Source organism: Bactrocera neohumeralis, chromosome 5 (genome assembly GCF_024586455.1).
Source record: "Bactrocera neohumeralis isolate Rockhampton chromosome 5, APGP_CSIRO_Bneo_wtdbg2-racon-allhic-juicebox.fasta_v2, whole genome shotgun sequence".
Lineage (NCBI taxonomy): Eukaryota > Metazoa > Arthropoda > Insecta > Diptera > Tephritidae > Bactrocera > Bactrocera neohumeralis.
The window spans coordinates 51,973,646-52,550,361 of NC_065922.1; the positions used below are offsets into that span (position 1 = coordinate 51,973,646).

The 576,716-nt window shown below is 36.3% G+C and overlaps 23 protein-coding genes and 1 long non-coding RNA gene across 41 annotated transcripts; 15 read left to right on the top strand and 9 right to left on the bottom strand.

Annotated features, from left to right (window-relative positions):
* The first annotated feature begins 15,794 nt into the window (after positions 1-15,794).
* Positions 15,795-49,330, top strand: LOC126758027 (uncharacterized). The gene is made up of 7 exons (XM_050472010.1): positions 15,795-15,889; positions 34,428-34,489; positions 36,423-36,698; positions 36,801-37,113; positions 37,250-37,400; positions 47,280-47,396; positions 49,062-49,330. The coding sequence occupies exons 2-7, from the start codon at positions 34,466-34,468 to the stop codon at positions 49,177-49,179; spliced, it is 999 nt and encodes a 332-aa protein (XP_050327967.1). The 5' UTR covers positions 15,795-15,889; positions 34,428-34,465; the 3' UTR covers positions 49,180-49,330.
* Positions 41,974-44,854, bottom strand: LOC126758011 (uncharacterized). 3 transcript variants are annotated; one of them, XM_050471990.1, is made up of 3 exons: positions 44,723-44,854; positions 44,289-44,415; positions 41,974-44,198 (listed from the first exon to the last, which is right to left on the bottom strand). In XM_050471990.1, exons 1-3 carry the CDS (start codon positions 44,762-44,764, stop codon positions 42,388-42,390), a joined length of 1,980 nt encoding a protein of 659 aa, XP_050327947.1. In that variant the 5' UTR covers positions 44,765-44,854; the 3' UTR covers positions 41,974-42,387. The 3 variants fall into 3 exon arrangements, with proteins under 3 accessions (XP_050327947.1, XP_050327944.1, XP_050327946.1); XM_050471987.1 differs by having other exon boundaries at positions 41,974-44,228; XM_050471989.1 differs by having other exon boundaries at positions 41,975-44,219.
* Positions 49,331-50,521: 1,191 nt separating the features above from the next.
* On the bottom strand, positions 50,522-54,659 carry LOC126758021 (uncharacterized). Its single transcript, XM_050472005.1, has one exon. It carries the CDS (start codon positions 52,162-52,164, stop codon positions 50,863-50,865), a length of 1,302 nt encoding a protein of 433 aa, XP_050327962.1. The 5' UTR covers positions 52,165-54,659; the 3' UTR covers positions 50,522-50,862.
* A 64-nt stretch (positions 54,660-54,723) lies between these two features.
* Positions 54,724-211,891, bottom strand: LOC126758005 (MICAL-like protein 1). 4 transcript variants are annotated; one of them, XM_050471974.1, is made up of 10 exons: positions 211,185-211,891; positions 178,750-178,802; positions 146,755-146,973; positions 134,553-134,737; positions 104,410-104,495; positions 75,476-77,907; positions 58,649-59,971; positions 57,377-57,584; positions 55,860-56,009; positions 54,724-55,802 (listed from the first exon to the last, which is right to left on the bottom strand). In XM_050471974.1, the coding sequence occupies exons 3-10, from the start codon at positions 146,904-146,906 to the stop codon at positions 55,731-55,733; spliced, it is 4,608 nt and encodes a 1,535-aa protein (XP_050327931.1). In that variant the 5' UTR covers positions 146,907-146,973; positions 178,750-178,802; positions 211,185-211,891; the 3' UTR covers positions 54,724-55,730. The 4 variants fall into 4 exon arrangements, with proteins under 4 accessions (XP_050327931.1, XP_050327930.1, XP_050327932.1 ...); XM_050471973.1 differs by having other exon boundaries at positions 58,649-60,064; XM_050471975.1 differs by lacking the exons at positions 104,410-104,495; positions 134,553-134,737; positions 146,755-146,973; positions 178,750-178,802; positions 211,185-211,891 and adding exons at positions 80,520-81,554; positions 101,199-101,686 and having other exon boundaries at positions 58,649-60,064.
* LOC126758019 (uncharacterized) lies at positions 65,993-245,896 on the top strand. Of its 3 annotated transcripts, XM_050471999.1 has the most exons (4): positions 65,993-66,764; positions 152,674-152,692; positions 244,478-244,641; positions 244,706-245,896. In XM_050471999.1, exons 3-4 carry the CDS (start codon positions 244,504-244,506, stop codon positions 245,831-245,833), a joined length of 1,266 nt encoding a protein of 421 aa, XP_050327956.1. In that variant the 5' UTR covers positions 65,993-66,764; positions 152,674-152,692; positions 244,478-244,503; the 3' UTR covers positions 245,834-245,896. The 3 variants fall into 3 exon arrangements, with proteins under 3 accessions (XP_050327956.1, XP_050327958.1, XP_050327955.1); XM_050472001.1 differs by lacking the exons at positions 65,993-66,764; positions 152,674-152,692 and adding an exon at positions 231,827-231,884; XM_050471998.1 differs by lacking the exons at positions 65,993-66,764; positions 152,674-152,692 and adding an exon at positions 243,254-243,370.
* A 6,700-nt stretch (positions 245,897-252,596) lies between these two features.
* Positions 252,597-254,964, top strand: LOC126758018 (uncharacterized). Its single transcript, XM_050471997.1, has 3 exons — positions 252,597-252,727; positions 252,811-252,974; positions 253,831-254,964. The coding sequence occupies exons 1-3, from the start codon at positions 252,655-252,657 to the stop codon at positions 254,962-254,964; spliced, it is 1,371 nt and encodes a 456-aa protein (XP_050327954.1). The 5' UTR covers positions 252,597-252,654.
* A 9,992-nt stretch (positions 254,965-264,956) lies between these two features.
* On the top strand, positions 264,957-266,674 carry LOC126758016 (arabinose-proton symporter-like). Of its 2 annotated transcripts, none has more exons than XM_050471995.1 (3): positions 264,957-265,105; positions 265,170-265,333; positions 265,408-266,674. In XM_050471995.1, the coding sequence occupies exons 1-3, from the start codon at positions 265,027-265,029 to the stop codon at positions 266,542-266,544; spliced, it is 1,380 nt and encodes a 459-aa protein (XP_050327952.1). In that variant the 5' UTR covers positions 264,957-265,026; the 3' UTR covers positions 266,545-266,674. The 2 variants fall into 2 exon arrangements, with proteins under 2 accessions (XP_050327952.1, XP_050327953.1); XM_050471996.1 differs by having other exon boundaries at positions 265,206-265,333.
* Positions 266,675-347,562: 80,888 nt separating this feature from the next.
* Positions 347,563-354,807, bottom strand: LOC126758015 (uncharacterized). The gene is made up of 3 exons (XM_050471994.1): positions 354,594-354,807; positions 349,830-350,002; positions 347,563-349,754 (listed from the first exon to the last, which is right to left on the bottom strand). Exons 1-3 carry the CDS (start codon positions 354,730-354,732, stop codon positions 348,627-348,629), a joined length of 1,440 nt encoding a protein of 479 aa, XP_050327951.1. The 5' UTR covers positions 354,733-354,807; the 3' UTR covers positions 347,563-348,626.
* A 39,293-nt stretch (positions 354,808-394,100) lies between these two features.
* Positions 394,101-395,403, top strand: LOC126758026 (protein-lysine N-methyltransferase EEF2KMT). The gene is made up of 3 exons (XM_050472009.1): positions 394,101-394,255; positions 394,315-395,116; positions 395,208-395,403. Exons 1-3 carry the CDS (start codon positions 394,172-394,174, stop codon positions 395,318-395,320), a joined length of 999 nt encoding a protein of 332 aa, XP_050327966.1. The 5' UTR covers positions 394,101-394,171; the 3' UTR covers positions 395,321-395,403.
* Positions 395,385-406,814, bottom strand: LOC126758014 (uncharacterized). The gene is made up of 3 exons (XM_050471993.1): positions 406,507-406,814; positions 406,129-406,386; positions 395,385-396,621 (listed from the first exon to the last, which is right to left on the bottom strand). Exons 1-3 carry the CDS (start codon positions 406,577-406,579, stop codon positions 395,495-395,497), a joined length of 1,458 nt encoding a protein of 485 aa, XP_050327950.1. The 5' UTR covers positions 406,580-406,814; the 3' UTR covers positions 395,385-395,494.
* Positions 406,815-412,160: 5,346 nt separating this feature from the next.
* On the bottom strand, positions 412,161-413,767 carry LOC126759298 (uncharacterized). The gene is made up of 3 exons (XM_050474035.1): positions 413,743-413,767; positions 413,439-413,684; positions 412,161-413,366 (listed from the first exon to the last, which is right to left on the bottom strand). The coding sequence occupies exons 1-3, from the start codon at positions 413,765-413,767 to the stop codon at positions 412,180-412,182; spliced, it is 1,458 nt and encodes a 485-aa protein (XP_050329992.1). The 3' UTR covers positions 412,161-412,179.
* A 3,406-nt stretch (positions 413,768-417,173) lies between these two features.
* LOC126758024 (heparan sulfate glucosamine 3-O-sulfotransferase 6) lies at positions 417,174-423,589 on the top strand. Its single transcript, XM_050472008.1, is given in 4 exon segments — positions 417,174-417,529; positions 419,650-419,850; positions 419,852-420,210; positions 421,764-423,589. Coding segments are annotated over 4 exon segments (1,206 nt in total). The 5' UTR covers positions 417,174-417,391; the 3' UTR covers positions 422,272-423,589.
* Positions 423,590-439,774: 16,185 nt separating this feature from the next.
* On the bottom strand, positions 439,775-488,390 carry LOC126758004 (rapamycin-insensitive companion of mTOR). 2 transcript variants are annotated; one of them, XM_050471972.1, is made up of 20 exons: positions 488,313-488,390; positions 454,922-455,138; positions 452,462-452,648; positions 452,036-452,394; positions 451,809-451,962; positions 451,578-451,682; positions 451,309-451,513; positions 451,033-451,236; positions 450,606-450,967; positions 450,362-450,541; positions 448,869-449,077; positions 448,489-448,783; positions 448,261-448,424; positions 447,863-448,195; positions 446,045-446,169; positions 445,388-445,967; positions 444,959-445,309; positions 444,785-444,882; positions 441,177-443,022; positions 441,023-441,105 (listed from the first exon to the last, which is right to left on the bottom strand). In XM_050471972.1, exons 1-20 carry the CDS (start codon positions 488,359-488,361, stop codon positions 441,099-441,101), a joined length of 6,030 nt encoding a protein of 2,009 aa, XP_050327929.1. In that variant the 5' UTR covers positions 488,362-488,390; the 3' UTR covers positions 441,023-441,098. The 2 variants fall into 2 exon arrangements, with proteins under 2 accessions (XP_050327928.1, XP_050327929.1); XM_050471971.1 differs by having other exon boundaries at positions 439,775-443,022.
* On the top strand, positions 487,541-488,871 carry LOC126758036 (uncharacterized). 3 transcript variants are annotated; one of them, XR_007666810.1, is made up of 3 exons: positions 487,541-487,695; positions 487,891-488,096; positions 488,787-488,871. It is a non-coding gene; the product is annotated as an uncharacterized LOC126758036 (long non-coding RNA). The 3 variants fall into 3 exon arrangements; XR_007666809.1 differs by lacking the exon at positions 488,787-488,871 and adding an exon at positions 488,319-488,402 and having other exon boundaries at positions 487,868-488,096; XR_007666808.1 differs by lacking the exon at positions 488,787-488,871 and adding an exon at positions 488,319-488,402.
* Positions 488,872-491,548: 2,677 nt separating this feature from the next.
* LOC126758023 (uncharacterized) lies at positions 491,549-494,190 on the top strand. The gene is made up of 3 exons (XM_050472007.1): positions 491,549-492,444; positions 492,514-492,973; positions 493,043-494,190. Exons 1-3 carry the CDS (start codon positions 491,743-491,745, stop codon positions 493,132-493,134), a joined length of 1,254 nt encoding a protein of 417 aa, XP_050327964.1. The 5' UTR covers positions 491,549-491,742; the 3' UTR covers positions 493,135-494,190.
* A 1,152-nt stretch (positions 494,191-495,342) lies between these two features.
* LOC126758022 (zinc finger protein 660-like) lies at positions 495,343-496,972 on the top strand. The gene is made up of 2 exons (XM_050472006.1): positions 495,343-495,872; positions 495,937-496,972. Exons 1-2 carry the CDS (start codon positions 495,435-495,437, stop codon positions 496,771-496,773), a joined length of 1,275 nt encoding a protein of 424 aa, XP_050327963.1. The 5' UTR covers positions 495,343-495,434; the 3' UTR covers positions 496,774-496,972.
* Positions 496,973-497,568: 596 nt separating this feature from the next.
* On the top strand, positions 497,569-499,864 carry LOC126758012 (zinc finger and SCAN domain-containing protein 12-like). The gene is made up of 2 exons (XM_050471991.1): positions 497,569-498,083; positions 498,147-499,864. Exons 1-2 carry the CDS (start codon positions 497,649-497,651, stop codon positions 499,563-499,565), a joined length of 1,854 nt encoding a protein of 617 aa, XP_050327948.1. The 5' UTR covers positions 497,569-497,648; the 3' UTR covers positions 499,566-499,864.
* Positions 499,838-500,117, bottom strand: LOC126758034 (uncharacterized). Its single transcript, XM_050472019.1, has one exon. It carries the CDS (start codon positions 500,115-500,117, stop codon positions 499,896-499,898), a length of 222 nt encoding a protein of 73 aa, XP_050327976.1. The 3' UTR covers positions 499,838-499,895.
* On the bottom strand, positions 500,032-500,674 carry LOC126758033 (small integral membrane protein 4). Of its 2 annotated transcripts, none has more exons than XM_050472017.1 (3): positions 500,567-500,674; positions 500,302-500,457; positions 500,032-500,247 (listed from the first exon to the last, which is right to left on the bottom strand). In XM_050472017.1, the coding sequence occupies exons 2-3, from the start codon at positions 500,453-500,455 to the stop codon at positions 500,150-500,152; spliced, it is 252 nt and encodes an 83-aa protein (XP_050327974.1). In that variant the 5' UTR covers positions 500,456-500,457; positions 500,567-500,674; the 3' UTR covers positions 500,032-500,149. The 2 variants fall into 2 exon arrangements, with proteins under 2 accessions (XP_050327974.1, XP_050327975.1); XM_050472018.1 differs by having other exon boundaries at positions 500,302-500,489; positions 500,567-500,660.
* A 51-nt stretch (positions 500,675-500,725) lies between these two features.
* Positions 500,726-501,766, top strand: LOC126758029 (uncharacterized). The gene has a single exon (XM_050472013.1). The coding sequence runs from the start codon at positions 501,050-501,052 to the stop codon at positions 501,611-501,613; it is 564 nt and encodes a 187-aa protein (XP_050327970.1). The 5' UTR covers positions 500,726-501,049; the 3' UTR covers positions 501,614-501,766.
* Positions 501,767-505,692: 3,926 nt separating this feature from the next.
* LOC126758020 (alpha-(1,3)-fucosyltransferase C) lies at positions 505,693-523,535 on the top strand. Of its 3 annotated transcripts, none has more exons than XM_050472003.1 (3): positions 505,693-505,746; positions 518,823-519,883; positions 522,527-523,535. In XM_050472003.1, exons 2-3 carry the CDS (start codon positions 519,015-519,017, stop codon positions 522,963-522,965), a joined length of 1,308 nt encoding a protein of 435 aa, XP_050327960.1. In that variant the 5' UTR covers positions 505,693-505,746; positions 518,823-519,014; the 3' UTR covers positions 522,966-523,535. The 3 variants fall into 3 exon arrangements, with proteins under 3 accessions (XP_050327960.1, XP_050327959.1, XP_050327961.1); XM_050472002.1 differs by having other exon boundaries at positions 505,704-505,893; XM_050472004.1 differs by lacking the exon at positions 505,693-505,746 and adding an exon at positions 506,808-507,088.
* Positions 523,536-530,459: 6,924 nt separating this feature from the next.
* On the top strand, positions 530,460-537,134 carry LOC126758009 (protein stoned-A). Of its 3 annotated transcripts, none has more exons than XM_050471983.1 (4): positions 530,460-530,699; positions 531,253-531,547; positions 534,467-535,765; positions 535,828-537,134. In XM_050471983.1, exons 3-4 carry the CDS (start codon positions 534,496-534,498, stop codon positions 537,132-537,134), a joined length of 2,577 nt encoding a protein of 858 aa, XP_050327940.1. In that variant the 5' UTR covers positions 530,460-530,699; positions 531,253-531,547; positions 534,467-534,495. The 3 variants fall into 3 exon arrangements, with proteins under 3 accessions (XP_050327940.1, XP_050327942.1, XP_050327941.1); XM_050471985.1 differs by having other exon boundaries at positions 531,396-531,547; XM_050471984.1 differs by lacking the exon at positions 531,253-531,547.
* A 47-nt stretch (positions 537,135-537,181) lies between these two features.
* On the top strand, positions 537,182-552,354 carry LOC126758007 (protein stoned-B). 2 transcript variants are annotated; one of them, XR_007666807.1, is made up of 8 exons: positions 537,182-539,003; positions 539,070-540,143; positions 540,203-540,371; positions 540,445-540,696; positions 540,779-540,960; positions 541,030-541,240; positions 541,653-546,769; positions 546,801-552,354. XR_007666807.1 is itself a non-coding variant. In XM_050471977.1 (7 exons), exons 1-7 carry the CDS (start codon positions 537,182-537,184, stop codon positions 541,786-541,788), a joined length of 3,846 nt encoding a protein of 1,281 aa, XP_050327934.1. In that variant the 3' UTR covers positions 541,789-552,354. The 2 variants fall into 2 exon arrangements, 1 of the variants encoding a protein (XP_050327934.1); XM_050471977.1 differs by having other exon boundaries at positions 541,653-552,354.
* A 3,521-nt stretch (positions 552,355-555,875) lies between these two features.
* Positions 555,876-559,742, top strand: LOC126758028 (farnesol dehydrogenase-like). Its single transcript, XM_050472011.1, has 2 exons — positions 555,876-556,562; positions 559,447-559,742. The coding sequence occupies exons 1-2, from the start codon at positions 555,987-555,989 to the stop codon at positions 559,621-559,623; spliced, it is 753 nt and encodes a 250-aa protein (XP_050327968.1). The 5' UTR covers positions 555,876-555,986; the 3' UTR covers positions 559,624-559,742.
* The last annotated feature ends 16,974 nt before the right edge of the window (positions 559,743-576,716 follow it).

Sequence of the window (576,716 nt, forward strand, 5' to 3'; positions counted from 1 at the left end):
AAGAGACAACGCAGAGCTTACCAGTGACACAGTGCCACACAATTGAAAGCAAATGCACCAACACAACCGCTAAACGAATTTCATTTATGTGCTTATGAGTTGGCTATTTACATGTGTGGTGGGTGTGTGTGTGTAGCAGCGCACATTTAACCTAAAATTATTATTCATAAGTAGGCCATGGCCGCTAACACTTGCTTGCCACACCCGCGCCACTCAAGCAGATCCTTCCGCGAGTGCGGCGAGTGTGAAAGCTAAGCTCATTTGTATGTGGCCACGGTGGCGTTGTGGCGCTGGTTGAGTTGCCAAAGCAGGAAGCACAAATAACGGAGACAACAAAGCAACAGTAGCAACAACAGCGCTACAGTAACAACAACAGCGTCACCGTTACAGCTTTAGCGGCATTACAGAACGATAGCGACATGAATAGTAGCAATTCAGAGGCGGAAGGATGACGGCAAAAATAACAGAAATAACAGCAATAACAACAAGAGCAACAACAACGCTTACATTTATACATTTGCATGTGCGGCAGTGTGCGTGGCAGCGTGACTGTGCAGTGACGCGCAGCGGAATTCGTTTAATGTCCAGTGCATAGTGCTGCCCGGCGTGTTGCATGCGCTGCAGTCGAACGATATATTATTGCCACAATGGCAACTGTGTGCAATTTGGTGCTTTCGGTGCCCGCGTGCTCAGAACAATTGCCGCCACTGCTGTGGTTGTCATCGTCATGCCCGTCGCAGTTATTCCGACTGCTCGCTATTATTGTTGTTGCTGCTGCAGAAAGTTGCTGCCACTTGCAAGTTGCACATGATCGCCCACAAAAATTGCTCTGCTGCCACAACGCCTAAAATTATGCAACTTCGTCAATTCATTCAGCCATAACGCTGGCGGTGCGGCGCTGCAACTGATGAAAATTTGCATTAGTGTGAGTGCGTTTGTGCCAGCGTGTATGTGTGGAGGCGTGGGAGTGTGTGCATTTTGGTGTGACAGGCAAAGCTGATTATCATTCGGAGAGCTTGTAGCAACAGCAATAATTTCGAATGCTTTATGACAGCCGCACACGCAACGGCACACATGCACTCACACACATATACATACTCACCAACCCATTTACATACATATGTATGTCAACCGGATGTGCTTGCTTGCTGCAACAAAATCAGGCTAACCACCAACCGTGCGATTTGCTCTGCTTGATGAGATTGCGCTCGTTGACTTTTTTGTTTTTGTTTTCTGTGTGTGTCCTCCGCTTCCTTTCGCCATTTGTCATCCTTTATGCGATTTCTGTTGCAATTTTTCATTCGCTGTTGTCATTCATTTCAGCAGCGCACACAAAGTTGACGTTGATGATCCTTGCCGATGCATGTTGGCATGCGCTCTCAAGCACCCACACACACTTACACAAACACCAACACATACACTCAGGCATTTGCACTTGTCGCCCTTACAGCTCTGCTACATTTGCAATTAAATCGCTGGGAAAAGCGTAAATTCGCGTTGCGAGTGTTGTGCTGTTTCTTTTTTCGCGGCTTGCAGACTGAAGGCAAATGTCGGTTATGGAATTCTGCACAAACAAAGGGGGAAATTAAATGTCAACGGCCCGTAATTAAAGCAGTTAATGTGCTGTTAAATACATAGTTAAATGATGTCATAACTTTCGCTGGCAATTAAAATTTGTTTGTGTGATAATACTTAATAACGGTTTAAGGGCATAATTCTGTGCGTGGTAAAATTCAAGAAATAAGTATTCAGTTTCAACATTGTATAAATTAATAAATTAATGCGTAAGGGAGAACTAAAAACGAACGGAACTAAGAGTAAGATGTACTTCAGAATATTTAGAATACGCAGATCTAAGAATATGTTTAGATTTTTGAAAATTTTATAATAAACATGAAGTTATCCATAGTCTAGACTAAGCCCAACAGAAACCAATTCATACATAAAACAAAGAATGTTTGCGATGCACCAGTTCTCAGCTCCCTATCTTATAAATAAATTTACATGTAAAAGTGCAAACAAATTTATTTTTAAAGTAAAATTTACGTAAGTTTGCGTGCTTAAAAAAATCGATTTTTTTATTGTCTTATTAAATTCTACAACGCCTCTAGAATATTGCTCTAAATTTTCAAGTTGATTCGAGTAATAGTTTCGAAGATACATTCTTGAGAACTTGTGCGCTCGAGGCTTGCTGGGCTAAGTGTGCCGTCTTTAAATGCGTTTTTCTCGAAACTGTGCCAAGATTTCTCTAGAACTACTCAGCCGGTCGCCATGAAATTCTACACAGGTCTTTGAGCTACAATTATAAAGACCGTACTCTTATGAAAATTGATTTTACGTTATTTTGTATTTAAAATGACGATATGTAGTTCTTTGTAAAAAACGTAGGCTTCAAAGTAAAGTGCAATTTATTTGAATAATAGATGTAGTTTGTTCCATTCTCTACACTGTAACGCTATGCGAATCGAAGACAGCTGAAAATGCAATTAATTTAAAAAAAATCTTTCATGACTGTTTTATTTGTTTTTTTTTTTCTTTATACCGTCACACCACAAACAATGAGAATGGAAGAGGAAATATGCACTGTCCCACTCCATATGTACAAGGTCTGTCACAAAAGAAACAGAACTTTTTAAATATAACTGTTTCTGGTAGCGCCACCTATTGGTGGGTACATGAAATATAAATTTTGATCTCTTGTTGACATTTCGTGAAAATTTTAAGACAATTGGATAACTACAATCGATGTTATCGATCAAAAAGTGACAGCAGCTTTTGGTCATCGGTCGTAAAATGCAAGGAGCAAATATTAAGTTTTGTTTTAAACTTGGGAAAACGTTTACTGAAACATATCAAATGATGAAAAAAGTTTATGGTGATCAGTGCCTATCACGTAGTAATGTGCATGAGTGGTTTAAGCGATTCCAAGAAGGTCGTGAGGACCTCTGTGACGATCAGAAGTCGGTCGTCTTCAGAAGTCAAAAATAAAAACAATGCTGATTTGTTTTTACGATTCCGAGGGTATTGTACACCGAGAGTTCGTCCCACCTGGCCAAACGATTAATGCTGTGTTTTACCTTGGTGTTATGAAGCGTCTTTTGTCACGCATTCGTCGTGCTCGACCACAATACCGTGAGGCGGGGTCCTGGCGCCTGTTGCACGATAATGCGCCGTGTCATCGGTCGAGGCTTGTCACTGATTTTTTGACAAAAAACTCCATATTAACCATTAATCACTCACCCTACTCACCTGATCTGGCACCCTGTGATTTTTACCTATTTGGAGAACTTCATTTGCCCATGAAAGGACACTGGTTTCAGGACAGTTCAGCTATTCAAAAGGCGACGACCGATATTCTCAAGAGCATTGCGAAAAATGACCTTAAACACTCATTTGAAATGCTAATTGACCGTGCTAAACGCTGTATCGAAGCACAAGGAAACTACTTTGGAGCAAAAAAATATAACTTTTGAAAAATATTAATTTTTTGTTTTTTTTTTTAACAGTACTATTTCTTTTGCGACAGACCTTGTATTGCTTCGAAAAGAGAAAACATTAAAACCTTCCACAAGACTCTGTGGCACCGAATATATCTATAAATCTGCTAAACATTCCTGCATATTTTCCTTCGATAAATAACTCGTTCACTAAGTAATTTCGTTTAATGACAACAACTGACTTTATTCAAATATTTTTGTAACAAACTTCATACTTAATATATTGTATTTGAACAGCTGATACAGTAAGGCTTGTTTGTAAAATTAAATATTATTAAATTTATTTATTGCTTGGTGCCCGAAAATTTCAAGACAATCGAAACAGCATTTTCGGCATATTTCACTGTTTCATTATCAAAAGGGTAAAAATGCAGTTCAAACAAGCCGAAAATTATGTGATGTGTAAGGAGAAGATGTGCTGACCGAACGCCAATGCCAAAATTAATTTGCAAACTTTCGTTGCCGGAAGAACTCGTGAAATCTATGTGGATAAAATAAAGTCGTTGGTCACTCAACAGAAAAAAGCCAGAATTGATCAGTTACAAAAGGTACAGCGTTCCACTAGGATAATGCCAGGGCTCATACTTGTACAAGCTTGTATAGCTTGAATGGAATCATCCAAACATATTCTCCATATTTGCCACCTTCATACTATTACTTGGGTTTTTGGAGGGATTTTTCGAAGAGAGCACTTCACCTCAAATTAGAACGTCAAAAACCATTTGGACCTATTTTTGTATGCAGGTATCATACATTTTTTGAGCGCGGAATCAATCTCTTAGCCAAAAAATGGCAGAAGATATTGGATCCAAATGGAGAATATGTAAATTCTTTGAGTTCTAAGGGGTAAAATCAAATTTGACCCAAATCAAAATTAGGTAAAAAATGCAAGCATATCAACAATTAATTAAATTTTCCATCCAGGCTCAGGATGGCCTTCAGTGCCTTTAGAGAATTTCGTTTTTTTTTCTGTTTCGTCATGTATCCACGTTAAATGGTATGGTTAAAAGATATGATAGTGCCAAAGCTGTATTGCATCAATCGAATGGAAGCCAAACTTTTACAGGTATCATTTGAACTGTCATTTCTTACGAGGTATTCCTGTCGTTTTAGTAAGTTTTTTGCTTATAAATTTGAGACGATATTTGTAACACCCAAACGGAAACTTGGGAGATCCTTTGAAATATGTGGTATACATATATAAATGACTAAACACCACCAACAATGTCTGCCTAGAAATCCAACGCAGGATAACTCTTGCCAACAGGTGCTACTTCGGACTGAGTAGGCAATTGAGAAGTAAAGTCCTCTCTCGACAAACAAAAACCAAACTCTATAAGTCACTCATAATTCCCGTCCTGCTGTATGGTGCAGAGTCTTGGACGATGACATCAACTGATGAGTCGACGTTGCGAGTTTTCGAGAGAAAAGTTCTGCGAAAGATTTATGGTCCTTTGCGCGTTAGCCACGGCGAATACCGCATTCGATGGAACGATGAGCTGTACGAAATATACGACGACATCGACATAGTTCAGCGAATTAAAAGACAGCGGCTACGCTGGCTAGGTCATGTTGTCCGGATGGACGAAAACACTCCAGCTCTGAATATGTTCGACGCAGTACCCGCCGGGGGAAGCAGAGGAAGAGGAAGACTTCCACTCCGTTGGAAGGACCAAGTGGAGAAGGACCTGGCTTCGCTTGGAATATCCAATTGGCGCCACGTAGCGAAAAGAAGAAACGACTGGCGCGCTGTTGTTAACTCGGCTATAATCGCTTAAGCGGTATCTACGCCAATTAAGAAGAAGAAGAAAATAATCTCTCAGTTTTTGAGAGACAGGTCTTTTGCATACGTCCTCTTTTCAAGAAGCTGATCAATTGCCAGAACCGTCAATATCGGATAAAGCATAAAGGTCCCATACAAACTGAGGGTTCGGAATCAAGTGCTTGTATGGAAACTTTTTCTTTTGATGAGGAATTTCACACAAAATTTTTATCGCTTTTCGCCTGTCAAAACTTACTATTGACCAGAACCAAAAACTGTTAGGTCATTGTATAGAAAGCGAAATAACCAATTGTTCTACTATTTGAACTTTTCCAACTAATAATGGCTTGTCAAAAAAGTCTTGCGGTATTTTTATTGAATTTTTTTTTTTATTGAAATTGAAATGAATTTTTGATGACTCATGCCCAGCTCTTGGCCGATGCTACGGCTGCTACTATGCCGGTCTCTTTCGACCAATTCAGCGATTTTATCGCAATTTTCGACGTCAGGCCTTCCGGAGCGTGGCGCATCTTCGACCACCTCTACACCAGAACGAAAACGTTGAAACCATCGTTGTGCGGTGGAAATGGAAACTGTATCGGGTCCATAAACTGCACAAATTTTATTGGCGGCCTGAGATGCATTTTTGCCTTTATCGTAGTATTACTGTAAAATATGCCGTATTTTCTCTTTATGTTGCTCCATGTTTGCGACGCTATAACTCACGAACGACTTAAAAGAAACGACAATCAATCAAACACGTGTTAGCGCGTGAAATGAGCTTTCCAAAAAGGTATAGCATGACCCGATGCGACGAATAAAACTAGAACTACGCGTTTTCAGCGCCAACTAGCGAAAATACCGCAAGACTTTTTTGACAACCTAATATTTAATACCATAACAATAAGCTCTTTTTGAGCGTCTTTTTAACAACCAAAATCTCAATAATCCCAATAACAATTACAGCAATTTGTGCCTTCTTGAAAAGTAATTTGTGATTTACCATAAATATAAGTAAACAAATATTAGTTCAACGACCCTAATTGACGCAAAACGCCTTATAAGCACGCACATTTGTACTTTCGCAAGTTCACACGTACCCACACGCACATATACACATGGATATGAGACCACGGAATGTTTCTAAATTGGAGGACCACTTCTATTTCCTATCCATTTAATCAGCTTTTAGCTAATCCTCCAGTCACGAAGCCTATTTGCAAATTCTATACAAACGCTTCGAGTCACACACACACCCACACACACACACACTCGCGCACCCTAATCCACTTATGCAACGAAAGCAAAACAACATAAACAAATGCAAACTATATTAGTGGCCACCAGCTGCTCGCTCGTGTCCGTCCGTTACAAATAATTAAAATTCTTATCTTCCGAGCACAAATAAATCACCAACGAAGCACGATTGTCAACCAAAACAAGCTGAGTCGAGTTTCGCCAGTTCTGGCGGTGAGCAGTGGCACGACTCAAATTATCGGAAATTAGCACCAAACACACATGTGTATTTATGTATGTATGTGTGCTGGTGACCCAGTCGCCGTTTAATGGGCCTAATAGAAATGATTGGAACGTCACAGCCAACATTTGTCATTTCGCAGCGAGCTGTCACTTCGGTTTATCGCCTTGTCGTACGCATGCTACCAATAACGAACCGATGAGCGCGGATGACAAAGCTGTTTAACCCCGGCGAAGGGTAACCACGCACGCCTTCATTAGAAGTCGCTTAACGCGTTCTTCTTTTTGCTTTCTTTCACACCCATTGTCTTCATAGAACAAAGTAAGCGTGCAAATTTCATTGTGTTCGCAATCGGGTGGTACTTAAATGTACCAAAATGTTATTGCTTGTTACTCTAACCTCAAATAGTATGTTCACAGTGGAATATAGTGATTATTTTTTTGTGAGGAAAATATTTGTATTAGTAACAGTTTTGTGTTTACTGCAAAAAATTAAGAAAAACAAAAAGAGAAGTTAACTTTGGTCACACCGAAGCTATAATACCTTTCACAAATAAGAAAACCTTCCATACAAGAACTTAATTTTGATCGTTCAGTTTGTACCGCAGGTACTTTAGTTATCCGTTATCGGCGATTCCGACAAATAAGAAACTTCTTGGGAGCAAAGGGCATGTGCAAAATTCCAGAGCGACTTCTCAAACTCTGTAGGACTAGTTCGCCAGAGCGTACTATTCGGAACACCGTCATATATCTTGAGACCCAACATTCAGTTTTGGATAATATTCGACCGAATAGACTACATCCAGCACGCAAAGAAGAAAATATTGCAGACGTAGCTAAGAGAGTACTCAAAGGCCGTGGAGAGTCGATTCGGCGCCGTTCGAAGCAACACGGACTGATATATGGAACGACTTGGCCCATTTTAAGTCGGGATCTTAATTGAAAGCATACAAAATACAGCTTGTGAAAGAACTTATGCCGCTCGACCTTGCCAAGCGACATCGCTTCACTCTATGATAACTTGAAAAGTTTCAAGAAGATCCGGTGTTTTCGAGCAAAATTTTGTTCAGTGATGAGACTTATTTCTGGATCAAAATTGACACATTTGGACGAAAAGCATTTTTGTGCCGGTAGAATCATCGGTTCATATTTCCTCAAAAATGGTGCCGGTGAGAAGGTAACCGTCAATAGCAACTATTATTGCGTCATAATAACCGACTATTTGATGCCAGAAATTGAGGCTCGCTCCATTTCCCACACATCGCAAATGTTATTGAGAAAACACTTCTGAGCGGATAATTTCACGTTTTGGGCCGGTGTATAGGCCACCAACATAGTATGATATCACACCGTTAGACTTTTTCCTGTGGGGATAAGTAAAATCTTAAGTCTATGCGGTCTATGCGTTAATCCCGATTCGATTCAGGTCTTGGTGCAAACCATCACGCGCGTCATTCGCCAGTTATCAGTCAAAATGCTCGAACGAGTCATCGAAAATTGAACTCAACGGATGGATCATCTAAGATGTAGGCGCGGCCAACATTTGAAAGAGATAATCTTCAAAAAATTAATGCCAAAGAATGTTCTTTCGAATAATAATAAACATTACCCCCTCTCAAATTTGAAGTTTTTGTTTTTTTTTTTTTTTTAAGTAGAGAACATAGAAATTGATCACTCTTTAGTAGTTTCAAAATATAATACTTGACGTATCTCCACAAAGAGTAGACTCATGAACTCAAAGGCCTAGATCGAATTGCCAATTTCCCGATAACATTGATCACCAAACTTCAGTATCAATAAAAATATAGTTTTATGCAGAGTATTGCTTTTTATATCCACCCAGTTGGAACCATTTAATAGTATGTTAATGTTGTTTCAATCTTCTGTCTTAAAGATAAGGGTAGTAATACTTTGACATGCAAACTTTTCAAAATTATAACTTTTACTAAATTCAGATAAAACGTTTCTGCTTACAAATGCAAACATGTGCGCTTATTTTGAAGGATATCCCTTTAGAAAGTTGTATACTAATAAAAAAAAATATCTTGTATTTTAAGTGATTTAGTTTATAACGCTACAAAAATAGTGCATTTACTTTTTAAGAACCACCCTGACACATGTAAATATATACACACCAATTCGTTATATATCCCAATTAGCTTAATTATGTATGTATGTCTGTTGCCAACTGTTGAATGTGTGGACACTTTGACATTGTCTGCTTTGACTTTTGAAATGTCATATCAGCTGTGATTTGACAGCTGACATGCGTTGGCTCAAGGCGTGATGCGCACTTGAATAGTGACATATTTATGTCTATTAATATTACATTGACTTTGAAGTTAAACTTATATTATCATTTAATATGAGAATTCTAATATAAAGCAAAAATTGGCGAACAGATATAAATTGTTTCGTGCATTTTCTTATATGGTATAATGTGTAATTTATTATTCTAATATTACAAGATTTAGTAAAGCATCAGTTGACATTTACGGAAACAGTCGCCCAAATAATATACTATCTATTTTGTGGTCGCCGTGTTTATATGTAATCGAGATTTATATAAAGAGAGCTTAGTAAGACGTCAGTGAAACGTATCTTTAACAGGCACATCCTGCCGGCCCGCGCTCAGAGTATAGTAAGCTTTTGCGCGTCAATCACTGGACGTAGAAAACTGGAATTACAACAATTTCTACCTGCAGCTCAGAGAATTTTTGATCAAATAGTAGTACATATATATAAATTGTCAGGTAAACTCATAAGGCAAGAAAGAAAGTAGCTTTAGTTTACTGTAAAGTTTGTAAAGAGTTAACAATTAACCAATGAGTACCTTTAAGGGGACCAAATTGTCGAATTCCATTTCAAAGAAACGCAAGGTGTTGTGTTTTCAGGGGCTTAGAAGTCAGGCATGTCAACTGCCGTTATCTCTAAGTCCTTCACCTGTAGTGTCATAGCTTCAATTGTAGATTTTAAACGACTCTTAGGGTTACAAGGCCAAACACCGACAGTTCAGTTCAGTTCCAACAAGTTTATTCTCCATAAACTCCATGATTTTTGAAAAAAGAAACCAATTTTAAAATTTGAAGTGTACATTTCTATACAATATTTTGCACAGTAAACTTTTTTAATGAAAAAATTTAATATTTTCGAGTTACAACCAATCTTCAACGGCACTTTAAAAAGAGATCTTCCAGGGCTTCCGAACTTTTTCGTAAATGAAACATAAAAAAATTGTGAATAAAAGATATTGTTTGTGCAATGACCTAACCAACTCAAAAATTAACAAATAGTGGCGTTTTAAAAAAGTATATTTTTAAACAGAGTTTTTGTTATTTTTGGCCTATGCTATGTGTTCTATTTTTGGTCAGATCAAAAAAAAAATTGTAAAAAGAAGTATGCACAGAACAAGCAGAAAAATTGTAGTCATCGGATTATTTGCTTCCGAGTAATCACTCGAACAAATTTCAAAATTTATGTTTCGAAAAAAGCGTTTAAACATACATAAACTGATGGAGTTGATGAAACTGAGCGGCAACATTTTAGAATGCCGTCACTCAAAAACTATTTAGTTGCTTTAAAGACCTCAGTTTCTGCGATCACCCCTTCAGCGAGCTTTCTTTTGAGGTTTGAGAACAGAAAATAGTCGCCGGGGACCAGACCTGAAGAATACAGTGGATTCGGAAGCAATTGGGAGCCCAATTCATAAGATTTTGCCATCTTTTTCATAAACTTTTTCTTGAAATATGTCCGTTTTTTGGCGATTTCATTCTTTCAGCCAATCCATTAACGCTGTGTTATAGTTTCTGTTGATGGTACTTCCTTTTTCTAAGTAATCGATAAAAATTATTCTATGCGCACCCCAATATACAGACGTCATAACCTTGCCAGCCGACTGTTGGGTTTTTCCACGCTTTGGAGCGGGTTCATCGGATGACTGTCGATTTGACTTCGAAGTGAAATGATGGAGCCATGTTTCATCTACTGTCCCATATCGATGCAAAAACTCGTGTTTATTACGCTTGACCATCTCCAAACACTACTCCCAAGCATCAACTCGCCGTTCTTTTTGGTCAAAAGTGAGTTCGCGCGGTACATACTTTGTATAGAGCTTTCTCAGACCCAAATATTCATTCACATTATATCCAATGCGTTCCTTTGATATCTTTAAAGTATCAGATGTCTCGAACAACTTTGTTTTACTCGGTCATACAAAATTGTGGTATGGACTTTTTTGATGGTTTCGTCGTTGCAAACCCCTTTTGAGCGTCCACTGCGTTCAATCTTAGCATACGAATCTTAATGGTTGATTTTTGCGGGGCTAAGGCTGGGGTTTCAACTGTATTTTTTCCATTCAACAATCTGTGAAATTTATACACGCAGCTTTTGAAGGTTAGGGTTAACCAAAAATCACATGAATTTAACCCTCCCATGCCCGAAATAAAATGAGCAATGCTAAAAAATATTTGAGTACAGATTTGTTTTAATCGTGACCTTAATATGAACCGACCAAAATTTCAAAGTCCTAGGAGTCCTGGTTTGAGAGTTACAGGGTGTTGCCTATAGGCAATGTCGTGTTTGACAAAGTACTGAGGTCAAACTTGAACCTTGACCTGTTATAATAGTAGTCATATGCGCAATAAAACTGTTCGGAAATATAAAGATTAAAGCTGTTTAGACTAGTAGTACTGCGGTCCTATCAAGATTTGCCTTTTAATAGTTTTTCATTAGTTTCTTCAGCCTTTTTCACTTAACTACAAAATCCACTTAGTAAGCTACAAACTGTTACAACATCTAATAACAACAAAAACAAAGTTACAACAATCGAACAGCGAAGCCCTTATTAAATGACCGCCTTTTACGATATGTAACAACAACAGCTTTTCCACTTAGAAACTCTCTTTTAGATCCATTGGTCACACAGTAAATTGATTTTACACGTAACGCGTGAACAGGCCGCACGTACCGCGCATGCGTAATGTCACACCGACCACCGTCCGACCGACGTGCGCAAACGGCGTGTAGCCTGTCCAGTTCGCGATGCGTCGCCGCCGAAGACGTTAACGCCAATTTCAAAAGATATGTAAACGCAACAAAAAAAAACAAAAAAAACCGAAGTCAAATGAGAGCATTGATTCCTTGCCATGCGAAAAACAACAATAATAATAATAATATGCAAACAATCAAAATGACCAACAACAAAGGAGCGCGCCAACAAAAGAGTGGGAGCGCATTGGCGGCGACTGTGGCGACATATCGGACTCCTCAAAAGCGTCGTTTGTCAAGTCCGCTTCACACTGTGTGTGCAACTCCTCCCGATCAGTTGGGCGAAAACACTCGAGCGTTGTGCATGCATCGGTCGCAAATTGAATACCGGAACGACAGGCTGACAAGCGAAGCCAAACCACGCACGGAAGAACGAGAAGAAGAAGAAGAGTAAGCAATATGTGCGTACATTTGTAAGCGGCCGTGTGGGTTAAGGCGCGGATAAAGCAAATCAAAGTGTGAACTTGAAATCGAAACGCTCGGAGCGTCGCGCACTGTGACAGATCGCTGCGGTGTAAGCTCGTGGGCTGGCAGTTTGTTGTTCACTCGTATTGTTGTTGCGGTTTTTTTTGTTTTTTATGTTTTTTTTTTTGTTATTTGTGTCTCTGGTGGCTCTTGTGTCGCAGACGCGCCGATTAGAATGCGAACGCATTGCCGCCGTTAAAGTCAACGACAAGGCGACGATTTCGCCAAGCTGCGCGCAGAACTCGGCGATTGCGCAAGCGTGAAGCACGGTTTGCGCGTAAATTAATGTTCTTAAAATATTTTCGAACGCATTTGTTGTACGCTCGCTAAAAATAAAGTAAAGTAAAGTGGGTGTGTTACCTTTACTCTGGTAGAGTGGTGTTAATGACTGAACTTGATTTAATTTGAGTGCGCCTGAAGGATTTTGAAACTACTCAATCGAAAATTATAACGAAATTAAATAATTGTTGACTGTAAACAAAAGTGCTAAAAATATTCACAGTGCAACGTCTCAAATTTATAAAAAATATTTAAAATCAAATTATAAAAGAGAAAAACGCAAAAACAATAATAAATAAGAAGGAAACAAATTTTACTAATTTTTTAGTAAAAAAAATTGTTTTAAAATAATTTTAAAGTATCAAAAAATTAAGTTAGTTCTCTTAGCGACCTTAAAAAATAACCTAAACTCTATTAACTGAGTTGCTGAATTTTTTGGAATATATTATATCACACTGTGTTTACAAGTGACCTTGACTAATTGAGCTAAACTAATATGCGTGTCCGCTATGAAGTTTTGATGTGAGCAGCATACTGTTTCTACGGTGCTCCTGAGACCGAACCCAACAATAAATCTCCGAGCGGTCCTTCTACCGTCAAATTCACAGTATGTCACAAAACTAAGCGAACTTTTTGGATATAGATTTAACTGAATATCGAACAAGATTCACACAGATCTTACTTTTAGCCAAATCTTCAACATTTGGTCCTTCAGCCGACATTCTTTCAGTATGCATCGATAGCAATAATTTCACGCCTTTTTCCATCAACTCAGCACGCTTACTAACTTCAGGACGACTAGGCTGTTGTACGCCATTTGAATCCTTACGACCAATTAAATCGTGTAAAAGATTATCTCTTTCAAATGTTGGCCTCGGCTATGTCTCAGATTGTTCATCCGTTGAGTGCAATTTTCCATGACTCGTTCGAGCATTTCGACTCGTAAGTGCCGAATGACACGCGTGATATTTTGCACAAGGCCTGAATCGAAGCAGGATTGTCCGCATAGGCTTTAGACTTTACAGTCTAAATCTTGGTGACCAATTGATCGGCCCAAAACGTGTACATACATATCTGCTCACCGAAGTGTTTTCTCAATAAAGCCATTGATTGTCTTGTTGGAAGCAAATGTCGCCCAGATCACGAGCTTCAATTTCCGGCATCAAGTAGTCGGTTGCCACGGCGTGATAATGGTCAGCATCAGTTTTGAAGAAATATGGACCGATGATTCCACCGGCTCACAAACAACAACAAACTGTCGTTTTTCGGGAGTAAATGGCAGCTCTTGAATCCACGCGACAATTTTGCTTGTTTACATACCCATTGAGCCAAAAATGGGCCTCATCGCTGAACAAAATTTTGCTCGAAATCGTCGGATCTTCTTGGAACTTTTCAAGAGCCCATAGAGCGAGGCGATGTCATTTGTGATGGTCGAACGGCTTCAGTTCTTGCACAAGCCCTATTAAACGTTGCCTGATTTAAATATAAAGTTCGCTTATTTTTGGAGCACGGGCTCCTCAAAACATCTGAAGTCTTCGGTATTGGTTTAGAATTTGAAGTTTTCTCCATTTTTTCAAAAAATTTGTAACAGTAGAGATATATCGCTAGTTATTTTTATATAAAATACATATTCTCAAAATATTCTTCTATCTCAAATTGGGATTTTTAATAGACTTGCAACATTACCTTGGCTAAAATTGTTTAAAGAAAATAAGAATATTGCTGACAAGGCTCCAAACAATAAAATACGTATTCCGAATATTTTGAATGCTGGCTTATTCCAAACTTTACATATGAAAGCTACATATGAAGTCAATAAAATATTGAGTAAACAAAACAAGCATAATAATTTTTCTTACAGCTGATTTAATCAAAGTTATATACAGCAAAATTTCAACCCTAAACCTTTGCAAACTAAAGCCTAAACTGCAGTCTAGTTCAAATAATTTTTACTTTCTGTAAGACGCCCAAATCTTTTCAGATTCGACACTTAATTAATAAAGCTAGAACATATGCCGATTCCGTGCAGTCTAGATAATACAAGAGATGGAGGTGGACTTTTGAAACAGCGACGCTCAAGCAGCTCGTCTACGGCAATCACTATATTTTCTAACAAAAACTAAGTACTACTACTACTACTACTAAGTACTACTTTCACAAGTTATTTTCAGTTTAACAGTTTATGTAAGGGCTTAATAAGTCTAACCGAATATTATTGAAACCTAACGAATATACTATTTAAGGACTTATTGCAAAAATCATAGTAAGTAGAGTAAAGAAAAACCATATAACTCAAAGGATGTGTTTTAATTCGCCAAACATTGGAGATTGTTCAATCGAACTAACAACTGGTATAAGTAAAAAAAACTGGCATAAATAAAAAGAGGTATTGTCGAGTATGAGTCGGCCGTTCAGTGTGTAGCCGCGAACTTTCTTATACTAAATACCAAATACTTGCGGTCGCTTTCACGTGGAAATTTTTTAGAAGTACTGAATCGAATACGACCAAACGAAAAACCCAAAATCGTTTAGCTTAAAATACTCGCAATCGCTTAATCGCTGCAACGAATATTTAAAAAACTATTAAAATGTTTATGAGTTTACAGCAATCAAAATTGTGAAGCGTCTTAGATTTGTCGTTTTGATACGGATTAATGCAACAATTATTTGCTTACAACGAGTCAAAAACCTTATAAACGACGGCACATAAGAACACACGCACTCACATACACATGCATAGGAAGCACATTGCGCTGGGCGCCTTTGTAGCCACCCAACCGCCTCGCGCTCTAACGAGCACACAAACATGCGCACTCATAAGCATGAGTGTTTTCAAAGTCAAACGCATGCGCAGTGCATCATCGATTTCAGTGGGACGCGTCGACGCGGTTTTTCCTGCTCGGAATACCAAGCAACTTCGCCGTTTTGCATTGGCAGCGTTTCGTTGCTTTAAAGCTACATTGAAGTGCGCATGTTTGTATGCAGGCGCATGCGCTTGAAGTTGAAGCATGTGTGTGCATGTGTGCACGTGTGTGTGACCTAACATTATTTTGAATTATTTGTAGAGTTAAAAAAATATTTGATAGTATTCTAAATACTTCAGCAACTATTTGAAAAATACTTGTGGGCCGCTCTCGCTTACTCTCACGCTCTTTCTTTATTTTGCTTTGAATGTTTTCGGTTGAACTTTTGTACAAATAAAACAAAGGAAGTGTTATAAAAATATATAAAGAATTATATGTATACATCATATATAAACAATTTTGGAATATAATTTAAATATATACGTATTTAAACATATAAACGAAAGTATTGGCGAAAAGTAAATAATACTGTCTGGATAATTGACGAATTGAAGGTTAAGGTGAGTAATCATATTTATGTGTAAAACAATTTTGTTTATTCATGATTTATGTACTAAGTATACACAATTGTGTGACGAAACAAAAATTTAACTAAAATAAATTATTTAAAAAAAAATTAATTTTCTTACAGCAATAACGAATTTATTTTTTATTAATTAATTAGTTTAATTAAATAATAAAAATAATTTTAAAAAATTCAAACTTAATTAAATTAAATAATAAAAAAATTTATTTTTATTAATTATTTAATTATTTTAATTATTATTAATTAACTAATTAATTAAATTAATTATTTTTTAACTAATTAATTTACTTACTTATTTGATTAGTTAATTAATAAAAATTAAATTAAATTAATTAATAAAAATTAAGTTTCTTATTGCTGTAAAAAATTAAATCTTTTATTGTTATTTTTTAATTAAATTTTTTTATTTTTCTCGTCACACACTTTTGCCTAATTGAATTAATTAATTAAAATTAAATTTTTACTTTTTTTAATATATTATTTAAAAAATTAATATTTATTATTATTATTATTTTTTAAATAAATTTAATACTATATATGTATGTTAACACATATAACTGGATAATTTTCGTTTACTATGGAACAGTGGCAACATTCTTTTTTCAGTATATTTATCTAATTTGTATTCTTTCGTCATTTCATTGACTTGCCTCGTTGTGGGCCATTTTCGTTGTTGTGGTTTCTACATGCATTCAACGAAAGAGCATTTTCTATTCCGATTTTCTTATAAGGAATGCGCACGTATCGAAGAAAGTGTTTTTTCAACCAACTAGGTACGTAAAAGTTTCCATTAACAGATTGGCATTTATGGTCTCTAGTGTTGTGCATATCCATACTGGAAATATTACTCAACAAATGTACAAGTGTTTTTTTATAGGTTATACGCGAAAGAAAATGAAAGTTATTACGAAAATTTGTGTTATTACAACAGATATAGAAATTCAAAACTCATTACTTATATAAAGACACTTAGGTTAGGTTAGGTTATAGTCGCCTACTGTGACGCCGTACATATGGTAGACCTACTGACTATTGTAATGCTAGATGGGCGTTCAGTTCAATAAAGATCTGGGGACGTCAACACTTTTTGCGAACTTTAGGAGTGCTTGATATCTAATATTAGTTCTTCTTGAACTGCGAAACTTCTAGGTATCTAAGACGTGTTCGAGCTAAGATGTTTCAGCATAGGAAGTGTGATGCCAGTAGGTTGTGACCTTTCATTAGGCCAACAACCATCACGCAATCCTTTCGAGACTTTGTGAGTAAAAAGCATGCATAACTTTCGGAAACTTCTTCATTTTTAGCGGCTTACGTATATCCTGTACTAGTTAGCCTGTCGGATGACACTTTTAACAACAGCGCGCCAGTAGTTCTTCCTTTTCACTGTTTGGCAGTTGTTGTACAAGTTTAGCGACGTACTCCTCCACCTGGTGTTTCCGACGAAGTGGACGTCTTCCTCTTCCTCTGCTTCCCCGGCGCATACTGCGTCGAATACTCTCAGAGCTGGAGTGTTGTCATTAACTTGGGGGACAAGACCTAGCCCGCGTAGCCGCTGTCTCTTAATTAATTGAACTACAACTTGTATATCAATGTCATTGTATATCTTGTCCAGCTCATCGTTCCACCGACTGCAGTACTCGCCGTTGCCAATGCGCGTCGACTCATCAGCTGTTGTCATCGTCCATGTTTCTGCACCATATAGCAGGACTGGTAACTTGTAGAATTTGGTCTTTGTTTGTCGAGAGGACTTTACTTCTCAACTGCCTACTCGATCCGAAGTAGCAGCTGTTGACAAGAGCTATTTTGCGTTGGATTTCGAGGTTAACGTTGTTGTTACTGGTTTCAAGATAGAGTTATGACTGTCAACAGTGACGTGAGAGCCAAGTCGCAAATGCGACGAATGTTTGTTTGATGACAGGAGATATTTCGTCTTGCTCTCGTTCACTACCAGACCCATTTGCTTCACTTCTTTGTCCAACCTGGAGCAAGCAGAACTAACAGCGCGGTTATTATGGCCAATGATGTCATCGGCCGACGCCAGCAGTTGTACACTCTTGTAGAAGATTGTACCTTCTTTATTCAGCTCTGCAGCTCAAACTATTTTCTCCAGCAGTAACTAGATTGAAGAAGTCGCGCAATAGGGAGTAGCCTTGTCGAAGATCTCATTGGTATCGAACGGGTCCTTCTATATGAACGATTTTTAATGAATTGTTTAATATGAATGGTATGTCTGTTCTTACTCTTTATCTTCTGGAATTAAACAACTAAAGCGAGGAAACGAAAAACTGTAATAAAGAACGAAATAGCATCCAAGAAAATATTGGTGTATTCTAATTGTAAGGAACCTTCTCCGCCATTCATACAAGAACTCTTTTTTAGCAGCATTAGGAAAATATGGAATGTTTATTCAATATCCGTATTCAAAGTTTTTACAGCTCAACACAAAAAATTTTTGTACCACCCTGTATGCTTTTAAAAGCTACTGAAATCCGTTTCTGCTACTCAATCACAATAAAAATCATTGTTTGTCAATATTTACCTCTTGATTTTTATGTCAATATACTGCTTTTAGGAAAATAAGGTAAAAAGCAATTAACAACAACAACAAATGGCAATAAAACGAGACGTTTTCACGTGAATCGTAACGATTTTAAAAATAAATATCAACGCAGATAAGCAAATACGCAAAAGTAAAATGTGCAAAGCAGCGTTAAAGTAAAAGTCCTTGCAGTGCAACGACCTTGAATGAAGGGAAATAAAATACTTGATAAGAGCCGCAAGCAATATTGCCAATACACATGTGTATGAATATTTTTCAAGTGGAAAAAAATAATTTTTTATTTTTTTTTTAATTTGAATTAATTTTTTTATTTATTTAATTAGTATATTTTTAACTCTTTTTTTAATTAATTAATTTTTAATTTTTTACTATTTTTATAAATAAATATTTTTTTATATTTTAATAATTTTTTTTATTCCTTTTTTTTCAATTTCGTGTTTTTTAAATTTAATTTCGTTTTTTATTTATAATGTTTTAATTATTTTTTAATTAATTAGTTTTAAATTTTTACTATTTTTATACATGAAATTTTTTTTAGATTTTACCAATTTATATTTTTAATATTTTTTTTATTTCGTATTTTTTGAATATTAATGTCTTTTTTAATTTATAATTTTTTAATTCTTTTTTAATTACTTGTTTTTAAATTTTTACTATTTTTTTAAATAAATATTTTTTTTATATTTTTAAATTTTTATTTTTTTACATTTGTTTTATTTCATACTTTTTAAATTTTAATTTATTAATTTTGTTATTAATTTAACTAATATTTTTAACTCTTTTTAAATTAATTATTTTTAAAATTTTACTATTTTGTATAAATAAATATTTTTTTATTTATAATTTCCTTTATTCGTTTTTAATTAATTATGTTTTAATTTTCACTATTATTATATTTTTTATTATTTGTTTATATTTTTCCAATTTTTTCTTTAATATTTTCATATCCTTTAAATTTTAATTTATTTTTTATTTAATTAATATTTTTTAACACTTTTTTAATTAATTATTTTTTTAATTTTTACTATTCTTATAAGTATCTAATTAATTTTTTTTATATTTTTTATATTTTTATTTTTTAATATTTTTTTCATTTTATATTTTTTAAATTTAAATTTATTTTTTTATTTATAATTTTTTTAATTTTCACTATTTTTATAATATAGTTTTTATTTTTTAATATTTTTATTTTATATAAAATTTTATTTTGTTGTAGTGCTAGTTTTTTTATTTTATTCTTTACTTTTTGCATTTTCATTCGAAAACTCATTTATTATAACGGCTTTGTTTCAAAGCTTTCGCCAAACGTATTTACCGGTTCAGCAGCTTTTCGTTCCCACGGGCACATATCATTCTGATTGCGCTTTTATGCACATTATAAGCAAATAATTATCTCGAACACTAATTCTTAATTCAATATTATTTGCGTCTGTGGCAATTAATGAAATTTATAAGCGGATTTCGATTGCGGTTTAAGCAGTAACATAAAATTGGCAATTATTTGCAAATAACGGGTGTTTGCTACGCCATTTTGAGTGTGTAACGGCAGTTAATTTTGCAACCAATCACTTTATATAATATATTCTTATATATGTACAGGTATGTAAGCATTTTCAATAGAAATTAGCAACAATTGAGCTCATTTGTCTAGAAACCCGTTAGATTCTAAATAATTTCAAATGCACTAGGTAATGCTTACTAAGTACGAGAGGTACTTCTTGTTATTTAAATTTTAGAAAAACACTTATTTGTTCCAATTCTAGTTTTATGGGTTCTCTACGCGGTATACATACCCACCACATGCATAAATGTCACCACAGTCATTAATCACGCCATACAATGGATTTGTTATATCGACAATTTCTCTTGATCGGCGCACTTTGGCAGCATACTGCCATGCAGATTGACACATTTTTCGTGATTTCAACTTATTGTTAGCGGTTTTTGTTTTTGTTGCTTTTGTGGTCGCTTTTTTATAAAATAAAATAATGAAGCATTAAATTTTCGTGAATTTCGGCTGGTACGTGCGGAGACCCATTCGATTTATGCTTTTCGGAAATCGATTCTTATCATTGTCATTGCCTGTCATTGGCAACGTTGCCATCGCACAATTAGCCAACTATTTGTGTGCGCGCGGAATATTTAATTTAAATCCCGTCGAACATTTTGTTGTTTTAATTTTTGGTGGTTTTTATATTTTTTTTTTGTTGCAAATTCATCGATTTCGGTCACCTCATTTGCTAAATAAAATTGCGCAAAATATTTCTTGCAGTCTTACATAATCGGTTATAACCGCGTAAACGGTGTCTACGCCGATAAAGAAGAAGAAGAAATCTCACATAATATTTACTTAGCCGAAGTGCTGCTTAGTCCCTCAAATTTTCACCTTTTGGATTCAATATCTCTCTGCAAATTAATATAAACAAATTTGAGCTCACACATGATTGAATTTTAGCGCTCACTTCGCACGTGCTAGTTAAAGGCAAGTAAATTTTCAAATTCTCCATCTGTTTGGTGATGCTTAGCACCTCCAGTCTTCCCAGCTTTCGCAGGTCAACGAACTAATTAAACATAATTGGACATCTAGATATTTACATATCGTGCACTTACCCTCTCATATGCCTATGTTACATTTTCTGTAAAAGCAACATAAATCCATAGACGAAAATATGTCAAAAATATCATGCAAATAAGTATATGTGAAGTGTTGTAATATACGAAAGTTGCCTCTTATATTTCGGACCTAGAAAACAAAAAAAAAGCATCGAAAATCGCTTTGTTGTTTTTCAAAATATTCTCCATTCAGATCTATAGACTTTTGCATACGTTTGAACCAATTTTCGAAACAAAGTGGCTTTATACCGGAAGTTCGAAAAACTCTATACTAGGTATATGGCGGAACTATTGACACGATTTTAATACACAGAGATACTATTATCAGGAGAGCACTTTATCTTAATTTTAATTGTTCCGAGTTTTTTAATAGGGACGCTACAAAAGTAGACTGATACGGACAGCACGTGACGCCATATTTCTTGCCATTTCATCATGGAAAGACATACTGTTGGATCGAGTCGCAATCATTAAAATTTACTGCCGAAATTCGGAGTCGGTGGCCTCAACTTTAAAAGCGCTACGTCCAATTTATGGTCGCCATAATCGTACTGTAACAATTGAGCGTCCAGTGAAAAAATTTTATTCCACAGGCACAGTACAAAATGTTCCCATTCAAGTTAGACAAAGTAGTGCCCGCAGTGCCGAGATTATTGCTGTCGCTAGCGCATCAATTGAGGAGGACCCTAATCAGTCTCTCACACGTCGTTCTCAAGCGTTGGCCATCCCTGTGACGTCGTTGTAGCGAATTTTACGAAAAGATCTTGGCCGTCATCCTTACAAGATCAAATTGACTCAAGAACTGAAGCCGCTTGATCACCAAAACCGTCGTATGTTCGTGAATTAGGCTGAGCTTGAAAATTATCCAGATTTTCCTCGAAAAATCATCGTCAGCAATGAGGCTCATTTCTGGATGAATGGCTTCGTCAGTAAGCAAAATATGTGTTATTGGTCAGGCAGTAGTCCCCACGTACTCCATGAGTCATCATTGCATTCTGAAAAAATAACGTTTTTGTGCGGTTTATGGGCCAACGGTGTCATTGGGCCGTGCTTCTTCCGTGATGATCAAGACCGGCAAGTTACTGCGAATGGGAATCGCTACCGCTCAATGATAACCGAATATTTTTGGCCCGAATTGGAGGATATAGACTTGGACAAAATGTGATTTCAACAGGACGGCGCCACAAGCTAGACAGCGAATGTCACAATCGATTTATTGAAAACTAAATTTTTTTATTAAGTTGAATCTCAACACAGATCTTCTGGCTCTCGTATAGATAAAAACCAAAAATATCAAAACAATGTACAATTACGGATGTTTTACTCAATATCGAAGGTCTAGAAAGTTAAGACCATTTTGAGCATAACATGTGTAGACAAAGCTCTGCAGTCACATTCTTTCGCAAACATATGTTACGTCGTCAAATAAACGGTCAATACCCTTATGCCTGGGGGTGAGTATACTACCAAGTTTAACACTTGAAGATAATTTCTTTTTAAGTTAATCCTCAACCAATATGTACTCTAGAAGATTTATGTACGATACTTATGATTTATGATTCTGATCCAGTAATGTAACCTTATGTAGTACATAGATAAAATCAGTCCTTTAGAATAACTTAATTTATTTCCGCTAATGAATCTTTTATGACTAAGAACATCACGGACTATCACAGGACCAGGCGTCGATTCCAATTTGCGACCAACCGCTGTAATACTTATACATAAATATTAAACTCAGCTCAAATCTATTTCCTCGTATGACCCCATAATCCATAATTACTTGTAATGTCTTAAACATTCCATATTATTGTATGAATCCTAATTAGGCACAAGTATTCAATTGTTTTCTGTCCGCAAAGCCGTTCTATTACACATCTCTCACACTTCTCACATTACAAGTACTTACTCGTTTCTACCAACAACAATCTCAGGTAAATTAATCACAAGCAAGAAACCATTTGTCCGTCGAGGGCTCATTCATTAGAAATAAAACTGGTTTTCCTGCTTCACTTAACACCGTTATCCAATCGTAATTAGAAGAAAGCTATGAGCAAAATCGAGCACCTCCTAGCGGTACGTCACAGTCCCCAAGGTAAATAAAAGTTCATCTTTCGTCTTCTCCTGCACAATATCCTCAATTACAATGGATATCCTGGCACACCTACACGCATACACATGTACAACAAGGTGCAAAGGTAAACCACAAATCCCGCAAGAATGGCTGACGGTGGCTTTGGCATCGATGGATGCTGGTGGATATTCCAATTACGTGTAAATTCATTGTTCACCAGACGTTTGCGAATGAGGCGACTAGGGGCATTAAAGTCTGCTGGATAGAGTGAAGCGTAGTCAATGAAGAGTGCCTACTGATTGGCAGCTGAGAACATACTGTAAAGGCTGTTGAGGACGTAGGCAAGAAGTGACTTTATGGCAGCGCTAATTTTAGTTGAGATCAAAATTAGTGCAAATGCATTTATTAATACATAATTAGTACATATTCAATATATATATTAGGGTGGCTCTGTTAAATATGGTTAAAAAGCGCTTTCTTTCCAAAATACGTACCTTTAAAGTCTAAACTTTCCAAACCAGTTTTTGCAACTTTTATTGCGCCATGAAGTTAGGTGTCTCCCATTCACGGTTTCTGAATAGCTTACCGACTTCATTGAATGTGGGAAACCGCCCAAGATACATTTAGGTTTTAACAGCATATTTTCAAGAGTTATTATTCCGCATATTTTTTTTAAAAACCCTCAAAAAATGTTATGAAATTCCGTACAATCAGGCATTGAATCTTAAAGGGTTAAAGTTAGGATAGGTTAATCTGGTAGACCAATAACCACGCATATACCAGTTTTGGTCCTTTGCGATACTAGATGTACTTTATTTGCTAGGTCCATGAAGAGTAGTCATCCGTTAAGATGCCTGAGCTTGACGCGAATTTTAACAGATTCTGCTGCCTCCCTATCGATACCTCCTCCAGTGTATCATACAGTGGAGACTCCAGATGCTTATAGTGTAGGCTTGTCAATGCGGGACAAGTGCACAAGAGATGCTCCAATGTTTCCCTGCTGTCCTGCTCTAGGTATTTCCTGCAGTCTTCTAGATCTGTCAGCTCCATTCAGCGGGCGTATGTCGCCACCTGACAATGACCAGTATTCCGATCATCTTCCTGCAGTCTCTGATATCGAGTGTCAATAGGAATGTTATGTAGTAGAAGTGAAGTTGATTTCTTCTGATAAAACTTTCCACTGCTTTTCAAGACACTTCTGACCAATATGCGATAGTAGGTTACTGCCTTGATTGCTGCTTGGCTGTTTACGTAGATGTTGACTCAGAAATTGCTTGCAGGTGCTTTCGCAATAGCAAAGACCTCAGATTAAAATATATTGCAATGGTCCGGCAACTTTATGCCTAAATCTGGACAATATATGCCATCACCAACTCCATCGTCCATTTTCGAGCCTTTACGCCAGCCGTATTTTCCTATATATGTTTACTTTGAACCTTCTTTCCCAGTTGAAAAGTATGTCCATGTAGTTGGTGTTTGCCCAACCGCCATTACCCTCCGAGCAATGCCCGAAAGTTCTATATGTAAATTCTTCTGCAGCCAGTAGTCGTCCCGCCGATTTTGCTGCGCAGTTTTCAGCGAAAAGCTCTATAGGCGAAAGGTTCAGTACCAGTTCAAGAGCCGCCGTTGGAGTTGTTCTTAATGCTCCCGTTATACACAGCGCAGCGATCCTGTGAACCTTACACCATACTACTGCAGAATTGGCCTTACAATAACTGCATAGCATCTATGCTTGAAAGAGGGATAGAGCCCGCAGGTTATGCCGAGGATCTGCCTACACGCATATAAAGCATTGCTAGCTTTTCTCACAGCAGTTTGCTTCCTCATCCAAGACTACCCCAAGGTACTTGGTGCGGTCCTTGAGAGAAAGTTGTGTCCCATTTATCGAAGCCAACCTCCATAGAGGAATTTTGTGCTTTCTTGAGAACACAAGCAGATCTGTTTTCTCTGGGTTCAACTCTGGACTGTATTGAGAGTGATGGTCATAGAACTGCTAATGGTCTGTAGACACTTACCCGTTATTAAGATGGGAGTGTGGTCCGTATATGCCACAATCTTAGGGACGTTGCCGGGGTTTATTTTTAGGGTTAAGATATTTGGAGAAATGATTCATTGGAAGATAGATGATGATGTTGGCGGCTATAGATTTGAAAAAGTGATGGACTTTATCCGTCTAACCAACATAATACCAACACATACATAAGTATTACCAAAAATCTAAACTTAGAGATCAAAGGCACAATAACTTTTGGCTACAGATGCTATTTTAGTATTGGTAGGTAATTGAGAAACACAATATATCTCTCTTTCGACGAACAAAAATTATTCTATATGAGTCTCTTATTATTCCCGCTCTATTACACAAGGCAGAAATATGAATGACGACGAACCTAGATGAAAAAACAGTTTGAGCATTCGAGGGAACTGTTCTTCTAAAGGTCCTCAGAGCCGTTCTCATGAGCGATCAATACCGAAGAAAATAAAGCCACGAACTGTATGAGCTTTACGGCGAAATTGATAAAGTTGAACCAACGTATGCGCTGGTTTAGTCATTGCGTATACATGGAAAACGATACTCCATCGAAAAGCTTCTTCGATTCGGGACTCATGGACCCACGGTTATGGTAACAAAAGCTTTTAATCGAAAGTTAATCTGGCAACGGCCATTTGGTTATATGCAAAACTTTTAGGATTACCCTATTACCAAATGGAACTGGGTATATAACAGCGCCAGGAAGGGATTTCGCAATTAATTTCATTGTAATGGCAGAAATACGTCGAAAAATATTTTATTAAATCGCGATGCCGCCCTATACTCATGCAGCAAAGAGACTAGCCACACAACAATATTAAAGGCAGGCAAGGGTCAGTCGACAGCCGACAACCGACAGCCAACAACTAATTGCTGCAAAGCTGTAAATTAAAGTTTAATCAAGCACGCAAAATCACAAAAATTTTGCAAGAAGTGCGAGAAATGCAAACTTTTCAATGCTACGACATGCAATCGTACATAATTTAGGCCTTTGGCTTTCTTTTTTTGTTTTTGCTTTTGTCGATTTTTTTCTTACGCAACTCGCAAGTCGTATGGAGGCGAATAATTTTCAGCTCATAAACCAGAGGGCGGCCAGCAGGCATTTCTGCCAGCCGCTATATGGCTAGCAAAGGTATAGGCGTTGTTGTTGTTGTTAATATTATTGCCACTATTTTCGTTGTTGACTTAACGCCCCGAATGTCCTTGTGATTATAAATGGTCAGCTGTCGGCTGAACTGCCACCGCTGCAGGCCTCAATACGCAAGCAAAGAGAGCAACAACCACACAAGTGGCAAGAAGCCAGAAAACAGCGCCGCAGCCACGGAAGAAGGCGAAACCCGATAAACTGCGTATGAGAATTATTGCAAATCTTCAATATTACGGCGCTGGCAATAAAATCGGACAGGCCCTCTGCCAAACTCTGCCAAACCGGCCAGGGCACAACAATAAAGAAGCGAGAAATGAAGTAGCTGGCAAGTAGGTGTCTTCAAAACGGGTCTACGCGCTGTCCGAGGCGGTAATAAGGAAGAATCGTTAATGCTGCAATACTAAAAGGGGGCTGGTGCTGCGTAGCAAGACATTCAATTTAATGTGACGTCGAGCCCCGCAGTGCGTGGCGTGTAGATCGCAAGCCATTGACTCTCCTCATCTTCGCACAGCACGTTGGACCCGACATTCATGCCGCATGTGCTGCATCTGGCAACAGCTTGCAACAATTGGAGCAATAAATTGCAAGTTCTTTTAGGAATCTGGATTTATTTTTGTTGTTGCTTTATGCAGTTACGCATGTGGACAACATGATTAGTTGTCTGATCGGGTTTTTGTATGATTTTTGCGTCTCGCAGAATGCGGCATTAAGAAGACACGCATATCTCGTACATAACTCGTGCATTTTGCGGATCGTCGCGTGCATTGAGTGAAGTAATTAATCAACTTTAAATATCTATGTAATGGCCGTGCATTGCATTACTCACAGGTGCAATGGAATTTTTTAGTTCATTTTAAATATTGTGGCATGAAAGAAGCTGCACGTGCAGGCACTTTTGATGGACTTATTGAACGTAATCAGATTGAGCGATAGCTTCTTTATGATTGCAGCAGTTTTAAGCATGAAATGGTTTTATTGAGTGAAATATTTATGAAATTTTACTACAAGTAATCCAACATATGTTATTTTTCTAGTGGCTTGCCTAATTTAATTACCTACTACCATATATAAATGACTACATAAATTTTATGGAAACATCTAGTAAAAATATTTAATCGTCTGAGAAACGATTATGAAAATAAATTTTTCTTTAAACTGACAGTAAAAATTGTTCTAAAATGCAAAATTTAAATTCGAGGATGTAAAAATATTTATTTAACTCGAGCAGATATCGCACTAAAACAGGAAATTTTGAAAAAGTTGAAGCCCACCTTAGGAATTGTCTAGCAAAAAATATTCTTAATTTCATTAAAATCAAAACAAATCATAAATGAAACGGTGCATCAAACGATGGAGGTGTCAACTTCGGATGCACCGAAGCTATAATGCCCTACGCTAATACAAAATATTCCCTTCAAAAACTTGATTTTTATCGATCAGTTTGAAATGCAGCTATATTTTATACTGACTCGATCTGAAAAATTTCTTCTGAGATTGCATAGTTTCTTTAGGCAGTAATTCACGCCAAATTTCGTAAGGATATCTCATCAAATGAAAAAGTCTTTCCATACAAGCACTTGATTCTGATTGTTCACTTTATATGGCAGCTACATGCTTAAGTGATCCTTTAGCCGCACTTCCAACAAATGAGCAGCTTCTAGTGGAAAAAACGACGTGAGCGTAAGCTCAGATCAATATCTCAGAAAAACTAGTACTAGACTAGACTAGTTCTCGTATATACAGACAAACCGACAGACAGGTGAAAATGACTAAACCGACTCAGCTCGTCATCCTGATCATTTATATTCACATATAATTTATAGGGTCTTCGGCGTTCCCTTCGGAGTGTTAAAACTTTGTGACAAAAAAAATATACTCTGTTAAGGGTATAACTACATTTGCTATAAAAAATTTTATTATCTCCTTTTAAATAGGATCTTAAGGCCAATACGCTTAAACCAATTTCAATTGTTATTTGACCCGGCTAGGATAGCTTTCGGCTCAATTTTGGAGTACCATTCGCAAGATTGTCTTACAGTTTCAATGTCATGTTCCCAAACCCACGTCTCACTATCAGTAATGATGAGTTTGAAGAATGTAGCGTAGTAGATCTCCATTTGGGACCCTTCCTCCTTTTTTAAAATATTCCGTTCTTTTTGTATGAGTCTACCATTGACCCGCTTCATACCCAAAATATTAACCAAAAGGTGGCAATCTGTAAGAGATGATGACGATTTTCAGGCACTTTTTCTTTAACTTTTTCGATGTTTTTGTCTATACCGACACGAATAGGGCAAGTTTGTGATGTCTCCACGGTCTTTACCGAATGCTATGTGCCACTCAATTGTTAAATTACCATATTTCAGCAATTTTTATTTGCTTGCTTTCAAAATTTTAACCATGTGGCAATTTTGTTACTTTTATTTTTCAAAAATATATCCGAACGATTTTTTTTAAGATTTTTTGAAAATACGGTAAATATTTTTAAATTACTCCAGTCTAATACCAATTATACAACTATTCGCCATCATATTAATTTAATTGAACACAAAAATTTAACAGGTGGTAACCTAAAAAACCTTCAGCTACACACTTTTGAAATCAGTTTTCTTATAGCATATTCTGCAATAATTAACACCTCTATTATTTTAAAATTTATAAATAGGTGGCAACACGCCCAAAACAATTTTTTTCAACTCGAGGACTATTTAAACCATTAAGTTCATGACCGTATTGTTGCAATTTTGCGTAGTTTTGTTTAACATTTTTAAACAGGTGGCAACATTCTTATATTATTTTGATCTAATCTTAACAAGTATTTTATCTTATTATCAAAAAAAAAGTTATTTAAATATGAAATATAATTTTAATTAATTAATTTATTAAAAACATTTCAAACAAATATCAAATTAGGCCTAAAATCCAGCTTTCAAACAACCATCTAGTGGAAAGCTTTGGTAAAAAGCAACAAATGTTCGAACCACAATTTTTGCATACTATTAGCGCATTCTAAATCTTAGGTCACGTTTCCTCGTATAAGTAACATTTTCGGCAACAATAAATGGGTTACCAAATTAGTATCAGCAGTTAAAATGAGTTTTTGCTGGCATTGCTTGATCTGCGCATGCGCAAAGCATACGAAATTCAAACCGAACACAATTGATATGCTGTGAAGTGAAAAATTCAAGTCATGTTTATCGCACAAAAAAAGTTGGCTCAATGACTTGTGCTGAAAAAATAAATACCATAGGCCGGATTGTTAATGGCACGAGCTCATGAAGGGTGAGCTTATTAACTAGAAAAAAAACACGAAACAACACAAGTGAAGCACAAATTATTATTAAGTGTCTTTTATGCTGTTTGAGTGTTATGAAGTGTCTTGTCGACATTTCAAAATGTGTAACAACAATGTTGAGGCTAGTTATATATGTAACTACAAACGAGTGATGAAGATAACATACGGCTTCTATTCGCCACTTCTCAACTCACTTTGTTTGTGCTTTGCTCTCTTGTCAACGAGTTTACATGTAAATACAACAAGAAAATTGATATCCAATAATAAAGCGGCACTGCTTCTCTCTATACAATTTCTATTTGATTTATGTTAGTTGTTTGTTCGATTTGCCACACCTCAGTATTTGGTGAATTCATACAGCCAACATATGCCTTGTAAATTAATTAAGATGTGTGTATATGTTCATTATGATATAATATCTTCTCTTTATTGATCTGTCAGAACGAAGTTATTTGAACTTGATGTATTTGTTGTTCTATCCCTGTAATCTTACCTCTTTTTACAAGCGCATTGCGCATATGAGACTGAAGCCTTTGGTAGAACAAATCTCATGTAGTCATTTCCGTTTGCCATTCTATCTACTGTCTCGCACATTTTTTGTGGTTTATCACGTTTTATAGTTATTTTATTATATCCGAAGTGGTGATTCGCAATGCAAAGAAGTCGATAAACCGCAAACGCGCTTTTAAATGACGACGCTCAAGTAACTTACGGTATTTATATGTTTGGTATCCCTAAAGAATTTAAATGATATAATGAGTAACTGCCCAGAGGCATTCTTCGAAATGTGGGGGTTAGCCATAAAAAGGCGCCAATAAAAAATAAAACAAGCATTTTGTTCAGCTCAGCACGATTTTTATTTTATATGGCGTTCCATTCGTTAACCTACGCTATGATTCAAAAATTATTTAAATGGAAACTAAGGAAGTGCTGGTGGAAATTCAACCGTTCCACACTCCCAAATGAGTCGATGTGGAATTCGCAGTCGTTCGTTCAATAATCGATTTTTATAAAGGTCTCTCATTTGCCAAAATATCACTAGAAATGTTATCATGACACACTATGTACGAGAACAGCAGGCAAATTTCCTCATACTTTACACTTTAAACGAATTAGCACACTTCCTTTCCGGCAATAAGGGAGTTTACTCATTCATTTCATCCATTTTAATTACAAACAATTCTTTGTCAAAAACTAAAATTTGATTATGCAGTCTAACCTTTGTGGTCGTCATTTGGTAGGTTAGGTTAAGTTAGGTTCAATGACTTACCCTCAAGATGGGTATACAACTTCTACTACTAGAACGTATACAGTCGTTTCTGATGCTAGGAAATAAAACTCATGTAATCAAATCTTATTAATCAAAAACAGGCATTGAGGCCAATGTAAATGTGCTTGACATAGCTCAACGTCTGATAGTGTGGGCTTCCACATATTCAAGCCTTGAACTCATAACAGTGTAACAATGAAGGAGGAGGTGTTAAGCTTTATCTAGCTATCCGGCAAGGTTCTTAACCTTATTGCCTAACCATCGATTGGGGCACGAGCATTTAGAGCTCCAACTGACCTAACCCAAATAACTGAGGACGAAAAACTCACTAACTTTCTACCACGAGGAATTCACAATGCCTCTTGCGACCATCGATTGAGCAACGACCCCAAAAAAGGATGACCTTACTGAGGTCTAAGAACTCACTGGACCTCTTGAGCCAAAAAGATTTTTCGACTGCGCAAGAACTATTGGTAACTCAGCGCCGGTCCAGCTCTCCTGTAACAGGTTTCACGAAGAGAGCGGAGCTTCGACCAGTTCCAATTATATTGATAGAAGAGCTAAGTTGGCTTCTTTTACCAGCAAATCAGCTTTATAGTAACCTGCGCTTTGGCATATCCCCATAGTAGTTTTATCAAGTAGTGACTCGATGCTATTGATAGCGAGGTTAGGTATTCTTTAACTAGCTTTAAACGCACGGTTAATGAACTCAAGTCAATAATCGCTAATCTATTATCATAGGGGATAGCCACTTCACTGAAGACCTCCGTAGAACAAGATTTACTACTCCTATGGCAGAAACCTCGTCTTGAAAAACATTACATTAGTCGTAAAGAAGCTTACTGCCACTCCCCACCAGAGAGTCATAGTATGATTTTTTAGGACAAGTTTGTAGTGTTTGGTACTTCATATATTTTCGAGGACTTGCAATTAAATTTTTTTTATCGGACTTGCCACTCAGTTAAAAAAAATATTAAAAAAGTAGAATAAAGAGGTACATACACTGGTTCTAAGTAGCTTTAGGAAGACATATCTAAAGAAAATGAATCAATTATTACAATATGGGTATCAAACTAAGCAGGGTAAGAAGATTTCTATCGGAAGGATTGAGAAAGTTTACCGCCTGTTGAAAATTGTAATTGAAAAATATAAATTAATTGAAGTCTTAAAATTAAATATGTAAGAGAATATGAAAGCTTAGAACCTCAATTTAAAACAACTGTTAAAAGATTTTTTAAAGATTTACTATAAGAAAATCAACAAATATTACTTTATGGATATCAAACAAAAGCGGTTTAAGAAACATTCATACGAGAAATACCGCTTACACGGTTATTCCTGAGTTTACAACAGCGCGCCAGTCATTAGAGATTCCAAGTGTGACCAGGTCCTTCTCCACCTGGTTTCTCCAACTTAGCCAGAGAGATACAATATTCGCGTAAATTAAATTCGGAAAATTATTTAAATATATAACCACAATATTTATATCAAATGCCGGCTATTTTCTTTGTCACTCTTAAAATTTGTTACAAATATGTAATAACTAAGCTATAGAGAATTATGTCATCGAGTATATAGGCCCTATTACATTCTTAATTACACGCCCGCTTAAGTTAGTTATGGCAATAAAACTTGTTTTGAAACGAGAATACCATATTTTATGCAAATTCTTTCAAAAACTTCTGCCTGGCGTCTAAGAAACCATTTCAAAACATAACAACAAAAATGTAAAGCATTTCATTTAGCGGGGCGTACCCGTTGTGAGACATATACTAACTTGATTAATAATAATAAATATTTTCGAAATATTTACGTTCGTAGTACGAGTCCGATGAACTTGCGCGGCACAAATTAGTTATTCCTAAAAGCAAATAAATGTCAGCGTTAAGATTCATTAACATACGACCTATTTTCGGCCCGAACTGGTAATGCGCATATTTATTTCCCATCTGCAGTACGAAATGCGGCAAAATTATAAAAATATGCTTAATTAAAACATAATTTTGATTTTAGTGCGAATATCTTCTAACATATGAATATTTGTGTAATGGTTATGGGTAGAACACTTGTATATCAAAATATCAAATATTGATGGATTAAGCTTGTTACTCGGAATTTGCATAGTACATTGCAAGATCAAAGTATTATAAAATTAGTTTTTCTGAAAAGTATTTTTGAAAAAATTTCCAAACATAATTTCAATTTTTTTACTGAAGAAAAGGCAACAAAAAATTAATCAAATGAATATACATATGTATATTTCAGTTTTGACGGAATTTTTAAATCAGACTCAGCATTTTTATCTTCTTCTCCGATCCTGACGGAGCTTTCGGTATTGCTCAACGTCAGTTTACACAGCCGTATTAGTTTAGCGGGGATCAGCATTTCTATCAATAACATTATTTATGCTATTTACGTAATAAACTAAAATATTAATGTCAAAGACATGCCAGCTCTATTAAGCACAAACCGGTATACCGTTCTCTCTAAACCAAATTAGTACTCTAATAAATACAAAAAATATTAAACTTAATGCTTATTCTAAGCGGTGTGCTTTCTTCTTAGATTGTTAACCTTTCGTCTTAAAACTAGCTAAATACTTGTATTTGATTAAGAAATACATAATGTCAATGACTTTGCATTCATATTCCCGAGGAATGAAGACACATAGGTTTTTATTTGGAAATAAAAAGAAGACCTTTCTTATTTTATTTTTAGTTTACTTAAAGAATCTTTAAACAATTTTAGTTCACAAAAACATATATTTTTAGACTCCTCCGATTCCATATAATAAACACAGGAATTTACCGGTTAATAAACCATAAATAATTACCAATCATTACAAGCTATTTACATGATCAAGGCAATTTGCTAATTAGCAAAAGATAATATTTTGTGCAAGTATGTACATACTTATACTCGTATATATGTCTATAATTAGTGTACCATACGCAGACGTAGATTAATATGAATCTTCACAAACCTGTCCTCCTTGCAATTGATTGAGACATAGCTAGTACTTCTGGTCTTAGTTCAACATTCGCTTTATTACTACTGGCGCTTTAGTATTTAACTACTGTGTAGGGTTAACAAGGAAAATTGCAATGACTGGCTAATGCAGCTGTCTTCAATTCGCCAAACTTTCAAAAGTTTCGAATCGAACGAACAACTGGTATAAATCAAATGTACTGATTTCATTCATAGAGAGAGAGGTAGGATCCGGTGGTTCCATGAGAGAGATATGTGTTGGGAGTAGGTTAGGTATAGCGGATTAAAGTACCATTCTCCGGCTTTCGATGCTTCCTCCTGCTATAAAAACAAGGAGACAAATGTCGGACCATATTAATTAAGGCCGATATGAAGAAGAAACAGGTATAAATGAAATACTCGTATAACAGACAGGGATAAAATAAGAAAAAATTAAAAAAATAACCTACTAACACTTCTTAACTAGTTTAACAAAAATAAATTAATTTTTTTAATTAACAATTTACTTATCTATTTTTTCTCCTTCGTTCTAGTTTTTACGCTTGAAAACCTTAATACTTAAGCACACATAATGGAGTTTCTATTAATCGCATTGGTAAGTAAAAAATGTCCAAACAAAATCTTAATCTTCTTAAATTAAAGTTATGTATTAATTTTTGTATAACCCCCAAAGAAGCAGAAGGTTCTAAGTCTTATTACTACTACATAATCATAATCTAGACGATGAAGATCCTATAGTATGATAGTATGATCATTGTCACTTTCATGTGGCTAAATCTACATCTTTTCAACTTGTTGTAATCAAGTAAGGTTGAGGTCAGGGCTTAAAGATACATTTAGCTATAATTTATCCCGTTTTAGCAGAGGAGATCCTGCAACTAGTATTCTTCGAAATTTCTATGTGTCTTAGACTTTAGGAAAACTATACTTCAATTTATTAATGGACCAAGCACTAAACACTCACCTAATTTTAGTAGTCGTTGTACTAGTCATCTAGATCTTTGAGAGTCAATATCGTTAATGAATGTTTCCAAAGACAATTGACTGAACTTACGCTTTCGTCATATAAGGTATAGAACACAATAAAGGGTGATACATTTTGAGTTTCCCTACTTTTTTGAAGACAACAGAAGAACAGAAATTTCAAATTTAATGGGAAATGTTTATTGTCATTTGGAAGAACATTTTTGGCATTTATTTTTTAAAGATTACGAGTATATCTTTCAAATGTTGGCCGCCGCCACGTCTCAGATGGTCCACCCTTTGAATCCAATTTTCGATGACTCGTTCGAACATTTCGACTGGTAGCTGGCGAATAACATACGTGATATTTTCCTCCAAGGCCTTAGACTTTAGACTTTACATATCCCCAAAGGAAAAAGTCTAACGACCTTGTTGGCCAATCGACCGTCCCAAAACGTGAAATTATCTGCTCACCGAAGTGTTCTTTCAATAAATCCATTGATTGATGCGATGTGTGGGAAATGACACCGACTTGTGGAAATCAAATGTCGCCGACATCACGAACTTCAATTTTAGGCATCAAATAGTCAGTTATCATGACGCGTTAACGGTCATCATTGACGGTTACGTTCTCACAGGCATTATTTTTGAAGAAATATGGCCCGATGATTCCTCCGGCCCACAAACCACACAAAACCGTTATTTTTCTGGATGAAATGGCAGCCCTTGAGTTTCTTCAGGTTGCTCTTTGTTCAAAATGCGTCAATTGTGCTTGTTTACATACCCATTGAGCCAGAAATGGGTGTCATCGCTGAACAAAATTCGGCTAAAAGACGTCGGATCTTCTTGGAACTTTTCAAGAGCCCTAGTCGTTTCATACGTCAGTCCACGTTGCTGGAAACGGCGCCGAATCGACTCTCCACGGTCTTCGAGTTCATTCTCAGCTACGGCCTTATATATTTTCTTCAATTAGTGCTGGAAGTGATTTATTCGGTTCTCGAGATGGGTGATGGTGTTGCAAATAGTACGCTCTGTAGGCCGATTATGTTGACCATAAGCGCGAAACACATTCTTTAGAGAACGTGAATTTTCGTAATAAAGTTGAAGGATTTGTAAACATTGTTCAGGTTTGAGTCTTTCCCTGATGATATGCCAAACAAAACACAAAAATAACACGAAAATAACAAAGCTTGACACGACTTACGCTTGATATGTCAAAAGAATGGTATTGAAAAAAATATCTCTACTCGGATCATCCGTTATAACCCAGAAAGAAAAGAAACTGTACTCGTACTCATGTTTTTTTTTTTTATTCACAAGAAAAGACATCAGGTTTCTAAGCAGAAGAATCCATCCTAATAAACCAATTATACGATCGAGACGTGTCGTTTCCTTCGTAATATCGACTTTGTTTTAGAGAAGTAGATCTCTTTACTTTTGAATTTTGAGATTTTAGTCGGAATTCCCTTCTTATAATCTTCATTCATGTTATTTTTTTTAATATATTTTAAATATATCTATTTATTTAATCCGTATTTGATAAAACATTTATCTCACTTCCTTAGGCTGCGATATGCAGTTTGTGCATAAATTCCGTGCAAGGTCATGGACGTCTCATGGATCCGCCTGCTCGCAATGCCATGTGGCGATTCGGCTTTCCGAACGCCGTAAATTATAATGATAACGAACTATTTTGCGGTGGATACGCAGTGCAATGGGAGCAGAACTCGGGCAAATGTGGGGTCTGTGGAGATGCGTACCACGTGAAGACGCCACGACCGCATGAGGCGGGTGGTGAATTCGCGAAGGGCATCATATCGCGGTACTACGCAGCTGGACAGGTGAGTAAACAATTGTTATTTTAATAAGAACCGAAATTTTCCAAGATAATTTAACTAGAATACAAGTTTATTATATGTTTGTTTTATTCCTGGTGTTGTTAGGAAATCGATGTTGAGGTTGAACTCACTGCCAATCATTATGGTCGTTTTGAAATGTTCCTCTGTCCCAACAATAATCCACGACGTGAGGCTTCACAAGCTTGCTTCGACCGTTATCCACTGTATATTTCGGGTAGTCGGGAACATCGCTTCTTGATACCACGTGACGCACCCAAAAAGGAGATTTTCCGCTATCGTGTACGTCTGCCTCCTTACGTTACATGCACGCAATGTGTGCTCCAATGGACCTACTATACAGCCAATATGTGGGGTACTTGCTCCAATGGCACTGAGGCAGTGGGCTGTGGCAAGGCGGGTATGTTTTTGCAATTATTAATGGATATATAAAAACGATTCGCAAGAGAACAAAAGTCTTTATAACTGTTTCAAACGAGTTCGAAAGGCTTTCGGTGACTCCACTCGCATTAAAATCAAGTTTTACTTCTTCACAGAAACTTTCCGCAACTGCGCCGATATTGCAATTGTCTCCAACACCGGTGGCGGTGTTCCACCGATCTTTGTGAATAACAAATCTCCATATCTGCTCTACTACAGAGACTATCGTGCGCCGGATGACAACAATGTGTTCCCGCTTATTGTGCGGTAAGTCTAATTCTGGGTGTATGTGAGTGCTTGTGTGTGTGTGTGTCGTGTGTTGAGTGCATTAAAATCGATTTGAAATCATTTTGCTTTAATCCGTATATTTGCTTTGCTTTTCTAGCAACAACACAAGGGCTTAAACTGCGCGCGAATTGAGTCTGCATTTCTTAGTTGCTTTATTCTGTTGCTTTGATTGCTTTTTGCTGCTTTTCCTTTAGCCGTTTTTAATATTATTTTATTTAGAAGTTAGGAAAATATCTAAATACTGCTTAAGGCTTTTTGAAAGCAGCTTTTTTGCTTTTTTTCGCCTTTATTGCTTCCTTTATTCATTTATTTTTATTTCTTATGTAAATACGTTTTTGGTTTTGGCATTATTTTTGCGATAACAATTAAATTTAATTGCGGAAAAAATTAAATCACTAAGCTTATTAATATTTACTATTAAATATTAAACTTTTGAATAAACACAATTGTATAAAAACATAAAAACAAACTCAATAGCGTTGTTTTATTTTAGTATAATAAACCTCTGGTGTTGGCATGTAAAATAATTAATTTTTGATTTATTTATTACATAGAAAAATAAATATAAAACTGCGAATTTGTAAATTAATAAACAATAATTTTATTAAGAGTGTAATACTAATCGAATTCATAAGGATAACCCCCAAACTTTTCGAGCTATCCTAATTAATCATAATAATAAGATCGCATTTTAGCATCTGAAACAGTGATATTCAAAACTACTAAACGAAACGATATAGAAAATAATTATACAGGGTTTGTCCGGAAAGTAATAGGACTGAGTCGATTTAAAAAATGTATTTATTTCAAAATAGGCTTCTTTGGCGGCGATGCAGTGCTGCCAGCGCGATTTCCAAGTATTGAAGGCGTCACGGAAGGCATTCTCCGGAATAACCTTGAGAGCCGAGGTGCATGCAGCTTTGATCCCCTCTGTCGTCTCAAAATGCTACCCTTTCATAGGCCTTTGCAGGCAAGGAAACAAAAAACGTCCGGGGGCGCCACATCTGTGATTACCTTAATTAAAAATTGGGGGTCACTTTCACACAGATTTCAAATTTTCTTAGCACACTTCCACTCGCCGAAATTTCTGGTCGTCAGTGAGCACTTTTGGGACCATCTTCGCGCACACCTTGCGTATGTTCAAGTGCTCCGTCACAATGTCATGAACCACAGATTTTGATAAATTTATCATCTGGGCAATTAAACGAATACTTAGTCGACGGTCTGAGTTCAAAATTTTGCGCACACGAGTTATATTGTCGGTGTTTGTCGAAGTCGCAGGTCTGCCAGCACGGTCTTAATCAGCGACCTATTCTCGGCCCTCCAAAAAGTCCTGGTGCCAACGAAAAACACCACTTCTTGCTAAAGCAACATCTGGATAAGCCTGCTTGATCATATCAAACGTCTCTGTTTACCGAGTTTCACATAGAATTTAATCGCGTACCTCTGCTCTAACGAACGCTGCACTTTCGGCTTGCACCACTCACAGAAACACGTCGCGCGAAAATGTCTGTCCTGGCTCTCCAGGTGCTCGGAGACAACTGACCAGCCGCTCGTTCGTTAGTTAGGAACGTCCTCTACCGAATCCAGTCGGTACGCTCCGAAGTACAATCGCGGCGGAAGAAAATTAGTCTTATTTCTTTCCGGGAAAAACCCTGTAGAAACATAAAACAAGGTAGATAGCACTCCTTTTCATATTTTTCTTCCACTTTATTTGCATAGACACCGCTTACGCGTTTACAACCAAATTTACAACAACGTGCTAGTCATTCCTACGTTTCACTATTTGGTGCCAATTGGAGATTCCAAATGGAGCCAAATCCTTCTCCAACGGAGTGGAGGTCTCCTTCTTCCTCCACTGCCCCCCACGGGTACTGTGGGGAATACTCTCAGAGTTCGAGAATTTTCAACCATTCGGACGACATGACCTAGTCTTAATTCGCTGAACTATGTCAATGCCTTCGTATATATCGTACAGCTCATCGTTCCATTGGCTGCAGTATTCGCCGTTGCCTATGCGCAAAGGACCATCTTCCGTCGAACTTTTCTCTCGAAAACTTGTAACGCCGACTCACCAGATGTTGTCATCGTCCAGGCCTCAGCACCATATAGCAGGACGGAAATGATGAGTGGCTTGTAGAATTTGGTCTTTGTTCGTCAAGAGAGGACTTTACTTCTCAATTGCCTACTCTGTTCGAAGTAACACCTGTTGGCAAGAGTTATTCTGGGTTAGATTTTGAGGCTGACGCTGTTGTTGGTGTTAATGCTGGTTTCAAAATAGACGAAATTATCTACCTATCTATCTGTCAACAGTGACGTTGAAGCCAAGTAGATAATGTGACGACTGCTTATTTAATGATGGTAGATATTTCGTCTTATCCTCATTCACTACCAGACCCATTTGCTTCGCTTCTTTGTCCAACCTGCTAATGCATACTCCATATCAGTTCGCCTCTCCATTTGAATAGCTCGGCCTCCATCGCTTTGTTATCTTTCAGACGGGTAATTGCTATTCAAACTTCTTCGTCATCGATTGAGAAATCAGGTTCACCATCTCCTGATGTTACTCTTTTACTGCCATTTAGCAGGCTGGAGAAGTGTTCCCTTCATAATTTTAGTATGCTCTAGGCATCAGTCACTAGATCACATCTGGGTGTTCTACAAGAGTATGCTCCGGTCCTTTCGTAGAATTTTCGAGCCTTACAACTGTCGGCCAGCTCGTCAAGCCCTTCGTACTCACGCATTTCAGCCTCTCTCCTTTTTGTCTGCAAATACTTCTCGCTTCCTCCTTCAAATCTCGGTATCTATTCTATCCCGGACGCGTTGCAAGATAGGTAGTCTGTTTTATCTCCACTGCAACACGGCACTCCCATCGTATCAGCTGTTCTTTTCCCTTTCCGAATACCAATGATTTCATTTGCAGCTGTACCTGAAGAGCTTGTTGAGCAAATAATCGTTCGGCTGTCTATTGTGATTGCAGCTTCTTGACGTCGAACCCTCTTGGTGTTTATTGACGTGCGGGTTTTGCTGCACAGAGGCGAGTGCGTATCTTCGCTGCAGCAAGATAGTGATCCGAGAGAATGCTAGGACCTGGGAGACGTGTCTTCCGTCTATCACAACATGGTCGATCTTCGTTGGTGGATTTGCAATCCGGAGACAGACAGGTAGCCTCGTGAATTTTCCTATTCAGAAATGTAGTACGACAGATAACCACATTTCGGGCCCTTAAGGCTGAATTTACCGACTGTTGTCTCAAAAATACCTTCTTTGCCCACCCCGGCGTTAAATCATGATTTTGACATCGTGGTGGAGGCAGCCCTAATGAGTGCACTCATAGAAGACATCTTTGGTCACATCGCCCTTGTCTTCCGTCGGGCGTAACCGCAAATCAGCGCTGTCTTGAAGAAACTAGTTTTGATGCAGATTATGACCAGACGGTCATCCACCGGGGTGAATGCCAGGACTCGGCGACGGAGTCTCTCTCCACTACGAATCCGAGTTCTCAGTCTTTGTACCGTTCATCGCACTTCTTGTTTTGCGTCTTTTTCATTGGGAGTGTTTTTTACGTCGCGGGTCTCAAATCCAGTATGTTTTTTCGAAACCCAGAGGATATTTGGTCTAAGACCGGAAGCCGTGTGCAGCTTGAGCCATATATAAAAGAGTCTTAAAGACAGACCCATGTCCTCACAAAGGCTCCCGTAGCTGTAAGTTTGTAAATATTATTCATGGACCTATGTAATAAGTCCTTAGTTCTAGTCTTATCATACTTTTGTCATATCTGCCTCGTTATTGATTTCCATCTGTTCTTCTCTTTTTAGTACCTTATTACTCTTAGCCATAAATTTATCCATTAACTAACACAAGCTAAATAGATTATCAATGTATAGAAAATTGTATATTATATTCCTAGAAACTATACCATTAACATTAAACATTTTAGGAAATTATATATTTCATTTTTAATTCATGATTTCAAATACAAAATATAACTATTTCAAAAAAAAATATTACTTTGTCAAACAGTGTTGATATCATGTGAGAGTTGTTGTTGTTTATTGCAAACATTCACACAAAGTAGTTTAGTGCAGCCTAAAATTATGCAATGAAGAGTTGGCATTATAGCGACATCTGTCAGCTCAGTTAGCTATGAATATATAGAACAATTGTTGAGAACTTGGCTAAGAGTGATGACAGGAAATGACTTCATACAGAAATATAGTAAATCAATATTAGGGTGGTTAATAATGAAAATAACCATTGATTAAAGCAGGGACTATAACAATTATGAGGATATGGACAAAAAATCAAGTTTAATAATTATTATTTATTATTTTGCTCTACTCCAAACAAAAATCCACACATTCCAATGATCTCTTAAGCATTTTGTGCTGTGTTCCAGACGGTTTCTTTGTTGGTCAGTCTTGGTGACCGCTCCGAGAGCGAACGAAGGTTACTGCAGACACATGAAACCAGTATCAAGTTCGGGAGGGGGAAATTGATCCCAGAAATGGTCAAAAGGGAGAGCCAGCCTGTCCTTAATTAAAAACCTTCCACCATTTTAGGCAAAAAAAAATGTCGTCTCATGAAGAAAACACCACTTTTTTTTATAAAAAGAACTCATTAAATTTTACTGCACAAATTTCGAAAATTCATTAAAATATTTAGACAAATAATGTCATACACCCGAAAGTTGTTGTAAAAGAAATTACAGAAATTAAAATCTTTCTCCAAAGCAGACCCCAAAGATATTTCCACTTCTGCAATTTCCTCTCCAATCAGAATTTTGAACTACATACATCTTGGCCGAGCAGATTTACTTCGAAATACACATAAAAACACGAACAAACGAGCGAAAAGTACTAACTAAGCAATACAAATAAAGAATTCACTGGTACTACGAGAACGAGACTGCAAGAGAGAAAGCATAAATACGCTTGATCGTTAGAGCTACTTAACCCCCAGCACTTCAACATCTGACATCCGGATATGTAATGGCCATGATGAGTAGAAGAAACACCGATATTTGTACGCTGCCCACGAGTATGGTTTTGAAGATGTTATTCTTCGGATCCGGGTTATTCGCCGGTGACAGTGGCGTATGATGCCGACGTATGCGTCGACGTTTACGTCCACGTATCGGCGCTTCACATACACATATGCGTATGCGTGAGGTGTTCACCGCTCTTTCCTCTAAAGTCGTTGAAATTTCGGCCTTCACTACTGACCCTCCCGGAGCCTGTTGTTGTGCATTGTAGAGCGCATCATTGAGCGTACACTGTATCTCTTCGATCTTCAATGGCTCCTTCTCATACTTGTAAGGTACACGTGCGCTACGTGCGCTACGAGCGCTATCGCCAGCTTCCTTTGACGGTGTCTTCTGTACAGGCTCTGCAGTGCGCAAATCTTTTTGCTGTGACAACGAGCTCTCCAAACTTCCTAGAACACAGGGACTATAAAGGAAACTATTGAAAAAGCAGGGGTCCTGCTCCAGCACATTGAACGGCACGAGTGTGCTTTTCGGTTTCAGGTAACGCATCAGCAAATCGGGGTTTTCCTTAAGACGCTTAAAGGAGGTGCGCTTCAGTTCGGTGCTGTCTTTGTTGGAGGGTAGATAAAAGTGGTGGCTGGCTTGCTCTTTGAGCTCTACAATAGTCTTGTGCTCCATGCGAAACTCTTGCACAATGCCGATGCAACGACGCACACCCATCGAGAGGAACTCATTGCAGGCATATTGGAAATTGTCGGGGTGACTGATGTGCCACTTTGTTTCGAGCGTTGTGGCTAGCTTATTCAGTTCCTGCAGCTTGATATCACCCTGAGAGACAGTGCGCTTCAAGGTGGCTTCTAATTTCTCGCCCAACGCCTTCAAGATGATGATCTCTTTCTCGAGTGTGGGTACATTCTTGAAGATCACATCTACCTGTTGTTTTTTGGGCTCCACATCCAGCGTTATAACTGGCTTGTGTATGGCTACAGTCGTTGGTGAACTCACCACCGGATGATCGTTTAGATTATGCAACGCCGACTTTACAACCGTCTCCTGACGTATGATCTCCTTCAATTGTGTTTTAAGTATCTCTTTGAATAGTATGGAGTCGTTTGGCTGCAGTTGCCGATGCCGCTCATCCGTTTTCACCACATTCTTTATCGTAGCTATCTCATCGGGCGCCATATTCTTCTGTCTACAGTCCAGTAGACAACGGAAATTCGACGAAATTGTCGCGCTCATATTCAACGAATCTGTTGTGGGCACTGCCATCAATGGCGCAATCACAAAATCATCCAAAGAATCCTGAGATTCTATTTGCTTCTCCATCTCGGAGTCCTCGAACTCATAGTCGGTGTTGAGCTGATCATTCAACAAGCAACTAACGTTCTCCGAACGCGCAGACACCTGCTTCAGCGAGCATTCCTCCGAAGAAGTCTTCGAATTGCAAATACTGCGTGCTGTTAGTATCTCCTTAATGCGCTTACAATTGAAAGCGTTCTCATCCAAATCCAGATCATGTAAATATGTCGCTTTGCTCTTGATTCTTCTGACAGATTTCTTCTCCGTTACGCGCTTGTTGAGATTTGTGTTCGGCGTTAATGGTTTTTTATTCATACGTTGCGACGCCGCGCGTTGTTGTTGCTGTAGACGTTGTGTACTCTTCGCTGTCGGTATTAGCGTTCGGCTTTTGGAGCCCAGCAGGAAATTGCCCTCATTACTAGCGCTCTTCTTGACGCGGCTCAAACGATCCCAGACGGTTTCTTTGTTGGCCAGTCCTGGTGACCGCTCTGAGAGCGAACGAAAGGTTACTGCAGTCACTTGAAATCAGTACTAAGTTCGGGTGGTGGAAATTGTTGGTAACAAACTTGCTTACTCACCTTTATTAAGACTCTTCAACTTGCGCCGCAAATCCTTATTCTCATTTTCCTTTTCCATTTTCATCAATTGGCTCGGCTTGGCTTTATTCACCACGTTCGGCATTGTCCATTCGCTTTGATACTCCGTCTATTTATTTTTTTGAAAAAAAAAATAATAAAAATTATCTTTTTTAAAGTGTTGAATTGTTTTTTTTTTATATTTTTTCAATTAATTGATTTAATATAGTATTTTCAAAAATTTTGCTTTCTTTTTTTTTGATTTCACATTCACAATTTTTTCAATCATGAGCACTTTTCTAATGTCTACTTTCTGAAAACAATTTTTTTTTACGATTTTTGGAACGTATTTTGGGTTTGCTAATGGAAAATGTGGAAAAGTTTTAAAATTGCTCGGCATATAAATAAATAATGGCACAAAAGTTGCTTGGACTTACCGGTTTTGAATATGTTTTGTCGTTTTTTGCGCGCGCATACATTGTTTGATTTGGACTCAGAATTTTAGAGCGGTCAATTTGGAACAATCAGAAAACTTACCAACAAAAATAATAAATATGATAAAAGATTTGAAAAAGAAACTAATGTCGTAGATATTTTCAAAATGAAAAGAAAGAAAAATGTTTTTGTTTTGAATCGTTGTAATTCGGGTTGCCACTTACAAGAATCGGTTAATTTGAAAGATTCATGTAAAATGATGCTGGCAAAATTAGGTGTGGATCTAATACTTATCCATATCTCTTACTGCTCTAAGAATACTTTAGTTTTAACGGGTTTTTCAATAAGAGCGCTGCAAAATTTATTCCTGTGAAAGTACATTCGATGCCATTATGTATGGAACTCGATTTCTTGTCACCACGGGCACGCTTGCAGAAGTCCAGACACTGAGCCCAATTTTCGACGGTTTTCAAGCATAAATCAATTTCACGTTCGATATTCGTACGAAGTTCATCAATTGTCGCTGGCTTGTTGGCATAGACCATAGACTTGACGTAGCCCCACAGTAAAGAGTCTAACGGTGTCAAATCGCACGACCGAGTCGGCCAATTGACTGGGCCATTTCGTGAGATAACGCGTTCACCAAACTTGGTTTAAATAAATCGATTGTTACATACGCTGTGTGGCTTGTGGTAGCGTCCTGTTGGAACCACATATTGTCCAAGTGCATATCATCCAATTCGGACCACAAATATTCGGTTACCATTGAGCGGTAGCGCTCCCCATTCACAGTAACGTGCCGGTCTTGATCATTGCGGAAGAAGTACGGCCCATGAACCGCACCAAACCGTAATTTTTTCGAAACCCAATGGTGACATATGGAGTACGTGTGGATTGCTGCCTGACCAATAACGCATATTTTGCATATTGACAAAGCCATTCGGTCAGAAATGAGCCTCATCGCTGAAGATGATTTTTCGATGAAAATCCGGATAATTTTCTAGTTTTTCTCAGCCCAATTCACGAACATACGACGATTCTGGTGGTTGAGCGGCTTCAGTTCTTGCATCAATTTGATCTTGTAAGGATGTAGGCCAAGATCTTTTCACAAAATTCGTCACAAAGACGTCACAGAGATGCTTAACGCTTGAGAACGACGTGTGAGAGACTAATTTGGGTCTTCCTCAATTGATGCGTTAGCGGCAGCAATATTCGCGACACTACGGGCACACGGGAACATTTTTAACTGTGTTTGTGAATTTAATTTTTCCACTAGACGCTAAAATGTTGATCTGACAAGACGATTAAGACGACCATAAATTGTACGTAGCGCTCTTAAAGTTGAGGCAATGATTCCGAACTTCGGTGGTAAATTTTAATAATTTTGAGTCGTTGTTGGTTCATATATCTTTCCATGATGAAATGGCAAACCTTACTGAAGAGAAATGACAAAAGAACAGGGAAAAATATGGCGTCGCTTGCTGTCTCTATCACTCTACTTTTGTAGCGTGTCTATTGAAAACCCGTTAGTTCCTGGAAACTGGAAATGAAATGGTGGAATAAGGTCTGAATTATAACTTACCTAGATCTAATTTAGCCAACTTAATTATGGATCACATCCTTATCCATTCTTAACCAAATCTAATTCCGCCAACTTCGCTTCCATTTTAATGGAAAGACACTAGATGAATTTCTTTCTGAAAACGTACTTTGAAATTTGGGTGCTTGTCTTAGAAACATTTAACTTATGTGATAAGTTTTGCCAACAAAATTCAAACTTCCAACTTTCTCAGCTATCATTTTTCAGGTACTTTAACTGTTTACTGTTAATCAAATAAAGACGTACCAAGCTACCAGCAAATTGAACAAAGACTACTGCCGAAAATCCCTGCTAGACTCGGAAGCATACCGACGATTTTTTTTATTTTCCTTTGAATGATAGTGATTTACAAGTAAAAGCCATTTTTATTCCTGCTAAAAATATCTTCTTCGGAGCATTAACATTTATTTCAGTAGTAATATGCCTAGTCGCAAATGACAAGTTTTAAATGTTTATTTCCAATGTCGAAAATCGTAGAGGACGTAGAAACTTCCTACTCATTCTGTCACAGTCACCTAACTTAATCCCCTGAGACTACAGATCGCGACCAATGCTATTCGCATAATTCGTGACTTAACGTTTCTACCAGCTCGTTATGGACACAGCTTCCTTACTCGTTCCTAACTGTAAGTGATGGCAAACTGCTCGGCTTTAACCAGTAGTTAGAACATGAAACTCATCATGACATTTACTAAAAGCTAAACACTATTCAGAATTCGCAAATTTTAACGCTAAAGCTCGCTAATACATAGAGAGTGACGAAACGAATAAACAACTGGTATAAATGAATTAGATTAAAAGATAAAATGGAGTTAAAATGAGAAAACTGTTTAAAGACATGAAATAATTACCAGCCGACTTGTTCTAAAGTATATAAAACTTTTCATCGGCTGTTAGAATTTAATAAATACCTACGATATTATTACTCATTTATTTGTTTCTACTTTATCTCTTTGCAGTGACCAGAAATGTATTGCCGCGCCAGCATTCCGCACCATTCCTGGCATGGATAATTGGTGTGAGACGAACTGCTTGCGCTATCCACCCAACTGTCCGGAATCGGCATGCCATTGTCCGTAAGTGGAAAAATAACATATTTAATACATTATTTGATTGATTGTAACTAACGTATTTCAAACTCTATGCTGAACTAAATTTATTTTATTTAGTACTCCAGATTTAATTAATAAGATTTGAGTTTTACATCTTTTACAATTTTCGATTTTTTTTTGGCTTTTGGGTTATTTATTTTATTTTTGAAAGTGTTAAAGCAAAAAATCTGTCTATTTTATTTTTATTTTTTTACAATTGATTGGAACCTGCTTTAAAAAAAATTTAATTAAAATATTTTTTTTCTATCCTATAATATTTTTTATTAATTCTCTACTTTACACTAATTATGTTTTTTTTTGGCTTCGCAACATGTAACACCGAATATTTTAATTTGTTTTTCAAATAATAAGTGGAATTGAGATCGGATAATTAAATGCGGTTGTTTCAATCGATGTGTGATATCTCGAAGTGTCGGTGGTTGGTTTTCTTGATTGTTTGAAAGACAACTGACACACAATTGGTTGTGTACCATTCAGAATTTAGGGTTCTGTCTTGTTTTAGTAGTATGATTGCGATATTGCTAATTTTTCTGAAAAAACAGGCATCAACTTGCTGGAAGTGCTTCCTGTAACGTTGTCCTAAACGTGCTTCGAATCACCGCTGAGATCCTCCGTGAGCAAATTTTTTTCGCAGTCAAATGTTTATGCATTTTTAAATCTGTGCTGGTCCGACTATCCCACCAATTCCTACAGTTGTCTCAATCTCACGAAAGGTCACATGATGATCTTGCAATATCAGTTTGCGCACAGCCTCAAGTGTTTGCGGAATCACAACTGATTTTACACGTCCTTCACGAAGTTCGTCTTGGAGTCATCTACGATCTCGATAGAATTCATCATACCAAATATAAATACTGGTCCTTGATGGATCTTCATCGCCAAAAACTGAATTAAGTTCATCGAATCGCCATTGCTGAGTTAATCAACCTCGAAAGATGTAAAAAATAAACGCAATAAATGTTCGTGAATTATTTCCATTTTTTGGTTGAAATGAATATTTTAAGTTACTGTCTACATCTTAAATGTCAATCTATACGATAAAGTTGTCAGTAGCCGGTTTACCACACTAGGCTTGCCAAATCCCGAAATGTAAACGGCAACCTATGTGAAGTTTTAAACCGGCGAAATTGCACTACGGTTCATATAGTATTCCTAATATGTGACAATTCGCTTGAGAAATTCAGTTATATGGGTCTATAATATCCTCTAGACTCCTCAAACCGAATGTGAGGATTACCCTCACCAGGCCATTAGTCGATATTAAGCGCTTAATTTGTTGGTATTTGGTACCAAATATGGAAGAAATCGGTGCATACCCCCTTTTAAGCTCCATGTCTGACTACGAAAGTAGCCATCCCTTATACAATACTTCGTTCAATGCTTGAGCTTACTATATGAGAGGAGAGTATGTCATTTAAAGTAATGTTATTTGGCAAGAAAACGTTTTTCTATATTTCCCCCAAGCCCCTAAACAAAGAGTTCCCTGGGTGTATGCATGTTGCTCTTAACGTAAGTTAAGCTTGAAACGGTTTTGGGTTTTATATATTACATTACGAAGTGTTTATACAATATATTTTGATTACTGCATTGAAAATTTAAAAATATATATGTAAACCATTATAATTACAGTAAGGATTGTGTGGCGATTGGTGAACTAGAGGGACGCGAAGGTGCGGACACGTATTGCATGGATGAATGTCTGAATTACGATTCCGTATGTCCAGTGGATAGATGTCGCTGCTTCTAAGACAACACAAAGTTTCGAACACTGCCTGTAAGAGTATCGCTGGGACTTTTGGTGTGCTCTTCAACGAACAAAGTTCATAAGCGCTCAAGCTTGTGAAGAACGGATCAAAGCTGTGCTACAAATTCTGTGCCTTTTTATAAATACCTATGTATGTACGATGTAATAAAATGTTTTTGGTAAAGAATTTTGCGAAAATTTTTATTTTATTAAAAATCTCTGAATAGAAGCTGAACTTTTTTATAGGTTTTTTTAATTCACAGTGATTTTTAGCGCGTTCTATCAGTAGCTGAAGTGAACTAACTACTTTTTATTGTGAGTGGTCTTTCGAGGGTTTTGTTGCACTTTTTACTTTATACCTTTTTCCCAGACACGAGACCCTTAAATATACGTTAATGGTCACAGAGCTGAGTTAAAGAAACATTTTCTGAACCCGATCCTTTCAGGTTTTCTTTCTACATATGTATATCTTCTTTTGCAGGGACGAGTTCCTTAAATAGTCTTTAATTGTCACCAAGCTGATTCAAAGGGTTGGTAATCTTGATATTAAAGCGTCCAAAGCTAATTTTTTTTACTTACATTGAAGAAAGGTTGGTAAAGAGGTATACTGTAGAGAGCTCTCCATCAACTCCAGTTTCAGACTTCCTGACTATTGCAGCGTCTTCCAAGCCGAAGTTGCAGCCATCAAGGTAACAATAGATCTGCTGATCTGGAATGCGGCTTCCTTTAGAGAAGTCGCCATTCACTCTGATAGCAGAGCGGCGATACTAGCCTTGAAGACTGGTATGGGTACCGGGCCATAGAGGAATCGCAGGAAATTGTAAAGCTGATGAGCTATCAAAGAAAGGCACATTATAACCGCTGTCGATAGAGTGGGAGCGGATCGGTGCTCCCGTATCCTCTTGTGTACTACTACTGGATGGATGGGCTTCGCGGAAGCTTGGCCAGCGCTTCGCCACCCTCGGTACTTGCGCAGTCGCAAAATCCTTTTGGCCCAAGGTTGATCGCAGGAGATCTAATGATCTCTTTGCCCTCAGTAAGGCTAGCCTTTCCTTAGTTGCGGAAACAAGTCAACACTTCCTTCTTGATTGTCCCACGTTTGGGAGCTCATACCTTACGCCATTCGACCGAACTGGCTTGGCTACTAAGTGTTTTGCTAATTTATAAGTTCAACCAGGGGAGTTCTTCATTTCTATGGCTTCACAAAGGACTACATACATAAGGCAGTACACGTGTGATCATTACCTAATCTAACATAACCTACATTTCCGCCAAACTCTATAAAATAAATTCACATTTTTAATTTTTAATTGTTTTTGTAATATATTTTTATTGCAAACTAAAATGTTTTATGAACTGTGTGCTACGGTACAATGGGAGCCAATTGGACTGAGTCTATTTGCAATGAATGACGACGGCATGTCTAGCTGAACACTTGTTGAGAAAATAGCACTAAATTCAAATGCACTAACATTGTAACTTAGCACAATAAATGAGGAATGAGAGGACATGTGCCAAACTGCGAAAGGCCAGAAGTTTTAATTGAAAATGGAAGAATTAATATTTATGTAATCGAAACATAGTGAACGCACGCTTCTTTCCGGGCGTAACAATAGATGCTCATATACTTTTGTAGACTGCTTTGATTGTGCACAAAATATGTGGAACGCGACGTCCGAAGTTCAGCTACTCGGCGCTGCGATGTTCGAAAATGCTACGAAACTCCTCAACGCTAAGCTCTACAGCTTTCTTACCGGCGTCGCGTAAAAATGGTTCCAATATTTTCACATACGTCTGCACTTTGCGACGGTCTTCCGTTGCATTGCTAGACTCGTCATATATCGACAATGAATTGCCTGCTGTCAGTGAACCAGGATCGGGCAGCGGTTGCGACTCTATTGGATCGAGCGATTCAACGCTTAGTAGCACCTCACCCGGCTGAAGCTCGGCTTCGGAATTCGGTGGCGAAGCTTTGTTACGCAGCTGACTAAGCGGTAAATCGGTGTCATTCGATATGGCGCGCAACGAATATTCCTCCGAACCGGTATCACTGTTATCACGCAATGGTGGTGGCGCATTACGTCGTAAGAACGTATCGAAACGATGACGCACGAGTAACGCCAGCTTGCGCCAACGTTGCCGCGCACGTATGCGTCGATCCTCATCGTTTTTGGACGACACATCCGACATGCCGCCAAGCGCACGACTCGTATGCATATCCTCAAAGGTCTTAGTAGGGCGCGATGTGTCGTTGAATGTCATCGACGGCATTTCCAGGCCGCCAGAATCACGTATGATCTTGCATTGCAATGTCTCGTGTTCCGTTAGTTTGCCAAACTCGATCAAAGATTTACCTTCAGTGGCCTTGCGGTGGCCATCTTTCTTAAGTTTTCTAGATAGATTGCGACTGGAACACGAATTACCGAATTGAAGACGATTCTTGAGTCTATCTTTCAACTCCTTGAGTTCTTGTTCCGCGCTAATAACGGTTTTAGTATTTGATTTGCGTTGAGTTGTTGAGATTTTTTGTATATTCATACGTGAACGATCGTTGCCGTAACTGATGCGTTTATCCGAACGTGCTTTACGTTCCAATTCTATGCGCGATGACATACTGCCGACGGCGGCACCCGATGCCACAGCATCTAGACGCGACGAACAACGATCGACCAGCGCATTCATTTTCGAATACTCTTTGCCAAGCTCTTTAGCCTTCACCAAAGTCTCGACACGTATCTCCTCGTTCGTACGTAGACGATCTATGGGCGCCACACGTCGTCGTTTCCATTGTGATGATGTCTCTTTGATCTCTTCGATTTCGCGAAAGAGTCGCTTCAGACGCACCTGTCGCATCTTCATTTCAATCGTGCGATCGTTGAAGTCTTTGATGCGTTCATATTCCTCCTTTAAACGCTGTAGCTGACCATTCTTTTTACTGGTGCTAACCATGCGTCGAAAAAATGGTGTCGATTTTATTTGATAGGACATCTTTGTGTTGCGTAACTGCTAATGTCAATCGTGTAAGTGCTTATGCCTTTCGTTATCGCACCTTTCTTCGTTCTCTTTTAATAGCTTGCGTTTTTTCTTTCGAAAATGAAAAATTTCTTAATTCTGATTTGCAAAATTTTACATAAACAATAAATTTAGTTGACACTCATGAATTTTGGGCCGCTTCGGCTAGATTCGGTCGCTTCGTGTAGTAAAGTCTCGGTTTACGCTAAATTTGTACACCAGACACTTTTTATTATGTTTTTCTGATTTAAAAAATAAAAATATTCAGCTACTTTTCAAAATTATAATAAAAAAATATTAAAAATGAAACCATAATGTCAGAGAAAAAACATACAATGCGTGATAAAGTTGAAGACTAACAACAAGTATTCTTCCCTTAAATGAGTGCTTCGAAAGTGACAACATTGAGTTTTTGAGTGATATTTGAGAAACAGGAAAGTTCACACCTTAATACCTCTTATAACAAACTCCACGTACGGTTAGTGTGTCATACTGATAGGAATAACCTATGGACTCAGTAATAGTGCTAACAGGTCTAATTGTATGACTCTCCAGCAAACCGGGGGTACCAATGGTACTACGAATGACGATTCACCGCGAATATTAAAGACATTGCATAAAGACATGGAAGCGCCTAAGTTCACTAAGTCATCCAAAGCGTTAGAGCTACCTAAAAGATGCACTCCGCAAACCTCTCTTGTGTCCAGGATAGTGATTGCTGCTGATAAGTATCCTTTGGGTAGCCAAAAACATACGTTTTGGGCGAACTACAGTGAGAGAAAACAAACTGTCTACCTCACAACGTTACAATCGACCACAACACGTTCGGGATGGGATAGATACCAAGAGCTGAAGAGGGAGGCGAGACGCATTTGCAGACAGAAAAACGAAAGAGGCCATTATGCGTAAGTACGAAGAGTTACCCGTCTGAAAAACAACAAAGCGGCGGAGCCGATGGACTACAGACCAAGCTATTCAAATACGGCGGCGAAGAACTGATAAGAAGCATGCATCAGCTTCTTTGTAGAATATAGATATACGTAAGCATGCCCGACGATTGGAATTTAAGTGAGCTCTGCCCAATCCAAAAAAGGGAGACCCTACAATATCACGTATAAAGTTTTATCGAGCGTATTGTGTGAAAGATTAAAGCCGACCGTCAACAAACTGATTGGACCTTATCAGTGTGGCTTTAGACCTGGCAAATCAACAACCGACCAGATATTCACCATGCGCCAAATCTTGGAAAAGACCCGTGAAAGAAGAATCGACACACACCACCTCTTCGTCGATTTCAAAGCTGCTTTCGACACGAAAAGGAGCTGCCTATATGCCGCGATGTCTGAATTTGGTATCCCCGCAAAACTAATACGGCTGTGTAAACTGACGTTGAGCAACACGAAAAGCTCCGTCAGGATCGTCGTCTTTCTCGGAGCCGTTCGATACCAAACTAGGTTTCAAACAAGGCGACTTCCTATCGTGTAACTTCTTCAATCTGCTGCTGGAGAAAATAATTCGAGCTGCAGAACTTAATAGAGAAGGTACAATCTTCTATAAGAGTGTACAACTGCTGGCGTACGCGGATGATATTGATGTCTTTGGCCTCAACATCCGCGCCGTTAGTTCTGCTTTCTCTCGGATTCTGGATAAGGAAGCAGAGCAAATGGGTCTGATAGTGAACGAGGACAAGACGAAATATCTCCTGTCATCAAACAAACAGTCGTCGCACTCGCACGTCATTATTGACGGTCATTAACTCGAAGTCATAGACAATTATGTCTATCTTGGAACCAGTATTAACACCAACAACAAGTCAGCCTCGAAATCCAAAGTATAATAACTCTTGTCAACAGGTGTTACTTCGGACTGAAGTAGGCAATTGAGAATTAAAGTCCTCTCTCGACAGACCAGACTCTATAAGTCACTCATTATTGCCGTCTTGCTGTCTATACTTGTATTGGTGTAGTCGCATGGATGATGACAACATCTGATGACTCGGCGGTACAAGTTTTTGAGACAAAGATTCTGCGGAAGATTTATGGTCTTTTGCGCATTGGTAACGGTTAATACCGCGCCCGCAGGAATAATGAGCTGTACGAGATGTACGACGGCATTGACATAGTACAGCGAATTGAGAGACAGCGGTTACACTAGTTAATCGTCCGAATGGATGAAACACTCCAGCTCTGAAAGTATTCGACGCAGTACTCGCCGGGGGAAACAGAAGAAGAGGAAAACCTACATTCCGTTGGAAAGCCCAGGTGGAGAAGGACCTGAATCTCCAATTGGCACCAAACAGTGAAAAGGAAGCGCGCTGTTGTTAACGCGGGTATAACCGCAGAAGTGGTGTCTACGCTAATAAAGAAGAAGAAACTCGTCACACAATAATTACTTTTTCTAAACTGGTCACACTTGATCTTAACTTAGCTAACTAAAGATGCTCCAACTCACCACTCCTATATGCACCACATCTAGCTTACTAAATACGATACAGTTATACAAATTTACATAAGTACGCAATAAAAACGAAATATATTTATTTTGGTAACATAAAATATATTCTTTATAAATTGATTGGCGTATGCTCATTTGAGTGTATGTATGTATGTATGGTAGATATACATAAACCTATGTATGAATATGTGAATCAAAATGTTTGTAAGTGCTTTATGTGAAGTAACATTGCATGGTAAAACCGATTAACGGGCGGCACACATGTGCATTGACGCTAACTGTAATTGACACTTCTTTCCATGAATGTGCATAAGTATGTGTGTATGTGCACATACATATACACAGAGGTTACAAAACTTGTTGACTCACCAACTATTTGCCAACTCCTTAAATTTTATGATTTATTTTACATTTTAGTGATGTGACCTTTTGATAAAAGTAAAACAACAACAATAAAACTAACAAATAAGTGTAGAAAAGAAAATGCAAGTAAGTGTGTGTTTGTATGTTTTTATGTTTAGTTTAATTTAACAGTATAATACATGCAAAATATTTGTTTAATATATATATATGTATATGTATAGGTAAGCTTAGATTTAATTAACATTACGCAAGTAACACTGTGTGTGTATATATGTATGTGTGTAAATATTAAAAATAGTTTTGCTTAGTAATCCATTTTTCATTTCTTTGTGTTAAAAAATAATAATAATAATTGAAGACAGGCCTTTAAAAGTGCAAATGCTGAGATTTCGGTTTAGGAATGAATACAAAAATAAAATTTGAAAATAATTCATCATCTCATTTATAATTTAATTAAAGCCAATGAATGTTTGAAAAAAAAAATTAAAAAGTTAAATAAAAATTACGAGCATGGAATTCATTTCTTGGCTGCGCGAGCGTGAAGACATTTCTCTAGTCGCATTTTTTAGACACGCTGCTTGTTGAGTGCTTTAAAGTTTTTTTAAACTAGGATTTTAGCGCAAGTAAATCAGTTTTTTCGAAAATAATTTTGTCATAGTATTATCACAAGGCGGCTGCCAGTCGTACGCTTAATTCAACGGCCGAAAACTCGTCTCAGTCAGGGCTTAAAAGAGAAATTTCTTCTTCTTCTTCTTCAATTTCTGCTTATCCATATTTAGTTCGGATTCATCAGCGTCCTTTAATAAAAAAATTACTATTATATCACTGGACTGAAAGTAGTTTATTTAACGAACCTTGTCCGCATCGATTTTCTTGCTTTTGCTCAGCTTTTTCGATTCCTTCTGCTTCTTCTTTTCCTTTTTGGAAAGTTTTGCTGTGATTTTCCGCGAGTCGGTGTCTTCTTCACGCTGCGCGGTATGCAGTTCTAAGCGTTGTTTAATGCTCTGTGAAAGATATTAAAAAATATTTAGTTAATCACTATAAATAAAAATATAAATCTGTAAACTAGGGTGGTACAAAATGCTGCCGAAATTATGAATGAAAAATTCAATTCAAAATTTTTGCAATTTTAATTTGAAAGCTTTAATATTAGAAACAATGTGTAGACGCAATAAGAAATTATAATTAAAGAGGTTGCCATATTTATTGCATTAAAAATTTAACAAAATATATATTTTTTTGTTTTTCAAAACTATGCATGAAAGTCATTTGAAACACGACACACAAAAAATATTTGTAGAGTTGCCACCTTATTAATAATTAAATCGGTTAACTAGGGTGGTACAAAATCCTGTAGTAATTATGAAAAATAAAAGATTTTTTCAATTGTTAGTTGAAAGCTTTTAAATTAGGAACAATGTTTAAAAATGATAAAAAAATATAAATGAAGAGGTTGACATATAAGAATATTTTTTGAGTTGCCACTTAATTAAAAAAAAACGTTTGATAAAATATGTATACTAATAATAGAAAAATTTGTAAGTTGTGGTGGGTACTAAACGAAACGAAATTAAGTTAATCTAAAGAGTTTATTAAGCTGCCACCTAATAAAAAAAAGTTGGAGAAAACTTAATAAAATAAAAATGTTTAAGTTAACTTAATAAAATTTAAAATTTAAAGAGTTTATGAAGCTGCCACCTTATTAAAAAACCAAGTATTTACAAAAAAACTTGCCACCTAATTAAAAAAAAGTTGGATAAAACTTAATAACAGAAAAAAATTGTAGGTTATGGTGGATACTAAATTATCAATTTTAAAATACTACTTTTTTCGATTTTAAAACACTTCATAATAATACAATTTTAAATTTAAAGTTTATGAAGCTGCCACCTAATTGAAGAAAAGTAGAATAAAACTTAAAACTTAAATTTTTAATTTTAAAATAACACATTTTAAATTTTATTATTTAATTTTATTTTTATGGAGTTGCCACCTAATTGAAAAAAGTTCAACAAACTATAATAGTAGAAAAGTTTGTAAGTTGTAATGGATACTAAATTTGGAATTAAAAAAAAAATATTTTAAATAAAACTTTTAGCGGGATTGCCACCTTTTTTAAATTATTTTAAATCAAAAATCAACTTACATTTGCATAGCTTTTCTAAATTTTCGCAAAAATTAGAAGCGAAGCAAGAAATCGGTACATAATAAAAAAACAAAATTTTTTTTATAAAAAAAATTAAAAATAATACGAACATTACAAAACCACTGAAAGCTAATTTTTTATCACATTTAATGATTTAGATCAAAGTAAATTTACTCAAATTAACTTATTATAAAATCCCTGAAGTCGATTAGATACAAAACTTACCAAATCTTCCTCCGCTTCGCGCAATCGATCCATTTCCAGACATTCTACGACCTCATTGCGCAACTGTACCACCTCTACTAAGCGTGCTATGAGCGTTTCTTCACGCGCTTTATCCGAGTCGGTTTTATTGCGTTCCGGTTGCGCCATCAGCACGCGAATTTCATACTCCAAATCGGCTTGCTCCTGTTCCAAGCGATGCTGGCGGCGTCTGTTCAGGGAGAAAGATATACAAGAGACTTATTTAAAGCTTTTCTCAAGTATATTTATTTCAAAAGTTGTATTCTATGCAGTTTATGGATTTATTTCTGTAATTTTTTGTTGAAAAGAAAAAAGTGCTTAAGTTGACTTGAGCAAAAATGGGGTTATGAAAAAAAATTTCTAATTTTTTATTAATGAAATAGAGGATGCTGGAGAATAAAGAAATAACTATAATATCGAGAATTATCTCTAAATCAAGGGTTAGTGGGTACCGAAAAGTAATTACAAAGTCAGTTTCAGAACTTAAACCAAGAAATTAGTTAAAAAAAATAGTTAAAAATCACGCTTATATATGATTTAAGGGGTTTCAGGGTGAAAAGTCTCGGAGCGGATGAAAATTTTGATATCTCGAATTAAAAAAAAATGGTAAAGATCATCATTGTAACCTAATAAAAGATTTAAGTATTTTTTTCTTTGCAGTCGCAAAAACTAAACTGTACCGAAATTTTAAAGTCATTCTGGTGAAACTCCGAAGACTGGAAGAAAATTACCGCAAAGTGTTGATTGAACTGAGTTAAACTTAAAACGGACTTGAAAAATGTAACTGATGTTTTTCATAAAAGAAACTTAGGACTTTTTTTTAGTACCGAAAATGTACCCAAATAGCTCTTTTGATCTTCATTATGTTAGGATAGTCGCTCGGAATTGAAAAAATTAAATGTTGTTTTCGATAAAAAAAAAGCTTAGGAGATTTTTTGTAGTACCGAGACTTAAACTGTACCGAAAATATTTAACTAAAAGCGCTTGCAGAAGTATGAACAAATACCGCTTTTTAAAGTTTTTCTTTAAATCAGACTTAAACACTTTTCTCTTTCCAGCAACTTTAACCAAATTGTACCGAAAACGTTTAACGTAATTTTACCAGCTTTTCGATTGGTCTGCATTTTTAACTTTTTCGATTGCTTGAGCATTTGCATGACTTTTTGAATAAGTGAACTATTGTACTATTAATTAAAATTAATTAAGCCTTTAATTAGCATGCGAAATAATAATTAGATTTTAGTTAATACTCACAGGTACATGAGTTCGGCTTGTCGACGAAACAGTTCGTTCTTCTCGTTGACCAGCTCGAACAACTGCAATATGAGATCCTCGACCTCCTTCGAGTTCTGCACACCTTCCGCGCCGCCACTTGTGCTCGGCTTCTTGCCGTCGGTTGCATCCTCCACTGCGGCGCTGGCGCCCAAGAGCTCACCATTTTGACCCTCACAGCGATCGCGTATCATTTTCTCCAAAATAACGCCTTGCTTCTCGAGCCCCTGTTGCTGCACTTCAATGATGTCCAATTCGTGACGTATCTCTTGCAGCGGCAACATTTGCAACACCTTACGCGGCGGTATGGGCAGCGCCGGGGCTGGACCTTTGCGACGCTTCCATTTGCCATGCGCTGATTTGTTGTAGGGCGTCGAAGTGATGTCGCAGTCCTCGGCGCCGGATGAAGCGGATATTTGTGATTGCCGATTGCGATTCTGCGCCTCTTTGTTATCTTTCATTTTCTCCAATTGACGATCGTGCGAGCCGCTGTCGAGCAGTGGATTCGTCTCGCGTGTCGGCGTCTCCAGGCTGGGCGGCACAATCACACGTCGATACACGACATTTGTCTCCTCTTGCTCGCTATAACGCAATAGCTGTTGCTTCTGTTTCGCATCATCACACTTGCCGCTGCCGTCGGCATCCGCGTTGGCGTCCGCATTCAAGTGTTCGTCATCATCATCCAGCAAGAGGCTCGCATCGAGCGGTATGAGACGACGTGAGCTGCGCCGACTTTCGTGGCTCGTGCATAACTCATCGTCGGCGCTTATCGTCGACCGCATGCTGTCCATGGACAACTGTTTGTTACCCTCCAACAAAGCTTTCTCTTCGTCGGATAGCTTCGAGTCGGATGTTTCACTTTGCAGAGGGTAATTAAACGAGTTTTTTGGCGCCGTACCATTTGTGTGCTGTGTTGCTGCTGCTGCTGGCGGATCTGTGGGTAGTAAACTGGGATCGAGACGCGCGGGCTTTGGTGGAGCTGGCGCGGGTCGTTTCTTACGACCCAACTTCGGTGTGCCGACAGTGCTGGAACTGGGTGTGGATGTTTTGGAGCTGTCGGTCTGACGATCGCTGGTGGTGTTGGCGCTGACGCTCGTAACCAAGGGCGATGGTGGTGGTGGTGTGGCTGTTGGGAATAATTCCTTGGCGAGCGGCGTGGGCGGCGCGGGCGCTTTACGTGATTTACGCGAACGTATTGTGCCACCCGCGGACGAAGTTAGTGAGTTATTGGAGCCGCGCACATCCGTGTTGCGTTGCAGGCTCTGCGGTGTGCTGCCGAGCGAATTGGCGCTGCCATAGTAATCGCTGGAATTTTGCAGAATGTACGGTGAGATGGACTGTGCGGATTTGTTGCTGAGGCGTGGCGTGGGTTCCGGTGTGGGATTTTGTGATTGTGATCTAAGTTTGTGTGGTGGTATATATTTGTATTTAAGCATTTTTTATTTGCAAATATTTTTTCTTAACTTCAAATGTTTTTTTTTTGGTGCGTACGGTGCTAAGTTCTAAATTGCTGTCGACATTTTAAGTAAATTTGTTTTTGTAAGAATACGCTTGGGCAGCCACGTCCAATGGCTACACAATTTTCTTTTAGGTTTTTAATTAAATTTTGTTTTGAATTTTTTTTTTTTCAGTTCAAGCGCTGCTCTTGCTCCCGCCAATAGCTGGCCCCTACTGACTGCTGTCTAACGCCGTCAACCGCTAAGTCCGACTTTCATTCGATTGGTCTGTCGCCAAAAGCTTCAATGCCAACTTAATGAGACGTCAGGTGCATACCAATTGTTCTCAAACAATGGCGAAAATTATGTAGGAAAACTAAACGAAAACACGGCTTACTCTTAGACAAGCCGCGGTGTGAACAGGGTGGTACTATTTTGCGAAACTCTTGTAAAGAAAACAACTTGCGAAAAGTAGACACTTCATTCAAGCCAAATAAGCCGCACAAAAACACAACAACATACACGCCAACAACAAAAGTTGTAACTGATTAAATGTAAACAGCTTTATAGCACACAAATGTACAACAACAAAGGCCAAAAAGAGTGCCTCAAAGTGGATTTTCTTGGTAACTTCAGTTCGTTGACCAAAATGTGGGCAAAAAAGCAAACAATAACAAGCTTACATGGACCGCTGGACACTCAAATACACTTAGTTGGTTATATGCACATTTATAGCTGAGATACAGGGTGGTTCAAAAAAATTTATAATTAAAAAAAATTTATAATTAAAAAAAAAATTTATAATTAAAAAAAAAATTTATAATTAAAAAAAACATTTATTTTTAGAAATTCTTGATTCATATGACTGATTCTGAGGACTCTATGATAGCGCCGTCCTTTTCACAGTTTTTAAATACCTTATAGAACATAACTCACTAAGAGCTCTCAATAAATTTCTTAGAACAATTTCCAATGAAAAAAAGTTCCCAGTGTTAAATTTATACATATTTCATAAAAAACTGTATATGTGCCACCCTGTATTTTCGTGGACTTGAAACCATATTATGAATTCAACCTTTTCGAAGCAGTCAACTCACTTAGGCGCTCATAAACTCATAATTTCCCGAGCAACTCACTCACTCAACTCGATTCATTTGCATAACAAATATGAGTAGTGAATGAAAAACGTCGGCAAAAACACAACAAGCCGGCAAGTCAGGAAGCATTAAATGCAGTCAAAGGTGCGCAGCACGTCCGCGGCTTACAATGAGGTCTCAGTCTCAGTGTTACATAAATGGCAAAACGTGAATAATAGCGGCACAATTCTACAGTTAGGTTATGACACACATAAAGTCATTTTGGACAAATAATATGGAACAGCATTTGCGCATGCGCATTTTAATTATACCAAATCAACGAGGGCAGAGAACAAGTAATATTCTGGAGGGAACTAAAAGTGTTAGCCAACTGTGTGTGACTTTGAAATATTATGAGCGCTTTCTGCCTTATATTTTATAGCCTCATGAGCTCACAACCAAGAAGTTCCAAGAAGAAAACGTCGGGTTTTCGAGCCAAATTTTGTTTAGCGGTTTGTAGAGTATGTTAACAAGCAAAATTGCAATTGGGACAAAGAGCAACCTGAAGAGATCCAAAAGCGGCCAGTTCATTCAGAAAAAACAACGGTTTTGTGTGGTTTGTGAACCGGTGGAATCATCGGTCCATATATCTTCAAAAATGATAACGGTGAGAACATAACCGTCAATGGCGACCGATATCGCGTCATGATAACCGACTATTTGATACTTGAAATTGAAAGTCGTGATTTCGGCGACATATGGTTGCAAGAAGACAGCGCCATTTATCACACATCGACCCACAATCAATGGAATTATTGAGAGCAAACTTCGGTTGGCAGATAAATTTCACGTTTTGGGCCGGTCGATTGGCCACCAAGATCGTGATATATTACACCGTTAGACTTTTTCCTGTGAGAATATGTAAAGTTCAAAGTCTATGCGGAAACTCCAGCTTCGATTCGGGCCTTGAAGCAAAACATCATGCGTGTCACTCGCCAGTTACCAGTCGAAAGACTCGAACGAGTCATCGATAATTGGAATCAATGGATGGACAAATCTAAGGCGTAACCGCGGCAAACATTTGCAAAAAATTATCTTAAAAAAATAAATGCCAAAAAATGTTCTTTCGAATGATAAACATTCTCCATTAACTTAAAACTCAATTCAAAATTCAGCTCTGATACCAAAAAATAATAAAATTTTAAACGATTGTAAAAAATATTTCCCCGAGATCTACATTAGAGATCAAGCTGGTCGGATTATTTAGAAGCCTGTTGCGATTTTTTCGGGCATTTTTCACTCCACTACAGTTATAGAAAAATCCATCAATACAAACGTCAAATATTTTTTGGCACATATTTCAGAAATCAACACTATTTCCTATTTACTAAAAACTCCAATACTTAATTTTAGGAAACCAATATTTATGGTAATTACTTCAATTATCATTACTGTCAAAATACAATAAACTTAATAAATTGAAAATGCCATAACAACAACAAAAGCAATCTGAGAATCATATGTTATTAGAAGGCATGTTGTGCGCCCACAACAACAACAAGCAAATAAGCTTTACAAGAGCACCAACAAATTATAAATACACAGCCGTGTGGGTGTTGATTTTAAATTGAGTTTGTGAAGCGAGTTGTTGTTATATAACATGAACGCCCGCACTGATTGCATATAATTACATGGCGTATAAACGCGACGTCAGCTTAACGATTTCGCTTTCAATATACTTGTATTAGAAAACAGATTAGAAAACAAGTAAGGAAGGGCTAAGTTCGGCTGTCACCGAACATTTTATACTCTCGCATGGTAAAGTGATAATCGAGATTTCATTATCCGTCATTTACATATTTTTCAAATACCGTATTTGTGTAAAGTTTTATTCCGCTATCATCATTGGTTCCTAATGTTTATACTCGTATTATATCGGGTGATTTTTTAAGAGCTTGATAACTTTTAAAAAAAAAAAAAACGCATAAAATTTGCAAAATCTCATCGGTTCTTTATTTGAAACGTTAGATTGGTTCATGACATTTACTTTTTGAAGATAATTTCATTTAAATGTTGACTCATGTGGTTTCAACAAGATGGCGCTACATGCCACACAGCTCGCGATTCTATGGCCATTTTGAGGGAAAACTTCGGAGAACAATTCATCTCAAGAAATGGACCCGTAAGTAGGCCACCAAGATCATGCGATTTAACGCCTTTAGACTATTTTTTGTGGGGCTACGTCAAGTCTAAAGTCTACAGAAATAAGCCAGCAACTATTCCAGCTTTGGAAGACAACATTTCCCAAGAAATTCGGGCTATTCCGGCCGAAATGCTCGAAAAAGTTGCCCAAAATTGGACTTTCCGAATGGACCACCTAAGACGCAGCCGCGGTCAACATTTAAATGAAATTATCTTCAAAAAGTAAATGTCATGAACCAATCTAACGTTTCAAATAAAGAACCGATGAGATTTTGCAAATTTTATGCGTTTTTTTTTAAAAAAAAGTTATCAAGCTCTTAAAAAATCACCCGATACAAAGAAGGCATCAGATGGAATTCAAAATAGCTTTATATTGGAAGAAGGCGTGGTTGTGAACCGATTTCAGCCATATTTCGTACATGTCATCAGGGTGTTAAGAAAACATTATATACCGAATTTCATTGAAATCGGTCTAGTAGCTCCTGAGATATGCTTCATGGTCCATAAGTGGGCGGCGCCACGCCCATTTTCAATTTTTAAAAAAAGCCTGGAGGCAGCTTCCTTGTGCCACTTCTTCCGTAAAATTTAGTGTTTCTGACGTTTTTTGTTAGTCGGTTAACGCACTTTTAGTGATTTTGAACATAACCTTTGTATGGGAGGTGGGCGTGGTTATTATCCGATTTCTTCCATTTTTGAACTGTATATGGAAATACCTGAAGAAAACGACTCTGTAGAGTTTGGTTGACATAGCTATAATAGTTTCCGAGATATGTACAAAAAACTTAGTAGGGGGCGGGGCCACGCCCACTTTTCCAAAAAAATTACTTCCAAATATGTCCCTCCCTAATGCGATCCTTTGTGCTAAATTTCACTTTAATATCTTTATTTATGGCTTAGTTATGACACTTTATAGGTTTTCGGTTTCCGCCATTTTGTGGGCGTGGCAGTGGGCCGATTTTGCCCATCTTCGAACTTAACCTTCTTATGGCCAAGGAATACGTGTACCAAGTTTCATCAAGATATCTCAATTTTTACTCAAGTTACAGCTTGCACGGACGGACAGACGGACGGACGGACGGACAGACGGACGGACAGACGGACGGACAGACGGACGGACAGACAGACATCCGGATTTCGACTCTACTCGTCGCCCTGATCACTTTGGTATATATAACCCTATATCTGACTCTTTTAGTTTTAGGACTTACAAACAACCGTTATGTGAACAAAACTATTCGTTAGCAACATTGTTGCGAGAGTATAAAAAAATTAGGTAAGAGTAGATATATTGAAAAAAAAACTAAAAAAAAAATTTAAAAACAAAAAGATAAAAAAATAAAAATAAAGAAATATTAAAACAAAAAATGTTTTAAAAATATAAAAAAGTAAAAACAATAAAAATAAAAAGAAAAAAATATTAAAAAAAGAAAAATGTTTTAATAAAACAAATAAAATCAATAAAAAAAATTTTAATTTTATAAATAAAAAAAATTTTAAAATAAAAAAATGTTAATTGCAAAAATAAAAAAAAAATTAATATTAAAAAATATTTTAAAAAATTTCAAAATAAAGAAATAAAACAAATTTTAGAATAAACAAGTAAGGAATTCCAATGTTCTTAACAAGTTGCAAGAGTAACTTGCAAGAATCAAAGCTTTTTGGCTTTAACTACTTTAAGGTTTAAAACCAATCATACAGAGTAAAGTCAGCCGGATGATCGAAATCCTGATGTATCATATAGGTTTCTAGGTCAAGTTATTTGTAGGGTTTATTTAGTGGGTAAAGTACTCAAAAATTGGGTTGAAGGAATTCGTTCCTGCAAAAGAAGTCATGGAGCCCATTTGAGTGATTTTATATTCAGAATTTAATTGTATCGATTGATTGTACTTTACAATAAATAAAAACCTAAAATTTCCTTTGTAAAAAGAAATCATATCACCCTTATTGAAAACCCTATATTGCAACAGGTTGTATGGAGTTTCATAGTTATACTCAACGGACGGTTCTCGCCATAAGAAATAAAACTTTCACACGTTGGCCTTTGATATAAAATTTTAATAGGAGAATATGACAAATACCAGAAGGATAGACGAACAATAGGCAAACATCGTATTATATAATTCCCAAGAACTCAGGAGTCCCAGTTTATATAAATAATTATTTTTCACTTTTTAGTTTGAAGTTGCCTTTTTGATTTTCAAAAATGATCTACCTTGGGCAACTAGTAGTACATACATATGTATATGCTTTCTGCGATTTTTGTTCCATATTTTAGTTTTCGGTGCAGATTATATGACTCAGTGCTCAACAACCACTTCTCAATATGATCGTTTATTTATATTTTACACAAAAGAAGTAAGAAATGAGTTATCGATAAAATACTTACAAAAGTAGCAATTGAAAATTAAAGGCCATATTCAAACATTTTTCTTTTCTTTATGAAATTACTTTTAAAAGCAAATGTTCGTTGAATCAATATTCTTTAATATGTATAGTCCTTTTTCAAAGCACATTATTATAATTATTACATTTTATATTCAATAAGCGCTTTAAAATATTTTCAGAGTAAATAAAAAATCGCATGCGAGTTCTTTCATTTGACACCTCAATCGCCAAATTGCTGCTCTAATTCACAAACAGCATTTCAAGGAGCAGCAACAGCTACCGCAATGTAGTAGGCAATGCAGCGAGTGAGTGCATTACCCCTTCGCTATGCTGTGATGAGCAAACGCAAAGGAAGGTGGACAAAAACAACGGACGCCTTCGACACATTCAGACTCCCCCACAAACAACAAACACAACGACATCACCTCGTGTCGTGGGAAAATCTGCACACTCATTACACACATTTGCTCAGTGTCAGTCAATGGAATTTTTCAATCGCGATCGGTCATCGGTCAAAGTTCGCGTTGGTTCATGTTGCGGGAAAAATAGTAATAAACGTGTAAGAAATTTATAGTAAAAGTACTTTTTAAATTATTTTGTTTAATCTAAAAGCTTGAGTCAGAGTTGTCAAATTAAATGAAAAATGAAAAAAAAGTAAAAAGTTGTAAGTGTAGTTTGTAAAAGAAGTGTAAAGTGAAATAAAAGAGTGTGCAAAGGTAATTTTGTTTTCTATGATATGTTCATGTTTGTGTTTTTAATGGTGTTAATAGCGAAGAAGTGAGTAGAAATCGCATATAGTATATCATTCATAAATAGTGCGGTAATGAATTAGTGTATTAATTTCTTTTAAAATATATTTCGGCAAATATGAAGTCAAGCGTTCGTTTTTTCGATGTTCGTCTATCGTCGTTTTCCAATTAACCAACAACGCCGTTCGTATAAAAAAACAAATAATATGAAACCAGAAGAGTAATAAATTGTTTGCTGTAAGACTTAAAGGTAAGTACAGGGTGTTTGTATACAAATTACTTTGAATTTTCTAAGTAAATTAAACATATTTTAAGAATTTATTATTTGCATATTTTCAATGATTTTATTTTTAATTTCAAAATTGCTGAATAAATTGGAATAAAACTTAAAAGTTTGAACGAAAGAAATACTAGAAAAAAAATAAAACAAAAAATAAAAATAAATTCAAAAATAAAAAAAAAAAAAACAAGATAAAAAAAAGGAAGTATTAGAAAACAAAATTTAAAAAAATAACATTCAAAAAATTTAAATATTGAAAATAAAAAAATACGAAAATAGAAAAAATTAAGCAGCAAATGCGATTTAAATATAAGTAAGCGTCGCGGAAGCCAAGCCAATGCTTAGAAACTTGAGTTAAGAACCGCATTTGACAACTGAAATGGGAGACCAGCTAGCATGACATGCATATATTGGACAAATATACATACATATGTATGTACATACATATATGCACAAATGTAAAGGCGCAAATGTGCACATGTATGTAAATATGAAAATATGTACTTATGTATGCATGCCTGTATGTATGTAGACACTGAGATTGCGCAAACGCCGCCTTAGAATGAAAAAGTCTAGTAGGTTTATGTTTTTTTTTCAAAGAAATAGTGACAAAAACTGAAAATTAACTACAAACGCCTAAACAGCTTTTTTGCTGTTGTTGCCAGCTTAGTGCGTCATACACACTTGCACAAATATAGTAGTAAGCTAGCATCAAGTTGGTGCTTCTACACACGTCAATCTATGACTATGCGCCACTCTGATTACAATAGGCACAAATCGCGGCAATAAAACAAACGATAAGCTTGAAGTTGCTGTGCGTCGTTGGCGCGCATGCGCTAAACAAGCTGACACCGTTGTGGAGTTTGCCAACTCATGCACTAGTTTTTTTTTTAACTGCGCTGATTTTAGACGCACTAATTCAGTTAAACTCATAAAATAGAAAAAATGTTAAAAATCATGAAAATGCACTTATGTGCTTTTTGGTGTAAATGGGGCAGTTGGAAAACTGGGCAAATTGTTTTGCCTCAATTTCGTTGCATGTTTTTTTTGTGACTGGTTGCAAAGTCGAGAATTTCAGTTGAGGCATTAGGGTGTGCCATAAGGATAATTTTTTTTTTAATTTTCATGACTTTGAATAAATCTATTTTAATATATGTAGATACACTTTTTTAATTCAAAATTATTTTTTTCTAAAAGATGTTAACTCCAAAACAGCGGTTTTAAGCTATTTTGACATTCAGCTATTTTTAATTGCGCTGAATAAGAGCTAATAGCCAAATAATATGGAGTTCCAGCTTAAGAGCGCCACATCTTTTCAATTATGAATCTGAAAATTACATTCAGCACGTTATTGAGCTATTATTTTCTTGTGCTGGCTTTGAATAAATCTATTTTAATATAGATACACTTTTTCAATTCAAAATTATTTATTTCTGAAATGTTCTAACTCCAAAACACCGCTTTTCAATCAATTTTACATTCAGCGCGTTATGTAGATATTATTTTCTTGTGCTGAATAAGAGCTAAATGCCAAATAGAAGGGAGTTCTAGCTTAAGAGATCTGAAAATTACATTCAGTTGGTTAATAGCTATTATTATTTTTTTTTTGCGTTGAATAAGAACTAAACACCAAATAGTATGGAGTTCCAGCTTAAAAGCGCCACAATTTTCCAATTTCGATTCTGAAAATTACATTCCTTTCCTTCATGCAAAGTACGTGCCACCCTCATGTGCAGCTTATGAGTATGTACTGAGTATTTGTTTGGACTCACATTACAAAAAAGGTTCTAGAACAGCATTGTTTACGCCGCTAAACTTTTGCAGAGTCACGCAAAAAAGGAAAATATGTACATTGAAACGTAATCTTTTTTGTGTTTAGAAGTGTGTACACAAAAAAGTAGGAGTTCAGGGTTGCAATTTTGATATAATTAGAAAAAATTCTAACTTTTTCAAATCATAGGCTTTTGTTCAGAGTTGACTACAATTTATTTAAAAAGGAACTCAATAGTTAGTTTAAGGCAAATTTAAGTAAAGTTTACTTCTAAGCAAAAACCTTATCGATCTTAGCTTTAAACCATATTTTTTGCGAAATGGGTTCCAAAAGCTTAGCGCTTAGCTTGAAGAAAGTATCATGGGTGAACGAATTGAAAAATTTTGGTAGAATATAAATATTTTTGTAGAATTTTGCTAATGGGAAAATATTGGCGACACTGTTATATTGTAAATAAAGGGTGTTTAGTTCATGCCTATTTCACAATTCTTGACGACATAAGATTTCCAAATTTTATATCGTCAACAGGGGGTATGTTGCCACGAAGTTGGTAACGCCCACAAGGAGATGTCGAAGGGCATATGGTCATCTAAAATGCAAAATAACGCATCATCAAAAAAATCTAAATTGAGTTTTTATTGCTTAGGCTTCACCACGTCATATTACATATGTATATGTTGCATAAAATTTTCAGCTTCCGCTGTCAGATATAACCAATATATAACCATTTTATAACCAAAACTCAAATTTCGGGATTGAAATTGTGCACCCATACATATCTGGTAGGAATAACCGAACTCAAAATTCTGTTAATTTATACACTCTTTCTATGTGGAAAATGGAAATTGCTCGCGAAACACCCTTTAAATTGTAACACATTCTACCATACCTGACCATGCAACTGTGCATGCATACAGGTATTTAAGGTAATTGTGCCACTGCCAACAACAGCAGCAGCTCCGAATGCAAACAATGCTAACACATCCATTTCCATAATAATAAACAAGTGTGTATGTATGTACATATATAGGAAAGAGATGCCTCCTATTGTCGGCGGCAACCATAAGTGGACAAAGGCATAAAAATGTATGACCATTTAGTGCGAACAACAACAGCAATCATATGTTGTAAGCCGCATATTATAAATGTAACAAGGCACCTTCACACAAACAACAACAACAACAAATAGAAAGAACAGCACATGACACTGTAAAATACTCTAATTGTAGGCTTGCCACACGCAACAATAAAACCGTAAGAATTTGATTTTATTCTTCATTTTTGGGAATTAAATGGCTTACGAGTGTCTTGCATGAAAGCAAGGAAGTAAATACTCAAATGTAGGTAAGAAGGAGGTAGAGAGACGAAACTAAAACGATGAGTTGCACAAAGGCGTCTAATATGATAAGGCTTTGGTCGGGAAGAAGATGTTAAGGAATTTACAAAACACACCAAAATAAAACACCGATTGGTTAGTCTTAGCTGTTAATGTTAATGTGTATAAGACTTAATACGATGGACTCTTCCTAATTGTTAAAGCAGTTATAGCCTCAATAATTTTGGATTTGAGTGGCTTTTTTACGTTTAATGATGTTGTCATGGTAATGATCAAGTATTTTTTGAAGTCACAAAACTAGTACAGTAAGTGAAGAAACCATAGATACCAATTGGTTTCCAAAACAACGGTTCTATGGTACATAAACAGAATGAATCCAAGTTTTTATTGGAACAAGGACTCTCAATTAGTAGCATTCTTAGTAGGAAGAACTCGCAGATAAACCTGCTTTTACATCATTTTCTTCCAAAACCTGCTATTACCATCAAAACAAACTCTTTCAGACTAATATTCCAATCTTCTCAAAATAGATAATAGATTGTCTTTAATCAGAAAATCTGGAATTCTATTCAGAAAAGTCTGTCATTTCACAAGAATGTTGAAAACTATAAAAAACTAGAGAAAGTTGTATCCTGTTACAAAAACGACACAATACAACAACAACAGATTTTCTGGAAACTCTCTTTACATAACCTCACAAATATTTTGGATTGGTCCAAGCAGGGTCTCTTATTTGAGCAAATGTTTGGTTTTTGTTTTTGAAAATGATAGATCTTTCAAAAGCTGTTAATTAGTCAGTGTCTTAACAACGCACTAAGGCTTTGATACCTCACACGGCTTCTAACATCCACGAATAGTAATGCTGGCAATAATGATATACTTCCCGCATTGGTCTCTGAAAATGCTCTGAAAACAATCAACAGTCACGACGGAAAACTATTCGACGCAGTACCCGCCGGCGGAAACAGAGGAAGAGGAAGGAGAGCTTTCCCACCGTTGGAAAGACCAGGTAGAGAAGGACCTGGATACACTTGGAGAAGCGATTTGCACTTTAACGATCTTTTGTTTCACAGTAGGATCCATGTATAACCTAAAGATCTGCTACAATCATATATGTATGTAAATTAATTGTTGTATCAGACGCCTCTGAGTTGTCAATTGAGCTCTTCGGAGCTGTTGGACTCTGTCCAATTTATTAGTGAAGTGCGGTCGAGTTTTGTGAACAAACTAAGGGCGAGTCAAATCTGCTGATTGAATCCGTTAAGGTTTTTTGTACGAATAATACTGAAAGTTCCCGCTAAGTCTTGCCAAACTGGAAGCCCACATAAATTAAATTAAAGTGCCGTAGATAAGAAAAATGTTTGATTTTTCGAAGAAACCAATTATAATCAAAAATAATTTCATATTTGGTCAAACAATTTTTAATAACCATCTACTTGTGCCCTCCTATACTCACATCACAACAAATTTATGAAATCTACATAATTAAGTATCAAAGGCTTCTAATTAGCGGCATATGGTAAGCAAAACGTCAGAATAATCGGCTGACGTGCTCTATTTTACAAAACACTTTCGAGCTACTGCAGAAGAAAGACAAAAGTGACAGTTGATAGCCGACCACACACACAGCAGTTGCAAAGAAAATGAGCGTTTTGACCAGCTGATTCACGCTTGGCTGGCATGCCGGCAAGAAGAAAGAATGAGGAAATCGGCGTGCGCTCCATAAAACAGATATTAATCAACTCTCTACTGACACTTTTATCCAACAACAAGTCGTTGTGGTTGTTGTTGTAGCTCTTAAGCAATAACACACATATTTGATGCTACCAATTGCTTATTGCTCTGCTCCAGCCACTACACTTGAACTGGAGTTGACCACAATGTACGCGTATACACTTGTTGCTTTTGTTGTCGGCACTGTAAACACTTTAAACTTATAGTGAACGTTATTTGTCGAAATGCGCGCTTGTTTATGATTCACTATGGCACTGCTTCTGCAGGTAAGCGGAAGAAAATTATTTACAAATCTTTTATTGCGTTGGCTCAAAACACTTGTACCGAACCGACTCGCATGTGCTGACTAGAATGACTGACGTAGCCGTGTCTGTGCATGGGCGCTGCAGCCGCCAGTCAGACTTCTCGCTGTTATGTCAAATACGAAGTTGTTTACATTGAGTTGAGTGTGTCTCTGAGTATGGAGGTTGAGTGGAGTTGTGAGTTGAAAATTGAAATTTTTTTGAGTTGAATTGTTTTTCGAAAGACTATTTCGTAACATTGGAAGTTTGTAACGGGTGATCCAAGTAGAGATGTTTTTCTCAATAGCCGCTTTTTGACAGATCACGCGTGAGTTGAGTCAAGCTGTCATGTTATTTTTTTTTTAGTATTGTTCGGCATTTAATCGTGGAAAGCCTTACGCCTGACCGACGTTTAAAAATCGTTCAATTTTATTACGAAAATTTACGTTCTGTAAAGAATGCGTTTCGCTCAACTTATGGTCAACATAATCGGCCCACTGAGCGTACTATTCGCAACACCATCACCATCTTGAGACGTCGTCCACGTCCAGAACGCAGTGAAGAATATATAGCAGCCGCAGCTGAGAGTGTACGTGAAGAACGTGGAGAGTCGATTCGGCGCCGTTTGCAGCAACTCAGACTGACGTATAGAACTACTTGGTGCATTTCACGTCGAGATCTTAAATTGAAAGCGTACAAAATATAGCTTGTGCAAGAACTGATGCCGCTCGACCTTCCATAGCGACATCGCTTCGTTCAATGGGCTCTTGAAAAGTTCCAAGAAGATCCGACGTTATCGAGCCAAATTTTGTTCAGCGTTGAGGTCCATTTCTGGCTCAATGAGTATGTAAACAAGTAAAATTCCAGCATTTGGAACGAAAGGCAACCTGAAGAGATTCAAGAGCTGCCATTTCATCCAGAAAAAGCCAACGGTTTGGTGTGGTTTGTGGGACGGTCGAATCATCGGTCCATATTTCTTCAAAAATGGTGCAGGTGAAAACGTAACCGTCAATAGCCACCGTTATCGCGCCATGATAACCTATTATTTAATGCCGAAAATTGAAGCTTGTGATCTCGGGGACATTTGGTTTCAAGAAAGCGGCGCCATTTCCCACACATTGGTTGATTGGATTTATTGAGAGAACAATTCGGTGAGCAGATAATTTGAAGTTTTGGGCCGGTCGATTGGCCACCAAGATGGAGTGTTACCACATCGTTAGACTTTTTCCTGTGGTGTTAAGTAAAATTTAAAGTCTATGCGGACAATCCCGTTTCGATTCAGGCCTTGGAGCAAAACATCTCCCGTGTCTTTCGTCAGTTACTAGTCGAAGTGCTCTAACGAGTCATCGAAAATTTGGCTCAATGGATGGACCATCTGAGACGTCATCTATTAAAATTATAAGTCGCCAGATTGCAACGCTCGGGTTGCCAATCCCAAAATAAAAAGGCAACTTACCTCCACCATCTGAAACATAGCCGCAGCTAACATTTGAAAGAGGTAATCTTCAAAAATAATGCCAAAGAATCTTTTTTCGAATGATAATAAAAACTCCCCATTAAATTTGAAGTTTCTGTGCTTTTTCTTTAAAAAAATAGAGAACATCGAAATGGATCAACCTTTACAAATCTACTTAGGTTTTTAATTTCTACTTCCGATATATAACCTGGATGTCTAAACATATGAGGTCCGATATTTTAAGATATTAAGTTTTATTGCAATCCGTAGTGAACATTTAAAACATCTGCAATCACTGAAAAATGGAGCTTGCTGAAAGCGAAGGATTATCTGGACCTCTTACGATTTGCCCTGGGCCAGCGGGAACTTGCTGGTAGTCGACCAGCGCTTAATGATTTGGTCTGAGGCCCAACGGTCCAGTAGTGATTTTATTCCGTAGTTTTTGAGACTGAAGTGCCTGTCCTAGCAATTTCGTCAGCCTTACAGTTTCCTGCAATGCCACTGGGGTCAGGCACCCAAACCAGTCTAATCATAAATTAACTCGAAGGTAGAGATAAGGAGTCTAGGCATCCTTTCACTAGTTTTGAGTGCACAGTCGCTCAACTATGGGAATTGATAGTCACCACTATGAAGGAGGCTGTGCTCCGGAGCAGTAGATCTACTGCTATTTTTGTGGCAGCCACCTCCGCTTGGAAGATGCTGCGGTGGTTAGGTAGCCTAAAGCTGGAGCTGATGGCATGTTCTTAAGTGTGTACGCCTCCACAATGAGAGTTTGGTTTCAGCAACATATTTTGACTTCTCTAGAAGTATGAAAACAATTTGCCATCAAAATATTTTTAAAAGGAAAACATTTTACTGTACAATAGACCGTAAGTCAGTAAATCGATTTTTTCAGGGACAGTAAGTTGCGGGAGGAACAGGAATATCCAAAATAATATTTACAAACCAGCAGTTAAGAAACACCTCTTCACATACAATTATTACTTTTGTTTGAACAAGAAATTTCGGACAGGCAAAGGGTTCTTAGGCTCTAACACATTCTAAATTTCGCGGTCTATTATTTCTTTGGGAAATTGTAAAAAGGTTGTGGGTTTAAGAAAAAAAACTTGAAATCAAACTTTGAAAATTTTAAGAAAATAGATTTAAAGGTAAGAGTATTTCATTAATAATCAGAGTCCTTTTCGGATATTAAGTCAAAATAAGGCGCCAAAAAATATTTATATTTGAAAAACCGAAATATAGATTTTTTCGTAGCTGAAATCACTAGCATAGGTGAAATTCATATATATTTAACCGGTTTCTACGAAAGCCTGATATACTTATGTACGGGCACCGGACGCAGGTACTTTCCCACAACAATACTAAGCTCTACTAGCTTCTAATAATTATTGAAAAGTATCAATGTCAGACTATTTAAGGAATTTTTAGTAATGAAACATGTTCTAGCAAGATCTCCTTATTACTAATTTACTCATTTGTGAACTAAGCACCTGAAAGCTACCCGAATGAAGTAAGCTTTAGCTGCTTATGTATGTAAATTAAGGTTCAACCCACGAGCTCAGTGCAATCTGGGGCGTTCTGCAACCCACAACACACTTGCTGCATAATTGTTAAGCTACTTGCTGCTCATCACTGAATTCGCTTAAGATCTTCTTCCAACAAAATGGAAATAGCAGAGAAGGCAACAGCCAGTGGAAATGAATAATATTTCCACAAGCAAGTAGTGGGTTGACAACAAAAATAATAGTAATTTGCATATGCACACAGCCACACGGCATACATACACACAAAATTTAGCATTTAATTATCGGCTTGACAGTGCAACAAATTGTGGCATGTGTAGGCAGTCAGTAGGCGACAATATCTACCCATAAGACTGAAAGAGCAATTGTCTTGCGGAAACGTGCAATAAAGCAGACGCAGCAACAACACTGTTGGTGTGTATGTGTGTGCTCATGCATATGCAAATATTTTCTAGCAACGAAGAAAGCGGCGCTCGGTTGCTAAATCACTTAGAATGTCGACAGCGCAATAACAACTGTGGAAAATGGAAAATTTTCTTATAAATTCGCTACAGAAAATAAACAAATCACATCTACTCACATATTGGTGCGCGGCGTGGGTACTGGCGTCTTCTTCGTCAGCGATGACGACAAGCTGGAACGACGTGAAAATTGCGCCGCGGCCTCCTCATCAGCCTCTTCGCCGAACGGATTGCGCGATATGCGCGGTGGTGGTGGACGTGGTGGCGGTACTTTGCCGCCTGTGGGTGTCGAGGCGGCCGTGGAGTTGCGCGATGATGACTTCTCCAGTTCGATCTCGTCATCGGAGCTATCAAAAGGATTGAGATTTTGCGCTTTCTCCGCTGATTTGGTGACTGCGCTGGCACCGCCACGTGGTTGCGGTGTTCTCAATGTTACTTGTTCTTTTTGTAGATTTTCCTTGTTCGCAACGCAGTTGTCGTCGTCGTCTTCGTCTTCGGATTTGAATGGATTCAAGTCTTCGGGATATGCTTCGGTGCTAACTTTGCTGGGTGTAGTTGCCAATTGCTTTTCTATTGTTGTTGTAGTGTCGTTGACTTTACTGGACGCGTCCTCCACTGCTTTGGGGACGTCAACCGTGCTTGACATATCCAGTTTTGATGCTGTATCCTCCATTGTGGCATCTTCACTGGTCTCTACTACGCTTATTTCTATACGCGGTGCTGCTGCTGGTGTTTTTTGTTCCAACTCCTCGGCGTCTAATACTAAATTATTGTCTTTTACTGTCTCCGTTTCTAAGGGCACTTCATTCGCAAGCGATTCCTTGATTTCTTTTGCTTTAGTTTCGATTTTGTCAGCCTTCTCCGTTTCCATTGCTCGTAATTTCGCTTCGTCTTCGAGATTTACTTTAGTCAAACTTTCATTTGCACTTATTGCGTTGCTTGTGGGCGTGGCTGGTGGCGTGATAACAGGCGCAACCGTTTTGTTGGCCACCTCTGGGCCCGCATTCATTAATTTCTTATCGCTATCAATATTAGTATTATCGGTTTCAGGTTCACTTAGCTTATCTTCAGTGTTTAGTGTTGTATTATTATCATTACGCGTATCATTATCGGCTTGCTTCTCTTCATTAGCGTTATTATTACGTTTGTTTGCAATTACTTCGAATTGTTGCAGACGCGCACGCACCACACTGAGCCGTTCGGTGGTTGCCACATCCTCCGGCGACTCCAGTGACTTTATGCGCATTTCAACAGGCTTCTCCACGGACGTATCCATATTCTCTGTGCCGCTCTCCGTGTCCAATTCCCGGAGGTTGGCACGCAGTGTTTCGAGCTTCTCAGCAGAGGATGTAGTGGTTTTTGCTGCTGTTGTTGCCGCAATTACGTTTGTATCTGCATTTTGGTCTTTGGTAACATCTTCATTAGAATTAGGTTCACTTAAATCTAAGTTATTTGTTGCTGTTAGGCTTGTTTGCGCTGTTTGTTCTGGCGTATCTGTAGCGTTGCGCTTCAAAAGGTTCTTGTGTTGGTCATTGTTGTTGGCATTATCCGCTTGTTGCTCGGCGTGTGCTGGAGAAGGGGCTGCGGTTGTGTCTTCCACTGTTTTTGTTGTAGTCAAATTCAGCTCCACATGTGTTCTCTTCTTCGCGATGGGTGTGCCAGTGCTGCTGCCACTTGGTGTTGCTGTCTGTTTAGAAGACTCAACGCTTGCTGTCTTCTGCGCATCCTTGCTTGTTGTTGCCAGTTGTAGTTGTGCAGTAGCTGTGAATCTTCTATTATCTTCGCTGGTTTGCTGTGCTTTCTCTTTCTCAGTATCACTACCCGCTGGTGTGACCTTTGGCGGCTGTGTCTTGGGCAATGCTGGCGCTACGTCTTCCAAACTTGTCTCGGCGTCCGTATCATTTTCGGTATCGGAAGTCTCCATTTGTGTCTCGTTGCCCGATTTACTCTCCGCCGTATGGGTTAGACTCTCGCCGTCATCGCCCTCACCATCGATGGTGTCATTGAGAAAGCTACTAAGCGCGCTGTTCATTTTGTACGTCGATGTTGTTGGCGCTTCCATGCGTTGCAGACTCTTGCTTTTCTCTTCGTCCGACACGCTTTTCTGTAGCAAAAATTTACTGCTCGTTGCTGCTTCACTGCTACCACTGGCACCGGCGCTAGCATCCTTCTTCGTTTGCTCGAAGAATGCCAAACGGTCGGCTATGGAGCTGCGCACGTTCTTCGGCAACGCTGCACTGAGACTGCTGCTCGTTGGTGTTTGCCCTGCACTTGTCTGCCGCAATTGCACACCACCGACGGCTAGATCCTCACCGCTAGCGCCGGTGGCATTCAATTGCACCTCCTCGTCCGGGCATGTCTCACAACAGTATTCACCATCCACCTCGGTCTCATAGAAGCTGCCTGGTGTCAGTTGTGAGCCGCAGCGCGCACATTTCAAACACGTGCGATGATAGACTTTCTTGCCGACCAATAGGCGTTCGGCGAGGAACACAGGCAATTGACATTTTTGGCACGGATCTCGTTTGGGTACGCCGACAACGTGCGCCATCTGTAAGTATAAAGAGATGAATTTTAGTATGCAGAGATTCACTTGATTTTATAATATTAAGGTGCTCATTAGTTGGTTAGTACTTTAATAAATAGTAAAAATTGCGGTTATGGCGCCTAAAAGTTTGCAACGCACTGGGCAGTTGGGTGCAACTCGATGGGAAAGTGGACTATCTTTTACTGGTATGTAAGAAACTCCTTTGGCTGTGTTTTTGTGTAGTATTTGTGTAATTTTTTTTTTTTGAGTAACTATGTATAGCTAAGCCTAGAAAACTTAGTGTATGCAACCCTGCAATAGTAAAATGGCGACACAAGCTTCATTTATTATCACAAAATTAATTTTCCATATCAAAAATAATAATAAGCGTCCAAAAAGTACACAGAAAGTCAAGAATTTAACGAGAGTAAAGATAAACAATGAAAAACTGGGACAACTACATATAAGTTGAAGAAGTATATGTTACTGAAAGTGAGGTGATGTAATAAATGCCGTTTGACCTAAAATGTCCTCATTCAAGAAATTTGTCTCGACTAATTTATAGTACAGCTTTTCTTTCTTAGCATACATGAGGTCCGACGGACAACTAAAGCAATTTTGTATGAGCTATATGTACTATTTTACGAATTCATGTTCAGAAGAAAATCAGAGAATTTCGACTTTAACCTTCCGTATATGGTGTACAAGAAATATCAGTTATCATAAAGCATAATATTTGTCTTATCTGCCGCTTGGAAAGACTTTATTGCTTGCTTTGAAAGAGACCGGCAAAGGTTATTACTTGAAAAAATCCGAGTCCGTTCGGTTACGTAGACCCGACTGTAGCGGGAACTCTTTCAGAATGTTAACCAGAGTCAGTAACTTTATATTAGTCAAAACTGAGAACATCGAAGTCCGAGTGGTTCATCAACAGTATTTTTTTACCAGACTACAATGAGCGTTTTTTATTCTTTCAAAATCAATTAGGTGCTTAAATTAAAAATCTGCTTATAAGCGCCTTCGTCACTACTTTTAGCAACTGTGAGAAACCGAGGTCTACTTTTAAGGGTCATAGAACCATTATTTCTTTAAACTATAAAATTCGAAGTCAACTTTAAAGAACCCTATGTAATTTTTTTTAATTTCCGAAATCTCAAGTCAATTTAAGGCCTAAAAAGATTATGTTATATAAACTCTATATAATTGGAAAACGATTTAAAGTGATTAAGCAGACAAATATTTAAAATTTTCGTACTGAGTAGTCTACTTTTAGGATTGCTCAAATAAGTTTTGCAATTTTCCGAATCAGTAGTCTGTTTTTAAGCGCTTCCATCAGTACTTTCACTAACTTTGAAAAACCATGGTCTACTTTTAAGGGCCATAGAACCTTTTTTTTTAGTTTACATAATTCGAAGTTAACTTTAGAAAACCCATATGCAAATTTTTAATTTCTATTTAAGACCTGCAGAGCCCATGTTGTGAGGTCTATATAATGGAAAAACTATTTAAAATGGTTAGCGAGACAAATATTTCAAATCTTCGTACATAAAGGTCTACTTTTAGGATAATTCATAAGTATATTTAAGGCCTGCAGAGACCAGGCTAACTAATTAACTCCATATTATTGGAAAACGATTTTAAATTATTAAGGAGACAAATTTTTAAAATTTTCGTACAGAGAAGTCTACCTTTAGGCTTGTTCAACCATTCTGCAACTTTCCAAATCAATAGTCTGCTTTTAAGCGCGATAGAGAAAAATTTTTGAACTTTTTATAAAAACATACAAATATGTTTGCTACTTGTGAAGTCAGTAGCATACTTTTAAGGGCTTCACCTTATCTGTAGGACTTAACATGGACCTTTTTTTTACCAGTTTTCAAATAAAAAGTAGAATTTAAGAGTTCTAGTGAATAATTTTTGTTTGTGTTACGAATAAAGCGAATTTAAGAACACTCTGGCAAGGCACGAACAGTGCAAGCCATTTTCTTTTTCATTACACGCCACAGTTTCAGCCAAGTTTATATACTAATTTCACATTCCTAACGACTCTTGTTATTGCCATCAATCTATCACTTTATTGCTCTTGTTGCTCTTATCACAAAGCGTAGATATGTATGTAAAATATGGGAAGCAAAGTATTTGCATATTTTTGTAGCACAAAACAAGTTAGATTTAGATAGTCTAATCAGCATGAAAGTAAGTTATGTAAATATTTACTAGCACATGCGTGTATGTATGTATGTAGGTATGGCAGAGAATGTGTTTTGAAAGCAACAATTAACGGCAGATGCGTGGGCAGCAATAAAAGCAGCGGCAGCGACAGAGGAGGCGAAAGCATTATCAAAATATATATAATATTATATGTGCATAAGGCTGTAAGTAGCACAAATAAATAGGTAAATGACAGCATTTAGACGACAATAACAACAATACTTATACACTACGATAGATTTCAGCGCGAGGTTTGAGGTTAGTTAACAGTTAGTGCGTGGTTAGTAGGCAGTTAGTGCACTTACTATGACATATGTGAGTATGTATGACACTTATCCAACGAAAGGCACACAGTGCATAGTTTAGACTTAGAAATTACAGTTATGCATTGCAATTTAGCTGCAGACGTTGATTGTGAGGCTTACCTGTAGAACGCAATTGGGGCGCTACAGCGCGTGCGTGCGTCTTTCTTTAAGCGTTTCTATTGTTTGTGTGAGTGTGGACTCTGTTGAAACACTTTATGCCTTGCGGTATTGTTGCGCATGCGCTCACGTGCCTAACAGGTGCGTGTGTTGTGTTGGTGTTGATATATTAACTTGTTGTTGTTGTTATTACTACTGTGTGTGTGTAAGCTTACGAGTTTAATATTCTTTTGTTTTGCTTAAAATGTATGTGAGTATGTTCTATAGAAAATTATAGTACCAACTCGAGCACGAAATGTTGCACACTTAATTGCTAATTTAGTTTAATTAATTTAATTTAACTGTATATATGTGTGTGTATGTATGCGTAGCTTCAAAAAGAAAGCTTAGCAACGCGGCGCACAGACACAAAAACAACAAAGTTTTGCAAAGTACAAAAATTACAAAAACAAATTAATCAAGTAAATTTACGCTTAATTGCTACTTAATTAACGCTTCATTCAATTATATAATATTAATATTTGTTTTTGTTGCTTTTCTAGGCTTAAGATCTGATTTGTTCAATTGCGTGTTGTACAATTTATGCTTCTAAGCTGCTGCGCGTGTGTGTGTGTGTATGAGATACTTTCATTTGAGTGCAGAGAATTTCGCCGCTTAATTGCTTCAGCTTCCTTTAGCAATTTTTTTTTCTTAAAAATTCTTACACTTTTGTTTTTGTTCGTTTTCTTTGTGTTTGTTGTACAATTGTTTTGATTTGTTAATTATTTTGTTCGTGTTGTGGGAAGTTTCGAGTTTTTTCTTTGTTTTTTTTTTTGTATTTAATTTCTTGTCAATTAGTGCTTCCTTTTTATTTGACGTTTTTGTGTTAACGGTATTATTTTTGTTCGTTAATGTGTGCACTTTTGCAATGTGTGTGTGTGTATGTTGAAACTCAAAATAAACAACTGAGCGCTTTTTTGTTTGTTTGTTTGGTCCTATTTGTATTTAGCAGAATATCTCAGGTTTATATTGTCCAATAATGTCCAGAGTTTTCTCGTCCTGTTTAGAAAGAAATAAGTAAAAAAAGAAAAAGTCGAATATATATAGAGATAACGTTGTAAATGATTAATGAAACATGAGAAGAAAAAAAAGAATTTCTTTAATAAAGTGGGAGAATAAAGAAAATTAAAAGCAGCCAGCGAACCATGCAATAAAAAGAAGAGAGGGGGAAAGGAAGATTTTTTTATGCTAAATTTAATTGTTATATAAAATGAGACCAAGCATACAAACAAATAAATTAAGTTATTATAAACTTCTTTACTAAGAGAATTAAAAAAAAAATTGCTTTACAGACAGACAGGCTAATTGAGTCAATTAGGTAGGGTATTAATATACACAATTACAAATTGTCTATTTACTATTTTATTATAACTAACTATTACCTCATGTGTTTCTTAACAAATCTTTAATTAAAATTACTTACAATTTGCTAATTGACTAAATTGAAGTGATATGTGAACATTTTTTCATACTGCGAAGGTTTGGAGTACATTGTACAATTTTGCGATATATCCGATATTTTGAATTTAAATTTTTTACACTAATTGCATGCCAATTAAAATTTCATGAGAAAAACATTTTCTTTATCACTAATTGAATGTAAATTAAAATTTTATGAGACAATTTTCTAATTGACAAAATTAACGGATTGTTTGACAAAAATTGTCTTCAAACCTATTTGAATGTAAATTAAAATTTCATGAGACATTTTCTAATTGACAATATTAAACTTGTCTTTAACACTAATTGAATGTCAATTAAAATTTAATTATACAATTAGCTTTTCTAATTGACAAAATAAACGAATTACATGACAAAAATTGTCTTTAACACTAATTGAATGTCAATTAAATTTTTATAAGACAATTTTCTAATTGACAAAATGAAGGGGTTGCGTGACAAAAATTGTCTTTAACACCAATTGAATGTCAATTAAATTTTTATGAAACAATAGACAAAATTAACGGGTTGCGTGACAAAAATTGTCCCTAACACTAATTGAATGTCAATTAAAATTCTATGAGGCAATTTTCTAATTGACAAAATTAACGGATTGTTTGACAAAAATTGTCTTCAAACCTATTTGAATGTAAATTAAAATTTCATGAGACATTTTCTAAAAATTGTCTTAACACTAATTAAATCTTATTACAGATTTTTGAATGTCTTTATTTAATTTTATTTTCATTTTTTTATAAATTGAATGTTAATTAAAGTCACATTAAACAATTTACTAATGGACAAAATTAAGGCGCAAACTGAAATGCCCTTCTAGCTGTGTACATTTCGTTTTTTACAAATATTATTCAAGATTTCATTTATTAGCATTTTATTTTAAATTGAATGACAATTAGTGTTGAATACTCAAAACTCAATTGCTTAGCAATTAAAGCGTGGGCTTCTAAAACTAAATTATGCTATAACGCGGATTGTGTCTCTCGCGTCGGTTGGGCGGGAGGGGGGTAATCGTTGGGTATTATTATTATTATTATAAAGAATTCTTCTTTTATTAAATAAAGAATTGTGAAGTAACACTTTTAAATAAATTTTAATGAAGCAACTACAACAAAATTTTCTAAACCGTGATAATACTTAATTCTCTTCATTTGAGCTAACATTTCTATAATTGATAACAATCTGCTCAGGCGTGCATATTTTTTTAAGTATTCGGTTCAATATGGGCAGACAACTTCTAACCTTATACAATAAATCTAATTTTTTATTGGAGAAGTGAAATTTTGTAGATTCGATTTTAAAGCATTTGTTCGAAAAATTCGAAGAAATATATATTTTAAGAGAAGACATCTAATAAAACTTATACATTTTACTCATAATGACAAATTTTGACTAAGGAACTCAAAGATATAAATCTTTAGATCTATCTCTTTTAAACTGATTAGATGCTCTTCCACAGAAAAAGTAAAGCTGAGAAAGTTTTGTCCGGACTAATCATCTCATTACAATATCAGTAATAAATAACCTGTCTTCCTTATGATTTCTAAAATATTACAAAAGGAAAAAGAATTTTAACATCTTCTATGTAACATGTGCTCCACAGCAAGCTGTCAAATTTCCTAAGTTCGAACAAGGGCATTTTATCGAAAAATCTGAATGTATGTAATTTATAGCAATTTTGATATATAGTATTTTCCTAAACAAACCTCTCTCTTTTCCACAACAAATTGCATTAAACTTAATTGACCTATTTATATTTATACGGTCTGCTGGGTTTAATGAAGTCAGAACAATTGGAGGTAATAAGCCAACACATATGTATTTTTCGAAAAATATGTAATGTTTTAACATATACAAATATATATATATATATTTATTGGAAATTACTAATAATAAATTATAAAAACAGATTTATAAGAAGGTAACAGAAATCATACATCATGAACTATAACAGCAATTACTATAAAAGTTTAGACATAGGCCACGAAAAGTACGGTTTTTAGCTTGGCAGTTTGAAAATTTGCAAAAACATATATACCAATATTTTTAAATGGCCCTAAAAATGACCTACATGGATTTTATCAATTGTAAATGCAATATATTTGAGTTGGAATGGTCTATGTATGACGAGAAAAATTTGCTAAATGCGCGGTATGTTGGATTACAACACGGTTTCTGCCAACTAAAATGTCATTGAGAGCAGACAAACTCCTAAACTTTATGAAAACTTGACAAATATATGACCAATACATTATTTCGAATTGCCGGAATCAAAATCGATTTCAGCAGACATAAAATAACTGATAATTGCGATATAATAAAATATTAGTGATTTAGAAGTATGTTTATCGACTCAACCATCATAAAATGTTATCAACCATATATGTTCGCTGGGTAATGGTAACAAATATGGATTTTCGAAGTCAGTAGCGCAGAAAGTTGATAAACAAACTCGTGTGCGTCATTAAGCTGACAGCTCCGATGACTGCTCTCGGAAAAAGTCCGATACATATGAAAAGAAAAATAAATTAGACTAAAGTAAAGCAACAAATTAGTGAAACAAAATCTGAAAATTTCGAGTTGAAATGGAACTAGTCGCAAAAGTGTTAGCTTCCGATTAACAAATTTTGATTGATTGCAAAATATGAAACTTTGGGACAAATTTAAGTCAGACACAGATTATGATCATAAAAATTTTAAAATGATTATGATATATATGATTTTTTATTTAAAATATATAGAAAAAATGATTTAAGTCCATAATGAAACATAATTTTTTTTTTTTGATTTTGTTTAAATTGGTATAAACTGGTATGAGACTAACCGAAATCTGAAAATTCTCTTGTGTGGCAAAGAAATTAAATCATTTGACTAGTTGAGATTTAAGGATAATACTTCATAGTAACGAATACATGCCAGAAAAATGATTTAAATCTATAATGAAACAGAATTTTTTTATTGTGTTCAAACTGGTACAAACTGCCATAAGACTAACTAGTTGAGACCTGTGGATCATACTACATAGTTACGAGTATAAGTCAGCTTACAACTACTTCATTGCACTGCTGGGTGCATTATTAAAATAAATAAGTAAATTCGATCATGTTTCATAGTTTTCGAAATAAGTTCGCTGAAAAATTACTGCACAATCTAAACACACTTCGAACTGTTATCACAATACTTGTCTGTAGTCCATCGAAATACTACACAATAATTGGATGGAAGCAATCTCTGGCTTTAGCTGAGTCATAGCTATCATTTTATTTTATTTGCGCTTTTTTTCAAAACCCTTATCTTGCTCTGATTTCTAAGTGAACTGAAGTGAATCGTGAAAAACAAGCGGTGATTTTATAGGTGTGGGTGCACAATTTATAAAAGCCTCTTCTTCTTTTTTGCGCCAAAACAATCAAGCGGCGATTAAGCATTCAATACAATAATATTGCACAATGATTGCGATGTGTTGTGATGGCGCGAATCTGTGGCGCATGAAAGGTCACTTTGAACAGATTAAAATCGTGATTGCTCAGTTGACTGGCATTTTTCTAGGTTATGCAAATACTTGATTTGGTTTTAAATACTTTATGTAATCAAGGAAACATTTTTTTTGGTTAGCCTTGATTTGTGACAGTTATAATAAATAATTTGGTTTACTATATATATTATATATTAAATTATAAATGAAAATTGCAAACATTGCTTGAAGCTATGACTTTTACAAATTTCTACAAAATTTCTCACGCGTCGATCGCTTACTTTTTATATGAAAATGTTTGTAAGCTGAATAACAAATTGGTCGAAAATAAAAAAATATGGTATAAAGTGTGGAATTTCGTGTTAAAAGTAGAAATTAAAGATTTCCAAATAAATCGTGATTATACGCTTAACACCATTCATAAACAATAAAATTCGCGAAATAAATAAGAATTAGCCATTTGTTTATATTTATTGGCGGAACGGAGAATCATTTAGAAAGATACACATTTTCATTAATATTTAAGAATTTATGGAATTATTTATAGCAAAGTGTATATATGTATTTATAACGGGGTTTTCAATAGGGACGCTACAAAAGTAAACTGATAGTGACAGCAAAAGACGCCATATTTTTTCTCGCTCTTTTGCCATTTCTCTTCAGCAAAGATTGCCATTTCATCATGGTAAGATATGCGATCCAACAACGAGTCAAAATTATTAAAATTTACTACCGAGTCAGTGGCCTCAACTTCAAGAGCATTACGTCTAATTTATTGTCGTCATAATCGTATCGTCCTGTGAGATCAACAATTGGGCGTCTAGTGGAAAAATTTGAATCCACAGACACAGTACAAAATGTTGCCTTGCCAGTGAGACAAAGAAGTGCCCGTAGCGTCGGGAATATTTTGGCCTATATTCTTGCAAGATCAAATTGACGCAAGAACTGAAGACATTTGACCACCAGAATCTTTTCACCGAAAAATCATCTTCAGCCACGAGGCTCATTTCTACCTGAATGGCTTCGTCAATAAGCAAAATATGCGTTATTGTTCAGACAGCAATTCACGCGTACTGCATGAGTCACCATTGGGTTCCGAAAAAATTACGGTTTGGTGCGGTTCAGGGGCTGGCGGCGTCATTGGGCCATACTTATTCCGTGATGTTCAAGACCGGCACGTTACTGTGAAGGAGAATCGTTACTGCTCAATTATAACCGAATATTTGTGGTCCGAATTGGATGATATGGACTTGGACAATATGTGGTTCCAACAGGACGGCGCAACAGGCTACACAGCGAATGTCACAATCGTTTCATTGAAAACCAAGTTTGCTGAACGTTTTATCTCACGAAATGGCCCAGTCAACTGACCGCCTCGGTCATGCGATTTCTTTTGCGGTAATTTATGCTTGAAAACCGTCGATAATTGGGGTTCAACGTGCCTGTGGTGGCCATGCAAAAGAAATGGAGTTCCATACATAATGGCATACAATGTACTTTCACAGAAATAAAGAATTTCATTGATACTTTTGTAGCGCTTTTATTGAAAACCTCGTGATATGTAAATTTAAAAAAGAAACTATTTTAAAGTGCACAAAGTTGATTGGGCCTCACTTTCCTTAACCAATTGTAAGAATTTGTTTATTTATAATTATTAAGGAAAGAGAATTACAAAGTTTACAAAATCTCAGTCTTCAAAAACTTTTTATTTGACGAGATATCTTCACAAAATTTGACATGAATTAGTATTCAAAGCAACGGTCTATAGAATGATGATAAGAAAAAGTAGAAAATTGTAGGGCGGAGCATCTCCCCGTTACAATTAAGAAGTCATACTTGGGGACACTTTCTTCAAGGTGTCTAAGAACCCACTTTTCAGAGTACCAAGCGAAAAAAAATGCTACAAGCACTTTAAATCTTAGAGATATCTCAATAAACCCATAAAAACCATAAAAAGCTTTGAAAAAATTAATTATTTTACTTCATTCATCGTCGGCAATCATTTTCCGCGTTAAAAATAGCTCTGAGTTATTTTTTTTAGAGCATGCGACCATACTGAATTATTTTAAAATTACACTTTCGTTTCCCAGTAATTGCGTATGAGCACAAAACTGAAATTCATGCTCATTTTTTTAGCGATTTGATTTGCAAAAATACTATAATTAGCCACAGGGTTGCACCTGAATTGAACTAATTTAAAAAAGCGAAAATAAATGTGCGTGAATAAAAAATTGATTGAATGTAATTAATTTAGAAAATGCGTAATGTCAAGCCAACAATTGCTTATAATTATATTTACATATAGATATAAATATATACATATGTATATAAAACATAGTAAATACATATATACAAGTATATAATGGAAAAGTATGATGGCCAATGTTGAAATGATTGCACTCAGCTGACCGCAGCGATGACAATCTGAAAGGCTTCACTAGCATTGCAATTATACAGACAATGAACTATTGCACATACATATTTACAAATATTTATATAATATACATTGGCATTAAATAGTGTGTATGTATGTATATGGCAACAATGTTTATTACTCGCTCATAACAAGTAAAGTCCAAAGGACGTCTACTAGAACCGTTTTTATTACTTTCCGATTTTATTTTATGAACACACACACACGTTGAAGTATGAATATAAGTACGTAATGCATTAGTGTGTTCATCTTACAAATATTTACAGTGTGTGCCACTAAAAATCGTAGCAGCTTAATCTTTAAGTTTCTATAATAGTCTTCTAATTCAAACTATATAAAAAATACTGTGGGCAAAAAATAGTAAGACTTTTTAAAATAAATTTCGCACGAAAGCTCATCAGTCGAAATGTTTTTTTTTTTTCTAGGTTGGTATGACTGTCAATGACATCTGTGCCAAATGTTACATTAAAATAATCACTACAGTTAAAAAAGCGTGTCTCTCTGAAGTACATACTTAAAGTGCATTCGGCAATTTTTACGATAAGTGAAATTATGCAACAAAGAAGTTCTATTAAATTTGTGTGCAGATTCAAATTTCTGCTGGCAAAACGTTCAGAATATTCGAAGAGGTCTTCGGTGATAATTCTTTGTCGCGAACAAGTGTTTTTGATGGGTACAAATTATTCAAAGAGGGTAGAGAACGCGTTGACGACGAACCATGTACAGGACGGCCATCAAGATCAACATTAACTGATGATGAACACATCAATAAAATAAAGGAATTGGTGCTTGAGAATCGACGACTAACACTTAAAGATCTTACTGGCATCTCTGGAATATCGGAAAGATCAGTGAAAACCATTTTAAAAGATCATTTGAACACAAGAAAAATAAAAGCACGATCGATTCCAAATCACTTAATTTTTCGAAAAATATCGTCGCGGTAACCCCTGTGAAACAATGTTTTCCGATTGCCAGGATGTCATGAAACGTATGCGTGGCAATGAGTCTTGCATCTATGCTTACGACCCGGAAACAAACGATCAATCGGCCGAATATCGTGGCAAAGGTGAGCCGAAGCCGAAAAACCACGTCATTTACGTTCAAAGCCGGTCAAATATCAAGGTTATGTTGACAGTTTTTTCTCTTATCGAGGTCTGTTGCACTCCGTATACCTTCCGACCGGCCAAACTGTCCATTATTTGAGTGTTATGTGTCGTTCACGCGAAGCTTTTCGTAAAAAGAGGCTGGAATTAAGGGCCGACAACTCTTGGTCTGAATGATCAGAATCAATTGCTTGTATGAACGGCTTATTGTCTTAGTTAATAATGTAATGTCCGAAGAAATTATTCAGATTGAGTCACCATAGTATATATGGATGTTCTTGTAAGAAATCTTTTGTATTTATGAAAAGTATTTAAGGGTATAGTTAAAAATTCAATAAACTACCCTTGAAAACCATTTTTTGGTATTAGAGAGATAGCAGAGAATCTCAACATCTCTTACTGAATGATTCAACTATTTGCGGTTAATGTTTTGTGTAAGAAACGTGTAAATGCTAAAGTCGTACCAAGAAACATCCATCTTTTGCAAAAACAAGGTCGAGTAGAGGTCGCAGAGGACATACTTGACAACGTAGCTGAGGACCCTACAATCCTAAAACGCATCCTTACTGTTGACGAGACGTGGGTTAATGAATATGAATGGCGGTCTAAATATTACCCAAAAACGAAAAAAAAGTCGAGTAGTGACAATGAAAAATTCTAAATGAAATTTGGATGAAACGTTGGCACGCTTGTATTGGCTCAAAAGGAGCCTATTTTGAAGGCGATTATAAAGATTTGTATTAAAATATGTAAACATGTTTTTTTTTGGCAGTTCGGGTCAATTTTAAACGCTGTGTTTGTTGTATTTTTTATGACTTTATTTTGTTTTGTTAAAAAATGTGTTTTCATCAAATTTTGGAAATATTTCGCCATTTGTGTGCGTTTTTTTGTATATAAAATTGTAAAAACTACAACGATATATGGCAAAACTCTGGACAAGACAGTGTCGGATCCTCGGGGAGTTTTGTTTGTCAAAACTGCTAATCCAAAATCGAGTAAGCTTAAGTCAAACTCAGAAGAATTTACGAAGTATCGTCAATATTAAAAGTATTTTTAGAAGGAAAAACACCCCCGGAACCCCGCGAAAAAAATTCTGGATACGCCACTTGGTCAATATACATATATTTTAAAAATAAGCTTTTCAAAAAAGTTTCATCTTTGTACAGTGTAATTATTTTCAAAATTTTTATCAAAATTCGAACTTTGCTAAAAATAGAACTCAAGAAAAAAATGTTTACGTGCAGGAAATGCCTGCATCGCCCCAGCCATTAATCAGCTGTACATTTTTCAATGACACTAACTGTATGTGCTTATATACTGTACACATATAATTTTGCAAGCTTCTTGATCATTGACTCACATGTGGCCTCTGCCAGCGCGCATCGCCTCCATGTAATTTCAATAATTGTTTTTGCAATTCACTTCATTTGCTCAGACGCCGGACGGCGGATGCGACACTTGCCAATGACGCGGCAAGCGATTTGCATATTGCAAATTTATTTTTATATACATATATAAATGCACCTTTGCATGTGTGTGTAGGTACTTATATAAATAAATTTACATTATTATTGCTTCTTGTTTTGCGGCGACTGGTTTCCAGTTGTACTTTATTGCATTTTTTGTCATTTTGTTAAGTCAATTTGATTTGCAATCGATGCGCATATGTAAATATGTACACATGTGTGCGTGTATGTTTGTAAGCTTGCGTCATTTCGTTGCTGTTGCGCCGCTCAAGTACTTTTATGCTTCCAGTGGAGAGAAGAATATTCTTGGCAATGCAGTAACAAATTGAATTTTGCGAAATTATATAGACATATGTATATACATACATATACATATATGTGATGGATATTGCGGCAAGTGAATAGCAATTGGCTATTTGTAGCAAATGCAGTAGCCATGAGAAATTGCATTAGCAGAAGTGCAAAGCTTTTAGCGGCATTTGCAAGATAGCAGTATTGAGTATGTGAAGCTTAGAAGAAATATTGAAAACTTTGAAAAGACAACTAACTGTGAACTAGTGCGATTGCGACTAGTTACCATATATATAACAACTAGTGCGGATGTAACTAGTTACCAACTAATTCATTAAGCGAAAATATAACACACCAGCATTGATTATCGATGCTAGAAAATATATTCGGAACCTAAAAACCTACTAGCGCGTTTGTAACTAGTTGCCAACCAATTCGTTAAGCGAGAACTTCAATTGATGTTTCATTTAGGTGATTTCGATTGTTCGTTCGATTCGCCACTTAGCAAATTTTGGAGAACAGTAGGTAGGCAATGTGTCAAAAAGAAGGAATCCAAGAAAAAATCAGAGTAACTCAACCGTGACCGTGTATTTCTCGACACCATAATGCGGTTAGAGGAGAAAACAGCTGTTAAATGACATTGGATAAATGTATCTTATGACAAACCCTCTAAATATATAACACCTCATACTAAACCTACTTTTCCGATCGTGGTGAGTTGATCTGTGCTTATATCTCTTAATAGGAAAAAGAATGATTGTGGACAGTACAGACAGCTACGCTTCGAACTGGCATTCTCAAAACATGAATCTTAAGCTACAAACGACTAGTCAGGATCGTGATCTCTACTACAAGTACGACGAGGCTCAAAATAATTTGAGTTTTTCAAAAAGAGAGTAAGTTGTATAACACAGAATGTGATGTTGCAAAACTCTCATCTATCTGCTCCTGAAGATTAAGAACCTTTATGCTGGCATCTTCGGATGAAATGACATACAAGGTGCGTTCCAAAGTACACAGACTTAAAAAAAAAACAGAATAAATGAGTTTTTCGGCAAAATCAATTTATTTTATTCAAAATAGTCTCCTTTTCCTTCAATGTAGCTTTTTGCACGGTCCAAGGCATGTCGAACGAGTGTTTTAGCTCGTTGGCCGGTATGGCCGCCAGTATGCCGGTGCAAGTTTGTGTTAAACCCCGTTTGAGGTTTACCTCTACAGAAAAATATCTTAATCTTAATTTTGATCGATCAGTTTGAATGGCAGCAGTATGCCATATGAACTCGAATTTGATCGATCAGTTGGCAGCTTTATTCCTGTATATTCCTGTAGAGGTCTGATATTATTGAGGAGTAAAGGACGTGATCGCTAACTCAGAGACTAACGTAACATGTCAATTGAAAATCGAAGGACCATCAACAGATATTACTTAGAATCAAGATCATTTCATCCGAAATCCTATCGACAGTCATCCGAGTGAACTCCATAAGGTGAACCCGCTCCAAAGCGTGGAAAAACGCAACTGTCGACTGTTAAGATTATGGTGGCTGTATTTTGGGATGCGCATGGAATAATTTTTATTGACTACTTTGAAAAAGGAAAAACTATCAACAGCGACTATTACGTAGAGGACCGTTTGAAGGACGAAATTGTCGAAAAACGGCCGGATTTGTAGAAAAATAAAGTACTTGTTTCACCAAAACAATGCTCCGTGTCGCAAGTCAGTGAAAACGATGGAAAAAAATCCATCAATTGGGATTCGAATTGCTTCCGCATCCAACTTATTGTCCGGCCTCCAGCGACTATTTGCTGTTCACAATAGAACTTTTTTTCAGCACACCATTCTTTCACACTTCACTAGACATACTTCAAAGTACCGAAAAGCTTCGTATAATTGAAGACTTCTTCATGCGGCATTCTTCGAACATCACAAATCACATAAACTAGTCCCAATAAAAACACAGCACTATATTTCATCACAATATTTCGTCTAAGTACTTCAGGAAACTTACAATTTATATGCAACCAGAAGAACAATAAAAAGAGAAGTCTTTAACACCGCCGACACTTCAAAGGAGGCCACTGCAACAAATCAACGATCAATAGACACTATCGCGGCGCAAAAATCGAACAACACAACGGAACAACCGAACAACACAAACAACAAATTGCCACTGTTGCCGCTAAACGCTGGTTCAGCTGGTAGTTTCAGTGGGAAAAAACGCGCTGAGAATGTAAGCGCTGGAAAACAGCTTTTTTCTCAAGTCGTTAACTAAGTATGCAGATTTGATGAAATAAACCAAATTGAATATCGTAGTAAACAACTTTCTTAAGAGGAAACGACGCGCGCAACGCTTGAGGCAGGCCAGAAGACACTAAACTTGAGGAAATGAAACGAAGATAAACGCTTCAAACTGGTTTGCGATGAAGCGCAGAGGAATCACTAACGCGATTTGTGTATTTTTAACGAAGATTTTTGGGGAAAAACAAAAGATCGCGCTAACAACAAGTAAGCTGTAAGCATGCTCGCAAGTTAATGTGTAGCACTCGGAGTTAACCTTTGCCAGCAGAGCTATATATTTATATGTGCGAAGGTATCTATGAGAAAGTTTTTGATAAGCGTTCAAGTAAAATGTTTAACAAGCGCGCTGGCGCTCACTAACCTCAACTAGGCAGCGAGTCAGCGCATCAACCAGCCAAGCAGTTAACCTCAAAACTTAAGTATTTGTTTACACTGCCGCTAGCATAGGTATATACAACTAATGCCGAGAAACATGCTGAAAGAGCTCATGCATGATGTTGATGCCCACACCGAGCGACGGCTGACCTACCTGTTTTCACATGCCCACATTGACCGCTCGCGCAGCGCGCCACCGGACATTGAACTTAGCAACGATGCAGATGATGCTCGTGTCTACACCATGCACCATTCACCATTTCGATTTTTACATCGTTTGCGCATCGAGTTGGCAGTCTCCTGCGACGCTGCAAACTGTTATGAGCCAGTACGGGGGGTTACATGGATGAGAGTGTGGGCTTTGCGGCATTTCGAATTTGTTTTGCTAAACATTTTCGTGCTGATTAAAAGGGCAGTTGCCACATTAGTTGCTGATAAATCATAATTTTAATGTAAACATTCCCAGTTTCTCATAGTTATATATAATATTATACATAAAAGTGGCGGGGGAAACTATTTAATTGCTTTCGTGGTAATAAAAAAATGTTTAAAAAGATATTAAATTTAAACCGCCAACCAAGGCGAATGCATAATTACACATTTCTACCACTAAAATTTGTCGAAATCGCTGGCATTTACTGCGTCCAAAGTAAAAGCTTTGTTGACAGTTGCTTTTTCCGACGTCGTTTTTAGCATCTCTGACAATGCGAGTGATGTGTGTTTTCTTTTGCGAAAAGTAAAAGTCTGAAATATGCTTTGCTGTCGGTGGTAAAAGTTGTCATTTATCACTTTGTGCCACAAAAACGCTTTGTATATTCCCTCTCTTTATAGGCAATTATTTACGTTGCTTTACAGAAAAACGCTCATTAAGTGAAATTTTAGTTGTTTTCAAAAGGCATTCGATATAAAATGCTCTTGTGATAAGATCATTGAAGATTTTATGTGAAATGATGTGACCTTGAATTTCGATTTTAACTAAGATTCACCCACAGACTCATAAAAATAAATAAAAAAAAGAATCCATACAAGCACTTGATTCCGATCGGTCAGTTTGTATGGCAGCTATATGCTATAGTGGTCCGATATCGGCGGTTCCGATAAATGAGCAGCTTCTTGGGGTGAAAAGGCCGTGTACAAAAGAGATCGTGAGATCGATATATTAAGAACTAAGCGACTAGTTCGCGTTTATACAGATACACGGATGACAGATGGACTTGGATAAATCGACTCAGCTCGTCATTCTGATCATTTATATATATATTTATTTACATATATATTCTATAAGGTTTCCGACATTTGCTTTTGAGTGTTACAGAATTCGTTGCAAACTTAATATACCATGTTCAGGGACATTTGGACCCAAAAGTTAAATGGAAAATTCTTCAGCAATAATAGAATGAAAATCATGCGTAAGACTCACCATCAAAAATGTATATGTTCCAAAACAGGGAGACAATTAACAGATTTATTAGAGAAATTCCAGTTAGAGCAGTAATTCATATGTGACCTGATCTACGGAAAGGGGGCTTAGGTGTCAAAAAATCAAGTTTCCCTTTTTAGTTGATTCGGATGGAAGATGAGATTTTTAACAGCTGTTTCCCAGAAAACTAGTTTTCGCACGTTAGCTCCCTTTTCCCTTTTCGTAGATCAGGTCACATATATTCTTCGTCTTTATTGGCGTAGACAATATTTAATATTGCTCAACGTCAGTTTTCACAGCCTATTATATCGGTTATATTATAGGTTAGAAAAAGTTTCAATTCGCTAAGTTGTTGTTATTAAAAATATTATTTATGCTCGGTTGAATAAAAAATGCGTCCGTTCTGGTTACTTAGACTCAACTTCCGTGGGACCGGCTGTTATTATTGTTGCCGTGAAAGCTTTAAAAAGATGTTTCGGCAAAAGTTTTAAAATTTACGTTATTTACTGAATATATGCAATTCTGTGGCTTTGTAGACCCACACATCTGTTGTGCTCCAGAGTTAAAATACAGAGAAGCCTTATTTAAAGTTTTCGTTATTTACCGGATGGATGTAATTCTCTAATTTTGGAGATCGGACTAAGTTTTGTTCAATAGCATAAAAATCCAGAGAAATTTTTCTCCGGGACAAATATTCCAAAATCTGATTTTCTAATTGGAAATTAGACCCATGAAAACTAAAACAAAAATATTTTTGCAAAATTTTCGAACATTTATCATCTGTTTTGATGATTTTCCTTTGTATTTATTTTTTATATTTATTCTTTATCACATTAAGTCAAATTATTTGGAAATGATGTTTAACTATTTTATATTGTTATGTAAAAATATATTTCCCGTTGCTAGGCTCAAAGATTTAATTATGCGGCCACATTTTATTTGCCAAAAAGGTGAAGGCATGAAAAAGAACAGAAGTAACGGTACGTTTGCTCTCACAATGCTGGGAACAAAGCACAAAAATATTGTTTTGCTTGACATTAAAAGCTGACCGGTGTTAATACGACTTAACAACACAGTTAATGAACTGCCAAGTGGATTTTTGACAAAAGCTTTGTTGAAACGCTTTTAAGAAATTCTCGATTTCTCCACATATTTATGTAAATCGGTGGTAATTAAATGAACTATTTGCTAAAAAAGTATGAGAAAATGCACAACAGAAAAACACTCAAAAAAACTTTTAGAAGAATTGGGAGCTGCCTAACAAAAGACTATTTCACTAGCACAACTCATAAAGACAAGATTTATGGGTCGTGCAAATATATTTTTAATGCTTTTCTATTGAGAGAGAGAGATGTAAAACAATGAGAATTAAAATAAAGTTATTTGAAGCCATGACAGTTTATTATTTTCTTAACAAAAAGTTGTAACACACAAGTTTTTTAACTTTTCTTAATAAATAATTAATTTTTAAACTGTAGGTGGTTACTGTGAATGTTTTGAGATTTTATTTTTCATATTTTTTTTTTTCATTTTTAAACATTCTTCAACATTTTTACGTGCCATATTTCACGAAAATCAATAATAATTTATGGGTACTATGGTGATTGGAAGGGCGTTCCCAGAAATATATTTATAGTCGTTCAAATTGTATTTGAGATTTACTTAATTTGAAGCTTATTTGTAATGAGATTCTACTTTCTAAAACACATACTTATTTAAAGTGGCTTCTAACTCACACATTCACATATCAGGGGGCCTATTCTGGAACTCGATTCGAAAATCAATTTACTCGAATTCGGATTTTTTATATTCTGTAACTCGATTTTCGGATTTTCAAGCCAATTTTCGAATAAAATATTCGTTAGCTTTTGAATTGTAGAAAGCAAAAACGAATATTGTACGTATTTTTTCTGGCACAGGGTGGTACAACTTTCGCATAATGATAAAGTAGATCCGAATTTCGAATAGAATACATTTTCGAATCGAGTTACAGAATAGGCCCCCAGGATATCGACCTGCGTGCCTACAATCCAAGAAAAGTGCCGTTATTATCTAAAACAACTTCGATTCGCCAAAGAACATTTAAATATTGGTCTTCGAAAAAATGGCCGAACATTTTATGGTTGGACGAATAAAGTTTGTTAAATTTGGCAGAAAGGGATCGCGTCAATAGGTAAAACGTCCACGCAATACCGAATACCTGCCGAAATATACAACAAAAACGGTAAAACATGGAAGTGCGAGTTTTATGGTTTGGACATGCTTTTCTTGGCAAGGTACATACATATATGACCCATTTATTGGATTAAGACTGGTGATTCTTATGTCGAAAAACTCTAGAAAACCATGCTGCCGTATGCCAGTGAGGAAATGCCGCTTGTTTGAACGTTCCAGCGGGACAACAATCCCAAGCACACAAGTAAAGTTACTAAAAGGTAGTTTGAGGAAAGGAATGTCAAGCTAATGGAATGTCCGCCACAGTCCCCTGACATCAACCATATCGAAAATTTGTGGTTTGATGTCAATGAGTCAGTAGCTCGATGTAAGCCAATATCGACCACGCAACTATGGGGGCCTGTGAAGAACGCATGGGAGTTTATTTCCAACGAAATATATCAAAAACTTGTTGACTCAATGCCACGACGCTGTGCTACAATTGCAAAAAATGAAGGTGACGCAACTAAATACTAATTTCGTAAAAAGACAATATTCAATTCGAAAAAAAAACTAAATAAAAACTTAAAAAAATATAAATAAATAAATAAAAACTTAAAAAAAATAGATAAAAAATAAAACAAAAATATAAAAGAAATATAAAAACAAAAGCAAAAATAAAAATAAATAAAAATTTTTACTAACTTTTTATCGAAATATTCGGATTTAATTTCTGGAAATTTCTGACCGCTGAATTTTTTCTTAAATTTTTTTGATATATTTATAATACTTTGAAATTAGTTAAATAATGAGTCTTTTTTTAAATTACTTGACTTTCTATTAGGGCCTTTATGGTGTAAAATATTATTTTTTATAAAGGCGATATCGCATACTTTTTAACAGTAACTCTTCTGCGTTTGCACACTACTAAGAATTTGACCGCAGCTGTATGTTTGTTAGGTTTTAACACATTTTTAACTAACAAATATTCTTTATTTAAACAACTGTTTAACAGTAAATACTTAAAAAGTATTTAGGTCATACATATTCATATACTTTATATAGTATGTAGAGTATATTCATTATAGTCATTATATGTATGTATGTATACAACTAATTCCCTCCTTGAAGCAGACATAATACTAGCTTCAATAATGTGGATCTTCCACTAAGAAAAATAATTTTTTTTTTCCTATTTACTATTACATTTGGAAATTTTGTTTACATTTTTCATCTGCATGCATATATATTTATATATGTAAGTATCATAAGAGTTAAATGATACTTTCTCACGCTAACCCCAAGTCGGCAAACGACAAATGATTTTAGTAGCGCCTTAAATTTCATTAATACCAAACCACAGCGGTTTTATATTTGCCCTTCTTCTTTTCGCTACTTCATTAGCCTTGAAACAAGCAGCAAAAGCAAAGGCAACATTCAAATTTACCACTTCAACTGCGTACCAATGTACAATTTTTCGTAATTGAGGTGTAAAAATTGCGTGCCGTGCAGAGGCAAAGCAATAAAACAAAAGAAACGTGTTACTTGGTAACCCAGTGACTTATTTGAATGCAAAACAAAGCCAAAACAAAAAATAAACAACAAAAGTCAAAACTGTGTGCAAAAGCAAACAAACAAAATAAATAAAATACAGTTGTGAAAAATAAAATAAAAAGCAAAAAAATAAAAATAAAACGCAAAATATATGAAAAGCAAACAAAAATTGAAATAGTAACAAATACTGTAGGCAATGCCATAAGGAGCTGCCTATGTCGACACAAAAGGAAAGGTATTTCTGCTGAGTGTGCCTTAAAAGTGAGACGATGTAATGCACTTACAGACATACAAATAAATAAAAAGTAAAAGTTTAAAAATGAATTCGTGAATCTCAAGAAGAAAAACTAGTACATGCTTTAAGGTTATAAACAAAGCAAATACAAATTATATCTACAAATATACATTATATGTAAATGTATGATTTCGCGCAGTCCAAAGCATGCAAATAGCAGGAATCTCCAAGTTTATTTATCTTTAATAATAAATCAAACAAAAAGCACACTAGAAAGAAAATACAACGACTTCCATATAATATAATGAGTCATGAGGCGAGCGTGTCCGCCGTTGCGGATCACAATCGATTCTTTCGACGTTAGCGCCATGAGCTTGGTGTTGAAACGCATCGATTTGTGCAAAAGCAGGCCAGCAGGGCAATAAACTAGCAAGCTAACAAACGAGGTAGACCAAAAGATTGGCAGGCATGGCATGTCGGAGACACGTTAAGTAAATGGAATTTGCAGGCACAAACAAGGCTACGACGCACTGAAATGTTTAAGGAGTAAATTGCGGCACAACTGAAGCAGATACTTTTAAAGATGTTTATAAATTTTACAAATGTACAGCTGTATATTTTTATAACTCCCACATGCTGGGCACACGCACTGTTTCCATTACAATGCTTACACGCCACAATTATGCAGAATTTAATTCCAATCAAATTTTTTGCATGTACCCACATTTGTATAATTCAGCATTCATATCCAAAAGTAGCGCCACAAGCCACTCCCAAAATGTGGCCTAGGCACGCCAACCGCGGCGTCCATGCATGTCGGTCTGGCTAACAGCTAATGAGCAAGCCAATGAATCCGTATAAGTAGTTATGGTACATAATACTTTGGTTATTTTTCATTATTTATTCTTTTTTCGAACTTTTTGCAAACGCTCAGCCGCAATGGAAAATGACATGACATGAATTAAACGTTAAACTTCACTGAGCAGCAAGTTTGCGGAAATTTTTAGAGCGATAAAATGTGAAAAGTCTCTGGTTGAGTTTGCTAATGGGAAATATGATTCAGAAATTGTGTATTTCAGTGGAACTGTATCTGTGCGACTTAAAAAAAATTTCGTTGAATTTTTGTAAAAAACAAAAAAAAAATTATAATTGCTATTTACAAAGTTTGGCTTGCCTTTAGGGATTTTTAGGTCTTAGTCATATAAAATCGCGATATGTAACTGTAAGCACCCAGGCTGCTCCATTGTATCGTCTTTTTTAGAATGAGAATTTTGGCAGTTTTCCTTTGGCGGTCCAGAAGACATAGCCGAAACTGACATTAGGTGCATTAGCAGATTTGCAATAATCTATTTTTTAACATAATCTAACTTTACATCAATTTACCCCAGCCAGAAACCAGATTGATAACTAACGAAGAGGATTTATGTTTCAGTGGTGAATAATCACTTTTGATTAAAAGAAAAATATGTAAGATTAGAAAATAATAACCACAACAAATTATTATCACTTTTTTCTTTTCTTAGTAAATTTTAAATAAAATTAAAAACTCAACGAAACAGAGCAGAAGACACAAATAACTTCCAAATAGAAGTCAGCTGTATGACTAACTGTATATTTTGCTAATTGGCATTTCAACTCACAACAATAAAAACAATAATTCCAGTTGGCAAAAGCAAATAAATAATTCTCATTAGTTTAGGCATTCTTATAAGATTTAATGCCTACTTACACGCATACATACATACATATGTACATATTTACGAATATTATATTGTGGTTGACCGAGACCGAGTAAATTCTAATCTTCAGGCAAATGATAAATTGCCTGCGATTTTATGGTACCCTTAACCCCACTTAAGTGCATACAATTTGTATTAGTCACCAAGAAAAAAAAATTAAAAAAACACAAATTAAAAAGGGAAACGGCCTTGTCATCATTATTGCTTTTTCGTTGAGGACTCCAATCAGTTAACAAGCAAAGTGGCGTAATTTCTTATCAGTAACAATGAACCATGATTGACTTAGCTGCTATTTATAATATACATAGCTACATTTACTGATATTAGCGCCATACACAGTAATGTAACGCTCGAATTTATGTGCACAGAAACAGCTTTGTTCAACAATTCACCAAAAGGTTTGCACTAAAAATGGTTCAAAAATACTTGCTTTTATTTTTAAATGCAGTAGGCATTTAACCGCAAGCACAGAATTTATGTCGATAAATGTCATGCCAATGAGTCACTTGCCCAGCAAGCGGTCAATTTCGCCGCTAACCTCTGCGTTGCAAAAACAAAATAGTAGCATATTTTTACAATAAATTTGTCAATTTCATTTTGAATAGATTATGTGCATCAAGCATAAACCAAAATTATGTTTTACCTTCTCAGAATATCGTTGCCATGCAAAGCCGGTTAAGCAAACAACACCAGCTGAGCCGCTGCAAACGCCACGTAAGAGTTGGAACACCTGAGGGAGTCAGGTACAATCAGCAGCGATGATACAGTTTTATAAAAATTGATATGCCACTTCTTGCAAAATAGTTTAAAATTTGTTTATTTTACTTGCAAACTGCAAACCGACGCAGACCTTCACACAACAATTACTTTAGGTTTCCACCGTTTTGTCTGCACTTCACAACACTTGCTTTGCCTGTTTTTCACCAGCGTTTGTAAAAGCTGGCGTAACTAAACTCTGTTTTTTTTTTTGGTTTACAATAAATTTATTAAACATTAATCACTGAAATTTGGTTTTTCAATATTTTTGTATTCATTTCCGCACCAAAAATAAAAATTGTTTTGTATGAAATCAAAATAATGTCAATGCGAAGAAGGTGGGCAAACGCACCCACCCAGCAAATTATTTTAAAATGGACTGATTGGAAAAGAGATACAAAGCTGCGAGAGCGCCGACAACCAGTTTGACAGCCGCAACTTGCTGTTTCTAACCAGCAGAGGCCGCCAACAGCTGGTTGTCATGCAAAGACGACAGTTGCGGCATCTGCGCTTGAAATGCGGCGCTATGGTGTGAAACTTGGTATGCTGTTGTTACAACTAATGCACGCCAGGTGTCGCGCAAAATAATTTAACTGTTATACTTGGTAGTAATATAACGGTAATTCTATATAATTGGTTTGTTTCATAAAATTGAGTTTAGGTTGTGAAAAAATTTTAAATTATGAAAAAACAAGAGATATAATTACATAACCTAAAATTGGTTGAGACTTTTCAGTGAAAGCTACAATTTTCTGTGCTTTTTTGATAAGTGGTGCTTGGGGAAGACTAACCAGTACTCCTCCAATTTTGAGTGTTCTCTATATGGCGTATTTATATATGTATGTGCTCAGTGAGTATTCTGCTTTGAGAGCTTTAATTGGATTTCTGTGCGTCTAATTTTTTATGATCCGAACGCATGAAAAGATCGGAAATATACGATTATTTTCGGTCTTGAATTAAAACAATGCATATTGGTGGAGATTCTCGGGTTTCAGAGCCGTTTTAACGGTTGTTTGAACATTGCAAATATAAAAAAGAACATACAGCAACACTCCTCTAAGTTCTCGGACATATACATACATATGTACGTCCAAAGTAAAAGACCTCAAATGAAATGCAACAACAACGACGACGGAAATCAGCGATTGACCTTGTTCGAATGCCTTAAAAGGTCTTAAGCCGCAAAAACACAAAACGCTAAATAACTAGCACTGCAACCATATAATAGCCTTATACAGTCACAACAGCAACAACAACAACAACAGCAATACAATTTACCAACACGCATGCGTTACAGCGGAGAGATGGCTGCGTCGATGGATGGCCAATGCTGCCGGCTAAAATGTACTTGTATATGACTTACATACAGACAATTGCTTTTTAATGTGTGTACAATCATTCACAACAAAAACAACAAGTTTTTGCAGCCAGCAATGCACATGTTCTACCGATTTGTTGCCGCAGCCGAGAATCTGCGCCGTCGGCTAGAATTCTGCGCATTTTATGGAGTTTATTTGGCCAGCAGTTGCAGTTGCAAGTATTTTGTTGCAACTAAACTGCTGCTGGAGTTGTTGTTGTTGTTGTTGCTGCTGTGGAGCTCTGTAATTGCACATAGTGTCTGTTTGTATTGGCGAATTTTCTTTCTTTTCGCTATGCAGTCCGTGGCTTCTCTGGAACGCTTTGCCTGCATTCTCTATTGGCTGCCTTAGCGTTCTGCTTGCTACTTTGGCTCTGGGCTGCTTTCTTACAGAAACTCTTTAAGAACGCTTTGCTTCTTTTTGCGTCGATTGCAAAGTGGGGAATTGTGCCAATGTGTTAGCAGGAATTGACTGCGGAACGCACAAGTCAAGGTAAGTCTAGATAAGGTATGGATCGCAGTAAAGCATACATGTTTGTATGTATGTACGTATGTATGTTCTTAAGTGTGTATGGTTCTATGTGCGTCAGCTAAAGGCTAACATTTTTATATGCATGAGAGATATAAATACGTTTGGGAGCGTTTAAGAAAAACTCAGACTTCGGAAGAATTAGTATCAGACTGTTCTAAGTATTATCAGAATAAAGTTTTAGAATATTCGATACTTTTTAAAAATAACGATTATGTGACACGAAACGAGATTCTGGAAGAATTGGTATCAGACTGTTCAGAGTAAAATTTCAGAATTTCGATACTTTTTAAAAATAACAGTAAATATTTGGAGGTTAAGTATCGATTTTTTGTGATTATGTGACACGAAACGAGTTTAGAGGCAAACTGACCACTTAAGATTGCAATTATAGGCAAAATTGTTAGTGAAATAGCGCCCATCACTTCTAAATTCCATATAACTTCTTCAGAAAAAGGTCATATTCATGCTTAAAATAGTATAAATCGGGAGAAAAACTCAAAATTACAGAAAATATGCAAAATTTAAGATTAAAGCAAGCTTACAAGAATCAATATTAAAAAATTCAGAAAAAATCAATTAATGCTAAGTAAGACAGATAGATAGACAAATAGACCAAAATAGTATTAAAAAACTAGAAAAAATCTATAAAAATAATTATATATAAACGAAAAATATGGAAAATATACAATGATTAATGAGCAATGAATGAAAATATCAGCTACTATAGGCAGAAATAGCTTTAAATTTGAAAATCACAATATACAGTTAACCGATATTAGACACTAAAACATTTAAGAAGAACGGCTTAATGACATCGAGGCAGGCAATTTCGATTAAGCCGAAAAATCTTAGTTTGTTTTGAAAGCAAATAAATTTTTGTAAATAACAAAATTCACATTGACCAATAGTATAGTATATCGTCAACTAAAAAGTAAAATAACGTAACATCACTTTTCATAAGTTTACAGGCGAAGGAATAACTAACTACCTATGTATATAATAGAAACCACTCATATTGAAATACGTTTGAGTTTTCGTATTAAAATGGTTATATGTTGGTTATTATATCTGATAACGATTTTAAATTTTTTTGATGATACGTTGTTTTGCATTTTAGCTGACGATATATACATACATATATGAGGATAGATAGATAGGAATATAGAGAGTTCCAAAGAAAATGAAATTAATATAATAACGATTGCTTACCTTTGGCGGTGGTCCAGCTGCCTTCGTGATTTGCGTCTTTTCCGCGGATGCTGCTGGCGATGGACGTTTCAGTCTGTTGGGGGAATCTGCAATGGAAAACAAAAATTTATAGAAATTAAAAATATTGTTACTAGATAACTATAAGAATATCACTAAAAAATAAATATATTTAAAGCTCTTCTTAACGCCTTTCAGAACCAATTTTATATTTAATGAAAATTCAAAATTAAAAAAATATGTTTTTTTTTTCTTACATTTTTAACTATTTTCAACTGCAAATTACCGAAAAAAATATTTTTATTCATTCTGTAAGGAATAGAACAGGTTAAAAATTTCGAACGAGAGCGTTGAATATATTTTGAACAAGTTTTTCCGTACAACAGTTTAAATACCACTGGATACGCATTAAAATTCTACTATGGTGAAAAATTAATTGTTTTGAATTAAATGCTTAAATTTAGGGCAAAAGCACAGGTCAAATTCATTTTATATCACTTATGTATATAACACATATAAAAATGAAAAAGCTTATCTTAGCAGATTTTCCATTTCGCCAACATCGGCAAAAGCTCCGCCAAAAGCTCCGAGCCGACACAGGCAACAAAACTCTCACAAATTTTATTGCAACGGCATTTACAAAATTTACTGAACTTATGAAATTCACCTTTCTTCCCATTTTTTTTACGTATTTATACATTTGAGTACTGATATTTTCTCCATATTAAACATAAAACTTTTTATTTTTGTATATTTGTTTATTCAACACAATATTCACAATTTTCAGCACTTTCAACACACACGCTACGGAAATATACTCGCAAGCATTTGAATGGCGGAAGAACTTTGAGGAAGCGCAGGTTTGCATTCTTCATGACAATTGGAAATTGTAGTATTCACAATAGAATAGTAAATTTAATTAATTTACATAAATTAGGCATAATAATAGAATCAATAGAGTTGCCATATAAAAATAACACAGGACATTGCTTGCATAAAATCAAAGTAATAAAAAAATTCAGACTATATAAAATTTTTTATAAAAATATGAAAATAACTTTAGAGAAGATTTTGTTTATGATTCCCATATTAAACTCAATACATCACATTATATCAAAATATAATGTGTTTATTAAAGCAGTTAAATATATGTTTTATTACATATTTTTTAAATAAATTTTTTAAACAAAAAATTTGTTTTTTTTGTTATTCCTATTTTATTCACTTGTTGACAACTCTGGTGAAAAAACCCGAACAAAAAAAATAAATATATTTTAATCATATTAATTTTTTTAATAAAAAATGTTATCGTTATTAATATTTTTGAAAATATTAAATTTTTTTAAAACAATTTTCTTTGAAATAAAAAAAAAAAAATTTTTTAAAATTTCTTTAAAAAAAAAAATATTTTTTTGATTTTCCATAATTATTCAACTTACTAGCAACTCTGGTAAAAATACCAAAAAAAAAAAACAAAATTATATATATTTGAATAATATTATATTTTTTTAATTTTATTGCTATTAATAAAATTGAAAATACTAATTTTTTAAAGAAAATTTCGTGGCAATTTTCTTTGAAAACAAAAAACAATATTTTTTTTCAAAATTTTTATACGTAATGTTTGGCAATTTTTCCAACAAACATACATTTTTTCATGTATTTGTATTTGAATTGAAAAAATTCATTTAAATAATTTTTCAAATATTTTAATTTTTAAATTTATTTAGTAATTTTTTATGTGTATTTTTTCTTTATTTTCCTGAAAAATAATACTTTATTTGTTTTTAAAATATTAATAACATATTATAATAAAAAAATACTTTAAAAATACAAAATTATAAAATATTAAAAAAACTATAAATCTATTGTGAATACCCCACTAAGTACTTTTTCAGAACAAAATGTAACCCTGCGCTTTGCTAAAGTTCCGCGCCATATTTCCTTTCCACTCAGTTCCGTATGTCTTATCGCGTCGTATGTGTTGCAATTTCTTTAATATGAATGAATATCGTGCAAAATAACTGTAATAATTAAATTATGGGTGCAAAATCTTCAAATGTTAGTACTAAATTGTGGTGACGTGAAATAAAAGTCGCGGCGGTAATTTTCAATCGGTTTTTCGGCAAGTGAAAAATGTCTCGCGTTCGTGCGTACAAGAAAGTGTGTGTGTATGTATTTAGTTTGTGAAAAAATTATAAATAAAGTGGGTGTTAATCCTACGATAGCATATTGCAAACCAGATGCTTCTACAAATCAAAGTAAGGTGAGTGTTTTATAAAATAATTAATTTTGCATAATTAAACAGGCGTCAGCACCTTTGCTTCTGGAGCTTTTTTTAGCACTTCTGCTTCTGGAGCTTGTTTTGAGACTCCTTACGATCGCGAAGCTTTCTGTTATGTAGTAGATGAAGCTTTCACATCCTAGAGGAAATTGTTTGTATGTACCTGCACAAAGCAAATGAAAATCTGCATACTTTTAGGCTGCACTTTATTTTATATCTAATGCCAACTGTGATAATAACAATCGCCTTCATTTTGAATAGTTTGAAAATAATTTTTGTAATGCACAGTTTAAGAGCTGATGTAATGCAAGTTGAAAATAGTTAAGGAAAAGTAACAATTGTTACGCCTAAAATTAAATGTTCCCCGCAATTTACATATTTTTGTTTCAAAAATAATTTTGGAAAAATATAATCTTTTATACTGGTGTGCAATAAATTGTTAAGGATATTAAAGTGTTCCTTAATAAGATATACTAAGGAGAATAAAATGATCCAAAGAATTGATTTAATCAGATGTATCAGCTAATACTCTAGGGATATTGTTGGTGTATTGTATATACATATGTATTCAAGGTAACTTGTAGACTTGTCGACTTCTCCGATTGTTTTTTGAATACAATAGTTCATTTTGAGAGAACTATTTATGACTAGTTTCTTTAAAACCTCAATCACTTTTTAAGGTATAGACCTAATTATGAAGTCTTAGAAGTTAAAAAGAAATACGTAAGCTTAAGGCATTTTTGTTCCAAAAAAGTAAATTAAAAATATTAGGCAAGCAATGAAACATAGGGGTTTTTGTGCAGATAATTTCGTCATTTATGCTTTGAACAAAATGTCGGCGACCAGGTCTTCGTTTGGATATCTCCACCCGTTTTCGCAAATTTTTGCTGACCCGATGCAGCGTTTCGCTTAAAATTTCAACGATAATGCACTGAATGTTGTCGCTGAGCTCCTCGAGCGTTGCTGACGTGATGAAATGGCAAGCCTTACTGAACACATTGGCAAAATTTGACGTAAATCAGAAAACAAAACATTATCTTCTTCACGTTAATGTGATAAGAGTTTTGAAAATTTTACTTCTTTTTCATTCAATAATTTGCCTGATTAGTACAAAGAAAGTTTTTCGATAATTAAAAAAATATATTTTAATTTATTATATTTTTATTCAAATTAAATTAATAGCTGAGAGGGTCTATATGTAAAAAAGTATTTATATTTTTTAACATGTGTGTACGAATAATGCATAGACCTGTCAATTGCAACACGGTATAGGGGCTCTGAGGCATTTGAGCAATCATTAATTTATCAATCAGCTTTCAGCACAGTGAATTGTGTAAAATCGCTGATTATTTAATGAAATTGAATTTTTTCGTTTCCCTTCAATCAGTGAAAAGCACATATTTCTGGCCGATTATATTTCTTATTTATATTTATTCTCAGACTAAATTATCGAATTTAGGAGATTTTTAGGATTCTAGACTAGCCTAACGCCTTAAACAAATTGTGCCATGGGGTTGAGAGCTCCCACGATCCATAAATAGCCACGTTATTAGTTATATGTTGTTATTGTAATGGTTATTTAATCCTTAGAGTGCTATGTTCATCCGGTCGAATCTGGATAAGTAGAAGTTTAAACTGTTACAGTTTCCAGAACGAAGCAGCGCCAGGGTAACTCTCGATTCTCGCGGCAACTCGAGTTGCACTGTTTGGTGGTTTGACTCCAAGTACGCCATTCACTGAGAAAGAGTCGGCGAAGGTGTTTATAGCTCCACTGTTAATAGCGACCTTAGCTGACTCTTGCCTTAGTATTAATTCGCATTTAATCTTAGTTGGCTGGAAAGCAGCAGATCTTCTTTTCACATTTTATACATATTTATATGTTTCTATATATGTATGTAAATATATACATGCATGTACATATGTATATATTTCCAATGATAGCTGTTCCATTTGATGCGTGCGTGCCATTGTTCGGTTAGCTAACTGGTATTATCATAAAGACGAAAATGAATGGGAAGTGTCAATTGGGTATCTCCTCTCCTGTAGCGTCGCTGTGAAGCCACTGCTATTTTATTTCTTTACATGCATTTCTATATTATTAAAAACAAATTAATAACCAAATTACATCCGTTGATGTCGGATTGACATGACTTCCTTACATCTTGTATACATAACTGAACATAATTACTTAGGTATGTATGTATCTATATATATGAACATACATATGTTACATATGTAGGTGAACCATAAAATGAGCGATATTTGCTGCTATGTGGTTTTTTGTATCTAAAGAACAGCAAGTATGGAAGCATAACAGGCTTATAAGTAGTCTTATAAATAAATCTTTGTAAGCGAGTGCCAAAAGTACAGCCGCTAAAGTGATGAAATGTGTATATAGCTAAAGAAAGAACTCAGAAATGGATTATTTTCTTTGCATTCGGCATAAAATAACAAATCTTCACTTATAGACTAGTGTATAAGCCTTTCAAAATGGTAAAAGTATCTTCAAACCTATTGGAAACGAAAGATAAAATAGCAAAAGTGAAGGAAAATAATATACAAGTGTATAATAGGGCGATCTGAAGTCGAGAAGAGAAGGAGTAGGATTTGGTTGAATTTGTAAAAGTTTAAAACAGTTTATCTCAAATTCTGGCAAAACTATATAAAGCTTACAGACTTCAAAAAAAAAAAGACATTTTACGAAAGAAATTTTTATTGAAATTTGGTTTATTATATAAAGCCTAAAGAATTAAAATAATCTGAGATTTTGACGAGAGAAATTTTGTTTGAAATTTATTTTTTTTTCGATTTTAAATCGAAATAAGGTTTCCTCCTTAATATTTTAAATAAAAAAATATAATGTGTTTGGGAAATAAGTAGGAAAGTCTACTCCAATTTTCGTTAAAGGAACTTGGTTTTTGTAGAAGATAAAAGTAAAAAAAAAACCCAAAAACTTGCATATATGAATTTTTCACATAAATTTTGAGGTTATGTAAAAAGGTTGTTGCTACAAAAGTTGTAGATCATCAACATTAGCTACAATTTTGCCGTATAACTTTTTTCCAGAAGACTCGTAGTTTTGTTAGAAATCGAAATAAACTGTTTTTAACCCTTAAGGGGTTACATGGGTTTCCTCGGGTAAAAAACAGGCTTTTTTCAAAATTTTTTTTCTAAAAAAGGAAATTCTGAAAGGAAAAAAAAACTGAAGATTGATTTTTTGGCAGACGTTTTTACAAAGAAATGAAAATTTGAGTGAAGAGTTCGCCGCATTTTTTTTTTCAAATAGTTGTAATCGAAAAAAAAATCTTCGTCCAAGTCTTTAAGGATTGTATTTCAAAGATTTGTGTAAAATTTCATGAAGATCGGTTTCGCTTCAAAAACACAATTTCGAGAAAAACGCGTTTAAAACGGCGCACTTAGCCTAGCTAGCCTCGAGCGCACAAGTTCTCAAGGCTGTATCTCCGAAACTACTACTCGGATCAACTTGAAAATTTAGGACAATAGTAATTTAGAGGTGTTGTAGAATTTAATTAGGCAATAAAAAATTTGTTTGAAACCCGTAAACCCATGTAACCCTTAAAAACTTCATCGACTTCTCCATTCTTTCTCGATTCCAATGGGTTTCAACCTACAAAGATTTTTTTTTTGCTTTCAAAAACTATCTACCTTGGTCCAATATAATTTTGTTCCGAGAAAAAATAAATGTCCGAGGTTCTTTAGAGAAATATTTATACATATTTTACAGCACTTAAAGTACAAAAAATTGATACAGGAGAGTTGCCAGTGTTGATAAATAACTTTACAGAAATTTTAAGCGAGTTGAGTGTTCTTTTGGGACTCGCTTATAAAAATATATGCCTTCATTTTAGGAAAATATTTTTATTTTGAGTATTTTACTTGATTTACCATTTTTAATTGAGCCATTTTTACTTGTAATTTTTTTTTTTTAATAAAATGTTGTTATTGTTATTATTGCAGCATGCAGTTTGTTGTTTTATTTCCTCGCATTTACAAGCAAATTAATTTGTTTCGCTTCAAAAACAAATTTGTGGACTTTAAGTACACATGTGCATACATATATGCATATGTATGTTTGTATATACCAACGTATTACTTCAACAACTCAAAAACTGCAAAATATGTACATAAATCTATATGTGTGTATATGTATATTTCTACAATCTAGAGCTCTCCACTACACTTTATTGCAGTTTAACCTTCCAAATCGCATTATCGGCAGCAATTCGCTATACTTTATATGTATGAGTATACTTAACTATGTATATAAAAAAAATGTAATGCAGTTGAAATGCATTTTTATTTTTTTTATATTTATTTTTTCAATTGGTCTTACCTTTGGCGTTCCTTTTCAATATTTTTCTTCAATTTTTTTATTTTATATTTTACATTTTTTTCTTTAGTTTTTCATGTTTTTAATTCTATTATATGTGCTTTTTGCGCGTTCGTTCATTACTTTTCGTTCGTCTTTCGCACATACAAACTTACAGCTTGTTTTTGTTGTTTTTTTGCCGTTTCTGCTGCCCTGTCTGTTGTGTACGATTTATAGGCGTTTATTAGCGATTTGATTATAGCCCATTCATACGCGCTGTAGGTCCACTATTATTATTATTTCGTTTTTTGTTATTGTTGTTATTCATATTGTACTTTTTCTTTTACGTAATGTTTTTATTATTAGAAATTAAATTGCATTCGTTATATCAATCAGTAAATTAATCAAATTCATAAGACCCGCGGACATATATTTATGTGTGTGTACGTATATATACAGTTAGCTGCGCCAAAGTTGTCATAACACTAACAAAACGGGGCAAGCGTAGCCAAAGTTGGTTACTTTGATTTTAAGGTTTTTTTTTGGACAAACGCAATCGAAAATGAAAGTATAATTTGGTGTTGAGGCATTGCATGGATTTTCGAATGTTTTGATAATTTTCACTTTTTGTTTTAGTTTTTTTTGCTCATTTATATTAATTATTTTTATAAATTTTTTTATTACTTTTCTAATTTCCTGCGGCACTAATTGGTTAGCAGCACGCTAGTCGCCTATTAAGACATCAATCAAAAATCACAAAATGGTTTTGAACCTTTTTGTTGTTCTTTATTGCACGTATTTTGAATGTTTTATTTATAGTTTTTTTAATAAATGGCGAGAGCGCCTTTTTGAAATAATTTGAGTTAAAAATAGGCTCAACTAATTTTCTTCAGCCTTTAGGTGGAGTCTCAGTTTATGTAAATATGTATGTATTACTTTTGCGGTTCATTCCTACTAGACATTCTTTTCTTTAGCGAGTATCAAAAAAATAATAAATTTGGATAAAATGAACTCAAATATATTTCGTTCTCAAGTTTTTGCTCAATTTGGTTTGTTATAGGTGTTTCGAAACTTATTTTTGAACTTATTTCTTGATAAAAAATTGGAGTTTGTGCAAAATTAAATTTTCTAATTTTTGCGAGTATACTTTTACGGCTGGAATAAATTTATTATACTGCTTAATTTATGCTGGCGAAGAAACGACGAAATATAGGAGATAGAACTTATGTTTTTTTTGCAATTAATGGCAAAAAAGAAAAGTTTGCTACAAATGTATTTGAATATTATTTAGGCTGTGCAATTGCTGGAAACGTTCGGAATGAAACTTATCAGAAAGCGATAATATTTCGTGATTAGAGAACAAAAACAAATATTAATAATCGAAAATCTCTTTATTGTTTTTCTAAATACGCTCCATTAAGATTTGCATGCATTTGAACCAATTGTCGAAGCAATTTTGCCACTCTGATTGATGTGTCTCTAAACTTGTGTTTTGAACGCATTAACCGCCTCTTCAGGCGTCAAACTTTGACCTAGAGGTATGGTTGCGACAGGTTCAGTTTTTTCCAAAAAACCAGGCAACCATTTGGAAGTGTTTCGTGCTCGAACAACTTTTGTTCAATTCGGCTCACCTTGAAACACCCATATAGTCGACTGCTGTTTACTTTCGGACTCATCCGTAAATCCATGATACATCACCTGTCAACCAATAGATCACCAGTCTACCATATGTTCTGAATGTGGATGACAGCTTCTGTATTTCAAATTAAAGATCGCAATTATTTCGACTAAAGAATAATGATCTAATGTATTTCGCTTTTTTGGTGTGTCTTTGCCGACACTTTAGGCCTTTTAAAATAGTTCGCTAAGATTGCTTTTGTAACGACCTTCTTTGGACAGTTCTAATATTCGCGTGATCGTAAGAGGTGTGTTCAATATTTATGGGAAACGATATCCAAGTTTCTAACAAATATCTACAATTATATTTCATAATTGTGGTTCGACCTCGACAGGCAATAAAAATGCACAGATGTCCTAGATGTGTTTCGAGACACCGCTATCGTATTTTATAATATTCCTCTAGGCCAATTGATATGTGCCTTTCTCTCGGACGATTGACAAATTGTGAGGGATTCTACGTGAACAATTTTTTTACAGTCAAATATTCATGCAATATTGAATGTATGCAGGTCCCACCAATGCCTATAGTTGAATCAATCACACGTTAGGTCATATGACGATCTAACAATATTACTTTGCGCACAGCATCCATAGTTTCCGGAACCACAACTGATTCAAAACAAGCTTCACTAAATTCGTCTTGCTGTGATCTACCATCTCCTTGATGGAGCTTCATCGCCAAAAACGAAATTAAGTTCATCGAAGCACTGTTGCTGAGTTAATCCACGTCGAAAGTTGTAAACAATAATCGTGCGTAAATGTTCGCGATTTAAGTTTATTTTTTGGTCGAAATGAATATTTTAAGTTACTGTAAACAACACAATTAGCGCTTGTATGTCGTTTTGAGTATGTACTATATAACATCAAAAATGTCAAACATGTGGAAGAACAATTCATGTAGATATCAGTTGCCTACAAATATCATTAATCTAAGACTAAGTCTGAAGAAGGAGATCTTCCACATTCTCTATTTATACATCATATGTTTATATATTGCATTTTCAACAATTTTGATTCATGCTGCTGAGCCTTTTTTATTAATACCGATTTGATTTTGCTGTTATCAAGTTATTTTTTCCAACATCATCACTAAATAATTTTTCACATGCCACTTAATATAACACAAATAAATTGACACTGATATGGATAGGCATAAGAAATTTAGATGTCTGGGAACGTATCAAATATATGTATATGTATATATATATATGTCACTGGGAGAAAAAAGCCACATAAGTACTTTCTTCGAAAATCCGAATCATGCGTGCGTCGTCTAAAATTTCAAAACTACTACATGCACCGGCGTAGAAACTGGGCTAAAATGCATGTACATATATAAATAAGTGCGTATGTATTTGTATAGCTCAGAATGTGTGTGTATGTATGTATGGGTGTAGCAGTATACGCACCCATTGATCAATATGCCAATCGATCACTTTATTTGCGGCTCAACGCTGATGAAAGCTGATTGCAGGAAAATGCAACAAAAATACATATATACAAACATATATTTACGTAAATATGTAGGTATACACTGTTATCTGCTGCAAAGAAAACTTACAACGGCGTGGCCACTGATCAGTTACTGCGCGTCTAAATATGGGCGTTGGTTAGAAATCGAAATGCATTGAAACTGAAATTGTCCACCGACAAGCGATCATTGATGAGGCAAAAACAACAACAACAACAACAACAAAAGTGCAATTCACTATAAATCAATTGAAAATGTTCGAGGGGCAGGGAGGCGGTGTTCGAAGTTGAAAATCAAAAGTGGCAACATTTCTATAGAGAATGACACACGCACACACACACACGTACGCATATGAAAGTTGCAGCATCAGCGCGATGATCGCTTTGAAGTCATAAAAAAAAAACAAAACCAAGAAAAAAGTTAACGTCAGTTGGACTGAAATTATGATACCCTTCACAAAAAACACAGTTTCCGATACAAAAATTTGAGTTTGATCGTTCAATTTGTATGGCAGCTATATGCTATAGTATTCCGATTTGAACAATTTCGTCAGAGTTTGTACATGCGCTAAAAAATAATTAGTATTCCGATTGTTCTGAAGGGCAATGATTTTTCTTCACAGATAGTATAGACAATTTCTTCACAGATTGGCGACATTTTGTATAATAATATCTGTCAAATATCTAGAAGATATCTTATCAAATAAAAAAGTTTCCCATATAAGGACTGTATGCCGATCGCTCAGTTATTAGGACGGCTATATGCTAAAGTGCTCCGATATTGGCGGTTATGACAAATAAGTAGCATCTTGGAGCAAAATAAACGAGTGCAAAGTTTCAGATCGATAGCTCGAAAACTAAGGCGATCAGACAGACGAAAAAAGATAAATCGATCTCGCTGATCATTTGTTTTCCTCTCGGTGTTACAAGCTTCATGGCAAACTTCAAATACCCTTTGCTGGGTATAAAAATAAAAAAGTCACTTAACAATAAATGCAGCAACAATAAACACATATGATCAGTGAGTTGCCGCAGTGCAACATTATAAAAATTACACATAAAGATCACTTAAGTGGATGGATCGTCAACCAGATGCCTTGTTGCATATGGTTAACAATATATACATACACACACACACACACACATCTATAGTGCTGCACTTTAAGTGAGCAGATCAATTTCACTTTTGAGGTTATATTGAAACCATTTGAAATAAGAAGAAGCAGAAGAGGGAGAGTGAGAAAAAATTTCATTCACAAGAAATTGTGTTGATTGAATTGTGGGTACTTAAAAACTGAACCACTATTACAATAACAACAACAACATAACACTTGAAGAAAGCTTCATTGTGGCGGCAAGGTGGACGTTGCTTGCGATCGATCGCGTCATTGATGCCACTATTGATAGGCCATACTCGTATGAAGTGCGCTGCGTTCGCCCATTAAGGCGCAGACGTCGATGATTATTTTCGGTTTTATTTACATTTGGCGTCTTTTTATTATTATTGTTTTTTGTTGCTTTAATAGCATTTGAGATTTGATGTTTATTGTAAGCATTAAGCTACAAGTGGCTGGCGATAAGTGGGGCGTAGGGGAATCGATTGGACATGTGTGCAGTGACGCTGACAGTTTCAATATCGTTTTCGTCACTACTGACCGAGTTCCAATTGCTGAAGCAGTGCGGGAATTTGAAAAGCGAAATTTCTAAGCGTTTAATGCGATCAGTTTCGAATTTTCGAAAACCATAAAACAACAAACGATAAAATAGAAAGTGTAGAGAAAATTTTGCAGAAAGTGCCAGCGTAGAAAAAGGGATAATAGAATTTTTTGTGGAGCAATTAACAGTGAAACTTTCGGAGAAATTTGTTATTACTAACAAAAAAAAAAAAAGATGTTTAGAAATTTTTAAGATTTTAGATTTTTAAACATCGGATTTTTTATGTTATTTTCTAGCAGAAGAATTAGAGTAGTTAGTGAAGTGTGTAAAACAATATACTATTTTTGTTGAGAAACTTCAAAGAATTAGTTCATGAAAAAGTCGAAAGTGGCAGATAGGGTAATTATGGCAATTTTCTATGATTTTTTTTAAGGACTTGACCTTAATCGATCAGTTTGTATGACAGCTATATGCTATAGTAGTCCGATTAAACAAATTTCTTCTGAGATTTTAGCGTTATTTTGGGTAAATATTTGAGTCAGATTTCGTAAAGATCTCTTGTCAAACAAAAAAGTTTTCCATATAACAACTGGATATTGATCGATCTGTTTGTATGACAGCTATATGATATAGTGGTTCGATCTGAACAATTTGTTCAGCTATTGTGGCGTTGTCTTGAGTAATAATTACTGCCAAATTTCGTATGGATCTCTTGTCAATTAAAACAGTTTTCTATACAAAGACTGGATTTTGATCGATCAGTTTGTATAGTAGCTATATGCTATAGTGATCCGATCTAAACAATTTCTTCGGATATTATAGCGTTGCATTGGATATTCAACCTTGTCAAATATCGTGAAAATATCTTATCAAATAAAAAAGTTTTCCATATAAGAACTGGATTTTAAGCTTTCAGTTTCTATGGAAACTATATGCTTTAGTGGTCCGATATCTTCAGTTCTAACGAACGAGCAGCTTCTTGGAGAGAAAAAGATGTGTGCAAAATTTCAGCGCGATATCTCTAAAACGGTGAAATTGTTTGCGTATATTCAGACAGATTGCTATGGATAAATCGACACAACTCATCACGCTGCTCATTAATGGGTTCGCCGACGTTTCCTCTTCGCTGTTGGCTTCATTAATTCGTCCACTTTGTCCACTCAAACATGCGCTACTCTCTACTTTGCACCACGTTTTACCAAGCTTAAGCCCCTCAAATCAGCGAATACGTACAATTTGGACGAATCCGTTGCGAAAAACCGGACATGTAGCTGTATTAACCTAATGTAATTTAATGTAGACTCCTATCCATTACTGTCTCGCTTCGCCAGAGTTGTCACCTAACCATAATTGTTGGAAAATATCGCACTTTCTTCGGTGCATGTAAGCGATCAGCAGCAGAACCAGCTGCCGACGAAGTAAAGCTGCCACTTGCGAGCCAAAATGACTGTTAATTTTCAACAATAAATTATTTTCTAAACTCAACTCCTTAACTAGACGCTTATATGGTATGTAAGCGTGTACATTTAGACAGTAACAACAACAATCTGTATAAGTGCGGCGTATAGTTTCATAAACGATTTGTGACTAGAAAACTTGCCGTCAACCGTTAGTGGACAAGCACCTACAGACATACATACATACATAGAAGCATATGTATTTAAGTTACAACAACAACGCAACGCCAACAACATAATAAAAATGCATGAAAAATGACGGTGCAATTACATTAGCGGACAAACTTCCTATTACTTACGAATCTGCGCGCATGCGTGCATATATTTCTGTGTGTGTATGCATGAATGTGTGTGTGTGTGTGTGTGTGTAAGCGCATTTTCGCTGAGTGGTGCCTTATGACAGTGTAAAAGTGCATGGTTGTGTTTGCTTACGCTTGCATACGCTGCCTTGTTGTTGTTGTTGTTGTTGTTGTTATTGTCTAATAATGGTAAAAGCCACGCGACTTTATATGCCATTAAAGTCGCATAACAGCAACAGCAATGACCTACAATTTATGAAATGAACATTTAAGTAATTGTTGAAGTTTTGCTTTAATTAGACACGAATAGCCACAAACACACATACAATTAAACAGCAACAAATACACATGAGTTGCATGTTTTGTCAATGGAAATATACGTTACTTCATAGGCGCACAGTCCATGAAGAAGTCACGAGTACATCGGGGGTGTATATACAAATGTAGATGTCATGGAATTAGTGGTCGAAGGAACAAGTGCGTTACCAGACTGCAGAATTTACTATAAATTACTATATTTGTACTATTTATGTACTATATGGGATGGGTACTTCCGATTTTAACTAACATTTTTGGGTGCTAGAAAGTACGAATTACCGTTATCAAAATTTTTGCTAAAACTAGCAGTCTTCGATTCGCCATTCCTCATCTCTCTTCTGTTCTGTTGTCAAAAAAATTATATGTAAAAGCAACAACAAAGTCATCGAGTAAAGAAAAAAGAGCTTCTCCAATAAAAACCACTAAAAGAAGAACCATAACACTATTTCGTATATTACCGCAGGCCTGCAGCACCAGAGCTGTACGTTTGTTCGATTCGATGTATAGTAACGTTTGGCGAATCGAAGACAGCTACCGTTAAGCCAGAACTCGCTTAATCGAGCCGGCGGGCCATTGAATACACCGTGGTCTCTAGACAGTACTTTTACTTAAATCTTTTATTGTTATTGTGATATCAAGTGCTCTCGGACTTTCTAATGCTTTTTTTTACAACAAAAACTGTAACTAAGAATTTTGTAAACTCAAGACTACCAGGAGAGATTGCGTATTTATTCTTGTGAAAGCCCGTAACAATACAATATCTCTTAAAAACTTCATGGTTTTAAACTTCAAGACCTCGAATTTTCGTTTTCGTCTTTCAACGAACTTTTCGCTCATCAGTTTCTTGCGATTGTATTATAAAAAAATATGAGGTTAGATTTAGACTTTTTTTGTAATAAAATACTTACTACACAGTTTGCATATGATCTATTTTGGATATATTGTATGTAACCAGTATTAGTAATGTTTATTATGTATCAAAAAATATCTCTCTAATATTTTTTTATAACAAAAGCCCTAATCGAAAATTCTGTAGTCTCCAGCATAACAAGACAATAAAAATTTTTATTGTTACGAAAGTTCTTAACAATATACATATTATTGCCAAAACGTGCAATCCGTCTGCCTACCGAACCATTGCAGGAAATACGGAAGTCACTAAAAATGATACATTGAAATTTCCGGAAGGGCTGATAGAAGTATAAGGGTGTGATGTAATGCTTAAGGAAAATGACGGATCGCCAAGATCATCTGCAAGGATACGGAAGAAAAGACGCGTACTTTTTACTCAGACGTCTCGAAGGACGGACTGAAGGACGGTTGTTGGCCTAGTGACAGCTCACACCCTACTGGCTTCCCATCTGATCTCGATGTATACTTCAGTCGCGTTCGCTGGCTCAGCAGAGCAGCTACACTAAAACGATTCTATTCCCTGCTGGACGACTTAAATATTTTTTTAGACCAATAAATTACTTTCCTTACTGATGAAAGTTGGCTGATCTGGCTTTCCTGGTTGATATAACTAAATATCTTTCTGGGCTTAACTTGAAACTGCAAGGGAAAGACCAACTATGCACACAGTTATACGAACACGTTCAAGCTTTGACATAAAATATTTGTTGTTGGAAACATGTGGAACAAAAGCATTTCATTGTCTATTAGATTTTAAAGAAAGCTAGATAAATAATTTTGACAAGTACGTTTGATGTTACAAAGATTAAGGAACGAGTTTGACGACAGATTCGCAAACTTCAAATCACAAACTCCCTGCATGAAAGTGTTTCAAAATCCATTTGATGTTGAAATTGAGGGCGCTGCGCTGAATTTACAGCTGGAGTATAGAATTGCAAAGCAGCTTTCATCTAAAAACAGCATATAATAATTGTCTTCCAAACTTAATTGAATTTTACAAAAAGTATATTACACCCAGTCAATACCCAAACCTGACTAAGATCGCTATTCAACATATTTCTTTATTTGGTAGTACGGATATGAAAACAGCAGCTGTTTTCTCAGCACGGTCTCAAATCAAAAACCAGATCATCTTTATTAGATAGGATCTTAAAGGCATTTTGGCCTAGTAAAACTCCAGCTGACATACATAGATGCGCTGTGCAAACAGAAAACATTTCAGACATCTCATTAATTAGATTTTAAGAATAAGAATATCTTTATATGCTAAGGCCATAGTTACATTAATAATAATATATTAAGATTTATATAATGTTGCTTTTTATAAATAAATAAATATACCAAAACTGAAGGTCATTTTATTTTTTTTTTGGCCCGCTACGGTTATGAAAATGCTGAACCTGGCCCTTCACAAAATTATGTTGGACGGGCCTGGTTTAAGAGCTTCGCAGTTAAAGGGACTAGTTGAACCAACAAAATATCGCAAAAGTCATGACGACCAGTGTGATGTTAGGTTAGGTCAGATGATCTAATGAGATTGCCCGTGGTTTTCTATATGTAGTCCTTTGTAACGCCTTAGAAAAGAAAAATTCCTGTGTTTGAAATTATAAATTAGAATATGTTCAGTTAGTTCAAATTAAACTGAACCTCCAACCTGGCGTTACTAAAGATCATTAGCCTTATGTATGGCGTGACAGGTGGCCAGTATACTCTCGAAAAGCAAATCCACCACCTAGTGCTCGAGCTCGAGTTTTCATAAGTAATTTTAGTTTGATTAGTCTCTTTATAGTATTGGAAATTTAATTTGCGTTATTCTGACTTAGATTAGATATGCTTTAACCAGAGTAATCAGTGATCACTGCTGCCCTTCTCCTTGGAAACTATTTCTCCACCACTTTATCACTGTTTCCATTTTTTTGGAAACTATTCCGCCGGATTCGAGTCAGTTAAATATAGTCGGACCCAAACAATAAACCTAACTTATAAGATACGTCATACCATCTACTGTAAATTGTATGAGTCATTGTATTCATTTAACATTACTTACCAGATTACAGCTGTGAATTTGACTTAATTACATTTGCAAAAGTTAATATCAAAACTGACATGAAAACTCTGAATTCAAACCCAAACTAACAATTCGAAATATTCGCGTCTTTGAACATCTTTTTTAAGCTTTTAATAGCAACCAGTTGAGCAACGGTAAAGTACTTGAAATAAAAGTAATGATTATACTCGTAACAAAGCAATTAAGCGACTTTGGCTTTGAAATGTCGCAAGTAAAAGACATAAAAATAGCGCATTTTTGGGGAGAACTGCAGAGCGTGACATTGTGTTGATTAGGCGTGTCTTTAACCGGCAACGCCAGCCGAATTGTTGAAGCCACAAGCACACAAACGAACAAACATAGTATATTGTGTGATTATGTCATGCGTTGGGTTTTAATAATTTATATATTTAACCACACATGCTACATTTTTGCGTTGTTGTTATTGTTGGTTGCTGTCATTCGCTCTCATGCGTGAATTAATGCGCGAAATTCGGTGGAATACAGCACGCATGAAGAAAATTCTATAAAATATTACGTGGAGTCACAAAAAGAACAAACAAGCTCCAGCTGCGCGCGGCAATGTCAACAACTAAGTGCATTTGTATGTGTGTGTGTGTGTCTGAGTGAATGTATTTACATAAATGCTGCAGACAGGTAAGTGAACAGCTTTAACGCCAAGTCACATGTGGATACGCGCGGCAGATAAAATGTTCTGAGCTTGGGAGCAGCAGACAGCAGACAACAGCAACAGCAACAATAACTTTTAAGCGACAACAACAACACTAAGAACAGCAGCAATGCTCATAACATAAATACGATGAAATATTGCTCACCAAATGGGCGACTAAGGCGATATGAAAAGGGTGTGTGTGCCCAAAACAAAAACCGAAAAACGAAAATTAAAAGCAGCAAAGATAAGTAAATCTCAACTCAAAAAAAGAAAATATAAAAAAAATACAAATTTAATGGAATACAAAATTTGAAAGCGTAAAAAAATCACAAATTTTCGAAGCAACTTACGCACACCTCTTTTTTTGACTGCCGCTGGCTGGTAGCTTGCAGCCGCTTTGACTCGAGAGGTCAATCACATCGGTGGCGGCCGCAACGAGCGACAAGCCGGACGAGCCAGATTGAATCTTCGTAATGGCGAGAGCGCAAAAGATCAAAAACCCTAAATTTATGCGCAAACTCAAAATCGAAGTTCGGTAAAAGCCACAAAAATACAAAAGCAACAACAACAACAGCAGCGGCCACAAAGCGAGACAGGAAACATGTGAGCGGTCTCGAGTCGAATTTGTGGCAAAAAAGTGCCGAAAGAGCACAACCGCGCCACAAAGTGAAGGCAACGAATTTTTTGTTGTTGGAGATGCAACATTATGCAGCATCGATGATTGCATCAATTTTCTGCTCAAATTACGCAATAAATACAATGAAAACATAAGCAAAAGTAAACAAGCAAAAAGAACGTGAAATTTGTAAAGGAAACGCCGCCGCCGTCGTCGTCGCCGCCGCCGATGCCATTGTTGTTGCCACAGCGCAATCGATACATTTGAGTAGGGTCCTTAACTGATTTAAAGCGTGGCTTTTTTCTTTCATTTTGTTGATTTTGGCAGCAGCGAAACAAGCTTAAATGGCCCACAATGTCTGCAACGCAAACAGGCTTTCGCGCGCAATGAAAGGAGGTCCCAAGCGAGTAGATTGCCTTGTTGTTCTTGTTTTATCTTCCGAAAAAAGGAGCATGCAATGCGCGCCGCAATTCGTGGAAGTCTACCTACCAGGCAGTGATTTTTAATTTGCCAAAAATCGGCGAAAAAATGCTGAACAACGTTTTTTTTGCTTGCAATAATTGCCAGCAATTTCCCTGCAAACACGTTTTATTACGCGCTCGCCGGCTAACTAAGTGATCATTTATGCCGTTTTATTGGTTATTTTTACGGCGAAATGTTGATTTTATGTTTGAATGTTGCGTTATAGTTCCGTGATACTTTGGGAAAGATCATGTTGTTCATGCGGTTCTACTTTTGGATGACCAAAGTCGACGAGTAGATACTCGTTGTAAGTTCTGCTTGAGACGACATGGAAGAGCTCTTAAGCAAGTTCCTCACTCTACTATTTGTCCCAGGTTAGGTTAGGTTATATTGGCCGACTGTAACGCCATACAAAACCTTACTGGTTCTCGGTAATGCTAGATGGGAGTTCAATTTAATTAAAGCTAGAGTACTCGTCACACAGAACGTCCACGCTTTTTCCAAACTTTACGAGCGACTTCATATCTAATTTTGTTATATCATCCTTGATTCGTATGCGATGCCAGTAGGTTGTGACCTGTCATTACAAAAACAACAGTTTTCCGGAATTTCGATTTGAAACTGCCATATAATAATGTCGAACCAAATTTTCGAACGCCAAAATTTACGAATTTTTACAGTAGTCGCTAAAATCGACTCAATGGAAGGGTCTAGACACTAGATAGACGACTATAGACTTTGTAGTGTCGAACAGATAGAGAGAATAAGCTTAGATGTCTGTTGGAACAACATTGCTTTCAAACTAGTTCGGCAAGTAAAAATTACTGAACTACAATGCCAAGGATGGCAAACTTACTAAATTTAAGCTGGACTTTACTTAAAGTTAGCCTGCGATCTAATTTTGGATTATTTCATAAAGCTTTTATTATTTTTTTCTAATTTTCGTATTTTCAATATTTCTATCGCCCAGAAATAAGCGTGCTATGAGTATGCCGCATATTTTCTTAAGTATATAAGTATGCTATTTGCATGTAAATATGTAGAAGCTAACGGTGAAAAATTGCAAAATAAAGCGTGCCAATAAATCAAATCCTGTATCCATAAATTTAGAAATTGACACGTCGATTTATTGCTGAAAAGGCGATAACAAGCTTGCAACACAATTGTAGCAGCAATATGAAGCACGATCAAAACCGCTGAAATCGTAAGAGACCGATAAAAAAAAAACAAATATTTATGAAGTGGAATTCATATTTGAATATGTGTTAGAAAATGGAAAAATTTCAAGCTGTTCTGACAATAGAGATTTGAGTTAATAAAGGAAGTAATTAAATATATAATTATTTAATTTTAGCTCGACTCATTAAAAATATATATAAAACGGTATGCTGGTTTTAAATCTTCAGATATTCAAAGAAAATAAATTAAGGAAAAATTATCCATCAATCATTGCACACATTCACCTAGTTTAAAGCTTTCCAAAAGTTTAGAGATCAAAAATCTAGAGATATTTAACTATTTTTAAATCGTCCGATTTCAATAATTTTGGAAGTTTCTTTACAATGGGATATGCTCTATAAACAAAGCTCCATTAAAGCACGCTATAAAAGGCCGAGAACTTTTTAAGATTTAACATGGTACATACAAATGCTTTTTCCAATGAACCACAGGCCCTCAATCCCAGAGTCTGAGTGAATAAAACTTTGGTATATTTCAGATAAATGAGTATTTTTTTTAACCTTGACAAATTCTCAATATTCATTTCACCAATATATAGTATACTCATTGAATTGAAATCCCTAACATGATGACATGATATGAGAGGCTAAAAGTATATTGAGAACATATTGAAGTTATATTAAAATTACTATTAGATAGCTTATGAAATTTTTCATAAAAGAACAGGATGTTTGCATTTTTTCTCCAAAAATTTTTACTTCTTGAAAGATTAACAATAAATTATGAGCTTATTATGGTTGATGAAACATTTTTCGTAAAAGTATGGCACCGTGGATGCCTTCAGAGCAAGTGAGCTTCTTACATAGTATCTCTACTCGCTGTTTTGAGTTATCAGCTATGCAGTTATTTACGATATATCTAGCAAAGAGATGCGGCTTTTAACCCAAACAACAATTTTTTCTCCATTTACATCTCAAATATTTTGCAAATTTTTTTAGAAGTATTTTTTGTAAAGAATGAAGCCCGAAATCGAGTTTTTATAGGTTTATCTTAGGAACTCCAAACCCAAATACATATGATATGTAAATATGTAGAATGCTGTGGTCTATACTGGATCTCCTGGCCTCATGCATTGGTGTTATACATTCGTCAAATCAATCTTGCTGTACGGTGCTTTGGTGTGGTGGACTGCTGTCAACAAAATCTCATGCAAGTAACCGTTGGAGTGAATACACCACACCGACTCACTGTTCTCTGCATAACGAGAGCGCTAAGAACCACTTCAACGACTAGACTAGAAAGGTTCAACCAACCACAGATTGTTATTGCAGTGGAAAGCTCTGCAACAAATTTCCGAAAAACTGCAGTATCTTCAAGGCGGAAGTCTTCGCGGTCAGGCAAGCGGCTGAGATAGAATATCAATATACACGTCTCCAGACGGCAATTAAGGCAAGAATCTCATAACGCATTGCGTCAGGGAATGCCTTTAGAAGCCGGGACGTTCGAAAATTTGGTTTTATATTCCAAATTCCCCTCAACATAATTATATGACAGTTTCAAATAGAAATTCTAGGAAACGAAATAACTAAGCTTGGTACAGATGAAAGCAACGGAAAATAATTCTCCAAAACGAAAGAGCAGGGAATCTTAAGGTCCGTTTTTTCTATACTGGCTAGCTGAGACTTTTTGTTACAAAATAGTGGTTCATGTCTTTGATATTTAATTCATAAAATATAGGTTCATATCTCCGCTATTTAATCCATGCATAAAAATAAAAATTATTTCTACGGTAAATTTGCATCGCCTTATTGCCTTACGCTCTTTCTGTAGTGCACTTCCATAACAAGCATGACTGAACGACATGCATATATTCCTAAGCATGTGATTCGCTAATAATATCCAATTATATTCATGAAATTGTTATCTTTATCAGCTCATTCATCAGCAGAGACTCGGTCATTACAATAATCACATTCCGAAAACTCGACACAGAAGGAAAAAAGCAATCAGTCCAAAACTCTCGTAACCTTATCGCATTGTGTCATATTTTCTCTCACGTAATTACTTTCGCAAAATCAATAAATCTTGCATTCCACACAAAATTTAAAGGAAATCGAAATCGATTAAATACTCGCTCTTATAATCTACAAACTTCCACTCACGTTTTTCCACTAAAGCTATCGCTTATTACATTAAAATTATATACGAGCAATTGTAAGCTCCTTCCATAACCTAAGTACTACTTCAACCCCGACTACAGCGACAGAGAAAGCGCGCGCGCGCTCGAGAGCGAGAGTTCATTGGCTTCGAGTTGCCTTTATGAATAGCCTTGCCAAAAGCTGCCAATAATCGTGCCGATCTTACACAATCGACAAGAATTTCAGTTGCAAATTATCTGCTTGCAACAATCTACAAAAAAACGGCGCGCAAAAAAGAATGGCAGACAAGCAAGCGAGGTAAAAAGCGAACTACGAAATCTGGCAACAATTGCAAATCAGTTACTACGAGTACTATTATTATAGGCGAGCGAGAAGTGAAAGTAAAATTGTAACTTCTGTCATCCACTCGCGTCGCCTTGCCACGCTTTTGTGTTACAGCACCACACGACAGCAACAGACGACTGTGCCGTTCAGAGGATTGCGCCTTACGCTCACTTTTTAAATATTTATGTGGATTTTTTGGCGTTGTTGTTTTATTATAATTTTTCTATTGTTGCACGCCAGACATTTCTGACTACGGTCGACGACCGTGCGATGAAAGTGCCATTTTTGTGGCAATAAAAATAAGTTATCGCACTGCATGGAAGGAAAATGATAGAGGAGTTCCAAGGAGTATGAATTATTTTGGACAACTATGATGATGATCCAAAGTGTAAATTTGAGGTTAAATAGTAAAATAATTGATTTTAAAATTTTTCTCTAAAAAAACTAGCTTTGAGAAAGCAAGAAACATATTTAGCTCGTTCAATTCTACGAAAAAGAATATGTGTATACCTGATTAGAACGTTTATATCTGTTTGCTGTTGTTTGTCTATTTTTATCAGGCTACTTGTTTGTTCGATTCGACACTCTCAAAGCTAAAACAGCTTTGTCTAATCGAATTTTCAGTATTCTCTGCTTGGTTGTGGTATCAATTACACTATTTTTTAACGCAGGATGATTCGGTAGCCTGTGCTCTAGCTTTCAAGTCAAAATATTATATCATTAGCTAGCTAGTAAAATAAACTGCTCAGAGTGACAAGTGTACTGAACACTGAACAGCTTTTAACTTCTTCCTCACTTTGTTAGGAGCCACAGTGTGCATTATACGAATATTTCTGAAGAATCTTCAGAAAAACCTGTTTTGGGGTATATTCGGTTAGCACTCATCGAAAGCTTCGTTCAATAACAATATCAATAGCAATATCAAAAGCTCCGTCAGGATCGTGAAGGATCTCCGAGCCATTCCGAGCCATTCGATGAAAACTAAAAGAGGTTTTAGAGTACAATTGCTGGTGTACACCGATGATATGAAGGTTCAAGGAAGCGTAGCAAATGTCTAAACGAGGGCAAGAGAAAATCTCCTGTCATCAAACAAACAATTCGTGCTGAAAAGCTGAACAGAGAAGATACAACTCTTCTCGACGAACAAAATATGGTGCAGAGGCTTGGACGATGACAACAGCGCGTCAGTCGCCAGAAGAAGAAGAATGAATGTCGAATGAACGAGAGAGATTATGGAAAGAGCTTTTTGCAGCGGCTAGATCGCGTGGTTCCAAGAAGGCCTGCCTTTAATATTATCGTGAGTAAGGATGAGAATAAAAACAGACCTTATGTCTCTTAGGATCAATAAATGTTAACTGTATTATGGTAAATCTACAAGAGAAGAAAAAGAACAGGCGAACGCTGTGACATATTGAAATACCTCTTCAAAAAGCTCGTGATCTAACGAGTTGACCTCGTGCCATCTGCCATCTTCGTTTTCGTTCTTCGCGTAAGTAGGCAACCGTATTGCATAATCATAAAATAACAACAGCAACAAAATATCGATTACAAGCAGCCGAAGCCAGGGTGCAAATGTTGCAACAACTTATGTGTCGCAAGTGTGCCACAAACTACGCTGCGTTGTAGTCAGAAGTCAAACGAAATCGTGATATATCAAAAGGCGCGTTTAATCAATTGTTAAATGCCAAATCAGTTGTTGTTGTTGCTGCTGCGAGCGAGAGAAGCGCCGCGCCGCACAGCGATTGTAGAACGCGAGGCAATAAAAAAGAAATAAATAAAAAACAAAAATACTTTTACAAACGAACAACATTTCAATGAATCGCGTTGCATTTGCATGCACGAGTGTGTGTGTGTGTGTGGTGCGCCGCCACCGAATCAAAAGTGTGTCATCTTCAGCGGCGCGGCGCACAAAGCACGGAGCGCGTCCCCATTAGCGCAACGTTGTTGTTGTTGTTGTTATTATTATTTTTTGCTTTATTTACTAACTTTTATTGTAGCAACAGCAGCAGCGTAGGTAGCGGTAGCGAAAACAACAACAACAATCATTGGATGTTGTTGTAAGCTGTTGGGAGTCCGAAAGGCGCTGCCGTGTGCGCGCAGCTGGAAAAACTTATTGCAAGTTGCAACTGTCAAAAGTGCAAACCTTTTAGTTTTTCGCCGTGATTGTGCGCCTCTGCGTGTGTGTGTGTGTGTGTAAGTCTGCTCTTTCAACTGCCGCGGATCATCTTCGGCGCTTATCTTTTCTGTACTCTGCTGCATGGTATGATTTTGCGATTTTTTGTTGTTGTTATTGTTGTTGTTGGGTATTGTGATTGCATAATCGAGGTAATAATGCTGTTCCCACAGAGCCTTATGCTTAGCGGCAATTTTCGCTACTGCAACGCCGACTGTGATTGTGACGACAATGGCAATATTTGCCACACACACAAATTCACTTTTTGTTGTTGCGCTGGGTTTCATTATTTTGCAATGCTAGCGATGAGGAGGGCGGTGAAGGGCTGATGAGGCGATAATGAGTTTTCCTTGGCGTTAAGTTGTCACTTTAAAATATACATATGTGCGTATACATATGTATGTATGTCTAACAATTGTGTGTGCGCCTCCTTCTTACAACAAAAATTATTGCGTATTTAAAATGTTCGTTCAACTGTCGCTTTGATTACACAACTCTCTTGGAAGCTTTTTTGTTGTTAGTTTGGCTCCCGTCGAGGTGCCGTGGAAAATTCGCTTATTAACGGTAATTGTGAAATATTGCGCAATAGTTTTGGTTAGAGTTAATACAAAGTTTATGAATCGAAATATTAATGGCGAAAATTATATCTTAGGTTTTGGCTTCCCCACGGAACACTAACTAAAATTAAATTTCTGCGTTCAAACTAATTTTTTTTTGGACAAAATAGAGTGGAATAAAGTTTTTTTTTTGTTTAAGATATCACAATTTTAACCCAAGTTACAGCTTTCACAGACTAACGGAAAGACAGACCCGGATTTCAACTTTTCTCCATTTATACAGGGTTTGCCTGGAAAGTAATAGGACTTAGTCGATTTAGAAAAAAAAATTATTGAACCAATCGTTACAATTCTTTCAAAACTTTCCAAAAAGAGTCCTTCTGTGCCGATACAGCGCTGCCAGCGCGATTTCCAGGCATTGAAGGCGTCACGGAAGGCATTCTCTGGAACAGCCTTTCGAGCCGGGGTGCATGCTGCTTGGATCCTCTCTGTCGTCTCAAAATACTTGCCTATCATGGGCTTTTTCCGGTAAGGAAACAAAAAAGTTCGGGGGCCACATTTGGGCTGTAAGGCGGCTGCGCAAGGTAGGTGGCTAGGTAGCTGTTCATAAGAAAAACAATGTGGGCCGGGGCGTTATCGTTGTGCAACTTCCAATCGGTTGCGATGTCTTGTCGGACCCGATTGACCATTCGTTTGAGTCTCTTGAGGACTTTCACGTAAAACTTGGCGCTAACGGTTTGTCCAGGAGGAACAAATTCTTGGTGGACGATGCCTTTGTTGTCAAGAAAGACAATGAGCAATGTTTTCACTTTGAATTTGCTCATTCATCAACGACCTCTTCCCGGCCCTCCAAAAAGGCCTGGTGCCACCGAAACACACCACTTCTTGCTAAAGCAACATCTGAGTAAGCCTACTTGATCATATCAAACGTCTCTGTCGCAGATTTACCGAGTTTCACACAGAATTTAATGGCGTACCTCTGCTCTAACGAGCGCTTCATTTTCGGCATGCACCACTCACAGAACCTCATCGCGCGAAAATGTTTGTCCTAACTCTCCAGATGCTCGGAGACAACTGACCAGCCGCTCGTTCGTTAGCTAGGAACGCGTTCTATCGAATCCAGTCGGTGCGCACATGCTCCGAAGTACAGTCACGGCGGAAGAAAACCAGTCCTATTACTCACCGGACCGGATATGCTGGAAAATTGTGTATGGAAGCTTGAATATGCTTTTGAAATCTGGAGCCTTGAAACCGGTCTACTTTAGAACGGAGTTGCCACCTTTTTCTAAACTATAACGTAATTTAACAGAAAGTTAATAAAATAAGTTTATATTATTCTTATAATAAAATATGGCTACGGTATATAAAACAAGAAAAAACGTTAACTTCGGCTGCACCGAAGCTAATATACCCTTCACAGATTACATTGGTGCCTCAGAAAATAATCTATACCAAATTTCGTAAATATATCTTGTCAAATGCAAAAGTTTTCCATACAAGAACTTGATTCCGATCGTTCAGTTTGTATGGTAGCTATATGCTATAGTTAACCGATCTGAACAATTTCTTCGGAGATTACATTGTTGCCTTAGAAAATAATCTATACCAAATTTGGTGAATGTGTACATTGTCAAATGTGAAAGTTTTCCATACAAGAACTTGATTCCGATCGTTCAGTTTATATGGCAGCTATATGTTATAGTGGTCCGATATCGGCCGTTCCGACAAATGAGCAGCTTCATGAAGAGAAAATGACGTTTGCAAAATTTCAAAAGGATATCTTAAAAACTGAGGGACTAGTTCGTATACATATATACAGACAGACGGAGGGACGTACAGACAGACGGACATGGCTAAATCGACTCAGCTCAACATACTGATCATTTATATATAATTATAGGGTCTCTGACGCTTCCTTCTGGGTGTTACAAACTTTGTGACAAACTTAATATACCCTGTTCAGGGTATAAAAATATATAAAAAATACATATAAAACAAAATATATTTTGGTATAATTTTTTACACCACAAAGCCGGACGCAATGCATATTATTAAAAATTTGCGTAAATGAAAGGAAGAGTGTTTCGATTTGAGGTTATGCCCACTCTATTATCTTTAAGCAATAATAATAACAAAGCGCTGCAAGACCCTGGCAGATTTAGAGCAAAATCTTTGCTGAAATTAGTGATGCGCTACTATAATTTGTAACAAAAACTAATAATTTTCAATTTCAAATTTTTAATAGGTATGAAGCTAAGTGTTTTGTAATTATATAGGCAAAATCATTTCTAAACTGTGGTGCTGCCGACACATAATTAAGGCAGCCAAGCAACTGGCAATTGAAGCATTATGCTCTTTATATAATTTAGTAGCGTTTAAATAAAAAATGAGAAAAAATTATAAATACATACAGACATAGTATTTGTGTATGTAGCTTGCTGTATAGCAATATTTAGCGCTAAATCCACTTTCGTTAGCTCAAACTTGGTTGACTTCGAAGAGCTGCGCATTAACTTCGAATACAATGCATTATTTCCGCTTTATGCTGGAGTACCGTTATGTACAAATAATACAATGGCGATGCCGCAAAGCAGCAACAACGCCCTATTTTTAGATTAGTAATTATTTTCAATTTTATTTTATTTTTAATTTTTTTTTGAGTTTTTTTAATTGTAATTTTTTTATTTTAAAAATTTTTTTTGGATTTTTTTTTTATTTTGTAGCTAAATTGAAATTGTCGGTTGGCTAAAAGGGTAACGCTTGAGTACCTCGCTGCGTCCATTTATCAGCGCTTTCCACCAAAACACGCTCTCGATTTGTAGTACAACGAATGAGTGCAAAAAAATCAACAACAACAACAACAACAACGTTGGCAACACTGTTTGTGCGCGCGCCGAGTGAGAAATGCATTTTGGTGCGCGGCCGCAGCGCTGACGGCGAGGGAAAGTGCGGGCAAATTTTATTATGATTTTGTGCTAATCTACTTTTATAGCAAGCCAAAGAGTTTGTTAGCTTCTCTGCTGCTGTTATTGTTGTTTTTGTGGTTTTGGTGCGCCTTTTCGCCTTTTCGCGTTTTTGTTGTTATATTTTGCCGTTGTTGTTGTTATTTTTTGTTATTGTTGTTGTTGTTATCATTGTTTTGCTATTACCATTGTTGTTGTTGTTGTTGCTTATATTGGCACGGTAATCGTTGGCGGCGTTGTTTCTACTGGTGCAAGCAATTAACAATTTACAGTTGCAGTCAGTTACGCTGCCTGCGCATGCGCTGAAGCGTTTGATTAATTTTATTCCTATGAAGTTGTTTTTTTTATTATTTTTGTTTTTGTCGCAACAAACTACATACAAGCAACTCTTTAGTTACTCTGTGGAGTATTGCTCCAAAGGCAGTTTGGCTAAGCGGAAAACGTTACGCTGACAATTGGGGGCATTGCACGGTTAGTGGGGTAATGTGAGGCGTTATTTTTAATTGAACAGTGAAGGGGCCATGTTGCATTAATATGTATGTACGTATGTACATATGTTTGGGGAGAATTTTAATAGCTAGAAGCACGCTCACGATGCGCTCAGTGCATTCGCATATATGTACATACCCACATGAGGAGAGTTAGATAAGTCGGTTGTTTATAAAAGAATTGATTTTTGTGTGAAAAAGAAAATTTTGTTAAAATAACATTTAATTTTTTTTTATAAAAACGCTTTTCTAAACCAAAAATTTGTTTCTCAAAAAAGTGCTTATTTTTCGCATTTATTTTTTAATACAAAATAAAAAATATCAATTTTTTCTTGAAAAAAAAAATTCAAACGTGCCTATTTTTCTCAATATATTTTTTCTCATTTAATAGCATGTATCAGCCACCTTAATTTATTAGATAAATTTAATAACGACTTCCAAATCTCTTTAGCTTTAGACATTTTTTCTTGGTTTGATAATCAAAAAATATTGGATCAAGATAAAATTTGCGCGGCAAGTCCACTGTAGACTAAATTTCACACTACTTTATAAAAGAAAATTAGTTTTCTCCTCCAAATCGTAAGGTTTTCTAAAAAACCATATAGTCTAAAATATTGTTAAATATATACGACGAGGGTAACCTGCAGTTCTTGGTTGCACCGTTTTGGTGCTTGGATCGTTCTTTGATCTCTGTAGTGAGATGCTAGGCAGAGCTACTGTCTTTTCGAGCTGTGTGAAACTGAGCATTAACCGACAAATGTATTTGATGGAGCATTTTACGTCCGTTTATCTTACTTTTTGAACTAAATTACTCATACATACATGTTTTTTGAACATAACTTAAGGTTCAAAACAACATAAATAGTATAGAAATGCTCACATTTTTTATCAAATACCTTTTCTACAGATTTCGCACGGGTTTTTCTGGCAAAAAAGTTGTTTTACGGAAGCTAATTTAGTTATAAGCAAAAAACAAGAAAAACCCTTAACTTCGGCTGTATTGAAGTTGACTACCCTGCACAAATAAAGTAGTTTCCATATAAGAACTTAAATTTGATTTTGCGCGTTCACTTTGTATGGCGTATACTACTGTGTTCAAATTTAAAGGTGAATTTTTAATTTATACTTCGCTTGTTTTTCGAATCGGTAATTTTTTTTCTGCGTTCGCCTGATTTACCTTCGTGATTCGATCTGAAAGATTTCATCAAACATTTTAGTCTTGCCTAGGGAAATAATCTTTTTCGAATTTCATGAAAATATCTCGTCAAATAAAAAAGCTTTCCATATATGATTTTGGACTAAATCGGGCAACAGCCATGCCTACTTCCCATATAGCATAATTTTAAATTCTACTTGATTCTTTGACCTTCCAGTACACAAATCAAAAAGCAATTAATGTAACGTGATAAAACTTCGCACAAATAATGCCTTTAGTGCATGCCACCTTCTGACCAAATATTGTCAAAATCCAAAAAAAAACCGGCCAAGTCCCTAGGTACCGAATATTTGGACCATATTACCTATAGTTAACTTTTGATCGAAAATATCGGTCGATCTGTGAGATATATAATTATTAATTCAGGGACAATCCTTCTCTAACAATGGTATGTCTATATGCCCCAAATGGGTTGAATCGAGTCAATACTTATCGAACTTTCGGGTGCCTTGTACCGCATATATCGGTCATTATGTGAGTTATCTCAATGACTATAATAATGATATATAGTATAACTAATATCAGGATTTTCGAACATCCGGCTAACTTGATGTTGATGCTGGTATATGGAATGTTGGTAGTATGTGGTATTGGGAAAAATGGATAAAATCGGATCGATACTACCTCAACTACCATTATTGTACAAGTGGCAACTATTTGTAATTTTTGCGTTAAAACTTGTAAAACGCCTTTTTGATTATCAATAATAATTTACATATTTTTTTGTTTACACAACATTGCTTTTAAAATTATGAGGCAACATTATCTGAATTTATTTTTATTTTGTAAACCCAATCTATGTTAAATTGATTTAAATAAAAACTGTTGATCCGAAATGTACTCAAACTATATTTGGATAGGTATATTCTGGGTTTCCACTTACCTTGTGCGGCAAATACTTGATAGAATTGTGACAGATAAGTGAGTATTGATAATCTGTCTGGCACTTCATAGGTGGCCATATCGACAGCGTCCAATAAGGCAGGGATTCCCAAATATTTCTCCGCGGTGGTGAAGGCCAATTCATTGTTGTAATATACATCGGCTTTGTTGAGTTTGTCAAATTCACTGGGGATTAGAAAAAGAAACAGAGATAATACAGTATTAATCATACATATTTACGAGTATAATAATAACAGTTTAATAAAACGTAAAATCATTTAATTTTAGGAGTGCATATATACATAGGTAGATACAATTAATACGAACTAAACTTGCGTTTTGCTAAAATATCTAAAAGTCGTGCGAATTCGCTGGCTAAAAATCGGATTTCGACCCATATTCTCTTAAAAAAAATTATTCAGAATGATGCCTAGAATATTTACCGCATATGCGAGTTTTCCGTTTCTTGGCCCCCTGTAAATCAACCCGCTCTAATACACATACCTCTGAAGTACGATAAAATTTTCAGTTGAATTCATTGCTTACTTTCTCTATAGCAGCCGCTAAAGTTAGATGTGTTTTTATGAGCTTGACAATTTCTGCTGTTTTAAAGAAATGCATCAAAGAATTTGTTAGTGAATTCTTGGTAAAAAAAATGTAAGTTTCCATATTCGCTAGACTTGGCTCAGTGTGACTTTTTCGTATTTCCAAAAATAAAGAGAATATTAAAGGATCACCGTTTTACAAGCATAGATGGAATCAAAGCGCATTGCTGATTGAGTTAAAGGCCATCCCAAAAATTAAGTTTGAGAAGTGTTTAGACGATTGAAAGAATCCCTGGCATAGGTACATAGTTAGTATTGGAAGGGGTCTATTTTGAAGGCGACAACATTAATGTAGACAAATTAATACATGTACATATACTTTTATCAAAAAATCTAAATACCTATTTATTTTTTAACACTCGCAGTGTTCCTTGATACTCCCAAAAAAAATAGAATACAATTGTTTTAGAAAATGACATCAAATCGGTTAAGACTTTTCGAGATATTGGAAATATTTCAACGATACTTTTTCCTTGAACTCAGGATAGTCATTTAAGATTATCTGGGAGCAACACAGAAAATAAAAAATTGGTTTTGCATACGCGAACAAATTTTACATGGCCTGGAATAATCTAGTTCTTGGATTTTTACCTTTAAACTAGTGTAAACATCCAAACATTTGGCGTATTGGAAGTATGGTTAAATCTTCGTCTGATCTATAAAGGGGAGATAGAGGTTAAAGCATTCACTAACTTTACAAAGGATCCAGTTAAATTTACATACGGTATCTACGACAATGAGAAAAGACTCTTTATAAAATGGATGAACAAGCTATCCTTAGTAATTTTAGACTTGGTATCAACTATGTCTCTCATGTAAGGAGTACTAAGTTTATCAGATGTTCATTTAAGTTTACATAAATTTCAGAGATAAAAATTATAAGCCTCTTGAAAACAACTTTTGAAGAAAGTTTTTTATTGGAATCATAATGGAAGATTATAATACTTCAAAGCATTTTTAGAAGTTTATATTCGTACACTTTGCGAGACTGTCCAAATTTTGAAGAACTTCGCATTGTTGCGGATTGTGGCTAGACGTTCGTCGACCGGGGTGAATGACAGCGAATTTGCGCTCTTTTATATGGCCACTGCAGTAAACGCCACAAGGACCATCTCGCGTCAGTCCTTATCCCATCCATCCGCATTTCTTGGCCGGCAGTGATGGCAGCTTTCACTCTAACGAGGACATCAACCAGCTGGGCAGCGGCATCTTCCCAATTAAGGGACCTGACATTCCAGGTGCATGCTCATAAATCGTAATACTTAAAAGTATTAAAAAGTACTTAAAAAGGGCGTCTGTCATCCAAGGCTGTTTTTTGCTTTCAATTGGTAATATTTTTTACGTGGCGGGTCTCAAGCCTATTGTACAACCCTGAGGAGAGATGTTTCGGCTTCTAACTTTAGCTTGTCTTCAAACGGATGTTCTTTGGCCACCCAGAGATTACTTGGTCTAAGGCCGGAAGTCGTGAGTTGTTTAAGCTATTTGTAAGTGAATGGCAATCAGAGAACTTTCCTCACTTACGTGAACTTCTACACAAGGCTCCATCCATTAATAACTTCAGAAATGCAAATTTAATAGTGAATTTATTTTTACTTTTATTAGAATATTTTTAATTCTGTATAATAACATATTCTGTATTTTTTGGTGACATCATTTCTTTCAAGCATGCTGTCATACAAAGTACTAATTTATATTGTCAGCCAACGAATTATGCATAATTTCATACAAATATGTCATTAACAGCTACTTTGGCAAAACCGCAAAAAAATTGTTTCAAAATAATTTTCGAATTATAAAATAAGCGGCTTGAAATAAATGCTTTCGGCTGCTCTGAAGTGGGTGTCACAGTTCGCAGTTAATTATGAGAGAAATATAATTGCTTCAAGCAATCTCGCATATATTATTTAAACAGACATACTACATATCTGCAATATGTATGATATGTATATAAGTATGTAGTTTGCTGGCGGTAAAAAAGAGAGGCAGCTAAGCAAAGTACTACCGATTTCATGACTGTCTCAGAACTGGTGCATAAAGAATGCAATCTGGGTGAGTCGAAGCGCAAAACAGCTGCGTTGTTTTTATGTTGCTTGTTTTTAGATTTATCTGTATAGGGTGCGCTAAAATTAAGAACTTCGAAAAAAAAATTATTATTGACAACATATTCGGTATAACGACGAACTCTTGACTTATAAAGTAATACTTCTTTATATTCTTTATTGGCGTAGAAACAATATATGAAATAATAATATAATGATAAAAAAAGCGAAAGTTTTGGTTCGTAATATGTTATGGATCTTCCATCTCTTGTCTTCCAGTAATTGTTAAGATCTTTTTTACATTTATTTAGACAGACCTAAGAGTCAGCATTCATCGATAACGATTTTCAAATGCTGTTTTGTTTTGTTTCGAAATATCTGGCTTAAAGTTTGTTTGGAACTTCTGATGGCATTTCATGAATTTCAAATGGATTAAATGTTTCCCGAATACAAAAATTTAATTTTTTTTATCTTTTTTTATGCCAACTAGTTATAGTTTTCAATGCGCGTAACACGTTTAATGTTTTCATTTAACTCAATACGGTTTCCTCGGAGCGTTCGCTTGAGTTTTCTGAGTAGTCAGAACTCACACGGAGCAAAATCAGGCGAAGACGGTGGTTGCGACACTATATTGGTTGAAAATTTGGCGAAAAGGTTACGAAGAATCAATGCAGTATGCAACAGTGCATTATCGTGCTGCAAAAACCAAGAGTTGTTGGTCCATCATTCCGACCTTTTTCTACGAAAAGCTTCGCGCAAACGACGCATAACACTCAAATTGTATATTTTGTTGACAGTTTGGCCAGTCGGAAGGAATTCGGAGTGAGCCACACCTCGATAATCGAAGAAAACTGTCAACATAACCTTGATTTTTGACATGCTTTGATGTGGTTTTTTCAGCTATGGCTAGCCTTTGCCATGATATTTGGTCTGTTTATGGGTCGTAAGCCAAAATCCAAGACTCATCGCCAGTAATAATACGTTTCGTGACATCCTGGTAGTCGGAAAGCATTGTTTCACAGACGTTAACGTGACGCTGTTTTTCAAAAGAATTTAGTGATTTTGGAACCAATCGTGCTTTCACTTTGCTTAGGCTAAAATGATCTTTCAAAATGGTATTCACTGATTCTTCCGATATTCCAACGATGCCAGTGAGAATTCTGACTGTTAATCGTCGATTCCCAAGGACCGACCGACCGACCGAACGACACACTCTGCAATTCTCATAACAAGTTCTCCTTTGCCATAACCAATCTAGATTTCATACGACCAAAGGCTGTTTTTTCGGCTATTTACCCTTTTCTAGACTACTTCAGAGGGAACAATTGACTTTGTTTAGACGATCGGTATGCCAAAATATTGGGTTTGATGGCTTTTGTTAGAATCGAAGGAAAACTAATTATGTTCCATAATGGGCTAGTTCTGCACTAGTTTAGAAATCCGCTCGAATCTCGATATAGCTTGAATTACTGGTGGATTTATGCCACGAAATTTAACATACGGACTTTTGTAAGGAATTTTAAATTCTAAACATTTTATTTGTAAATTTTTTTCATATTTTTTTTTCAAAAATTTGCAATTAATTTCAATTGACATCATGAAAGTGCAACAAATTAAATTTGTCGAGCAAAAAATGTATCGACACCTGCGGCGGCACGCACAGCGTTTAGGCAACGAAATTTTTGCAGCTGCCAGCTGAGCGCCTAAACGGCTGTGACCGCAAATAGACCGAACGCAAAGTTAACGAAAAAACGCGCCGCTGCAGCTGGTCGAACAACTTTTGATAAATCAAATGAAAAATGCGAGTTCAATAACGAAATATTGGCAAGAGCTAGAATTACCGCAGCTAAATCAAAAATGTCAGAGATCAGCGGGGCAGACAGATATATACCATATTTATGCACATACATTATTACAAATATACATAAACCGAAGTGCATGCCACTCTAGCCAAGCTGAGAGACCTTGACAAGGCTGTTTCGGTTTTTTTCTGTTGGTTTTGTTTACTTCTAGATCTTGATTTGTCGAATTATAAATTCAGCTGTCTAACCATTAGTGGCCCGCGCAGCCAGTCATCAACTGGAGTGGTTGTTGCCGCAAATGGATATTCATCTAATAAATTTATTTGGTTTATTTGTTTGTTATCTGTGTGTTGTTGTAGTGCATTAACTGTTTAAGACAAAGCAACGCAACAACAACAAAGCAAATATTTTAAGGTATTTGACTGGTTCATTAGCGTCTACGCAGCCTCTCGCCACTGCGATCCTCTCTGCCCCGTGGACGCCTCACCAGCAGCGCTTGAAATGATTAATTTCCCCCTCAATTTTGAGTTACGCCTTTATTGTTTTTTGTATTATTTCTCCAATTTAATTCGTTGTTGTTGTTGTGCTGTTAGTGCATTATAATTACAGGAAACCGGAAATCATAAGTGAAATACAATAACAGCGCTCGGTAAGGCATGGGAGTGAGCCGCCCGAAATAGTAACGTCGCTTTTGTTGCACACAGCAACAACAAACAACTGTACATTACAAGGTGTTCGGTCGAATGAATGGAAATGGAAATGGAGTTGGAAATAAATGCACAAAGCCACGCGTTTATAATGACTATATCCGTGGACAAGCGCAAAATAGTAGTTAAAACAATATTAGTAGCTGAAAGCGCCGATGTACATACAGCCATACATATGTATGTGTGAAAACGTTATGTCAGACAATTGCGTTTAATGCGAACAAAGACAAATTATTCTTAATTACAATATAAAATGGTGAAGTAGAACAATTCAACACGCGATTTATCAGTCAGATGGGTCTATACATGTATGTATATAATAATTGCTCTAAGCAGTCTTTGACTTAATAATAAAATATATATATTTTTTATTCAAATATGGCTTTATACTTTGACACAATCTCTATATTAAGTAAGACCTTTGTTGAAACGATCTTCATTCATTTCAATACCAGTTCAATGGAGTTAAGTATCAGAACTTGCAAAACACCCAGACATTCGCTTTTTCTTGACTTCCTCATTTGAGTGAAATCTTTCTCGAGCGAATTACTTTTTGAGTTTGAGAAAAAAGAAACAGTTTACGAGTGCCACGTAATTCCTTTTATAACGGGTCAGAGTATCAAGTATAGGTACATTTTTAAATAGCCTTATTTGACGAATCATGTTCTTTAAACATTCCCTATTAAATTTGAAGTTTCTATATTCTTTCTTTCAAAAAGAAGGGAACCTCGAAATATATCACCTTTTGTATCGGTCGTATTAAATAGACATATTGACAGATTCTTGACTTCTTTGGTTGAATAAGATTTTTTGGATGAAAATTAACTTATAATATACCCTATCTTAAAACAAGCAGACCCCGCATTGACTATGAAATCTAAGGAAAAAATCCTCCTTTACTCTCCATTCAACGCTGTTTCGCGTATTCTCAATAAGTTATTTGATTCAATAGCGGCCAAATAGATAATGAAGAAGTTAAAAGTTTTGAAGGTTCGAAATGAAGATTTGAAGGAAAATCATGATTTTCCCGAACTACAAGGCATTTAATAGCTTTGAAAATATTAAACAAATTTTGCTGCGTCATATCTTCTAATTGAATTAAAATTTGATATTTTTAGTAATATTTGAACTATAATGTTGGACCACCGAATATGGCTCCAATAGAAAAATCAAAACGGCATAATGTGTTGAGTATGGGTTCAAACGAAAACAATAGTTGTGTGAATCTAATATTGAATACCCAAAAAAATTAGACAAAATAAATTATTTACTGCAACTAATTCTCAGCATTCCATCGTTTGCGGTACTCGCTGTTGCCAATGCGCAAAGAACCATGAATCATCCGCAAAAAATTTCTCTATAACACTCCTAAGGCCGACTCATCAGATGTTGTCATCGTTCACGCCTCTGCACTATACAGCAGAACGGGGATGATGAGTGAGATGTAGAATTTGATCCTTTTTCGTCGAAAGCGGACTTTTCTTCTCAATTGCATACTCAGCCCTGTTGGCAAGAGTTATTCTGCATTAGATTTCGTGGCTGTCGTTGTTGTTGTTGATGCTAATGCTGGTTCCAAGGTAGACGAAATTATCGACGATTTCGAAGTTATGACTGCAAACAGTGACGTGGGTGCCTAGTCGCGAGTACGACAACTGTTTGTTTGATGACAGGAGATATTTCGCGTTGCCCATGTTCACTATCAGACTCATTTGCTTCGTTTCCTTATCCTGGAGAAAGCAGAACTAACTAACTGGAACCTGCTTACATAATTTAAGCCTAACGATAAGTTTTAGTATCTTTATTCCTTTAATAATAATGTACGATAGATAGAACTTAGCTCATAAAAACACTGGCAGATTTTAGGATTGGTAGGATAAACCTAAGGTCACGCTACATTTCTCGTTTATCAATTTAGCTGGGCAGGATAAAATTTTCGCTAGCAGATTAGGATGATTTGCTTTATAGCCAGTATATTAATGATTTATGTTAGCTGTCTTTATGATCTATTATGTCGTGCTGGAAAAACTTTCATTTAACCAGTAATCAAGATATATTTTTACGCAGTAATTTAAAATTACTTTAAACAGCTTTTTGAAGAGGCAGCACAAAATGTCTGAAGTAGCTTAAGTTCTAAAAACTTACTTTCTTCGCAAAGCTTAAACACTCCAGATCTAGTCGAAAAAAATCGTGCTGACAGTAATAAAACCATGCAGTTCAAACCAATATGAGAGAGTTTTTAGGTAGCTCTTGAAGTAGTATAATTTATAATCATACGAGTTACATAGTGGTTATATTACTGGTTATTATCCAACAATATTATTAGAGCTTTGTGATAAAGTATCCATGATTTTCTTAAAGCATAATTGACAGCTATTACCGATGTACATCGGTGTACATGTGATCGTTCAACCATTTCTTAAGCAAAGGATTTATGAATTGCACGGCGAGCATGGATTAGTTTCTGCGCTGGTTCTTTGCTGGGTTCTTGCTTGGTATTCTGGCATATAAAATATACAGCAAGTCACGACTTATTTAATTTATACCAGCAATAGTTGGATTCGTTATTCTTCGTCGTTTAGCAAAACGAAAACAACTTATACCAATTATTTGTTCGATTCGCTTCTTTACAGATCTAGTAATCGAGCAACGGTATTTCTACGTTTGAAGTTTTTTACCAATCCACAAAATGTTGCTAATCGAAAAGCTATAACTAACCCAAAATTTACGATACAAAACTGTAATTTGGTGAAAGGTATATGAGATTTAAATACTCTTAAAAGGTAGGCGTGGTCCCACACCTAATAGGCTTTATGTACTTGTTTCACGAATCCTTAAAGCTATATTAGCCAAAATTCGTGAGTACAAGTCTTTCAAGCACGCTTTCACAAAGCACAGTGTCAAAATAGTTGAAATCCGTCCATCTTAAAAGATTATGTTGAAAAATACTAAAAAAGCCTTAACTTGCAACAAAGCAAAAGAAGAAAGGATTTCAAGTCAATATAAGAGAGGTTTTAGGTAGCTATTTGACTTGGTATAACTTCTTGGTATTTTAAATCCATTCTGTCGGTTATCTATCGATTAAATTACCGGTTGTTATCTACAACGCTATTAGATCTTTATGTTAAAATATGTATGTATCTCTGAGTTTCTTAAGGTAGTAGTCTGGTAACTTTGGTTCAAAAAATCGAAACATTTTTTTTTGCTTAATTTGAAAGTACAATGTCTTGAGAATATACTGCATATGCTTTCAAATTTAAACATACTGTTCTACACACTCATGGTTCTCGTCGCTACTAACGAGAATTTTTTTCACCTCTAACTTTTTATTTTACAACCCTTTCTTTGCTAAAATAAAAGGACTTTTTCTTTCAAAGTCCGCCATTTTGTTATTTACCCTTCAAATTTAACTTCAGTAGTTCCGACCAGAATGACATGTCTATAGATTAAGAATAATTAAGAATATTTGATTTCACATAACATCACGAGCCAAAATCACCCGGGCCACCCACGTGCATTTTTTTTTTTGAGGTTCCATATTCGAGTGACAATAATAATTAGTAGTAATAAAGTATTAAATTTTTTCAAATACATTTTTTTTATATGTATTTTCAATAAGTAAATAAAAACACTCTAAATATTCAAGATAATTTATTTTTATTTTCCTATATCAAACCACGCTCCAAAAAGTCATGAAAATATGCATAAGTTACCAGACTACTACCTTAAATGAAAATTGACCGAAAATACTGTGGACGTGTGTTTTACGTAAAGGCCTTACGTGTTGCATGGCGTGGATGGGTTAGTTTCAGCGCTAGTTCTTTCACTGTTTTGCAGCTTCAGGCACCGTTAATTGCTGGGCATTTCATTCTGGCAGTTTATTTAATTTATATCAGTTATTTTTCGTCTTTTGAAAACTTGTGAGTACTGAGCGTTTGGAGTATTCACCATCAATAGTTTTAAAACTCGGATACTCTTGAAAATCGAGTTCTGAATACTTTTTCCAACACTGCCCAACTCGGAACCGAATATAATTTCCCGACAAGCGTAGCCGCTTTAATATGACATTCACTAATGACTTTTTAAAAACATTTTTCTTTTGTAAATTATTTTTTTTTTGCTTTGTGAAAAGCTTTAAACTTTTTCATTGGTTTTATTGGCTTATAAAACAGAATTTTTTTTTATTTTCGGCTTTTAGCATGTCACCTCTTAATTGTTTTCGTCATTATTATTTACACGAAAAATAAAAATCCTTTTAATTTCGGAGTACAATGGCAAAAAGTTTAGGAGATTTGCTTAATTTTTCATTAAATTTTAGAATGTGACCTAGAGAAAAACCTGCTTTGACAGTGTGGTTACCTCGGGCTTTTAATTCATTTAGTTACATACAAATATATATACCTTACATACATACAAGTACATATATATTTATACATATATACATATGTGTTTGTGTGTTTGGCTTCATGTCGCATCTACAAATCTAAACAAAACTGTTTTATTTGGCTTTGTGCTTTTTCGTTGTTCTTTTATGTCAAACGGAAAATGCCGCTATAAAGCGGCGATCTAAGCCAAATTTGTCATAAAAACCGGTAACACTGTTGTGATTATAATTATTATTGTTTGGTGTAGCTGCCGGCAACTCGTCTACCGACTTTTTGTTGTCAAAGCACATAGGAAATATACATAAATACATATGTGTGTTTGTTTGTCTGTATGTTTATGCATAAATAGTGGTATTAAATGACTGAAACTTCTGAAACTACTATCTGGATATTAAAAGCTGTCATACAGTTAAACGCAGCTATACAAATGAAAACAACAACACTACTTTTTAAAAAAGCAAAACATCTGTATGTATGTATATATAGACGTTTTTATTACAATGGCCTTTCTAACTACTAATTTCGTATGCATTGCGTGCTTGCCAGCTCGATTGTTGCGTGATTACATATTTACATGCACGCAGACACACACATACATAAGCACATATGTATGTATTTGGTACATTGTTGGGATTGTAGCAAAGCCAGGTTCTTTGACCTTTGTCGTTAAAAATTTTATCCCAACTGGAAGTAGGTTTATGCGCTGCGTGTTTACATTTATATTAAAAGCTGAAAAATGTTCCCTGCGGAGATATTAGATTGAAGTTAACAGAGAAAATGTCATTTTGCCAAATTATAAAGGGGTTTATTTTAAGGTCCAAGCAGCTCTATAAGGTCCAAACTCTTCAAATGAGATGGCCATCGATCCCAATTTGCTCAAGAAAATTTTGTTCAGGTATGAAGTGATGATAACCTACCAAACCATTGTTGAGAAGCCGTTATATTTTCAAAAAGCCAATGTGTTGTGAGCCCTATATACAGATGGAATGATTGGTCCATATTTTTTAAAAGATAACGCTGGTTATAGTCAAGGGAATGCTACAAAGCCATGCTTAATGACTTTTTCGTGTCTGAATTTGTGGATGTTGACGTGAGCAATCTTTGGTTCCAACAAGAGTCCACTACAAGCCGTATAGCCAAACAATCGATTCACTGTAGGAAACTTTAGGTAAGCGTATTATCTCATCTCGTGAGTCTATGACGTGGACTCCAAAACCTTTAGATTTAATACCGCTAGACTACTTTTAGTGGGATTATTTGAAAATATCTACTAAGTGGCGCTTTCAGAAACTTTTTTTTCTAAAAATATATGTATATAGTATAATTATTTTTTTTTGGTAAAACTTCTTTTAGAAATTTGAAAAAGATTTGTTTAATGGTAATTTTTTTCGGATTTTTGAAAATGTAATTATGCTTTATATATTGATTAAGTAGCAACTATATACGTTGAGTCAACGGTTTATTGCTAAAAATTGCTCAAGATATTTTCAAAAAATGTTGAATAGTGAATTTTTTTTTTGAATTTTTGAAAAATTTTATTTATTTCCTATTCGTTTTAAGATTATTAATTTTATTACTAATGTATCATATGATTTTCTGGTACTTATAATTGATAGAGCGAAAGTCTGAGTTTTAGATTTATAAAAGCTTTCACACAGTCAATTTATTTTCTTTATGAAATTCCCAAGCTATCACTGTACGTATTTTTTGAAGTTTTCAATTTACAACTTTCTCTATTCTCAATAATACAAATAAATTGTTTATTGTATGTAAAATTCCTGTACAAAACTGCATTCTAACACTTTCAAAAAATTTCCATAAAGCTTTCACACAGAAGCTTTCACTGTTGTGTATTCGAAATTTATTCTGACATCTATTACCTGTAAAATTCTTATGCAAAAGCTGCATTCTAACACTTTCACAAAATTTTCATTTAAGCTTTCACACATAAACTCTCCTTCACAGAAGCTTTCACTTTTGTATATTCGAAGTTTACTCTGGCATCTATTGCCTATAAAAGCCTTTCGCTCACAGAAGCTTTCACAAAAATATTTTCAATGTTGCATATTTGAAGCTTACTCTGACATTTATCAGTGCACATAAAATCTCACACAAAAGCTTTCGCTGACAGATGAATGTTTAAATTGTATATTCAAAGCTTACTCTGACATTTATCAGCGCACATCGGATTTTCCTACAAGGTAGTTATTCTTCATCGATTAACATTTTGCTTTCATATTTGATTATAATCCATTTTCCATTCATTCTTCAGCTAATTCAACAATAATAGCCGACTTAGTTTGCCTACTAGCATTATGTCAGTGTCATAGCATATTATTATTATAATTTAGAAAAAGTTTTTTTTTCTCTTAAAATTTATTTGCATAAGCCTTTAATCCAATATATGTATGTACATATTTATTTAAATATAATTCTAAAAGGAAAGTAAAAATGTCTGAAAATAATGTTTTGTAAAGAGTTTTGAATTTAAATTCATTGTCTATTACTATAATTAAGTTTTATTTAAAGAAAAAATAACTTTCCTTTATTAGTATTTCAAACTTGACATTAAGACTTTTTTGGCAATAACTGTCTAGCGAAAATCTAGTCTTCAACGAAATATCTTTCTTTTTTTTTAATACAATTAAAATAATTTGAAGCAACTTACATTAAATCTGGGCGGAAGTGATGTATCATAGCGCAAAATGCCAAACCATCTCGCCATGATGTGGTCATATTATCGATTTTGACACCTGGATAGCCCTCGGTCATACGTCTGCACCATAATTCCAAAGCTTTTGTACCACGTCGTTCGCCCATTTTGTTTATTTTTGTGTTGTTTTCAAGTTTTTAAAAAATTTCAGAATTTTTTAAATGCTGTTGTAAACTGTAAATAAACAAAATATAGAAAAGATTGATTAGTAAAATTTTTTGAGTGTTTTTTCTTTCAAAAAGTAGGACACCTCGATATGGGGTGACCCTTTATAAACAATAAAATATTAAAAATAATAAATAATAATTATTTGTTTTTTTTTTTTAATATTTAAATGCTTGAAATATGATTAAATTTTAATTATATGATTATTAGTTAATTAAATAGTAATAATATTTCTATTTAATAATTATTTTTTATTAAATAAGTAATGTTTTTTAATATCGAACAGTAACAATTTTTATGTACCCAATTCTGTCTTGAACATTTTTTATCGAGAAAATTTATTTTCATTTTATGGAAACATAGCAAATTACCATATATTGGCACAGTGGTAATTATAAGAAAAAAGTAATTCAATGCAATTCAATACCTCTGTGATAAAAATAGTTGCGTAGCAAAAGTTCACCAAAGAAAATTCTTCTTTAACAAGAACAAGATGAAGTGCATTGACTCATTAGACCGCACGGACATTTATATGATTTCTTTGGTGAATGCAACCAAACAGCAACAACAATATATGGAGGCAATTTCAATTGTAGAGGGTTTCAATATTTTAATGCTCATAAAAATATACGTCTGTCTGTATGCATATCAATATTAAATTGCAGTTAAGCATATATACACACATATTTCCATAAATGCAACACTGCCAACACCTATTTATAGCTATTTATTGTAGTTATGTACCAATAACAGTTGACTTTCGCATGCATAAATATTCTTTTCATCCAGCTCAGTATAAAGACACATATGTACATACAAGATTATATGTAAGTTTGTATGCACAGTATGTATGTAAAAGCTGAAGTTGTAAAAATGCTCATCTGCGGTAATCGTTTTGCCGCTTTGATTGCCCTGCAGCCTGTCGGCTGTCACAGCGCTTCGTCATTGACGCTCATTTACTGACACCTTCGCTGCATTTACGACTGTGCTTACGTGTGTGCATTATTACGTTTTACACCCCATAAATTTTATATAATTTTTTTTTTCGAAAGCATTTAAAAGGGCTGCTGATGCCAAGTTGCGATAAACGTATAAGATATGCAGAATTCGTAAAAAAGCTTTGTGATTCTTTAAGTTGGCATAAATTATTGCTTGATTACTTTGGCGTAGGAGAATTGAAAGTACTCAAAAATGCATTATTAATATTAAAATATTACAAAAATAAACAACAACAACGATTAAGCCAACCGGATGTCCTTGAATGGATGAAATAAAATATTTGCCAACCATGGCAGAGCTTTCAAGTATTTAAAATAATTATTAATAATTGCAGTGATTACTTTATTTAAATTAAAAATTCTTAAATGTGATAACTACTTAAAGAGTCAACAATCGAAATACATTTTTTATAATAATTGTAATGACTACAATTACATGCTATAACATCGAATAGTCCAAACGGATATTTTTTCTATGGCAGGCGTAAGTCTTTCCATGATGAAATGCCAAACAGTACTGAACAAAAATAGCTTGACAGCTTGAGACCCACACGTGATCTGTCAAAAAAGGCTATTGAAAAAAGTACTTCTTCCTGGATTACCCGTTAGTAAGACTATGTTTTCAATTTTTATTATAGTTGACAACCGGTCAATCTTTCCTGTCAAGAAGACGGTCTCGTCTTTACCTAAGCAATTGTTATGAAATGGTTTAGTAGTTTCAAAATGTTCAAAGCGGCCAGTACGGGTGGTATATTACCCGCTATCTTGAACAGAACGGTGCAGATCTACTGTCTCACCGCGTTGTAATATACATATGGTATAATAACTGCGTCTAGCGTCCATGCCAAGTAGGTGGTAGAAGGACAATGCTACATTCATACCAAAATCGGAAAAGGAAAACTACGCTTTGTCAAAATCGTATAGACTGATCAATCTAACCTCTTTCCTACTAAAAAGTATGGAAAGTATCCGCGACGGTCTCACAAAGGACAAATCCCAATCCAACTGTTTCAAATTTGGGCAATAAGCGTACATCGAAGTGAAATCGATTGATAACGCCCTACATGCGGTAGTTGGGACAATTGAAAGTTCCTTAAACGAGAATTCACCCTATAAGATCACTTGTGACCCCCGCAAGGAATCATCTTATCTTCCTTGCTTTGAATCACAATGATCAATGAATTGCTACTTTCACATGACAGAGAGAACTTTAACAGCGTCTATTACGCAAACGACCTCTCTGTGCTTTGTTCAGGGAGGAATCTTAATCGAAGTCATCCCCGATATCTGATGAATACATATGATACACTGTTTACTGGCTGCGGGCTCATCAAATTGGACCATTGGAGCCAGTCTCGGTGTCACCACGCATATGTTATCATAATCGACCTTGTTAAGAAACTGGAACTAAATTTACAATGCGTCCGAGGCAATTATACACAAATTTTTCTTTCCCCAGTAGAGGAGAATGGACAAATGGTTCTGTGATCGACAGTTCTAACGGCGAGATTTACATATTTAACGACGGGTACAAAGGATGAAATAGGAACAGGAGGCTTCTTCTGTAATCCACACGCAGAATTTAATTTCAAACTAAACGATTACAAATCAGTATTTCCGGCACTAAATTTTTGATACAACAGAAGGTGCCAAGTGGACTCCTGCTTTTACCAGGAAGTCCATAACCTTATAGTGAACTGCGGAAACAAAGGCTACCGGTGCACCAATACAAAGCCGCACTGCGTTAGGTTATGCAAGCAGGCAATGACTAAACTCTCAGTTCGTTCAACTCGGCTAATATCATCTGGGTTTCCAGTCCTATACATAGGCATAAAATGAAGCTGCGGGCGGGGGTAGCTGCGGTCACATTTCTCATAAGCTGCCTCCAATCATTCAGCTCCCAGCTCCTTCAAGGATTGTTTGTAGCAGTGGACCCTAGAAGAACAACTCAGGTCTTGAAGAAAAACTCAGTTACTTCGGAGTGATGTTGATGGCGGATAGACAAACAAGTTTTCACTTCAAACTTAAACTTAGTAAAAATGCGAGGATTATCACGAGGTACCTACCCTGAAGATACCACAATTTTTTTCTGAAAAAATTTAATATTTACGGGTTACAGACGGTCTTCGACGGCGCTAAAAAACAGTCCTTTGAAAACTGCTGTTTCGAGAAAAACGCGATGAAAGATGACCTTATGAAGCTAATCTTAGAGTTTCGAAATATGAAAAAAAATATATATTCTTCAATTTCACAAAATTTGTGCTCCCTAACATTTTTTCACTCTCGAATTCGAAGGAGTTTTATTGACTAAGTTATGGGAGAAAAAATAATAATCCTATAAATTTGCATAAATTTTCCTTAGCGATCATCGCAGCGTATGTTTAAGAAACCTCTAACCTCAAACAATAATAACTCTGCTAAAAATAACATAATATGCAAATTAAAAAGGTGTTAATATTCATATAAATATGTATGTAAATCTTATAAATCTCCAATGTAAACACAAGCACACAAGCACACGAGCTATGCATGACTTCATTGTGCAGGTTAATACACGTGAGCGCTCGCCTACTTGAGGTTGGAGATAATGAGATTAGCAAAGCAAAAACAAGTAATAACAACAAATAAAAGCTGTCTGGGAAGATGTGCGCCGTTTGAGGTCAAAATGAAATGTAAAACGTTTGCACTTACGAATATGATGATTATGGGAATTTGCTACTTTAAATGCCATGTTATTTATGCATGCAATTTATAATTATTATTTTTCAATATCCCCCCATACTTTGTTGCAAACCAAGCGCTGTTGTTGCTTTATTGTTTTTGTAAGCATAAATTTGCGGTAACGACTTTTCCATACGCACGGTGGCCTGCCCAGCAATAACCTTGGCCAAAGGCGTTATGTTTCACAGTCAGACTGTATGTACCTATGTAATTCTGTTGTTGTTATTGTTGTGTTGCCACAAGTATGCCATGGCGAACATGAAGTGCAAACTACATACAGTCAAGTGCAGACTCAAAAAGGCACACAAGCACACATTTACACGCCCAAATGCGAGCCTGCCGCCGTTTGTCAGCCACAAATAATTTGACATTGATTGCAATAATGACATTCAAATATTGTAATAACATATGTACATACATATATATGTATGCATTTGTGCGGTTAATACAATTACTGTTTGCCAACAAAAGGATTGCAGTTTTGTGCGCTCAATGTCAATGCCAATGGAGATGAAAACGTGACTGAAAGCAGCTTATGGATAGCAAAGCTCATATCCCGCTGGCAGCACTTTCTTTTTTGTTTTTGGAAATGATTTTGAAATAGTTTGGGCTAAAGCAGCTGCTTATTTCTTTAGCGTATTAGCCATTTCAAAACAAATTGAGTTAGTGAAAGTAATTTTGAGGCACTGTTATAGAAACTTTTGGCAACCTTTCTAATTAGTTTTCAAGTAGCTAGTGGTTAACTAGTTCTAACGAAACCAATTGCAGCTCAAACTATACTCAAAATAGAAAATTATACAATGTATTTTTGAACAAATGTTAAACGGTTGTTCGTTGTATTGTCCAGAACTCAAAGATCAAAGAGACCGCCTCATACTAACAAAACTCCTAGTGTCGGCCGCAAATTTATTTAGGCTGCTAATATTAAGTCCAGTCAATTCGCAAGGTACGTAGAAAGTATGGCCACCGAGTGCATCAAACTTAGTTTGGCCAAAGCTGGACAGCAAAAAAAAAGTGTCCTGTGTTTCCACCCCATCTTCCTCATTGCAACTTCGAGATTTCGAGCTTCAATTTCAGGCATCAAATAGTCGGTTATTAGGGCGCGATAAAGGTCCTCATTGACGGTTACGTTCTCTCCGGTTTCATTTTTGAAGAAATATGGACCCATGATTCCACCGGGACACAAACTACACCAAACCGTTGTTTTTTCTGGATGAAATGTCATCTCTTCAATCTCTTCAGGTTGCATTTTGTCCCAAATATAGCAATTTTGCATGTTTCATATAGATTGAGTCAGAAATGGTCCTCATCGCAAAAAAATTTTACTCGAAACGTCGAATCTTCGTGGATCTCTATAAGAGCCCAAAGAGCGAATCAATGTAGCTTGGGAAGGTCGAGCGACGTCAGTTCTTGCGCAAGCTGTATTTTGTACGCTTTCAAATTAATATTTCGACGTAAAATGGGCATAGCGAATGATGGCAAATCGAATCTGCAGGATCTACACTCTCAGCTACATATGCTATATTTTCTTCACTGCATGCTGGACGAGGTCTATTCAGTCAATTATTATCCAATAATGAATGCTGGATCTGAAGTTGGATGATGGTGTTGCGAATAGTACGCTTATGTTGATCATGAGTTGAGCGAAGCGCGCGAATTTTCGTTATAAAGTTGAACGATTTATAAACGTTGCTCAGGCGCAAGTCTTTCCATGATGAAATGCTCAACAAGACTGAACCAAAGTCACATGACAGCTTGACACGACTCATGCGTGATCTGTCAAATAAGGCTATTGAAAAAAGTACTTCAACTTGGATCAGTCGTTATATTTCTAGGCAAAATTTTAAATTTTTATTATTCTATTATTATTAAGTATTTAGTATAATTTTTATACTTTATATTTTTTACTTTTATATTTTTATACTTTATAATCAAGAAATTAAGTAAAAATTTAATCTAATTTCCAAATTATTTTTTTTGCCTTTTTCAGTACAAACATTACAAGTCCGGTAAGAAAATCAAAACTTATGTATATCTTTTTTACACTTTATAACTTTATATCATTTTTGGTAAATTTTATACTTCTTTTTAAGAAAGCCAAAAAAGCAAAGAAAATCCATTTATTTTATATTTTTCGGAACAAATGACATTATTCAAGAAAAATTAAGTCGAAACAACTTACATGCCTACATATAGTATGTATGTATATTCTTGCAACTATTGACAAGCAGCACAGTTACGTATTAGAATTTAAAAACAAAAAAGTAAGTGATACTGATTAGAGAAAGTTCTCTCTCTCCTTAAGGGGTCAGTAGGGTAATCTGGCCTGTTTTTTGACATTTTTTTTCATAGAAATTTTTATTCTACAATAGAATTTTTTTCACATATCATGAGGTATATCGTGGAGTGTATAAACAAATTTTTTCGGAATTTTTGATGTCGTCTGTCGGAGAAACGGCTGGGTGAATGAGATGCGTTTTTTCACTGGCGGACACGATTTCTCAGGTTTGGATCATCTGAAACTCAAAAACCTAATTTATTCTTGAAAAGTACGTGAATGGTTATCGTCCCTACTAGAATCATGAAAAAATGTTGATAAATAAACCGTAATTAACGTTTTGTTTTAATTATTCCCCATGTTTTTTATACCCTGAACAGGGTATATTAAGTTTGTCACGAAAACTCTTCTCTTCAAGAAGCTGCTCATTTGTCGGAACGGCCGATATCGGACCACTATAACATATAGCTGCCATATAAACTGAACGATCGGAATCAAGTTCTTGTATGGAAAACTTTCACATTTGATAATGTATCTTCACCAAATTTGGTATAGATTATTTTCCATAGAAACAATGAAATCTCCGAAGAAATGGGTCAGATCGGTCAACTATAGCATATAGCTACCATACAAACTGAACGATCGGAATCAAGTTCTTGTATGGAAAACTTTCACATTTGATAATGTATCTTCACCAAATTTGGTATAGATTATTTTCTAAGGCAATAATGTAATCTCCGAAGAAATTGTTCAGAACGGATTACTATAGCATATAGCTTCCGTACAAACTGAACACATAGTTACTAAAAGGAATGCACCTGTGAAAGGTATATTTTTTCTTGTTTTTACATACATTTTGTCACAACATTGTCAATAAATTATAAAAATTATAGGGACGATAGCCAGGCGTTTTGTGAACATTTAAAAAAAAGCAAATCGGTTGAGTAGTTCGACCGGAATCATGTCCGCCAATTTAAAAAAGTGTGTTTTGAGAAAAACGCGTTTAAAGTTTGAGGTACTGAAAACGCCTACAAAGATGGACATAAACGTTGAAAAAAACGTCGAGCGGTATTATTATTTTTGGGCCTTTTTCGAAACCTTCCAATGGTAAAGTGAACAGAAAATGCAAACAAAAAAAATGTTGAAAAAAAGATTACCCTACTGACCCTTTAAAATAAAAAATACAAAAAAATAGCCAAGAGAAAATTAAAGAGAAAACAGTGAGCTAGTGTTGGATTACTAATACATACCGAGTTCGCCACTTTTACTTGTTCGTTATTTTTACACACAGATTTACTTATTTGATTATATAAATTAAAAGAGTCTAACAGCAAAATGTTAAAATTAGTTAAACTAATATTTGTGCTAGTGAAAACGTGCCAACAACAATAACAACAGCAACAACATACGCAAGTAATATGGGCAAATGCTGAAGTATGCAGAAGGCAAATAGTTTTGTTACGCGGAAAAATAAACGAATTACTCGGCTGCAGACGACTTTAAGACGCTAGGGTTTTTATATGGAGGTCTTTTCTAATACTTTTTTACCTCCTAAAGTCTCGCGTGACACACATAGGTGCACTGAGTGTGGCTAGCTCCGTAGAAAATGATTGATCTCGCCTGAAGACTATTTGCCTTTTAAGTAAATTCTGTATACATACAAACATACATATATTTAAGTATACTTATAGAGATATGCCTACATAAGTATTTTAGCAGCTTAGGCACGTACATACATATATGGCTGGATTACTCGCTCGTTCACTCACATATATGGATATATATGTAAGTATGAGTGTCTTTTTGTTTCTTCAAAAAAAAAACAGTTAATAAACTTTGTTGAAGACATAACTTCCGGGTGGGTGCGGAAATGTATGAACATTTTTTTATTTTTGGAAATGATTTGGCCTGCATAGATATTATTGTAAAATTTCTTTTTAATAATTTGTTTATTTTTAAAACCAGGTGGCAACGTCACGAAGTAATGTATTTTTAGTTATTTTTGTTATTGCGTAACTTTTTTTCCATAGACACCACAAACTATTAATTAATTTTTTTAATTTCAAAATTTATAATTAGGTGGCAACGTTTTTAAATTATATTTTTGTGAAAAGTAACTCTTTACTAACTCTCAATACATATTTACATACATATATACATATTTTTAGTGACAACCCTATCCTAAACTCACAGCTTTATTTGTGTAAAAAGATTTAAGAAAGATTATTTAGTATTTAAATTTAGCTGGCAATAGTCACAATGTATTTGGCAATAATTAATTTCTTTAAAAATCTCATTTCATACATAATTGTATTTTATTTTTGTAATTTCCGAATAAATACCTAAAAAGTTTAACAAAAATGGCAACCCTAAAAAAATGAACTAAAAGTTTTGAAAAAAAATTTTGATTTTTGCAGCCATATAGGTACATACATATGTATGTACAATTCAGTGCACATTGGATAATTTTTTATTTAACAAAAAAATTTGGGACATGTGGCAACTCTCTAAAATAATATTTGCGTTAAACAGTTTATCAAAATACTCCATTTTTTTATAATTTTTTGGATTGATAATTATTTTTCCTTTAACAACAATTTTTAGTTCATGTGGCAACTCTAAAAAATAGTATTCGCGTAAAAGAGTTTGTTAGAATACTCCACCTAATTTTATATATTCTTATGATTGTTAGCTATTTTTCCTTTAACAAAAAATTTGGAACATGTGGCAACTCTAATAAATAATTTTTGCGTAAAATGTGGCAAAATACTACGTTTAATTTTATGAATCTTTACAATTTACATTATACATACAATTTTTTTTTAAATCTTATAAGATATATAATAAGAGTGGCAACACTACTTTTAGTTAAAATCATACTCAAATTTTAAATACATTCTAGTTGACATATGTATGTACATACATACATACTTTCACGTTTACGAGCAATGTACAACTGTATACAGCTATAAAACCATTAACTATCTGTAGTTACTAATTAGCACCGTTAAAATCCACCGCTATGCCAATAAATCGCTCCGGCATCTAAATTATTAATATTAATCGACTTGGTTTGTTGAAAAAAGCTAAAATTTGCCAATAATATGCTTGCATGCGTTGAATAATCTTAACAAAACTGGTAAAACTCTCAATAATAGCGAAATAATTAATTAAAAAATCCTTCAAGCACATGAGTGTGCAGAAAAATTGCGGCCACTTGGTCAACTGGTTTTGAAAGTTGCATGCAGCAAAATGTGCAATCCAAATACAAAAACAAAAACAACTGAAAAGTTAGCAACACGCAATTCTACGCACAATTTAGCACAGCGCCGATGGAATGAGTCTTACACGCTTCACTTCGTTTTTAATGCTCGTAAACGCCATAATTGGTGGCTTAAGAAACGAAATGTGGAGAAAAACTAACGGTTAATAAATTTTTTCAATATTTTGGCATTTCAAAAATAGTAATAATAAAAAAACGAAAATAATGTATGCAAATAAATTTCTTTAATTTAAGGTAATAGAGTTGCCATCTATCGAGATAATATAGCTTAAAACTTTTCATAATATTTTAGAAAGACATTATTGCATTATAGTAGATATAATATCTTTATAAAACAATGTTTTTTTTTTTTAATTTAAAGTAACAGAGTTGCCATATATTAAAAAAATAACTGAAAATTTAAAAATTTTACATAATATTTTAGACATTTTTTTATATATACTATAATCTTATAAAACAATATTTTATTAAATTCAAAGTAATAGAGTTGCCACCTATTGATGAAAGTTGAACTGAAAATGGTGCAAAATTTCCAGTCATTTGGAAAATAATCAGCGCTGGCCGCTGACTTCGAACCTAATAAATAGAGATTTTTGGTTTAAGATACGAAAACTAGAGAAAAACTAACGGTTAATTTTTTCAAATTGATTGATTTCGAATTGTTGACAATGTAGAATTTAAACAGTGGTAATATTACGCAAATATTATATGTAAATATCCAAATAAATTTTTTTAATTCAAAGTATTTTTTGACAGAGTTGCCACATTTACAAAAATTTTAAATGAAAATATTAAAAATTGTTTAAGATTAATATTTAAAAAATATTCAAAGCAGTCTCACATACTAACTTCATAATTACTTGAACTTTGTGGATTTTACAAACCACAAACAAACTAACGGTAAATAAGTTTTTGGCGTTTTCTTAATTACCCAGTGTTAACATACAAACGAAAATTACATACGTGTACATATGTACATATATGTATAGCTACTCAGTCTAAAATTTTCTTAATTTAAAGATGCTGAATAGAGTTGCCACCTGTCATAAAAATATAACTGAAAATAAATACATTAAATTATAAAAACTTTAAGGAAACCATATGAAAGCCTTAAATAAATTTTGTTTCGAACAGAGTTGCCACCTGACGAAAAAATAAAAAATATAAATTATTCCTTTGCAATTATATAGCGAATTATGTAAATAATATAGCTTTATGCTTATGCATAAAATAAAAATTTTCTTATATATGAATAAGTTCTTAGATAGAGTTGCCACCTGTTATAAAAAATAAACATTAAAATATTATAAAAACTTCAAGAAAGCCATCTGAATGTTTTAAATAGTTTTTTTTCGAACGTTGTTGCCACCTGATGAAAAAATTAAACATATAAATTATTTTTTTACAATTATACAGCAAACTATAAACTATCATAGCAACAATTTGCTCACTAAACCTTCCATAATCACACACACATATCTACATGGACGTAAGCACTTACATATGTATGTATAATATAAGTATGTTCATTTAACAACAAAATTACAGCGAAGACCTTCAATTGAAGAAAACTTGTATTACTGCAGCGTGCAGACATACATACATATATGCGTGTGTACAAATGAGTATACGCATGCATCATGACTCACCGGGCATACAAAGAGCTGCACATTCAGACACATGTTGTACTTGCAGCACTTAGGCTTTGCCAACAAATATGTGTGGTTATCGAACATTATTCTATGGAACCTCTATTTTGCGGTTTTCCAACCCACCTACATACATACATACACATCAAGAAATCACATATGTATATACGAGTACATCACAGTACTCTCCCAGCCTAACTGCAAGTTTGTAGAGCAACCAGTTAGCTGAAACCGACTTCTTGCAACGCTATAGTGGGATGTCAATAAAACTTTACGCAGCCACACAAAGAAAGCCCGGCCATACAGTTGCGCCTGTGGTTGCGATCAGCAGACGAAATTCAGCAGACCAGAGCGTTGCAAACCAAGTTCAAATTCATCAATTGCAATCAATTGTTGCACGGAGTGAAGGCACACAATGTGCCACAGTGTAGACACAATGCCGCGCCGAGTGGAAAATGGGTTGCCAAATACATACACACACGCACTCGAATGTGCATTGTTGTAGTTATTGTATGCAGGCTTATTAGTACACATATTTTTACAAAAGTTGCGAGGCAAAAGCAAAATAATGGCATTGTGCGTCGCAGCTGTCTGGGTCTGCTTTCTTGTGGCATTTAACAAACCAATTCTTTTGTGCGGCGTTTAATTTGCTGTGCCATGCCTTTTAGCAAATCTGAACAATATAACTTTCTTTGCGAGTTACTTGAGTGTTGTATTGCATAGCGTATTCTCTATAAAAAAATTACTTGGCTCTTTTGTGTATCAGTTTGAAGTAAGTTGCAAAGACAATTTCTAGAAATTGTCTATTTGTTTGCGCTATTTCACAAGATGTGAGTCATTCAGTAGAAAACATAGTAAAATTAAATCATCAAGAAATTAAGTAAAAGCCCTTAAAAGTATGCCTTAGAACACAATTATTTTTTCGCAAAAAAAATGAAAGATTGTGCTCGCTAGCTAATATAACCTTCAGTCCATGCTTTCAATTACTCAAATTTATATTAGACTCTTCTTTAAGTCTCAAGTTTAACATTCTTATTGGTGCTGCAAATTTTACAATAAAATATCACAATTTTGTGCAATCGAAAACTCTACTGATGGATTATTAATTGCAAAAGTCGCTAACAGTTGCCGCAAAATCAGTGTTTTGCAGAGAAATTTCATATATATTAGGCTGTAACGTACACAGAGAGCAGGTTATGAACTTAGGCTAACATGAATAAATTAGTGAGATAATCCACGAAATTAAGTTTTGTATTGAACTTAGTATAACTCTTAGTATAAGTGGAGCAATGACCAAGTGTTTTTCGTAAAGAATTTCAAGGCCGTTTTAATTCGATTTGAATAAAAGTGTTAAATTGCAATTTATAAATTTTTTTTTTGATATCGATTAATTTTCATAATTTCGAATTATCTTTTATTGATGCTTAGACAGTAGTTTCATAATTTATCAAATGGAACCTTAAATTAGGTTTCCACCAAATCGCTGGCAATCGAAGTATATCGATCTGCTTAATTTGATATCGATTACTTTTTTAGTTTATCGATTCTTAAATTTCAGTTCCTTAAATGAGTTGAGCTTGATTTGTGCCGATATTTCTGATTTTAATTTTAATTATTCATTCCTTGCTATTCGATGAAATGTGTTATATTGCAATTTATCGATATTTTTTATTTTGATATCGAATAATTTTTATAATTGCAAAGCGTTATTGATGCTTAAATAATATTTTCGTAATTTAATAAATGGAAGCTTAAATTAAGTTTCCACCACATCTCTAGTAATCGAAAAATATCGATTTGCTTAATTTGATATCGATTACTTTTTTAGTTTATCGATTCCTAAAATTAATTTCCTTAAATAAGCTGAAATCGATAGGTATACATATGTTTCTGATTTAAATATCGATTATTTGTTTTGCTACCTTAACCTTAAAATAATAATTTTTTTTATTCCGTGTTAGAATGGTATGAAGTTGCTTATAATATCAACTTAGGTATTTATAAAGAATTGATGAGCTGTAGAGAATAAGTCTCCCTTGCCATAAAATCTATGTATCTCATAAAGAATGTGAGCACCTTTTATTTTCATCGACTTTCGATTACTTTCGTAATCAAATTTAATGATTTAATGAAATTTTATAAAATTTGTTGAAAATAACACTCCGACCATCAGTTTGGGAAATATGAGCGTATTTATAAGAATTAAGCGCTGTCTACGCCAATAAAGAACAAGTTGAAGGTTTGTAAGAAACTCTGAAGTGTAAATTGTTCCTTAAAAATCACTTTTGTTTTCGCGAATCAGCATTTTGTAAAAAATTAAATTTTTCTCTTGTACTTTTATCATTATCGGTTTTCATATAGAGTAATAAGATTTTTTTTGATTTTTGAAGTTTTCTTCTTCCTCATCCCTAGTCAACCTTTTTCGAAAATGTTCCGGCTCTGATTGAGGGGTCTCAAAATTTTCCAAAATGTTTCACCGACTATTAAAGTACTTTACTGTATATGGTATATCATCCCTTAACTTGTCTATCTCCAAGCTTGGAGAGTGGGAATCGAACAAACAACGGCATATACCATATACACGCACTCGTTCCTCATATTCTGAGATATCTTTTTGATATTTTACATGCGTGCTTTTTTTCAAGAGCCGCTCAGTTGTCGGAACAGCTGAATATAAACTGAACGATTTGAATAAAGTGCTTGTATGGAAAGCTTTTTCATTTGATTAGATATATTCATGAAATTTTCCACGGATTGTTGCCTGAAATGGTTTACATCGGATCACTACAGCATATAGCTGCCATACAAACTGAAGCTCAAGTGCTTGTATTGAAATTTTTTTTATATGTTTCACAAGAGTTTATGCAAAGAAGCAGAAGAATTTAAAGCTTTCTCGGATTTTTTTCCGTAATTGGAGCAAGTGAGTTCGGGCATACAATTAGCCAACCGATTATATTTTTTGAAAAATATAGTTAGCTTCATACACATAGTATGTATGAACCTATGTGTGTATATTTTATAATATTCATACAAATATATTCACCTCAAAAACAATAAATTTCCATATGTACGTGCGCCTCATTTAATCGTGTGCTCTAAAAACCCAATAAAACTTCACTAACTTCTCGTATTCCCTGCGGCAACTTGCATATTCGTCGATTTAGCAAAAGAACCGAACGAATTTGCAATTTGCAACTGAGTGGCTCTAAATCTAAGATTTCAAAATGAGGCGGATGATAAGAAAATGGCAGTAAAGACAAACAGAGCATATGTGTGCATAGTCATAGCTATGACTGCATGAATATGAGTATGTGTATGTGTGCGGATGTGTTCTTTTTTGGTGGCAACCGGTAGCAATTAGACCTGTATGAATGCTTGAATGAATATATGTGCGAATGTATGTATATAAACGTGGGCAAGTGCTTATGTATGCCGATCATATCGACTGAAGCTTGGCGTGTCCAATGCACACACATATACATACATACATACATGCACTAATACATACTTACGTATATGCTCAGCTGAGTAAGCGCGTTTGTTCGGGAGAAAGTGTACATAATTAGACTTGACCAAGATATTGTAACAAGCGAAAAGTAAAAACAACAGCAACAACGAAATAATAAAACAAATCGGCAACAACTTAGGAGCAACAAAATTGCACACATACATACATATACATATGTGTATATTGATATATTTATCGCTTTATATGTGCAATATGTGCTTAAATCTACGCCTTGAACTCGTATCCAATATTTATATACATACATATGTATGTATGTCCGTCCGACTGTCTTCGTGTTCAAATAGAATTGCGCATATATGCTCGCAATTTGTTGTTGCTCCCCCCATGTGTACTGCAAGAGGGCGGCATCTGGCGTTGTTTGAGATCAATGATCGTTGTTGGATAAATGAGCGCGTGCTTGTAAATTAGAGACGCCGCCGCCACAAGCTGCTTTTGCCACACACTTGTTCGCACTATGCGCGTCGCAATGCCACACCGGCACCCCGCCCCCTGCCGGCACCAACACCTGTGCGCCGCTGTTGGCTGAGCTTGTAACTACAGTTCGGTCGGTTCACGGCGGAAATGATTATAGTTGTTAGGTTGGAAAAATAGATGTACAACAACAAGAACAACAACATGGCAAACTCTCGCTGACTGCCAAACAAATAGTGGAGAGACCACATACCCACATACAAACTTATTAATAAAAAAATAAAAGTTAAACATACAAAAAGCAACAAAAAATGTGAAAATTTAATAGAAAGACGCCCGTTTGGGGGCTACAACGGCGGAGCAACACATGAAATGGCAAGTTGGAAATTGATTTCAGCGCGGAAAGCCAAGAGCATGCATGGCTGTGTATGTAAAGGGTGGCTCATGTAGTGTTTTAAGACTTTATTGTGCTGTTAGTAACAAGTGGAAATCTCAATTATTAATATTTTCAAGTATAAAAAGGTAGAGAGTAGGAACTTCATTAAAACTTCTGAAGCCTTGGCATCTTTGAGCGATTTCGCTGAAACAGTGATTGAAAATACAATTTCGAATAACGGAGAGGCAAAATAAACGAACATTTAGACTTGGAAGAACTCTGGTTTCGACAAGATCACTATACTTGCCAGACATTCCAGGCCATAGCATTTTAAAATCAAAGTAAAGCAAATATTTAAGTCGAAATACCCGAACGAGGCATCGAAAATTGGACTCAACGAATGGACCATCTGAGACGTAGCCACGGCCAACATTTGAAACAGATAATCTTCAAAAAGCAAATGCCAAAAAACGTTCTTTCGAATGATAATAAACATTCCCTATTCAATTTGAAGATTCTGTATTTTCTCTTTCAAAAAATAGGGAAACCTTGAAATGGATCACCCTTTATGCATATGTATATTGTCTCAAGCGTGTGCTGTGGTTGGCCTCTTGGATGGATGGGCTATTTTGTACGTTTAACGCCATTGAAAAATACTTGCAGCAAATTGCAAAAGCAAACTAAAAGACTAGCGACTAGCGAAATGAGTAGGAAACTCTTTGGCGGCGAAATGCGCAAATATTCACACTTGACCAAATGCAGTGCGATAGCATCTGGTTGGCCGTAAAACTTGCGCCTGACCATTTGTGTTGTTGCAAATTTGCCTGCTAACGCGAGATAAGTAAGTGTGTTTCTCAGTATGTACTTTAGGGTGAGTCAATTTTCAAAGAATAAGCATAATAAATATATATAAAAAATTATGAATATAACATAAACAAGATTGAATCAGCCAGGAATTCTTTTTTTATCATTTCAGTATGCACGCGCAGTTATGACCAGTCTGGGTCAAATTTGATCAGCTGGCATAGCTGTATAAAATTCACATTTCAATCCCATTTTGAGAGTGGTGAAATGAACGTACAATATAAGTAATAAAGAGTAATACAGATAGTTAAAAAATGTCTGAAATGTGGCAACAGTGTAATTATTAATCTAGTTCGGTATCGAGCTTGTCTAACGATAAGAGAACTCTGCTGAAAATTCTATTGGTAGTGATGGCTGGAAACAACAAATAACCAAAAGTCCTAGTTTAGAGGACAAATAAAAAAAACTTCAGCTTTGAAAAGGAACTACGAAAGAACTTAGGCAACATTTGGATAAAATTTGTACTGACTAAGGTTTTTTCTATGAAGTTTTTGGTGTAAGAAACTCGTAAGAAAATTTTATTCTAACTCTTAATAGACTTTACGAACCGCTTTGGTGATGTGTCGTTAATACGAATATTGCATAGGACTAATTTTTGCTTTGTTTTAGTAATCGGAGCTTGCAAGACGATTTGGAAAAATTTATCGAATTTATTTTTGGGAAGAAAATAGTGCCTTTAAATGTTCCTCAATAAATCCAAACTCAACTAAAATTTGTAGAACTCGCCCGTGTAGATGATTTTAAAAAATAGATTAAAAAAATAAAATCAATCCTCGGTAAAATATCGTTTATCGCTACATATGTATGTCATTAATGTTCCGAGATTCACTTTCAAGAGTATTTAGGCAAGTAGAATACATATATTGGAATAAAAAATACCTTTGCTGCTATTGTGGACATTAATTAATTAAAATTTTAGTGGAAATTAAATAAAATAAAATAAATATAATGCAATAAAATAAAGTGAAATAAACTCAAATAAAAAAAACTAAACAATATACAAGAAATTAAATAAAACAAGAAAAAACGTTAACTTCGGCTGCTCCGAAGCTAATATACCCTTCACAGATCACATTGGTGCCTTAGAAAATAATCTATACCAAATTTGGCGAAGATACATTGTCAAATGTGAAAGTTTTCCATACAAGAACTTGATTCCGATCGTTCAGTTTGTATGGTAGCTATATGCTATAGTTGACCGATCTGACCCATTTCTTCGGAGATTTCATTGTTTCTATGGAAAATAATCTATACCAAATTTGGTGAAGATACATTGTCAAATGTGAAAGTTTTCCATACAAGAACTTGATTCCGATCGTTCAGTTTAAATGGCAGCTATATGTTATAGTGGTCCGATATCGGCCGTTCCGACAAATGAGCAGCTTATTGAAGAGAAAATGACGTTTGCAAAATTTCAAAACGATATCTTAAAAACTGAGGGACTAGTTCGTATATATACAGACAGACGGACAGACGGACAGACGGACATGGATAAATCGACTCAGCTCAACATACTGATCATTTATATATATACTTTATAGGGTCTCCGACGCTTCCTTCTGGGTGTTACAAACTTCGTGACAAACTTAATATACCCTGTTCAGGGTATAAAAATATAATATAATAAAAAAAAATAAAGTAAAATAAAATAAAAAAGTAAAATTTAAAAAATAATTAAATTAATTAAAAATTACAATTAATTAAATTAAGTGAAATAAAATAAAATGAAATAAAGCGAAATTAAATAAACTAAAATCAATAAAAAAAAACACAAAAAATATATAATAAATTAAAAAAATAAATAAATTAAATTAATTTAAAAAAAAAAAAATATTTTTCCAATAGAACTAATTTTTAAGAAATTAATATTTAAATCATTTATGCCACAAAATAATATTTCTCTATATACAAATTCGCAAATATATAAAAAAAAATTAATTCCAAAAAAATATCCACCTTAATGTATGTATGTAAGTACACCAGCTCCGCTCATGAAATTGCATACACCGACTGCTGGCGATAAATTTCGTGATTAATTAAGTGAGAAATTAATTAAAGTTGAGATTTTTATAGACACTAATTTTTATGTTGTCTTCTGCAAAACAACGAGAGAAAAAGCAGTGTATTTTATGCAGTTGACCTTCAAAAACAGCGCGCGCACTAAAAACGCTGTAGAAAATATACAAACCGAAATTTGCAAAACGAAGTGGAGAATTGAAAAAGCACATGCGATGAAAAGATCGTTTCGCCAAAAATGACTCACTACAGACTTGGTCTCAACAATCAACTCTTTCATGCTTTGCAGTCTTTTATTTGGCGTTGACTTGACTGCCAATTGCTAGGCTGCGCCACAATAGCTGGAGTCAAAAGAAAATGGAACAAAAACAAAAAGCAAGACTGCACTAACTCTCTACCGACTTGTCAGCGGTAATGACAGCTTTCAACTGGCTGGCGCTGGCGCAGGCGCGGAGGCCGACGCTGGCGGTGTGGAAAAGCGCGAAAAAAACTGAATTTCGTATGCAAGTCAATGTCAGTCATTTGTCTCTCGCACTTCAGCGACAAGCAAAATTAGCATAAATACGTGCATAGCTTCTGCAAACATGGCTAACATGCGGTACATATGTACATATGTACATACATACATATATGCATGCTATATTTACATGTGAGTACCACACATACACACATATGTATGCAAATAAGTATAATCCAAAGGCTAATGCGGAAAGTTCAACAACAGCGGTTTACATACATACTCATTCATACATATACATACATACATGTATATGTATGTATATATATAAATACACATACATTATGTATACATATATGCTTTTACCAAAATTCATGTTTATCTTTTATATATGCGCTGTGCTGCTAAGTGGAGAAAGTAAAGAAATGCAAAAAGTAATAAAAAAGAAATGACAATGCCTGCATTCAGGAAATGTAAATTTCACATAACTAAATTTCATGCTGCACTTAAGCTAATCAAATTTATTTGAAACCAAAATACTGATTATTCCATTTGCCTCTTCCGATAATCATAAGCGTGTGTGTATGTAAATTTATGTGCTGCCAAACTGAGATTTATGCTTTGACTTGCTTTTTTTCTATTTTCTTCAATTCAACGAGGGTCGCCTCGACGGCTGGTAGCAAAGTGAACTGAACCCGTGACTAAGCCCCAGCGGTACTTGCGTTCAAATATAACATCTAAGAAATACGGTTTTGTAGGAAGAATTTTATTTTGGAATAAGCAAACTACGATTTTTGATTAAGCCTAGGCTCAATTTCGTAAGATATATTGCCAAGAAAAACAACTTTTCCATACAAAAACTTGATACTGATCTTTCTTTTTGTATAATATAGTACTCGGATCCAGAAAATTTCTTCAGATAATGTAATTATATCTTAAAAAATAAGCCATGCTAATTTTCGTGAAGATATCTTGTCAAATAAAGGAGTTTTTCATACAAGAACTTGATTTTGATCGTTCTTTTTATATGGTAACTATATCAAGTAGTACTCGGATCCGGAAAATTTCTTCAGATATTGTAATTCTTTCTTGGAAAAGTAATCCATACCAAATCTTGTGAAGATACATATCTTGTCAAATAAAAGAGTTTTTAGTAGAAGACCTTGATTTTGATGGATCAGTTAATATGACAGCTATATAATATAGTACTCGGATCCGGAAAATTTCTTCAGATATTGTAATTCTTTCTTGGAAAAGTAATCCATACCAAATCTTGTGAAGGTATCTTGTCAAATAAAAGAGATTTTAGTAGAAGAACTTGATATTGATGGATCAGTTAATATGACAGCTATATAATATAGTACTCGGATCCGGAAAATTTCTTCAGATATTGTAATTCTTTTTTGGAAAAGTAATCCATACCAAATCTTGTGAAGATATTTTGACAAATAAGCAAGTTTTTCATACGAGAACTTGAGTTTGATCAAACTGATCGATCACATGACAGCTTCTTAGGGAGAAAAAAAGATGTGTAAAATTTCAAAGCAATATCTTAGAAACTGAGGGAATAGTTCGCGTATATACAGGTGGTCAGACAGGCGGACATGGCTTAACTCGTCAGGCTTATCACTTATAAACCTGTATCGTAAGGGTCTCCAACGTGGGAAACCTTATTCAGGGTATATTTATTTGTAGTGGGCTACAAATTATACTACATTTAAGGCTTAGCATAAAGCAAACCCCAAAGACCGACTCAGAATAAGTATAAATTGGAAATGCGCTTCTGGGTCACCTAAATCTTGCTCCGATTCGGTATTAACATTTTACATAACACTGACATTTAAGTGGTTAATGTGTATTGAAAACAATATGCTTGTTAAAAGATCCTTTCGCCATGAAAATAAGAAATTTTATTTATAAGACTTTATTTTAAAGGTTAGGAAAAGTCACTTTGCCCGCTCTAGCAAAATCTTTAATGGAACCCAAGCTCATGATCTGAAACCCTTGTTGATAAAGTCAATACTTTAATAGGGTTTACAAACTCGAAAAAAGTCTCATAAATGGTAGACCTTTTTCAAAGCACATTAAAAGTTTTAGCTCCCTCCATCGGTAGGAAACAGAAGGCAGATATTAGGAGATCCATCGAAAAGATCAAACAATATTTGAAGGGATAGGGACACTTCTGTTGTAGTGGTAGAAAATATTCCATACGTAATTTGGTGGCATTGACTGAGAAGTGTAAAAGTATATAACTTATAGATATACATATGTATAGTCAAATAGATCAACAGATCTCTTACGATCGATCTTGCGCCAAAAGGCTTTTGCGACAGCGCACGTACCGATGGTGACCCAGCGCTAGCTTCCGCGAAGCACAGCTATCTAGTAGTAGAGCACAAGAGGATACGAGAGCACCGACCCGCTCCCATTCTACCGATATCGGTTCTAGGGTCCTTTCCTTGCGTTTTCGCTGTGGCCTGCCACTCATACCAGTCTTATCACAAAGACACTCGATGCTACTGATTGCTAGGTTAGGCACTTTTCGCTCTGCTATCTGAGTGGATGGTCACTTGGCTTAGTAAACAACTAAAAACATATTGCTTTTCACACAGAATACACTTTTGTACCTTTCTTCTTTATATAAATTTATAGAAATTAATTTTCCCCAACCAAGCACGAAGGCATATTACAAACTCGTAAATTTCATACTTAACCCTCGTAATCGAACTTGTGAGTTAAGTTATTGTAATGAACTATCCAGGTGGTTTACTCTCATTGTAAATTCGTTGTGATTTCAAAGCAGCAGCCTTCAGCAGTTCATTGCAATTAATTGTATTGGACTTGCAACAATGTTGCAAGATAGCCAACCCACAGTTTAGTTGGGCAAACAGAGTTGGTACTTGCTGAAGAACAAAAGCAAAATACAGCAAAAACAAAGCGGACAATGCTCCTTTGCACCATACTCGTTGCATCCACAGGCCATGCTACAAACTGACACTTGTTGGCAACAATGTTGCAAGGCATTGCACCTTGTACACTCACCAGACACCTTGTGCACCAATCCAAGCAAAGATTGTTAATATCAATTGATAACTGCGACCTGCGCAGTGAGCTGAGGAAAAAAGCAAAATAAGGCGAAAATAAGTGGGAGCGATTGGAGATGCTTGATTGGCGGCCACAATTAATTGAAGGGCACACCAATCGCGCAGATTGCTGTAAGAACTTAAGGGCATAACCTTCAAAGTACCAGACTGAGAGCGAGTTGCCCGCACAGCAAATTGCAATTATGTGATTAGTTATGTAAAGCTCTAAAAAGTTGATACAAATTTGCAGACTGTATTACTTTTGTTTGTTTTTTTGGGTTATGTAACCTCTAAAACTCTCACACACACATATATGGAGGTATGAAGTCAAAATTTCGCTTGAACTTGAACCAAATCATAAATTTGAAGAGAGCAATGCCTACGACTAAACTGAATTTTATAACCTCAACAGTTCCCGGTATTAATATACGGTTTATAGTTTGTATAAGGAAAAGTCTAGATAAGTTTCTTGAGATATTAATATGGTAACTTTTCGAACAAAGCAAAAAAAAAAATATACAATATGGGTATCAAAATAAAGATATTCAAAAAGTCTTCAATTTATACATATTTTATTATAGAGTTGCCACCTATCGGGAAATGTAAATCGGAAAATATAATAATACATATATATACATCGTACAGTGGGTTGAAAGAGTGTTTCAGTTATTATTGGGAAAGTATTAAATTAAGACTTATATTTAAATAGTGTTGCCACTTGTTGCAAATAAAAAATTTTAAATATTACAACATATTTGCTGTTAGGTACGGTTTTTATGAAGATATTTTGGAAAGCATTTTAAATATTTTCATTTAATGCATATAGTAAATATTTAAGAGTGGAGTTGCCACTTATGGAAAATTTAAAATAAAAATATAAAATAATAAAAAGTATATGTGCTAATATAATTTGCTTTAAATACACAATTTAAGAAACAAATTTTTTTGGGGTTGCCACCTTTCGGAAATTTTAAAATAATTTTTTTAAAAACAGAATTTGTAATTTACATTACGAATATGCAAATAGAGTTGCCATATATTAAAAGTTTAAAATTTTTTTTTAAATTTGAATGGGGTTGCCACCTTTCGATATTTTAAAATTAAAAAAATAATTTGATTAAAACATAATTTGTAATATACGAGTCTCCAAATAGAGTTGCCACATATCGAAAAATTTTAACAAATTTTTACAAAATATGGTTTTGTATACGCATTGGTAACTAAATTATTATTATTATAAACTTTTCTTTCTATGCGATTTTGGCCTCTTTTTCCTATTGGGTCATCTAATTTTGTATACAATATTTTAAAGGACGTGTTGATGATCAGAGTTTATACATATCTAAATTAACACCGTTTGTCTCAACTAAGATCGGTGTAACATCAGCGTTTTCAATTGCTTACATATGTATGTATGTATATACAAAGCATGTACAATATATAACGGAATACTTTCAAATCAAATCAAAGTTCATGAATACCTAATGGCGTTATAAAATTAATCTTTATGGCAAATAAAAAATAAAAACACAACAAAGTAGACATGGGAACCACTGACTTACAATAAAGTTATAAAAATATTACGCTACACAGCAGCTGCTAAGCTGGATTTGGTTAATTAGCTGCAGCGAATTCACATTTTTTATGCAGAATGTTCACAAAACGCACAAAAAGTAAAAATTTACATAATTTTTGAAAACCTTAATATTTTATGATTATATATGCAGCCAATCAGAGCAAGTATAAATGTTATAATGCGATTTGGCGCGAAGAAGAGCTGACCGAGCAGAGTACCGCTTACGAAATACGATGCGAATTTCAAAAAAAAAAAAACTATAAAAAAGCAAAAAATATTAATTAGGGCAATATTTTTAATTTTCTGTTTTTTTTTGTTTCGGATTAGATAACTTTTCGATACTATGATATTATTAATAAAGATACCGTTAGTCTAAAATTTCATAGCATAATAAATTAGTCGTAAAACTGAACACATAGCAATAGTGTTAACAATATACATCGATATAATGGGTGATCCAAGTAGAGGTACCTTCTTCAATTAGCCTTTTTTTGACAGATCACTCGTGAGTCGTGTCTTGAAGAGATTCAAGAGTTGTCATTTTATCCAGAAACATCAACAGTTTGGTGTGGTTTGTGGGCCGGTGGAATAATCGGTTCTTATTTCTTCGAAAATGATACCGGTAAAAACGTAAACGTCAATGGCGACCGTTATCGAGCCCTTATAATCGACTATTTGATGACTGAATGATTGAAACTCGTCATCTCGGCGACATATGGTTTCAACATGATGGCGCGACTACCCACGCATCGCATCAATCAAAGGATTTATTGAGAGAACACTGCGGTAATCAGATAATTTCACGTTTTGGGTCGACTTATTGGCCACTAAGATCGTGTAATATCACACTGTTAGATCTTCTTCCTGTGGGGATACTGTAGGTAAAGTTTAAAGCTTTTGCGGACAATCCCGTGTTGATTCAGGCCTTGGAAACCCGTGTTACCAACCGAAATGCTCGAATGTGTCAGACAGATGAATCATCTGAGAAGTAGCCGCGGCCTACATTTGAAAGAGATAATCTTCAAAAAATAAATGCCAACGAATGTTCTTTCGGATGATAATAAACATTCCACATTAAATTTGAAGTTACTGTGTTTATCAGTAGGGAACCTTGAAATGGATCACGTTTTACAAATATTATCCTGTTAGCGAATGACGAAAGAACCCACAACTTTTTCGCGCTGTTTTTCATTATTGGTATTTTTGAGAGATTTTGCTGCCATGGTCTGAAAATTTTCAAATACTATAAATAGTTGTAGTCGCCTCGTTTTTAAACAACCTCACTTAACCCGTGTTGGAGTTTTTGCCCTACAAAATGTTTGTTATATTAGCGAATGTTCTTTAGCCACTGACTTATTAGTGAACTCGGTTGTTTATACCATGAACAACGAAGTTTGTAACACCCAGAAGGAAGCATCGCAGACCTTATAATGCATATAAATATATAAATGGTCAGTACGTCGAGCCGAGTCGTCTGCCCGTCTGTAAATACGCGAACTAGTCCCTTAGTTTTTGAGATATCGATCTGAAATTTTGCAAACGTCTCTTTCTCACCAAAAAGCGGTTCATTTGTAGGCACCGCCGATATCGGATCAGTATAGCATATATCTGTCATACAAACTGAACAAACGGAATTAAGTTCTTGTATGGAAAACTTTTTTATTTGACGATATATCTTATCGAAATTTGGCTGGAGTTATTGTCTAAGGCAGTGGTGGAATTTAATAAGAAATTGTTCAGATCGGATCAGTATAGCATACCTATAGCTGCCATACAAACTATTGGATCAATTGTAATTAAGAGCTTAACGAATTTTGCATCAGTGTTAGAAACACTCTTAGCCACTAGTTTGCGAAAGTCAAGCGGGTGTTAAGTGCAAAATCTCCAGAAACGCTGCATGCTGTAAGCGACACCACTCGCATTTCATATAAATAAACAAGCAAGCCGCTATTTTTTAAGTAAATGTATATTAATATATACAGTTGTACATATGTATGTACATACACACACTTTCAAAATGTAATTTAATTTCTATTTTAATAAAAAGATAATTGAGCAGATTATTTTTATACGACACTTAACACGTTGAGTGCGTTTTAATTGAAATTTCTAACGAAATACGACAAAAGCTGAGATAACAACAACACACATACATATATACCACACATATACAAATATGGTATGTTATATACGCATGCGTATGTGTGCATGAGAAAGTGTGACACAGAAAACGCTGGCAATGACAACAGTCGTGCCACGATTATGAAGATGACAACGGCGACGCTTTATGTATGTATGTACATATGTGTGTGTGTGTTAGCCGTGAGCGGCTTGGCTTACAAACGCGCGCTTGTCATTTCCAGCTGACAAACAATCAGCTGACTGTGCGTAGTTGTGTTGGTAAAATTATTATTGTTGTTGTTACATTAAATTTGTTTGTTTACGCTACTTTCACTCGTGCTGTTGTTGTTTATTGTTCGTTTCCTATATCCGATTTTCATTTTGATGTACTCAACTCTTTATATCCGATTACGGCCTTTGTTTTGATTTCCAATTTTATATGCGAGACATATGTATGTACATATGTACAGCTGTATATGATATTGTGATGTTGTTAGCAAGCTTTTATAATTCGGGCACGACAACAATAATTTGTTACAAAAAGCTTACACATGTATAATACATATGTACACATATGGCAGACATATGTATATACACTTATAAGCACGAATTGATGAATGCAATTTTAAACGAGCGGCCACGCCTGCGCAGTGTCATAAATTAGTATATATTTATATTATATCTGTTAGTAATATATGATGTATGTATGTATATATGGATGTGGATAATGTTTGTTTGATTGAAAGTGAAATTTATGAGCAATTTTGTGCCATAAATTGAAACGAAATTTGAATCTAAAATTAAAAAAAAAAAATTCAGTTAAGTTAAAACTTTTATATCAGAAATAATTGGCATCCATATTAAAACCGCAGAATTACAACAAAAAAATTATGGAAAAAGAAAAACATATTTTTTCAGCTTTACCAACTATATCTATGGATTTTTCTTATTTTGTGTAGATCAAGCAAAAATGTGTCTACCAGAACTTCCAGGACTGTCCCAAAAATTATGTCTCAACGGGTTCCTCATTAGCTAATTAAGAACATTTTAGTCAATTAACAGTCGAGTTCTAATCATTTAATATTTTTTTGGCAATATCTTTATGAAAATCTCTCCATGCAACACTGTGATGTTTCAGAGAAAATATGGTGGCAGAACTTAATGTTAAGCATTTAAAAACAAAAATCAAAAATCTTATTTATAACGCGATCGGAAACCATTATAGGGCAACACCAGCTCGTGTCACAGGAAAATACCATTTAAGGGGTTATATCCACTTCTGAAATTTAAAAAATCGGTTTACATATATGAGTACAGTACATACAGGCTTTGTCCGGAAAGTAATAGGACTGAGTCAATTTAAAAAATTTATTGAACCAATCGTTACAGTTATTCAAAAACTTTCAAAATGGGCTCCTTCTGCGACGATGTAGCGCTGCCATCGCGGTTTCCAAACATTGAAGGCGTCACGGAAGGCATTCTCTGGAATAGCCTTGAGAGCAGAAGTGTATGCTGCTTGGATCCCCTCTGTGTCTCAAAATGCTTGCCTTCCATCGGCCTTTTCAGGCAAGGAAACAAAAATATCCGATGGAACCACATCTGGGCTGTAGGGCGGCTGCGGAAGCGTGGCATGCCGGCCTTGGTTAGATAGCTGTTTACAAGAAAGGCGGTGTGAGCCGGGACGTTGTCGTGGTGTAACTTTCAATAGACTGCGATGTCTTGTCGGAGCCGATTGACCCTTCATTTGAGTCGCTTGAGGACTTTCACGTAAAACTTGGCGCCAACGGTTTGGCCAGGAGGAACAAATTCATGGTGGACGATGCCTTTGTTGTCAAAAAAGACAATGAGCATCGTTTTCACTTTGGATTTGCTCATTTTTCCCTTTTTTGGGCGATGAGACGCCGGCGAGTGCCTCACGGAAGATTGCTTCTTTGTCTCGGGATCATACTCAAAGATCAGTAATTCGTCACCTGCGATTAGGTTATTCATAAATCGGGCTTCACTTTCAAACATGTTCAAATTTTTTTGCCACACTTCCACTCGCCGCAATTCCTGGACATCTGCTCTAACGGACGCTGCATTTTCGGCTTGCAGCACTCACTGCAACACGTCACGCGAAAATGTTTGTCCTGACTCTCCAGGTGCTCGGAGACAACTGACTAGCCGCTCGTTCGTTAGCTAGGAATGCCCTCAACCGAATCCAGTCGGTACGCGCACGATTCGAAGTACAGTCGCGGCAGAAGAAAGTCAGTCCTATTACTTACCGGAGAATATTCTTCCGATTTATACTTTCGGAGATAGGAGCTTACACACTATGAATTTCTCCTACAATTCGGTTTTCGAAAGATCAGAAAATTGATTCTGTGGAAACATACGAGGCCTTAAGGGAGTGCTTGGAGACAGTTTGGAGTCTATTTATCAGGATTTTATGGAAATATAGAGCTCAACAAGTTTTTTAGGTTTTTTTACGAGATTAAAAAATATTTGCATAGCTATATAATCTAACGGTATAAGCATTCCTCTATATAATAAGTATAGCTTGTAATAACTTTGTTCGGTTAGTTTATTGCTCACCGATTGTCACAAGCTTTTTGTATTCGGACATAAAAACTTTTCGAATACTACAAGTTTTTCTCACATGCATACCTCTATTAATTGCTATGCTCTGCTAAGCGCGGCTTAAATTTTAAAACGACGAGCTGGTAAAACGGTTTAGTGTCATTTGCATATATAACTGCATTTACAACGCTTTAATGCGAGAAAGCGAAGCGTTTTTTTTAGAGTTTGGTAAAAAATAAACGCGGACACATTTTAATAGAGATGTAAGAGACTCGCACACAATATTTTAGTACATTTTCCCCGCCCCGCTCGCGAGTAACGACAGCTTGGCAAAGGCAATTGGCTGCAAGACTTAAGCACTTTTTTCCACATTAAAGTGACAAGCCATCAAATAAACTGAGTCAAGCCTCAAGTTGACAGCTCAGGTAGGTAGAACGGCCAAGCGCGGCACAAGCTTGACGCTGGCGTTTCGTGCCGGCGTTGCGGTGAAACAGCTGAGTGGCGAACCGTTGAAGCGCCGAGTAACCGACAAACCCCCAACTGTCAGCTGGGCACTTTCTAAATTGACAAGTAAATTTAAGGCATGCATTAAAATGTTTAAAACTTTGGGAGCGCGGTAACAAAATAAAACAAAAAAACTCAAATAAAGCATAAAAGCAACGCTACAAAATAACGTTATGTGAAATGCGGTGGTTGGGAAGGTGGTTTGCTGCATTTACAGTTATATTTTCTTACTCTTTTTATGTGTTTTACATTGTCAGCCGTCATCGCAAATATATATGTGTGTGTATGTTTGCAGCTGTCAACGGTTAAATTGTCATTTTTTTACAGTTCGTTTAGCTTGACTTTTTATGCGCTTTTGTGGCAATGCAATATTTCGTTTTAGTTTTTATTATTTCCCTCGCTTCAGTTCATTTTGTTTCGCTTTGCTTTGCTGCTTTTTATTTTTCTACAGTGACTTTAAAAAGTTCGCACATTTTTATATGAGTACAGTAGTGTGAAATATTTTTATGACGGTACATAATGCGGCTGATCTAAACTTTCTATAGATGGAGACATCAAAGACTTACACCTGAACAAAATTCAACTTTGTTATGAAAAAACACTTTCGGTAAAGGATGTGTTCGTGAATCGGTCAATTTACATACATATGTTCAACATAATTGGCCTACTGAACGTGCCATTCGCAACTCCATTACTCATCTTGCGATCCAGCTTTCATTCTTAGATAATATTCGACCGAATGGACCACGTCCAGCACGCAAGGAAGAAAATATAGCAATCGTAGCTGAGAGTGTACACGAAGACCGTGGAGAGTCGAATCGTTGACGTTCGCAACAACTCGCACTGACGTATGGTACCACTTTGCGCATTTTACGTCGAGATCTTAAATTGAAAGCAAATAAAATACAGCTTGTGCAAGAACTGAAGCCGCTCGACCTCCAAAAGCGAGATCGCTTCGCTCTGTGGGCTCTTGAAAAGTTCCAAGAAGATCCGACGTTTTCGAGCCAAATTCGGTTCAGCGATGAAGCACATTTCTGGCTCAATGGTTATGAAAACAAGCAAATATGCCACATTTGGGATGAAGAGCAACCTGAAGATATTCAAGAGCTGCCATTTTATCCATAAAAAACGTCACCACTCCCCACACATCGCATCAATCAATTGATTCGATTTGGGCCGGTCGATTGGCTACCAAGATCGTGTGATATCATACCGTTCGACTTCTTCCTGTGGGAATATGTAAAGTCTAAAGTCTATACGGACAATCCCGCTTCAATTCAGACCTTGGAGCAAAACATCACGTATATCATCCACCAGATACCGGTCGAAAGGCTGGAACGAGTCATCAAAAATTGAACTCAACGGATAGACCATAGACGTAGTTGCGGCCAAAATTTGAAAAAGATTATCTTCGATCATAAGCTAACATCATATCTAAGAAGGTCGTGTAAAGATTTTAAGTTGATCGGTTGGAATATGGACTGCGCAGCACAGTAACAGAGGAAGATGTTACAGGGCGCGGAATTTTTCTTGAAAATTAAATGCTGAGATGACTGAGATATCGTTAGAACGAATGTGTGATGTCAACTGCATGCAGTTCGCTTTGGATTAGCTTGATTCTTTCTATTTTTATCTATATAACCATCAGAGAATAAATCCAGTGAAAATCTTGCTCGGTAACGAAGGAAAGTATTTGCATTGTTAGTTGTTTAAAGAAGAGAAATAATGAAATGAACTTAGATCCTTCAAACTTAGTATGTCGCACTGAAATGTTCAGAGGGCGATGCCTTTTACAGACCCAAACTCCGAGCTAACCCTCGCCTGAGCCTCATCTGTAGGACCTTTTCGGAAAAATTATTTTTTTTCTGTAGCTGAAAAAATCCCCCTGCGGGTACGGGGGGACCCCTCCGGGTTCGAGGGGAAACCGAATATACCCGCTGTAAAGCATGCCTGTCGTAAGAGGCGACTAAGATCCTGGCCACCAGTCCAGAGCTGTATGGAAGCTCAACCGGTCGTAGCTTCGGCTACAAGGTCATACCAAAGACTTTAACCTGGTACCACGGGGAGCAGTAGCCCCTGGAGGTAACTCCAGTCTGCTCATTGGGTTTGGCCCTTTGTGGAGATTCGTGGTGGCTGTGGTTAAAACCCAAATCGCGGGAAGAACTGACTTTGTCAGTCGAATGTGGAGTTGCATTGCAACCGGGTGCCGGACCCAAAGTACGGCAGAGGTTTTAGATGGGCCTCGAGCCCTACCAAGGTGGTTAGTGTGTCCATGCCACACTGCCGATTGGTACTGAAAATCGTTACCCAGTTTCCAGGGCGCTGATCGACACATTGTATTGATCCTTTGTGCTTTTGAGCACCGTGGAGTTAAGCTGTCGACAGCAGGATCCCACGTTAAACACTATCAGACGTTGTAGCTGAAAAAAATTTAAAATTGTCTACACATAGGCGGCATGCTCTCTGAAACACTGATTAGTCACTGCACAGAGTGGTATGGTTGAAACGATACGGTGGACATTGCCCTTAAGTTGTCACTTGAAGTTATAGAATTTGTGTAAAATGTTGAACAATAAGAGGCGCCAACTCGAGTGCTTTTTAGAGTGCTTATTTATTTGGGAGTTGAATAATTAGTTGGTTACTAGGAATGACTAATGAAAAATATGAACGCGATTTTCGTATAAGATAATAAATTTGTCAACCTCAACTGTATTTCAGTCTCTTTATTTTAAGTCATTTCATAATCATATTCCAAGGTCATGAATCATGGTTTAGTTTCAGCAATGTTGTACTTCATTTTATTTTGATTATCTTACATAATTATGTTTATTTACAAAAGTAATAATAATCAGAACACTCATATAAGATAAAATGTGTATCATATCTCCCTTTAGACAAAGACACCTTAGGCAAAGTGCCATAAAAATGCGAACTTCCTTCTGCATTAAGCATTTGGCTCAAAAAAACCTGGGCCCTCCTACAAAGTAAACACAATACAAACAATTCTACTAACATCTCTTATCATTTGGAAGCATTTGTGTCGTCGAGATGTAAACATGCGCAATATTTTTTCGATTTTGTTGTTGCACAGATGATTAACGCATAATTTATTTGTATTTACACAATTTTATGACTTTATGATAGGCCTAGAAAATTCAGCTTTGCTTTTATTTGTTCGTTGATAAATGGGGGAACAACTGCATTATCAATTATATAAAAATTGTGAATAAGATTTTTACGACTTCACTTCCTATACAATGTATAACACACATACATTGATAACAGCGCCAATGTGGCGTCTCTAAACTGTTTTTATTGCAAAAATGAAATCAAAAGACCATAAATTGTGTCACCACTCACCCAAATAGATATCGCTGTATTTATTTACAGGTGTCTTAAGATATCTTCAAATGCTGCAAAGAAACGAAAAGAAAATTTTTAGTGTTAGTTGGATTTTAGAAACTTTTCATATAATTTATAATTTTTGAGTTTTAATTTTTTAAGAATTTGTTGGGCAAAAATTTGCTTTGCTTTATTGTTTGGTATGCTGTCTTACTAAGTATTATTTTCGCTTCAAAAAAATTAGTAAAGTAATATAATGATTACTTATGAATTATTTAATTGTTTTTGTTTTGCGATTGATTTTTATATTTTCTGAGTAAGTGGAAATAAGGTTTCTTCTTTAATATTTCAAATTAAAAAAAAATTACATTGTGATTGGAACATAAAAAGGCAAGTTAACACCAAGATATGTTTGTACAAATTTGTGCGAGCCGGTGAAATTAGAGGATCGGCGTGGCACCGCCCACTTTTTAGCTAAAATCACATATGTATCTCGGGACCCGCTGGACCGATTTCAACCAAATCCGGTGCGTGATATTCTTTTGTTACAGTGTAAAAATCGGCGAAAACGATAAGTCGCCAACATCTCCGCGCGATTATTTTTTACAATTTTCTGCGTGGATTAAACCATCAAGAGCGCATAGATGAACTTAATTCAATTTTCGGCGATGAAGCTCCTTTTATGACCAGTATTTATCGATGGTGAATCCAATCTAGGGCGTAGATCACTCCAAGGCAATTTTTGTAAAAAAGATATGTCACGTTGGACCCCACATAATTTGTCTAACGCTCAAAAAAATGCTCGTGTCGATTGGTCGATAAAAATGTTACAAAATACGACAGCGGTGCTTCGAAACACCTACTATATATGCATCGTGAAATATGATGAATCATCGATTTATGGTTATATAGAATGAGCCCGAAAGTAAAAAGAAGTCAATTTCAAAATGAGCGAAATCCAACAAAAGCTGTTTACGTAAGAAGCACTTTCAAGTAAATGGTTGCCTAGTTTTTTGGAAAAACTGGACATGTCGCAACCATATCACTGTAACAACGCAGAATAGTAAATTTTGAGTGGTATACAATAATTTGTTTCCAGTTGTCTTTCAAAAAACCACCAGGAAAACCAACCGCCTAAGGCGTATCCCCTCTTCTCCACGACAATGCAAGTTCTCACACATCGACTGAAATAACTGCATTTTTGAGCACTCTAACCTTCAATTTGATAAGTCTTCCACCGTATAGTCTGACTTCGCACCAACTGACTTCTCTTTATTTCTTTAAGTACAAAATAAACTAAGAGGCCAACGTTTTTGGAAGGGCATGAAAAGGCATGTTTAGGAGATACCTCAATCAGAGTGCCAAAATAACTTGAACAATTGTTTTAAATGCATGAAAAAGTGTATAGGTCTTAATGGAGAATGTTTAGAGAAACAATAAAGCGATTTTTGATGCTTAATATTAGTTTTTATTCTATAATCCCGAAATAAAAAAGGCAACATGCGTATGAGTATTAAAAAATTTCCTAAATACTGAACGAAATTTTCACAACAATATAATTTTTTCTAGTTAGAAGATCTTATTTCGATTACTCCATATTCTCAGATATTATCCAATAATTTGGCAGCTTCATTATATATCTATAAATGTATGATTTGTTGATAATATCTACTTATATGGTAGTTAATTGTATCAGAATTCATTTAAGCGGGTATTCTGGTTTAGAAGCCCGAATTTTAGGTATTTTTTTGACGCGAAAAAAAAAATCAAAAATTATTTTGACTATCCATATTTTTACATGCTTTTTATTGATATTCTAGGAATACAAAACATATATAATATAAGAAAAAAAATTAAATTTAAAAAAACTGCAGGTCGGCGAAGTAGAGACTGATGAAACAATGGCTTGTCCTGATGTGCAGGATATAAATCCTTTCCGTGACCTAAAATGAAAATTTATGCGAAATCCGTGAAGAGTAAAAGTGCAGTTATCGCACTACGAAACGTTTTTGAAAAAAAAAAATTTACAAAATGGAGGTTTGAAAAAAAAGTTTCGTATTTTCCCAGTTTTTTTGTGGTTCGGAATTTTTTAAAAATAAAAAAAAAATCTTTCGAAAGCTCTTCGTAGTGCGATACTACTATAATGTATAAGAAAGCTCTGTGTAAAATTTCATGTGAATCGGTTGAGTAAAACTTGAGATATAGAGAGAGATAGAAACGGTGTGCATGTTCTAGAAAAGTAGTTATGAGAAAAACGAGTTTAAAGTTTGAGAACTAGTCGCGCGCAGTCGGAGTCGGAGTCACAAAATGAGCTGTAACTCGGAAAATAATTTGAATTTCGAAAAATCCTCTTAGGAACATTTTCTTGAAGGGTTATATTATAAAAATATGCAAAAAATCGATTTTTTCGAATTTCTAAATCAGAATACCCACTTAAATTTTAAAAGCTCTCGATAAAACTTTAGATTACGAAGCAAAAGATACGGTTTTTAATGGCTGTCCAAATTCGTATGCTACAGTTGAGAAATATTTTTTACACCCATTAAATTGGCCAACTGTAGAGGGAACATGTTCTAACTTTAGTATTGTACTCAAGGATTTTAAGAGCTGTCAAAGGTATAGTTGAATAATTTGTCTGTTATACCGTTTGTTATTTTAATTAGTGACCCTTCATTATCTAAAGCCATCTGAATCTCAATAAAATGTAGACTTAATAGTTTAAAGGTTAAACCAGATTTAGTTGTGCAAAGCATCGATCATTCCTAATTAATTTTTAAACGATTAATCTTCCGCTTTTGCTGCTTAAGGTTTTTGCTGAACTGCCTTCGACGCCTAATTGCTGTCATAAATATACTAAGAAATACTTATAAAAACTCAAACAGCCAATAACTCATTCATAATTCGTTACACCTGCCAGATGTATTCTCCATTATGGCGCCTCTTCTAGCACAGCTCCTTTGAACACTAAAAAAATTACATCATTTTGCCAATTATTAATGTTTATTTTATGCGAAATCTACAAAACAAAACAGAAAAAGAAACTGAAAACAAATTAGGCAACAAATTACAAGGAGCTCAAGAACAAGCTGTGAGGCAAGAAAATAATAATCATAAATCACAATTATGCGCTATTTTGTATTAATTAGACACACATTATTTAGCGAATATAATCTTCAAAATTTTAAGCTGTTGAGCACATACGAAAGAACAATGCGTGAAGCAGCCCAAGCAAATTATTGTAATTTTTTAATGTAAATCTCTGTGGCGAAGAAATCGTACTATGCGACTTAATGAAAAATGAAAAGACATTGACATTTGTGACGCTAAAACTATATATTTCAAATATTCCTGCTTTCAATTGATCTAGAGCAGTGTTTACGCCAGTTCACTAATATCAAATATTTTGGAATTTTGGAGAACCCTTGAGAGTTCAAAACGCGCATGCTATATAGTGTAGTAATATACCCAACTTTTTCGGTTTTTCAAAAGTGATCGTGTGCCAAAGAGCGATTAAACTACTACTATACTTGCTAGCAGTTTCGTTATCGACAGTAAGAAAAGTTTCAAAATAAGTGCTCTTTTCTAATTCTTCATTTTCTTGTTTTGAAACTGCTTCTATTTGGCCTGTGGGTCTAGGTCTTGTTGAAGCCTAAGTTGGCTTGATGAGATCTGGGTAGAGTAGAAGTATTTCAAAAGTCTCTCTTAACAAAAATATCGCCAGTACTATTCAAAATCAATATACATAAGTTTTTGAATAACTGATTTTTAAGTTTTAGAATATTTTTCCTTTCATTTAAAAAATATGCAAATAATTCCTCAGTTTTTACTTGACTGTATTAACATGACTTCACTGTTCATATTTTGTTTACTAAAAGTTGTAGAATTTGTGTTGAATACAAAGTGTTTCTAACTCGAAGAGCTGAAAGACTCGTCGAAGGACAAAGTTGCAGACATATTACTGGCTTCTTATTGTTCTTTTTCACAAAGTCGCGTATTTTGTAGAAAGGTTATTGCGTATCTTCACGCTCTTTCTGGCGACTTCACTTGGACTTAAACGCTATCAATCAACGCTGCTGGAACATGCCAAGCCAAGTGACAGTTGATGGTTGGCCTGTCTGCGTATGAGCGAGAATGGGTGAGCCCGAGGGATGGTACCTAAAAATTATGGTAAACACGTACAACTGAAGAGTATTTAGGAAAATTTACATATCCATATGAGCATACAGAGATTTTCATATATGCCTACGTATATATACGAGTACATATGTATGTATATGTATATATTTGCTAGAAGGTATGTGCCATTGCTACCACGGTAGCTGCTCCTAAGCATTCTAATTAGTTCTCTTGTGTTTCGAGGCTATATCCGCTCAATAATTACTAGCATTTGCGGCTTAAGCAAATAAATCAACCCATCACCGTGTGGTTATATACATAATTACGTTTATATTGTATACAAATACATATAAAAATAACTATGTTTCATAGATATTTAAGCAGTCAAAGCAGCTACTAATATATGCACATACAATTACTTGGCGTACAAATATATTTACAAGTAATTATGTGAATCCTATTTTATTGTTGATTCCAAAGCAATAGACTTTTCTTGGAATCAGCATGAGCACTGACAGTAGTTGTAAATTCTGTGGTTGCGGATAATTGTGAAATTGCAAAGTTTAAATTCTTATACAAATTTTATTTTACACATTGTAAGGCTTATTGATACAGTAGCGATTAGATAATGTGAACTAATATTGAAAAAAGTTTCGAGTAAAATCGATGTATATATTAGAAATAAAGTAATAATGTGGGAGATAAAATATGTGATCCTAAAAAGAAATAATGAGATTATCGAACAAATGCTCACATAAACCCTCTGTCATAGAAACTCATTGCAAACGTTGCCGATCAGAATTTTTTGCATACAGTCTATTCTCCCCAAGAAGCTTCCATACAAAATGAACGATCGGAATAAATTTTTTTAAATATTCTTTTGTATTAGTAAAGGTATTAGATTAGCCTCGCTGTAATCAAAGTTAACGAGTTTTCTGGTTTTTACCACTAATTATGCTGATTGAACTCCGTAGCTGAAATATTTAGTTTTAAGCCTTGACACCTTGTTTTACAAACAATTAGACCAGGCAGAAACCTTTGAAAATTGTAAAAAGTGAAACAAATTCGTAGTAGTTGGAAACTTACTCACAATAAACAAAAAAAAAATTTGTAATATTTTTAAAATTTACTACGAAGAAATGTATTTGTATGGGTAAGAAAAAATATTTTTTTGTTATGAAAATTACTTTAAATAAGAATAATAATATTTTTTTAAATTAACAAATATTTAAAAAATTCATTCAAAAAGAAAATAAAAAGAAAAAATATTTTTAAGTACATTAAAGGAAAAAATTAAGCAGGACAAAAAAACTATAATAATGCTGGAGAAAATATCATTAAACAGAAAAAAATAATAATAATATTTTATTCACTAAAACAAATAACATATTTTTTTGTAAATATTTTAAAATAGTTTATTCACAATAAAAAACAAGAAAAAACGTCACTGGTGCATTTCTTTCAGTAACTATGTGTTCAGTTTGTATGGAAGCTATACGCTATAGTAATCCGATCTGAACAATTTTTTCGGAGATTACATTGTTGCCTTAGAAAATAATCTATACCAAATTTGGTGAAGATACATTGTCAAATGTGAAAGTTTTCCATACAAGAACTTGATTCCGATCGTTCTATAGTGGTCCGACATCGGCCGTTCCGACAAATGAGCAGCTTCTTGAGGAGAAAATGACGCTTGCAAAATTTCAAAAGGATATCTTAAAAACTGAGGGACTAGTTCGTATATATGTATACAGACGGACAGACGGACGGACGAACAGACAGACAGACGGACATGGTTAAATCGACTCACCTCAACATACTGATCATTTCTATATACTTTATAGGGTCTCCGACGCTTCTTTCTGGGTGTTACAAACATCGTGACAAACTTAATATACTCTGTTCTGGGTATAAAAATATTTTCTGGTGATCGAGAGAGTGTTAGCTTATGTTTTGAATTTACAGCTGCTGTTGCTTCTTTTTTTTGGTGTGGAGGTTTCGCTACATTATTTCCTTAAGTGAAAAAGTATGGTTTATGTTATTCAAAGGCAATCCGAAGCAACAGATTTCCAGTGTTAATGCTAAGCTATAGTAAAAACTTTACTTATGGCATATACCTACGTATGTACTTAGTCTATAAATTAGCCAGAGCTAAATTATCAACAAAAATCATGCTTTTAAGAAAAGCATAAATGACAAAAAAATATATAAAATTTTTCCAAAGTTAGTAATTTAGATTATAATATAAAATTGCTGATAAAAAATAATCATTTTTTTATTTATTCATTGGCACGTGGCTATTTGTGACAGTACGCCCACAATTTATAAATATTTTTGCAAACACATGTTCGTAGTTAGACAAGTAATTAAATAGACATATAATTTAAATGTACAACGGTACATATTTGGATATGCACATAAATAAATTTATTATTTCACGCAATTCGTGGCGACTAGAAATGTCTTTCATTCAATTTTCTTAAATTGACATACACCAATTAATGTCAATTGACATTTTTTAACGGCATAGTTTCGCATTCAATTGGATAATTTATATGACGCGCGTTTTTAGTTTGAATCAAACGGAAAAAAGGAAAAAATTCGTACGAATTTCAGAACCGCCGACAAGTCGGGGCTTTATGCAATTAACAGACTTTTTGCAAAAAAAAAAAAAAAACAATAATGTAAAAACACAAAAAGCAATAAATAAGCAAATATTAATGTAGGAATGCAATTAATTTGAGGTTTTTTGTTAAAAGTAATTTTTAATATATGGTATTTTTTAATATGTGGTAACATATACATATGTTTTAGAACAATAGTAGGTAACTGGTAGCTTGTTGAGAGACCGGAGATTATTATACCAACTTAGTGTACCCTTTTCAGCAACAATTCTACTATAAAATTATTGACCCGATATTACTATTTTTCAATAATTCTCTAGACACCTGGTAGTCGAGTCGGTGATGGCGAAAAATAACTCATTTGAGTTGGTTAAGACACTTTATCAAGGAGTGAAACGAAGTGCTTACGGTTACCTAAGAAGATAACGAACCCATTACTGACTATCTTCATATGTTTTTTATATTATCATCACAGTTTCTGAATAATTATACATGTAGTGTCTCTATTATTTATGTAGGCCTATGTTATTTCTGCTCCCTGGTCTATATCAGTGCCACGTCAGTTTTGCCTCATCATAAAAATTTTTCGCTTTAAGTTGGTTGACAGTGGTTAAGTTGTTTTAAATGATTGAAACCCAGTGAGTCATTGGTAGGCGGTGTTTCCCCTACTTGAAATAAAGAGAAACGAATCAAGTTATAGATTTTATGATTTATTGTTATACTTTACATAAGATAATATTTATAACATTTTATATTAATGATTGACAGATATTGATAGCTATATTTATTATGTTGATATTCATTTATTTTGATTACAAAAGTCAAATATTATTAAAAAGAACTTATTATCGTCACTAAGATAGACCAAAAAATGAGTCATAATTATATATAAATTATAAAGCTTGTATAGCAAAATATATAATCAATACTAGTTTTTATAACCGTGTCGCAAAAGAACACTCAACTCGGGTACAATTTTGAAAACAATATGCTAAAAACGCTTAAGTAGCCGGACCACTGCCGTATATTTCAAGCTGAGGTCTTTGCTATTGCAAAAGCCGTGGAGCTGGCCTCTAATGCACCTGCCAGCAATTCCTACGTAGACAGTCAAGCAGCAATCAAGGCAGTAACCTCGTATCGCATATCGCCCAAAAGTGCCTTAGGATGCAGGGCAGCAGTGGAAAGTGTTGCCAGAAGCAAGCAACTTCACTTCTACTGGGTGCCAGGCTACAAAGGCATCGAGGGCAATGAAATAGTGGACGAGATTGCCAAGAATGGTGTGAGGCTAACACCCGATCAACATTGGAAAACCCATGCATTGTTCTATACGACGATCTGGACAGAAGCATGGTAAAGAAAATCAAAACCCAATGGAACGAGCGATCTGGAATACTAACTGGTTAATGTCTGGTGGCGACACACGCCCGCAGAATGAGGCTGACAGAGCGAGAAGACTGCAGAAAATGTCTAGAGCAAAGCACCAGAAAAACAATGGAGCATCTTCTGTGTACTTGTCCCGCATTGGCAACACGACGGTGTAAACGTCTGAGGTCCCCACGGTAGGATACAATGGAGGAGGTATCGATAGGTATCTGCTCGTCAGTCCCTGAGTTTTTGAGATATCGATCTGAAATTGTGCAGATGTTCTATACTCTCCAAGTCATTCATCATTTGTCGGAATAGCTCATATCGCATCGCTGCAGCATGTAGCTGTCATACAAACTGAACGGTCGAAATCAATTGCTTATATGGATATCTTTTGTATTTGAGCAGATATCTTCACAAAATTTGAAATGGCTGATTTTTTAAGACATCAGTGCAATCTCTGAAGAAATCGTTGTGATCGAAGCACTATGCTATACTGCCATACAAACTGAACAGTCGGCACGAGGTGTTTGTATGGAAAACGTTTTCATTTGACAAGATATCTTCACGAAATTTGGCATGGTTTATTACACAAGTAAGCAGTGAAATCGCTGAAGAAATTGTTCAGATCGGAACTCTATAGCATATAGCTGCCATACAAACTGAACGAACCAAATGAAGTTCTTGTATGGAAAATTTTTTCATCGGACGTGGTATCTTCACAAAATTTAGCTTAAATTATTACATAAGACATCTCTATATTTTCCGAAGAAATTGTTCAGATCGGATCAGTATATCATATACCTGCCATACAAATTGACCATTCGAAGTCAGAATACAGATCTTTTTATACTCTTATATGCTATAAGAATGCACATGTGAAGGCTATTATAGCTACGGTGCAGTAAGTAAGCAGAAGTAAACGATTTTTCTCATTTTTAGATTTTTTAAGACTTAACTATTTTTTAACCAAAATTTTAACCAGAAGTTTAACCAAAATTGGCAGTCAGATCTCAAGTTAGCAAATTTTTGGAAATGCCTCCATTTGTTCTTGTTCGCGTAATTTACTATGATACAGGAATAAAAAATTAAATTGTTGCACACTAATTAAAAACAAAAACTACGAAAGATCATCTGATAAGTTAAAAGACTCCCCAAGCCGGCACGCCGCCTTGGGAACGGAAAGACAATGTGGCAACAATTGAAAGCGAATAACAGAAGTTTGCAGCGCTTTATGCCAACATGTGTGGATTCAAATAGCAAAAATATATACATATATAAATATATATACATACATATATGTAAATATGTCTTTTGTGTGCATATAAGCGCCGTTGGTTCAAGTGGTTTTGCCGCCTCACCCCAACCCCAAGCGAGCGCGCAGTGCAATAATTCGTTCCAGACATTCGCAGCGCATTGTCAGCAAGCGTGTATCTTTTGCTTTTGCTTTTGCCTTTGCAATGCTACGACTCGAGTGGCTTTTTATTTCGTTATATTTCGCTTTACTTGCATTTTCTTTTGTTACAATTTCAATTGTTCAGCGACGATTTTCCTTTCACTAAATGATAAATGAAAACAAAGTGTAGAAAAAGGCGAAAAGCAGACCAGAGTGTGGTACAGGGGGGGCTGTGGGGAGGCGCGTCTCGAATGAAATCGAAATCAAGTTGAAGTAAAAACAAAATAAAAGTAAAATCAAACACACACACATACGTACATATACATATATACGTATACATACAAGTGATTTAACGAAGACAACAGATGGAAGAGATTAGTAGAACACAGTGGGGCACAATAACGAAAGCAAAAAACAACAAAACAATGCGCGACTTAACGGCTAAATGCCCCAGTGACTGGCTGTCAGCAGTGCACTTTGTGTAATATACGGCTTTGTATGTGTGTGACCAGCGACAAATGTTGCAAGAGCCATCTGGGGAGCAGATCTGCTCGCAAAAGAGGGCTTGCAACTGGCGGCCAGGGCACTTGCACAATGACCGCAGCGCTAAATTGAAAATAGATTAGTAAACACGAAAAGTCAACGTCCGCTTACACTACCAGCCATAAGCATAGTGCGAAACATTATCTGCACACTCGCACTTACTATAAATATATTATTTTAAATCTGCTGCATATATGTACATATGTATGTATGTGCATTTATTATTCATTGGCTGTACGCTTGCGAGCGGAAATTGTGTTTTTCTATAACAGATATGACCAACAAGTGCGACGGCTGCCCGGTCGTTGGGTTTATTTTTGAAAATGTGCAACTACTCGCTGGTGGCCGCATGACCGCACGCGGGAATGTAGGCCGAATCGGTTGCCACATATCTTAGAGGAAGCGTAGCATTAGTTTAAGGCACAAAAACTAACGATTCGTGGCGATAAATAATGACAAAATTATGTCAATACAAGTAGTAAATAATTAGAGGAAACAAAATATCGCACGCGAATTTTTTAAGAAATTTAATTTTGTAGTATTAGTTTCGGAGCAAAAACTAACGATATGTAGCGTTGAATAATGGTAATATTATTAATATACAAGTAGTAAATAATAGGGAAAAAATTATCGCATGCAGGTTTTAAAGGAAATTTATTTGTGTACTTAAATAATTTTAAATATTAAAATTGCAAGTAGTAAAAATTAGAAAAAAAAAAAAAAAATTATCGCATGATAGTTTTTTTAAGAAATTTTTATTTTTAGTAGAATTAATTTTAGGCAAAAAAACTAACGATTTTAAGCGATTGATAATGACAATATTTTGAAAATACAAGTGGTAAACCGTTAGAAAAAAATAATTGCATGCGAGTTTTTTAAGAAAATTTATTTTTGAATTTCAATAATTTTGAATATTACAAAAAACTGCAACGAACACAAATTTTCCACGCAAAAAAATATATATCGCATGTTAGTTTTTGAAGAAAATATATTTTCAATAAGTGTGAAAATTACAAAAACTTGAAAGTAACACAAATTTTCAACTTCACAAAAAAATATCGCTTGCGGTTTTTCAATATACATATGTATATAATATTTGTAGTTCATTTGGAGGAAACCAATCAACTTTAGGTGGATATCAACCATTTTTGTTTTTTAAATATCATTCACTGTTTTATTTCTATGCATTCAAGCTCTGATACTCACTCATACTCAACTTCATAATACTCACTCATACTCTACTCATATTTATAATACCTATTCATATTCATACTCAATCGCATATTATTGTTGCTCATAATTTATACTTACATTGGGTACATACTCATTACTATTTATATACCATTAATATTTATATTCACTATATTTATCTTAACTCCTATATAATTTAAACTTATTGATATTCCTTTATACTCAGATATTCTACTACTCATAAATAAATTGTCACTCTAAATTACTCATTCCTTAACTTTACTCATAAACCATCAATTTTTGAGTAGTTGTTCAACAAAATTGATTGATACTCACTCGTATTGATTTTTAAATAATTTTTACTCATCATTATTTGATACTCATTCATACTCATACTTATACTCGGAGTATATACTTGTGACTTTTAATAAATTATGGTAAATAAATATATAACTTTCATTCAGAACTTTTCTTAATATTAAGACTCATACTCATTCTAAATACTCATACATACTTAAATCCGTTAATAATCTTGTTCACCCATATTGAGATTCTTTCAGAAATAAGATTAGCTCATGATTGCTTGATACGCATTAATACTCATACTCATTCTAAGGACTCATTTATACTCAAATCCATTAATAATCTTATTCACTCTTATGGATCTTACTTCATAAATAATTTTTGCTCAAGGTTGTTTGATACTCATATTGATTCATTTTCATATTGAGTATTTAATATTCATACTCATCTATTTTACGATTGTGGTATGAGTTTCGATTTTTGACCATTCTATACTCACTTTCGCAATGTATGCGTGAAGTATTTACCCACAAGGTCTTATCATCATCTGGATCACGATTGCTGCATTTCTATGATTAATTGCATTCACACTATTATTGCTGTTGTTGTTTATTAATTCTGTTGCCTATATCTTACTCAATTTCGAAGTATAAATGTTACTACACATAAATCTTATTGGCTGCAAGGTCAGACGCTCAGCAGTTGCATAACAAAGTTATGGTAAATGCTGCAATTGCAATTCGTTGAGTAATTAAATGCACTGCAGGTGACTCAAAGTTTCGGAATTAAAAATGCCAAGATGATTTGGCTATATTCGATTTGAAAAAACTGAGAAAATAGCATATGAGAAGAATAGGCATGACTCTTATAAACTGGTTGGATAAAGCGGGTATATGAAAGTCATTAAGTTCTTATATGAATCATACTGGATCTTATATGTACTTATATAACCTAGCAAATTTTCCACAAGTCACGAATACCGAAACTTTAATGAAAATCTCTGATAGCGGTCATGGATAACTAACTAGTAATTTAACCGATAGTTCGATTGCAGGGTAATTAGGCAATAATTCGACTATGTCACGACCTAAAGGAAATTTTTGGAAGTGTAGTTCGCTTACCTTTGTCAATAATGGATCTTATATATCACTTAGAAAGTCACGACTACCGAAACTTCAATGCATTGAAAGCACTATGATGGAAACTAGCACATAAAGAGGTACACAAGAGTTTCAGATAGACACGAGTCAATTCGGACTTAAGAAATTCATAGAAACTGTAACAGAAATCTCGGTTAGTGCTTATGGATATTTAACCAGTAATTTAACCGATAGTTGGATTGGAATGGTAATTTAGGCAATAATTCGACTATGTGGAAATTTTTTGTAAGTGTAGTTCGCTTTCCCTTGTCAAAATATGTTTTCAATTCGACTAAATCGAAGAATAATTTTGATTTTTTAAAAAATATTTGTTACAGAAGTTTTCAAGAAGAAACCGCTGCGACTTAGGCACCCATTTTGCTGCTTTCAGTGGTAAGAAATGCGCCAAAAACAGCAATAACAAAAACAAATGCCGACTAACTTGAGCTGAGCCAGCGCTTCAAATGCCGCTTGACAACAGCTTACAAAGCAAATAATCAAATTAAATTGTGAAGAAATAGAATTTGTCTCATTTTCAGCTTTCGTTCGGGTTTCATATTTATTTGTGCAATAAAAGGCGAGCCGCAAATGGGTTCCCTTATGCATATACACACACACATACGCACATACACTCACGATCATACAATGTAATGAAATGAAATTTTAGTAGACCGCAGCGTGTTGCAGTCAGCAAATATGCAATCGACTCGCCTTAAGCGTTTGCAAACTGTGAAAAACAGCAACAATAACAAATAATGAAATGTATACAAACGTATGTATGTATCGGGTGATTTTTTTAAAAGCTTGATAACTTTTTTTTTAAAAAAAACGCATAAAATGCAAAATCTCATCGGTTCTTTATTTGAAATATTGGTTCATGACATTTACTTTTTGAAGATAATTTCATTTAAATGTTGACCGGGCTCAGGTGGTCCATTCGTCCAATTGGCGACATTTCGGCCGGAATAGCCCGAATTTCTTCGAGTTAAGGAATAGTTGCTGGCTTATTTCTGTAGACTTTAAAATTTTTCATGGTCAATCGACTGGTGGCCAACTTACGGGTCCATTTCTTGAAGAAGTGATTTCATAGAATGAGCTGTCAGGACAGGTTTTGGCAACAAAAAGTTTGTTCAGATCGCCATTCACCGTAAAGTGATTTTTACGGTCAATATTCCACCAGCGTACAAACCACACCAAACAGTGTTTAAATGGGCAGGCGTATACAGAGACTATTTTTTTTATTGTTGATCTGAATGTGCATATGTACATGCGAAAAAGTTGTATACTTTTTAGCCGCGGTCAACATTTAAATGAAATTATCGACTTTTGGTTTCAAATACTATATTTCATCAGATCTTAAGCTTAAGGGCTCATGGCGTGGCGACTGGCGAGTTAAGTGTACAATTTTTCATGGTCAATCGACTGAAAGAAGTGATTTCGGAGTGATCTAAGGACAGGCAATAAGTAAAGTTCAGTACTCGAAAGTGATTTTTTCAATACGTACAGTGTTTAAATAAGGCGTATACAGAGAGTTTATTGTTGATCTGAATGTGCATATGTATGTAGTATATTTATCCGACTTTTGGTTTCAAATACTATTCATCAGATCTATTTACTATACTTATCACTTGTTCGATGTACTGGACACAGAGCAATATCAGCAATAACGAGCAATGAAATGAACTGCCTGAGTTAGCAGAGTGCCTTTAAAAATTTTATGAAAGAATTTGGCAGAGACAAGTGAGCACAAGAACTAATAAAACATGATCTTTGAATACACATCAGTCCAGTCTCTAGGCAAATATAATATACCCACTCAAAACCGGTCCAGAATTAACAAACCAATAATATTTCAGCTTCTAAAAATATCAAGAAGTAGTCAATGTCACGGAAAGTAGACCATACTTAAGTTCTTCCTCTAGTTTCTAGGCGGTAAATTTAAATAAACGCTGAGTGCTTTTGCTATTAACTTCATTCCCAACATTCTCCTGATGATAAAAACATTTTTGCTAATGATTTCCCTAAATTCACTCTCTAAATAGTCAGTAGCGGTTAGAGTTCCGCAATCGCTCTTTATATGTATGTCTCTAAGAAAGAGTCGATCAATGGTTTCTCAATTACTAATTGCATTATTGGGTAGTCAAAAAAGTCCTTTCGTATTTCTAATCAAACTTCAACTTATTTTTTTTTGTATTTATACTTATACTGATTCTTTATATTTATATTTATACTTAACTGACCGTCTCCGCAAATTTCACAAATTTCATTGGTGGCATGCTTCCCTTTTTTATACAAAAATTTCAAAATATAGCAAATTTCTTCATTATTTCCACTAATTTTTGAACAGCTGTAACTCTTTTTCAACTTCCCCGAATTTGATTTTTTTTGTTTGTTAAATTAAGCTTAAAATCTCACCTTCTCAACACTATATAATATGATACAATGTGATTGGTAGCAGTGGAGATACACGACTGCAACGACAACTATTGACAAAATACGAAAAGACTTTTTCGACTACTAATATTTAGACATATTTATTTGCAAATAAAATCAAAATATTATAATATAAGAACTGGTATAAATCACACATACTAGCATAATAAATTAGAGAAAGAACAGTAAACAGTTATACCACTTTAATGAGATATGTACATAAGTATATGCATCTCTCATTCATCCACTCTCTCTATCTTACATCACTTATTACATTACTTGCTACTTTGACAAATGAATTATGTACAATTTTTCCAAGAGATCAGAACGAAGATTTGATATCATCAAAATTACAACAAATAACAACCCACATTCTACAACTTGAAATCGTTAAGTCGATTATTTAGTGCCTAAAACACTTCCAGTGTCGTTACACCCACTCGAATTGTGTTATTTTAGTAATGTTGATTTGCCATAAGTATTAAAAAGCATCTCAGTTCCTAATACCAAATTTGACTTTTTAATATTTAGCTAATGTCTGTGTTATTTTTAGAATCTTATTACATTATGTTTTATCTATATAACAAGCAATTGTATCAACTGTAGCTGGTTTTGAGGAAAAGTAATGCAAATTTGATGTTCCGAAACCGGTTTGTAGTGAACCAGAAAAATTAAACAAGAAAATAATACACAATAAATTGGTACATAAATAAATAATAATTAGTAGTAAAAGTAGAATAAAGGTATAAAATGTAGAATTAAGTATAAGTGTCAAACATTTTAAATACGGCTTATGAAATATTAAGCTAGGAACGTACTGTGACGACTTTCATGAGAGAAAACACTGGGCAGCGAATAAAAGGAGATTATGAGAATGTCTGCTAAAATATAACTCGTAAACACACCGACGATATTTGTGTCGGTTTTGTAATATTTTCTAAACTACAATTTCCCTTGCAATGTTTACATCGTCTAACTAAGGAATGGTTGAGACCAAGCGATTTAATAAGTTTTTAAACTTTTTTCTTTTCATTATTATTATTTTTTGCTATTTTAAAATCTACTAATCTAATTATTTAAGAGAATATTTCCAGCTTTTCAATAGGCATTCTTCAATTCGGAGCGTAGTCGTTAGCAAGTTAGAGATATTGAAAGCGTTTCGATCATTCTTAAACTGTAAATAGCATAACTAACTTGACTTTATTTTGAATCTTCGTCCAAACTCGATTGGAATCTGCATTCAATTAATAGTAATCATAATAGATCAAAAACGTAGAAGTTTTCGATGAGAAGGCTAACGGTGGGTTCTTACTTGAAGAGTAATCGTCAATAATCTACTAATCTTTATATATAAAAAGTACGTATCACGTTGTTTGTCCGCGATGGACTCCTAAACTACTGAACCGATTTAGCAAAATTTAGCACACTGTGTCCAGTTTGAAGCAACTTAGAAGATAGGATCGTCAGAATACAAATACAGTGAAAGCTGTATTAAATGGATGCTACATTAAGCTCTATTAACATATTGACCGGTTCCACAATTTGTTGATATTTATTATTAAGTACCATTTATTAAACGGACAATTCTAATAACTGGACAGAAAGGCTTCGTCGGTGTCTGTTTATGGGAATTTACATATATCTAAACATACGCATGTAATCAAAATCACCAAAAAAACATAATACAGTTGAACTTCCATAACTCAAACTTCTTTAACTCGAAGTTATCCATAACTCGCACTCTTGAATTAGCATAAGAAGTAAAATTGTATTGTATACAAATTTCCTGCCATAACTCGAACTTTTTTTGTGGATAATGAAGATTCGAGTTAGGAAAGTTCAACTTTAATTATAATTTTCAATAAAATGCCAAATCTCAAGGACCATTTTCTCAATGTCTGGTTAGCAGCCATTTGTCAGTTAAGTTCTGGTAAACTTAACCAAGATTCCTTCTTTCGGCAAAGAACTTGTTTTTTTTTAACTAGAACAGACAGATGCTGTTAACCTAACTGAGAAAACAGCCTTAAATTCGTTTTTTTTTCCTTTTGAAGACGATCCCCGTGAAGGACGCCCAAAAAGCGCACAAACACCAGAAATCATAGCCAACACACAGGACAGTTTTGGAAGATATGGCTGTGTGTGAGCCATATTTTAAGTGAAATTTTGGGTGCACAATGGGTGCCGCATTCCCTAACAATGGAAGAAAAACACATTCTAATGCGACTTTCTTAGCAACATTTGGAGCGTTTTAAATAGTATAAAGTGGATTTTGTGCATCGATTCATCACTATGGATGGGACTTGGGTCTATCACCATGATCCGGAATCAAAACAAGAGGCTAAAGAGTAGTGTGCACCTGGTTGTTTGGCTTCGAAACGAGTTCGTGTACGGAAATCGGACAAGAAGGTAATGGCATCAGTCTTTTGGGATGCAAGAGGAATATTGTTTGTGGATTACTTGCAAACAGGTAAAACAACTAATTCTGAATATTATTGCAACCTTTTGGACCAGTTGAAGAAAAAAATTCGTTAAAAAAGACCCGGTTTGAAGAAGAAAAACATTCTTTTTCATCAGGACAATGCACCGTGTTACAAGAGCATTTTGACAATGGCTAAAATTCATGAATTATAGTTCGAATTATTGGAGGATCCAATGGATTCACCAGAATTGGCCCCCAGCGACTTTCATTTGTTTCTAGAACTCGAAGAATTTATGCGTGGCAAGCGCTTTTCATCAAATGAAGAGCTCATGACGACTGTTGAAGCGCATTTTGCAGACCTTCCGGATTCTCACTTCAGGGATGGGATTCATAGATTGGAGGATCGTTGGAGCAAATGTATTAATATCCAGGGAAATTATAATGAATAATAAAGTGCATTTTAAAATTGTCTTTTTCTTATCAAACGACAACACTTATTGAATAAACTGGTATTGCTGCCTTTCAGGCTGAAGACCGCAATTTGTCGATTCCAAAATATACTCAAGAATTTGTACAGTCTCAAACCACAATCTATCGGATTTTGAGAAAGGATTTGGGTTTGCATCCGTATAAAATTGTTCTCACTCAAAAACTGAAGCCATTGGACCATCGCGAACGTCGTGAATTTGCTAATTTTGCCTTGGAACAAATTGAGAACGATAATGATGAACCATTTGCGAGATATACATGATTTTACACTAAATAAAAACATTTGAATTTCGTTAAAAATTAGTGTTTAAGGAAATCATATCACTCTTATTGGAAAACACTGTTTCATAAAATATTTAAAAATTTAATGTTTTTTTGTTTATCAAATTAGAATAGATACCAACGCGCCTATTATGTATGTATATGTTTCGGGAAGGCCTTTCATTCTTTTCAAATTAGATAAAGCAACAAAAAAAATTTACAAACAAATATTTACTAAAAGCATAAAACCTTGAGAGCTGAAAATACACTCAAAGAAATCAGAGATACTATGAACCCCGCAAGACGGATGCATTCTCAAGCGTTTCTGCAGAATAGTAACGGATGATAAGCCCCACAATAGCAACTATTTATGGCAAGTGATAAGTGCGAAGTAATGCAGAATACTCAGCTAAAACAAAATTGAGATTGTACAAAAAGCAACAAAATTAAGTCACAAACAGCAGAAAGAAACGTGCGACTAAAATCCGAAAAAAGATGATGAGGAAAGAAGGTGAATGCTTATCAAAAGACAACGCGACTGAACTTCATATATGTAAATGAATGCAGCCGGTGTATGTATGTGTGTGTGCACGTAAGAGACGTAAACACGCCGGACAAAAATACTTCACGAAGCGCAGAGACAATAAAAGCAAAGACGCGCTGCTGCCGTAAACAAGCCGTTCGCAGATATGAGTGTAGCGGGAAGGTTATTACGGTTAATCATGTGGCGCTTATCAGTAGTGTTTACGGCCAGCGACGCGCAGGTTGGCCGACAGACAAGTGTCATTTGTTGTTGTTGTCATTTGAGGTGGTTTAGCGTAATTGAATGTACATTGCTGTGTGTTATAAAAATGTGGCTGTCTGTATGCTTGTATGTACTTATGTATGTACTTATAAGATGCGTGGCAAAGTGCGACTGCAGCGTATCGGTATGTTTGTCGTACGTGCAACAATGAGCGAAGAATTCTAACAGCGCCAATGACCAACAAGACGCTTACAACTGCACACTGAGTCATTCTTGGGAGTGTTGTGGAGCAATTACATATATATTTATACATATGTATGTATGTACCAGCCATGCAGCGGGTTAACAGCGCTTGGCAGACAAACTTGTTCCAGCAAACGTTCAGCGTGACAGTCACAGTCAGTGTCGGAGTCGGAGTCGGAGTCAGAGAACGCAGTTAACACGCATGCGACGAACAAATGTCAATCATTGTTGACATGCCACATGACACTTAAGTGGTACGCACATGCACATATGTATGTACATACTTGTATGTATATATTGTATAATATATGGATGTATGTACATATGTTCATTAAAAGCCTATAAAATAGTCGGCAATAGACGCAAGCGGAGCGCAAAAGCATTGCACAAGCGAAATTTCGAAAGAGTAAGCAAAAAGTTAAGGCCACAGACATGACAGAAAATGTGCCAAAGGCAGAAAAAAAAACATCAAAACGTCGGTGCAGCTATACCATACATGAAGAAAAGTGCATTTTGTGAGAATATTTCAACTTTTTTTGTGAAAAATATAAAAATTGGAACCACAGCTTGTACGAGAGCTACAATGTTATGGTATTCATTTCTATTACCGGGACTCGATCTCAGTGATAGCGATATTTGACATTTTAATTGACGCAAAAATATTTAAAAATTACAAAATCTTCGCTTTTCTTCGCTTGAGCTATAAATAAAATTCTCATATCTGAACGATTGGTTGTAAGGAATTATTATGCTATAGTCGCCCAATCTTGAACATTTTCATTGTGTACTTTTTGGTCTATGTAAGCACGTTTTTCACCAAATTGTATATGTACAGCAGCTTAATTGTAGGTGTTATAGCTTAAAAACTAATTTTTGAATACTACTATATATTATAGTCATCAGATCCTGTTGAACTTTACTTAGTACATATCACTTATTAAAATCAGAAGTCTTACAAAAGTATGTCTCTATGAAGGCTCAATTAGATGAGTTATAGCACAAAAACTCATTTTTGAACAATCGGTAGTATGGCAGCTATATCCTAAAATGATTAAATATTAATAATCTTTTTTATCCAGTTTCTACACGGTATAAATAACTTTATCAGAAAGTTTTATATTTTTCGATGCTCAAATATATGAGTTATAGCATAAAAACTCATTTTTCAAACTTTTGAAAAATCGTTTGTATGGCAGCTATATCTTACAATGGTCGAATAGTGATGATTTTTGCTATGCATTTTTTACAACATATAAGTAACTTTATCACAAAGTTTCATATTACTGGCTGCTCAAATAGAGCAGTTTATAGCTTAAAAACTCATTTTTGAACCAAAAGTTATATGACAGCTATATTTTATAATGATCCAATGTTGATGATTTTTATTATGCACTTTTAATATCATAAAACTTACTTTTTCATAAAGTTTCATATATCTGGCTGCTCAAATACTTGAGTTGTAGCACAAAGCCTCATTTTTGAACGATCAATTGTATGGCAACTACATCTTAAAATAGTCGAATATTGATGATTTTTACTGTGGACTTTTTATATCATATTAGTAACTTTATCACAAAGTTTCGTAATACTGGTTGCTCAAATAGAGCAGTTATAGCACAAGAGCTCATTTTTGAACAATCGTTTGTATGGCAGCAATATCTTGCAATGGTCGAATATTGATGATTTTTACTATGAACTTTTTATATCATAAAAGCTACTTTATCACAAAGTTTCATAATACTGACTGTTTAAATAGGGAACTTAAAGCATTAAAATCGATTTTTGAACAATCGAACAAATTGAAGTTAAAGAGGATGCCCTTCCAGCACAATTTGAGTAAAAGCGCATTTCAATACATTCTAGTAATATATGTATTTGTTCGTTTTACCGTTTTCTTTATAGCTAAAATATTTATACAGGGTTCCAATACCATTCCACACATGAGTGGTATAAATGTGGATATTTGGCAATGAGATTGTTTAGAAAATAAATAAACATGCATGCACGCACACACTTACACCCATACATATATGTATGTATATATATGTGTGTATGTACAAATACGTGTAATTATTGGCGAAAGAACTATAAAAGCTGGAAAACAACATTCTTAGTGGAACAACGAACGGCACTTGTTGCATGTTGCCGCTGTGCCGCCACAAAGCCATCATTGGCAGCACTACCACATGCACTTACTCACATACACATATACATATATGGTATATATAGCTACAGCCGACAGCGCATGCGCGCTGAGCAGCGTAAGCTGACGGTCTAACTGGTGTGAAGCGCTGTGTGGCAACTAGTTGACGAGCCGACGCATACATGATGTGGCTATAATTTGTGGCACAAAAAGCAAAACGTACAACAAAAATAGCAACAATAGCAAAAAGCTTGCTGCAAACATATGCACACCGCTGCATTTACATATATGTGCTTCTACGATTATGTGGCATGCAACAAACGCATAATACAGCAACGGCAACAACAACACGGCAAATGGCAAATGGCAATACAATGCCATTATTACAACCACAATTGCAATAACAATGAAATGCTTGCGTCTATTTCGTACTTAAGTGCATGCAACCTGACGATGTGCAACGCTGGTGATTTCCCATTGCAACTGTAGCATAGCCGGCGCACATGTACTGCTATACACACACGTACCTATAGTATTCAGACACAGGTGTGTATGTGCGTTCGTGCATTTTATTGCCGCTCACATCATTTCGCTTGGCATCTTCGTGCCACACCGCGCGCCAAGCAGTTCGTGGCTGCAACAATTTCGCGTTGTTTGTGCAAATAATAAAATTACAAAGTTGGAAATTACACTGCTTCATATTCTGGCAATAATTATATGAATATTTTCAGCTAGCACACACACATGCGTATATATGTATATATGTATGTATGTAGAGTGCCCACTAAGAAAATTTGGGCAACTAAAAAGCAGCTGTTCTCTAATTTAATATTGTTATTTAATGCTTGTGATTTTAGAGAGTCTAAGAAATCTCACGAGTGCCTCAACTGGGAGAAATCATTGCCAAGGTGGCCTCTCCCACTGATGTATGTATTATATGAGGGAACAAATTTGGTATATTGGATCACACTATAGGTCGAAATCCATGGACAATCGGTCTAAACATGGTAAACTCAATATTATTGTGTTACTTGAAAAAAAAATATAACAACAACAGTTATATTTAGGAATTTTCAGTTTAGAATTCTCAGAAGAAAAATATTCAGAACAATATCTGGCACATCCATTTAAGAATCTGAGAGCAATGCAAGATTTCTTAGTTTAGTTCTTGAATTTTTGTTGGTTAGGTTAGATGACCGATCCTTCAGCAGGGCGTTGATGACACTTAGACTGTCAAATACCAGTTAGCCCTTTCCGAAGCCATATGAAAAACTCCTCATAGCGGATATAGAGAGAAATGCCCTGAAGCTATCATAAATCTGCTTAGGTATTTTATTTTTATTTCCGCTATTTCAACTGGATGTCTACTTACATTTCTGAGATCAAAGATGTTTTTGCCTTGATTTGACAAAAGCGTAAATTTGAAGAGGCAGTTTTGAGACGAATCTTTCTCATTTTCTTCCCAACAGCTGATACAGCAGGTATCCGGTAATGAATATCAATCGAACAGTCTCTAGTTAGAACTTCTACAATCATTTGAAATATTGGAAGGTGGACCTTGTTGAGAACGAAAATACCCTAGACCTCTTACGATTTAACCTTAAACCTTACCTTAAAACCGCACACCTACTGGTAGTTGACCAACTTTTCCGAGCTGGCCTGAGACCCAACAGTTCAGTACTGCACCACAAGAAGCCAATGGAGCTCCTACCCGTTCTCTTTCCGCGGTTATTAAGACTAAAGTACCCTTCCTAGCCAGCTCAGCCTTGGAGTTTCCTGCAATACCGCTGTGCCCAGGGCACCAAATCGAGGCTATTTGTGTGTTAGCTCGATGCTAGAAATAAGAAATCTGAAATCGCTGCCTACTTTTGAAGTGGATAATAACCACTCTGAAGTTGTCTGCTGTTCGGAGCAGTAGTCCGCTTGGAAGACGGTTTAGTATTGTATAGCCTAAAACTGGAACTGATGGATAGTTCCCGACAGTGTACTCCTTAACCAATTTGAAAATCTAAGTAAATGCAGCTCTGCAACCTCTAACTTTGATCAGTTATTAAGTTTTTAACAAACTTTAATTATACTGTACTCTTTATTTCTGTTTAGTTGTACTCTAAGTTCGATGGAGCTTCAGAATAGCGATGAAAGCACATTTTTTTATATAGAAAGTAAAGAATTAGCTTTTTAACTGAACTATACATTTCCAAAATTTGTATCATTTGTTGAATTCCCAAAAATATTCTAGTCGTATAACTATATCTATCGACCTTGAAGGCACAGAGAGACCTTCCCGAGTATGAAAGCTACTACTTTATTTGTAAAATTAATGAAATAATAGAATCTGGGTATCAAATTAAAGATATTCAAGCAGGCTTTCATTCAGGACAGAGTTGCCAACTCTTTTCAGTTTTGTGTTCAATTAAATTGATAATAGTAATGGTATAAAATTAAATAAGCTTAAGCGAGCTATGAGTTTTAAGTATTTTCTAACCAGGGTAGCCAACTATTTCAACTTTTCTTTAAATATATGGATAATGTAAATGAAATCTAACAATATGAATATTAAAGTATGGAGGATCAAGCAGACTTGCAGTTTTAAATGTTTGCGTACCAGGGTTGCCACCAATTTTAACTTTTTATTCAATCAAATGGAACAAATAAATGAAATGTAACAATATGGATATGAAATTAAAGAGATTAAAGCAATTTACAAATTTTTCGTAACAGGGTTGCCAACTATTTTATATTGCTAAAATTAATGAAATATTACAATATCAGTATGATATTAACGAGATTGAAGCAGTTTTTAGAAGTTTTCGTAACAGGATTGCCAACTATTTTAACTTTTTATTCAGTTTATGGATAAAATTAAAAAAATATTACAATATGGGTATCAAATTAAAGTAATCAAGCATACTTTCCTTTTGAAATATGTTTGTACACAGAGTTGCCAACTGTCTCGTTGTTAAATTAAATACATAAAATGAGCGATATTTGCATAACCAAACGGATATAAACACCTAAACGCCTTCATGAAAAATTTGTATGTTGTTTGACTTTTTTGGGTTTGCCAGCTGTTTGAAATTTACCAAATAAATTCAAACGAAAGAAATTAGAGGTGCTTGTATATATTTAAAATATTTTTAACTGATGATGTAACATGTCGCATCGCAGCTTTACAAAACAAAGCTTATATATATTTCTTTAGAATTCTATAAATCATTGTTTTGAGAGTCTTTGGTCTTTCCACCAGCTACTAGTTTATGAGAACATCATTCAGAACTCCCTTACCAATTAATTTCTTTGTATTTACACGCGTATCGTTCACATTGCTTATTATAACAACAACAGAGCAGGCAAACATAGAGAAGATCATATAGTGGAACTGAATACTAAATACTTAAAAATATGAGACACTGCAGTCAAGTCAGCGAGAAAAATTATAAAACAAACTCGTAATACCGGAACGATGAATACAAATTGACTATGCGAACGATAACAGAATCAAAACGACGACATACTAACAAAAACAAGTGTATGCAGATATATGAATAACATGTTTGTAATGTGTAGTGTGTAGATACGAGTAGTCAAACAAAATTGACTGCCTTTCAGCACACTTCTAGGCAGCGACAAGTCGAAGTATGTAAATATGTTTAGATATAGAGAAGCTATAACTTTGTGTGTATTAGGGTGAGAATAAATTAAAAAAAAAATTTTTTTTTAGAAGTCATGAAAATATCGTCCGAATTGATAAAAATAATATATGAAGATATCTAGTAAAATGAAAAATGTTTTCCATGCAAGCTCTTCATTCAGATCGTTCAGTTTGTATACAGTTATATGTTATAACGGTCCAATTTGAAAAATTTCTTCAACTATTATACCTTTCTCTTGGACAATAATCTGTACCAAAATTCGTGAAGATATCTCTTCAAATGAAAAAGTTTTCTATACAAGCACTTTATTCAGATGGTTCAGTTTGTATGGCGGTTATATGCTATAATGATCCTATCTAAACTATTTTTTCAGAAATTGCATCGCTGCCTTAGGCAATAATTCCTGTCAAATTTCGGGAAGATATCTCGTCAAATGAAAAAGTTTTTCATACAAGCACTTGATTCCGATCGTTCAGTTTGTATGGTAGCCATATGCTATAGTGGTCTGATATCAACCGCTTCATCATATGATCAGCTTCTTGGTGTGAAAAGTACGGGTGAAAAATTTCGGATCGATAGCTCAAAAACTGAGAGACTAATTCACGTATATACACAAACGGACAGACAAACGGACATGGCTAAATCGACTCAGCTGGTCTTGCAGATCAATTAATTATAGAGTTCCGACGTTTACTTTTATATGTTACAAATATCGTTATAAACTTAATATGCATATATTAATAGTTTTTTTGACCCACCCTAATATGTATATATGCGGATATGTAAAGCAGTGATTGCTTGCTTTTAGTTGAATGCATGTACATACATATATACGTACTATACATACATATCTTTAGGCCTCAAACGCTTCATGCTTCCTCAATGATTTTGCGCGTCTCACGTGTATTTGTTGTGTTGTTGTTGTACATGTTGTTGCATTTTGAATGATGATGAATGGAATGTGAAGTCAGTGCGACCTATTGCCAGCAATTAGCGAGTGCTGCGATTTTTATGCCAAAACGGGTGAGATGGACCAGAACTGGGCACACACACATACACAAAAGCACAGAGAAAGCATGTGCATATACTTATGTATGGGTGCGTGTAACTGAAAAGTGATTTGCTACAAAAGTGGTAGGTGAAAGAAATCGGGCATGTTGTTGCAGATTTTCTAAATACGCTTTGATTATATACACGCGCTCAGATTGATATCTGCAACACTTCTGCTATATGCTTGTATGTGTGTGTGTATAAATATATATACATATGTATATTAACCAAATTGCACTTGTACACACTTGACATTTGTTTGTGTGTGTGTGTGTATGCAACGCTATTGAACAAATTGAAAATCGCTGCAAAACACTAACAAGACTGGAAATTTGTTGCAACTATAATAACAACAAAAGTAATAACACAACCAACAACAGCAATAACACAGCCAACAACAACACTACATAATAACAAAGTTAGCGCGTCAGCTGCAACAGCTGTTTGTGGCGGCATTGCATTAAACTGCTATTGTTGTTGTTGTTGTCTGCACAGAACTGGTAGCAAAATGTCTAGCAAAGTTTGCAGTCTAACTGGCTGACTTGCCTGTGAACGGCCAGTAGTCGGCGCACAGTGTGCAGTGGGTTGAATGGGCGGTCAGGCGTTAGGCAAGCTGATTCGCTTGTTAGTAGGCTGAATGTGGCAAATGGGGGCAAAGCTTGCTTGGCCTGTTCATTTGGCAAAAAATACACTCTTGTGCCTGCATATATTTTGAAGATGTCGTGTTAGGGGAAAACCGGAAAACTTAATGTGCATAAAAAAATTAATAAATCAAATATCGTTTATATTTTTTTAATAGTCTGCTTGTAAATTTGTTTGTGACGCAGCAGGTTTTGGAGTAATAAAAAAGTTTATTTTTTTTTCAAATAAAAAATGTTTCACACAAGACTTAAGTTTGAGTAGTCATTTTGTATCGCAGCTAAATGATATAATAATCCGATTCGAAAAATTTCTTCATATGTTATAGCGATGTCTTGGAGATTAATCCATGCCAAATTTCGTGCAGATATCTTTTAAAAGAAAAGGGTTTTTCATATAAATATTTGATTTTGATCAGTCAGTTTGTATGGTAGATATATGCTATAGTCGTCTGATCTAAGGAGTTTTTTCTGAAATTTTTTCGTTACTTTTGGTTATAATCTGTACAAAATTTCGTGAAAATATCTCGTCAAATGCAAAAGTTTTCCATACAAGCACTTTATTCAGATAGTTCAATTTGTAGGGTAGCTATATGCTATAATGGTCCGATATCAGCTGTGCCGACATATGAGCAGCTTCTTGGGAAGGAAACGCTGTATGCAAAATTTCAGAGCGATATCTAAAAATTGAGGGACTAGTTCGCATATACATACATATACAAACAGACGGACCAGGCAAAATCAACTCAGCTCGTCAATCTCATTATATATAAAGAAAATTCCCACGATTTTTGTATTGCAAACTTCATTGCAAGCTCAATACACTGTTTAGGATATTAGAAAATGTCACTTGAGCAAATGATCAACATTTTTCATATTTGCATCCAGAAGTATCAGATATTCACAAAAGGACCCAGAAACCGCCAAAGAACATTTATATATTTCTTTTACACCGATTGTTTCCAACAAAAATAACATAATCTTTTGCAAAAAAGTCCTAAGATTTCTCCGTAGTTCGATAAGGCTTGGTTCTCTTAACGGAGTGTCACCCGGTGATATCTGCTAAGTAACTGTGTATCGTAATCCAGCTCAGTTTATAACACTGTGGAACATTTTTGGGATTATTGTCTAGGGGGTGAGAAATTCCAAGTCAGGGTGTTGGTACTAGGTCAGTATAGTAAAACCCTCAAAGGGTTTGGCGTTCGTATGTGTCAGTTTTTTTATGACCTTTTAAATTTTTTCCTTATCTTGATGTTTTTTCGCTTAGTTGTAACTTTTTGACCAAAACGTTGTTTTTTTGTTTTTTTTTATGTTAAACTACTTAGCTGTTGTACTGTGTAATCAACCCAAATTATTCCTTTAAGTTTTCGGTGGGAACAATCTCTGTTTTTCTTGTGGATCATCGCTGAGTCTGTAACAGTTTCGTAGATCCCTTCCTCAACAGTTTTTTTTATTCAGTTCTGATGAAAGTTAGGGTTACTGCTTAATTACTCTTAGTAAATGTTTCATGCACTTTTTCGGTGCATCATCACTAATCATAAACTTAACTTAACTGTGGATCATAATAGTCTTAACTCGCTATTAATTTTTCGTCTTCAAATCTGTTGAGTTAGAGAAAAGAAGAAAAATATCGACTTAAGCCCAGATTATGACAACCTCTCACCTATATCCATATATTGATATGATCTGGCAATGCTAAGAAATTTCGCTATAAAAGTAACTGATTATCAGCGTGAGTTCTAACTAGTTAACTATTTTAAAATATTATAAATAAAATCAATATACGGCAATATATGAAAGAGTTTAAGCCATAAGTTGATTGAGTGAAGATAGATGTTTATTTAACCAACAAAAATCTTTGCCGAAAGTTCGGCTATATTTGATCATACTTTGAAGCGTCCTATTTGAAAGTAATATTAATGTTGAAGCACACCGTTGGTGTACGAATGAAATTGAAAAAACTCTCATTTACTTAATGCTACTTAAGGGTATATATCCACCCAAGCCAGAAGAAACGCCATTTTTGGTATTTTTTTTTTTTTTTTTTGAGCTTGCATTTTATTTATTATCTAACTAAAAACTTGGTATATTTATTAAATCGAATGTATGTACTTTGAAAGCGTGTGATTGATTTTGAACAATTTTCGATTTGCGTGATTCCGTAGTCGATCTGCAGGAGGACCTCCGAAAAACGGTGTCTCAGGAAATTTTTTCTACTTAAAATTATCTTCAATCCAAAAACCATATAAGCTGGTTTTTACTATAGATAAACTATTACTTTACTATAGATAAAAAAATTTGGATTTTTGACAAAATATCGAATTCAATTATATATAAATAGGTTGTGTGAAATTTTTAAGATGTTACGTCCCGCTTCGTACAGTTTTCTCACACCGATTCTGAGATTTCGACTTTGAGCAAAACGCTTTCAAAATTTTGGTGACAGATTACAGATTGCAGATGAAGTTAAAAAAAAGCCTTACGAAAGTGCTCATCTCAGAAAATAATTGTCGGCTCAACTTCAAATTTTCGGAGCATATTCTTAAATACAGTATATTCTATATATCGCCACCTAAAATGCGAAACAAAGATTCAACAAAAAAATCGAAATTGTATTTTTTATTGCCTACGGTTCACTACATCATATTACATATACAAATGTATGTATGTAGCATTAAATTTTCGGCAATGTCAGATATAACCAATATATAACCTATATATAACCTACATACATATAACCATTTTATAACCAAAACTCAATTTTCGTTTCAGTATGAGTGGTTTCTTTATATCGTTTTTCCTTCGCCTATAAACTTAAGAAAAGTGATGTTACGTTATTTTGCATTTTAGGTGATATGGTTTTAGAAAAAACAAAAAAAGAAACGATTTTTCGAAATTAACCAGTGGATATAAAACCGCCAAAGCTATTTTAAGATATTGTCGATAATTCTTTATTTAACGAACAAAAACTATTTTGGAGCAATGAAGTTATTTTCTAAAACCAATTCATTCATTTTCAATATTTTTGCCTCTAAAATATTAGTCACGCTACGAATCTAGCTTAGAAAATAAAACACTTGTGGACTCGATTAGAAGAGCAATTCACTTTCTAATAAACACTTGCATACACAAATACATATAAACATGTATGTATGCTTAACAAAACAGCGCAAAGAATAAATTTGTATGTAATTAAAACAGCAACTCTCATACTTTCATACATACATATGTATGTACGTATGCAAGTACACAGTATATGTTAGCGTCTAGAAGCTAGTAAGCTGCGCTCCACCCGCTACAGCGCTCAGCTACTCGTATAAAATTAACTAATTTGCTCATATTACAAAACATTGCCTTTATTTTTTATTTATCTGACTGGTTTGCTATTTGTTTGCTTTTGTTGTTGCAGTAGCAAAGTAACTGATTTGCGTCTTTGGCGCAGCTTGTCGTGCAAAAAGCGCGCGTGCTCTCAAGATTCTTGACACTATTTAGCTTTGCTTGCTTTTATGTATTTCATAATGCGTCTATATGTATGTGTTTATGTACACAGGTATATGCATGTGTATATGTACATATATAGTTGTATATAACACATTGTATGTATGTATGCAAATGTGCTGGCTATTAAATCATGGCTTAAATAAAACTAAGAATGGCGGTAATATTTTACGCGTTTAATCTGCTTTGTCTGCGAATGTGAGGCAAAGCGTAAATAAAGAAAGGAAACAACAAAAACATACAATATATGCACGAAATTTATTTATTTTTTAGGTTTATTTGGAGCATGTTTTATAACATTTTTTTTGATTTTTTTTTAATATATTTTTATTTTTTTAGTTTTTATTATTGTTTTAATTAAAGTAAAACAAGAAAAATATTTTTTATTGTGAATTAAATATTTTAAAGTATATACAAATCGAAATTACTTTTGTTTTTGTAAATAAAATATTATTATTTTTTTCTGTTTATAAATATCTGAAGAGAATATTAAATATTTGTGAGCTGTTTTTTATATTAAAGAATTATATAAAGTTTAGAAAAAAACAACAAAAACTGGTATTCATGAAATTTATTTATATTTTGAGGTTTATTTGGAGCATGTTTTCATAAAATTTTTTTATAGATACTTTTTTTATTTTTTTATTTTAGATTTAACTTAAGTAAAACAAAAAAAAATTTTTTCATCGTTAATAAAATATTTGCAAAAAAAATAAAATTTTGTTTTTGTAATTAAAATATCATTATTATTTTCTTATCTGTTTATTGATATTTTCTTCAGCATTATTAAATATTTGTGAGGTGTTTTTTATATTAAAAAATATATAAAGTTTACATATTTAATCCGCCCTGACCACGAATTTTAAATAAAAAAGGCACCCAGCCTTCTCTCCCCTTTTAACATAAAAAATATTGTTTTAAGAGTTTTTGTAAAAAAAATTTTCCTGCTTCATTTTTTCACTTAAAACTTGAAAACATTTTTAATTATATAAAATATTATTTAATCTTATATTGAAAAATAATTTTTCTTATCAATGCACATATGTAAGTATGTATTTTCTCGTACTAAATACTAGAAAATATTAAAAAAAGTAGTTTTTTATCGATTTTGTTTAAAATTTTTTTTAATATTTTCTCTTATACAAGTAAATTATTATTCATTTTAAAAAAAATTTTCGTAAAAAAAATAATTTTTCCATACCAAAAAATATATTTTTTCTTAGCAAAAATTAAAAGTATTAAAAAATATTATTTTCTTATCTAAAAAATATATATTTTTCTTTATTAAAAATTAATACAATATTAAAAAAAGTATTTTTTGTTGATTTTGGCTTCATTTGTTTATTTTCCTCTTGGACAAATTTTTAAAAATATTTTTCATATTGAAAGAAAATATTATTCTTTTACAAAAATTTTTTTTATGACGAAATAAAAATATAGTTTCTAATAATAATAAAAAAAATAGTTTTTTTTAATTTTATTTTCTTGTTACACGAAATTGTTTCCAAATATTTTTTTATATTAAAAAAATTATTATTCTTTAAAAAAAAATTTTTCATGAAAAGTATTTTTTCCTATTCAAAAAAGTACATTTTTCCTTAGTAAATATTTAAAATATTAAAAAAATATTTTTTTTTTCGTGAGTCCATTTATTTATTTTGTGTTGAACGATTTTTTTTTATTATTTTCTCAAACAATACTGAGAATAAATGTTTAAATTCAAGAATTTTTGTTTTCAGACTTTATTAAACACATATGTATACTATACAAATGTAAAAAACAAATATTTTTTATTTTATGTATATGTATGTACATAATTTTCATTTCGAATTTTTTCTTGTTTTGGTTTTTGTTTTCACTAAAAAATAATAAAAAATTAAATACTTTTTGCATATTGTCTCTTCTTATTTATTTATGTTTTTTTGCTGTTTTCATATTTAAAAACAATTTTTTTTGATTTTGTTAATTTATATTTCAGAATTTTTTTCTTCTTTTATTTGGTCTATTGACTTTATTTAATTTAGTTTTATTTATTTAGTGTTGTTTTTATGCTGTTTTAATATTTTCAAAATATTTTGGTTTTAATTTTTTTTAATTTATACTTCAGGAAATATTTGCTTATACTTGACTTTTTTTAATTTTTATCATTTAACACTATTTATATATTCTGTTATCATCACCAAGCTACTTCACAATTTACTTACCAATTTATCTCTCTTGAAGTTCTGCGTTGCCTGAAATCTCTTTCTTTATCGCCAAAAGCTTGCTTTTGATAACACGACAGATTTTCAGTGAAATTTATTATCAAATATATTTAATACTTTATTTATAAAATTTGTTTATCTTTGCGTGATTTAAATTTGCACTAACAACACGAAACAGAAACTGAATTTGTTGTTTTTTCACCGTTTTGTTTTCAACCACAAATTTCATTAGATTTGCAATTAGGCGATTTGGAGCTTAACTTGCTGATTTATTTGTTTGCAAACACAATTTTTTAAACACGCTACTCGAAAATTGCACAAACAAAGCTTATCTCTCGAGCTACTCGCACTCGTACACGTTCGCCTTGCGGTAAAAAAGATTTCTTTGCGAAAAATTCAACTTCAATTTATTGACGTAAACACAAGCGCCTGCTTTCTTGCACTCAAACAGCTCGTCTATGCTAAGTACCGTTAAAAACGATTTTGCACGAAAACTTTTTTTTAATATTTATAAAGATCCTTAACTTTAAGGTTTTAACAAGAATTTTCTAAGAAGAAACTTTTTTTGATTTTACTCTCGTGTTTAACACTTTAAAATTAAACTTCAGAAACTTTGCGTTTTTACGCTACGAATTCACTACGCGTTGCACGTTTACACTAGTAAAATAACACTCGTTGGATGATGTCACGTCTTCGACCGGCTTCAAGCGTTTGACTGCAAACTGTTTGCGCCCGCTGGAGTTAACCAAAATGCAGCGCGCTCCGGCAGCTCAACAAATGTGTAAACAAGAGGGAAAAATAATATATGAAAATCATGAAAAAAACCCGCAACACCACTAAAGTCACTCGTTTTTGCTCCATACATTTCATCAGCTGGTTGTTTGTCTACTTGGAACTGTCGCTCACAGCTGTTTACGTGCGCTCAACTGCTCACGCAGCGCGTGCCGTTAAACTCTCACGAAATTATCTGAGCGTTATTTTCAGTATCTATGTGCCTTTAGTTTGGTTGCAGGCTGCCGTTGTAGTGGTGTTAAACTCGCTCTCTGAGGCAGTGTGCTAATTGTTTGAGTGTTCTCCGCTGCAATTTCACTCATTATATGCTCCTGCTTATACTCAAATGTCCAACAGGTGTTTACGCAACGGCGTTATTTGAGTATTTGAGTACTGCTACTTGAGTCAAAATATAAGGGCACGCAATGTTTAGAAGTCAAAGGCAAAAGTAAACAAATGATTGCTTTTTTGACGAAGAACTTTGTTAATACAAATTTGTTCGGTTGGTATGGTACGGTACATGTTCTATAGGGATTTAATTGTGTTATTACTTTTCAAGCTCCCATTGCCTTGCAGCGATAACAGACTATTTGCTCTTTCATTTCTAGTACATCTCTGGACCTTCTCAGCTGCGTTGTTTATACTACTTACTCCTGTAGTGTGGCGAATCGATGAAACGACTGGTATATATACTATAGACTGGTATAATGCAATTTATATAGAATAAAAAAAATTATACCACTTTAAATAGCTATAAAACCCTCTTCTATTGAATTCAGTCGGGTAGTTTTGTCGTTGCTTAAAAAAAAATCGTCGAAGAACCTATAAAGTATAGAATGTTACGAGCTGAGCAGTTTAGCTATGTCGTCCTCTTACCAGTCTGTCCGGCTGTATATACATATGTGAGCTAATTCCCCAGTTTTTGAAATATATGAAATTTTCCATTCGTGCTTTTTACCTAGAAGCTATTATTTGCTCCGATATCGAAGCCCTATAGAATAAAGCTGTTATACAAACTTATCGATCTAAATCAAGAAAAAGTTATTTATGTACACTTTTGTTCAATAAGAAATGCAACTGTGCAGGGAATTATAGCTGCAGTTCAGCCGAAGTTAACGGTTTTCCTTGTTTTTACGATATTATATGTTCAATGAAGACACTAAAAGTAAAAAATACAGTCTTTTATTCAAGAGAAATTTTGATTCCTCAAATCGTACCTTTAACGGATGAAATGATACTAATAAATCCCCAATTATTTCAGTTTGGGACTAGTTAACCTCCATCCGTTTTAACCTCCATTTGTACTCAATAGAGAGTAATTTGAGTAGACTGCCAATATAGAAGGTGCTAAGAAATCTCGGAGCATCTCTAAGATCCTTGTAGTATACTTGCTTAATGAAACGACTCGTTACTGATTCCTATTGCGTGGTAAATGCTCGCATGAAGAAACCTTGCGTGGAATCTATCAATGGTGCCTTGAAACAACTCTCCATTTTTTCGAATAATTTTTCCGAGACAAATGCGACCCGACTAGCGTCCCTGGTAAACTAAAGTCTTAGCGATATTAATACTAATATTCTTATACAAATCGAGTATTTTATTAGACATAACGTTTAAAGTATCCACTGTAGATAATTTGGAAGTAAATAGAAACATTTGTGAAACTAAAGGGTCATCCATTCTTTAAATAAAAAACAAAGAAACTTCAAATTTAATAGGAAATGTTTATTATCCCTCGAAAAAATATTCTTTGGCATTTATTGTTTGAAGATTACCTCTTTCAAATGTTGGCCGCGGCTTCGTCTCAGATGGCTCATCCGTTCAGTCCAATTTCGGATGACTCATTCGAGCATTTTGATTGGTAACTGGCGAATGGCGGGTGTTGTTTTGCTCCAAGGCCTGAGTCGAAGCGAGATTGTTCACATAGACTTTAGAATTTACATCAACAAAGTGATGCCGCTTGGGTAGGTCGAGCGGTTTCAGTTCTTGCACAAGCAGTATTTTGTACGCTTTTATTTTAAGATCTCGACGTAAAATACGCCAAGGCGTTTCATACGTAAGTCCGAGTTGCTGCAAAAAGCACCGGATCGACTCTCCACGGCCTTTGTTACACTCTTAGCTTCGGCTAATATATTTTCTTCACTGCGTGCTGGACGTGGCCTGTTCGGACAATATTATCCAATAATAAATGCTGGTTCTCAAGATGGGTAATGGTGTTGCGAATAGTACGCTGAGTAGGCCGATTATATTGACCACAAGTTGAGCGGAACGCACGAAACCCATTCTTTACAGAACGTGAATTTTCGTAATAAAGTTGTACGATTTGTAAACGTTGTTCAGGCGTAAGTCTTTCCACGCTGAAATGCCAAACAATAGTGAACAAAAATAACATGACAGCATGACACGACCCACGCGTGATGTGTCAAAAACGTCCTTTTGAAAAAAGTACCACTAGAGTGATCACCCGCTAGAAACATTTTTGAAACGAATGCTTTGACAATATAGAACAGTGGGTGATAGTGTTATTTTTTCTCTACTTATGTTAATGAAAATTTTAGTTACCTTGAGTACAAATTAGAATTGTTATAATCCATATATAACGGAAAGTTTTGATAATTTAAAGGAACAGAGATAGTCGAACTCTCTACGATTCGGCATAATAGTAAGTCAGTCGAAATTAGTGAAAAAAGAAATCGGTTAAATCTAAAAGAGATTGAAAATCAATAATTTATATCAGCTAAATATAGATCAAAGCTCAAGCGTAAGGTTGGAGGGGGAGACTTCTGCCGGGAGTTCTCACCTCCCTCACCCTCACCCAAATCCCGTGAGGATAGGAAAGAGCAGATGTTCTCTCGTTTTCGTGCATTCGAGAGTAGAATCGATGGAACTTGCGAAAGCTCGGCAAGCATTGGTAAAAAACCAGCATTTGTGGAGTTGCGAAAGCCTTCTGGTCCAAAGTGAAACATAAAATATCAATTCAACTAGTAGCTCTTTCCAAGCTTCACATGGCCGTAATCATATGTGCCTAACTGGATACTGTGCCATTGGCTGTAACGCATCGATTCTAAAGATATTTGAGGTCGTGTCTGGTTCAAGTTGCAGGGAAGAAGATGAGGTGGAAACAATTAGACGCTGTCTCCTCCACTGTCCAGCATTAGCCAGACTAAGATTGAGACATCTCGATTGCTTTACTTTCTACGAACCCGGCGAATTGACTGGAATAAATATAAACCGCCTAGATAAATTTGTGACTGGCTCTAGGCGCTTAGTCGATATACGATTCCATACCTAGCAGTTCTGGGCATTACAACGGCTGCTTTCTCCAAACTGGATAAGGAAGCGAAGCAAATGGGTATGGTAGTGAACGAGGGCAAGACGAAATATCTCCTGTCATCAAACAAACAGTCGTCGCATTCGCGACTTGGCTCACACGTCACAGTTGACAGTCATAATTTCGAAGTCGTAGATAATTTCGTCTATCTTGGAACCGGTATTAACACCAACAACAACGTCAGCCTCGAAATCCAACGCAGAATAATTCTTGCCAACAGGTGCTACTTCGGACTGAGTAGGCAATTGAAGAAGTAAAGTCCTCTCTCGGGGAACAAAAACCAAATTCTACAAGTCACTCATCATCCGCGTCCTCTATATGGTGCAGAGGCATGGATTTTGATAACATCAGATGATTCGAGGCGTTGCGTTCAAATATAATATTAATTTTTCTTGGTGCCAGGAAGGAAAATCAGTAAGAATTTTTTTATTTTCCGGCTGAAGCTGGTTTGAAGATGAAGAAGTAGAAGCGACTTACGCTGAAACAGGCCTTACTTATGCCAGACTTGCCTTACTTTAAGTTGGCCACAACCGGTTAGTCATCTGGGTTGAGTGCGCGGCAGCAGTGGATTTTGCATTCCACTTCAGAGCCCTCGAAAGTAGCGCACTTATAGTCCAAGGGACTTTTATGGCCACTTAAAAATTGCTCTCTGCGGACAATTAAGTCGTAACAAAGCGCTCAACGCTCCGCAGATAATGCAGTGATAAGGCGACGGAGGTGAGCTAATTTAAAATAAAATTAAATTAGCGTCTAAACAATAAAAACTGGGCAAGTAATTATCAAGTGACTACTTGAGGCTAGTTGCCAGCTAAAGTAAATATGTTCATATGTATATATATATGTGTGTTTGTACATAAATGTATGTAAAGCGCTGGTGAAGCGAGGGCGAGAAGTAGCCGCACTAGACGTTCATTAAAAACGCATAAGCGAGTTAGAAGGCAGTGTATGCGTGTGTGTGTTTGTGTGTGATAGAATATGATTAAGTAATAATCAGTATTCCAGCGTTGCATTCATATAATATGAATGTAGGTGTTTGTGAGTACATACATATGTACATAATGATGGGCTGATTGTAGGATGTAAACAAAACGAGCCACAACACAAACAATTGACGGCATGAAGTCAGTTTTGCATACATACATACACACACACAAACGTAAACGAGCGCTGCGTCGGCGCACAAGCACATCACACGCATTGTTCGTTTTGCTTTTGTTATTGCTGCTGACGCGGCAGGAGTGCTGCACTCAAATATTGGCTGGGGTCGTTTTTCTCGCGCCTAACCGATTGTTTACCTTAAAGCTGCTCTCATAAATACGCCTGAGGTATGCCTGGTACTTACACTTATGTATGTACACAAATAAATATTCGAACAATCAAAATGATATTAACATTTTATGTGTATTTAAATAGCAGCGTCAAACCGCCGCGTCACCAGTCACCAGCCACCAGTCACCAGCGACTACTCAGCGACATTGCCGCAAATAATAGCGTTAATCCCCTGCGTCGACTACAAATCTCCTGGCTGAGCGTTATTTTTCATGACCCAAGCGGCGCTGTCGCCGCTGTCCGTTGTCGTCGGCAGGCGCAAATCCATAAATTTCACTGCAGGTGACATTACCTGTGCCGGCAGCCCGGCGTAATCCCGCGTTTGAGCAGTTAACGGAAAGAGTAACCAATAACGCTGTCGGACATATGAGCAACCGGACACCAAATAATAGCTAATAGACAAAGGCAAGAGTATTTATTATATGTATATATAATATATACAAATTAGCCACATATAGTCATATATACTTATGTATGTGTGTATTTGTCTTTGAAGGGTCATAAAAAGGCAATGGTCACCGTTATTGACACCTGAACTGCCGCTGAAACGAACGCCTGCTGTTCCTTAATTAGCAGGTAGGCTAAGAGGCAATTCGCCGGTAGTCAAGGACCAAAGCCAAGCAGCATCGATTGGTTGGTAACATTAGCTGCATGAAAAATCAGTATGAGTCACTTATTGCAGTGCAGAATTTGCGAATTTGCTGATATTTAATTGTTAAAGATTAAAAATTAAGAGAGTAGAAATTATGTGGAAAGAATTATGGGCGAAAAAAGTCTACCCAGAAAATATTGTAAATAATGAACTCAACAAAGGCAGAAATAATAATTTATTAAGACATAAGAAATAGGGTTTGTTCTTATTTCCATTGTTAAATATCAAGAATTACAAGATCCTTTGGTGATAAATTTAATTCGATATGTAAGGTCTGTTCATTTGGAAAACAACTCCACATATATCAATGATTTTTCAAATACCTTTCACTTGACATCTATATTGTTATATTGAATTAGTCTAACCAATCTGTTGTTTAAAATTTTGAGTTAGGTGGCAACTCTCCTCAAATATATTTTCAGTGCTTGAAGCTCATATGATTATTACCCATATTACATGTCTAAACGCCCAGCAGAGTCAGTAGTTTGAGCAATAAAAGATCGGTTTAACCCCACCTTTACTCTAGTGGATAAAGCACTTGCTCAAAGATGCTGCAGCGTGTGCTATTGCTGTTGTAGAGCAGAGTATCCAAGAAGGCCCTGATGAGTCTATCCGCCATCATTCGCAAAACTTGGAGCTGTGCACATCTGCTTTGTCAAAGATTTTTCGGAAGGAACTTGATGAATTCTTACTCGAGTAAGAATTGAAAGTTTGTCAAGCACGTCGCACCTTCGGTGATTGGGTCCAAAACGAGATGGCTACCGCTGCCGATTTTCTCAAGAAAATTTTGTTTCGCGATGATTGAATGGGTACGTTAATGAACAAAATTGTCGCACTTGGAGTGATGATAATCCACAAACCATTGTTGGACGCCGTTACATCGTCAAGATTCGCCGTTTGATATGTTGTATATGCATAATGAATCATTGGTCCGTTGGTTTCTTCAAAAATGAAGACGATCATAATGTTACTGCCAATGGAGAGTGACTTTTTCGTGCTTGAATTGGAGGATGTTGAAACGGACGACTATTAGTTCCAATAAGACCGTATGCCATTGAGCCAACGAAACAAATAATTTTTTGAAGGAAACTTTTAGTGGGCGCATTATCTCGCGTCGTAGCGTGACCTCCAAGATTGTGCGATTTAATACCGCTGAACTACTTTGTATGGGACAATGTGAAGTCGCTAGTCTACACAGTTAAGTCCAAAACGATTGACGCCTGGTAAGAGAATGTTTGACGAGTTATTGTTGACTATGGCCCCAATTGCTGCAAAAAGTGGTCGAAAATTGGACTTCTCGGCTAAAATTTATTCCAGCCAGCTGCGGCGGTCACTTGACCGAAATCTTTTTTAAAGTACTTGTTTAAGGTAAAACTTATCGTTATAATAAAGCTAAATTCTTGGCATAACATTAACTTTTATGGATTTCATTTCTTTTTGAAAGTCACATATTTAATAGAAAAACACCATTTATGTTAATATTAGCAATTTTATGGGTTTAAAAATTTTCAAACTGGTGGCAATTCTTCTTCGAAATATTTTCAACTGACAACTGGAAATAAAAATTAATTGAGGTCTGGCACCTCGATCTATGATCTATTGTGCCCGCTGACAACTAACTTAGGATCGTTTTCTCAATCTGACTAGCAGCCATCAGCCAGTTAACTTCTGGTTAAAAAAAGGTTCTTTACAGAAAGAAGGAGTATTGGTTTAGTTAACCAGAACTTCACTGACAGATGGCTGATAACTAGATATTGGGAAAATGGCTCTTAAAGCTGTTTGGTTTGCTGCGTATCCTGTGATTAAATAATATATTTAGCTTAGTTTACCCATTTTATTGAACTACATTTTTTGAAGAACTGGCTACTCCCTTAAAAAATTTGGTCAAAATAAGTTTCCATATTTAGTAGAGCAGGTGTATGGTCAATTAATTTATGTTGTATTTTTTGTTTTATATCTATTAAATTCAAAAAAGGTGGCAACTCTCCTCAATAAATATTTTCAGCCCTTAGTTTTCTTAAACATTTTGACTTCGTTACGCAATTAATGATTCATTGAATTTAAAATATTATAAGTTAAAAAAATTTTAAACAGGTGGCAGCCTTTTTCAAAAATTTGGCTAATAGTTAACTGACTTAAATCTATTTAGTATAGTAAGTGTATTGCTAAATATTTTTCGTTTTATTTATTTTATTTCTATTAAATTTAAAAAAGGTGGCAACTCTTCTCAATAAATATTTTCAAACTGTTAGATTTCTTAAACGTTTTTACTTCGGTACGCAATTTAATTATTAATTATTTAATTTAAAAAAATTAAAAATTAGAAAAATTTTGAACAGGTGGCAGCCATTCTAAAAAATGTATACAAGCATATTTATTATTAATACTACTTTATAATTTGATATCCATATTGTAATTATTCGTCCATATTAATAGTTTTTTTATTTGAATTTCTCAAACATGTGGCAACTTTGCTTTAATATATATTGAACTTTCTTAAAATTCTTCAGTTGGCTAACAGTGTTCAATATCTTTATTCTATAAACTTTTTCACTTAATATTTTCAAATAGGTGGCAACATTTTTGTTTTAAATCATCGACATATTAAACCAAACAATTCACAAAAAAATATTGAAATCGAGTTTGCTTTCATTAGTATGGTGTCTGTAAATTGCAAATATGACTTTGATATTACTACAGTGGCTTCAAAATAACTGTAGTTAATAAATATGAAGGAGAAATTTGCGACTGAGGTGCTCTTATGTACTATATGTTGGGTATTTGAGATGTCCTGATTTGAGTTCAAAATTCTCCATAAGCTATTTTTGTCATTTTAGTAAGAAGTGGGGGTTTGACCCCTACCTCTTTGACTAAAACACAACCCGAAACTAGGAAGAAACAGTTTGAGTACTAAAATTATTTTATTTTCAAATAATGTTCTTTAACAGCAATTTGTATTCACCAAAATAATAAAGGAATTTCATTGCCTTCAATCATTTCCTGCATTCTACCGTCGCTTCGAGTCAAACCCTTGCTGCCCAACAACAAAAAGTTAATCTACTGTAAATAAATTTACCGACCGCAACTGCCTGCTTATGGTCTACGTGCGCTTCATCACACATCTAACTACGAAGCACATTACCTGTCTCCGCAGGCTTATTTGTTTTCTTTTTCACGTCTACCTTCAATATAAAATAAGGATTGCCTACGCTAGGCTACTCGGAGAAAAAATTTCCCAGAATTGAGAAACAGGCAATTCTTACGTCATTCAGAATTTCGAACAAATTTTATGTCACTTTCTTTGAAGAGAATATCACATTTTTGTGAGAAATACACAGGTGTGCCGTTTTTCAATCGAGTATTTTATTAGCAAACACCTTTGATCATACTAGAATATTATTATCCATGAGAACTATCATTAAGATTTGGTCGTGTTCGAGACAAAAGTTTTTATTCTATTCTTATTTTGATGAAATAATCCATATCCGTTCCGGTTATGTAGGCCTGATCGTCAGGGCAGAAGATTCGACAAGTAGTTTACAAGCCAAGTTACTGAGAGAAGTTTCAACTGTCTACTTCTCCTACTACCAGAGAACTGTATTTCTTTTTATTTCATCTAATTATGAGTACAAACTACCAAATGCTCATACTGGAGCAGACGGGTCGAACAGTTATACTGGATCATGAAGTTGGTTTTGTACAACAAATGTGTCATCAAATACCTTTTCTACGAAACCTTTTATAGACCAACGTTCTTTTTTGACTTTTCCTTAAATCTAGAAGATAAGTCATTCGATTAGAGCTAGGTACCTGTTGGCTGTTGTACCTCTCCCTGGGCAGCCAAGGATGATTTTAGCTCCTTAAATTCAATTTGGCGGTATAGTTTCACTAAAGCGAAGTTTAAAAACTAAAACGAGAATAGATTAGAGAGGTTTTACTTAGTTTGAGTACATACCATATATATTAGAATTGTATCGTTTTGAAGCCGTTAAAAACCAACTGAGCGAGTGGCTCCTGTTAAGCTAAAGCAAGTAGCCGTTGCATGAAACACTTTTATCAGTTTCTAAATTAAAAACAAGTAAGGAAGGGCTAAGTTCGGGTGTCACCGAACATTTTATACTCTCGCATGGTAAAGTGATAATCGAGATTTCATTATCCGTCATTTACATATTTTTCAAATACCGTATTTGTGTAAAGTTTTATTCCGCTATCATCATTGGTTCCTAATGTTTATACTCGTATTATACAAAGAAGGCATCAGATGGAATTCAAAATAGCTTTATATTGGAAGAAGGCGTGGTTGTGAACCGATTTCAGCCATATTTCGTACATGTCATCAGGGTGTTAAGAAAACATTATATACCGAATTTCATTGAAATCGGTCTAGTAGCTCCTGAGATATGCTTCTTGGTCCATAAGTGGGCGGCGCCACGCCCATTTTCAATTTTTAAAAAAAGCCTGGGGGCAGCTTCCTTCTGCCATTTCTTCCGTAAAATTTAGTGTTTCTGACGTTTTTTGTTAGTCGGTTAACGCACTTTTAGTGATTTTGAACATAACCTTTGTATGGGAGGTGGGCGTGGTTATTATCCGATTTCTTCCATTTTTGAACTGTATATGGAAATACCTGAAGAAAACGACTCTGTAGAGTTTGGTTGACATAGCTATAATAGTTTCCGAGATATGTACAAAAAACTTAGTAGGGGGCGGGGCCACGCCCACTTTTCCAAAAAAAAATACGTTCAAATATGCCCCTCTCTAATGCAATCCTTTGTGCCAAATTTCACTTTAATATCTTTATTTATGGCTTAGTTATGACACTTTATAGGTTTTCGGTTTCCGCCATTTTGTGGGCGTGACAGTGGGCCGATTTTGCCCATCTTCGAACTTTACCTTCTTATGGAGCCAAGGAATACGTGTACCAAGTTTCATCATGATATCTCAATTTTTACTCAAGTTACAGCTTGCACGGACGGACGGACAGACGGACGGACGGACAGACAGACATCCGGATTTCGACTCTACTCGTCGCCCTGATCACTTTGGTATATATAACCCTATATCTGACTCTTTTAGTTTTAGGACTTACAAACAACCGTTATGTGAACAAAACTATAATACTCTCGTTAGCAACATTGTTGCGAGAGTATAAAAAAATTAGTGGAGACCCACCTAAAGTACTTTAAGCTTCACTATGAAGGGAGCCAATTTTTGGGAAAGTAGAGGAGATTCTAAAATTGTGTACATCTTTTCAGTGGATCAAATCAATAAATGTTCAAGTTGAGTCTGGTAATTTCAGGGATGATTTATCTATGTTCGATACCAAACGAGGTGCGACTTCTTCAGTCTACTCCTTGAGAAAATAATTCGAGCTGCAGAACTAAATAGAGAAGGTACAATCTTCTAAAAGAGCGTACTGGCATACGCCAATATATTGATATCATTGGCCTTAACATCCGCGTCGGTAGCTTTGCTTTCCAGAGACTGGATATGGAATGGAAGCACATAGGTCTGGTACTGAACGAGGGCAAGACGAAATATCTCCTGCCATAACTTGGAAGTTGTAGATAATTTCTTCTATCTTGGAACTAATATCAACACCAACAACAATGTCAGCATCGAAATCCAACGCAGAATAACTCTTGCCAACAGGTGCTACTTCGGACTGAGTAGACAATTGAGAAGTAAAGTCCTCTTTCGACGAACAAAAGACCACACTCCCGTCCTGCTATACGGTGCAGAGGCCTGGACGATGATGATGATGAGTCGACGTTACGAGTAGTCGAGGGAAACGTTCTGCGAATTAAGAGACAGCGGCTACATTGGCTAGGTCTTATCATCCGAATGGATGTAAACACTCCAGCTCTGAGAGTATTCAACTCAGTACCCGCAGAGGTAAGCAGAGGAAGAGGAAGATTCCACTCTGTTTGAAAAACCAGGTGGAGAAGGGCACGGCTACATATAGAATCTTGGCAATCAGTGAAAATGAAGAACGACTTTTGCGCTGTTGTAAACTCGACTATAACCGCGTAAGCGATGTCTACGTCAATAAAAAAGAAGAAGAAGTACATACATACATACATGTATGTGTATATATATTTAAGTCCTCTTCACCTGTACAGTTCGGTTCTCATGACTTTATCTGCCACAAATCATACTAAACCATAGAACAGTAAGTAATATGCGTGTATACAAAACATTTTCCAAGAAGCACAACCTCCTTTCTTTCAACAAGATCACAAATGTTTTCAGTTTTTTATTAATTTTTTTTTTATTAAGAACAACTCTTGGCTTCCTAAGCATATGTAGGTATGTACTTCAGTTGTTTTTATGCTCTAAAGAACAACTTAAAATTGTGTTTGAATTATTGGGAAGCGTTTAGAATTAGAGCTATTATGCATTGTTGTTGTTTTTCATGTTTAATTTTTTTTGTTTTCTTTTTTTTTTTTGTTTTTGTTATTCCCATTGGCGGCGCGCTTGATTTCACTTGTCCATTGTAGAGGCTGCCTACTGTTAAACGAGATCTTACCACCGTTTGCTCGCTTATGAAAGAACAAATAATAACTACAACAACAACAACAAAATACTTTATCTTAATAATTTTCATCCCACGCAAGCACTTCTAAACTGATCTCGTGCAGATAGGGAGCGCGTGTAGGTACAACCTTTTTCTAATCTTTTTAGAATGAGTAGCAGAAACAAAAAACAACAAACACATGCATATACATACACACGTGTGCGAGGTTAGAACAACCTTTTTTTATTACGTTTCTAAACTTTTCTACCGTTAAATTAAATAAAAGAGAGAATAATGAACAACATTAGTGGCCGAGTTTCACACGATTTGTCAGTCGTTCGGTCGTCTGGTTCTTTGGAGCTCCCAGCAAAACGCTCATTGCATCAAGCGGACGCACGGTGTGACTGACAGCTAGTCAACCTACGCGGAAATTAATGCTTCAGTTGATTGGAAAGTTTATGCGTTGGATCAAATTACGCGCCGAACCGTTTGAAGTACTGGCCTGGCCAAGAAGCAGACATGTGTGAGCTTCAAATTGAAGACTCTTCCAAAATAGTAAATCAAAAGCAGATCAAAAGCATTGATACAGCGCACTTCTCAAGCACTTCTTGTGTGAATGAAAGACAGAAATAAAATTAAAAGAATTAAGAAACAGCAGAACACTTCCTATCTCAGACAAATAAATAGCAGATTTTGACCGCAATGCAACCGCCACCGCGTGTCTACTATTTCATTTGACTGCAAGCGCTGCATTCGCATCTTTTGTTTACTTAATTATTTGAAAAAGATTTTGTGTGAATTTTATGACTTACTTCTGACTCTCGCAGCGCTGTCCAGCACCGGTGAGGTGGTCTTCTACTCATATGAATCTACATACATTTGGCTCACCCTCCAAGCGAGCCACAAAAATAAATGTTTCTTTTTTATTGTCTTTTTTACAAAATAAAATTTTATATTCCGTTCACCTTTTGGCGCTCGTAACGTTTTCTACAGAATTTGTTATAAATTTAGTTGTTAGTTTTTGTATCTTTTTGATTTCCCTGTTGTATTTATGCTTGTAAAGATTTCAGATTAAACTCATTAAAAGTTTTATGCTAACTAATTATGTTTCTTTTGGTGGTGGGAAGGCGAGTACTTGTACTATTATTTAGTAATACATATATACCCAGTAGTCAAATGAACTAGTAGGAAACGCAAGTCAAACTGGTTGAACCACTGTCTTTTAAGGAGTTATATTCATCTGGAAGTCAGCAAAATACGTGCTTTTTTGGTGTTATGGCATTATCTATATATATAAAAGAAAGTGACGTTAGTTACTACGCTTATAACTGGAGAACGTCTGGACCGATTTCGGTGATTACCACCAATTCGGACAGGTCTCTGCCCAAACAAGGAGAATACTTAAGAAAATTCTGGAAAATTTTCCGAAAAAAAAATTATGAAGAAAATAAATTTTCAAATACGATTTTAAAAAGGAAATAAAAACGAACATGATTTTAAATGCTGTATTTTTTTCAATTTTTTTCAATTTTTGTTTGTTTTGTTTTTTAATATTTTGATTTGTTCAATTTCGGTCGCTTGCTTTTTTATTCTGGCTATTTAAAAGAAAAATTTTTGAAAATTATTCAGTATATTATTTATATGTGTTGCAGATTGAAATTTGTTACGAAGCCACGAAGAGGTCGCCGTAATATCGGTCGGCGTTCTTTTTGCCATCAACGTATGGCAGCCCAAGCAAGGCAAGGCAAGAAGTACTTCCAGGATGCGGTGACAAACTTGCGGAATAATGGATCGCGGTCAATCAGCAAGCGTTCGTCACGATATCACAGCACGACTTTTCAAACAACAGTTACGATGTTTCATGGACTTTATCTTGGAGTAATGTAGGTATATGTGGTGCTGTTAGATGCTAGATGTATTATGTTGAGTGACAACAGAGAGGTTTGTCGCACGTACACATTCTTCTTTGGATGGTGGATGGTGGTTACACCAGATCAAATTGAAGAAATCATTTCTGCGGAAATTCCTGACGCAGAGAAAGATTCAGTATTATAAGAAGTGATGTAAACCAATATGGTACATGGACCTTGCGGACACCATAATCCCACTTCGGTTTGTATGTCTGATAATAAATGCACGAAACACTATCCACGTGCTTTTCTTTCGGAAACACAAACTAGAAATGATGGATATCCAATGTATCAGCGTCGCTCACCAGATGACAATGGCAGAACATTTAGCATTCAATTTAGAGGCGTGAATATCGAAGTTAACAACACATCGAAGTCGACAACATATGGATCGTACCATATTCGCCACTGTTGTCTAATTCACATTCAAAAGTCATGTCAATTTTGCGTATTGCAGTTAAGTGTAATCGATAAAATACGTGTGTAGATACGTCGCCGAAGGAAACAACATGGCGGTTACTGGTCTTGAACGATACGGTCGATACGTGAACTGCAATAAAGCGCTTTGTATGTTATTTACTTTTGCGATTCATGAACGTTTTCCGACTGTTGTGCGTCTCGCAGTTAATTGGGAGAATGACCAAATAGTCTATTTCAACACAGAGAATACAGTACAGACAGGGGAAACACCCCCAGCAACATAATTAACATTTACGAGTTTTTTCTCAACTTTCGTCAGTGAACCGTTTGCGAGAACTTGCTCTATTCGGAAATACCTTGATCTTATACATACAATTACAATTACAATTGCTGGAACATGATAATCACTGGAATGAAGTTCGCACACTTTTCGCGATGATCAGCCTTCAAATTCGCGTCAGTTATGAAATACGACCAAAAATTACATTGCCGAAGACATTTTACATCGTATACGCTAAGAATTGGAAATGGGTCAATACCGGTTGATACTTCCGGTGGTTTGATATCAATTCCATATGCCGTTTATCAATACACGAAAGATGGACTCATCAGGAATGTTTATACGAACATTGGATAAATTATCGTTAGCACGATTCCTTAAATGCATGCGCAATGTTAGCTGACAAAAATACTGATGTTGTTGGCTTAAACTGGAAGATTCAGAGTCAGATTCCGGGAGACTTGCGGTCATACAAATCGATCGATCGTCTTGACAATGAGGACGACGCCGTGAATTATCCAGTGGAATTTCTAAATGCTTTGGGCAGGCTTGGTATGCCACCGCATCATTTGCGTCTCAAAGTTGGATCTGTCGTTATTATGTTTCGCAATATGATTGTGACGCATCTATCAAATACATGGGGCAGAATGCTTGATTCTACGGATGTCTTTTGAATTCTAAAGATTTGCCGTTTCAGTTCAAACGTATTCCGTTTCCAGGGAAAATTGCATTTGAAATGACAATCGACAGGACACAAAGATAATCGCATAGTGTGTGGCATAAATTTGGAAATGCTATAATTTTCACACGGCCAGATATACGTGGCGTACTCACGAGTTGGAAAACCATCTCTTCTGTACACCGGAACAGCAACCAAAAATTGTTGTTTATCAAGCTGCGTTACATTGAAAAAAATGTAGAAAAATCTCAAATAAATGATAATCAACACAATATGAATTTTTGTCTTTTCAATTCAAAAGACATAATTTCGCGCAGGACAACGGCTGCGGGGTCAGCTAGTATTTTATAAATATATGGTAGTCGAAAAAGTCTTTTCGTATTTATAATCAAACTTCAACTTATTTTTTTTTATATTTATATTGAACTGTAATGAACCAAATATGTACCATTTTGATTGACCACTTTTCTGGTTTCTCGGCGAAAAACTGCGGCAAGTAATTTTCACATTCTTCTCTTCAAGCCAACTTTACTCCATTAACGGAGTACTGCATTGACCGAAACAAATGGTAGTCCGATGGTGCAAGGCCAGGACTATACGGTGGATACATCAAAACTTCCCAGCTAAGCTCTCCCAGTTTTTGCAAAGTCATCAAAAATGTGTGTGGTCTAGCGTTGTCCTGATGGAAGACGAAGCCCTTTCTGTTGATCAGTTCTAACCGTTTTTTTCGATGGTTTGCTTCAACCTCATTTTCTGTTGACAGTAAAATGTAGAATCATCGTTTGACCGGCTGGAGCAGCTCAGAGTGGATGATTAATTTTCAATCTCACTAAACACTCAGCATAAGATTACGAGGCGTCAATGCTGGCTTTGCGACCATTTGTTGAGCTTTACCACGCTTGGACCATGATCTTTTTCGCACATTATTGTCGTATTTGATCCACTTTTCGTCTCCTGTTACCATTCGCTTCAGAAATGGTTCGACTTCATTTCGTTTCAGCAAAGAACCTCAGATGTTAACTCGGTCCATTAGATTTTTCACAGACACTTCATGTGATACCCAAACATCGAACTTCTTTTTGTAGCCAGCCTTTTTTAAATGGTTCAAAACCGTTTGATGATGAGTGTTAAGTTCCTTAGCGATGTCATGGCTGGGTATGTGACGGTTTTGGTCAATCTTTTTCGTAATTTCATCGACCTTCTCAACGATAGGTCGACCAGAGCGAAGTGCATCTTTCACATCGAAATTTCCAGAACGGAAACGAGCGAACCATTGTTTTAGTCCACAAACTCTATTGACAAAATACGAAAATACTACTTAATATTTCTTCGTACACCTACTAGCAAGAATTTACTATACACTTCTCTTTTCATTGCTTTATTAGAGTGTGTTCATACGAGGTCTCTTTTGTCGACCAAAGAACCGCTCGAAATAATGAAAATATTGTTGCTGAAAACCGCAATTTGTCGAGTCCGAGACGTTTACAAGAGTTGGAATTGGCGTAAACCACAACCTGGCGTGCCACACAGAATGTGCAAAAACAAATTATTGCGAGAAAAGTTTGGAGATTAGATTATGTCAACAAATTATGTCATTGAATGGCCTCCAAGAAGTTGTGATTTACCACCATTAGACTAATTATTATTTTCGGGTTATTTGAAGTCATTGGTCTTTAGCATTAAACCAGACTCTCTTCAAGCTTTAGAAGTCAATATTTAAAGTGTTATTCATGACATACCATGTATTATCGCAACATGTTGTACGGAGTTCAAAACTTATACTGACCCGAAGGTAATCGAAGTTATGATACAGAAGATGCAAATTTGACACGAACGTAAAACCAAACTATATTATTAAGGGGTCGTAAAACACTTAATTTTTTATTTATTTAACATATTCTGTTATTAGAATAATTTGGTTACATTAAAAAATCTATATGAAGAATGATATACTATTTATAATCTGCCATGGTCTACAATAATAAAAATATTTTTGGGTCAGTATCTCTGCCATTTTATATAAACAATTATTTTTTACTTATTAGATCTAACTTGGTCTACTAGCAGTATATGCTTTCTGCTATTTTTGTTCCATGTTTTAGTTTTCGGCGCAGAAATACTTTTTCCTATGATCGTTGTAGTTATTTATGAAATACATTTGTTTTATCATCTTTTATTTTATACAAAAGAAGTAGGAAGAAAAAAAAAGAAGAAAAATGAAAGGTCATCATAAGGATGTTTTCTTTTCTTACGTTGTAAAAGTTCATTTAATCAATGTTGTCTAATATAGTATTTTTCAAAGCACCTTATTATGTATAATTATTACATTTTATATTCAAAAACCATTTTAATATACAGTGAGTTCAAAAAGTGTTCACGTAATGCAAAATTTTACTTTTATCATTGAATTTCATCCAAATATGACAATACTTCAAGAAACATTTTTTGCTGTTATATGGCATCGATATTCTAGTTTTCAAAGCCCACTTCGGTAGATTTCCATGTTTATTTAAATTTGAATAAATACAGTTCAAATCCGTAAGCGCACGTGAACACTTTCTGAGCTGATGTGACGCAGTATGTAACTAATTTCGTTGTTACAAAATAGTTGTTAGCATTTTTTAATAATTTTATTGTGCGAAGTATTTCACATTTACTAAGGTTTGTAACAAAAATTAAAGGTCGAAAAATTGCAAATTTATCAAACTTGGTCAATTTTCAGACAGGACTAAAAAACTGAACCGCTTTTTGCAAAAAGCTGTATGTTCGGACTTGCAGGAGGGGGTTTCAGTTAGAGAGATTGCTAAAAATATAAAATTTCAATTGATGTCATCAACAAAATAAAAAAACAAGGCAATATCAACACACCACCCAAAAATTTAGGCAGGCCCAAAAAGCCACTCCTCCAACAGAAAGAACTTTACGGCGTCTTATCATGACTGAATCAGCTAAAAACGCAGTGGAGGCTAAGAAAGTGTTATTATCGTCTTTAGGCACTAGAGTATGCAACAATACCTTTCGAAATCCGCTGAAAAGTTCCAATAGGCGTGCAAGACCAATGATTAAAAACCGTACATGTCAGCGAAGAACAAAGCGGCTGGAATGAAATTTGCGAAAGAAGTCAAAAACTGGACAAGTGAACAGTTCAAACTAGTAATTTGGTCTGACGAAACGAAAATTATTCGTATTAATTCAGATAGACGCATTTGGACATGGTTTGACAACCGATGCGGTCTTACGGATAGGAATATGTTGCGCACACTTAAATTTGGAGGTGGTTCACATATGGTGTGGGGTTTTTTCTGTGGCGGAAAGGTAGGAAAACTGCGTCGAATTAACGGAATAATGGGGGCTAAGGACTATATTAGCATTGTAGAGGATTCACTTATCCCTAGCTTCGAAATTTTTGGATATGTACCCGATGATTTGTTACACATGCAAAATAATGACCCCAAACATATCGACCATATTACAAAATCTTTCTTGAAAATTAACGGAATTCGAGTAGTGGAGTGGCCAGCTCAGTCACCCGATGTGAATCCTATTAAAAATTTATGGGCGATTGTTAAAAAACGGTTTACTGTTCAAAGAGAAAGACCAAAAACCATAGATGAACTCTGGAATCAAGTTGAACGAGTTTGGAATAGCTTTTCACCAGAAATATTAGATTATCTAACTAACTTTATACCTGACCATATTAAAGCAGTCATAAAAGCTAACGGCGGTCCCCCAATTTATTAGTTATTGAACTTCAATCGCCACTTTACCTCTAAGTTCAAATAATGTTCACATAAATTGTATTACTTTATATCTACTGTAGCCACAGGAGATTATTAAATGAAGTGCTTGTTTATGTTAAAAAGTTTTTGATTAAATATACTTTACTTTTCGTAAAATAAAATTTAATTTGAATGTTAATTTTTCTAAAGATCAGCTGCAGCACTATTTTTTACTATACGTGAACACTTTTTTGAACTCACTGTACTTATTTTCAGAGTTTAAAAAAAATCGCATGCGAGTTCTTTCATTTGACACCTCAATCGCCAAATTGCTGCTCTAATTCACAAACAACATTTCAAGGAGCAGCAACAGCTACCGCAATGTAGTCGGCATGTAGCGAGTGCATTACCCCTTCGCTATGCTGCGATGTGCAAACGCAAAGGAAGGTGGACAAAAACAACGGACGCCTTCGCCACATTCCGACTCCCCACATACAACAAACACATCAGCATCACCTCGTGTCGTGGCGAACTCTACACACTCATTACACACATTTGCTCAGCGACAGTCAATTGGAATTTTTCAATCGCGATCGGTCATCGGTCAAACGGCGCGTCAGTTCGTGTTGCGGGAAAAATAGTAATAAACGCGTAAGAAATTTCTAGTAAAAGTGCTTTTTAAATTATTTTGTTTAATCTAAAAGCTTGAGTCAGAGTTGTGCAAATTAAATGAAAACTTAAAAGTAAAAGTGAAAAAATGTAAGTGTTCTAGTAAAAGCAAAGAATTTGTGTGAAGTGAAATAAAAGAGTGTGCAAAGGTAATTTTGTTTTCTATGATATGTTCATGTTTGTGTTTTTAATGGTATTAATAGCAAAGTGAGTGGAAATCGAATATAGCATATCATTCATAAATAGTGCTGTAGTGCTCTAGTGAATTAGTGAATTAATTTCTTTTAAATAATACATACTTATTTCGTGAAATATGAAGTCAAGCGTTCGTTCTTTCGTTGTTCGTCTATCGTCGTTCGCTAATTAAGCAACAACGTCGTTCGTATAAACAAACAAATAATATCAGTCCAGGAGAGTAAAGTAAAGGTAGGTACAGGGTGTTTGTATACGAATAGTTTCATTTTTAATTTCAAAATTAATCTGGCTGATGCTCTGAAAAATGTCAGTTGACAAATTTTCTTTTAGAAAATGTACATGTATATTCTTCGTCCACCCATATTGCCATTATTATGTATCAAACTTTATTAAGAGTAAAATTGTTTTATTTATTAAGGAATCTTACTAATTATTCGATATTTTGAGTGTCGAACCAGTCATTTGAAAAGAACACCGATTTGTTATACTTAAACGAAGATAAGAGTGACTAAAGTTTCGTTTCAAAAATCAAGGTCTTTTTTCTAATCTTTACGCAGTAGTTCGGTATTTCTATTTTGATCTTTCCCGCTTAAATTTAGTAGAATAAATACCCAAATACTGGCTTTATAACTAGAACATAACTCTGCTAATTCGACAATATTTAGTTGTCTTTCATGTCAGTTATCTGATAGTTTGTACATATGCAAATAAAGGTGTTGCTTAAAAACAAGGTGGTCACAAGTTTATATTAATTTATCATAATAAAGGATATATTCACTAAAAGTTGTATTTATTGAAATGGTCGCACAAGTAGGAGTTTTTTAGAACTTTACACATGTAATCCAAATCGGTTATATAACTTCAAGGCAATGAAAAAACGTATTTATAATACATTAAGACAAAAAAATCATCCGGTAATTGTAAATAATAATAATTCCCGGGTAAATAATATTGCAAAAATATATATTTTGCTAAGTGAATAGAACTTTCTTTAGTTACTAAGCCAAATATGAGCACGATCTGTCAACCAGTTTGTTTACACCAGCTGCTTACGTCGGTGCACCTCAGTAGTGCGTTGCGATTTTTACAATGGATAAAAATATCGAAGAAAGTATTTCTCTCAAATTTTGTATTTCTAACCAAATTTCGTGTGCGGAATCGTTGCGAGTATTGGAAAGGAATTACGGTGATTCAGTTTTATCAAAAACACCAGCCTTCGAGTGGTACAAAGCCTTCAAAGACGGTCTAGAGATCGTTGAAAACATCTGGAAATATTAAAGAATAATTAAATATTTTGCGTTTTATTCATAATTTCTGATACTTTTTTGTATGTATACAAAATTGTATACAAGTATTGAACGGAAAACTCCACCACCATACGAGAGTCTTCGAATAGTATGACAAAACTTCATTTGAAATTTTTGAAAAGCTATAATAAAGGGTGTTGTTTTTAGACATTTGGTTTCCAAGATGATTAACCTTATTATAAAGATAAAAGATTGTCATTATGTTTCAAAAATGATTTCAACCGCCGCGACTGGCTCGAATAAATGGCAGCCGAGTCACAATTTTCGACGCCTTTTGCAGCAATTCAAACAAAAGTTAGCATCATCGCTGAACAGAATTTTCCTGTGAATATAAGGTTCGGTGGTTAACTGCGTTTTGGCCCATTGCGATGTTTAAGTATAAAGGATACAAAAGTGACGCTCTGGGCTAACTTGCACCAAAGAAGAAATTATTTTTATAAGTGATCATGTATCCAAAATTTTAATTCAGTTCAGTTTGCCACAAAGTTTATAAATACAAAACAAAAATGACCGTAGCGATGAGCCAAGACGATGTATCCATATCCGTCTGACTGTCTTTCTGTACATATGTATGTATGTACTACTGTGCCCAAAAAATAAGGTGACATTTGAATTTAAACTGCGCGCGTCGAAGGATTTGGAGAATTATTTTTTTTTTAGGTTGGTAGTACTGTCAGTCACATTTATGTCAAATTTCATGTCACAATATTCATTAGGGTTTGAGATACGTGTCGTTTTGTGAGCTGCTAAAAGTGAGTTTTTCGTTTTTTGCGATGTCGTAATTTGTTGAGCAAAGAATTTGTATTAAATTTTGTTTACAGAACCAATTTTCTGATGCAGATACGTTGAGGATGGTGCAGAAAGCCTTTGGTGATGAGGCTATGTCTAAAAAAAATGTTTACAAGTGGTATAGTGTGTTCCAAGCCGGCCGTGAACGTGTCGAAGACGAAGAGCGTCCAGGGCGACCATCAACCTCAACCGACGAAGCTCACGTTCAACAAATCAAAGATTTGATGTTGAAAAACCATCGATTAACAATTAGAGACCTTGCTGATGAAGTTGACATATCGAAAGGCTCAGCCAATACCATTTTGAAGGATGTTTTAGGCCTCAAGCGCGTCAAATCTCGACTGGCGCCGAAAACATTGAATTTTTTGGAAAAAAGGCGTCGCGTTGAAGTGTGTGAAACGATGCTTTCCGACTACCAGGGTGTCATGAAACGCTTTATAACTGGCGATGAGACTTGGATCTATGTTTACGACCCCGAAACAACCGATCAATCGAGCGAATATCGTGCGAAAAGAGAGCCGAGACCAAAAAAATCGCGCCAAAGTCGCTCAAAAAGCAAGGTCATGTTGACTGTTTTCTTCGATTATGGTGGTGTTGTGCATTATGAATTCCTTCCAACCGGTCAAACAGTCAACAAGGAATATTATTTCAACGTTATGCGTCGTTTGCGTAACGCTATCCGCCTAAAAAGGCCGGAATTGTGGAAAGACATTTCTTGGTTTTTACACCACGATAATGCACCATCCCATACTGCCCTCGTAATTCGTGATCATTTCGCCAAAAACTCAACCCATATCGTTCCGCTGGCTGTTCACCAAACTCAAAAGACCGCTCCGGGGACACCGTTTTTATACGATAGAGGAGATTCAAGCCGCAGCGAAGACGGAACTGAAGGCCATCCCGCAAAGTGACTACAACCAGTGTTTCGAAGATTGGAAAATCCGTTGGCATAAGTGCATTGCATCGGGAGGGGATTACTTTGAAGGGGATGAAATTGATTTGGAAGAATAAATAAATAATTTTCAAAATAAATACAATGTCACCTTATTTTTTATACCTAAACGTATCCCTGGATTTTTGAGTTCTTTTACTTAAAGCATTACTCATTTATCTGAACCGCCTTTATCGGATCACTATAGGATGTAGCCTGCCGTAAAAGCTGATATTAAACACAAGTTCCTGTGCGGAAAACTTTTTCATTTGATAAAGTATGTTCAAGAAATTAAGCACAGATTATTGTTGAAGAAAACACAGTCACTGCAACTGACTGATAAACATCAAGTTAAACATCTTTTATTCAATTTATGATATAAAAAATTATAAATTCTATAACTCTTGAAAGTTCTTTGTGTCAGTTAGGGTTACTTGCAATTGAAATCACGGCACAGACAATGTAAAAGCTTTCGAATATTGAAAATCAAGAATAGTTTTTCCGCCGGTGCAACAAACTTATTCACCGCCATCCTGAAAGAACGCATCATTAACAAGTTGATTGAACCGTAAAAGCTACAAAGAAATCAAATTTAGAAAAGCTGGCGCCAACAGCTAATCTTTCTAACCCAAGTAGAGTATATAACCTCAACTAAGTTTTATATGCACCTGAGTTGTATATACATATGTATACATATATTTATATATTTAACAAAAAAAAATTATTATTCTGACCAACACAAATATGTTTAACGAACAAAGGCAGTTCACTTTAACATTTCTCGGGTCCTAAAATAAAAAGTGGAACTAGGGTTATATATAAAAGTGGCTGCATGGTTCGGCCAGGGCGCATGTGTGCATAAATAAAGATATTAAAGTGAAATTTAAAAGCAGTTTTTTGTACATATATTCGGAAACTATTATAGCTATGTACTCTACAGAGTCGTTTTCTTCAGGTATTTCCATATACAGTTCAAAAATGGAAGAAATCGGATAATAACCACGCCCACCTCTACAACCTCCTCATACAAAGGTTATGTTCAAAATCACTAAAAGTGCGTTAACCGACTAACAAAAAACGTCAGAAACACTAAATTTTACGGAAGAAGTGGCAGAAGGAAGCTGCCCCCAGGCTTTTTTTAAAAATTGAAAATGGGCGTGGCGCCGCCCATATGGACCAAGAAGCATATCTCAGGAGCTACTAGACCGATTTCAATGAAATTCGGTATATAATGTTTTCTTAACACCCTGATGACATGTACGAAATATGGTTGAAATCGGTTCACAACCACGCCTTCTTATATGCACCTGAGTTGTATATATACATATGTATACATATATTTATATATTAGGGTAGGACAAAAAAAAATTATTTTTTATTTTATTTTAATTTTTGATTTACAGTTTTTTTCTTTAAAATTTTTGATTAAGTTTGAGCTCATAATTAATAATAAAAGCAAAAACAAAATTTATTAAAAAAAAATTTTTAATATTTTTTTATTTTTGCTAAAGTTTGAGCTTATAACATTACTTAATAATAATAATAATAACTGGAGTATTGCGATTTTTGATATTCCATATAAATAACTTTGGAATAGTTTCTTAGAATATATGTATGTACATAAAATATTCAGGTAATTTGAGGTAATTCAAAATTATTGTCTAATGAAAATGAAAATTTTTTCTTCCAGTAAATTTAACAAACTACAAAATCGATCTATTTCACTAAGTCGACTCGTTCCTAAGTTAGAAGAGATCAAATCTACTCATAACTCTTAAAGGATAATTTTTAAAACTTTCTATTTTTCTAAAATATTTTATTTTTTATAATTTTTGTTTCGCATTTCGAACGATACTTTCACGTTATCTCAAAAAAAAAAAAATAATACAATTTTTTTTTGGCCCACCCTAATATTTACATATGTCTATGATATACTTGAATATTAAACAACTTCACAAAATACGACAACAAAAACATGTTCCACTCTATAGTGGCTTATCCGCCTCGTTCTTCTTCTTCATACAATTTAAAACCTCGTCAGCATACACACATCTTTGCTCATTAATCACAACTTCCGCCCCGAAAGTCGGTTTAAATGATATTCTTAGCTTTAAATGCAAGCCATACACACACATACTCATATGTTAGTATATACACCACAACCCATTTGAGCCACAACAACTCAAGCCGCGTTCAAATTTAAGCCTCTTTAATAGCTTCACTTATTTTTCGAAAAGAAAAAACAAAAATAATGAAGAAAAAATATTATATCACTTCTGTTCGAGTAAATTTTCTTCCTCACAAAAAACGCACGCTTCTTTAACACATTAATCGCTTTAATGTGGATCCACAAAACTATTGTACACCTTTATGAGTATGAAGTTGGCTGGCGGCAGCCACAAGGTAGGTCCGAAATTGCTTGTAATTTGGTATGAAAGCGAAAGCCATAAAGCAAAGAAATGTGTGAAATTGTAATGAGATAAGCCGCAATCACTGGCATTAAAATTGTACATTACCGAAAATAACAAAATGTAATAAACGAGACGAACATAAAATTATGTAACTACACAAGGTTAGAGTTTAAAAGCATTGTTGTGTTTTGACTCTTTCTTTATTAATATGACTTGCGTAAGGTCTGCAAGAAATTCATAGAAGAAAAGTGTCTCAAAAGGCAATTTAGGGTAGGTAAAGTAGGAAGTAGGTAGAAATACAACAAACAATTTTGTTTTATTTTGTTATTATGGTATATTTTTTAATAATAGCTCCCACTTCATAATCGCTTTTTACGTAGACCAGGGACGTGAAGATAGTGCACGCGTAACCTTAAATGTCTGAGTTTTACTATCTCTTAGAGTGTATTCCTATTGCTTCTCAAAACAGCCTCCATATACCAATAAATTATTAAATTTGGACTGCAAGTTCTATCACGTGTATAATTCCGGGCTCTCAAAGAGTTTTTACTGTTTATTCTGGGATTTCTAAAAGATGTGAGTACATGTCAAGTAAAAATAAATCCATTATTTTTGCATTGAAAAATTATGGTTATTGTCTGATTTATCTCATAATTTCCTTGTCCTTATTGATGGAGACAGTCGAGCGGAACAGATAGTAATCCCTTAAAGCCAGGAAAAAAGTATGAGATGAATACACGTGATTACTTCAACCGAGTTTCCGGAGTTTCTAACGAATCCCTGTCGTTGTTTTTGATCAGAATTTATATTCTACTGCCCAAATTTGCCCGCTTCTGAGCGATCCAATTACTGATAGTATAGGTCTGAATTAAGAGTTTGGCAGTAGGTGAGTAGCTCATAAATGCCGATCCATTTCAAGATTTCCTACTTTTTAAAAGGAAAAAACACAGAAATTTCAAATTTAATGGGGAATGTTTTTTATCATTCGAAAGAACATTTTTTGGTGTTTATTATTATATTAACTCTTACAAATGTTGGCCGCGGCTACGTCTCATATGGTCCATCCGTAGAGTCCAATTTTCGATGACTCGTCCTAACATTCCGACTGGTAACTGGCGAATGGCAGGCGTGATGTTTTGCTCCAAGGCCTCAATTGAAGCAGGATTGTCCGCATAGACCTTAGATGTTATATATCTTCACAGGAAAAAGTCTAACGGTGTGGTCTTGGTGGCCAATCGACCGACCCAAAACGTGACATTATCTGTTCACCAAATTGTTCTCTCAATAAACCCAATTATGCGATGTGTGGAAAGTGGCGCCGCCTTTTTGAAACCAAAATGTCGCCAAGATCACGACGGATCGATAATTCCACCGGCCACAAACCACACCAACCTTTGCTTTTTCTGAATGAAATGGAAGCAAATGCACCAATTTTGGTTGTTTATATACCCATTGAGCCAGAAATGGGCTACATTGCTGAACAAAATTTGGCTTGAAAACGTCGAATCTTTTTGGATCTTTTCAAGTGCCTATAAAACGAAGCGATGTCGCTTGGTCGAGCGGCGTCAGTTCTTGCACAAGCTATCGACGTAAATTATGCCAAGTCGTTCCATACGTCAGTCCGAATTGCTGCGAACAGCGCCGAAGCGATTCTCCATCGTTTTCGGGTACACTCTCAGCTACGGTTGCTATATTTCTTTCATTGCGTGCTGGCCTGGTCTGTGTGGTCGAATATTTATCAAAAATGAATGTTAGGCCTCAAGATGGATGATGGTGTTGTGAATTATTCGCTCAGTAGGCCGATTATGTTGACCATAAGTTGATCGAAGCGCGCGACACACATTCTTTACAGAATTTGAATTTTCGTAATAAAGTTGAACGATTAATAAGTTGTTTCGGCGTAAGTCTTAGCTTGACCCGACTCACGCGTAATGTGTCAAAAAAAGGCTATAGAAAAAAGTATCTCTGCTTGGATCACCCCGAAAGTGTGCTTACTGGACGTATCGACGATTTTCATTTCTTATCAATATTTTTGTAATCGCGGCGCATTTCTGTCATCAAATATACCGTACCGTGATAAATTATATGTACAAACAATCACAAAACTGTCTCAGAGGTTTGTTTAGTGCAAAATCTTATCTTTCTCATGCAATATACCGTAGAACGATCCGACTTGTATGACGCGAGATATCTTACCTTATTCTATGAAGATTTAAAAATATGATAGTAAATGATATCTAAGAAAGTAGAGCCATAGATCCAGAGCAATATTTTTGGTGGCAAATCTCACACCCATTACTAGAATTACTACAAACATTCTTTCAATATGTGGCTTCCATAAAGATTTTCTTTCAAAGGTAAAAACCGAACTGTGAATATCTCAAGTGTAAAAAAGTCAAATTATTCCTACAAACTCTACACACCGATGAAAGCATAGAACTTATGACAAGTCAGACATCCCAGCAGAAAATAGGGCACATCAGCATAGCATCCAATGACTCAAGTTGCAATGTACTATAAATCCGATAGGGTGGATTTTAATATATTCTTGAAGATCTTCAGGAACAGTTATTTACTACCTTTTTATTATAACTACTTTTTCATAGTTGTCACAATTTCAAAACAAAAAAAATTAATCTCCATAGTTCTTGAACAGTTGCATCAGTTCTTAACTTTTCTTTAAAGGAAATAACAGTATATCCATAGTACCAGTTACAAAAAATAGAATGCCTTCACTATGTTGTGCGAAATTTTAATTCCACTGCAATGTATTTTGAATAATGAAACAGAGCTGATTTCTAGCGTTAACAGTTTTAATGTGGAATTGACCCTTCCAGTAAACCTTAATGCATGTCAAGATTCGTTTCAGAAGTTCTTTAATTTTAGAAATTTTATTACGTTACCACCTACGAAAAGAAAATAGAAAATAAAAAGGTGGCCAACTCACACAGTTCCATTAAAACCCTTGAGTGGGTCTGCAACTATACATATATCATTTATCTGATCTTGTTTTATGGCATATTTAATTGTCCTATGATCTCGAATTGGTGACCACCAGAAAGAGAGAGTCTAAAATAGACTCTGCGAAACCTGCAGGGTAATCCAAGTAGACTTACGTTTTTCAATATTCTTTTTTTGGCAGATAACGCTTGAGTCGTGTCAAGCTGTCATGTTATTTTTGTTCAGTTTTGTTTGGCATTTCATCATGGAAAGACTTACGCCTAAACAACGTTTACAAATCGTTCAACTTTATTACGAAAATTCACGTTCTGTAAAGAATGTGTTTCGCGCGCTTCGCTCAACTTATGGTCAACATAATCGGCCTACTGAGCATACTATTTGCAACACCATCATCCATCTTGAGACCCAACATTCATTATTGGATAGTATTCGACCCAACAGACCACGTCCAGCACACAGTAAAGAAAATATAGCTACCTGAACTAAGAGTGTGCATGAAGAGAGTGGAGAGTCGATTCCAAGTCGTTTTTGTTCATAAATTTTAAATTTATTTTCTATAACGAAGTGAGTGTTAAATTGTCTGAGCCAGAGGCAAAATTTTCTATAGCAATTATGCACTTAGTAAATTGAAAGCATTTTTCTGATCAATTACAAATAAAATTAAGTAAATTAATATTTCAAAATTATCTAATTCCTCTTAATATAACAATTCCTATCTGGAAACGTGTGTCGTTTTTTGATTAACGAGGACCGAGTCCATAAAACTTCACTGCGATAAAAAAACGACAGCTTATGACGTATCTACTGTAAAAGTAGAAAGAAGGCGCTAACCGGAAGAGATTTGACACTTGTTCAATATTAATTGGAAGATAAATTTCACTAACAGTACACTAACTTCTATATAAAATTTCATATAGCAAAGAGTTTTTAATATCGAAAAAAATGGATTTTGTTTGAACACATATTCTTCTCCGCATTTCTTCTTCCCCCAAATAGGTGTTTCCGCTCCATAAGTTAAAAATATATCCACATATCTTGTATACTTATTTACCTTACTGTATAGGTAATTAACTTATTGAACCTTTACGTTCAGATAAGATCAGGGAATATAGATTCTTATGAGCGTTTATGCTGAGAAACCGCTTTATACAATTAATTATAACGTCACGTTGCATGTAGTACATAAGTATATTTTTAAGGTTTGTTAATATAGTATATCTTACTGAACACAAGAAGAAGAAATTCATTTTTGTATGGGTGCTGTTTGTAATGTCCTCAAGTTTCGAAAAAAATATTATTGTCTTCTAAAGAAATACTTTTTACTTGCGAAAATTATAGCAATATAGTATATACATATGTAAATATACCCTAAAAAGGGTATATTAAGTTTACCACAATGTTTGTAACAGCCAATAGAATATGCCAGTGACCTTATAAAGCATATACATAAATGATCAGCTTAACGGGAAATGTCGAGTTAACTATATACATATATGTATATACAAATGGGTAGTCGAAAAAGTCTTTTCGTATTTTGTCAATGGATGTTGTCGCAGCCGTATATCTTCGGTGCTACCAATTACATTGTGTCATACCATATAGTCTTTGAAAAGTGAAATTTTAAGCATTTAATGAAGAAATTCGCTATATTTTGAAATTTTTGTATGAAAAACGGAAGAATGCCACGCAAACCACCAATGATATTTGTGAAGTTTATGGAGACGATGCTGTATCAGTTCGTTCAATGTGATGTTTTGTGATAGATGCATCTCGCTCTGGTCGACCTATCGCTGAAAAGGTCGATGAAATTACGAAAAAGATTGACCGGGACCGTCACATAAGCAGCCATGACATCGCTAAGGAACTTAACATTCATTATCAAATGGTTTTGAACCATTTAAAAAACAAAAAGAAGTTCGATTTTTGGGTATCACATGAAGTATCTATGAAAAGTTTACTGGACCGAGTTCTTTGCTGAAACGAAATGAAATCGTACTATTTCTGAAGGGAATGGTAACAGGAGACGAAAAGTGGATCAAATACGACAATAATGAGTGAAAAAGATCATGGTTCAAGCGTGGTGAAGCTCAACAAATGGTGGCAAAGCCAGGATTGATTATTCTGAGTGTTTGGTGGGATTGGAAAGGAATCATCCACTATGAGCTGCTCCAGCCTGGTCGAACGATTGATTCTACATTTTACTGTCAACAACTGATGAGATTGAAGTAAGCAATATAAAAAATGGCCAGAACTGATCAATAGAAAGAGCTTCGTCTTCCAGCAGGACAACGCTAGACCACACACATTTTTGATGACTCGGAAAAAACTAGGAGAGCTTGGCTGGGTAGTTTTCCTGTATCCACCTTGCACCGTCGGACTACCAATTGTTTCGGCCAATGCAGCACTCCCTTAATGGAGTAAAGTTGACTTCAAGAGAAGCCTGTGAAAATTACATGTCGCACTTTTTCGCCGAGAAACCAGAAAAGTTTTACAGTGATGGAATAATATCTCTAGTGGAAAAATAGCTAAAAGTGGTCGACATATTTTGTTCATTAAAGTTCATTATAAATATAAAAATAATAATTTGAAGTTTGATTAGAAATACGAAAATCCTTTTTCGACTACCAATATATAGCTAAGCCTTCCAGACGACTCCACAGAATTCTTACAACTATGTTATTCTTTCTGTTGATCTTGGAAGAACCACAAAGCACTTCTACTATATGGAAAATATGCGGCGTTGGAGCTTTATTTGCTCATAACCGCTAGAAGAGAGCTCGCTGTTCCATGTTAATATCGTATGTTGGAACTCCATATAACAACTAATGCCGTTCCGATGCACTATAAAGTCCTACAGCTTCAGTTCGTCGTCATAGTTATTACACTGCAAATTTAAAAACTCACTGACTTATCGAGTAAACCTAGTACCACAATAAATTCAGTTAACTAATAATTCAAGAGTTGGTTTTTTGCTGTGATTATTTACGTGCAAAAAATGCTTTAGTAAGTAGTGAAATAAACAAATGAGCAATGTTTATATTCTTCGACTTTTTTCGAACATAAACTCTTTATCTTCGGTATACATACATATGTACAATATGATAATAACAATACAATTACTGATAAAGTCAACGATTGCGGGCGTTCGATCTATTTCCATTTGTTACTCATACGAGTCAATTCAGTGCTAAATCGCTAATGTGCGGCGGAGAACGTTTTCGGTTCAACTAAGGTGGTTTTCTACATTCCGGAGAGTTTTACGGAATTTAAAAATGACGTTTTGGGAAGATCGACCACAAACGATTGCCGTTATACCGGGTGAGTGATGTACTAGAAGACTATGCTGGCGACCTCTACCGATACCAAGTTGGATTAACCAAAATGCCTGACAATTTTTGAGTATTTCGCTGAACTTTTGATATTATCCGCGTATATATTACATCACAGTTTGACGCCGAGAACGTTACAGTTGATAAATAATCTCGATATTTTCTTATCTGTGGATTGAGCTGATAAGACTTAATAGCAGCTAAAAATAGTAGATCTTAGTGCAGATTAGTGGGACATTGATTTCTATATTATGCAGTATTTTCTACTCTTTTAAAGGAGATCGGAATATAGCCTCTTTACCTAAGAAATTACTTGAGTTGGTCTGAAACCAGTGGGTCGCTCATGTATCTCTCGTCGAGTTTCTATAAATAAATATTTAATCGAAGAAGTGAACAATTTATTGCTGGGTACAAATGAAAGAGGACATTTGCACTCATAATCGCATGTAAGCGAAATCGGTTCGGCCTATTGAGTGACTTGTAGAATTTGGTGTTTGTTCGTCGAGAGAGGACTTTACTTCTCAATTGCCTGTTGAGTCCGAAGTAGCACCTATTCTACAAACAAGCTGATACGTTCTCCTTTGTTTTTCTTCAGGCGAGTAATTACTATTCGAACTTCTTCATGGTCGCGCAAAGGAACGTCCGCTCCATCTACATCGATTGGGGTATCGTGTTCGCCATCTCCTGGTGTTAGCTTTCACTGTCATTCAGCAAGCTGCAAAAGTGTTCCCTTCATAATTCCAGTATTCTTTGGTCATCACCCACTAGATCACTACTCGGGGGTCTACAAGTGTCTGCTCCGGTCTTAAAACCTTCTGTTAGTCGCCGCATCTTTTCGTAAAATTTTCGAGCATTAACCCTCTCGGCTAGCTTGCCAAGCTCTTCGTACTCACCATCCCGCACTTGTAGTGGTCAATTGTAACTATGCGAGGTGAGCAGTCTGTTTTCTTTCCACTGCGACACGGCACTCTTTATCGTAACAGCTGCTCTTTTGGCTTTGGTGATATATAGATGTCTTCAAACAAAGAAAGAATTAGAATATAATAATAACGTATATATAATAACGCTAATAACGTATTTATTTTTACCATTTCAGATGCATTTATATTTCTCACATCGGGTATGAACTTGGCGCTTAGCCTGGGTTATTATTATAACATCGTTACGTTACACTTTCTATTCTCATGGCTCGTTGGCGTAATCATTGGTGCGCTCTTGTCCGCATACCTGGTGCAATTCCTTATCAAGCGTTACTTTGTTGTGAGTATAATGCATTCTATCTTTACAAAATATATATACACGATTTTTTCCAAACCTTACTCAGTTGATCAGCAGTTTCCTGGTCGTAGTGGCTGGCATATTGTACACCGCCTTTCCATATGATAATATAGCGCTACTGGCAGCGCGCTACATAAACGGCATCGGTACCGGACTAATCACCGTGCCCTTCATTGTGCACTGCAGTGAGATAAGCTCCACGCGGAAACGCGGATTCGGACTAGGACTCGAACAACTCTGCATTTCTTTAGGCGTATTTATACAAGCCACCTACATAGCGCTGTGGAATGGGGGCAGCACTTTCTCTCCAACCCGTATACATGGCATCTTTTGTCTGGGTTTCGGTTTGGGCGCACTCGGTTTGGCCTACCTCGTCATCGAATCGCCGATATTTTACATACGTCGTGCTAATGATGCTCAGGCACTGAACTCGTTGACATGCCTGCAATTGCCCGCCGTTTTGTCGGATGAGAAGAAGTTACTATTGGTGGAGCATAAGAATTATGTGCTGTTGAATGAGTACTTCGGTACTGGCAATAGTTTCGTGCGTGGCTTAGCACCTCTACTGAATATGATCTTTTATCGCGCCGCTCTGGCTTTCTCCTTTTCATTACCATACAATAGTCAGCTGTATTTCGCTACGGGTATCGGTATGAGCGGTCAGTGGACATCGGCCGTTTATACTGCGCTACGCTTTTTGGGTGTCTGCACTACCATATCCATGTTGGACATGATCGGACGTAAACTTGTCGGTTTGCTGGGACTGTTGGTAATGGGTGGTATCGGTATTGGTATTGCCGTAATATTTGCTTACCTCTCTAATTGGGTGCAAGATGATCAAATGAGACTGGTTTGCGTGCTCTTATTAATATTCCAGTTTTTCGCTGGTTTATATGCGCCAACGACGTCCGTTTATCTCGGCGAAGCCTTTCCGTTGCTCGCCAAGCCGTATTTCATCGCATTCTGCATCTGCGTGGAATGCACAGTGCACATCATCGTCATCTGTACATTTAATTTCCATCTGCATCCAATTTATGTGTTCAATACTTTTACGTATGTCTTCATGTTCTTCTGCGTTCTTCTGTTTCTTATTACAATACCCGAAACGAAGTTGACGACTCTAAATGAGGCGCAGGAAAGATTCCGCCTATGGATCAATTTGAAATCGTGGTAGAATTTATTATCCTTATACTGTTAGAATTTCTTTTATCTATTATTTTCTATTAATTTGTTCAAAAAAAAAACAATTACATGTAAAAACTTATTTTTGATATTATAACGAAATTATATTTATAATATTTATAACTTGTATTTTATTCATTTAATATAAAAAAATCTTTATAGCCTGAACAGGGTACATTAAGTTCGCCGGAGACTTTATAAAATATTTCAGTATAATTGACCAGCATGACGGCCTAAGTCGATGTATCCTGTCCCTCTGTCTGTCTATATATACGCGAAGTAGTCCCTCAGTTTTTGAGATATCGATTTGAAATTTTGGTCCCGTCCTTTTTTTCCTAGAAGGTACTCTCTTGTTGGAGCGGTCGAATTCGGATCACTGTGGGTTGTAGCTGCCATACAATCTGATCGACCAAAATATAGTTCATATATGACAAACTTTTTTATAAGGTATCTTTAGGAAATTCGAGACAGATAATTTTATTTGGAATTATCGAATCGAAGAAATTGTAGAGACTGGTCTGCTATGGCATATAGCGGTCATATAAACCGAACGGTCAAAATTAAGATATTTATATGGCATACATATAAGAAATTCACCTGTGAAAGGTATTATAGCTTCGGTTCAGCTGAAGTTCACGTTTTTTCCAGTTATAATTCATTTTGGTTTGAAAATTTTGCCATTAATTCCAAAGAAATTAGTTATAAGTCGATTTCTATACTCTTCTAAACTTCGGTAGTAACAACAACAACAACGAATGGGCCTAAGCCAATGTTTCCATTTATTCTTACATTTATAGTGTACTGAACTTACAGCTGTTGACAACTAATTAGAAACGACACCTATTTTGAAGTAAAAGATGTTATTTTCCAATAAATCACGTATATTTATTGTATTTTCACTTATTTTATTGAAACCTATGTTAAACTTAAACTCTAATAGAAAAAATTTTGTTTAAAATTTGTTTTTGTTTTGAAGATTTTAACAAAAACATATGGAATCAACGATTTGAGGCGACAACTAAATAGAAACGAAAATATTTTATCAACAAAAAATAATGATATTACAAAAACTTGCTTATTTTCAGTTAGTATTTTGTTGATTAACTCTTTTACTTTAATATTGTTTCACATCGATTCCAAACTTACTTCATAAGACTCTGACAGTAACCAATGGTGTAGCTTGCTATGCCGTTCTAATTTCATCACAAGAACATCCATATTTGGCATATTTTTGGTGTATATGGCTCTTTTAACATCACCCAGAGATGTTCTACAAGGTGCGTACCAAAGTAAACAGGACTTTAAAGAAAAAACAGAACAAAAATGGTCTCCTTCTGCTTCAATACAGCTTTTTGCACGGTCCAAAAGCATGTCGAAAGAGTGTTTCAGCTCGTTGGCCGGTATAGCCGCCAATATGCCGGTGCAAGCATTTTGAATGGCCTCTACATCTGCATAACGCTCTCCTTTCATGGGCAAATGCATTTTTCCGAAAAGGAAGAAATAGCACGGTGCCACATCAGGTGAACACGGGGAGTGGTTAATGGTTAAATGTAATTTTTGATCAAATAATCGGTCACAAGCGCCCTTCGAAAGTTGAATTCTCAGCAATTTTTGGTCGTCAGTCAATTTGTGCGGTACAAACTGGCACACACCTTTCGTAATCCCAATTGATCGGTAAAAATGCGATAAATCGATGTTTTGGAGATGTTCAATTCCATTTCCATGAATTTCAATAATGATTTCGGCTGATTTTTGATGAATTCATGTACAGTTTCGATGGAATCTCGATTATCACGGATTTTGATTGGCCCACATGTTGATCGTCATTTATGTCCTTACGACCACTTTGAAAACGTTGAAACCACCCATGCACTCAGCTACGGGATAGGCAATCGTCGCCATAAACTTGTTTCATCAATAGAAACGTTTCGGTGAAAGTTTTACCAATTTTAAAACCAAATTTAATGTGATCTCTTTGTTCGAAGCTCATTTTCACACCGATAACACAAACACACTGACACTTAAAACGCCATAACTTCACTTCCAATCAATGAAATGTCATGAACTGGTCACTGTCACTGGACAATCGATAAATATAGCAGATTCTAACGCACCAGTAGATGGCGCCACCAGGAAGCGCTAGATTCAAACAGTCCTGTTTTTTGGAAAGCACCTTGTAGTCAGTTCGTGTGTTAAATAGAAAAATTTCAAGAAAAAAACGATGTGGACTAAGTTTTAAAAATCTTTCAAGATCTTATTCTGCAGTGGCTTCAATGTCATGATGCGTGTGCAGCAATGCCAGGTCAGTCAATCTATTTTGAGGCAAGTTCGTCCTCAGCCACGTTTACACGCGGCGAAGTGTCGAAAAACAGCGTTCAGAGCTCGCATTTGTCACAGAAAGTGTACAGAATATGTGAAGAAAACTATGAATTATGGGGTATAGGTATACATCGCAGTTCTTCAACGTTTCCAATGCAGTAGTGGGTAACGTGTTGTCTTTAGACTTTTACTTCTGCCTCCAATGACACTGCCAGTGATCAAGTTCACCTTTGAGCTTAAAACGTCGCATGACGTTGTTTATCAAAAAGGCCTTTGAGTCTATCTATTAAACAGTCAATAAGATTTTCTTTGGTTAGCCGAAATTCATCCAATTCTTCTCGATAAAAACGCGTCTTAAAATCTTCGCCAATTGTATCCAACCGCGGAATGTACACGCAAGTTCTCTGAGCAGCTTTCCAGACTGCAATTCTTCATCTACAAAAGCATACAGAATATTGAATTTTTTTATTTATTTTTGATAAGCTCAATCCGTTTTTTTAAATTTAAAAGTTTTTATTAAACTATAGATAGCGACGGTAATATGAAAGAGTAAAAAGATGATAGCCCATTCTTACGGTTTCTTATACGATGTGTTTTAATATCTCCAACAGGGTATATTAAGTTTGCCACGAAGTTTTTACGAAGTTAAACACCTAGAAGGAAACGTCGGAGACCCTATAAAGTGTACAAGTAGTACCTTATAATGGTATATAAATGATCAGCCTGACGAGCTGAGTTGATTCCAGTCCATCTGTCGGTATATAAACGAACTAGTCCATAGATATCGATTCAAAATTTTACACACATCCATTTTTTCTAATATGCTGCTTATTTGTCGGAACCGCCAATATCGGGTCACCATAGGATATAGCTGCCATACAAACTGATCGGTCGGTACTTCCAAGCCATGGATGGAAATATTAATTATATTTATATTTATTACACGAGATATTTTCACGAAATTATTATCCAAGGCAGAGCTACAATCTCCGAATATATTCCTCAAATCGGGTCACTATAGAGTTTAGCTACATTTCACAATGACTGATTGAAAGCAAGATAAACATTTTCATAAAAGAACTTTCCTTAGTGAGTAACCTTCCTTCGAAGTAACTTTATTTGAATGCTTTTTATACCCAGCAATGTGGCTAGAAAGAACTAGCACAATCATATGTACGTACATATATTAAGTTAATATTTTTTCTTGGCCTAACCTTTTAGATATCCACCATCTTTATGCATGGAGTTCTGACAGTGGTTAAATTGTAACTTCTTCTTTTTAAAAACTTACTTCGATAAAGAATAAAACGCATTTTTCCGAAGCTAAAAATAATCTGAAAATCAGTCCAAAGTACCAGGAATTAAATTTTGCATTTCTTACTACAAATCCTTTGTAGATGAAAATCCGTGCTCCACAATATTTCCGAACAACAGCCGTTTAACTTGCGCTAGAACTCACTTCCTCATCCAACTGCTGGTAGAAATATAAATATTTAACTGTATTAGGTAATTGAATTCACTGCCATTGCCATTGCTTTTTGTGTATTTGAAATTATTTTACTGTTGAGGTGACAGGTTCTGGCATTACTACACTTTTAAGCTCCGTTAATATTTCTCTTTAGACCTACATTTTAAAATATGCCAGAAATGTCATTTTATTCAAATTATCACCATAATTGAATAATAAGTAGCATGTGTCAGTATTCCTTTATCTTATTAAGATAGCTCAATGTATTTGCTAGTGGGGCCAGAAGTTGTACACGTTAAATAATTTTCCAATGGATAATCAAATAGATATTAATGGTTTTACGTTCAGGAATTTATTAGTAAAACTTGATTCCACAATATTTAATTCAGAGTGAGTAGAATATTTCAAGAGTATTAATAATCCACGGAGGAGAAAAATTCATATACAATTAACGAATATGAAATCGCACAGTTATATTAACAGTCTTCGATTCGCCATTTCTCCGCTCACTTCTGCTCTCTTGTCAAAAAATTACTTTTAAAAGCAACCGCAAAGTTATCGAGTTAAATTGGTACAAGAGAGTAGACGGATACCTCTATAAAGTGGTCCGGCCTACCATCATAAAACACATTTTATATATTCAATATAATTCCCTTCAAGGGTGATACACTGATTATAGCGACCCTCCAACTTTTCGATATAATTTTTTTTTAAGTATGATTTGCCTCGATTCGTCGATTACCTCTTCATTCAAAGATAATACCTATTTTTCCAGCGAGCGCTCATTTGAGATCTGAGAACAGAAAATAGTTGCTGCGGACAAGATCCGCAGAACACGGTGGATTTGGCAGCAATTCGAAGCACAAATTATGAACTTTTCCCATCATATTCACTGACTTGTTACACGGTGTATTGTCAAGGTGAAACAGCGCTTTCTTCTTCTTCAAATGCGGCCGTTTTCGGAGACTTCGTCCAGCAAACGGTCCAGTAACGGTCCAATATAATAGTCGCTGTTGATAGTCCTTCCTTTTTCAAGGTAGTCAATAAAATTTATTCCAAACGCATTCCAAAATAGAGACGTCATAAACCTGCCAACCGACTGTTGCGTTTTTCACACTTTGAAGCGGGCTCATCGTGTGCAGTCTACTCTGATAACTGTCGATTGGACTTCGGAGTGAACTGAGTTAGTGTTTTAATTTATTTTGTTGACTTTTTTGATATTTTCATCGGTAACAACGTCTTTTGGGCGTCCACTGTGTTTATCATCTTCGTTTACCATTCTTCAATCCTACACGGTTGATTTTCCAAAGGCAGTGTCCAAAAATTTATCAAACCCAGTTTTTGCTTCAACTATATTTTTTCTTTTCAAAAAGCAATATTTTTTTATTTTAATTTTTAACAATTTTTTAATAAAACTTGTTTCATTCAAGATGATATAATTCACAAAAAAATGATCCGAAAGCTGACGAGCTGACGCGCTTTTGAAGGTTAGGGCAAATTAAAATTGATAAGGGGATTTTTCAGTTAACTGGTTAAGATATTACATACCTATGAACCTCTAATATATTCAAGATGTATTCTATATCTTGAGAGATCCCAATTAACATTGATAAACATTCTCGGGGCCATTATGTATGGAACTCGATTTATTTTGCATGGCTACCACGGACACGTTTGCAGAAGTCTAGACGCTGAACCTAATTTTCGACGGGTTTCAAGCATAGCACATTCATCAATCGTCGCTAGCTTATTGACATAGACCATTGACTTGACGTAGCCCCACACGAAATAGTCTAACGACGTCAAATCGCACGACCGAGGCGGCCAATTGACTGGGCCATTTCGTGAGATAACACGTTCACCAAACTTGGTTTTCAATAAATCGATTGTGACATTCGCTGTGTGGCTTGTGGCACCATCCCGTTGGAATCACATATTGTCCAAGTCTATATCCTCCTATTCGGGCCAAAAATAATCGGTTATCATTGAGCGGTAGCGATTCCCATTACAACGTAACGTGACGGTCTTGATCATCGCGGAAGAACTACGGCGCAACGACGCCGCCGGCCTATAAACCGCACCAAACCGTAATTTTTTCTGAATGCAATGGTGACTCATGGAATACACATGAATATACTTTGACAAGAATAAAAAAATTCAGTTTTTGTTTTATTAAAAAAAAAACTTTTGTAGCGCTCTTATTGAAAAACCCGCTCTTAAAGTTGCGGCCACTGACTCCGAATTTCGGTAGTAAATTTTAATAATTTCGACTCGTTATTGGATGGTATCTCTTTCCATGATGAAATGGCAAACCTTACTGAAGAAAAATATCAAAAGAGCGAGAAATAATATTTAATCGTTTAGTGTCCCTATCGGTCTACTTTTGTAGCCTATTGAAAACCCCTATAGTTGATTCAAAACCTGCGAAATTTTAAGTGAAAACTTGATAAAAGGCAAAATTCTTCCGAAGCGAAGTTTCTTCTTGCAGTCACACAGACAGTTCAGCCATTCATTTGCCTCAGTGTACATTCCGAATGTAAATTATGTCCGCAGTTAGTATTTATTATCAAATTTCAATTAGGCCTTATGCAAAGCACGTCAATGTTGTTTGCATATAAGCGTTTAGAATCTACATAAAATCACTAGGATTCAACGCTAAATCAGAATGTAATCAGCGGTAAGGATTAAAGGTATTCAAAATGGAATCATGACTACAACGAAATAAAAGCAATTCGCCGCATTCTTTAGCCAGTGTTGTTAAGCGCTAATATAACTAAATAATAATTTTGCGTTTGTATGTGTTGCAAGGCGCTTTTCTCCCCCGTGATAAACGTAAAAATTGAGCAAAAAGAAAACATTTATATAAGAAGACCACTAAATCGACAAGCAGTTCTTTTTGCGCGCTGACGGTGGAAGGAACTAGCCAAAGCTGTCCTTGCCAACGAGTTAACGGAAATAACATTGAAATTAGAAGTCGTCCCGCATAACGGTGTAGTTTAAGTTAGTGCTTCTGCTGAGCTTAAAGAATGGTTGCTGAAGTTGTGGGGAGTCCCAGCGGCTTATGGGTGGATCGCCCGCAGACCTTGGCGGTGCTTTCAGGTAGCTACCATTGCTTGGGTGCCGTGAAATAACTGGACTTATTTTTTGTGTGTTTCCGTTTGTGTTTCTTGATTCGTCTGCAGACTTCTTCATCTTCATGACGGGCGGTATGAATCTGGCTGTCAGCGTCGGCTGGTCGAAGAGCGAATATACGCTGCAGTTTCGTATTTGTTGGTATATTGGTGTGGCGATTGGTGCCTTCATAGCGCCACCACTGGTGCAATGGAAGCGGAAACGACTATACATTGTAAGGATACTTAATGCTTATTTAAGCGGTTGGCATGTGCGGACTCTAGTCTAGATCATGCCAATTTGTGGTTTCTGTGAGAAAATTGATTTAAGTTTGGACTTAGAAACTAAATTAAGTTGAATTGAAGTTAGACTTTGGTAGTGACTGGTGGTACAAGATATCGGGACTTTCATAAAATAGACTCCAGCGTTAGTCTTATCGTAATTCAGTGACTTAGGCTTCCGCGAGCTTGTCAGACTTAAAAAAAAAATTAGAAACAAAAGAGGAAGTGTTCTTATTACGATGGTATCCGGAAGTGTCTTCCGCCTTTTTATCACAAATAGGTCGTGCTTTGACTCACTAATATCGACAAGAAATGCGAAAGGATATGATATAATATGAAAAAGTGTCTACAAGATAATTTGCCAAGCAATATTTCTGAGAAACCATGAATAAGAACGGAATCTGTGCAATCCTTTCTGAGGTCTTTAAATAGTATTATCTTCCTATTTAAAAAATATTTTTTTTTTTAAATCATTCAGTAACAAAAAATAATATTCCCAGAAAAAGTGTATCTTACAGATAGATCCCTGCATATTTTCTGTAGTCTACATATTTTGTATCAATCCATATTGGATCCTTCCAAACCAGATCTTATTTAAAGCATTTGAATGTGGTATTCTGCTTGAGTAGCTAGTCTTCAGAGAACTGTCAACTAGTTAAGAGCCAAGTTTCCTTCCTTCGAAATGGGTACGCAACTGAGCAACCTACTTCCTTTGAACAAAATTTTTACTCACACCACAAACTGACGAATAAACGCTTTATTACAAAACAAACGACAGACTTAAAATATATATATGTAAACTTATTTTAGATACTACCCAACCTGCTTGTTGCCGCTTCTGCCATTGTGGCCGTCTCTGGCTATCAGTACTTGGGCGTACTCATCGCATCGCGCTATCTCGATGGCATTTGCATTGGACTGGCGACGGTCTCCTTCATAACGCATGTGAGTGAGATCTCTTCGGAACATCGTCGTGGCTTCTGTTTGGCCTTCGAACAAATTGGACTCGCCATTGGCGTCTACGTACAAATGCTCTACACTGCACTCTGGATAACGGGCACGAACTTTAGCCCGAATCTGCTTATGGGCTTATGCAATCTATTCTTTGGCTGCATGGCCGCCTTCTTGACATATACACAAAAGGACTCGGCCGTCTTTCATATGCGTAAGGGTGATGAGAACGGCGCTATAGAATGCGTCAATGTGCTCTATCAACCACCAATTCTAACGGAAAATAAGCAAATCGCCATAACCGATATCAAAATGTATGTCGCGATGAATGACTCGATGTCGGTGGGTAAAAGCTTCGCCCTCGGTTTAGTGCCACTCATCAAAATGACAATCTACCGCAGCATGCTGTCATTCATCATATCGCTGCCAATTATGCTGGCACTGAATAATGGCGGTATTATAAGTGCGCCGAATGTTATAAACTGGCATCCGATACTTTACGGTTTTCTTGGTCTACTCGGTCCAGTCGTGGCCTCAACAACGCTGGGTGGCATCGGCCACAAATGGTTGAGTTTGTTTACCTTACTGGTAGCGGGCGGCATGTTTCTCGGCGTCGGCATTGTCTATCATGTGGATGCGAGTTTTTCGGATGAAGTGAAAATGTCTATGGTTGTAGCTATGCTGATGGTCGCACAGTTTCTTGGCGGTATCTTTGCGCCCAGCACAACCGTATTTCTGGGCGAGGCATTTCCCCTAAAAGTGAAGCCCTACTTTATTGGCTTCTGCGTAATTGTACAAAACATGGTTGGCTTGATTATAGTGTGCACCTACAATTACAGTTTGTTCCATGAGTATGTCTACTGCGTCACCGTAGGCGTGATAATGATGTTCTTCGCCATTGTCTTCTGCTTTATGTTGCCCGAAACGCGTCAGATGAAGCTACGTGAGGCGCAAGAACAGTTCGCGTACTTTTTCAATTTTAAAGTTTACTGAAAAGTTGCTGAGCTTTCTGATGTCATGAAAGCTCTGGAGCGTTTAAAGCTTTGGTGAAAGCTTCGTGGGTAAGCTTATTGTGCTTTGCAGGGAAAAGCAATGCCTTTGTGTTCTACTACTTTATTTTTACAGCTCGATTGAAAATGTTTACAATTCTCTAATACGATAAGTTTTTTAAGTTTATTCCTTAAAACTATTTTATATATAACGGGATGTCTTAATGTGTGTATTTCTAAAAAGAAAGATACATATGTATATGCAAATGTGTAAAAATAGTCCGTAAGTTTGATTTATATTATACTTTTAGTTTATGAATAGAAACTTAAAAATATATTTTTAATAAACAGAAAGAAAACAATTTCTTAAACAAATTGTTTGTGGTTTTTTGAAAAAAAAATCCTTTTGATAGCAGAGCGATGAAATTTTTTTTAACTAGTTTTGAAAGAAAAGTTTAATTTTCAAATAATTTTTTCTGATAAAAAAGATTTTTGAAAATTAAATTTTTGAAAAAAAAGAAAAGTTTAATTTTCACATATTTTTTTGTGATAAAAATAATTCTTTTTTATTTTTTAAAAATAATATTAATATATTTTTTTTTATATTTTTAAAAACTATTTTTTTATAAAAAAAAATATTTTTTTTCCATTTTTTTAATTTTTTTAAATTTATTTTTATCAAAAAAACATTAACAAATATTTCTTATTTTAAAAATTATTTTTTTTGTTATTTTTAATTTTATTTTTTTTAAATCGTTTTATCGATGAAAAAACATTAATAATTATTTTAATTTTTAGTTTTCAAATAATTTTTTTGATATAAAAATTTATTTTTTTTGTTGTTTTTTATTCTAAAAATAATTTTTAGTTTTAAAGAATAATTTTTAACAAAAATATATCAAAAAAGCATTAAAAATTTTTGTATTAAAAAAACATTAAAATTAATTAAGAAATGTTTTTTTTATAATTTTTAAAGTTTTTTGTTTTTTTTTTATTTAAAAATTTAATTAAAAAAAATGGAAAGTAAAATAGTTTTGAAAAAAAAAATAGTTTTCAAAACATTTATTTTTTGTTGCCCAAAAATATGAATAAATACAAGTCTTAAAAAATTTTATGCAACCCAGCTTTTAGCTAACAAAAAAAAATATTTCAAAAAAATATTTTTAAAAACCCCGATTTTCTTGTCTAAAAATATACATAAATACATATCTTAACTATTTTGCCCTGTTAACTATAATATGGACTATTTCCTTATCAGAAAGTGTGTATTTAAATTTTGACATTGTCACTAAGAACCCTTTAGTCCCAAATGTTTCGCTTTATACCTTTAATCTCGCAGACTTATCAGCGCATATCAAGCACATCTAATGCCATGCTTCATTTGCATTTGACCGTGAAAGCTCATCAACTCGTGTTGTAGCTTTAAATTTCATACAATCAAAAATGTAAACAAATACATATAAATGCAAGAATATAAAGACATACATATGTATGTATATAACTATTTAGATATGCAGCAAAGTATACAGCGGTTAATGCTGCGCCTTTTTTGCACCGACAAAACGGATTACCTCTAAGTCACCTGGTTTAGCGTCGAGTAAGACTAGCGAAATCACTAACAGCACATGCCTCGGCATGCTAAAAAGCCCATATAATACTTAAAGTTATCCTTAGAATATGAATTTATTTATGCATACTTTCGTTTCTTTCAAATTTATTTACTTACTGGCGCCACGACATTTTATCAAGAAATAGTTATGTTTGCAGATATATATATAATTAGACATTGATGTATGCGCTAATATATGCGATTATTGCATCAATCATAGGCAATATTTTGTTTAATAGCTACCTCCAGTGACCGATATATTACCTTTACATGGACTCATTACTCATCGGAATTATCGAAAGACAACTAAGCAGCTTACTTAAGTATATACTGTCTAGTTTAGTGAACTCTTTTAGCTGATAATATTTTATAATGATGAAGAAGCAAAAAGTTCAGGAGCTGATACTTCTTCTTCTTTTTTACTGGCGTACACACCGCTTACGCGATTATAGCCGAGTTAACAACAGCGCGCGTGTCGGTTCTTCTTTTCGCTATGTGGCGCCAATTGGATATTCCAAGCGAAGTCAGGTCCTTCTCCACTTGGTCCTTCAAACGGAGTGGAGGTCTTCCTCTTCCTCTGCTTCCCCCGGCGGGTATTGCGTCGAATACTTTCAGAGCTGGAGTGTTTTCATCCATCCGGACAACATGACTTAGCCAGCGTAGCCGCTGTCTTTTAATTCTCTGAACTATGTCAATGTCGTCGTATATCTCGTACAGCTCATCGTTCCATCGAATGCGGCATTCGCCGTGGCCAACGCGCAAAGGACCATAAATCTTTCGCAGAACTTTTCTCTCGAAAACTCGTAACGTCGACTCACCGGTTGCTGTCATCGCCCAGGCCTCTGCACCATATAGCAGGACGGGAATTATGAGTGACTTATAGAGTTGGTTTTTATTCGTCGAGAGAGGACTTTGCTTCTCAATTGCCTACTCAGTCCGAAGTAGCACCTGTTGGCAAGAGTTATCCTGCGTTGAATTTCTAGGCTGACATTGTTGGTGGTGTTTACGCTGGTTCCAAGATAGACGAAATTATCTACGACTTCATAATTATAACTGTCAACAGTGACGTGAGAGCCAAGACGACTGTTTGTTTGATGACAGGAGATATTTCGTCTTGCCCTCGTTCACTGCCAGACCCATTTGTTTTGCTTCCTTGGTCAGTCTGGGGGAAGCAGAACTAACGGCGCGGGTGTTGAGGCCCGCGATATCAATATCATCGGTATCCGCATCAAAAGGGGGCCTCTCATCCCAGGCTGGTTGTAACTTTTCATTGGGGGTGTTATTTTACATGACAGGTCCCAATCCCAGCGCACAACCCTATGTAGGGGATGTTTCGCCTTCTCACTTTAGCTCGCCTTCAAAATGATGTTCTTAGGCTACCCAGAGGATATTTGGTCAAAGACCGGAAGTCGTGAGCTGTTTGAGCCATATGTAAAAGAATCGTTTCTGGTCACTCCCAAGTGAATGGCGATTAGAGAACTTTCCTCACTTGCGTGAACTTCTACACATGACTCCATCCTCCTAATACTAGATCGTGGAAATAAAGTATGTCAAATGTTTCGAGAGGTCTGGAAACTGGTTAAAAAGTTAGATCAGCAACCGATTTTGTTCTTTTTAAACTCCAAATCTACTCATGATATTAATGGGTAGCTGCTAGGTAGGAGTGCTGTCCTGGGCACAATCTTAGTACCTTAAAATCTTGCTATTCCGTGAATGTTATGTGAGGTTTTGCATAGATTTTGATTGTTCCTGGTGAGCATGATATTAACTCCGCTTCGGATTCGTCTGAACAGACCCCTAACATTGCCAAATCCTCTGCCTTTTCTTTGCCGAAAACATTACTAAGATTGGTAACTCGAATTATGATCAAGGCGAGTTGTTCTGCCATTGAGTTTTAAGCCTTTATGGAATTGTTTACTACTCCTTGGTGTCGACAAGGCCAGAAATTTCGCCGGTTATCCGTGTATATGATTGCTTTCTGTATCCTCCCGTTGTTATTCAATGAAACTATACAGGATTTTTTTATATCTAGTACTTCCATTTGAAAGATCCTGGCCTTGCTCCAACTGCGCTGCCATTTTGGACCCGTCGGTGTAGATAGAGGAAGTTTTCTCCTCCCTTACTAAGCCTCTTGTTCATTCACGTCTACATCTACTTAGGTTTAACTGGTTGAGGATGACGCTATGTCCATATTCTTTCCAGTTCCAACCTCCTAATACTGATAGCAGATCTTGCTGCTACATTCCGAGTAAACACATCTGGATGATGGAGGAGCATACGGATATTAAGCACCTCTGTTGGGTATGAATTAATACAATATGTACAGCTTGTTGAGGAAAAAAGAAATTATGCAAAATTGCAGATCGATTACTGAGGAACTTCTCCTTTATTGGCGTAGACTCCACTTTTGCGATTATAGCCGAGTCGACAATGCACCAGACGTTCTTACTTTTCGCTATTTGCCATCAACTTGTTTTTTGTTCTTTATTCGCGGAGAGAGAGACTACTTTTCAATTGCATACTCAGTCCAAGACCCAGTATTGCACATGTTGGCAAAAGTGATTTTGCGTTGAATTTCAAGGCTGATATTGTTGTTGGTGTTAATAATGCTTCCAGACAGACGAAATTATCTACCACTTCAAAGTTGTGACTGTCAAAAGTGACGTGGGAGCCTAATCGCGAATGCGATGCCTGTTTGTTTGCTGACATGTCCTTGTTCACATCATACCCATACGCTCCGCTTCTCCAGTATGCTGATATTATTTTCTCCAGCAATATATTGAATAAACGATACGATAGAAAGTTTCCTTGTCTGAAATCCCGCGTGGTATTGAACTGACCTAGCTTTTGGTTTGGTTTGTTGCTCAACCTCAGTTTACACAGCCGCGTTAGTTTTGCGGGAATACCAAGTCACAAAGCGGCATAAACGCAGCAGTCGAAGTCGGCTTTAAAATCAACGAAGAGATGGTGTGTCGATCTTATTTAAACGGATCATTCGTAAGATTAGGTGATGGTGAAAATCTGGTCGACCATAGATTTTCCTGGTCGTCAGCCACACTGCTAAGACCCAATCAGTTTGTTGATGGTGGCCTTCAATCTTTCACACACTATACGATATTAAGGAGGCTTATCCCAGGGTATTTGGCACAGATAGTGGGGACACCCTTTTTGTGGATTGGGAAAGGCACACTTAGGTTCACTTTCTTGTTCTTTGTGCTAGTCAACGTATATACAGGCAGACTGACAGACGGACCTGACGATTCCCACAACAGCCCCATTTATCCGGCCAAGGGCTGTTAAAAACAGACATGACTAAATCGACTCAGCTCATCATGCTAATCATTTCGTTCCTTTCTAAGTGTTACAAATGAGCATTATTTGTATGGCTTGCTGTGAAGGAAATCGGTCCATACTTTCTTTTAGCCATCTATTAATGAGTACACGAGAGTATGGGTTTACAATCGCCATTCGATATTTAGAATTTCGTTACTTGACAGATAAAACATGCATAATCTACTTACTTAGGCATTATGGTATACCAGGTCCAATATTTAAAAACCTATATCCTGTTTTAATGGTCAACTAACCTTCTTAACGAATTATTCTTTCTCTTTTTATTAAAAAAGAGCTCTACGTTTTACAATTTTTGACTTGCTCCATTGAATAGCAACCCTGGGTAACAAATAAAATGTCTTGCCGCTTATTTTTTTTGTTTTTGTGCATAAAAGCTTAGCACTTAAAGCTTTATTCTCTCGTTGTGAAATAGTAGTATGAAGTTAAGCCAAGTGTTCCCACAACAACCGCTATCTTATCTGGCAAATAACTAAATATTATCTCTCAATTTCGCTTGACTTGTTGTTTCCTTAAGTCATTATCTACTATTGGAATGCCAATCTCTGTACGACAGTACATATGTACCTGTACTACCATTTTAACGTTTAGGTTAAAACGCGGTAAACATTATTGCCGATAATGAGTTCTATTACTATGTTTATCTGCCTAATAATGGATTTAGAGATTATATCCATATTGATAAGGTTGGTTATGCTTAAATACTGTTATAAGCAATCAAGTTTTAGTGAACTCCGATACCTTCTAAATAAAATTTATGATGATAATCCAATTTTAATCAGCATCATACAATCACCGCAATACGATGTAAAGTATTGAAGCCATTCCTTTTAAGGATTCTTTAGCGTAAAAAAATGTGTAAGATTCGAAATATATTTATCGTTACAAAATTGGGCTAGACAAATATTACTGAACAGCAAAATTTATCACTATGAGTTTGAAAAAAGGCAAAAAAAAAAAAAAAAAACAAAGGATGAGTAAAAATTACTCGTTACTGCCTCAAAAACTCTTTTCAAAATAATATTGGCCATATGTAGCTCCTAACATTTTTATAATTTCCGTTCTTTTGAACTCCCTACTATTTGAAGAAAAAAATTTCGAGTTTTTTTTAACTAAACAAATGTGTGACTATAAATTTTCAACACTTGCAAAGATTCTTAAATACCGACCCTTTATAAGACTTGTCATAACAAAGGGTGATCCATTTCCATCTCAGAAACTTCAAATCTAAAGCCGAATGTTTATAATCATTCGAAATAACATTCTTTGGCATTTATTTGTTGAAGTTTATCTTTTTCAAATGCTGGCCGCGACTACGTCTCAGATAGTTCATCCGTTGAGTCCAATTTTCGTTGACTTGTTCGAGCATTTCGACTAGTAACTGGCGAATTACAAGCGTGATGATATTTGGATTCTGAACCACCAACATCTCAAGAATATTGTGTTAAAGTTTTAGGTCATTCGGAGAAAAACTAACGAAGTTACAGCAAGTTGATTAACGGTACCTCTAACTACCTGCGCTGAGTGTACAAAACTTTGAATCGATTTTCCTAAAAATACATACATATGTCATTTTTAAAGTCGGTGATCAGCCTACAGAAAAAACTACTGCATCGTTCGTTTTGAAATTTTGTACAAATATTCTACATATATATAGCTCTCGAATGACGTCGAGTTTTTAAATTTTAATTTATAAGAATTTTACAACAACAAATAGGACGGTTTTTTCGTAAAAAATCGTCATTTTAACTTGAAAATGGTACCAAAAATTGAAAAATCAAAAAAAAACTCGACGTCAATTGAAAGATAAACTAATAAACTAAAGAAAGCATTTTAATTTTTGGTCTCAGATGATCCAGTGATGCTGTAGGCTGGTCACCGCACAAAAACTTTTTTTTCGAGGTGCCTGCAGAGATCGACGATAAATCTGTTATTCCTCGCTATTTTTCGATAAAACTTTTTTGAGTGTCCTTCAAATGTTGTACTTTCATATAATAATAAGTAAAATAAACCTACAGCAATAATTTTTTCTAAAAAATTCACGAAAAAAGGTCTTTTTTCGACGAAACAAACCTCACCCCCCTCCTTAAACTTCACATATCCACACAGGAAAAAGTTTACCGGTGTGATATCGCACTATCTTAGTGGTCAATCGACCGGCCCAAAATGTGAAATTATCTGCTCACCGAAGTGTTCTCTCAATAAATCCACTGATAGATGAAAGGTGTGGGAAGTGGCGCCGTCTTGTTGAAACCAAATGTCGCCGAGATCACAAGCTTCAATTTCAGTCATCAAATAGTCAATTAACATGGTACGATGACGGTCCTCGGTCAATGGCGACCGACGTTCTCTGGCGTCCGACACCTTGCGACACCAAAAGCTTTAAATATAAATTAATAAGTTCAATGAGAGTCGCAACCTAATATCGACGTGGCGGTTACATTGAAACTCGAACCTGAGAATATATTTAAAATTTTTTTTTGAAGTCAGGTGGCAACTTTGTTAAATAATGCCCTTGTTGTAAAAACTTAAAAAAGTTAACAAAAGTGGTAGGGTTTTCTGACATACTCGTACATATGTATATTACTAACTTTAAATACAGTAAAATGGAAAATTATTTTGTCTAAATAGACATGTATTGCCTCCACTTTATGAGGGAATCCCCCTCTAGTGCATGTAAATTATTCATAAATGCCTGACACACATTTGTATTATACCGCGTGTATGTGTTACGTCATATCTATATAAGTGGTTTATAATTTTTTCTTCCGAAAACGCTTGGCTATTATTAGTCATAGAGCAGCACATAAACACTTCAATACTGATAAGAATTCTTATCACACATGTGGCTACCAACGGCTATGCATTTTATTATTATATTACCGTAATTTAATTTATAATTTAAAGTTTTCTCTCATGACTAATAACTGCGAAGAGTATACCATCGTCAAACACTGCCTCCAAATTTCTATTAACCTTTAGTGGTCCGATATCAGTGATTGCGGAAAATGAGCAGCCTCTTGGGAAGTAAGGGATGTGTGGGAAATTTCAGACCGATATCTCAAAAACTGAGAGACGGGTTCGCATATATACCGACAGACGGATGGACGGATATGTTCAACTCAGCTCGTCATGTTCATCATTTATATATTATACAGTCTCCGACATTTCTTTCAGGGTGTTACAAAACTTAATATAGATATGTGATATATAATAGGAGATACTCTCTGAGCGCACAAGTGTACCATATATAAGTACATATAAATATGTATGTAAGTATATTGAAAGCGTCATTTGGTTTTATCAGTTGTGCCGTTAATTATCATTTACTTGAATGTTCTGAACTCGATAAATGGAAAAACCTTTTTTGAGAATAAATATAGGCAGCTTAACTCTTTATAGAAAAAAAGAAATTAATTACCATAAGAGCAAGCAAAATGCGAACCAAATTCACAATTTTACATCTCGACAACTTTGGAATCACTTTTTCATGTATTCCTATTTTCTAAATATGCTCCTAAACTGGATTTAAATTGAAATACTTTATGCATTTATCTATCCCCACCTATTTAGGTCGTCACGATTGTTGTCGCCCGAATCTTGTCTACAAGGTTCTTGAGTTATGTTTCACTGATCACGGATTCCTGTATTTTACTGAATCTCTCCCTACATTTAACTTAGTTGCCTCTTCAAGCAGAGTGGGATCAAAATTTGTGAATTTATCTCTCCGCACCTCCTTAGGTCGTCACGATGGGTGTCGCAGAATCTTATCTACAAAGTTCCTGAGATATGTTCCACTGTTTAGGTCCCGCCCGAATCTTGTCTACAAAGCTCCTGAGATATGTTCTGCAGATTAGGATTCCTATATTTTACTGAATATCTCCATACAGTTAACTTAGTTGCTTTTAGTGAGATCAAAATTAACTTCAACGCAACTATCGCAACCAGCGTATCGCTATACTCAGCAATAGTCAAGCGGCACTATAAGCGATCTCAGCTTATGAAGTCAAATCGCAATTAGTGGAGGAGTGTATAGAAAGGCTGAACCGCTTATCGTTTTGCAAGCGTGCACACCTGACCTGGGTGCCGGGGCATAAAGAAGTAGCCGCTCTGCGGCGGCTTCCAGATTGATGGTTTGCGGTTGAGCCCACACCATAAAGGAATTGTTCGGCACGGATGAGAGAGAGGGGAGAGAACGGCACTGGCAGAAGGCAATAGGAAAGCGCCACGCCAAGGTTTAGAGATATGATCCTCCCCCGAGGCAAATTCCGTCTCCTTGTCGCACTTTATACTGGGCACTGCAGGCCCAAGAAACACTTGTCAAACATGGGCATAGTCTATTGCGCAAAACTGCCGGTTTTGTACCATGACACCGAAAACTCCAAGACACCTGATTCTAGATTGCCTAGCAATTTGTAGAAGCAAGCTCTTGGCCCTTGGATCCATTTACGAGGTTTCCGAAATTATTCAGAGTGCTGGACTTTTGTGACCATATGTGATATAGGAGAGGACACAATAGACCATAAGTCGCAGTACATAACCTCAATTATTTTCTATCTATTTTTCTATATTAAACTTCTAACAACTTAGGTGGGAATATGATATATGGTACGTTTTTCTTCATGGAAGGCATACCCGTTGCCTCCAACGAATTTTTTCGAAAATCGTTTGGAGGTCGTATAGTGACGATGGGAAAAGCTTTTATTATATGTACATACATGCTATTTTTGAATTTCATAGATTTCCATAGATCTCTTTCATAGGTCTTCAAATTGTCGCTTTAGCAAAACTCCGGTTGGACAAACACACTTCGCTGAATCAAGTGAATTGTGCCAAACTACATTTACCTCTTTTCGCGCTGGGTGTAATATTAATCTATGACATACGACAATGAATGATATGATAATATTATCAATTTCGACATGAATTGTTTACCTCCTTTTGGTTCGTAATCAGAAATGTGCTTTCAAAGCAGCAGTGTACTGATAACGGCAATAAAACTTTGCACTTTTATGTAGTATTTTGCAAGACCTCTTAGGATGCAGAACCTATCTGCGTGATTTCAGTATTTATTTTTATTATTTTTTTTGAACGTCCATTGGCATTATGACCACAATAAACCCGACAAATATTAACAAAGGTCGCTTCTGGATTGATGGACCACAGACGAACGCATTGGTGTCAGGTCAGTTATTTTCAAGTTCAATGCTGGGTCCCTTAACGAAGCCGTTTCCAACCATTACTTACAGATGCTTTCATTTTCATAACCGGCGGTTTCCACTTAGCCGTCAGCGTTGGCTGGAGCTATACCGTCTACAGTTTACATTTCTATTATTGCTGGTTTATTGGTGTGGCAATCGGTTGTATACTTGCGCCATTGCTTATCAACTGGAAGCGCCGTAGGTTATTTATAGTGAGTATGCGTGGTGTACAGCGGCGCTTGTGCGATAATGCTCACCTGTTTTTTTATTACGCTCTCACATACAGGTCTCGCCCATATTGTTGGTGAATCTGTCGGCCATTCTCACAGCAAGCGTTTACTACAGTACGAATACGCTGATTGCCGCACGATATTTGAATGGCATCGCCATCGGTCTCACCAGCGTCTCGTTCATCATGCATGCCAGTGAAATCGCCTCGGAGCATTCTCGCGGTTACTGCTTGTGCCTGGAGCAAGTTGGCTTAGTCGGTGGTGCATATGTGCAAATTCTCTATACCGGCTATTGGGGTAGTGATGTGGATTTCAGTCCCTATTGCCTACAAGGCATATTGTGCGTAGTTTTTGGTGTAATCGCGTTGCTGTTAACATTCACTTCAATCGATTCGCCGATTTTGCATTTGGGACGCGGCGACGAACCGGTGGCTCTGAATTGTATTGTGCGTCTCTATCGCCCACCCGTTATGACCAATGAGAAACAAGTGATATTTAACAAGCTCAAAGCGTATGTCGACATGAATGAGTCCATGTCGCTGCGGCAGTGTTTCATGCAGAGTTTGGGTCCACTACTCAGAATTTTACCCTATCGTTGTATGCTTTCGTTTATCTTCGCGCTACCGATTGTGGATGCTTTCAAATGGTCCGAGGGCGTAAGCACCGCTGGCTCTTTGGTCAATTGGCCACCTACCATTTACGGTCTGCTGGGTGTCTTAGGCGTGATGGTCACTTTTTCGACAATCGAAGCAATTGGCCGCAAAGCGGTGAGCTTGTTTTCGCTCTTGTGTGTGGGTGGTCTGACGATCGGTGTTGGTATTATCTTCAATGATACTTTGGCTCTTATTAACTCTACGAAAATGGCGACTGCATGCGCCTTACTGATGATTGCGCAAATCTTTGGTGGCATCTTTGCGCCCAGCACAACAGTTTATTTGGGTGAAGCGTTTCCGTTACGTCTGAAGCGTTATTTCATAGCATTTGTCGTTCTCGTACAATATATGGTGGATCTGATCATTGTATGTACATTCACGTTCTCGCCGAATAATATGTTTGTCTACTGCCTTGTCACGGGGCTGATAATGTGTGTGGCTTGCATAATCTTTGCCTTTACCATGCCAGAAACCAGGAAGAATACTTTACAGGAGGCACAACAACAATTTTCATATGGACTGCATTTAAGGTTCTATTAAATGTTTTGTAAAATAATATAAATATTTTATTTGAAAATTTAGATAAATGCCTTTAAGTATATATGTACACACATATATTACATAATGTCCGAATTTTGTCGTGGCACAGCAACAACCATGACTATGTTAAATAAAAAAAAAAATAATTCAAGAACTCATTTTGTTTATAATAATTTTAATGGCGGAATCACAGTGCGGACACCGTTAACCCTTATTTTTCCCTTCCAAAAACGCACAAAAATACTATCCACTTTTCAGGCAACTGGTTGGAACATAATCTCAGATCCAAGTACTCCAGTCAACGGCGAGTTTAAAGCTAAAATTAACAGCTCTGCATTGATCGAAACAAATGGTAATCCGATGGTGCAAGATCAGAACTATATGGTGGATGCATCAAAACTCTCCAAGTTCTCCCAGTTTTTGCGGAGTTATCAAAGATGTGTGTGGTCTAGGGTTGTCCTAATGGAAGACGAAGCCCTTTCTGTTGATCAGTTCTGGCCATTTTTCTTTTCTTTTGATTGCTTACTTCAATCTCATCAGTTGTTGACAGTAAAATGTAGAGTCAATCGTTCGACCAGGCTGGAGCAGCTCATAGTGGATGATTCCTTTCCAATCCCATCAAACACTCAGCATAACCTTTCGAGGCGTCAATCCTGGCTTTGCGACCACTTGTTGAGCTTCACCACGCTTGGAGCATGATCTTTTTCGCACATTATTGTCGTATTTGATCCACTTTTCGTCTCCTGTTACCATTCGCTTCAGAAATGGATCATCAAAGAATCGCAGATGTTAATTCGGACCATTAAATCTTTCACAGACAATTCATGTGGAACCCAAATATCGGGCTGCTTTTTGTAGCTAGGCTTTTTTTAAATGTTTCAAAATCATTTGATGATGAATGTTAAGTTTCTTATCAATGTCATGGCTGTTTATGTGACGGTCATAGTCAATCTTTTCCATAATTTCATCGACTTTTCAACGATAGGTCGAAGCTTAAAACTCACTTTTTCAACACTATAAGATATGACACAATGAGATTGGTAACACTGGAGTTATACGACTGCGACGACATCTATCGACAAAAACGAAAAGACTTTTTCGTCAACTGCATTTCAATACTTAGTATTAGTAAAAATATTTATTTGAAAAGGAACTACAGCTGATCTCCGTGAGCTCCTCTCAAAAAAGACGTTTTGCGGTGACCACTATACCTCTGAACTGGATCCTCTGAAATTAACAAACCAATCTGATTTCTGTAAAGCGTGTTTAAAGTTTGGAATGCACCTCTTTTTCAAATTTCCGTGTAACGATAAGAAATTTTCTGTTAAAGTTTATAATTTAGATATAGAAACGTTTTATTTGTAAGAAGAATACAATGATTAGATTATAATAATTACAACAAGTAGTTTGTGTTGCAAGTACTTTCAACACTCCTCCTCAACACAATATTAACTGCAACAGTAACAACCAAAATATGTATGTATGTATATGTATTATTCTAGTCCCAAAAGTGTAACAAATTTATGATTATTATATTTTTCTAAGTTTTTCGTTATATCAGCAACCATCTCATTTGTTGGTACGTAATGAATTGAAATTTGTCTACTATTTAAAACTTCGCGTATATGCTGATATTTTATATCAATATGCTTGCTGCGAGAGTGATATACAGGATTCTTAATTAAATGTTGTGCCCCAAATTTATCGCCGTTGATTTTTATAGGATTATTCGTTGGATCCATCCCGATTTCTTGTATAAGTTTCTTATATATGTGTCTTCTTTTGCTGCTGCGGACATCACCATGTATTCCGCTTCTGTACTGCTGAGTGCAACTGTGTTTTGTTTCTTAGATTGCCAAGAGAATACGCTGCCTGCCAAAAAGAAAGCATATCCCGTATAAGACTTTCTGTCCGTAGCGTAGCTACCCCAATCAGCATCTGCATAGCCTTCAATCGACTTTCCTGTTTTAAAATAATGCAATTTATAATCACATGTTTTATTTAAATATCGTAATATATGTTTGGCTCTTGTCTCGTGTTCGATGTGTGCATCTTTATTACGCTGTGATAATTTAGAAACAGCGTGTAAAATGTCGGGTCTTGTTAAAATTGCTAAATACATAAGCGAACCAATAGTAACTGATATTTCGTTTGATCAACTTTCTTGCAATTTTCGTTGTTGCATTTAATTTGAATTTTAGGTTCAAGAGTTGTTACAACTGGCCTACAATTAATCATACCATATTGCTTTAAAAGTTCATTGATATAATTAGATTGGCAGACTGTAATTGCTCCAGTTTCCCCTTTGCGCTGAAATGTCATTCCTGAAAAATGTCTCAGTGGTCCTTTATCAATTACTTTAAATTCATTTCCAATTTTCTTCTTGATTTCAGTTAAATCTGCTTTATTGGTTGATGCAAGCATAATGTCATCAAAATAAACAGCAATTATATTAAAACACCAATTTGAATGTTTCGTGTAAACGCAAGGTTCACTTGGACATGACGCAAAACCAATTTTCTTCAAAATGAAATCGAGTTTTGAATTCCATTATCTTCCTGATTGTTTGAGTCCATATAACGACTTGTGAAGTTTAAGGACACGATTTGGGAAAATTTTATGTACAAAATACTCTGGTTGTTTCATGTAAACTGTGTCATGAAGTTCGCCATTTAAATAAGCTGTTGCAACGTGCATTTGATGTTAATGCATTTGGTGCTTTACTGCTAATGCAATTATCATCCTAAGAGTTTCGTAGCGTACCACTGGTGAAAAAGTTTCTTTGTAATTTATACCGTATTGCTGACTACAACCCTTTGCTACTAGCCTTGCCTTAAAACGTTCAATATTACCATCAACATCTCGCTTCACAGAAAAAACCCATTTACATCCGACAACTTTTTGACATGACGGTAATTCTTCCAGCGTCCATGTGTCTATCAACGCATCATATTCAACTTGCATGGCTTTCTTCCATTCTGCAGAATATTCGCTGGGTAATGCTTCTCCAACAGTTTCAGGTATCTTTATGCTGTTATTTATTTATTCATTGAATTCAATATATTATGTTGATTTCTAGGACGACCAACCCTGCCTGTTCGGATTATTGTTGGTCTTCCTCTTCCTCTTGTATTAGATTTCTCATTATTTATCATATTAATAGGATCTACTTCAACTTTATCATCTTTTGCTATCGGAATATTGCTGGCATATACTTGCTCTCCTCCTCCAGCGAGATTGTCTTTGCACTCTGTATCAGTTACTGCTTCGTCATTATTTGTTTTGAGTATTAATTCGCTCACGCCTACCTTATCACTGACTTCATTAATTTTCTGAGAGTTTTTAATGAATATAACATCTCTACTTATGATGAATTTGCGTGTTATTCGGTCATATAAACGATATGCCTTGGCCTTTTCTGCATATCCAACCATAATATATTCTTTACCTTTATGTCGAAACTAATGAATTTCTTATGAATATTTAGAGCAATAGCTTATGATCCATTCATGTTAGTTCATACAGGAATGGATGAAAGTTTTTGGGCATAGGCAATTTCTACCGCTGTATTTCTACGCAATAGGTCGCCAACAAAGATTCCAGTAAACAAAACTCCTTACGAAACTTGGTTAGGAAGAAAACCAATGGTTCATTTTCTAAAAACTTTTGGATCATTAGCGCTTCATCTTCTTAATTGGCGTAGACACCGCTTACGCGATTATAGCCTAGTTAACAACAGCGCGCCAGTCGTTTCCTTTCCGCTACGTGGCGCAAATTGGATATTCCAAGCGAAGCCAGGTCCTTCTCCACTTGGTCCTTCCAACGGAGTGGAGGTCTTCCTCTTCCTCTGCTTCCCCCGGCGGGTACTGCGTCGAATACTTTCAGAGCTGGAGTGTTTTCATTCATCCGGACAACATGACCTAGCCAGCGTAGCCGCTGTCTTTTAATTCGCTGAACTATGTCAATGTCGTCGTATATCTCGTACAGCTCATCGTTCCATCGAATGCGGTATTCGCCGTGGCTAACGCGCAAAGGACTATAAATCTTTCGCAGAACTTTTCTCTCGAAAACTCGCAACGTCGACTCATCCGTTGTTGACATCGTCCAAGACTCTGCACCATATAGCAGGACGGGAATTATGAGTGACTTATAGAGTTTGGTTTTTGTTTTTCGAGAGAGGACTTTGCTTCTCAATTGCCTACTCAGTCCGAAGTAGCACGTGTTGGCATGAGTTTTTCAGTGTTGGATTCCGATTCTAACGTTGTTGTTGCTAATGTTGGTTCCAAGATAGACGAAATTATCTTCAACTTCAAAGTTATGACTGTCAACAGTGACGTGAGTGCCAAGTCGCGACCGCGACGACTGTTTGTTTGATGACAGGAGATATTTCGTCTTGCCCTCGTTCACTGCCAGACCCATTTCTTTTGCTTCCTTGTCCAGCCTGGAGAAAGCAGAACTAACGGCGCGGGTGTTGAGGCCGTATATCAATATCATCGGCAGACGCCAGCAGCTGTACACTCTTATAGAAGATGGTAACTTCTCTATTTAGTTCTGCAGCTGGGACTATTTTCTCCAAAGCAGGTTGAAAAAGTCGCACGATAGGGAATCGCCTTGTCTGAAACCTCGTTTGGTATCGAACGGCTCGGAGAGGTCCTTCCCGATTCTTAAGGAGCTCTTCGTGTTGCTCAACGTCAGTTTACACAGCCGTATTAGTTTTGCGGGGATACCAAATTCAGACATCGCGGCATAAAGGCAGCTCCTTTCGTGCTGTCGAAAGCAGCTTTGAAATCGACGAAGAGGTGGTGTGTGTCGATTCTTCTTTCACGGGTCTTTTCCAAGATTTGGCGCATGGTGAATATCTGGTCCGTTGTTGATTTGACAAGTCTAAAGCCACACTGATCTTTGTTGACGGTGGGCTTTAATCTTTCACGCAATACGCTCGATAGAACCTTATTTGCGATGTTGAGGAGGCTAATCCCACGGTAGTTGGCGCAGATTGTGGGGTCTCCTTTTTTATGGATTGGGCATAACACACTTAAATTCCAATCGTTGGGCATGCTTTCATCCGACCATATTTTACAAAGAAGCTGATGCATGCTCCTTATCAGTTCTTCGCCGCCGTGTTTGAATAGCTCGGTCGGCAATCCGTCGGCTCCTGCCGCTTTGTTGTTCTTCAGGCGGGCAATTGCTATTCGAACTTCTTCATGGTCGGGTAATGGAACGTCTGTTCCATCGTCATCGATTGGGGAATCGGGTTCTCCTTCTCCTGGTGTTGTGCGTTCACTGCCATTCAGCAGGCTGGAAAAGTGTTCCCTCCATAATTTAAGTATGCTCTGGGCATCAGTGACTAGATCACCTTTGGGGGTTCTACAAGAGTATGCTCCGGTCTTGAAACCTTATGTAAGCCGCCGCATTTTTTCGTAGAATTTTCGAGCATTACCCCTGTCGGCCAGCTTATCAAGCTCTTCGTACTCACGCATTTCGGCCTCTTTCTTCTTCTGTCTACAAATGCGTCTCGCTTCCCTCTTCAACTCTCGGTATCTATCCCATCCCGCTCGTGTAGTGGTCGATCGTAACGTTGCGAGACACGGCACTCCTCGTCGTACCAGCTGTTCTTTTGCACTTTTCGAAAACCAATGGTTTCGGTTGCAGCTGTACGTAAGCAGTTTGAAATGCCGTCCCACAGTTCCGTTATACCGAGTTGTTGACGAGTGCTCTCAGAGAGTAGGAGTGCAAGCCGAGTAGAAAATCATTCGGCTGTCTGTTGTGAATGCAGCTTCTCGACGTCGAACCTTCCTTGTGTTTGTTGGCGTGCGTTTTTTGCTGCACAGAGGCGGGTCCGAATCTTAGCTGCAACAAGATAGTGGTCCGAGTCGATGTTAGGACCTCGGAGCGCACGCACATCTAAAACACTAGAGACGTGTCTTCCGTTTATCACAACATGATCGATCTGGTTGGTAGTTTTTCGATCCGGAGACAGCCAGGTAGCGTGATGAATCTTCTTATGCTGGAATCTAGTACTACAGATAACCATATTTCGGGCCCCGGCGAAGTCGATCAGCCTCAAACCATTTGGGGTTGTTTCCTCGTGGAGACTGAATTTACCGACCGTAGTGCCAAAGATACCTCCTTTGCCTACCCTGGCGTTAAAGTCGCCAAGCACGATTTTGACATCGTGGTGGGGGCAGCCTTTATAAGTGCGCTCCAAGCACTCATAAAAGGCATCTTTGGTCACATCGTCCTTCTCTTCCGTCGTGGCGTGGGCGCAAATCAGCGATATGTGGAAGAACCTCGCTTTGATGCGGATTGTGGCTAGACGTTCATTCACCGCAGTGAATGATAGTACTTGGCGACGGAGTCTCTCTCCAACCACGAATCCTATACCAAACTTGCGCTCCTTTATATGGCCACTGAAGTAAATGTCACAAGGACCTACTCATCTCTGTCCTTGTCCCGTCCATCGCATTTCTTGGACGGCGGTGATGTCAGCCTTTGTTTTTACGAGGACATCAACCAGCTGGGTAGCGGCACCTTCCCAATTAAGGGACCGGACATTCCAGGTCCCTCAATTTGTAGTCCTTATTTCGTTTGCCATGGTCGTCATCAAAAGGGGGGTCTCTCATCCGAGGCTGGTTATAGCTATTCACTGGGGGCGTTTTTTACGTGGCGGGTCCCAACCCCAGCGCACAACCCTATGTAGGGGATGTTTTGCCTTCTCACTTTATCTCGCTTTCAAACGGATGTTCTTAGGCTACCCAGAAGATACTTGGTCTAGAATCGGAAATCGTGAGCTGCTTGACCCATGTGTAAAAGAATCGTTTCTAGCCACTCCCAAGTGAATGGCGATCAGAGAACTTTCCTCACTTGCGTGAACTTCTACACATGACTCCATCCACCGGTTCATTAGCGTTAGAATAAAAACATGAATTCGGTGCTTTTCCAAAAATGAAAAAATTATTGCATTTGTGCGCCTTCAGTAAATTTTTACCTGCAGCATTTTTGATAACGCAAAATTTCTTATTAAACGAAATTGTACACCCTATGCTCGAAGCCTTTCCAACAGATATAAAATTTGATTGTAGATCTGCGACGTACAGAACATTCCTCATGATAACATCTTCGTTTCCTGATCGTAGGATCACAGTCCCAATACCTTGCGCTTCGATAAAATGTTCACCCGCTAAACTCACCTTTTGAGTATGATTCTGAAACATATGAAACAAACTGTGCTCACAACACATATGTGATGTCGCTCCACTGTCCACGCACCATGTCGAACGGTTAAATTCTTGTACACCAGATGCTGCGAGTACACTTCCAATAGCATTCTGAGTTTGCTGCCTAGATGCTCTGCATTGTGCAGCCAGATGACCTCTATTCCCACAATTATAGCATTTAACGTTAGATTGCTTCTTTACCGAATTTGAAGCATATCCTTTACGAGTATTTCTGTTAAGATTTTTGTGCGCACTTACATTTTTCCTGAAGTTCGTCCTTGCCGAAAACGCCTGTTGATTCTCGATATTTTCAACATCTGCATCCTTCTCCTGACGACGTTCACCTTCTTCAAGTAATTTAATTTTCAACACATTTAATGATGGTAAATTATCACGTGTTTCTATAGCAACCACGAAATTTTCATATGACTGCGGTAAACTTGATAGCTGAATAATGACTAACATTTCCTCTGGTACTACTATACCAATTTCAGCCTTTTTCTCAATGGTATCAGAGAACTGCTTTATGTGCTCCGAAACATGTTCGCCTTCAGATAAACTAAGATACAGAATTTTCTTGAAAAACGTAATTTTACGAGCTGGTCCACTTTGCTGGTAGATCTCTTGTAATTTCCTCCAGGCCTCTAGTGAAGTAGTACAGTGTCTAATATGATTTAACTGCGATGACTTGACACAAAGCGTAATGCTCGCAAGCGCCTTCTCATCTTTTACGTCGAACGCGGCTGATTCTTCTAGCGTTGCATTTTCGTTCTCCACATGCTTACCATATACGATTCCCCATAAATCGGCATGAATAAGAACACTTTTCATGTGGACTGACCACGACGAATAATTTGTTTCATCGAGCTTATCAATGGAAAACAACCCAGAAGTAGCCATTGTTAGTTGCCTTTCCTAAGTCTCATAATCTGTTAAAGTTTATAATTTAGATGTAGAAACGTTTTATTCGTAAGAATCGTTTATTCAGACCAAACAGAAATTTTCTTTATAAGACAAATCACAAGAAGAATATAATGATTAGAATACGTATATAATAATTACAACAAGTAGTTTGTGTTACAAGTACTTTCAACATTTTCTGTGTGTATTCTATATTAGAAAAAAATTGAAAGACTTTTATTCCTAATTTGAAAATTCTTAATTTATTCTTCAAAATCTATGTCCTCCCCTTCAAAGTAATCCTCCTTTACCAAAATTCACTTGTGCCAACGTTTTTACCAATCCTCGAAATAGTTGTTAAAGTCAATTTCCAGAATAGCCTCCTAATGTCTTCAATTGACTCATAAAGGTTTCCCTGCAACGGTCCTTTGAGTTTGTGAATAGCCAGAAGTCACACGAAGTTAAATACGGTGATTGCGGCACGATATTGGTTGATAATTTGGCGAAAACTAGAAGAATCAATGCAGTAAGCGACGGTGCATTATCGTGGTGCAAAAACGAAGAGTCATCGGCCACAAATCTCTTTTTATCAACAGGATATATTAAGCTTGCGATGTTCGTAACACCCAGAAGAAAACGTTGGAGACCTTATAAAATATATATAAAGGGTGATCCATCCGAGGTTCACTACTTTTTTAAACAAACAACACTGAAATTTCAAATTTAATGGGGAATGTTTATTATAATTCGAAAGATTATTCTCTGGCATTTATTTTTTGAACATTATATCTCTCAAATATTGGTTGCGGCCATTTCTGAGATGAACCATCCGTTGAGTCCAATTTTCTATTACTAGTTCGAGCATTTTGACTGGTAATTGGCGAATAACACGCGCAATGTTTTGTTCCAAGGTCAGAGTCGAAGCGGTCCGTATAGGCTTTAGATATCCCCACAGGAAAAAGTCTAACGGTGCGACGGTCACACGATCTTGATGGTCAATTGACCACCCGATAAAGTGGAATTATCTGCTCACCGAAGTGTTCTCTCAATAAATACATTGATTGATGCGATGTGTGGGAAGTGGCACCGTTTTGTTGAACCCAAATGTCGCCGAGATTGCGATCTTCAATTTCAGGTATCGAATATTCGGTTATCATGACACCATACCGGTCACTATTGACGGTTACGTTCTCACCGGCATCATATATGAACCGATGATTCCATCCGCCCACAAACCACACCAACCGATGTTTTTTCTGATAAAATGGCAGCATTTTAAGAAATTCAAATTTTTCTTGTTTACATACGCATTGAGCGGCCTCATCCCTGAGCAAAATTTGGCTCGAAAACGTCGGATCTTCTTTTCCTTTCAAGAGCCCATAGAGCGGAGCGATGTCGCTTGGAACGGTCGAGCGACTTCAGTTCTTGCACAAGTTGTATTTTATACGCTTTCAATTTAAGATCTCGACTTAAAATGTGCCAAGTCATTCCTTACGTCAGTCCGAGTTGCTCCGAATCGTCTATTCACAGTCTCCGTGTACACTCTCAGCTACGACTGCAATATTTTCTTCACTGCATTCTGGACGTGGTCTATCCGCTCAAATATTATCCAATAATGAATGGCGGATCTCAAGGTGAATGATGGTATTGCGTATAGTACTCTAAGTAGGCCGATTATGTTGACCATAAGTTGAGTGATCGCGCGAAACACATTCTATACAGGACGTGAATTTTTTGTGATTAAATTGATCGTTGTAAACGTTCTTCAGGGGTAAATCTTTCCATAATGAAATGCCAAACAATATTGAACAAAAATAACATAACCGCTTGACACGACTCACGCGTGATCTGTCAAAAAAAGTCAGTTGAAAAAATTACCTCTACTGGGATCACCTAGTAGATGGTTCTCCGAGTTTTAGCTCGTATTTATAGCATGCCTCTCAAAGCTTTAAAACAAGTGAAGAGTACTCTCTTCTTTCTCGAATTCTCGCTGAAATTGCTATTGAGATTCTGACGTGGCTTGACATAATTTCCTGAAGTATTGGAGTTGTTTTGCTTACACTTTGTAAAATATCGGAAATGAAAAGTTTCGTCGGCAGACAATGAGATTGTTCGTTCAAATATGATCATTTCGTTAGAGAAGAGTTCAGTGCTGGATTTATTGGCGCTCCAGCCATGCTTCTCGTTAGAGAGTTCCTACTGTACGATATTTACCATAATATTTTCAGTTGTAACTTTTAAATTTACATACAGACATACCTACACTTTTTAATGTGAAAAGACTTGTCTACGAGTATCTGACATTAGATGCCAGCTACGGTGAATCTAGGCATTGCAGTAAGCTAGTGAGTACACAAAGTGGAAGCCAACAGCTACTTCAGGCGCACAAACGTACTTATACATATACACTTGTATGTACATATGTAGATAACTGCTTAGTGTTTCTCATAGACCTTTGGCGAATTTAATAAATTTTCTCCAAACCACAATTTTATTGGAGTGCCAGAAAAGGTTAACTTAACTGTGCATAACAGCGGACTCATGATTATTACGTGTAGATTGTTAAACGCCAATTGCCAATTGTTTATGCAACAACGAGATGCATGCAACATGTTGCAACAGCGACAACAACTAAACTACACCGTTACGTAAAGATAAATTATTAAAGTCAATTTGATAGCGAGCGTTTTCGGTTTTGTTGCGCTTTTATCCGCTTGTTGTTGTTTTTGTTATTAATTATTTTGTTCGCTTTTAGTTGATTGTTTTTGTTTTTGTAATTTGTTAAATGCTCCACGCCAAAGCAATTATTGCATATTAAATATTGAACGAAATTTTATTCATTGCTTTGGCCTTTTAATTCACTGCCGAACAGGTTCGATAAATCAACGGCGTTGTGGCAAGTTTATCTATATGTATGTTCGTATGTATGTATGTATTTATATATAACAACAAAAAACGATATAAACAACTTTTAACAGTGTTGCACTTCCATTTTTGACCGAACCACATACATTCGCCGCACCAGAAATGGCATGGAAGTGTTTTTAAATGAGAAATTGTGGCGCAAAAAATGCTCAACTAAATATTTATAAATATTTTGCTTTCCTCAAGACCTTAAATGGTGCAACAACTAAGCGGAATGTGTTACGGCTTTCATTATTGGCATATAGAAAACAATCGTTTTAAACTATAAACGCTCGAGAGAGATTGTAGGAAACGACTTAAAATGTGCTTTAATAGCTTTTGCTATAATTTTTCCTATAATTACTAGATGCGCCACTAATTATCTTACATATGTCCATTAATATGGTTACATATTAGGATTAGGACGACCTCGCGAGGTATCATATATTCCAAATCCGGTAGAAGTAAAGTCTAAACTTATTGCCAAAATTTCTCTCAGAGATCGCTAGTCCGTTGAGTTTGAGTTACGAAAGGATGCACGAGACCTTAGAACACCTTGTAAGATAACAACAGCATGCTCTATAATATCTTCTTATCTTATCTCTTATTCACTATTATTATGTAAAATGCATGCTCACGTGAGGTCAAGTCTATGAAGAAAAATATAATAATTAACACGACCGCAAAAAGATATGAACCGACAGATGAATACCGACAGATATTAACTACCTTATACATTTTTTTATAATCAATCAAAATTACAAGTTCGAAACAGTGGAAATCTTCATAATAAATGTTATGTAAATTTTGCTTTTCATAGTGGCGCCATCAGGCGGTGAGTTTAAATTTTTACCAGACCATGATCAGACGAGTTAAATTCCGAATGATTGTCATTCCATCTGTCTGTGCGTACGACAAGTTGAATAAAAATTGAGGTATCTTAATGCAACTTGGTACATATGTATGTTCCTTGCCCCCAGCGAAACTTGGCACGGCAGAGGGGCGTAATCGAACCATTGCCATGCCCACAAAATGACATTAAACGAATACCTATAAAGTGCTATAAGTCAGCACAAAATTGAGATATAAAACAGAGGATCAAAGTAGTGAAAAGCATGTGTGGGCCAAAAAATGTTAGAAAGTGAGACACCAATAAGGTATTACTTCGCGGGTGTGACAAGAGATTTTACGTCTCCTCTATAGCACAGAAGGACTGACGCCTATAATGCTGTAACTGTCTTAATTTAGTCATAATAGAAGTGGCCGTTTCGCGAACAGCCTTCCCCTCATCAGAGGTCTGACACATAAGTGCAGTCAAATTTTCCACCGTTAAATTACCACCTAGTGCTGTTTCTAACTTTTCCCTTATGTTTAGAAACCGCGAACAATGGAAAAACACATGCCCAGAGGCGTACAAACTGAACAATATGGACTGACGTCATTTTAAATTTGTAAAGGTGGAAATCCAGGTCCCCATGTTGCCTAGTTATCCACATATGGATGCCAAGTATAAGTCTGTCGGTCCATCGTCCTTTGGTTTAGGCTTGTCACAGCTGCTGCCATATAATAATGTTCTTCTTTCTCTCCTCTCTCCTTTTGATTTCTGTAAATGGCGCTGATAGCTCATATAATATAGTGAATTCGTCTCCCTGGATGTCTATGGACGGTATACTAGCTGGTACTTCAGTTGCTTCACTGTTATAGTTCGGAAAGCTCTTGTTACTCTTATTGCTGTGAGTTTATGGACTGCATTTGTTAGTCTGGCATAAGCTTTTATGTCTAGTCTCTATACTGGAGTAGCATATAGTATTATTGAGCTCATCGCTTTTGCGATTAGAAGTCGATGTTTGGAGCGCACACATACCCTATTTTCCATCATTCTTAATAAGAAATTGTAAATCTCATTTGCTTTATTTGATGTATGTGCTCCTTGAATTGCAGTTCGGGGTCCAATATTACCCCTAAATACTTCAACTATATATATAAGGTACTGTAGGGATTCGAATATGTTTGTTCATTTAGTAGAGTTGAGTGCATTCTTCACATATTTTGTTGTACCACCTTTCCATCTTTTGCCCATTTTACAGTGTCGACAACTTCTTTTAGTGCATCGATAGTGGACCTCTGTTTTCTGAAGCCATATTGTTTTTCTGAAACTCCACGCGGTTTCTTATTATGTTTACGTACGCTTTACCCATTGTGTCGAGCATACACAGAGGTTGATACGAAGAAGTTCATCTACCCCGTGATATCTCAGGACAATTATTTTTGGCATCTCCTTTGACATTGTGAAAAAACAAAGTTTTTCAAATAGGCGAGCCTTAAATCAAAGGCCTTGATTTTGATTATTCAGTTGTCGGCAATTTCAAATGGGAGAATAAACGTGTGCAAAATTTGAGATCGATATCTCAGAGACTGAAAAACTGAGATAGTCACGCTGCTCATTTATACATATACATACTCCATAGAATCTCTGATGTGTCCTAGTGGGTGTTACAAGCTTCATGGTGAACAGTGACCGTTAGTCAGTTGATACGAGGTGGAACGAAAGTTTGATACGGAAGAATTTATGGCCGCCACAAAGCTCTTGAGATAACCCCAGATAGCTCCACTTTTTTCTATGATTCACAATTTTTAGGTAGAATCCATGGTCACGTGATGTCAGTTCTTCAGAGAAACAAATGACAGATCTAAATAAAGTTAGACATAACCTCAAAACACTTATTTGATATTATCTCTTCTGAACTAGAAATACGAACCAATATTACCTACTTATCTCATTTTTCTATAATCCACCAAAACTTCTAGGGTTTTTCAACAGTAGTAGTTTTTAAATAAAACAAAAACGATTTGTGATATCTATGAAATTCTTTATTCCTGTGAGAGTACATTCAATGCCATTATGTATGGAACTTGATATGTTTTGCATGACCACCACGGGCACACTTGCAGAAGTCCAGACGCTGAACCCAATTTTCGACAGTTTTCAAAGCATAAATCCTGTCCACCTCTATATCATCTAATTCGGGCTCTAATTGAGCGGTAGCGATTCCCATTCACAGTAACGTGCCGGTCTTCATCATCACGGAAGAAGTACGGCACAATGACGCTGCCGACCCATAAACCGCACCAAACCGTAATTTTTTCAGGATTCAATGGTGACTCATGGATTGTGTGTCGATTGTTGCCTAACCAATAACGCATATTTTGCTTATTGACGAGGCCATTCAGACATAAATGAGCTTCATCGTTGAAGATGATTTTTCGATGAAAATCCTGATCATTTTCAAGTTGTTAGCTCAATTCACGAACATACGACGTTCTGGTGGTTGAGTGGCTTCAGTTCTTGCGTCAATTTGATCTTGTAAGGATGTAGGCCAAGATCTTTTCGCAAAATTCGCCACAACGACGTCACAGAGATGCCTAACGCTTGACAAAGACGTCTGAGAGACTTATTTGGGTCTTCCTCAATTGATACGCCAGCGGCAGCAATATTCTCGACACTACGGGAAAATTTTGTACTGTGCCTGTAAATTCAAATTTTTCCACTAGATGCTCAATTGTTGAACTAACAGAACAATTATGACGACCATAAATTAGACGTAGGGCTCTTAAATTTGAGGCCACTGACTCCTAACTTCGGTAGTAAATTTTAATAATTTCGACTCGCTGTTGGATAGTATATCTTTCCATGATGAAATGTCAAAAAAGCGGGAAAAATATGGCGTCCTATCACCCTACTTTTGTAACGTTTGAAAACCCCATTAATACCAAACAAAAACTGATAGTGGACCGAAATACTTTTGTAATACTTTAGATCCTATTAAGAATGAACTCATTTCCTTGCTGAGAATAGAGTTTTAGAGATCAGTCACTTGCTAACATAGTAGGAATGTCAAAACATTACTTATGCAGATTATTCTTAGGACTTGATATCATCCACAATGAAGAAGAGCAAAGAATAATTATTAAAATGAGAAGTAAGAACAAATTGTGTTACAAAACCCCAAAAAAACCTGTCAAAAAAGTATCGGGAATTCTTCATTTCCCCCCTCTCATTTCCCACTTATATGGAAGACAGGTAATTTTTTTTCCTAGGTTGGTACAATTGTCCTTAATTACGATGCCAAAAATGAGTGCGATCTGTCAACGAGTGTGTTTACAGCAGCTGTTTATATCAGTCGACCTCAGTAGTGTTTGTCGAATTTTACAAAATTGTTTAACGTATTTGTGTTAAATTTTTGGCCAAACACTCAACAAATATCATTGAGCAAGCACCGCGTTCACCTGATATGGCCCCCTGTGACTTTTACCTTTCTCCACATTGAAATATCCACTTCGACTCAATTGAAGACATCAAAACAAATTTCGAGGCGAGAGCTGAAGGCCATCCCGGAAAGTTCCTATAAAAAATTTAAGGCGAAAAAATAAATTTCGATGATAATTGAAAAATTTTCGTTTTATGTATAAATTCCCGATACTTCCTTGTATGCATATTAAATGACTATTTCGATTTCAGTTTAAATATTTTTTACAGCAAGATTCTCACAATTTTAATCGTCTTTTTCAATATTGTTCGCCCACACAGCAAATAGGTATTCAGGTGATCGTTTTTGTGGTATTTTCAAAGATTGCAAGAATGGTGAATATTTGGCAGAAGTTTGCTTCATCATTATGCAATAGCTGGAGGTATTAGACTGAGTTAATTTTGAACAAAAATCATTCTATGATTAGTTTCCTGGTAAATAGAAACCAATCATAGAATTGACACTTCCAAAAGACCCCTTAAAGAACTAGACGATATATTTTTTAAATTGCCTGGCTGTTGGGATTATAAGAGAATTTTTTAATTGCCTGGATTTATAAGAGAATGGTGGCTTAATCTAACTGCTGCGTATTTACAGGGGAAAATTGTAAAATTTTCCGAGATCTTTCTCCATAACCATATACATATGATAGACGGTTTCTTTCCAATAAACATAGAGGTGAAAGCTACAGGTATCCTTATACCTTTGGCAATAGATCTATGGTATAGTGAAGACATTTTAAGATACGTACTTATAAGAATATTTATCGAAGCACTTATCACATATGTATAAAAATATTCACTATGCTGCGTTCTTGACAGCAATAACAAACATGAATATATCTATGTAAGCAGGTAGAACTAGATTCTCTTTAGTGTTTTCACATCTGGCGTGGCTCATGTTTTCTGATTGACTACATGAAAATCAAAGTAAATATTTTTTTGTTCATATTGGAGCAGCAGAAAGGCTTAGCAGCATTGACAAGGTCATTGCGGGATTTTAATGGCTTTCGAAAGTGTTGCACCGTGTGACTAAATGATTTCATTTTGGCGTCAATTAATTCTAGACAAAATTAGATCAGTTAAAATGCTAATTAACAGTATGCACCTCTTACAGAACTGGTTTAAAAGTGTGTCAGCTGCAGTTTCGGCGAATGTTGTTTTTAGTGCGTATGTTGGCAACAAGATGACGTTTTGACGTTTTGTAAACATCATAAATTGCACACTCCAAAACGACACGGTGACTTAATTGCTCAACGACAATTATATGTATTTACATATATAATACATACATATATGCAAATATGTTTTATTACTTTAATTAAATAATAAAACACATTTATTTATATTTTTCTCAATCGAATTGAAAACATTTTTGAAAGGGAGTGATCTTATTCTACAATAAGTGGTAATCATATAAAAACGATTACCTCGTACCTCCCTTGGCAAAAATTCAAATTATTGTGGTTTATCTAAATATAGATTCGTCCTTTATTTTAATTTATGGAATTAAAAAAAATCTAATTGGACACCCTTTGATTAATAATCAATACTGATTATCAGAGGATTGCTTCTAACAGTTTTTATACTCTTGCAACAAAGTTGCTAAGGAGAGTATAATAGTTTTGTTCACATAACGGTTGTTTGTAAGTCCTAAAACTAAAAGAGTCAGATATAGGGTTATGTATACCAAAGTGATCAGGGTGACGAGTAGAGTTGAAATCCGGATGTCTGTCTGTCCGTCCGTCCGTCTGTCCGTCCGTCTGTCCGTCTGCCACGCCCACAAAACTGAAAACCTATAAATTGTCATAACTAAGCCATAAATAGAGATATTAAAGTGAAATTTGGTACAAAGGATCGCATTAGGAAGGGGCATATTTGAACGTAATTTTTTTTGGAAAAGTGGGCGTGGCCCCGCCTCCTACTAAGTTTTTTGTACATATCTCGGAAACTACTATAGCTATGTCAACCAAACTCTACAGAGTCGTTTTCTTCAGGTATTTCCATATACAGTTCAAAAATGGAAGAAATCGGATAATAACCTCGCCCACCTCCCATACAAAGGTTATGTTGAAAATCACTAAAAGTGCGTTAACCGACTAACAAAAAACGTCAGAAACACTAAATTTTACGGAAGAAATGGCAGAAGGAAGCTGCATCCAGGCTTTTTTTAGAAATTGAAAATGGGCGTGGCGTCGCCCACTTATGGACCAAAAACCATATCTCAGGAACTACTCTACCGATTTCAATGAAATTCGGTATGTAATATTTTCTTAACACCCTGATGACGTGTACGAAATATGGGTGAAATCGGTTCACAACCACGCCTTCTTCCAATATAACGCTATTTTGAGTTCCATCTGATGCCTTCTCTGTATAATACATATATACATTAGGAAATGAAAATACAATTCAATACTCAAAGTACACAAATTGATCTAATCTAATTAATTTTACAGCAAAATAAAAAAATATGTAAATGACGGATAATGAAATCTCGATTATCACTTTATCATGCGAGAGTATAAAATGTTCGGTGACACCCGAACTTAGCCCTTCCTTACTTGTTTGATATGGTTTTTTGCGTCTAAGTTTTTATTTTCATTTACTTTGAGCGACAAGAGCTCTGGCTTCAGTATTCACATGGTCAGAAAGTCTGAGTATGAGACTTTGAATATTTGTTGATTATTGCGACAACTGAGTCAATTCCAAGATCGCGTTGAAAATCGTGACTGCGAATATACCAACCCAAATTTTGTTTTGGAGTCGCCGGATTTTTACGACAAAGTTAGGGCTTGAGCAGCTCCAGTTTTAATCCATAAGTCCTTCAAAGTATTCCGAAAAAACATTCTCCATATCGTTCTGTTTTTCTGATTGGATGATGCTGAGTTACGAGTCGAGAAAAGTTTTTTGTACACTACCAAAGAAAATAAATTCCTATGATCGTTAGATGAACTTTTCAGATAATAGTTGAGAGTCATATTTTTAAATGCCTTTATCTTATTGAAAAGACTTTACACATATTGCTAAGACAACTTTTGCCAGATGGAGATCTTGTTTGTTGCCACTTTCGGCATAATCAGTCGTTTTCTGCTACCATTTCTTTAATTTCTTTGAATTATAATGCTTAAATGTACTACTCGAGGCTGAATATTGAATTGTATTTGTCAATTCTATGATTTCGTTGTTTAGATCGGAATTACAACCTTTTTTAACGTGATTATTAACGTTGGATGCAGGATTCCTTCTGAGGATTTATTTAGTTAAGAAGAAATTTTTTCTGATAGTTACATAAAAGGAGTGAAAGAATTTTTACAAAAGGTACCAGGAACCATGTAAACTGACAAATAAGCATCTGCCGAATTTCAGATTGATGACAAGTGTAGAGAGTGAAATCAATGAATTATAGGTAATGCTTTGTAACTTTCAACTGTTTAGAGATGCCATCTATGAACAGCTTAGCTTATTATATAAGGTTGTCAAATATCTCCATTCCGCTTTTTTTGCTCATTATTCAATGCTTTATAAAAAGTGTTACAGTGATCGGATTTAGTTCAAATATGCGCCGTTTCGTTCGATAATCTGTTTCCATCTAGACGGCAACTTCATAATACCCCCCTCGTAGAAGCCCCCCTCCTTATTTGCGAAGAACTCGGACAGCCACTTTTCACAAGCCTCTTTTGAGTTCAACTTTAAACCTTGTTGGTTTAAAGTTGTTCGCCATGGACAGGAACAGGTGGTAATCACTTAGCGCTATGTCCGGGCTATATGGTGGATGCGATAAAACCTCCCATCCGAGCTCCCGTAGCTTCTGACGAGTCATCATCGAAGCGTTTCTGTTACAAACTCAAGAAGTATGCAAATGTTATTGAGTCAAAAGGTATAGAAAGAATGTATGCTTTGATCTATCCATCTGACACTAAGATGACTTTCGGGACAATTCTCATTAACAAAATATATGAACGTTGTAAAACAATTTTTCAGAGGCCTTACTGAACTTATGGATATCAAAAAATTCTGTTCTCGGAAATAGTTTGCCAACAATTTAAGTAAGTCTTGACCAATGATTCCAAAAGAAAAATAGATTTTAACAAACGCTCATGATTTTGTAAAAAAATTTCACTGATTTTCCTTAAACTTTCAGACTAATTAAATGATGGAACTTGGTGTTAATTTAAGGGGTTACATGGGTTTCCTCGGGTAAAAAACAGCCTTTTTTCAACATTTTTTTCTCATATAATTACAATTTTTTACTGTCTCTAATATCCACTGTTAACAAAGAAATCATGAAATTCTTGTAAAAATATATTTTAAACTCGGCCATTGCCACGCTATTTTCGGTGACCCTTCGGAAAAAATTTTGTGGGATAACTTCTTACAGGATAATCTAAAGTGGAAAATACGTGTTTTAGTTAAAACCTTAACTTTCGGACTCCGACGAAGCAAAAAAATCTGAAAATTTAATTTTTGGCAGACATTTTTATAAAAAAAATCAAAATTTTTGTGTAAGTATTGATATTTTTTTTTCGAAAAATTTCGTATTTCGCGATTTTTTTTTCGAAAAAAAAATCGTCTAAGTCTTTGAGTATTGCATCTCAAAGATCTGTGTGTAATTTAATGAAAATCAGTTGAGTAGTTCTCGAAAAATCTTGCCAACAAAAACACAGTTACGAGAAAAACGCACAAGTTCTCAAGGCTGTATCTCCGAAACTATTACTTGGATCAACTTGAAAATTTTGGACAATATTTTAGAGGTGTTGTAAAATTTAATAAAAAAAAAAATAAAAATTCGATCTGCTGAAACCCGTAAACATATAATCCCTTAACTGATACTTTGAATTTGTAAAAAACTTTGAAAGTGTTCAGAATTTCGTGAAATATTAACTCCTAAAATCTTCTATAATAATATGTACACTACCAAATAAGCCTGGTCATCTTTATTTCGTCATTATTTGTATTCTCTTTGATTGCCACACGTCAGCTGTTTCTATTTTCGTTGACGTGAGTAATACAGGAAACACGTTTTTCGCTTTTCCATTCGTTTTATAAAATTTACATTTTGTTTACCTCATTACATCTTCATTTACATGCATACATATGCGCAGCGAACTGCTTTAGACCCTCTGCTGGCCGCCATGCAGACCGGAGTCATTGCACTCTTCTTGTGCTCACCCGCATATTGCGCTGTTCTGCTGGTCGCTACTCAGCGTCGAGACCCAACTGCTTGCGGTTTCACCGGTCACTGCTTCGTAAACCTTTGTGGAAATTACCAGCGCGCTTAGAACTTCTGTTTACCATATAATACAGTTACATGCATACATAGGTACGTGAGTGCATACAAATTTATTACGTCAAAAAATTAATGCACGTTCACTCAATTTCGATTTCGCCGCAGCTAGTTGTAGTCTTTGGCGGCATTGATGATGATTTGTTGTTGCATGACGTGATTTTAATTTACAAGACACGCTCTCGTTTTATGGCAATGTATGGCTTTGTGTATGCCGCATACACGGCGTTGCCACATTTACGAAGTAATCATTTGATCCTCAATTTTGTTTACTTTATTTACTTTTGGTCTTTCCCGACAGAGAAGCAAATCTCAACACGCTCGAAATTCAGAAGGACGATTTAGAGAGTTCGAAAACCAATGAGCTTCCTGTTGCTTCATTCAAGTTTATAAAACTGATGAGACCCCGAAAAAAAAGAATGAAGTCAGCAGTCCCACTTTTCATCAGAGTGGTATAATAAACTGTTAAAACTGTGAAAGAGAGGATCTACGAATCTGTAACATACTCAACAATGATCCAGCGCTATAGTCGATGTATCAGCCTAACTATTATACCGTTGCGATAGACGGTAGTCGTCGCTTTGTCTGCATTTGATATTGTCATCAAAATAGGTAAACTTGGGTTATACTTTCCAGCTGTCCCGCCATCAATAGACTTTTGGTTCATAGTCAATCCAGTTGTGGGTTCACTTTAAGTTGAGGTGAACTAATCGTCATACAGAACGTCAACGCTTTTTGCGAATTTTAATAGCGATTTCACATATAATTTTGATACTTCGTCTAGTCCCCTGAACTACAAAGCTTCAGCTGTCTAAGGGGATTTCTAGATAATGTTGATCATGAGTATCACGGCGTCTTTTTATTGTCTACCTCACTACACTTTCGGCGTATATCTTCATTATTTATGGCCATCCGGCTCGTATGTGATGCCAGTAGGTTTTGACTAATCGTTAGGACAACAAACGTCCTGCAGTCCTTTCGAAACCTTGTAAGTTGAAAACATGGACGTTTCGGGGCTTTGCCTTATGATCTATTTCGGTAGACAGCGGATGGCATTTTTGCCAATCTCATTTTTACCACCTGGCCATTTCGCAGAATTCCTTTCTGGCATGGAACCTAGTATATATGCAGCAGCTTTCCGGCAGCCGCTACATCTACTGCCGCCCTACTTCTACGCACATTCTCTGACGTAATTGGATGGGAGATTGTTGTCTTAATTGCCACCTGGTTATCGATGTATGTATGTATGTATTAAACTTCTTTATACTGTTTCCTGTGTTGGTAGCTTTCTCAACTGCTTTAGTGATCGCAAAGACTACCGCCTGGAAGATACTGTAATATTCGGGAAGCTTGAAGCGTTGCCTGAGATCCAGCTCCCACTCCTTAGCCATTTTTGATCCAGCTACATAGATGTTGTGAGTTCTTCCTGCAAGTCGCACACTTTTGCGCCACCCACCCTCTTTTAACGTGACTTGAAACCTTCTCTCTCAAATAAAGTGTGGGAGAAGGTGGTATATTTTACCCACCAACTATCTGCTGATTCATGGTAGGTTGCGTAACCTTTCTAGTGCAGCCGTTGCAGTGGTTCTTAGCGCTCCCGTTATGCAGGTAAAAGCGAGTTGCTGTATCCACTCCAATGGTGTTCTGTATGAGATTTCGCTGACAGCTGACCACCATACCAAAGCGCTGTAAAGCAAAATTGGCTTGACTACCGCCGACCACATTAGAAGCGACTGCTTGAAGAGTTTCTGTTCGCGCTAATTTGGTTTCCTTCTATTCAGCATATTCCTGCAGCGCAGTGTAACCTTTATCCATTTTATGATAACGTGCTCTATCCATAAAGTACTCCCTTTATGTCACGATATGCCTTGGACGCATTTTGTCCTCCTCCTCCTTATTCTCTCGATCTCTCTCTCTATATTTAAGGTTAGCGAGTGAAGTGTAGTCTCAGTGGATCCACCGTTCGTATATGCGTACCATGCCATGGCACTAAGACGTCGTGGAGCAATACCATATTTTCGGCAATAATCTGTAAAATAAGATCACCACGGAACTCAGATAGCTTAGGATAGAAAATTGTTAGTTGTCGAGTTAGACAGTTAGAGCCTTCAAAGCCCGTATTATTCTCTGGATATTCTACGATTCTTACTGGATCAGAAGGAGGGAACGAAGGTTCGCTGCAATCCCAATTTAGGATAAGCAATCTAATTGATTTCCACCAAAGGCTCAGCGTACTCAGGTAAAATCATCTCAGCTTCTCTCTCGAATGATGACTGATTTTTAGAATCAGTTGTTCAAGTGAGATCGAACTTAATCATCCCTTGACAAAAGTTTTTAAAACTGAAATAACTTGTTTGTAGAAGTCCAAGTGCAATCTTTCTATGATATATCAGCCACCACAACTAACCAATCCCAAAACACATTTTCCAAATAATGAAGATAGTTAGAAATAACTTGGCCCCTAAAAATACTATTACAGAGAGTTTTATTCCTTATTTTATTTTTCTTAAAAATTCGCCAAAAATGGAGTTAGTCAAATCTTGCTGACTGGTAAACCTTAACAAAAGCTTAGAGCTTTCATGCGATAAGTATTCAAGTTAGAAGCTTTTATCAAACAATTCGCTTGGTGCATGCGTTCGAAAGATCACTTGTAAGCAGACATTTTGGTATGAAATCTTCAAATCAATATTTACCTGCCTTGAACACAGTAAAGATAATATATAAATTATTTTTGAGTGGAAAAAAGACAAAAGTAAATTTAATGGATTTTGCAAAATCGCTTGAAAAAATGCTTTCATATATGCTTCCTGTCATTCTGAGAGAGCAAAATAAATCAATTCTCTTTAAAACGCATAATTGAAATGTCATTTCCCTTCAAATCTACAGTGTTTCACTGCCAATATTATTAACAAGCAGTGCTGTGGCTTGGAGTGTACTCCCGTAAATCGGTATCCTTTCTCAAGACATGCCGTGAGGAATAAGCGCTTGCGCATGGGACACAGACACACACCTGCAATTGTTGTTGTATTGGCAAATACTAATATTGCAGTTACAAATTGAAATGTCATTGTAAGAATTTATGGCAATACGTTGATGATTTACAATACTCAAACAACAACAACACAATGCTGTCAATGCATCAAAACAAAAACATAAAACAAAGCACGCAGCGAGCAAATAATATTTGCCCACAGTCCTTTACAACAACACAAAATGACTTTAACTTTGAATAGAATTTAATAAGTCATGGTGTTGCAACCGTGGAATAAAATACTTTTTTTTCTTCATTAGGGTGGTCATTAAAAAAGTTAAATTAAAGGTTATTTTTCTTAAATCTTAAAAAGTGGGCTAAATATGAGGACTGGCTAGATCAGGAACTTCAGTCTCATTAGCTGCAGAATGGCCAGCGATGAGAACTCCGCTAGCCTTTCGTGGCTCACTACTGGATTGTTTAGCCTCAAGCTAGCTCGGTAAGTGCTGGTCAACTGCCAGCAAGTGTGCAGTCGCAAGGTTCTTCTGGCACATGCTGAATCGTAGGAGTTCTAGTGAGCTCCTCGTCCTCATCAAATTTCACCCTGTAATAGCTGTGGGAGGTCTAAGAAGGCATTATCCAATTCGTATTCATACCACAAGGTTGAATATTATACTGGATGCCGGCTGCATTAGCTGCTTCGAAAAATATGATATATAATAATCTCAACACTTCTTTCTCTCATTTCCCCCTTTTTCCAGATCGTGGCTAAAATACCAGGGAAGTAATAGGTCTAGACATTCAGGTGATATAGCGGAAATGGAACTAAGGCACCTAAGTAGATTTGTGATATGTTTAGGGCGCTTTGGTAGGAGTTAATACCCCAATACAGGGGTTTTTACTGGCTTCCGAAAGGGCTGTAAACATCAATTTAAGTGTGATCCCCGCCATCTTGTAATATTGATTTTCTTTCACAATGAGTTTCCTAAAAGCCTAGATGCGTCATCAGACATCCTAGGAATTCATCCATTTACCCAAAAACTAACCATATTTTCTTCCACACAGCTGGAACAAGAATATAATGTAGTTAGAAAGCTTCTTCTTCTTTACTGGCGTAGATACTGCTTACGCAGTTATAGCCGAGTATTCTCTTCCGATCCTGTTGTTTCGTTTTAATTGAGGGCGTTTTTTTAGTGTCGGTTCCCAAAACCAGCGCACAACCCTAGGAAGGGATGATTCGCCTTCAAACGGATGTTCTTTGACTACCTAGAGGATACTTGGTCTGCGACCGAAAGTTGTGACCTGTTTGAGCCATCTGTAAAATAATCATTTCTGACCACTCCCAAGTGAATGGCAATCAGAAAACTTTTCTCATTTGCTTCAACGAACTATTAAAAGATGAGCTGATGAAATGGGGTTAGTAAATATTTCTTTATGAAAGACACTATTGTTGAACTTAATGAAAAGTATAATAATAGTTTTATAGTTGAAACTAGTGTTTGAATGACAACCAGTAGTTAAAATTAATTTCATAAGAAATTTATGCAATTAAAAATTTATTATAACTTTTTTTTTGACAAGTTGCCAGATGTTTCAAAGCAAGTTTATGAAAATGACTCAAAACAAGAAAAAACTTTAATTCGGTTGCACCGAAACCTATATTTGCAGATTACTAGACAAATAAAAGAGTTTCCGATACAAAGACCAAGCTTGATCGGTCAGTTGCATGGAAGCTGTATGCTATAGTAGTACTATCTCTGGAGAAAGTAGCGATACCTCGCATAATAGTCTCTACTACCTACCCCTCTTGAGATGGTAGCTAGATAATCAAGCAGCAAAGCATTTACCATGAGCTGTTCTATTTTGTTCAAACTTTTAAGGTGTTACATGGGTTTCCTGGGGTAAAAAAACGCTCTACTCAACAATGTTTCTCTCATATAAAAAATTAGGTATTTTATTCAAATTTTTTATTGTTACAAACATACACTATCAACAAAGAAATTCGGAAACTTTTGAAAAAAAAATTTTTTAAACTCGGCCAATGCGACGCAATTTCCGGTGACCCCTCGGTGCGAACGCGTTTGCAGCATAACTCCTTACAGGATCATCTAAATTGAAAAAATACGTGTTTTAGTTAAAACCTTAACTTAGAACGTGGACGAAGGAAAAAAACTGAAAATTGTATTTTTGGCAAACATTTTTCCAAAAAAAAAGGAAATTTTCAGTGAAAAATTCGCGACATTTTTTTTTTAAATAGTTCTAATAGAAAAAAAAATCCTTCGTCCAAGTCTTTAAGAATTGTATTTAAAAAAACTGTGTAAAATTTCATCTCTCACTGTATCTCCGAAACTATTACTCGAATCAATTTGAAAATTTAGGACAATATTCTAGATGTGTTTAATAAGATAATAAAAAAATCGAATTTTTGACACCCGTAAACCGTAAACGTAAAATATATAACGCCTTAACTCAGACTTTTGCAGTCAAAAATTAGATCGCTCACATCGATAGTGCCTTTCCCGAATTTCCAGAATATATGTATCCAATAATAATGATTACTACATGTTCTTGTCTGTGGCGAATTATTGTGTTGCGAGAAAATTCTTTTCAGAGGAAACTTGTAAAAATCGATTGTTCCAGTTTTTTCCTCAATAGCGACAGTGGTTTTTATGAAAGTGTCATTATGAAATTACACAAAAATTAATGCTTTCCATTATCTTTAAAGAAAAAACCAATATAAAGCTATCTTGTCAAATTTACAAAAACAATAATGTTTCATGTTTTAAGTACCACCTTAAAGCACATAGGTATATAAAAAAAAGTCCACAGAGTAGTCCACACATGTGCCGTCGAATCGGTACATATTATTTCTTACCTTTATAATAGAAATAGTCTAGCATTGCACTATGACATTGAAATCTTCACTGCAATTCCCATTTGCCACAGAGAGAAATAATTAATTTCATTTTCATTAAAAACTCATCAGTTGCAATGCAGTGAGTTGGCGCAATGTGGTTCTAGCGAAAATGGCTTAGAAAGGCTATTAGCAAGCTGAAATGGTTACTACACTTACATACAAATAAAAGCAGTTGTTTTTAATTTCCCTGTTGCTCCTCAAGGAAGCCAAATGCAGGTGTAATAAAGTGGCAGAAATTAGAATACAGGAAAGCGCTGAGGACTACTGAAGTGTGTAAAACGCTAATTATACGCTTAATGATTCGTAAAAAGCGGATGCCACATAAAAATACTATTAAGAAAACTATTAAGTGCAAGAAGTTGAGGCAATAAAACCCTTGAGAAGCAAATGAAAACGAAGAGAGAAAAGAATTAGCTGGGAAATGATAATTATGGCTAGCATATTCGTTTCCCTGATTCTATGAATAGGCACTGTATACTTAGAAATTTTGAAATTTGCTCAATTTGGAACATATTTTTATAGAACTAGAAAATAATACAACAACAATCGCTTTGATCGACAACTTTCATCAACGTTTAAAAGTATCAGAACTCTTCCCTCTTTTGTTTTACTAAAATTAGAAGGGGGCCAGAGAGAATATTCCATCATAAAGTTTGCTAAATTACAACAACTAAGTATGAACAAGTTATATTAAACTTGCTACCAAGTTTGTAACTCCCAAATGGAAAAGTCGGGGACCATAAAAAATACATATGTATACGAGTATAAATGATCAGTATGACTAGCTCACTCGGTCGGAATGAAATGATTGTATGGAAACTTTTCATTTGAGAAAATATCTTCACTTAATTTGCTATACAAACTAAACTCAGTGCAACCGAAATTAACGTTTTTTCTTGTTTATGGTAAGGAGCAGAATGAATATTCAATGATAAGTCGAACGAACCGGGCGCCTGTGGTTATTGTCCAAGCACAAACCTCATTTCTCTCTTTTTATCGCAGAAGTCCGCTTGATTGCTATTGATTGAGTCTCATTTGGAATCTTGCGCAATTCGACAAGCTTTTGTGGTGCGCTAATATTTAAGGAAGGGATCGAAATACATATGTGTTCTCTCTTTTCCCCTTTTTTGCTTTCATTCAGTCTTACGAAGACCTCATTTCTTCTGATACGACGAGTTGACTAGGATTAAAATTGCGTTGAGTATTTTAGTAAAGACCCTTAGAAGTCATTTTAAGATTAGGGAATGACTGTATTGAATAGAAAAATTTCATAAAACAAAGCGATGTGAACCAAGTTTTCAGAATCTTTCGAGAACTTCTTGTGCAGCAACGCCTGGCCGCAGATTCTGTCAAAGCTAAATTCATAAAGTGGACATGTTACAGACTTTTCACACAGTAAAACAGAGGTTCCAATCATCACTTCCGCAAATTTTCTTTTTTTCATAATTAAATGAACTTGTTGTCTCTAAGAGAATTGACTTTGCGAAGGGCACAAAAATTTAAATATATTACTTAGGCGCGATTGATCCAAATATTTTGGTCAATATTTGATTGATACTTGATACTAGCTGGTTTATTAGGAAAGCATACGTAAACTGCTTACGGGTGGGTAAGATGAAATGCCCGAAATTGCTTGGATGTAGCTTAATTTTGAAAATCTTATTCATCGCCGCGAATCGGATCTGTCATATCTAGAGGACTGATCGCCCTGTCATACAGAATTATTATATACATATAAATATTATCTGAGCTTTTCCCGACAGATCTGGAGAATCATCGAAAATCAGCGCGTATAACTTTTTGTAAAATTTTGTCCAGTATCTTAGTCCTGCAGAACTCAATGAGTTCATTTTGGGTATCTTTACCAATGGAAGTAGCTTTGGAAGATGCCTTCCCGAGATGAGTTCAAAGTTTTGTCATCTGCATTAATTCTGCACCTATGAAACGCCCGAAATGTCCTTCATTCCTCATAGGATTGGTGTTTAACAATATTGTTCCATCGTCTCTGTGTCCACGGAGTTTAATGTTTTATGTGCCCGCGAAAATAATCGTTCTTAAGATAGGGATAAGTCTTTCTCTATTTTATTGTTTTTTTGAAGCATCGTTTTCATCAACAAAATTATGCATATCATATTTAAAACTGTGATAGTTCCTCAAAAAGTATTTTCCCGCAGCCATTTCACTCTTATGATAGGTATTTTGGGCGTGAAGTTCTAACACGCTTGTTGTTTCTTCAAGTTGCCACAATGTCAGCATGCTCGATGCACAATGGTTTTTTTAGCAGTCAGCTTTTGGCTTTTCTATGTTGGAAAACTTGGAGGATAAACAGTGGAGAATGTATCATTAGAACAGATCACTGATGGCGCCGAATATAGCATCCATTTCAAGTTCTCTATCAAACCGCGTCGTTTCAAATTTAACACTTTCAGTTACGGGTCTGATTGGATTTTTTAACAATTTAATCTGCATACGTTACTACAATTTGTAACTTCAGTGGTATTTTAGCAATTTTATTATATTCAAAAATGGAGAAAGTCTTTTATTTAATTTTTTTTTTTTGAATTTAAATGGCAAATTTCTGGATTATATCTCTGTTACTTTATATTTTGTCAGAGTAGTAAAATTATTAATAAGCTATTTAGCGCTTGGGCGGGGATATGTCCCCCGTTTCGCCCCTCTGAATCCGCCACTGTAAATTAAGTGCTCATAAAACACTTCGTTTTTATGTATTTAACATATTCAGTTATTAGAATAATTTGATTACATTAAAAAAATATAAAGAATGGTATATTTGTTATCTGTCTTTAAACATCCTGCATAGCGAGTGGTCTAATACTGCCATATCGAACTATTCGCTTTGGGTTTAAAATAATACAAATATTTTTGGGTCAGTATTTCTGCCTGTTCATATAAATAATTATTTTTCACTTTTTGGTTTGAAGTTGATTTTTTGATTTTCAAAAATGATCTACCTTGCTCTACTAGCTGTATATGCTTTTTGCGATTTTTGTGCCATATTTTAGTTTTAGGTGCAGGTAATATTGCTCACAAACACTTTTTGCTATGATCGTTGTAGTTATTAATAAAATATAATTGTTTTGTTATCTTTTATTATAAACAAAAGAAATAAGAAATCAGTAAAATGCTTACAAAAGTAGAAAATGAAAATTAAAAGTCAACATAAAGATTTGTTCTTTTCTTACTTTGTAAAAGTACTTTTAAAGCCAAATGTTCATTTAATCAATATTCATTAATATAGTCCTTTTTCAAGTATTTACATTATTAATTATTATTACATTTTATATTCATATATTTTCAGAGTTTATAAAAAAATCGCATGCGAGTTCTTTCATTTGACATCTCAATCGCCAAATTGCTGTTCTAATACACAAACAACAATTCAAGGAGCAGCAACAGCTACCGCAGTATAGTCGGCATGTAGCGAGTGCATTACCCCTTCGCTAAGCTGCGATGTGCAAACGCAAAGGAAGGTGGACAATAACAACGGACGCCTTCGCCACATTCCGACTCCCCACATACAACAAACACATCAGCATCACCTCGTGTGGTGGCGAGCTCTACACACTCATTACACACATTTGCTCAGCGACAGTCAATTGGAATTTTTCAATCGCGATCGGTCATCGGTCAAAGTGCGCGTCAGTTCGTGTTGCAGGAAAAATAGTAATAAACGCGTAAGAAATTTCTAGTAAAAGTGCTTTTTAAATTATTTTGTTTAATCTAAAAGCTTGAGTCAGAGTGAAATGAAAAATGAAAAGAGTGAAAATGTGGAAATTAAATGAAAAGTTGTAAGTGTTCTAGTGAAAGCAAAAAATTTGTGTAAAGTGCAATTCAATTGTGTGCAAAGGTAATTTTGTTTTCTATGATATGTTTGTGTTTGTTAATGGTGTTAATAGCAAAGTAAGTGGAAACGAATATTTTATATCATTCATAAGTAGTGTTGTAGTGAATTAGTGAATTAATTTCTAGTTAAATATATTTCATCAAATATGAAGTCAAGCGTTCGTTCTTTCCATGTTCGTCTATCGTCGTTCGCTAATTAACCAACAACGCCGTTCGTATAAACAAACAAATAATATCAGTCCAGGAGAGTAATAAATTTTTCGCTGTAGAATTTAAAGGTAAGTACAGGGTGTTTATATACAAATTGCTTTGTATTTTTTAAGTAAAGTTAATATGCAATGGCGAACAAAAAAAGAGAACACCTTAGAAATTTGTCATTATTTGATTTTATTTAAAAGTAAAGAATTAAATAAAAAGAATTTCATGAAACTTAACTTATATCACTATTGCTAACAATAATAAATAATTCATTTCAAAGTAAATGTTTCCAACTTTGATTAGAATACTTATAAAAAATGTTTTCAAAAGTAATCGCAATACAATGATATTTATTTTTATTTTATATTATTGTATTTTTTTTTATAAATTAGTAGTAATTATAGAGGCAACAAAATGTTTTAATTTAATATGCCGTGGCGCCTCCTTTATTTTTTATTGCGGTTTTTATTCGCTCGGACATGGCATCAGTTTCGCTTTGTGCTGCAAAAGCCTGCATAACCAAGAAGAGACCAAGGACTTATAACTATAATTGGTATAAAGGTATAGTCTTCAATTATTCGGTAAAGTTCTGGCAAAGTTCTTGGTCACTTCTTGGTTATCCGCGCTTAAATGAAGTGCCAGAGGTTTTCTAAGGGTTTATATCAGGACTGTTCCCAGGCCGGTACAACCCAATTGTACTAAATTTTTTTTTCTGAAAAAAGAGAGATATTTATTAGCTATATATTTGCAGAAATGAAATGTTAATAAAGTGATGTAATATAAAAAATTGTTATTTACCGATTCGGCTTGCTGGTATGGCGCAAAATCATTCTAAAAAACTACTTTATCCGTATAAAAATGAATGATCTGTTGGTATTTAATGGCGTTAACATTCCCATCAGTCAAGTCCAACTTTCTAAAACCATTATAGGAAAAACACTCTCAGATCATCTGACTCTCCCCCAGCCTGACGGTATGTTTGACATGTTTATTATTAAAATGTTCACTAACTTTTCTGCGAACGTACGACATACCGTCTAAACCGAAGATGTTAATTTTGGACTCATCTGAAAATATGACTTTTCTCCAATCTCCTTTGGTCCATGTTTTGTGCAGTTTTGCCCATTAGAGGCGTTTTTGTCGCATTTTTTACCGTCAATAGTGGCTTTTTGGCAGGTCGACAGGCAGTTAGTCTGGCTTCTTAGAGGCGCCGTCGTACTATTAATTTCAAACTGTCTGTGCAATAGAAACTTACACTACTGCTAAAGGCCTCTGTAACAGGCCACGAATTTGAAATCTAATTCGGTCGAACTGAACTGAACACGGAAGTTCCAATTTCAAAGTAAATATCTTAAAAATTAATCATTATGCTAAGAGGTCGATTGTAAGAGGGACTCACTTAGACAGCTTAGAACGCTGATCCGTTGTTTGATCTAAAAACGTTTATATAAGGGATCATAAGGCCCTTAAAAATCGTCAAAGCCCTTTGAGAATTCACAAATTTGTTCGGTTCGCCGTAGTCTAGGAAGGCTGAACAATCTTAGCCTTACATCCCTGAAGCAAATGTAAATAATTAGAAATATTAAGGTAAACCTCAAAAGCAGCAATAAAATCGGTAACGCATCCGTAGAAATGTCATAACTGACGGACTGACAGCCACTACCTGGTTTTTTATGTGTTTGCGACCTTTACTATCGAGCAATAACCGTATTTAAAAATTCAAAGCATCGTCTGGAAAATCAATAACCGATAATGTATGCAACTTCAGTGTAATGGCACGCCCAAGTCTGCCGCTCCGTACTAGGCGGTTAGAGTCTAGCCTGTGTCAATGGGATGGGTGAAGGCGTGGCGCATGGCAGAGTCGGTGCATTGACTTTGCCACTATTTAATGTGTTTACCATTGTCCGATAGTCGGCGTTACAGTTCAATGCATTTCATTTACCTTGCTCACATGCCGGTCATGAGTGTATATGTGTGCGTGTGTGCAAGCATAGAGTCGGTTATGTTCGCTTTTATGGTTTACTAAAAACTGAATGAATACATAAAATATTTACTACCGACAAATGTGCAAAACAATACAAAATTATCGCATTTTAAATGCCGGCAATTTGAAGCACTAAAGGTGATCCGAATTCGAAGTTAATTACTTTGGAAGAAATACCAAATTGGATCTTGAAGATAAAAGTAATAATTACGAAATAAATTTAGATATTTTTAAGGAGAGAGTTTAGAGATCATACGTCGCAATATTTTTTTCTGCGATTAGCAAAAAGAAGGGAATATTTTTCAAAGAAACGAACTTGTAGAATGACTTTTGAGGGGCATTAGTGTCATAAATACGATTTTTGGTTAAAACTTGACTACAGCGTCACCTGGAGACGATATTATTGTAACGTATTTCCCTTTCGCTTATCAATAATTATTTTGAAATATTGGAAATCTCTGCTGGGTAAATAAATAATTGGGATATGAGAGAGTTCAGACCATAAGTATACATCAGAAATACGAAGCGAAGGCCAAAGTAATTATATTCGCAAAATAGGGATTGGTTTTGGGTTTGAGGTCTTGATAAAATAATATCTCGATATTTAACACTCATATATCTTTTGTTAGTGAAGAAATTTCTCAAGATTGAGTGATCCATATTAGGAATCCTATATAATAGTTTCAACAGTTAGTATAAGTGAAAATTTTTCCAATCGAACAATTACCAATTACTACTGCGAAGAAACAAACTTTGCTGAGGACAAAGGGTATGCTCACTATTCTGACCCACGACGGTTTAAAAGAATATTTCAAAAGCGCCAGAAATGGTAATAACGGTCTTGAAAATAGAAATTTTGGCCAATAAAGACTAGTTTAAGTGCATTAGTTCAATTCAGCTGAATTATACCAGTTGTCTGTTTGACTACGTACATAGCTACCGCCCCAATTGTGGTTAATTGAAGGGAAGAAATACATATTTGTCAAGTTTACGATTTCAGTTTTGCTTAGTGTGCTTTTACAAGCTTTTGTAAATCGAAGACAGATTATAATTGCCTATGTCAGTTAATGTTATTTATACCAGATCTTTGTTCGATTTAACTTGTCCCAAGATTTTACAGCTTCTAATCGGTTATGTAATTTTATACCAGTTTTTTTTTAATTCATAAGTCTTCAAATTTTGACAAATCGATATCGAAACTTACCACTGATTATGTATTTTTTATTTATGCAAGTGGTTTGTTCGATTCGACTTCTCCAAGTCTTGTAAAATCTAATTTTCCACAAAACTATACATATCTAAATATTTTATACCAGTCTTTTCCTTGATTCACCACTGTCTGGGTTTTGACGAATTGAAGAAAGCTTTTACCGCTTTTAATCGAATATTATTTCAGTTTTCTTTCTCAATTCAAAACTATTCAAATTTTACCAAATCCAATTAAATCCAATTTTCCATTTAATTATACATATCTAATATTTTATACCGGTTTTTTCTTCGATCTCTACGTTCTAACGAAATAACGGCTTTTTCCGCTTTTAATCGATTCTGTAATATTATACCATTTTTTCCAATGCGAAACTATTAAAGTTTTACCAAAGCAAAGACATTTCATAACTGATTATACCAGTATTTTAATTTATACCAGTGTATATGAGTTGTACCAGTGGTTTGTTCAATTCGGCTTAAATATCTAAATATTTTATACCAGTTTTTTTTTCTATTCAAAACTATTCAATTTTTACCAAATCAAAGACATTGTATAAGTTATTATACCAGCGTATTTAATTTTTAGCAGTTTATATGAGTATATACCAGTAGCTTATTTGATTCGGCTTCTTCAAGTTTTGAAAATTGCAATTTTAAATATTATTAAACACATATAAATATTTTATACCAGTTTTTTCAATTCTAAACTATTCAAGTTTTACCAAATAAAAGACATTTCATAACTGATTATACCAGTATTTTAATTTATACCAGCTTGTATGTATCAGTTATACCAATTATTTGTTCGATTCAATTTCTCCAAGTTTCGGCAAATCCAACCTTCCATATGGTTACATCTCAAAATTTTATATACCAGTTTCTATACCAGTTGTTTCCTATATTCGCTGCTCTGTAAGTTCTAAAGAAATGAACAAAGTTTTTATCTTGCTTTGACAAATAAAGTTCGAGCTCACGTGCGCACAGTGACAACTTAAGCAGAAACTAGCTGTAAATGCTGAAACAGACAAAAAACGAATAAAAGTGCCGCTGAATGCTTGGCTTTAAAATTAGACATAAACTTAGACGTGATCCGTTGCTAAACAAAAGACAAATGCTACTTCAACGAAATACAGTAAATGTGGCACGTGCTGAAGCTGCAATGATTTTTTCATACTCACGCACAACTTAACATTATATACATGCATATGTACATGTGTATTTGTTATCATTTTCATGTGCTTTAAAGTCAAATAATTAAAGACAACAAATAAATAGGTGCACACCTCTGCTTAAATAATTCATGCACACTAATTTCCTTTGCCTCGTTACTGCCAAAGCAATTTGTTTTGCTTTGCAAGGCATACATACACACATATATATTCACGTGGGTTTGTGTGTGCGCAAACGCGCCCTAAACATAATTGCAGTGTAATTTTTCGAAAAACTACTTGGCACACCTCCAACACTTAAGCAGAAACATAAACACAAGGCGAGCTTAAGTTCAAAAACAGGAAAACAAAAACAAAAGAAAACAACAACAATCACTGCACATTGGTATTCTTGTAGTTTAATGCGCTGTCGCGTTCATCGAGTTCGTCGCTTAAGTCTTTTGTTTATCTACTTCAATGTGGTGCTGAGTGCACTCACACACACGCACACATACACGGAGTTGCACAAATTACCAAGCAACATTGTAGTCTGCAGATTTCTGAGTAAACATATTACATTTTTTTCTTTTAATTTTATTGCAGTACAGTTATTTTATTTTAATTTCAACCAAGCTTATTTTTGTTGCTTTATTTGTTTTGTTTGTGTGCGTGTGTTGGCTGTCTTTGGCTGTGCATCAAATTGTCGTATTATGTGGAAGCACGTAATTACATATTTTTAAATTTAGAAAGCGTAGCTGTTAATTGAAATAATATATGTACATTTATATACTTACAATTTACATGATTACTGCCTTGCCATTGATTAAATATTAAGTTTGCAGGAAATATTTATTAAAATTATATAAAAAAATTAATAAAAGTTGTTAGTTTTAGTTGCACCAAAGCAGGAATAATTTCCACGAATTAAAAAGTTTCTATATACAAACTTGATACCAATGGAAGAGTTTGTATGACAGCTATATACTTTGTCGAACCGATTTTGTCGACAAATGAGCAACTTTTTGAGGAGAAACTGCCACACAAATAGACAGACAGCCATGATTAAATCGCTTCAGCTCCTCACGCTGATTACACAGGTCCACAAAAAAAATCGGGCCGCTGAAATCGAACCTGAAGTCCGTTTTGCTCCATCACGTCAGGATTTTTTCCTAACCTCAAAATACATGTCGGATTTTACTTGACAGAAAAAAATTTAAAAATATTAACGGATTTAGCTTAATTTTGGGATAGAGGGCTTTTGAGGGGTCCCTGATTACGAAATTAAAGACAAATTTTCGAAATACAAAATGGCTCCAATATGGCCGTCAAAATTTTCAAAAAATCCTTCAATTTTTAAGAAATTTTTCAGTTTTTATCAAATTTTGTATGAAGGGATTTTCGAGGTCACTGATTTCGAAATTAAAGGTAAATTTTCAAAATACAAAAAGGCTGATTCGTTTGTATTAATTTATGTAATAGTAGCGAGTTTTTTTAGTTTCAAATGATCTTCGTTGTGCTTTTCTTTTATGTGGATTTGAAGTCTCTCTTTTTAGTGACCAACAGTAGTCTGCTAACATGTGGTCATTCCATACCCCCTGATATCTCTTTTCCAGCTCTTGTAAATCCTGGTGGAATCTCTCGCCCTGCTCTTCACTAAAGTCAGCCAAATTTTCAGGAAAATATTCGACGTGTGAATGAAGAAAGTGCAGTTTAGATTCATTAGGCATCCCAATTTTTCATAATTCTTTAACATTTTCTTGACAATATTTGCGTAATTAGGATCTTTTGTATTCCCCAAAAATTTTTGTGTTACTTCTCTGAAGCTTTGCCAGGTTTCTTTTTCCACCGTAGTCATTCTTTTTTCAAATTTAGTGTCCTTCAAAAGCTCCCTTATCTGTGGACTAGTGATGTCGGAAATGGAATAAAGTATCGATATATATTGTATCGGTAATTTTTGAATATACCGATATCGATATTGATATTTTTATTTAAAAATATCGATATATCGGTGTGATATGAAAAAAAAATATTTGGCCTAGTCTACTTTAATCATCTTACATTACTAGATAAATACTAATCAATATACATAATTTTTAATAAATCAAGAATAACAATTAAAATATTAATTATTTATTAATCAAACCAATATTTATCTGATACACACATAAGAAAATCTCTTCGATTTACGTGTTCGGCTGTAAGCCGACTTCTGTTATTGGGTACTGCGAGATTCACAGCAGATGTCACTCTCGCTGAGGAAGCCGAGGGCGCAGGCGATATCAAATACTCTAGAGCTATGTCATAAAGGACTGGGGTAAAATGACGACAATCAAACCAGAATTTTTTAGGATTCTCTTTTCTGGGTATTATAGGCTGATCTAGATATTGCTTTAGTTCGCTAGGCATACCATCACTGGATGAAGTTGAAAGTTAAGAGTTTGCTGAAGCTGCAGCAATATCTATCATAATTTTTTCATGTCCGGACCACAACGACGGCGAAGAATTTTCTGAACTTGGAATTATGGTAGTGGGAGTGGGTCTGAGTTCAGGCGAAAGTTGTCCTCCACGCCTATGTTCTAAGCGTATTTCTTTTGATAGTGCGGTTATTACAGTGGAAACAGCTAGCGCTGAACTAAAATGAATACGCATAAAGCGTGGGTCTAAAATTGTTGCTTTGGCCAGATGTAAATGTCGCTCTAGTGGTTCTAGTTTGGCAATAACTAAGTTTAGCAAACTCTTCTGAACAGCAATAACAAATTCGGTGAAAGACACTGACACTGAAATGACATTTAGACTTGAGTTGCATAAGCTGCCAACTTAAAAGCCAACTTTAGTACTAAATTGAAAAGCAGGAATTATACTCATCAAAGGCCATCAAACAACCGCAGCTCTATATTGGTGGGTGACTTGGCCTTTGATCAGTATAATGCCACAAGAAAAATATTTTGCAAAATGAAATACAATTTCTGTGTCGTTTGTGGGCCTGCGGGCCCGCTTTCTTACCCTGTCCAGCCGCCGATACTGGGGTTCCGACTCCCTGCATCGTACTTTTTTTCGTGTGCCTACCATGACGGCGTAAAGGTGAGTCTAAAATGGGATTAGGGTCACGTACACGTACAACTAAACCCATTTCAGACTCACCTTAAGGAGCGTGATCCAGGGACTCTGCCGGATCACGGAACAACTCCGTTGACCGCCGTCACCACGTGGAGGTGCCCTGGATGCAGGCACACGATATAATTTGTGGGCAGCGGCCCTAAAAACTTCTAGATATATAGTATACTAAGTTTTGTGAACATTAAAGAAATTTCTATATATTTCTTTACAGCCGACAGCCATATTGGATTTTCAATTTTGTATTTTGAAAATCTGACTTTAATAAGTGATCAGCGACCCTAAAAACCCCTCTGTACACAGTTTTATGAAAATTCAAGAATTTTTTTTTCTGCCCGCCATTTTGTATTTTGAAAATTTACCTTTAATTTCGAAATCAGTGACCTCGAAAATCCCTTGATACAAAATTTTATAAAAATTGAAGAATTTCTTAAAAATTTAAGAATTTTTTGAAAATTTTGACGGCCATATTGGATACGCCATTTTGTATTTTGAAAATTTGTTTTTAATTTCGTAATGAGGGACCCCTCAAAACCCCTCTATCCCAAACTGAAGCTAAATCCGTTAATATTTTTAAATTTTTTTCTGTCAAGTAAAATCCGACATGTATTTTGAGGTTAGGAAAAAATCCTGACGTGATGGAGCAAAACGGACTTCAGGTTCGGTTTCAGCGGCCCAAAATACATGTAATACACCATGTTTGGTCAAAGGAACCTTTCATCGATTTTTTTTTTGTGGACCTGTGTTATTTATAAATATTTCATATACCTATTACAAGAATTTTCGAACTTCTGGTGACTTTATACCTCATATTAGGCAGTTGAAAAAATTTTTCGTATTTCTAATCAAACTTCAACTTTATTTTTCTTATATTTATAATGAACTTTAATGAATCAAATATGTACCATTTTGGTCAACCGCTTTTTCCATTTTACGCTAGAGTCATTATTTCATCAATGTAAAACTATTCTGGTTTCTCGGCAAAAAACTGCGACAAGTAATTTTTAGTGCTTCTCTGGAAACCAAATTTGCTCCATTAAGGGAGTTCTATATTGACCGAAACAAATGGTGGTCCGATGGTGCAAGAACAGGGCTATACGGTGGATGCATTAAAACTTCCCAGCTAAGCTCTCCCAGTTTTTGCCGAGTCATCAAAGATTTGTGTGGTCTAGCGTTGTCTGTTTTTGTTCATCTGTTCTGGCCGTTTTCTTTAATTGCTTGCTTCAATCTCATCAGTTGTTGACACTAAAATGTGGAATCAATCGTTCAACCAGGCTGGAGCAGCTCATAGTGGATAATTCCTTTCTAATCCCACCAAACACTCAGCATAACCTATCGAGGCGTCAATCCTGGCTTCGCGACCATTTGTTGAGCTTCACCACGCTTAAACCATAATTTTTTCGCACATTATTGCCCTATTTGATCCACTTTTCCTCGTCTGTTACTATTCGCTTCAGAAATGGTTCGATTTCATTTATGAATCGTCCATTAAGCTTCTTTTAGTATCTAGCCTTTTTTAAATGGTTCAAACCCGTTTGATGATGACTGTTAAGTTCCTTAGCGATATCATGGCTGCTTATGTTACGGTCCCGATCAATCCCATATTTCCATAATTTCATCGACTTTTTAAGCGTTAGGTCGATCAAAGCGAGGTGCATCTTTCTCATCGAAATTTCCATAACGGAAGCGAGCGAACCATTGAACCCGAACTAAGGGGCTTGCATGGCATTCTTCCCATTTTTATACAAAAATTTCAAAATATAACGAATTTTTTGTATTATTTTCACTAATCTTTGAGCAGCTGTAACTTTTTTTCAACTTCTCCGAATTTATTTTTTTTTTTTTCGTTCAATGAAGCTTAGAATAATAAAATCATTCCAGTACTATATGGTATGACACAATGTGATTGGTAGCACTGGAGATATACGACTGCAACGAGATCTATTGACAAAATACGAAATGATTTTTTCGATTATCCAATATGTTTTTTGCTCAATTTTGATAGAATGTAATTTTTTCTGGTTTAATATTTAGAATAGCTCCCAAAAAGGACTTTTCCACTCTCAAATTTGATTGTTGGGATGACATCGCGGCTGGTATTGCATTTCGTCTGACCCGTGAAAATTAATCTCTCTTTCTTTTGTCCAAAATGCATTCGAAATTTTAGACGTAGTCTTGATGACGTTTAGTAGGCAAAGGTTTTTTAGTTTTGCGCATGGCCTTAAACTCTTGTTTTTTCATCTCGCGGGGTAAAATCATGCGAGAAACTTGTTTTCCGTAAGTCCTCTCCAGTTCTTTTTGAATCCGATTACCTGAGTTTACTGTTCCCGAGGTAACCAGACGGTTGACATCGGGGGTCTATCGTGGTTTTTAAAACGGATCGTCAAGCAGATCGTTGTTTTGGTACTGATATTTTATGACAATTTGAATTTATGAGAGCCCTTCATTCAACCATTGAAGGGCAGCTTTTTTAATAGAGTCAGTAATTTTCTTCATGTTTCTAAAAAAAAAAAAACACGAAGTTAAACAGCTTCACAATAAACAATCTTTCTTATTCTACTTACTTATCCCATCCACTCGCATCCACTCACTGTGAGTCGTTGGACTTCGACCGCTCTTTGGATATTGATTCTTTTCCATTTAATTGAAACCTTTATCAGCTTTATATTCACTGTTCGTCTATCTCATTACTATGTTTAATAAATGAGATCAATAAAGAAGTTCACTGTCTGAACTTTTATAAAAGCACAATAAAATCAATCTACTTTTGTATTCATTGAATTATGAACTTACAAATGTATTTGTGTATGCGTAATTATTAACACTTACGAGCCATTCCCAATATTTCATTCACAATCATTTCATTCAAAACTCCATCAATTTAGATGTGCGATTGCGAATTGCGAGCCACAGCCGATTACAAATGAATACATGCTTTGCTCAGTGGGTGGACACTGAAAACGACAAAATCAAACCAAATCGACGTAATTACGAAAGACCGATTCAATATTTTTAAGTTTTTGATTGACATGTCAAAACACGCAGCATTAATGCTTGAAATGGTGAACTGACTTGACTAGAAATGAGAATACATAGTAAAAAAAAATCATGGTTAATTGTAAAAGGTTTTAAGTTCGAATGTAAACGAACTCCAATTTTAATTTTCGCCAAGTGAAAGCAATAAAGAAAGAAAATATTCAAACGAATTTTAAGCAGTAATAGTTTCGAAACGAAAAAATATGCTTTCCGAAAATGAATCGCAAAAGAAACATTACATTCACCGTAATTGGACATTTGTTTTTGCCAACATTTTCATTCATTTTTCATCACCGAATATTCAGCTTAAAACCTGATAGCTGAATAAAACGCTGAATGACACCTATATAGTGTTGCAGTTTAGGTGCGTAGATAAGATTGCTGCTCTCATGGCCTCAATTAGTGCTTGATATGCTATTTTGATACCAGGCTATACTTCACCGCATACTCCCCAAACGGCCTGAGCCAGCCTAATAGATATTGTAAACCCGTATAAACTATTTCTGGGCTTATTTAATATGTCCTTGGTTCTATTTCTGTCATACATGGGCCATTTCTGCTTTGTTATCTTGCAGTTGGTTATTAACTTTTATCTGCTCTGAACTCATTTTGAACTAATATACAGACAAAGCCCTCTTTTGAACGTTTTCGAGGCGGAGTTAATACCATAGCCGCTGGTATTAAGTCCACCTCGGATTCGTGTAAAGAATTTGCCAGCTCGCCTCTCTATTCGTTGCAAAGATGTTCCTATGACCGAGAACCCAAATTATGGTAAAGTGGAGTTGATCTGCCACTGAGCTTAAAGCCTTCCTGCAATCAATTATTGCACTTGAATTAATCCTTCCTTTGATACATGTAACTATATGATTGCTTTCTGTTTCTTCCCGTAGATATTCAATTGAACTCCATATTCCTTCTCTATACTTAGTACTTTCACTTGGATGATGCTGGCTGAGGTGGGTATGCGGATAGAAAGAGATATGACAAGATCATTGGAATAAATTTCAGCTTATACTCTACAGTTCATTTTGGACCCGTAGATGTAGGTAGAGGTAGTATCCTTCTCTCCTATTAAACCTCTTTTCCATTCATGTTTAGAGGGTAACCTCAACCGAAAGTTACTATTGAAATTTAACCTTTGGAGATTGTAGTCTGATTTGCTTAGTTTTTGCTGGTTCAAGATGAAAAAATCTTTCCTTTTCCAGCTTCCTAATTCCTTTATTCTTAGAGCAGAACTTGTTGCTACGTTCCGAGTAATCGTACCTATGAGTAGTTGATGTAGGCCTAAGTGGAAGATAACTTGCAACTTACTTCTTTACTCTTTCTCCGACAGTAACCCTTTTTGGAAATAATTTGTTTGTAAATACAAATGTAATTTATACTTAATAAAACTAGGTAGACTAAAAGTCTAGCTTCAAAGTGAATTGTGTTATAGTAAAAGAGTTATAAAAACACTAACAATACGTTACTGCTTCGACTAGTTGATGCCCCATAAAGACAAGGACTTCACAAGAACAGCGGTGAAAAATATTAAACTTTTGGGCTTCGGGACATTCGAAAGTTGCTGTCTTCTAAGCAACTGTAATTTTTCTGGTAAAATAGGCTAATTTGTAGAATAACTTGGACAGACTCTTGGATCAGTATCACAATGTCGAATGGTACTCAGAATGTGAAAGGTATGGGCTATAAGATATCTATACCAAATACAGAGCTTTACTTTGGCTTGTCGCTCATATGGCTGGTTGGCTAGGTTTCACATATTATTTGTCACCAACCACTCACATACCGATGCAAAACCGACTTCTATTTGTAGCGTTCATACAATATTTCTCATATACAAAATCTTTGTTCAACGTGTATTGGGTTTCATTCATATGAGACCCTATTTTCTTGCTTATGAATTTATCGGACTACTTTTAAATGAAATGACTTGCTACTTTGTATGGCAGCTATATGCTATAGTAATACGATCTGAACAATTTCTTCGGATATAACATTTTTGCTTTAGAAAATAACCATATTTCGTGAATATATCTTGTCAAATGTGAAAGTTTTCCAGAACTTGACTCCGATCGTTCAGTTTATATGGCAGCTACATATATGTTATAGTGGTCCGATATCGGCAGTTCCGACAAATGCGCAGCTTCTTGAAGAGAAAATGACGTTTGCAAAATTTCAAAACGATATCTTAAAAACTGAGGGACTAGTTCGTATATATACAGACGGACAGACAGACAGACCGACATGGCTAAATCGACTCAGCTCAACATACTGATCATTCATATGTATACTTTATAGGGTCTCCGACGCTTCCTTCTGGGTGTTACAAACTTCGTGACAAACTTAATATATCCTGTTCAGGGTATAAAAAACTAAGATAAACCCATTCGACAGCTAACAATCGCTTATAGACTAAAACGTGGCGTAAGAGTGATCTTGGGAATTTGGGATTCCCTGTAATTTATGTATATACACCGGGTCGCGCCGAACAATTGAAGCTGTGGCCATTTAGTTTGCTGTGAAATCTTGGTTTGAGGGCTTACAAAATTCGACTCGTGTAAGAAGTGAAGAGAGAATCAGTGGTCCATATTCCTTCCAAAATGAAGCCGTCCTTAATATTACAGTCAATGGAGAACGCTATAGAGCCATGTTTAATAACTTTTTCGTTCCTGAATTGAAGGATGTTGATGTATGTACATAGAAGACTTTTGGTGCCAACAAGACGGTGCTACATGCCAAACAGCTAACGGAACAGTCAACTTATTGAAGGAAACTTTTGGTGAAGGCTTTATCTCGCGTCATGGGCCTGTAACTTGGATTCACAACTTTTGCGAATCAACACTGGTGGACTATTTTTTCTGGGGTTGTGTGAAGTAGCTTGTCTACGTGGATAAGCCCGAGACCATTAACCCCTAGGAAGAGAATATTCGGCGCGTTATTACTGATACGTATATATGGCCTAATTGTTAAAAAAGTGGTTGAAAACTCGGACTTCCGTCAGGAGTTTATTCGAGCCAGCCACGTCGGTCACCTGCCGTCAATCATTTTTAAACAAGCCTTTGTCTTTATAATAATACTAAACTATTGGCCATACCATTAAATCGTATGCATTTCATTGCTTCTTGAAAGCCACATACATGTCTAAAACACAGCTGCAAGTTCTTAGGCGCATGAAAAGTTGAGTTTTTGAAAATTTAAAAATATTTTTTTCAAATAAGTTTGACCACTTCCCTGAAATAGTCACTAGCTTTGTCATTAACCTTGATGCGCCAGCTGAAACACTACGTGCAACACACTACAAGGCCGTTTAACTGTAACTGTACATCAAAGTCACTCTGCGGATGCCATTCCGCCGTTCCGCCAGAATCCAGAATCACAGAATCCACACAAGCACTGCCTTATCCATAAGAAAAAGAAACCTGTACCTGTGCCACGCCGACTCAGCACTAGGAATGCTGGCCACTTATGGACAATGCGACATAGTGAGATGAAATACAACAACAACAAAATGTAATAGCACTAAAAATAGCAACAACAGCACACTCCACACACAACTAGGCAACAACAACAATAGCATTAAAGAACTTGACCAATGCAACAACAAAAAGTCAATGCTTCTAAACGGTAGTGTGTCCAGATATGGCGAATTGCAACGGATAGCTGGGTAAAACGGCGGCAGCTGATATGCCACAAACTGGTCAAGAGGCGCGCAACATTAGGTGGCACTTATGGAAGCTGCTGCAGAGCATTTAAAGTTCCGCTGTTCTGTTCTGCTTTCGCGTGAAGTGTATACTTGCCGCGCTTGTCGTTGTTGTTGTTGTTGTTGGTATATTTGTTGACTACTTGTGTGTATGTGCGCCTGCTCTTTACTGCCTCTAGCCAGGAATTGCAACTGCTACGGCTGATGATGCGCTCAGCTACTTGTTTACCTTGGCGCAGCGCACCAGACAATCAACGGAGCAACACACCCCACTATACCCCACTCCCCGCGCATGCTCCCACTCCCCACCGCGCTTTTCGCGGAGTAGCCATATTCGTCGAGGCACAGGCACTCGATCAGCATGCCAACAGCAACAAAGTGTGGCCTTTTCCTTCTTTCAAGCGCTTTAACGCTGCAACAACAACAATAGTAGTAGTAATGGCAACATGTCGTCACTAAATAACTGCTGCAATGTTGTTTTAGTGCTCTCAGCTGCTTTCAGCTGGTAAAAAAGGGAGTGTTGCGGATTAATGGCATCACCGTTGATGGTGGCACTGCCATCTTCGCACAAACACATACACACACTCATGTGTGATGCTCTTAGTAGGCTTCATGGCGCAGTGGCATGCTGCAGTATTTCTTTATAGTGCACGTAATGGCTTTGCGCTCGCGCCTTGATTGTCAACCGCGTACAAATTGCTGTTATTCGGCGGAGCATTGTTGTTTTTTTGCCGCTGGCAGCGTTGTTTGTTGTTACTTTGTGGCGTATTTACTTTTAAATTGCAGTTATATGTTATTGTTGTTTTTGTTTGTGTTGAGTCTCTTTCTTGCTGGCTTGCTGTTTTATATGTAGGGAATTGTGTCAACGGGTTTCTGGGCAAGGAAATGTTGCAAATATTTAGAATGCATGCAATTGTTGTTGCAGCCGGTCTGTTTTTGGCATTGCTCTATATCAAGCAGCGCGCGTTGTAGTCCTAAATCTGAAGGCATACACATATACACATATGCAAACGACTTTGCTTGACCTTAAGCTTATAACATTGTCTTTTTGTGTACAGACAGATCAAAATCACCCGTCCACACTTGAATCGGTAATTGGCACGTAGGAGTGACTCACAAGGGCTTATGAATGCCATAACAAGTAGTTCTGGGGATTTCAGTGCCATGACGTCAGCACGTATACTGCGAGTTCTTCGAAATCAGGATTCTTCTCATTTCACAGCTAGGGTTATTTGCGTATAAAACATAAGTATGAAGCTCATTTATTTCAAAAAGTTAAAAATAGTTTCAGAAGTTCAAAGAAAACAGTTCGAATTTGTTTCAACCGCGTTTTAAATAACTTAATTTTTGAAGTTATGCTGAAAATGTGGCGTCTGTTCGTGAACAACCTGAGCTATCTGCTCGATAACATCTATATATATAAAAGAAAGTTGTTGTTAGTTACACCATTTATAGCTCAAGAACGGATGAACCAATTTGACTGAAAATTGGTGGGGAAGTAGCTTAGAACCAGGACAAAGGATACATTTTATCTCTTTATGTCAAAATTTAGTACAAAAATTATATTTTAAATAATGAGCTTTTTTTTTAAATTCATGTTTGTAGGAATCATTTGAATATATGCGTACAATTTTAAACAGATTCTTCCTCAAAAATAATACAATTGCTAAGAATTTGTAATAGTAGAAAGGAACTGCAACCAAATACGCAGTGCAATGGATTATAACTGGCTCAGTATTCAGTCGTTGAGTATGTATTATACAACATGCAAACGAAAAGACTGATGTCATAACCTTTCTATCCTACTTTTTTGACTTTCCTGAGAACCGGTTCATCATGTGCAGTTCACTAGAATGACAGTCGATTGGATTCCAGTGGCAAATGATGGAGCTATATTTCTATTGTCACACACCGACCCAAAAATTCGGTTTTGTTACGATTAGAGAGCGCTCAAATACTTCTCAGAATCAGTTTTTCGTTGTTTTTATTGGATTATGAACTTCCGAGGCACCCACTTTGCACATAGCTTTCGAATCTTTAGAGCATCATTGTCCTCGGTGCTCAATTCGCCTGTTTCCAGCTTAGCAAATATCTTTTCAACGGTGGATTTCCCTCAGCCCAAATTCAACGGTATTTTCCCCCAAAAAGCAATGCTTTTAACACATGAACTGCTTTATGATCCATTTTTTTGTAAACTAACACAAGTTGCTTCACGAAAATGCTATATCTTATTAACTAATAGTTATAATCCAACTAATAGAAATCATATAGATGGTAGTAGTAGTATTATATATATGTCAGCCACAGTGAAGCGTGGACGGGTCCTCTAGTTTTTTATAAAAGGTGATACATTTCGAGGTTCTCAACTTTTTCAGAGAAAAACCATATAAACTTCAAGGTGAAGGTTATTATCATTCGAAAGAACATTCTTTGGCAGTTATTTTTTGAATATTATTTCTTTCAAATGTTGGCCGCGGCTACATACATATGTGTCAGATGGTCGTTCGGTTGAGCATTTCGACTGGTAATTGGCGAATGATATGACCCAAAATGTGAAATTATCTACTCACTGAAGTGTTCTCTCAATAATTTCATTGATTGATGCGATGTGTAGGAAGTATTGTCGTCGGCATCAATTTCAGGCATCAAATAGTTGATTATCATGGCGCGATAACAGTGGCCATTGATGGTTACGTTTTCACCGGCATCATTTTTGAAGAAATATGGAACGATGATTCGACCGGCCGACAAACCATACAAAATCGTTATTTTTTTCCAAATGAAATAGCAGTTTTTAAATTTGTTCAGGTTGCTTTTCGAACAAAAAGCCTCATCGCTTAACAAAATTTGGCTCGGAAACGTCAGATCTTCCTGGAACTTTTTTAAATTAACGCTGGGTCTCAAGATGGCTGACGGTGTTGTGAATAGGACGCTCATTGGGCCAATTATATTGATTATAAGTTGAGCATAGCGTGTTATTATTTGCGGAACGTGAACTTTCGTAATAAAGTAGAACGATTTGTAAACGTTATTCAGGCGTAAGTGTTTCCGTTATAAAATGACAAACAATACTAAACAAAAATTATACGACAGCTTAACATGAATCATGCTAGATTTGCCAAATAAAAGACTACAGAGAAAAGTAACTCTACCTTGATCATCTGTTAGTAGAAAGAAGCATCGAAAGCCGATAGTGCTGAACTTTAATCCGCTAAACCTAACCAACTCGCATCTCATATCTCTCCCAAACCTCAAGTAGCCGTACTTAGGTCATTATTGGACTCATTGTTCCCCAGGATGGTAACCAAATAAAGTCTTTTCCGCAATTCAATTTGGTAAAAAATATATTTCTTTCATGCCACATCCGACAAAGTCTTTTAAGTTGGAGCAATGGAAGCCATGGAATATATCTCATCCCATTCGGCTGAAGACTAGGCTTTTGCATAGATAATATTCCAGCAACTTATCATCCCCCGCGTATGCTTTTGATTTCACCGAATCCACTTTTCCAATTTTCGGAAGGTGAGGTCTTAAGCCTGTGATGACTCTAATAATATTACTAAGTCCGCTTTTGTCTCCTAAGTAGTTTCGAGGTATGCCCCGTGTTGCTGTTGTTCCAGGATCTGAGATTTTCCTTTAGCTTGCGTTGTTTCAAACAACCTTGAAGGACAGGCCGTACAAATGTGTTTCCAGTTGCCTCCAAGCGAGCAAAGTCGTCTACGTTTTCATTTCATCCCAGTTACTGATGAGCATGTTAGTTATGAGAGTATAGTTATTGCCTACTTGCATAACCTAACAGAGTAAGACTTAGTATTGGCGCTACGTATAGTCTTAATTAGCGCTTGGCTAACACTATTAAGGCCTGAAAGACTAAATTGTAGTCATTTCGTGTGAAGATCCCTTCTGAAGTTTATTTTATGATTTTCTGATTAATTATGAACAAAAACGATAAGAAAATACCTTTTTTTCGTATAAAGTTTGCTTTTGTAAAAATTATAGTAATAATACTATATTTGGGGTTTATTAAGAGATAGTACCTATGAACATAAAAGAAAAAGTAAAAGTGGGCACTTTTAAATTTTTTTTACATTTTTGTAAGTTATTTTAATAGTAAAACTTAATAAAAATAATAAGAATGTTTTTTGATTATACTAGTTTAGTTACAGCGGTATTGCAGATATAAAATGGCATCAAGTCAGTGTAAAAATGATGTTGATTCATTCTGTTTTATTGGCGGTGAATTTATTAAAGTTAGAAGTAAAAAATTTGCTTTATCCTATTTTAACCTAAAAGTCAGTAATCAAAATGATATTGGGGTTTAATATGAGAGAGCTCATATTAGCATAAAAGAAATACAAAAAATATTCACTTTTAGACAGTAATTTCTAGTTATTTTACATTTATATATTATTGTTTATCACACATCTTGAATAAAAACGACTCTCATATCTAAAAAAAAGTTTTCTTATTATAATCTATAGTGAATTTGTAGAAAAAATATAAAAATCGGTAATTTCTGCTTAAAAATCGAAAAATTGCTCTAATTTCTACGAAAGCAAACTTTAACCGGAAAAAATATTTTTACCCTTATTTTTGTCATAGGAGAAACTAAAATTTAACATGTAGATGTCAGACCCAAAAATCGTGTTGACCGGTGTTATCAATATTTTATTATTTTGTCAAATGCCCAAAATCTGGGCGTAAATATGTAGTATATGTATAAGAAGAACTGTTCCGTTTTGAATTTTTGCGAAACACGAAGCATGACTTTTCGGCTTAATTGTGGTGAGCCCAGACAGCGAAGTTTAATATATCTCAATATATCGCTCATAGAAAACAAAATTAATAATAGAACCAGATATTCAAAGCCTTCTAGATGTCTTGCACTAATTTCTAAAGTAAAATTGTTTGCTCTACTCACATCCATTATTCATTCTATTTCTCGGAGGGTATTGCAAATATTGCGCCCGATTATGTAAAAGAACGGAAATTAAATGCTGGTGTACAAGACAACAGCCTTTATAAGTGATTAGACGAATACGGCGTAGCGGTATTTATACTTTGAGTTAATTTTTCAAATTAAATTAATATCATATTTTTCCGTAAATGCGCTCCCACCCAGTAAAGAGAGCCATCAACCATCTCACTGGCGTGCGCAGTGCATATCAAAGCAGCTTGTCTGACTGCAAGTGGAAATTGTTGCACAACTGTCACAGCACCCCTCCCTCCTCGCCCCTAAAACTGACAAATCATCGCAACACACTCAACTGATTTCCTACTTGTTTTGTGGCATAAACAAGTTGCAAAGTGCTTCCTACTTCACCCATTTTAGCTGTTATTAGCAGTTTACTTGGTCTACAACGCAAACTGGAGATTGTTTGTGTTGTTTTTCTCGAGCCACTTTGGTTAGGCAGCTAATTGTTGTTGCAGTTAGGATGGTATGACATAATTGCAGTGGGAAGCAATTTTCCAATTACAAAGTAGTCGCTACAACCGCAGCACTTCTGCTTCTGCATAAATAGGCCTGTAGTTAAATGTGTGTGTAAGCGCAGGCGTTGGGAAGCGCTGGCCACCAGCTGAGTACTTCATATTTAAGCACTTAAGTATATAAGCAGCTGCGGATAACTTCGCCTGTTAATGCCAATTTGCAGCGTTGTTGCACGTGTGAAAACGGCATTGTCATGTTTAGCGTGTGAGGGCCCTGTGCTGTGGTGGGGTAGCGGTCGGAAATTCGGAATTTCATGCTCATCAAGTGCAACGCGAAGATACGGCAATCAATTGAGTACGCGAGCCTAATTGAGTGAAATGCGGTAAATTGCTTAATTAATTGTTGAACAATTAAAACTCACTTCATAATAATTACACAAGGGGGACCCTGCCACATTCCAATGAATTTCTTAGGGAAAATATTTTAAATATGAACTTACTGAAAGTGTTAATAATCAGTAATTGGCATTTCACCAAAGTTTTCCCCCATGGCATCAGAAGAATAGTCCTTAAGTCATACGAAGTTTATTCAAATATAAAGGGTGATACAAGTTAAAGTACTTTTTTTAATAGCCTTTTATGACAAATTATGCGTGAGTCGTGTCAATCTGTCGTGTTATTTTTGTTCAGTATTGTCTGGCATATCATCATGGAAAGACCATCACCCATCTTGCGACCAATCATTCATTACCAACCGAATAGACCCCACATCCAGCACGCAGTGAAGACAATATTGCAGCCGTAGCTAAGAGTGTAGAAGGAGACCTTGGAGTGTCGATCCGGCGGCGTTCGCAGCGACTCGTACTCATGTATGGAAAGACTTGGCGTATTTTATGTTGATATCTTAAATTGAAATCGTACAAAGTACAGCTTGTGCAAGAACTGAAGTCGCTCTACCTTCCCAAGCGACATCGTTCCGCCCTGTGGGCTCTTGAAAAGTTCCAAAAATATCCAACGCTTTCGAGCCAAATTTTGTTCCGCGATGTGGCCCATTTCTGTCTCAATGGGTATGTAAACAGGCAAAATTGCCGCATTTGGTACAGAAAGGAACCTGAAGAGATTCAAGAGCTGTTATTTTATCCAAAAAAAAACCAAGGGTTTGGTATGGCTTGTAAGCCGGTGCTATAAAGGGTCCATATTTCTTCAAAAATTATGCCGGTGAGATCGTAAACGTATTCTGGGCGGGAAATTGAAGCTAGTGATCTCGGTGACATTTGGTTTTAACAAGACGGCGACACTTCCCACACATCGCATCAGTCAATGGATTTATTGAGAGAACATTTCGGTGAGCAGATAATTTTACGTTTTGGCCGGTCGATTGACCACCGAGATCGTGTGATATGAGACCGTTAGACCTTTTCCTGTGGAGATGTCTAAAATCTAAATTATATGCGGACAATCGCGCTTCAATTCGGAATGAATAGAGTGTTTTAAATGAGTCAATACCAATGACAAATTTGGGGATTACATTCGAAGCAGAAGCATTTTTTACAGAAATAGTACCAGTATTAGTTAAAATATATTCTCGAAGCTGTTCCGAATTTTTTATTCTAATACTTAACGAAATTGCTTAGCTGGATCAACCAGATATTTGAGAACGATTCTCAGGTGGGACAGTACATAGTAGTGATTATAGTCCAAGATCCGACCAAGACGAGGTGAATGTCTTTTGTTACTTTGCTCTTACTTCTCCCCCTTTAGTTAGCTGGAGGTTGAAACATTTCTGTCTTATAACTACAGATGGGAGGATCAGCTGAAATCTAACCTCCCTTAAGGTCTACTTTTTTTACGATTTGTGAAACGACAAAGAAGTATTATCCCAGCATATCAAATAAAGTGTTCTTAAAGAAAAACTTAATTATTACACACAAAAATTGATTTAGACGCACAGTTAATGAAAAAGTAAAAAGACAATTGAATATGAAGTCAATACTGCAACCAACTCGAAAATATGCAACAGATGTCGTTTGTATATATGTATATGTATGTATCTACTTACATTTATTTACATAACTGCTTGCACTCAGCGCTGTGTGCGCATAAAAAATGCCTCCATACAATATTTATAAGGTATTAAGTATTCGTCAGTTTCGTCGCTTGTGGCAAAGCAGCAGGATGAGATTTGCGCGCTTGACCCACTTTTACGGATGCGCAGCAAGTTCGTTGCATGGCGGCATTACGTATTTACACACCTACAAATGCATACTTGAACAGACAATCTGCGCTTGCGCATAGCTGAATTGTTCAAGCGAAATAACAATGTGCTGTAATAACATTTGAAAATGCCAACTCAGGTGGCATTTACAACCAATTATTACAATAAAACTACAGAAATACAAGAAGTGGCAAGTTAGATGCATCTACATGCGGATGACAGCTTAGTTTTGTGCCACATGCATCTTGTTGTTAGGGTAATTTAACTTTGGAGGAGGCAGGCTTAACTTGGCGCACCTTACGTCGAGATCTTAACTTGAAAGCGTACAAAATACAGCTTGTGCAAGAACTGAAGCCGCTCGAGCTTCCCAAGCGACATCGCTTCGCTCTATGGGCTCTTGAAAAGTGCCAAGAAGATCCGATGTTGTCGAGCTCAATTTTGTTCAGAGATGAGCGACTGAAACATTGAAATTTCACAAGCTTCTCTTAGCAGGTTCACTTAGAGCCAGGTCCGGTGGGAGTATATCACTGAAACTGCTACGAGTTTTCTACCTGGATGGCTACAAGTATGGGATCCGACGTGGTTTAGCCTTAATCTGGTAAAGGTGGGACATTCGAGAATCAAGTGTTGAGATGATTTTGTCTCATTTTCTTCCAAGCAGCAGAAACTGGCATCCGACGAAATGTTCAATCTTACCCCATGAATTATAATCGGACAGTGTTCAGTTGGAACAAACATTGCAAGGTGGACTATGCTGAGGTCCACACCACACATCTTGCTATAAGTTTTATGTAAAATTTTCAATCTTACTGTATATATACTTGTGACAAAAAAGTGCCCGGAAATTGTAAAAAAACGCAAAACATTTAATTATTCTTCAATATTTATTTTGACGCCTTTAATTTTTTTCAACAGTCCTTCTACGGTCTTTGAAGACTTTGTAGCACTCGTAGATTTGGGTTTTTGATAAAACTGAATCACCGTAAGCTTTTTCCAACATTCTCAACGATTCCGCAAACGAAATTTGGTTAAGTGGTGATTAAACAAGCACAAAACCTTCCTAGTAAGAGGAAAGTTGAAGTTGACTACTAATATTGGGTAGTCGAAAAAATATTTTCTAATCAAACTTCAACTTATTTTTTTATATTTATACGTTTATTAATAAATAAATAAACAACTTAGTACCATTTTCGTGAACCAATTTTTGCCATTTTTCTGCCAGAGACGTTATTTCATAAGTGTAAAACGTTTCTGGTTTCCTCGGCGAAACAAAAAGTTCTGCGTTCAAGGTCAGGGCTATATTGGCTTCTCTTGAAGCCAAGCTTACCCAGTTTTTGCCGAGGAGTGTGGCGTTGTCCTGTTTTTGTTGATTAGTTCTGGCCGTTTTTTTCCGATTGCTTGCTTCAATCTCATCAGTTCCACACTAAAATTTGGAATCAATCATTCAACAAGGTTGGAGTAGCTCATAGTGGATGATTCCTTTCGAATCCCACCAAACACTCAGCATAACCTTTCGAGGCGTCAATTCTGGCTTTGCGACCATTTGTTGAGCTTCACCACTCTTGGACCATGATCTTTTTCGCACATTATTGTCGTATTTGTCCACTTTTCTTCTCCTGTTACACAGACAATTCATGTAGTACCCAAATATCGAGCTTCTTTTTGTAGCCAGCCTTTTTTAAATGGCTTAAAACCATTTAATGATGAATGTTAAGTTCTTTAGCGATATCATGGCTGTATATGTAGCGGTCCTGGTCAATATTTTCCATAATTTCATCGACCTTTTCAACGATAGGTCGACCAGAGCGACATGCATCTTAGCACAAATACAACATCATCTCAAAATAAAGCGAATTTTTTCAATATTTTCACAAATTTTTGAACAGCTGTAACTTGTCTTCTACCCACACGGTCCCGAAAAGATTACAGCACGGTTGTTGCCGTAGTCACAGTTCACAACTTATTGGCAACACATGGGAGTCACATGATTATTAACAAGAAAAACGTAGAAAGTGCAGGAAAGTAGACATGAGATAGACGCTGGAACACCTCCTCTGCTTATGTCCAGCCTTATCTAGAACTCGGCTTAGATTTCTAGAAGCTTCAGGGCCTGGGCGAAGATTTTAATAAGATTTAAGTCTTTATTAAACTTCGAAAAAATAGTTGACATTCTGCACAACGAAAACTTCAGCTCATATTAATGATGAAACTCCATCTGTTATTACAAAGGGCTTTTAGGTTTATGTACAACGTGAGCGGCAGCTAGTTTAACCTAAGCTAACCTAACATATTTACCAAAAATATGTTAATCATACTTTTTATATCCAAGTGATCAGAAAAAGTTTAATGTTGGCCAGAAAGGCCGAGGCTCGGGAGAGACTCACTTAAGACAGTCTCTCAATGTTAAGTATACATTAAGACAAAAAAGCATCGGGAAATTGTAATTAAATTCCCTGGCTAAATGCTATTTCGAAAAAATGTATTTTGCTAAGGTGAAAGGACTGTTCTTACTTACTATGCCAAATATGAGCGCGATGTTTACTGCAGGTGCTTAGGTCGGTACACTTCAGTAGTGCGTCGCGATTTTTACAATGGATAAAATATCGAACGAAGAATTTGTCTAAAATTTTTTTATTTCTAACCAAATTTTGTGTACGGAATCATTGCGTATGTTGGAAAAGGGTTACACTGATTTAGTTTTATTAAAAACAAAAGCCTACGAATGGTGTAAAGCTTTCAAAGAGTGTCGAGAGATCGTTGAAGCCATGCCTCGTTCTGGACGTCCTTCCATCCTCTTCAACTGATGAGTATATTAAAAAAGTGAAGGATATGGTGCTTGAAAATCGTTAGGCAAGAATTAGAGGGATGGCAAGAGAGCTCAGCATCTCTAGCGAGTCCGTTCGAATGATTTTGGTGGATATTTTGGGTATGAAACATGTTCTTGCTCGACTCGTCCCGATAAAGCTGATCTTTTTTCAAAAAGAGTACCATAAACAGGTGTCTTTGGTTCAAAAACGCAATGAATATCATCGATCAACCATCAGATTTGGATCCGTGTGATTTTTTTCTTGTTCTCCAAACTGAAATTGATGCTTCGTTGAAACCGTTTTCAGTCGATCGAAGAAATAAAACAATATTAGCTGAAGGCCATCCCAAACAATTCTTTTGAAATCTGTTTCTAGGACTGGAAAAATCGTTGGCATAGAAGGCGACAAAATAAATATTTATTAATAATTAAATATTTTATGTTTAATCTACAATGTCCGGGTACTTTTTAGTCACAATGTATCCCAACTTTCTCGTTTCCATGACAGATTCTGTGTATCTAGAACTAACATTGTTTTATGCTTGACCAAGGATTTTCGGCTATAATGAGACGGTTTGACAACAATAAACCGCTTATCAGTGTTCCAAGTCCACTGAGCAGGCGCGTTGTCTTTGAAGGCAAAACAAGGCCATTATTCCAAATTTTTTGGTTTGCTTTCTATCACTACTGCCAGCTCCCACAGAAATAAGCCACAGCATATCCCTCTGAATTTGTGTGTTGGGTAAAAAATTGTTCGATTTATTAATCGAAAAGCTGCACCTTAGAATTATTTGTTTTTGTTTTTTTCACGAACAACATCATGTTTAATTCTGTGCCCAGTGCACATTCGTGTTCTGTACGACGGATGCGATTATTTAATTATATAATTTCAAATTTTTTCCACACTGAAGCTGATTTCCTCTTGAGTATTGCTTCATGTAAGCATTGTTGCTTTTGTGGCCACTGTGGCTACTTTAAACAAAAATTTCTCAGTGCCGGCGCACTTTTGCACACGTGTTGCCATTGCGCAGCCGCAAGTGTTTGTTTTCTGTCTGTTTTTGTTGTTGTAGTTTTTTGTTTTTCTTTTGGTTTTACGCGCGCACTCGCTGTCAGGTGTTCAATAAATATTGGCCACTTGGCATAGCGCTTGCCGAGATTTTCCAACAACAACAACTGCTCATATGCCAATGTGTATGTATAGGTCTTTATTGCTGCAACTCGCTGCAGCTGATTGTTGGTACGTGGGTCCGTATTTGGTTTGTCAGTAATTACAAGCCCATTATCCGTTGTAATTTCCAGCCACAGGTAATTAATTTGCTCGAATGAAAAGCCGCAGCTACCAAGCTGTGCCATCAAGCCGCTGGCAAGGGGAATGACTAACACCTAGTACGTGCGAACAGTGCGCACAGCGAACGAAAATGAAGCAAAACAAAACAAAAGCACACACAAAGTGTAATGCAAATGTATATATGTACATATGTCTTTATGGTTAAAAGTCATTGAGCATGCAACCGACACCAAAAGTGTGTCGCTGCAACATTATATTATTGAACAAGCGATATTTTTCAAATTTTTCAGTTTTTCAATTTAAATATGACGAGTGTGGAAATCGCCTAAATTGCTCTAAGCGTCGTTGCATAACTTGCTGCCCCATTAAAATCATTGAAGGTAGTTAACCAACAAAAAAGCAATTAAATCTAAAATTCTCCCTTGCAATGCTGCATCACCACTTTCTTCAAAAGCTTTACTTTTAGCGCTTTAATTAAGGCTGAATTGCTTTCTGATTGCCTCGAGCAGTAAAAGCGTGCTCTCGGCGTTTTTATTTTAATTTTTTTTAATTTTTACAAATTTATACCCTTAACAGTTTCATGAGTACTTATTTTTTTACCTTCAAAGTAATCCCCACCAGATGTAATGCACTTATGCCAACGACTTTTCCAGTCCTTGGAACACTTCATGATCAATTTTTGGGATGGCCTTCAGCTCCTTCAGCGAATTTTGTTTTATCTCTTCGATCGACAGAATACGAGTTCCACGGATTTCACAATTCCGACCGTTTTCGACAGATGTTCTCGCCCAAACGCCTCAATACGCCCGAATAGAACTCCTTCTTGACCGTCTGTCCCTCCGGAACAAATCCATGATGCCCCAAACAACGAACATTGAAAAAAAAAAAAAGAGCATTAGCTTTATTTTCGAGCGGCTTTGCAAGTCAAACCCATGTTTCATCGGCAATTTTAATGCTTTTCATGAATGTTGCATTGAAATTCGCACGATCAAGAATATCCAAAGAGACTCGGGACGAGTCGAGCAAGAACGCGTTCATACTCAAAATATCCACCAAAATCATTCGAACGGACTCGCGAGAGATATCAAGCTTTCTTGCCATCTCTCTAACACTTTCTGATGATTTTCAAGCACCATATCTTTCACTTTTTTAATAGTTTCATCAGTCGAAGAGGTCGAAGTTCGTCAAGAACGAAGCATGTCTTCAACGATCCCTCGACTGTCTCGAAGGTTTTGTACCACTCGCAGGCTTGGGTTTTTTGATAAAACTGAATCGCCGCAAACCTTTTCAACATTCGCAACGATTCCGCACACGGAATTTGATTAGAAATACAAAATTTTAGACAATTTCTTTGTTCGACATTTTTATCCATTGCAAAAATACTCCTTTTTTTACAATGTACTTACGTATATCCTCATGAAATTCCGCAGATATTATTCACCAAAGTAAGCTGACAATATACAAAGAAAATATTCAGATCGGATCACTATAGCTTATAGCTGCCATACAAACTGACTTATCCAAATGAACGTGTTCGTAATGCGTAGTTTGTAATCGTAAAGGGTATTATAGTTTCTTGTATTTTTATTATTCAGCAGTTAATAACGAAGCATTTCTAAATTAATGTCTAAATCTCGTGCTTATTCATTATTAAAAGCACACACACACAAACACCTAAATACAACTCATGATCTGAGTAGCGTAGGTGATACGATAAAAAATAAATATTAATTGTTTCAGATTGGCAGCTTCATTGTTCCTTCGCTAATTGTTTTTAACGGCTTGATTTCGTATGACAAAATATATTCAGTAGCAGATTGAGTATTTATTCATAATTAATTTTATTCCAGAACAATTTTTCGATAGTTGAACGTTCGTCATTGCAACAGACAGTCTTATCTATATCTGTAATAAAGAAATAATTATTTATGAAAAAAAAAAAACGAAAGACACCATAGTTTAGGTATGGACTCTTTTTTTGTAAGCAAGTGGCAAAAGAATACTACAGAGTAAGTCGATTACACCGGTTTACAGCACTTTTGCTGCTTTTATATGTACCCCAAAATAAGAATAAGAATAGAAGATAGTTCAGAATTTGCTTTCACTACTATGACAGAAAAAAGGTCAGACTCCATTCATAATTTTAAAAATCTTAATTTATTATTCAAAATCTATGGCGTCCCCCACCTTGGCCCCAATTCACTTGTGTCAACGTTTTTTTCTAATTCTCAAAACAATTGTTAAAGTCAATTTACGGAATAGTGATTGACGTTTAAGTGTGGCCGTTTGAGTTTGCTGAATAACCAGAAGTCACATATAGCTAAATCAGATGCATACGTTGAAAATTAAGCGAAAAACTCACGTAGAACCAATGCAGTATGCGAAGCTACATTATCATGGCACAAAACCTAAGAGTTGTCGGCTCATAATTCCGGCCTCTTTTAGCTATTTGTAAGTTCGCCGAAACGACGCAAACACTCAAATAATATTCCTTGTTGACAATTTCTTCGGTCGGAAGGAATTCGGAGTGAGCTACACCTCGATAATCGAAGAAAACTGTAACCTAACCTGTAACATAACCACGATATTCGGTCAATTGATCGCTTCCGAGTCATAAGCATAGATCCAAGACTCCATCGCCAGTAATAATACGTTTCATGGCATCGTGGTAGTCAGAAAGCATTGTTTCACAGACGTTAAGGCGACGCTGTTTTTCGAAAAATATTAGTGATTTTTGAACCTACTTTCACTTCTCTTAAGCCCAAATATTTTGGTTTTCATTGATCTCTGACTGTTAATCGTCGATTTTCAAGCACGGATTCGTTTATTTCATTGACGTGTTAATCATCACTTCTGAACATGGTTCGTCGTCAACGTGTTCTCGGACCTCTTTGAGTAAGTTGTACGAATCAAACAAACTTGCCTGTGACAAGCAATTATCAGAAATTTAACAATCTGAACGTTTCGGCACCAGAAGTTTGATTCCGCACACAAAATGTAATGGAACTTCTTTGCTGAATAATTTGACTCATCGTAAAAATCGCCGAAAACACTTTGTGTGCTTCAGAAAGACAAGCATTGCCTATTTTGATGTGAGATTTGGCATAAATGTCACTGACAGTCATATCAACATAGAAACAAATATCTCCATGAATTTTCGTGCGATATTTAAATGAAAAAGTCTTGCTATTTCTTGCCCACAGTACACAGTATGTACAAAATATGGAAAAATCCATCTCACAAAAATACAAAAAAAAAATTTGCATATAAATAATTTAATGAAACCGAACATCCATTAAATATTCATTATTACAATTAAATGTTTTAATATAGACATCAAATGTTTGAAAATTAACAGTTTACTTTTCCTGCCATGTTTCATAGAAGTTTCTCTTATTGACCCTCAAATATAGTCCCCGGTGCTGAATACTGGCCTTCGTAGTGTTTTTCATACTCCATTATATCTTGATGAAAGTTTTCTCCTTATTCTGCCGACTAAGCTCCCTTATTATCTTTAAATTTATCTAAATGACAGTGTAGCATACGCATCTTTAAATACATTCTACAACCTGATAAAGAAATTAGTATTCATGTCCAACCATGCACTACTGTTTTACCCTGTTCCAGGCTTTTTTCTCCTTTCACAATCCATAATTTTTATACCCTGAACAGGGTATATTAAGTTTGTCACGAAGTTTGTAACACCCAGAAGGAAGCGTCGGAGATCCTATAAAGTATATGTATAAATGATCAGTATGTCGAGCTGATATTGATATCATCGGCCTCAACACCCGCGCCGTTAGTTCCAATTTCTCCAGACTGAACAAGGAAGCAAAGCAAATGGGTTTGGCAGTGAACGAGGGCAAGACGAAATATCTCGTGTCATCAAACAAATAGTCGTCGCACTCGCGACTTGGCTCTCACGTCACTGTTGACAGTCATAACTTTGAAGTTGTAGATAATTTCGTCTATTTAGGAACCAGCATTAACACCACCAACAATGTCAGCCTGGAAATCCAAAGCAGGATAACTCTTGCCAACAGGTGCTACTTCGGACTGAGTGGGCAATTGAGAAGCAAAATCCTTTCTCGACGAAAAAAAAAACAAAACTCTATAAGTCACTCATAATTCCCGTCCTGCTATATGGTGCAGAGGCTTGGACGATGTCAACAACTGATGAGTCGACGTTGCGAGTTTTTGAGAGAAAAGTTCTGCGAAATATTTATGGTCCTTTGCGCGTTGGCCACGGCGAATATCGCATTCGATGGAACGAAGAGCTGTACGAGATATACGATGGCATTGACGTAGTTCAGCGAATTAAAAGACAGCGGATACGCTGGCTAGGTCATGTTGTCCGGATGGACGAAAACACTCCAGCTCTGAAAATATTCGACGCAGTACCCGCCGGGGGAAGCAGAGGAAGAGGAAGACCTCCACTCCGTTGGAAGGACCAGGTGGAGAAGGACCTGGCTACGCTTGGAATATCTAATTGGCGCCACATAGCGAAAAGGAGAAACGACTGGCGCGCTGTTGTTAACTCGGCTATAATCGCGTAAGTGGTGTCTACGCCAATTAGGAAGAAGAAGATGTCGAGCTGAGTCGATTTAGCCATCTCCGCCTGTCTGTATATATGCGAACTAGTCCCTCAGTTTTTAAGATATCGTTTTGAAATTTTGCAAACGTCATTTCCTCTTCAAGAACTGCTCATTTGTCGAAACTGCCGATATCGGACCACTATAGCATATAGCTGTCATACAAACTGAACGATCGGAATCAAGTTCTTGTAGGGAAAACTTTCACATTTGACAATGTATCTTCACCAAATTTGGCATGGATTACTGCTTAAGGTATCAATATCATATTTGAAAAAATTGTTCAGATCGGATTACTATAGCATATAGCTGCCATAGAAACTGAACACATAGTTACTAACAGAAATGCACCTGTGAAGGGTATTTAGCTTCGGTGCAACCGAAGTTAACGTTTTTTCTTGTTAAAACAGAAATATTTCACAATTACAGTATTCATTTACAGATTATGATACCCCACACTACTACCATATATACAAATATACACCATGTTTACACAGACATACAAAAATATTAAAAAGTAATTAAATCATTTAGATGATAATTCAGTTCATTGTATTTCACGCTAATTAAAATTAATTAAAAATTATTTTGCATAAACTTTCAACATAATTTCGCAATCAAATCAAAGTCTTCAATTAAGCCATAAAGTAACGACAAAGTCACATTGAACTCCGCAAATAATTGCACAGTGATGGCACAAGGTGCCGCTGAGGCGTGGCCACTGTGGCATTTTTTGACTATTTGCAGTTGATGTGTTCATCATGGAAACTGAAAGTGTTAAAAGCTTTTCGTTTACTATAATAATAGGAAATTGTATAAGTTGATAAAAAATGAAAGTGTTGAGCAAATTCGCATTTTACATCTGCGCACAAGGAGCCTTCATTGAGTAAGAGCACAGTCAAACGGAAAATGGAAATTATATGCAGTTTGTCATTTAGCTGCAGACATTAACATGTAAATACCATAAAAATGTCTGTTTGTTTGTGCATTTTATATGTAAATATTATTTATGCTTAAGCATTAGGGTGTGACACATTTTTTATATATGTTTTAAGGGGTAAGATATGTATTTAAATATATCATCATCGACAGCTTGATTTTTACCAAAAAAGTGGTAATGAATCTGAAACACTTTTAACGGTTTCTAAATTCAAAAAATTTAGTGGAGACCTACCTAAAGTGCTTTGAAACCAACTTTAAGCTTAACTATAAAGGGAGCCAATTTTGTGAAGGTAGAGGAGATTCTAAAATTGTGTACATCTTTTCAGTGTATCAAATCAATAAATGTTCAAGTTCAGTCTGGTAATTTCAGGGATGATGTATCTATATTCGATACCAAACGAGGTGCGACATCTTCAGTCTACTCCTTGAGAAAATAATTCGAGCTGCAGAACTAAATAGAGAAGGTACAATCTTCTAAAGGAGCGTACTGGCATACGCCAATGACCAGATCCAGAAGATCCAACTTTGTCCACCACTAAATTAGTTCGAAAAAACATCGCAGCGTTAACGTCTGTGAAACAATGCCTTCCGCCAATTTGTTGACGTGCCCATCCACTTTACGGAAGATTTTGTGAAAGAATCTTCATTTCCAAAGTTTTTTTTGAAACATTAAGCACGTCGCAAATGTAAACTCGGTGAATGGACCCAAAGCGAAAAGGCCACCGTTCACCTTTTTCACAAGAAATTTTTCTAATGATCGCAGTAGAATCTGTAGGCTAATAATTGAGAAAAAGTGGTGACAAATCACTTTACCCAATCTATCGACACTGTAAACAGTTGAAATCGAAAGACAACACCGCCCACCTCCCATATATCGGTAATGTTAAAAACTACTAAAAACTTAATAAATCAGTAACTAGTTAAGCCAGAGACATTTTATTTTACACCCGAGATGATTTGAGGAGGCTTTATAAAAACCGGGTTCAAAATTAGACGATGGGCGTGGATCCACTTTTGGGTGAAATCACATATCTCGAGACCCGCATGGCCCCTTTCAGTTTAGTACATATTATTCTTTTCATATTCTTATGACTTATTGTGAAAATGAGTGAAATCGTATTACAACCACGCCTACTTTCCAATTAATATATATAACGGGATACATTTTTGCACGAATGATTCCTTTAAAATATGCCACCTTATCATCAAAAATTGCCCAAAACCAACCAAAGCTGTTCAAGCCAATAGGTACTGAATACAAGTATGTGGACCTTAGTACCCATAGTTGACTCCTGACCGAAAATATCGGTCAATGTAAGAGATACACAATTCACATTGAGAGAAAATCTATTCCTGGTAATAGTATCTCTGTATATCTCTAATGAGTTGAATCGGGTCATTACTTACCTGAGCCCTCATGCATAAGTACTTGTATACCTCATATAAACATTTTCGAACTTCCGGCGGACTTTATACCGCATATATCGGCCAATATGTGAGTTATCTCAATGAAAATGAGAGAGCGTGTTTTACTATTATTTATGTATCTTCGTGCCTAATATACATAAATTTGGGTGAAAACTTGACCAAGCCCCAATATATGTAACCATCAGGATTTTCGAACATTCGTCTGGCTTTACTCCATATGATTCATGAATGTATGTGAGGAAGTTAATGAAACCTAGGGAAATTTTTTTAGTAGGTGTCATGTTAATAATATGCGATATTGGTAAATGTAGATAAAATCGGGTCGATACTAAAGCCGATACTCAAGAAAAAGTCTTACCAGCATCTGAAGGAATTTCCCGATCTTTGAACTTTGCAAGTTGCAAGAGTATAAAATGTTCGGTTACATCCGAGCTTAGTCTTCCTTACTGGTTTTAAAATTTTTTCTGCGCTAAAACAACTATAACAAAGTATTTAACCGATTTTAATAATTTATGGGCTTACGAGATACAATTACCTGGAGAAGATTTTCTCTCGCTACAACAACCATAACAGAGTGTCTATAATTAACATTTAGCATTACAATTTTTGAGAAGTTAGGTCTCTCTTATATAAAATCTTGACACAAATAAATAAATTGAAGCAGGCAATTCTTGGTATACATAGCAAATGTAAGCGAGTTAACCCTGGAGAGGCTAGAAGAAGAGGATACTATAAAACATCTTCTATGCGAATGCGAGTCTTTGCAGAGAAAAAAATGACAACTATCGGTCAAAGGTTTCCTAACCATCTGTCGGAAGTTGAACACATAAAGCTAATTGTTTTGATAAACGTTATGAGGAGCACAGGGTGTTTCAGAGAAGACATAATCGAGAGAGTGGATTTTAGTCCCCATTGTCTCACAATGATTATTTTAAAAGCTTATTTGCTTTATGAGACATCCACCCTACTTAGCTACCTACCTACCACTGACCTGATCTATTCACAAAAATTACATATTAGATAATATTAAATCATCTTTCGCACCACCCTATGATACAAACACACAAGAGAGTGAATACATCGGTACTTTTTTCATTCAATATTTTCATGTTTTCCAAACATAAATCGAAACGGATATCAATAACAACGGCCCGTGGCCGACTGCGCTGTCTCACCAGATAGACGTCGCGGCAAATGGTCAAGCGCTGCCTGGACGGACGGCTGGGCAATCACATTGAATGCCAAATCGAAAATTGCTCAATTACGAGTGAAAATAAAGCGAAAAGCATTGCGCCAATGCAAATTGCACTTTTATGTTTATTTTGATTTGTTGCTATTGCTAAGTATGAGCTTTCACAGCTTTTTAGTGGCACAGCCACACACTTTTGCCTGTATTTCTATGCGCTAAGCGACTAAATAAGCGCAACAACAAGCAATACTGCGCAGAGAGCCCGCATAATAAAGCATGTCCATGAATACATATACAAATGCATTCATGTCGGCTCAAACGTAATCCCGCCGATGCATGCGAAAGCACAGCAAACGTTCACTTTCCATTTCAAATGCGCCACACGCCACTCTGCACAACAGCAACGGCAGCTAGCAGCAGGGCATTAGTCTCTGTGCCGCATGTGTTGCAAGTGGCCAACCGGCAGACCCACTGCGGCCGCGTGTTAGCTTGCGAATAAGCTGCCGAGCCGCCGCGGGCGATTTATCGTCTTGCGTTGTATTTTGGCCGCGGCTGGCCGGAGACCTTTGCGCTTTAGCCATTTCTCGGTAGTTTGTCTGTATATTGGTCTATGCATCCGTCGTTTGCCGTCTGTCTGCATGTCAGTTGCAGTTTCAGTTTTTTCTTCAGTTGTTGTTTTGTGTTGCTGTCCGCAGCGTCTGTAGTGGCATCGATTTATGGCGTCTGCTTGGCAAATTTCGTGCATCGCATTGGCTAACGGTGGGCGTCTACGGCTGCAGTCTACTAACAGCAATCAGCTGGGAGGTGTGGACTGCACTGACACGACCGGATTTGAATTATGCACACCGTCTGCTCCGTTACTGCTGTGAGGGTTCAACGTTGAAATGTTTTGCATAAATTTCATAGAATGAAAGCAAGTTCGTTGGAGCGAGGGTGGATAAGTTCAAATGAGTAAGCTAGATGTAGGGTTGCCAGGTGAAAGATTTTGAAATTAAGCCTCAATTTAGGCATATGGTATGCTTACATAAAATTTGCTCCTCCAACTCGTCGTAGAAGATAGAGTTACATTCACTGGTATTGTACCAATCGGCTTGTAAGTACCCTGATGAAACCTTTGATCTTCTCTATCCTGTTAATTACTGTTATTTTAGAATATTCATATCGAAAACTATCATTTTGGTGAATAGCAAATGATTCAAATTAACATATGACTTCGGCCTATGATAACTTAAAATATTCGCTTCGATAGACATATCACTGAAAGGGATCTTCCTGTCATACAGTGGTTCACAAGATCTATAGTGAGCTCTTACAACTCTGCAATAATCACATTTACCCAGTTGTAGGGATTCTGAAATTCTTTTCATTGAGGGAGTTCTTTTTATGTAGCGAACCCAGATCCAAACCCAGCGTACAATCCTGGGGAGGGCTGTTTCGCCTTCTTACTTTATCTCGCCTTCAAACGGATGTTTTTTGGCTACCCGTATCTTCTGGTCCGGCAGTGGTGAGGCTTTGGCGTACGTACGTAAAATAATCGTTTCTGTTCACTCCCCAGTGAATGGCGCTTAGAGAATTTCCTTTATTCGCGTGAACTTCTACATATGGATCCATACTTCAATCGACGTCAATGGAGCAGACGAGAAAAATTCGCAAAACCAAGTTTGGACTCTTTAATTTTTTTCCTGTACAAAAAAATAATTATTTTACGAAGTTCGCTGTAAGCTGACCTTCTTATGTCCCAAACACACTATATTTTTCCTGTTTTTAACAAATTTATTTTTTCTATTTGTATTGAGTTATTAGCAGAAAAAACCCCTAATTTTCAATGAAAATAATTTAAACTAAAATTTCAGATTTTTTCAAAATGTTTGTATACCTTAAATGAGCGAATAAATGCGCCAAAAACATTAAATTTCTCTATCAAGTTGGTAGGGAAAGGTTTCATGGGAGTCAGTTTTAAAGTTGGAGAAGTGACGTGGATTCGCCCATATTTAGATAAAATCCTATATCTCAGGAACTACTTCATCAATTTTAACCATCTTTGGTGTGCGAGTTTATTCACTTATTCCTATTATTCACTGTTTGGTGCCAACTGGAGATTCCAAGTGTAGCCAGGTTCCTCTGCACCTGGTCTTTCCAACGGAGTTGAAGTGTTTTCATCTATTTGGACTATTCTCTTAATTCACTGAACTATGTCAATGGTTCATCGTTCCATCGACTGCGGTAGTCGCCGTTGCCAATGCGTAAAGACCATAAATCTTCCGCAGAACCTCGAGAACTCGTAGTGGCGACTAATCAGATGCTGTCATCGTCCATGCCTCTTTCACATAATAGCAGGACGGGGATGATGAGTGACTTGCCAAAATCGGTCTTTGTTCGTCGAGAGAAGACTTTACTTCTCAGTTGCCCAATCAGTCCAAAGTAGCACCTGTTGGTAAGAGGAATTCTGCATTGGATTTCGAAGCCGACGTTGTTTCTGGCATTTATGCTAGTTCCAAGAATTTATCTCCGACTTCGTAGTTATGACTGTCAACAGTGACGTGGGAGCCAAGTCGAAAAATGCGATGTTTGATGACAGAAGATATGTCCTTTTGCCCGCGTTCACTACCAGACCCATTCCTTCTTCCATTCGCTTTTTCGTCCAACCTGAATGAAAACAGAAACTAACTATCGGTATGACTAACGATATCGATCTCATCGACATACGTCAGCCGTTGTACACTCTTCTTGATTATATTCAGCTCTACAGCTCGAATTACTTTCTCCAGCAGTAAACTGACAAAATCGCACGATTTCTACCTCCTTTGGTATCGAACGGCTCAGAGAGGTCCTTCCCGATCCTGTCGGACCCTGACGTATTGCTCCAGGTCAGTTTACACAGCCACATTAGTTTTGCAACGATATCAAATTCAAACATAGCGGCATAAAGGCAGCTCCTTTTCGTGCTGTTAAAAGCAGCTTTAAACCTGTCGATCCTCTTTTCACGGTTTTTTCCAAGATTTGGTACATGGTGAGTATCTGGTCAGTTGTGGATTTTCTAGGCCTGAAGCTGATAAGTTCCAATCAGTTTGTTGACGGCGAGCTTTAGTCTTTCACACAGTACGTTTGAAAGAATCTTACATGCAATGTTGAGGAAGCTTGGCCCACGGTAGTTGCACGGATTATGGGGTCTTCCTTTTTGTGGATTGGGCAGAACACACTTAAATTGCAATCGACAAAGAAGCTGATGCATGCTCCTTATCAGTTCTTCAGACGGGTAATTGCTATTTGAACTTCTTCATCGTCGGGCAATGGAACGTCTGCTCCATTGTTATTTGGGGGATGGGATCACCGTCTCCCGATGTTATGCTTTCACTACGATTTAGCAAGCTGGAGAAGTGTTGCCTTCATAATTTCGGTATACTCTGGGCATCAATCACTACATCACCTCTGCGGTTCTACAGGTTTCGGTTTCGGTTCCATGGTTTCGTTTGCTGCTGTGAGTAAAAAGCTTAAAATGCCGTTACACAGTTGCTGACGAGGGCTCGCAGAGAGCAAGTCGAGCAGAAAATCGATCGGCTGTCTGTTGTGATTTCAGCTTTTCGACACTTTCTTGTAACAGACACAAAGAACGTTTTTTGCTGTACAGAGGCGGGTGTGTAACTTCGGTGCAATGAGATAGTGTTCCGAATGAGATAGTGAACCCGAACATTTGACCATACGCATGTCTAAAATACTGGAGACGTGTCTTCCGTCTATCACAACATGACCGTTGTGGTTGGTGACTTTTCGATGCGGAGGAAGCCAGGTACATAACTAGAAGTTGATCAGCCGCAACCCATTTGGGTATGTTTCATCATGGAGGCTGAATTTACTGACCGTTGTGCCAAAGGTACCTTCTTTGCCCAAACTGGCGTTAACGTCGCCAAGCCCGATTTTGGCTTCGTGGCAGGGCTGCTATCATAGGTGCGCTCCCTGCGCTAATAGAATACTTCATTCTTTCGGCGGAGCGTGGGCGTAAATCAGCGATATATTGAAGAACTTCGGATTGTGGCTAGTCGTTCATCCAGCGTGGTGAATGCCACAACTCGATGACGGAGTCACTGCACTGAAACAAATATATTTCACAAAAACAGGGCGATACACCATGAGGATATTTTGAAAAATGTTTATGATCAACATTTGAATACATTGACTAGCCATTTTGGGAGATATTCGTGTGATGAATGCTTACTCTGCAAGTGTTACAGCAGTTAGAACATCTAAGCTGGCTTAAGTACGCCAAACTATTGTCTTTAGTTGCTTTTCGTCAAATATTCTTTCATTTTTAATGGCGCTGATGAAGAAATATTTAAAAATCAAACCTCCCGACTATTATGTATGTAGCAACACTCTCAGCGTGCTCACAGCTGGCCGCATATTGGGTGCATATTCATAAAAAAAGTAGAAGTTGGTAAGTCGAACACCCAAAGTGTGAGGTCACACTTCGCAAATTAGGTGATAGTCTTTAATGAGTTTTGCCTACTTAAGTAGGTAGCGAAGCAGCTTGCTGCTACACTCAGCGCTTCTACCATGCTGATGAGAAGATACTCGAAAAATTAGCTTGAGAAAAGAAAAACGCAAAGTTAAAGAATAAATATATGTATATAGTATATAGTATGTATTTACATATACTTGTGTGTGTGTGTTTAAATCTTTTGGCACAATCAGAATGTGCAGTAAAAGTGGGTCAACTTCGCATTGATTCTATGGAAATGGCAAATAAGTAAATAATTTTGTTAATATGTATATACATATGTACAACAACATATATATACGTGTGTTTCATGTAAATAAAGCGAACTGCTGCCAGAAGCAACAGCGGGAGCTGCAGCTGTAAGACTCAAGCGCCAAACTTCAAGAAATCCACAGAACAAACAATCCAAACACAAGCACACGCATGAAGACTCAACAACAGAACCCAATTTTGTGGCGAGCTTGAGTGCGCAGCCAATAATGAGAACATTGCGAATAAGTGGAAGAAGCACCAAAAACACATTAGCTTTCGATAAATGTTCTGAAAATACACACATATAAACCTTCCTTTTTTGTTGCTGTTATTCGACTGTTGTTGTTGCTTCTGTATCGTCCATTCACACATAACGAGCTGCTCTTTGTTGACCGCTCGATACACAGTGGTGTTTGTTGTTGTTATTGTTGTTTTGATTTTCGCTTAATTTCGCAGACAATTGTTGAATTCTACAAATGAGCATATAAAATTGCTTTCAGAATTAATCCGAATGACCGCCATAAAAAACCCATCATACATACATGCCTGCAAGCATACATATCTACACACTTTGAGATGCTCATACATATATACTTAAGTGTATTTAAATATCTGTATACAAGTATATGTGTATGTGCGTATAACAAATAGCTCGTGCAATTTACAAACCTTTGCTTATTCCTTCAGTCAGATAAGTCATATTTAATGTTATTAATGTCACCCTCCCAGCTCCCTTGACTTCATTCTGCTTCTGTGCGTTTGTTTCCCATAATTTGCATAACTGAAGAATAAATATGTTGTGCTACTTTCAGATAAATAAAATATATGAATACACACTCGAATTGTTGTATTTATGTATTTATGGTTTGCTTGTGAACTGCGTATTTTGGTTCGATTTGTTTGGTGTACAAATATTGACTTAGGCATGTTTAATGAGCCAACAACAAATTAGGAACGTAAATTTGTTGAATTAATAAATGAGAAAATTACTTCTTACTTTTCGTTTATCCATATTTTGTTTAATTTCTGAAAGTGTAAAATTATTTATCAAAATTCGAACACTTTGAACCAACTTCATTTCTGCAAGCAGATGTTATTCCGACTGTTAAGCCGTTCTCTACACTCCTGCAACAGTAGCGATATAATCTCGTAGGCGGAGATTGCTTTAAGTGTCATATGATCGTCGCTGCGATAGTTGTGTTGGAGGCTTATCTCTATGCATAGACTTATGGCAAAGGCCTCTTCTCTGTGGAATCATTCGATTCAGCCTTACTGCTAAGGGTAACCTTGAACATATTGGTGCAGTTTATCCTTTTGGTAATACTGTCGCTTGGGAGAAGAGTCAATGGTATTGCTAGACTTAAGTTCTTCGCACGCTGGATGAAATTACCTTACCTCTGCCAATCCCTTCTGCTGACATTTGAAGCAGTGTTTTTTTTTTTTTTTTATTTTATAGTAGGAGGAAGCATCGAAAGCCGGAGTGCGGGACTTTAATCCGCTAAACCTAACCTACTCCCACCTTATGTCCCTCCCACGGGACTACTCGACAAAGTATTACTTCATGGGAGAGAAGAAGACGTTTAAGTCTCCTCTATTGCACGGACTGACTGACGCCTAATCTGCTCTAAATGTCTCAATTTTGTCATAATTAGATTTGCCGCTCCGCTAACAGCTTTCCACTTTACAGTGGACTCTCACTTAAGTGCAGTCAAATTTTCCACCGTGAAACTACCCCCAGGGTGGTTTTCAGTTTTTCCCTAACACTTGAAAACCGAAGGCAATAAAAGAACACGTGTTCAGAGTCTTCTATACACTCTGTACACGTCGGACAGTATGAACTAAAATCATGACGATATTTGAAAAGGTAGCTTCTGAAGCAACCATGCCCACTGAGTTGAAGCAATGTGTGTTTGGTTATCCGACCGATTGCTAGGTGAAGTGGTGTGAGTTCAAGCGTGACATCAAGTGCTACCGTCGGGCATGTGCGCATAGCGCCCGACACGCCGATGCATGCAAGCCGCTGCAGCTTCGATAGTTGGAGCCCTACCAAAGTCTGTGATGCTTTTTAGGCCCAAACCACCGCCCAAACGTGATAAATGCATGATCATGGTGTACAACCACCTGACAGGGGCTTGTAGTCCCACAATTTACAAGGTAATTGTTTGCACACAATTAGTGCTTTAGTGGCTTTGACCATGTTCAGGTCAATATGCTGCTTCCACCGCAGAATGGAATCCAGCGTGAGACCAAGGTATTTGACCATATTAATCATCTTCATCTTCCTTATCTACAGTGCTCTTACTACGCTCCCGTGAGACGTGTTTTCAAAAGCACCTTCGATGTATTCCCCTTCTTCCAGCGAACTCTGTATCTTCGAAGTTAGCAGTATTAGTTGATCTATCTGGTCTGTAGGCATACTGGTTCGCATGCAGGGGTGCAATTTTAGTAAGAATGAAGTTAGACTAAATAGCCTGAAGGATTCTGCTAGTGAATAGTCCTTCTTTCCTACCTTGGGTATAAAGATTATCTTCGCGGTTCACCATAGTTCAGGGATATACGCAAATGCAAGTCTATCTCTCATCAGCCTAACAAGATGTGGCTGTAGAACTTGCTCTCCCTGTTGTACTTGATTGAATTCGCAATAAATCTTGCCATGCTTGGTAAGAAAAGGACGTGTGCAAAATTTCAAATCGATATCTCAAAAACTAAGGGACTACTTTGCGTATATATAGACGAACGAACGGACAGACTGGCATACATGGCTAAGTCGACTTTATACGGTCTCCGAAGTTTTCTTCTAGGCGTTACAAACATTGCAACAAACTTAATATATGGTACCCTTGTCAGGTCTTAAAAAGTGGAAATGCCGTATACTTTTTTATAAAAAAATCCAATATAACATAATTTGTATATATTTTCGTAATTTCTTTTCACTTGGAAAACTCTCACAGAGCAAGTGCTACATACACATACTTAAGCTTCTTCTTCTTTATTGGCGTAGCCAGTCATTCTTCCTGGCGCGCAAATCGTTCTTCCTTTTCACTGTTTGGCACCAATTAGAGTTTCCAAGTGTAGCCAGATTCTTCTCCGCCTGACCTTTCTAACGGAGTAGAGGGCTTACTCTTCCTCTACTTTTCCGACGGGTATTGCATCTACTACTCTCCGAGCTCGATTGTTTTCATTCATTAGGACGACATGAACAACTCAACGTAGCCGCTGTCGTTTGCTGAACTATGTCAATGTCGTCGTATATCGTCGTACAGCTCATTGCGGTATTCGACGTTGCCAATGTGCAAAAGACCATAAATCTCACCACCATATTTGAATAGTTTTATTGTTTTTCAGACGGGTAATTGCTATTCGAACTTCTTCATGGTCGGGCAATGGAACGTCTGTTCCATCGTTATCGATTATGGAATCGGCTTCACCATCTCTTGGTGTTATGCTTCCACTGCCACTCAGCAAGCTGGAGAAATGATCCTCGTTTCTCGTTTTTATTATGGTGGAGTATTGCTGTGTACAGACACCCAACTGAGATAGGCAGTCATGGACTCTACATTAGAATTTTACTCCATCACAAGCTTTTCTGATTTGATTTTCAATGAAAGTTTCACGAATTTTTTTTTTTAAATAGTTGTAATTGAACAAGCCTTAGCATAGCTAGCCTCGATCGCACAAGTTCTCAAGGCTGTATCTAAGACTCTATTACTCGGATCAACTTGAAAATATAAATCAATATACTAGAGCTGTTTTAGAATTTAATAAGACAATAAAAGGATCGTGTTTTTGAAACCCGTAAATCCATGTAAACCCTTCACTACCTGCCCAAAGTTGACAAAAACCGTTCAATTTTGTGATTATTTCTTTCCAGCTTAATATTAGTGTGTGTTCTTTTCGCACTCGCTTGCTATACATTGATACTAGTTTTGTTCAATATAGAACGCTTTTATGATGAAGATGGTTATGACGATTTTGTATCAAATTATTTTCGTTTTAGCTTCAGGCATAATTTCATGTCGTATCTGAGATTGAGATTTTTGAAACGAATACTAATATCACATGTCTAACATTCATTACCTATTTAAGTGAACAGAAAAAACGTTGGTGAAAAATTGATAAAACAAAAAAATTTTGACTTCGTTTATTATTATTGCCCCCTCTGAAGCATTAGGTTAGATAAGGTTAATCTGGTAGACCAATGAGCCTAGCATAGAGTAGTCCACCTTTAGGATGCCTGCGCATGACGCGAATTTTAACAGACTCTGTCAATATCGATACCTCCTCCAGTGTATCGTACCGGTGGGACCCCAGATGCTTACAGCCTAGTCTTGCCAATGCGAGACAAGTGCACAAGAGGTGATCCATTGTTTGTCTGGTGCCATGCCTAGACATTTTCGGCAGTCTTATCGATCTTTCAGCTCTTCCGAAGCTTTAACTGAAAACATGCTGCTTTAAATTTAATCACTTAACTACCAGACTACTTTGTTTAAGAAATCATTTTCTTAAAAATTATTTAAACCACTTATTTTCTTGATAAAAGACCAAATTATGAGTTTTCACACTAATATGTCCAGGCTGGCCGCTAAGGTCTTTGAATATAAAATTAATAATAATTATGACATACTTGATTCTTAGTAGGCTTGCTGTTTAAGAAAAATGTGATTAACATCATGTACAAAATCAAATGTGTTTACTCGCCGCCTCAGGGCATTCCCAGTCACTTATGGTTCAGCCAACCCAGACAGCCGCGTCCTATAAGTATTTTTAAGTAAGTGGCCTGCATGAATAACACCTCAAAGTTCAATGAGCCGACTTTTGTTGACACTTTTCTTATGGTTGTTGATTTTGTTGTATTTTTATTGAGTCTGTGACGAGTGCAAGAAACTCTAGGCGCACTAATGTGTGTGCTTACATATTAACATATGTATGTACTTGTATATTTATCTTTGCTTTGGCATGTAAATATGTGCCCACCTATATTTAAATGATTAGTGGACACGGCAGACAGCGAACGCGCCGCCTAATATGACGGAAGTGTGCAAAGACAAATTTGAAAGCAAGAAATTAATGCAAAAAACAAGCATTTATTTATCACGCCACTGTTGATGACATGACGGCGCAAACTCACACGAGAGCAAGCAGGCGTTCACGCGACTATGAAGGCAGGCGCTTGCATGTATGTATATGTGTGTGTGCGCAAATTTTTATGTGTCACACTACCGCAGGGCGCACACTTTAACGGTGTTTGCTGCTGTGCTCATATGTAAATTCAGGTAGGTGCTTCAGTGCTGTGAGCTCGGCTTGGCTTTGTATTATTGGGAAGCCAAAAGATGACTCCGTTGATGGATTTTTGAATGGTTCGAGTGAAATTCAAGTGGCGCACTTCAACGTTCAAGTGACTGTGTGAGAAGCGCTGAGCATGTATGTGTTTGTGTGTATGTGTGTGCTGCTTATAGACACTCCAGCGGGTTGATTGACTTGTGGCGAGTTCGTTGCTTAAGTCTTTTGTTTGAATTTGCTCTTTTCTTGAAAACTTGAGCAGTTCATTAACAATATCGCTTGTAAGCAAGCTGATAGCAATAATAATGCTTACGAGGAAGCCAACGCTTATTCATGCAATTTGGCGTATGCGGAAATTCGCGCTTAAAATAATTTATAACATTTATGGTAAGCGAACAACTTAATTCCTTTGGCCAATTGCATTGCTGCGCAAAATGCTGTCACGCAGTGTTGCGAAGCCTATAGGCACGCTTGACAGCGCTTAGGGTAGTTGTGTAATCCGCTAATAATTTCTGCGACTGTCAACACAATTTTATGACAAGTTATGTAAAACTGTCGCAGAAATTTCAAAATTCAAATTTATTTTGCAAGTGAAGCCAGCCAAGCAAAGAGGCGCTAGTAATTATGGAGACCCACAGCTGCGTCTAATAATTTTTAGCATAAATAAGTGCATGCGCATTTGCATTAGCGAGTTTAAATTTGAACATTAAGAGTGTCCTTAGATTATTGCATAAGCGAGTTTAAATTTTAACATTAGGGATGTTCTTAAATTACAGAACGGAAAAAACATTTGATTCATAATATAAAAAACCTATTAAAAATAGTTCCAAATTGAAAAAATGTACCTTTTTTACAAAAAAATGTAATAAATTCAACATATACATTTATCATTGAAAAGCTTACAAAAATCAAAAACATTAGGGGGCTATTTTTATAATTAAAAACTTTTCTTCCAAATGTTTAATGTACTTTTTTACGAAATTTTTAATTTTTGACTGGAAACTTTTTCATATTTTATCGAAAAAAAAAATATACAAAGTGCCCAAAAAAATATTTTTAAAAATGTACCGGAATGATCTATATAGTATATATGTATGTATATATTTGGGAAAATAACACCATAATGAAATTTTAATATTTACATAAATTTAATTAAAATAAAAGTGTTGCCACCTGTTAGAATTTTTTTAAAAATAATACAAACAGAAGAGGTTTAAAAAAGCATGCGGTTAAAAATATTTTTTTGTTGAGTGATGCCAATTTTTATTTAGTATTAGGGTTGTACTCAAAAGAATTTAAAAAAAATTAGATAATCTATATTTTGATGAAACAAAAAACTGTTAGAGATTAATATTAAATAATACAAATAAAACGAAATAATATTTAAAAGTTGCCACCTGCTTCAAAACTAGTATGAAAAATGACTTGAAATGAAAATATTTTTAGAAGAGCTGCCGAATACTTAAAAACTTGATTTTTGATAAGATTATTAAAATGAAAATAAAAAAATAATTAAATTAGGTTATTTGAAGCAGAGAAACTGTTAAAGGCTAATAGTATTTACAAAACAAGAAACTAATTTAAAAGGTTGCCACTAGTTTTAGAATTAGTAAAAGATGTGAACAAATAAAACACACAGATACAGTTTGAAAGAAAATGAAAATACTTTTCAGGATGGTTGCCATATTTTTAATAAATAATTTTTTTTAAATTATATGTAAATTATATATTTTTTTGAATAAATAATATATTTTTTTCTTAAATATGACAATCGACAGAAGCTAAATAAAACTATTTGAAGCAAAAAAACTATTTCAGATTATTAGTATTTACAGGAAAAGAAAAGTTTCAGGTGGCAACCTTTTAAAATTAGTTAAAGATATTACAAACAATCCTTACAAACAGATAAAGTTTAAAAGGTAGGATGAAAATATTTTTAAGAGAGTTGCCATATTTTTAATACATATTTTTTTTAGTTATAAAAATATTCGAAGCAAAAAAACTATTATAGATTATTATTATTATCATGTAAAGAAAAGATTCAGGTGGCAAACTTTAACTTTTATTAAAGAGTTAAACAATCCTTACAAACAGATGAACTGTAAAGCAGACATGGAAATATTTTCAAGAGAGTTGCCTTATCGTAAAAAGCATTTTATAAAGAAACGAAAAATTAAAAAAAAATATTTAAAAGAAAAAACTATTAGAAGTTATAAGTACAAGTACAAAAAAAAATTGTTTGAAAATGGTTGGTAAAAAATATAAGAGCAGGATAAGTTTATAAGACTACAACTTGAAATTTGGATTTGGAATAGGGTTGCCAATTCCGCATTCCGCATTATTAGAATGTGGGTATCAAATTAAATTGGTTTCATAAAAAATAGGTTTTATAAAAAAGTTTTATGCCAACTTTTTAGTAGAGCTGCCAGTGGCTCAAAAGTTTTTTTTTTATTAAAATAAATTGACAAAGTTATTATAATATTACAATATGGATCCAATCTAAATAGATTTAAGAAGGCTTGGAAAAAATGTTTGTGTAGGAAAGAGTTGCCACCCTTTTGAAATATTTGTTTAGTATTTAGAAGTATTTGATGAAAATTATGCAAAATTTGGCAAAAAAAAATTTAAAAAGGGAAGAAATGTATTTTTAATCCCCAAGTTTTGACCGTAAAATAGCCCAACAAATTTTTTTTATTCTTAATTTTTAAATATTCAGTCAAATTGGCGATCTGGTAAAGATACACTCCTATTTCGCACTTCTATAGCGTCAAAAGGTGCCTTGGCTGCTGTTCTGACCAATATTTGACTTGAATTCGTGTTCAAAGACTTCCTTTCGTTTCCTTTTTCATTCTCGAAGTTCTAAAATTATAAAATTTTAAGATCTTTGTTGACAATTAGCTCTGTACTTTATTATATCAAAGAAGAAGAAGAAGAAGCATTGTTTAATTCCATCCACCTATTTGACATATTTAGGCAACTGAAAATCGTATCTAGTTCGACGGCTTCATACATTTAGAACTCGCCCTTTTCGCCCTTTTCGCAGTAAATCACCAACTTTATGCAGATATATTGGTCTACTAGGCTTATTGGCAACGAAATCTATATTCCATAGTACTAAAATGTTCCATTTTCTGATACTGTCATCATGTTAGTGGCAAATGGCTTGGATCCGAAAACGGGTTTTCACTCTCCTTACAGCTGCCTTTGCTTATTATTCCCGGTAAATAAGACAAATATTCTAACGACTTAACGCCTTCTTAAACGTTGCCAATCTACTCTTAATCATTACTACAAATTCCTGTTGAAAACCCCAAGACACACACCTAATATTGGTGCGAAACTCTGCTAAGTCTCAATAGCATAAAGCGTTGCTCTCATAACACCTCACTTTTAAGGAAATCCCTAACGCGCTCATTACAACTCACTTATGCAATCGCTCGCCTCGCTTTACTATGGTGCAGTTCAACGACCGCCTAGATACCGCATTCGGGTGTGAACTATTTTTTGGTTTCTATTTGCACACATATTACTTTGGAGTTATTAGCTAGAGACTGCGCTTTTCATAAATGCCGCCGTCGCGACTTCCTCATATGCATAACTTGACAGCACTTTGTACTTACAACAAATACATGTGTTTTTGTTGGTTGTTTTTGTTTGTTTGAGCTGCCATAATTATGACTGCGCTGTAATATTTTCAGCTTTTTGCCGCGGCCATTCAAAAGTGCCAAGTGCCAAACGAGTCAAAGTAATTCAGTGGCGGAATTTATGTGTGTACCCATACAAATAAAGATGCTGCAACGAATTATGGCACTTAACACTTTAGGCTTAGTGTTGCATGCAGTAATATGTTGCAATTGGCGGCACATAGCGCTGGGCAGCAACGTTTCTCGCGCATTAGCATGTAAATATTAATAGTAATAATAGATTGAGGTTAAAGGCATCTAATGTATAACTGTAATTACCATAACTGTATACGAAATGCCAGTAAATCTAGCGTGGCGGTACCTCGACGCAGAAACCGATTTTTACTGGTTCACATTAAATGTTTCATTTACAAAAAGAAGACAAAACATTAACTTCGGTTGTCGATTACATTATTACATATGTATACCCTTCACAAATGAAAAAGTTTTCGATACAATAACTAATGTTGATCAATCTGTTTGTATGCCAGCAATGCGTTATATCGGCGGCTGCGTCAAATCAGTAACATATGAGAGGGAAAAAGAGTTTCAGGTGGATAGCGAAGAGACTAGTTCGAGACAGACAGATATACTTGGCTAAAACGACTCACCTCCTCATGCTGGTTATTTATATGTATATATATATCTTATATAGGGTATCTGACATTTCTTTCTGAGTATTACAAAGTTCGTGGCAAAGTTCATACACCCTGTATTAATTAAAAGGTGTAGTATCATGAAGACAAGTGCGGACGTCAGCTCTAAAACATGGGAAAAGTGCTGATTTTCTATTTAATATTCATTTTAGATGAAGTTCTGTAGCACAACAGCTATTTGAGTGAAGGGGTTTAATGGGTTTCCTCCGATAAAAATTAGATTTTTTCAACAATTTTTTTCTCATATAAAAAATTAAATATTTTATTAGAATTTCCATTGTTACATACATTATTAACAAAGTAATTCTGAAATTTTTTAAAAATATTTTAAACACGGCCATTGTGACGCCATTTAAGGTAGCCCTTCGGAAAAAGATGCGCCCGCGTTGGCAGGACAACTTACAGGATTATCTAAAGTAAAAAGATGTGTTTTAGTTGGACAAAGAAAAAATAACTGAAAATTGGATTTTTGCCAGACATTTTTACAAAAAAATTTCAGTGAAAATTTCACGACTTTTTTTTTCAAATAGTTGGAATCAAAAAAAAAGATCCTTCGTCCAAATCCTTAAGTAATGTATCTCAAAGACCTGTGTAAAATATCTTCAAGATCGGTTAAGTAGTTCTCGAGAAATCCTGCCAATCGACTTCAAAAACACAGTTTCGAAAAAAACGTTTAAAGACGGCGCACTTAGCCTAACTAGCCTCGAGCTCACATGTCTCAAGGCTGTATCTCTGTAACTATAACTCGAATCAATTTGAAAGTTTAGGACAATAGTAATTTAGAGGTGTTGTAGAATTTAATAAAACAATAAAAAAAATTCTAAAGGGCCGCAGATATACTTATACCAACAACGAACTACATATGCAAAAAAAAGCATATTTTGTCACTAATTTTTTATCTTTTCAATATTTATCATATAACCATTATTTTTCAAACCTGTGGTGAATATATAAATGAACTCGGCTATAATCGCGTAAGCGGTGTCTACGCCAATTAAGAAGAAGAAGAAGTTGAATATACAATAATATAGAAAATATTGGAAAGGCGAGATCAATTTAGAACATAATAATACAGAATTGCTACAAAAGTCTACTTCGTTTTTTTGTTTTACTAGACTGTGAGTGGTTGAAAATTAACTATGAAGTCGCATGGCTTTGGATTGGGGTGATTCTCAAGTGTTGAAGTGCATTTCTTGAGACGTAACTTCAAAAACTTGGCACCCATCCCTTCAGTCATTTGGGATCTATTTGGTTGCGAAATCAATCAATTGAAATTATTTAGCTTTACGGCCACAGTTTACTGAGGAACATCTATTTGGAGTATGGTAATCTGTGTAAAATATTCTTTGCAATTAAAGTTAGATTAGGTTAGGGTAATATTTTAGGCCAATAAGCCACGCATAGACCAGTTTTGGTCCTTTGCGATACTAGATACCAGTGTTTATGCCATTAAAATGATATAAAAATGTTTAAAAAAGCTTTGGGAAAAGGTTTATTAACCCTTCACGCGTTTTTGTAAGCAACTAAAAGAAAGTTTTTCGATTTTTACATTTAATTTAGTTTTAACGTTGAGCAAAAAACTTGCTTCAAATGTTGTTTGTGGAAAGAATCCAAAGATTTGATGCTTGAAAATCGTCGATTGACATTTAGAGAGAGATTGGAAAACGCGTTTGACAAAAGTGCGTTTTATCAGGTGGAGATTACTTTGAAAGGCACGCATCCGATTTGCAAGAATAAATTAAGAAATTATTATATGAACAAATTCAGCTCACTTTTTGATCACTGTAGTATGTATATATCTCAGAACAGGTTATTATATTTGAGAAACAGTGGCTCTTAGAAAAAAAATTTACAGTTTTTATAGATCATTTTGTGATCTAAAATATATGTCTAAATTACTTTTTTGATACAACTTACCGTTTCTGTTGACCTTTTAAATTTGTACATATTCAGCTAACATTCAGCTCGCTGTAAATTTATGTAACCTTGAATGTCTATTTTGATCACATTTATAATTCATAATACTGTCATTTTATTTTACCATAATAACATATAAATCCTATAACTTATCAGTAAAAAATATCTTAGAACATATTATGTGTGCATAAACAGAAACAGAAAATAATAAACAGAAACATAAAATAAGAAAATTAAGTAATGAAACTGCACTAAACGTTTGGCGTTTCTCATATAATAATCAAAAAAATGCTCAATGTTAAAGTAGTTTCACTCTGTGGGCGGTGGTTATCTGATCGAATTACACTCGTAAGTTATAAGCTAGAAAAATGACTGTTAGCTCTCAAACTCAGTTAAATTGGTTGTTACATAAGCAGTTAACAGCAATTCAAAGAAATATTACAGATTGCTGCCTTACAAAATTTTACTGAAAATAACTGTTTTTTTTTCATTACTAGGGTACACTTTCAAGCTCGCAAAAAAATTGTTTATTAATAAAAGTAAATATGAGCTTATTAACGCATCTTTAGTATTAATATCAACATTTACGGAGTTTAATCTTTCAATTATGGCCGATGAAGTCGGGAAGAGTACTGTAGTAAAAGAGTTCTAAATTTAATGCTGCGCTTGCATAATGTACCACTCCAAGCGCCTAAAATCTGTTAATAATTCTGTTATACATTTCTACACATGACTGCTTCTGACTCTTGTTCGGGTAAAGCCATGGTTTACGATCAACAGAGTCCTTTAATAAATAGAAAGGCGATTATGCGAAGATCACACGCGGTTTGATCAATCTATGTAACGATCAAGCCTTAATAAGGGAATTTATTATGAAAAAAATGCATTGGAAGTTGGTTGATTGTAGAAAAGAAATAGTTTTTAAAATGTTCGTACTTCACAAAATTTCTTCCAGATCGATTTAGCATCATTAAATTAGTCGAACAGCCTCATAAGATCATTATTATAGTTCCGTTTATATTCTATGTTAAATGTTTATTTACATCCTTGAACTCCATAGTCTGCGAGCTTATGAAGGCGCCTTCGTATATATTATGAAGTGCTTCTTAGTTCGTCCCATAAACGTTTTATTCTATATATTGAGCCACTCTTCGTGTTTAACAGCACTTCAAATGCAAGAGTTTTCTAAAGCGTAACTGCGCCTCGCCCAACGTCGTCTTGCGCGTCTCCGGCATGGTCACAGCGAAAATCACAAAAATGATCAACATCAATATGCCCACAAACAGCGCATACACATACATTGAGTAGGTGTTGAAGTGGAAGGTGCAAATGACAATAATATGTATCACTTGCTGCAACGTCAGACAGGCCGCTATAAAGTACGGCTTAACTGACATCGGAAACGCTTCGCACAAGTATACTGCCGAACTGGGCGCATACAGACCCGCAAAGAACTGAAAGAGTTGCGAAAGCACACATATGACCGACATGTGGTATTCGCTCACCATGCTCAACTCATCCACATACTCGCAACCAATAGCGATTGAAAGCACCGCGGTGAGTAGCAGCGCCACCAACGACACCAACTTTCTGCCGGTCACATCGAACATATACAGCGATGAGAAGGTGCCGCCCACGCGTAGTATGACAAACACTATGGGCTGCCATTCATAATCGCGCAACACCACCAAATTGGCCACCTTCATCGCCTCGTTCATGGGCAACGAGAAGCCGAAGGCGACCATGCTGCGATAGAGTAGCAAACGCAGCAACGGACTATGCACCAGCGTATCGCGCCACTCCACCGTCTCCGTCTCCACCACATAGGTCTTCAGCTGATGCAACAACACTTGCAGTGTCTGCGGTGCGGCATACTCGGGCCGCTGCAGCTGTCGCAAGCAATTGAGCGCGCGCGCATCATCACATTGTCGTATGAAGAAGATCGGCGACTCCACAATGAAGTGCGCCAAGCAAATGGCGAGTACGCCGAAAATGATAGCGAATATGCCGTGCAAGCGATCGGCGGCGAAGTACACCTGCGACGTCCATTGTGATGTGTAGACGACTTGTATGACAATGCCGATCGTCATGCTGTTCTGCTCCAGCCACAAGCAGAAGCCGCGGTTCTCGGTGGCCGCTATTTCGCTGGCGTGCACCAGAAATGCCAGCGTCGTGCTGCCGATCGCGATGCCGTTGATGTAGCGCGCTGCCAGTACGGCGCTGTAGTTGTACGGCACGCTGGTGAAGATGATGCCGCCAATGATGACCAGAAAGGCGCCAAGCAACTGCAAAATGCCAACTGATCGCTGATGAGCAACAACAACAAATCGTTACGGATTACTACTTCATGCTAAACTTACCACAAAGAGGCGCTTCGGCACGCTTTTTATGAGCGGCGCTGCCAGCAGGGCCCCAATTATGAAGCCCACGAACCAGGAGTAACGCAATTGCATGGTGGTCTGTATGTGCGTGTGCAGATTCCAGCCGAGTCCGAAGGCCATGCTCATGCCGCCGGGAATGAAAATTAGTGCGCCTGGAACATGAAATGAAGTAGAATATTTGAAATAGTTTAGAAGCTGATAAATGCAACTCTAAATTAAGTTGTTAAACATTTCATATCGAATTATAAATGAAATTAAAAGCGATACACTATGCAATTTCCGAAAGTGCTGACAGCCGGATATAAGTGAGATACGAGTATAAAGCCTCAATGACATGCCGAATCGCTCATGTGCAAGAGTAAGGAAGGAAAACACAATTGCTATTTACTGACACGGTCTGGGCGCAGTAAGGGACCACATGAAGTATCAGAATTAGATAACAGGTCAAAAATTAGCATCATGTTAAAAAAGGGATGAAACAGATAAAAGAGGTTAGTGCTGCCAACGTGTATTTTTGTTCTTTGTTGACTTCCCCTCTTCAATTATTCATTACATTATATTTACTTTTCAACTAAATCAAATTTTTCGAAAAGCAAAAAGTGCTTATAAAACTATATCCAGTCTTCTGCGCTGTGAAGCCATGATAATCAGATTTTCTTCGCTCGAAACTTCACTGTCTCTATTTTCATTATCCTTAGCTACCCCGAGGGACTTCGAGTATGGGCATAAAGTTCGCGAAGCCTCGGAGCATTCGTACCCGAGTTCTCCCTTCCACATAAGGTAATCTCGATCTCAAAAGATAACACTGATCTATAGTGATTCAGTTACCCTAGATTTAAGATGGGTTTTGGATATATTTGTATTCGCATTTTATGACACTCTCAATGGTTTTGTAAGATTTGCTCTAGTTTATTTTTAAATCTTTATTTTCAGTTTACTTTACAAAAGTCAGATATCGTGGAACAAATAAAATATAATATTTATAAAATCAGTAATTTTCTAGTCATTGTCAACTTTTTATCCTTGATCTTCAATCTTCAATCGTAGTACTATCTCTTTATCATCATAATTAACCAAATTATTCGAAAATGTTCCCAAATGATTGCGAATATAATCAAACTTGATACTCATATTTGCTCTTAGAATCTCAAAATTTATCAGCATATTTTGGACAATTTCTTCATCTTAGGTAGGTGGATCTAATCAAACTTCAACTTATTTTTTTGACATTTATAATGAACCTAATATGTACTGTTTTGGTCGACCACCTTTTACCATTTTTCAGATAAAGACTTTATTCCAACAGTGTAAAACCTTTTCTGGTTTCTCGACGAAAAACAGCTACAAGTAATTTTCACAGGCTCTTCTTGAAGCCAACTTTCCTTCATTAAGGGAGTTCTTCATTGATCAAAAAAAAGGTAGTCCGATGATGCAAGGTTAGAACCATATGCTGAATGCATCAAAACTTCCCAGCCAAGCTCTTCCAGTTCTTTCCGAATCGTCGAAGATGTGTGTGGTCTAGCGTTGTCCTGTTGATCAGTTCTGGCTGTTTTTTTCGATTGCTTGCTTCAATCTCATCAGTTGTTGACAGTAAAATGTAGAATCAATCATTCGACCAGGCTGGAGCAGCTCATAGTGGATAATTCCTTTCCAATCTCACCAAACACTCAGCACAAACTTTCGAGGCATTAATCTTGGCTTTGCGATCTTTTTCACTCATTATTGTCGTATTTGATTCACTTTATGTGACGGTCCTAGTCAATCTTTTCCATAATTTCATCGATTTTTCAACGATAGCTCGACCAGAGCGAGGTACATCTTTCACATCGAAATTTTCAGAACGGAAGCGAGCGAACCACTGTTGTGCTACACGAACTGATACAGCATCGTCTCCGTAAACTTCACAAATTTCATTGGTGGCTTGCGTGGCATTCTTCCCTTTTTTATACAAAAATTTCAAAATATAGCGAATTTCTTCATTATTTTCACTCATTTTTGAACAGCTGTAACTTTTGTTTCAATTTCCGCGAATTTAATTCTTTTTGGTTAAATGAAGCTTAAAATCTCACCTTTCCAACATTATATGGCACTATGTGATTGGTAGCACTGGAGATATACGACTGCAACGACATCTATTGACAAAATATGAACATTCGACTACCCAATATTTTGGTTACCTAGGAGAATTTCGACTATCAACACTAAACCTTTCCAAGCTACACTTTCCGGTAATTTAGCGAAATAAACTCAATGTTATTAAATTCAGGCTCTTCGATTGATATTATGTAAAATATATCTTATTTGAGGATCTTTTTAATATAATTTTCACTGACAGCAGATAAAATACAGTACCTGCAGTATGAGAAAAAAGGTACAAATTTGATTGTAATCCATGAACGATTTCTTCGAATAATGAATTTTAATTCTTTCGCAAGATTTCTAAAATCAAGTATCGCCAACATCTGAAGGTATTTTTCAAACATGGCAAATTGCAAGAGTATGAAATGTTCGGTTACATCCAAACTTAGACCTTCCTTACTTGTTTATTATACTATTACATACATAAGTAATTAATTTTTTAATTATTTAAGTCGATCCACTCCGAGGGCAGTCATGCGGGTGATTTATGGAAATTTAAGTATCATTGGGCTGTCGTACTTAATCTCTCGGTGTGAATAGGTTCTAATAATTAAAAAATCAATTACTTATAGCGAGAATTTAAATTAAGTACAAAACAGTTCTAAGCCAAAACAAAAGCAAGACTTTCATTAACTGCGGTTTACAGTCCCCAAAGCACCATATAAATTCGATCAATATATTGAGATTATAAACTTATATAAATATCGATTCATTATGAATGACGATTATAATGCAAAAAACACCTCCTGGGGTTTACATCTGGCAAACACTAAAGACAGAGAATTATCAAAAGGAACTGTGATCAAGTTTTCTCTGGCAAACTAAACTACTAGCCTTTTCTTTATCATCATAATTAACCAAAGCAAAAGTTCCCGACCTTATAAACGGCGAACGGGATAGATTTAGACACGTCCGTCCGTCTGTTTGCCACACGAACCAGTCACTCAATTTTGAGATATCGCTCACTCAATTTTCGCTCACGTCATCCTTTTCTATTTAAGAAGCTGCCGCTAACGGTCCATTATAGCATATAGCTGTCATGCAAACTGAACGATCAAACTGAAGTACCCCTATGGAAAACTTTTTTATTTGTCTTACTAAGTGCTCAATCAATATCCAGTTTTTGCATGGAAAATTCTTTTATCTTTACGAGATATCTTCAGCAAAATTGGCACAGATTATTATCCAAGGCATCATTACAATAGCTGCTATACAAACTGAACGATCAAAATCAAGTTCTTGTAAAGAAAACTTAAAACTGTGAAAGGTATTATTGCTTTGGTGCAATCGAGCTAACATTTTTCTTGATTTTGTTTTTTTATACATAATTTTTATTTAATAAAAAAATAGAGAGTTTTATATATCAGATCCCTTGTTCTTCTTCTTCTTAATTGGCGTAGACACCGCTTACGCGATTATAGCCGCGTTAACAACAGCGCGCCAGTCGTTTCTTCTTTTCGCTACGTGGCGCCAATTGGATATTCCAAGCGTAGCCAGGTCCTTCTCCACCTGGTCCTTCCAACGGAGTGGAGGTCTTCCTCTTCCTCTGCTTTCTCCGGCGGGTACTGCGTCGAATACTTTCAGAGCTGGAGCGTTTTCGTCCATTCGGACAACATAACCTAGCCAGCGTAGCCGCTGTCTTTTAATTCGCTGAACTATGTTAATGTCGTAATATATCTCGTACAGCTCATCGTTCCATCGCACTATTCGCCGTTTCCAATGCGCAAAGGACCATAAATCTTTCGCAGAACTTTTCTCTCGAAAACTCGCAACGTCGACTCATCAGTTGTTGACATCGTCCAAGCCCCTGCACCATATAGCAGGACGGGAATTATGAGTGACTTATAGAGTTTGGTTTTTGTTTGTCGAGAGAGGACTTTGCTTCTTAATTGCCTACTCAGTCCGAAGCAGCACCTGTTGGCATGAGTTATCCTGCGTTGGATCTCATCCGAGGCTGTTGGTAGTTTTTCATTGGTATAGTTTTTTACGTGGCGGGTCCCAAACCCAGCGCACAATGCTATGTAGGGGATGTTTCGCCTTCTCACTTTAGCTCGTCTTCGAACGGATGTTCTTAGGCTACCCAGAGGATACTTGGTCAAAGACCGGAAGTTGTGAGCTGCTTGAGTCATATGTAAAATAATCGTTTCTGGCCACTCTCAAGTGAATGGCGATCAGAGAACTTTCCTCACTTGCGTGAACTTCTACACATGACTCCATTCATCCCTTGTTACACTATCAAAAATCGGCGGTCAAGTAAATTTAAAATTAACACCATGTAAGCACAGTTTGTACCATATATATATATGTATTTAATGCACCATGATAAATCACCACAAAACCGAATCACTGGCTTTCGTTATCACCGAAAATTGATTGATAATATTTGTACACAGATTTATTGAGTAATAAGTATTGCAAACCTTTACTCATTCTTTGATTCATACAACACAACATATGTATATTTATTGCAATCGCTGTCATTACACTCATGAGTTTACACACCATTTTCATCATATGCCCCTTCATATTTATATATCGGTAATCAATATTAAAGCAATACAATAGCATATACTATACATTCATCCGACTCTTGTTTTGCATTACCTGACAATAAAGACATCCACTGTTTCACTGTTGGATGGTATACAATTTTATTTTTTCGTTGCGGAAAGGGATCTTCATGGCTCTGTGGAACGGGTGGACTATTTCGGCAAATCATTTCGAGCTCCGTGTCCTTGGCCATCAATTCAAAAGTCACTTTTTTATACCGCTTTGATATTCCTAAACTGCCGGGTTTTTTCAATTTGCTCCACAAGCTTCGAATGTTCTAAATGTACTAAATGTCACTAACTGTGCATGCGATTTCCGTTACGCCAACATACAATGTAGATTCGACATTAACAGACATTCGAACATAAACATAAAACAAAGGGCATTAGGTGTTATCAAAGCGGTCGATAAAGTGGGATAAATGTGGCATTAAGTTGGAATGACAAATATCGGTGACGAAGTCAAGTAGAACTATTGTCTTATCGATTTTCGAAAGGTAAACAATCAAAAGCAACGCTTACAGGCATTGCGTGAATATAAAAGCGGAATAGTTTGGAGTTGGCTATAACGAAAAGTGACCAAAACAGACGAATAAAAATAGCTGAAATTTTGATAAAAACAAAAAATAAACAAAATCATCATATACTTTATAAAAGAAAAGAAAGAGGACTTAAATTGAGTAAACAGTGGGTAAAATATTTGGTCTTTCGATATGCGCAATGTCTTTCGTGCTGTTCGAACTTTGTTTGATGTAGAAATGAAGTTAGATAAGAAAGTGCTAGCAGGAAAATATAACTATTTTTCAAGAGAACTATTAACTAAGAATAAATTGTATTAAAAACTTTTAGAGCTTTACATAATAAAGAGATCAAAAGATATCAAAGCTGTACTAAGCTTTTTTCGACTGCTTTTCACATTCGTAAAAGGCTATTCCTATAATTTTGAAGTTACCTTCCTACGGGTGATATTCCAATAAGAATTGTTCATAATCATCATCATCATCATCATCATAAATGCACTCTGAATCCCCATTATAATATCCCTCTGGTACCGGATAATATTCAAGAAACCTATGGGCAATTCGAAGAAAGCATAGCTTTCACATAAAAAGCAGAAATGTGCGTTTTACAATATCAGCTATAGAGCAATTCATTCACCTTTTATAGGAGAGTACCTTAGCACTATCTTGCAGTCACCAACGATGCTGTCATTTATCATTGACGATGATGTTTTAACCAATCAAAACTAAAGATCATTCGCCATTGGAAGTTAATGTGGATTGAACTGCTTAGCTAGAAAGCTAATGATTACTAAACCGATACTACCAGAAGAATATTTTACAATGGGTCCATTCACCATAAAAATAAATTTTCAGAACTAAAAAAGTGTCAAAAATGACTTATTGGCTTTGGACTGGAGGCCAATTCCAAGTGTTTTGCTTATGTTCCTAAATATGCTGGGGCTGAATTTATGTACAGAAAAGACGTCCACGTTCAATTTTAACATAATATTTACCCTCGATAATGAAATAAATACGGAAGATTAAGCGGAAGAATATACTTTAGATTACAGAAAGAGGGTTGCCGTACAGTTGCCGTAATAGCAAAGTGGAGAAAATACCAGCTACATTTGTTATTTCAACCTGCCTAGTATTTGCCCAACCAACAATGCACCAACATGCCGTAATCCACTGCACCAAGCCCACTGAACCAATTAAACCGTTAATCACTAAATAAAAGAAAGAACCAACTTAGTTTTTCTGTCACCGTTGATGATGAATTAGTATTTATACAAACTCTGGACCGTCCACCTGTGTACATTAGTCTGAAGGATTTTGATATCATATTATATGCTACTACAAGTAAATGCTTGTACAATTTTCTATAACAAATTGTGAAGATAAAGTGCTAGGCATAACAAATGGTTGGTAGAAAAATATTAATTATGGACTAAAATATTCATTCATGAAAAATATGAAAATGAGAGTTTTTTAAGAATTGTAATAAGTGATAAAATAAATTATTAGCCAAAAAACAAGTAAGGAAAGGCTAAGTCGGGTGCAACCGAACATTTTATACTCTTGCAACTAGCAGGAATCCAAGTCAGGGAAATACCTCGGAATCCAAGCAATTTTATATATACTTGTATATATACTACAAGTAGTTTGTAGCTAGGCTTTTAGACGAATCCGAGGAACAGATCAAAAGAAAGCTTCATATGTATTATGAACAAATAGCTCAGAGCATATGAAAATCAATAACAAACTGTAAAATAAATCGCAGCCAATATAACGGTGCATTGGCTTTTTGAAGAGCATGTGGTAAAAATGGTGCTACCTTATAATAATATTTTAAAGAATCTGGCGGAGAGGAAGATTTTTGCTTAAAACTTTCTCAAAACCAATAACCAAAAACAAAAAAAAAATGCTTTAAAAATAAGCAAAAACAGTTAAAGATTGAAGGACTAGGCAAAAATTTGGTTGTCTACATAATGGCGGTGTCCCAAGTCAAAGTTATTTTTATGCGAAAAAAATTGTCTCTTTAGAAAATCTTATAAATCAAATAATAATTAAAATTTTATTACTTCGATTACTACCTGATTATTGTATCTAAGAGGGTTATGAGAAATGTTTAAGCAGGTTCAAAGTAATTTTCCTTAACGACACTGAACACAGCTTTTCGAAAAAAAATGTAATGCTTACAGCTTTTGGAACCGATTATACTGAGTTAAATAATTCTTTCAAATACACTCATACACGGTGCGTTCCAAAGTAAACAGAACTTAAAAAAAAAAACAATAAACAAACAAAAAGAACAAATAACAAATGGGTTTTTCGGCAAAATCAATTTATTATAAAGGGTATATTAAGTTTTTCGAAATGGCAGAAAATCAGATTTATTTATATATCAAAATAGTCTCCTTCTGCTTCAATACATGTCCGTTTTTGCACGGTCCGTCTGACTGTATATAAGCAGTTTTTGTCGTTTTGAAATTTTGCAAACGTCATTTTTGCTCATTTGTCGGAACTGCGATATCGGACCACTATAGCGCATAGCTGACATACCGCTAAATGATCGGATCTAAGTTCTTGTATGGAAAATTTTCACATTTGACAAGATATATTCACAAAAGTTGGCAAGTTATTTTCCTCCGAAGAAATTGAATGCCTCTACGTCTTCATAACGTTTTTTTCCTTTCATGGTCAAATGCATTTTTCCGAAAAGGAAGAAGTCGCACGGTGCCATATCAGGTGAATACCGGGAGTGGTTAATGGTTGAAATGTGATGTTTGGTCAAATAATCGGTCACAGGCGTTGATCGATTGTTGGATTCTGAACAATTTTTGGTCGTCAGTCAATTTGTGCGGAACAAAACGTGCACACACCTTTCGTAAGCCCAAATGTTCGGTCAAATTGCGATAAATCGAAGTTTTGGATATGTTCAATTCCATTTCTATGAATTTCAATGATCATCATTGACTGATCGGCTAATTTTTGATGAATTCACGCACAGTTTCGATGGAATTTCGATTATCACGAATTTTGATTGGCCCACATGTTGATCGTCATTTATGTCTTCACGACCACTTTGAAAACATTGAAACCACTCGTGCACTCTGCTACGGGATAGGCAATCATCGCCATAAACTTGTTTCATCAATTGAAACGTTTCGGTAAAAGTTTAACCAATTTTAAAGCGAAATTTAATGTTGGCTCTTTGTTCGAAGCTCATTTTCGCACCGATAACACAAACATACTGACACTTAAAACGCAATAACTTCACTTCCAATCTATGAAATGAAATTTCATTGTCTCACTGGACAATTGATAGAGATATCAGATTCTAACGCATCACTGTTTACTTTGGAACGCCCTTGCATCTCCGAAACTTTTTGCCGGGTCAACCTCAAATTTTCGGAATCTATATAATACCTTAACTGCATTTGGAGTATTTTTGATGGTTAAATGCACTGGCAATGAGGTTTAACCTCAATCAAAGCTATTTTAGTATTCTACAAATTTTCCAAAACTTTAAAAATATGTCACTATTACATACCATAACTAATTTATTGTAGAAACCGTAAGAATTGTTACTAATTTGAGCGCTTTACAATTCGGTGGAGTTAATTTAAAGTAGCTTAAGTTCAATAAGCTTCGATGAGTAATTTGGGCTCAAAATACATCAAATATACTTATTTGCGCATCCTTTTTTGGTTTTAATTCTTCGTAATTTGAAAAGTTCGATTTTAAGACAATTTACAAGCTAAAAAGTTTTGATGAAAGCAAACTACATAACGTCAAGTTATAGAAACTAACTGAAGTTGACTTAAGTCATTCTAAAAAATCGCCACAGATTTAATCGCGTTGCTTCTGGTTATACAAATACCCCATTTTATAATAATAGTTAACAAGAGTTAAACACTCAAAATCAATTAACGCCACTAACTGGCACACCAAATTATGTTGACTCAAATGTCATGAGCTAAAAAACGCTGCACTTCGTAGAAAATTTATTTTAAGACTTTTCGATTTTCTTTTTATTTTACTCATTTACTCATTCAATGTCTTAAGCAAACAATGATTATGCATTTTGGGTTGGCGAAAGAAAGTCAGAATTACGACTTCATCAAATTCAAAGTAATTCATTAGCCCAAAATCGAAAGAACGTGCTATAAAGAGCACACCATTTGCACCCAAAAAAAAAACAAACAAAACAAAAATTTATAAATTTTACTATTTTCTACACTAATTTAACGGGCAGCTCATTAATCACTTTTCGCATGCAATTAGGAGTCAGAACAATTAAGTTTTCCATTTGACAAGCAAATCTAAATAAATTGAGTGCGAATGCGCCCGCTTGCTGCCAACCCGTTTAGCCGGCTACCTAAATGAGCGAGTGAATGTCGGCTTGAATGTGCGCTCTAAGCCGCATTTTACGGTCATCAAGCCAAGTGAACGCCATTTACATACCTCTATTTTTAATTTAGAATGCTTTCTCACACTCGTCTACTACATGACTACTACTCTGATTAATCACACCACGAAGTTCAATACCTAGGGTTGCAAGCGCAATTCACCGGTGAATTTGTGAAGCTTTTTCAGGCACTCAGCGTGAGTGATTACGAAAGTTTTGATGGTTGTGATTTTGTGTATTCAAAATTTTCAAATTGCGTTAATAATATTGAATTACACGCACAACCAAACGAAGTGTTGCGGTGAAAGGTTGCCAATTAACTTTGCTGCTCAATTGTTGTAGTTCGTTATGAGATTCATCGAATTTGCTGAAGTTGGTTAAATATTCAGCATACATTATGTTGATTCAAACATAATAAGCGCTGGTAGACGTTGACTTATATATCGCCTCCCGTGCTGAGTTGATTAAGCGATGTGCGTCCGTTTATCCATCTGTATATACGAGAACTAGTCCTTAGGTTTTGAGATATCTTTCTAAGATGGTTCTCCTGAAGAAGCTGCGCATTTTTCGAAATCGTCGATATCGGAACACTTTAGCATATACTATGGCTGCCTACAAACTGTACGATCATAATCAAGTCCTCATAAAGATCGGTCAGATAGTTGCACCCACTTTAAGTTTGAGTAGGCTATTCCTAATTGGATTGGCATGTAATTTTTTCTTGGTTACATGGTGCTGTAAATAATTGATTTGCATCAGTAAAATATTAGTAATGTTTGGGAAAGTGTTGTTAATTACTGTTGTGACTAAAAGGCAAATGATTGCCTTATCTCAAAAGAATCAAACCTCCAGATTTAAGTATATCGGGCATTGTGAGATTCAGCCAGACTTCTTCTTCTTCTTAATTGGCGTAGACACCGCTTACGCGATTATAGCCGAGTTAACAACAGCGCGCCAGTCGTTTCTTCTTTTCGCTACGTGTAAAAAGGGGTCTTCAGGAGACTGGTTCTTTTGCCTGGAAGTTTTTTATCCAAAAGACGATAGCAAGCCTAAAGGGATGTTTCGCTCATTAGCTCGCCTTCGAACGGATGTTCTTAGGCTATCCAGAGTATACTTGGTCAAACCCTAGTGAGCCAGCCATGTGTAAAAAAAGGTTTCTGCCACTCCCAAGTGAACATCAGAGTGACTTGCGTGAACTTCTACACAGGATATTCAAAGAGCTACTGTTGTAAATTTTATTAAAAAGTGTCAGGAGACTGGTTCTTTTGCCTAGAAGGATCCGAAAGACGATAGCAGCCAAAGGCAGGCTCATTCGACGTTTTTGTCTACTATATCACTTTAAACCCTTGCCAGATACTAAAAAGAGGATCTGCGATAGGAGTGATTCGTAGGATATTCAGAGAGCTAGGATTCAAAGCCGAATGATCCCAACGATTAAGGAAACAGCGGTATGTATGGGCGAAAGAGCATGCAAATTGGTAGGTGGATCTGTAGCGAAACACTCTCGGATATACATACGCAGAAGGTCAAGCGAACGGTTTAGCGAAGAATGCCTTCAAACAACAGCACGCTAGCCAGTAGGCAGGATGGTCTTTGGCTTTTTTCTTATATTGGACTAAAAAGGGATTCTTTTAATTGAAGGAAGAGTCAACGGTGAGTCATGCACAAAAATTTTGGAAGTCCATTGGATGGGCTGTCTTGAAGAGCTGTATCAACACCTCAATACCAAAACGACATCTTCTTTAAGAACGATTCTGCGCCACGTCACAGGGCCAACATCGTACTTTTGATCTCCTACCTTTTTTTACAAGATCGCGATATATGATAAGAACTACAGTTTTCGTGACTTGGGAACAGCCAATCGTAACCTGTTGGCGATTATGAAGAAATTGGTAGCCGCAGCAAAATGGACTGCGGAGTGGGACGAAAGTATACTTCAATGCTCCCAAAAGCTTTTTTGGTTTTTATCCGTCAACTACACTCAACCCGCATTTTCCAAGCGGAAGTACTATATACGTATTTGGTATTGACAAAGTTCTATTGAATAAGTGCGAGAGGATACAGAAAGCAACCATAATTTGGACTCCTAGTCTCAGGAACATTTTCGGTAATGAAAAGGAAAACGAGTTGGCAAAGTTAGGAGCCTCTTTAAACAAGTCCGAAGAACAATCCAAAGGTAGCTTTATATGAATTTTGGGTAAATATGACAGGAATATACAGACTTACATCTACTATAGCCTTTTGACCTTTTCAGACAATAATAATTCTGTGTATCAAAAAGTCAATACTTTCCTGAGTCCTCATAAACTTCTGGCTGACTTTGTGCTGCATATATCGACCAATATTTGAGTTACAAGTATTTCAATGAAAATTACAGAACGTGATTTACTCATAACAGTATATCTTTGTAATGGCATTTCAAAAGGCTTGCACCGGCGTACTGGACCGTGCACAAAGCTGTATTGAAGCAGAAGGAGACTATTTTGAATAAAATAAATTGATTTTGCCGAAAAAATCATTTGTTCTTTTTTTTTTTAAGTTCTGTTTACTTTGGAACGCATCTGGTACCTGGTCTAGTACACCTGGGTTATCGCGGCTGTTAAGTCATGTTCTACTGATGCGCTTAATATGCTCCTACATGAACTGGCCATATACGTCTTTACTCGGAAAGTAGCAGCAAGTTCTGCTATATGAATGAACGAGAATGGAGGGTTAGTACGGGGAGGGCGGTTCGGACTGACTGAGTTATTAAGCCTAATATATGTATACATATACAGATATCTCAAGGTACATATATGCTGAAAAATAGAGCTAAAAGGCATTCCTCGACTTATCCTTATCAAGGTAGGTCTAGATCAGATTACTTAAAACAAGCAACATTGGAAATACTCATTTATATGAAATTGTGGATGAAGTTGTTAGACGAGTTAGCAAGTCATGTTATTAAAGCCAATATCCAACGATGCGAACCAAGGTTTTAAAGTGCTATGTTTAGAACTAATGTAACGAGGGCACCAACGGAGGATGTGATCTGAAAAAATTCTATTACATAACATGAACATAGCCTGTTCTATTTATTATTAGTATTTTTTCAGCAATAAATTAAACCAGAAAGCCTATACTATAAACTGCTTAATGTTAGTAATCATCGGGGAGTATTAGGTATATTCCACAGAGCTTTGGCTATAAGCAGCATTATACGTATTTTTTACAAGGGAGTATTGGAAATCAATTGAAATAAATTATTTATCCATCTAAGCATCTATTTTAGGGTTTTCGAATGTGAAAAATCTCAGTTTGTGGTGAAGGTTAGGTTAGATAACAAGACCGAACCTGCTGCAATTTGCGACAGAGATCTTATTTTGATAACTTATAAAAAAAAACAGAAAATTTGAAAAATTTGAGAAGGAATTTCTTTACCTCATTTAATTAATATTTCTATAAAAAACTCTCTGACGCATGAGAGGATAAAGTGTTTCGACTTAGGAATAATGCATGCAGATTATTAATTATATTTTTTATTAATAACTCCACACGAACAAAGAGGAGGCAGAAATTGACAGCCCCCTAAATAATGAAAGCACAAAGCATTGCCCACATCCAACGTAATAATGTTGCGTTTACCGTTAGCACCTTATTTAGAAATGCTTGATCATGCCTTATTATTACTTCTGTCGAAAATTTGGCATTCTTACACACCCAATTGTTGCTTGATACTTGAGTATTTTTTTGTTTTTACGTGTGTGGGCGCTATTTTGCACATTTAAATCAAGAGAAGTAACGGTTTCACTTTTTTCACACAATTATTTTTAATAACAAGTAAGGAAGGGCTAAGTTCGGGTGTCACCGAACATTTTATACTCTCGCATGATAAAGTGATAATCGAGATTTCATTATCCGTCATTTACATATTTTTCAAATACCGTATTTTTGTAAAGTTTTATTCCCCTATCATCATTGGTTCCTAATGTATATACTCGTATTATACAGAAAAGGCATCAGATGGAATTCAAAATAGCGTTATATTGGAAGAAGGCGTGGTTGTGAACCGATCACCCATATTTCGTACATATCATCAGGGTGTTAGGAAAATATAACATACCGAATTTCATTGAAGTCGGTATAGTAGTTCCTGAGATATGGTTTTTGGTCCATAAGTGGGCGAGGCCACGCCCATTTTCAATTTTTAAAAAAAGCCTGGGTGCAGCTTCCTTCTGCAATTTTTCGTAAAATTTAGTGTTTCTGACGTTTTTTGTTAGTCGGTTAACGCACTTTTAGTGATTTTCAACATAACCTTTGTATGGGAGGTGGGCGTGGTTATTATCCGATTTCTTCCATTTTTGAACTGTATATGGAAATACCTGAGGAAAATGACTCTGTAGAGTTTGGTTGACAGAGCTATAGTAGTTTCCGAGATATGTACAAAAAACTTAGTAGGGGGCGGGGCCACGCCCACTTTTCCAAAAAAATTGCGTCCAAATATGCCCCTCCCTAATGCGATCCCTTGTGCCAAATTTCACTTTAATATCTTTATTTATGGCTTAGTTATGACACTTTATAGGTTTTCGGTTTCCGCCATTTTGTGGGCGTGGCAGTGGGCCGATTTTGCCCATCTTCGAACTTAACCTTCTTATGGAGCCAAAGAATGCGTGTACCAAGTTTCATCATGATATGTCAATTTTTACTCAAGTTACAGCTTGCACGGACAGACGGACGGACAGACGGACGGACAGACGGACGGACAGACGGACGGACAGACGGACGGACGGACAGACAGACATCCGGATTTCGACTCTACTCGTCGCCCTGATCACTTTGGTATATATAACCCTATATCTGACTCTTTTAGTTTTAGGACTTACAAACAACCGTTATGTGAACAAAACTATAATACTCTCCTTAGCAACATTGTTGCGAGAGTATAAAAAGAGATCGATAATTCGGCATTCATTCGTCAATTCGCTTTTCGGGCGAATGTTACGACAATAAATTAAAAGTTATTGAAGACTTATATATGTATATATATATATATTTATGTATGTATGTATATAATATGTAAAACTGCGTTAATGACTGCGTCGGCACACTTCCTTCGATTCTTTGTGATCATTAATTGTATGGAAACTTCTTTGCGCTGACGTCATTTGACAGAATTAAGCAAACTGAAGTTGTAGGTGTATTCTCGACGTGTGCCCATTCATGAAAGTATTTACAACAAAAGTTTATATTTATATACAAACATATTTGTACTTTGTGTGCGTTTTTACTTTGTATTCAGTTTTCATCAAATACTTAGCCATATTCGGAACGCGGCATTATTCATCTCGCCACAGGCATAAATGTACATATTCAAATATTTAAAGTACAGTAATCTCCCATTATTGGGTCTATAACTTTATTCGTGCGCTTTGTCAAGAGATGGCATAACTTGGTTATTTCAAACACTCGTTGGAAAGCTGCTGACCTTGTGCGTCTATTTCAGCAGATATATTGTTTGTTATGTCATTCATTTGAACCGTATATAAACGGTTCACTTAAAATTTTTGCCTGAATAGTATTTTGCGGGGGAGTTCTCCTTCATTACCTTAACATGAAGAAAATTGACGACAATCCTGAGCACAAAAAATCATTTGTGAAACTTAGTCAACCAGCCAAATCAGCAGCAAAGCTGAATATCCATGATACAAAAATAAAGCTATGTATTCGATGGCATCATAAGGACGTGCTGTGTTATGAGCTTCAGGAATTGGATGAAACCATTTATAGCGAACGCTACCTACAACTAGTCATCAAAAGAAAGCGATCGCTTGCCGAAAACCGAACGGAATTCGCAACTAGAGACGATGCAAAAATTTCCCTCGACCTTTTGTTGGAAGACCGTTTAAAAACTATTTTGAAAACATGGCTGCGAAGTTTTCACCCGTCTTATAGCCCAAAGCTTTCCACTTCTGACCAGAGGGCAGAAAGCTCTCCTTGTCTGAAACCTTGCTTGGTATTGAACGGCTCGGAGAGGTTCGTCCCCATTTTGACGGAGCTTTTGGTGTTGGTTAGCTTTGCGGGATACAAGTTCAGACATGGCGGCATAGAGGCAATTCCTTTTTGTGCTGTCGAAAGCAACTTTAAAATCGACGAAGAGGTGGTGTGTGTCGATCTTCCTTTCACGGGTCTTTTCGAAGATTTGTCGCATGGTGTAAAACAGATTGTTAGTAGATTTTCTCGGTCTAAAGCATCTAATCAGTTTGTTGACGGTGGGCTTCAGTCTTACCCACACTATGCTTAATAATACCTTATATGAGATATTAAAAAGACTTATCCCATGATAGTTGGCGCAGATTGTAGGGTCTCCCTTTTTGTGGATTGGACTGAGCAAATTTAGATTCCAATCATGGGACATGCTTTCATCCGACCATATCTTTCAAAGAAGCTGATGCATGTACTTTGTGAGTTCTTTGCCGCCGGATTTGAAAAGCTCGCCGGTAATTCATCGGTCCTGTCGATTTGTCATTCTGCCGTCGGGTAATTGCTATTCGAACCTCAACATATTCGGGCAATTGATGATCTATTCCATCGTCATCAATTGGCGAATCGGGTTCGCCATCTTCAGATGTTACACTTTCACTACCGTTCAGCAGGCTAGGGAAGTCTTCATCCATAACTTCAATATGCTCTGAACATCAGCCACTAGATCACCACTTTCGGACCTTCAAGAGTATGCTCCGGTCTGGAAACCTTCCGTTAGTCGCCGCATCTTTTCGTAGAATTCTCGAGCACGTCTCGTTTCCCTCGTCTACTCGTATCACACCCCGCTCGTGTAGTGGTCGATCGCAACATTGCGAGGTAGGCTGTCCGCTTTCTTTTTCTCTTTCGCCCTTTACGAAAACCAATGGTTTCGTTTGCAGCTGTACGTAAGAAGCTTGAAATGTCATCCCACAGTTGTCTTCTTTTCCGTCGGGACGTGGGCGCAAATCAGTGTTATGTTGAAAATTTTTGCTCTGATGCAGATTGTGGCTCGACGCTCATCCACCGAAGTGAATTCCAGGACTGGACGATTGAGTCTTTCTCCCACCACAAATCCCTTACCGAATTTGCGCTCTTTTATATGACTGGTGTAGTAAATGTCATAAGGATCTACTCGTCTTCATCCTTTTCCCGTTCATCGCAATTCTTGAACGGCGATGATGTCAGTCTTTACTTTTGCGAGGACATCGGCACCGAAGACTCCAGGTGCATGCCCTTAAATCATACTCCGGTCTTTCATCCTTAGCTGTTGTTTCTTTTTCTTAGTTTTTTTTCTTGACAGGTGCCAAATCCAGCACACAACCTCATCATGCGAGTTGTATAAAGTTTTACACATTTATATAGCGAGTCGCTTGTTTCAATTCCGACGCCTGCTCGCAGCCGCACCTCTGTTGAACAGACGCTGCAATTAGACTTCGGCGAGCCCTTAAACGGAATGTGTCGGAGTGGCTCTGCTGAAACTTCCTCTCTTTTAGCTGTGACCCCAGCCGCCACACGGATTGGCTACCGTATCTTACACAAAGATTACACTTGATTTCAGGATGCTCGGTAAGAACGCAAGAGTAGCGATTGGTTAGAGTCCTACGACTGTAACTGTTTACCCAGAAGTAATGGGGTATGTTACACTCCTCTCTAAATTAGTTACTATAATTTTTATTGTCCTTTTTAATACGGTAACTAGTATATCTGAACCATTTTTGTGCTTAATATTTTAAAAATATATTTTCTGCAACTCTTTCCATCAATAAGACTTGACCCTGAACAGGGTAAATTAAGTTTGCATGAAATTTGTAACACACATAATGAAACGTCGGAGACCCTATAAAATAAATATATAAATGATGAATGTGACGAGCTGAGTTCCTCTGTCTGCATATATACGAATAAGTCGCTCAGTTTTTGAGATATCAATCTAAAATTTTGCTCAGTTCTTTTTCGCTCCAAGAAGCGGCTCATTTCTCTGAATTTTTATAAAGCTATCATACATTCTATTGCACATGCATTCATTTGGGTACAATTAATCCGGCAACACTGTATAAGCAGCCTACGTAGCAAACTACGTGCCCAATCGCTTCAGATCAGCTGCTTGCGGTAGAAATCTGAATTACTCAGCAACTGAAATGAAGCTCTGCATATAAATTACCCTACACATATGATCTTCAGACAAAAGTGAAGAGGCAAATGAGGTTATTGTAGTTACAATATATCTTTTCACGAATACGAGTGTATAATTTTTATAATTTCAAACTACTAATTATAAAGTGGATGTACTCATAAAAGGTATTTGAAATCTCGTTGAGTTTTGGCACTTAAATGTGCTTCAAATTAAGTATGTGGAATCGATAAGAGCAGATTCACGCCAAATTGCCTTGTTTGTAATATTTTAGTGCCTTCAAATGTGATATGAGTTGATACATTAAGCACATTGATATTACATTATTTGTTTCCTCTTATTTAGTAATTATTATTAAATTCTCCTTGCCAAAGGTATGGCAAAAATCTAGTTTTCGTCGGCTATTTAAGTGGCTTCCACTATCTTTACTTTATTTCATATAACAACTTGAAAGCACTTGAAATATACACATTCTTTAGCTAATTTGGTATATGGCCTCCAAATTATCTATTGAAATTAATCTAATAATTCAACTGATTTTAAGAAAAATACTGAAAATACATTGTGACAAAAAAGTACTCGGTTTGTAAATAAAACACAAAATATTTAATTATTCATCAATATTTATAATGTCGTCTTTTAAGTAATCCGCACCAGATGTAATACACTTATGACGACGATTTTTTCCAGTTCTCGAAACAGTTTTCATAAGCACTTTTTGGGATGGCCTTCAGCTCCTTCATCCAATTTTGTTTTATCTGTTCGATCGACGAAAACGGGTACCACGGAGCGACAATATCAGCTTGGAAAACAATAAAAAATCACACTGAAGTAAATCTGGTGGATACGATGGTTGATCGATGGTATTCATAGCGTTTTTGGCTTTAAATTCGATCACAGTCGTGGCTTCTTATCATCGTATAAAAACCATCAATAGTTCTTCCATAATTCCGACCCTTTTCGTTGGATGGTTCCATGCAAAAGCCTCAATATGACCAAATAGAACTCCTTATTGATCGTCTACACCTGAGGAACAAATTCCTGATGCACCAAACCACGAATATCAAAAAAAAAAAAATAATGAACACCACCTTGATTTTCGGACAGCTTTGGCGTGTTTTTTTTTCGGTTTCGGCTCGTTTTCTTCCCTCCATTTCGATGCTTGTTGACTTGTTTGCATGCCAAACAAAGAAACCCATGTCTCATCGGCAGTTCTAATGCTCTGCATGAATGTGGGATCGGAATTCGTAACAATAAATAATAACGATAGATAGAATAGACTGCGTTGTAGTCCCCGTCCCAACACCGATATCCATTTTTGTGTTCTGGGAATCTTGATATCTCTCTATTATCCGTCTTCTAAACTCAGCTAGGATACTCTTGCAGGACAACTCTTGCCAACAGGTACTACTTCGGACTGAGTAGGCAATTGAGAAGCAAAGCTCTCTCTCGACGAACAAAAACCAAACTCTATAAGTCACTCATAATTCCCGTCCAGCTCTGAAAGTATTCCACGCAGTACCCGCCGAGGGAAGCAGATGAAGAGAAAGATTTCCACTCCGTTGGAAGGACCAAGTGGAGAAGGACCTGGCTTCGCTTGGAATATCCAATTGGTGCCACGTAGCGAAAAGAAGAAACGACTGGCGCGCTGTTGTTAACTCGGCTATAATCGCGTAAGCGGTGTCTACGCCAATAAAGAAGATGAAAATCAAGGCGTAGAGTAGGCATGTAGATTTATACTGAATAACACGGGACAGCAATGAGCAGACGAGTTTACCGGACATTGACTGCTTGGAGAGCATGCGTTAAAAATGAGATAATAATATTTAAATCGAAGGAAGTAAGGAAACTTTTCGGGACTTTCTCTGTGAGTGGTCAGATCTATAACAAACCCTACAGAGAACTCTTGGCATTCATTAGTTGTCAAACCTTGAATGTCTATCTAGAAAAAGCATAACAGAGATAAGCAGTCCATTGAGGCACCAAATGGCTTAAACACAACTATGAAACAAATAGCAATATGTAAAGTTCTTAAGATAGTATAGAAATGGTGCATCCAGCGCAATAGAGCTGAAAGGGCTACACTTCTACTTATATACATAACAATGTTTCAAAAAATAAGTGAAAGTCTACATTTTATCAGACTCGAGCACGGTGAAACTTTCTTTGCACTTAATCGTATTGTCACTCCCAAACTGTAAATACTTTTCCACCATTTAGTATATTCGACTTAAAATCAGTCGCTCTCTTATACGATTTACCTAACATTTCGGAACCCAAAAGATTCATAACAATGTAATAATTAACATATAATAATTTTCTACTTGCAGGTATGTTCACTTCTGAACTCCCAGATGAAATCTCTAATTGCAAAATGTCATAAGTTTATTGATCTCATGATAGTAGGTCCCATATTAATGTGTATCTAACGAATTTCTATCACGATGACAGTATTCCCCAACTTTGATGCTTTTACAAAAAAAAAAACAACCAGCAAAATAAACAGAAGCGAATTTGGTAAGTCCAACGTTTATATTATATTTTCGTAGTTTTTAAGTTTATATCTGAAGTATATATTTACAAGAAATTTAACAGAAAAGAGACATTATAGGACTAGTCTTATAAAATAGTCGATTTGAATTTATGTCAACAGAAAAATTAAGGGTAGTTTACTCCAAATTTCCTAGTACTAGTATTAAATATACTACATATTTATTAGAGACTATACATGATTTCATATTATTTAAGTGCAAACGGCTTAAGGCACAAACATGGACAATGCGACATTTCTCTGATGACAAAATGCGTATATATGTACATATAGACTTTACTTATCCTCACAGCAAAAATCCTAAACGACACGCCCAAAACGTGAAATTTTTCGCTCGCCGAAGTGGTCTGTCAATAAATCCATTGATTGATGCGATGTGTGGGAAGTGGCGCCATCTTATTGAATCCAAATGTCGCCAAGATCACGAGCTTCAATTTCAGGCACCAAATTGTCGGTTATCAATGCACAATAACGGTCGCCATTGACGGTGACGCTCTTATTGCAATCATTTTTGCAGAAATATAGACCAATAATTCCACAAGCCACACCAAACTGTTGTTTTTTCTGGAAGAAATGACAACTCTTGAATCTTTTCAGGTTTGCTCTTCTTCTCACATACGGCAATTTTGCTTTTTTACATACTCATTAAGCCAGAAATGGGCTTCATCGCCAAACAAAATTTGGCTCGATAACATCGGATCTTCTTGAAAGTTTTCAGGAGCCCATAGAGGTAAGCAATGTTGTTTAGGCGAGCGACTTCAGTAAAATGTGCCAAGTCGTTCCATACGTCAGTCCGAGGTGCTACAAACGGCGCCGAATCGACTGTACGGTTTTCGTGTACACTCTCGGCTGTTATGTTTTCTTCACTGCGTGCTGGACGTGGTCTATTCGGTCGAATCATCTAATAATGGATGCTGGGTGTCAAGATGGGTGATGGTGTTACGAATAGTACACTCAGTGGGACGATTACGTTGACCATAAGTTGAGAGAAGTGCACGAAGCATATTTTTTACAGAACTTGAATTTTTGTAATAAAGTTGGAACGATTTGTAAACATTGTTCAAGCGTAAGTCTTTTCATGATTATGAAGTCGATTTCATGATGCCAAACAATACTGAATAAAAATAACATGACAGCTTGAAAAGACTCACGCGATATCTGTCAAAAAAAGGCTCCTAAAACTATACGGCCCCTCGTTATCAAATCCGTTAAAACCTACCAGGAAACGATTAAATGGGAAGTCTTTAACACATGCTCTGGCTCAAAAGCAATTCCACTCACAGGACGACATCAACAAATAGCTTGATTCTTGGATAGCATCACGAGATGAACATTTTGACCAGAAAGGTATTGAAACTTTGGCAGAAATATAGGAAAAAGGTGGGACTAGCGATGGGCAATACTTCGAATAATTCATTTCTAACCATTTCCCCACAAAAAATTGCATTTTCATTAAAAAAAACAGCACGAACTTAGCTGCGCACCTAATATCAGCATTAAAGCTTTTATAACATAATAAAAGAACAATTAAGACCTAATTACAATACTGTCTAACTAAATTTGCCACAACTTGTATTATCTAACAACTGTTTCGTTCATTAACACAAATGAAAGGGATTCTACCTTCCCAAAAGCAAAATACTAATCAATTACAAGGCAGAACTGTTGCTAATACGCTCGAACGTGTTGTTGGCTATTATTCGTTGCAAATATTGCCTAAAGTCATGCTTTGCGAGTTCTCACTGCTGATGACTTTCACAAGTGCTAAGTGCTACGTTAGGCGAATTTAGTGAAGTTAGTGAACTTTTGCTATGAAGGTCCTCTCTAAATTGTGTAACATTTGCAGCCGCCGCAGCGTCACAAAAGCTTTCAACTGTCATTACCCGCCATTGCCGCCACACTTCAATGTCTTTGCAAATTATGCACTACGGTCATTGCAAATGCGGCATTTGCTACATTTGTTTGCCAACAACAACAAGTGCAATGTTTGTTGCATCTTTCACTTCTAGCGCTTAAGCTCTGCTTTTGTCATATAAACACCACTCTTAAGCAATTTACTGCTTCAGTGTGCACGGCTGGAACTGTGGTGAATTTAGCTCTTTGTGAAATTCCGCATTGCTTTGGCATTTCTTAAAAATGAGTGACAGAAATCGCTGCATTTTCCCAGGGTTGAATCAAGAATGCTTGTAAGAGCAACAAACTGTTCAAAAGAAGGCTCAAATACAAAAGGAATACATTTTGTGATCGGTAGTATACTTCAGTTTCTGCTCGTACCAAAAAAATATCAATTGCATAAGAATTTGACAACTCCATCCCGAAATATTAGGTTGTCAAAAAAATCTTGCGGTATTTTCGCTAGTTGGCGCTGAAAGCTCGTAGTTCTAGTTTTATTCGTCGCATCGGGTCATGCTATACCTTTTTGGAAAGCTCATTTCACGCGTGTTGATTGACTGTAGTTTCTTTTAAGTCGTTCGTGAGTTATAGCGTCGCAAACATGGAGCAAAATAAAGAGAAAATACGGAACATTTTACAGTACTACTACGATAAAGGCAAAAATGCATCTCAAGCCGCCAATAAAATTTGTGCAGTTTATGGACCCGATACAGTTTCCATTTCCACCGCACAACGATGGTTTCAACGGTTTCGTTCTGGTGTAGAGGTGGTCGAAGATGCGCCACGCTCCGGAAGGCCTGTCGTCGAAAATTGCGATAAAATCGCTGAATTGGTCGAAAGAGACCGGCATAGTAGCAGCCGTAGCATCGGTCAAGAGCTGGGCATGAGTCATCAAAAATTCATTTCAATTTCAATAAAAAAAAATTCAATAAAAATACCGCAAGACTTATTTGACAACCCATTATGTACATATATTTAATAAAAACTCCTTTTTAAATTCTTGAGTATAAAAAATTTTCTATTTTTATATTTTGTGGTAGAAATTATTTTCTATCTATCTTTCATCTGATCAAAATTGAATCATACTAAAAAAAATACATTTTAACGTGTTTTAATTCAAATTTTTATTATTGCCCTCAAGGCAGGCTCCTTTTGAGCCAATATCCAATTTTCCATACATTTGTTATTAGCCTCAGCCAATTGCCATTTTGAGATCGAAATTTGCTCGAACATAAAAGCGGTTGTAAACATGCGGACAAAGTAGTGTTACCTAAAATATCTGGTAATGCTGATCGTACTTTTGTCGATTGCCATTTCATGAATACGAAGTCTAATCAATGCGATGTTATCGTTAAGTTATATTAATTGGCTGAGTTTTACTTCTGGAGACATCTCCCTTGCCAACAACCGAATTATATATCCTAGCGAAGGAGGCGACGGGTTCTTACAGTTGATTTGAAATTTTTAGACTCGCCGGCAAACAACAGTTCTTGGTCGAATACAGCTTCGGGTGTATTCCCAAGGCAAAAATCCAGCTCTCGTGGGAACGGCGATCCTTATTTCTACTATAGATGAAAGATTCTCTTGAATAACAACTAAAATTCGCTTGACAAGCCCTGCCCCTTAAATAAAAGTCGCTCTAACTTCGTGCTTTTTAATATTTGCAATGTAAATGAAGGTTTATAACTGAAATGATACGATAAGGCATGATATGAGATATGAGAGTATAATAGTTTTATGCATCTAGTGGTTGTGTGTGTCATCTAAAACTATTCGAGTTAGATACCTGTATATACATGAATGATTATGTTGGCTAAACAAGATAGACGGACGTCTATGCAAGCTGTGATACACGCGTTCCTTTGCAAAAAAGTGAAACCGAGTTCGGAGATGGACGTAATCGCACCAATGTCTAGCCCACAAAACTTTAATTAACGAAAACCTATAAAATGCTAGAACTAAGCACTAAATTAAGATATAGAACTCTAAAAAGCTTAATTTACCTATCTCCTTAACTATATAAGATACAATAGCCAAATTTTTCGGAACAAATTCTTAAGAAAACACTGTATAGATGTAATAGATGTTATTGGATCATAAACCCGTCCATTCCCCATATAACACAAAAAAATCAATACGAAGGGCATGGCATTGCCCATATTTAGGTGAAAATCAATAAAAAAAAAATTATCTTAGGACCTACTTTGATTGAATTTTTAAAACATTATTATCTCGACATTCCTATATTATAATGCGAAAATGGACCATGCCCATTTCCCATATATTACAATGCTACATTTCATCTGATTCTGTCACTTTCCAGTATGCAAAACATTGTGCCTCTGAGGTGTGTCACCTTATGACCAAAAATTGTTCAAATTGGACCTAAATTGTCCAAGCCCCTAGATACCGAATATGTGAACCCCAGTTCTTGTTACAAACTTTTTACCGAAAATATCCGTCAATCTGTAAGATGTGCGATAAGTCTTGTCTAGTTCACTCTGAAATCATTTCCTTGGATACTTGAAAGGGTGAGGAAGGTTTTTCTGTCTAAAATTATTACAAATTCAAAAACAAATAAATTTTTAACAAAATGGTGGCTTCACAATAATAAAGTTGTGGTTTGTGAAAAAAATTTCCACTTCAGAGTGGCTTAAATAATCGAAATTAGTATTCAAGAATCTTATTCCTTCGTGAATTACGTGACCAATATATCTAAGAAGGTCGTGTAAAAATTTCAAGCCGATTTGTTAAGCCATTGGAGAATTTTTTCTCATGAACTCTGAAAACAACATGTTGAAATATATGTACATTTCAATATACAGCGTCTACTAGGAATTTGCTGTCTTCGGAGGTGCCAAGAACAAATGATTCCGACCGAAAGAGTAGCTGAAAAAAAATTCAAAAAGTTTATTAAACTTAAAGATAATTCCTATACAATGACCTGAGATCTTTGAAAAATATCCAAAATTAATAAAATTTCGTAATTTTGAACAAAAATTTCGTTTTTCAACCGATCAAAAAGATCGTAGGTCATTGTATAGTAAATGTATTCAGCAATACTCAGTTTTAATTTGAGTAGATCGGTTAATTTTTCGTTGAGTTATGATGTCCAAAAACTATTCAAGATACGACCTTGCCGATTTCACGTGATATTTTTGGAAATATAAACTACCGAAAATGTGTGTGTGCCAGTGTGTTCAGTAAGGTTTGCCATTTCTTCGTGTCAATAACCAGTTCGGAGTCTCGAAATTTGCTGTTAAATTTGACTCAGCAACCGATTGTGTGTCCAAAAAATAGTAAAACCTTTTAATCTGTGCCAAATGTCACTTCAAAATTATCATTTGTGTTTAGTATAATATACCCTTTGTCTTTCTGAAGCACATAAAGTGTTTTCGACGATTTTTATGATGAGTGAAATTATTCAACAAAGAAGAAAAATTTTGTGTGCGGAATCCAATTTCTGGTTGTCGAAACGTTCAGAATATTGGAAACGGTCTTCGGTAATAATTGTTTGTCGCGAGCAAGTTTTGAGTGTACAAATTGTTTTGAGTGGCACAAATTATTTAAAGAGGATCGAGAACGCGTTGACAACGAATCACGTTCATGACGGCTCTCAACATCAAGTGATGATCAACACGTCAATAAAATAATGGAATTGGTGTATGAGAATCGACGATTAACAGTCAAAGTTCTTACTGGCATTGTTGAAATATTGGAAGGATCAGTGAAAACCACTTTGAAAGATCATTTGGGCCTAAGAAAAGTGAAAGCGCGATTTGTTCCAAAGTCACTAATGTTTTCGAAAAACAGCGTTGCATTAACGTCTGTGAAACAATGCTTTATGTCTACCAGGATGTCATGAAACGTATTGTTACTAGGAATGAGTCTTGGATCGATGAATTGTGACAAAGATGAGCAAAAGCCAAAAAACCACGTCGAAGCCGGTCGAAACTCAATATTATGTTGACAGTTTTTTTCGATTATCGAGATGTGCTGCACTCCCAAGATTGGAAAAAAACGTTGGCACAAGTGTATTGGGGTCAAGGGGGCTTACATTGAGGAGAGCAACATAGATTTTGAAGAATAAATTAAGAATTTTAAAATTATGAATAGAGTCTTACTATTTTTTGCTCATAACAGTATATGCCTAAAATTTATTTCGCTAGGAAAAAAGAAAGATAAGAGTAATTTTCTTAAATTAACTGAGATAAGTAATCTTAAAAAGGTAGTCTACTCTGCAGAGATATCAATCACTCCGCTACATAGGTCAAAATGGTGCTATTTCTGCAAACCCACAACAACAAACTTCATAGAAAATTGTAAATGAAACTTTTTCGGCAAATTTCACTCTATATATGTATGTGTGTTAAGTATGTGTACATATGTGTATAAACACCAACTCACTTGCTCTGCCACAAATCAAACCACATCAATTGCCAAACGGCCAGTCGACCCTTATCAGTTTGTTACCAGTTTTTGTCACTGATTTTTCCCCCGAATATTTACTTTATTTGTAGTGTCTGGCAAACGCTTTCACTTTTCATTTCATGGAAAAACTAAAAGCATTTTCATAAATTTTCACCATTAGTGACATTATTTATGTATTTCCCAAGTTGCTTTTAGCCATTTTCGGCGTGCACTGTTTCCTTATTAGTTGGTTTACTTATAAATATTATATGCACACTCAATTATATATGTATGTAATAATGTAAAGACATATGAACGCGTCTGCTAACGTCCAAGTTGAATGACATCGGTTGCCCACTCATAAACGGCAGACATAACTAGGCGTGTTGCAAGCAAAATAAATAAGACACCATTTGGGTGGCACACATACATGTATACACTTTCAAACAAATGTACAAATATAGAAATATACATACATACATATATATGTTTGTTTGTAAGCGTGTTATGGATTTGAAAAATGCCGCGACAAAAACGTGAGCAATTGAAACTGGTCTAAAATGTCGAAAACGGCATTGCCACAAGCAGAGTTGCGACGATTTTGCACGCCACGCTGCGAGTATAAGCAGTTATTCGAGTTTTTGTTTTTTATAAGTGGGTATATCTTTTAAAACATTTGATAGTCTCAAAATAATATACACAATGGAGCAGTGAACAAAATCAATGAAAATTTCAGAAAGCCAGGTAAATAGCCAAATACATGAATGGGTTTAAAGTTAGCTGTGCAGAGTTCTGTGGGGATCAGATGAATAGATAACCCGTAGCTTAGAAGGAAGGAGCAGTTATCTTCAAATTAATAGCTAGATATCAACAAGACCTTGAACCGGGAAACATCGTACTTTTAAAATATCCGGAGCCTTAATGACCAAAGGACCACTTAGCGAATCTAATTAGACTTTGTCCGATCGAGATTTATGCGGTAAAATCGAACATCTTAACGTCACCTGTATTAGCTCTTTGGTAGAAGATGGAATAGGACCATCTCAACACTTCCTCCTCGAATGTTCAGCTTTTGCCAGATCAAGACAAAACAACTCTGGATCTCATACTTTAAGCCATCGACGTGAAATGGCGGAAATAGAAATAGAACACTTAAGCAGTTTTGTAATAGGTTTAGGACATTTTGCCGATAGCTAATATCGAATTGCCGGCTTCACAAAGGACTGCATATAACAGTCTAAGTATAGTCTATCATCCATCTAACCTACAGGTTTTGTCCGGAAAGCAATAAGACTGAGTCGATTTAAAAAATTTATTAAACCAATCGTTACAATTCTTTAAAAACTTTTAAAATAGGCTCCTTCTGTGTCGATGCAGCGCTGCCAGCACGATTTCCAAGCATTGAAGGCGTCACGGAAGGCATTCTTCGGAATAGCCATGAGAGGTGCATGCTGCTTGGATCCCCTCTGTCGTCTCAAAATGTTCGGAAGATGTTCTCCTTGTCTCGCGATCATACTCAAAGATCCATTACTCGTCACCTGTGATTACGTTATTCAAAAATTGAGAGTCACTTTCACACATGTTCAAATTTTCTTGGCACACTTCCACTCGCCGCAATTTCTGGTCGTCAGTGAGCACTTTTGGGACCATCTTCGCGCACACTTTGCACATGTCCAAGTGCTCCTTTACAATGTCCTGAACCACAGATTTTGATAAATTTAACATCTCTGAATACTTAGTCGACGGTCTGAAGTTTTTTTGTCGAAGTCGCAGGTCTCCCAGCACTGTCTTCATCAGCGACCTCTTTCCGGCCCTCCAAAAAGACCTGGTGCCATCGAAACACACCACTTATTGCTAAAGCGACATCTAGGTAAGCGTGCTTGATCATATCAAACGTCTCTGTGCCGGAGTTACTGAGTTTCACACATAATTTAATTGCGTACTTGTGTTCTAACGAACTCTGAATTTTCGTCTTGCACCACTCACAGAAACACGTCGCGCGAAAATGTTTGTCCTGAATCTCCAAGTGCTCGGAGACAACTGACCAACCGGTTATAGATAGCTAGGAACGCCCTCTGCCGAATCCAGTTGGAGAAAATCAGTCCTATAACTTTCCGGACAAACCCTATAAGCTGAATCGTCTGATCGAATTTTTTCCTTTTGGAACAAATCGTTTTTCCATTAGATTGAAAATTGGGAGTTTCCAGATATTTCATGCATAAACACTCTGCAACCATTAATATGATCTTATCTGCCATTCTGCTCTGTTGTGTCTTTGGATGTTATTGCTCAACCTGTGACTTCGTTTTCTTCTTTATTGACGTAGACACTGCTTACATGCTTCTAGCCGAGTTTACAACAGCGCGACACTTGTTTTTCCTTTTCGCTGTTTGGCTCCAATTGGAGATTCCAAGTTTAGCCAGGTCCTTCTCCACCTGGTCTTTTCAACGTAGTGAAGGTCTTCCTCTTCTTTTGCTTTCCCCGGCGGGTATTGAGTCCAATACTCTTGAGTGTTTTGATCCATTCGGACAACAAAATCTAGCCAACGTAACCGCTGTCTCTTAATTCGCTGAACTATGTCAATGCCGTCGTATATCTCGTACAGCTATTCGTTCCATAAACTGCGGTATTCACCGTTGCCAATGCGCAAAGGGCCATAAATCTTTCTTTCGAAAACTCGTAACGCCGACTCATCAGCTTCTGTCATCGTCCATGCCTCTGCACCATATAGCAGGACGGGGATGATGAGAGACTTGTAGAATTTGGTCTTTGTTCGTGGAAAGAGGCCTGTGACTGTTTTTGTAATATTTCTATACCCTAACGCTTAATTTGAGGGCATTGAAAGGACTGTGATGGTAAACAGTGTTACCAGATACAATCCGATTAACTAATTGTGGGTTCATATACCTATTAGCCAGTTTTCATGCTTAATCATTTACTACACAGTCAACGAACTTCATATCGAGTTTATGCGAATGTTTTCAACTTAGAATGAAGAAAGTTCAATCTGTATTTTTGTACGTACATTTTTCTCGGTTATATGTTCAGTCTTGTCCGTATTCTTATACGAGTACCATCCTACACAAACCTTCAAATTCAAAACTAGTTGTCGAAAGTTTTGTGATGGCATGCAGTCAGAGACATCGTAAATCAGCTGCAAATTGTACGACATAAGTACCTCAGATTTTGAAACCAACTTTAAATGATAATGTTGATCCATTTGAAAAATCCTCATTAAATATTATACATGGTATAAGCCAATTCTTATTAAAGTGCTTATGATAATCTTGAGTTCTTGTAACAAAGCAGTGCTTTTGATAATCTTAACTAATTTATTGAAACGATTTTTGTTTTAAACGACATGTCCGAGTAAGTTTTGTAGCATTTTCCAACTTAAATACATGATTATCATCAAAATCTCTAAAAGTGATTCGAGGAAACCCGAGCATCAGATATTTCTTTAATAAACTTAAAGTTTTCACCACTTTTTAACATGCTGTACGACCCGAGCTAAGTTCGTCACTTCGACAACCAAACAAACAAACATTAATCATTTAGAATCGGATATGGGGATATTGAGCTTAAAGGTATTTTGTATAGGAATTAAGTTGGCCCCAAAAACTTTGTATGGCACAGAAACTATAAAGAAAATTTCGAAGAAAATCAAAAAAAAAAAAATACTTTACAGCAACAGCACCAGCTATTAGATTTAAAACTTTAGATTTAATTTATATACGCTATCTCGAACAATCAAAAATGTGATACAGACAGCAACACCCCTTAAGTGGAGCCATTACACAAAGTAAGGCAACTAGGACAGGATTCAATTTCATGTTGTCTTTCGTAAACAAACAGCATGTTTGTTAGCCATTATGCTCACAACACAGCACTCCACTTTCGTTTTCCTTTTTGGGTTTTCCAAACGCCTTTGCGGCCTGCTTTTCATTTTTATTGCGGCGAGTGTCGGCGCATTGGCAATATTGCAACATTTTAGTTATAAATGAGAGTATACGAGCATGTGACGCCGTTTGGGTGTCGAGGTTATTGCACGCTCGATAAAGCTTAACCATATTTTTGGTTTCATAGACAGCACACTGTCCCATTGCCTCCTTGGCTGGCTGACGGAAATGACGAAGATATGTGAGTGGCATTTCACCAAGTGAAATTTGTGTGTCTGCATTACGAATTTGAATTAATGGATAAATTTTCACTTTTTCACGCCCTCGAGACATAGTCAACCACTTGGGCTGGTATTTTTACTAGCCAAATGTATGTACTTGTATTTCAAATGTATGAAGTGTTCTACAGATCATGCTTTGCCCGAAAGACTATGAGTCAAAAATAGGTTTCGAGACAGCGATTTTTAAGGAGAAGTTTTTAGGGATCATAAAGACTTGTGCGTCAAGTTTTGAAATATCCCAATGAAATTTATGATGAAACGATCTATTGATCATTTATCGGCATCGGCCCCATCGGACGAAGTCATATCACGTATCTTCCATGCAACCATTATTAGATTTTTTGAACTTCGCGCGATTTTATAGAAAAAATCTGCCCGCTCTAATATATTTACAGATGTATATACATAGGGAGTCTTAATTTCGTGTCTTAAGTAAATACTTCGTATACTGTTAAAGTTTAGAGAGTTTTTAATAATTGTTTTGGGATATGATCAAATTTGATCCGGACTAGCAAATATTACATTTTCACGTATTTTGATACAATTCTTTATCATCTTCAAAATAGGCTCCTAAACCGATACAAGCATTCCTAAACCAATTTTCATAGACATGTTATAGTCCTTGGCTGTGTGGCCTTCAGCAAATTTTAGTTTTCGGTTTCGACTCATTTTTAGAACGCTATTCACTAGATTGTTCCACGTCTCGTCAGCAATAATGATGAATTTTATGAATCTGGGCTCTTCAGCTAAGTTGTCAAGCATTTCTTTTACGATCTTCACTCGGCGCTTGAGACCCTTCATACCCAAAACATTAACCAAAATGTATTGAGTCAGTCCATAAGAGATGTTAAGGTCTGCTGCCTCACCGATGACAAAATGACAACTGTGAATACAGTTTCTTTAACTTCTTCGCTGTTATCCTCATTATCAAAGGTGGATGGACGCATGATGCAAGTTACTGATGACTTCCCGACTTTCATGAGATTGCTTTGTGTAATAAAAAATACTAGCCAAAACAGTTCTGCGAAATTTCCAACGATACAGCAGGCGTCATTCTATTTGAAACACGCAATTTCAAGCAAACTCATTGTTCACACCAGATGTTGGGGAGACCAAAAGGATATTTTTCTATTCATTTTTCAAAAAATAATGAATCATCATCAGAAATTTACCTCTGAGCTCTAACAAGCAATATAAATATATATACATAAATACATGCATTGAGATTTTTTTTTTTTATTATTATTTTACATTGTACCTAGTATCTAAAACTAAAATACTAACAACAATTCTGGTCTAAATAATTAGAAGAGATACTTAAAAGTTAAATGTTAAGAAATACATTTGCTGCTACTGTTGTCTTACTAGGTCGGAAGGCTTCTTGCGTTTCAACCGGATTTCTCGCCCAGCAATTTCGATGAGTCTGGAGGCTTCCTCATTAACGTGCTGTCTAAGCCTCAGTTCGTGAGAGTTTGCTAATTTGGAGATTTCATTTACCATTGAATTCACGCCTAGAACACGGTGCAGGTCAGCAGATCTAATGTACCAAAGAGCATTAACTAAAGTCCTTAGTACCTTACTTTGAAAGCGCTGAATGCTGGCAATACAGCTTTGACTTGAGCAACCCCATAGTTGGGGTCCGTAGGCCCAAACTGGCTTTAGGATTTGATTATATAATAACAGTTTGTTTTGTATTGATAGCTTGGATTTCCTGCCAACTAGGTGGTAAAGTTTGCCAAATTTCATATCAAGCTCGCTCCTTTTTTTTGACATGCTCTTTCCATCGTAGCTTAGCATCTAAGGTGATACCTAGGTACTTAGCACTGTTATGGTGTGGTATAGGAATGCTATTTATATAAATTGGACAATATGCCGGCTTTTTCAAGGTAAAGTCGACATGAATTGATTTGGTGTCGTTTAATTTGATGCGCCACTTAGATGCCCACTTAGTAGTTGCGTTGACTGCTGTCTGCACGCGTCGACTAGATACTGAAGTTGACTCTCCAGCTGCTAACAAAGCTGTGTCATCCGCAAATGTGGCTGTCATGTAACTAGAATCAGATGGGAGGTCACTGGTAAAAAGCAAATAAAGCATTGGCCCCAACACGCTTCCCTGGGGAACACCGGCTTCTATCAGTTGCAAGTTTGAATATGCATCCTCTTGTTTAATGCGGAAGTATCTATCTTTTAAGTACGAAGCAATTATTTCATAAAATTGTTTGGGTAGCATGTATTTTAATTTGAACAGTAGACCCGTTTGCCAAACTTTGTGAAAAGCTTGAGACACGTCCAAAAAGGCCGCCGTACAAACGTTCTTTTTATAGATTGTATTTTCAACGAAATTAACGTTTCGGTGTACCTGGTCAATTGTTGAATGGTGGTCACGGAAGCCAAATTGATGTGTTGGTATTCGGTTTTTATGAGCGATTATTGGTTTGAGCCTCTTTATGAGTACATTCTCAAAGATTTTAGATAAGGCTGGCAGCAGCGAAATTGGTCTATATGATATAACAGCGTGTACTGGCTTACCCGGTTGGGGTATCATTATGACTTCAGATGCTTTCCAAAGCGATGGCACGTATCTTAGGCATAAAGCACTGTTTATGATGTTTACAAGTTTTTTTATACAGTTGCTTTTTTTTGAAGGAAACATTTTTGAACTCTTTAATTTGTGCTCTTAGTTTCGCTGTACATTTATTAAGCTCAGTTTTGAGAGCAGAGGACCTAGTTTGCTGCCATCTCCGTCGAAGCTTGCGCTTTTTATGGATACTTTCTAAGATTTGTTTTGGGTATTTGGTACCACTTAGATTCACGCGGGTATTTGGTGTACTCTTCCACGCAGCGTTTTGAATTATTTTTGTGAAATCTTCAACCTCACAGTCCAACTCAATACCAGTCGATATGTGCTCAAGCTTTGGGTCGACTTTATTCAATATATTTTTAAATTTATACCAATTGGTTTGTTTATTACATAACGTTGGCTTGGCGGCCGAAATAATTGGCTTTTCATACAGAGTTAGTAGCACTGGAGAATAGTCAGAGCTTAGGTCTGAGCAATCTTTTATACATAAATTGAGTTTTGGTATTTTATGGATTATAAAGAAGGTCTGGCAATTTCTGACTATCTGTAGGTCAATAAATGGGTCTTCCTGTAGAAACAAAATTGCATCCAACTGCTTGTATAGCTTTGAGAAGTTCTCGACCTTTGGTTGTAGTTCAACGAGATCCTTAATGAGTGTGTTTTGCGTTAAAGTCACCACCAATGATGTACCTTCCGTCATATTTTTTTAATAAATTCACATATGTTTCTATTTTTATATTATGCATTGAGAATGATGAAACGTTTTGACTCGAGCCTAACCGAACTTAGATTTCTTATTTATACTGGGCAGCAGTTTATTGGAGAGATGGAGATGAGGATCATAATAACTAATAATTGATTTGCATTTAGCACACAAACCTATAAAATCTCAATGGTGAAGTGCCAATTTATCAAACCACAGGATGAGGAAATCAAAAGCATTGTTGTCAAACACCAAAAACCAGTCAACAAGTCATAAATATTAAATCCAAACTCAATTTGTATCAGGAAAGCAACAGCGAAATTAAAGCGTGTCTAACCGACAACTAAAAAGTGGCCAAAACGAAAAGTAAGCCGCAAGCAGCTGTAAACCAGGTTTTTACACCGACAAACTTTCAGACAGGCATTTAATGCGGTGAACAAGCCGAATTTCGCCAAAGGAAAATTACTCAATTTTCTCAAATTTTTTTCAAGTGTTCGATCAGCGAATACTCTATGTATGAGTACTTTTAAGATATAATTGTGTGAGTGTGTCAGCGACGACTATAAGTAAGGACGTCGAGAAAATTACGTTACGCAGACGCTAAATCGACTCAGCTCGTCAAGCTGATCATTTATATAATATATATATATTTTATGGTGATTTCAGTCATATTCAGCGCTAAACTACATTATTTTAGTTATTATGGATAGTCAAAATGAATGGAAATCTCTTTATCGCGTCTTTTGGAGCTGGGAAAGATCTGGGCTGATTACATTAACTTTTGACATCACTCAAGTATTTTCAAAAACAGTTTTCATTTTAGGTAGATAACTCGCACATTGACGGATATATCCGGTACGAAGTTAAACAGAAGTTTGAAAATATTTACAGGGTTTGTCCGGAAAGTGATAGTACTGAGTGTATTTAAAAAAATCTATTGAACTAGCCTTGATTGCCGAGGTGCATGCTGCTTGGCCTCCCTCTGTCGTCTCAAAATACTTGCATTTCATCTGCCTTTTCAGGCAAGGGAACAAAAAAAGTCCGGGTGCCAAAAAAAGTCCGCTGCGGAAGCGTTGGAATGCCGGCCTTGGGTAGATAGCTGTTCACAAGAAAGGCGGAGTGAGCCGGAGCGTTGTCATGATGCAACTTCCAATCGGCTGCGATGTCTTGTCGGACCCGATTGACACTTCGTTTGAGTCTCTTGAGGACTTCCACGTAAAACTAGGCGTTGACGGTTTATCCAGGAGGAACAAATTCATGGTGCCTTTAATGCCGTATCGTTTTCACTTTGGATTTGCTCATTCATCAGTGACCTCTTCCCGGCCCTCCAAAAAGGCCTGGTGCCACCGAAACAAACCACTTCTTGCTAAAGCAACATCTGGAGATATCTGAAGTAAATCATGTATTATTTTGACTGTAACAGTCCTTTTCCTGGAAATGAGAAACTTGGAAAATGTTTTTTTTTTTTTTTACAATTCCCACGACAGCCGGTTCTACGCACCGGAATTGACTCGGATTTCATCCGACCAAGGGCTGTTTAAAAAAAAAAAACAAAAAAAATGTTTAATCGTTCTAGCTGCTTTCACTATCTATGGGTTACTGAGTTAGACTGATCTATGTAAAAAAGAAGTGAACCTTAAACCATAAGCAAAGTAAAAGAAACTTCCTTAATTGGAAATAACTCAGAGGGCCACAAAGCTTGAACGAAATCGGGGTTTAAATAAAATAAATATTTGAAAGTAAATAAAGCAAAGGTATATTCACCGGCAAATTTGCTATTTGCTAATCTCTCATACTTTTTAAAAATAACCATATCTATGTACCACCCTGTATCACTTATTAAGAGGTTATGGCATATGCAGAGTGCTATTTTACTACAAATTTTATTATTTTTTACACATTTTCCGAGATTTATCGCTTACAGGCCAGTGAAAAAATAAGTGAACCCGCAGAAACTATGCGCATGTGCGCTGCACACTTTCCATTTTAATTGAATTTGTTGAGTCGACATGAAGCGGCGACGCTAGACAGCCTGTTGCCCCAGTGCAGTTATGTTTTATTATTAATTTTGCTGATTTTTTCCAATTTTTTTAGCATTTTTTTGCTGACAGTTTGTGCCATGCGACGGCTCTAACGCGCCGCAGGTGTGCTTGTAAGATTCATAATGAAATTCGTTTACTACGAGCAGCTGATGCCATGAGCGGCAATGGAAAGTTGAAGGAAGTTATTCAATGCAAACGAACGCGTATTGAACTTTCGCACACAACGGTTACTACACTTTGGTGTTTACCTATTGACCCAACTGTACTCGGAAATTGAAAGCTTTTTTATGAGGATATTTCTTTTCGCATATCGATTTTGCGAACAGCGAATATTCAGTGAAATCTTTAATGAAAATAATAATAGTACACGTAATACGGTAAAATAGCTTCAATAGTGTCATTGTATTCTAAATTTTCACTTTAATTACATAGAAAAATCGTTTAGTGCACCCAGGTAGCTCGTTCCATCGGTTTTCATTTTCTTTACCTTGTTTCTGTCCAGATCGTCGTATAGACAATACATGGGTTTCCCAATGTTGATCACATTTTCGGATATTAGCCGTACACCATTCTTGGAAATCTCGTCAACTATTTCATTACCCTCGGTGTCTATCTGGCCTGGTACCCAGGTGAAGTTGCTTGCTTCTGGCAACACTTTCCACTACTCCCCTGCTTTCCAAGACTCTTCTGGCCGATATGCGATACGGATTAATGCCTTGATTGCTGCTTGGCCGTCTACGTCGATGTTGACTCGGGATTTATCTGTAGCTGCATTAGAGGCTAGCTCTGTGGCTTTCGCAATAGCAAAGACCTCAGTTTGAAATATACTGCAGTGGTCCGGCAACTTCAAAGACTGCCTTATGCCTAACTCAGGACAGTATATTCTCGCACCAACTCCATCGTCCATTTTAGAGCCTTCTATATAGATGTTTAGTGTGTTGCGCGTTGCTAACATACCTTTACGTCAGCTATCTGTTTCTATGTTTACTTTGAACCTTCTTTCCTAGTTTAAAAGTGGGGTCATATAGTCAATGTTTGCCCAACCGCCATTACCTACCGAGCTATGTATGCCCGAAAATTCTATACTTGTATGTAAATTCTTCTGCCGCCAGTAGTTGTCCCGCCGATGTTGGTGCGGAGTTTGCAGCGAAGAGGTCTATATGTGGCAGGTACCACTTCAAGAGTTCCCCCTTTGGAGTTCTGGAGTTGTTTTGCTCATTATGCACAGCGCAGCGAGCCTCTGAACCCTTTCCATTGGCTTCCGGTAGGTGAATTACCGTACGCCAATATAATCAATTAGTAAAAGTATTAAAAGCATTTTATGTCCGAAAAGTGGAGTGAAAGTCTATGCCAGGAGTTATTTCTGTCTCAAGGAAGAATTTTTTCAGGATCTAAGACATTTTTTCTTTGATTCCAGCACTAAACATGAACACATCTCCAAAGAAAATATATATTACTGGGATTGTCTAACAGATAATTGCTGCATTTGAGAGGAAAATATAAATTTCCTCAAATCCTACAGTTAAATATTAGTAGAACAAAAGCCAACATTTGAGCAAAATCAAAAATCTGTATGCATGCGAATGACAAACATTTTCGTATCAAATTGGGCGTGACTCCTGAGTTCCTGCAATAGAGGCTCTACTTTTTTTGCATAATGAAGATTAAATCGCTAGCACATCCACCCATTTTGGCTGGAATATGGACAATGTATTTTATTTCAGATTTGCTGAATCCAAACAACTTTCGGAGCCCTAAAATGATTTTCAATTCGGTCTCTCTTCTTCATAAAACTTGAGACAGATTCTTATCCAAAGCGTCGTTACTATCTTCGAAGAAATTGTTCAGATCGGACTACTATAGCATATATCTGCCATACAAAATGGCCGATCAAACTCAGGCTTGTATGAAAAACTTTTTTATTTGACGAATATTTGACTGGGAATATTGAAATTGCTTTAGTCTCCAAACATACTGGAAAAATATAGAATATATTTGTTACTCATAAAGACCGATCAAAATCGAAATAAAGATATTTTGTTACCTCTTTATGCTATAAAAAATATACCTGTGAAGGGTATTGTAAAAAAGTGATCTTTGTTATTTCTAGTAGAATTTCGCTTTCTTAGCTTTTATGAAGGACCTATTGAAAATTTTTCCTCCACTACAGACCGAGAAGGCACTATAGTGTTTCCTTGCGTAACCGATTTTTGGGAATCTTTTTTCTCTCACATGTTGGCAAATAGCAATTTAGAGAACGATAAATTCCAAACAGAGATAAAAAAAAGTACAAATGTCCCTTGAAGTTAATAGAGTTATGGACCATTCACTAGCAACTTTAATTTCTTTGCTTGACAATTCATACTGTAACAACGAAGCAAAGAAAGCAAAGGGTGTGCCAGAATGGACGCTTTGCTTTCAGTGTTTTTCTCCAATATAAATATCGGTTGTTGCTTGGCAAAACAGAAACAAACTAGATTTGCCCAACGTTTTGCTTCGTTGTATTGCGCTTCGCTTCGATGTGAACGTACTCATTCAAAAAGCAAACATCGGACTACCCTGTCAAAGCAAATGTCAGAAGCAAAGCGAAGCAAAAGTTCTATGTGAATCAACCATTTGACAGATGACGGAAATAAGCCTAGCCTAAATGCATTTGAAATGAGCTTTAAATCTTCGAATGGATAATACCATACTTTTGATCAGTCTTGTAGAAAATATTCGTTCAATTGTGGACTTAACAATTATAAAGCCACAATAATATGGCCGTGTCAGTTCGTGAAGAAGGATTTTATCCAAAGTTGAAGCGACTTCATTAGAACTTTCACATATTCCATACTTAGACAACTAAAACCATGTCTACAAAAGTTATATTATGCTTTAAGTTACCATATTTGTATTCTACACATTTACGAGTATATTTACATACTTATATACATATATTTACAAGAATAAAAATAATTTATTGATTGAGCCACTCTGACACAACGCCACTCCAATGATATTTAGGCTGTAAACAATTAGGCGATCATAAAAATCAATTAAACGCTTACAAATACAAAGATATGCGAGCTTTTATGTACACACATACATATATGTATATATTTATATAATGAATGACCCACAAACCCAATTCTGCATGGAACTCTTAAGCTACAAACCAAAAAACTATGATTGCTTCAAAACAAAATTCAATCGATTTGTATTTCTTTAGGGGACAAGTAGGAAATGACGAAAGCTTGTGTGGCTACCACTTCAAATGTATGTGTATACGTATGTAAGTAGATTTTGGTAAAGATCAGCACCATTTGGATTTTTGAATTTTGTTGTTTATTTTCTCAATGCCGGCGGTGTTTGCCAATTCTATTTGCTTAACAACACCCTCGGTTGATGCTGATGGTGGCAAATGGTGGCATGTGTTTAACAGGAGATAGAAAAATACTTGAGATAAGCAATTTTTTTTATTTTTTTTTTCTTTTTCGCAATATCAGTATCTAAGTACGTGTTCACGCTTTTTCTTAATTTTGATCGTGTACTTTAAAAATACTTGCACAATGAGATAAGCAATTTTTTTTTTAAAAAAACCATGAAGTAGAGTTCTTTTTCGACATTTACTTTTTGAAGATAATTTCATTTAAAACGTATCTCGGAAAGTACGTGTTCACGCTTTTTCTCCAAAGCTGGAATTTTGATCGTGTACTTTTTAAATAGCAGCTAAACATGATCTGGCCAACTTACGGGTCCATTTCAATCTGAACAATTTCTTTGTAGAGTCAACATTTAAATGAAATTATCTTCAATTGCAGCAATGCCTTGCATAATATGCGTTTTTTTAAAAAAGTTATCATACCAATAATAATCTATACCGAATTTCATGAAGATACCATGTCAAAAAAATGTCTCCATACAAACTATATGCTGTCTGACCGAAATCGACTGTTCCGTGCAGCTTCTTAATGAGAAAAGGACGTGTGCAAAATTTCAAGATATCTCAAAAATTGAGAAACTATGGCTAAATCGACTTAGCTCGTCGCGCTGATAATTTATATCCGTATACATACTATATATACTGTGGAGGGAACGATGTTTTTTGAATGTTACAAAAAGCGTGGCAAACTTGATATTTCCCTGTTAGGGTACAATGACAATTATGTTACACAAAAATCTTCATTGAGTTGCTGTGGTAAAGAGTTCTTAAAAACGAAGAGTTACTTTAGAAATGTTCGCTTATGAGATTCCTTTTACGAGTTAGTCTTGCCGAGCTTTGCATTCAAATAAATAATTTTGTCGAATTAGTCAGAATAATGGAATTCCCCAATATATAATTTTTTTATACTCTCGCAACAAAGTTGCTAAGGAGAGTATTATAGTTTTGTTCACATAACGGTTGTTTGTAAGTCCTAAAACTAAAAGAGTCAGATATATGGTTATATATACCAAAGTGATCAGGGTGACGAGTAGAGTTGAAATCCGGATGTTTGTCTGTCCGTCCGTCCGTGCAAGCTGTAACTTGAGTAAAAATTGAGATATCATGATGAAACTTGGTACACGTATTTCTTGGCTCCATAAGAAGGTTAAGTTCGAAGATGGGCCAAATCGGCCCACTGCCACGCCCACAAAATGGCGAAAACCGAAAACCTATAAAGTGTCATAACTAAGCCATAAATAAAGATATTAAAGTGAAATTTGGCACAAAGGATCGCATTAGAGAGGGACATATTTGGACGTAATTTTTTTGGAAAAGTAGGCGTGGCCCCGCCCCCTACTAAGTTTTTTGTACATATCTCGGAAACTACTATAGCTACGTCAACCAAACTCTATAGAGTCGTTTTCTTCAGGCATTTCCATATACAGTTCAAAAATGGAAGAAATCGGATAATAACCACGCCCACCTCCCATACAAAAGTTATGTTGAAAATCACTAAAAGTGCGTTAACCGACTAACGAAAAACGTCAGAAACACTAACGTTTAAGGAAGAAATTGCAGATGAAAGCTGCACCCAAGCTTTTTATAAAAATTGAAAATGGGCGTGGCGTCGCCTACTTATGGACCAAAAACCATATCTCAGGAACTACTCCACCGATTTCAATGAAATTCGGTATATAATATTTTCTTAACACCCTGATGACATGTACAAAATATGGGTGAAATCGGTTCACAACCACGCCTTCTTCCAATATAACGCTATTTTGAATTCCATCTGATGCCTTTTCTGTATAATACGAATATATACATTAGGAACCAATGATGATAGCGGAATAAAACTTTGAAAAAATACGGTATTTGAAAAATATGTGAATGCGGATAATAATCATCACTTATCGTGCGAGAGTATAACATGTTCGGTGACATCCGAACTTAGCCCTTCCTTACTTGTTCTGTTATATGTTTTTAACCCATATTGAATATAAAGATGCTTAGACCACACAATAATACTTCTACAAAAGTTTCGAGCTAACTTTTTTTGGACCATCATTGTAGTTACAAACAAAGTTCATATTCCGATGGATTGGAGCACTTCGATAATTATCCCCGACAAGGTCTAAAGTTGTGAAAAATTATAAGTATTACTTTTAGACATATTAGATATACTTATCATTTTTCCTTAAATCATATCCAAGATTAAGATTAAATACAAGGTGCGTTCCAAAATAAACAGGACTTAAAAAAACCAGAACAAATGGTTTTTTCGGCAAAATCAATTTATTTTATTCAAAATAGTCTCCTTCTGCTTCAATACGGCTTTTTGCACGGTCCGAAAGCATGTCGAACGAGTGTTTTAGCTCATTGGCCAGTATGGCCGCCAGTATGCTGGTGCAAGCCTTTTGAATTGCCTCTACGTCTGCATAACGCTTTCCTTTCATGGGCAAAAGCATTTTTCCGAAAAGAAAGAAGTCGCACGGTGATTTTTGGTCAAATAAACGTCCTTCGAATCTTGGATTCTGAGCAATTTTTGGTCGTCAGTCAATTTGTGCGGAACAAAACGTGCACACACCTTTCGTTAGCCCAAACGCTCCGTCAAAATGCGATAAATCGATGTTTTGGAGATGTTCAATTCCATTTCCATGTATTTCAATGATGACTTCGGCTGATTTTTCGATGGAATTTCGTGATCACGGATTTTGATTGGCCCACATGTTGATCGTCATTTATGTCCTCACGACCATTTTGAAAACGTTTAAACCACACGTACCCTCTGCTACGGGATAGGCAATCATCGCCATAAACTTGTTTTATCAATTGAAACGTTTCGGTAAAAGTTTAAACAAAATTTAATGTTGGCTCTTTGTTCGAAGCTCATTTTCGCACCGATAACACAAACATAGTGACACTTAAAACGTATAACTTCACTTCCAATCAATGAAATGTCATGAAATTCTCACTGGACAATCAAACAAAGAGATAGCAGATTCTAACGCACTAGTCGACATATAGATGGCGCCACCAGGGGGCGCTAGATTCAAAAAGTCCAGTTTACTTTGGAACGCACCTTGTATAAGTATGTTAGAGCGGAAATTCTAAATGAAAGGTGAAAGTCCGGTAGATATCAATATATCTGATATTATCATTATTCTATTTGAAGCGATAATGAAATTGAAATTTCTTGACTGAGTATTCAATAGTAGATGAAAAATCAAGAAACTCCTTATAAAAATCTTATTAGAATATAGACTCTAACTTTCACACTCGATTTCAAACAATGGCTTTCGGGCACACCAAAACGAACCGACATAACAAAACCCAATATTATTTTGAGAAGAGGGGACGAACCCAACCCAACCCAACGATAAGTTGGGTGGGGAATTGTTTAATTCTTATCGTTAACTGAATACGAAAAGATTTTTTCGACTAATATATATCTTTCGTAATACAGTATCAGTGGATATTGTATTATTATGATTTGATTGCTGCAAACTTACATAGGGTTTCCGTTAGATGATATGATAATCAAACCTTGTGAACTAGGCTATTCCCATATTTTTTTAAGAATGTCTTATTCTGCAGCAACAAAAACTGGGCTTTCAGGAAACGGCTTGAACCCGAATAAATCTTCAAGTATCCTTCTTTATTCGAAATTCATTTTGTAGAAACAGATTTCTGTCAACCGTGTATTTTTGACTTTAACCGATATAGGTGCTGGCGAAGGTTGCTTGAGATTGTTATATGAGCCGATTTTATTTCTAGTTATATTAGATGATTAGTTGAGACGCTGTCACAACCTATAGCAGTAGAATAGCTGGAATTGCCTCGCGAATTTGCAGTGACCCTTGTGAATATTCTGAATACTACAGGATATACATATATTTAGGTTAAGCGCCTACTTATATTGAATCGATTCCGTCGTACGTCGTTATGAGTTTTGATCACAATTATATCCCGCTTTGTCACTCCAAGTGGGTTGTTGTTGTAGATGTTTCTGTGGTTGTTATTACTGCAGTTTTGCCAAACCCAAGTCGTTTAAAAGTAGCTCCAGTGAGATGGTAGCTTCGACGGACCATGGGGATAAGGGAGTTCGAAGAATAGGCTTGATTGGACATTCAAAAATTTTATTAGTAATGATCTCCTCTGTGCGAACATTCTTACATATCGTCACCTGAAATGCAAAATAGCGTAAAAACATTTTCGGATATTTACAGTGGCATGAATGAAACATGAAATAAAATGGAACATGAGTGAAACAAAATTTTAATATTGGTTAAAACTGGTTTATATCTGACCGCAGAACCTTAAAATGTTGAACATATGTAATATTATGTATGTAATTTGAAGTAGTGAAGCGAAATCAATAAGACACTCAATTTCGAATTTTTCGATGATACGTTATTTTGCATTTCAGGTGACGATATACTCATATTCAAGTAAATTTTTTTATTTTTTTGAAGTACTCATTCATCGATAATATTTACGCAATAATACTAGGTAAAAATAAGTTATGTATACAAGAACTTTAAAATTTTTTTCTACCAAAACACTACTTTTAAAAATTTTAAATTTATTAAAGCTTTCACGCAAAACTAAATACATAAATCAAAAATTCGCAACCTCCGGCCCTACTTCATATTTTCCCCCATAAAGATGCAACACTGTTCACGCACACGTGTTGATAACATACCTGGCTTCTGCGAAACAGCTGTTTGTTGTTTACCACCGCGTTTTATAAAAGAAATGTTTATCTCTTTGCTATTCCAATTTATCTAGTGAATATAAAACATATAGTAATTCATTCATTATGAAAGAAGACATTGCTAGCTTCATCGATACGCTGAAGTATCAATTCCTGTGCTGCTATCCGCTACACTGTATCGACTGGGATGTAGGTATTAAAATTTGAACTCAAAAATTTTGCACTTGAAATCGCATTTCAATCTGCAGGCTATACCAAAAGAACTCACATGGGAAGAACACAAGCAGCTTATAGAAAACACGGCGCTGCACCCACTTAATAAAAAATATCCCATTAAAATAAGCTATCAACTAAATTTTCTAAAGCGCTTATTAGAGCAGCTGGAAAAACATTGTGACGAAGTACATGACATTGTGTACGAGAGCTACTGTGCTGTACAGCAACGTGTAGCTAAGGACACAACTGAAAAATATGCTTACAAGCACTATGTGCAACCGGTACTCGATGTCTCCTTTACCCTGCGCGAGTCCAAAAGCTTTGTGGCAGAAGGCACAACAGGCTTATGCAGCTGGCAGGCTTCCATAGCTTTAGCCGATTATCTGGTCCAAAATATTGAATTTGTGCGTGAAAAGTGTGTACTAGAGTTAGGTGCTGGCACTGGCCTGTGTGGCATGATTGCGCTGCAATGTTGCGGTGTGCGGCACATGCTGCTAACCGATGGAAGTCGCGAATGCATAGAACTTATGATGGAGAACGTCTTGCGAAATTTCAGCGCAGCCCATGAACTTACTGATGGTGGATATGAAATAAAAGGAAATTTATTGAATTTATGTGAATTGGAATGGGGCGCTGTCGACCAAATGAATTGGCCAAATGGATTTTCGACGGATTTGATATTGGCTGCGGACGTAGTATACGACGACACAGTATTCGATTCTCTAACACACGCAATTGATTATGTTTTTAAAATGAGGCAAGACAAATGTGAAATGTTACTTGCTGCCACAGTACGAAACGAACACACGCTTAACAAATTTTTAAATTTGCTTTGTGAGTATTAATTGTTAAATAATATGATTTTTGCGGTTATTACAAAAATGTATTTGCTGCAATGTTATAACCAAGTGCATATTAATTACAGCTACATTGGATTTCCAGTATGTGGAGAAGGATGTGATACCTTTAAACAAGTGCAACTTCTATTGGGATCGGACAACACCTGTAAAAATTTTTCATATTACACGTAAAAGCTAATTATTAAACGGTAGTTTAGAAAAGTGAAGGCATTTATTAAAAAAACAATACATTTATTTAAATGGTAAACTTAGTCTAACACAATAATTAAGTATAAATACATAAAATCTCGTTCTAAAATAATTGTTTATATTAAAAATGTATACATATTTACATTGTTGTATATGCCTGGACTCAATAATGTGCATGCGCACTTATCGTCGGGATCGAGCCATCGTGCAGACACGTCACATCCAGCTGCTCAATCTCGTGTTGTTTGAATATTACGCCCAGCAAATCGTATTGTATTTCGAACAGTGTCATGCAATAGGTGCGCGGCACCTTTACGCCCACCACGAGTGCAACCAGTGCTGTGATTATGAGGTACACAAAGCCCTGCGCCATAATCGTGCTCGGATCGTCTGCGTAGAAAAATGAATTTTTCGAATTGGAGACGAAATAGTAGTACACCATGCTGGTACTTAGCAACTTCGCCGAATACGACACGAAGAAAAGCAACTCGGTAAAGCGAAAATGCGAGACTTCCACAATGGAAATTTGCAAATTACAAAATGATAAACCAAAGAAAAGTAGTATGAACCAAAGTGGTAATTTCGTATCCACCGATGAGCATATGATCATGCTCAGTATTGTTAAAATTATTAGACAAATCTCATTTGCTACAAACGTGACTTTCACACTAAAGAAAACCATGGCCAGCACACATACAGCCGAACCGGCGAACACCACCCACAACATAGCGTCCACATTGTCCACTGGCGTTAGCCGTATGCCTGGATTCATAACAAACCAGAAGATATAGTATACAAAGAGCGCATACTGTATCGCTTCGGTGAAGAGCACAACCAGCGTGACGTTCCATTGTTGATTTTTAGTGACATAAAGAAACTTGACACGCTTAATGATATCCGTACGCTTATCAAATATGCTGCCGTTGGAGTTGGCAATGCGAAATTCATTATCCAAAATATTCTGACAATCGACAACGCCATAAAAATCCAAAACCTTCAAACCGATGAGTACGCCCAAAATCACAATCGAAATGGATAAGTAGAGACCAGCGAAACCCACATAGAGTCCATCCGGCACTTCATTGGTGCTTGTATTGCCTGTGTCGTCAGGCTTCGTGTAGCTGGTGCCAATAAGGCTAACCGCCGCGGCGGTGCCAAGTAGAAAAATGCAAAATGCAAGCGCGAGCATTATGGAACGGCTGCGTTTATGTAGCGTTGTGTGCAGGAAGCTCAAGCCAGCTATGTAGTTCAAGCTATACGCGAAGTAGGAGATGAAAGCGCCAGCTGTGTCTGAAAAGAGAAGCAAAAAAAATGTTTGAGAGTTGATTTATATAAATGGAGGGATTATAACCTAACCAATAACCAAAATTGTAAGACTTTAGAACAACAAAGACAAATGACTGGGTAATACCCCAGCACCAGTTATTCATATTAGGAGAGACGAACACTAAATTTTCTTAAGGTGGTATTCTTGTCAAAAATTTTTAAAATATCCTAAACAAATTTCTTACATATTTTCACAGTGTAGATATTAAAAATATCTACAAAAGGTTTTTCTAAATTCAATTATTCAAATTCAAAGATATACCCGTTTTACTGTCATTGCAACTTGCCCGGTTGAGTTTTAACTTAAAACTTAAAGCACGTTCTTCTTGAAACTGTCTTTTTCAAAACGATACGAACGATTTTTCAGATTCTACTGAAACGAAATTTTAAGATAATCTTCTTATAGATTTGTCTTTGTCCGGAACTAGACATATATCCAAATTAAATTTTTTAAAATATTTAAAAATTTGAAGCAGTCAAAAAAGTAGTAAAAAAATATATTTTTTTTTTCTCCAGGGGTGACCATATCCAGAAAAAACTAACTTTTCCGCAGTTCAATTTTTTGAGACCCCCACTTCATCAGCTGTTGGTTTTTGAAATTTTTAACTTTTTTTTTATTTTTTGTATTCTTGCTATGTTAAACCGCTGCCTTTATGCCGCGATGCCGCGATGTCTGAATTTGGTATCCCCGCAAAACTAATACGGCTGTGTAAACTGACGTTGAGTAACACCAAAAGCTCCGTCAGGATCGGGAAGGACCTCTCCGAGCCGTTCGATACCAAACGTGGTTTCAGACAAGGCGATTCCCTATCGTGCGACTTTTTCAACCTGTTTTTGGAGAAAATAGTTCGAGCCGCAGAACTAAATAGAGAAGGTACCATCTTCTATAAGAGTGTACACCTGTTGGCGTATGCCGATGATATTGATATCATCGGCCTCAACACCCGCGCCGTTAGTTCTGCTTTCTCCAGGCTGGACAAGGAAGCACAGAAAATGGGTCTGGCAGTGAACGAGGGCAAGACGAAATATCTCCTGTCATCAAACAAACAGTCGTCGCATTCGCGACTTGGCTCTCACGTCACTGTTGACAGTCATAACTTTGAAGTCGTAGATAATTTCGTCTATCTTGGAACCAGCGTAAACACCACCAACAATGTCAGCCTTGAAATCCAACGCAGGATAACTCTTGCCAACAGGTGCTACTTCGGACTGAGTAGGCAATTGAGAAGCAAAGTCCTCTCTCGACAAACAAAAACCAAACTCTATAAGTCACTCATAATTCCCGTCCTGCTGTATGGTGCAGAGTCTTGGACGATGTCAACAACGGATGAGTCGACGCTGCGAGTTTTCGAGAGAAAAGTTCTGCGAAAGATTTATGGTCCTTTGCGTGTTAGCCACGGCGAATACCGCATTCGATGGAACGATGAGCTGTACGAGATATACGACGACATCGACATAGTTCAGCGAATTAAAAGACAGCGGCTACGCTAGCTAGGTCATGTTGTCCGGATGGACGAAAACACTCCAGCTCTGAAAATATGCGACGCAGTACCCGCCGGGGGAAGCAGAGGAAGAGGAAGACCTCCACTCCGTTGGAAGGACCAAGTGGAGAAGGACCTGGCTTCGCTTGGAATATCCAATTACCACGTAGCGAAAAGAAGAAACGACTGGCGCGCTGTTGTTAACTCGGCTATAATCGCTTAAGCGGTTTCTACGCCAATTAAGAAGAAGAAGCTATGTTAAACCGATAATTCGAAAATATTTGTAGGCTAATGTAAGAATTGAGCCGCACACATTGACACATTATTATCACGAAGAAATTCTCTCTGAATATCAATAATACATCTCACATTTTTAGCGCTATTTTCGGCATAAAACCATCGTTAGGGTCCTATTTGGACTATTTTTAGACCCTATTTGCTCAAGGTTTTATTCCTATAACTTTTTTTGGTGCTTGGTTCATATTCTGTAAAGTGGAAGCTTCATATTAAATTTAAAAATTCAAGTATTATACATAGGAAGTAGGCGTGGTTGCTGTCCGATTTCACAATGTATTATATTAATCTTTAAACAATGTCATGCACCAAATATGGTTGAAATTAGTGGAGTAGTTCCTGAGATATCTTTCTTCTAATAGCCTTTAACATATATACATAGGTAAAGAAGTATTTAAAGAAGTTTGGTTGAAATAGCTATGGTCTGTGTGATATGCCCATTAAACCTTTTAAAAGGTCATGCCATGCCCACTTTTTAAAAAAAAATTAGCCCACGGATGCCTGAAACCGAATAGTAGTTCTGTGCCGTGGCCATGGCATTGTTCCGATTCCGGCCTTCAGCTGGGATCACAGCACATGATATCAATTTTAATCAAGATGTCTTAAATATACTGAAGTTATCGCTTGCACGGACAGACAGACAGTCACTCGGTTTTCACCTCCATATCTATCTCTATTAGTTTTAGGTTATGCAAACATCCGTCAGATGTGGTAAGAGTTTAAAAACTTACACCCTAGTTATTCAGACAAATGCATACATATGTACCTAGATACAATTACATCTGAATATACCCATATACAGCATATGATTATTATAACGAAAATGGCATAGCCAATATTATAAACTAAGTATCTTATCGTTTAGCTGATATCAGTCTGAAGTTTTAATGGGCAATATTGTATTGGCTATTGCTAAATTTATTCCATACGCTTTGTTTTGCTCATAATAAGAAGTTTAAATTTACTGTTATGTGTGTACAGCGTCTACCAATAGGAATGGCGTGATTTTGACAGCTCGTATGGGGCCATTTTTTACGGATTTGTGTCGAATTTTGTCAGTGTGTTTAGTAAGGTTTGTCATATCATTTATGGTGTCACATTTCACTTCGTCCAATTGTCCAAGATTATTACGCAAATGCACGTTATATGTTCAGTTCTGCTTTAATGGCTTCGTCAACAAAAAAGGTATTTGCGGTATTGCGGTGTATCAAATCCTCGTGTGATTCATCAAACAAAATTGCATTCCCAAAAATTGACCGTTTGATGCCTATTGTGGTACGCCGGTAATATCGGGCTATATTTCTTTCGAAATGAAGCAAAAAACACCGTTACCATCAGTAGCGAGCGTTATAATAAGACCGACTTTTTTCCGAAATTTAATGCGATCGACACGAACGATTCCTATTTCCCACAAGATGGTATGCGCGGCCTCATGTTTCACGTCTAAACATAGACTCATTGTGTGCACAGTTTACCGATTCGTTAATTTCGATAATTGGCCCGATCAAATGGCCGCAAAAATCAAGTGATTTGAGGATATGTTAAATAAGAAGTTTACATCAATCAACCAGCAACGCTCGAAGAGCACGAAGACAACATTCAGCGGATTATAGCTGAAATTCCAGCCGAAATGCTGTACCGGGTCATCGAAAATTGACGTCAAATGGTGGGGATATACAAATTGAAATTTTTCATCAAATATTTATTATTAACTAACTTAAGTCAGTCATGCAAGTTTATTGGTGAATTTCTTTAAGTAATTGTAATAGGTCGGATATTGTATATCCCAATAGACTTTGAAACTCATATACAAATAAATTTTATAGAATTTGGTTCAATTTACACATAAATATGTAACCACGTGATGATCGTTATTAATTCGATACTTTAATTAGATGTCCGTCACTCAATTGTTTTTCACTTCTAATTTAATGGAAGAATATTGTTGACAAAAATATAAAAGATAATTCCTAATCATAAAATATATACTGTACTATACTATCTGTTAGATCGATAGTACCTGACAGACACAAAATCTATAAATGTTAATATCGGCAATAAAAGGCGTTCAATTCAATTATTATGATGATTAAAAATTCTATTAGGGATCAGCATTGACATTGAGAATATATTCTATAAGAACAGTAGCGGTCGTATTTTGGTGAACAGCTTTGTAAGCTTTTGCCATGAGACAAAAAAATAACCAAGAAACATATGCTACTAATTTTTTTCGTTACAAAATTGAATACACAATATATTTTAAACTGCTGTGGCAAGAAGACACTACGTAGTGAGTATTAACTTTTTCAACATTCTGCCCAAAAAATGGCTTAGGAATTTTTATGAATATTTTTCAACAGGGACTTAGCGTTTTAAAGTAAATAAAAACTAACACAAAACACCTTGAAGACTTAACTGTTAATAACATATCTAATTTCTCCATGATTTTCATGCCACAGCAGTTTAAAATATATTGTTTATTTAAAAATTAGTAGCACACCCCCTGCTCAGCTTATAATAACTTTCTATGCAAAGTCATTGTCATCAAGTTGTTTCATTTGTTATTTGCTTCTCTGCTCCTGTCAAATAATAATAATAAGCTATATTATTATTGTAAAATATTTGTTATTATTTATAAATATGTTTCGGCCCCCACTGTCTTCGAAATTGCCTTTTATGTCTTTATAAGTCTACCAACTATAAACAGTCGGTTTGGTGATAAGAAAAATCCCCAAGTTGTCGCACCTACACACCTTCACTAACTATACAGTGATCCATAACTGTTGTGCATATTAGTCTGAACATTAGGTTTCCTCAAAATATCAAAAATTTAAAAAAAGATCACAACACTTGAACAAAAATTAAATGAAGAAATCATGCTGAAAATCAGGTAAACTCTGGAGAAAACTGTTTTTACTATTTCCAATTTTTTTTTCGGATACTTGAAGTTTTACTGGAAATTAATAACTGCATAAATACAGTTTGCCTTCTTATAAACAAATTATTAAAGAAAAAAGAGTTTGATAATTTATCTAAATATTGTTATTGACATTAATTAGACTTTGCAAATTGAATAGATCGACCTGTGGAATAATTCTTGTAGGCTGATTAGTTATATCTGTAAGTTGATTTACATATTATTTTTTATATAATATGTACAGCAGATTTAATCTCAACAAATTTTTAGCCGTTCACAACTCTTTCTCTCAGTCATTTGATTTCAATCAGTAATTCTCTTTTGAATAATATAATAATCTAAGGTTGTCTTAAGACTTAACGAGTATCATACCCAAAGATAGTGTAACTATTCCACCGCTTCGGCTTAACCAATAATGGTCATTGAAGCTACATTGTAGGGAGCTCTCTTTTAAGTGGTAATGTTAACTCTGGGGAAGCAGAGGAAGAGGAAGACCTCCACTCCGTTGGAAGGACCAAGTGGAGAAGGTCCTGGCTTCGCTTGGAATATCCAATTGGCGCCACGTTGCGAAAAAAAGAAACGACTGGCGCGCTGTTGTTAACTCGGCTATAATCGCCAATTAAGAAGAAGAAGAAGAAGTTAACTCTAATTGTATTGAGTTTCATCGTTATCGATAAGTGACTTCTGACATTATATTGTCAAAAAAGTCTTGCGGTATTTTCGCTAGTTGGCGCTGAAAGCGCGTAGTTCTAGTTTTATTCGTCGCATCGGGTCATGCTATACTTTTTTGAAAAGCTCATATCACGCGCTAACACGTGTTTGATTGATTGTCGTTTCTTTTAAGTCGTTCGTGAGTTATAGCGTCGCAAACATGGAGCAAAATAAAGAGAAAATACGGCATATTTTACAGTACTACTACGATAAAGGCAAAAATGCATCTCAAGCCGCCAAAAAAATTTGTGCAGTTTATGGACCCGATACTGTTTCCATTTCCACCGCACAACGATGGTTTCAAGATTTCGTTCTGGTGTAGAGGTGGTCGAAGATGCGCCACGCTCCGGAAGGCCTATCGTCGAAAATTGCGATAAAATCGGTGAATTGATTGAAATAGACCGTCATAGTAGCAGCCGTAGCATCGGTCAAGAGCTGGGCATGAGTCATCAAAAATTCATTTCAATTTCAAAAAAAAAAAATTAAATAAAAATACCGCAAGACTTTTTTGACAACCCATTATGTGGCTTTCGCTCAGTGGTGTATGGATTCATTACTTTGCCATAACTCAAGTTCAGATGTAGTATAATTATATATATACTAATTATAAATTTAGTAATTCATGTTAAATGATGTTTCCAACCTTGAGGAGAAAAGATTAGTACAGTGTTATATCAATGATTTTCATGCAACTTTCTATACAAAATATATTAGTTATTAAAACTTTAACTTTTGAGTAAAAGCTTTAAAAAGTTGTGCTAAATTTCAGATCGGTGTCTTCAAAACTAAGGTACATTCTGACAGATAGACGAACAGACAAACGGTTATGACGAAATCAACTCAACTCGTTTCGCTGATCTTTTTTATATATTGTGAAACTTTCCATCACGGATAGTCCTCATAGCCAGACATCTCTCGTAGTTGAACAAATTTCATGCACACAACGTTTTCATTATTATTTTTACACAAAAGTAATTCTTTTAACTGGACATAACTATTCTTGATTAATACATATTGTCTTGCGCTGGTGCGGTCTGGTTCGCGGTGGCTCAACGGAAATTAATGGCATAATTGGCATTCATTCACTCCTGGCATTAATTAGTTCAATAGAAAGTAGTATTGACTTGCAGCTTATGACTCTGATAATACATTTTAAACACTAGTTTTTGCTACGCCCCCTTAGCCGGACAAAAACACTACGACGGTGAGTGTCCGATTATTGGAAATTTCACTGTACTATATACTTTATATTAAATTCAACGTTTCTTTATGGGTGTTACAAACTTCATGCCAAACGAAATATACCTTTTCAGGCTATAAAAATAGTGCCTGAATGGCCTAAAGTAGAGTTACTCACTTTAATGAATTATCCAATAAAAGGATTCGGTATTTTCAGGTGAACATATATTCAGCAGCTTCACTAAATATAAAAAATCAATTTTTTACTCGTCTAAGCTTATTTCCTCCCTTAAAATACATATAAGAAGCTTTATTAATTTCAGATGACAAACATTTTGCCACGATGTTTGGAACACCCAAAAGAAAACGTCTGAGACCTATAAAATATACATGGCATATATAAATGATCGGCGTCACGAGCTGAGTCGTATTAACCATGTCCGTCCGTCCGTTCCTAAACTAAACTTTTTATTTAAGAAGATATTTTAACGACATTTTCATAGCCGCCATACAAACTGACCAATCAGCTCTTGAAAGGAATCGTTTGTATCTGGGAAGCGTATTATAGCTTCGGCGCAACCGAAATCAACGTTTTTTTTTTTATTAATTTTCATTAAAATAACCATTATCTTAATCTAAGAATCACTTTTTTAATCTCTATATCTCTTACTGGCTCTATTCGCTCGATTTCCCCTACTTTGCTTTATATTTTATTATCGGTGTAAACAACTTTTCGATAATACGATAGTTCTAAAAGAAACGAGCAAACCCATTGTACGAATTACCCTACAAAGTTTAGTTAAATACTTATTACTCCACTTAGAGGCTACTAGGTCTTACACCTAAGCAAATAAATAAGTCCATTATTACTATTACTACAAGCATAGTCCAAATTTTCGCCTTTTGGTTTTGAGAAATTTTCTATTTCACTTATTTGAAGAACTTTCCGCTTCTAACTCAAGATTAATGGAACGATAGTTTCGTCTCACAACCTTCTTTGGCGTACTTTTGGCAGAAAAAACATAATGAACGAAGGTTGAAAGCATTTTTGAAATTGCTTATTGCAGTTTTGTCACTATAATCCTGATAACTAGAAATAATCAAAATAGAATTGGTCAACAATACTACTGTGCCTAAAAAATAAGGTGACATTGTATTTATTTTGAAAATTCTTTATTTATTCTTCCAAATCAATTTCATCCCCTTCAAAGTAATCCCATATGCACTTATGCCAACGGATTTTCCAATCTTCGAAACACTGGTTGTAGTCACTTTTCGGAATGGCCTTCAGTTCCGTCTTCGCTGCGGCTTGAATCTCCTCTATCGTATATAAACGGTGTCCTCGGAGCGGTCTTTTGAGCTTGGTGAACAGCCAGAAGTCGCACGGAGCCAGATCAGGTGAATACGGTGGTTGCGGAACGATATGGGTTGAGTTTTTGGCGAAATGATCACGAATTACGAGAGCAGTGTGGGATGGTGCATTATCGTGGTGTAAAAACCAAGAATTGTCTTTCCGCAATTCTGGCCTTTTTAGGCGGATAGCGTTACGCAAACGACGCATAACGTTCAAATAATATTCCTTGTTGACTGTTTGACCGGTTGCAAGGAATTCATAATGCACAACACCACGATAATCGAAGAAAACAGTCAACATGACCTTGATTTTTTAGCGACTTTGGCGCGATTTTTTTGATCTCGGCTCTCTTTTGGCACAATATTCGCTCGATTGATCGGTTGTTTCGGGGTCGTAAGCATAAAACCAAGTCTCATCGCCAGTTATCATGCGTTACATGACACCCTGGTAGTCGGAAAGCATCGTTTCACACACTTCAACGCGACGCCTATTTTCCAAAAAATTCAATGTTTTCGGTACCAGTCGAGATTTGACGCGCTTGAGGCCCAAAACATCCTTCAAAATGGTATTGGCTGTGCTTTTCGATATGCCAACTTCATCAGCAAGGTCTCTAATTGTTAATCGACGGTTTTTCAACATCAAATCTTTGATTTGTTGAAAGTGAGCTTCGTCGGTTGAGGTTGATGGTCGCCCTGGACGCTCTTCGTCTTCGACACGTTCACGGCCGGCTTGGAACTCACTATACCACTTGTAAACATTTTTTGATTTTGAAAATTGGTTCCGTAAACAAAATTTAATACAAATTCTTTGCTCAACAAATTTCGACATCGCAAAAAACGAAAAACTCACTTTTAGCAGCTCACAAAACGACACGTATCTCAAACACTAATGAATATTTTGACATGAAATTTGACATGAAATTTGACATAAATGTGACTGACAGCACTACCAACCTAAAAAAAAAATAATTCTCAAAATCCTTCGACGCGCGCAGTTTAAATTCAAATGTCACCTTATTTTTTGGGCACAGTAGTATATACAACCTTGAAGACAGCGCAGTTTTCATATTGAAGCAGTTGTTCCCCGTATTTTAACTCTATTTTCACTCTATTTATTATCACGTTTTTTGACTGAGCGACGACAAACAGCACAGCCGTCATCTCTCATTCATAGATTAGGTGGGTTAATTGTATAATTTATAGTATTACTGTAAGTAGAAAGGCTCAGAAAATACCCTAGTATAGAAATAGCAGCAAAACTGTCGAAATCAATTAAAGCCAAAAGTGCCGATAACGGAAGATTAACTGCCAAATGGCGTTGTTGTAAATACTTGACTAGGTAAAAGTACAACGAGTAGCTTAATAACGACATATGTGTGTGCGATTCCGTACTAAAAGTGCTTTTTTACTTTTATACTTAATTCCATATTGTTAGACCTCGCACCATAAACTACACATTTACGCACAAATTGATCACACACACATACATATTTACATAATTTTCATATGAGTCAGCGGACGCCTTAAAAAACTTACCCATGTCATTAGCAAAGTAGAAACAGCTCGCCAGCAAATTGCTAACGCCCGCGCACAGCAGAATCGGAATATGCCAAAATATGATGCGTCCCTTGAGGAATTTCACCAAAAACATGATGAGCGCAATGACGAAGCCGGTGCAACCGCCAAATATCATTGGACCGTACTCGATGAGCCCGGCGTTGACGTTGCGTTCTGCGATCAGCGAGCATATCGTGTAGCCGAATATGAGGCCGCATGGCAGGAAGGTTAAACACACTAGAAAAATGCAATGGAAACTTATTATTATTTTTTAGTTTTTTTTTTTTGCAATTTCACCAATTTTTTCACACTATTTTTCCACCTTTCTTTTACTCATTGCTTTTCATTGCAACGTACCCACAAAGGTCGGTGCGAACAGGAAGAATTTGTTGACGAAATTCTCCCACAAATTTGCAATTTTATTCGCCATTCCACACGCTCACTTCTCCACAAGTTCGGATACAGGGTGTCAGTCGCAGATCGAGAAAAAAAATTAAACTTAAATAAAACGTAGCTGAAGTTCAACGCATAGCCGCACTAAATTACAGTTAGTAAATCTGACTAAAAACTCCCCGTCGAAACGTTACAAAAAATCGTCGACGTCCCGGACAATGACCACGTTACACAAGTGCCGTTTCAATGAATTGTCTCTCGCAGTCTGACGACCCGCACTGAGTTGCAACACGCTCCGCATGGGCCCGATCGGTGCTAACTCATTTTTGTGTCCAACCTTTTGTTTTTGCCTTGAAAAATTCTCTGATAAAGTCCGTTACCAAACGCGATAAGATAAGATTGGTTAGTGAGCATGTGTGAGCGCATGAAGTAGCCGATTTGGCATACTCGCTGGGCCGTCGGGCGAGCTGCTGAACATTGGCAACTTGGAAAACAAAGTTTTTGTCGATATGCTACTCATTCGTTAATATTTTTGCAGTTATTTATTTGATTATCCAAAAATATAATTAATTACTGTTTATTTGTTACAATAAATGTCAAAGTCAAGAAAATTAAATAATTTCAATTACTTATTAATCACATGCATAGGCAGTACAGTGCCTTCAACGAGTAATCGGGTGGGTAGTTTATACAGATAATAGAAGTCAACAACACTATAAATCAAAGAGTTCATATATACAGCAACGTGCAACTAATTAGGAGCACTATTACAATAAACAATAACTTGTCAGGGTTGCCCTGCAATTTTCCAATAAATGACAACATATCGCTTATCTAAATTATTTCCATAAAAGGTATATATTCAAAACAAAAACGTATATTTTATACTCATAAAAATTGCTAGCAACACCCTAAAATAAAGTCACACCATGCTCTGATAAATTTTGGGAGCACACCTAATGTGAGCGCCTAAAAACAAGGCGATTTCTTTAGAGAATATTTTGCATGGCAGATACAATTTATATAACGGTGATCCAAGGGAGGTTTTAAAAATTTAGTTTTTTCTTTTGACAGATCACACGTGAGTCGTGTCAAGCAGTCAAGTTATTTTTGTTCAGTATTGTTTGGCATTTCATCGTGGAAAGACTTCTTCTTTTTCTTCTTAATTGGAAAGACTTACTCCTGAACAAAGTGTACAAATCGTTCAACTTTGTTACGAAAATTCACTTTCTGTAAAGAATGTGTTTCGCGCGCTTCGCTCAACTTATGGTCAACATAATTGGCCTACTGAGCGTACTATTCGCAACACCATCACCCATTTTGAGGCCCAGCATTCATTATTGGATAAAATTCGACCGAATAAACCACGTCAGGCAGGCAGTGACGAAAATATAGCAGCCGAAGCTGAGGGTGTACACGAAGACCGTGGAGAGTCAATTTGGCGCCGTTCGCAGCAACTCGGACTGACTTACGGAACGACTTGGAGCACTTTACGTCGAGATCTTAAATTGAAAGCGTACCAAATACAGTTTATGCAAGAACTGAAGCTGCTCGAACTTCTCAAGCGACATCGCTCTATGGGCTCTTAAAAAGTACCAAGAAAATCCGATGATTTCAAGCCAAATTTTGTTGAGCGATGAGACCCATTTCTGGCTTAACGGGTATGTAAACAAGCAAAATTACCGCATTTGGGACGAAGAGCAACCAGAAGAGATTCAAGAAGCTGCCATGTCATCCAGAAAAACAAATGGTTTCATGTGGTTTGTGTGCCTGTAGAATCATCGGTACATATTTCTTCAAAAATGATGCCGGTGAGAACGTAACCCAATATTTGATGCCTTAAATTGAAAGTCGTGATCTCAGTGACATTTGCCTTCAACAAGACGGCGCCATTTCCCACACGGTGATGTCATATCACATCGTTAGACGTTTTCATATGGGGATATGTAAAGTCTAAAGTATATGCAGACACGCTTCGATTCAGGCCTTGGAACAAAATATCAAGAGTGTCATTCGCCAGTTACCAGTCGAAATGTTCGAACGAGGCATTGAAAATTGGACATTGAAAGAGATAGAGAGCCTAAATATGTTCTTTCGGCTGATAATAAACACTCCCCATTAAATTTGAAGTTTCTGGGTTTTTTCTTTAAAAATATAGTACATTCGATAAGTGACTTCAGTATATGAGATATTTTAATTAAATTGAGAGAGTTAACACAGTATGCCCAATGATCATGATTTTTTCTTGACCCTTTTGTTGACTTTAAAAATCTGTTGTCAATACTGATTTCCATCGAGGACGAGGAACTTCTGTTATCCATTCGTATAAATTTTGCGAACATAATGGGTTTTGGTTATATTGTCTATAAAACCTTCCCGATCTCATACTCTTGGAGTTGGTATATATTCCTTGTGTCGAAGACTTCGTTTCGAAGTTGTGGATACATTAGAACACGTATTCCATCTTTAATAATTGCGCAGCACTGACTGGCTTACCATAGTGAAAAACATTTTGTTTACAAAATTCGTTTTTTTTTTTTAATATAGTTCAGGGGGATACACTGATTATAGCGACTCTCCAACTTTTCGATTTCATTTTTGTAGTACGATTTGTCCTTTGCTTGAAAGTAGACCACTTCATCCGACGAAAATTTCTTCCCAGCGAACATTATTTTGAGATTTGAGAGCAGGAAATAGTCGCTAGCGGCCAGTTCTGAAGAATGCGGTGGATGAGGAAGCAATTCGAAGCCCAATTCATGGATTTTTGCCATGACTTGTGACACGGTGCTTTGGCTTGGTGTAACAGCACTTTCTTTTTCTTCCAATGTCGCCGTTTTCGGCGATTTTGTCCTACAAACGGTATAATAACGCCATGTAATAGTTGCTGTTGACGGTCCTTCCTTTTCCAAGGTATTCAGTAAAAATTACTCCATGCGCATCCCAAAATACATAATCTTGCTGTTTTTCCACTCTTTGGTATGGGTTCATCGTCTACAATCCACTCAGATGACGGTCGATTGGACTTCGGGGTGAAATAGAGTAGCCATGTTTTATCCATTGATACATATCACTGCAAAAACTCGTTTTTATTACGCTTGAACATCTCCAAACACTGCTCAGAATCATCACCTCGTCGTTTTTTGCCAGAACGTAATTAGTATTGAACTCGCGCGACATCCACTTTGCAAAGAACGTTCTCATGCCCAAATATTCGTGAATGATATGATGGCGGTTTTTCCATATTTACATTATTCCGTATTTTCCCTACACCAAAAATCGTGTTTGAGAAGTTTTTCTAATTGTAAAAACTCCCGTTATTTTTTGAACACATTTCAGTAAAAATTGTTATTGCTTTTAAGGAATTGCATGCGTCTGTACACTCATCAATAATTAGCGAAATGCCTATATCTATCGTTCGTATATCTAATCGTTATAACCTTCTTAACATCCAAGTAGCAGTGATGTTGCCCGAGAATCACAATCCAGTTGTTACTATATGCAGAGATACCACAAACAAAAATGATATTTTTTATATAAATTTTGTTGTATCTGTAATCGTTCTGCACCTGCAAAAACTTTCATAGTCAGTGAATCAATCAGTTGTTCGAAAGGAAATTCCAACCTTATTAGTTATTAGAGTAGAGGGAAAGTGGGGGCGACATTCAATATTCATAGTTTTACTACTTGTAGTTATACTACTATGAGCAAAAAATAGTAAGACTTTGTTCATAATTTTAAAATTCTTAATTTATTACTCCAAATCTATGCCGTCCCCCTCAAAGTAATCGTCCTTGGTCCCAACTCACTTGTGGCAACGTTTTTTCCAATCCTCGAAACCGTTGTTAAAATCAATTTCCGGAACAGGTCACGACATTAAGTGATATCAGGATGTAAGATTTTGAGAAATGGTTTAGAAGTAGACGTATTACCATTGACAAGTTCGAAGAACTGACTTTTATGACTTCTGAAATGTGTTCTAACATTTTTTGGCTGATAAATGTATGTGTTAATGGTACATTTTTATAAATTTAGAAGAAAGATGCAAGTAATGATGTTCCGATACCACGATGTACTCAAAAAAATTTTTATTGAAAGTATTGGATAGTCGAAAAAGTCTTTTCGTATTTCGAATAAAACTTCAACTTATTTTTTTTAATTTATAATGAATTGTTATGAATCAAATATCGAGTACATACCATTCTGGTCGACCACTTTTTGCCATTTTTCCGCTGGAGACATTATTTCATCAGTGTAAAACTTTTTTGGTTTCTCGGCGAAAAACTGAGACAAGTAATATTCACAGGCTTCTCTTGAAGCCAAATTTACTCCATTAAGAGAGTTCTGCATTGACCGAAATAAATGGTAGTCCGATGGTGCAAGGTCAGGGCTATATGGTGGATGCATCAAAACTTCCCAGCCAAGCTCGCCCAGTTTTTGCCGAGTCATCAAAAGATGTGTGTGGTCTAGCGTTGTCCTGATGGAAGACGAAGTCCTTTCTGTTGATCAGTTCTGGCCGTTTTTTTTCGATAGCTTGCTTCAATCTTCTCAGTTGTTGACAGTAAATATAGAATCAATCGTTCGACCAGCTCATAGTGGATGATTCCTTTCCAATCCCACCAAACACTCAGCATAACCTTTCGAGGCGTCAATCCTGGCTTTGCGACCATTTGTTGAGCTTCACCACGCTTGAACCATGATCTTTTTCGCACATTATTGTCCCGTTTGATCCACTTTTCGTCTCCTGTTAACATTCGCTTCAGAAATGGTTCGATATCATTTCGTTTCAACAGGGAATCGCAGATGTTAATTCGGTTCATTAAATTTTCACAGACACTTCATGTGGTGCCCAAACATCGAGCTTCTTTTTGTAGCCAGCCTTTTTCAAATGTTTCAAAATTGTTTGGTGATGAATGTTAAGTTCCTTAGCGATGTCGTGGCTGCTTATGTGATGGTCTTGGTCAATCTTTTCCATAATTTCGTCGACTTTTTCAACGAGGTGCATCTTTTATATCGAAATTTCCAGAACAGAAGCGAGCGAACCATTGTTCTGCGAACTGATACAGCATCGTCACCGCAAACTTTACAAATTTCATTGGTGGATTGGTTGGCATTCTTCCCTATTTTCCAAAAATTTCAAATATTGCGAATTTCTTAATTATTTTCACTAACTTTTGAACAACTGGAACTTTTTTGAACTTCCCCGAATTTAATTTTCCAACAAGTTTGTCTTCCGTTATGGAAAGCAAAACTCATATGAAACTAAGTGAGTACGTAACATGACGAGCTTGTTTTCGGTTTTAGCTCTTCTTCATTAACCATAACTCTTTAGTCTCATTGAGTTATGAACACTTCGATAAAAACCGCATAATCGAAATTATCGCAAAACTGCTCTTTAGCGATGTTCATGGAGCAGTTCTCCGATCGCGCTCACACTCTAACTTCTAACTGAACATCTAATCTGGACTGGTACATTCATACAATAAAGCAATTATGAAAATACTTAAAAACTCGACAAAATTGGAAACGAAAACTTTTTTTGGTAAATTTTTATTTAAATTTATTATATCTTAGATTTTTGTAACAATCGAAAAAATATGAAAATTTTATAACTTGCTTGGAGGGCCTTCTGGATTTTCCTCAATAAAAACTTTTCTTCCCTGAACAAATACTTGCAAGCCGCTCACCTACCTTAGGCAGCTCCTCACTCGCATCTGATTCTTTCGGGTACTGCTGAAATACACGATTGCCATCCAACTTCACGCAACGCACATCGTCCGGTTGTAGATCGTGGTACACAAAATAATTCGTATTCCATAGTTTGGTTTGTGGTGGCGTCGAAGGTCGGCGCCGTCTCACACCCATCAGTTTATTACGCATTTCAATGAGACCACGTGAGCGCGGCACAAAAATACATACAAGTCCAATGCAGGCTGCAGTTAATAGTATATTGAATATACCGATTCCCAGCAACTCTTGCCAATTGTCATCTGCCAACGTTTCGTACTTTAAGACTTCCAAGACGAGCAGTTCTATAACGTAAGCTACAGCGAGCGCCAATTCGGTGTAGAGCAAAGGCGTACATTCGAGCACTAGTTGGAAAACCACGCTAGAATACACGCCGATGCAGGTATAGTAGAAGCACAGAAAGTAGAAACATTGCTCTGTGGCATTTTCGTCATAAACACCCAGCAACGCAGAGAGCGCCGTAATTTTGATAACGCCAAACATTAGGTACAACAATTTCGGCTTGTAACGTGCCATCAAGGCGCTACCCAACGCACAACCGAACGTGTAGAGCACGTATGGACCGTACAAATACTGCGTTGCCATATATGCAAAAGTGGAGCTCCAAGCCAGCTGCAGGTACGAAGCTAAGTATAGTAGCGCACGCTCCAACATCAACACGGCAGCCACGCCCACAACCCACCATTGACGATTGCGCTGCACATAGTAGTCATCACGACCCACAAATAGCGCATAGATCGCTTTGTTCGGCAGAAACACAAGTTTCTCCTCATTCAGCAGATTGAAGGCCAGATCGAAGGATACCTTATAATTGTGCACACCCAAATGTTGGAGCACCTCGTTCACCACGACACCGGCGAGCATGAAGAGCGAAATGCCCAAATAGATCCAACCGCAATAGATCGGTTCGAACTCGTTGAATACGCTAAAGCCCACCGTGAAGCCGGCGAAGTGCAGTGCATTCCCAAATGCTATGCGCGCCGGGCGCAGGCCACGCGACGAACTGCGCAAACTGATGTAGCTGTAGCAGGGAATGAGCGTAGTGCCAATGCCGATGAAGCCGAAGTAAAAGCAAATATCTGCAAATAATATAGTATTGAGCATATTAATAGAAGCGGCGCTTTGTTTTTGTTCTTTTGTAAGCTACGTACTTAAGTTGCCCGTCAGCATGAAGCAACAACTGATAAGGTAGCATATCAGACCGTAGAAAATCACATAGAAGTGATCATAACTCTGCTGGCGTTTTAAATATTTGCGCAAAGTTAAGCCGCCCGCCAAGGCCACAGCTACAACGCCCCCTAGCAAGGCGTGCCAATGCACCCACAGATTGTCGTAGACGTAGGCATGCTTGCAGTAATAGCCGAAGAAGCAGCCACTCGCGAATAAGCACAGGAAAACTGTAGAAAATAAAATTGCTTATGGAAATATAGACACAAACTTTCTGTTCTAGTTTACCAAAAATATCTGGAAAATGGTACATTTCGGTGTGAGAATACTATAATAACTGATCACTTTGTTCTATTTTTACATCTGCGCGCTTGCAGGCTTTCGAAACGTTTGATTTACTACGCTATCTCCGCATTCTTGCATCGATGACACACTCTTCAAATTGCTAGGTATCTTAGGCGTTGAGATAAAAAGTGTTGTGCCACAGAAGTTATCTTTGATTAGAGACAATAATGTGATTGGAGAGTTATGTGAGAGTTTCACTTCACACCAAATGGTTCTTTATAAAAAGTGATCCATTTCGAAGTTCCCTGCTTTCTTAAAGAAAAACACCGAAACTTCAAATTTAATGGGAAATGTTTATTATTATTCGAAAGAACATTCTTTGGCTTTTAATTTTTTGAATATTATCTCTTTCAAATGTTGGCCGCGGCTACGTATGAGTTCAATTTTCGATTACGCGTTCGAGCATTTCGACTGGTTACTGGCGAATGACACGTACGATGCTTTGCTTCAAGGCGTGAATCGAAGCGGAATTGTCCGCATAGACTTTAGACTCTACATATCCCAACAGGAAAAAGTTTAACGATGTGATATCACACGATCCACACACAGACCCAAAAGCTGAAATGATCGGTTCTCTCAATAAATCCATTGATTAATGCAATGTATGGGAAGTGGCGTCATCTAGTTGAAATCAAATTTCGCCGAGATCACGAGCTTCAATTTCAGGCATCAAATAGTGGCGCGATAACGGTTGCCCTTGATGGTTACGATCTCACCGATGAAAGAAGAAACGTGGACCGATGATTCCACCGGTCCACAAACCATACAAAACCGTTGTTTTTTTATGAAATGTCTTTGTCCCAAATGCGACAATTTGGCTTGTTTACATACTCATTGAGCCAGAAATGGACCTCATTGCTGAACAAAACATTTGGCTTGAGAACGTCGGATCTTCCTGGAACTTTTCAAGACTTCATAGAGTGAAGACATATCGTTTGGGAAGGTCGAGCGGCTTCAGTTCTGGCACAAGCACAGTCGAACCAATCGTTACAAAAATTATATTAATATTGGAGCTCCAACTCAAGTAAGGTTACAGATAGTATTTTGTAACTTAAATCGTAAAACATTACTGCGAGTGTTTCACAAACGCTTCAATCTTTCCTTAACCGATGTGTTCGAAGGATTATGCGGGTATTCTGGCTAAGTGTTATGAGCGATGGTAACCCCTAGACCACAAATAAACAGCTACATGTCGATATCGAAAATCGCACGTCAACATTACCAAACCAGCGTAAGAAAGTCGACGGCGCGAGAGGTCAGCCGAAACAAGGAGGCGGGAAGTCGAAGCAGAAGCGCAGATAATTATCATTCGTGAGAATAAATTAAATTTCCAGCGAAAAATTAATCTCATTAGAATTTCTTGGTATTTCTTGTGCAAGAATTGAATCGAACTAAATAACGCAGAATGAAAAAAACCCAAAATGCCTCTACTTTGGATGAACTATGGATTGGCCGAGGAAGATAGTTTTGAAACCACATATCCAAAGCTCAGAACGACCAGAATCCAGATAATCGGATAAATTTATAAAATCTGCTAGGTCTCGCCAAAATCTTTCTCCAATTGAAAATGAGTAACAGAACCCTATCTGTAATTTTAGACATCGTGATGGTTGAATGAAATCAAATTAAACATACACCATAATAAAATTAATTGGCATAATGGTTCTCAATATGGAAGATATTTGAGATTTTACCGATTTCAATGAAGACTTTCATGCTTCAGCTGGGTTCCTTACGCAAAGGAAGGATGGTCGGCGTTGCGAGTTTTCGAGAGAAATGTTCTGCGGAAGATTTATGGTCATTTGCGAATTTGCAAGCGCTAAAACCGCTGTCGATTAAATGATGATCTGTACGAGATGTACGGTGACATTGACTTAGTTCAGCGAATCGAGACACAGCTCTAAAAGCATTCGACACAGTACCCGCCGGAGGAAGCAGAGGAAGAGGAAGACCTTCACTCCGTTGGAAAGACTAGGTAGAGAAGGACCTGGCTACACTTGGAATCTTCAATTGGCTCCAGACAGCAAAAACGTAGAGCGACTGGCGCGCTATTGTAAACTCAACTATAACCGCGTAAGCGGTGTCTACGCCAAACAAAAAGAAGAAAAAACAGCAAAGCAGTAACCCTCGCATTACCAAAATTAAAAAAAAAATCTGTCCACGTTGGTGTAATGAACTAACTTATAATATACTTCTCGCTAACAGTCGAAAAATGTGCCATCCTTGAAAGTAATGAAGGAATGATAAGGGTTTATACCTCGTCTAATGTCAACTTTCTTCAGAACGGACAATAGTTATGCGAAAATATAGTATTCAACAACTTAGATGCTTTATTGAAGACCGTGAATTCAAGAGTACGCTAAATTTCAAAACAGATACAACAGACCGCTCTTATCGGACGTCTAGTTGAATTAAGCCGCTCGCAAATATCTTCCAGTCATACCGAGTTTTGGTATTATGTTACAAACACACTGTGCAATCAACTTTCAGTTAGCCAAAGTAGTAACTCATACGCTCCGTATAATCACGAGCCAGCAGCGATTTGCTCCGAATGGAATACGAACTGCGCAAGTACAAATAATTCGGCAAAGACGCCGAATTTCATGAATGAAACTGCCGGCACGAACGCTCGCAGGGTTGATAACAGCATTTCACCCTTCAACATCCGCTGCAAATGTTTACGGCAATAAGCCGCCAACTTCGCGCAGCAGGGGCGCACTTCGGCACAGCGAGAGCGCATTTTCGTCGAACTTCGACGTAAACGGTTATCGTACAGTGCGTAAAGTAGTACCTGAATGGTGTGTGAATGTGGATGCGGTGTGGAAAAATGCTTGCTGCTTTGCTAGCTTTCAGCAAGCGCTCTTTTTCGCTGCCAATAAACAACCCCCAACGGCAGCGGCGTTCTACCAATAAAGCGAGCTGTCAGTTATCCTTTTTGACATTTACTTTTGGAGCGCTTTTATAGCGGCTTCTGTTTATGTATGCTGCTGCTCTGCTTTTCATGCTCTGTTTTTGTGCGTCATTCGTCTTTATCATTTGGCGAAATGCGTGAAGTTTGGAAGGCAAGCAAACATTCCTCGCCACTTTCATGGCGGATATTTGACATTTATTGCGCCCACACCAACACACACACATACAAACGTTATAGAAATGTTTGACTTGATTTCTTATCGACATATATACTTCTATATATGTATATATGGATAGGTATTTGTAAATTGCCCTCATTCGCCTTAACGCTCAATCACCCACACACACACACCATCACACACAATCAAGCCGAGCTGTGCGAAATCAACCCTTTTCGCTGGGAAATCGTTGCAGGAAATTTTGGAAATTTTCCTCTTCGTCAAATTAGTGCAATTGTGCAATTATTCTAGCAACACACAGCAATGTAGTGACTGTCGAAAATCAGAAAATCAGTGTTTTTTAGCAAAATGTAGTGGCCATAGTTAAGTTGAACAAGTTGTGATGTGTGTACTTATAACGGTAGTTGTTCGGAGCGCTATTAATATCGTCAAGTCGACCGAATTTGTGCATTTTGTGTGATTTGGATGGAGAAAACGAGCAACGAGGGCAGCGCCGCAGCAGTATGTTTGTCATGAACTGGTTCAACAATCTCAGTAATCGCAGTTTGGCGATAACGCTGCTAATTTGCATATCCCTAATATATGTATCATATACATTCAATTCGTGCCTATTAACAAGCATTAGTCGGACATTCCAAAAGGTGCGTGGTTAGCGTTACAGATTTGATATTATTTTGCACACCAAGGAGATGTCTTACATTAAATCGGCTGTAAGCAAATTATGCTGCAGATGCTACACACACATAAGGGTGGTTCATATAGTGACCGGCTTTTAAACGTGTAACAAGAAAGAACGTAAACTTCGGTTGCACCGCAGCTAAATACCCTTCATACCATAGTGGGCAAAAGATAGTAAGACTTTTTACTTTAAATTTCGAAAATATTTTTTTTTGTTTGGTTTGACTGTCAGTGTACCTGTGCCAAATGTCCCATCAAAATAATCATTAGTGCTTACGCTTGTCTCCCTGATTTGCATAAAGTGCATTCGGCGATAAACAGCCAGGGATCTTACTAACATCGTTGAAATATCGGTAGGATTATTGAAAACCATTTTGAAAGATCATTTGGGTCTAAGAAAAGTAAAGGCACGATTGGTTCCAAAATCACTAAATTTTTTTTAGAAACAGCGTCACGTTAACGTCTGTGAAACAATGCTTTTCGACTACCAGATGTCATAAAACGTATTATTACTGGCGATGAGTTTTGGATACAGACAATCCATCGGCCAAATATCGTGGCAAAGGTGAGCCAAAGCCTTCAAAGAAGGTCCAAAATCAAGGTTATGTTGACAGTTTTCTACGATTATCGAGATGTGGTGCACTCCGAATTCCTTCCGACCGGCCTCAAGGAAACTGTCGACAAGTTATTAACATATTAACGGGTTTTTTCTATAGGACGCTACAAAAATAGACCAATAAGGACAGCAAACGATGTCATATATTTCACCGTTCTTTTGACTTTTCCCTTCAATAAGGTTTGCCGAAATCGTCATGGAAAGATATACGATCCAACAACGAGTCGAAATTATTAAAATGTACTAATCGGAGTCAGTGGCCTCAACTTTAAGAGCGCTAAGTCCAATTTATGGTCGTCATAATCGTCATGTCAGATCAACGATTGTGCGAGGAAAAAGTGGTGGCGGCTTGCTGCCGCTAGCGCATCAATTGAGGAAGACCCAAATCAGTCCTTCACATGTCGTCCTCAAGCGTTGGGCTCTCTTTGACGTCGTTGTGGCGTATTTTGCGAAAAGAGTCCATTCTTACAAGATCAAAATTGACGCAAGAAGTGAAGCCGCTTGGCCACCAGAATCGTCGTTTGTTCACTAATTGGGCTGAGTTTGATAAGGATCTGGATTTTTATCGAAAAATCGTCTTCAGCGATGAGTTTCACCTCTGGCTGAATAGCCCAGCCAATGGGCCGCCTCGGTCGTGCGCTTTGACACAGTAAGACTATTTCCTGGGGGCTACATCAACTCTATAGTCGAATCCAACAAGCCAGCGACGATTGATGAATTTCGTATGAATATCGAACGTAAAATCGCACCAGTATCGGCCGATTTTAGCTGGAAAACCGTCGAAAATTGGGTTCAGCGAGTGAACCACTAACATCATATGTACTTTCAGAGGAATACAAAATTTCATCGATATCCTGCACTGTTTTTGCTCTATTTGAAAAAACTTTTGTAGCGCTATATTTGAGTCAAACAAAATTAAAGCTATTGCGGAAGGATTATTCGAGGATTGAAAAAAATATTGGTGCCAAGTGGGATTACTTTGAGAGGGACGACATAGACTTTGAAGAACAAATTAAGAAATTTAAAATTATGAACAAAGTTTTACTATTTTTTGCTCATACATAGTAGTAAATACAAAAGAATCCATACAAGAACTTGATGTCAATTTTGATCGGTCAGTTTTGTATCCTATTCAGCTATGTATATCCTATAGTGATCCGAAATGAACAATTTCTTCGGACTGGATAATAATCCATGCCAAATTTTAAGAAGATACATAGTCAAATAAAATGTTTTCCATACAAGGACTTGTTTCCAATTGTTCAGCTTGTATTGCAACTATGTGCTATAGTGGTCCGATCTAAACAATTTCATCGGTGGTTGTAGCATTACTCTGGATCCTTGTCAAATTTCGTGAAGCTACAATTTATGAGCCACCCTTTACGTTACAAATGTTATAAGCAAGTTAAGGCTCTCCTCAAATCAACTTATATTGACTAATAACTAACAAAAATTTACATCTCACAGAATCCATTTCGCGGCCTACTTTTTTCCGATGACGAGCTCACCGTTACTACTACAACACCGCCACCCACGAAGCTAGATACTTCAAATGACAGCGTTAGTGTCGTCGGTGTGGCATCGAAACATACACCGGAAGCTTTAAGCTTAAGAAATCACGGTTCATCCGTTGTACATATTGCGACGTTAAGTGGTTCAAATAACAACACCAACCAACAACAACAATGCAAGCAATCCGCCACAGGAAGCTGCTGACGGTTCACCGAAATATCGTTTCCTACGTCAACAAGGTTTGCATCCGTCGCGTCATCTGCCCGACACGCTCATCATTGGCGTGAAGAAGAGCGGCACACGCGCGCTACTTGAATTCATACGTCTGCATCCGGATGTACGCGCCGCCGGCTGTGAGGTGCATTTTTTTGATCGTCACTATCAGCGTGGTCTGCGCTGGTATCGCCACCACATGCCCTACACCATTGAGGGTCAAATAACAATGGAGAAGACGCCGAGCTATTTTGTGACAAAAGAGGTGCCGCAGCGGGTGCATCAAATGAATGCGGCGACAAAGTGAGTTAAAGGCGCGGCGAATCAAAATTAGAATATGACAGATTAGCTCGACTGTATTACGAGTATTTTATTTGAGAATCTTATTCCTAACATATCCTCAAATACTGTACTCACGTCAGCTTCTCAAAGTAGCAACATACCTTTGTTAGGTGACGGCTTGAGGTGCGTATGCTAATATCTAGCACTATATTTTAAGATAAAATGGGAAGAGAACCATTATTAACCACAGCTAAGGCTAGACTTATTCTGTTTAGCAACTTAGTGATAAAGTCTTGCCTCCTTAAAAATTCCTTAAGGAGAAGGGCGAGCGCCACCAAATCACACAATTTTGCAACCCGATTTCTGCCACTTCGCCCGATAATGATCATAGCCTCAAAACGATTCTACAAAATGACAGGCCACAGAATGAAGAGCCAAGTGTGTTTTAAGACAAAGAATAAGTCATTTACACTCTTAAAATACAGTCCTATCATTCAGTCACAAAATTTTTTCAAATTCCGTTCATACCAGATAACTACTTTTCTTTCTCCATGATTTTAGCTATCTAACTCTAGATCCGTGATCCGCCAGTTAGCGAATTATTGAAAATATCTTCAAACGTTGAAAAATATTTCTTAGAAATCATAATTCTCCTTTATCTGAAATATAGAAAAAAGAAAATTGTCATTTCGATCTCTTTTGGACGACCTTGATCCATCGGGGAAACCTATAAAGTTGTTCGAAAACTAATCGGCTATTGATCTCTTATATCAGAATCCCTACGAAGCCTCTTTGAAAATATTCCTTTTTTGACAAAAAGCTCATCATAAACCCTAAACTATCAAGGGCCTCTTGTACTTTCAGGGCGAGTTAATGTAGTTCCTGCTTCTTCTTCATTGTCGTAGACACTGCTTATGCGGTTATAGTCGAGTTTACAACAGCGCCACTCATTCTTTCTTTTCGCTTTTTGGCGACAATTAGGTTAATGCGGTTCCCGCTTCTTCTTCTTCATTGTCGTAGACAGCGCTTACGCTGTTATAGTCGATTTTACAACAGCGTCACTCATTCTTTCTTTTCGCTTTTTGGCGACAATTAAATATTTCAAGTGTAGGTCGTGGTCTTCCCTACGGAGTGAAGGTCTTCCTCTTTCTCTGCTTTATCCGGCGGCCACTGCTTTGAATACTATCAGAGCTAGAGTGTTTTCATCCATTCGGACAACATGATCTAGCAAGCGTAGCTGCTTTCTCCTAATTCGCTGAACTCTGTCAACGTCGTCGTATATCTCGTACAGCTCATCGTTCCATCGAATGCGATACTCACCGTTGCCAATGCGCAAAGAACCAAAAATCTTCCGCAGAACCTTTCTCCCGAAAACTCGTAACGTCGACTCATCAACAGGATGGGAATAATGAGTGACTTACCTATTGAGTTTATTATTAGCTTGACCATCCAAAATTCAATTGAAAGGACAAAACTACTTAAATAACTATGAGTCATTACTTTGGAAACTTTGTTTTGCTTCTTATTAAATTCACTAAATTCCAAAATCTACACATAACTTTTCTTACCAACAGGCTGTTAATTGTTGTGCGCGATCCTGTGACACGAGCCATATCCGACTATACGCAAGCGGCCAGCAAGAAATCGGATATGAAACGTTTCGAAGATTTAGCCTTCGTCAACGGCTCGTTCGCGGTAGTGGACACCGCTTGGGGACCGGTCAAAATAGGTGTATACTCGCGTTATCTGGAGAAGTGGTTGAAATACTTTCCGCTCTCGCAATTGCTCTTCATAAGCGGCGAACGGCTTATTATGGATCCTGCCTATGAGATTGGACGTGTACAAGACTTCTTGGGTCTCAAACGCGTCGTGACTGAGAAACATTTTTACTTTAACGCCACCAAAGGTTTCCCCTGTCTATTCAAGTCGGAAGCGCGTTCCACGCCACATTGTTTGGGCAAGACGAAAGGACGCAATCATCCGCACATAGAGGAAGCTGCCATCGAACGTTTGCGCGAATTCTATCGACCGTTCAACAACAAATTTTACCAAATGACCGGCATCAATTTCGCTTGGCCCTAAAGCGGATACACACAAGCGTCTTATGAGGGCAAGTCGATGTATATAGCGGGCGGAAGTAATATTACAAGCGCTTCAAAAGCGTTGAACGAAGTTAGTATTTACGATATTGTCAGAAGACTTACGATCTTCGACAAAAAAATTACGATATGGTCGAAAAAATTACGATATTCGTCGAAAATATTTACGATATATGTATGTATGTATATACATATGTACGAATACATTCATATAAAAGTGGTATCAATTATGCTGTTGTTAGCCAAATTTACCTACAAACATACATACTTAGTATGTACTCGTAAGTGATAACGAGCGAGTAGTTAGGTACTCGATTGTTTAATGATCGTCGGAAATGCACAATTTTTGCTTCAAAACTTTATAAACGAACTTTGCAATCTCGTAGTTTACACATACGAATTACATACATACAAATCGTAGATCATTAGCGTAAGCGTTTCATACATATTGACATACCATAGGTATTTATAATAATAGCATAAAAAGATACGTTTACTTGCAAGCGCGAAAAATCATTACTTCACGCACCAAATAAAAAATGAAATCGACATCTCCGCAAGTGAATAGATGTACTATATAATTTATGTGATATACAACTATGTAGATCGATTTAATATGCAAATATCTGAGTTTTTGAACATTAGGGTAGAACATTTGATCAAAATATGCCGATCACGGATCTAATTTGAACTCATATAAATATTTTTTTGACAAAATTCTTCAAAATTTGTCTTCAAACCGATCTAAAGTTGTATCTAAGCATGATCGAAGAAAGGCTGTGCTCTAAGATCTAGTTTCGAATTAACGCAAAGCCAAAAAGTTTTTGTTAAAATTAAACAAGTAAAAAAGTTCAAAAACTTCGGTTGAGGGCGGATATTAGACACTTTAACAATTTCAAGGAAGACTATTGTATATATTTTTTTTAACTATTCATTTTTTTCAATCCCTTCATGAAATTTGTTTGGAAATACCCTAACAAAAATTCTCTACAAATTATAGACCTTAATATTAACATTAAGGACATGACCGAGGCATGTAAAAATTTTCCATTGAAAATACACGACAATCGTGATTTTTTATCTTTAAATTTCTATAGCTCAGAGGCATTTTATGGCATCGCTTTGACTTTAGACACATATTCCTCAGAATTAAACACTCTACAAAAGTTTCCATTGCGACAAAGTCGAAACTCACACCGGCGAGGTAGTACGAGGCTCTAAACCTGATTTTTCCATAAAAACCGAATTTTTTTGAATTTATCTCGAAAATGACAGCAGCTATAAAAAAATGTAAATGACAAAATCGCTATCATTTTATTTGCTACAAAAAATTCCTTTTTAAGTAAAGCTGTATGGAATTTTCAGAGATTTTTTATATGTAATATCTATGATAATTCCATAAAGCCTTACTTAAAAAGACGAATATCTCGAAAAGTATTAGTGATAGCTCTGACCTTTTTGTAGCAAATAAAATTTCCTACAAGTTTTTCATTTAAATTTTTTCTATAGCTAATAGCTGAGAAAGACTCTACTTCTAAAAAAGTGGTATAACAAAGTTGGAAGATCGCTATAGTCGGTAGCACACTCAATGTCTTACTCCGCTAAATAAAAAAATCCACTGCTCAAAAAATTCATATTTTAATAAGTTTTTGCAAATTTTCTTCCCGAACACCTTAAGACCGACCAATAATATCCAGTAATGGTAACGGTATATAGGTTAGCTTAGGTATCGATATAGCTCGCTTGGAAATATATAAATTCGTCCTTTGTGTTACCCAAAAACATAGATAGACGATGCCTTTTGAAGTAACCACAAATTTATTAAGGCGGTTAATATCAATCCCAGCCAGTTTGTTAGGTTCGTTTGACAAAATAGAGGAAAGGAGATTCCAACTGGCCTTCTCCATACAGCTTTGATAAAAAGCGCCTGACAAAACCTATTCGTGAGCCTATTCGTCCGTCAGTCTTCAGTCAGAACCTCTTTGGCCCACTTTAGGCCAGAAATGAACGTACAAGTTCTGCTTGTTGACCAGCGTATGCTGAGCTGGATTTCGCAGTAGCAGGCTCAATGCCCAAGGTTCCATCTACGTGGACAGGGATCACATCACCTCAGTCATGTCCAGCACGCTCCTGGAATTGTTCAGAGTGCTAGACCTTTGTGACCAAATGGGATATAGAAGAGGAAGCAATAGACTATAGGTCGTAGTGCAAACCCTCAGTTATTTTCTATTCTATTCTATCTTCCTTCTTAACCATCAGTTGTTGTTGTAGCGGCACAAAACATTCCTGCAGTCGCATTGGCAACCCTTTTCCGGCTAAAAATCCGTATTCGGTTACTTAGACCCGACTGTCGTGGGAAGGACTCTTAACCACATCTTCTTCATAGGTTTTGCCGTAACGGTATATAAGTATTACCACATTTCTTAAAGCACAACCTTTTTCCAAGTCACGCTTCAAACTCATAAATAATTCACTTGCAAATCATTATAAGCAAAACAAAAAGCAAATAAAATCGAAAATCGAAAATTAAAAACATTGTAGCTTTATTCTCGCACACTATTTATCAAGCATCATAGTTCCTTTTTGCTCTCTGCATTTTAATAATACATATGTACTACCGATATCAATTGCCTAAAAAGTACGAATACAAAAACCAATACGAAGCCAACGCAACCAACACAATAGCAACAATAATATTACTGAGTATATACAACAAAAACAATAAAGAAGTGAATAAAAATAATTAAAGCATCGATTTTAAAGCGAAATACAAACACACGCACACATATACATAAATTTAGCTTAAAATAGTAGCTTACTTGCATGCCAATCAAAACGGAGCTTTTTTCATATAAACATAACCTAAAAATGCAATATAGTATTACTTACAAAAATATTACTTTCGCTACTTAAAATACTTACAAAAAGTAACAAAAATATTAGATTAAGCTCTCTATCTAGTTATATATATATTAAGTGGTAGATAAATCAAATGACCAAGCGATCTTCCATTCATTTTACTTGCGCATTTACACACACACACACAAACAAAGGCCGCAAAAGCCTCTAGGCTCAAATATAATACACACATACATACATTCCAATTATACATACTCGTACATATGTATAAAATAGTATATACAAATACTTAGAGAGACTGTAGCCAAAGTATATTTAGTATTTATGTAGAGAATATTTTTTGTAAGCTCGGCTTTTTCCAATTTAATAACAAAAGCAAATGAAAAATGTAATAGTAGTAGTAATGATCATTAAGTATAGTCGATCTGGCGCATATATATTATATTAAAAAATATTATATACATTTATATTTATTATATACTTTGAAAGCAAACGATAGCTGTACGTTTTTGATAGTCGCTCTTCGAATAGAAATGTGTGCGCATATGTTAAAAAAGCCTAAGTCGACGTAAACCAATCATTTTTTTTTTGTTTTTTTGCTAAAGAGCTTTTCATAACCTCAAATTCTCAGCTTGAGTAAGGTGAAATTCCCTATGCTAAAGCTTTGTTTCAAAATGCAGGGTGCTCCAGGTTTAATGTCTGTGTGAAAATATTGAATATTGTCTTAAAGAAAGGTGCTTACAAGCCATAATAGACCTGGCCGTTCCATCATTGATCAAATATTCTTTATAAATTAATATTATGTTGAGCAGAACGGACCTCTCTGAATCTTTCCACTAGGCGATCCCTTATCTTGTGACCTTTTTAACTTCGAGCAGGCACGATTTTTTACCATTGTGACCAACTGACATAGAAAAACCAGACAGGAGGGAATCTGCCAATGCACATAAGTCTGATGGTTAATGAGGACAAGGCGATATGAAAAAGAATTCGCAAGTAGCTGGACACTATTTGGCTCTTTACGTATTGGCAATGACTATTGCGTCTTGTCAATCAACGAATTCCCGAATATAAAAGCTGATGATGATTTGCCACTCGGATCTAAAAACTTCTCTTTGTGGGATTATTTGAAAATCTGTGTGATTGCCAGCAGCTCTCGAAAAGTTAATGAGCTCTAGACGAACCCGTGTGTCGAAAGCATCGTCACAGAGTTAATTTTCGTGTGGTCATTCGATAAATCCCGTATGCAGCAGATAATCCAACGAAATTGTAAGAATACCAGTTATGTAAATCTCATATATAAAAGGTGTTTCTTGCTGACAAAGTTATTCCACATTTACAAAATGTGATAAAAGATGGTGTCTGGAGCATATCGTTCAAGAACACTTACATTAACTTCAGTCGACTTAAGTTACATTAATATATTGCCACAAAAAAATAATGTTTATACTAATTACAAAGCGTTGAGCGGAACGAACATATATTAAAATTGCATTTACAAATATTTACAGAAAAGTAACTGATCTCAAAAATCTTAAAGATAAAAAATATTTAATGAATAAGTGATTTTTTTGGTAATATACTACTTTTTTATAAGTACTTCAGTATTTAAATACATTACTTAAACAGCGTTATGTTAATCAAAATACTATTATGTAATATATATTAGTACAACCAATCAAAAAATCAAATTTGGGTTTCGCTCTAGATATAAAATATTTTATTACAATTTTACTAAAAATTATGTTATCAAATTTGGACTGGAGGTGAAGTAGCTTCCACTAAAAACAGTCCGATCCCACTCATGCATTTTTTCATACACATCAACCTTCCAAGCTCTTCTTTAAGGGATTACGTGGGTTTAAAGGTTTCATTAAATCTAATTTTTTATTATCTTATTAAATTCTACAACACCTCTTGAATATTTTCCTGAATTTTCATGTTGATCCGAGTAATAGTTTCGAAGATACAGCCTTGAGAACTTGTGCGCTCGAGGCTAGCTAGGCTAAGTGCGTCGTCTTTAAACGCGTTTTTCTCGAAACTGTGTTTTTGAAGACAGTTGGCAAGATTTCTCGAGAACTAATCAACCAGTCTCTGAAATACAATTCTCAAAGACTTGAACGAACTATTTTTTCGATTACACCTATTTGAAAAAAAAAATGTTGCGAAATTTTCACGGAAATTTTAATTTTTATGTAAAAAGTTCTGCCAAAAATCCAATTTTCATTTTATTTTTCCTTAGTTCAAGTTCTAAGTGAAGGTTTTAACTAAAACACGTATTTTTTCACTTTAGATAATCCAGTAAGAAGTTATCCTGCCAACGCAGGCGCAACTTTTTTCCGATGACCGATTCCAATGGCCGATTTCAAAATACTTTTTCCCAAAAATTTCAGAATTTATTTGTTAATAGTGTATGTTTGTAAAAAATTCTAATAAAATATTTCATTTTTTATATGAGAAAATGAGAAAAAATGGTTGAAAAAAGGCCCTAGGAAATCCATCTAACCCCATAACATACAATGCAGGGATGGTCTGCAACCTCTTTCATCAGCATCTGTAACTATTGTAACTTGCTAACTGGTAGATTTTCGTCTACCATATGTTGATATCAAAATCCATCTTTTGAGCTTTCGCCTGTTGATCAATGATGGCCAATAGCAACAAATCATATTTCATTTACACACTTCTTCGTGGCCAAAAGTTACATGTTACATTCATAAAGACTTTTGATTCTGCGATGTTTAAACTTCCATGATATCATCGTCATCTTTCCTTTAACGCCCACTGGAGCATATAGCCCCACCTCACTCCACGATATAGTTGAATGAAACTTCCTTTGGAACTTCAAAGAGGATCTCCTCAATAGCAACTTCCTTTTACAACTTTTCAATGTGGAAAATGCTTTTGCGTCAGTTATGAATACTTCGCGAATAATGTGATCTTATTAAACATATCTTTACTCTATATTATATATTATTGTATTACATTAATTTTATATATTTTTTATAAGTATTTTCAATTTATTGTTGAAAATTTAATTTTACTCGATTTATGTTTTGTTTTAATATATTATATATTGTAAAAAGATTTTCCAAGGTGTCATTCCACCTAGTATCCAGAATATAATCAGTAGCATAATCTCGATCGATCGATCTACTCGTCAAGTCACAGTTTCCTTTTGAAATATAATGAATTAAATTGAAATATAAGCGGTTAAGCGGTATTTCTTAACCCTTAAAAGCCTGGAGGTTCCTCGAAGGACCATTTAAGTTTTATTTCATAATATTTAAATTTGTAAACATTTAAATTAAATTGTAATAGCGATGAAAATTCAAAATTTTCAGCACTAATTAATTATTCTTTTTTTTCACAATAGTCACTCGAAAATACAAAATTTTCCTTGAAATTATTTTTTCGCTGCACTCTTACTCAAGTCAAAACGTAAATGACTGCAAAGCTCACACACAAGTGGCGACTGAGCTAAAGAATAACGGATATATCAGAGTAACATGTGACATGATGTAATATTTAAACATTCATGTAAAAGTAAAATTTACAAAAAATTGGTACTTCTTGGAGGAACCGCTCGGCGTTTAAGGGTAAGGATCTACTTGTATACAAAACAATCTATACAAAACTCTCCAAAAAATATTTTTCTAGAACAGTAATGCCTTTAGTTTTATCAAATTCATTTCCGTTGGGTGTTAAGGACAAATTCATTGATAATATAATACATCAATGTCAATTGGTGGACATATTGGACATAATAATTTTAATGGAGAATTTTAATCTTTGACATACCTACCAAATTATCTATAAATAAAAAATTTTTGGCGATATTTTAAGACAACGATCGTTTTAACCCTTGAATATATTTTAATAATTTCATGTAAACCCTTACTTTACCACTTTACTTTCGTTTCATTTTAATCATTTTATTATTTCCAAATTAACCTTTAAGACGGTCAAAATATAATATCATATAATGCTATAATGATAGCTTGATAAATTGTATATACATATATATGTATATATATTATAGAATCAGGTTAACCCTTACTTTACCAGTTCAGTTTTATCTCTTTTTCGACTCATTTTGTAATATGGTCAAAATGAGTAAAAATAAAGCATATTTTTTGGAGAAGAAGCAAAGTTCTTCACATATATCTCCCAAAGATTTGTCTGTTAGGTTGCTGAAGGCAATGTTTATCCTTGTTTCAGTTTTACCATATATATTATTTTTCTTCAGATTTAATTGAAGTTTCTGTAAAACAAAATTTGTGACGTGGCGAAAGAAGAATTTCGCGTAGTTGTTACTGTTATCGATTAATGCGGTTAGAAAGTAATATGTTAGAACCCCAAAAATGTGGATTTCACTTAATTATCAGAAATTTATATCGACGTTTTTGTACGAGCTTAATCATAAAGTTATGCCATGGCCCAATACAATCACAAAGACTTTATGCGCGAAAATATCTTTTTTTACATTTTACTAATAGTATTAATAATATTGTAGAATTCTTCAAATAAATATACATATAAATAAACAACTGTACGTATATATGCAGAAAATGTACAATTGGATAATCACACATACATATATATCTACATATGTGTATATACATATATGCATATGTATAAGCCCTTTTCAATGAACGATACGATTTTCTATTATACAAGTTGTGTAGAGTTATCGTAGTGAAATTTTGTAATATCTTAGAAAAGTGTTAAGAAAAAAGTTGCATTCGTGCATCAATTATTTTGCATATTGCAAATGCTATGACAAATATGTAACTGTAGATTTGGTTGATTAATCAAATCAATGAAATTGTATTCTGTATTTAAAAAGCGCTCAATGGCAATAAGCGTGTACATGCATTGAAATACATATTTATAAAATACCGACATAGGAGATGATAATCGCTTTCGAAAATATTATAGTATGGAAAATAAAATTACTACTGACATTGAACTCGGCTATTTTTGCCGAGCATAAATAAAGAATTGTGTTTTCGTTATGAGGTATTGTAGAGGTATTATTTTCAATGGCCTTTTTTTGACAGATCACGCGTGAGTCATGTCGAGCTGTCATATTATTTTTAATCAATATTTTTTTAAGAATGTGTTTCGTGGGCTTCGCTCAACTTACGGTCAATACCGGACTACTAAGCATACAATTCGCAACACCATCACCCATCCTGAGACCCAGCATTCATTATTGGATAATATTCGACCGAATAGACCACGTCCAGCACGCAGTAAAGAAAACATAGCACACCGTGGATAGTCGTTCGCAGCTACTCTGACTGACGTATGGCATTTTACGTTGAGATCTTCAATTTAAAGCGTAAAAAATAAAGCTTGTGAAGGAACTGAAGACGTCCGATCTTCCCAAGCGACATCGCTTCGCTACATTGGCTTTTGAAAAGTTCCAAAAAGATCTGAAGTTTTCGAGCCAAATTTTGTTCAGCGATGAGGCCCGTTTCTGGGTCAATGGGTATGCCGGTGGAATCATCGGTCCATATTTCTTCAAAAATGATGCCGGTGAGAACGTCACTATCAAAGGCGACCACCGTTATCGCGAGATGAAAACCGATTGTTTGATGCCTGAAATGAAAGCTCGTGATCTCGTCGATATTATGTTTCAACAAGACATCTGGCTGGTCATTGTCACACATCGCATCAATCAATGGATTTGTGGAGAGAACACTTCGGTGAGCGGATAATTTCACGTTTTGGGCCGGTCGATTGTTCACCAAAATCGTGTGATATCACATCGTTAGACTTTTTCTTGTTGAGATGTGTAAAGTTTAAAGTCTATGTGGACAACCTCGCCTCGATTCAGGTTTTGGAGCGAAACATCACGCGTGTCATTCGCCAGTTACCGGTCGAAATCCACGAACAAGTTATCGAAAATTGGACTCAACGGATAGACCATCTAAGACGTGGCCGCGACCAACATTTGAAAGAGATAATCTTCAAAAAATAATTGTCAAAGAATGTTCTTTTGAATGATAATAAACATTCCCCATTAAGTTTGAAGTTTCGTTGGTTTTTTAAGTAAGGAACATCGAAAAGGATCACCTTTTAGTTGATTTAAATTGTAGGTGAGTTTATATCTGGGAAAAATTAAAATTTATTTCAATTAATTTTAACTCCAATTTAACAATTTAGAAAATATAAATACTGATGTTCTTATATTCTATTGTCTGGCCCAACTGACCTAACTTAAGTAAACCCTTTATTTTCAGCATCCAAGTGATTTATGCATTCTTGTGGCTCATACGCCATGGTGTACCATATGAATACAGAAATTTTGATGCATAAATTGATCTTCGTATAACTTTAAAAGGAATGTTTTTATGAAAAATATCATTCCAGTCTTTTTTATACAGTAAAAAATTCTGTATCTGTATTTTTTTCTGTATTTTTTAAAAAATTTTGATTTGTTTGCTTTGAAGATAAAACGCAATGATTACAAAGTATCAAAAAAAATTCGATTTTAGTTATATGGGAAAGGTAAACTGTTTTGGGCACGTTTTAAAGTGAAAATTAATAGCTTGTTTACATTATATACCTTTCTTTAAAGCAGAAACTAAAACTTCAGTGGGAGTTTGCAAAACTACAATTAACTTGAAAATTAATGGACACCATAGAGTACAACTACTATTGCTTGAAATATAATTTTAATAACCGAAAATACCTTTCAGATTAGAACTAATAATTGTTTCATTTGAGCTTTTCCCTCCGTCTTCTATTCACCGAATAAACATTTGTTAAAATCACAGCAGGCTGTAGCACCAACAACAATTTTACTAATATAATATAAACATATCTAATAAAAGTGACCAACCGGAGCGCCCATTATTAATCAAGATCCAGCTAAGCAACATATTGATCTTTATCTTCCATTTATTATAAAAATTACGATTATCGTCATATCGGCCATTTCACCTACATAACAAAGATTTTGCGAACGATATGAAACATTATTGCAATAATTGTCACAGTCGATGACATTAGAACTTCGACTTCCGACTGCTTCCTGTTAAGGAACATATTGCACGCTTCTCCAAACAGTTTCTTCGAAAACATCCCACCAGCAATCATTTACTTGTAGGGAAGCCGCCTCCAAAGAGCATAAGAGGTCACTCCTTGATTACGTCGACCAGGCTACGCACACAACTAACTTCAAACACACATTGACCACTGTTCACGGTGGAGATATTAACACCTTCACCGACTCCCTCCCAGTGAATTGAGTTAAGCCAGCACACAGACGAAGAGCTCGAGCTGCCGCGAGGATCTGGAGTGACCCTTGGGCAACTTCGTTTTGCATACTGTGTCAAGTTAAACTCCTACCTAACCAGAAGCAACCCCGACATGCCAAATACATATATGTATATATATTCTGCGTGCAACGGGTACCCGCATGACTTTAACCAACACTTCCCCAATTAATACCACTCATCTAACACCCCCCCTTCCTTTGGTTCGACTCCGAAACAGCACGTCTCCTCGGCTTTGTAATGACAATGACCAGCCAGATGTGATTCCAGTCGATGAAACTACCTACTTATACAAACTTTGGGAAGATAAACTGGGTCAGGTTTTGAGAATATAAAGTTCTGACCACTAACGCTGTGGTGCTAACTTTCTGCAAAATTAGAAAAGCAGCATCCAATCAACTTATGCCAATCAACGATACTTACCGAAGACTCTGTACTCAACTAGACGACGCAATTTCTATAATTCGGACTGTAAAATATTTATGCTGAAGTTCTACACGTCGTGGACATCTATAAGCGAACCAAGTTACAGAGACATAGAAACCGTTATCAGAATAGTGAAATCTATGGCTATATGAACAATAGAAAGTGCTGAAACATATCAAGATCAAATTCAAAACGAACAGTACCATGCGGCTCTTGGTTACTCATATCATATCTGAGATCTGCTTAAAGTCGAAAAGAAATCTGGAATTCATGAAAGTTTTATTACCAATATAGTTTAGACTTTACTCCATCTGTCTCTAACTGAACTTGTGCCACACCTCACAACAGCATGGATGCCGTAAGATAGTTAATACTGCATTACCTCTCTATAACTACGATGTGATAAACACTCAAATTTCGTATTCAACCTCCTCGCTGATGCTAATGGACTTATTCCAGTAATCTTTGAGACGATTTCGAGCTCCAATGAAACATTAATACGAACAGTTTCGTCTGTATTCGTTCTCAACCAACAATGGTTAAGACATTCGTTCTTCATGTACTTAAAATTACAGTTTCAAGATGATTTATTTGAATGCTTGATAAACTCTTAGTTCAATGTCCTAAAACTTCGGTGTTAACAAATATTTTCTAATGTCTCTGTAGCACGAAAATGTTCTGTAAAGACCTTGCTCACTACAGAATTCACAGGACTTTCACTTTTTGAGAATTCAATTTATTTCCAACGACCCCTACGAGTTCTCTGACAGTCACAGTTTTTGTTGCTAACATTGTCACTCAACCGATCTGCCTTTTGTGATTTCAAGACTTTCGGTAACGCTAACGGTTTCAAACACAAAAATTTATTATACCCTGAACAAGGTATATAAGTTATACATATATTAAGTTTACCAAGACGTTTACAAAATCCAAAAAGAAACGTCGGAGACCCTATTAAATATATATGTATGTATATAGTAATGATCAGCAATACGAGCTGAGTCGATTAAGCCATGCCGGTCTGTCAGTCTGTATTTACGCGAACTAATTCCTCAGTTTTTTGTGATATCGATATGAAATGTTCGCCATTGACTGTGACGTTCTCACCGGCATCATTTTTGAATAAATATGGACCGATGATTCCACCAAATGCGGCAATTTTGCTTGTTTACATACCCATTAAGCCAGAAATTAGCCTCATCGCTGAACAAAATTTAGCTGGAAAACGTCGGATCTTCTTGCAACTTTTCAAAAGCCCATAGAGTGAAGCGATATCGGTTGGAAAGGTCGCGCGGCTTCAGCTCTTGCACAAGCTGCGAATGGCGCCGAATCGACTCTCCACGGATTTCGTGTACACTCTCAGCTACAGCCGCTATATTTTCTTCACAGCGTGCTGGACGAGATCTTTACGGTCGAATATTATCCAATAAGGAATGCTGGATCTCAAAATGGGTGATGGTGTTGCGAATAGCACCCTCGGTAGACCGATTATATTGACCATAAGTTGAGCGAAGCTGAATTTTTATAGTAAAGTTGTACGATTTGTGAACGTTGTTCAGGCGTAAGTCTCTTTATAATGAAATGCCAAACAATACTTAAGAAAAATAATATGACAACTTGGTACGACTGACGCATGATCTGTCAAAAAAGGGCTATTGAAAAAAGTACCTCTACTTGGATCACCCGTTATAAGCTGATCAATCAAAATTAAGTTTTTGTAAGGAATCTTTTGTAGTTATAAATGATGTTACCGCCTTAGTGCGACCGAAGTGATCGTGTTTTCTTGTTTGTGTAATAATTACGCATTTGCAAAGTCAAGATGCAGATGTGATGCTTTCTTTCTGACAAAAATGTTTATTTTAAAAGTTTTTTTCTGTCAATATTCCAAGCGATTAAAAGAAAAACACAAAGTTTCGGTAATTTTCTTCTTGCGATAACGCAATGTATTTCACTTATAATTTATTTATATATGTATGTATGTATGTTTGTATTTATTACTTTTTTCTTTAGTTCATAGATCACCTAAATATTGTACAGTTAGTTTAGTTGTGAAATAATAAATATGAATTGATTTTTAGCATATTACTAGATAGTTATTTTTGTATATATGTATATACTTTATATATATGCATATATATACTATATACTTATTTCTGTAGGCCTTTGCTTCGCTACAAATACAGCTTGACGTTTTAATCAACTATTAGGATAACTCTTTAAACTATTGTTACATTGGGCCTACGCTGGCGTTTATAGCAGGCTACAAATTATATGTGTATGTATTAGAGTACATAGTAATACATATTTATATAAGTTTTTTAATTATTAAGTTTAAGATTCGATCAATCGTTTTTTTTTCTTCTCTAATTTTTTTGCTGCTTTTCGCATATTTTGTATGTTCGAAAAACGATTGTTTTTGTTGTAATTTTTTTTTTTTTTGCTTAATATACAATCTTGTTGTCAGTTGTTATATTGTTGTTACATATTTGCACATATACTAGTACATATGTATGAATGTATGTATGCATCTAACAAACTAGAAACTAACCTCACTTCACGCCAAGAGCAATAATATTAATGAATAATAGTTGCATTTATTCTGTTTTGCTTACGCTAAGACTTAATTTACGCAAAAACTTAATGCTAATTTCGTAATCAGTTGAACGTAAACACCAGCGCGTGTATGCATTAGGTGTAAATGTATGTGTGTGTTGAGTTCAAAATATTTTGTATGTGAATTTCAATACAAAACAAATCGCTTGCAATTCCGAAATGCATTTTCTCCGGCTAAATTGCATTTTTTTCACGGTTATACGCTTGTATTTGTTGTTGTTGTAGTGGCATACAGAAATTTTTAAAGGCATGCTGTCGAAGTGACACTGCTTAGCCGGTGCTAAGCCATTTGCTTTCCTTTATCGTGCTAGCCACTCGTTGTAAATCGTATTTTTCGAACGGTAACTCAACCAGTAACTCAAACAATTTACAATTTCAACTTTTTGTCGTTCCAACTAATGGTTACTAAAAAAATTTTACGTCTTCGTAGGAAACGGACGCGCATACTAACTTAATAAATCAGCAAATACATAAAAAACAAAAACAAATATTATAAAACAAAATCGTATAAATAATTAAATTCATTTAGCTACTCGTACTAATATGTAAATTAACTATTACTTTTGTATTTGTTGTATTTATAGTATGTATTTATGTATGTAGTTTAATAGGAAACAAAAATGCAGTTACATTGTTTATTTATTTTGTATTTGTTGTTGTTGTTGTTGTTTTTTACTTACGTTTTGCAATTACTTTAAAACTAGGCTAGCTTCACTTGAGTGTACATGTGTGTGTGTGTATGCATGTATGTATGTATGTTTTATGGTACTAGTTCGTGTTGCTCAAAGGAACTCATATGTAAAAAGCAAAATTAATTGAAAATATATATATAATAGTTCTATACATATATGTATGTATGTATATAAGTAACTCGAAGACGAAAAAGCAAAACAGAATAAATATTTGTACATAATTGCGCAGAGTCGAGGGCAATAAAATTGTTTAAAAAGAGTAGTTTAAGAGCTGCACGCGCTTATACGACATATATATATTTATATATGTATATATCTTTATATATTAGGGTGTCCGTTATCTCACAAGTTGATTTCTTTTTTGTAAACTTCGCCTGAAGTTTCGCTTTTTGCACTAAAAGAAAGAATCTAACGCAAACAAACTATTTTCAATTTAAACCGTGCTTCAATCGCCTGTGTTACTCATACGCTATGGTGTACGGCCTCAATACATTTGAAGCTGAACTTTAATTGTGTATAACTTTTAAAATAAACATTTTATGACAAAAATTATTAAAACTTTTTCTGTAGTGCGGAAAATTTTGCATTTAAATATGACTATTTTGAAGTTTTAGGTTTAACTGCTTAGGAGGTAAACATTTAAATGCAAAGAAATAGCTAAAATGTATGGAACACTAAAAAATGATTTAGGCGCGTTTTAACTACAAAATAAAAAGTTTGTTTACGTTAGTTGCTTATTTTTAAGGCAAAAACCGAAACTAAAAGGGGCGGACAGCTTAATATATACATATATGAACAAATATGAATACATACATACTCGTATATATGTATAAGCGCATTAGCAGCTCTCAAAACATTAGTTTATAGCATTGTAGGAATTAAAAAAAAAAAACATTCGTTACTTAAAGCAAATATCTTCGTACATTTTTTTGAATTTTTTTTGTTTAGTTTTGTTGAAATCATTTTTTTCTTAGTGGCAGTTGAGACTTTTGGTGTTTTGTATTAATTCGTATTATTTATATTTCGCTATATTTGTGGTAAGTTATTGCAAATGTGTTAAAAAAAACATATTTAAACATATTTTAATACTTATGAACTGTTAATTTCTTTGCCTCTATCACTTTTATGTACATACATATGTATGTGTGCATGTATGCATGAGTTTTCACATTTCTTTACAATTTATTTGCTTTTGTACAATATACACATGTGTGTGTGTATGTATTTTTGTATTTAAGGTTTCGGAAAATGCCACCAGCTGCAGTTCATTTCATTTTACTTTATTTTTTTTAGCTTCTTATTTTGAGTTTTTGTTGTCTTTTGCTTTTGTTTACTGTTTATATACTAAATAGGAAATTCGTTTGTCGGCATATTGTTGTAATAAAATCGTAACTAACTATTGTAGAAATGCATTTGAATTGAACTATAATGTATTAGCTGATATATGTATGTATGTATGTATGTATGTTTGTTCGTATATCGTAAGGATAAAGTCTTAACATTCCAGTTTATGTTTGTACATACTACACATTTGCGTACTTTTGGTAGAGCTGTGCTTAAGTGAAGATATTTGTTTTAGAAAAAAAAAAATTGAAAAAAATGATTTTAGAATATCCAAATTTTAGGAAAAATAAGTTTTTAGAAAAATAAGATTTTAGAAAAATAAGATTTTAGAAAAATAAGATTTTAGAAAAAAAGATTTTAGAAATAAACGATTTTAGAAAAAAAAGATTTTAGAAAAAAAAAAAGATTTGAGAGAAGCAAAATTTTAGAAAATAAGTGATTTTAGAAAGTAAATGATTTTAGAAAAAAAAAAAAATAAATAAAAAAAAATTTAAAACAAATTAGAAAAAACGATTTCAAAAAAACAAAATTTTAGAAAATTAAAATGGTTTTATCATCGACTAAAATTTATATAGTATATTTAGTAGAAACAATAATGTTGAATGAAACTACTGTTTAGGAAAAAATTATTGTTATCGCAGGGTTAATTGAAGTATATATGCAAATACATTCAACCAATTCTCTCCAAAAAGTTCAAAAATATTGTCTTCTATTCGCAATTTTTCTACACGCCATATTTGAGATGAGAAATGTATAATATATCAATAGAGTACAGTCTGTCTTCGATATTACAGAACTTGGAGAGTGCAAAACAACAAACAAAAACATCAACTTGGACCAAAGCTATAATAACTTTTCAAAACAAAAGTTTTCTTTGTACCACTGAAGCATTTGATCAGTTATTGCTATGTTAGAGTGGTCCGATTTGAACAATTTGTTCGAAGATTGTACCAACGGACAGACGTCTATTCAGCTCGACGCGCTGATCATTTATATATGTACATATATGTTTTATAGGGTCTTCGACGTTTCCTACAAGGTGTTACAGACTTTGTGGACAACTTAATATACCTGGTACAATTCACAGAAAGTGACAAAAAATCATTTAATAAATTATTTTTCGTACTCTCTGTGTATATACCGCTTGTCTATCTCATTATGTGTTTCTCTACTCGATTTATGCTAGTTGTGTGTTCGATTCGCGTTTAAATCATCACAATGCTCTATGCTAAACATTCATCAAAATCACACATTAAAAAAAAAACTTTGTTTTTTCCAAAATAAATTCGAAAATAGCTATTCGCCACTGTCAAAGTACACAAATATGTATGTATGTAGTTATATTGCTTTAGAAAATGTTATCGAGGAACAACTGTTGTACAGGACAAACTAGGAGAGTTCAGGAAATTGGAAAAAAATTTTAAATTAGAACTTTCCGGCTACAAATACAAAGTTCAATAAGTCAAAAATAATATTAATATATTTTTATGCAAATTATGGGCATAAAGGGAAATTAAACAAATATAATGCATTAACATTTTATCGCTTTTCTACATTAAATGTTGCATAGTATTCATATTTCCTGCAAACAGTTAGTCGAATTACATATTTCATAAAAAAAAATCCCAAATAATGATAATATAATGGTCATGTCAGGCATTATAGCCGACTCACACGAAAGTTCACTCGCTGTGTTTGCCAATTCAGCAGTTCATGCTGCAACAACAACGAAGAAAGCGAATCAGAATGCTTTCCGTGCTTCCCTCTAATGAAAATGGCTACTGTTGCTTGAAAAGTCGTATAAAGATGAGTTTGTCCAACATTTTTCTAAACTTTGCTTTGCTTTGATGTGAACGAAATGATATAAAAGCAAGCTGTCAAAGCAATAGTTTGATGCCAAGCGTAGCAAAAATTGTATGTGAATCAACCATAAAACATGGCTAGTAGAACGCTCTACCTTTCTTATGTCTGTAATCCTAACAGTTTGTAGCCATAATTTGACCATATATAACAGTTCCATATGTATGTACTCTCCCACTCCTTTCCTGCAGTGTGGCTATTTCACTTCAAAAACTAACGCTTATTTATTCCTACGATTTTTTCTAACTGTAACTACATCACTCACGGCGCCAACATCTCAACAAATCCGATTTATTTTTGCTTTTTGCATATGCTAGCTGCAAGTATGCGCTTAATAATGCAATATATGGTGAATAATCAATCAAAATAACATAAACCAAAGTTATCTTAATTATTATAGAACTGTTACTGTACAATGCATTTATATTTTTTTTATAATTTTTCATTCATTGCTTCGGATACATTTTGTATATACATACGTATATACATACTATATACTAGACTTTAGAATATACGTTTGTAACACAAATTAAGCAAATTTTTCAAATAAAATGCATGCCATTTTCTATTTCAATTTAGTGGTACCCAGTGCTGGCTGGAGAGCCTGCTTTTAATAATAATTTTTTTACTACTTAATTTTTTTTTTAATACATATATTCCTGCTATAAATATACAGTTGATTGGAGTTTGGGTTCTATTAGCTTAGTGAATTTATGCAAAACTTTGAACTTAAGCGGAAAAGTAGTAGCAATTTCGGAAAAATTAATAGCGAAGTATATAAAATCGCTTACAAATATATATATAAATGTACAGTGCTAACAATTTCAGTTACTTTTCGAAAATCGTGTAATAAATGTACGCTATTTCACAAACTTCTATAAGCGAACTGAACTAAGCAAACACTATAAAACTACTCTCGACTTAGCTTGACAAAAGAAATCACTTTTTTAAATATAGTCTACTCCCATGCATACTTGGCATTCAATTCCTATTGTTTAAAGCAAGAACTCAAAAATAAATACGGTTTCAATCAGCTGTTGACCGGCAGGAGACCAACCAAATGGGTGGGGTGGTGGTTTAGCGGGAGAAGTGTCGATTGGTTTTTGTTTTGGTGCATTTAAGTGTCAGTGGCTTTTGTGTCCATTTTTAGCGCCTGCAAGCGTTTCTCACAGTACAAGCTGCCGATAGGCTTCGCCAGTGACGCCGCCAAGCTCTTAGTTATTGTTAGTGTATTAGCGCTACTCGTCGTGCTCGTTGTTGGCTGATTACACGCCGCAACATTGTGTTTAGCGGGCAATGGGTCAATCGCAGCGACGCCAGCGGGAGCGTTGCTGTTGTTGCTAATTGTAGTGGTAGTGGTTGTAGTAGTGTCGAGTGTCATTTCACTGCTGCTGTCATCCTGGTGGATGTATTGCATTTGTGGCGTAATGCCTGCTGTGTAAGATTGCCGCATGATGGGCAGACGATAGTGGAAATTGGCGTTGCTGCTGCTAGTTGCTGGCGACGTGGTTCCGGTGTTTGTTGTTGTTAGTAAATTTTTCGTTTGCTTTGTTGCGCCCACCGTGAACGGTCCACCATTTGCGTCAACACGTTGCGTACAGCTGCTACGCCGCAGAATTGCGCCATCAATGTAGGTGGTGGTGGTGTTGGCGGCGGACGTTGTGGCAGCGGCAGCGGCGGTGGCGGTGGCGACAGCACTTTCCGTTTTCCAATTTGCACTATTGCGGCTACGATCTGTAATGGGAAATTTATTTTTCGTACAACTCAAGTCCAATTCAAGCGTATAAAAACGTCCGCGTGTATACTTTTTATTTTGGTTTTCTAATATGCTCGCTCCGCCTGTGTTGTTGGCGCCACCGACGCCTACGCCGACGCCGACGCCACAACTGCTGATGCCCGTGCTTGTGCTGGTGCCGACGCTGCCGCTGCTCACGCTCGTACTTATGTTCGCATTCAAATTCGTGCTGCTGCTGCTCGTATTCACATTAGCATTCGCATTGTTGTTATTGTTGTTGTTGATGTTGCTATTGCTGCTTATGCTAATGTGCTCCATATTGTTGTCCGAGAATCCGCTGGCCATCGTCGGTTGTCGCGATATCGTACAAATACTGCTCCGATTGCTGCTGTTCGTCGTTTGTTCGCTGCTGCAATTACTGCTGCTTATCGTCGGCTGACTGGAGGCGGTGTTTGTGCCGGTCGTATTGCATGAAAACGCTGCCGTCGTCGACGAGGCAGGCGTAATGGAACACCGTTGTATCGCAATGCCATCCACTTCGTCCACATCGTCGTTGGTCAGCACTGAGGGTGCCGCAATCCACTGCGTCGAACGATTCGTGTCTTCATAATCGCTTTCATCGCTGTCGGAGGTGATACGCAACTCATTGCGCATTTCGCGACCCAACGACGAAGTGACACTCACCGAGGCGGATGTGTTGAGTTGCGTTTTAGCTTTTGTACGCGCATCCATTTTGTCCTCACGATTATTATCACCTTTTAATTTCGTTTTCACATTTAGTTCAGCCTTTGTTGTACCATCCTGTAGCAGGTTTTCACAGCTGGTCTCGTAAACACTAGCCAGTGGTTGTAGCTTGCCACTGAGATGCGCTACCGCCTTGTGCGTCGGCATATAGCCCAAGCCAGCTATGCTTTGTGTTGTTAATACCTTCGTAGTGCCACCGCTTGCTTCCGCACCAATACCACCAGCAATAGCGCCCAATGCAGCGGACGCACCACTCTTACCTTTGGTTGCGCGTGAGCTACCGCTCAGCTCATGCAAGCGCTCCACTTCATTGCGGTCCCGCTCGAAATCCATATACTTTTCCTTCTTCAATAGAATATCTGAGGGCTCCGCATAGAACGAGTCGAAATTCAAGTCAAGAAAAAGTTCCTGTAGAAATCGACGCGCATTCATACGATAACTGCTGCGCCCCAGCGTTTTGCACACCTCGGAATAGAGGCAAATATCTTGGAAGGCCGCCGGATGCTTCTGCTTCAGCTCCAACAGTGCCTTCTTCGTCAGCCGCGCACTGACCGGGTTGGCCAGACGTTGCACGTTGAACAATATGTTGGCGGTGAGGCGATCGGGCATGCTCTCTTCACTCAGTATGCTTTCCGGCGAGTTGAATGAGATGTCCGACAGCTGTATAGTGGAGGAGCTTTGCGCGTTTTGCTGCGGCGCTTGTGACTTCGTACTCGACTGTTGTATGCTTGGCAGTTGTTGTGCGGCTGGTGGCTGTTTGTTGGTCTTACGCGTAACGTGCGTAGTTGTTGTGGCGCCAACTAGGGTACCACTGCTGGTATAAAGTTCACCGCCTGTGGTGAGTGCGGCACACGCGGCGGCGGCGTCACTATCCAGGCGTTGTGTATGTGTGCGATTGCGTCGTGCACGTGAGCAGTGGAGGCAATTGTTGCGTCCGTGCTTGGCGCCCAGCCATTTCGAACGCTTACTCACCGACGACACGTCCGAAAGCGACGATATAACCGAAGATTCATCGCCGCATTCATTGTTCAGAGAATCGTTGAGGAACTGTTGATTCGCCGTAAGCAAATTTATATCCATCAAATCTTGATCTTGTATGTCGCGTGAGACGTAGGTGCGTCCCGCATTGCGGGTAGGGAAGAGATCAAGCAGATTTTTCGGAAGACAAATACCTGTAAATAATAAGGGGGAATTAGCTTTGGTATTGTTATACAATATTAATGGACAATTACTAAATATAACAAAAACAAGAAGAAACACCGACGACCGGTTGCAAATAACCTTCTCAAATACAAAAGATTCCATACAAGAATTTTATTTTGTTCAATTAGTTTCTGTTAGAGCTATGTGCTGGTATATATGTACATACAGACTGACAGACGGACATGGCAAACGCTCTTCGCTTTGTTACGATACACAACCCAAAAACATCCTCAAAATGAGTTGATTTTATAAACAATATGACCATTTCTCATCAGATTGTTCTGTCTATTTAAGTATGAGCCAGTGCGATTGGCCTGAAAATTCCCTTTCATTTGGCACCAAAATCATCAAAATCGGTTCAGATTTACACGAGTTATTCCCATTCAAAGTCCTTTTGTTTCTCATATTCTGCTCTGCTCTGGTGGGCAGCGCTGCTCTGGATCTGTGATTTCAGCAAATTGCAAAATCGCCGAATTCTACCAGGCGACCATAAATGAGCGGCAGGTGGATCCCAGAAAAAAGTGGCTGGTACATGTATGCACATGGGTGTAGGTATGTAAGCATGACATATGTATGTATGTATGCCGCAGACCAACAAGTTGTGTGTGTACATGTGGGTCAACGGATACGACCCAAGAGGATGTGTACAAACCGGAACCGGAAATACATCATGTATCAACTTAGACCGGATATAAATTTCCGGAAACGGTAGTGACCAACCGGAAACGGAAATTATTGGCCGGAAGTTGTGGTGAACGGATGTATAAATATAGGAAGATCACTGATGTTCCGGGCCCGTCATATCCAGCTCATAAACAACTTCCTGTATAATTACATCCGCTTGGTATGAGTATCCGGCAGATCACTTCCGTCCCCGCCTTGCCACTTCTGTTCACTTCCGGTTTAAGTTGGAACATATCACATTTCCGGTTCCGGTTTGTACACTTCCGCTTCCGGAAATGTGTATCCGGTTGGGGTTGTTGTATGTCACATTTCCGGTTCCGATTTATATACATCCGCTTGGGTGGTACCGTTATACATGTCGCTTCCGTTGGCCCACATGCATACTTGCTGGCCGCCGGCATACATATTTACATGTACCAGCCACTTTTTCTGGCATCCACCTGCTGCTCATTTATGGTCGCCTGGTAGAAATGGTCGATTTTGTAATTTGCAAAAATCACAGATCCACAGCAGCGCTGCCCACGAGAGCAGAGCAGGGCATTTCTGGGTATGGGAAAAAAAGAACTTTGAACCGGTATAACTCGGGTAAATCTCAACCGATTTTGATGATTTTGGTGTCAAACGAAAGGGAATTTTCAAGGCAATCGCACTGAGTCATGCTGAGATTGGTAGCAAATGACCGGGAATAAAAGATAGCCGATTGAAATAAAGTAGTCCACTCGTTAAATATTTAACTTTAATATGACCCCACAGTATTTGAGGTTAGAGAAAGTTAATTCTATCCGAGTCTGTGGAACTACGCAAATGAAAGTAAGTGGTATTCCTCTGAATAAATTGGAAATGTTTAATGAAATTACAAAAACACCACCAAGAAGGTTAGACGAAATTGACTCAGATGAATGCCAAGAAACAATTTTTAGTATATTTATATATTTTTTTTAATAAAATGGAAATTATTTTGCTACTTCATCTAATCGTTTTTAAATTAACTATGTATATTAACAATAAATATACACAATACTCAATAATCGCTAGCATTGCATTTACCTGCATAGCAAGGGCCTTTCAAATCGTTTTGTGCTAGAAACTTTGGTGCCGCCAGTGTTGGCAACGGTACCTGCTGCAATTCCTCAAAGTCCAAGCGCCTGAAAGTATATACATATGCCAAAACGTAGTAAATAACAAGATGCATATTTGATTAAAATTCCGAATGTAACTTACGGTATGCGCAGCGAAGATTGCCGATCCAAGCTGCGCACTTTCATGCGCCGTTGCGATTCGCCAAAGGAAGATTTGCGTGGACGCATCACCGACGAACCGAGTGAGAGAAACTCAATGCGATCGATAATGTCATAAACGTCTGTCGCCGACTCGGAGACCATTGGTCGGCAGTACTTACGCAATGAACGTAGCTGCGCATAGCCTTTTATATCCGCCGGACTGAGTGAGGTATTCAGATATGAAGCACCAACCAAGGAGGTGCCACGCAGTAGGAGACTTCTTTGCGGTTGCACATCGACCACTAGATTCGACATGCTCGGTATAGGACTCAACGGAAATTGCTGAAAATCGCTGCAGAATAATATATTTCATTAATATGGTGTTGACTTTACAAAAATGTATTCAAAAACTTTGCAAACAAGCGCTCACCCCACATTCTGTATACGCATGGTCACCGACTCACAACTGCTCACACCCGATGTATTCGAATCGGTGCACGAGTTGTAACGTATGCGATGCGCCGGATGTTGCACGCCCATAGCGCCAATGGCCGTGCCGCTTATTAGACTGATCACATCCGTGGTTTTCGACTCCGACAACGAACGCTGATGTTTGCTATGACGCATATATGTGCTCTCCGGTAGGGTCTTCGATTTGGCGCTAACCGTTTGCTGCAGCGTCGGCTGGTGTTGTGGTTGCGGTTGCGGTGGCTTGGTCGTGGCAATATCATCGCACGTCTTACTGCTGTCCGCCGTGGTATTAGCATCTGGCGCTTCGGAGCTAGCGCTGGCGGCGCCACCATCATGACCCGTTGTACTGCTGCTGCTCAAGAGCAAATTCCAATAGCTACCCGTATATGAGCCATCGATTTGATCATCAATACCGGTGTAATTGTACGGTGGCATATCTTCGTAATGATGCCGCACCGGTGTGTAGTTATTCGACATCCAATCTTCCGGTTGATGCACCGGCCAAACTGTGTTGCGATCGTGCCGCACACTCAACCAATCTGTATAAGAGTATGTGGCGCAATTAGTAAATTCAAAGAAATACGTATATTTTATAGAAAATAGCGAAAGTACATACTTAGCTTGTAGAGTATATTAGCACCGTCGTTTGTACCGCCAATCAGACCCAACACATTGAAGCAAGTGGCTCGTATTGAGTATACGACACATTTTGTTGCCAGTATGACCAATTTCTCGTAGATTCTGTAATGCAAGAAGCAAGAATTATTAAAGAATCGTTAACTTCTGGCTGACATGCGAAAATAAATAAGCGTTTATTGCTTTAAAAGTTAAAACTGTAAAAAAGACGATCTAATTCACCCAAATTGAACCAAAATAGATGTTACTTTGTTTCGATTTTGATTCAGAAAGATCTTTTCGGGGATACAGCCTTGAGAACTTACATATGCTGTTGTGTCCCGCATTTATTGTCACTCATTGTATTTAAAGGTGTTTTTCTCAAAACTATCTTTTTGAAGTCGGTTGCCAAGATCTCTCGAGAACTACTCAACCGATCTTCAAGAAATTTTACACAGGTCTCTGAGATAAAATTCTTAAAGACTTGGACAAATGATTTTTTTCGATTACAACAACAGGGTTCGTCCGGAAAGTAATAGGACTGAGTCAATTTAAAAAAAAAAAATATTGAAGCAATCGTTACAATTCTTTAAAAACTTTCACAACAGCCTCCATCTGCGACGATAAAGCGCTGCCATCGCGATTTCCAAGCATTGAAGGCATCACGGAAGACATTCTCCGGAATAGCCTTGAGAGCCGAGGTGCATGCTGCTGGGACCCACTCTGTCATCTCAAAATGCGTGCCATTCATCGGCCTTTTAAAGCAAGGAAACAAAAAAGTCCGGGGGGCCACATCTGGGCTATAGAGCGGCTGTGGAAGCGTTGAGATGCCAGCCTTGGTTGGGTAACTGCTCACAAGAAAGGCGGTGTGAGCCGGGACGTTGTGGTGGTGCAAATTCCAATCGGCTGCGATGTACTGTCGGACCGGTTTCACCCTTCGGTTGAGTATCTTGAGAGCTTCCTTGTAAAACTTGGCGTTGACGGTTTGTCCAGGAGGAACAAACTCATGGTGGACGATGCCTTTGATGTCAAAAAAGACAATATACATCGACAATATAACATCGTTTTCACTTTGGATTTGCATATTCTTCCGGTCTTCATCAGTGATCTCTTCCTGGCCCTCCAAAAAGGCCTGGTGCCACCTAAATACACCATTTCTTGCATCTGGGTTAGCCTACTTGATCATATCAAACGTCTCTGTCGCAGATTTAGCGAGTTTTACACAAAATTTCATCGCGTACCTCTGATCTAACGAACTCTGCATTTCCGTCTTGCACTCCTCACAGAAACATGGTTGTCCTGACTCTCCAAGTGTTCGGCGACAGACTGATCGCGCACGTTCCGAAGTACAGTCGCGGCGGAAAAAAAATCAGTCCTATTACTTTCCAGACAATCCCTGTATTTGAAAAAAAATGTCGCGAAATTTTTGCTGAAACTGAAATGTATGTCAAAAATCCAATTTTCAATTTTTTCCTTCGCCCAAGTTCTAAGTTAAGGTTTTAACTAAAACACGTATTTTTTTTCCTTTTAAATGATCCTGTAATTAGTTATCCTGCCAACGTGGGTGCATCATTTTTCCGAGGAGTCACCAGAAATGGCGTAGCAATGGCCGAATTAAAAATTTTTTTTTAATCTCAAAATTTCTTTGTTAATAGCGTATTTATGTAACAAAAAAAACTCTAATAAAATTTTCCATTTTTTATAAGAGAAAAAAATTGTTGAAAACAGGCTTTTTTTTATCCGAGGAAATCCATGTAACCCCTTAACTCTTTCCTCACAATATTTGAATTTTGTAACTATATAATATTTCCAGACTTACCTCGATCCCGATTCTACGAAATATTCAATTCCATTCGAGTGCGTCGATGCGTGCCCAACGGCCCAAATGGCCGACTTCAATTCCAGACACTCGGCATCATCCGTGCACTTGCCACGACTAATCACGTCAACCAAATGCGGTAAATCGCCATATTTTCGCAATGCCGTTGTACCTTGAGCCGTTTGTACCATTTGCCCGTAGAGATGAGGTGGAATATTTGGAGGAATTATAATCGGTCGGGTATTGCAATTACGACGACTATAGTGCCCATCTTCATTGCGTATGTGCAATGTTAAACTGGAATGTGTATTAGCCTCGACAAGCAGGACATAGCTTTACAAGTATAAACAGTTATTATTATAATTTTTTTTCAGAGTTCGCTTTAAAGGATTGCTCACCGTTTATTATAGCCGCTCTTCCAGTACTCAATCTCTTCTTGTATGCGCGCCTGCAAACGATTCAAGCCACGCGACAGTGAATAGTAACGCGCCATTATTAAGCGTCCACCATCGCCAAGTGACTTTAGATCCGGCCATAAGCTAACAATCTCCTCGAGATAATACTAAGAATATTGCAGAATTTAATTATTAGACTTTTAGCAAATATAAACAGGCGTTGTGACGCACCTTTTCGTGACAAGCCTCTTCAAGCACATCTAACGCTGCCAAAACGACACTACGATCGGGATCTTTCGTCTGCTGTATGATCAGCGGTATGCCCCAGACCTCGAAATTGTGCAGACGTGCACGCAGTAGCACGGTCAAAAATTGTGTGGCATACAGGCGGCCACTACGCACTTTTGCCACAGTTAAGGCCTTCTCCAGCACCTTACGTGTCACCGATTCTAAGGAGTAATCTAGAGCGGAGACAGCTAGCTTCACATAGCAGACATGGTCCGTATTGCGCACCAAATTTATCAAGCTGCAATTGGAAGATGGATGGGAAATTAATTATCAAATTTCAAACGTGTAAAATCATGCTGGCAGTATTAGGTAGTGCTACTTACTGCTCAAACACAGCCGTGTCGGTTAGTATACGAATACCATTTTGTGCGCGGCACATGCGGCCAATGTATAAAAAATACTGCTGACACATTGTACTACTCATGTGCTGTGGACTAAAGAGGCAGTCGTGTGCACGATTTGATGTGCTCACGGCCAGCAATTGTTTGCTGATGTCCGAAAAGTAATCGGTGAGTATGCGTATGCTCTCCATCTGTAGTGAAAAAAGGTGAATACGTTAAAATGACAGCTTCCAATGATTGGATAAATAAATTTAAAAAAATATTTGAAAAAAATTTAAAAAAAAATTAAAAAAAAAAAAAAAAAAAAAAAAAAAAAAAAAAAAATTTAAAAAAAATTAAAAAAAATAAAAAAAAATTTAAAAAAAAATTAAAAAAAAAAAAATTAAAAAAAATTTAAAAAAAATAAAAAAAATTAAAAAAAAAAAAAAAAAAAAAAAAAAGTATAAAAAGTAAATAAAAAAAAATAAAAGTATAAAAAGTAAATAAAAAAAAACAAAAAATATGAAATAAAGAAAAAAAATAAAAAATTAATTTAAAAAAAATAAATAAAAATAAATAAAAAAATAAATAAAAATAAAAAAAAAAAATAAACAAAAAATATATACAGAAAAATATAATAAAAAAACAGTAAAATATAATAATGAAAAACCAGAAAAATTGGATAGAAAAACCAAAAAACAACTTTAACTCCGGTTACATCCAAGCTATAATAACTAACAGGGCATTACTTATAGCAACTACAAGTAGATCCAAATCTGAAAATTCAACGGAAACAGTTTCGTTAATTCTTAACAAGGAAACGCTCGGTTTCGACGATGTCGGATCTTTGGGAGTAGGATGAGTGAGGTTTACCGGTGGTAAGAGGCGAATAGAGAAATGCGAGAACTCATTGCCCGCTGGATATATATTTGATATGTCAAGGTCTATTCTGGATAAGTTGGAGTTTAACTTGCTACAGTATGCAGAACGACGTTGGGCAAGGGTCACTCTATATTTTGCGAGCAACTCGAGTTATTTGTCTGCAATCGGTTGTTGTTGCAGTAGCAAAATTCTGCCGAGTTGAAGGACTGTGATAAAAATATCAGGGTCCGTTCCGACTGCCGTGAGCAATGATTGATTGTGATCGATCAGTATGTATGGCAGCTATGTATACGCTGTAGTGGTCCGATCGATATAATATATTTGGAAATTGCAGCATTGTCTTGTACAACAATCCAAATGAAAAAAAATTTTCATAGGACTTAATTTCGAAAGATCTGTTTGTCCGATGTCGATGGTTCCGACAAATGAACAGTTCTTTCTGGAGATCGAGGCGAGTACCAAATTGCACATCAATATCTCAAAGCTTGACAAGACAGACAGGCGGACAGACGAACAGATGAACATGACGAAATCGAGTCAGCTACTCAAGCTGACTATAGTATACCCGGTTCATGATATTAAAAAAAAAAACAATAATAAGTTCTTTATTTTACCATCGGATTAGCCAGCAGCCAATCAATGAAATCCAAGCCTGCAATAACGAACGCTGGCATAGTTCTTCCAGGTCGGCCCAAGTCTTGGTGAGAAAAGCGATTTTTACTCGGTTTGTAATAGTCCAAGAGCGATTTGAGGAAATTGTTGACCGTATCGTCGACTCTGCGCATTATGTTCGACTGCAGAAAAATATATCATTATTAAAATGTGTATTATAATGCCACAATTTTGAGAGCAACTTACGCGCAATATGGTGATAATAATATCCCAGTCCCAACCACTATCGTCCGGTGAAGACAATACATTCGAATCACGTATTAATTTAGCCACACGCTGGTTTTCGAAGAACGGTAATAGTTTTCGCTTGAAACGGAAGCTTGCACGCCGCGATGAGGATGGTTGCACATTCGACTCGTCGCTGGATGAGACCGAGTCGAGACGCTGTCGATCACTAGTGAGCAGACCACCACCAGCGCCAATACCCAGTGTACCGCCACTGGTTAAATGGCCGCCGACTGGCGGCGATTGCAATGCATTGCCACTAAACGAACGCGCATGATCCTGAGCGTTGATTTCACGACGAAACAGACGTGTTTGTATTAAGGCTGAAATGGTGGAAATAATAGCTGTGATGAGGGAGATTTTTCAATGCCACCATTAATATACTTACATCCCCCTTGTATAATACTATCCAAAAATAAACTACATGATGCAGGACGATTGCGTAGCATTTTTTGGTAATTTTGTAAAGCTGATATTGCGGCGGTGGCATTTTGATTACCCTGAGTTGCGTGCGAAATTAGTGTCGGCAGTGCCGGGCTGGTGCTACAGATATCCGCCGGTAAATGTGTATGCATTAAATGTAAGATTTTACCTACAAAAACAACAATGTAGTAAAAATAAAAAAAAAATCGGGATATTCGGTCTCAGAAGGGTTTACACATACCAACTAGCACAGTGGCACGCACCGACAGATGCGTATCGCTCGATCTGATCACCTCGACGAGTGCATTTAAGAGTCCAGTCTCTAAAAAACAGTATAACAGTAATGACAAATGTTGCTCGCAAACATTTGGCGCACGTGCGGCCAAACTCGGCAAGATAAAGCGTCCTTCCATTGCAACAAAGCCATTGCTGAGCAACCAGGCATCCTGCAATGAAGTAAGTTGTGGTGAAAATTCTCTACTTTTTATTTATTTTTTATTGTTTTAATACCTGAAAGTCTGACGGATCGACTGTCTGCAAGGCTATCGTGTAATCATCCGTCCAGGGCGGTTGTGGTACATTCAAAAGTTCGTAAAGCAAATCCAATATTGCTTTCTGAAAGCGAAAATTCAAATTTATTAAAACACGTAAACAAAATACCAAACCCTCAAACCCTCATAATAAACATAAAACAGTAAATATCCGAAAGGCGGCAGTTACTAACTCAATCTAATTACTTACTCTCACTTCCATTTGATTCAGATACAGCGTATCCACTATTGCTTTTAACCCCGACGGTTTGCTTGGATTACAGAACTCAATTGTACCGGTCCAACTGCGCAAAACCGACAGCAATGCCAGGCGACAACTAGTATAACGCAATTCACGGGCATCCCTAAAGGAACAACAGGTATAGTAGAAATAATTAGTAAAAACAAAAAAACTTTCATAAACAAGTTTGTGCATACTTATTTTTGTTCATGATGCCCAAGCGGTATGTGAAATCGCAATAGGGCGCTGCGAGGCAATCCAGTCGAACACCCGATATGTTGCGAGTCTGCGGCCACTCCAGCAAGTACAGCAGCACGCCGCACAGGCTCTCAGCGATACGTGGATTGTGACATTCCAGGACGTTGCGTGTGATTGCTGTGACGCCGCCGCAGACAATCAACAGCACAGGATTCAACACCGCGAACTCACATAGTGTGGCCAGGCAGGCGCGCAACATGTTATCGCCGTCTTCAATGCCGCTATCGGCGAGCGACACCAGGCAACGCACGAGCACAGGATTGATGTCGACCGGTGAAATGGCCAGCATCTTGCGAATCTGTAAATGAAATAAAAATTCAGTAAGAATTAATATTAATTTGGTGAATTACTTTGCAGATACCCACCAATTTCAGTGCTTGCACGCGTTCGTCATCGTTCTTCAGTAGCACATCGATGGAGCGACATACTAAATGTTGCAGCTGCATTGAGTTGAATATTTTGACATCACGTGGTGTCGCCAGCACATAACGGATAGTGCGCAAAGCGGCAGCACGCACTTGCGTAAATGTGTGGATTAGCGAGACGCTCAAACTAGAAAGTTTAAAATGCATATAAATTTATTACTCCGTGCGTACACTGCTGGATATTAACAATAATTAGAGAAAGTATACTAGAAATGAAAAAAAAAAACAATACAATCAGGTGTCATACTAGAACATTGCAAATTGTCTTTCATTTTATACAAATAATGAATCCAGTCTTGAGGTACTATGTGACATTAATGAGCTAAAATGAATCCCTAAACAACTATAATTTGGCGCTCTTTATGGAGAACGTTTCCGCTTACTGTGTTCTCTGAACAAACCGAACTTTGGCGGGTCCTTCTCTGCCCATATACTAGCGAGGGAGTTGTGGGTGGGAAGAAGCCGTTGGAGGAAAGACCCAATGAGTTTTTTTAGGGATGGGTCAAAGCTAGGGCGGAAGCTTGGTGGAGGGGTTTACTGTCAAGAGCTCTCTATCAGCTCCAGCTTCAAACATCCTGACTATTGTAATGTTTTCCAAGCCGTGGTGGCAGCCATTAAGGTAGCAGTAGTTCCACTGCTCCGGAGTGCATCCTCCTTCAGAGCCATTAAGGTAGCAGTAGTTCTACTGCTCCGGAGTGCATCCTCCTTCAGAGAAGTGACCATCCACTCAGATAGCCTTGAACTCATCAACAGTACGGGTTGATCTCTTTGTGATAAGACTGGATGCTAGGTCATAGCAGAAAATTGTAAAGCTGATGAGCTAGCAAGGAAAGGCATTCAGACCGCTATCGGTAGAATGGGAGCCTTGCCCTATTAGCGTCCATGCATTAAGGCCACCGGACGCCATCTGCAGAAGCTGTTTGGAAGACGACGAGATGGAAACAACTCAACACTTTCTTCTTGGCTGTCCCGCATTTGGGAGGTCAAGGCTTACACACTTGGGAGCGAACTAATAATATCCTCTTTCTTTATGCACTCTCGTGTAAAATATGCTTCGTTTTTGCAATTCTGAGCCGTGCCAACTACAAGCGACTTTAAGAGGAGTCAATCACACTCTTGAACTAGTGCTAAACCTGCCACCTACAGACCTCTTCGCTGAAAACTGCGCAGCAAAAAAGAAAAAGATGGTTGGCCCAAAACAATAAAGATTTATACGGAGTGGGTGCGGGGATATACTGCCCAGATTTAGGGTATAAAGCGACCTTTTAATTTGCTGGACCATTGCAATATATTTCAAGCAGAGTTCTTTGCTATTGAGAAAGCCGCGGATCTAGCGTCTAATGTATCTACTGGCAACTCCAATCTAAATCTACGTAGACAACCAAACATTAATCAAGGCAGAAACTTTGTATCGCTTATCGGCCAGAAGTGTCTAGAGAAGCAGGGAAGAAGTGGAGTGTATCGCCAGAAACAAGCGACTTCAATTCTACTAACGTGACCGACATTTGTAAACCCATGCATTATCTTTACGACGCTCTTAACAGTTCGGTGGAATGTTCTATCGAGGTATACAAAGTGGTGCAAAGTGGTAGAACAAAAATACACAAAGTTCGTGCTCACTTTTGGTAGAAGAGGCTCTGGGAACACCATTGGGATTCTAACTAGTTACTGTCTGGTGGTGCACTTGCCTGCAAAATGGGGCTGACAGGTAGAGATGACTGCAATAAATGCAAAGAGCGAGGCACTTAGGAAACAATGGAGCATCTCTTGTGAACTTGTCCCGCATTGGCTACGCTTTAAGCATTTGCGAGCTCCCCGGTGTGAGAAAGAGGTGTCGATAGTGAGCCGCAACTTGGCACTTTGTCTGGCATCACTAATGAGCCAAACTTTTGTATGTGTGGCTCACGAGCTTACCAGACTAACCTAACCTATTAGATAATCAGGCTTTGATTTTACTAGCCCTCAGCAAGGTATTAATCTGAATTCTTTCTCATTCTGTTGATCAAATGTCCTAGTTCAGAACTACCAATTTGGTGTTTTTACTAATTGGGGTAACTTAATTTTATTATGACAAAAGGCTCTTCTGATACTTGCCATAGTACATATAGACCCTATATTATATACATATATGGATCTCAACTATGGATATCATGTGGAAAGGACCAAATTTAAATTGTTGTTTCTAATGGATTAATATTTTTGAAACCTGATAATAATGCCGAAGTAAATATGCAGTAACATTGCGAATTATTTAATTTGGAGTGTTTAAGGTCAGATAAAAAAAAAAGCAAACCTGATATTACAAATGTTCTAATATATTTGAAATATGTTTGGAAATAACTAGTTAGTGATGAAGGCGACAGATTTTTACCTAAACCTAAATAATATGCGTCTACTTACCAATAGAGCAACTCTTCTGTGTTAAAGCCTAAATAATTTTTTGGATTATGCGCCTCCGTCTGTTGCTGTTTGCAAAGTGTTGCCAGACCGTTAAGCAAAAATAGGAGTTTTGTATCGCTTGTGTTGCGGCAACACAGAGCTCTATAGATATCATAGGCATTTTCTATGTTATATTTACTGGGGTCCAGTCGATAGTAGTCTTCGTGATCTTGTGGAACTGAAAATAAAAAAAAAAAACAAACGTTTAAAATATGAAATTTTAATATGTTTTTTCTAATACTTAAATAGTAGTAAGTATAAGGAAGCACTAAGTTTTGAATTCTATTATTTTTTGTTTTTATTTAATTTTTAATTTATTAATTCTCATGTTTTTACTATTTTTTAGTTTTTTGTTATTTAAAATTTATTTATTTTATTATTATTACAATCCGTCTTCCTCACGATTTTCTTTCAAACCTTTAATACCACAAACGTGACGACAAAAATTTTATTTTTATGGCAAAGACTGGACACTAAAAGAGAAAAATGAAAAAAGTACAGCTTTCGATTTGCTTACAACTAATATACAAAAGGTAATAACGGGTGATCCAAGTAGAGGTACTTTTTCAATAGCCTTTTTTGACAGATCACGCCTGAGTCGTGTCAAGCTGTCATTTTATTTATGTTCAGTATTGTTTGGCATTTCATAATGAAAAGGCTTACGCCTGATCAACGTCATCGTTCAATTTTATTATGAAAACACGTTCTGTAAAGAATGTGTTTCGTGCACTTCGCTCAACTTATGGTCCATGTAACCGGCCTTCTAGCGTACTATTCGCAACATCAAACCCAGCATTCATTATTGGATAAAATTCGACCGAATAGACTACGACCAGCATCCAGTGACGAAAAAATAACAGCCGTCGCTGAGAGTGTACACGAAGACCGTGGATAGTTGATTCGGTGCCGTTCGCAGCAATTCGAATAGTCATATGGAACGACTCGGCTCATTTTACTTCGAGATCTTACATTGAAAGCGTAAAAAATACAGCTTCTGCAAGAACTGAAGCCGCTCGACTTTCCCAAACAACATCGCTTCACTCTGTGGGCTCTTAAAAAGTTCCAAAAAGATCCGACCTTTTCGAGCCAAATTTTGTTCAGCGATGAGATCCATTTATGACTCAATGGGTATGGAAACAACCAAAATTGCCGCATTTCGGACGAAAAGCTTCAAGAGCTGCCATTTCATCCAGAAAAACAATGGTTTGGCTTTCACTGCCTTCGAGAACCTAAAACAAGCTTTCTTGTTGTGACATTGATTGAAATGGGTAAAATAATAAAATTTTAATAATTGGTAAACACTCGATATAACTGTGTCTACCTTAGTCCTTATTGTTTCATGCAGTTCACAAATGAAAAAGTTACCCATAACCTGAAACTCTTGTTGAGTGGTGTATCTGAAAACACTTAGAAATGACCAAATGCTGAATAGTTCTACACTTTAGCAAAACATATTGGGGCGGAGCCAAAATCTGAATTATTTATTCACGTCACCGCTTTAAGAAGGAATCATACTCAAAATTACATTTTGTCTTACCCTAATGTGCGAGTAAGACAACCGAAAGCGATTGAAATGCCATTAAACTATCAAATTACCAGAAACAAGTTGAAATTCAAAAGGACTCGGAGGTGTGAAAGTTAATAAACACCAATGAACAACTTAACTTGAATATCTTCGGGGCGTTGAACGTGAAAGGAAATTTAATACGGCACTAACCTACGACACGCATGACACTCTTTCTGCACTGCATTATTTTTAAGTATTTACAAGCTATGATTATCGAAGAAAAAAAAACAAACAAGAAAAGGGTTGAAAGAAAGAACGTCCCTTCGCTGTTTACGCAATCGCCGCCAAACACCTCCATCGCCACACACGCACGCAAGCTCGTAGATTCGTATGTGTATGTGTGGAGTTGCGTGTGCATGAATGTGTGTGTGTGTGTGAGTGAAATGCATTCATACACTTGTGCATATCTGGGTTAAGCGTTTATGACGAGACAACAATAAATTCACCAACCACGCACTGCAATCAGCTTTGTCTACGCACTTGTAAGCTGCATTTAACAAAAAACAACAACAAAATGAGAGTAGGTTTCGCATGTTAAGAAAAAAAGGAAGTGCGAGTCCACATTGAGGACAGCTGGAGCTGAAAGTGCACATGTCTGTCGCAGCGGCTGAGGATAAAATTTCATTTTCTGAATGGATATCGAGACGCTGGTGAAATGCAAGTACAGTTATGAACAAAATAATAGCAGCTAAATTTAGTGATGAAATTTTTAACACAAAATTTCAACAAAAACACATTCATGTAATTTTCAAGACAGAAAAAAGGAAAGGCAGGTCTGTCTTTCCGACAGATGATACTTGATTTATACTCAGTTTGGTTTGTCATTTCATGATGAACAGACTTACTGCGGAACAAAGTTTGCAAATCGTGCAAATTTATTACGAAAATAATGGTTCAGTTGGTAATGGTTCATTTGGTCGACGTACATACATCCGCCATCACGCGAAACAATTGGAGGTGCGTCCATTGACATTGTGAACATCGTGCAAAAACTGAAGTCGCACGTTCGTGGAATAAGCCCAAAACGATATGGGCTTCGATCCTGACTTTTACGAAAAAATTTGATCAGCAATGAAGCTCACATTTGCTTGAATGAAGACGATTGTCGAGACGCCTTTCTTCTTTTTCTTTATTGCCGTATACACACCAGTCGTTCTTCCTTTTCGCTGTTTGGCTTCAATTGGAGATTCCAAGTGTAGTCAAGTCCTTCTCCGCCTGGTCTTTCCAACGGAGTGGAGGTCTTCCTCTTCCTCTGCTTCCCCCGGCGGGTACTACGTCGAATACTCTCGAGTTGGAGTGTTTTTGTCCATTCGGATAACATGATCTAGCCAACGTAGCAGCTGTCTCTTAATTCGCTGAACTAGGTCAATGTCATCGTATATATCGTTCCAACGACTGCGGTATTCGCCGTTGCGTATGCGCAAAGGACCATAAATCTTCCGCAGAGCTTTTCTCTCGAAAACTCGTAACGCCAACTCATCAGATGTCATCGTCCGGGGATGTTGAGTGATTAGTAGAATTTAATCTTTATTCAATGTCCAATAATATCGATGTCATCAGCGTACGTCAGCAGTTGTACACTCTTGTAGAAAATTGTACCTTCTCTGTTCAGCTCTGCAGCTCGAATTATTTCCTCCAGCAAATTGAAGAAGTCGATAGGCAGTTGCCTTGTCTGAAACCTTGTTTAGTATCGAACGCCTCAGAGAGGTCCATCCCGATCCTGTCGGAGCTTTTGGTATTGCTCAACGTCCACAGCCGTACACACGCACACAGCCTCAGAAATAAAGCCGATCATAATGTTTCCGTTAATGAAAAACGCTATAGAGCCACGAGTGAGGACTATTTCGTGGCAGAAATGGAGAATGTTGATATGGTCAACGAAAAAATAAATTTATTGAATGAAACTTTCAGAGAGCGCATTATTTCGCGTCGTGGTTATGTGGCGTAGCCTCCAAGATCGTGCGATTTACCACCGCTGAACTATTTCTCTATTTTTCTGTTGCTGTCATACGCTCCCAATTGCTGCAAAAAGTGTTCGAAAATTGGGCCTCTCGGCTGTAATTTATTTCAGCCAGGTGCGGCTATCACTTATCTTTATAATAAAACTTAATTCTTGGACAAACATTAAATTATAACTGACTTATGAGGTTGAAATCATAAATTTGTGGAAATAATTATTTTATGTATATAGGGGCTTGGCCAATATCTGAACCAAATTTATTAATTTCTGGCAACAGCAACATTGTGATCAAGAAAATATGTCCACTTAATTTCATTAAAATATCACACATATTGACGAATACATAGGAGATAAAGTCAGCCATAGGAGCTAGAAGTATTCATAGTCAGTTATACTCTGAATTTGACCATTTTCAAAAGAGAAGTGTCCCATTTTCAAACACGATTTCTGCGAAGTATGAGATTTCAACTGAAACTGGACGAATAGACCACGTCCAGGACAATATACTAAAGATATGAGAAGGAAAGAAAGATGCCTCGTGAGCTTACAATCGCGACATTGTATCATGATTCGCGTAAAAAAATTCAGGAAAAATTGTTTCAAATTGTTATCACTTCCCCGAAATCTGACAGTCGGCGACTTTTTTATGCTCTCAAATATAAAGAAACCACTTCACGGAAAGAAAATCATTCGCTACGAGAAATATTCTTGGTTTTCTAGAATGAATTATTTAATCCACGGGGAGAATGAAAATCAACGAGCCGAAGCCTGATAAAAGAGAAGCTAAGTTTGGAAGTAGGCGTGCTATTTTCAAGTATGCAGACAGGAGGAGTTAAGAAAACATGGGAAAAAATTTTTGTTTCATATGTTAGTTGATTATACCATATATTATTTTCCATGCGAGTGCGGTCGGGAAATACCCATTCAATTTTTTACTGATTAAATATGCTTTCAACTAGATATTATGCGGCTTTTAGTGATTTTTTAAAAGACATTTAACTAAACATTTGGTGTGGTAGTTTAGATTCGACATTGCCGGAGCTTGCCTCTTTTTATTTCGTAGCATACGATGGCTTGTGTCGAATTCCAAAGTAGTTCTGAAAAATGAATTTTCAACTTAACTTTTGGCGAAAAACCGCGCATATATGTATATAACGGGGTTTTCAATAGGCACGCTACAAAAGCAGACCGATAGGCACTTTTGACATTTCTTTTCAGTAAGAGTTGCCCTTTAAACATGGAAAGATATACGATGCAACGAGCGTCACCATGCCAGTGAGACAAGAAAGTGTTCGTAGTGTCGAGAATATTGCTGCCACTAGCGCATCAATTGAGGAAGACCCAAATCAGCCTTTCACATGTCGTTCTCAAGCGTTGGGCATCTCTGTGACGTCGTTGTGGCGAATTTTGCGAAAAGAGCTTTCCCTACATCCGCAAGAATTGACGCCGCTTGACCACCAGAATCATCTTATGTTCGCCGATGAGGCTCATTTCTGGCTGAATAACTTCGTCAATAAGCAAAGTATGCGGTATTGGTCAGGTAGCAATCCACGCGTACTCTATGAGTCACCGGTTTATGTGCCGGCGGCGTCACTGGGCCTTACTGTGAATGGTAATCGCTACCGCTCAAATCATAACCGAATTGGATAATATGAACTTAGACAATATGTGGTTTCAACATGACGACGCCACAAACCACACAGCGAATGTCACAATCGATTTATTGAAAAACAAGTTTGGTGAACGTGTTATTTCACGAAATGGCCCAGTCAATTGGCCGCCTTGGTCGTGCGATCTATATGCCAACAAGCCAACGACGATTGATGAACTTCGTACGAATATAGAACGTGAAATTGCAGCAGTATCGGTCGATTTCTGAAATCCGTCGAAAATTGGGTTCAGCGTCTGGACTTCTGCAAGCGTGCCCGTGGTGGCCATGAAAATCAAAAGAGATCAAGTTCCATACATAATGGCATGGAATGTACTTTCACGTGAATAAAGAATTTCATTGATATCCCACACCTTTTGTAGCGCTCTTATTGAAAAACTCGTTATATGCTTCACGAATCGGAATACCGACACGTAGTTTAAAATTCTTCAAAGTAATCACCTCCAGATATATTGCACTCCTGACTGCGTTGTTTCTAATCCTTAAAGCACTTAAAAAATCCATTTCTTGTGATACTGTTTAGCTCCTACTTCGATGCAGTTTTTATCTGTCCTTTCTTGGGCCTCTTTAGCTTTGGGAACAAAAGAGTCACAGGGGGCGGGGAATACGGCGGATGCACAACCATTAATGTGTTGCTTTTGACCAAATATTCGCGCACAAACAATGATGCGGGAGCAAGGGCGTTATTATGGGTTAAAATCCAATTTCTGTTTTTCATCAAATCCGAGCGTTTCTCGCACAATACTGCCACATAACTTCAACAAAACAAACAAACAAACCCTTCATATTCGACCTAACTTAGCGCGTCGGTCTTCATCATCAATTATGATCCTCTGGAGCAGATCAAGATCCTCCCGCACTGAGTCCAACATCTCCCGAACAATGTCAACGCGATGTTGTTTTTGATCGAAAGTGAGCAAAAATCGAAAACGAACCAAAACGCATCCAAGCAAATAGCTGTCAAAAATTAACTAAACATTCAAAATGTCCTACCTTGTCAGAATAAGTAAAGTATATAAATACCAACATAACACAACAACGCAATCGAAAATCGAACAATAGCCCGCCAAAATTCAGAATTCGCGATATTTTTTTGTACAAACCTCGTACGTAGAAGATATGTTAGGTCTTTCATCATCTATTTTAAATTTCGCAAAGAGGATCGTGAGCAGAACAACACGATCATGGGATTTCAAATCGGTGGATTTTTCCAGGTCTTAAACTACACCAGTCACTAACTAAGTACCTTCCGCCAGATTTAGTCAGATCTAAGGAGCAGGATAACTTTATACTCGAATAGATCTGTGTCATTTTGGAAAACGAAACTCTAAGCAATGGCTCCAATACAAAAAAAATCGTAGATAATGCCTTTATTGTAAACAAGTAACTAGAAAAAGATGCACCGAAACTACAATACCCTTCACAAATAAAAGAAGTTTCCTAACAACAAATTGATTTGGATAGTTCAGTGGTCCAATAATGGCAGTTCTGAGAAATGAGCAGATTTTCGGGGAGAAAAGAACGTATGGAAAATTTCAGACCGATATCTCAAAATCCGAGGGACTAGTTCGCGTATATAAAGACAGACGTGTATGACTAAATAGATTCAGCATGCCACTCTGATCATTTATACTCATATATGTATATAAAGTATAGGACCTCCGACGTTTCCATCTGGATGATGCAAACTTCGTGGCAAACTTAATATACCCTGAACAGGGTATAAAAATTAGGAAACCTTTGCAAAACACTGTAAAGTGAGCAATACACAAGTTACCCTTTGCTACATGCGTTCCACACGTTTTAGACCGGAAGGCAGAGAAACTGACCTAATGCAAAATTAACAAGCAAACGAAGTGTCGAAACTGGAGTACCAATCAAGCATCACATTACCGCATGAAAAGCACAAAAAGGATGAAAGGATAAACACATGCAGCCGCAAAAAACCGAAGGGCATATGTTGCATTTGTATGTGTGTGTAAAAGTTTACGTTGCGACGAGTTCTACAAATATGCGCATGCCTACGACACCACACCTTCACACAGACACACAAATGCAAGTATGAATATGCAGCAAGACGAAATGCAACCCAAAAGTGCAAGCAACCAAAACAAAAGCAACAACAACAACAAAGGTGAACGAGTGTTTATAAAACGCTAAAAAGTACCGAAGACCAGCAACCAAAACAGAAGCGTTCGAGTTTTCTTTTTGTTTTTGCATTCATCACAACAACGAGCAGCGCGACGACGAGCAGAAAGGCGTGTGCGCAAGATAAAAGCCATTGAGGTAGGACCACCAATCGATGCAGACATTTGCGCACACGATTGCATCATACGAAATTGAGAACCGCCAGAACTAGCTTTACATGGCAATGAGCGAGCAGTTTTTTGCGACCTAATAACTTATTTATTTCACAGATGAATGTGATGTCATGAAATTCTAATTATTTTACAGCATTTTTAGAAATATATAAAATAAATATACGGCCTTAGTGAGAAGGGTTTTATTGGGTATTTAGACCAGTGGCGATAGATTTTGATTATGATAGATAAGTAAGAAATTTCGCGAACGACGCACTAGCCCGCTTTGCGGTAGCGTCCAGGGCGATGGAGCCAGAACCATGCATTGCAGTGGGGTTCCACACTTTTAAGGAGCTGTTCCACTAATAGGAGAGAGTGGTGAGAGAACAGCGTTGGCAGCATGCACCAGGAATGCGCATTGCTAAGCTGCTTTTGGGAGGGTACATCTTGCAAGGTTTAAGAAAGTGATCAAGCTCTCCCGAGACAAATTCCAACTTCTTGTCACGCTATATATAGGGCGCTGTAGGCACTCAGAAAGCACTTCTCCAACATGGGCACAATCTCTTGCGCAAACTGCCGGTTCTGCGACATGGAACAGGAAACCCTAGAACATCTGATTCTGGATTGCCCAGCAATTTGCAGAAGCAGGACCAAGGCCTTGATTCTATCTATGTGGACAGGGATCATATCACCTCAGTCAAGGCCAGCAGGTTCCTGGAAATGTTCAGGATGCTGGACTTTGCTGATATTGGGGGAGCACAATAGACCGTAGGTCGCAGTGCAAAAGCTCAATCCATGTATGGTCTGCCTGGCGTATTTCTAATGCCACACAATTCCTCACCTACTGGCCAAAGCTGGTCGCTTTTTGGTGATTGCTTCCTTCAGGCGGTCAAATTGTTACCGCACCAGTTCGAATTAAGAGTTTGACCCACTTCCCATAACCAGTGACATCCGCCGGTTTCGTTTTTATATTTAAACCGTTTTAGCTCTGGTGCTATAAAAATGTACCTATGAAGGGTATTACGTTCTGTTCAGCTTTATAACCAAAACAAGACCGGTGTGAACTTTGAGATTTCGAAGGCTTGATAACCCATTTAATTCCATTGATGATTTTTCGCTCAAATTTTCACCATTCAAACGTGTGAATTGTTTAATTGAGTTAAACAATACAAAACAAATAATAAAATTTATTGCTTCTGTGGCAGCTAATCACTGTGAGTAAAGAAAAGAAGTGACAGAAAAGAAATCAACAAATCGGTTAATGGATTGATTAACAATAACAACAGAGTTGCCACCATGTTGAAATATAAAGTACACAAAAATATTATTTAGACGTTTCGCCAGCTCTTGACTCTCTCAATTCGGGCTTTGTATGCTTATATTAACTTAAAAAATAGGATTTTACCTCTTGCCTCTAATTGTTTAGAAACTTCTTCTGAGATCTATTTTTGTGCGAGTATTGTCTCGAAAACACTCAAATAATAGGTTGTCAAAAAAGTCTTGCGGTATTTTCGCTTGTTGGCGCTGAAAGCGCGTAGTTCTAGTTTTATTCGTCGCATCGGGTCATGCTATACCTGTTTAGAAAGCTCATTTCACGCGCTAACAAGTGTTTGATTGATTGTCGTTTCTTTTAAGTCGTTCGTGAGTTATAGCGTCGCAAACATGGAGCAAAATAAAGAGAAAATACGGCATATTTTACAGTACTACTACGATAAAGGCAAAAATGCATCTCAAGCCGCCAATAAAATTTGTGCAGTTTATGGACCCGATACAGTTTCCATTTCCACCGCACAACGATGGTTTCAACGTTTTCGTTCTGGTGTAGAGGTGGTCGAAGATGCGCCACGCTCCGGAAGGCCTGTCGTCGAAAATTGCGATAAAATCGCTGAATTGGTCGAAAGAGACCGGCATAGTAGCAGCCGTAGCATCGGTCAAGAGCTGGGCATGAGTCATCAAACCGTTATAAACCATTTGAAGAAGCTTGGAGTCACTAAGAAGCGCGATGTTTGGGTGCCACACGATTTGACGCAAAAAAACATCTTTGACCGTATCGACGCATGCGAATCGCTTCTGAATCGCAACAAAATCGACCCTTTTTTGAAGCGTATGGTGACTGGCGATGAAAAGTGGGTCACTTACGATAACGTAAGGCGCAAACGGTCGTGGTCGAAAAGCTTTGAAGCGGCCCAGACGGTGGCCAAGCCTGGATTGACGGCCCCCTATGGCCAAACGCTCAATTCGGACCTGTACTGCCAACAACTGGACCGCTTGAAGGCAGCACTCATGCAGAAGAGGCCATCTTTGATCAACAGAGGCCGAATTGTCTTCCATCAGGACAACGCCAGGCCACACACATCTTTAGTGACGCGCCAGAAGCTCCGGGAGCTCGGATGGGAGGTTTATTTTGCATCCACCGTATAGTCCGGATCTCGCACCAAGTGATTACCACCTGTTTCTGTCCATGGCGAACGCGCTTGGTAGTCTGAAGTTGGCCACAAGAAAGTCCTGTGAAAATTGGCTCTCCGAGTTTTTTGCCAATAGTGAAGCGAGCTTCTATGAGAGGGGCATTATGAAGTTGGCATCTCGTTGGGAACGCGTCATCGAACAAAACGGCGCATATTTGACTTGAATCGCATTATTGTAAACAATTTTATGAACAATTGAAAATTCAATAAAAATACCGCAGGACTTTTTTGACAACCAAAATATACACATACATATATGTATATATACATAAAGAATTCTAGAAAGGAAAGTCCCAGTGGCCAACAATAACTGACTCCGATTCAGTAAACTATAAATAGTGTAAAATCGAATAAACAACTGGCATAAATCAAATATACTGGCATAATCAAAAAGAAGTGGAATTGAAGGAGATTGTACTACTTCAACGAGGTATCTAAATAGATAGCTGTTTTTGTGGTTTCGTATGGTATTTTTTGACAAAAGAGAAGAGTTCAGATAAAGCTAGTAGAAAAATGTAGAATCGAAGACGGCTGGCTCTCATATCTTATATGGTGTTTTCCAATAGGGATGATATGATTTCTCATCATTTTGGCAATTTTTAATGTGTCATAAAATGTATTTTTTTTTGTTTAGTAATGTTTACAATTTCATCATTGAAGCATTTACGCAAGAACAACGTTAACCGTTAATCGTTAATGGTCGTAGTAGTCATCCACCTGTGCTAGCTTTTCGTCGATTTTCAAGAAGCGCTCGAAGTAATGAAAAGATTACTGCCGTTCAGGCAAGTGTTGCTGAATACCGATTTGTCGATATATAAACTAGTTCTCACTCAAGAATTGAAGCTATCGGACCACTGTAAACGTCATTGAATTTTCTGATTTTGCCTTAGAACAACTTGAAAACGATAACGCATTTTTTAAGAAAATCATCTTCTCCGATAAGGCTCACTTTCATTTGAGTGATGCGGTAAATAAATAAAACTGTCGATTTTGGTGCGAAGAAAATTCCCAAATTATCCATGAACAACCGTTACATTCACCTAAACTGGCTGTTTGGTGTGGTTTTTGCTCTGTTGGAATTATCGGTCCACACTTCTTTCGAAATGACCTCTGTGACACCATTATCGTCAATGGAGAGCAGTCAACTTTTTGTGTCCGCAATTGGAAGAAGTTGATCTAGTTCCAATAAGACGGGACTACATGCCACACAGCACGTGCAAAAACCCAATTTTTACACGAAAAGTTTGGTTATTCATGACATACGACTCGATTAAGTGGGAAAAGTACTCGAAAATTGGGTTCATCGAATTCGTTCCTGGACAAGAAGAAGTCGTGAATATCATTTGAATGATGTTATATTCAGAACTTAATTCTTCTTAATTCTCCTTAAAAGGAACAATCAGAACATAATTGTATCGATTATATAAAAAAAATATTTTAATTTCCTTAACAATTATAGTGTATTATAGTGTTTTTTTTTAAAGAAATCATAACACATTTATTGGAAAACCCTACGTATAAGTATGATTTGGAAATTGAACTCCAAAATGTGTAGCAGTAAACAAAACCAGGGCTATTACTGTTTAAATATGGTCCAGTTCCACGTCAAACTACAAACAGCAACTTTGACGTCAAATTTTATATCAATTAATATGCTCGGTAGATGACAATATATACAAATTGTATGTATGTATGTATATAAGTGAAATGTCACGCTACCGTAATTCTTCGTTAGTCTGATAATAAGATCCATTTATATTCATTCATGTCCAACGGAACAAATATATGAATGAATGAATGAAAAATGAAGTCTGCGATTGCTGATAATAATTTTTTCCACAAACAAATATTGGCGAATTTAAGTCGTAATATTAAATGCCCATACATACATACATATGTACATAGGTATAGAGTAATATACGTACATATAGTACCATATAAATGTGCGTACGTATAAAATCGGTTTGATTGATTTAAGATGAAATTTATTGGTGAAATTATACTAGTTGCTGTTGGAACCACTGCATTCATGTACACACACACAACTGTACATACACTGATGTGAATACTCATGCGTCAAAAAACGTGCGCGATCGTCATTCAATCGCATAAAAGATCGGCTTCGACAAAAAGAACAATACAGCTTATAGAAATACGTTTTAAGAAAGCAGACGAAAGCGGATTAAACAATGAATGATTTGGCAAAAAAATTATTAAATATTTATTAACTTCCTCCGATTTATGCAGCTACAAAACATAGAAATATGTAATGTTTTTGTTAAATTTTGTTATTTATATGTATCGGGTGATTTATTTTAAGAGCTTGATAATTTTTTTTTAAAAAAAACGCATAAAATTTGCAAAATCTCATCGGTTCTTTATTTGAAACGTTAGATTGGTTCATGACATTTTACTATTTTGAAGATAATTTCATTTAATCTGTATGATTGATTCATCAAGCTACCTGGCGTCTTCGAAAAACTACCAACCAGATCGATCATTCGGAAAGTCCAGATTTTGGGCAACTTTTTCGAGCATTTGCAGCAAAAACGCGCGCCATCAAACACAAGGAAGGCCGTCGAAAAGCTGCAATCACAACAGACTGCCGAAATTTCTTCGGCTTGTTGTCTTCCAAAGCTGGAATAGTTGCTGGCTTCAAATTTCTGTAGACTTTACAAAGACTTGACGTAGCCCCACGGAAAATAGTCTAAAGGCGTTAAATCGCATGATCTTGGTGGCCAACTGCCCATGCATCCCGAAAAATGCACTGTTTGGTGTGGTTTGTACGCTGGTGGAATCATTGGACCGTATTTTTTCAAAGATGCTGTTACGGACGCAACGTTACGGTGAATGGCGATCGCTATCGTTCGATGCTAACAAACTTTTTGTTGCCAAAAATGGAAGAACTGAACTTGGTTGACATGTGGTTTCAACAAGATGGCGCTACATGCCACACAGCTCGCGATTCTATGGCCATTTTGAGGGAAAACTTCAGTGTGGGAGAACAATTCATCTCAAGAAATGGACCCGTAAGGTGGCCACCAAGATCATGCGATTTAACGCCTTTAGACTATTTTTTGTGGTGCTACGTCAAGTCTAAAGTCTACAGAAATAAGCCAGCAACTATTCCAGAACTTTAGAGGAAGACAACATTTCCGAAGATAATTCGTTAGGCTTTTCCGGCCGAAATGCTCGAACAAGTTGCCCAAAAGTGGACTTTCCGAATGGACCACCTAAGACGCAGCCGCGGTCAACATTTAAATGAAATTATCTTCAAAAAGTAAATGTCATGAACCAATCTAACGTTTCAAATAAAGAACCGATGAGATTTTGCAAGTTTTATGCGATTTTTTTTTTTATCGCAAAAAAGTTATCAAGCTCTTAAAAAATCACCCGATACTATAGATATGTATGTATGTCTGCATATGAAATATTTATACATTATCATGAGGTATTAATAATTTTCATTACTTTTTTCTTATATGAGTATATGAGCTTATTCTATATATTAAGTATATGCTATATAAGTCTTAGGGTCATTTCCTGTGAAATGTTTATTTATTTGAAAACAATAAGTTGGCAGCACTACACCAGTAAAAAACTTTCAGACATGCACCTTTATGCTCCTACCGAGTACTAATAAAGGCAAGGTTTAAGGGGTTATCCACTTGTTAATTTCAAAAAATCTATTGTTTATTTTGCATATACATTGTGAAAGTACACGGAAATTGTAATTTAAATTCCCGGGTAAATGATATTTCAAAAACATGTATTTTGTTAAGTTGGTAGGACTGTCCTTAATTACTATGCTAAATGATTGTCAACCAGTTTACTTACAGCAGCTGCTTAAGTCGGTACACCTCAGTAGTGCGTTGCGATTTTTACAATGGATAAAAATATTAAACAAAGAATTTGTCTCAAATTTCGATTTCCAACCAAATGTGCGGAATCGTCGCGAATGTTGGTAAAGGTTTACGGTGATTCAGTTTAATTAAAAACATAAGCCTACGAGTGGTACGAAGCCTTTAAAGACGGTCAATAGATCGTTGTAGACATGCCTCGTTCTGGACGACCTTCGACCTCTACAATTGATGAAAATATTAAAAAAGTGAAAAATATATATTGAAAATCGGCAGGCAAGTGCTAGAGAGATTGCAAGAGAGATAGCCATCTCTTACGAGTCCGTTTGAATGAGTTTGGAAGATATTTTGGGTATGAAACACGTTATTGCTCGACTCGTCCCGATAAAGCTGCACGTTTTTTCAAAAAGAGTACCGTAAACAGGTCTCTTAGAACATGCTTGACCGTGCGAATTCCGATCCCACATTCATGGAGAGCACTATAACTGCCGATGAGACATAGGTTTATGAGTTTGACATACAAACAAGACAAATATCAGGTGGAGGTAAAAAAAAAGTAGCCGAAACCAAAAACCATGCCAAAGTCGCAAAAAATCAAGGTTATGCTTTTTGGATGTTGTCGATATTCGTGGTTTGGTGCATCATGAATTCGTTCCGGAGGCACAGACGATCAATAAGGACTTCTATTTGACCGTATTGAGGCGTGGGAACATCCGTCGATGGCCGGAATTGTGGAAGAATAATTCATGGATTTTACACTATGATAATGCACCATCGCATCGAGCCACGATTTTGACCGGCTTTAAAGCCAAAAGGATCACGAGAAATCCAGTATTTTTCAAAACAAATCGTCAATTATTAAAGTACATTAAATTCTGTAATTACTACGGTATGTCTAGAATATTTTCTTAAAGTTTCAAAGCAATGCATTTAAATTGTTTTTCAGAAAGTATTTTTCACAGCTATTCTAAATAGAATGAGCTCGGGATTGATCTAAGGATGTTGTTTTTCGAATACAACTAATTTTTTCAAGGCAAATTATGGAAAAAATTTTACCTAAAATTATACAGTTTTGTTTGCAACTTTGCCAAAAATTTATTTATTTCCCAAATCATTCGATTATTCATGCCTCGATTGTTTTCAGGGTATATTTATACATGATTCAAGAATATACTGGAAAATTAAATAAACCATATTTTTTGAGTTATACGAGATCTCCGGCGGCGATAAAAAAGGTGTTAAAAACAAAAAATTCTCGTTAAACTAGAAGGTATTCTCTGTACGATGACTTACGATAAAAAATAATAGCGTTTAAAAAAATTGAATTTTACGCCAATTTTTGGTCGCTTTTAGCCTGCCAAAATTCGACTTTTGATCAGATCAAAAAACCAATAGGTCGATGTTTTAGAATCATATACAGAAAAGCTAGAACGCTTTTTTTGACTTTGCAAGTGTATATAATCATTCAAATATAAGTCAAGTGGCAAAGTTTTTACAAGTAAAGTATATCCAATTTCAGTCCAAATTACTTGAAATATTTTTCGCCGAATTAACAGTGAGGCAGTGGAATACCCTAACCAAGGACAAGCAATTTCAATAACAATCTTCCTGTGTGAAAACCCTAGATGAAACTATATCTAATTTGTCTCCGAAAAAAATGTTGCATACAATGTTGTCAATGGACAACAACCAGAATACTTGTACATATGTGCCACGCCTGCGCTCAATTGAGAGAATGCGCCTTGGAGTAAAGCTATGAAAACAATGCAAGAATTATATGAATTGAACTTCAAATTGCTGCCTCCTGATCTGATCTCTAGTGATTATTTCCCGAGTATTGAAATATTTAACAAAGTGTAGCTATACGATAATGACAATTTTCATCAATGCTTTTGCAATGGTTTTGAGGAAAATTTCCTTAAAATGTTTGGGAACATATTTTTTTAATTGTTGTTGCTGTTGAAAAGGTTTCCTGAAACTAATCAAGCAATAACAAATGTCAGCTACTCTAATAAATCACAAACTAAAACTAAAATATTAAAAAACAAGTAAGGAAGGGCTAAGTTCGGGTATCACCGAACATTTTATACTCTCGCATGATAAAATGATAATCGAGATTTCATTATACGTCATTTACATATTTTTCAAATACCGTATTTTTGTAAACTTTTATTCCGCTATCATCATTGGTTCCCAATGTATACATATATTATACAGAGAAGGCATCAGATGGAATTCAAAATAGCGTTATATTAGAAGAAGGCGTGGTTGTGAACCGATTTCACCTATATTTCGTACATGTCATCAGGGTGTTAAGAAAATATTATATACCGAATTTCATTGAAATCGGTCTAGTAGTTCCTGAGATATGGTTTTTGGTCCATAAGTCGGCGAGGCCACGCCCATTTTCAATTTTTAAAAAAAGACTGGGTGCAGCTTCCTTCTGCAATTCCTTCCGTAAAATTTAGTGTTTCTGACGTTTTTTGTTAGTCCGTTAACGCACTTTTAGTGATTTTCAACATAACCTTTGTATGGTAGGTGGGCGTGGTTATTATCCGATTTCTTCCATTTTTGAACTGTATATGGAAATGGCTGAAGAAAACGACTCTGTAGAGTTTGGTTGACATAGCTATAGTAGTTTCCGAGATACGTACAAAAAACTTAGTAGGGGGCGGGGCCACGCCCACTTTTCCAAAAAAATTACGTCCAAATATGCCCCTCCCTAATGCGATCCTTTGTGCCAAAATTCACATTGATATCTTTGTTTATGGCTTAGTTATGACACTTTATAGGTTTTCGGTTTCCGCCATTTTGTGGGCGTGGCAGTGGGCCGATTTTGCCCATCTTCGAACTTAACCTTCTTATGGAGCCAAGGAATACGTGTACCAAGTTTCATCATGATATCTCAATTTTTACTCAAGTTACAGCTTGCACGGACGGACAGACGGACGGACGGACAGACAGACATCCGGATTTCGACTCTACTCGTCACCCTGATCACTTTGGTATATATAACCCTATATCTGACTCTTTTAGTTTTAGGACTTACAAACAACCGTTATGTGAACAAAACTATAATACTCTCCTTAGCAACATTGTTGCGAGAGTATAAAAAAGCTTGTATATACATACATGACTAAAAGGTACGTTCCAAAGAAACAGAACAAATGGTTTTTTCGGCAAAATCAATTTATTTTATTCAAAATAGTCTCCTTCTGCTTCAAAACAGCTTTTTGCACGGTCCAAAAGCATGTCGAACCACGACAGCCGGTTCTACGCACCGGAATTGACTCGGATTTCATCCGACCAAGGGCTGTTCTTTCGGCGATCTAACCCCGTTTGGATCGGTAAGTGTTAATTTGTTTGTATAGTGTTTTAGCTCATTGGCCAGTATGGCCGCCAGTATGCCGGTGCAAGCCTTTTGAATGGCCTCTACGTCTGCATAACGCTTTCGTTTCAGGGACAAATGCATTTTTCCGAAAATGCAGAAGTCTTACGGGGCCATATCAGGTGAATATGGGGAGTGGTCAATGGATAAAATTTGATTTTTGGTCAAATAAACGTCCTTCGAATATTGGATTCTGAGCAATTTTTGGTCGTCAGTCAATTTGTGCGGAACAAAACGTGCACACACCTTTCGTAAGCCCAAATGTTCGATCAAAATGCGATAAATCGATGTTTTGGAGATGTTCAATTCCATTTCCATGAATTTCAATGATGATTTCGGCTGATTTTTGTCGAATTCACGCACAATTTCGATGGAATTTCGTGATCACGGATTTTGATTGGCCCACATGTTGATCGTCATTTATGTAATCACGACCACTTTGAAAACGTTGAAACCACTCGTACACTCAGCTACGGCCAAAAACTTGTTTCATCAATTGAAACGTTTCGGTAAAAGTTTTACCAATTTTAAAACAAAATTTAATGTTGGCTCTTTGTTCGAAGCTCATTTTCGCACTGACACTTAAAACGCAATAACTTCACTTCCAATCGGTGAAATTCTCACTGGACAATCGATAAAGATAGCAGATTCTAACGCACCAGTCGACATATAGATGGCGCCACCAGGGGGCGCTAGATTCAAAAAGTCCAGTTTACTTTGGAACGCACCATGTATACAAAATCCCACAATAGCTTTCATTACCAAACTATTTTTCATTTACAAAGCAAAACCGTAGAAAAACTGAACAATATTCGAACATAATAAATAAATACCGAATAGTTCTGGAACGCTTTCTAGTAAAAACTGGTAACATCTGATAAGTACAAGTAAGTGAACCAAATAAACTTGAACTTTTGTTTATACAGAGTAATGAATAAAACAATGAAAAGAAAATACATAAAAAGAGCAGACCGCGGAATGAAAGCAAGTGCCCTGCTGCCAACTTTAATACAACGGACATACGTACTTGGTATGGTAATACGAGAATTAATATATACAAATAGTATGTGGGTTTCCATTTACATATTTATTTTTCTAGCCTTGGCCAGTTTGAATGATTTTAGGCGCCATCTCATGTTCCCGTAGGAATGCTTGGTATATTTTGACATGGTACAATAATTTTATAAGGTATTTTCTATCTCGAAATTTGTATGGTAAATGGCAAATGTTGCCACCGCTAAGATATTTAAAGAGATTTTCATTTGTGCTGTGGGTATTTTGTATTAACAAAGATACTGCTTATATATGAAACCGCATAGTCCCAGTTCTTTGCAAAATCAATACCTCAACAAGGACTCATTGGAAATCGTTTATATTCTATGGAATAATCGGCTTTGCGAGCTTGGAACTTATGTCCAAATGCTAGCACCTTCTTCATCTTTGCTGCAAGACGATTAGGTCTTAAGGTGAATGAGAACACGACAATATTATTGTTTTAAAAGAGAGTCGGAACATTAAAAACATTCAAGATTCTTCTTCGTATGACTTACGAACTAATATTGCATAATGTGGAACGGATTACTGTATGAAGAGATTTCGTGAGTCTACCATATATAACCAGAATGTAACCAGATTAGTAACTGGTGTTGTTTCAATGAAAGTTACTATCTATTAGAATTTTATACTATTTATCACTTTTTAGACTAGTTTTAGACAGGAACTAAAAGTCATTTTACATTTACTGCCAATAGATTGAACAAGTCAAGAAGCAAGTGGCATGTAGCGCCATCTTGTTGACATGAGTCAACATTTAAATGAAATTATCTTCAAAAAGTGAATGTCATGAACCAATCTAACGTTTCAAATACCTGCCGTTTTTTTTTTATTAGGCGCTGGTGTTGTTTTGTAAGTAACCGTTTATCACCCAATACCACGAAATGCCTATAGAATTTAGCAGCTTAAATAGATTGAAGTCCATTAGTCGCTTTGTAATATTTCCAATACCACCTATAGAATTTCCGGTCCCCAATATTTCGTGGGAGTGGGAAAGAGGCAAGGTCGACAGCGGCCCAGAAATAAGCATCTACACGGATGGGTTCAAACTAGATAAACGAGAGGGAGGTGTTGCCTTTTCAGCAAAATTAACACCAAGCGGAGATCCCAGCAGTTAATGAAAGCCTTCTTGTTCTGACAAAGAGTGTGTTCGCCAAAGAATATATTTACATATGTATATACATATAAACATAGGGGATTTGAAACCACTTAAGTTTCTTAGGGTTTGTCAATGATAGTGAAAAAAGGCCTTGATCTCTTAGTGGAACCAACATCTTTTTCACGATAAACCTGCAATAGGTTCCAGGACAGAGTAATAACCCTGGTAACTGTGAAACAAATGAACTAGCCAGAGCCGGCTCCACCCCACAATCAGCCTCCGGAAAAGATGGAATTTATGTACATATATGCCTCTGGCTACTTGTAGTTATTTAATCGACAAACATGACATAACTATAGCTGATTCTCGAGTCTAACTTGCTCAACATGCAGACAACGTGGCATGAATGGTATAGGGTTTTTCAATAAGAGCGCAATAAAAGTCATTATGTATGGACATCGATTTCTTTTGCATGTTCACAACGGGCGCTCTTGCAGAATTCCAGACGGTGAACTCAATTTTCGACGGTTTTCAAGCATAAACCGGCCGATACTGGTGCAATTTCACGTTCTATATTCGTACGAAGTTCATCAATCGTCGCTGGCTTGTTGGCATAGACCATAAAACCCCAGCCGAGGCTCCCAATTGACTGGGCCATTCCGTGAGATAACATGTTCACCAAGCTTGGTTTTCAATAAATCGATTGTAACATACGCTGTGTGGCTTTTAGCGCCATTCTGTTGGAACCACATATTGTCCAAGTCCATGTCGTCCAATTCCGGCCAAAAATATTCGGTTACAATTTAGCGGTTGCGATTCCCATTCACATTAACGTGCCGGTCTTGATCACCACTGCCAAATTACCCCATCGGCCCATAAAACGCACCAAACCGTAGTTTTTTCGAGATGCATTGGTGACTCATGGAGTACTTGTGGATTGCTGCTTGATCAATAACGCATGTTCTGCTTATTAAAGAAACCATTCAGCCAGAAATGAGCCATATCCTAAAGATGATTTTTCGATGAAAATCAGGATCATTTTCAAGTTGATGCTCAGCCCAATTCACGAGCATACGACAATTCTGATAGTCAAGCGGCTTCAGTTCTTGCGTCAATCTGATCTTGTAAGAATGGAGGCCAAGATCATTTCGCAAAATTCGCAACAACGACACAGAGATGCCTACCGCTTGAGAACGACTTATGAGAGACTGATTTGGGTCTTCCTCAATTGATGGTTTAGCGGCATCAATATTCTCGACACTACCGGCACTTCTTTATCTCACTGGCACGAGAACATTTTGTACAGTGCCTTTGGATTTAAATTTTTGCACCAGACGCTCAATTGTTGATCTGACAGGGCGATTATGACAACCACAATTCCGAATTTCGATAGTAAATTTTAATAATTTTGACTCGTTGTTGGATTGTATATCTTTCCATGATGAAATGGCAAATCTTACTGAAGAGAAATGTCAAAATGTCAATTTTGGTCTACTTTTGTAGTATCTCTATTGAAAACCCCGTTTGAAGCTGTCAGGAAATGTAGAAGAAGAGGAGAATATATCTTTTACAAAGTCGAAGTTTCTTGATGATGTTTCGAAGGTACAAGGACACTGAATCTGATGAACTTCATCAGAAGTACGGGGTACCTTTCCATAGAGCCATGTTGTTGTTTTGTAGCGGTAGAACTCTCCCGAATTAACAGTCCTTGGCCGGATAAAAACCCGGTCCGTTCCGGTTACGTAGACCCAACTGTCGTGGGAACGGCCACAGAGCCATTATGACAGTTGCTTTCAAATTGCTTCTAACAGGGGCACCGTTTCTATTATTTTTGCCAGAGCTGTATGTAATATAATTATTTTAATTATAATTATGCATCTGTTATGCGAATTCCATTAGCTTTCCGCTATTCATCAACAAAGATGCGATATTAATAGCTACTAACATATGTATATTCATATGAATTAAAAATAAATTCATGAAATACAAACTTGCGATGTACGAATGAAAATATTTATTTGGTATGTGCGATATTAAAATACGCTACGGTTATCAAAATGATGACGTTATAAATCCAAAAGTGTTTGCATAAATTAACATACTCATAAGAATGTGTGAATAACAAAAACAAAAACAAAGAGAGGCCGCGGCAGAGGCAGAGGCATAAAACAGAACTAAACGGTGCGTCAAAATAGCATGCGATGTCAATTTATTTTTGGCCCACAAGTATACGCGTGTGCACATACGCACAGCACATACATACATACGGACACGAGTGCGAGTGCGAGTGTACAAATACGCATATTTGTTGCTACATTTAGTGGGCTTTAGCGACAAATATGTGAAGATGTTATTTATTTATTTTGTGTAGTGTAGTGCTGTTGATTTTGTTGATATTGCCGATGGGGGCGGATAAGTGCCACCATTTAAATTTAGTCGCAATGACAAACGTCTTAAAAATACATTTTTACATGTTTATGAACGTGCCTATTTTTATAATTTATTGTATTTAAATTGAGCATTCACGCAAAGTTGGGAGAAAATGTTTTAAAAGGACCAATTATATTATGAGAATTGGTGATAAATGTAATTTGTACATGTGATACATAAATATTCGCATTTACGATTTACGAGACGAAAAGTAAGTAAGTTGCAACTTATATATTTATCAATGAAATATAATGTAAAATCATATAAAATTCGTATTGCGAGCACACACAGCTTAATCAGCTTTTCAGTTAAGCTTTAAGCCTTAAAAATGCATACGATCGAATTAAGCAGCAATCGATAATTAGTCAACAGATACCGATAACACTTATATGTACATATGTACGAGGTGTGTTCAAAAAGTATCGCGACAGTTTGCTGACAGTTTTCTTCGATTGCAGGGGCGTGGTGCATCATGAGTTCTTGCCACAGGGAAGAACGGTCAATAAGGAATATTACCTGCAAGTTATGCGCAATTTGCGCGAAGCAATCCGCCAGAAACGCCCGGATTTGTGGAAGAACAAAATTTGGCTTTTGCACCACGATAACGCCCCTGCTCACACATCGTTGCTTGTGCGCGACTTTTTGGCCAAACAAAAAACACACTAATGATGCCGCAGCCACCGTATTCCCCAGATCTGGCCCCCTGTGACTTTTTCTTGTTCCCTAAACTGAAGAGGACCATGAAAGGACGACGTTACGCTTCTCTTGACGAGATAAAGACGGCATCGAAGGGAAATGATTTTTTGAAGTGCTTCGAAAATTGGAAAAACCGTTAGCACAAGTGTATAATATCTCATGGGGATTACTTTGAAGGGGACAAAATAGATATTCATGAATAAATAAATAATTTTTGAAAAAACACAAAATTCGCGATACTTTTTGAACACACTTCATATGTAGACGAAAACACAGAGCGATCTCACTCAAAAATTACATTTATTTCGATTAACGGGGATTTTTTAGACGGGTTGTTTACAATGAGGCGCTACTTGGGTAAATTTTAGAATAGCATTCACCGATTTCGGGGTTAAAATGAGTATGTACGGATAGAAGAGGTCATCCAGATCAAGAAAATATATATGTACATGTAGTCAGTGGCGGATTCATTTCCCCCATTTAAAAAAGCGCGAAAAGCAACGATACTCATCGCAGCCGTGCAAATTTTAATTTATAATTGTGATTTTTTGCCTATGTGATTTTCTATCTTTAACTCATTCACTCGGCCTGATTCTTCAGGAAGAATCGATCGAGCTAGCAAAGGCATCAAATTATTTGTATAGCGACAGCTTGTATTTTATATTTGATTCAAATATGATAGATACGCTGCTTGTATCGATCACAAATCGAAGACAAAAAGCTGAGAAACATTTTCGATCCATTTATTCAGACACGAAAAAAATGGCGGCAGAACTGAAAGTTGGCGAAGAAAAACCAAGAAGCTGTGGCCGAAAAACAAAACGCGAAAATTTCTGCGTGAGAACTTGCGAAGAATACTACAGGGTCTCAGCGTACATTCCTCTGTTGGATACAATCGGCGAAGATTTGAAGACGCGCTTTTCTAGAGAAGTATTGGATGGACTTCAACTGAGTTTGCTGCTTCCACAAAAAGTATGTGCTTTGAAAAGCAAAGAAATGGAAAATTTTATTGACTAATTCAAACGGCTTTTGGGTAATGACAACGTCGTGCGAAGTTTGAATATACCTATACATCATTATTCATAGTTTTCTTCGCATATTCTGCATATGTATTTCCAGTGACGAATGCGAGCTCTGAACTCTCTTTTTCGACACTTCGCCGCATGAAAACGTGCCTGAGGACGAACTTGCTTCAAGTTAGATTGATCGATCTAGCGTTGCTGCACATGCATCATGACATTGAAGTCACTATAGAAGAAGTTCTCGAAAGATTCTCAAAACTTGGCCCACATCGTTTTGTTTTGTGAAGTTTTTGCATTCAATACACGAACTGACGACAGTAATATACATTGCAATAAAGTATGTCACCCGCACGTCTACGATTTATAATGTGTTTTTATCAATTCAGTAAGATTTGATATTAAAATGTCGATTTGAAAAATTTCCATCATTATTTTAAACTATATATCAATCACAATTTTCAAAGAAAAATTCTGTTCACTGATTGGTGTGTCAGTTAGCGTGTGTTTACGATGCGAAAATTTTGTCTGGTGATTTTTACCACGGAAAAAATGTACAATCAGTTTGCTTAAAATTTTGTGTTTCCAATGGAATCACGGCTACAGAAGTGTTAAGACTTCCCTTATCACTAACACAAGTATTTGAGTGGCACGAAGTATTCCGTCAAGGTCATAAGTCACAAGTCAATACCTGAAAATCGTCGTATGGGCGTTAGAGATATGACAGAGGTTCTACACATCTGCTAGACTCGTACAAAAGGACTTGAACCTTTTGCAAAAACGATGACGAGTAGAGGTCGCAAAAGATATGCTTGACAACATAGCTGAGAACCCTACATTCATCAAACGCATTATGACAGGTGACGAGACTTGAGTATATAAATTTGATGTCGGAACTGTCCAACAATCTAGCGAACGACGGTGCAAAACTAAACCAAAACCAAAAAAAACTAAATTTCGGTGAAAGCACTGAAGGCCTTCCAAGCCGAGGCGTATAACAGGTGTATGAAAAATTTAGGCATTGGCATAGTTGTATTGAGCCAAGAGCCTATGTATTTAGAAAGCGGTCATAAAGATTTGTATTAAAATAAGAAAAAATGTTTTTATTTTGTCAGATCAGTAAGGTTGAGGTCTGCAAAGAAGTTTCCGTCATATTCAACAGAACAACTGGGATCAATGTCATACTTGTCTGTATGTATATGTATGTACGAAGTATTAGGTGTAGTAAAAAATATATAAATAATTTTTGCATTAAATTGAAGGTTTTATTTAGCTTGGGTAAAATTATCCGATTCAGGTCAAATGTGGACTTCAATTAAATCCTCGTCCGCGTTGGCAAGAAACTGGGACAGTCCATTTTCAGAAGCTTCTATTGAGTAGAATTTTTCAACAGCAAATCAATAGCAAATAGATAAGAGCAGAACCATTTGGTGCCAAATGGGTGCATAAGAATCTCCTAATCAAGTTCCCAGAGGTTTCGATAGTTACTATCGATGTGTGTGGCCCGGCGTTGGCCTGATGGAACAATACCTTTCTTACCAGCCAAAACTGGTCACTTCTGGGTGGTCCAATTGATGACCGAATTTAGACTTATGCAAAAGGTAGGAGCTCATAGATTTTGACTTTCTGCAAATTCTACCACACAAAGCAAAACCTTCCTGATCCTCAATTCTAACTTGGTCACGGTTTACGCCAAATTACCGCAATTGACGACCACTGTTTTCGCTCGACGTTGTCGGAGGTCACCCACTTTCCAGTAATCATCCGCTTAAGAAATGGGTCGATTTTTTGCGATTCAGCAGCGAGTCGTAGATGGAAATTCGGTCAATGGGTTTTTTGCGTTAACTCTGCGATACGATACCCATACATCAGACTTGTTTTTATATCTTATTTAAATGCTATCAAATGGTTTTTGTGCCATGTCTTGCTCGTGGGCAATCAATACACTGCTTACTTGTCAAGTGGACTCAACGATTTCAAATATTTCATCGATATTTGCCATAATTGGTGAATCTCTTACATCAAAATACAGTAACAGAACCTTAAAAACTGTTTCCATTTTCAGCCGCCGGTCTTGAGTTTTTGGCTTTATCGAAAAAAAATATATAATATGGCCTATTTCCTCTTTGTTAATGTCCATCTTTGACCCGTGTTCAAACCCTACAAAGTCAAGTAATCATAAAATTGTCTGAAAAGTGTTTTTATAGCGATTACCCGTCTGAAGAAAAACAAAGCGGCGGGGGCCGATGGATTGCCGGCCGGCGGCGAAGAACTGATAAGGAGCATGCATCAGCTTCTTTGTAAAATACGGTCGGACGAGAGCATGCCCAACGATTGGAATTTAAGTGTGCTCTGCCCAATCCACAAAAAGGGAGACCTCACAATCTGCGCCAACTACCGTGGGATAAGCCTCCTCAACATCGCATAAGGTTGGCGTAGTGAGTGAAAGATTAAGGTCCACCGTCAACAAATTGATTGGACCTTATCAGTGTGGCTTTAGACCTGGCAAATCAACAACTGACCAGATATTCGTTCCTTTTCGTCGAATTCAAAGCTGCTTTTGACAGCAAAGGAGCTGCCTTTATGTCGCGATGTTTAAACTTAGTACTCCCGAAATACTAATACGGCTGTGTAAGCTGACGTTGAGCAGCGAAGCAAATGGGTCTGGTGGTGAATGAGGGCAAGACTGCTAATAACTGCTGTCATCAAAAAAAAAAAAAAAAACAATCGTCGCACTCGCGACTAGGCAGTCGTAGATAATTGCATATATCTTGAAACCAGCATCAACACAACGTCAGCTTCGAAATCCAACGCAGAATATATCTTGCCAACAGGTGCTCTACTTCGTACTAAGTAGGCAATTGAGAAGTAAAGTCCTCTCGCGCCGAACAAAAACAAAACTCTTATAAGTCACTCATTATTCCCGTCCATCTATATGGTGCAGAGGCATGGACGATGACATCATCTGATGAGTCGATGAGCGTTGGCCACGGGAATATTGCATTCGATGGAACGATTAGATATACGACGACATTGACATAGTTCAGCGAATGAAAAGACGGCAACGCTGGCTAAGTCATGTCGTCCGAATGGACGAAAACAGTCCATCTCTGAATGTATTCGACGCAGTACGCACCGGGGGAAGCAGAGGAAGAGGAAGACCTCCACTCCTTTGGAGGGACAAGGTGAAGAAGGAACGGGCTTCGTTTGGAATCTCTAATTGTCGCCACCTTGCGAAAAGAAGAAACGATTGCCGCGCTGTTGTTAACTCGGCTATAACCGCGTAAGCGGCTTCTACGCCAGTAAAGAAGAAGAATGGCTTTATTTTTACTAAACCCAACATATAGAAATTTAAGCTCATAGAAAGTTATTTATGGGAATAAGATAAGCGGATGAGCTGCCCAATTCTATGAAAATTGCAAAGTATATTTTGGTATATAAGTACTACATAAATAAACATATATGTATATGTATGAATGTATGTTTTTTCGCGCAAGTATGTTTATATCACGAAAAAATGGCGTTACGCACAAGAACCTATGTATGTACATACATACTTACGTACATACAATAACAATTGTGCTGTACATTTGCATGTATGTATGTATGTGTCTAATCTTTAGCAATATATTATTTATTTAGTTTTTATTTCACCTTGCCTTTTTACGCTTTACTATCTACATACTTATGTATGTACGTTTAATAATATTTCTCGCTTTGCCTGATGATTTTTATATTCACTCGTTTTGCGTTCCATTCGCTGTTTCATTTGCACGAGTACACGCATTTTGAGCGGCTTGGCGAATTTGTGAAATTTCCATGCCAAACGAAACCATCAAAAACTGCGTCCACAATGAGAGCGGCCAGCACAAACAAACAGCTGGTTAAGTCATTTTTTACGTCGACAGCGCTGTCAAGTGCGTGCGCAGGGTCGCTGTCGCTGTCGCTGGCGTTGACGCTAGTGGTGTCGTGGGAATTCCAATACTAGCTACACAAGATGATGACGACGTAGCGCTGCGCAGTTTATAAACAAATGTTGGTGAAGAAAACATTAATTTCTTATTGAAATTTTATGGTATCCAACTTTTTATTGAGGCGGCGTATTTTGACTGTGATTATTTGATATTAAGATAAGTACCTATCTACTATGTTAGCTTCTAATAACTGTGTGGTCAAACGACAATGGACTTTGTATTAGCTTATCTGTGTTCACGTAGGCGTAATTTACAGCCCATTCCTAATGTTTACACGAATTAAAAAGTTGTGTTCAGTTTACCAAAAATAATCACAGCAATCACTGCCGACATAAGTTTTTATCGATACTAATCGAATTAGTACCTGCTTACCTAAGCTAGTTTAATAGGTACTGAGAGAAACCAATCAACAATTTATTACACTGGTGGTTTTGGATCAATTTGTGCTCAAAACTCATGACACTATCAATGATTCTGTAAGATTTTCTCTCGTTTATTTTCAAATCTTCATTTTCATTTTACTTTACAAAAATCAGAAACTATGAAACAAATAACATGACAGGCCAATTGAAAAGTCGCCGGTCTACCGTGTTAAACAATTTTTTTGGCGAAATTGATTATAGGACTCTCCAACTTTTCGATAAAATAAATATAAAATAGTCCTCAGTTTTGGCGATCACATCTTCATTCGATGAAAATTTTTTCCCAGCGAGCATGCTATTAGGATCTGAGAACAAGAAATAGTTGCTAGGGGTTAGATATGGAGAATACGGTGGTTTGAATCCAATTTTGAATCCCAATTCATGGATTTTTGCCATCTGTTTCCTTGACATGTAACACGGTCATTGTCTTGGCACTTTCTTTTTGTTCACATCCGGCCATTTTTCGGCGATTTCATCCTACAAACGGTCCAATAACCTTAAGTAATAGGCGCTGTTGATGGTCCTTTTCAAGGTGGTCAATTAAATTAATTTCATGCCCATCGCAAAGAACCGACGCCATGTACTTGGCATGCGGCTGTTGCATTTTTCAACATTTTGAAGCGGGTTCATCGTGTGCAGTCCACTCGATTAACTATCGATTGAACTTCGGAGTGAAATGATGAAGACATGTTTTGTCCATTTTCACATATCGACGCAAAAATTCGGGTTTATTACATTTGAACATCTCCAAGCACTGCTCCGAACAATCAACTCGTGGTTGCTCTTGGTCAAAAGTGAGCCTCCGCGGAACCCTCTTTGGGCAGAGCTTTCTCATACTGTGAATGATATGATTCAGATTCATTTGATATTTTTAGAGTGCCTGCTATCTCGAACAACTTCACGTTACTGTCATCCAAAATTATTTTATGGGCTTTTTTGATGTTTTTGTCGGTGTTTGCGTTTGCTGTCTACGGTGCCGATGAAGTTATTAATGGCTCCACTGTGGCTGGCGGTCGGTGCGTGGCTGAAGGGAGTTGCACCTGAAGTCTGATCGGTGAACTGTCCTATGTCGTCAACGTAGTCAAGAAAAGTCCTCTTGATTTTCCGAGCAGACGGCTCCACATTCAAGCAGACGACTGCAAGATAGTTTCTGCGTACACATTAACGGGCATCCTTTTATAGTCCGAAGTGCAGTGTTCAGATACGCCTGAAGCTTCTTCGTCTGTGTTTCACTGCATCAAAGTGACCATATCGGTGTAGCGTAGTTTAAGACCGGCCGGTCGATTACCTTGTGTGTTGCCAACAACGTTTATTTGTCTTCTCCTCATAAGCTGCCGGCTTTTATCGCGGTCGTAAGAGGAGTGAAGGAGCACAGGCTGTCAAATGTTACACCTAAGATTTTAGGATTAATTTTTAATTAATTTTAACGTCACCGACTTTATTGTTAAGTCTTTATTCCTTCGTCCAGTTCGAGAATATGATCGCTGAATGTGTAGCAAGACAATTACGTCCGTAGATTGTCCACAAAAATAATGTCGGTAAACTTCTAGGTTCTGCTATTTATCAGACCACCACTAGTAATGGTAATATCTGGCGAGCTATTACAAGTCGAATCGTCTATCTGTTCCGTCAGCTCCATCCCCCATCCATCGTTTAACACGTTGGAATGCTAAAGATCGTGATGCGCATTAAAGTCGTCTAGTATCAAAGGATTTCAACATGACGTAGCTTACCTATTTTCGGGCAACAGGTAAAAGGGGGATGTATAGTATATTAAATATTTCGAGTTCGACATCGCCTTGCCAGATAGCTATATCCAAACATTCAAGGGTAGTATTCCTGCGGTCAATGCCGCATTCAATGACACGACATCACAGTGTTGTGCAGTACGAAGGCTAGACTTGACCCTTATATCTCTCTCGAACCATTCGTATGCATAACGGTGAAACCTGCACAAATCAGAAGATCTGAACGGCTGTTTTACTTGGACCTTTCTTGGACCGCAGTTATCGATATGTGTTCCCGGTTCATGAATGCAACTATCTTCTCGATCTTACTCTGGAGTCCGTTGCAATTAAATTGTAGTATTCGGGTTTTGTTGCGGGTGTCGATGGGTGATCCTTGGAATGAGGAAGTTTTTTTTTTGGCGGTTCCACTGTAGGATGTTGCGGGACAGACTCCTGCAACACGCGGCAAAGTACGACGCACAACACAAGAATTGCACTTAACTCATGTGACATTCCAACAACAACACAAATGGAGCAGACTATGCCAGGAATCAGAAGTTGATGAGTGAACATGTGAGCGTGTTGAATGTCGGGAGGACTGATCATATTGGGAGTAGTGCTGCCTGTTTGAGTTCTTAGTTGGCCACCGTCTGGAGTGGCGGCGTTGTACGCGAACTGGGTGCAGATTGCAGAGCCGTAGAGGCTGTTGTCGCAGTAATAAATTGGCAGCTTGGGGCCACTTAACTTATGGTCTACTTCGTATACGTCTTAAGGCCTGAAGAGACCTGAAGAGCACTAAAAACATCTCGAAAATATTGTTTCAATCGATTTGAAATTGTTACACAATTTTCATCAAAGATATGAAAAACTTTCTATTTAATTAAAAAAAATTATGAAGAAAATTTCAACTTTAATCCTCCACAGGCAATTACTTAACTGCCGATTTTTATTTTACCTAACAATAACTTTCCTCGACTTAGAAGATAAAAAGTTAAGGATATTCAAAAATAGCTAAAAGCATTACACATAAAGACTATGTACGTTCAGCAGACATCCATAACACACAAATTATCACAACATAAATATTGACCGCTAAGTCTTCATGCACTTCTCATTAATTTGTAGAATGAATCTGCCCAACCAAATCAGTATGAAACACAAAATTCGCACGTTGTTTACCTCACCAGCTAAGGTCAATTGTAGACGATGATCATAATTATCTGCATAATTAGGTTATACTATTTGCGAAAAGACTAAAATAATTTTTTGTTTATTTTTTCTTGTGAGAAACACTCGCCACTTTATTTATTTTTAGAATAATGCGTCTTCAATGTATCGATGTAAGATAACTTGAGCAACATTTGCTCAAATCGATTTTGCCACTTTTTTACCTCACATCGCCCAGCAATTGTTGAGATATTTAGTGGAAATAATCAAAGTAGAGAATCGGCAGCTTAATCATATAGGGCACAAAACTTTTATTTAGGGTGCTTGTGGGCGAAAGTTTTTAAAAAGAGGGTGTATCCCCGCTCTCTAATAACTTTAATATACCTACATATTTCCTTAACCACTAAAGCTACAACAGCCAAATTCTGCGAGGGCAAATATTATACATGAAAATGGATGTAATCGAATGATAACCCCGCTCACTTCCCCCATAGAACGGTACTGTTAAAAACTAGTCGGATAAATCAATAACTAAATACGATAGAGACATACAATTTTACTCCCGAGATGGTATGAGAGTGCTTAAACGGAGCCAGGGTCAAAATTGGACGATAAACATATTTCAAGACTCACCCGACCGATATCAACCACATTTGTTATGTGAAATTTCTCTGATGTTTCACTTTCCAGTATAAAAATAAAGAATGAAATAATATTGTATATCATGGTAAAAAAGAAATGGAAGAATAGTGCATTTGACACATTATAACTAAAAATTGCGCAAATCGAACCAAAAATGTTGAAGCCTTTAGGTACTGAATATGTGGACCCAGTGTTCAAAGTTAACTTTTTCCGGAAATATCGGTCAATGCGTGAGATGTATAATTGAAATTGCGAAAGAGTCCTTTCCTGATTGTGGTCGAGTCCATACTTCCTTTAGTCCCTATATATCTAATATAAAGGCTTTCAAACTTCCGGGTACCGGAATATCGGCCAATATGGGATTTATTTTAATAAAAATGAGAGAGCGAGTTGTTCTTATAACTTATATTTATTTGTTGCTTAGAATGAATAAAATCGGGTGAAACTAGCCCTAGACCCATATATGTAACTAACAAGACTTATGTACCTGAAGATACTTCATTGACTTTAATCCTTGAACAAGGAAGTAACAAAAATTGCTTAACATAAAACTTGCATAGTGAGAATTTCAATTTTGTATTCATAAAAGTTGGGAATCCTTGGCCTTACGTGGCATAATCGAACTGATATAGCTTTCAACTTCTACGTAAACATTTATCTTTACCAATCGGTATTTACATCTAATACCTATGTACCTTTCTTCGCTTTAGAAGTCATTTGAGAATAAATTCTTGCATAAAAATTTAAATTCAGTTTAAATGAGTTTAATAATAATGGCACAAGTAAGGACGGTAAATAGAGAGGCAACATTCGTAAAAATCATTGTTTTCAAATATTATCCTACTACAATTCAGAGAGGCCACTCATTATTAAATACAACTTTTGTCAGTTTAAACATTACGATAGGAATTTCCGTTTTCCCTAAAAATATTTTTTTTTGCAATATTAATGCGAATGTACAACGTCATTATTGACGTACATACTTATATATATACATACATTCATACATACATAAGTACGTATGTATGTATGTACATTTGTGATACATATTTTACACCTGTCTAACGATATTATCTACATTACATAGTATTGTTAGTGACTTCATATCTTTGCTCTCTTTTGCGTTTTAGAAATTCGCATCAATTGCGCAGTCAATTATTTGTAAGCAGACTGACTAGTCGGTGGTACTACATATGGAGCACGTGAATGTGCATCAATGCAATGTATGTAGTACCGATTCACCAACAAAATAATATCGAGATCCGTAATATACTCATGTGATAACATGTGTGTGCAGGTATGTTTTATTAAGGTAGTTCTTATTTACAATTAACAACATTTGTATATATGTATATATAAATCTTACAATTGGTGAATTAATTTTTTAGATCGAATATATACTATATATTTTTTTTATTGAATATACTTATACTATATGTAAACTGTTACCTAATTCTACATTCTTATAGTTATCTAAATGTCTTCCATTTAGATAGGTTGGCAGAATCCCACAGACAGCTTAAAATCTCAAAGCATTGATAACAAGACACATACTATCATCATCTATCAATGAACATGTTTAAATCCAAAAAATATGTACAGCAAAAGAAATGGTTTGGGCACTATGGCGTAGGACGACTCAGAAGTACCATATGTATGTATGTGTGTACATAAGTACATATGTATCTACAACAGCTGGTACGTATGGGCAATTGGAAATACTTTGAACCATACAAACTTTATAATAACAGATAACAATGTAAGTATATGTACTCGGATACGGAAAATAATAATACATACATATTATGTACATACATATGTTTATTTATATATATTTCAGCATGCGCTATAAATAGCTAATAAATACATCTAATTGTACTACTTTTTATCTTAATTTAATGTATTTGAACCTACCTTTAGCACGGTACTTCGTTCTATTCGGATACCGCCAAATCGAGGCCATAACTGCATCTACTTCTTTAGCTCGGTGTCCGCAAATGTCAAGGAAGTGTAATTTAAGTTGTTATTGTTGCTATCACTACATATGCTTTGCCAGTGTGAAATATGTATGCAAAAACATTCGATTTACAATCATCTAATTTATAATTGTTGATTTTTATTTTACACTTGTTAACTTAATTATAAATTTGCTTTGATTCAACGGTAAATTTCCATATTTCACTGTAATAAACATTCACTTTAACCAATATACTAAAAAAAAACACAGAACCCAAAACTGCATAGCCAATCGAGGCGTGTCATTTGTGTAGTACTCGATGCGGGCCATAAAATATGCCTGTTACATTTAAGTCAAATTTTTCTTTTACACATTTACGTACTATACTTTCACTTTTCTATCACATATTTTTTTTAATTCTTTCAAGGTAGTTCTACGCTGTATTTTGAGGCAACTTATCCAAAGTGAAGTTTTACTTATTAGAATTGCTTTATGTCTTTTCGATTTTTACCAATTCACTGTTATTATTAGCAGCGTAGAAAACTTCCGGATGCAGTGTAATATATTGATAGCGTAGAGCAACTACAGAGAAAAAAAATTCAACATTGGAAAAATACAAATGAAGTGCATTTTAACCATAGCTGATATTTTCACTTGCACATTCTCATGCTCACTTTGCGTATTGCTTGCATATTTCCCATCGCCTAGTATCTACACATTTCTACAATGCAACAATGTCTGGTGATGTACCAGAAGAGTCCACAATGAACAATTTACTGTAGCATCCACTACACTTCTATATTCATTCAGTAATGTGAAAACTATATAGTACTACAAAAACGAGAGCGCAACTGTGAAGGAACCGAAAGAAAGTCGTGTGGTAACATAGCAAGCACCTAATGCACCGTTTCACTTGCAACATGCCGCCCAGATGCCTGCATATGCAATGCTTTTCGCAGCTCGATATCTTCAAAGGCGGCAGCAATGATAGTATTGGAACTCGGTTTAGAGCAAATAAGATGGCAAATAGAAAAGTGAGGAAACAATGAACATATGTATGTATACTTATGTAGGATGTACATATGCACGTATAGAAATATTATATGCACAATTTTGGAATAGAGGAAGTATATTGAATATGAACTTATATAGTTTCGGAAGCGGAAATGCCCTAAATATGTACATAAATAAATATATTAATACAATAATAAAGTAAGCTAAAGTAAAGTTAATACTTTTTAATATCTAAATAAGTATAAATGGTTAAATTTAGTATTTTTTTAATTGTTTATTACTACATTGGTAAGGAACACTCCCAAAAGCACTTGACAAGGATATAGAATACTACAAAACCAGCTACAAAAATTAAAATGTATGTACATTTGTAATTTACACTTCTGAATATTTGGTTGTTTTGTAAAATGGTTGATTGAACCTTGACAACTACTCGAGATACGAGGTCAATTACCACTTAGTTATAAACAGAACACATGTGCCATATGCATATCAACTTGTCATTAATATATTTGAAATAATATTTTGGCAGTTTTAACGACGAAGTATTATTTTTGTGAATGAAAACAAGCTCATGTAAATATTTGTGTTTTATTTTTTTGGTTCCCAATTTCTATTTTCAACTTATCCATCACTGAAAATATTTACATGTAAATAGAAAAGATGGCAACATCAGTATTTTTATAGCCAAACTCTCGCACAGTGTCCGGCAAGAAATAAAATAGAGCGCACTCGCTTACTCACACTGCGAGTAAACTTTAGCCATTGATTTCTTTTGTTTCTATTCGCATGACAACGCCGACGTAAACGTTGTGTATGGCGCGACGCCGACCGCGTTTACTATATACACTTTAACACTACACCGGCAGTACCAGCATATTCCACGCTACAATATAACTTATATTTTCACTATTGAACAACACACTTGAATTTGCTATTTACTTAAATATCAAATTAACCGTTCCCAATTTTTAATGCCTGTTGCAGAATATCTCCATTTAATTGTTTCACTTCTGTTATTTACCCTTATTCGTCATTAAGAACAATAAACTAGTCCATGTCGCAGCAATTCACTACTCTTTATGATGACATGAGGCAGCATACACGACGTCTGCGACGGCGCGGGCGCTGCAAACCTAACGCCATCCACATTAACTTTTTCGATAACATTTCTACACTATATCGTCTTCTTTGGTGCGTTTCAATTTCCTCTGTTTTATACGCTTCAATCATCATATTTATTACCTCTCTTCCTTCTTTACTCATATTGCACTTTATCATTCAAAATACTATTAAAATATTGAAATACTCATGGCCACCACTTTTAATAACTATCAAATTTTAATACATCACATTGATTTAACATCTTGCCATTCTTATTGTACACTACTCGCGCTTTCTTTACACAATAGATTTGCGCATTAATTATTTTTTACACAATTTCATTCTACTTTTTTTCGGAATATAGTGTAATTTTTCAAAGCCTCACGAAATCCCTCGGTATGGATCGACAGACACACTCGTTCCACTCACTCGCTAGTTTCCATACGCTTTTTCATGTTTCAACATGGAACTTTACATATTCCTCATATTTACCGAACTCACCGATAAACTTTTGCTCATCACTTTAACAAAAAAAAAAGACACCAAATTCTTATTTCGCATTAATTTAATTAGAAACAAAAGTAAAATAATACACAACGTTTTCTTTTTCTTGGTACGCTCAGAAGGTCTTTGCTAATAGTGTTCTTTTTGACATTTATTGGTCATTGCCTGACGTTTCCAGCACCAATATAGCCAGACTTGTAACAAAAAATTACCTTCATTTTAGTAATCGTTAGACTTATCGATAAATAAAATTTTAAAAGTTACAAAATACATAAAATTTAATTCGTTATAAAAACTTGGTTAAATAAAAAGTCTTGCTACAATGGCATGAAATGTAGAAATCATTATTTACATATCATAACATATCTAACTCAATTATTTAACCACAATTTGTGAACACTCCAATCCTTTATACAATACTCTTGTCTATAGACATCAAGATAACTGATATATAAAGCTAATTATCGTATCAAATAATGGGGTTTACTGATCCTTACATAAAAAATTAAAGTTAAACGATTTTAACAACTTTGTTCAAAGTCAAAAAGAAAAACTCATTGCGAATAGCATACTTATTGTGAATAGAAGGCAAATGAATATAAAAGTTGCGTTTTCGGATGTCAAAACAAAATTGAAAAAATAAAATCGAACGTTTTCAAGGCGAGGTCTATTCGTAATTTATTGTAAGTTTATGGAATTTGGTATTGCGTCGCAAAGTGTAAAAAAGGTGAAAACAATGGTGTCAAATTAATAAGTTGCTGAGATATGGACGAATTTAATTTTGCACAGCCTGCTCCTGCAGCAATTGGGGAGCCTGCTATATTAACACGTAATATAGTCCTCCAAAAATATGTGATTGCATTACGCCATTTTCGTAATATAGCTGAAAAGTCATTCCGTGTACGCCCGCTTTATTTTGATAACTATCTCCTATGGCAGTACTTTCAACAACGCAGCACATTGGAAGTTGACGATGATTTGAATATACGGAACTACTCAAACCTATCATCTCTAGCATTCCTCAAATTGGAAGTGCTCAGCCAAATCTTGGATCGGCGGCGCCAAATACTATATTGGATATTTTATCTTTTGCTTGTTTCGCTGTGCGTTTTTGCTTATCGACATCGTAATGACACATCGTCGGATGGTTTAACGTCGGCAGGACATGATGTTCATTCTTTTATATATCCCAGTATGCGCATGTGGCGTCGCATAACACTGCCATTAATTCAACGTTTTCCACGACTCACAGAACTCTATGATGAGGCGTGTCTAATGCAGAATCCATTTTTCCAAGGTGTCGATGCCCTTAGCTGCGATCCTTGTTCAACAGTACAGAGTGTACTCGATTTGACTTCGGAAACGGAGCGAAGTATTGATGTTTACAACGATAATCAAGAAGAGAACAGCAGACGCGATAACTCAAATCGAGAAATGCCAAATGAATTTGTGCCTTTTGTATTTAAGGTAAGTATAAACCATTAGCAGATTGACCTTCTATATTCAATAAATTACATGTCGATTTCTACATTATAGATAAACCAAAATCCCATTCAACTGCAGGATTTCTACAATCTCTACATAAGCAATCATGCAACATTTCATCGCGATGCGTACCGTGTGCAATCGACAAATCGCGAAGTTACAAACCTAGAAGACCTTTTCAATAAATACAATCATACGGAAAGCAAAGAAAAGTCGACGCAAATTGTTGAGGCGCATAATTTGTGGCGTTGCAACCGTATGCTACCCGCACGTCTGCTGCGCAAACTTTTCACCAGTCCAACAATACATCTGCCGCGTACCGGTATCGCGCTAGAGCGATACATGACCATCGACACAACACAAGCGCCGACCTACACTTTGCCTGATACGCAGTGTGCAAATGTATTTGTACAACAAGCGCTCGGCACTAGATACATCTTCCTGCGCCCGACAAGTGAATGTCGGCATCGTTGTCGCACATTGTCAATACGCTTACCGCAATCTTTCGTGCGTAAGTATGCGTAAACAAAGAAACGACTGCACTACTTCAATGTTTATCTGATTTTTACTTTATTTTCAGTCAGCTATAATTGGCTATATTGGAAACCAATTTCTGCGCCCGATCCTGTAGCCGATTCATTTTCAATTACATTAATTGGGTCTTATTGTTAAGGTCGGATAATATATTTTATTTTACATATTTTGTTTACGACTAAACATCGCAGGACGAAATCATCATCATTTTTTTATATACACACAAAGCATATATACATATTAGGATAAACTCGTACGCATATCCTAATGTTAGTTTACGACGTTTACAGCCGACCATTCTATTTTGCGTCAACATAACTCATCGCATAGTAATATGATTAATAGTGAACAAACCGAACTAATATTACTCACGACACATTTCTCTTCCTATTATTTAATAATCATGGCGTATTTGGTGTATAACCTAAAAGTAAAATAACAGAACACCCTTTGCAATCTAGCAATTAACCAAATATTTCTTTTGAAATATTTAAAATATATTAATGTACCCTTACATACAACCCCGCAAAAGGCGAAAGACTATTTTTCTAAATTAAAATGTGTGCAAATGTTTTAATAATTCCTTTGATACTCTGTCAAAAAAAGTTCGATTTTCTTTGGTGTCGCATAGATGTGTTCAATAAGATTAAAAAAATATGCTCAATTAATCTTTAAAGAATTGTGTGCCAAAAACTTTCATTTACGTCTCGTCAAGTATTGCTTTGTGTATCATCGATTAATTACAACTAAAGTTGTTGATCTTTATACCGAGAATATGCGAAATTCAAAAACAAAAAAAAAAAGAAATGCTAGTCAGTACTCTACTTGCATTTAATTGAACGAATTTTATTTTACAGGTTTTTACGTTTAGGTTCACCTTTCTTTCAGTTCACGTTGACTTTGAATTGCATTTATGTATACCTGATAAGTTTCCTTTTACAAAATTTTGTATTAATTTGTTTAGATTTAATTTGTAATAAAAAATAAGTTTTGTTTTATAATGAAATCATCTATTAAACAATAATCAATTATTTTTGTATTGTGTGTCAAAAAATAGGTTATTACTTCCTAACTAAAAATTTCCATATAATGGAGTTAAACTATTTATGTATATGATTTTAGTTACCGTTAGACATGCATAAGTACAATAATCAAAAGAAGCCTAATAAAATTCAACAAAAGTACTGTTGGAAATTGTTTTGATTTTCAATAATAATTGAAACAAGAAAAAATTTCTTGCCTACCCTTCCGAAATACAAGAGATTCCATAGAACAACTCGATTTTGATCGGTCAGTTTGTATGACAGCTTTATGCTATAGTAGTTCAATCTGAACAATTTTTTTTGGAGATTGTATCGTTGCCTCGGACAATAATCCATGCAAAATGTCGTGAAGATATCTCGTCCAATGGAAGTTTCCATACAAGGACCGCATTTTGATCGATCACTTTGTATGGCAGCCAGATGCTATAATGGAAAGAAAAAGACGTGTGCAAAATTTTTCAGCTCATTGTTGTTGTTGTAGCGGTTATCTAGATCCTGTTTGAAGGAGAGTAATATATCATGTAGAGACTCGTTGCATGCAGGACATAGATTTTGTATTGCAGAGTCTATTCTGAATAAGTAGGAGCTTAATCGCGCTCTCATTGTACAGATGTTCGATAGGAGACATCCTGTTATAATCCGAATTGCGGTGTTTTGACTTTTCTTGAACTTGTGCATCTGCCTCCGGCCTGAGCGATATAATTGAAGGCCGGCTGGCCGATTACCTTGTATGATGCCAACAACGTCTTTTTGTATTTGCCCCAAGAGCCGCCAGCCAGCCAATCGAGACTCCTGCTACTCTTTACCTTTTGATAATAGCAGTGGTGTGCTGTGTGCAGACTGACCAAATTTACCTAAACTGTCGGAATTTTGACATCATCGACGGAAATATTGAGGACCAGTCTGTACTCCTTCGCCCAGTTCATAAATAGATTTGGATCGGTAAGTAACTCAGCTTATCATGCTGATCATATATATGTACACATGCATATGTATGTATGTACATATGTATATGTATTTTGCATAAATGGGACGTCCGACGTTCCCTTTTGGGTGTTAGAAACTTATTGGCTAACTTGCTCAGGGTATGAACCATTTTTTTTTTTGTTTTTATAAAAGACAGTTGTAACTGCTATGGTTTAGAAGTTCTTTCTCTGTAAAACTAAATAGTTCAAATACCGAAAATATCGCACAAATTCAGTCGATCGGTTAAACTCGATTATTATTTTGTGGATTCAAATAAATACTCAACACTATTGACAATGTGGTAAATGTTTTTTCCCATATGGCAAGGTTGTTGCAGCGACAAGTTTGTATTGTTTTTCGTGCTGTCAGTAGTTTTATTACTAATAGTAAGCCATTTTTACGGTTTAAATAGGTCTCAATTAAAAAGTTATGTCGTTATTAACAAAGAATAATGCAAATCAGCACTGCCGTACTTGTTTGAAAAGGCTTGGTGCTAATACAGACGGTTTTTCTGGCAATGTTGATCAAGACGATATACCGGATAGCAAGGAGCTGCAATTTAACATTTATAGCGATCCTGAGCTGCAACAACTCATATATATGTATATAGATGACCCTAGCAGAAGTAACACGGCAAATGTTGTTGATAATGAATTGCCAGCACACATATGCCTCGCTTGCTACAGTTTGCTCAACAACTTTGCCTTATTCCGTAAAAGGGCTCAACAGAGCGCCGAAAAATTACGCACTGTACTTAATTGTAGTAGTGGCATGATAAAAGTTGAAATCAACTATGACGAAGATGAAAATCAATTTATGGAGAAAAAGGAACGTGTGGAAAACTTGGTGCAGGATTGCAAATTGCAAGTAAGATTACGAAAAATGCTATTTAATTAACTGGTAATTTCACATAGTAACATCATACATATAGTTTAGAGATGCGCTTATGGAAGATGAGCAAGTTTTTTTCGATACATCGGTTGCAAACTTAGCAGACACAGAACTAAATGATGAGATGGCAGATCCATTTGCACCTGCTTTACAAACGGCTGTCGATTGTGACAATAAAACAGTTGCTGGAAAGGAGGAGGACATCAAGAAAGAAGAGCCAATATTAGATAACAGCGAAAAGTATAAATGTACACACTGCACACAGACGTATGCCTTCAATTCAGAATTGCAAGCACATATGCGGGAAGCGCACGATAATAAGTTGCCGTTTACGTGTACTCATTGCGACAAAGCCTACAGATATATTCGCAGTTTACAGGAACATATGAAGCAAAAACATCAAACAGTACTAAATGCAGACGCCCAGTTTAAGTGCAATGTGTGCCCAAAGGCATTCACAACAGATTTGTCACTAAAAAAACATATGTGTTTTCATATTAAAGAAGATATGTCTCGTGTTTGTGGAATTTGTGGTAAACGATTTCCGGTAAAAAATTTGCTTGTGGATCATTTACGCACACATTCGACAGATGGCAGAATACCTTGTGGTCAGTGTGATAAAAGTTTTATGTGGTATCAAGATCTATTGAATCATGAACTTTCGGCACATCTGAAAGAGAAACCGTTTCCCTGTAAACTTTGTGATAAATCATTTCAAACGCAAAAGTCTCTACGCTTCCACAATTACCGACATTCTGGAGAAAAACCATATCTTTGTGACGTTTGTGGAAAGGACTTCCGCCAACCAACGGCTATGAAACAACACCGACTGAAACATTTTAAAGATGATACGGTTGAAAAAAAGCTAGATGCTTGATTATATAAGTATATATGTTGTAATCTCTAAAAGTATTTTAATCCTAGAAAATGATGTATTGAAGCACATCAATATTTTAATAATTTTATGCTACATAGTAAGTATATATAGGGAATTTTAAGTTTTTACCATTCTTAGTTATATTATTATGCGTTGGATTCAATAAATATATCCTTGCTAAAATTATGTTGTTGTCTAATTAATTTTTTCCATGTGTTCGGCGACAAGATTGTCTAGTAATAGTGATAATAAGACAAACGTTTGGTCAGCTTCCATTTCATTATTTCATGATTATTGACGCTAACAGAATGAAAATTGGAGTATTATCGGTGACCACACTGATCATTTATATATGTATATTTTAAAGGGTTTATGAGGCTATCCTTCCTCTTCTTCCTGGCAAACTTTTTTTTATCCTATTTAGGTTTAAAAAGAACAAAAACGGAGAATGTGACACTGAAGTTACACGGATACGGATTTAAAATAATAATATGAAATTAGTTATTTTTTTTCTTTGGTCACCTTAATTAGTTTAATTTTAAAAGGATGCCAGATAAACTAAATTCGTACAATACTTAAATACTTAACAAGAACCCGGTTCATAAATAATGATAACTTATATACATATCAGATAAAATAACTGAATTTGCAGAATTTTTTATATGTGATATGTATTTCTGTTAATAATATTAAATTAAGTAAATGTATACGCTTGCTAAAAAATTTTGTGAATTATAAGACAATTTAGGCGTGGTTACTTTTTGTTGCACTGCTGATCCGTTAAAAGTCTTGCAGCACTATTACGATTTTGTGCTGTTTTGGTAAACAAACAAAATATTTCGTTTATTATGGTTTAAAATGTTAATAATTGTAAAATGTCGGCACTATCAATAGAAAATGTAAAAGAGTATTGCCGAACTTGCTTGAAAAAATTGAAAAGAAAGAATATTAATTGTTCAATAAATTTAGAAGAGGAAGAAGAACTTTCCGACTGCAAAGATTTTTGTATTAGCATTGTAGGTATTGAATTTATACAACAATTTATCACTTCATGTATGGAAGAACAGTGGACTAATGAAGAAGCGAGAACGATGTCTCAAGAGTATCCTCAATATATGTGCATATATTGCTATAAGAAATTACAAGGTGTTGTGTCATTCAAAAAACAAGTGAGAAATAGTACACAGAGGTTGAAAGAGTTACTTTGCCTAGGTGCACCTAAAGCTGAAATTGTTGAGGATGGAGAACACCAGGAAATTGACAAAAATTCTGGTGTAGAACAATCCACAACAGATATCTTTAATTTGTTGGTAAGGAAAGTAAAAGTTATAATTTATATATTATGATTTTTTAATGATGACCAAACTTTGTAGCTTAAAGACACTCTTATGGAAACGGAATCCGTTATGATAAATGCTGTGAGTGATGTAGCAATAATTAGCAAAGAATTGCCTGATCCAGATCCATTTGATAATGATCCACCGGTTGATATTTCAAAAAAGGAAAATGTGAGCGATGATAATTGCGAAAGTTATAATGAAGAATGTTATGATTTTAAAGGGGAAGACTCCAACGAAGGAATATATGAACGAATTATAGAGCATGACAAAGTAAACTTACAAAATAATGTCAAATCATCGACTGCGGTGGAAGGTAAAGCTCAGCAAAACCAACGCAGGGATTTTAGTTTGGAAATAAAAAAGTATCCTACCCGCTCCCGTAGAAAACGCTCTTTACCGATTGAAAATACAAATACTGAAAACACAACTGACAAGAAAACAAAAAGTAGAAAAGTGGGGAAAGTTGGTGGGCGCATTCAATTAGGTCTAGGCACAGACCATTTGGATATAACGACGAAGCGTCGTAATAAAGGAACTAAGAACAGTTTCAAATGCATGCAATGTAGTCACAGTTTTGCACACAAAATAACACTGGATGCTCATATACGCAAAGTACACGAAGGAAGTAAGCGACCATTTCAATGTGATCGTTGCGAAAAATCGTACACATTTATTGGTGGACTTTATACGCATATCAAGGAAATACACGATGCTGAAGTGAGATCATATGCTTGTGATATTTCAGGATGTGAGCGTATATATACCAGTTTTATAGCAATGCAAAAGCATAAACGTTTAAAACACTCTGATACCTCGTGTTTAACCAAGTATGTGTGTGAACAATGTGGTGCAACCTTTAATCAATCGGGTAATCTTAAATACCATCGGCGCGCAAAGCATCCTACGGAAGCAGAACAAGCTGAAAAAGAGCAAATGAAAGAGCGTTTTGAATGTGATATCTGCAAAAAACTCTTTTATTCCCGTTACACATTGAAATATCATACCCTGCAGCTGCATACCAACGAGACGAAATATGAATGTAACATTTGCGGTCGACGAATGGCTAAGAAATTTATGCTTGTCCAACATATGCTAGTTCATTCTAATGACAAAATGCCATGCGAACACTGTGGTAAACAATTTATACGGAAATTTGAATTGGAGGCCCATGTAAAAGCGGTGCATATGAAATTGAAACCGTTTGAATGTCAATATTGTTCCGAATGTTTTGCTTCGCGGAAAACGCTACGGCATCATGAATACATACATACAGGAGAAAAACCCTATGTTTGTGACGTCTGTGGACAAGCATATCGACAACAAACATCCTTAAAAAGTCATCGAAAATCACACGAAAAATTCGTTGCGGAATCAAAGACAATGAATGTTAATCAGGAATTAATTAATTCATTTTTGATACCACAGCCTCATACAACTCCTCACTGCTCGTAGGTAAATACGAGTATAACAAATATGAGTAGTGTTGCCAATGGATGCGGAGAGGAGTAATTAATATACAAATACTACTAACATAATTATGTTGTAGTTGGTAGTGTAATTGCAATACAACTGTACAAGTGCAATACTATGCAAATAGCTGCTGTAAATGCATACCACGTTTTGTTACGTATGTATGAAATATTTTCATTAGTTTTAAGTATTTGTATGTAGAAATCCATACTATCTAAAAAATTGTTTAACAACATTTTAAAATAAGTTGGGGGTTTACTAAAAGAAATGCTCAAAATTTACTTTATTGCCACATCATAACCATAACATTCACTAAGAGACTTTTCCATCTACTGTTTGATTTGATTTTTCTGGTGGAGATGACTTAACATCTAACTTCTGTGCATTTGTAGCGCCAATTTCCCGTTCTATGTATGTATTTAAATCATCTAATGGTTTGTAGTACATATGAACCAATTGCGAGCCAGCCATCATAGACAACATCGCCGCTGAGAGAAATTTCATATATTGTCCCCAAGAAACACCAGCAGGCATTCTTCCAAATTTTTAACTACGATCGTATACAATTAAGCTACTTCTTTAGTTGGTGTTTGTACTTGTCCTTGCGTTATTTGCAATTTTTCTTCAACAAAATTTTTAGCTTGGCGTTTTTTAAATGTGTGATCTGCAAATTTTAAAAACTGTAAATTATTCTATTATTGCGCTATAGCTAGCTTACAAAAGTTAGTTTCTCCAACTGTCCAGTTGATCATTGAAAATTCTAAAGCAGCACCGAGAACAAAAAATAATGGCAAAAATCTATAGATGCCTAAACGCTGCTTGCCAGGCCACTTGTCTAAAATACGTCTAATGCTGTTACTGTAAAAAGGCATGTCTGAAAAACATACAATATGCAATTATGTAATGCTTTAATTGTATGTGAATATACAATTCCAAATATTTGTCCGATTTGTTGTATCCAAATGAATTTAAAATCTACTTACTTAATTCAACATGTTATTAATATTTATTTATCATTTAGTTGGAACTGAATAATTTGGATGGAATATATCAATTCTCACTGCTAAGCATAAACAGCTGATTATTGTTATTACATTTGACAGTATGCTCATGGTTTCCAATTGGAGCGAACGAACGAAAATTAATAATGAGGCCATTGTGCGAACAAATGATAATTCTTTCGTTCGGGCAGAATTACATAAAATTGTGAATTTTGTTAAATAAAGAAATTAATAATTATTGATAATTGTTATTAATTTTTATAAATTCATTTAAGTTTGCTAGTTTTGTTTTTAATATTAGTTATAGAAATTTTAATAAAAAGGCTTAGAATTATTTCGACATGTTAACGCTCGTAATGCCTAACCTTGTTGCATGGCACTTTAAAAACAAACAAGCGCCATTGATTGTTATTGCAAAATTCCTTCACAGTAGGTAAATCGTGTGCTTTTAGTTGATTAGCAAAAATGTCTATAAAAGATGAAATTGTTATTCCTAGCGATGAAAGGAATGTTGAGATAAAGGCTAGAGTTGGCAGTGATGAAGAATTTCAACGTCGAGTTCAAGTAGCGCGCGAACTGACGAAATCAACCGGCGAATTACTGGTGCAGAAGGATGTGTTCTTCAATATTTTAGACGATAGTAAAGGTGGTAGATTTAAACTACGCTACCTACAGCCACCTACACCTTCACAACTTATATACTATGTACGACCCAATAAGACCGGACCAAAACTTTCAACATTTAATAGAGTAGATGTAGATGATCCCGCATTGCTGGAGAAGATTTTGGCCCAAAGCAATGGAGTGAAAGGAACTTTGGAAAAGGAGAGATACTTATTTCTACATGATCAAACTCGTATACATATGGATAAAGTGAAACATTTGGGAAATTTTATGGAATTCGAAGTATGCCTTCGCCCCGATCAAACGGTGGAGGAGGGACAAAAAGTCGCTGATGAATTGATGAAGGTATTTAATATACGCGATGAAGACTTGATGACTGGTGCATACTTTGATGAACTTAATTAGATGGATATATATAACACTATGTATTTGAAATATTCTTGCGATTTATTTACTTTATATTATTGGTTATACTATATAATTGTAACAATATATTCTTATATACTTAAAAGCATTTTGCTAATTTAATTTAATAAATATATAAATTCAAAAGTGAAATGTTTTGTATTATTCTTGTTTTATTATTACTAAAAAGTATTTTAAAGAAGACCTTATGAATAATAACTTAAACGGTCAGCTACATACTATAGTGGTCCCATATTGGCGGTTCCAACAGCTCATTTTCTTAGGGAGAAAAAGACGTGTGTAGATCGACCTTTCACAAACTATATACAAACAGACGGACATGGCTAAATCTACTCCGCTTGCTATAATGATCATTTACGGATGACCAGTTCACCGGCGGTAGGCTTTCATGTGGTGATCATCTCGTTTCCACGTACAGTGAGCTTACGTAACCGGAACGGATCCAGATCTTATATCCGGTTAAGGACTGTCGGACGGGTAGCATTCCTCCAAAATACTTTAGGAATGTTTTCTGTCGCTACAACAATAATAAATTTTTACATTGATCTGACATCTCCACTTCCCTAGATATAATTTTCTTTTAAGCAATTTTTGCCGCTTCCGTTTGCATATCTCACCGCTGAATGTTGTTTTCGAGCTTCTCGAGATTAAACCAATATTATATGTTGAGTTCATTTTGCTAAGATATTTTTCATACTAACCAATTCATAAGATATGAAGTAAACCGAAGGTCCGAAAATCATTATGTGAGGTAAATAGGGCTAAGAGTGGCATTGATTCGAAATTCGAATATCTCTACAATAAGTTTTACCATTTTTGACACAAAGGCACATTATTATCAGAAAAGGATTCTCTCCGAATTTCAATAAGAGATCTCACAGATTGACCAATATTTTTGGTAAAATCAGTCTGGGGTCTATATATACGGCAAACTGGGGGCTTAAAAAGTTATGGCTCAATTTCGATAATTCTTAAACGTAAGAAGACATACCTTAAAGACTGTTCTGAAAATAAAATTGATTCGAATTCTTTTTTCATCCAACGCATTCTTTGGACTTTGCCAACAACGACTTTTCTCACCTGAAGATCGCGACAGAATGTTCACGGGAAAGACACTTTCGAGGATGAAGACGTAAACGCTGATACCGAGGCTTTTTTCAGGCAAAATACGAGTATTACAAAAATGATATCAAAGTGAAGAGAAAGGGGGCCTGGTTCAATTTTTAAGGGTTAAAAATGGTTTATTTCGATTTTCGGTAAAATTGCGAGTCCTATGGAAAAAAGTTCAAAAGCAAAGTTGTATGTAATGAAAAGATCATCAACTTTTGTATTGAAAATCTTTTCACATAACCTTGAAATTTAAGTGAAAAATTCAAATGACCAATTTAATAAGAATATTTCTAAATATTTATTATTTTCAAAGGCATTTGCGCTCGTCTACACAATTTTAAAGCAAATGATGTAGTACTTTTGTATTGTTTTTGGTTAGAATTCTTAAAAATTGTCGTTTTTGGGCTGTCGTATTAGGTGCGCCCCTTAATCGTGTTGGATATGATCGCTACGTAGCTTGTGTGGCGTTTTCACTTTTCATACCAAGTATTTACGTTTGTCACGCAACGAAATTACCGCTAGTGGGTGGCCTAATATTGTATATGTATGTTTACATATGTATACAAGCATGTGTATACATTGTCACGAAAAAGTATCCGGAAATTGTAAATAAAGTGCAAAATATATAATTATTCATCAATATTCATTCTGTGGCCTTCAAAGAAATTCCCACCAGATGTAATACACTTATGCCAAGGATATTATCCAGTCCTCGCAACACTTTCCATAAGCATTTTTTGGGATGGCTTTCAGCTCCTTCAGCGAAATTTGTTTTATCTCTCTGATCGATTGACGGAGCGGCAATTTCTGTTTGAGGAACAATAAAAAATCACACGGATGGTATTCATTGCGTTTTTGACTTTAAATTCGATTACAATCGTATCCTTTTTGAAAAAAGTTCAGTTTTATAGGGACGAGTCGAGCAAGAACGCGTTTCATACTTAAAATATCCACCACAATCATTAGAACGGACTCGCGAGAGATGTCGAGCTCTCTTGCCATCTCTCTAACACTTGCCTGACGACTTTGAAGCTTCACATTCTCTACTTTTTTATTATTTTCATCAGATGAAAAGATTGAATATTGTCCAGAACGAGCCGTGTCTTCTATGATATCTTGACCGTCTTTGAAGGCTATGTACCACTCGAAGGCTTGTATTTTTGATTAAACTGAATCGCCGTAAGCCTTTTCCAATATTCCCAGTGATTCTGCATACGAAATTTGGTTAGAAATACAAAATTTGAGAAAAATCCTTTGTTCGATATTTTTATTATTATTATTTTTTATTTTGGCATAATAATTAAGAACAGCAAGCAAAGCAAATGGATCTGGTAGTCAACGAGGGCAAGACGGAATATCTTCTGTCATCAAACAAACACGAGCCACATTCGCGCCTTGGCTCCCACGTCACTGATGGCAGTCATAACTTCGAAGTCGTAGAGAGTTTCGTTTATCTTGGAACCAGCATTAACAGCAACAACAAAAACTCTTGCCAACAAGTACTACTTGGGGGACTGAGTAGGCAACTGAGAAGTAAAGTCCTCTCTCGACGTACAAAGGCAAAACTCTCCAAGTCACTCATCATCCCCGTGCTGCTATACGGGCTTGGACGATGAAAACATCTGATGAGATGGCGTTACGAGTTTTCGAGAGAAAGGTTATGCCAAAGATTTAAGGTTCTTTGCGCATTGGCAACGGCGAGTACCGCTGTCGATGGAGTTGTAGGGGATATTGGGTTGTAAAAAAGTAGCGGTATTTTCGCTAGTTGGCGTTGAAAGCGCGTAGTTCTAGTTTTATTCGTCGCGTCGGGTCATGCTATACCTTTTTGGAAAGCTCATTTCACGCGCTAACACCTTGGAACCAGTATTAATTCATCAACAATGTCAGCTTTGAAATCGGAAGAAGTAAAGTCCTCTCTCGACGAACAAAGACCAAACATGGCATGAACGATGACAACATCAGATGAGTCGACGTTACAATGTATGAGATATACGACGACATTGACATAGTTCAGCGAATTAAGAGACAACGGCTACGCCGGCTAGGTTATGTGGTCCGTAAGGATGAAAACACTCCACCTCTGACAAATTATCCAAAGAGGGTCGAGGAGAACGCGTTGACCACGAACTACGTCCAGGACGGCCATCAACATCAACTGTTGATCAATACGTCTATAAAATAAAGGCCGCGCAGTAGCCGCCGGGTGAAAGGGAAGATCTCCACTCCGTTGGAAATTGGCGCCAAATTGCGAAAAGGAAGAACGACTGGCGCGCTGTTGTTAACTCTACGCCAGAGATGAAGAAGAAAAGATAAGGACAGTCCTACCAACTTAGCAAAATACATTTTTTCGAAAAACAGGGAATTTAATTACAATTTACGGCTGCTTTTTTGTCACAGTGTATGTGCTTAATTTTAATGATGGTGACAACGATTCAACTTGCTTATGTGGAATACATAGGTACATTTAACAGTAATGACGTATGTATTTACAAACATAATGTAAACAAAATCACGCTTGAGGCATTTAACTTCATTTTCCCTTAATAAAAAATAAAAACAAAAAAATTTTGCTTTTTGCTATTTTCCGCATAAACGTGATACATTTTATTTGCATGTCGACATATCTACTTATATACAATATCCATATACATACATACATATGTCCATATGTATTTATTTATATTTTTTATACGCTGACTTTATGTGTTGTATATATGCATATGTATATATATATGTATGTATATACATACATATATGTATATCGACATGTGCATGTATGTATGTATGACACACACACTTGCTTGTAAATATATATACAATAAATATATTTAATTTTTGTGCGTTTGCTAGTACGTTTGCATGTATGTACATATGTATGTATGTGTGTAGTATAAGCACATTGCAGCACTAGAAATTGTAGTTTCCAGCCTTCTCGTTGACCATCTTATAGAACAGTTGCATTTTGTTGCTGTAGGCGTTTGGAACTGTGTGGCGATTCTCCAGTTAGTATTTCTTTTTGTGAACTACATAGTGTTTTTTGTTATTGTCGAAATACGAAAAATAAATAGAGGTGACTTATTTGTTACATTGTCGGCCTGACCATTGGCACTTGTAAATTAATGACGGCCGGCTGTGTGCTCATTGTACCGGTATGTACATACATACATACATATGTAACGTTGTAATTAGCGAAGACTTGGGGTGACCGCGAAAGAATCGTTAGCGGCTGACTTAATTGTTCGAGCATTTCTTAAATGCTATTAAGAAAGTATATACATACATACATACATGTAGTTAAAAAAACTACAAAAAATAGATTTAAACATACATAATAGGGAGTTCCATTCATTACTCATCCGCACCGGCCGATGGCGTCACTATCACAAATGAATTTCACTATGTCTTTTAGACGGCTACGGCTGTCAAAATTTTAGCCGAAACGGATTCGCAGTTTCCTTGTGTTCGCGTGCGCAAACGGGCTTGTCCGCGAATTTTAGAGAAATGGAAAAAGAGCAATTCGGGCAATGGTTCGCTTGTTTTTCGAAGGTGAAAATATTGAATATGTGATTTTGACAGCTCGTGCTGGTGCGCAAACGGGCTTGTCCGCGAATTTTAGAGAAATGGAAAAAGAGCAATTCGGGCAATGGTTCGCTTGTTTTTCCGACAGCTCGTGCTGGCCGTTTTATTTACGGATTTGTGGTAAAACGCTCGGAAATTGTGCGAGAGTATTAAGCAAGTGACGATTTCGAAAAAAGATGAAGAATGTCCATAGAAAAGTTATCTTCTCAGTTGAGACCAATTCCAATTCAATTGGCCAATGCCAATCTGGCTTATTGGCTTCGTTAATAAATAAAACTGCCGCTTTGAGGTGAGTCAAATGCACGTGTGGCTCAGGAATTCCAATTGCATCTCCAAAATATACCGTTTGGTGCGGGTTGTGGTATGATGGCATCATTGAGCCTTATTTATTTCGAAAATAGGCAGGAAATACCAGCAAAACCAAGCGTTGTAAAAAGATCTTGACCGACTTTTTTTCGCAGAATTTGATGAAATCGACGATCTCTATTTCCAACAAGACGGTGCGCCGCTTCATGTTTGACGTCTAATCATGAACACAATGCGTGCAAAGCTTGGCGGCTCTTTAATTTCGGAAAAATTATCCAATCAAATGGGCCAAGATCATGCGATTCAACGTGTCTAGATAATAGGTATGTTAAATCAAAGTTATGCGCCAATCAACCAGCAACGCTCAAGAAGCTCAAAGACAACATTCAGACCACAATAGACGAAATTCCAGCAGAAATGCTGCACCGGATCATCGAAAATTGGTGTAAATGGGTGGAGGTAAGTATGAACACGGAGCCCTGGTGGCTATTTGGCAGACATTTTGCTCAAATCATAAATGGCATACAAATATCTGCACAACAAAAAAAATCAGAATTTGAGTATTTTATTTCATTTAATGAGTTTCATCGACGCATGTTAAGTTTTTATGAGCCACATCCAGGTGCCCTCTAATCATGCTACCATAGAAAGTAACGTGATAACGTGTCCACGATCTTGCCCAATTGATGATGTGCTCGAAAATGGCTATCTCAGAATAAAACGTATCAAAAGACCATGATCTCGTATTGACAGACCGCCAATAGACGCTTTGCGAGATAGTTGAGACAATAATTTCAAAAGATATGGTGGGTGCCAAAAGATTTAGTATGCTGTTTCGCGGCCGTCGACAAAACATGGATCTACTTATGCACATCAGAGACCAGAAAATAGTTGAAGCAATCGACTTAACCCAGTGAACCTGGCCGCAGACAATCCTATCGGCCGGAAAGGTACGCGCCGAGGTTTCCGAAAACGGCTATCTTGGTAGAAAACGTGAAAAAAGTTCATAATCTTGTATTGACAATCCGTTGATCGAAGCGGTGCGAGATAGTTGAGACAAACATATCAAAAGATGTGGTGGGTGCCAAAAGATTTAGTACGCTGTTTCGAGACCGTCGACTAAACACGAATCTACCTGTCATCACCATCAGCGACCAGAAGTAATATCGACTTAATCCGGCGAACCTGTCCGAAGTAGAAGAAGACAGTTCTACCGGCAGGAAGGTCACGATCAGTTGCACAAAAAACGGGTGTCTCAGAAGAAAACGTCTAAGCTACAGTCGAAGCAATCGACTTAACCCGGCGAATTTGTTCGGGGAAGGAGAAGACAGTCCTAACGGCGGAAAAGGTCACTGTTTTATGTTATTCCCAAGGTGTTACTGACTATTAAGAGTCGGGAAATTGATTACAGGGCTCCGCTGTGCTGAATTAAACTGTTTTGTTTGGTGACGAAGAAATTGATTGCAAAACATGACAAAGCACCGGATCATATTTTCACAATTGCCACGGTCAAATCAGGCGAAATAGGCTAGGAACTGCTGCCCCATCCACCGTATACTTAAAACTAGCACATTTTCTTGCCAAACTTGGAAAAAAAAACTCTTGCCGGCCAGAAATTTGCGTCCAATTATAAAACATATTTTTCGGGCGGCATATACTGGGTAGTGGCAAAAGTCGTTTCGTATTTTATCAATAGTTGTCGTTGCAGTCGTATATCTGCAGTGCTACCAATCACATTGTGCCATACCATATAGTGTTAGAAAGGTGGTATTTTAAGCTATTTAACAAAAAAAAGATTAAAGTTGTTCAAAAACGAGTGAAAAAAATTAAGAAATTCGCTATATTTTGAAATTTTTGTATAAAAAAGGGAAAAATGCCACGAAAGCCACCAATGAAATTTGTGAAGTTTACGGAGACGATGCTGAATCAGTTCGTGTAGCACAACAATGGTTCGCTCGCTTCCGTTCCGGAAATTTCGATGTGAAAGATGCACCTCGCTCTGGTCGACCTATCGTCGAAAAAGTCGATGAAATTATGGAAAGGATTGACCAGGACCGTCACATAAGCAGCCATGACATCGCTAAGGAACTTAACATTCATCATCAAACGGATTTGAACCATTTAAAAAAGGCTGACTACAAAAAGAAGCTCGATGTTTGAGTACCTCATGAATTGTCTGCGAAAAATTTAAGGGACCAAATTAACATCTGCGATTCTTTGCTGAAACGAAATGAAATCGAACCATTTCTGAAGCGAATGGTAACAGGAAACGAAAAGTGGATCAAATACGACAACAATGTGCGAAAAAGATCTTGGTCCAAGCGTGGTGAAGCTCAACAAATGGTCGCACAGCCAGGATTGACGCCTCGAAACGTTATGCTGAGTGTTTGGTGGGATTCGAAAGGAATCATCCACTATGAGCTGCTCCAGCTTGGTTAAACGATTGATTTTATATTTTACTGTCAACAACTGATGAGATTGAAGCAGGCAATTGAAAAAAAAACGGGCAATGCAGAACCCCCTTAATGGAGTAAAGTTGGCTTCAAGAGAAGCCTGTGAAAATTACTTGTCGCAGTTTTTTGCCGAGAAACCAGAAAAGTTTTACACTGATGGAATAAATCTCTAGCTGAAAATGGCAAAAAGTGGTCGACCAAAATAGTACATATTTGGTTCACTAAAGTTCATTAGAAATACAAAATAAAAATAAGTTGAAGTTTGACTATAAATACGAAAAGACTTTTTCGACCACACAATATGTACATAAATAGTAATTTTTTTCAAAAAATTTTTTACGTTTTCTAACTTAGCACATATCGGAAGGCGCTCGTGTAATCGACAAATTAATATTAAATAAATTTCAGCATTTTCCTAGTGAAAAATCTGAGATAATAGCGCAAATGTGCCTGCCTTCAAAAATAGTGTATAAAAAAATAAATAAAAATAAATAATTTGAATTAAATAAATGAGTTATCTTTTTGCCCACAACATTGTAATTATTGCTGAGTAATCTGCGCACGTAACTGCACGAATGAATATTCATAATGAGCAGTTTTAGAGTGACTAATATGAGTATGTATGTATGTATGTATATTTTTTCAATAAGTTGAGATAGCGTTTTCTAGTAAGAACAACAGCAAAAGCAGTGTTGTTTCAGTGCTCCCAACATCCCCTTGCTAAAACACCTGTGTGTATTACTCGTATTAAAAAAATTACTTCATACAAACAAATGTGGGTGTATTTGTTGTAACTAATTCCATAATGAAAAACCAAATAAGAAAAATAAAAATAAATTAAAAAAAAACCCATTTCTATTCTATTGTTGAATGTGAGAATTCTTGTCTAACTATTTGAAGTGCATCAAGAATATGAAATTAATTAAACTGTAAATGTATGTATTTATGTACGTACGTATGTATACATATGTTCAAGCATGACGAATGTCGATCGTACGGCTGTGAGTATTTACTTGTGCACACATACTTACATACATACATATATATGTATGTGTAACAAAATGATAAAAATTTAATTCAATCCAGAAATATGTGTTACTATGCTTGAAATGTGAAAATGATTTGATACAAAAAAATATTTTTTCAGAAAAATATGCAGTGAAAAAAAAGTTTGCGTAAAAGATGTTTTTGTGAAGAAACTCAATCAAACATACCATTTCTTGCATAGTATATAAAAATAACAAAAAGTCTTTTCGTATTTTTAATCAAACTTCAACTTATTTTTGTTTATTTATAATGAACTCTAATGATCCAAATATGTACCGTTTTGGTCGATCATTTCTTGCCATTTTTCCGCTAGAGACATTATTCCATCAGTGTGAAACTTTTCTGGTTTCTCGGCGAAAAACTGCGACATGTAATTTTCACAGGCTTCTCTTGAAGCTAACTTTACTCCATTAAGGGAGTTCTGCATTGACCGAAACAAATGGTAGTTCGATGGTGTAAGGTCAGGGCTATATGGTGGATGGATCAAAACTTCCCAGCTAAGCTCGCCCAGTTTTTGCCGAGTCAACAAAGATGTGTGTGGTCTAGCATTGCTCTGATGGAAGACGAAGCCCTTTCTGTTGATCAGTTCTGGCCGTTTTTTCGATTACTAAATTCAATCTCATCAGTTGTTGACAGTAAAATATAAAATCAATCGTTTAACCAATCTGGAGCAGCTCATAGTGGATGATTCCTTTCAAATCCCACCAAACACTCAGCACAACGTTTCGAGGCGTCAATTCTGGCATTGCGACCATTTGTTGAGCTTCACCACGCTTGGACCACGATCTTTTACGGACATTATTGTCGTATTTGATACACTTTTTCGTTTTCTTTTGCCATTCGCTTCAGAAATGGTTCGACTTCATTTCGTTTCAGCAAAGAATCGCAGTTATTAATTCCGTTCATTAAATTTTTCGCAGATAATTCATGTGGTACGCAAACATCGAGCTTCTTTTTGTAGCCAGCCTTTTTTTAATTGGTTCAAAATCGTTTGGTGATTAATGTTAAGTTCCTTAGCGATGTCATGACTGCTTTTGTGACGGTTTTGGTCAATCTTTTCCATAATTTCTTCGACTTTTTCATCCATAGGTCGACCAGAGTGCATCTTTCTCATCGAAATTTCTAGAACGGAAGCGAGTGAACCATTGTTGTGCTACACTAACTGATACCGCATCGTCTCCGTAAACTTCACAAATTTCATTGGTGGCTTGCATGGCATTCGTCCCTTTTTTATACAAAAATTTCAAAATATAGCGAATTTCTTTATTATTTTCACTCATTTTTGAACAGCTACAACTTTTTTTCAACATAGCCAAATTAAAAAAAAAAAAAAAACTAAAGGAAGTTCTATTTTTAACACAAATAAAGAAACAATAATTGCTTGACTAAGACATCGACTAACACTTTAGCGTGTTTGTTTTGTGCAATTTTCTCCCATTCAGATATCAAAGCTTCTTTAAGAGTCTCATTGAATGTTATATTGATCTTGCGGATCTTCTTTTTCAACATACCATATTCCAAATATGTTCTATGGGGATTATATCCGTAGTTTGGGGAGGCGTATTTAGTTGCTTAGTAGAACCAGTCCGTGACGGGATATGAGGTACATATCAGTGATCTGCAGTGAATACTTGGCTTATGAATACACTCTCATATTCATGAATCACCCCCAATATTCACTCACACTTGCTCTCACTAAAAATATTATCTTCTCACAATCACATGGCTTGCTTGTGTAATAATGAGTGTGAATATGTCTCACAATCACTTATCGCTCACACTTGGCTTGGCTTGCTTCTCTGTATACAATTGTTTGAGCTATTCGTTGCTTACCATTAGATGAGTTGAAAGGCTCATGAATACATTCACTAATAAGTGGCTCATTGTTTATTCATGAATACATTCACAAATTCCGTGCCTATTCAAAATATATTTTATACCTACGCGGAGGGGTTTTAAAAGGAACGAAACGCGCGATTGTAGTGACGTCAAAACTGAAACTTCTTTGTTTATTATCCTTTTATTGAATTATTTTCTTAAGCTTTATCTTACATTCTAGAAATTGGAGAGCATAGGTAGATGAGTCCCTGAAGTTTATACCTACGCGGAGGTTTTTTAAAAGGAACGAGTGAGTCTATTGACTTCGTAAAAACTACAAAACTGAAACTTATTTGTTTCTTATCCTTTTATTCAATTATTTCTTAAGCCTAAATGCAAAGCTTTATCTTACATTTTAGAAAATGAAGAGCTTAGGTAGATGAGTCCCTGAAGTTTATACCTACGCGGAGGGGTTTTAAAAGGAACGGGTGAGTTTATTGACTTCGTAAAAACTATAAAACTGAAACTTCTTTGTTTCTTATCACAAATTCCATCTTCACCAATTACTTCAACATCAAATACGTCTTCACCTGCAAATGACCTGAACTTCTTTTTTCCAAATATTTCAAACATGGGCGCGCAGGAACGTATCGAAGATGAGATAGATCGATATTTTACAGAAAGAATACAATTTGATAACGACTTTGACGCAATTCAATGGTGGAAGCAACATAAAGCTAACTTTCCAAGCATATCAAAACTTGCACTTAAAATATTAACTATACCGGCAAGTAGTGCGGCGTCTGAACGTGTATTTTCCTTGGCAGGCAATTTAATAACTGATAAAAGAAATCGACTTGCACCCAAAACCGTAGATAAAATAATATTCCTGAATTCAATATTTAAGACTAACTAATATGGCAATAAGACCTTAGAAACTTAAAAAACAAAAATATACAATGATATTGAGAAGTAATTTTGTGCAATACCTCAATCTTAATATATATTTAGAAGCTATACTTATAATATATACTTGTATCTTTGGAGTTGAATCTTATGTATGTACATAAATCTTGAAGTAAATTTTATGCTTATTATTTTTATTTTTTACCGAAATTAACTGAAGTTTGTTATTTAGTTTTTTGATAATAATTCATGTAATTTTTATACCATTAAAGTGACGTGATTTTTATTTTTAATTTTAATTCCATTGAAAGGAACTGAATTATCATTTTATAAAATAAAATGTAATATTATAAGTGATAACATAATAATGTAAGTATGTATGTATATGTGATTTTTTTTAATAATAGAGAAAATTAACACAAAATATGAAAATCCAGTTTTTTTATTTCATTATATCTAGTCATTATTAGAACCAGTTACAAAATCCTTGTTGTTATACAATAATATAATAGTAACTCTTACTAATTTCGTAATGGATTTCTTAGCCTTTGGTTCATATCGTTACGGCTCAAGTGGCTTGCGCACAATTGAGCTTCTTCGTATATTCACAAGTGTTTTGTATTCATGAATGTCAGAGAATCCTAAGCAAAGATTCATAAGTATTGTGAGCTCATAAGCAAACACTTGTGAATATATGCTTCATACAAGCTAAGCAGCTCACAAGCCAAAACTCTCTCTCTCATAATTGTAAGTGAGCAGTATTCACACTTATACTCATTCCGTGAATAATTTGCTTGCTTCATACTCAATTTTTCGCAAGTGGCTCAAAGTTGTGTTTAACTCATTCACTGCAGATCACTGGTACATATGCTTAGGATAATTGTCCAGAATCAATAAATACTAATTTTCCAACCCCTGCTCTTGCCATTTACACCCACACCATTACAGTTTACACTTGGAGTTACATTTTTTATATGTATTTAAGGGGTTACATGGGTTTCCTCGTGTAAAAAACAGCATTTTTCAAAAATTCTTTCTAAGAGTTGTGTTCATGACAGTTCCAGTTTGTGTCAGTAAACAACTGGAGTTAAAGGAAACACTGTATATCTCTATCTCAATATTAAAAAATAGTCACAACAATTAGGCGGCGCAGTAAAAGCCACTCTTGTAATTATTTTAAACACTATTTAGATGTAAAAGGGAAAATGAACATGCAAAAAACCATTTGCGATTCCAGTACATTAGACTAATTACAAGCGCACGAGTATGTGCGGCCCATTAAGCCATGTCCTTGTCGTGGAATTGGTGGGTTTCCATGTAAAACTACACATCTACATACACAAATTCATATGTGTTTATGGCGTGCACGTGTTTATTGACCATTATTTGCCGTTGGTTGATTCGATACCAGCGACTGCCAACAACAATGATACGAATATGTAAACTTTGGCAAACAAAAATATACGCGGCAGGCTAATCTCTAAAGGGCAATAACACAAAAGCGGCGATTTCGAGTCATTATTCACCCTTTGCTGCGTTGAAATCAATAATGTTGAGTGAATTTTTTGCGATTATTTAAATAAAGGTATTCCTGAGATTCTTTGCAGTGAGTCCAATAATGATGTCACTCTTACGATTTGATAGGTCACAGTTTTTGGGATATCGAACTGAAAATTTGCATTCGTCCTTTTCTTTCCAAGAAGCTACCGATTTGTCGGCAGAGGCGATATCGGATGAATATATAATATAGCTGCCATACGAACTAAACGATCAAAATCCAATCCGTCTATAGAACATTCTTCTTAGATACGATATATTCACTAAATTTAACATGAATTATTTTACAGCCCAGATGCGATATCCACCAAAATCATTCGAACGGACTCGCGAGAGATGACGAGCTAATCTGCCGTCTCTCTAACAATTGCTTGAATTAATATGGTAATCAGTTGAAGGTGTCGAGGGTGTTATAGAACGAGGCTTGTCTTCGACGATCTCTTGACCATCTTTGAAGGATTTGTACCACTCGTAGGCAACAATTCCGTGCACGAAATTTAGTTAGTAATACAAGATTTGAGACAAATTCTTTGTTCGATATTTTTATATAAAAATCGCAGCGCACAACTGAGGTGTACCGACTTAAGCAGCTGCTGTTAACAAAAAAATGTTAACAAACTGGTTGACAGATCGCGTTCATCATATGTGACATAGTAATTAAGGACAGTCCGGCCAACTTATTATAGAAAAATAGATTTTTTTTTAAATATCATTTGCCCGAGGAATTTGAATCATAATTTCTGGGAACTTTTTTATCACAATGTATATTTCAATATGTTTCTAATTGGATTTTCCTAGACGATTGTTTTTTTCTTTTCCACGACGCATTACTAAATTTGAAGTCGTTTATGTTTTTAACGTTTCCTAGAAAAAAATAGCCGAGCTTGCGCTGTCCATGCATTGCGTATTGTTTTGGGGTTCGTTTGTCAAAGAGTGGGTTAGGCAAAATTTTATGTCAAATACCATTCTGTATATGTTTATTCACGTCAAATATTTGAATGTACGCAGTACTAATTAATCGCCATATATAGAACAGGTGCCTATATTTGTATTTTTGGTCAGCAAGACGTGAAATTCGTGCGGCTTCGCTTCATTGCTATAATTGAGTATTATTTAGATTGTTCGTTATTGTAGTGTTATGAGTAAAAATATTGTTTTGGGACTATTTACACTAGATTAAGTAGCAGCGTTAGTAATTGCTGACTCACTAATCATTATTACCCATATTTTGAAAAACGGTTATACACCCGCTAATTCCATACTTTCTCTTCCAACTGATATTAGCTACATGCACACATTTTGCTTATTATAGCATAACATTACAAAACAAGCTGCACAGTAGGAATTCTCTTTTCATAGTTGTATCCAGAACGGGGTATAAATACAGGGTATATTAAGTTTGAACAAAATTTGTAACCTCAACGGGAAATAAATATTGAAGATTCTATAAAGTATATATGAATGTATACATATTTTTTTTCATTTAATGATCAACGTGACGAGCTGAGTATGCGCGAATTCCCTCAGTTTTCGAGATATCTATCTGAAGTTTTACAGATGTTCCCAAGAAGCCGATATCGTAGAAATAGCATCATATGTCAATCAAACTGACCGATCAAAATCAAGATAAACCCTTTCATAAAAGGTTTATTTCTATAAGTAACCTTATTAGATCACAAACAATCTTAACAGATCGTAAACAATTACAAATTAAATTTTGATTAACACAGGGACACATTGCATATGTTACGAAAAAATATGTTAAAAGAGAGGTTTTTGCAGTAGTCGTAAGACCTCTCTCGACAAATTCTGATAATACAAGGTCTGTCGCAAAAGAAAAAGAACTTTTTAAATATAACTGTTTCTGGTGACGCCACCTATTGGTGAGTATATGAAATAAAAAGTTTGATCTCCTGTTGACATTTCGTAAAAATTTTAAGACAATTGGATAACTACAATCGATGTTATCGATCAAACAGTGGCAGCAGCTTTTGGTCATCGGTCGTAAAATGCAAAGAGCAAATATTAAATTTTGTTTTAAACTTGGGAAAATGTTTACTGAAACATTTCAAATGATGAAAAAAGTTTATGGTGATTAGTGCCTATCCCGTAGTAATGTGCATGAGTTGTTTAAGCGATTCCAAGAAGGTCGTGAGGACCTCTGTGACGATCATAAGTCGGTCGTCTTCAGAAGTCAAAAATAAAGACAATGCTGATTTGTTTTTACGATTCCGAGGGTATTGTACACCGAGAGTTCGTCCCACCTGGCCAAACGATTAATGCGGTGTTTTACATTGGTGTTATGAAGCGTCTTTTGTCAAGCATTCGTCGCGCTCGACCACAATACCGTGAGGCAGGGTCTTGGCGCCTGTTGCACGATAATGCGCCGTGTCATCGGTCGGCGCTTGTCACTGATTTTTTGACAAAAAACTCCATATTAACCATTAATCACTCACCCTACTCACCTGATCTGGCACCCTGTAATTTTTACCCATTTGGAAAACTTCATTTGCCCATGAAAGGACACTGGTTTCAGGACATTTCAGCTATCCAAAAGGCGACGACCGATATTCTCAAGAGCATTCCGAAAAATGACCTTAAACACTCATTTGAAATGCTAATTGACCGGGATAAACGCTGTATCGAAGCACAAGGAAACTACTTTGAATAAAAAAATTAAACTTTTGAAAAATATTAATTTTTTGTTATTTTTTTAACAGTCCTGTTTCTTTTGCGACAGACCTTGTAACATATGTACATATCTGTTCAGAAACTGTCGTCTCTAATATGGAAATCTTCTGAGCATTAAGTGCATTCCTCCCTGTTAACATATTGATTTCAGTAACCAAAACATTTGTATATACCTTTTCACCTTTGTTCGTCGAAAAGTACAGTTGATATCTTGCGTCCTGAGGTTTCTTTAATCGGTTCCCCAAACTCATATTTTTACAAACAGATGAAGACCGAGTTGAAAAACAACTGAAACTGCGGTTTACAACTGATAATAGTGACTCCGTTTTAATCGAGCTCGCGAGTACCTGAACTACATTTTCCATACGCATCCGAGGCAATTAAATATTTGAGAATAATTTTGATATATTCCCAGATTTTTCACCGGGCACAAATTGGTAAAAAGAATTCTCATATGGCTTGTTCTTTATTTACATATGAAAGAAAGGTTTTTAAAAAACAATTATAGAGTATAATTATGAAAATGTAACTATTTGAAAATCAGTTGTCAAAACACAAGAACAAAGTTAATGAAACAGCTGGCTTGTCCCAGCTGTGAGCAAAGTCTGAGTTTCACATACCTCATGGATAGAAGACTTTTGGTAAATTTTGTAAAAGATCATCGAAGACATGCCTCGTTCTGAACGACCTTCGACCTTTTCAACTGATGAAAATATTAAAAAAGTGTAGGATATGGTGCTTGAGAATTATCAGGAAAGATTTAGGGAGATAGCAAGAGAGCCTTACATCTCTCGCGAGTCCATTTGAATGATTTTGGTGGATATTTTGAGTATGAACGCGTTCTTGCTAGACTCGTCCCGATAAAGCTGAATTTTTTTTTAAAGATTACCGTAAACAGGTCGCTTTAAACATGCTTGATCGTGCGAATCCCGATCCCACATTCATGGAGAGCATTATAACTGCCGATGAGACATGGATTTATAAGTTTGATATGAAAGCAAGCCAACAATAATCGAAATTGAGGTAAAAAACGAGCCGAAACGAAAAAAAAAACACGCCAAAGCCGCTCAAAAATCAAGGTGATGCTGATTGTTTTTTTCGATATTCGGGGTTTGGTGTATTATGAATTTGTTTCGGAGGGACACACGGTGTGTAAGGAGTTCTATTTGACCGTATTGTGGCGACTGTGTAAGAACATCCGTCGAAAACGACCGAAATTGTGGAAGAACAATCGAAGCTATCGGATGATTTTTCTTCGAGTTACAGCTGCAGCCAATTTGAGAAATATAGTTTCGAAAAGAACGCGTTTAAAGAAAAGCTGATTGGACTTTATCTTACACAAAAACTATAGAAGTATGTGAAGACAAAAACAAAAAAAACAAATTTCACACTAGGTGTGCCTCAAAACAAAAGTATTCTCCTCTATTTCTTTGTTTACCCTTCTACCCGCTGGGCTTAGTCGTATATGTACTTGTATTTGCTTAGTACAGAGATAGTGTGGCTTGCTTCGCGGTAGTGCCCTACGAAACATATGTACGTACATGTGTGTAAATATTTACCAATGCCAAAAATTGAGATTATGTACTTACAGGTTTGACAAACATTTCTACATTCTACACATTTCTTGTCTATAACTACATACATACATACAACTACATGTTTGGGTTGAGTATCTACTAATGATTAAGTATTTTGTGTATGATCTCCTATGTATTTAATAGCGTCACCGGCACATGCTTATCTAATCAAATAAACAACTCAGCGATGGACTGAAGTGCGAACTTTGCGCGGCAAGAAGTGAGCTAATCGAAGAACTATTATCGATACTACATAACTACATCGCGACATACAGACAAATTTCGGTTGGCCAATCGGTGGTTGAATCGAGCACGCACTCATTTGTTGGCGCTGCCATGCGTTATACCGAACGCCGGTCTATTGACGCTTCGCTGCTCGAGCGTAGTGGCGATGAGGAAGCGAACGCAGTTGAAAACGTCGCGTACGTAACGAAGGACACGATGTACAAACGTAAAAAGTGCACCATACTGCTCGTGATTTTTGTGACTTGTGTCAGTTTTCTGGGTATCGTGCATTTGCTGAGTAATGCGCCCGAATTTAATCAGTACCGAATATTACGCGCCTATCAGCAACAAATTCGAAATGAAGCAACAGCTGTCGACGCCGGCCGACCGCGCACCATACTCTTGTGGAATAGTTTTTTCAAAAATAAACGTTGGGGCTTCGACGAGGATACGCTTGGTCCGGACTACTTTCGCGATAAAATGAATTGTCCGGTGTACCGTTGTGATTTGACGAATAACCGCGACTTTTTGCCTGCAATTGAAATGTACGATGCAGTGCTCTTCCATGTGGCCGAACCGTTTCCGCTATTGCATTCCGTGCCGCGCGTACGTGCGCCGCATCAGCTGTACGTGTTTGCCTTAATGGAACCGCCGGGCGAGACTAAACATGTGCTCTCCGACGAGGGTGGCTTCTACAATTTGACCATGAGCTACCGACTCGATTCGGACCTGCTGTGGCCCTATCAAATGTTCGAAGATATTGAAACTGGCGCAGAAGTGGCGCCGGCGATCCGGCCCACGTGGCGTCAACCGCCAGCCGTGTGGAATGACACGAACGTTTCGCAGTTATGGGAGGGTAAAACTCGTATGGCCGCTTGGTTTGTGTCGCATTGTGAGACGCTGTCGAAACGTGAAAAATTGGCAGCGGCATTGCAGGAGCACATTCCCGTGGATATTTATGGGAAATGCGGCAATTTCAGGTGAGTTGCTTATACGAATATAGAAAATAATTAGTGAAGACTCGAAACTACGAGCAGGCAGAAAAGTCACTTTCGATTATTACATAATATGAGCCATTTTGAGGCATAGGAACTTTGAGGACTAACGCTTGAACCGCTGCTCATATTCGCATTGCAAATCGAAGCGACAACGCGGCGTACTTTTTCCAAGCATTATATAATTGTTGTTGTAATTATATTGATATATAGATAATATGAATCAGATAAGATAGTATCTAGCCTAATAGCCTTATTTCAGAAATACGAAATTTATGACACATTTGTCGAGTTGTTCAAACGGTAGGAAATACTCATGCCTGTCATGGCGGTAATAAGTCTTATTTATCGCACGTTTGATAAGATTAACAAGCTATTGTATTCAGCAGGTAACACAGTAATAACTGTAAACAATGAAAAGTTACGGATAAAAAACATTTGTATGTAAAATTATGTGCGAGAAAAGTGAAACTTTTCCAAGCGTGTGTAAAATAATGAATGCACTAAAGATAAGATTACCAATGCCTAATAATATTAAATCAAAGCAGTATTTATTATTACATACGTATCAGCAGCTTTCAGTTATTAATACTGTTTTATTATTGCTTTGTAATGATTGAAGAGCATTGCAATAAAGGTAATTCCTGTTAAAAGGCGATGGCAACCGATTTAAAGGTAATCTGAGACATTAGTATACATAAGGGAATCGTTTTAAGCTTGTTTCAGATTGTTGTTCTTAATGCAATATTTATTATATCGATTCCGATGGAAGAGAAGGACGATGTGAACGATGTGACTTATATGTACGTTTAGAGCGCACCTATTAGAGCTGCCCTCGCCACGATGTTTAAAACGCGTTTGGCGACTTTAACGCCAGAGTGGGCAAAGAAGGTATATTTATGTAGCATCCCCAAATGGGTTGAGGCTGATCGACTTCGCCGGGCCCGAAATAGGATTATCTGTAGAACTAGATTTCAGTATAGGAAAATTCATCAAGCTACTTGGCTCTCTCCGGATCGAAAAACCACCAACCAGATCGATCATACTATGATAAGCGAAAGACATATCTCCAGTGTGTTAGACGTGCGTACGCTCCGAGTTCGTAACGTCCACTCGGACCACTATTTTGTTGCAGCGTAGATACACACTCGCTTCTGTGCACGTAAATAAACACAAGTAAGTTTAGATGTCGAGAAGCTGCAATCACAGACAGCCGAATGATTTTCTGCCTAACTTGCACTCCTGCTCCTCTGAGAACACTTATCAGCAACTCAATCTAAGGAAACTGTGCGACGGTATTTCAAGCTCCTAACGCAAGGCTGCAAACGAAACCTTTGGTTTTCGGAAAGTGCAAAAGAACTGGTACGACTACGAATGCCATGTCACATTGGAGCGAAAACATACTGACTACCTCGCAACGTTACAATCGACCATAGGAGAAAACAAGAAGAGGGAAGCGAGCCGCATTTGCAGACAAAATAAGAGAGAGGTTAAAATGCATGAGTACGAAGAGCTTGATAAGCTGGACAACAGGGGTAATGCTCGAAAATTCTATGAAAAGGTGCGACGAGACAAAATCAAGAGAGAGGTTAAAATGCCTGAGTATACTGAAATTATGGAGGGAATACTTGTCCAGTGTGCTGTATAGCATAGTGAAAGCATAACATCTGGAGATGCTAAACCCGATTAGCCCAACCGATGACGATGGAACAGACGTTCCATTGCCTGACCATGAAGAAGTGCGAAGAACAACAAAGCGGCGGGGCCGATAGATTGCCGGACGAGCTATTCAAATACGACAGCAAAAGACTGATGAGAAGCACGTATCAGTTTCTTTGTAATTGGAAATTAAGTGTGCTCTGCCTAATCCACAAAAAGGGAGACGGGACAACGGCGAATGCCGCAGTCGATGGAACTATAAGCTGTACGACGACATTGACACACTTGTAGTTCAGCGAATTAAGAGACAACGGCTACTCTGGCTAGGTCATGTTTTCCGAATGGATGAGAACACTCCAGCTCTGAGATTTTTCGAAGCAGTACCCACCGGAGAAAGCAGAGGAAGACCTTCACTTAGAAGGAAAGACCAAGTGGAGAAGGACCTGTCTACACTTGCGAGTCTCCAATTGGCGCCAAACAGCGAAAAGGAATAATTCAACTTGTCTAATCATCCTGATCATTTATATATATAACTGCAAATCTAACTCGATAAGTTTTAGGTGATAAAAACAATAGTTTGGTGAACAAAACTATTATACTCTGCAACATGTTACAAAAGCATGAAAATTGTTATATTTCGGACGCTCAAACCACTTAGTGACACATAAAGTATCGGTTCCCGAATTACCAAATCGAATTTTAGGACAGCTTTATTGAAACAGGGTATTGCGATGAATTGTGACTATATACGAAAAATAAAATTTACTTCAATTTATGAATAGGGGTCAAATGGTCGGGTTTGAATAAATGTCCACAGCACTTTGTTCCAAAAATAATTTAATTAGAGCTGCTATCTTAACAAAAAAAAATTATACAAGCATATTTAAGTGGCTATTGCTAAAATATTTATATTTAGTACCTAATTTTTAAAATTAGTAACTATTTAATTATTATTTTTTCTGCTTGCAGTTGCCCCTACACCTCGAATGAATGTGATGAACTATTGGATAAAAGTTATAAATTCTACTTCTCGTTTGAGAATTCGCTATGCAATGATTATGTGACCGAGAAGCTGTATAATGCTATGAAACGCTATGTGATACCAGTTGTATTTGGTGGCGCCGATTACAGTCGCTTCGTGCCACCACACTCGGTGATAGATGCTGAAGATTTCGAAACCGCTGCAGAGCTTGCTGCGTACCTTCGTTATGTGGCTACACATCCGGAGGAGTATATGCGTTACTTCTGGTGGCGACGGTATTATCGTCTGACTTTTCGTTCCCCATTTTGTGATCTCTGTGCGAAGTTGCACAGTGTACCGTTTAGGCAGAAAACACAAACATATACGGACATCGAGAAGTGGTGGATGGGTGATCAGTGTCGTTTTGAGGCTAAAATTAATTTTTAAATTTCAGAGGGTGCATAAATCTATGTAGATAAAGTGCAGTTATGTATGTCTTTATTTGTAACCTAAAGATTGGTCGGTTTTCATACTCTTAAGTAGTTATAACAAAGGAAAGTGCTGTTGTATTATAAAAGTAGTTTCTATATAAATTATTAGATGTGTATATAGGCATGATAGATAGCTGTCTTCGATTTGCCAAACACTGCAGAGCAGTGAATCGAACAAACAACTCGCATAAATGTGAAATATTCATACATATCAGAAAGAGATACAAAATAAAGGGGCTAACAATATATTCTCTTTTGCGAACCTGATACTCGAAATTTAATTTTCACTTTTACATGCAAATTTTATTGAAAAAAAAACAGAGCACAAAGTAAGGTAGCAGAGCAGTGGTGAATCGAAGACAGTTTTAAAAAATTTCATTTAGAACAGTCTTCAGTTAATAACATAAGAATATAATATATTTTGAACAAACACACTGTGCCTTCATAAATTGCCTTTCTAAGAAATATTCGACTTAAAATTTAATACAAAATGATTTTGAATAAACACTTTTGGTACTTAAATCCATATTTTTTTGTTTTATCTTAAAACATGGAAAAAGCCTTAACCTCGGTTGCACCAAACTTTATTACCCTTTACAAATACGAAAGATTTCTTACAACAACTTGAGTCTGATCGATCAGTTTGATTGCCAGCTCTATGCTATGGTAAACCGATCTGAACAATTTCTTCGGCATAATTTCATCGTTGTCCTGGACGATAATCCATGCAAAGTTCGTGAAGATATCTCGTCACATGAGAAAGTTTTCCATACAACCAACTGCCCGATTGTTCAGTTTGTACGGAAGCTATATGCTATAATAGTTCTATATCAGCCATTCAGGGTATAAAAAGGATATATCCAGTAATATATTTACTCTTGATGCGAAAGTCCAAAATAACACTGTAGACATGTAAATTTTGTGTTGCATTAGAGGTATACAACGAAAGGTAAAGATGAGAGCTTGGCTGTTTTTCTAATAGTTCGTTTAAAGCCTCTATTACACTGGTGGACTATGTGAGTCGACAATGTCGGCTAATCATAGTAAAATTTTCGTCATTACTTATGATCACTTTTCACGTAAAATTTTCCGACTTTGAGCTAAGTTTTCGAATAGTTGGATTATTTGTTTTCTGCATTCTGCGTCGGGCGGTGAAGGTGTTATATCCATCTGCATGTCCGAAAAAACATATATAGTATTTCGATCATATCTTTTTGAGGAGGCATTTTATTTAATAAATATATAAAAGTAATGATCTCCAGGAATCTCCTTTGTAAAGTTCATATCACCGAAACTACTTGCCGAGCTACTTCATATGAGAATATAACCCCCCATACGAGGGCTGCTATATATATTCTGGCCTAGGGCAACACTAAGTGTTGCCAGGTGCAATCTGACATTTCCATTGGAAAGTTTGACATTTTTTAGCATAACATCACTCAGAACGTTTTGTCATTTAATCGTGAATTGTTTTATTTACAGGGAATTAAAAGATTCATCTCGGCCATGGAATTAACTGTTGAACATTTTCGTGCGATCTTTTTTCACAACTTTCGACGTGGATTATCACGACAAGAGTGCACCGATGAACTAAAATCTTTATATGGCTATGACGCACCATCCTATAAAACTGTGACAAACTGCTACAACGAATTCAATCGTGGCCGACGCTCGCTTAAAGACGAATTCCGTGAAGGTCGGCCAAAAACAGCCGTTGTGCCAGAAAACATCGATGCCGTACGTGAACTGATAATGCAAGACCGTCATGTAACATACCTTCAGATAGAGGCATGCCTATGCATTTCTCCCACCAGCATATATTCGATATTGTATGAACACCTGGCCGTTTGATCCCGCACAATTTGACAATTGCTCAAAAAAAGGCTCGTGTGAATTGGTGTAAAGAAATGCTGAAAAAATACGATCGTGGTGCTTCAAAAGACGTTTATAAGATCGTCACAGGTGACGAGTCATGGATCTATGCGTATGAGCCCGAAACAAAACAGCAATCGAAAAAAAAAAATAAAAAATAAAAAAAAAAAAAAAAACAAAAAAAAACATTTTCGTTGATAAATATGCCTATTTGCATTAATAGGCCAGAAATATATATAGCAACCTACGTATAACAAAAATACGATGATATGGGAAAGTCTACATAACAACCTACGATAAAATCTTTTTGCCACAACCCGTTTTCCTATTCAATATAGTTACCTTTTTTTACCATTTTTGTAGTACGATTTCTCATTTGTTTCAAAATAAAAGTCTTTACTAGGCGAATATTTTGTCTTAGCAAGAATTTCTTTTTTGAGGAATAGTTGCTGAACGCCAGATTGAAGCCAAATTCATGATTTTTTGCCAAAATTATTCCATGCGCATCCCAAAATACAGATTCCATTATCTTGCCAGCCGACTCTTGCGGTTCTCCATTCTTTCGAACGGCTTCATTGTGCACAGTGCACTCGGATGACTTTCGATTGGACTTCAGAGTGAAATAATGGAGCCATGTTTCATCCAAACACTGCTTCGAATCATCAGCTCGTCTCCGTTCTTAGTCAAAAGTGAGCGCGCGTGGTAATCACTTTGCATAGAGCTATCTCATACCAAAATATTCGTGAATGATATGATGTACACGTCTCGAACAACTTCACTTCACCGTCATCCTAAATTAGTTTATGGACTTTTTTGATATTTTCATCGGTAACAAACTCTTTTGGGCGTACACTGTCTTCGGTGCTTATTTCACCACTTCTAAATTTAATATTCCAATCCTTGTTGGTTGAATTTCCTGGGGCAGTGATTGGTTCAACTGTGTTTTTCCCTTTAAAAAGCAACATTTTATCAACATGCGAAATCCCTTTTATCAATTTTTTTCGCAAAAAAAAGTTACTCCACTAAAATGATATAATTCAAGAACTAATGACCCGATAGCATGTATAATATAATATAATTGGAGCACTTTGTGTCAGGCCGGGGACTTTTCAATTGACCTTTTATGTATAGACGTAGGTTGCCTTTCATATTTCGGAATTTGGCAACCACAGTTTTGCAATCTGGCGATTCACAACTTTATCATTAAGTTTGAAAATTTTGATGTTATACGTACTCAGAAATTTTTGACACACAAGCAATATTTGTGTTGCTTATAGTTACTTAAAATATTAATTTCGGCCAAAAAATGGCATTAAATCGCGAACATTTTCGAGCGATTATTTTTAACAGCTTTCGACGTGGATTAACTCAGCAACAGTGCTTCAATGAACTTCAGTCAAATCTTTGGTTATGAGCCTCCATTAAATACCAGTATTTATCGATGGTATATAGAATCCAATCGAGGTCGTAGATCACTCCAAGATGAATTTCATTGAGAACGTCCAAATTGAGTTCTTGTTCCGGAAACTATTGATGCTAGGCGCAATCTGATATTGCAAGATCGTCATAAGAAATAGATATGAGAGATGACTATAGGAGTTAGTGGGACCAGCATAGATTCAAAAACAGACTCGCGTCGATTAGCCGAGAGAAATGTTTAAAAAAATACGATAACGACACTTCGTCTATGACAACATGACAGGTGATGAATCGTGAATTTATACGTATGAGCTCGAAAGTAAACAGAAGTCAACTATATGGGTGTTCGCGACGAAACACTTTTAAGCATATGGTTGCCTGTTTTTGTGAGAAAATCTGTACTTGTCGCAACCATACCACTAGAACAATCGAGAACAGTAAATACTGAGTGGTACACAATCATTTGCGCCAGTTGTCCTTCAAGAAATCAGGAAAGCCAAACACTGAAGATGGATTACTCTGCACCACGACATATTGGAACACAACCATTTCATTTTAAGCTTTCACAAGGGTTTTTTTTAACTATTCATTTTTTTTCAATCCTCTCATGAAACTTGAAATACCCAAACTAGACAAAAAAATTCGACTGTATTAACATTAAGAACTCGACCAAGGCATGTAAAAATTTTCCATTGAAAATACACGAAAATCCTGATTTTTTATCTTTATCTTTTTATTTTTTATAGCTCAGAGGCATTTTATGGCATCGCTTTGACTTTCGACACATATTCCTCAGAATTGAACATTCTACAACAGGGCCCATTGTGATAAAATGGAAACTCACACCGGCGAGATAGTATGGGACTCTAAACCTGATTTTTCCACGAAAATCGTATTTCTTTGTATTTATCTCGTAAATGACAAGAGCTATAGAAAAAATGTTAATGACAAACTTATAGGAAATTTTATTTGCTACAAGAAAGTCCGCAAAAGCGCTATCATTAGTACTTCTCGAGATATTCGGCTAATCTTAATACAGGGTGGGCGAAAAGAAAACAAGGGGTGTAAAAGTTTAATAACTTTTTCGTTTATTATTTTTTTTTTTCCTTTCAGATTATATAGACAACACTTGCAGAATTTATAATGGAGAGGTACACAACTGAACAGAGAACCAGAACAATAGAATTTTATTATTTAAACCAGAGATCAATTATTTTAACGCAAAGAGCATATCGTCGACATTTTAACGTCAGAATTTCGCCCTCTGAAGCAATGATTCGTTGCTTAGTTGATCGTCATCACCAACATGGCAGCGTAACAGATTTGCTTCGAACCGGTACACCACGTTTAAGTCGCATTGCGGAAAATATTGAACGAGTACAGCAAAGTGTTAAAGAAACATCTGCCAGAAGGCGTTCTGCTCAGCTAGGAATGCCTCGTACGTCACTACGGCGCATTTTAAAAAAAGATTTACAGTTAAACCCATATAAGGTGCAAATGGTGCAAGTTAAATTTCAAAGTTGCCAGAAATGAAATCAACAAGAGCCATTCATCAACGCCAATTACACCCCATCAGGTGTACAGTATGGTGTGGGATCACATCTGAAAATGTCATTGGGCCTTACTTCTTCGAGAATGAAGATGGAAGTGCTGTAACCGTAAATGGAGAGCGGTACCGGTTTATGATAGAAAATTTTTTACGTCCTGCTCTTGAAAACAGACCTGGTATGTGGTTTCAGCAGGACGGAGCTACTGCCCAAGACACAATGGCACTTTTAAGTCAAATTTTTGGAGGGCGATCGCCAGATTTGACAGCACCCGACTATTTTCTTTGGGATTATTTGAAGGAGCGAGTGTATGTGAACAAGCCAGAGACAATCCTTGAACTCAAGGCAAACATTGGTGCAGAAATTCGAACGCTACAGCCACAAGTTTTGAAAGATGTTATGGAAAATATCAATATGCTCATGTATTAAGGGCTCAAATTTTCAGGGAATTTTTTTAGGGTATTTGCAAATAAATTTTATGAGGGGATTGTTCAAAAAAAAACCTAATAAACACGTTCCAAAAGCTCTTCGACCCTTCGTTATATCGTATACATGAGAAATGTTTAATAAATTAGCTATTTCTTAACATATAGTTTGGTATTTCGATTTGTGATAGCCTTTTTAGTTATTATCCATTTATTGATCGCCTAAACTTCGAATTTATATTTCAAATATGGACTTATTTGTAAGTTACTAACTATTCTAGTTCAGAAATTAAAAAAAAATGGAAAATTTGTTTTTCGATAGGTCAGATATTCAAGAATATATTACTATAAGGATTTTTAAAAAGGCAAATTATTTACGTTTATAGCCTTTTTAGTGTCATGGCAACTGGTTATGTCAGTAGTCAGTTACGCTGCCTGAAATTAACGTAAAACTTAAACTCGTTTTTCTGGAAACCACTTTTTTCGATGCAGTTGCCACAATATCTCAAGTCCTAATCAGTCGATTTATTTGAAATATGGCATGAATATTCTTTAAATATCTATCTATCACAAGAAGCAACAAAAAATTAAATATTGAAATTTATAACATTTTTAAAAATTCGACATTGTTAAAAAATTTGTGAAAAAATTTACCTTTGTTTTTGAGTAGCGGCCATTTTATGAAGTTTTTTTTTTTCAGTTTTGCAGATTCTTAAAATAGCGAAAATGGTAATAATCAAGAATATATCATTGTTTGTTTTACAGAAAACAGACACAGATTAGAAGAGCACAAATCAGGACGATGAGGACACGGCCATTTTCCCCCTTCAAGAACGCATAAAAAAAAATTATTTTTTTAAATATAACTCTAAATTTTCATATAAAAAGTATAAAAACAAGTGATAAAAATTACTTTTGCTAAAAGCGATCTTAAAGCAAAGTTGAGTTGGGCCTCAAAACATTATTCAGTTCTTATAATAGCTTAAAAAGTATCAGGTGGCGCAAAAATTTCCTTCCGATGTTTTTTGGAAAATGAAATTTTTTTTTAAAAATGAACAACTTTGATACTGCTTTTGGATTATTTTTATTTGATCTTTCAAATTTTTTTATATCAAGTCGAGAATATGATACCATGTAAATGGCCGCCACCACAGTTGATTGTCATTTGAGCCCTTTTTATGGCATTTTCCATCACTTTGGCCAGAACTTCCGGCGATAGGTCCTTACATTCTTGACGGATATTGTCTTTAAGAGCTGCAAGAGTCTGAGGCTTGTTGACATAAACCCGCAACTTCAAAAAGCCCCACAAAAAGAAGTCTGGGGCGGTCAAATCAGGCGGTCTTGCTGGCCAGTGCAAATCGCCAAATCAGGAGATATTTTGCATGTGTTTACTACACAAATGTCAAAACAGAACTGATATTAATTGCAAAATTTATAGCATCTTCTGATCATCTTCTGACTTTTGCGCCACCCGTTTTTTCTCAGTTCAACTCGGTCCTCTTGAAATAGCGAATTCCAAAGAAAGGCTAAGTATTCGCCATTCTGTGTGAAAATTTCAAATACATAAAAAGTTTTCAAATACATGTTTAATAAACAACTTTTTCTCAGAATAAATTGTGAACGTTAGATTTATATTTACAATTTTAGAATAGTTTAATGCAATGAAATGGTAATACAATTGCAAAAACTGTTCACTCCTTTGACTAAATATCAAAATATTTATGTAAAATTTATAACTTGTTCAATAATAATTCACAGTGCAGCTTGCAAAGTGTCAAAATATCAACGCTGATTTCTGACATTTGTTGTTTCGTGAAATGTCAAACAAGAAGAGAGCCTGCACTGAGCATAACTCCTTGCTCCGCATCATAATATATGCGACTGCGCGCTGCAAAATTATCATATTTACATAATTCCACTAATGACAGCTGTCAATTTAAGTAAAAGCGACTTTTATTTAAACGCTACGAACTCACCACAAACTCGAAGCTTGCATTTTTCAAAATGAAATTGCGGCGAAGCACGCTTTTAGGCGTAAAAATATTACATGCAAAAATAAGCGCGTGTCTAAAGGCATAATATATTAGGCGCTTAAAATCGATTTCAAAGGGTTTATGAACAAAAATCACTAGACATATTTTGGACTAGCGCTAGTTGCTAAGCTTTCAACGGTTACACGCAAGTTAAGCTCAACTCGTTGACTTGCCAAAAGCACACGGTCGTGCGTGTGAAATTTTGCGATTTCACTCGTCATTCAGTCAAAGATTTTCCGATATTGCGTGCACTACTACAATAAGCTCGGTCGAGACGTGCTTCAAAGTCAATGTGAAAAAAGTGTAAAATTCTCATTTTTGAAAACAAAAAATCTTAGCAAGCCAACCGAAAACATTTTATTGCAATTCACTTTATCACTAAGCGCAGAGAGACGTAAGTTGAACAATTTCCTTCAAAGTTCAAGCGAACAAGAAAACTTTGAAGCGTTTGAAAAATTCCGTGGAAGAATACATTTTTTCTTGACTCTTTTTTTTCTACACGCTTACAACCACACATAATTTCTTTTTCTTAATAGCGTTAGCATAACTGTAATATTTTCCTTTGACCTTATTTTTTGATCAATTGACGTTTGTATAGCCCATTCCTAATCCCGTTAAAAATTCAATAGAAAATCTCTATCGAATGCAAGAAAAATCCTCACACATCCCTTTGCAGTAGTCGCAGTGTCTTTGTGCGCTTGTGTGTGTGTGTTTGTGCGTTTGCGTGTGTGTCACTGTAAAAATCGATTATTCCCCTCAGCCGTGGGCTGCAGCATATCCCGAATATAGATTTCCACATATACCCAACCGTAGATGAGTTTCATTTTTGCCCGTTGCTTTTTTTAACACCTTCTGCTTCTTCTTCTTCGCCCGAGTAGTTACATACATACTTATTTTCTGTATATGTTGTATTCTCCTTGCAATATTGCTGGCTATGCTGCTGTCAGTGGGCAATGCTAGTGTTGGTGGTGGTGGTGGCATGCAGTGTTTGTGGTGAACTTAATTGAGAGTGCACTGTGGTGAATTTTGTAAGAATTCGGTGTAAGCACAGAGCTTCACCACTGCCGCGCATTTGTGTTGGTGTTTGTAGGCAAACAGTTAAAAGAAAAGCGTACATAAAAGAAACAACAAAAATTAAAGAAAAGAAATAATAAAAATCAGCTGAAAAAGCCGAAAAAATTCAATTTCTTTGAAAGAAAAAATAAGTGAAGTGGACATGTGGGTGTGAGGTCAACGCAAATGGTGAGTTATAAAGTTATTATAACGGTATACTAGTATAAACAAACTAAAAATATAAATAGCGGAAGGCTTAATTTAACCCTTGATGTGCTTACCCATGTACATATGTATGTATGTTTAGCTATATGCTTGTAAAAATATATAGTGTGTGTATTTGCTACTAAGCTTATGGAAATATAAGAACATATGTATAGGATTTATGCAAAATATATCATACATGTGTAATATATGTATATTCTGTAAATATATTTCCAAAAATTGCTTCCGAACTTCACAAAGCTTTTCTACATACATATTTATTGTATATATGAAGTATATAGTATGTATGTGTATATATTCCTGTATATACGTACATTTGTAATTAATAATTTATGTAGAGACGTTTAACTGTGATCCAATAGCATAAAAACTTGTGTAGTTAGCCAGTTTCAGAAGGACTAAGGTCAATAATAATTCAAGGTCAGCTCAGAATTACTTAAGTTTTCTTTAGTTTTTTCCTTATACACATCCATACACACATGCTCAATACAAGTACATATACATTTTAACTCAAGTAGCAGCATAATTCCAAATGATTTTACTTGATATATAAAGCATATGTACATTCATAGATAACCAATGCCAAACACATACATACATATACATATAGACATAAATAAATATGTACATACATATATGCATAGCGTTTTACCCGCATATCACATAGCAGTTATGTAAACAAAGCTTTTCTATAAGTTCAATACGCATTTCACACTGGTCAATTTGTGCGAAATCGAAATTATTATATTGGAAAATTTTAGGAGAGTTAAGAGTGAAGAGAGAATATCTGATTATCAGACGATCCAATTTCGATAAATGCTCAATTTACGTTAAGGACTATATACAGAAACCATCGACTAATGAGTCAAAGAGACAGCGGTGAATCTCGAAAATCCGAGGCTTCCAACTTCAATATTGTTTTCCCTACTTTTATGTAGATATTCTTCATTACTTATACATGAAATTAAAATAAAATTGAAATTGCAAATAAATGAATCAAATAATACTTTTGAGTAATTTTGTCAACTGTCGGATAAACAGTTTGTGAATTATATCATTTTGAGTAAAGAAACTTCAAAAAAAAGGAAAAACAAGAATTTCGCATGTTGATAAAATATTGCTTTTGGAAGAGAAAAAACAAGTGAAGCAAAAACTTGGCTTGATGACGAGTTCGCGGATACCGACCCAGGAAAATGAACCATCAAGGACTGGTATGCTAAGTTTAGTTGTGGTGAAATAAGCACCGAAAACAGTGAAGACAGTGGACGGCCAAAGGAGGTTGTTACCAAAGAAAACATCAAAAATAATTTTGGATAACCGTAAGGTGTAACTTTTCGAGATAGCCGGCACTCTAAAGATGTCAACTAAACGGCTATATCATTTCAATCACGAATATTTGGGTATGATAAAGCTCTGTGCAAAGTGGGTGCCGCGTGGGTTTACTGTAGACCGAAAACGACGAGGAGTAGATGATTCGGAGCAGTGTTTGGAGATGATCAAGCGTAATAAGCTCGAGCCTTTGCATCGATTCATCGTTTCATTCCGTATACTAATCAACGATCCTCCGATTGGACTGCATTTGATGAACCTGCTCCAAAGCGTGGAAAACCTTTAAAAAGGAAGCATCATCAACAGAGACTATCACATAGCAGCATTGCAAGAGAAAGTGTTGTGTCACCAAGACAATATGTACACAGATATTTTCGTTGGAGGAAGAGGTGATCGGCGAAACTGAGACCTAATTTGAAGCAAAAAACAAATCGTACTAACAGCTGATCCAGGTAGAAGTACTTTTTTCAATAGCCTTTTTCGACAGATCACGCGTGAGTCGTGTCAAGCTGTTATGTTATTTTTGTTTAGTATTGTTTGGCATTTAATCATGGAAAGACTTATGCCGGAACAACGTTTACAAATTGTTCAACTTTATTCCGAAAATTCATGTTCTGTAAAGAGGCCCAGCATTCATTATTGGATAATATTCGACTGAATAGACCACGTTTAGCACGCACTGAAGAAAATATAGCAGCCGTAGCTGAGAGTTTACACGAGGACCAATGAGAGTCGATTTCTTTTGGCGCATTTTCCGTCGATATCTTAAATTGAAAGCGTTCAAAATACAGCTTGTGCAAGAACTGAAGCCGCTCGACATCGCTTTGCTCTATGTGCTCTTGAAAAGTTCCAAGAAGAACCGACGTTTTGGAGCCAAATTTTTGTTTAGCTATGAGACTCACTTTTAACTCAATGGGTATGTAAACAAGCAAAATTGCCGCATCGGACGAAGAGCAACCTGAAGAGTTTAAACAGCTTTAGTTTCATCGAGAAAAATAACGATTTGATGTAGTTTGTGGGTCGGTCCAAAGGATAGGGAGAATGTTTGTACTGGTACCAATGTCGATGGGAGTGGTTAGAAACGAATCTTTTACATGTGGCTCAAGCAGCTCATGACTTCCGGTCTTAGACCATCCAATGCGATAATAATGTGTACTAAACCTCACCCGGTTTAAATGCAAGAATTTTATTTTGAAGCCCGATGTTGACTACCGAGTTGCCAATGTTATCAAATGAGGTAACTTTGGTTACAATGGTATACGTTTTATAACCAAAAATTTTTTTTCGACTTGGGATGCTCTATATAATTCATGAAACATAAAATATAAATATCTTTGTAGGTATTAACAAGTCTACTTGCAGTTCCATATGACTTTGGACTCGCAGAATTTCATACCGATTTCCAATAACATTACATAAACAATCAAGTGCTTTTTTTACTGATCAGTATATTATAGTCATGCATATAACCATACATGTAATCACAATAATAAGTTTATATTGGAAGACTTGAGAAATCAATTCCTAACCATTCATTTACTTCACATTTTACAGACCGATATCGATGTCTCCGCAATTAGAGAATGCTTAAGTTACCAAAGGGCTTAAAAAAGAAAAAGAAGAAGTCGAAAAAGGACCAAGAACTCTTCACCGAAGAGGAGCTCGAACAGTATAAGCGCGAGTTAAAAGCTAAGCAGGAGGCAGCCGCTGCTAAATCGGACGCTGGTGAATCGGACGCAGCATCAGACGTTGAGGGTTTAGCACCAACTGCAGCATCCACTTCCAGCACAGCTCCTGCGCATACCGAAACAACTGAGGCAAACGCGGATACCAGCGCTAACGGCGGCGCAGCGCCTGCCGCAGCTGCAAAGAGCGCCGAACAGGACGAAGAGTGGGCCAAATTCAAAGCGCTTACCTCCGGCGTCGATTCTATTTTACATAAAACTCAAGACGAGTTAGATCGTATTAAGAAAGAATCTTTTTATCAACGTTTACCATCGGCGGCAGAGAAAAAACGGCTCGAAGAAGAAGAAGCTGCACGTCGTGAGGCGGAACGTTTAGAAGAAGAACGTCGTAAGGCAGCCGAATTAGAGGCACAGCGTGACAAATTAGCCGAAGCTGTAGTCGAACTCTCCGAATCGGAAGGCGAACAGGACGAAGAAGTCGATGATATCTTCGCTACTGACTATATAGAAGCGATAACTAGTGGAGAAGTACAATTAGCTGTTGTACCTGAGTCGCCGGTATTGGAATTTGACGACGGTCCTGATCCGTTCGATACAGCATATGCAGAAAAAGTTATTGTTGGCGCAGATAAGGCTAAGGGTAATAAGAAACTTGTCAGCCTTGGTGCGGCGGTTGAAGTCCTCTCGGGACGTGTGGATCGCGAGCACGCACTTGCGCTTGCCAAACCAAAACGCAAGCTACGAAAAGGTATACAGAATTTATTGCTGAGCGAGAGTATAGATCTTGCCGATCAGGAAGTTGAAATAGTTGCTGCTGAACCACAGAAAAATTTACTTGACGAGCTTGTTGATGATGTACCAGAGTCAGATGCACCAATTGATTTGAGTGTTTCATTACATTTGCATTTGATACAACATAAAAAACCAGAAGAAGAGGAAGAAGAAGCGGAAAACGACACCGGTTTACCGGATTTGTCAGAATTCGATGCACTTAAAGACGATGATGATGATGAGTTTGCTGAATTAGCAGCCGAATCGTTAACCAAAAAAGAAGAAGTAAAAGTTATCACACAGATACCACTTCCTCAAGCCGAGGTACTTTCGGAAGTTGTAGACGCAGATTGGGCAGAATTCGAGCAAGTACCCGAAGAGGAAGCAACCAGTGAAGGTATTCTGCAAAATTAAATCAATTTTTCTTTTATACATACAAACATTCTTTTTTATTTCCAGGTAAACCAGCACGTCCTCCACCACCAGCTAGACCTGCCTCTGGTCCGCACTTAGTTGCAGGTGCCATTTACATAAGTGACGACGAAGAAGACTACGCCGCTGACGATCCATTCAATACCGCATACGCTGAGCAAGTCATCAAAAAGACTACCGTACTAGAAGAAGACGACGACTTTGATCCACGTGCGGAGGAAAAATCTGCACCGCCCGTCAAACCGCCACCACCAGCTGCAAACTTATTATCACAGCCAATACGTGATTTGTTGGGTGGCAGCGCTACTGATTTGTCCAAGGTTGGTCCCGCTCCCATAGCACCTACACAGGAGGTTGAGGAGGACCCTGCTGATTTTGATCCGTTCGATACCTCTGCAGTCAGTGCAATCGTTCAACCCAAGGCGACGGAGTTAAAGTTCTTGGAGCGTGAACTCCTGCCTGAAAGTAATCTTAAGCATTCACTTAGTGATCCAGACTTTGATCCACGTGCAGACGAACCAGCACCAGCTCCAACCAAGGCTGTGGTAGCGCCACCTCGTCCGGCCGCACCATCTGTGCAAACTCAAAACAATAATCCGACTATTGATTTTGATACTGCACGACGCAAGTCTTCCCTAAGTTTGAATATCCAATCGAAAAGTGTTGGTTTCTTGGTACCTTCACAAGATTTGCTTGGTGCCGCGAATGACGGTCACGGCAACAAGAAACCATTGACACCTTATTACGCACCGACTGGATCAAAAGAAACAATTAGTGAAAAGGAGGCAGAAGATCCATTCGATACCTCATACGTACCAGAAGCGAAACCCAGTCAGGTTGAACTGAAGCATCTCGAAGAAGATTTACTAACAAAAACTACTCTAAAACATAGTCTATCCGATCCCGATTTCGATCCACGTGCTCCACCTACACCGGTGCCAGCAGAGGAGCTATTAGCAGTAAAAGAAGATATAAAGGCGAAGGTACTCACACCATCTCAAGAGAGTAAGGACCTAACAGACGACGCTCTTGAGTACATAGATCCATTCGACACATCCATTGCGTCTAATTTGCAACCAGGCAGAGCAGAGCTAAAACTTTTGGAGAGTGAATTGTTACCTCCTACGGCCCCACAAATTACGACTGGTGTGCTTGATACGCAGACAGACGCACAAGAACTCGGTCTAGGCGACAAGGTATTAACACCTTCGGTACCTGTAAAACAACTTACACTTCCCGAAGAAGTTGATCCGTTTGACACTTCAATTGCGGAGAATTTGGCACCAGGCGCAACCGAAATCAAGTTATTGGAGAGTGAATTAATTGAGCGTTAAATTTCATTTAAATAACCCGATTGATTACAAACCTACTATAAACCATAATGGCGAATCCATTTTTGATGGACGATGACTTGGATGGCGTTGACGCCGATCCCACAGCGAACCCTTTCTTCACAAAAGTCGATGCTGAAGAGGGTGAAGCAGAAACAGAGAATCCTTTCTCGGGACAATCGAATCCATTTGCATTTGGCGATGAACCTGATGACGGTCCAGCACCAGCGTCGGATATTGATCCAGCGATGAGCTTCTTTGGCACAACTATCGAAGCGGAGGATGATGCACTTAGCATTAAGTCTACAGCTGAAGAAGATGATGAAACTTCTAAAAGAGGTCCACCACCAAGGCCAGTGCCACCACAAACACAAGAACTTATTAATACAGTTTCTAACCAAATGGAGGAGACAAGTTCTGAGTTACTCGGTCGCATACCAGCTACTCGTTCTCCTAGTCCTGTTTCAATGCGTGACTTACATTCACCCAGTCCTACACCAGATTCTGGTTTGGCAGACTTGCTAGACGTATCAGATAGTGGTTCGTCTGGTAATATGCATGGATTCGAAATGGATCTAGTCGGTAGTGGTACTAACAATAGTGCAGATAACCCCTTCGGTGTGCCAACAGCCATTCCTAGCTTACATGGCGCAACACCTATGCCATCACCAGCAAAGCAACAACCTCCGCGACCACCACCACCACGTCCAGTACCACCAAGGCCGGCACCACCAAATGGCATACCAGCGCAACGCAATCAACCACCTCCACGACCAACTCCCCCAGCTCCGGAGCCAGCTACTCAGCCCGCTGCTGAGGTGGCAGATAGTGAAGATCTATTCGATATGTTTGGCACAACCAAACCATCTAAACCACCACCACCAAAGAGCAAGGAAGACATACTAAGTCTGTTTGAAAAGCCAGCACAACCAGTATCCAAACCAGATCTATTAAGCGACGATCTTGTACTTGAACCTTCACCAGAAATGCCAGATGACGAACAGAATAAAGAAATAGAAGATCCTATTTTCAGTTCTATGCTAACTCGACCTGATGAGAGCACACACGATATTACATCTCAACCACAGGCAGCAGATTTAAACATATCGTTGATAAATAATGTGGAAAGAAAAGAACTGGTAGTCGATGACACAAAACCACGTGCACCAACTCCGGACATTGAAATAACGACTGTCGAAGATCTTCCACGTTCTGACGATGAAGATGAGCCAGAGCCAGTAAAACCAGCACCACCGGTGGTCATTGAAACCAAGCCAAGTCCCGACGAAGATGATGAAGAACTAGAAAAAGATGAAAAAGAGGTTGTACCAGCGGCTGCAGAACCGGCAGCCTTTACATCTGTCGATTCCGATCACAGTCCTCCTACGGAGTCAGGAGCAACCACGCAGGCTCTGCCAGAGTCATCTTTAGAGGCTATTACCGAACAGCAGAATAGTGAGTTTGAGCAAATGGATACGGGTCTGGATTTTGCACCGGCTAGTGCTGTTCCCAGTGGTGCTGCCTCTGCAAATCCATTTGCTAGTCCAGACGAAGAAGAAGAGACATATCCTCCGGCTTCTGCGGTGACGAATATATTTGCAGTCGACGATATTGACCCTACACTGGTGACCAACATCTTTACTACAGCGACAGACACCATGACAACCTCTGCCGTGCCAGTTAATATTTTTGCACCGGATCCTGAACCAGAAGCTATCACAGTAAATTCATACGCAGCTAATAACATCTTTGCCAGCGAGCCAGATGAATTTGACGCTTTCTCGGCCAAATTTGATTCTGTTAAGAAGGATAACGTGAGCATACTGGATGGCTTTGGTGGTTCGGGTGCTGTTACTCCCTCAGGCGGTGACGGTAGGTTATGACTAGTGTCATGTTATATATTTATACCTTTCATTTTCGCATTTTTTTTTTTTTTAGCTTGGGGTGACAGTGCATTTGGTTCACCTGCTGCGGCAACTAATGTCTTTGGCGTGACCGATGGCTTCGAGAATGAGGATGACGACTTCTACGCAATGAAAGCACCAGTACGTGCCGATTCGGTTGAGTCCGTAGACAAGGAATTCAATGTCGTAATACGGCCTAAAGGTGAAAGCACACAGGGAATTGCACCACAATTGGCACCGCCGCCACCACCAGCTCGTAGTGCCGTCGGTCAAGTTTCCAGCGATACATCGCCTGTTGTCAATCCCTTCGAAGACACTGGCTTCCCGGCACCGGCGGCGATAAGTGAAGAAAACAAAGTAAAACGCACAGACTCACAGGATACACCACAAACGCCGTTGTTCGACGAAGATGTCTCGCAGCCGCTCGAAGATTTCCCGCGTCTGAACTATGTCGGCCCCGGCTGGGAAATGCAATTGCGTCAACCAAACAAAAAGAAGATAACTGGCCAAAGATTTTGGAAGAAAATATTTGTACGCCTAGTAATACAGAACGATGTACCCGTAGTGCAGTTGCTTAATCAGGTCTCAGACAAACAGCCATTCCAAGAATTGCCGCTGCAGCCTTCATACTCCGTCTCGGAGATTGGAGCACAACAATACGATCAGTTTGGCAAAATCTTTACCATAAAACTACAATATATCTTCTATAAAGAGCGTCCCGGTGTGCGACCTGGTCAAGTAACCAAAGCCGAACGTATTACCAATAAGCTGACGAAATTTGCACAATATGCCATTGCGGGTGATTACGAAGGTGTGAAAGAGTTCGGTAGTGACTTGAAGAAGCTGGGCTTACCGGTTGAACATGCACCACAGTCGTCGCAATTATTTAAAATTGGCTCAATGAATTACGAGGATATGAAGCAGTTCTCCATCTGCATCGAAGAGGCGCTCTTCCGATTGCCCGCGTTGCGTGAACGTGCGCTCACATATAAAATGGAGGAGGTACAAGTAACGGCGGTCGACGAAATCGTTGTGGAACAAGATTATGAGGGCAAAATTTTGAAGCAAATAGCGCGTGTACGTCTTTTCTTTCTAGCTTTTCTAACGGGTAAGTGAAAATGAGAGAGAACCGGCTTTTTTGGACTAATGCAGTACTTTCACTTTTAGGTATGCCCTCAATCGAGTTGGGCGTAAACGATATGTGGCGTCAAGGCAAAGAAGTGGTGGGTCGACACGACATCATACCGGTGGCCACAGAAGAGTGGATCCGTTTGGAAGCTGTAGAGTTTCACAGCGTGGTGAATCAGGAGGAGTATGAGAAGACGCGTACAATTAAGTGAGTAATTACACATTTAAGAAACTTGTTCAGTTTCCATATATGTATGTACATATGCTTTCGTATAATATAGGTTCCAGCCACCGGATGCGAATTATATAGAGTTACTACGTTTCCGTGTGCGTCCACCCAAAAATCGCGAACTTCCATTACAACTGAAGGCCACATGGTGTGTAACTGGTAATAAGGTGGAGTTGCGTGCAGACATACTGGTGCCGGGCTTTACATCGCGCAAATTGGGACAAATACCATGCGAAGATGTCTCGGTACGGTTTCCCATACCGGAATGTTGGATCTACTTGTTCCGCGTAGAGAAACACTTCAGGTAAGACACAGTACTGGTACAATCCATATAAACAAATTAACACACACCAAAACTACATGAAAGTAATGGAAAAATCTTTCAGATATGGCTCCGTTAAGTCCGCTCATAGACGAACCGGTAAAATCAAAGGCATTGAGCGCATTCTCGGCGCTGTCGATACGCTGCAAGAGTCACTTATTGAAGTCACTTCTGGTCAAGCGAAATACGAACATCATCATCGCGCTATCGTCTGGCGCTGTCCACGTTTGCCAAAAGAAGGCCAAGGTTTGTTGAAGATTTTAACTTTTTTGAGCGTAAATTGTAGTAATGTTTCGATTTTCACTTACTCTCTAGGCGCTTATACCACACATCAGCTTGTTTGTCGTATGGCGTTAACTTCCTACGATCAGATACCCAGCGAGTTGGCGCCCTACGCCTTCGTTGAGTTCACAATGCCGGCGACACAGGTCTCGCATACAACAGTGCGTTCGGTGAGCGTACAAGATTCGGATTCCGATGAGCCGCCAGAGAAATATGTACGCTATTTGGCACGTCATGAATATAAGTAAGTCTTGTAATGTCCTATTAAGAAATCATGTTTTTGATTTTGAATATCCAAAGTTCTAAGTATAGGGATAATTTTACATCGCTAACCTCCATTCACAAAATAGTTGAGTCGATCGTTAAGAGTTGTTGAGATCCTTTGATGCCAATATAATGTTTTTTAAACCTTTTTTTTTTTAATATTTTCGATGTTATTGTTATTAACTTCACGATATTCCCTGAAAGCCCTATGACACTCAAATATTTGTGTTAGTTATTGAGGAAATGACCCAAAACGCTTCTAAAAAATGTATGCTCAATTCAAGTATACTCGTTGTTAATTTTTTTGGTTTAAATGTACCAGTCCGTGTCAAATTTGATCAGATGGTATAATAAAATTCAACCTTTCATTTAATGCTCGTCCATTATTTTAGGGTTGGCATCGAGACGACACACGGCGAGTCTACAAACGCATATTTGGCAGCTACGCGCCCGATACGTGAGGAGCCAACGCCTAAACCTGTGGCATCTCCTGTGCCACCAAGCGATTCGGATACCGATTCGAATTAAGCATGAATTTAAAAAAATATACAAAATTACTCAAAATACAAACATACATACACACAGTGATGTATAGCAAAACAAATAAAACTGTACTATTCTAGAAAGAAATTAAGCAAAAAGCATAAGTAATGGTTAAAAACGCTTACACACACATCTAGATACATAACCAAGTTGATTTTTAAAAGGTTAGTAATGACAGCAGCATTGCGTCGAGAACAAACGCATATGAATTTGTGGTGTATTTCTATGGCCAAGGGTAAATACATAGAAAAACATAGAAGAACACAGAGCAACATATGAATACATTTCTGCTGTGCTTCTATAATGTGGATGAATACATAGAAAAACATAGAAAATCATATTAATACATAGAAAAACATAGAAAATCATATGTATTTATCTCTAGTGAAATTCGATGATTTTTTATAAGTATATAGAAACACATACAAAAACATAGAAAAACGCACTTCTATGATGGTTTATAAACGCATAAAAAAAACATTGAAAAACCATAGAAAATCGTATGTATTTATATTCACTTAATTTCTCTGATGGTTTATAAATACATGGAAGCACGTAGAAAATATAGAAATATGAATTTGTTTCTAGTCCATTTGTATGATGGTGGATAAAAACATAGAAAAACATAGCAAACAATATGTATTTATTTTTAGTGCTTTTCTATGATGGTGAACAAAAACATAGAAAAACATAGAATATCATATGTATTTAAGCAAGGCATGTGTAACATAGCTTCAAATAGCAAAAACAAAAGCGGCGCTTATGTTAAAAAAAGAAGTAGCAAAAAATACAAGTTATGAAAGCCTCTGAGTTCATGCTGGCAGCAACGTTGTAGACCAACCACATCGAAGCAATATAGTATTATATGCTGCATATACTCGTATTGCGCGTAGTTAAAGGATATTCAAAAGGATAACATTATATAACACATACATATTTAAATTAAATTATAGCAAACAGTTATTTCGCTCATAATTCGAAAGGACACTGTAATGCGCGTTAGTAATGAAGTATATACATAGTACATAATTCATATATTATATAATATATACTAAAGGCATACACTCATACATGCATACGTATGTACATACTTGTGTACTCATACATATTAGCGGACAATAAGAATTTGAAGAGCACGCGTTTGTCGTTTCAGCGAAGCGTCTACACATAAACACACACATGCATACATACGTAGAAACTCTATTATTGCATTATGTATGTATGTACTTACTTAATTATGACTTATGCAAATATCAGGTATATTTATATAACTTTTACGCTTTAATTGTTACAACAAGTTATGATTACAAAGATTACAAAATATATATATGTGTATATGCATCGTATTCAATTATATTAATTTATAGTTTTTCACTTTGAAAATTAATGAGTTTATGCAAACGAAGCACTTGCACTAATTAATATTGAAATTATATATAAGCGTGTATTAATTTTATTTATGAAATAAGCCTTAAAGTATTATTTATTGATATTTAAAGTGAAAATATTCGTTTAAAAGTTACATAAGCACTGAAAACTATTACAGTTATCAAACCAAAAATAAAAATTGAAAAAAAAAATAAATAAAAATTATATAAAATTATAATATATTAAATTGTGTTAATACATATTACTATTTGTTTGTTAATAACACTAAATTTAATAAGTTACCCATTTTTATTATTTTAAGATCTAATTTTTGACATTTTGCTATTGTCCATTAAAACTTGTTTTTTAAATTTATTCAAAAGTGAGGTTAGTTTATTAAGAAATCGTAATTTTAGCAGCCTTATTCACAAGCGTATTTCAATTACTCAAGTATTTGCAAGAATATCTGCTATTATAAGCAATTTGTATACTAAAAGTCGCTAGAAAAAAGCTTTTGGAATCTTGCGATGTTTTATCCATATTTTTTCCAGTAATTCCAATCAAAATAAGAATTCTATTCATTGATAAGGAAATGTCATACAGACACTTACAAAAATACCTAATTCTTTCCTAAACCTATTGGCAAGACGCTTTGCGAATACAGAGTCTTAACAGTTTTAGGTTGTTTCTAAATGGTTGAGGTATTTATGTGTAGCTTTTAGCTGGCAAAAATGCGCTCGGAAATTCTCAATGACTACTACATTCCTTCAATTCGAACAAAAAGTTTGCTCATGACTGAGTAAGAATTTTACTTTGGATAAATTTGGCAAAGTTAATGTGATCCATTTCGAGGTTCCCTACATTTTTAATAAAAAAAACACTTAAACTTCAAATTTAATCGGGAATGTTTGTTAACATTCGAAAGAACATTTTTTGGTATTTATTTTTTGAAGATTATCACTTTCAAATGTTGGCCACGGTCCAATTTTAAATGACTCGTTCGAGCATTTCGACTGGTAATTGGAGAATGACACGCGTGATGTATTAAGGTTCCTGTTTTTGGATCAAAACTTCCAAAAAACGTATTCAAAGTCTCGGAGAGCAGATCCTGAGGATCACTGGAACAATCAGTACCATTTATTTACTAAAAGTAACCCTTCAAACTTTTAGCACTAATATTTGTTATCTAGAAATTATTTATAACTAGATAACTGGCTTATTGTCTTTTTAACTCTTTAAGCTCTTATAAAGAAACAAAATCGTGAAGTAGGCTAATTTTTAAAGGTAAAAAGCCAGTGCTATATGTTAAAAGCAAAAATAATGAGCGGTGACAGACTTGTCTAGAAATATTGCAATTTCTGCTAAGCTATTATTGTGAAAAGTCGGTTGAGTAAACACAGGTGCTTGCCAGCTGAAGGTACAGTTTGTTTTGAGCTGAAGTATTCGTCAACGCTTTTTGCAAACTTTAAGAACAACTTGATGTCTAAACTAGATACTTCATCTAATCTTTTGAACTGCAAAACTCCTAAATATCTAGGATGAGTTCTAGATAAGTCTGAAGTGAAGCATGGGTATCTTAGCGTCTCTTAATGCCGCTTCCTTGCATTTTCGGCGTGTATCGTCCTAACTTATATCCATCCGGCTCGCATATGGTGCCAGTAGGTTGTTATCTGTTAGACCACAAACCATCCCGCAGTTCTTCAGTCGTGTTTCGAAAGCTTTACCTTAAGATCAGAGACAAAATTGTCGAACATCCAAATTTTTAGGTAGGTGTGGACTGATAACTTTTGAAAAAGTGAGATTCATGCTTCTACATATAATAAATTCTTATAAAAATCTGAAAAAAATTAACAATTGTGTTTTTAATGATTTCGAATAAATTTCGATTTATTATTTATCCGAGATATTCTAACAAATTTTTAGTTTATACAACAATTTATAATTAAAATAAATTTTGATCAGGAAAAAGTTAAAAAGTTTCCCAGGCACATACGTGGAGCAAAGAACTGTTTTGATGAATTTAAAATTTTTCCAAAATTTGAAAAAATATACCGCATTTCGAATTTTAATTGCTTCGGCGAATTCATTCAAAGACAAGATGGTGCCACACAATTTAACTTATTGCAAAAAATAACCAAATGTTATCTCAAGATGTTCTTTAGAAGTGATTTTACAAATGTCTAGTACTTCAAACTTTAGCTCCAATGTTTCATGTGAACTTTGATACCATTTTGCAAATAAAAGGATGGAAATGTTTATAGAAGAAAATGGTTTAAAATCTGTATAGAAGAAATAGAAAGAAAAGGATTGAAGTTTTCTATAGAAGAAATAGACATTTCTATACATTTAATTCTTAGGGTGATCGCAGAGTAAACGTTTCAAACCGAGCCGAGCGGAAATTCACGTGTTGCGTTAATGGCAAGATGCGATCGGCTCGTCTTGACACTCTGCGGGCACCTTTAATGCGGTTTTTACCCGCTACCACGAACAAGTGTGCAAAAAAATCGAGTTTAATACATTTTTAGGAGAAAATAAGCGTTTGATAACCTAAAATCAGTTGAATTACTGGGCGACATGAAATAGAGGGTTGTAACTCTGGGAATGAACATAGTGTCCAAAGGGATACTTCTTAAAGTGAGTTATAAATATGATTTACTTCCTAAACATATCAAACATAATTCAAATTATTTAAATAAACAATTTTTAAGCTTTTATAAAGATTCTTACACCAGCTTACAGTCAAATAAAATTAAAAAATATTCCAAAACTGGATCATTCCTTTATCGACTTTATTACTAAGGCCGAAAATATTCAGAATTTGTATATGTGTTGTCAATATCTAGCTTTCTGCATTTATCTATTTTTTTTAGAAAAGGTTCAAGAGAAATGTTTCTTATGTTTCAAAAAACCGTTAGTCGATTAAGGCAAACGATGCAGCAAATTAAAGGTCATTAAAATGAAAAAGAATTTGGGATATAAATCGAAACTTATTCGAAATCATTAAAAGCACGATTGCCAATTTTTTCAGATCTTTATATGAACTCGAAAATTTGTAAATTTTTCATAACATGAAGAAAGCGCGAAAAGTAGGAAGAAATGAAGAAAGCGGAAGTTGATTGCATTTTATTTAAGACGTGTTTGCGTATTCTCGATATTTTAGTTGGACAGTTTTTCCTCCGTGATATTCGACGATATCTCGACAGTAAACAAATTGTGAGAAACTGCAGACTTTCTGCTCAATTAGAAGTTGTAATTCGTTCAAAAAGTTATTTTAAAAAATATTTCTGCAAAACAACGTATCATCAAAAAATCGAAATTTAGTTTTTATTGCTTACGATACACCACATCATGTTACATAGATGAAGTATAAAATTTTCAGCCTCCGCAGTCAGGTATAACCACTATATAACCAATATATACCCAATTTAAGGCCAAAACTCAAATTTTGTTTCAATGTGAGTGGTTTCTATTACAAAGGTTTTCCTTCACCTGTATATTTCTGAAAAGTGATACGTTATTTGCATTTTAGGTGACGATTTGTAGACCGTTTTAATTATTTCTGATAATATTTGTAGTAAATTTTCGAAAAATGAATAAGGTACGAAAAGTTGATAGTTTAATGATGGAAGTTACGAAAAGTGTTAGTTTAATGATGCTTAAACTGATATATAATTTATTTTTCTCGATTTTGTGGCTATTGGAGATTTTAGTTTGACACTTTTTTCCTTTGTAAAAACCATTATTCGACGATAGCTCGAAACCCATATGGCAGAGAACAATTGGTGGGAAACTTCGGGCTCTGTAATCAATGTCATATATAGAGGTTGTAAGGTCTGAAGCTTAGAAAAAAAAATTGTAGAACTTCTTAACAATTTCTGATAAGCTTTTGGAGTATGCGTTCAAAAAACTGATCCTGAGCAGGAGCATAGGATAGTTCATTCATTTATTATTTTTGGATATTATTATTTATATGCTTTAACCAGTTATATTTGCCATTTTTTAATAAAATTTTTCTAGGTATAAACCTATTTTTCTCTGTATAAATTTTACTAGTAAATACATATACATATATTCGTTCATATATGGTACCATACATATATATGGTAAAAATACAAAGATACTATTACTCGTCTATGTAACGACAGTCGTTCACGATCATACATACATACAAACTTGCATAGTTATAAATAAACTGTAAAATGTTGATCATTGTTAATTTACACATCTGTAGGTAATTTTAATATCATAAACATACATATAATGGTTATTAGTGTGAGTAGCATAGCAAAGACATTAAACAAATTCATTCGAGTGAATGAGGAAATCCGTTGTGGTGCTGCTGAAAAATACTTAATTGCATAAACTACTCGTAAAACTTATGAATATATGTAACTTTAAACAAGAACAAGCTAAGACTACAACATGTCAACATATAAAAATAACAACAACAAAAATAAACGCATACAATATGGTAGGTGTAGTAGGAAAATTGCATAAGCAAAATATTGAATATGTAAATGTTTCCAAAAAAATCTATGTATGTGTATACATAACAGTTAATAAGAAGCTTATGAGCGCTAACGCTTGATGAACAACTGAAAACTGAAAAATGAAACACAAAACCAAAATATCAAATACTACTGAACAACTGCTCAGCTTACCGTGGAGCATTTATAAGAAATACATATATAAATAGAAGCAATCAATGTAACTAAAAGCAAAGCTCATGCATACACACACATACCTACGTAAATATATATACACATATACATACATATGTATGTAAGCAAATAAATAGGCTGCTTTCAATCGGCGGCAACAATAGATCAAAGAATTGGCACAAATTAATTATTATTCTACGCTCAGACCACACTGTGCAACAAATATGCTGGGGGCGCTGTAACAAAGAAATTATAGAGGCGTATAATATTGTGGTGGGAAAAGTTAGCAGACGATGGCAATAAAAAAAGCTTAGCAGCACCTTTTAGGAAGCCACGAGAAAAATTCTGTTACAGTGGTACAAAGTTTGAGATTTTTTGGTAAAAAATTTAGTAAAAAAATGTGTGAACTTCGGTAGAGCATAGAATTAATGTTGCTTACTTGCTTCAAAGCGCACAGATATTTACCGGAGAACATTTTCACTCTAACATATTAACCCGCTAAATACTCCGAGGGGTAATTTTGACCTTGTTTTCGAATAACGCTCTAAAAGTAGTTTTTAGCAATTTACATGTGGGTGAGAAGTATTCTTTAAAATATTTTTAAGCAATTTTCACAGTGGGTCACCAAAAATAAGTATTAGCTAATCATACAAACCTTAACGTTACATATGAAATTCGAATTTTAATTTTTTTAGCGCTTGAGGCTTGCTTGCCTACAATAGCATCTAGTCAATTTTGTTTAGAAATATTTTATTGAACGCTTCAAACTTTCAATTTTTCTCCGAAAATAATAATCTAGCCTTTTCTCCGCAAAAAAAAGTTCAAAATTACCCGTACTGTTCATTAGAGGGTTAACACTTGCTGGAAAAAAATGTTGCGAACAGTTTTAGTACTAAATAGAATGGACAAAGGTCAAAGAAACCGTGCTTTTCATTAGAGGGCTAACATTTTCTAAGAGAATTAACCCTAAAAGCTTTAGAACTGAAAAAAGAAAAAACGTCAAAAGTGCCCGATCTATTCTTTAGAGTGTTAACAGTTTGTGGTAAGGAATATCTCGCAGAATTTTAGTACAATACATTAGATGGAAAATTACTTCCAGAGACTTCAGTACTGAGAAAAAATGGTAAAGAGGTCAAAAAGATACGTTTTATGCCTTAGCGCGTTAACATTTTCTGGTAAGAAATATCTCGCAGAGTCTTAATATAATTCATTAGTGGAAAAAAATACTTCTAAAAACTTTAGTACTGAAATAAACGTAAAAAAGGATTTTGACCCTTATATGCATTAGAGAGTTAACATTTTCCGATAAAGAATATCTCACAAAATTGCAGTACAGCTTGCTGAGGTAAAACAAAATTTCATTTTCACACAATCAGTTTATCATATTCTTCCAAAAATTTTTGACCAAAATAATGCAAGCTTCGCACCACTGTAAATAATTTTTGACTTGACACTGCAGCATGAGTTTATAATTTCTGTTGCCGATAACCAACATATTTATATGATACATGCCCCAAAGAAATACCGCAAATTTGTTGCACAGTGTAATGCGAACTCAAACTGAATAAAGCTGAATTAGTTTATTACATAACAACAAATTGTTGAAAAAGAAAACTATTAAAACACAATACATTACACTAAGCATTAATGTAACTTAAAAACAAAAACACAAAAACTAAAAATTAAATTTAAAAAAAGTTCAAAAAGCAACTCTGATTGTACGATGTTGGCATTAAATTAAATTTAACAAAATTAAAAAAGCGATTAATGTTTCTTTCTTTCCAAATGTGCATGAAAAAAGTTAAGACTTAAAATATAGAATACAAAAAATAAAATAAAAAAAAATTTTAAATTAAATGAGGTATCTGAATGTTATTATTGTAAAACGAATTTAATTGCAACGTTAATGGATCCTAAGTTCCAGCAAAATCAAATAAAAATACATTAAATTTGAAAATAGTGAACATTTAAATGTAAAACAAAAATACTGAGCTAATATTGCGATTTCTAGAAAGTAAATTTCAACTGTATGTTTAACCAGACCTCAGAAAGTACATACTCGGTTCATAAACTCACGCTTCGCTGCAGTGCAGGGAATCTCTGAAACAGTTTTGGTACAATTTTCCGAAGAAAGCAAGTGCTTGCTTCAATTAGCAGCGCTGACATGTTAGTTATCGAAACATGGGATCAAAACATGGGAACTTGTACCGCCTTTAGCTGCGGTTTCTGCTCTTAGCGATGAGGCAGCTCAGCGGATACTAGTATAAAGCAGTACCTTACTGAATCCCAAAAGTTTTTCTAAATGAGTTCTATGCTATTCCTGAACTCAATCTTAAGCACCTTTTCAGCTTTTATTCCTCAAACTGTATGAAGGTATAATGTGGAAACATCTGTGCTTCTAAAGCATATAAATTGACACAACTCGGATCGCATTTAATCCAATCTATCATGAAAGTCTAGGGGTTGAATAGCAGTGTTATCTCAATGGATGTATAACTTGCTAAAAAACGATTATAGTTCTCGTACTAATATTATTTCTAGTAATAAAATGTGTTATGATTCCAGAAAGATCGTTGATATAAGTACGATAAGAGTTTTCCAAAGTTCAGTTCGGAAAGATATTTTTCTTTGACCGAAATTTATTTTAGCGAGCTGTATTTATATATGGCTTTGAAGGAGATGTAATTTCTCAGGCCATTTCTTAAAGTTTTTGGGACGTAAACGCGAAGAAGTCTGCTCTATGGATTGTTCTTGATGTCCATGGAATGATTTAATTTGTTTTTTTATTATTTTTCTATGAAAAAGTACTTCTTAAACAAATAAAGCCGATATCTTTCAAAATACGAACCACACATAAATTGGAACATTGATACCTTTGCAGTATGAATAAATATCTCCAAAAATGAGTTACCAGTGTTGAGCTAACCTGTTCTGGTCGTCTACTATAATTATAACTAATTTCAATCAAAAATGTTGACCGTTTAGTTATCGCAACGTTCACAGTACACTGTATCTTTATATACACAAAAAAAAACAAAAAAGTTCTGGTAACAATTATGTATGGTGTCTAATTTTCCTTAACTTTTGTATTAGGACTTATGCGAGTAGTCTTGAAACTTAGGTTTGTGGTATGGATATTTGAATGGAGTACTTGAGGATAGCGAATTTTCGGGACAAGAATTATCACCTCGAGAGATCGAAATATGAAAAGTCAAATTTTGAGTTGGTGGAAATGTCTGTTATATATTAAAAGGAACCCTTATATATAAAGGCTTATATATGAAGACCTCCATGGTTTACAAAACTCGTCGTGCTAATTGTATATTCACTCAAACCGGCACATTTAGCAACCCCTTGATCACAATCGCTTGTAAGATCTTCCGTTAGATAACTAAACTTGACACCATAAAAGGTTTAGATAACCGCTACAATAACAACCAGCCTGTTCGAATGACAACATATTTGCCTACTGTAGATATAACAAGAAAAAACGTTAACTTCGGCTGCACCGAAGCTAATATACCCTTCACAGGTGCATTTCTATTAGTAACTATGTGTTCAGTTTGTATGGAAGCTATATACTATAGTAATCCGATCTGAACTATTTTTTCGGAGACTACATTGTTGCCTTAAGAAAATAATCTATACCAAATTTGGTGAAGATACATTGTCAAATGTGAAAGTTTTCTATACAAGAACTTGATTCCGATCGTTCAGTTTATATGGCAGCTATATGTTATAGTGGTCCGATATCGGCCGTTCCGACAAATGAGTAGCTTCTTGAAGAGAAAATGACGTTTGCAAAATTTCAAAAAGATATCTTAAAAACTGAGGAACTGGTTCGTGTATATACAGACGGGCAGACAGACGGACATGGTTAAATCGACTCAGCTCAACATACTGATCATTTATATATATACTTTATAGGGTCTCCGACGCTTCTTTCTGGGTGTTACAAACATCGTGACAAACTTAATATACCCTGTTCAGGGTATGAAAAATGGCTCCACAGATAAAATATATGCCTCTAGTTTATTAATAGCAGCTCGGCATAAATTCATGTATTAGTTATTCAACTAATTTTGCCTCTTTACATATTCTGCACAGTATAAACTATTCGATTTCTCTACACTACAGTGAGGTGTTTGTGCAGTGAACTAGAAGAAAATTTCAAATCAAACCCTGAGTTCCACGCCCAACTGGTGTATGTAAATAATAATAAATTCTACTAAAAATAACTGTTATGTTCGCTAATAAAAAACTTAAATAAATGCATGCAAATCGATTAAAAGCGCCCATTGAATCGATGTATACAGCTAAATACAGACGGATAATTTAAGTGAAATGTATTTCCTTATAGAGTAAAGTTAAAAAATAAATAAAATTATACAAACCTATATACAAAACATACGAGTTTAAGTGATAACGCGCAAGTGTGGAGAGTGAAGAAATATGCTAAACTTTTTAAAATGTACAACTGCTGTTTAGAAATGAAATAAAATTCCAAAAAAAAAACAAAAAATCAAGAATACTGTGTAAAATGACTAAGTAATCCAATGGCATAGTATGCATTGCAAAAAAAATAACAAGAAACTAAAATCCCTTGATTAGAAGAAAATAACTAAAGTAACTTACTAACTAAAACCATTTGAGACAAAATTTTCGCCTAAAACTAAGCATTGTAGATTCCTTAAAGATTGAAGATTTGTAATCGTTTCGGTTGAGCATTTTAGTGAAGTGAGGTGTATTCCGGCGTGTGGGTATTGATTATATGAGAATAAGCTGTACTTATAAGTAAAAAGTAAATAAAAACTACATGTGTTATACATAGTACATAAATATATATATATATACATAAATACTTATAAATATTACCGTAAAAGCATATATACATATTATGAATTTAATAGTTAATTGATGAAATAAATATTGAGAAATTACAAAAAAATCAAACAAAATTCCTTGTTATTTTCATGGACACAGGCTCAACTACGACTTTTGTATGGAAGATCTATTTTCGTAGTACCTATCGATGATTTATACACATAATATTAAATTTAGCAAAAATAAATCCGTTATGAAAAAAATAAAATATAACAAGTCAATTGAAAATTCCTCGGTCTCATGCACAGATGGCCATATGATTTTTAGTTACTCCTAACCTTCAAAAGGCGCGTGTATAAATTTGATAGCTGTTGGATCATTAGTTCCTGAGTTATTTCATTTTCAGTGAAGTAACTTTTGTCATGACATACATACAAGGTGTGTTCCAAAGTAAACAGGACTTTTTGAATCTAACCCCCCTGGTGGCCCCTTCTATATGTCGACTGGTAGGTTAGAACCTGCTACCTTTATCGATTGTCCAGACATTTCATTGATTGGAAGTGAAGTTATTGCGTTTTAAGTGTCAGTATGTTTGTGTTATCGGTGCGAAAACGAGCTTCGAACAAAGAGCCAACATTAAATTTTGTTTTAAAATTGGTAAAACTTTTACCGAAACGTTTCAATTGATGAAACAAGTTTATGGCGATGATTGCCCATCCCGTAGCAGAGTGCACGTGTGGTTTCAACGTTTTCAAAGTGGTCGTGAGGACATAAATGACGATCAACATGTGGCCCAATCAAAATCCGTGATCACCGGAAATTCCTTCGAAACTGTGCGTGAATTCATCAAAAATCAGCCGAAATCATCTTTGAAATTCATGGAAATGAAATTGAACATCTCCAAAACATCGATTTTTCGCATTTTCACTTAACATTTGGGCTTACGAAAGGTGTGTGCACGGTTTGTTCCGCTCAAATTGGCTGACGACCAAAAATTGCTCAGAATTCAACATTTTAACCATTAACCACTCCCCGTATTCACTTGATATGACACCGTGCGACTTCTTCCTTTTCGGAAAAATGCATTTGCCCATGAAAAGAAAGCGTTATGCAGACGTAGAGGCCATTCAAAAGGCTTGCACCGGCATACTGGCGGCCATACCGGCCAACGAGCTAAAACACTCTTTCGACATGCTTTCGGACCGTGCAAAAAGCTGTATTGAAGCAGAAGGAGCCTATTTTGAATAAAATAAATTGATTTTGCCGAAAAACCATTTGTTCTATTTTTTTTAAAGTCCTGTTTACTTCGGAACGCACCTTGTATGTCATTAGTCTTGATTTTGATTGATTCTGTTAAAATCACACAAAATTGTGGCTTCGCCGAATTTGATTCGGCAATTTTGATGTCGATGCACCGCTCTCTGGTAAGCTGATTATGGAAAATATCGACAAAAAAATTAAAACCGATCTTTATGTAACTGTAACTGTTATGTACTGTTTTCCTTAACCAGGATGATTTAAACAAGGCTGCATATAAAAAGGAGCTCGATGTGTGGGTACTACACTGGTGAGCAGAACAAAGCTTATGAACCCAATATGCAAATCGGTGGTGAACAAAATCGATTCACTTCTAAAGCTTATGGTTACTAGTGATGAAAGGTGAACCACCTGCGACCTGTTAATTCGGGCCTGTAATGTCAACAATTGGACCACGTAGTCCATCGGGACAACGCCAGGCCACACGGTTCTGTAGTGATTCGCCAGAAGGCATCCTCCTAGTGATTACTACCTGTTACTGTCTATCGCAAATGATTTTGCTGCTGAAAAATTCACCTCCAGAGAATCTTATGAAAATGGATTCTTCGAATATGAATGAGGCTTTCGATGAGAGTGGCGGTTCGAAGGTACCCACAAAATGCCAAGAAGATATCGAAGTAAATGGTGCTAAGTATTGCTCATAAATGGGATAATTTTAACTAAACTAAATATATCTTTCAATTTAGTGCAAAAATAATGGATTTATTTTTACTAGGCCTTGTACTTTAAATCCTAAGTATGCTACTTTTTTACGAGTGGTTCTTATTATGTCTACAATTAAAACGTTATTCAATAGATCAATCCAAGTGGTACGTGTATTAAATCTCAATTTCAAAACTTTGAAATGTAATTATTTTGAAAACATCTCTATGGAGCTTCTGCCTCATAGTCCTCGGCGACATTTGGTTTCAACAAAACGGCACAACTTTCCACACATCAACATTTTGGTCCGGTCGATTGGCAAAGAAGATCGTTAGACTTTTTCCTGTGGCGATATTTAACGCCTAAAGTCTATGCGGACAATCACGCTGCGATTCAGGCCGTGGAGCAAAACATCACGCGTGTCAGTCGAAATGCTCCAACGAGTCATCGTAAATTGGACTCAACGGATGGAGCATCTGAGACTTAGCCGCGGCCAACATTTGAAAGAGATAATCTTCAAAAAATGAATGTCAAAGAATGTTCTTTCGAATTATAGTAAATATTCCAATTAAATTTGAAGTTTCTGTGTTTTTTCTTTAAAAAAGCAGGGATTCTCGAAATGGATCACCCTTTATAAATGATCAGCGTGACTAGGTGAGCCGATTTATTCGTCTGTTTTTCTGTGCGCCTGCCTGTATATGTGTGAAATAGTCCCTCAGTTTTTGAGATATCGTTCTGAAATTTTGCGCCCGTACTTTTCTTATGAGGAAACAGCTCATTTGTCGGAGTGGCCGATATCGGACCACTGTGGCATATAGCTACCATACAAACTGACCTATCACAGTTCTTTTAAGTAATCTTCGTATTTGAGAAGGGTATCAAGCTTCCGTCTGTCGAAAGTTTTTTATTGTTTTATCTATCGGTTAGCAAGTAAAAAAAATGTTGACAAACTTTTGTTCGAACTGCAGCTTAGCTCCTCCTTACTTCTGTTGCATTTTTATTTCGCCTCAGCGATTTCACTTTTTGCACATTTGCCTACAAGTGATGCGGGCATACATATAGACATTGATATAACTGTGAAAATTGATAGCGGCAGATTAAGTGCATAAGAGTCTTACAGCATCGAAAGCTGTTTTGCGGCTTTCGTGGCGTTGAGCGAATGACAAGTTTCACATTTTTACTTTCATATATGCTCGCCACAACCGCGGCACCTTCTGCCGCAAGTAAACTTTAATTTTGCATTTAAAATGTAGTGCACTTGAAATTTTATATTCCAGTAAAGCAACGGCATTTGGCCGAGTTGGTTGTACCTTTGTGCAGTGCAAACGAATTTCAGGCCTACTCTGCGAACTTCACTTCAGCGAAACACTAATGGAGCAATTAAAAGCGAAATTGGCGGTGGTGACCGGCGCCAGTTCGGGCATTGGTGCCGCCATTGTGCGCGATCTAATTGCAGCCGGTTTAATTGTTATCGGTTTGGCGCGACGTTACGAACGCGTCGAAGCGTTGCGCCAAGAGTTGCCCACCGCCGAGCAGCGTGCGCGCCTTCACGCCATTAAATGCAACATTGCCGATGCACAGGATGTGACGGAGACATTTACGCGCATCATACGCGACCATGGACCCGTATATGTGTTGGTCAACAATGCCGGTTGCTTGCGTTCCGGCCAATTGGCCACGATGGCCGAGTGCGAGGTGCAGGAGGTGTTGCAAACGAATGTTATGGGCGTGGTCAATTGTACACGCCATGTGTTTGCCGCTATGCGGGCGCATCGTATCGACGGTCATGTGATATTGATAAATAGCATTTGTGGACACAAGGTGCCGGTGATACCGGGCCACATGCCGACCTTGAACATTTACCCGGCCACCAAGTTCGCGCTGACAGCGATTAACGAGATTTATCGGCAGGAGTTCAAAGAGTTGGGCACCCGTGTGAAGGTGACGGTGAGTACGGGTTGCTGGGCGGACGTTGAGGGCGCATGGAAAAATGTCGGATTTAAATTTCAATTTTCAGACTCTCAACTTTTTGTGTAGTAAAAGTGAAAATTAAATGGAATCAAGTGTAAAGTGCAGCAATTTAGCGGAAAGGTTAAAGCATTTAGCTTCCTTGTGTGCCGAGCGTTTATACGGAAAATCTGCAATGTGAGCTTAAAGGTTTAGTCTTTCCTAGTAAAATTGTTAAGTGTACTTTTTCGGTGAAATACTTATGCTGGGGATAGGCTGGGAATCATTACGCATACAGAAGTCAAGCTAGTCAAACTGTATAACTATGATTTTTAGTGAGAATTGTAGTACAGACGACCACACCATAATTTACAATCAAGGTTATTTTACCTACTACTATGAGCAAAAATAGTAAGATTCTGTTCATGACATAAAAACTCACAACTTATTCGTCAATATCAGTAATTTCTCCCTCAAAGTAACCCGACTTTGCACTTGTTCCTACGTTTTTCTCCCATTCTCGAAACAGTTGTTAAAGTCAATTCCTGGAATAAACTTCAATTCGCCTAGCGATTCACGTTTAAAGTCTTTACACACAGTTTACAGTTTATCCTTAGCAGTTGTTTGAGCTTGCCGAAGTCACTCGAAGCTACATTAGGCAAATCGGTGGTTGCCGCGCGATATTGGTTGAAAATTTTGCGATAAGCTCACAAAGAATCAATGCAGTGTACGACGGTGCTTTACTTTAGTGCAAAAGTCAAGAGTTGTCGGACCGTAATCTCTTTTTACGAATAGCTTCGCGCAAACGGCGCATAATATTGAAATAGTATTCTCTTTTGACAGTTTGGCCGGTCGGAAGGGAGTCGGAGCGAGTCACACTTCGATAATCAAAAAATACTGTCGACCTAACCTTAATTTTTGACCTGCTTTGACGTGATTTTTTCGGCATCGGCTCATCTTTGCCACGTTATTTGGCCGATTTGTCATAAGCATAGACCCAAGACTCATCGCCAGTAATAACAAGTAAGGAAGGGCTAAGTTCGGGTGTCACCGAACATTTTATACTCTCGCATGATAAAGTGATAATCGAGATTTCATTATACGTCATTTACATATTTTCAAATACCGTATTTTTGTAAAGTTTTATTCCGCTATCATCATTGGTTCCTAATGTATATACTATATTATACAGAGAAGGCATCAGATGGAATTCAAAATAGCGTTATATTGGAAGAAGGCGTGGTTGTGAACCGATTTCACCCATATTTCGTACATGTCATCAGGGTGTTAAGAAAATATTATATACCGAATTTCATTGAAATCGGTCCAGTAGTTCCTCAGATATAGTTTTTGGCCCATAAGTGGGCGAGGCCACATCCATTTTTAATTTAAAAAAAAAGCCTGGGTGCAGCTTTCTTCTGCCATTTATTCCGTAAAATTTAGTGTTTCTGACGTTTTTTGTTAGTCGGTTAACGCACTTTTAGTGATTTTCAACATAACCTTTGTATGGGAGGTGGGCGAGGTTATTATCCGATTTCTTCCATTTTTGAACTGTATATGGAAATGCCTGAAGGAAACGACTCTATAGAGTTTGATTAACATAGCAATAGTAGTTTCAGAGATATATACAAAAAACTTAGTAGGGGGCGGGGCCTCGCCCACTTTTCCAAAAAAAATTACGTCCCAATATGACCCTCCCTAATGCGATCCTTTGTGCCAAATTTCACTTTAATATCTTTATTTATGGCTTAGTTATGACACTTTATAGGTTTTCGGTTTTCGCCATTTTGTGGACGTGGCAGTGGGCGGATTTTGCCCATCTTCGAACTTAACCTTCTTATGGCGCCAAGAAATACGTTTACCAAGTTTCATCATGATATCTCAAGTTTTACTCAAGTTACAGCTTGCACGGACGGACGGACGGACAGACGGACGGACGGACAGACAGACATCCGGATTTCAACTCTACTCGTCACCCTGATCACCTGATTGGTATATATAACCCTATATCTGACTCTTTTAGTTTTAGGACTTACAAACAACCGTTATGTGAACAAAACTATAATACTCTCCTTAGCAACTTTGTTGCGAGAGTATAAAAATATTTCGACGAATGGGTTTTCGTGCGAAATTTCAATGAAAAATTCTTACTATTTTTTGCCCCCAGAAGTAAATCACTTCTAGACGTAGCCGGTAGGTGTTTGAATGCGAAGGTTGCGAGTAAAATCAAAGATGGTTATTATTGGGATGATAACGAGTATGGATACCCTGAGACCCTTTTCCGTTCTCATACCTGCGAGTTACATGTGGATGGGGAAACCTTTGGGGAAGGAGCTAGTGTACTTTTTCAGGGAAGGTTCAAAAGGATAAGGTAATCGGACATGAAAACACTTTTAATATTACTAGATTGAAATATATTTCATGTCAAATATTTAGTCATCCGTGCGCATCGGCTGAAATCGAAATTAGACACCGATATAGATTATTGTCGGTGTAAGGAGGTATCGGTGCCTCAAGGAAGTGAGACCTTTCAAAGTCTTTTTTAGTAGTTTTGAATAATAGGCTGAAGGGCACTATTCACACAGGAACTTATCTAAGTAAGTAAGTACGGTGGAATAGACAAAGACTGTGGATAACAAAACATTACGAAACCTCACTATGTGCATATCACGCAATCCTTAAAACCTGATCTACAAAGGCAGAATAACGTAAAGTTCTAGTCAGAAAACTTAAAATGTTATTTAATATTTAGTTGAAAAATCGGGGAATAAAACTATTGGCTTAACCCCATATTTGCCAATATTCTTAGCTTTAATACGCTATAGTGAATATTACAAAATATTTATTATTTTCATATCTATTACATATTTCATTTTATTTCCAGAGCATCAGTCCGGGTCTGGTTGATACGGAACTAATAACAGAAGCCCAAAAAAAGATTGTCGATGGTAAAATTCTTACACCAGAAAACGTTTCAGGCGCCGTTATGTATGTGCTCTCGCAGCCATCAAATGTACTAATCCACGAGCTCATAATGAAACCAATGGGAGATATGATTTAAAAGAATCAAAAGCTGTTTGTCGTTATTTTCTATACTCTTATATCTTCTTTGTAAAAAATGTAATAGAGAATTATAAATGTATTGCATAAATAATAATCGAAATATTGTACAAATATAAATATTCCAAACTTTTAATGAGCATAATCAACGAGAGGATTATGAAAAATAAAATTTCGAGGATTTTTTTGAAAACAAGTCTATATATAACGAGTGATCCAAGTATGTATCTTTTTCAATAGCCTTTTTTGATAGATCACGAGTGAGTCGTGTCAAGCTGTCATGCTATTTTTGTGCAGTATCTTTTGGCATTTCATCATGGAGAGACTAACGCCTGAACAATGTTTGCAATTCGTTCAATTTTATTATGAAAATTCACGTTCACGTTCACGTTCACGTAAAGAATGTGTTTCGAGCGCTTCGCTCAACTTATGGTCAACGTAATCGGACTTGAAGTCCAGCATATAGTACATTATTAGATAATATTCAATCGAATAGACCGGAATGAAGAAAATATAGCAGCCATAGCTGAGTGTACTTGAAGACCATGGGAAGTCGATCCGCACCGTTCGCAGCAACTCGAACTGACGTATGGAACGACTAATGCGCCAAGTCGAGATCTTAAATTGAAAGCAAATTCGAATCAGGAATAGTGAATGGAACAAGCTATATTAAATAAAATATAAAAAAGTTTCAAAGGTCGGTCTTAACTTTATTTTCAGTAAGATACTGCTCTAATTCATAACTTTAGGAAAATAAAGGAGTTTTCCAGATATTCCACTTTTTTACTGGCCCACTCGTAGTCCAGAGTTAAACCCTGCGGAAAGTCTCTGTGGTATTCTAGGAAGAAGTTATACTAAAGGCCGAAAATTTAACACTATCAAATACCTAAAAGGCTCAATGAAAGGAGCTTGGGCTGCAATACCGGTACAGACCTAGTTGATTCAAATAAATTTATTCAAGTTTTAAGACGTAACGGAAATTAGACAGATTACTAACAAGTCGATGTAGCCATGTTCGCCTCCACGAACTAGTCCCTCAGCCAAGCTAAATTTTTATTCTTGCTCTTTTACAACAAATTAGCATCGGCCCATATCTATTTTTAGTCCATACTGAATGTGAGAATCTCCAAATTAGCGCTTTCGCTCTTATTATGCCCTCAACTGGTCACATTAAGTTTGTTACACCCAAAAATATCTGTCGGAGATCTTCCAAAATTTATATTAAATTTATAAAAGAAAAGCGCGGAGTTGATTTAGCCTTGTCCCTCTGTCCGTCTGTCCGTTCGCCTGTCTATATATACTACCGTGGGTAAAAAATAGTAATACTTTTTAATTTAAATTTTGTGCGAAAGCCCATTAGTCGAAATATTTGTTCTCTCGGTTGGTATGACTGTTAGTGACAGAGCGCTTGAGAATCGACGATTAACAGTTAGAGATCTTACTGCATCGTTCGAATATCGGAAGGATCAGTTAAAACTATTTTGAAAGATCATTAGGGCCTAAGAAAAGTAAAATCACGATTGGTTCCAAAATCTCTAATTTTTTTTGGAGAAACAGCGTCGCTTTAACGTCAGTGAAACAATGCTTTCCCCCTACCAGGATGTCATGATACGTATTATTACTGGCTTGGATCTATGACCTGGATACAGACGATCAATCGACCGAATATCGCTATCGAAAAACCACGTCGATGCAAGTCAAAATCAAGGTTATGTCGACAGTTTTCTTCGATTATCGGTGTAGTGCACTCCAATTCCTTCCGTGCGGCCAAACTGTGAACAAGGAATACTATTGAAATATGGGCCGACAACTCTTTTTTTTTGCACCACGATAATGCACCGTCACCTACTGCATTGATTCTTCGTGAGTTTTTTGTCAAACTTCCAACCAATATCGTGCCGCAATCACCGTATTCGCCCGATTTAGCTCCGTGTGACTTCTGGCTATTCAGCAAACGCAAACGATCGCTCCGTGTAAACCATTTTGAGTCAATTGAAGGCATTAAAAGTGAATAGCTACGCGCATAGAAGACTATTCCGGAAATTTACTTTATCAACTGTTTCGAGATTTAGAAAAAACATTGGCACAAGCGTATTGTGGCCAATAGGGACTACTTTGAGGAGTACGACATACTATAGATTTTGAAGACTATATCGATAATTTTAAATTTATGAACAAAGTCTTACTATTTTTGGCTTATAGTAGCATGCGAGTTAATCCCTCAGTTTTGGAGATATTCCTCTGAAAATGTTTATATAGTACGTTCTTTTCTCTCAAGCAATCGGTATCGGGCTACTAAAGCATATAGCTGCCAACTGAACGATTTAAGCCAAGTTATTGTATGGGAAACCTTTTCAGTTGACGAGATATCTTCATGAAATTTGGCTCGAATTATTGCCCAAGATAACTCTATAATATCATTTCTTCTTGTTTTAAATAAACTTTTATTGCACAATATTTCACTTTAACCCTTCAATATTTGTTAAACCGATCAGCTGTTATTAATTATAATGTACAATTTTTTTCGAAGCATTTCTATTCAAACACATAAATATGTCTCGGTTTGCTTGAAGCAACAGTTTGAAAGAATTTCCAATTCGAGTTTGCTTAAACACTTCACTATTTTATGACATAACATCCATGTATAATGTTTGTATGTATGCCTGGTGGTTTCGTTCGCACCGAGAAAACTGCCATAATTTTAATAAAAATATTTTTTTAATATTTTACCAAAATACTCTTTCGAAGAGCAGATGCGCACAGCACGAGTCTACGCAGTGGTGGAAATTCACCTGTCAGTTGCATGTACATATTTACCGACTTATTTGTGTGAGCTTCCACAGAATGGCTAGTCAAGAGTATCTAGTGGTGGAGAAACCAAAAACAAATTCGTTCTCATTTTTGTGCAAAAAAAAAATTGAAATTTTCTAATATTCATCGCATTATTACCACATCAAATATGATATCTACCGCTGCTGTACACCTCAACGCAAGATATTGGATAAACATTTGAAATGAACTTTGCATGCACTGAGTTGCATAGCCACACCATTATGTAATATCCACCGAGAAATGTGCAGAATTTTAATAAAAAAGCAATGCCGTTACAAACTGGCAGGCGACTGGAGAGCATAAGTCGCATCCTGGCATGCTGCATGGGATTCGGGATTTGAGGTTGCTGCAATATCAGCACACAGTCAACTTGACGCAAGCTAAACATAATATTGAAAGCCTTTCAATAGCTACTTCCTATGGCGAGGCATGCAGCAGCTGGCATGTGACAATAATAAGAAGAAGAGCGTGCCGATGGTGACTTACCTTTGCAATTTTGTTGTTATTGTGTTTCTTTGCTGAAAAAAAATAAATGTAGAAATATAATAAATGTAAATATGTATGTAAACTAACGCATTTATGCACATTTGTAAGTACGTATGTGATTATGTATTAGGGCGGTTCGAAAAAAATTAAATAATATACAATTCTTGAAGATAATTTTGCAAACAGGTGGCAACTTTCCCCTCAAATATTTTGTCTAATAGCATAATCGTGTGTATATATTAGGGCGATACAAAGATATATTATTATAGCTAGAGGAAATTTCGTGAACCCGGCTTAAGGTTGGGGCGGTGGGGTTGAGCTCAGAAACCTAACCCTTGGGGGCAGAAAGGTAGAGATGACCAACATGGTAAAATATCTTGGTCTCACGTTGGATTCCATTCTACAGTGGAAGCAGCAGGTTGAAGGGACTAAAGCAAGCCAAGGATTGTTAGTTGGTTGTACACCATGATCGTCCATAATCACGTATGGGGCGGTGGCTTGAAGCTCAAAAGCTTTGTAGACTTCGGTAGGGCTCTAACTATCGAAGCTGCAACGACTTGCCTGCATCTGCATGTCGGGTGCAATGAGCATATGCCCGACGGTAGCATTTGAAATCATGCTTGAGTTCACACCACTTCACCTAGGGTCAAGCCACGTCAAGTGGTCTATGAAAATTTTGAAAAATCTCCGATTTTGAAAATTTGCTAATTTCAGTCAAAATTAATTTTTTGTTAAAGTTATTGAAGGTTGAAATTTAGAACATGATAAAATTGTAAAATTATTTTCTCTTGAACTACTAGAGATAAATCGATGAAATTTTGTGAAGTCAAAGAAAAATGTTGGTGTTATATTATAAATATTTTTTCATGATCTTTTTTTTAAATAATAATATTTTACATAATTTTTTGTTAAACAATTAAAATTTTCAAGTGTTCTTCACCTTAAAAAAAACCGGAAAGTATGTGACAGAACGAGGACAATATTCACCTTTAATAACCAAAAAAGCGCATTGCGATGTAACTGAATTTTGACGAAATATTTATATCACATAACGAAATGCAAATTTTCAAAATCGGAGATTTTTCGAAATTTTCATGGACCACTTGACGTGGTTTGACCCCCAAACACTTCTTCTTCTTAATTGGCGTAGACACCGCTTACGCGATTATAGCCGAGTTAACAACAGCGCGCCAGTCGTTTCTTCTTTTCGCTACGTGGCGCCAATTGGATATTCCAAGCGAAATCAGGTCCTTCTCCACTTGGTCCTTTCAACGGAGTGGAGGCCTTCCTCTTCCTCTGCTTCCCCCGGCGGGTATTGCGTCGAATACTTTCAGAGCTGGAGTGTTTTCATCCATCCGGACAACATGACCTAGCCAGCGTAGCCGCTGTCTTTTAATTCGCTGAACTAGGTCAATGTCGTCGTATATCTCGTACAGCTCATCGTTCCATCGAATGCGATATTCGCCGTGGCCAATACGCAAAGGACCATAAATCTTTTGCAGAATTTTTCTCTCGAAAACTCGTAACGTCGACTCATCAGTTGTTGTCATCGCCCAAGCCTCTGCACCATATAGCAGGACGGGAATTATGAGCGACTTATAGAGTTTAGCTTTTGTTCGTCGAGAGAGGACTTTACTTTTCAATTGCCTTCTCAGTCCGAAGTAGCACCCGTTGGCAAGAGCAATCCTGCGTTGGATTTCCAGGCTGACATTGTTGGTGGTGTTAATGCTGGTTCCTAAATAGACGAAATTATCTACAACTTCAAAGTTATGACTGTCAACAGTGACGTGAGAGCCAAGTCGCGAGTGCGACGACTGTTTGTTTGATGACAGGAGATATTTCGTTTTACCCTCGTTCACTGCCAGACCCATTTTCTGTGCTTCCTTGTCCAGCCTGGAGAAAGCAGAACTAACGGCGCGGGTGTTGAGGCCGATGATATCAATATCACTCTGATAGAAGATGGTACCTTCTCTATTTAGTTCTGCAGCTCGAACTATTTTCTCCTTCTCAAGGGAGTCGCCTTGTCTGAAACCCCTAAACACACATTGCTCCAAATGACAGCAGAAGGGCGTACCAGAGGCAAGGTAATCTCATCACACCGGATGAAAGAATTAAGTGGTGTAATACCATTGGCTCTTCTCCCAAAGAACAGCAGTACTAAAAGGGTAAACTTCACCAAGAAATTCAAGGTTACCCTTAACAGGAAGGCTGAAAGGAATTATTCCACTCTCGATCTACTGTTCGAAAACGTCGTACGGAACTGGTGCAGGAGTTGCAAGGCCCGCACCAAACTCTCCATACCTATGGGAAGTTTTGCGAGCATTTTTCAGGCAGAAGTTTTTGCCTTAAGTCGGTGAGTAGAGATAAACCTAAAATGCAACTATCACAACGAATGTTTAACCGTACTTAGCGACAGTTAAGTGGCACTTAAAGCACTCTGCTTATGAGATCAAATTGCTACTGGTGCAGGAGTGTACAGAACGGCTGAATCGCAAGACTATTTGAACGTAATCAAGTGCAGCTCATCTATGCGCCCGGTCACAAAGGTGTAGCCGGGAATGAACTGGCTGGTGAACACGCTTTCTCAGAACAAGGAAGGACTTGAACCATTCATTCGTGGCTTATGCTACTTGTCGCATTCTGCACTGGCCACTGTAAGCTCAAGAAGCACTTACATACTCGTAACATGGGACTAGCTTCTTTCGTCTTTGTGATTTAGGGGAGGACACAATAAACCTAAGGAAGCGGTGCAACCCTTGACTATGTATCTTATCTTACGATAAATTAAATAATATACAATTTTTGAAGATACATATACATATATTTTTTGACATAGGTGGCAACTTTGCTCAAAAATTTTTGTCTAACATTACATCAAAACATGTTTGGTTTCATAACGATATCGTAATAGTTCATTCATTTTGTAAATTTTATAAAATACAAAATTGTAAATAGGTAGCAACCATCCAAAAAAAAAAAATAAAAATGAATTCTTAACCTCTTTGCTTTGTACTCCATAAAATTGAATTAAATAACTTCAATCCAAAATTTCAAACAAGTGACAATGTATGAGTTGTATAAAATTTTTAGGTTATGTTGAGAAGAAGGTTTTAGCCATTCCCTAAGTATTAAATACTAAAATGCAATTTTTCCTTTCAATAAAAAGGGAAAAATAGGAAACTGAAGTGCGGAGAACCTTTCTGTAAATACCAGTAGGAGCTCACATATGGGAATAATATTTTTTAGCTTATTTTTGTTTAGAAAGCTTATAAATGTGGCAATATTACGAATGTTGTTTTTTTAAAGTGCTCGAATGTTACCATAATTAAACGTCTCCAATACTTTCTTTCAACACCTTACGTACACCCTAATACATGCATATTTATTTTTGTTTTATCACAAATGCATTTTTCATTTTATTTGTTATTGTAAGCCAAAATCTTTTCTGCGATTTATAGTCAGTTCCATATGTTAAGCTCACTTCAGGTGTCGACCACAGTGTAAATAAAACCTTTAGTACGTAGATATTGTTGTTGGAAGACAGAGCAGAGAGCACATAATGGAAAAGTAAGACATTTTTGAGTATCACATTACTTCAATAGCATTAAGTAAAATAATTTTAATAAATGCGACTTAAAGTTTCGTCAATTAGTATGTATTGATAAGCTTTCAAAGCTCTTGAATTTGTTAGCTTTAATTATTGGTATTTTTATAGTGAGCTTTAAGTGGTGAGCTTCCACAAAACAATAAATGTATTAATCTTTTATTGATCTGTACAATATGCGAGGGCATGGTCTCCATAACTTTCATTGGAAGTTATTATTGTTCACTGAATTACAAAGAATTGCTGGTGCTTCTGAACAAACCTATTTCAAGCTTTAAGTCTTCATAATATCATAAACAATTAACAGATATACTCACATGCGATTTTTCATATCAAACTTGTATGTGATTTAAGTTCACAACTGAAAGAGCTTTAGAAAAGCTTCTTCGTAAAAAGATATCTATGTTAAAGGATATGCTGAGTTTTTAAATACGTCTGAAAATTCAGGCAACGTTTTGGGACTAAAATATTGATATAATAACCATTAGTATAAGAATCTGATCATATATTTGGGATGGGATGAAATAGAGCATTCTTCATACAATATTTTTGCGAATTCTTAAGGAACGAACTTTTGTAATATTTTGAGATTTTTCTACCTTTCACTTGCAACTAACCAAATGTGTGTGACCACAGAAATTTTTCATTCTCACTTCGTATCTTCTAGTTTATAGTCCAATCTTCGTACAGTGATATATTTTATGGTCTGGGATCTTTTGAGACTTCTAGTTGGTATAACTGAAACTGTAGTTCAATCTGGCTACGACTGACGCGCTGTTGTTAACTCGGATCGCGTAAGCGGTCTACGCCAATAAAGAAGAAGAAGAAGAACTTCATTGTTGCTAAGTTTAAATACGAGCAACCAAATAAATCGAAAGAAAAGTAATTCGGACGCCAGTGTAATCGACAATTACGAACAAGGAAAAGCTTGATGAAGCCGGATTGTTATGAAGACTTTCATCAATCGGTTTTCTCGAAAAAAACAACGAATACGAGTAGAGTTCATCGACACAGTGGAACGAGGAAACTGCTTGTATAACTTGTGGTAACTTTCAGAAATTTGAAAATCAACATAAAGGTATCAGTTTCAAGAATGATTGGTATAGTTTGATTATTAATAAAAAAAAATATATAAAATCAATTTCATTTTTGGAATCATTTTGGAATGCTGTGAGATAAAAGTAACATTCGGAGATCCGGAGGAATAGCGCTTATGGAATGAGAGCGAGAGAGTACGGACATCGGTATAAAATATTCAAACTCCTGCTGAGGTTATTGCAAAGTTTTAGAAACAAAATAGTGAAATAGCGATCGGAAGGAATACGGAATGACTATCTCTCGATTGTTGCCTACAAAATGATTCATTGACATTTTTAGAATTTCTATTTTTGAGATTAAAGCTTTTTTCATTTTATAAAATCTTTAATAACCTACCCAATTATAGTTTTTATGTAATGTTAGCTGGACTTTCTTCTGTATTTTAGAAAAAAAAGTCAAAATAGGGGGTAGCCATCCAAGATATATTCCTGACGTAAAGGGTGATCTATTTCGAGCTGCCCTACACAGAAACTTTCAATCTAATGGGGAATATTTATTATCATTCGAAAGAATATTACTTGGTATTTACTTTTTTAAGGTTATCTCTTTCAAATGTTGTTACGTATATAATATGTATGTTTCGCGTTGCCTCAGGAAAATGTCTAATGGTGTGATGTCATACGATCTTAGCGGCCAAACGACGAAATTATCGGCTTACTGAAGTATACTTTCAATAAATCCATTAATTGAAGCAATATGTGGGAAGTGGCGCCGTCTTGTTGAAACCAAATGTCGCCGAGATCAGGAGCTTCAAAACTGAATGAAAATAACGTGATAGCTTGACACGATCACATACACGTGGATCAACCTTTCAGTTCAAGTAACGAAATCAGGTACTGTTGTCACAATTACATTGATCAGTGTTGACCAAGTTTTATCTGACTTGGCAATAATACTGTTGCTGTTGTTGTTGGAAATAAGTGGGCTTTGTGAAAAAATACTTATGTACATTTTGATGCTGCAATGTGCAAATATTTCTATTCCCTTACTAACAGTGTCCAAGTATTTTTATTTTACACAAATCTGTCTCCCGCCTTGTGCTCTATCAAATTGCAATTTTGCACTCTTTAGTAGTTTACAATGGCTTAAGTTGTTTCAGCGTCTTAAAAGTGTAACTTTGCTATTGCTTTTGCTTTTTAGGTACTACCGAATGCGAAGGTCACGTGTACGCAGTCAAACAGAGAAACAAGTAAACCACGATAAGTGCAGAGCGCTTTTATTTTTGTAGACAAACCAACAAAAATGTACTCACTACAGTACACAGCCCCCTCAGTGTATGTTCATCATATGTGTACTCATGTATGTGCGCATATTTGTAATCATACATACATATATATAAACTCATATGTGTACTCAGCACTACGCAGAGTACACACATATGAATGAATGTATTCTTGAGAGCATTCACGCCCTCATTTGGCTTACTGAATTTCAAGGTCTAGGAAACGCTATATGGCAACACTTAACGTCGGAAAGAAGTACACGCTGCTAAAAATGTTTGGTGGGATGTAAGCATAGAGCAGTTTCAGATGTATAACTGTTTACGTACATACTTGTATGTACTGTTATATGTGAGTAGTTTACCAGAACATGCCTTGGGTGAGCAAACATAAGAACGCGACTGTGAGATTCTTGTTTTTCGCCTTGAGACAAGTGGCAATAAAAGTTCCAGTTAAAAACTTTTACATATACATACATACATATTTAGTTTTACAAGTGACCTTCTTTAAAGCACAAAATGAGGTTCTTGAACTGATTTCGCCTTAAAGTATATCCTATGTGCATATAAAGTGAAAATCTCTGATTTAAGAATAGAAACATTATTTGAATGGGCGAGTAAGTTGTGGGCTAATATGTATCATAAATTTTCCATATTTCATCTCTGCTTATTAATGGTAGAAACATATCCACGTAACTTGAGTGAAAAAACATATATTTCGACTATAAGAGGTTCAGTGACAGCTAGAAAGCTGAATATCAATACCATATATCAGGTATATATATTGGTCGATACCAGCAGATTGGTTATACAAGTATGTATGTGGGTTGGGTGAAGTATTGACCCAATTTTTACCAGTTTTGGTTTGAACAAATACGTAGGTTGCTATATATATTTCTGGCCTAATAATGTAAACAGGCATATTTATCAACGAAAATGTTTTTATTTTTTTTATTTTTATTTTTTTGTTTGTCGATTGCTGTTTTGTTTCGGGCTCATACGCATAGATCCATGATTCGTCAGCTGTGACGATCTTATAAACGTCTTTTGAAGCACTGCGATGGTATTTTTTCAGCATTTCTTTACCAATCCACACGAGCCTTTTTTTGTGCGATTGTCAAATTGTGCGGGATCCAACGAGAACAAACCTTTTTTACGGCCGGGTGTTCATGCAATATCGAATGTATGCTGGTGGGAGAAATGCATAGGCATGCCTCTATCTGAAGGTATGTTACATGACGGTCTTGCATTATCAGTTCACGTACGGCATCGATGTTTTCTGGCACAACGGCTGTTTTTGGACGACCTTCACGGAATTCGGCTTTGAGCGAGCGTCGGCCACGATTGAATTCGTTGTACCAGTTTTTCACAGTGCTATAGGATGGTGCTTCATAGCCATACAAAGATTTTAGTTCATCGATGCACTCTTGTCGTGATAATCACGAGTTAATTACATTTTTTGGCCGAGATGAATTTTTTAATTCCCTGTAAATAAAACAATTCACGATTAAATGACAAAACGTTCTGAGTGATGTTATGCTGAAAAATGTCAAACTTTCCAATGGAAATGTCAGATTGCACATGGCAACACTTAGTGTTGCCCTAGGCCAGAATATATATAGCAGCCCTCGTAATCATTGAAAAATATTTTCTTTGATTTTTTATAATATAAAGTCATCTTCAGGGACTGGTCCCCAAGTATTCGCCACGGAGGCTTGAGAATGTATGACCCGATTTCAATAATTTCATACCATAATGACATATTTTAGCTTAGCGACTTTAATGCTAAGGTGGATGGTATCTTTGGCACAACGGTCGGTAAATTCAGCCTCCATGATGAAACAACCTCAAAATAATATTCTCATCTCAATAGACAGCCGAATAATTTTCTACCGACATGCATGTTTTCGCTTTCTGAGCGTACGCTCCGATGTCCTAACATTGACTCGGACCACCACTCTGACCTCCGCAAACAACGTCGGGTCGGCTGAATAATTTTTTAATGCATTTTGCTTTCTGAGAGCAATGAGTAAGTCGGTTTAAGGAAATGTGGGACGGCATTTTAAGCTGATTACGTACAGCTGCAAAAAAAACCATTGGTTTTCGGACAAGCTGCAAGAACAGCTGATACGATGAGGAGTACAATCGACCACAACACGTGCAGGATAGGATAGATACCGAGAGTTGAAGAGGTAAGCGAGAAGCATTTGTAGACAAAAAAAAGAAAGACAGACAGACAGACAAGAAAACCGAAATGCATGAGTACGAAAATTTGACAAGCTGGCCGACAGTGGTAATGCTCAAAAATTCTACAGAAGGTTTCAAGATCAGAGCAAACTCATGATGCCCAAAGCATACTGAATTTATTGAGTGAATCTCCAACCTGCTGAATGGTAGTGAAATTATAACACTAGGAGATGGTGAACCCGATTCCGCAATAAATGATGACGGAGTGGACGTTCCATTGCCCGACCATGAAAAAGTTCCGTTCGAATAGCAATTACCTGTCCGAAGAACAACAATGGATTGCCGGCCGAGGTATTTAAACACGGTACGAAAGGATGCCCAACGATTGGAATTTAAGTGTGCTGTGCCCAATCCACCAAAAGGTAGACCCATAATCTGAGCCGACTACCATGGGATAAGTCTCCTCAACATCGCGTATAAGGTTCTATCGAGTGTAATGTGTAAAAGATTAAAGCCCACCGTAAAAAAACTGATTGGACATTATCAGTGTGGCGTTAGGTCTGGAAAATCAACAACTGACAAGATATTCACCATACACCAAATCTTGGAAAAAACCCGAGAAAAGAGGATCGATATACACCACTTCTTGGTCGATTTCACAGCACGAAAAGGATGTGTCTTTATGCTGCTATTTCTGAATTGTAAACCGAAGTTGAGCAATACCAAAAGCTCCGTCAGTATCGGGAAGTACCTCTCCGAGCCGAACTAGGTTTCAGACAAGGCGATTCCCTATCATTCTTCAATCTACTGCTGTAGAAAATAATTTGAGCTGCAGACCTGAATAGAGAAGGTATAATCTTTACAAGAGTAAACAACAGCTGACGTACTCCGATGACAGCGAGATCATTGGCTATAACGACCGCGTCGTTAGTTCCGCTTTCTCCAGGTTAAACAAAGAAGCGAAGTAAAAACGAAGCATCTCTTGTAATGAAAAAAACAGTCATCGCATTTGCGACTTGACTTTCTCGCCCCTGTTGACAGTCATAACTTCGAAGCCGTATAATTTGGTCTATCTTGGAACCAGCAACAACACTAACAATAACGTCAGCATCGAAATTTATCGCAGAATAACTCTTGCCTACAGGTGTTATTATTATTATTTGGTAATTGAGTAGAAAAGTCCTCTTTCGACGAACAAAGACAAAATTCTGCAAGTTACTCATCATCCCCGTCTTGCTGAATGGCGCAGAGGCATGGACGATGACAATAATTGATGAGTCAAGGTAGCGGCTACGCTGATCAGCGCGACGAGCTGATCCGATCCATCTCTCTATATATACGCGAACTACTCTCTGAGTTTGAGATATCGATCAGAAATTTTGCATACGTTCTTACCTCCTTAAGAAGCTGCTCATTTGTCGGAACCGCTGATATCGGACCACTACGGCATGTAGCTGCCATACTAACTGAACGATCGGAATTGTTCAGATCGAATTACTATAGTTTATTGCTTTTTATTTGAAAAGATATCTTCGTCATATTTGTACCATTATCCAAATCAGTACTGTAATATCCGAAAAAAAAATATTCAGATCAGACCACTATAGCATATCTAAATCGAGTTCTTGCAAAGAATCTTTTGCATTTGTGAAGGAAATTCTATCTTTGGAGAAATCATTTTAGTCGTTGTGTTAGGAAATTTTTAAGGAATTTTAATTTATTTCTTAAATATATGCTTTCTGCCCTGACTTTATATTTTAATAGTGTTCTTGTTTGATTGAACCATTGCCTGCTCCAATAGCCGGTCATTAAAATCGCTTGCACGCCTATGCCAATAAAAGTTAGCTTTAACTTCGTACGCGAGCACCAAATAGGTAATGAAGTTCAATTTGATTTCAATTCGAGACATTCAATTTTTATGCGCTATTAAATAGACTTCCTGCTTGCATTTAGCATGCGAAATAGATTCGCTTAAATTGCCACCAAAAGCACAATTTCATTTTAGCTTCAACTAATTAACAACACAATCTTTTATCTGCGAATTAATTCATTCACGCGCACATTAATGTCTCCGGGGAGCGAATAAATTCCTGCCACGACCAACAGGCACACATACACCTGTACATATGTATGTAGCACATGCCTAGGCAAAGGGCATTTTAGCGCCGTAAATATGTCGTAAATTCTGTAAGCAATTTGTAAATTTTGCCAAACATACCCCAAAGCTTCAGCACTCTCGGCGAAATTGTCGCCAAATGGCAGTGGGAAGACCAGGACCAGACCTGGTGCGGCGCATATTTATGAAATTACAAATCGGCTAATGTGTAATAAGGTGGGGAGCGAAGAGGAAGTAAAGTCACCACCATTCTTAATTGTATTGTATGTGTTGCGTGTGTGTATGTGTGTGAGCGTTTAGCCAGAAATATGTACGTAAATGAACACTTAACACCTGTAATGTCCCGCAGCGGCTGGGCAACTTAATGACCACAGAAAAGAGGCAATGTCGTTGCCTGTGGAACACACATCTAAACATACAAGTATATGTACATGTATATGTATATATATATAGTATATGTGTATGTGTAAGTCAGTGGTCGGCATTTCATAGCACTATTGGGTTAGTTTACAACACACTTACACTTACATTTTATCATTTAGGTGTCCTCGAGACAGCGCATAGCCGTGGTGCTAATGCAAACCATTTGAGGTTAGGGTTATCATTAGTAGATATGATATAAAATTACCCGTACATTCGAGGGGTTACGAAATTTACTAAAATAAGTATATGTATTTAAATTCCTTAAGAAATTGCTCAAATTTATCAACATATTCCTTATCAAAGCACATCCTAGACACAGTGGTTGGTTCTCAAGCTTGGTATGACGGCCTAGAAAAAGGATTGTCCGATTATAATTATCATCGTTTTGTCCTCTTTGTCCTCATTTTGCAACAGAATATACAAGTTATGCTCATCTAACGTAAAAAGACAGTTCCAAATGTGTTTATATTTTCTTATGATGTTAGATGGTAAACGACCGAATCATTATATCCTGAACAGGGTATAGTTAGATATTCAGTTAATGTACCTTGAATAGGGTATAATCAGTTAGACACAATGCTTGCAACATCTAAACAGTCCAAACATCGAAAAGTCCACAAAATATTTTTGAATGATTCTTAGGTGAAGTTATTCGAGATAACTGGCACTCTGTTCATGGATTTGGCAAATGGGGAACATTTTCCCTCTCTAAAATAATTCAACTACCCTGAAAAAATATACAGTAATAGAAATATATTCCAGAAATTTGCCATTTTATTTTAAAAACAAAATTAAAGACTGTCTCCATTTTTTACTATAATAAAAAGTGCAAAGATATGTTACCACTGAAGTTACAAGTGTAGCAACATAAACAGATTAAATTTTTAATAAATACAATCAGATCCCTAACTGAAAGTGCTAAATTTGAAGCCACGCGGCTGAAATAGATGCTGCATTCAGCTTCCTCTGTGATCTTTCAATTGATACATTCTCCGCGGTTTATCCTCCATGTTTTCCAACAAAGAAAAATTAGTAACTGGAAAAATAAGGAAACAGCGCGGAAAGTAACGATACTCATAGCAGCCGTGTGCGATTTTTTGACTATGTGATATTCTATCTCTAACGATCTGGCAAAGGCATCATATATGATAGATACGCTGCTTGTAAGTCACCGATTATTGCATTGGAAACGCTGAAGAACTGCGTTGTAGTTTTCTTCGCATATTCTGCAAACTTCCTGTGACTAATGCGAGCTATTTTTCGACACTTCGCCGCAAGAAAACGTGGCTGAGGACGAACATGCTTCTAGATACATTGATCGGCCTGGCGTTGCCGCACACGCATCATGACATTGAAGTCACTGCAGAAGAAGTTCTCGAAAGATTCTCAAAACTTGGTCATATCGTATTGTTTTGTGAAATTTTTCTATTCAATACACGAACTGGCTACAGTATTATACATTGCAATAAAGCAGATTACCCGCACGTCTACGATTTAAAATGTGTTTGTTATTTCATTTCGCGGTTCCCTAATTTTTTGAAGAAAAAACACAGAAACTTCAAATTTAATGGAAAATGTTTATTATCATTCGAAAGAAGAAAGAAATTTTAAATGTTCTTCATGGCTACTTCTCAGATGGTCCAACCGTTGAGTTCAACTTTCGATGACTCGTTCGAGCGTACCGACGGCGTTATTGTTTGCTCCAAGGCTTGAATCGAAGTGGATTTGTCCGCATAAACTTTAGACTTTACATATCCTTAAAGGAAAAAATTTAACGGTGTAATAACGTAAAATTATCTGTTCAACGAACTGTTCTGTCAATAAATCCATTGATTAATGCCATATGTGGGAAATGGCGCCATGTTTTTGAAACCAAATGTCGTCGAGATCACGAGCTTTAATCTTAGGTATCAAATAGTTGGATATCATGACGCGATAAAGGTCGCCATTGACGATTGCGTTCTCTCTGGCATCACTTTTGAAGAAATATGGACTGATGATTCTACCGGTCCACAAACTACAAACCGCTTATTTTTTCTGGATGAATGTCTTCAGGTAACTCTTCGTCTCAAATGGAGAAATTTCGCTTGTTTACATTCCCATTGAGTTAGAAATGAGTCTCATCAAGACTCCACCGTCTTCGTGTACACTTTCAGCCACGGCTGCTATATTTTCTTAACTGAGTGCTGGACGTGGTCTATTCGGTCGAATATTATCCAATACTGAATGCTGGGCCTCAAGATGGGCAATGGTGTTGCGAATAGTACGCTCAGTAGTCTGATTGCAGGTATGTTGTCCATAAGTTGAGCGACGTGCGCGAAACACATTCTTTACAGAACGTAAATTGTCGTAATAAAGTTGAACGATTTATAAGCGTTGTTCAGGTGTAAGTCTTTCCGTGTTGAACTGCCAATCAATACTGAACTAAAATATCATGACAGCTTGATACGACTCATGCCTGATATGCCAAAAAGAGGCTTTTGAAAAACGTACCTCTACTTGGATTACCCGTCATATGATATCCCTCACAATGCGATCACTGTCTTCTATTAAGGTGCTAAGTCCTTCCTTTCGGTCTGTTTTCCTCTTTCACCAAAAATATTAATTTCCTTCACTGAAGTTGGTCTGATTCCAAGTCTTTCAAAGAAATCTCTCTGTTGGAGAACTTGTTGCCATACTTTGGAGGAATATTGTTTCATATTAGAATGATGAAATCAAATCCACACTTTACTGCATTGCCTAGACATCGGTTATTGTGCTAGATAACGCCAAAAAAGTGGGGGGATATACTTCTCTTATTTCAGCGTGTTATGGCACCGAAAATTGTTGTAATCGGTCTGAACTTTCTTTTGGGTTTCATAGTATAGTAAATACGAGAATTTTTGTTACCAACTTGGCTTTATTTCCTATAAATCTCTTCATTTTAGAGATATCGATATTTTGCTACCAATATTATATCAAACGCTTGGCTGTGATGCTCGATATCATAATTCGTTGACATATCCGTTAGATAACGATATCTTCCTACCGTTATATACCGAGATCTATGATTTCCCTCGACTAGCTTTATTGAGAATATTTTAGTTTTTTGTGAACTGCATGTAAATTAAAAGCTTTTATTTAATCCAT

Coding starts and splice junctions, on each gene's coding strand:
- LOC126758023 (XM_050472007.1), top strand. CDS start 491,743: ATGGACGAATTTAATTTTGCACAGCCTGCTCCTGCAGCAATTGGGGAG. Junction 492,445..492,513: donor TTGTGCCTTTTGTATTTAAG/GTAAGTATAAAC, acceptor TCTACATTATAG/ATAAACCAAAATCCCATTCA. Junction 492,974..493,042: donor CTTACCGCAATCTTTCGTGC/GTAAGTATGCGT, acceptor CTTTATTTTCAG/TCAGCTATAATTGGCTATAT.
- LOC126758014 (XM_050471993.1), bottom strand. CDS start 406,579: ATGGCGAATAAAATTGCAAATTTGTGGGAGAATTTCGTCAACAAATTC. Junction 406,387..406,506: donor GTTCGCACCGACCTTTGTGG/GTACGTTGCAAT, acceptor GCATTTTTCTAG/TGTGTTTAACCTTCCTGCCA. Junction 396,622..406,128: donor CTACTTTGCTAATGACATGG/GTAAGTTTTTTA, acceptor TTCTCTTTTCAG/ACACAGCTGGCGCTTTCATC.
- LOC126758011 (XM_050471987.1), bottom strand. CDS start 44,764: ATGTATGCGCGCGCAAAAAACGACAAAACATATTCAAAACCG. Junction 44,416..44,722: donor ACAAAACATATTCAAAACCG/GTAAGTCCAAGC, acceptor AAAAATAAATAG/ACGGAGTATCAAAGCGAATG. Junction 44,229..44,288: donor GTTGAAGAGTCTTAATAAAG/GTGAGTAAGCAA, acceptor ACTGATTTCAAG/TGACTGCAGTAACCTTTCGT.
- LOC126758021 (XM_050472005.1), bottom strand. CDS start 52,164: ATGTCCTATCAAATAAAATCGACACCATTTTTTCGACGCATGGTTAGC.
- LOC126758027 (XM_050472010.1), top strand. CDS start 34,466: ATGGAGTTTCTATTAATCGCATTG. Junction 37,401..47,279: donor GTGTTCCCGCTTATTGTGCG/GTAAGTCTAATT, acceptor ATCTCTTTGCAG/TGACCAGAAATGTATTGCCG. Junction 47,397..49,061: donor GAATCGGCATGCCATTGTCC/GTAAGTGGAAAA, acceptor TTATAATTACAG/TAAGGATTGTGTGGCGATTG.
- LOC126758020 (XM_050472003.1), top strand. CDS start 519,015: ATGCGTTATACCGAACGCCGGTCTATTGACGCTTCGCTGCTCGAGCGT. Junction 519,884..522,526: donor GGGAAATGCGGCAATTTCAG/GTGAGTTGCTTA, acceptor TTCTGCTTGCAG/TTGCCCCTACACCTCGAATG.
- LOC126758016 (XM_050471995.1), top strand. CDS start 265,027: ATGACCACAATAAACCCGACAAATATTAACAAAGGTCGCTTCTGGATT. Junction 265,106..265,169: donor GACGAACGCATTGGTGTCAG/GTCAGTTATTTT, acceptor CATTACTTACAG/ATGCTTTCATTTTCATAACC. Junction 265,334..265,407: donor AGCGCCGTAGGTTATTTATA/GTGAGTATGCGT, acceptor TCTCACATACAG/GTCTCGCCCATATTGTTGGT.
- LOC126758034 (XM_050472019.1), bottom strand. CDS start 500,117: ATGCCTGCTGGTGTTTCTTGGGGACAATATATGAAATTTCTCTCAGCG.
- LOC126758026 (XM_050472009.1), top strand. CDS start 394,172: ATGAAAGAAGACATTGCTAGCTTCATCGATACGCTGAAGTATCAATTC. Junction 394,256..394,314: donor TACACTGTATCGACTGGGAT/GTAGGTATTAAA, acceptor TTCAATCTGCAG/GCTATACCAAAAGAACTCAC. Junction 395,117..395,207: donor CAAATTTTTAAATTTGCTTT/GTGAGTATTAAT, acceptor TATTAATTACAG/CTACATTGGATTTCCAGTAT.
- LOC126758007 (XM_050471977.1), top strand. CDS start 537,182: ATGGCGAATCCATTTTTGATGGACGATGACTTGGATGGCGTTGACGCC. Junction 540,697..540,778: donor CGCGTAGAGAAACACTTCAG/GTAAGACACAGT, acceptor AAAATCTTTCAG/ATATGGCTCCGTTAAGTCCG. Junction 541,241..541,652: donor TTGGCACGTCATGAATATAA/GTAAGTCTTGTA, acceptor CCATTATTTTAG/GGTTGGCATCGAGACGACAC.
- LOC126758012 (XM_050471991.1), top strand. CDS start 497,649: ATGTCGGCACTATCAATAGAAAATGTAAAAGAGTATTGCCGAACTTGC. Junction 498,084..498,146: donor CAGATATCTTTAATTTGTTG/GTAAGGAAAGTA, acceptor CAAACTTTGTAG/CTTAAAGACACTCTTATGGA.
- LOC126758004 (XM_050471971.1), bottom strand. CDS start 488,361: ATGGCCTCGATTTGGCGGTATCCGAATAGAACGAAGTACCGTGCTAAA. Junction 448,196..448,260: donor AAGAGCGGCTATAATAAACG/GTGAGCAATCCT, acceptor ATACTTGTAAAG/CTATGTCCTGCTTGTCGAGG. Junction 445,968..446,044: donor TAATATACTCTACAAGCTAA/GTATGTACTTTC, acceptor ACTCTTATACAG/ATTGGTTGAGTGTGCGGCAC.
- LOC126758019 (XM_050471998.1), top strand. CDS start 243,325: ATGACGTTTTGGGAAGATCGACCACAAACGATTGCCGTTATACCGG. Junction 243,371..244,477: donor AACGATTGCCGTTATACCGG/GTGAGTGATGTA, acceptor TTACCATTTCAG/ATGCATTTATATTTCTCACA. Junction 244,642..244,705: donor TTATCAAGCGTTACTTTGTT/GTGAGTATAATG, acceptor AACCTTACTCAG/TTGATCAGCAGTTTCCTGGT.
- LOC126758009 (XM_050471983.1), top strand. CDS start 534,496: ATGCTTAAGTTACCAAAGGGCTTAAAAAAGAAAAAGAAGAAGTCGAAA. Junction 535,766..535,827: donor AGAGGAAGCAACCAGTGAAG/GTATTCTGCAAA, acceptor TTTTATTTCCAG/GTAAACCAGCACGTCCTCCA.
- LOC126758029 (XM_050472013.1), top strand. CDS start 501,050: ATGTCTATAAAAGATGAAATTGTTATTCCTAGCGATGAAAGGAATGTT.
- LOC126758018 (XM_050471997.1), top strand. CDS start 252,655: ATGGTTGCTGAAGTTGTGGGGAGTCCCAGCGGCTTATGGGTGGATCGC. Junction 252,728..252,810: donor GACCTTGGCGGTGCTTTCAG/GTAGCTACCATT, acceptor ATTCGTCTGCAG/ACTTCTTCATCTTCATGACG. Junction 252,975..253,830: donor AGCGGAAACGACTATACATT/GTAAGGATACTT, acceptor AACTTATTTTAG/ATACTACCCAACCTGCTTGT.
- LOC126758015 (XM_050471994.1), bottom strand. CDS start 354,732: ATGGCCAAGGACACGGAGCTCGAAATGATTTGCCGAAATAGTCCACCC. Junction 350,003..354,593: donor GTGGATGTCTTTATTGTCAG/GTAATGCAAAAC, acceptor TTCATGTTCCAG/GCGCACTAATTTTCATTCCC. Junction 349,755..349,829: donor TGCCGAAGCGCCTCTTTGTG/GTAAGTTTAGCA, acceptor GGCATTTTGCAG/TTGCTTGGCGCCTTTCTGGT.
- LOC126758005 (XM_050471973.1), bottom strand. CDS start 146,906: ATGGGCGAACGACGTGGTACAAAAGCTTTGGAATTATGGTGCAGACGT. Junction 134,738..146,754: donor CACTTCCGCCCAGATTTAAT/GTAAGTTGCTTC, acceptor TCTAATCCCCAG/TGAATTTGACAAACTCAACA. Junction 55,803..55,859: donor AGAAAATCGATGCGGACAAG/GTTCGTTAAATA, acceptor TTTTTATTAAAG/GACGCTGATGAATCCGAACT.
- LOC126758022 (XM_050472006.1), top strand. CDS start 495,435: ATGTCGTTATTAACAAAGAATAATGCAAATCAGCACTGCCGTACTTGT. Junction 495,873..495,936: donor TGCAGGATTGCAAATTGCAA/GTAAGATTACGA, acceptor TCATACATATAG/TTTAGAGATGCGCTTATGGA.
- LOC126758033 (XM_050472017.1), bottom strand. CDS start 500,455: ATGCCTTTTTACAGTAACAGCATTAGACGTATTTTAGACAAGTGGCCT. Junction 500,248..500,301: donor AGTTGGAGAAACTAACTTTT/GTAAGCTAGCTA, acceptor TAAAATTTGCAG/ATCACACATTTAAAAAACGC.
- LOC126758028 (XM_050472011.1), top strand. CDS start 555,987: ATGGAGCAATTAAAAGCGAAATTGGCGGTGGTGACCGGCGCCAGTTCG. Junction 556,563..559,446: donor GCACCCGTGTGAAGGTGACG/GTGAGTACGGGT, acceptor TTTTATTTCCAG/AGCATCAGTCCGGGTCTGGT.
- LOC126759298 (XM_050474035.1), bottom strand. CDS start 413,767: ATGTACCATTTTCCAGATATTTTTG. Junction 413,685..413,742: donor CCATTTTCCAGATATTTTTG/GTAAACTAGAAC, acceptor TATTTTCTACAG/TTTTCCTGTGCTTATTCGCG. Junction 413,367..413,438: donor CATGCTGACGGGCAACTTAA/GTACGTAGCTTA, acceptor TATTATTTGCAG/ATATTTGCTTTTACTTCGGC.